General features: G+C 37.6%; 2 protein-coding genes and 1 long non-coding RNA gene across 3 annotated transcripts; 2 read left to right on the plus strand and 1 right to left on the minus strand.

Moving 5' to 3' along the window:
* Positions 1–45,131: 45,131 nt before the first annotated feature.
* Positions 45,132–59,832, minus strand: LOC127439102 (GTP-binding protein 1-like). Its single transcript, XM_051695153.1, has 11 exons — positions 59,403–59,832; positions 58,465–58,576; positions 57,945–58,125; positions 57,370–57,718; positions 55,548–55,671; positions 55,303–55,417; positions 53,327–53,471; positions 52,917–53,235; positions 51,367–51,545; positions 50,562–50,675; positions 45,132–47,073 (listed from the first exon to the last, which is right to left on the minus strand). The coding sequence occupies exons 1-11, from the start codon at positions 59,568–59,570 to the stop codon at positions 46,960–46,962; spliced, it is 1,920 nt and encodes a 639-aa protein (XP_051551113.1). The 5' UTR covers positions 59,571–59,832; the 3' UTR covers positions 45,132–46,959.
* Positions 59,833–73,171: 13,339 nt separating this feature from the next.
* LOC127438907 (low-density lipoprotein receptor-related protein 1B-like) lies at positions 73,172–399,180 on the plus strand. The gene is made up of 92 exons (XM_051694811.1): positions 73,172–73,226; positions 124,008–124,121; positions 129,948–130,085; positions 159,725–159,844; positions 162,039–162,167; positions 165,760–166,017; positions 166,425–166,587; positions 167,611–167,833; positions 172,850–173,036; positions 173,964–174,107; positions 178,639–178,875; positions 179,946–180,126; positions 183,303–183,522; positions 183,918–184,107; positions 188,163–188,291; positions 191,735–191,875; positions 192,288–192,413; positions 198,839–198,955; positions 202,509–202,589; positions 202,799–202,963; positions 203,640–203,822; positions 208,176–208,376; positions 217,202–217,447; positions 219,951–220,148; positions 220,929–221,133; positions 221,482–221,646; positions 223,109–223,353; positions 226,816–226,947; positions 229,362–229,589; positions 229,817–229,991; positions 230,868–230,962; positions 234,676–234,825; positions 248,313–248,453; positions 251,721–251,846; positions 251,959–252,090; positions 257,992–258,126; positions 258,250–258,379; positions 260,289–260,415; positions 260,745–260,896; positions 262,745–262,869; positions 263,564–263,935; positions 274,122–274,311; positions 281,045–281,249; positions 293,030–293,222; positions 302,925–303,050; positions 306,338–306,466; positions 308,050–308,169; positions 308,787–308,900; positions 309,018–309,176; positions 310,767–310,889; positions 314,586–314,705; positions 315,142–315,270; positions 315,972–316,094; positions 317,030–317,170; positions 318,300–318,487; positions 320,822–321,005; positions 324,943–325,028; positions 328,403–328,525; positions 331,417–331,598; positions 332,245–332,444; positions 332,748–332,936; positions 334,708–334,856; positions 335,154–335,247; positions 336,721–336,837; positions 336,956–337,075; positions 340,747–340,866; positions 345,726–345,842; positions 350,470–350,576; positions 350,770–350,917; positions 357,290–357,399; positions 358,385–358,517; positions 362,456–362,578; positions 362,865–362,987; positions 363,082–363,222; positions 364,401–364,535; positions 364,957–365,076; positions 366,319–366,560; positions 366,886–367,109; positions 367,293–367,399; positions 368,190–368,306; positions 369,415–369,588; positions 371,957–372,082; positions 372,558–372,722; positions 374,785–374,946; positions 383,393–383,567; positions 384,798–384,902; positions 389,691–389,804; positions 393,241–393,317; positions 395,410–395,500; positions 395,645–395,795; positions 397,430–397,534; positions 397,770–399,180. The coding sequence occupies exons 1-92, from the start codon at positions 73,172–73,174 to the stop codon at positions 397,908–397,910; spliced, it is 13,938 nt and encodes a 4,645-aa protein (XP_051550771.1). The 3' UTR covers positions 397,911–399,180.
* A 26,459-nt stretch (positions 399,181–425,639) lies between these two features.
* On the plus strand, positions 425,640–428,400 carry LOC127438808 (uncharacterized). Its single transcript, XR_007896816.1, has 3 exons — positions 425,640–426,193; positions 426,572–426,714; positions 426,800–428,400. It is a non-coding gene; the product is annotated as an uncharacterized LOC127438808 (long non-coding RNA).
* Positions 428,401–468,396: the final 39,996 nt, after the last annotated feature.

Genomic DNA, 468,396 nt, shown 5'->3' on the forward strand with positions numbered 1-468,396 from the left:
TAAGGTATAGCCAATACAAAGGCTTTTATTTTGAAAAACGAAATTACTTTTATTTTGAAACTATTCACACATCGTAGCACTTTTCCGTATGTCCGCATTAATACCGTACCTCACGTGGACATCATTATTTGACATACAAATCACAATAATTGTGACAACCAAAGACAACATATTAAGTATAAGATGAGCTCTGAATAATCACAGAATGACAAATAACTGCAAGTTATAACAAATACAATAAAAGCAGTGTAAATAAAATCAGCAAACAGTAAAGCTATGAGCATAACATAGTCATTTGCATAATTAATTCATACCTCAGGGAGATGAAGTGCAGCTTGCTGAATAATGCTCACGCCTGATAAAAATGCAGAAAATAAGTCATGATAAATATTACTTTGTGGCTATTTGAGTCTCTGAGGCTTACTTTGTTTAAAGGATAGCAGAAACAGCGCTTATGAAAGAACAGGGCTTTTCACTTTTTCTCAAGAATAATCTGCGGAAGGAATTAAAATACTGCAGATATGAAGATGCAACAAACTCACATAGAGTGAAAATATGAGCAATTAATCTGCAAAATATCTGCAAAGATCTACACTTTAAGAGGTATGTTTATTTATTTATTTTACATATATTTATATTTGTTTATATTTATATAGTATATGCATATATTCTGACCAACTTTGTTTTCATAATTTTTTTTATTTTTTTTTTTATGTAAAAAACATGTACACATAGTTATGTGGGTAATTTACATGAATTTTAAGCATTGTCATCAGTGTCCTGCTGTGTGACACTTTTTTCATCTAACTATTTTAAACACCATTTGATGATCTTGTATAGCTATATATACATATACTCTATAAATATTATTATTATTATACTTGTTGTTTCCACTACTTCATATTAACTAAGACAATAGTTTATTTACACTTCTAGAAAAAAGTTGAAAGGTGATTAAGGTCTTTATGCTGACTTGTCACAGCACCTAAAATACACACTTTTTGTACTTTCATGTACATTTTAACCTAACATTGTAACATGTTGGGAAAAAAGTTTTCTGACATGTTATTTGTATGAACTATAAAGTGCTTATTTTTAGTGCTTTCTCTAAATATCATTTTTTTTTAAAAAAAAAAACATCACATTTACAGTGGTTTTATATGTTTTAAAGTTATGACCATTTTGCACTGGTGGAGCCCGTTGTCAAATAAATGTCTCTCTTTTTTTTTTTTTTTTTTTTTTTTTTTTTTTTTTGAACACAAAACATTTAAAATTGAGCAGGAAAATGAAATCACTGAGCCAGTGTGTTATGGTGTGTTGTGGGCTGGGTTTGGTTTGGTGAGGCGCTCTGGGCCAGAAGGTCCAGGGACACTTTTTAGTCCCAGTCTGCCCCTGGCTCCTAGTACAGGCTTTACAACTTTGTTTCTTTGGAAAATCAGTTTTATAACAGTGGTTTGTTTGACTGGGTCAGCCCTGAAAATGTAGGGCTTAGTATGAAAATGGCAGATATTGATGGAATAAACATCTGTACAAGGAAACCAGGGAAGTCCTCTTCAGCATCAGGGTAGATATGCTTTAACATTTTGCAGGCCAGACAGTGGTTTGAATTCAAATCCCCTTTTAAAATAGTGATGCAGAAAATTAGGTGGGTGAATCCTACAAAAAGTATCAAGAAATGTCAACAGCCATCTGCGCCCCTGGCCTGTGGACCACCTCGAACTTAAAAGGCTGAAAAGCCAGATACCAACGGGTGATCTGTGTGTGTGATGGAGCAACAGGAGCGGGCGTGGTCCGAACAGAGAGTGAAAGCCCAGCCCAGGACTGGGTCTGGGGCTCCCTTTTTATTGAGATCGGTCAGCAGGCTGGTGATGTCTGAATAATTTGTCACAAACATTCTATAAAAGCCAGCCAGCCCCAGGAACTGTCTCACCTCCTTTTTGGTCTTGGGTCTCGGGCAGGCCGCAACTACTGCAGTCGTATCAATTTGGGGACCCACCTGCCCGTGACCGAAGTGGAACCCCAAATACCATACCTCCACCTGTCCAATTGTGCATTTCTTGGGGTTTGCCATTTCGGAAATCCCGCCAGTCGCAGCAACCTCAGAACTGCCCTCAGATGCTGCATGTGCTGCTGCCAATCATTATATAATGTATATAATGATGTCATCCAGATAAGCAGTGGCGTACGCAGAGTGCAGTCTGAGGACTCGGTCCATAAGGTGCTGAAATGTAGCCGGGGCCCCAAACAAACCAAACAGAAGGGTCACGAATTGGTGTAAGCCAAACGGTGTGGAGAAGGCCATTTTCTCATGGGGCATTGGTGTTAAGGGGATCTGCCAATAACCCTTCGTTAAATCCAGTGTTGAATAAAAGCAAGCTGCGCCCAACCGATCGAGCATTTAATCAATACGAGGCATTGGATATGTGTCAATTTTAGATACCGCGTTGACTTTTCTATAATCCACACAGAACCGGACCGAGCCATCGCTCTTTGGAACCAGCACCACCGGACTGGCCCAGTCACTGTGGGATTCTTCTATTACCCCCATATCGAGCATGGCCTTTAATTCTTCCTGAACCTTGGTGCTCGGGTAATCAGTAGGGATGACTGCATATCACTACCCCTGGGGTTGGTTCAGTATGGTATTTTATGAGGTTCGTACGACCACGAAGGGGCGAGAACACGTCCGAGATTTCTCTTTGCAACCGGGCCACATCCGTGACTTGCAACGGAGAGAGGTGGTCTCCGCAAGTGACCGGGATGCCTCTTCCGGCCTGAGCTCCTCCCTCTCCGGAACCACCATCGCCAAAGCCATGGGGACCACCTCCCTCCATGGTTTTAAGAGGTTGAGATGGTAAATTTGCCATCCGCTTCCCCGACTCGCCATGTGACCTCAAAGGGCCCTTGCCACTTTGTGAGTAATTTAGAGCTTGATGTGGGTAGTAGTACAAGGACTTTACCTCCCTGTGTAAATTCTCGTAGCCGAGCTCCCCTGTTATACAGCCGGGACTGACGTTCTTGAGCCTGTAGCAAATTCTCCTGTGATAGTTGCCCCAATGTGTGGAGTTTTGGTGTCAGATCAAGAACGTATTAAATTTCGTTTTTACTATTTTAAGGTCCCTCCTCCCAATTTTCCCTCACAGTGTCTAAGACCCTGCGAGGCTTATGCCCATACAATAATTCAAATGGGGAGAACCCAGTGGAGGCTTGCAGGACCTCTCGAACTGTGAATAACAGGGGTTCAAGCCACTTATCCCAATTCCGAGCATCTTTGTGCATAAACTTACGAATCATGTTTTTCAGGGTTTGATTAAACCGTTCGACCAAGCCATCTGTTTGTGGGTGATACATGCTTTACAGAATCTATTTAATTCCCAATAATTCGTACAGCTTGCGTAGTGTACGTGACATGAAAGTAGTGCCTTGATCAGTGAGGATTTCTTTTGGAATCCCCACTCGGGAGATGATTCTGAAGAGTGCCTCCGAAACACTATGTGCTGAAATGTTGTGTAGATGCACTGCTTCCGGATGTCGTGTTACGTAGTCCACCAGAACCAACACAAAGTGATGCCTGCGTGCTGTATGCTCTAATGGCCCAACGAGGTCCATGGCAATTCTTTTGAAGGGGACCTTGATCAAAGGAAGTGGGCACAACGGCACTCTTGGGGTGGCCTGTGGATTCACCAGCTGACATTCACGGCATGCTGCACACCACTGGCGAACATCCCCATGAATGCCCGGCCAATAGAAATGGGCCATTAGACGGTTTAGTGTTTTTTCTCACCGTAAGTGACCCGCCATCAGATTATGATGAGCCATCTAGAATAACATTTCCTGACAGCTCTTCGGTATCAACAATTGTGTTTTATCCTCTTTTGTCTGAGCATCCTGTGTCACTTGATACAACCAATCATTTATAATAGAGAAATATGGATATGAGAGTGTGATGTCTGACTGAAGACACTGACCATCAATCACTTGGTCAAAGGCGTGCTTAAAGGTTTTGTCTTGTGTCTGCTCCAGAGAGAAATCCCTGGCGGGGAATCCTCTAAGGGCTGGGGAAGCGGAGACTTCCTCCTCCCTTACATCATTCTGACACAGATCTGACATAGATGGCCCCGGCTCCGCCTCCCCAGCCAACACATCACAAATCTCACACAGAGATGCTTTGTTACAGGACCCATCTGCACAAATTTCCCTTAAATAAAGTGGTAAATGCTGGCCAATTCGTACCCAGTATTAGCGGATGGGTGAGGCAGGGACTACACTATGCTTTTGCCCCCAGAACTGAATCATCACAGTCACTATAGAATAATGGTGGATATCACCATGCACACACCTCACCTTCACCCTGTGACTAGCACCCAAAGTCTTGAACCAGGCATTTGTGGATGGAGGTTTGGTTTCAACCTTAATCCACCAAGGCCTGGTATGTACCCCCTTAATACACAGAGGTATGCGGTATGTCCCAGCTTGATTGGGGACAGCCTGCGGCACGTCGGGGACCCGAACCAATATCCCCACCTCCATCACCGGGCATTGGTCCTGGAAATGCCCTGGATCCCTGCAGCTCCAGAAAACCAGCCCAGACTTCACACCCATGGGTCCACCAACCTGAGAGTGAGAGCGTAGAGGGACTGGGGAAATGGGAGGAATGGGCAAACCCTGAAGCCAGAGAAACAGTTTGGGGGGGGGGGAACTCCCCATTTCCATGGAGTGGGAACAGGACGGGAGGAAGGGGAGGGGGGAGAGAGAGAAGAGAGAGAGATAATGACGAAGGCACGCCGGCCCCCGGATAGGCCGCCATGTGAACCTCTGCCAGCTGGACAGCATTGGACACACTCTGCAGTTCTTCTTGGCAGACGAGCAATGAATTGCTCTAACACCATCAGATCGATCACTGCCTCAGATCGATCACACTCCTCCCCGGCCCATACCCACTTCCAGCAGGTATCACAGAGCAGCTGTGCATAAAAAACGGGCGGCCGACCTTGCAGAGAGTGAGGGAGCAAAACTGCTGGCGGTGCTGTTCTGGACTGCGGCCATCCCGTTATAAGATCGCTTTCTTCAGGGCCTTGTACTCCACTCGGATGTCTGCGGGGAGTTGCTGAGCCATGAGGTGAGCTTCCCCGGACAGCAGCGCAAGCATATATATATTTACAGTATGTATATAATCATATTCGTTTGTATTATAAATAAATACTGAATTGAATTTATGCCGTTTTTAATTAAATAAATAAATGAAAAAGAAGAAGAAAAACTGTCCTGACAGGATGGTTTTCATTACTTTATTATGGCAATGAAAATAAGATTTATTAGCATTAAGTAATGAGAATTTTGGGGGAAATGTCCTTAACTGTCAAGAAAATAATGTCACAATGCAACAACAACAACAAAATCATCATAGTCCTTACATTGGCTTTATTTTCTTTATGCAAAATATTATTTCTGTGAGATTTACCTGTATTCCCCTTTTGGTCTTCTTTTCATCCAGTGTTTCTTTCTTCTTTAGCATTTTCCCTCAATTCTAGCTCAGATCAGAAGAGTGTATAAATGTCTTCACACATTTTCAATTGATTGCCGGCAAACTTAATTACTTCTAAAAACTTCAAATTAAATCTTTATTGCAACGTTTTTTTGTCATTTCTGCACCTTTCAGAAAGCTTCTCAGGAATTGGGATCCTTTGAAATGGCCATTTTATTGCCTTTCAAACACTTTGCTAATTTAGTGTGTTTACCGGGTCTCATAAACAGATTTTAATGGTCTGTGCCACTGACTGACTGAAGCCGCATTATAACACATGAAGCACTGGCCGCTGCAGTGTAATTTAATCACAAAAGGGGCCCTCATGCTCTTTGAGACCAAATAATGACACTAAAGAGCTATGAATCATTGCAATAATGTTATGATTATGCTGTATTATGATTTACCAGACACACATATGCACATACACATGCTAAACATGCAAAACCTCATAGACAAGCATCTCTTGTTGTATTTCATTAAGTTCTGATTACATTGATATGATGGAAAAAAAAGAAGCTTATGAACATACTCCACTTAAAATGTTAAATATAAATATTTAAGGCCGAAATATACTCTACAAAAGTACTTGAATGTAGACACTTGATTTTGTTGCGTAGTTGCATTCCAAAATATGTCAGACTATAATTCAAAACACAACGCAAGTACGTGTTGCATTCTCAACATTGTCACAAGAGGTGCTATAGCGGACATTGGTGTGAACTGTCCATTTCTATGGTGAGTTTTCTCTTTCAAGCATGTCATGGTGGAGCAACAATTTAAAGAGAATATTGCTAAGCAAGTAAGTTAAAGTAAATATATTAATAGCAACTTAACTGAATAATAACACATCCAGTTTAACGCCACAGAATTTTAAAGGTAACTGCCCTTACATAGCCCTTGAGTACTATGTAAGTATGTCATGTATGTTCAACCAATGCTTTGGCCCAGTGCTTGCATATTCATACGTGAACTTGCATTATGTATTGTTCTGTCCCTAAGAGAGTGCTCGCAAATGTGCATGGGCACGTTGGAAACGTCACCGGTCGTGGGTGCACCAAATTGATTTGGTACTACTGATACTGCAGAAAAACTTTTTTAGTGTGAACTTTAATATCGACTGAAGTAGCTGTACTTCTGATGTCTCTAGTTCGGACTGAGAGCTGTTGAGGAAGGATACGGTATTTTTTAATGAGGAGATTATTTTCATATTTCAGACAGCTCATTGAACAGCAAAAGTGGTGTTGGTTTTGAAATCACGGTACATAAAACATTAAAAAGTTTTTTTGGGATGTGACAGAACTGCTGAATCAAAGGGTCTGAGCTACTGAATATCTGCTTTGAAACTGACTATGCGACAGGAACTGTTCCATAGTTTAAGCAGGTCAGCTATGATCCTGAGCCTAAGTGAATGAGTTCTTTTGGAGAAAAACATGGCTAACACTTGCTCTGGGTTTTTGAGTTTTGTATTGTGTAGGGGAAGTACAGTATGGCCTTGGTTACACAGCACGATATAGCTCTGATCTGCTAACCTGTAAGGTTGAAGGTTTAAAACCTGCAAGTGGTGAAACATGAAAAGTCATCATTTCCTGCCCTTGATCAAGACATTAAAGTCAAAATGAAATCAAAATTGGATTCACTTAGACAATGCTTGTAGCAAGGCAAAGAAATGCATACATACTTGGTTTCTGAATTGCATTTCACAGTGAGCTTACCCCAATGTGTGCGTACCTGAGCCTCACCGTAGAAATTTGTGGGGTAAAAATACTTTAAGCCATTTTGGGCGTTTTGGATAAGAGCTCAACGACCACGATTATCTGGATGGGAATGGATAGAGTCATTTCATCTTGATGGACAGGCTGTAAATGCCTCACCTCTTCCTTGCATAAAGTCGTGTGAGCTTTCCTAATTAAATAATCCACTGGTGTTCTGTTGTGTCAACGACAATCAAATCCCTTCCCCGTATTCAGAATGTGGATTACATGCAAATTAGGGCTTCCTTCAGCCTGCTTTTAAAGGACGATATGCATATTTATGCAAAGCGGCTCTGGTTGTTTCTATTTCTATATTGCTCTTTCTTTCAGTGGGCATATCATTTAATTAAAAACAGACTGGCAGGTGCATAAGATGTAACATGTCTGGTGTATCAGGGGAACTGAGACAGAACTGAGTAGCCATGTAATAAGCAGGATAATGTACAGTCAGCCAGTTGTTATCACAAAATGAACCCCATCAGGGTGATCTCCCTGTCATGGTTTATTTTGTGATAACAACCGTCTGACTGTATACTATCACTTACATATACACCAATCAGCCACAACATTAAAACTACCTGCCTAATATTGTGTATGTCCCCTTCGTGCTGCCAAAACAGCGCCAACCCGCATCTCAGAATAGCATTCTGTGTTATTCTTCTCACCACAATTGTACTGAGCGGTTATCTGAGTTACTGTAGACTTTGTCAGTTTGAACCAGTCTGGCCATTCTCTGTTGACCTCTCTCATCAACAAGGCGTTTCCATCCTCATAACTGCAGCTCACTTGATGTTTTTTTATTTTTGGCACCATTCTGAGTAAATTCTAGAGACTGTTGTTTGTGAAAATCCCCAGAGATCAACAGTTACAGAAATACTCAAACCAGCTTGTCTGGCACCAACAATCATCCATGCGATTATCTAATCAACCAATCATGTGGCAGCAGTGCAGTGCATAAAATCATGCAGATATGGGTCAGGAGATTCAGTTAATGTTCACATCAACCATCAGAATGGGGAAAAAACTGTGATCTCAATGATTTGGACCGTGGCATGATTGTTGGTGCCAGATGGGCTGGTTTGAGTATTTCTGTAACTGCTGATCTCCTGGGATTTTCACACACAACAGTCTCTAGTATTTACTCCGAATGGTGGCAGAACAAAACAACATCCAGTGAGGGCCAGTTCTGCAGATGGAAATGCCTTGATGAGAGAGGTCAACAGAGAATGGCCAGACTGGTTCAAAAAGTCTACGGTAACTCAGATAACCTCACTGTAAAATTGTGGTGAAAATAGCAGGTTGGCGCTCTTTTGGTGGCACGAGGGGGACCTACACAATATTAGGCAGTTTGTTTTAATGTTGTGGCTGATGGGTGTATATACACCACATTCACCACATTCTCAAATTCTCACACCACATTCTCAAATTCTCGTGCATTTATCCTATGACCACATAAAATATAATTTACAGTTGTGATGTGTGATAAAAATATCTCACAAAAGTATAAATAAATAGAACCACATCCTCTCATTCTGTCTCCATCCCACTATTAGCAGCAGCATCGCTCTCTCTCTCAGTTACCTCACCTCCTTTTCCTGACTTTAAATCAATAATTCAGCTTCCCCTGCTGACTGACGGACTGATTAAATGCATAGAATCCATGAACCAAAGAATGAGAGAGAGAGAGAGAGAGAGAGAGAGAGAGAGAGAGAGAGAGAGAGAGAGAGAGAGCAGACAGAAAGATTAAAGGCCCTGGAATCAAGACAGAGAGAACAGTGGCTTGGTGGGAATTGAGGGGGTTTGGAAGAAAATTAAATGGAAAAAGTGATACAGAAATGCACTGGGAGAGAACAGAAGCTTGATGGGGGAAGAAGATGATGATGAGAGCTTAAAGTCACAAAAAGAGTAATGGCACACCAGATGAAAAAGAGAGGAAAGCTATTAGAGGTTTTAAAGGCATACATTTACTATCAACACAATGTCAGAAAGCTAAATGACAAATAAATATAAAAGAGACAAAAATCCTTTAAAGAAATTAAGAGAAAATTGTGAGGGAGAAAGGAAGTGGAGAGAAATGGTCATGTGGTGAGGAAGGTTAAAAATGAACAAAAGAGTGAAGGACAGTGGAATGAATGAGTAAGGGGGTGAAGAGAAAAGTGACAGGCTTGATTCACCTCTCCTCTCTAAAAGCTTTTTAAATAATATTAATGAGACTACGACTCAGGACACACCATCGACTGCCACAATGGATTGAGTGATTGCCGCTCTCCGAAAGAGTTTATGTGTACAAAAGTTAATGAGACTTGAGAAGAGAGAAACAGAAACGTTACATAGAGAAGAATTCGACAACAAACAGATCACGACTGTCATGTTTGGGCAGCCACATTACTTACAAATGGAAGCTACTGAGCTCGTTTTATTGGTCTGTGCTTTCGCTAAGCAACACCCACCATTATGATGTCAGTGCTGTTGAGGTTAAATCATCCACTTAACTTCCATTCCTCAGCAGAGATACAGAGAGAAAACAAGAGCATATGGAATAGATTGATGGAAAGGAAATTATGCTATTATGTAAATCTCTTAGCAATATATATTGCATTTGGTTCCATTGTCATATTTTTAATTTTTAAGTTTAAAATTTTACTGAATATGAATTTGAATAAGCAATATAGATGGATGGATGAAAGGAAGGAAGGTAAAATGGACAAAGGAATAGAATCTAGATGTATTTGTAAAATGGATTGAACTGCTCACTCAAGTGTCTTTTGAAAAAGTGCCTTCTGCGCATCTGCATTACCTCAGAGTGCTTGTCATTATGTTTGGACTCAATTAATTTATATTTTCAATTAATGGGTTAGTAATTGGGTTAATAAAACCTAATAATTTAAGATGCAATGTTCAAATATGTGACAATTATGGTTTATTTAAACCACAAAGGTGGAACATGAATGTATTTGTGCATCAGGGGCATTGACCAAAAAGTCTTCTGCAAAGGATCGTCCTGTACATTCTCTTTCAAGCATCCTCAGTAAGATTCCTCAGTCCTCGTGGTGCTTTAAGATAATTGATACATCCTTTGTGATGGCAGATTTTGATCGCTTTCCAGGTCATGGGCTTGAGGACAGAGGAGCAAGAAAAGGAGGATTTACAATTTACGAAATGAGAAGCACCCATTGAAGGAAGGAAAAAACTGCAAAGAAGAAAGAAAGAAAAATAATGGAAGGAAGGAATAAAGAAGGAAAAATGGAAGGAGGGAACAATAATGGAAGGAAGGAAGGAAGGTACATGATGCTTCGACCAAAAAGTCTTTCAAATAGGTTGCTCTTTGGCTTTATCGCTCAAGCGTCCTCAGGAATTGGTTTCCACGTCACAAGCTCAAGGATGGAGGAGCGAGGAAACAAGAATGCACAATTTAAGAAATGAGTAGCACCCAATGAGGGAGGGAGGGAAGGATATATGGATGGATGGATGGGAGGGAGGGAGGAAGGAAGGAAGGAAGGAAAGAAGGAAGGATGGATTGATGGGTAGGAGGAAGGGAGGGAGGAAGACAAAAAGTTTACACCTCTGTACTACCCCTGAGAGAAGCATCATTATTTCCAAAAGTGGTATAATTTTTGCTCATTGTTCAAGTAAATAACCAAGTGAGACATCATCATCATGATGGCGCCACGGTTGGCTGCCTCGGTGTGGAGCTCCTCAGTTCTTTTGTTGTTTTTGTTTGTTTGTCCTGTGTTTAGTAATCTTTTTCTAGTCAGTTTTAACAGAGACGAACTGCTGAACATTCGACAGCATATACCAGACAATCTTTTCCCAGTTTTCGAATATTCAGACATTTTGCTAGACATTTTAGTTGGAGGCGCAGCTCTGCTGTTCAAGAGACGCAGGCGAGGGAGATGAGCCGGTGTGCTAGTCAAACTCCGTCGGCATGGATTTCGAACAGCGCTACCGAGTATTCACTTAACAAATCTCTGCTCTCTTCCTAACAAAATGGACAAACTACATCTCCTCACCCGCACAAACAAGGACTTTTCAACCTCTGCTGCCTTGTGCTTCACAGAAACCTGGCTGAGTGAAGCCATTCCGAACAGCACATTACATCTGCTGGGCTTCCAGCTGTTCAGAGCGCATCGCATCATGGAGTTAACAGGGAAAACGAGAGGCAGTGGAACATGCTTTTATATCAATGAAAGTTGGTGTACAGATGTAACAAAGTTAAAGAGGATGTGCTGTCCTAATTTGGAAGTGCTCTTTATTAACTGTAAGCCTTTCTACTCGCCGCAGGAGTTTTCCTCGTTTATTCTGGTGAGTGTGTATATCGCGCCAAACGCGTGTTTGAATGCAGCGCTGCAACAGTTGGCAGATCAAATCATAGACACCAAACAACAATACCCGGACTCAGTTATTATTATTCTTGGAGATTTTAACTAAGCAAATCTCACACGTGAACTGCCCAAATACAAACAGCACATCACATGCCCCACCCGAGACAGGAACATACTGGATCATTGCTACACAACAATAAAGGATGCATATCGCTCTGTCCCTAGAGCAGCTTTGGGACTCTCTGATCACTGTCTGGTTCATCTTCTTCCAACCTACAGGCAGAAATTAAAATCAACCAAGCCAGTAGTAAGGACTGTAAAGAGATGGACCAATGAAGCAGAGCGGGAACTACAAGCCTGCTTTGACTGCACTGATTGGAGTGTTTTTTAGGCTGCAGCCACAGACCTGGATGAGCTCACAGATACTGTTACATCATATATCAGTTTCTGTGAGGATATGTGCATTCCTACTAGGACTTATTTAAAGTTCAACAATGACAAACCGTGGTTTACAGCAGAGCTCAGGCAGTTTCATCAGGCCAAAGAGGATGCTTACAGGGGTGGGGATAAAGTCTTGTACATTCAGGCCAGGAACACACTGAACAGGGAAATCAGAGTGGCTAAAAGAAGATACTCTGAGAAGCTGAAAAACAAGTTTTCCGCTAATGACCCTAAATCAGTGTGGAGTGGCATGAAACAACTCACAAATTACAGGACTCCTACCCCCAACCCTGTAGGGAACCAACAACTGGCTGATGACCTGAATGTGTTCTACTGCAGATTTGAAAGGCCCAATCTCACACCCCACACCCACTCTGACCTTCACTTCACACAAACACCAACACCTCCTGTAACCCCCCCCTCCTCCCCCCTCCTGCTACTCAACCTGCACTTAAGATCTGTGAAGATGATGTGAGCCACGTCTTTCGGAAACAAAAGACGAGGAAGGCTTCAGGCCCAGATGGCGTCTCACCAGCGTGTCTTCGATCCTGTGCTAACCAGCTGGTCCCCATCTTCACACAGATCTTCAACAGATAACTGGAGCAGTGTGAAGTCCCATGCTGCTTCAAACACTCAATCGTTGTTCCTGTCCCAAAGAAACCAAAAATCACAGGACTTAATGACTACAGACCTGTCGCCCTGATATCTGTGGTCATGAAATCATTTGAGAGACTGGTGTTGGCCCACCTGAAGAACAACACTGGACCCTTTCTAGATCCCCTTCAATTTGCTTATCCAGCAAACAGGTCTGTGGATGATGCAGTCAACATAGGATTGCATCATATTCTGCAACATCTGGACAGACCAGGGACATATGCAAGGATCCTTTTTGTGGACTTCAGTTCAGCACCATCATCCCAGCTATACTTCAGAATAAATTACACCAACTCTTTGTTCCCAAGTCTATCTGTCAGTGGATTACCAGCTTTCTGACGGACAGGCAGCAGCTTGTAAGACAGGGGAAACTCACTTCTAGCAGCTGTACAATCAGCACTGGTGCCCCCCAGGGATGTGTGCTCTCCCCACTACTCTTCTCCCTCTACACCAATGACTGCATCACCAAGGGCCACTCTGTCAAGCTCCTGAAGTTTGCAGACGACACCACTGTCATCGGCCTCATCCGAGATGACGATGAGTCTGCATACAGAAGGGAGGTTGAACAGCTGGCTGTCTGGTGCAGTCAAAACAACCATGAGCTGAACACGCTCAAAACGGTGGAGATCATTGTGGACTTAGGAGAAACATCCCAACACTGACCCCCCTCACCATTCTAAACAGACTGTGGAGCAGTGGAGTCATTCAGGTTCCTGGGTACTGTCATATCACAGGACCTGAAGTGGGAGACCCACATTGACTCCATTGTGAAAAAGGCCCAGCAGAGGTTGTACTTCCTTCACCAGCTGAGGAAATTTAACCTGCAACAGGCGCTGCTGATACAGTTTTACTCAGCAGTCATTGAGTCTGTCCTCTGCACTTCAATAACTGTCTGGTTTGGTTCAGCTACGAAATCAGACATCAGAAGACTACAAAGGACAGTTCTGACTGCTGAGAGGATTATTGGTTGCCCCCCCCCCCCATCTTCAAGCAATATACACTTCAAGAGTGAGGAAAAAGGCTGGAAAAATCACTCTGGACCCCACGCACCCTGCCCACTACCTTTTTGAACTGCTGCCTTCTGGCCGACGCTTCAGAGCTCTGAGCACCAGAATCATCAGGCACAGGAACAGTTTTTTCCCTCAGGCTATCCATCTCATGAACAGTTAAACTGCCCCATTGAGCAATAACTATGTGCAATACACAGTTTAGTCTTTCTTATATTTATCCAACACATCCAACCTCTTCTGCCATTTCATTCCTCTGGAAAAAAAAAAAAGCAAAAAAAACAAAAAAAAACAAACAAACATTTGCACTGTACATAACAGATAACAGATTGTATTAGATTTGCACTACCCATGTGTATGTGTGAATGTATGTATGTATGTGTGTGTGTGTCTGTACGTATGTGTATAATTAGTTGTATTTTTTATTTTTTATTATTATCTATGTCTTGCTGCTGTTTTTGTATTGTTTTTGTGTTGTTGTACACTGGAAGCTCCTGTCACCAAGACAAATTCCTTGTATGTGTAAGCATACTTGGCAACAAAGCTGATTCTGATTCTGATTCTGAATAATCAAAAGAGAAGTCAAAGTCTCGCTCTCCCGGTATCTGATTTCCAAATATTAGACTGCAGTTTGCATGCACAATAACTCAATCTCTAAGCTCTGTTGGACACATAACCAAATAATGTTGCCACTCGCTTTACATTTTGCTCAGTGAATGACTAGAAATGAATATTTAATCTCTCGCATGTCGACTCCCAATAACAAGAGAAGGGCATTTGGGAACCGCAGAACTCAGAAGCAAAGTTAAACAAACAAGGTCCTCTGAGCCTGTCTCTCTGAAAGGCATATGTGCATGTTTTACACACACATATTGTGATGTCAGAACTGCGTCAGATGGAGTCTGTGGAATTATTTATTATATCCAAGGGGTGAGCTGGTATTGTGATGTGGATTAAATACATAAGTGTGTATAAACAAGACTCTGAAGCACCCAGAACAGTAACAGCTTAATAATGCAACACACATGGAACAGCACATCACTTGTCTCCCATCTCTTTTCCAATATGTTTGGACATGTGTTAAAGCATGCAAATAGACAGTTGTGTTAGGCTTTTTCTCATACTGCCCCCTGTTGGTGAGAGATGCAACTGCACAACCCTTTCTAATGCAAGCCTATGGAACCTTTTCACCTGTTTTATCGTCTATTGAGTAAAAACTGTAAGAACATCCTTTCTTTCTTTATTTCTTTCTAGGATTAAAAAATACTAGAAATGAAGAGCTAGAAAGTGATTATAGATGGAACCAAATGTGTCAAAACCTAGTGTATGTTTGAAAGACAGAAAGAGAGGCAGAGAGAGGGAGAAAAAAGAAAGCAACTGGAGTCTTTTTGTTTCACAGAATTTGTTTGTTCTTGCCCCAGTATTTTTCTCTCATGACTGTACTATCAATTTTGAGAACAAGTGTCAACAATGTGTGTGTGTGTGTGTGTGTGTGTGTGCATGTGTGTGTTTGAATGTTCTGCAGATCAAACTCTCCATCTTAGATACTAAAACCTAGATACTTGGGGAATTTTCCACAAAACCAAATGCTCTGCTCTCTGGATGTCCAGGGTGATCAAGTCCCTGTTTACAGAACCTGGTTTCATAGAAACTCCTAACTATAACTACATATTATCAGAATTATTTTTATATCACTAGTTGTATGTATCACAGCATATATTGTTCTATCCTGATCAAATTATGCAATTGCAACTGATAGACCTTTGAACTTGCGATGCACAGGACCAAAGTATGAGTCCTGAAGAGAATGCGAAACTAAAGTCTCATAAAAGCACCTCCAAATGAGGTTTTATCTCACATTTGCTTTTTAAGACACTATAAGTTAGGTTTAGGGTTGGGAGGTAGGTTGTTTTTTTTTTTTTTTTTATTTAAAATGTGATAACATGCTTTTAGTGCTACCCAGTGGGCACTTTACCTCGGAACTGCTGGGATATGTGTAAAGCAAGTCTAAAGATGGTGCAGAGTATGGCTGCTGCGTTGCGAGCTCTGAACCAATATTGTATTTTTTTGTTTGTTTTGTCTACAGTTCTTATGTTTTTTGTTTTGGATTTTGTCTGCCTTATTGTTTACAATAGACAAACACTTTTGGACATTGGTTTTGCAATAGCACACCGAAAACCGGACTTTACAGTGTATTATTATCGTATACAGTCTTCTTATTTTGTGTATACCGTATTTTTATTTATTTTTTTTGTATACAGTCTTCTTATTTTGTGTATACTGTATATTATTAGGTGTATATTGTATATTGTGTTGTGTAACAGATGTGTAAACTGTGTTATGTGTAAATCAGATGTAATTTGTTTATTGTAATTGTCATACTGCTATGTTGCTTGGAACCGCACCCAAGACTTTCACCCACTGTTGCACTTGTGTATATGGTTGAGTGACAATAAAGGGATTTGATTTGATTTTGATTTGAGCCATGTGATATAATTTTACAAAACATTTGCCACAGTCACTTCATTTTCATGAGATCAGTCTCAGTTTCTCCTTGCTGTAAAATCCACCTTAAACTGGTAGCTGTATTTTGGAATATGGTAGCTGGTTCCTAGCTGGTCCATGCTAATCATTTGGTCCAAGCTGATAAATGGTCTTGGACCAGCAGCAAATCAGATACCAGCAGGTCATGCCAGCTATAGTTCATCACAGTAGTTTTTGGAACATGATGGATGGCCACCTTGGACCAGCCATCTACCTTTTTTCAAAGCGCAGCTTTCATCTTAAACTGGATTTTTCAGCACTGCTGATCACAAATGGAAAGAGATAAATACGGGTGTAAACTTGGTCCATATTGTTTCATGATCTTATTTGATAACTAAAACCACATTTGATACAAAGTCATTTTTTCAGTGAAAATCTTAACGTCAGTTGCACTTTCATGAGCGAAGCTTGTTCACATTTCACGGATTAACTTGTGTTGTTTTTTAAACCTATTGTATGCCTTCAAAAGGCTTGCAATATGATACACGAGTTGCATGGACTATTTTTCTGATAGTTTTGGGTCATTTTATAAGCTTTAAAGTGAGTCACTATCAGCTGTCATTGTATTGAAAAGACAGACCACAATATTCATTTAAAACATTTATATTTGTGTTCCACATAAGAAAGAAAGCCATACGGATTTGCAATGACATGAGCATGAGTAAATTCTGATGAAATGTTTATTTTTGGGCATACCATCCCTTTAATATCAGATCTAAACAATGCCCAAGATACTAAAAGTGATCTTGAACACTATCACCCCCTGAAGAAATGCCTTTCTTGGAATCAGAAGTACAGATATAAGAGTGTGTTGTCATGGTGACTGGGTATGCCGACAGGGAGCTAATAGGGTAATTGACCTGTGAGTAGCGGGCTCTTAATCCATCCCCAAAATTCACACACACACACACACACACACACACACACAAAAACACACACACATACACACACACACACACTCCCCTCCCACTCAACCCACTGGGGTCATTCCTTATCGCAAAACACTGCTGAATTTCTACAATGTACACAGGCTGGAGTCTGAAAAAATGTATTCATACTTTAATCCATTGCCAGTGACCTTAAAACTTCTAAAACCCTTGTGATGAAAATTTTGAAGGGGTAGTTCACCTAAAAAATATATATTTTGTAATAATTTGCTCACCCTTGTGTGAGTTGGAATGACTCAGTGTTATTCAAACCCATATGACTTTCTTTCTTCTCTCGAACAAAAATGTGCTGGTGAAAAAATTTTTTGTGCTAAAAACGCAAGTTCTTGAGTAAACATCTGTAATGGGAGCCAGCTGATACGTGAAAGCTGTGCTGTATGTGTAAACCTCACTCCCCTCACCTCAAGAGGTGCACTAGCGAGTGACGCTAGAGGCTGTAGGTTTTAGCCTCCTTGTTAGTGCTGGAGACCCCGGTTCGAATCCCGCTCGAAGCGGGTCGTGTAAAACCGGTTACACATGCATGTTACTGTGAACAAGCTTCTTTCAAGCAATCATGAATGTGAAATAGATGTCATGTTTTTTAGTGAAAATGATTTAAATTTTGGGTAGTTTCACATGAAACCTATTGTATTATTTCAGAAGGCTTGTGCTGCTGTCACGTGCTATTGGAGTTATCATATAAATGAGTTTTTCTACTCGGAAGTTGCACATGAACACCCTTTGAGTCATAATTATAACTGAGGAAACTCTGACATAATTTTGATACCTGAGTTTCCAAATTGGAAAGATATATAAACTTTCAACATGGAGGAGGAGAATATGGTTTCTGTAGTTTTATTTTTATTTTTTTTTAAATGCAGCTACCTTGTCATTGCTTACCATTTCAGGCATATAAATTTCTGTTGATCAGCAACCCTTTGATGCATAATGTATTTGACCAAAATTCCATTATCATCAGCAAGTTGACTAACATGTATTACGGTGTCAAAATATGGTTCCGGAAGAAATATCCAAGAATGAATCTGGCGTCCTTCATGTTTCCTGTTCTTGCACTTGAATGTGACATGCTCGTAATTACAACTTCAGAAGTGGGAATTATTATCATTCTGATAGCATGTGAAGGTAGCATTGGAATATGATGCATAAAGCCCTGGTCACACTACACTTTGCGCTCCATTCACTCCCGTTCAAATGCGAGACCAGTTTATTTTAACATCTTAAACATAATATTGTTTGTGATTTATTTCTTAAAATCAGAAGTCCTTGCACATGACATCATATCCTGGTCTGTGTTGCACTGTCCAAATTATTATTATTATTATTTTTTTTTTTTTGCATGATTAAAGCCAGGTGTGACCATCCCTTTAGTCACATGGATTACTTATATGATACTTTTGTATCCTTATTGTTGTTGCTTTCAACCGCCATTGTATTGAAAAAACGGACCAGAGCATTTATCTATACGTGTTGTGTGTTCCACATAAGAAATAGACATACAAGTTTGAAACAACATGAAAGAGTTATTTATGAAAGAATTAAAATTTTTGGGTTCGTCCATACTGGATAGAAGTCCTTACTGATAATAAAATAATCTCACTGAGCTCTGTTGGACTATTTTGCATGCCTACACCTCTTTAGTTCCAAAGCAATTGTGAAACAAAGGTCTCTGGTGAGAAGCGTCAAATCGTTTAACATTTCTCCCGCTGTCAAGCCTCCGCTCTTGACAAAAGTGTTCCCTGAGGGGCACAAATAATATTGCGGAACCCTCGCGTTTTCATCTTCGCTACTCCCCCATGTTTCTGCAATGGGTAAGGATGGGCAATGGAGGAGACAGGACCCGGCAGAAAAGTCAACATAACTTTAATGACATAAAAGAACTGAACATAACATAAAACACATAGATGCACACACACACAGTGGCCACGTGTGTCTCTCTCTCCTGAACTTGTGTCCCCGGCTCCTCTTTATCCCTCTCCCGGCTGATTGGGCTGATTCAGCGGCGGGTGTCCATCGTTACATCCCGGCCACGCCCTCCTCCTTGTCACTGTCTCATTTCACAGGCTTCGTTTTGCTGTGATCCTTCGAATTTCTCTGTGTGTTACAGATCTTATTGAAGTGATAACGGAGGGATGTACAAAGGTTTAGCACTTGGTGCACTTGGTGTGTTTGAGAAAATATAGGAAGGATAGGATGGGGTCTTTGTGTTGTAAGTTGTCCCCAGATCTTCCATACAATGAAAATGAGTGGTCCATCATCAGTTTTCTGAAATGCATCCTGCTCTCAATTTTCTGCCCAGTATAGAATAATTAAAACATCAAATCTGAATGCTATTTTTTTTTAGGTCTAAATAAGATCACGCTCTGCCTCTACTTTTGTCCTTGAGTACAAGTATTAGTCCTTTTTTTTTTTTTTTTTGCTTGGATTCAGAGTCTCTACATATGATGGACTCAAATCTGAGGTGCAATAAGACATTTACAACTGCAGAAGTTCCTTCAGACGGGTCTGATAGAGACTAAATTGGAAACAAAGGTGAGAAACTGAGAGAGAGAGACTAAGGTGTCTAAATCTATGTTAACCTGACTAAACAGGCTTATAGATTAATGGAGTGCCCATCAAATATGAAAGATCTGCCAGAACCTTCTACTTGATAAACAAAGCCAGATAAACTAGACCTACCAAAGGAGAAACCTTCCCTGCTGAATAAAGCAACTTAAGCCAGCTTTAGTTGGATTGCTGGTCCTAGCTGGTCTCACAACCTGGTCTGGTTTGCTGTTTTTAGAAAGGTTTGAGGCACGTGTTAGCAGGTCAGGCTGGGACACCAGTTCATCGACCAGTTTAAGACCAGGATTGCCAGGTAGGGAGACCAACTTAAACCAGCTTAAGACCAGCAAACCATCTTCAAATGGTTTAAGCAGCAGGTTTTAAAACCAGCTACCATCATAAGATGGTTTTAGCTGAGAAGAAACCTTCTCTTCTGAATAAAACCGCTTAAACCAGCTTTAGTTGGTTTGCTGGTCCTAGCTGGTCTCCCAACCTGGTCAGGCTGGTTTGGTTTGCTGGTTTTAGAGAAGTTTGGGGCACTTGTCAGCTGGTCAGGTTGGAACACCACTTGGCCACGTTGGGAGATCATCTTAAACCAGCTAAGACCAGAAAGACCAGAAGGAACCTTCCCAACAGAATACATCAGCTTAAATTAACCTTGCTGGTTTGTTGGTGTTAGTTGGTCTTCCAGCCTGGTATGGTTTGCTGATTTTAGAGGGGTTTTAGGCACTTGTCAGCTGGTTAGGCTGGGACACCAGCTGGCTGACCAACTAATTCATCTGAAGACCAGCTTAGCCAGGCTAGGAGATCACCTAGACCAGCTTAAAATAAGCTTGGCCAGGCTGGGAGACCACCTAGACCAGCTGAAGACCAGCTTATCCAGGCTAGAAGACCACCTAGACTAGCTTAAAACCAGCTTGGCCAGGTTGGGAGACTGCCTAAACCAGATGAAGATCAGCTTGGGCAGGCTGAGAGACCACCTAGACAAGATTAAAACCAGGTTGGCCAAGCTAGTAGACCACCTAGAACAACTGAAGACCAGCTTGTCCAGGCTCGGAGACCACCTAGACCAGTTGAAGACCAAACTGGCCAGGCTGGGAGACCACCTAGACTATCTGAAAACCAGGTTGGCCAAGCTAGTAGACAAGCTGAAGACCAGCTTGGCCAGGCTGGGAGACCACCTAGACTAGCTTAAAACCAGTTAGGCCAGGCTGGAAGACCACCTAGACTAGCTGAAAACCAGTTAGGCCAGACTGCGAGATCACCTAAACCAGCTAAAAACCAGCCTGGCCAGGTTGGGAGACCACATAAACCAGCTGAAGATCAGCTTGGGCAGGCTGAGAGACCACCTGGACTGGCTGAAAACCAGGTTGGCCAGGCTGGGAGATGACCTATACCATCTCAAGACCAGCTTGGCCAGTCTGGGAGACCACCAAAACCAGAGAAAGACTAGCTTGGGCAGGGTGGGAGACCACCAAGACTAGCTAAAAAAAAAAAACAGGTTGGCTAGGCTGGGAGACCAGCTAGACCATCATAAACCATCTAAGACCAGCAAACCAGCGTAGGCTGGTTTAAGAAGCAGAGTTTTAAAACCAGCCACCACCAGAAGCTGGTTTTAGCTGGATTTTCATTTCTTTAGACCATGGACCATATACATGAAGTTTTGTTGGTGTGGTCTTGAACAAAAGTGTCCTTGTCCCTCCTACAAAATCCCTTTCTGCCATTAAAACACTGCTGGTACCAATTATGATTCAACCTAGCAACTCTTCTATCTTCTTTTTTTTTCTTGCATCTGTCCTGCAACCTTGTTGTGGGGTGATGTTCCTGTCTTTCTACATGTTGTCTCTCCTCTCTGACTGTCTATTCTGGGTAATTTCTGTATGTTTTCTGTATGGCTACTGATGTCTCTCTCTCTCTCTCTCTCTTTGTGAATCACACAGCCTTGATTAGTTCCCTAGTGACTTCTGCCTCAGATCTCAGGCTTATATTTGATTCTGAGAGAATGTAATGGCCACAGAAAGTGAGAGAGACAGAATCTACTCAATAGTCGGCAGGCAAAGCCTTGTGTGTGAAAAATAATAACTAGCACAGAGAGACAGATAGAGAAAGGCGTGTGAACAATCATCGCCCAAATATCTCAGCGCACAGCTAAATGCACAATACATTCAACTTATTTTTACTCAAAAACATCTTTAGATAGTCCGTATTTGAAGAACGAACATAATCTGACAAAAGAATTACAGATCAACTGAATCAATCTTTTTTTATTTTTTTTTTTATTATTATTCTGACAGAATGACTCATGCAGTTACAAAGTCCGTACATGCAGCAAAATGGCTGCCCATTGATGCTTTTCTGCTGAGCTAATGAAATGGCTTCATGCTCTTGACTGTGTATAGGCAAAGCCTTACTTTCTCTCATAGGCATTTATGATCAACCATTTATTAGTGTCTCAACCACTAGAGATCATAAGTATACATGTACAGTTAACTTCACATAAATGCCAGTTGATTAATACCTTAGCAGCACACAGAAGTGAATGAAATGGCCCACAGCTGACATATTAAATATGGCTTTCAAAGGAGTTTGCTGATCAATATAACTCCCTAAGTGTGCTGAAACAGAAAGTGAGCAAGAAGTGAGTCTGAGACAGAGGTATACTTCTGTCAAAGATTTAAGACAACAAAGGACATTTATATGCATGCACACATAATTGTTCGACCATGACAGGACATGAAAATAAAAAATAATAATTGGAAAGGGACATATAGTATAGCAGCATTGGCTGCTAGAAATGTTGGGATAGTTCACCAATAAATGAAATTATTCACTCATCCTATCCCTCCAAGCACGTATGACTTTCTTCCATGTTAAGTATTTGGGTTATTGACAAATAATGTTGTCCAAGATGATAAAAATTAGAATGACCTTAATGTTCTTAGAAGTATCAAGTTCTTAGAAATGTAGGACAAAAGTACAAATATTCATAATATTTTAAATCAAAATTGTTTAGCTGCATATTTTGTCAATAAATAATAATAATAATAATAATAATAAAAGATTATTCCAAACGACGTATCCCAAATTTTTTTTCAAGAATTTCAGCTTTTAATGAGACTTTTATTTTTAACCATATCCAGACTGATACACCACTTTGTTTGTTTTTGTTTGCAGCATCATTCAAAATCAATAGTTTTTAGTTACAGATGCTATTGTAGAAATTCACTATTCACAATCAGACATGATTAATTTAATCCAAGAGTGAAAGTGTCCAATAACAAGACAGTTACTGAGATTAAGCGAGTAGTATTCAGCTGGTCGTGTGATTCTGAAATGGCAGCCCCCATGAGGGCGCCCCTGCCACATGTAGAATAAAACAGTTTTTATAAGGTTACTGATATGACTAGAGTCCTCATCTCATGTGAGTGGTCATGATTTTATATAAAATGTTTCAAAATTACTATTCATTTCCTTAGGAGTAAAACTTTTTGAATGGGGAAAAATTGCTGAGTGCACCTTTAAAGCCCCAGAAAAAAAGGAAAATATAGTTGTATAAGACTTTGAATATGTTGATTGTAGTAGTTTTATTTATTTACACAAATACACACAGGTAATTGTTATGTGTAAATTGCATTTTTTATGTATTTTTAAATGACCTAATAGATCCAAATATAATAATGAGTGTCACGTTATTGACCCATTATCTAAAAATATAGTATGTTATAAACCAAACTATTCAGCACAAAAGTAAACATTAAGGAAATATTCCAAGTTCAATACAAGTTGAGCCCAATCGACAGCATTTGTGGCACAATATTGATTACCATAAAAAATAATTTTGACTTTTCTTAAAAAGCAAAAATCTGGTTTAGTTAGGCACTTACAATGGAAGTGAATGGGGTCAATCCGTAAACGTTAAAATACTCACTGTTTAAAAATTATAGCCACAAATCGTAAACAGTATGTGTATTAACAGGATTTTAGTGTGAAAAAATCGCTTACTAACCTTTTCTGTGTAAAGTTATTGCCAATTTTACAACTTCGTTGCCATGATGATGTAATGTCAACAAACCCTAAAACCAGACTGTAAAAATTACAATTTAAACAACTTTACTGCTCAAATAATACACTTGAATTATCTGTATGTTACTATAGACTGTATTTTACTGTTACTGTAGACTGCGTAATCTGTGCATAGAGAACGGTGAAACTGCCACTCTGTACATATCATAAGTTTCTTCATGTTTCATCATTACAGGGACATATGTAAGGAATAATTGACAACGAACCGTTGAAATGTTGAAAAATAATGCATACCCGAGGTGGTAATGCAGTCACTACACGCAGCGGGACGGAATCAATTATTCTGCTTATACCATGTGTGTGAGCATATGTGTGCGTGTGTGTGCACGCGCGTGCGTGCGTGTGTGTGCACGCGCGTGCGTGCGTGTACGAGGGAGCGCGAGGGCTCTTTTTAACCGAAATTGAAATAAATGCAGGATATTTTAGAGATTGTTTTGACATTCTTAACCGATTTACTTTAACCAATGACTTTGTTTTAATTTGTTATTTTGTTGTGGTAGCCTGTAGGGCTCTTTGAAATAACTGAAATAATTTGCCGAAGTGATATGGAACCGTTATGCGGTCAAGACCTGGAAGTACGTCATAGCCGTGCGTTTACTTGAAAAATAATTGCACACCTTAGAACATCCGTAAACCAATCAGAATCAAGCATTCAACATGGTATAATGAAGACTGTATTAGTCATACTGGTCAAGCTAAATTACTAAAAAAATTCAGATGTCCATCCAGTTAAATTGGCAGCTTCAGGGTGGATAATAACAGGGTGGACATTCAGTGGATAAATTAGCCACTACATGGTCTGCGATTGATATCTAGGAAACATATTTGTAAACTAATATTTGTGATTTTATTTCTGTTAACATAAAAACTGTATATTGAAATTTTAAAATTATATTAATTTCCCATATATCTTCCCATAACAATGTGGACATTAGTGGTCTACCGATATGGGTTTTTTAATGGCCGATACGGATATCCAGAGAGCAGGGTGGCCGATAGGCTGATAAAATGCAGATATATTACAATTTAATAAAGTAAAAGCATAAACATAAAATTGCAACAATAAAAAGAAAATATACTCTTATTTAGCATTATATTTACTCAGTTTCACACAAAACTTTAACTTGAAGTTGCACTCACGCGCTCGTGCGGATCCAACTCGAGCAGCAATCTGACAGTTTGAACAGCCTGGACCACCTGTTTGGATTGTCACGGACTGACCGTCCTGATTTGTGAATCAGAGGAACTTTTGATCCTGAAGTTTTGATTCTGGCTGATAGAATACACGCTTCAGAGGAAGATATTAGATGAGCGTTCGACGGGGGAGAAAAAAGCGGGATTTTCATGAGGTTTGTGAATGACATTTGTTTAAATGAGATATCTGCATATTTGCAAACAGTATATAATATAATTTTTATTGATATTTGCCTTTTATCATTAGAAAAGAAAGTTAAAAGTGACAGGGAACTGCTGAGGAGAGGCTGATAGAATACGTGCTTTAGAGGTAAATAAATGAGCGCTCCACAGGATGCTGGATCTGCTCAAGTTTTGTGAGGTTTGTTTATTACATCTGTTTAAACGAGATATTTGCATATTTGCAGACGGTATATGATATTAGATTTATTGATAGTTTATTGACAGTTAAAAGTTACAGGGAACTGTTGAGGAGAGATAGGTTGAATGAAACAGGTGAGCACTTTAACATTATGAGCTCAAATGCATCTGCCGTGGCTCTGATATGTGGACCGTTTAAATGAGACTGTATTGCACACCGGTTTATTATTGTAGTAACATGATGGCATATAACAACAAAAGGAACCGTGACTGGTCATTTACATATCTCACTCGCTTCACGTTCAAGCAGGCAATTTTTGGCACCCTCAAGGAAAAAAATCGTCCAAATGGGAAAATTTATCGGCCTCAGCGAAATATCGGTCGACCACTAGTAGACATGTTATGCTTGACCACATATGACTAACATAACAAAAAAGAAAACATAAATAAAACAATAGAGTTATAAACTTCAAACTTCAAAGTAATTTTGCAGAATGGCTGATGTCCACCTCCAGTGTGTGTGATGTCATTCCCTAACATATATCTTCAACGAAAGGTCATGGTATCATGGCATAACAGGCTGGGCAATAAATCAAGGGACCCACAGGAAACCTCCATTATCAATGTTAAAATTACACATTTACCACAAATGAATACATGTTAGTGAAAGAATACAAAACTCTTAACTGTATGTGTGGAAAAAATAGAAATCCAATGATTTAGCTTTTATTTTTGTCAAAGATGTTTGACGTGCAGTTTTTGGGACATGAGGAAATAATTCAGTGCAACAGAAAAGGATTTTCATTTATAATGTAACTTTTAAGACATTAAAAGTGGAACATTATAAAAAAGTCTTTATTCTTTTTAACATGCCTATCAAAATCGTAATCGGGTGAAACTAAACAATATAAATACCACACACACTTGTAATGGGGACTTAAAATGTCACATAATTGTAGGAATAACCTATATTTACAGGTGTTCCTGCACAAGACACAGCTTTACATATAAAAACAGCATGGATGGACGCAATAACGCATACAGTGTGAACGTCCCCTACTAAACTTAAAATGAAAAACGCTTTAATACAATGACCAGGAAAAAGAGAGAAAGGGAGAGAAAAGGCTTAACATGAAAATAGCGTTTTTCTCCTTGGATTAGTGTCGTTGTTTTGTCAGTAAATAGTGTTTATCATAAGGGAAATGTAAGAAAATCACGTTGTGTTTTAACTAAACCTGTACTACTGTACTTTTATTTTGAATTAATGCAGTAATGCAGTTTTATCTTACCTCTCTCTCTCTCTTCCGGAATGAGCTCTTACACATGCAATAAAATGTAATGGCATATCATGATTAGGTGCATTTACTGGTGTTTTAAAATCCCAATGGTGGGAAACAATTAACATGCACTCGAATGCAATATGATTTTGACAAAATTGTCTTGCTTCTGACAGAAAACATGACAGAAGACATGTACAGATTGTTATTGATATTTCCCTCAGCCTTTCTGTCAAGTTTAGCATCCATGTAAAAGCAACAGCCGATATCTCACACAATGCGAAAGGTGTGTGTTTAAGGTCCATTTCTCTCAATTTGTGAAACATTCTCAGCAGTTTGGGTGTGTGACGCTAAAATACGGGACAAACGGCATCGTGTCTGGATTTCATAAGTAACGCAATTTTTTCCCATAATTATGGGATGATTCCTTGTTTTACAGGACGTTTGGCATATTTTGTAAATTAATTTTACCTGATCTTGCTTCAGCATGACTCTCTCTCTCTCTCCACTCTCTGTCATGAATTCCCTCAGTCGATGATGGCGGTGACAATGTGATAATGTGATAATGCACCAATTACAACAAAAAAATCTCACAAAACAGCATCCAATACAGTCAGGAAACTAACGACAGTAGATTATGGATTTCTGGAGCAGCAAAACAAGTGGGTATACCGAGGGTATACGCAAATATTGATCCTTAGAAGTCATTATACGCAAACAGCCCTCGGGAAAAAGTAAGCATACGGCATATACGTGCATATGGCCCGACTACACCACTGCATGGGACCCCATACAGTAAATGAGAGGCCATATTTTAACATCCAAGACTGCAGCGAATTTATCACTTTCTTGTCAAGTAGGCCTACTTTCTCTGCCATCAAAGGGAATGTCTCCAGGGATATTGTAGTGGAAAATACAGCTCTGACAGTCTTAGCATTTAGTAGGCTCCCCATTGCTTCACCTTTTGATTAATAAACCCTCAGTATCCATGGTGGGCTAGGAAAAGGGTTTCATCAAGCTTTTTCCAATATTCACCATAAACCTGCCTTCCCCCTTGACTACTCAGCTCAATAATGTCATTTCCCACCAATATGAGATGATTTGAGTTGAAGACCGAAAAATCTCCTGGCAAAGATCCAAGAGATCCCATAGACAAAGCTGAATTATTGAGATCAAAGATTTATTTTTGACACCAAAAGCTTTGAATGCAAAGGCTGTCTGAGAGTTCTGAAATAATTTCATCATGCCACCATAACAAGTTCACCAGTTTAAATAATGAAAGATAAACGAAATCAGACATAACAAAAAATAATATTTGCAAAGCTTGATTAGGTTTATTAAAGACTGTTGATGCTGTAAGGGCAGAATGCCATTCTCTCATGGAGCTGTCATTCTTTGGTTGCCATCAGCCTCTTAGTTTTAGGTAAACTGCCAAAGCTAGTTCAGTCAGAGTTCGTTTCTTACACTGCTATGGCACCTTTCTGTTTAAAGGCTAGGCCATATTTATCTTTGCAGGCAAAAATCCCTGGGCGAAATACAGTCATTTCAATGGAAATCTGTCCAAATTTTATGGGTTCAAGTTTGATGAACTTTGACATGCAAATTCGCAGTGTTGACCAATAGGAAGTTGCTTGGTATGGCAGTGATCTTAGTGTGGGCAGAGCTACTTACAGAGCTACAATGAATATTCACAACGAATGAGCAAATCTTTTTAGCGGTGCTTTTAACTTCACTCTGCCAGAGTATAAAGTGTAGCATAAAAAAGGCTGCTTGGCAAGTAACTTTTGCATGTTTTGCACTTGTTTAACATCCACCCATGCCTTCTTCGCCTGCAGAATGTCACTGTGCAAGATAAATGTGACCGAGCTTTAAGGAGCCGTTCAGACTGAATGCCTTTATGAGCTAAAAAAATTATAAAATAGACTCAGCGCAACAAATAGAACAGAACGCAGGTGTCTCAAAATAATTTTTTAAACGTTTAAATTCTTTTTGCTTGACACAGCATCTAAAAACACAGAGCTCCTGCACAGGGAGGGCAGGGTGGGAGCTGCCCTAGAGCCCGCTGTGAGAGGGGGGCCTGCAACAGCCGACCGAGGGCCCTCCCCCAGAAGCCAAAAACAATGAGTAGGGCCCCAATAGGTTCTTTGCACTGGGGCCCGTAAGATCCAAGTTACGTCATTGGGTTAAATTGTACATGTGTAACAAAACCACAGTGTGATGGTCATGGCCAAGAATTAGGCAGGACAAGGAATAGGGCAATGACACAAAGAAGAATTTTATTTCTCCTCAGCAGAAGCAGCATTCAAGTCATTAGACTTCAGAAAAAAAAATATCAAGGAAAAATAAATAAATCAGGCTTCCAGATTATAACTCTATTCTTGGTTAATAATTATGTAACAAACAAAAAAATAAAAAATTAATGAAAAAACACAAAATCAAACAATATCGACCAAAAAGTCAGTAGCCCATGATGGTAAAGGACTAATAGACGACTGTGCTGAACTCAGCTAACAGATGAAATGACTCTCTCGCCTTGCTTTCACCACACCTATATATACACATTGTGGTTCACTTTTAAACAGCAGGAATCTGCAAGGTGTGCACCCTTCTATAAGCATCCTTGATGTTCTTAATAAACTGTTTTAAAAATGTATTGTCCTGTGTGATTATTTCACCTGGTATTCATGTTTTAAATTATACTTTGATTACAAAAAGTCAACCACATTAAATTCTGAAATAAACAAACAATTAACTTAAACATTGGTTGAGACCAGGCACGTGCCATGGGCTTTAAGACTGGGCATGCATCAAAGATTTTTAATACACATTATTAAACGCTGTGCCTAAAACACATTATACGGGAGAGTGTAATGTTGCAGAAATGTTATAGATGTAAACTGTTACCTTAGAACCCACCAGTCAATGGAAACAATTATGTCACAGTGGCAAACTTCATGACCAAATCGTTTTAAATTCAGGACAGTAATATTGTTCATATCACACAAATAAAAGATTGTCATATATTGAGCCGAGCATGTTTATGTCCATTAAATCATACAATGAACCATAGTGCAAGAAGAGCTTGATTTGACATACAACAAAAAGAAAAAGAAAAGATTGCAAGTTACTAGTTTCACTACATCAATCTTCCCACAGTTCAGAAACACTGGAATGGACAGCAGCAATTAAATAATCTGACCACCAAAGACAACAATCTTAACCTGAATGCACAAGGCAAATGTAACGTAAACACGGCAGTCATCTCTTAATATATTTTTTTAAACAGACACTGCACCCTAACGTTAGAAATATAAAACAGACAGACATAACACAAGGAGGACATGATTGCCAGATCACCACTTCAAAGTCTCAGACTAACCAGAAACAATGACCTAGTATCTATGACCTAGTATCAATAACACAAGTTTTTATTAAACATATTAATTTACCTTTACTAGAACAAAAACATCTATGCATCTCTCCTTGCGAATTAATATCTGTTGTTGTAAAAGTCGCCCGCTTGTTTAAGTTTCGATAGCCTCTTTTTCTCGATTTTTTTTATTGAAATTAACTTTGCCAAATCTGCGTAGGTCGTCGATGCTTACACCGCAGATATCCATTTTAGCACTTAATAAAGCATTAGTTACGTGAACTTGAACGTGTTGATGCAAAACAAAATCTAGCCTATCAGATAGCGTGACTGAAGGAAGGAGCTTCTGATTGGCTTACTCATTTAGGTAAGCATGCTTACTTTGGTCATTTGTAGTAGCGGGCGTGGTTCAGTTTGAATGAACGTATAATGTTGAATGAAAGGGCAGTAAACAATGTTTTGAATCTATGTCAGAGAAAGCGTAAAATAAAGTGGTTATACCTGAGGGTGGCATCAATGCGAATACAGGAATAACTGCCTGTACTGCTCAACTGAGATGAAAGATGAAGAACTTGAATGAAAACTGTAGTTTATATTAACAATTGTATTTAAAATTTCATAGCATCATTTTTCTTTTCACACTTCTGTTAGATCCCTCCTTATATAGATGGCACGTCCCTGGTAGAGACCAAATAGTATGTGCGGTGTGCTACACATCTGTCACACACAGTAAATTATTTGTTCAGTTGTTGTTTCTGCGTCATATATTCAGGTCATATGCCAATCTTCCCATATGAAGGATGTCCAGGAATTAATTAATACTACTCACCTGCATACTTAAAGAATGTACATTGTTAAAGGCCAAGAAGTACTGTATGTTCTCAAATGCAGTACATACTCTGATGCAGCTTCCGCACGTCACCGATAGCACTTGATTTCCTCGACTTATTACAAATTGCTTTCAAAATTAATGCAACTGCACTACAGTTCACTTGAACCATCCCGAAACTACAGTACGTTTTAGAAACACTTTCACCCCAACCAAATGAGATGAATTCTTATGACTTCTGCGCCAAAAGCTCTAGTGTGAAAGACCAATAATTTTCCTTGATGCCTGAAGTAATGGCCTGACTTTCTTTCACCTTACTGACTGAACGGTCTTATTTTCTCTTCCTTACGTTCAAGGAATTTCTGTGTCGCTGTCTTCCTGTTTTTATTTATTTATTTATTTTTATTTTTTTAACTTGACATCTTCTAAAAATTGTTTACAGTCCCCATTGTTAAAAGTGTTTTATAAATAAACTGAATTTAATTATTACTGTTATCATGGATACAACCTGTCACCAAGGCAGTGGGTGCTTTTTATATAACATCTGACAAACTGTATTCATAACAGAGTCTTTGGACGTGTTAACTGTCTGGAAAAGCGTAACATCCAACAAAAAAGTCATAAGAGAAAGAGGAGTGTGGGGGGACACTCTTCACCTTCTGTTTAAGTGACAACGCCAAGATCTTAAATACAGCTCTCGTGCCAGTTTCACACTTAATGAGACATTTGAATAAAAAGTGAGAGAAAATAGCAGAACGCAGATGAACTAGAAAAAACAGAAAGGCTTGTATGTGGTTCATAAATTACTGCTATGACTCCCGTTACAGCACTTAGTGTCAATGTGACTATCAATTTCTCAGGCGTCTTCTAACAATACAACCCCAGTCAGAAATATCTGTGTTGCGCCTTTATGAACCAGCTATCCATGTAGTTTACTGACACCACGTTCCCACAAGGCTGCATTAACGGATTAGTATGGGCAATGACAGTGATGTAACTTGGATCTTGCAGGCCCCAGTGCAAAGCAACTGTCGGGCCCCCTCCTTGGGGGGCCTTGGTCGTTTTTCATCAGCACTCGGGCCCGCATCATTTTTATGGTTTCTTTTGGTCGAACACTGTGGGCCCCCTCTCACCCCAGACCCTAGGGCGGCTGCCCACCCTGCCCTCCCTCTAGTTATGATCTATAACAGATCAATTTTTAAGTCTTTTATTTTTGCTTGAAATCTTCTTCCTGCCATTAGGTGGCGGTATGCATGAAGAATGTGAATCACCAAAAACACAAGAAGAAGAATGTAAAAGTGATCTGATTCTCACCCACACCTATCATAACGCTTCTGAAGATATTGATTTAACCGCTGGAGTCTTATGGATTACTTTTATGCTGACTAATGTGATTTTTGGAACTTCAAATTTTTGGCACCCATTCACATGCATTGTATGGACCAAAAGAGCTGAGAAATTCTTCTAAAAATCTTAATTTGAATTCAGCTGATGAAAGAAAGTCATACACATCTGGGATGGCATAACGATGAGTAAATGATGAGAGCAATTTAATTTTTGGGTGAACTATCCCTTTAAACTTACAATAAATCATTTGTTACTCTTTCTTCCGTGACTCTGTCTTACAGTGAGGCACTTACAATGAAAATGAATGGGGCCAATCTGTAAACATTAAAATGCTCCCTGTTTCAAAAGTATAGCCACAAGATGTAAACAATATGCTTGTTAACATGATTTTAGTGTGATAAAATTGCTTACTAAAATTTTCTGTATAAAGTTATATCCAATTTTTTCAATGTAATGCAGGTTATCCTGGTAATTTCGTAGTCCGCCTTTAGAGCTCAAATAATGCACAAGTTTTAACAGAAGAATTAATTTAAGTGCTTTTATAAATTTGCCTCATTCATTTCCATTGTAAGTGCCTCACTGTAACTTTGATATTTGCTTTTTTAAAGAAAAGGAGGGATGAGTCGAAATTATTTTTTGTGGTAATCAGCACCATTCCACAAATGCTTTTAATTGAGCTTAACTTGTATTGAACTCTGAATATTTATTAAGAAATTTAAGATGAAAGATTGTAAATCCCTCATTACTTACACAGAATGTTTGACTGCGATGACATCATCAGAATATATAACATTAGTATAATAATTTAATAACATTAATAATTAATTAGCATAATTATATAATAATATAATATTATTATATAATATAATAATATAATATTATGTTTTACTATAACACAATATTAGCATTCTGAATTCTGTTGCATTCTAAATCTTCAATTTTTTTATTTTTATTTTATTGTTATTTATTTTATTTTTTATTTTTTTGCTGCAATTAATTCAGCCTGTCAAATTAATTCAAACTGTTTTGCATACAGTCTTAACATACTGGACACTTTTGGCCTTAGATGTGCTACCTATTTTTGTTAAAAATATTTTTTTACAAATTGTAATAAAGTTTGAAAATTTCCTATTGACTTTGATAGAATTTTCAGCAATTTAGTTCAGTTAGAGTAATAATGCATATTACATTCAAATTGCAATTGGTATTTTATTTCTTATATCTATTTGGCCATCTTGTGTTGTGTAATGTGTTGAAACTCGACAGAAAACAAGACATGTGTTCAGTGTCATGGCAAAGGAAAAGTGGCTCTGATGCAGCAATTCATTTACTGTATACAAAACCAAAGGGTCTACAATCTGAAGGGTCTACAACCTAAATTTACCTAAAACATTAACACTTTTTTTTTTTTTTTTTTTTTTTTACTTGCAGGCACGTGTATTTCCTTCAGGAAATGTTGCCCATCAAATCATTTATTTATTTATTTATTTTTTATTAAAAATTGTATTGATTCGAACAAACAGGATTACACAAACAGAGCATACACACACTGAATCAATTTATAAAATTGTATGCCAAGTGCCCCTATCCAGAGTAAAATAATCTGAAATTAATCCATTTGTTTGTACCGCTGCTACAAGGTGTCTATAAAGTAACTTAATCCAACCAATAAATGTACTCCCGAACCCATACATTTCCAAAATCTTAAAAAGATAATCCCATTGTACCATATCAAACACCTTTTCGGCATCAAGTGAGATGGCAGCGACCAGAGATTGATAATTCGCTACTGACCACATGATATTGATGAGACACCTGATGTTATCAGAAGAGTTATGGCCCCGAATAAACCCCACCTGATCTATATGTATAAGAGATGTCATAACTTTACTTAATTGATTAGCCAAAATTTTTGACAATATTTTTACGTCTAGTTGGATCAGGGATATTGGACGGTAACTTTTACACTCGTTTGGATCTTTGTCCTTTTTAAGAATCAGACTGATCCGGGCTTGTGTCATGGTTGGAGGAAGCTTTCCATTCTTTAATGATTCAGTATAAGCTTCTAACAAAAGTGGAGCCAGTTCTGTAGCATAGGATGTAAAAAATTCTGTGGCAAAACCATCTGTCCCCAGAGCCTTGTCAGTAGGTAGGGACTTAATTACCTCGTCAAGCTCCTCCAAGGTTATCTCAGAATCAAGAGAGTTTTTTGCTCAGTCGTCAGTTTAGGAAGATCTAATGGTTCCACAAAGTTTCTAATATCTTCATCAGTAGATGAAGACGTGGAACTATAAAGATCAGTATAGAATTCTTTAAAGGCATTATTAATATCAATGGCTGAGGTAAAAATTTCACCACCAGCAGATTTTACTGAGGTAATGATAGAAAGAGACTCTCTCTGCTTTATATATCTAGCCAAAAGCTTCCCTGCTTTGTCACCCGACTCAAAGCATGACTGTCTTGCCCTGAATAACCAAAACTCCACTTTCCGCGATAAAATAGTATTATGTCTATATTTCAATCGGGTCAATTCTCTGAGGCCATCAGCTGACATACAGCGCTTCAGCTCTGCCTCTACACTTTTAATATTTCCTTCCAACTCCATGAGTTCTCGTGCTTTGGATTTTTTGATGAATGAGGCATACTTTATGATCCGGCCCCTAAGAACCACCTTAAGTACCTCCCAAGCCACGCCCACAGAGGATACTGAGGACTAGTTGGTCTCCATATAAACATTGATTTCAGTCTTTAACATTTGTTGGAAATCAGGATTTTGCAAAAGAGACACATTAAGGCTCCAACTATATGATTTCTTTTTCTCTATATGTGGCAACACTTCTAAATTCACCAGGGCATGATCTGAGACTAAGATCAATTTCCAATTGAACAAATCAACAACAGATGAAATGAGGGATTTGGATATATAAAAAAAAAAAAAAAAATCTATTCTAGAATAAATCTTATGGACTGATGAAAAAAATGTATAGTCCCTACCAGATGGGTTCAGAAGTCTCCAAATATCCGTAAGACCAAGATTTTTACACATCCTGTGAAGCGTCAATGTTGCTGTTAAGGACTGAGTCCATCAAAAGATTAAAGTCTCCTCCCAGTATTATATCATGAGGGGTGCCAGCGGTTTGCAGCATCCCTTCAAGATCTATAGAAAAGCCCTGATCATCAGCGTTAGGTGCGTAAATATTAGCCAAAATCAACCTTTGCCCTTGAATTTCAGCAAAAACAATAATGACTCTCCCTAATTTATCTTTAGTCTGTTTGAGACATTTGAATTGTAGATGTTTATTAATCAATATAATGACTCCCTTGCTCTTACTTGAAAAAAAACATGTCCACCTCATGTCTTCCCAAATTTTTCAGCTTCCTGCGGGGAGAGATGTATTTCTTGAAGAAACACTATATCATATTTCTTACATTTAATAAAAGTAATAACCTTCCTTCTTTTTATGGGGTGCCCCAACCCATTTACATTCCATGTGGAGAGAGATAGTACACTCATATTAACATTTGACATTTTGATATAGTAGAAAAAATAAATTGTGTGTCAAAAACAAAATTATACAGACCACACTCCCCATTAGTGAAACAATCAAACCCCGAACTTCCCCCCGAACAAAACAAACAGAAAAAAGAAAAACGTGCACATTAACCCCACGCACGAAAGCGCCAACCGGCAACAATCCCTTTAAACTCAAAAGGTCCATGAACGCCCATGAGCCCCCACGACAGCTTTGCCATCGGATTGCTCAATTTTGCCTCACAAATTTGTGAGGCAAAATTACATAACAGAAAATACTTTGTAAAATAAACCCCAGCCAATAGGTGATCTTCCACAAAACAAATTCCAGCTGATATAAAACCGTTCAGATATGTATGTTCAGTGAGCCGGCTGTTATGAGTTCAACGGATGACTTAATCATTCCAATGTCCCGTAAAAATACTCAACAAAACACTCCGGCCAGCAGGAGGAATAAGCATGAAGAATGAACAGATTAATCCACAGCTGTTCCAAAGGAGTGTTATTCAACAGAACATGCTCCAGCCGCTAGGTGGAACCAATACAAAAAGAAACAAAAGGTTCCCCGGATGGTCGAGTCAATTCACTCGGAGGCCGCATAAAAGTATATACCATAATTTACACAATCCGTCAACTTTATAAGAGACATCTTTTGTGTGAGCATGTAGATATTTTGCGGTCATCCGTAGTGTCCACTCTCAAACTGGCCAAGAACTTCAATGCAAAGTAATCTTTCGTCAATGCAAAAGTTTCTTTATGGAAAAGTGTTATTCACAAAACAAGCTCCAGCCACTCGGCGGAGCCAATGCAAAAAGCAAAAAGAAACCAAAATGATGCCCAGCTTCCTCAAAAGCCAAAGAAAGTACAGCAAGTCGACCCACTCACATGAGAAACACCCAATGGTTTACTCACCCATTGATTCAATAAAAGACATTGCCTGATTGGGACATGTAAATATTTTGCGACCGACCTTCATTTCTATTTTCAGTTTTGTAGGGCTTTACTGGTTGTTTAGATCAGTGTTACTATCAGAAATAATTATTATTTCTTTAGTTATTAATTAATTGAATCTAACTCATTAAAACCTCATATGGGGCTCCAGTAAATGTAGTGTGCTACGTTTAGGAGCAAGTTTGGTTATTAGCAATAATTAATAATTATCAAAGATAATTATTAATTATTAAAATCAATAGAACATTGATGAGAATCAATGTTAGCTTTTTTTAATCCTTTAAATCAACAATTATCAAAGATAATCGTTAATTGTTAACATCGATGAAACATAAATTAAAATTAACACTAGCTTATTGAGCATTCAAATTCAACAATCATCAAAGATAATTATCAATTATCAAAAATCAATAGAATATTAATAAGGATTACCATTGATGGGGCACCACCCTGGAATTAGGGACTAATAACCAGATAGTAAAACAGTCTCAATATTAGATTGTTTTCTTAGGAAAATCGACATCCGAAGAATATCGATTTTCGGGAAAAAAAAATGAATGAAGGTTTGAATCCGAGCACTGACATCCCGTCAGCATGACACAGGCGTATGCAAAACAAACCAAAACACTTCTCTTTGTAATATAAACAAGGTTTATTTATGCAGTAATATCAATTAATAATTAATACAATGCAGGCAATAAACTTCCGACTTACAACTACAAACTAAACAGTGATATGATTAGATATGGAAATAAAATAATCCTGTAACACATAAGGTGTGTGTGTGACAGTGTGTGTGTGTAAGGAGGGATGCACACAAAATGGCGGACGTGACTCTCGTGGAGAGTATGTCACTCGAGACTTCCGGCCAGGGAATATGACCGGGAATGGGGGCGGAGATGGCGTCTACCAGTTACCGCGTGTATCCGCTTGTACGATAGTTTAGGGACAAAGCTGGGCTTTAGCATTTAAGCTATCTACGAGCCAAAAATGTGTGCCAGAATGCTTGTGAGGAGTCGCGTGCGTGTATGTGTGCATGTGTGGTTAGTACAAGAGAGAGAAGTGACGGCCCTAAAGCCGATTTCGTGATCGTGAGAGAGAAAGCAGCTGTTAATTCATTGCTCAGAGACGTGGTGGACGGCTCGTAAACAGTCCCGCGTTATTTGACTCTTTAATGGATGAACTCAGTTGCTGTCTCACCCGCGATGGCAAAATTGCACAACAATCCAATTTGGTTGGACCACAATACAGCAAAACAAATTTGTGATAATTAATACCCCGAGTATTAATAATGAGCGGACATGGCGGTCCGTAAACTGTAAAAGCAAAAACCTTCAAACACAAGAATAACACACTATAATATTTTATCTCTGCCCAGACGTAAACCTCTTACTTGAATCGCATGAGGACACAGGTAGAATGTGTTTTCCTCCGTCCTTTAACACTGACCCGGTTCCTTGAGGCTCGGGTGATGACGGGAGGCCGTTTCCTCGCTCTGTCGGTGGGCGGTACGGCCGTTGATTCTCGGCGGGCTGGCGGAGAACTCAGAAATGTCGACTTGATTGAAGATGGAAGAGAAATCTTTAATCTCTTCACTTCTGCAGGCAAACGGATGAAGATGCGAATTGCTCGGCGGTCTCCTTCAGATCCGTTAGAGTGTGAACACAGAGTAATCTCAACTCGTCCAGCGAGATGGAGATTGTATGGCTACAGTTTCAAGTCGGACGTTACTTCCTTGTGCCACGAGGTTGCACATGAGAGCAGCATTGAACTACGTCCACACACTGCAAGCAAAGTTGCTGGAAGCAAATCCCGAAAGCATTTCAGAGGTATTTCAACTCCTGATGATGTCATGGTTTGAGGTGCGTTCTGTTGTGTGCCTCATCCAATAGGAGTTGAGAGTTCGATCCTTTGGTGAGCAAGGCTTCATGGGATTTGTAGTCTGTTTTGGACTCCCTTTGTTTGATTTTGGCACGATTTTTATCAGTATAATTTACGACTTGGAATGTGGGGGCTTGAGTTAGGTTTTTACGACTGTGTTAGGCCTGCCTTTGTCTTCTATCTGAATACATGAGGCCCAACAGTTTGGCTTACATTCCTTGAACCGATCGAGTTTCTCTCGTCAAACTCGCAAAGTCCGGGAACAAGAAAATATTATGGTTCTTCCAAGAAAGCTTTCCTTTGCTCCTCGCTTGGCGCAACACAAGATCTTTAATGGATGATCTCAGAAATCTGGCCAGAATCGATCGGGGCCTATCTCCCTCAGCAAATCTGTGAGCTCGCTCGATTTCCAGTTTCTGGCCTGTTATGTCGAGCAGACTCGGGAAAAGCTCGTCTAGGAATTTCACCATATCTCTGCCCTCCTCATGCTCAGGAATTCCAACAGTTCAAACGTTATTCCTGTGGCTTCTATTCTCAAGATCTTCAAGCTTTTCAAGGAGATGTTCCAAATCAACTTTGGTCGCGGGCGGATTAGCGGTTAATTCCCTCTCCGAAGATTCCAGAAAATCGATTCATCTCTCAACATCAGTCACTCTTGTAACTATCACCTACATGTTGGACAACTGATGCTGGATCACCTCTCCCGCCGCACCATCCAAATCGAGTCCCCGGTCTGTAGGCCTGTCGGGGCTTTCATCCTGAACACGTAAGTGTCTTTTAATGTTTTTTAATGTTAAAGTGTCTTTTCTTTGCCATGTTTTGCCTCAAAGAGCAAATGTGTAACTGGGTGTATCAAATTTCACCAGATTATTACATGAAAATAATTAAAAATTTAGCAAAGTGCACAGAGCTCGTCGCTCACACGTCTGCATCTTGCATGGCGTCACGTGACCCCGCCCATCAAATCATTAAAAATTTTTGGGAAAAATACATCTTATCAAGGCATCTTCCATTTGGGTAGGATTATGTTAATGATTATTTTTGCATGCTTGTCAGCCTCAACAAGAACAACATTTGCAATCCCTAAAAACTGCTTCCAGAAACTTCATAGAGAGATGGAAAGATAGAAACTATCACGAGAAAATAATATGAGGCAGATATACACTGAGTGAGTCAGAGATACAGACAATGACTCAGTGAGAGCCAGAGAGCTGATCATTTATTTATAAATGGCTTATGACCATGACTGCACTGGACTGCTGGTACAATAATGAGGCCAATAAAGAGACTTGCATGAGTGACACATACAATCGGAGAGAGACGATTCTGTAACATTTCAACAAGTTCAATATAACAAGTTATAACAAGTTCATCCCCTTTGAAATAAATGGATTCATAGTATTCTATGACCAACATGATCATACAGAAATTGGTGTGTTCGTTATGAATGTTTTTCCAACTAAAGTCAGACAGAGTGTGCCGAATTCCGGACAAGCATCACCATGCGGCCAATGTTCATGCCCCAAAAACACCCGCGCTGTGACGTCAAATCCTTTTTGATCTCTGGCTATACATTTGAACAGAAGTATATATATATACTGGCACAGTAAAGGCTTCTTTCTGGCAACTCGACCATGCAGCTCATTTTTGTTCAAGTATCGTCGTATTGTGCTCCTTGAAGCAACCACACTGTCTTTTTCCAGAGCAGCCTGTATTTCTCCTGAGGTTACCTGTGGGCTTTTCTTTGTATCCCGAACAATTCTTCTGACAGTTGTGGCTGAAATCTTTCTTGGTCTACCTGACCTTGGCTTGGTATCAAGAGATCCCCGAATTTTTCACTTCTTAATAAGTGATTGAACAATACTGACTGGCATTTTCAAGGCTTTGGATATCTTTTTATATCCTTTTCCATCTTTATAAAGTTCCATTACCTTGTTACGCAGGTCTTTTGAGAGTTCTTTTCTGCTCCCCATGGCTCAGTATCTAGCCTGCTCAGCACCTCCACATGAGAGCTAACAAACTCATTGACTATTTATACACAGACACTAATTGCAATTTAAAAAGCCACAGGTGTGGGAAATTAACCTTTAATTGCCATTTAAACCTGTATGTGTCACCTTGTGTGTCTGTAACAAAGCCAAACATTCAAGGGTATGTAAACTTTTGATCAGGGCCATTTGGGTGATTTCTTTTATCATTATGATTTAAAAAGGAGCCAAACAACTATGTGATAATAAATGGCTTCATATGATCACTATCCTTAAATAAATGATTTTTTGCATGATCAGTCATATTTTCAAAATCAATGCCAAAATTTCACAATTTCTGCCAAGGTATGCAAACATTTGAGCACAACTGTATATATACAGAATATTCATGTAATTAATACTCAGATGTTGCCGAAAATTGGATGTGCTGTGCCTTCCATGTCACATCTATTCAAAGATGCAAGTTAAAGAACATAGTTTGCATCTCAGTGCTTTTGCTTATGTACATGACTGTAGATGACTGTAGTTCCAGCGTCAGCCACTAAGGGCACTTTGGACATTCATAAAGCATAGACAGATTTAACTTAAAACAACTGACCTCTTGTCGCCGATTTTACTATGAGATCAGTCTACTCTGACATGGTATAAACTGCATTATATAGCTGCACAAATTTTTAGTTTGATCTTTTGTACCTTCTAAAAAGCATATGGTACAAGCTGAAATCTGGATAAGAACTTGTTTTGCTTAACTCCTCGTTGACAGTTTGTAGGTGAAATACGCAAGTAATTTTGAAATCATAAAAGCGGCAAAGTTCAAGGGAGAAAGATCACTCCAATTTGAACAGATTTGCAGATTGCAAAGCATTTTTTCCTTTAAGTTTTCATGCAAGGACACAAAATCTGTTTAAAGTATGTACTTAAAGCTAGTCAGATGTACACTGTGCTTTTGTTGATATGAGAAGCCTGACAGCAAGATATCTGCCAAAATATGATGCAAAAGTGCTGTGGCTCAGATGAAAAAAGAAAGAAAATAAATAAGAAAATCAAAAATACAAAATCTTTCATCTTTGAAAGGCAGACTAAACAAAGTCAAAGGATGACCCTGTTTTGAAATAAACTTCAATCCCTTCTGCTCTGTCCAAACTGGGTTTATCTTAATTAGCCTGTGGTTACTTGCCACTACGTCAAAACACACACACAAATTATTACCCAGTCATGCTTTAAATGAGGGGCAGGACTCTAATTAATAACTGTTAAGCAGCCTCAGATGCTGAAATTGAATAAATATTTCCGAGGACAGCAAATTTCCCAAACTTTCCCCCTTTTGCACTTGAAAACAAAGGCGTTATTTAAATAAAATAAAACAAATAAGAATAAAGATGAAAAGAGCAGTTTAATGTGATATGTAGGGCTGCACGATTATAGCCAAAATCATAATTGTCGATTATTGCCCTTGATATTGTAATCGTGATTATTAATGTCGATTTAAATATTAAATTATCGTGACGTCAAAAAGCAAGCAACCGTGCGGTTCTTCCAAGTAGCAGATTTCAATGGTGTATATGAGCTGTGCTCCAGTTTCTTTTAAGCAAAAATATTGTAATAATGTTTGTTAATGTTAGGCCAAATGGATATCTGTGGTATAGAATAAATTTAATTATTGCTAAATTACTGCTAAACTTATTAGTCCACCTACAGTAAATAATATGACATATTCAATATTCAAACTTATTAACAGCAATTTAAATTGACCAAGTTACTTACTGCGTTCAATAAGCCCTTTGGTTGCGAGACAGGGGACCATTCTTCCCGTTAGATCTTCAGTGGTGATCTTGTTCATGTAAGATCATTGTTAGATCATTTTTGGCCTCAGTGGTTGCACTTTGGAAATTAAAAACAGTAATTTGCAATCTGAGTTTGTGCATTTATTGAAAATGTTAAATCTACTAATTCCAGCTGCGTGGCAAATTAGAGCGTGGTCTTATTAGAGCAGATGCGATAACAATGGTGATTCGTGAAAAATGCTATTCATGCCATATTCTTTATGTTGGCTACACCTCCAAAACAAACTTAGAACAGTTAAGCTGAATGACTTTATTGCTATTTTGTAAAAATCAAATTCACATTGGCCTCAATAAACATGACAAAACTAAACTGTTATTACATTTTTAATAAATTGTACACAGAAATCGAGCAACGGGACAAACTCTCCCATTACAATGATTGCTGTCACTCACTGCAGGTTTACACTGTTTGAGGCCTGCATTTCAAGGACTAATTTAAGCAGCTCTGATTGGCCATTGCCATTTCAATGCTCAATGGACATGTTAGTTATTGGTTAGAATACTCAACCGCTACAAAAACATGTTGTAAATATAAACCATTGACGCAACAGTAGCAGACTTAAACTGAATGCTGTAATCATCAGTTTTCTCGATTACATAATTGTGGCAGCCGTAATTGTAATCGCGATTAGTTTTTCGATTAATTGTGCAGCCCTAGTAATATTTGTGACTTTTCTTGACGCTGCATTATGTATTTGATGTAGCTGATGCAATTTTTCGACATTAAAGTATTTCCTTTAATCCCAGTTTAATATGAAGAGACAACTATAATTAAACTATTTGTCGGTTGATTTCGTCGAAAATTGTAAACACTGAGTCAACTAATGGTGTGAGTCAGCAGCGGGAACATCAGTTTGTTCAACCAATGACGGGGGGAGTATTCAGGCAAACAATGTTTATTTTTGCAATAGAGCGCAACTGAGCCCACCCGCTGTCTTGGTTCCATAAGTATTTTTCCCATTCATTTTCTACATGGGAATTTAATAATATCCTTTATAAAAAGAGTTCAAACCATGAATAAACCATCCAGCTCAGAGGTAAATGACAACATTATAAACTTTGATTTGAAGCAAAAAATTATTTGAAAATCAGACAAAAAGACAAAAGGTACAAGACTGTGTACTTACGTCTTTAATGACAGAATGAACTTCTGTCCCATTAAGCACAGCGTTAAAAACGAGGAAAATATATAAAAGTATTGATTTAAAGTTATAAACAATATATTTTAATTTTATTACAAAATATTTAAATATATGAAAATTAATAAGTATTTTGAGAGTGTAGGAAGACTGACTTGATTGTGTCATTTACAATGCTTCACGGAAGTGCAGGCGTTCACTGCAGGGCTCTTTTGGCATGCTTTGTTGGCTGCAATTCTCCGATTGGTGGATTTTCCCACTCAGGATCATGGGTAGTGTAGTTCTTCACCAGGAACGCTAAAAAACATGATTTGTTTTTCTTTAAATGAAGTTAAAATAACATGGACTGATGGCTTATACCATCGATTAACAACCTCAGAGCTCACAGAAGGTCTGTCTTTAAAGATTTACAAGTTATTATTAAAAAAAATCTCTCCCCCAATGGAAAAACTGAATTGTATTTTTAACTTCCAGATTTTTACCCAACTGTTTGGCTCTATTCCGTTTGGTGATGCTAGTGCAAAAATTACAGACTTCAGCTTTAAAACACTCTTACTATCTGTACCTAAATCAATATGTGTATGCATAAGAAAAAAACGAAGCAAGAGAGTTTCAATACTGAAACAAATCCATATTACTGTACTACAGCAATAACAAAAAAGCCAGAGGGGAAACAAAATTAGAGTAGGAAAAAAAATGACAAAACAACAATCAAAGCCTATCATAAGCTCTTTGATCGGAGAGGTTTAATAGCACTTACAGTCGCATCAAACACCCCAAGTGCACTCCAAGACAATTGGATATGTCAAGGCGACACGGTGCAAACTGGAATTGGATTTTTAAATAACACATTAACTGGAATCTTGGCAGCAAGAGTCACATCCATCCCCTGTGGGAAAGCGGGGACATAAAGGGCTGGAAATTAAGTGAAAGGGCCATCACGGGACTTTGTTTGACCATGTGGCTTGGTGTTAAGCTGTTATATTCATGCTGCCACTCCAATGACATAAATTCCTCCGTTTCATTGGCTAAGAGCATTTCATATCTTTTTGCACAGCAGTGGGGCTGGGAACGTAAAGTAATTTAATTCGTTTATTGCATTATTTTTGGGCACATTGGAGAGAAGAACGAAAAGCAAATTGAGAATAAGTGTCTGAGGGAGGATGAACCAAATGTTAACAAATAATTTTGTAGGGGTTGTTGCTTCACATTAGACAAACAAAAGACATAAAAGTACCAATTAAAACTAATAAAAGCAACAACAACAACAAAAAACAAACAAACATATATATATATACACACACATACACACCTTTTTGTTTTTGGGTATGTGGGTGGAAACCCATGTTTAACTAAATTTATATTGTATTAATCGTGACTGAAGGTTTTTATTTTTTTGGCAAAAACCATGGTTTTGTTGCAGAATTAACCATGGTTTGCTAGATTAATACTGTAGTATCCATATAGTAACCATGGTTTTACTATAGTAATATTGTAGTAACCATGGTTAATTTTGTGATTACTATGGTCTACTACAAATACCATGGTTAAACTATGGTTACTATAGTAAAACCATGGTTAATTTTCATAAGGGGACAGCAAAACGTTTCGTAATAACCACGTTAGCATTAGAGTTTTTGTGCAAATTTTATTTTGTTTAAAAGGATGTACAACACAATTTTCAACTATTTATTTTTTTTAATCTCTTTCGTACATAGTTCAAAAAATAAAACCATGCTCTTAAGGGAAATAAATTGCAGATAAAAATCATAAACAGTCCAAGCACTGAACACTCTTAAAGATTGTAAATCATATCTTGTACCTGCCCTGGGGGAACAGAAAATTGACCATTTCCATCTGATTTCATTACCCTCCAAGTTTCCCATTTATTTACAAATAGACGGAAAAAAAATAACAGAATTTTAAAATCTATTTGGCATAATGTCTAGCATGTGGTCTTTACGATGTTGTCCAGACTAGACTTGTACAAATTAAATGTTAAAAATAAATGTTCACTGAGGTTCAAATGTACTTGGCTGTGTCCGATTTAACTAAAACATATCTGAATATGTCTTTGATAGTACAGAAAATCCAAGACTTGTTTCGCCTGCATTGATTCAAAAGGAGAACAAACCGAGAACCAGAACCAGAACAGACTGAACTGTCTTTTGACATGGGACCTCTAAGAAAAATGCATGTGACAGACAGCAATTAATGCTCAAAAATTGTCTTTCAATGCAATTTAACCCAACCAAAACAAATGTGTCGAGAGAGACAGGCATCCATGAGTCCTGATGGAAAATATTTGACTCGGGTTATGTCCTGCCAGATAATTGATCGACAGTTTCATAAAAACAGAGAACCTTGAACAGCCAAAAAACTAAATCACGAGAGCAACCAATCAAGGTTCTTACAGTGTTTAACTCCTGAACACAACTGAACAACTTTTGAATATCAAGTGTTGGTTGATCATTTTCCTTGATGTGTAATGTGTACTCTTGCTTTGGTTTGGGTCAAAAGTGTCCAACAAAGACGGAAAAACAATGGTGTGGTTAAGAAGAGAAAATAGGAAACCGAGTTAAATGCCAATGTCAGCATTGTTTGCAAAGTTTTTTCATAAAAAGATCTCCACTGAAAAGGTGAGACCTTTCAAAAGTAATGCTAGGTCACAAAAGAAAAAAAAAAATGCAAGAGAGCCAAAAGGCACCTAATTTGTGACACTCCGAGGGACCGGTTTTATCTGCTGTGATTTTGTGCATCTAGGCAGCTACAATGCTCATTAAAATCAGAGGAGGATGAGGGGACATGAAAGACTGACAAGCAGAACAGATTTCTTGCTTTCATCTGCAACAGCATTTGCCAAATTCAATTGGAGGAGGAAAATGACGTGAGAAATAAGAAAATCGCTGAACACAAACAGGGATTCAGTTGAGGGCTTCTTAATTGGGTCCTCTGGGAAAAATCCTGGCTGCAAAATTTCGTTTTTTTAGGGTGTTTATTATGGGATGTTAAAGGGATAGTTCAAACACACACACACACACACAAAGTATACATGTTTCATAAGGGTGATAAAAGAGCGAGCGAGCGAGCTTCTCAGTATGGAAATGCTTGTCAGTCAGGGTTTTGGCACTATTCTGTCAGCGGAGATGAACGTTTCTAATTAGCGTGCATAGGGAGAGAAAATGCTCAGTCCAGCTTCATTTGAGGGTTTTATGATTGTTTTTGCTCTCACCAACAAAAATCAGAGAGACAAGAAAAAAGGGAGAAAAAAAAAAAAAAAAGGCATTAAGGGTGAACAAAAAGCATCTGCTGCCCTCTGGTGTTTGCTTTAAAAAGTTCAGGGCAGAGGGATGACCAGTATTGATGGCTAAGAGAGAGAGAGAAGAGAATTCTAAGCAGATAATGGAGGATGGGCAGGAGGGACATTAGCTCAGTTGCCGCCCACTCCAGCAGCTGATGTTGTCGTCCCAGTGCCACTGCTCACAGATGGTTTGCCTTTGTGCCATTGACCTCCACGCCGTCTGCCACTCCCTCCAGACTTTGGCTGAAACAGACCATAAAATATTTAGATGCCTCCATCATTCCTGTATTTTTATGTTCTTGTGCTAAAAAGAAGCTAGGCATAATACAGAACGCAGGTGTCTTGAGACGTGCTTTTAAAAGTTGACATTCTTTTTTACTTGACACGTTGTTTAAAAAAATATGTGGAGCTCCTGCACGAGATGCTGAAAAATATTCTTATTAGCCGTTCAGACTGAATGTGTTTTTGCGCAAATAAAATGTGGAAAACACAGCACATACAGTTGAAGTCAGAAGTTTACATACACCTAAGCCAAATACATTTAAACTCAGTTTTTCACAAGTCCTGCCATTTAATCATAGAAAACATTCCCTGTCTTAGGTCAGTTAGGATCACTACTTTATTTTAAGAATGTGAAATGTCAGCATATTAGTAGAAAGAATGATTTATTTCAGCTTTTATTTCTTTCATCACATTCTCAGTGGGTCAGAAGTTTACATACAATTTGTTAGTATTTGGTAGCATTGCCTTTAAATTGTTTAACTTGGGTCAAATGTTTTGGGTAGACTTCCACAAGCTTCTCACAATAAGTTGCTGGAATTTTTGCCCATTCCTCCGGACGGAACTGGTGTAACTAAGTCAGGTTTGTAGGCCTCGCAAGTTCTGCACACAAATTTTCTATTGGATTGAGGTCAGGGCTTTGTGATGGCCACTCCAATACCTTGACTTTGTTGTCCATAAGCCATTTTGCAACAACTTTGGTGGTATGCTTGGGGTCACTGTGCATTTGGAAGACCCATTTGCGACCGAGCTTTAACTTCCTGGCTGATGTCTTGAGATGTTGCTTCAATATATCCACATAATTTTCCTTCTTCATGATGCCATCTATTTTGTGAAATGCACCAGTCCCTCCTGCAGCAAATCACCCCCACAACATGATGCTGCCACCCCCATGCTTCACAGTTGGGATGGTGTTCTTTGGCTTGCAAGCCTCACCCTTTTTCCTCCAAACATAATGATGGTTACTATGGCCAAAGAGTTCAATTTTTGTTTCATCAGACCAGAGGACATTTCTCCAAACAAGTAAGTTTTCTGTCCCCATGTGCACTTGCAAACTGTAGTCTGGCTTTTTTATGGCGGTTTTGGAGCAGTGGCTTCTTCCTTGCTGAGCAGCCTTTCAGGTTATGTCTAAATAGGACTCACTTAACTGTGGATATAGATACTTGTCTACCTGTTTCTTCCAGCATCTTCACAAGGTCCTTTGCTGTTGTTCTGGGATTGACTTGCATTTTTCGCACCAAACTATGCTCATCTCTAGGAGACAGAATGCGTCTCCTTCCTGAGCGGTATGATGGCTGCGTGGTCCCATGGTGTTTATATTTGTGTACTATTGTTTATACAGATGAACATGGTACCTTCAGGCATTTCCTGGATGAACCAGACTTGTGGAGGTCCACTATTATTTTTCTGAGGTCTTGGCTGATTTCTTTTGATTTTCTCATGATGTCAAGCAAAGACACACTGAGTTTGAAGGTAGCCCTTAAAATACATCCAGATGTACACCTCCAATTGACTCCAATTAGCCTATCAGAAGCTAATTGGCTAATTTCCTAAAGGCTTGACATTATTTTCTGGCATTTTCCAAGCTGCTTAAAGGTAGTTAACTTAGTGTATGTAAACTTCTGACCCACTGGAATTGTGATATAATCAATTAAAAGTGAAACAATCTGTCTGTAAACAATTGTTGGAAAAATGACTCATGTCATGCACAAAGTAGATGTCCTAAATGACTTGCCAAAACTATAGTTTGCTAATATTAAATCTGTGGAGTGGTTAAAAAATGAGTTTTAATGACTTCAACCTAACTGTATGTAAACTTCTGACTTCAACTGTATAATAGAACGCAAGTGTTTCGACATGCGCTTTTAAAAGCTGAAAGAACTTCTGAAATAAGAGTCGTCCTTGTGCAAGACACTTAAATTTACTTAGGGGCCAGTCACACCGAATGTGATCTTGCGCTAAAAAAAAAAAGTTAGACGCAGTTCAACATACAAAACAGAATGCAGGTACCTCGAGATACGCCTTTAGAAGTTTTTGTTCTTTTTTATTTGACAATGCATCTAAAATACCCACCGTCTAGACGCAAAATGCTGAAAAATCATTTTAGTGGCTGATCTGAGTGAACGCATTCTTAGAAGCAACGCAGCACATAAAACAGAATGCTGGGGGTTTCAAAACACGCTTTTAAAAGTTGACATCCTTTTTTACTTGACATGACGTCTAAAATATGCGCCACACTCGCGTGAGTCGCTGAAAAATATTCTTAAGGGCCGTTCAGACCGAATGAGTTCTATCGCTAAAAATAACGTTGCAGTGCACATATCTTGAGACGATTTTAGAAGTTTATATTCTTTATTTTACTTGACACAACGTCTAAAATAAAATACGCATCGCCTGGTGCGAGATGCTAAAAAATATTTGTAGGTGCCATTCAGACCAAACACATTCTTACACTTGAACAAGCAAAATGCAACTCATATAACAGAATGCAGGTGTTTCCAAACACGCTTTTAGAAGTTGACATTCTCTTTTACTTGACATAGTGTCTAAAATATACGACATCCCTGCACGAGATGCTGAAAAATCAACAATAGTTAAACAGCTGGATGCGGCACGATGGTCAAAGGTGTCCACTAAGCCATTCCATAAAAAAAAAAAACAATGGAAAAATACTGACCAGCACCTGGAATTACATTTTAATTAATTATTTTCTGTGTTTAATATAATGATCTTTTATGTTTAGTGTCTAAGTATCAATTATTACATAAAAAAATAAAAACATTTGCTTGTAAACACAGAGAACCTGTGATTAGTTAAAATGCCAAAGGCAGTTAACAAACACAAGTTTATCATTAGAACACTATTAAACAATACTGTGACCATTTGATGGCAAAATCAATTAATCATTTTCAGAGGTAATTTGTTGCATTCAAATCCTGTTCAAGAAATAAATCTGCCTAATTCATTACATTAAGGCGAATCATGACTGTAATATCCTATTAAGTTATACAAGTAATGCTCTTAATACTTCCATGTTATTTCCACTATAGCAAATTAGATTTTAAGAAGCTTAAACAGACCTTAACAAGGCTTAAAACCCATTTATCTTCACTTCACACTGCTCTCTACTTTTTAACTTATTTTTTGTTTCCACCTTTACAAAGTGTCTCGACCATCCCTGCTGGCTACCGAGACGAGTCACGGAGAGCAAGCAATGGAGAGGAGAAGAGAAAAATAATTTTTTTGAAGATTTTGGATGAATAGGAAATTGGGATATGACCAGAACATGTTCTTGACAAGCTGTGTTAGATTAACCCATACATCTGTATTAAAAAAAAAAATTAAAGGCACTGTATTGGCTAACTGATCTGTAAATATATTTTATATTCACAGCTAGATACAAAAATCTTCGGTTCTGTCTTGCTGTTGAGAAATCTGGCTCTTCCTCTCACCGGTTGTTCTGTTTGAGGGCTTCCTCCCATCTGTGCAGCATCCTCGCTGGCTGCAAAAGTGCCCTCCACCTGTGATGAAGCTTTCTTGGTAGACTGAATCTTGGCTTGAAGCAGCTGTCATACATACAAAAAATCTCACTGTTTATATTGAGACTTCAATCATACATATTTCAAAATCTCTGTAAATGTAGAAACATTATTCAGAATCAAAAGAAAAGAAGAATTAAATTACATTTTGCCTAAAGAAAATAAAGGCTATTTTTTGGATTAAAAAATAAATAAAATCTAGTTCTTTTGAAGGTGAAAAAAAAAGAGAGACAATGTTACCTTTATTTATTTATTTTAGAAGCAAATAATAGCATGGCCTATTTTTCCCTAATTCAAACAGGATGTTCTTAATTTCAAAACTATTTTTAGGACCATTAAAATTTTGTTGCATTGTGACATTTTCATGACAAATGAGCACATTTTCCCCCTAAATTCTCATTAAAGTAGTGCAAAAAATCTTATTCTCGAATTAAATGCAAAATAAATAAATAAATAAAATTCAAATTAAAAATACAATGTATTATTTAAATTATATATATATATTTAATTAAAAAATACTTTAAAAAAAATATTTCATTTACATATTTATTTGGAAATATTTATTTAGATTAGGCAAATATTAGAAGAAAATATTAGCATGGGCTGTTTTTCCTTAATTCAAACAGGGTATTCTTTTTTTATATTTCAAAACTATTTTCGGGACCATTAAGATTTTGTGCATTGTGACATTATATATATTGTCCATTTGAACTCTGACCTTAGTGATGGTGCCCACGGCCTTGGTCCTGCCCTCCCTAAAGACGAGTCTCTGCTCCAAGTGAAGGTACTCAGGGGTCTTAATAAAACGAAAGTGCACAGCGGCTTTGTCACCCGTCCGTAAACAGTCTTTGTTCATGCCAATGATGGTGGCGGTCTGTCTGATGCTGCCACAGTGAACTACAAGAGATAAATAAATGGAAAAGATGAAGTAACAGAGTGCAGAAAGATTCAGAGTTGTGCACAATGAAAATTCCAAATAAGCAAAGGCCAGTTCTTAAATACAACGGGTGAATATATCGGTGACATTTTCAGTGACGGACAATAGGGCTGAAATGCATCATCATTAGAGTTTAATGTGGTCTCATGTTGTGTTGAATGAGATCAAACGACTATTCAAAACATTTTGTCGACAATTTTTTATAGTCGACCGCAGCACTGCAGTTCGCGCTAGACTCAGGAGAGGAAGAAGACACAGCTCACAATCCCGATGCACTCCAAATCTTCCAAACGGCTTCAGGTGATGTAGATCGTAAAATATGAGGGAATTTTAATGCAAAAATACAAAATAAGTAAATACAGAAGCACTCTTGTTGTGGAGCTGGAGCTGCCTATCCGCTGAAGGAAAACTTGAGTGTCGAGCGTCTTTAAAGTGAACACCCTGGCGTTACATCTTTAATGCAGTTATATTTAATGCATTATAGCTTTATTAAAGTTCAAATAATACAGAAGCAGATCATGTAAATAACTACAAACTCTGAAACTGGCATCTCTCTGTGCGGTCAGCGCCTCTTTTGAGTTGCACGAATGTCCCGATCTAAGGGGGAGAGATTGAAACTGCACCCGGCTGAGGCACACTCTGTCGCGGGGACCCTTAATGCAGCTAGATTGTAACGTGATGGCTCGCGACTTATTGAATCATAATATATGCGTCACTGTATGTTTCTTATTGTAAAGAAAATTGGCAATACGCAGCTTTATTAATAAGAGAGATTGTTTTGTTTTTTTGTGAACAAAAAGTTGAGAGAGGGAAGTCTTCAATTTTACTTAAATAAATAAATAAAATAAATTACAAAATTTAAAAAAGGAAAAACAAATCACATGTAGAAATAAAAAAAATCAAAACAGCATAGATATCATATTGGTTATACCATAAAACTAATTATCTGCCAAAATCTGTGTATCGTCAGTATCTGCCACAATTTCTATATCGGTACAGCCCTTATAAATATTTATAAAAATTTACTCTAAAAAGTTAATGCTGCATATTAGGTCTATCTTTTAGTATTAGACCACAAACTAAAAGATATCGTTTTCTGTAGTACAAATCTAAAACCATAGGAAAACTTATTAAATAAACCCTAGTAAATCGAGTTTGATTAACCTAATGTGAAAACTACTATAGTAAATTTTATTTGACCTAATTCAACTAAATTGTGTTGGCTCAGTCAATATTCATTTTTAAATTGCAGAACCAGAAAGAGGTCTTTAAATATATATATACACAGTATTAAACACAAGAACTATCACATCTATGTCTCCTCTGCTCACCCATAGCTTGGTATCTTGGCGATATCGTAGTCGGATGGTGCAGCACCAGAATCTCAGCCTCAAACTCCCAGCACGCCTGTGGATTGAGACGGGGCGACACCATCACCATTCCCTTCCTGATAGACGAACGTTTGATCTTCTTCAGTGCGAATGAGGCCGTCTGACCACCACGCACTTCTTTCACAGGCATTCTCTTACGGTGGATGGATTTGACCACGATGGGGATAAAGGCACCCAGAGGGTTGGGACCAAGGAGCAGCGTGTCATTAAGGCGAATTAATCCGCGTAAAGTAGTCCCGGATACGACAGTGCCTACACCCTGAGGAACATCACGCAAGGTTGAAATGATCTATGGACAGGTAAAACATAACTTGACAGGTCCAGAACCTTTGAAAGTGTGTTTGTCTTACCGGAACTGAATATGTTTCATCAATCTGAAATTCTGGAGGTTCGTCATCTTTAAATGTTGTTCTGGAGGACAGCAGATTCAAGAACATTTTCAACAGGTCCATGTTTTCACCTGTTACGTTAGAGATCTGGAAAATTGGGCACATCCTTCACAAACACACAGACAAATGCTTTGGTTTAGTGTGTAGTGATTATTTCAGGCAGCAATAACAACTTTCATAATAACTTGTTTTAAAGTGACACTCCAAGTGTTCTTGGGTTAACTCAATATGGCATGTTTTCTGTCCAACCCAAAGCAAAAAAAAATTTTTGTTTCTCTGGTCGGGAAATAAGCATCTTTGTTCTGAACTGTATCAATTTCACTTCTCTGCCTTCTTGCTTTCCAAACAGTAATAGTGATGCTTGCTCTCTCAAAAAATAAATAAAATAACTTTAACTTTCATCAGTTTTACTCAACCCTCTCATGTAAAAGTTACTAAAAAAAAACCATGTAACCAAGGGAACTTAATTAACTGAGTTGATTCAACTAAAATAAGTTTCTTGTCAGCTTTACTTAAACGAATAGTTCACCCAAAAATGAAAATTATCTCATCATTTACTCACCCTCATGCCATCCCAGATGTGTATGACTTTCTTTCATCTGCTGAACACAAACGAAGATTTTTAGAAGAATATCTCAGCTCTGTAGGTCCATACAATGCAAGCGAATGGGTGCCAAAATTTTGAATCTCCAAAATCCACATAAAGGCAACATAAAAGTAATCCAGATGACTCTGGAGATTAAATCCATATCTTCAGAAGTGATATGAAAGGTGTGAGTGAGAAACAGATCAATATTTAAATCCTTTTTCCTTAACTTTCACTTTCTCCTTCTGTTTTTGGTGATTCACATTCTTCGTGCATATCGCCCCCTACTGGGCAGAGAGGAGAATTTATGATAAAAAATGACTTAATCGTATTGTGTATGAACACATGGATTTAACCATTGGAGTCATATGAATTACTTTTATGCTCCCTTCATGTGGATATTGGAGCTTCAAATTTTGGCACTCACTTGCATTGTATGGACCTAAGAGCTGAAATGTTCTTCTTAAAAGCATTATTTGTGTTCTGCAGAAGAAAGAAAGTCATACACATCTGGGATGGCATGAGGGTGAGTAAATCATGAGATAATTTTCATTTTTGGATGAACTATCCCTTTAATCCATGTGCATTTAGACAAAATGAATATTTTTGGTTTGGTTACCTGAAACTGGGCAGGAGTTCTAGTGCACAGCATGCTCTGCATGAGATTTGACAGGTAGCGTAAATGTTAAGTGTTATTTTATGTGACGTTGTGCAAGATTCATTTAAAGGGGGAGACTTGTTAGTGTTTACAGTTTTATGTTGAGATTTAGAATAATTTCACTTTATGTTGTAGTTTTGGGGGTTACCATCATGGTGAAGAGTTGAGATTCAGTCAAGATTGAGGACCAATACATTTTGAGTCCTCAACATATTGCTTTATCCACTGAGCAATTGCAGTGCTAACCATAGCATAGTAACCAAGTTGCACTCAGTCAGTAGTGCATCCCATCAGCGTGTGTTTACCATACTAAGCTTTTCTGTCACTAGCTTGCATATCACAGTTTCCTTTGAGTTATTTTGTCATTATACATTTTGTTGGGTTTACTTAATTCATTAAATTAACTTGAAGTATTTAAGTTGAAATTACATGGTACATTTAATTTATGATAACTTGTGGAAACATGTGGAACCACTATCCACAACTGAAACAAGTAGAGCCAAAGAGTTATTTTTCAAGTGCCACTGAAAAATAAAACAATGAGGTTTAATGGAATTACACTAGGAAGGATATGAGACTTGGAAAGATCTTCAATTGATATAAATATCAATATCAAAATCAGCCAAAATGATTGACAAAAATGGATTTAAGTGGAGGCTAGTGCAAGAGGTACACAGAATTAGGTTAAATTACCTCTCTGAACTAAAGTTTGAGGCTGTAACGATGACATCATCTTTGTTTTGCACCAAAACTGGAATTTTTCTGCATCCCGGAGACTTGAGTAGCCTCTGTAATAACTTTAATGTCTCTGTAAAACACACACATTAGCAAATCAAGACACAGCTGTCACTACTGCAGTGCACACTACGGCGAATGGCTGGACTGACATTTCACATTAAATCGCGATGGTCTAAAGAAGAATGAAGGCTTTGCGTTACCTTGTAGGATGTTAGCTGGACACATGTCTATCTTAGTGACGACTACAAAGACGGGAACGTTGAGGGCCAGAGCGAGACCGAGGTGCTCTTTGGTCATGCCAACGATTCCTGCGTTACTGCCCACCTTAATGACAAAGAGAAAAGTAGAGTGGACCAGATAGCTTAGTAGTACAGACACCTGAGGCACGTTTTTCCATCCTCTACATAAGGGGTGGGCGAAGTCCTATACTGGCTCAAATGATAAACCCTTTGTATCTAGTAATTATATCTAGCTGCTTGCCACATATATCAAAAACATTGAAATTGGGCTAAAATTAAGTTAATTAAAATCCAAGCAAACACTAACAATTAAAAACAAAACAAAATCACCATGCTCTACCAGTTTAGGGTGTAAAGATCCGTACAGAGAAAAATGATCTGTACTCCTTTTTTTAAACTTTTTGTCATTTAATTTTATTTCTCACGTGTCTCCTGACTGGTGAGAAATAAAATAAAATGGCAACATTTTTTAAAAAGGAATGTGAATAATTTTTCTCTTTAAACATATTTTATTGCAATGTATATAACGTTAAAAAAATTATAATAATAAAATAAAAAAAACTTAGATTGTTCATTACTTTTTCAGTACTTCCTAATTTTTTTTTTTATGAAAATGTGTATCTACCGGCTAAAACGGCATAAATAAACCCTTCGGTAAACACCACTTTAACCGTGCATATATATCTAATAATTATATGCAGCTGCCATACGTACACACCTAAAAAGTACAAATTGGCAAAACTGCTTGAAAATGGAGTGAACTTATGTCCTAGACCACATTTTATATTATTATTTTTATATTCTATTTTATCATATATTACTTCAATATTTTTATTTTTATTATGAAATTTGTTTAATTGCAATTTATATGACATATGGCTAAGGAAAAAAAAAATCGTAAAAAAGGACCGTTCATTACTTTTTTTTTAGTAGTTTTTGAATACTATTTTTTTTTTTTCATGTTAATGTGTATATACTGGCTCAAACAATAAAGCGCCGCATTGACCATGCATTTATTTCAATCAGTTATATATAGTTGCCACATAGATCCAATATATGGAAACCAAAGCAAACACAAATGTTCTAAATTGAAAAACTAATTAAAAAAATTAAATAAAAAAACCAATGTAGACCAGATTTTAAATTATTAATGATTATTTATTATATTTTATATTTCATTAAATACATATTTATTTTTCATATGTACTTTTAATTTGAAATGTGTTTCATTACAATTTATATGGCAGTTAAAAAAATACAAAATAAAAATTCAAAAAGGACTGTTCATTACCTTTTCAGTATATATATATATATATATATATATTTTTTTTTTAATGATTTTTTTCATAAAGATGTGATGTGTATTTACTGGCTCAAACCATAAACCCTTCAGTAAGCAACACATTAACCATGCATTTATATAGAGTAATAATATGTAGTTGCCACATACATTCAAAAAGTGCAATTGGGAAAAAATTGCAAAAATCAAAGCTAACACTTACTGTATGTTCAAAAAAAAATCTAATAAATAAAAATCAATGTGGATGGGATTTTATATGATTATTTTGTATTATATTTTATGTTTATTATATTTACATTTATTTAGTTTAATTTATTTGTTAAAAAAAAAAAAAAAAACTTAAAAAGGACTGATCATTAGCTTTTTTTATCGTGTTTTCATAAAAAATAATATTTTATGATATATATACAAAAAGTTTTTTTTTTTTTTTTGAGAACTTGGTCAATTTTGTTTATACCATTCACCCAACTACTCCTCTCTCACCATAAGCATGCAGAAGTCCGGTAGGTGCCCAGTCATGCCAAAAACGGTGGTCTTCAGGTATTTCTCATGCCCCGCCAGATCGATGAAGGTGATGACCTTTGACGACCTCTCACAGATCTTGGTCCAGTCTAGACTGCCCCCGTGACTGTCCGGTTTGTTGACCACCTGCCCATCCTGGTCGAAGCCCAGTATGTCATTGCCGACACTGCTGGTGCGACCGCTCTCCATCTCGTGCTTGTGTCGGAAGAGCTTTTGTCGTGCAAATCCGCGACCGTTGTCGAGTTCGCCATGAGTAAGGACGCCCAAGAGTGTGCTTTTACCGGCATCAACATTACCAACAACCGCAACTCTGAGAATAATTAAGAGGCAAGAAGATATAAGATAAATGTAGATATTCAAGTAATAATTCAATTATGTCAAATCCGATTTAATGGCATAGATGAGGGAACTATCGCCCCCTTGGGTACTGAGGTTTGTTACCGCCACAGCAACGCAAGAGTGCATGTTAAGAATTTTTGCGTCTGCATTTGCGTACTTGCGAGAAATACGTTTCTAGCCGAATACATCTCTCTAACCTAACTTCCAAGAAGTCGGCCTCTCCCACTCGGCGCCGAATGAGGTAATCCCGGACTCGTCCCGCCGTCTCCACTCTCTCTCGCAGTAGAATCAGATCAGCATCAGCCTGTTCACATAGCGACCGCACTGTAGCAACAGCTGCTTCCATATCCCTCTCATCCAGACCATAATCACCACCGTCTGAGAGACACAAAAATTTTCATGGCCGCTCTACAGTAAATAGCCCATTTACGTCAAGATCCAGTTCAAAAATAAAGTAATCAAAGATGGGAAATTACAAAAGCTTGGTAAACAATTGATTAAATACAAATCTGGCTTGAAAAGCCAACAAAGCAAAATAAATAAATGACAGATGGTCAAGTGTCAACATTGGTTAGGACCTGGTCAACCAATATTACATATTATTCCAGTGCATCGTGGAATAGATGATTCTGATTGGTTAACATATGTTCCAAGGATGTGACAGCACAAACCGAAGATTAAAAAGCACATTATACTTGATGACACTTCATGTCTCACCTGTTCCCATTCCGACCATATAGATGGTCTCTCTACAGCCTTCTTCCATTCGTTCTCGCAGCTGCTTGAGTAAACAGTCATACTGTTCTCCAGTAGGGCTGACCAGCGCCAACTGACAGCAAACAACAGACATTATCATTAAATTGTTCTTTTACACAGTAAAGAAATCTGTAGGATGTTCACATATCACCCCAGTTTGCTGTAGAGGTTCATTAATTTACTATAAAACCTGAGGCATGTTTCAAACATGATCAGATCAAAGGGGGGTGGGGGGCTTGCCCCCATAAATTTGCATCGAGCCCCCTCCCCCAGATTCTTCTGATGTCCCGCCCTGACTGATGGCTAAACAATCCCCCCCATAATAGTGTAAATAGTAACTGTACTTTAAAATGCCAATTTCCTGATATACATCAATACATGCAATATATTTAATATCAAAAGTGACCCAAAAGTCACACTTAAATCTGTATGAATGACAATGCATTAAAAAAATACAATATCAAACCAAGCAGCAGAAAAGATGCCAAGATGCCAGTACTAACTGCAATAGCAGACATACATTTGTAAGTGTGGCATCCCCTCCAAATACTTGTTGGGGTCAATTCACAAATCAGTGCTGTACACTTAACTAGTTAAACATTTAGACACCCAAACTATGTGTTTTTATATTGCACATCAAAACTGGCATGCAATTTAATATCATAGTTAATCTGCAGGTTGCATTGCATATAACTTTGGAGTCAACGGTGCTGATTTATCAGCTGGCACATACATACAGCCAACGTGTCACTCATGCAACTGTCTCGTGCGATCAGCTTTGGCATTCAATTAAAAAGTAAGTAAAAGCCTTTAAACACCATCCATGTATGAAATAAACATTTGCAATGAATCGTGCACAAATAGAAGCGTGAAAACCAGCTGTCAGGCCTGAGATCTACCTTGCTGGTGAGGTCCAAGTGATCCTCGGCGTCTCCGTTCTGGTTCTCGCCGGTCTCGCTGCTCTCATTGCCGGTCGGATCCTTCGCGCAGCCCGGGTCCGGTGCGAACATGCACGCCGGTACCATCGACTCCACCGCCGGGCTTAAGCTGGACTCTGTCGCCGCCATGTGCTCCAGCCTGGTTCTGGGAAAGAGTTTTAAATGCAATGTTTTTTTTTTTTTTTCCGTCTGATCTATATCTAGCGTAAGTTTCTGTTCAGTTTACCACTTCATAGTTCTTTTTACTAACTTTACATTTAACATGTTTTCTTGCGGAGGGTTATCTAGAAAAATGTGGAATATTTTAACACAAGCTGCCACTTGGCAGTTTGTAAAAACATTGCTTTATTACAAATCGACTTTGAAATTTTGCAACGTACCCGGCGATACGTAGTACATACGTAAGCAAAATGGGAAACTTATGGAGATACGCCTACTCATGAATAATTAATCACCTCTAGCGGGCAAGCAAAGTTCTGAAATTGTCACACAGTCTAGGAAACTATGGACCTGTTTAATATTTGTAGTTCCATGGTAGTTTGAAAAAAGACGTTTGAAGGCATGGTTGTCCGTAAAAACAAATCAACGTTAGTTTATTTCAACGTCGTAGTCTGTGTTTGAAGAATGTTTACGCTTTTAGTACAACCAGTAAGGCAGCTCTGTCGAGTCCCGCCTACTCATGAATAATTGATTAACAAGCAAGTCTGAACAAGTCCTTTTAAAGTCCTCAAATTTAAATGTATTGTATGATTGTGATTGTAACTATCAGTTCGGATTGATATACAATGAAAAAGACAAATATTTAATTTATAATTAAAATTAATTTATATATTTTTTTAATTAAAGTAAATATTAATTAAACAAATAAGGAAATTATAAGTACTAAACAGTGTTTTGCATAAACAGTGCCACTGAAAATGGCCACTGCAGGGTCTTGGAGTGTGTGAACACCAGGTGGCAGTGTTCTGTCATGCATTGTTTGCCTCTTTTAATGTAATATACAATAATATATCATATATATATCATAAAATATAATGATTACAATTTAGAAAAAAAGATAAAATAATACAACTATATTTTTTTTATTAGTGATACATTTCCTATATTTGAGTATTTATTCCATCTATATAGTGTCTATATTAATTATTACATAATTATATTTTTATTGATAACACAACCAAAGGTTCAAAAGTCCCATATACATGTATGCACTACATATTTCCCATTTATCAGATACCATAAAGCTGAATGTTAAAAATAACTGCCCTGATGCCAGTTTCACTCGTTTTAAATGTATTTTACGGTTACCTTTCATTGCACTTAATTATTACATAATGGTAAGATGCCAAGCTTGTTAAATTAAGACAGCCAGCAATATATCAGCATGTGACATATCTGTTCTCTCCAGAACATTGAAGATATTTGTACAGTTACCTGTGTTACCTTGGCAACTTTGTTCTAATGCCAGGTTTTTCATTATAGTACACTTACTATGTTGATATGTTCTGCAAACCACACAGATTTCTGCTTTATACTTTACTGCTTTTACAAATGCCTGGAAGTGTCTGGCACACTCTTTACAGCAAACTATTTTGTGTAAATTGTAAATTGGTTTCATGAGTTTATTTTTACTGTTTGGTTGGTAATTGGTGTAAGTTGTGTGTGCAGATGTGCAATAATATTGTGCAAAAGAGTGACAATTTAAATTTTATTCAGCAACAGCCTCCAAAAAGAACCCAAGCAGGAAAGCTTGTATACTGCTTACTGCATTCTGCTCTGTAAACACTGTATGCAATCTACTTGAAAATAGTCATTGTAATGAACATATATATATATATATATATATATATATATATATATATATATATAATTTATTTTGCATTTTTATTCCAAGTTTGTATAAAAACTTGGCAGTCCCATCAAATGAGTCAAGATGTAAATATCACATTTATATATACACTGGCGGCCAAAAGTTTGGAATAATGTACAGATTGTGCTCTTATGGAAAGAAACTTTTATTCACCAAAGTGGCATTCAACTGATCACAATGTATAGTCAGGACATTAATAATGTGAAAAATTACTATTACAATTTGAAAAAAATGTTCAGAACTTCTTAAACTACTTCAAAGAGTTCTCATCAAAAAATCATCCACGTGCAGCAATGACAGCTTTGCAGATCCTTGGCATTCTAGCTGTCAGTTTGTCCAGATACTCAGGTGACATTTCACCCCACACTTCCTGTAGCACTTGCCATAGATGTGGCTGTCTTGTCGGGCACTTCTCACACACCTTACAGTCTAGCTGATCCCACAAAAGCTCAATGGGGTTAAGATCCATAACACTCTTTTCCAATTATCTGTTGTCCAATGTCTGTGTTTCATTGCCCACTGTAACCTTTTCTTTTTGTTTTTCTGTTTCAAAAGTGGCTTTTTCTTTGCAATTCTTCCCATAAGGCCTGCACCCCTGAGTCTTCTCTTTACTGTTGTACATGAAACTGGTGTTGAGCGGGTAGAATTCAATGAAGCTGTCAGCGGAGGACATGTGAGGCATTTATTTCTCAGACTAGAGACTCTGATGTACTTATCCTCTTGTTAAGTTGTACATCTGGCCTTCCACATCTCTTTCTGTCCTTGTTAGAGCCAGCTGTCTTTTGTCTTTGAAGACTGTAGTGTACAATTTGTTTTTTTTTTTTTTTTTTTTTTTTTTGCAATTTCAAACATTGTATAGACTTCATTCCTCAAAACAATGATTGACTGACGAGTTTCTCATTTCTCGAAAGCTGTTTCTTTTTTGCCATTTTTGACCTAATATTGACCTTAAGACATGCCAGTCTGTTGCATACTGTGGCAACTTAAAAACAAACACAAAGACAATGTTAAGCTTCATTTAACAAACTAAATAGCTTTCAACTGTGTTTTGTTTTAATGGCAAGTGATTTTCTAGTACCAAATTAGCAATTTAGCATGATTACTCAAGGATAAGGTGTTGGAGTGATGGCTGCTGGAAATGGGGCCTGTCTAGATTTGATCAGAAATGACTTTTTTCAAATAGTGATGGTGCTGTTTTTTACATCAGTAATGTCCTGACTATACTTTGTGATCAGTTGAATGCCACTTTGGTGAATTAAAGTACCAATTTCCTTCCGAAACAGCAAAATCTGTACATTATTCAAAACTTTTGGCCGCCAGTGTGTTTATATATATATATATAATTTTTACAATATACACTATATTGCCAAAAGTATTCGCTCACCCATCCAAATAATTAAATTCAGGTGTTCCAATCACTTCCATGGCCACAGGTGTATAAAATGAAGCACCTAGGCATGCAGACTGCTTCTACAAACATTTGTGAAAGAATGGGCCGCTCTCAGGAGCTCAGTGAATTCCAGCGTGGTACTGTGATAGGATGCCACCTGTGCAACAAGTCCAGTCGTGAAATTTCCTCGCTACTAAATATTCCACAGTCAACTGTCAGTGGTATTATAACAAAGTGGAAGCGATTGGGAATGACAGCAACTCAGCCACGAAGCAGTAGGCCACGTAAAATGACAGAGCGGGGTCAGCGGATGCTGAGGCGCATAGTGCACAGAGGTCGCCAACTTTCTGCAGAGTCAATCGCTACAGACCTCCAAAGTTCATGTGGCCTTCAGATTAGCTCAAGAACAGTGCGTAGAGAGCTTCATGAAATGGGTTTCTATGGCCGAGCAGCTGCATCCAAGCCATACATCACCAAGTGCAATGCAAAGCGTCGGATGCAGTGGTGTAAAGCACGCCGCCACTGGACTCTAGAGCAGTGGAGACGCGTTCTCTGGAGTGACGAATCACGCTTCTCCATCTGGCAATCTGATGGACGAGTCTGGGTTTGGCGGTTGCCAGGAGAACGGTACTTGTCTGACTGCATTGTGCCAACTGTGAAGTTTGGTGGCGGGGGGATTATGGTGTGGGGTTGTTTTTCAGGAGCTGGGCTTGGCCCCTTAGTTCCAGTGAAAGGAACTCTGAATGCTTCAGCATACCAAGAGATTTTGGACAATTCCATGCTCCCAACTTTGTGGGAACAGTTTGGGGATGGCCCCTTCCTGTTCCAACATGACTGCGCACCAGTGCACAAAGCAAGGTCCATAAAGACATGGATGAGCGAGTTTGGTGTGGAAGAACTTGACTGGCCTGCACAGAGTCCTGACCTCAACCCGATAGAGCACCTTTGGGATGAACTAGAGCGAAGACTGCGAGCCAGGCCTTCTCGTCCAACATCAGTGTCTGACCTCACAAATGCGCTTCTGGAAGAATGGTCAAAAATTCCCATAAACACACTCCTAAACCTTGTGGAAAGCCTTCCCAGAAGAGTTGAAGCTGTTATAGCTGCAAAGGGTGGGCCGACGTCATATTAAACCCTATGGATTAAGAATGGGATGTCACTTAAGTTCATATGCGTCTAAAGGCAGATGAGCGAATACTTTTGGCAATATAGTGTATATACTTAGTCATTCATCTAATTTAATTGTAGAAAGGTGGTCCAATTCTGTTCAGCCTTTCAAAAATGTACCTTGGGACCAGTTTTTTTTTTAATTTACAAAGTACCGCACAGCTTTTACCTTCATGCTAGTAGTGAAAGACATCATGACCAGAGTACCTGTCCATCATTTTGAGTGAGTGACTAAGAGAGAGAGACCACACTAGACAGAAAAAGTCTGATGTAGTGACACCAGTGGTGATCCTTCTTGAAAATGACGGTCCTCTCCTTTCCTTTCCTCTCCTCTCTTCTCATTCTCCCTTATAAACATTGGCCTTTTTTGTGCAGCTTGATTGAAATTCCGGTTCTTGTGGAGTCACAGGTCAGTCGAGAGCCGTGGCCAATTAGGGACTGAGGAAACCAGTGGTCTGTCTGGTTGAGTTAAGAAAGAAATGTGGTGAGTTTTTTTACACAACTCAACAGGGAGAGAGAGCACTTAAACACAGCTGAGTGACGTATCCCAATGTGCAAAGTATTTCTGTCCTATTTCTAAAAGACAAAAGCCAGACAGAGTTAGTAGGCTAAACATTATTTATGCAAGATTGCGCTTACAAAGAAACATTTCTAGCTGATTACATTTTTTAAGAGAGTTGGCTATAAGTAGAAAAACATTTTCACTATGGAAATTTCTATGGAGTTTATCAAGGTTTTTGTTTTTATTTATTTATTTATTTCCATGACATTTCTGGCCCTGAAATACACACTTTTAAAGGAAAAAGAAAACAATAACAATACATTATATATATATATATATATATATATATATATATATATATATATATATATATATATATAATACATACAGTTGAAGTCAAAAGTTTACATACACTTAGGTTGAAGTCATTAAAACTCATTTTTTAACCACTCCAAAGATTTAATATTAGCAAACTATAGTTTTGGCAAGTCGTTTAGGACATCTACTTTGTGCACGACATGAGTAAATGTTTACAGACAGATTGTTTCACTTTTAATTGACTCCAAAATTGGATTAAATTAAAATCCAAAATAAATCAAAACTGTGTTATATTTTAGCATCTTCAAAGTAGTCACCCTTTGCCTAGATTTTGCAGACATGTACTCTTGACATTTTCTCAACCAAGGTATAACCTTGAGGTATCACCCTGGGATGCTTTTTAAACTGTATTGAAGGAGTTCCCATCTATATGCTGGGCACTTATTGGCTGCTTTTCTTAATTATTCGGTCCAAGTCATCCATTTAAAAACCCTTTTTTTTTTTTTTTGTAATTAAATAAATTAGTAATGGTGGCACAATTATATTTGACTACAAAACTATTTTTAAACATTTAAGCATACACCTTCAGATCAAAAGATTTTTAAGATCATGATAAACTTTTCAGGCAAGTGACCCCAAACTTTTGAACGGTAGTGTGTATATCCACAGTAAAATGAGTCCAATATTGACATAACCTGAAAGGCTGCTCAGCAAGCAAGAAGCCACTGCTCCAAAACTGCCATAAAAAAGCCGGACTACAGTTTGCAAGTGCACATGGGGACAAAGATCTTACTTTTTGGAGAAATGTCCTCTGGTCTGATGAAACAAAAATGGAACTGTTTGGTCATAATGACCATCGTTATGTTTGGAGGAAAAAGGGTGAGGCTTGCAAACCGAAAAACACCATCCCAACTGTGATGCATGGGGGTGGCAGCGTCATTTTGTTGGGGTGCTTTGCTGCAGGAGGGACTGGTGCACTTCACAAAATAGATGGCATCATGATGAAGGAAAATTATGTGGATATATTGAAGCAACATATCAAGATATCAACCAGGAAGTTAAAGCTCGGTCACAAATGGGTCTTCTAAATGGACAATGACCCCAAGCATAGCTGTGGCAAAATGGCTTAAGGACAACAAAGTCAATGTATTGGAGTGGCCATCACAAAGTTCTGACCTCAATCCGATAGTACATTTGTGTGCAGAACTGAAAAAGCGTGTGCGAGCAAGGAGGCCTACAAACCAGACTCAGTTACACCAGTTCTGTCCGGAGAAATGGACCAAAATTCCAGCAACTTATTGTGAGAAGCTTGTGGAAGGCTACCCAAAATGTTTGACCCAGGTTAAACCATTTAAAGACAATGCTACAAAATACTAACAAAGTGTATGTAAACTTCTGACCCACTGAGAATGTGATGAAAGTAATAGTGGCTGAAATAAATAATTCTCTACTATTATTCTCACATTTGACATTCTTAAAATAAAGTAGTGATCCTAACTGACCTAAGACAGAGAATGTTTTCTACAAGTAAATGTCAGGAATTGTGATGTGATTAAATGTATTTGGCTAAGGTGCATGTAAACTTCTGACTTCAACTGTGTGTGCATGTGTATATATACGTTTCTTTAAGTTTTCAATCTGAGTGGGAACACTACCGCAAACATATTTTCCCCCCCTGTTGATAACTTGTCTTTGAGGTGCGCAATTTGATTGACTTTCTGTAGATGGCAGTAAAACACTCCCATGCAGAGAATTTGACTCCATTTTACAATTACATCATCTTTATCACTTACACCCAGGCTTATGTGTGGATTTTATTTATGATAACTGGGCCACAAAGACACTCTCTGCCTCTCTATTACATTCAGAGACAAAGATTTTGAAGGTTGCAGTTACCATGTCTCTGAACATATTCATGTGGCTTCCTTATGCAATTATCTATGGAGAAAGGCCGCTTTAAAATCAAGGAAAGCGGCATCATCTGAAGGTGTCTGACTTTGTAAACAGGAAATACATGGTTTTGTCACTTTCTTTGGCAGTTAACTTTTGCAGAGATGTTGTTTATACTGCAGATGAAGAAAATAGCAAATAAAGCACAGAAATAATAATAATAAAAAGTGTATCATTATGAAAGAGCAAAATGTGCCTCATTACAAATTTCCTTTCTTTTTGCAACTGTATAATGAAAACATTATTTTGAATGTATGATGGTTTCATATGGATATCAAACCGATATGTGTAATTAGTCACTGTGTAAACCCACCTCAGAATGAAAGAAAATAACAATAACATAAAAATAAAAGGTTTCTGACTTTTCATCTCACAGTTGTGACTATATCTCATATTTGTGAGTTTATCTCGGAATTGTGATTTTATATCTTGCAATTTCAAATGTATATCTCGCAATTAGGACTTTGCATCTCGTAATTGCGAGTGTATATCTTGCAGTTGTGACTTTATTTCTTGGAAGTTTATATCTCATGATTCTGAGTTTATGTCGCAAATTTGATTTACAACTTTATATTTCGCATTTGTGAATTTATGTCGCAATTTAAAATTTATATCTCGAATTGTGCCTATATCTTACAATTTCAAATTTATATCTTGCAATTTCGTGTTAAAAAATCGCAATTGTGAATTCGTATCTCGGAATTTCAATTTTTATTTCTCGCAATTGTGAATTTTTATTTCGGAATTTCAAATTTATATCTCGCAATTGTGACTTTATATTGCAATTTTGAATTTACATCTCACAATTGTGACTATTTATTTGAATTGCTAGTTTATATCTTGCAATTGTGACAATATCCCGCTATTGTGACTTTATCTCGTAATTGTGAATTTACATTCTGCAATTGTGACTATATCTTGAAATCGCGACCTTGTATCTCACAATTGTGAATTTAAATCTTTGCAATGGTGAATATATCTCACAATTTCAAATTTATATCTCACCATTACGACTTTATATCTCATGATTCTGAAATCTTGCAGTTGTGACAATATACCTTGCAATTCTAAGTTTATATCTTGCAGTTGTGACTTTATTTCTTGCAATAGCGACTTCTCATGATTCTGAGTTTATGATGCAAATTTGAATGTACACCTCGCAATTGCAACTTTATTTTTTGGATTTGTGAATTGATATCGCAATTAAAATGTATATCTTAAAATTGTGACTATATTGCAATTTTGAATTAATATTTCGCAATTAGGACTTTATATCTCGTAATTGCAAATTTACATCCTGCAATTGTGACCGTATCATATATGAACCAAAAACATTGCAATGTGCAGTTCAGGTTCAAAACCTGCACTGTTAAATCTCATGAAATAAGGTTTACTTCAAATTTGCTTCATGCAAAATAACGCACTAGGCAAATGTGTATTGATTTTGCTTAAATACCTTTTGAAATGACTTAATAATCCATAACAGCTCCAAAGTCCAATACACTTACCCCTTAAAATCTCATGAATTACAGAAGTTTTCGCACAGCATAAGATATGCTGACATGCAAAAACTAAATATGTCATACATTACGTGGTGCCAAGGACACCTTCTTAGATTTGAGAACAATCATGAAAAAAAAGCATTAAAACAAGAGTTTATGGCACCATTACATGTCTACCGGCATGGTGATGTCTCTTTTAATGAATATATCCTCTTTAAAAGGCAGCAGACTTGGCCTCAAATTCTTTTGTATTAGGCATAAAGTGTACAAAAACCAAAAATCAGTCACTGTTATATGTGTGTACTTTTTGTTCCATTTCATAAAACCCAGATAAAGGCATCAGAAACCCTCGCCACATTAACTGGCTGCCAGAAACATGTTCCTGAATCAAATTCATAGAATTAGATTTGATTGAATTGGATTAGCTTTCATTTCTCTTGTCCCTACTGATCCTTAAATGGAAATAAAGCAACAAGCAAGATCTCACAGTGCTTCATTATGTTCATTGTTTTCTGAGTGCTAGTGCTATTGTGTGTTTTTTTTCCTCCAAGAATAGTTTATATGTTTCCCATGCCATGAGTATATATTTGATATACTATAACATACAACCTCAGTGACCCTCAAGGAGAAAGAGAGAGAGAGAGCGAAAGAGAGAGAAAAGGAGAGAGGCACTGTAAAAAAGGAGTAGAGGTGATCTACTTTTATGACAGTTGAAACAGTGTATACTGTATGGCTTGTGTTTGTTGTTTTTTTATGTACATTGAACTGGATATTACCTCTACTCTTGAGTAATCAATCTCCCTCCAGATTTATGTTCATTTAACTGAATAATTTTAGAGAAGTCTCTTTCTCTCAGTCTCTCTCATTCACACAAGCTGTTATCAGCTCACATTTACCACATTAAACAATTCAGTACCTCTTAGTGTTTAGATTAATATCAGAAACAGCTGGTTGACTTTTCTTTAGCTAAAATCGGTCTGTGCTTACCGAAATTCAAAGCACTGCCTCCAGTGGCTATAGCGGTAAGTTTAGTTGTATGTTTGGACACGCATGAGCTCCATTTTCCGGGTGTAATGTCCACAGAGGGGCGCCGAAAGCGCGTTGTGAAGTGAATTGTTTTCAGTTGTACAGTCGGTAATATAATGAGGAGGAATGCATATTTTATAATCTGTACCCTACCCTCAACTTAAACCCCAAACCTAACCATCAGTGGAGTTAAAATGTAATTTTAAAGGGGAAAATGAAACCACTGGATTGCTCTCTTCACCAATCATGCGAATGCAAACACTTCCTGGTTTTCACATGGGATCCAAACCCAGGTCTCCCATGCTGCTGATGCAACTCACTTCCGGTTACACCACAAGGGAAGGTCAACACTGGAGATGATGCAGAAATGTCTGAAAGGAGGATGGCATAATGTGGTCGATCCTACTTGAACTCTCAGAAACAACATACTGACTTCCTGTGTGATCATGTTGTTGTTAAAGGATTGATTTTGATCTGCAGCAGTAAAAGCAAATGGCCCATCCATCCATCCATCCATCCTTCCTTCCTTCCTTCCATGATCCTGCCTGCCATAAAAAAAGGTAATTATTCTCAGAACTGTGACTTTATTTCTCGAGAATTAGAATTTATATATCATAATTATGATTTCTTATACCACGCGTCTGTTAAATGCTTGATTCTGATTGGTTGATGGACATTCTAAGGTGTGTAATTATTTTTCAAGTAAACGCACGGCTATGAAGTAGTTCCAGGTCTTGACTGCATAACGGTTCCATATCACTTTGCCAAATTATTTCAGTTATTTCAAAGAGCCCTACAGGCTACCACAACAAAATTATCAATTAAAACAAAGACACTGGTTAAGTACATTGGATAAGAATGACAAACAATGTCTATAATATCCTACATTTATTTAAATTTCTGTTAAACAGAGCCCTCACGTTCCCTCATCTCACCCGCACATGCACACTCTCACACACATACATGTGGGCGCGCACACATACTCATTAAGACTCGAGTCGCGACCAACAAATAGAGCCGCACCCCTGCGACTTCATCAATACAACGGTTCCTATTATCCAAAATAACTTTTAATATGTTCAACTTATAAAGTTTCAATGTATTTCACCCTAATCAGCCTCGCATAGCTATAGTGGAAAGCACTGTTGCGCTACCCCTCCTCTTTCGCTTTCACACAAACTCTCTGGAGAGCAAAGTCAGTGCACCCCCGTGACTCAGTGGGATTGTGAACAGTTGCTGAGAAGTATACTTAAACTTACACTTTGTGATATTATTCCCGACGAGAGCCACTTTAAACACAAGTAATTCCAAACACGATCTCTCTGTTTCTTTCTCTCGCTCACCCACACACACACACACACAAACACACACACTAAATGCTGAAAAGCAGCACATCCTCTGTTGCTAGTTCTAACGTGACTTTTTCGAATTAGCAAGGAAGGCTTGAGCTGTATCATTACATAGGTAATACCTATAAAGGTAATCCCAGAAGCGATCTCTCCTCTCTTTCAAAGTAATTTTTTTTTACTTAAACTCACACACACGCACTACCTTATTACTCCAGTAAGTGCTCCAGTAAAGCAGCGCAAGCCTCGCAATCATCTGTTGCTAGTTTTAAAGTGATGTTTTCAAACTAGCAACGAAGGTTTGGACTGTATTAAAGCAAGACGCTGAATCCATGGCGGAAGAAAGTAGTTCCACTCACAAGAGTTTTAGGGACAAAAAACAAAACAGAAAATGTGATAAAACCCTGAACGATGTCTTAAGGTGTGGTAATTGTGGTATAAGCAGAATAATTGACTTCGGCCCGCTGCACGTCATGACCGCATTACCACCTCTGGTGTGCATTATTTTTAAATAATTAAACGGTCCGTCGTCAATTATTCCTTACATATCTTGCAGTTACAACTATTTTTCACAATTGTAACTTTTTTTCAACTAATTTCAAGTTTATTTGCTTGCTTGCAATTTATTTTGTATTTTATTTGTATTATTTTTTTATTATTTGTATTATCTTTTTTATTTATTTATTTATTTATTTATTTTTGCAATAGCAAGTGTAGATCTTGGGACTGAGTTTATATCTATTTATATAACTGCAACATTATTTCTCACAATTGCAACTTTTATTTCTTAGAACTGTGACTATTTCCCACAATGTTGAGTTTATATCCCTCAATTGCGACTTTATTTTTTTGCAATAGCAAGTGTAGATCTTGGAATTGTAAATTTATATCTCGCAATTGTGACTGTCTCACAATTTCGAGATATAAAGTTGCAATTGTGATAAAGACAGAATATTGTCTCATTATTTGAGATAGAAAAAAACAATAGCCTATTTTTTTGTGAACGATTTTCAAATAGGTTTGTTTGCACGTGTTTAATATGAGGCTGTTTTACCCAAGTAGTTCACAATTAATTTCATGACTAATTATGCAATCTATCTGTCTATCTGTCTGTCTGTCTGTCGTATTATTTAGTCTATCTATCTATCTATCTATCTGTCTGTATTATTTAGTCTATCTGTCTATCTATCTATCTGTCTGTCTGTCTGTATTATTTAGTCTATCTATCTATCTATCTATCTGTCTGATTTAGTCTATCTATCTATCTATCTATCTATCTATCTGTCTGATTTAGTCTATCTATCTATCTATCTATCTATCTATCTATCTGTCTGTCTGTATTATTTAGTCTATCTATCTATCTATCTATCTATCTATCTATCTATCTATCTATCTATCTGTCTGTCTGATTTAGTCTATCTATCTATCTATCTATCTATCTATCTATCTATCTATCTGTCTGTCTGTCTGTATTATTTAGTCTATCTATCTATCTATCTATCTATCTATCTATCTATCTATCTATCTGTCTGTCTGTCTGATTTAGTCTATCTATCTATCTATCTATCTATCTGTCTGTCTGTCTGTATTATTTAGTCTATCTATCTATCTATCTATCTATCTATCTATCTATCTATCTATCTATCTATCTATCTATGTATCTGTCTGTATTATTTAGTCTATCTATCTATCTATCTATCTGTCTAACTGTCTGTCTGTATTATTTAGTCTATCTATCTATCTATCTATCTATCTATCTATCTATCTATCTATCTGTCTGTCTGATTTAGTCTATCTATCTATCTATCTATCTATCTATCTATCTGTCTGTCTGTCTGTATTATTTAGTCTATCTATCTATCTATCTATCTATCTATCTATCTATCTATCTATCTATGTATCTGTCTGTATTATTTAGTCTATCTATCTATCTATCTATCTGTCTAACTGTCTGTCTGTATTATTTAGTCTATCTATCTATCTATCTATCTATCTATCTATCTATCTATCTATCTGTCTGTCTGTATTATTTAGTCTATCTATCTATCTATCTATCTATCTATCTATCTATCTATCTGTCTGTCTATCGTATTATTTAGTCTGTCTGTCTGTCTGTATTATTTAGTCTATCTATCTATCTATCTATCTATCTATCTATCTATCTATCTATCTATCTATCTATCTATCGTATTATTTAGTCTGTCTGTCTGTCTGTATTTAGTCTATCTATCTATCTATCTATCTATCTATCTATCTATCTATCTATCTATCTGTCTGTCTGTCTGTCTGTCTGCCTGCATAGGCCTATTTCTCATTATACCAGTTGTGATGGTGTGATTCTCTCTCTCTCTTTCTCTCTCTCTCTCTAGCTCTCTCTCTCTCTCTCTTTCTCTCCCGCCGTTGATTACTGGGTCTCTCACTCCCTCCCCTTCTATCTCGTTATCCTCAAACGGAGGCGCACGCAGTATCTGTTCTCTGTCCATACAGTCGCACACGCACCTGCGGGAGGAGCTGCGCTGCGGGTCGCGTGAGACCGGGGCTCGTGTGCTCGGACCCAAACTCGGGCATCATCGGTGTTGGCCGACACGGACTAGGATAACGGATGTGCTCGGGACTACATCCAGCCGCAATGTCCGAGTTTCTTTTGGCATTTCTGAGTATGTCGGGATTACTTCTGCTGGCTGAAATGCTGACAGTGGCTGGGGCTGAGCAAGGTAAGACACATCTAACTCGTGTTTAATAACATTAGGCTAAACAGTTTGGCAAGTTGTTCTCAGAGCGCGTTAAAGCCTTCGACATTATGCGCTAGAATGAAGAACTTATTTACCTTATGGAACTATTATAAACTGTCCCATGAAATTATTGCCTGTAAGTCATAATTAACCAGTAAATAGATGAGACAGACAGACAGACAGACAGACAGACAGATAGATAGATAGTTTATGTTGTGTAATCTAATGGGAACTAAGTATTCTTAATGAATATAGTCACATTAAATTACCTCCTTTTATCTATTAAAGATGAGAGTTTTTAAACAATTGTCAAAGTTATTTTTAAAGGAATATTCCACGTTCAATACAAGTTAATATATATATATATATATATATATATATATATATATATATATATATATATATATATATATATATATAATAATAATAATAAAAAAAGCACAGAGTTTATTGTGAGACACTTACAATGGAAGTGAATGGGGCCAATCCGTACAAGTTAAAATGCTCACTGTTTCAAAAGTATAGCAACAAGATGTAAACAATATGTGTTAACATGATTTTAGTGTAATAAAATCACTTACTATCATTTTCTGTGTGTAAAGTTATAGCCAGTTTTACAACCTCAATGCCATGATGGTGTAATGCTGTAAAAATTAAAACAACCGTAAAAAACCCAGACAATTTAAAAATTTTACAGCTCAATTATTACATGAATTTTAACAAAAGAATGAAAGTGCTTTTTTATTATTATAAGCTTCACATTTCTGCCTTTAAACCCTCCAAAAATTGGCCCCATTCACTTCCATTGTAAGTGCCTCACTGTAACCTGGATTTTTTTTTTTTTAAGGAAAATGCAGTTGTTTGAGCTTAACTTGTACTGAACCCATAATAATTATTTGACTCATAATGAATTCTGAAACCACTCATTCATTAATACAAAAAAGGTTATTCAATTGATCTTTACAGCACATTGGGTTCAGCTAAGAATCCTCTTTTTATCAAGGCATTCATGGGTTTCCTTTGAGATAAAAAAAAAAAAAAAAAAAAAAAAAAGTTCATACATTACAGCATTAGCATATTGGTTTCTGGGTTCTTTGAAGCACCAGTACATACGTAGATGGTTTTCTGAATAACTGTAAAATATACAGTTATTTGTTGTACTAAAAAACAGGTTCTCCTATGACATATAAGATCGGGAATGAGTGTCATTTCTCTTAAAGACATTTAAATTGCCTCGAGTCACTGGCTGAGATTGTCTGGTATTGACTCGCTTCGATTGCTTATAAATGCAGTGTCATCTGTGTTTTTTTTTAGTGATCTTATAATGCAGTGTATATGTGTGTGGTTTAAGTGTATGTGTCAGGGCCATCAGATGTGTGTTTTTATGACTCATTCTAAATTGCAGGGTTGCATTATTAGATATAAGGCACAACTGTTAGATAGATTAGACTTTATATATTTATGTATTTATTTATTTTTAGATCAATAGGCTAGTTAATGCAACTGAATCATTCATCTTGGCACACAGCATAAGAGTTGCCTGACACTTCAATATTGCAAGCAAACCCTCAATTGCTTTGAATAGATAGCATAACATGTCCAAGAACGTTCACCATGAATCATAATGGAAAATGTGTACTTTAGATCCTGTAACTGGTTGCCATTTAAAGTTTATCAAAATTTTTAATCACGTTTTTGCCACCAATTGTGCATTTTAAACAGTCCTGTGGTATGCCCAATGAATGTTTATGAGTACAAATATCCCAAGCAGTCTCTCAATCAATATGAGTTAATAAAAGCTGCAATTTCTCAAAAAATAGCCTATATGGGGGCCTGGGTAGCTCAGCGAGTGTTGATGCTGACTACCACCCCTGGAGTTGCGAGTTTGAATCCAGGGCGTGCTGAGTGACTCCAGGCAGGTCTCCTAAGCAACCAAATTGGCCCAGTTGCTAGGGAGGGTAGAGTCATATGGGGTAACCTCCTCGTGGTCGCTATAATGTGTGGTTCTCGCTCTCGGTGGGGCATGTGGTGAGTTGTGCGTGGATGCCGTGGAGAATAGCGTGAAGCCTCCACATGCGCTACGTCTCCGCGGTAACGTGCTCAACAAGCCACGTGATAAGACGCGTGGATTGACGGTCTCAGATGTGGAGGCAACTCAGATTGAGGTGAGTCACTACGCCACCACGAGGACTTAGAGTGCATTGGGAATTGGGCATTCCAAATTGGGGAGAAAAGGGGAGAGAATAAAAAAAAAAAATAAATAGCCTATTTCATTTCCGCTACAGACAGACAGATAGATAGATAGAAAATTGGTATTAACCCCAATAAAGGAAACAGATTATTAAGCATAATCGGTGTAAGATTGTGCATGTAAACACACTCTAACATGAACAGCAATACGCTAATAAATACCAAAAATCAGCTCATTCAAAAAATCCGACAATGCAAGAAAACTACATTTACATGTGACTAGAATTTACTGTATTATTTTCTGATTTTAATGTCAAAGCATAAACAAGCATGTTTTATTTATACAAAAGTTTGCACACACTGAATAAGCTGCTAAAAACGCTGGTAAATGTGTTTATGTGCAAAGCAAAATAGTGACGCTCTGTCATACGACCAAAAGTTAAGAGCACTTCAACTTTCGCTGCAACTCACTCTGACATGGGCATGCATTGACCAATGAGAATCTTTGAAAGGCGAGACTGGTTGCGCTGTGAAATCGGAAAAACATGGCGGAAAAACTCATGCATGTGGTTTATTCATTCGCTGCCATTTATTGTTTTTCTTCAGGCTAAAAAGATTGTACTTTTCGACAAAGTACATTGTCAAAAAAATATTTTTAGATAGCCGTCTCTATCTGTCATTGCTAATGGATTGCTGCTTGTTTTTAAACTGAACCACCTCTTCCCTCTGTGGCGCACGACTTCCTTTCACATTTCCATAAGTCAGAACGTTCCGTCTGAGCTTTCACTAGTGTTTAGGCACCCTAAGGCATTTACACGTCGATCTTAGATGTTGTCGGCTTTTTAAGCATAATCGGTGCAAGATTGTGCATGTAAACGTTCTCATTGTTATTTAGAAGACATTAAAAAAATATGTTGGCCCAATGTGTTTACCCTAAACAAATCAACCTCTGCAACAAGTGTAGTTCCCTAAGGGCTCCATTATTGTCTACTGAATACACTTATGGACTATAGACCGAATACTTAGTGTGGTAAATGAGTCTGTCGGGTTAATGTTGGTTAGATAAATCTCTTATTAACTCCTCAACATAATTTATACTCCATTGCGTTGACTCAAAAAGAAAAACCCCTTTACAATTTCTTTCATAGGTATATAGTCACTCTTCCATCCTTGGAAATCATAACAGGACGTGTGAGGTTTTCACTCCCTGTAGTGTTGCCGGCTACAGTCGTATCTTTAATGCAGTAGAACCTCTAATGCAGATTCTCATTCCTGGGGAGTTATGTGACCTTCACATCCTTTACAGTGCTTGTTTTCATGTGAATATATCTGCAGCCAATTGCCTCTTTGTCTGATGCAATTTTGACACAGGACAGGCAGGAGCAAGATTTATAATAAATGGAATCAGGTGGTGTTCAGGTGATAATTTTGGCTCTGATTTCTCACTTTGTGATTCTGGAAAACAATTCTGGCACAAAGGTGTAAGTTCCTGTAAAAAAAAATTCTGGAACAATATGTTTTGATGATGCCAGTCTAGACTATTGTGTTGGTTATAGATGCTGTTTGGAATTGGTTCAAGACTTCAGGTTAAGTCATTTGGGTGAACTATCCTTAGCTAGTGAAAACATGTAGCTAGAGAAAATTTGCTATCTTTCTTGCAGGGCCATTTGTAGCTATAAGCGGTATAAGTGGTCACTTAGGGCCCCTGAGCCACCAGGGGGCCCCGCAAAGCATGGTCATTTTTATTTATTTATTTTTCATTTTTATTTATTAATATGTTTATAATGTATTTTTTAAATATACTAAAGCTGCGAGTAAGACTCAGGCAGCTGTTATGGCTCAATTAGACAGTTATAGGGGCCCCCGTTGTGGCCCGAAAGTGAAGGGAGAATGTAACTGCAAGGAGAGAGTTGTAGCTACATGTGACAGGCATTAAAGGGTTTTTCATCATCATGAAGCGCACCTACAAGTTTGGAGCGGAAAACAGAAAGAGGAAAAGGAGAAGACCACTGGTAAAACAATTAATATGAGCCAGTTACATGGCTAGATGGTGTTTGTTTGTTGTCATGCATTAAATTGCAACAATTAGTTAGCTAACGTCTTGCAGTTGTGTCCTAGGTTTTTTGTTTTTGGCGTTTTGTTTAGTTAATACATTCTAAGTTTTCCAAGTAGGATTTCGCTTAGGGCACCCATATGCTCAGAAATGGCCCTGCTTTCTCTCATTCTAGTTCTCTTTCTCTCTTGATTTCTGTCTTGGCAGTGTTGATCTATGTATTAGAGTGTGTTTTTGGTTTTATAATCCATTATTGAAGTGAAATAAGCCTTATTTTTGTTGCTGTTCATTAAGACTCGAGCCTTTAGTTTTATTAAACAGATAATAAAATGACGCAATTCCACGTGAAAACTCTGTGCACTCATTTTTAACGAGATCACATTGTTCCCACATGTGTCTTATGGCTATTTCACACCTAGTTCGTTTGAGCACTCCAAGCGCTCTCAGAGCGGTATAATGTGTATATGTGAACAACCCAAGTGGTCTCAGACCCCCCTAAAAAGGACCCAAAAGCAAACCGTACTCAGATCACCTCAGGAGGTTGTCTGAGGACGGTTTGTTTGTGGGTGCTTTTGTAGTTCGATTGATATGTGCAATGTGAAAGCGAAGAGGTACCAGTCCGCTTTGCATTTTATGACATAAGTACCTCGTGGCTTGCCATACATAGCTGCATTATATACTTAATATTCCAGTCACAATTTACTGTTCACATATGGGAATTTAAAGCGAATATAGATATACCATGATTACCATAATGTGTTTTTGTGTCTCATATTCTGTTTTTGTTGTATTATTTGAGCACCTAAAATGAATGGACTGGCCGCATTCATGAACCGCTTTAAAGTGCTCTGATGGGCGTACCGTCTACGGAGGTTCACGCCAAACACACACAAAAATGCAAGCGGGGATTTTTATAGTTTCACATTAATTTTATTTGCGCAATGGCAAATGTTCTTGGCTCATACACACAATGTAAATTACATGCAGGTGGAGATGCTTGCTTAAGGTGTAGGCCTATCTGTCATAAGCATACGTACACCTTAAAAAGTATGACAGTTTGTATGACAATTGCTTATCATAATAATCGCAATTATTTATGAAAAATTATTGTCAGCCAAATGTCATAATTGTGACAGCCCTAGCTGCAATGGGGCCTGAGTTCTTAAGGAGCTGTTGTGTGAACAACAAGGGGTCTGAGACCACAATAATGTGAAGAGTGCTCACATAATGATGTAATAATTGTGACTGAATCCTCATTTGTTTAGTTTAGTTTTATTATTGATCTACTATTTTAACCTTACCAAAGTTTACTTGGATTGTCTGAGGCAGAACATTTTAATATAAAAAATACTGTAATGAAGTGTGTTCCATCGAACTGATCTATATCATTGATCCATATCATGGCATTCACATCTGAAATGAATGGTATTTTTGCATGTGTATTATTTTTTGCTTGCTAACTGCATATTATGCAGAACATTTATGCACTTAAATCATAATTGATGCAAATTACACAAGTATACTATGATTATTTGTGAGTTTTCACTGCAGAAAACACAGCAAATGGTATTGCAATTTTTGAAAAAGATGCATCAAATTTTGGGCCGCAATAATTAAGAAAAAGTGCCATGTAATTCTGGTAGGACTGCTCAACAAATACCACTAACTAGGACATAGGGTCAAATGTTTTGTATAGTCATGGTTAAAATAAATGTACAGCTGTGGACAACATCATCTTAAGGGCTAGAAATGTGTTGTTGTATACCTTTGTGTAAAAAAAAATAATTAAAACTTTGGGTACCAGTAGCTTCAAATGAAAGGTGTGTGTGTGTTCATAGTTATCTCTGGCCAAGTGCGTGAACTTTGAGTTCTTGTGACTGAGGGTCTCCTTCAGTATGTTCTGTCATTCAATTCAGCTGCCAAGTCTTGAAGGGTCTTCTTGCACCAGCAGCTCCCAACAAATCCTGCCTTCCTATACTGTACCAGCTGAAGGCTACGGTTGATGTTTATGTCTCAAGTAGTCCCTCTTTCCAGCTACTTTCTTGTATTACTTTCAAAACGAGACAGTCATGTAGGAAAAATAAGGTGTAAATGAATGCATCTGCAGCACCATGATGTAGAACTTTCAAAGAACCTGTTCACGCCCAGTTCCGCAAACTGTCAGCGTCGTAAAAATCCCATGCACTTAAACCCACCGCCGTTCCTCAAGAGGCCATGCATTATTTCACGGTATCGTTTATATTTAAGACATCAAATGAATGCAGGGTTCACCGGATGATGACGCAATCCTTGACCTCCAGCTCCACATGTCAGTTTCAAATGAAGAATCATTCTGAAGTGTAAAAACCAAAACCCCCGGTACGCACACATGGCAAAGTTCTCTGTTGATAACGCCCTGTTGATAACTTCTTGCAAATTCTTCTAGTTACGAGATCTATGCTGCAATTGGCTTTTACTTGGTGCCCTAAATAAAACAATAATTAATTACTGCAAATGCTCAAAAGTTTCCTGATAATACCAACTGAAATACGACTGTCAGTTAGTTGGTTAGTTTTGCCACTAGTCAACCCTAGTCGAAATATAATTGGAATTACGCTAAAGTGTAAATAAAGTGAACACGGCACACTTCGCATTTGCAAAGCATGTATGAGGGAACCGCGCTGCCAAGCGTTGTGGAGATGACACACAACCTACATTTCTTGCGATGCACCCTAAAACCAGTCAAGAAACTATTTATGACAATGCAAGTGACATTAATCTGTTATACTGCATAATCATTAATACTGCACACGTTCGCTTGTTTCTCATTCACATCTACCATCTACAGTAAAGATGGTTAAAATTGATGCATTTTAAATTGATTTTTTTATTGGATTTTGTTCTGCCAGAATGACACTTATTATTTGAAATTATCCTTCAAATATTATTAAAATGTTGCAAAATGTAGTTAGCCCATATGGTAAGTCATTTACATATGGTAAACACTGACCTGCCAGCATAGTTGGGTACTTTTCTGTGCGGCTAGCCAACTAGTAAGAATGTGTAGGCGTGCAATTTGGTACTACATTCCTTGGCACAAGGGATGGGTCACAATGGTCAAATAGCTGTCCAACAACTAACTACTGTAGTTAATTTATGAGCTTAACTTTTATATATATATATATATATATATATATATATATATATATATATCATTATTATTGTTTAGTTTCGATAATTTTTAGAGGTGGTACTTTTATTAGCGTGCTTTCAGCGTTATGCACTTTAGCTATTAGACAGTATGCACGGTAAAAGTTGAGTCTTCTGAAAAAACTTCAGAAAAGTTTAGTCTTTAAATAAAAAATAAAATGAAATAAATCCACCACTACAGCAACATGCAGACATCTACATATTTGCTCATTACATTGTATATTGCGCTACTTGTTTGCTCTTTTTTTTTCACGTCCCGTCACAAACATTGCATTTTTAAAACCGCAGAAAAGTTATCAAGACACCTCTTTGTTACGTTCTTTTGCGCTCTGTCAAGCTGTTTTTGAACGCAAAAGCGCGTATGTAAATGCCTCTTAAGAAACATGTTAAAAATGGGTCAGGAGAACCTGAAAACTGCCTTATTTACAGGGTTTCCCTAAGACTGATTAGTCAAATATTGATTCTGAAAATATGTTGTTTTGCACTTCTTTGCACGTGATTGTGGTATGAAACTTCAATTTTTAATGCTAATGTCCGATTATAGGTTTGTAGATGGCTGCAGTTGTGATTCTAGCCTGTTAGCGAAAGTCAAAATTGTTCCTTCTGTCACTGAAAGTGTCTTTGATCCTTTAGATTTATGGAAACGACTCGGTAAGGAAGGATTTTAACTCAGGCATCTTCATGCATCAGAGGATTATGTACTTCAGTAAGTTTTCACAGTTATTGCCTAATTGATATTTATAGTCATATTTTAGCATCTAATTTATGTCCATCAAACTCTCTGAATCTTTTAGAACTGCTGTATTTAGATATTAATGTTTTTAACTATGCCATGTATGCGAGTCATTACTAATTTGTCAAAATTGTGAAATCTAGATTCAGTGTCTGAATCTATGCATGTGATATATTTCCCTGTAACTTAAAAACAGTACAAAGGTTTCATTTTGCTTGTGACAGAAGGTGCAACTATCATATGGGTGAATCCCAAAATCAAAAGGTTATATTTTATATTTTGCACCCCAAAAAAAGTTTCATCCTAAATTCTCATTACTGTAATGTGTGCAGACACTTTAATCTGCAATCCCCATTATTTTCACTTAAATCTTTTCATGTAAATCTATGTACATTTAAGGCAATACAACAAATACTATCATTATATTTAAATATTTTACCATTAATGGTCACACTTTATATTAGGTGTCTTTACTATGAACTAACATTAAAATACATACATTACAATATATGTATTGTGTAACTACAGTACATGTTGTTCTGCAACATTCTCACAAGATTCACATTTGCTGCTCTGGTGGTTGAGGTACAGGTAGAGTTAGAGGTTAGAGGTTTTAATATTGCCTAATATTGTGTAGGTCCCCCTTGTGCTGGCAAAATAGCGCCAACTCGCATCTCAGAATAGCATTCTGAGATGATATTCTTCTCATCACATTGTACTGAGCGGTTAGCTGAGTTACTGTAGACTTTGTCTGTTCGAACCAGTCTGGCCATTCTCTGTTGACCTCTCTGTTGACCAGCTCATCTGGCACCAACAATCATCCATGCGATTATCTAATCAGCCAATCGTGTGGCAGCAGTGCAGTGCATAAATTCATGCAGATACGGGTCAGGAGCTTCAGTTAATGTTCACATCAACCAACAGAATGGGGAAAAAATGTGATCACAGTGATTTGGACTGTAACATGATTGATGGTGCCAGATGGGCTGGTTTGAGTATTTCTGTAACTGCTGATCTCCTGGGATTTTCACACACAACAGTCTCTAGAGTTTACTCAGAATGGTGCTAAAAAACAAAATACATCCAGTGAGCAGCAGTTCTGCTTGATGGAAATACATTGTTGATTAGAGAGGTGAACAGAGAATGGCCAGACTGGTTCAAACTGACAAAGTCTACAGTAACTCAGATAACCGCTCTGTACAAATGTACTAAAATGGTCCTCTGTCTGGTAAATCAATTATTAGTCTGTAGGCTTCAGCCTTGTAATTGGTGCCAAAGTGACTTTGGGGTCACCAAATAGTGTTTGCACTGTCACACCTGATGTATCGTGCTGGACTTTGTTGTTTTCAGTGTGACTTGAAATTTGACCGGTGATAACAGGGTTGCAGTCCAGGAGAGTCGAGAATGATTTTGTGTTTTGTCTGAGTGCATAAGTTGTGTTGTTGTGTTCCTGTGAAAGCTTTTCAGCCTTTGTTACTCGCTGTCTGATCATTGGCTGAATTTAACACATACAGGGGAGACCGGGGCTAGTTTTCACACGGGGAAGTTGTCAGAAGGGCTATGTTGCACAATAGGTTTTTGAGTCGAAAGTCCAATTACACAAATATGTTTTCTTTAGCAGAGGTTAGTTTGAAACACATGCTTAAAAGCACTCTTAAATTAGAGTAATTTATGTGAATTCTGTTTTCCGAACTATTCCAATATCCAGTATTTGTGAAGGTAATTTGCTCTCAATTTGCTACATAAAGACTTCAAAGGCTGTCTGATTCATCATGTATGTAAACTTGCATCCATGTGGAAGTTATATCTATTATTTAGCAACTAGTTAGAAACTTACTTTTTTTTTTTTTTTTTTTTTTTTAAACAAAGCAGCTTAAAAATTCTTGTTTGAACCTAAAGAAGCGGTTACAGTAACACACTTACAATAAAAGTGAACAGGGCCAGTCCATTAATGCTAAAATACACAATATTTCACAAGACATAAACAATTAATGTGATAACATGGTTTTAGTGTGATAAGATCGCTTATTAACCTTATCTGTGTTATATTCAATACTGGGATTACAGGGTTTCTTTGTCATGGCAACAAAGTTGATATATGGCATATAACTTTACACAGTTAAGGTGAGTAAGCGATTGTATCACACTGAATTCATGTTAACACATATAATGTTTGTGTCTTGCAGCTATATTTTGAAGCTATGTATATTTCAGTGTTAATAGACTGGTCCCATTCACTTTCACTGTAAGTGCTATATTTAAAAAGAAAGAAGGGACGAATCAAAATATTCCTTTATCCACAGACCTTATTTTACTCATAAATCGAAATCTGCTATTTTAAAAAACCCATTGAAAATTTCTGAGGTTTTAGGAATTCAACCTAAACAGCTCTATTGAGTTTTATAATGCCTACATTATATCAAAAAGTCTTTTCTAGCTGTAATGTGGAACTACAGACGCCATATCGCAACATGATCACACAAGAAATCAGTGTTTTGCTCCTGAAAGTTCATGCACCCTGAAATCAACTCCATTCAGCCAAATTACTGACAAGTGGCATCCCCCATCAGACATTTTTGCATCAGTTCAAGTGTGACCACATTTCCCTCTAGAGCTACTGATAGTGTGTTGGGCGAGGAACCTCCGAGACAGGGGTTCTGGTCCCGTAGAACCAGGAAGTAATCGTGTTCATATGGTTTGATCGATTCTGAGGTTGCTTTTTCACTCTAAAAGTATATTTTTACTCCACTGATGATTATGTTTAGGATGGGGGTTTGGGTTAGGGGAAGAAGTTAATAAAATATGCATTATCATTTAAAACTAAAAATATAACTCGCTTTTGGTGGACATTTCACTTGGAAAGTAGAGCTCACACGTGCCCATACTTTCAATACTTTCACCTTTCGACATGGGGTGCAGTGATTTGAATTTCAGAAAACACAGACCAATTTCAGATAAAATCTAAAAAAATATCTAAAAAGCAATGCAGGCCACTCACTTTCAGGGCTGCAAAAAGCGAAGGACACAAAGCCCTACTTAGATTCCTGCATTTACACATGACTGCCCCACAAACACCGCTTAGATGCCTTCACTTACTCTTGATAGCAACCTTTCGGTTCCATCTCCCTCTTTCATTTATTTTCTCTTCTGTTCTTATACATATGTTGTCAAATATGTCATCAGTAAAGGAGCATTAAATTGAGAGCAGATGTTAGGACGAGAGACAGCATGGTCGGAATTCGTATGAAGCACCTATAGGGTGGATGTACAGTATCTTAAGTAAGAAAAAAGCTCTGATGTGATGCTTTTAACACAGAGAAGAACAACAGTGGGTCTTTTTAAATTCAGATCAGCACTGTCACTACTGCATATACTTATGGAGCTAAATTCATGACTGCATGGTGAATTGCTCTAATCGAAAAAATAAATGCATTGTATTATCAATGCTTGCATTTAAATGCGTTGCATTTACAGTGCTTGCATTTTGGAAGGCTGAAATTTAACATGGTTGTATTTTTAAGCATTGAATATTTCATTTGGAAACATTTCACAACTAATTTCATTATTTAAAATTAAAAAATAAATATGCACCTTCCAAACTAAAATACAGAGAGTACAAAATAATCAATTCCATATCCATACCATGTTTTGAAATAATAATGACGTACTTATATTACTATTAATATCATGTTCAGATAAACACCAAAGAATATGCATTTTCCTATTTCCTGCTTTGTAGTAAACACTACAAGAAAAATGCAACCATTTTAATAAGTATTTTTATTAACATTCATTATACATTATATTCATTTTAATGTTGATATTTTAATTATACATTATCTGTCAACTATTGTGAATAGTCTTTTAGAGGAATACATGGCATGGTGTTTCTACAAGAAACATGTTGAATTCAGTGTTTCTCTGTCAAAGTTCAACATCTTTAGGCTTGTTCTCTTCAAGTCTCACATTTAGATAAAGGACTCACCTGCATGACTTGCTGGGCAAACAGAATCATATTTTTTCATTTTATTTGATCGCCCCTCTCAATTTCTCCTGCTCTTGTTTTTGCATACAGCTCATTAAATTATGGATTGCGTCTCTTGAGTGTGACTGCGCGATAGCGCAGAGAGAACATTACCTCCACCCAGGAGACGTGTCCGAGATTTTGCTATAGCAAAGTAGACATCAGATGCATTTTACACGTTTTTTTGTTGCAACGCTGTCAATATGCTAAATTTGTGGACTTTCCAAGATATACACAAAGCTTATCGCTCACATGTGAATGGGTTAAAATTTCTAATCGCAAGTTTTTAATTGCAGTTGTGAGCGCACTGCAAAGCTCTGAGCCTCGTTTTACAAAAGCATCATAAGCCTAGATCGTAGAATACATCTTACGATTCATCTTAGTTTTGCCTCCTGTTTCCCAAAGCCTTCATAACTTTAGTACTTGAAAATGCTCGTAGATTTACAAGTGCTCTGGAGTAATCCTATAGAGCTAAGAGCATCTTAGACAAGGGCTGCGTTTCCCGTTAATGTTGCAACTTACGTTTTAACGATCATCTTAACTGATGTCGCTCGTTATTTTACGATAGAGTAATGCCTGTTTCCCAAACCAGCACATAGATCGCTCGTTATAAAGTAGAACTTAAGTGCTTCGTTAAGGGAGCTGTCCAGTCCAAAGGAGCTGATCACTTTGGCCAGTATGTCCAGGTGTTTGTCTTCTCAAAATGAAAATAAGGTGGAAATACTTACAAACATGCAGTTGTTTGTAAACTTGTCGAGGCACAAAAATGTATTACCTAACTATTACAGAATTTAATTAAAGAAATTAGGCATCATTAAGCATCATGCAATTTGTTACTGTCTTGTAAAAAGTCTACAGGTGAGCCGATTTGAACCAGCCATTGGAGGAAGGAAGAAGAGGAGGGTGAAGAGAGGGAATCTCTCATTGCACACTCTCACTCTAATCTCCTCTGTTAACCATATTTTAATTATTTATTAAGCCATATATATTTAATTTTTAAACTGTGTGGTCACATTACTCACATATGTCTTCTTAAATCATCTTTTTAATAAGAACATATCGTCTTTCTATTGCCATTACAATTATGCCTATCAGTGAAGGCTAATATAATGTTGTACTGTATTACGTGTCATGTAAATTTAGACCTATTACATTGCATGCACAGACTGCGGAGACTGCCTGTTGATTTCATAGCGATTTTTTCAACACATTTTTTATCCTCTGAAATAGTTTACAATGGTTTTCCAATTATCAAAATATATGAATACAATATATTAAATGTCCCATTGTCTTTGATAAACTGTGAAAGATGCCAGAAAGATATGTTTAAGTTGCACTTAATGGACTTAAGAGCGGTTCAAGAGCGTTAATTTACAAATGTTTTTACGAACTACTTAGATAACGATGCTTTTGGGAAACGTGCCTTAGTGATTAAGAGATTAAGACTACTTAAGTGCTGCTAACGTTCTACTTAGTGCTTCGGGAAATGTAACCAAGGTTAATAATAATAATAAAAAATATATAATAATAATAATAATAATGCATCAAATAGATATATAAATGGATGAACAGATAAGATAAAATCAGATAGAGCAGAAAAATGTAAATGACTTTTCTCATCGTCTCCTCTTCCTTCTTTCTGTGGTGCTGCACCACATTTCTGTCACCGTTATTACCTCCAGGCGTAAAGAGCAGACCTCTTGAATGGTGAATGTCCCTAAAGCGCAGGTTCTGCATGTCTCCTTGTTTGGTGCTCCGCAATAATAAAGTGAGTTATAATCAATGAATGTCATTGGCAGGACTATACGGCCTCCACTGTGTTCACTGATCCTGGAAGCTTTCATTTCGACCCACAGAGCAATTTGTGAAAACTAAACATTATTAATGCACATAAATGCACACCTGATGAACGAAGCATTGATTGTGTAAAAGAAATACACAACTGGTCTGCACAAAACTATTGCAAAACAAAATTTCATTATGTAGTTAATTAGGATGAATATATCTTTAATCATTTCCAGGAAGATAAAATACAAATGTTTATAAAGTTATGCACAAATATAATGATGTTGCTATGATGAGCAGCACTGGTCCACCCAGATTGATGGCTGGTCTACACAATGAAATCTGCCAGAGTATACTAATAGTTTGCAAATAAAAATCAACTACATTTTGTCGCACACAAAATAGCTAACATTAGAATAATCATATTCCTGTTAGAAAATTTAGTTAGACAATTGTTTTTATTTCATATAAGAAAATGTATATGGCTAGCGGCACGGAAGTGGCACGCAAGTGGTGCTTGTGCACCCAGTATCTTGCCGCTTTCACGTGCACAGCTATTGTAAAATATTTTATCTTTTTCTGAGCCTCTACAGCAGTCATTGAAAGGCTTATTATTCACAGCCAATCATGCAACAGTTTACTGAGCTCATATCAGATTGCTAAAAACATGGAAGAAAATATATATGTCATTAAAATTCCCAAACTACATGATCTTTCGAAAATCTCATAAAGAGATATTATTTGAAAGCCAGGGCTTGGGAGCATATGAGTGCACACATAAATTTGCCAGGTTAAAATAAACTGCAAAATGAAACCTAATTTTAAAATGAACTGATTTCAATGGGAGACATGTCGTCAATGTTAATCATAAACCATACCCAAAAATATTTCACTTAATTCTAAGTAAATTATAAACAACAAATAAAATTAAATGCTGCGCTAAATTTGCATCAGGTTTTCTCGTAGGCAAATCAAAGACAGACAAATCAACAATAAACACAAGTGCCATTTTTATTTTATCATTTGTTTATCTCATGTAACAACCAATTATGATTCAACTGACTTCTTTTATTTAACTACTATATGAAGTGCAACAGTTAAAGAAACAAAGTGAGCCCAATTTAAAATCTGTGGTCAACTTCATCTTAATTAAAGAGTGCTGAAAGGGCACTTCTCCTTGAGGTAAGGTAAAACAGATCCAAAAAATAAATTTGTGTTTAATTACGTTGGTTTTAGTCAATACAAATATGTGTGTGTATGTGTCTTGGCGCAGTGGAGTTCTTGTTCATTGTAAATATGGCAACGGCTGCCCCTGAAACCACGATGCGAGCACCGCATGCATTACACAAAATGCATGTGTAATGAGGGAGTGAGAGCTTTATATCTCTTGACATTTCTCTTAATTTCCTCGTAGATACAGTATAACATCGACATCTTTCATTCTGAATTTAATACTATATCATGCGGCCACTTTGTACCAACTCATGCACAAAGGTAGGCCTATTGTTTATTGATTTAGGCCTAATTAATTGTTCATTCATTCATTTTATTATTTTTATTGTAATATATTATTATTTTATTTTATTTTATTGTTTTCTTGTTTCTGCTCCTTTCTTTTCAAATGAAAAACAAACTCAAAACATACACGGTTGTTCTCTCTACCTGTAGCTTTGGTCATCAGCAGTCAACACCCGATTGCATTGCACCACCTACTGGTGAGAACAAATAGCACCAGGTTGAGATTGTGCATCGGTACTCTGCTGCTTTTCCTGCAGTTACCGGATGTGGAAGTTTGAATTTCCAACCAAATTTGAACCACTGAATTTGAGAAAACAAATTTTGTTTAGCAAAATAGAACGGGCTGAATTTTACCTGTCGAAAAATCTAGATGGTATTTTCAAATGAACTGAATATTTTAGAAACGAACTTTGGAAGGTGAATATTTATTATTGAATTTTTAATAATGAAATTAGTTGTGAAATGTTTCCAAATGAAATATTAAATGCTTAAAAATTCAACCATGTTAAATTCCAGCCTCCCAAAATGCAAGCATTGTAAATGCAATGCATTTAAATGCAAGCACTGATAATACAATGCATTTATTTTTTTGATTAGAGAAATTCAACATGCTTCTATGCTTCAAAGACTTTAGTCATGAATTTAGCTCCATATATACTCAGGCAAGCAGACTAGCAGCTAAAAATTCAATCAGAAACACACTCATAAGAACTTGTGCATCCCTAGTGGCACCAAATAGAATTGCAAACATAGCTACAATCTTAGTTTACACAATTTAAAATAAAGAATGGATTACCTAGTTGTCTCTACACATATAATAAGGATTGGAGCAAGTATTTTAACATTATCTGTAAAAAGAATAAAATAAAAAATAAACAAGGGCCTTAAAGGTGAGTTGTGTATTTTTGTCAGAGTGAGAATGTCAAATGACAAATGAGGTAGGTACAGTGCTCTGTCCTGTACAAATATTAGGTTATGGACAATGTTGCATGGTCACACACTAAACAAATTGTGTTGTTCAGCCACTGTTCTTTGTGGATTTTGGAGATATAAAGGAACAGTGAGAATGAAAGGATATTCAGCAAGAGCTGCATGGTGGCTTGTTAAATGAGAACGTACACAAAATCAACATTGATTTATTGACTCCACATCAGTGCGCTGTTGCAGATCACATGAAGCAGAACACAGAGATTCAATATTCAGCAAGAGACAAATTTTGCATGAGGGAAATTAAAGAGATAAAAAACAACATGCATTTACATAATGAATGCAACAAGTAGCGATCCAGCGGGTTAAAGTGACCCGACAACACAATGTTTTTACTGAATGGTTTTTAATGAATCCTGCCACAAGTCTATCACTAGCAGAGGCCAAAGATAACAACTCAGCCCGACCAATAAAGACACAACGCTATTGACTAAACCAAGAGGCTATAAATTCTATAAACCCTTAATAGACCTTGCTATAGATTCCAGTGGTGTCCACAGAGCGCTCACTTATGCCAAATGATGAAAAAGTACTGTGTATTAGGTGTAGGAATCAGCAGGGATTTGGCGATACGATGTATTGCTATTTGGTTCGTAATTTTTGTTTAACGTGTTGTGACTCAAAACTGCAATGTTTTACACTGTTGTTTATCATTCATCTTCATTGGAGTTTCACAAAACAAGCACTGAACTTTACTTCATCATAGCACCTTAAAAGTTGCACAGAGCCTAGACACTTCAATGTCGGTAAATGACAAATCAATGAAATTTCCAAAACTTCAGAATTATGTTTTGTTGTTGTTGTTAATACTTTTTTAGAAGAAAGATAAACATAAATGATGAAAGCACAAGTATTTTTTTCTTTTTTGTAATTAACATTTTTATTGATTCCTACAAAACATATATACAAGAGCAAAACAAAACATATATATATGGAATCAACATTTAAACCCCACAACCACCCCTCCCCCTCCCAATCCTCAACCCCACCCTGAACCCCAACAAACATCCCTGTGGTCACATATGACTATATACATATGATTATAGACACACAAAAATAAAAAGAATAAAAATAATAATAATAATTACAAGTCCAGCAACGTCAGGTATCCGCCCCATTTCTCCATAAACAAATAAAATTTTCCTAGTCTTCTAAAAGACCCTTCTTCAAAGGCCGCCACCCTCCCCATCTCCGAGCACCACTCCTGAAATGAGCCGACCTCCAGCCCTTTAAAAGAATCTGTCTGCCGATCATGACGCTAGTTAGGACTCAACTTTTATGTGTCTATTCTCAATGGCGATGACCGCCCCATTGCCCAAAATATAGAGTCTGGGGCAAAATGAAAGCCGAGTGCCCAATACGTCACACACAAGACTCTGAACCTTCAACCAAAACACCTGGATCTTAACACACCCCCAAAAGACATGGGTTATGTCTCCATCCTCTGATTGGTATTGCCTATACAATCTAGAGGGGGTCCAATAAAATCTATGTAAATTCTTGAATTGCATAAGACGCACCCTTGCATCGATGCAGACTTGATGATTTTTAGAATCCTAGCCCACTCTCCCTCCTCCAATACCAAGTTTAAATCTTTCTCCCATAATCTCTTGGGAGAAGTTGAAGCTCTGTCCCCCAGACTCTGAATTAGCAGGGAGTAATACACTGATACCTCATGACTTTTTCCAAAAGCAGTAATCACCACTCCCAGAGTATCTGCCACTTTAGGGGGGTGTATGCTACTCCCAAAAATAGTACAGAGCAGGTGTCGCAGCTGTAAATATCTAAAGAACTGAGATCTGGGAATCCCAAAATGTTGAACCAGATTTTCAAAGGATCTCAACACTCCGCTCTCACATAGGTCACCGAGTGTATTAACCTCCCTCACAATCCACTCTGGCCAGCAGAAAGGGGACTTATTATTGCATAATTTGGGGTTAAGCCGCTCAAGGCAACATTTAAATAAATGTCCGAATTAAACACTCTGGACACTTTTGTCCATACCGAGTGTAAATGCGAGATAACGGGGTGTAATTAACTTCTCTGGTTAGTTTGATACAGTATAAAGGCTTTGCAATGGCGAAATAGGGGCAAGAACTTTCTGTTCAATACAAAACCAGGGAGGGGCTCTCTCAGGTGGAAGCGACCAATGAGCCAAATGTCTGAGACCGAACGCATAATAATAAAACAAAATCTTGGGTAGGCCTAGCCCACCTATATCAATCGGCCTATGCAGCTTATTGAAATGTAATCTGGGACATTTCCCATTCCAAATGAAGGACTTCGCTATGCTATCAAATTGCTTGAAATAAGAGAGGGGGACATCTATAGGGAGTGACTGTAGCAGGTAGTTAAATTTTGGAATACAATTCATTTTAATAACATTAACCTTCCCAATCATTAATAAATGTAATGAAGCCCACCTGCCCACATCGCTTGAAAACCTTTTTTATTAAAGGGTCAAAATTAATGTACTAAATCACACAAATTTGCTGGGAATAAAATACCCAAATACTTAATGCCCTGTTTGGGGCAGTAGGCTGTCAGAGCTTCGGATTTAGACCAATTAACTCTGTATCCCAAAAACTTAGAAAAGGAATTAATAAATCTGAGGAGGCAAGGCATAGATCTAATAGGGTCAGAAACTAATAATTAAATATCATCTGCTTAAAGCAGAAGCTTATGCGCCACACCTCCCGCCATCACCCCTGGAAAATCCTCCTCCTTTCTTATCGCGGCTGCTAATGGTTCCAGGGCAAGACAGCACAATAATGGGGAAAGAGGGCAACCCTGCCGGGTGCCCCTATCCAGAGTAAAATAATCTGAAATTAATACATTTGTTTGTACTGCCGCTACAGGGTGTCTATAAAGTGTAACTTAATCCATCCAATAAAAGTATTCCCGAACCTGTATATTTCCAAAATCTTAAAAAGATTATCCCATTCTATCATATCAAACTCCTTTTCGCTGTCAAGTGAGATGACCGCGACCGGAGTCTGATCATTCGCCACTGACCACACGATATTGATGAAACGCTTAATGTTATCAGAAGAGCTGCGGCCCCGAATAAATCCCACCTGATCTATATGTATAAGAGATGTCATAACTTTACTTAATCTTTTAGCCAGAATTTTTAACAATATTTTTACGTCTTGCTGGATCAGGGAAATTGGACATTAACTCTTACACTCACTTGGATCTTTGTCCTTTTTAAGAATCAGTCTGATCTGGGCTTGTGTCATGGTTGGCAGAAGCTTTCCATTCTTTTATGATTCCCTATAAACTTCTAACAAAAGTGGAGCCAGTCCTGTAGCATAAGATCTAAAAAATTCAGCGGCAAAACCATCTGGCCCCGGAGCCTTGCCTGTAGGCAAGGCCTTAATTACCTCGTCAAGCTCCTCCAAGGTTATCTCAGAATCAAGAGAATTTTTTTGCTCAGTTGTCAGCTTAGGGAGTTCTAATGGTTCCACAAAGTTTCTAATATCTTCATCGGTAGATGAAGATGTGGAACTATAAAGATCAAGATAGAATTCTTTAAAAGCATTATTAATATCAATGACTGAGGTAAATATTTCACCTCCAGCAGATTTCACTGAGGGAATGGTAGAAAAAGACTCTCTCTGCTTTATATATCTAGCCAAAAGCTTCCCTGCTTTGTTCCCAGACTCAAAGTATGATTGTCTTGCCCTGAATAGCCAAAACTCCACCTTCCGTGACAAAATAGTATTACCATCAGATGATATTCGGTGCTTCAGCTCTGCCTCGGCACTTTTAATATTCCCTTCCAACTCCATGAGTTCTTGTGCTTTGGATTTTTTGGTGAATGAGGCATACTGTAAGGTCCGACCCTTATGAACCGCCTTAAGTGCCTCCCAAGCCATGCCCACAGAGGATGAAAGCACAAGTATTAAATGCTATGGATGAATATTTACTGATTGGCAACATCATAATTATTTTTACACAAAGATAGGTCGATCTATTACTAAAATTGGTTGACTTCAGCACGCCTTGTTGCATTATTCGCCAATGGTGTGAGTTCAAAAAACACTTTCTTATGGTGTTTTTTCAAAGTTGTATTGCCTTTAACTCCAGAAGTATTAAAAATATCTTAGTATCTTTTTATATATCCTTTTTACAATATAGTATTGATAGGTAGCCTATTGCATTTTCTCTCATACCTCTACACTGTAGAGGTGAATATCTCTCAGAAATCATAAGACACAAAGCCAGTCTTCCAAGAATCAAACAGAAAGTTACGTATTGTCATGACATTTAATGTTATTCATGTTAGCTTATATTTGAATGGTCTGTTTGCACCTAGGAAGGATTCTTTTGAATTTATTGATGAAAGGTTGTAGTAAGGTTGAGTCAGATGCCTTCAGAAACCATTTAGCTCCATAATTACACTCCCTTTGTGTTTCTACTCACTGATGTGCAGAATTATGACAGTGATGTATTACATTATTTCCTGCACGTTAGAGTTTGCAGCTTTTTCTCTGAACTGTTATGATGCAAACAAAATCAGGTGAATGACCTCAGAAAATGTGTCAGATTGAGTGTCAGTAAACAATTTAGAATTACAAGACGAATTAAAATGAGAATCACAATCCTCTATCATTCTGTATGGTATAAAAATGCCAGATAAAAGGAGTATTTCATCCAAAAATGAAAATTCTGTCATCATTTACTCAAGTCAAACATACCAGTTGAGAATTGCTTTAAAACACATACACTGCCCCAAGTTCTTTTTGGGCTTTTAGGAGCCCTTAGATTTTGTTAGGCTGTACACAAAATGTTAAAACCTATAATCTGTCTTGGATGAGGCTTGAGACAAAAGTGATAGATATTATCACCTTAAAACTCCCTTTAGGCCTAATCTGATAAAAAACACATTCATTGATCTGCTGTTTACACTGGCAGCTGCAGAGAATCGATGACAGAGAGGTATGAGGTAATGTCCTTGTAAAGTGACAGGACAATGTTGTGTTGGCTTCTGTGGTGTTTGGTGAAATTAGCGCATTGGAAGTGGCAAATTTTTCAGAGGGTGGACCTGGTAGCTGTTGCTGTCGAGGGCCAAAAATTTAGTTTTGCTTATTTTAGCAATTTATCATCATTAATAAAAACTGCATGGCTGACTCTGGAATGATGCATTACAATCACACGAGTATTGACTGAATTATTGCGAGAACAAACAACTCCTGGCCAGTTTTCCCACAATTGTTTTTTTTTTTTTTTGTTGTTGGCCATTTTCTTTGAGCAACGTGTTATAGATAATGCTTAAATTGTATTGCTCACTGTAAACTAATAAATGATGGTTCAAGACGTATTTATGTAGCTGGTTTATGGGTAGATCTCGTGTGGTTTTCACTGGTCTAGAGTTATCTCTTAAAGGTGTGGTTTAAAACGTCCTTAAAATAATTGCTACATTACGAATACGTTACCTGTCAGTGTATCAACATGACCTCAATTAGTTTGTCACCTCTTATATCACTATTATGTGTAAATCTTTCACTATTTCTTCATGTTCTTCCAAAGTTGTATGGTGAAATTATGACAGAATTTTCATTTGTGGGTGAACTATCTCTTCAAGTCAAAGTTAACATGTATTCTTGTCTATTCAGCAATCTTAAGGTTTTGTGTTCACCTTTTAGTGCGATATTGACTCAAGAAGCACAAATGAAAAGCTCTTTTGTGACTTTTTCGACATTTCTCATGTCATGAATGAAAAGTCCCAGAGATGCAAACTTCTCTCGGCTCAAAGGCACCAGAATTCGCTAGGAACTAAAGAGTCAGAATTTGCATTTTGAGTATCTGTTTAACATATGGGCGTGTTCTCCTTGAATAATAATGGCTGTATTAAAATCTATGTGCAGTTTAATCAAGTTTGCTGTCTGGTGACAGATCTTTATACGGCCGTCTGTTTAGCTGCCTATCCTTCTGTCCCACTGTCTCGCTGTCTAACACATTCTCGAGGAAACGCTGCAATAGCAACTCCCTTTTGTGCGCTACCAAAACGTCGCAGTGTCTCAGTTTTAATTTATTTATGTTTATTCCATAATGTTTGCGTGTGATTTTGTCGTACTGTACAGTACTCTGTGAATTACATACGTTTGTTTGATTTGGTGTGTGTAAATACAGCAAACTTAAATACGTATTGTAAGGTGCCATTCACATGAAACACATTTAATTATTATTATTATTTTTTTTAATTACGTTTCTTTGTAAACATGCACTAGAAAAAAAAAACTGCGAGATGCCATGTCAAGTTAAAAATAACTTCTTTAACTTTCAAAAATGATCTTGAAACAGCTGTGTTCTGTTCTATTCGTTGCACTACGTCTAAATTTTGTCTTACAAGAACGTGTGTAAAGGCCCTATTTACAGTAACTATTACTATATATACAGTAATTTACAGTAACTACTCTGTGGCCTTGATTGGCACTTATTAGGGGTGTAATGGTTATCGGTAAAAAAAACTAACCGTACAGTTCGCCAACCACAGTTCGTTAAACATTTGCTCCACAGTTCATCTCTAGTTTAATAACGCATCTGGATCATACAGTTTGGCGCACCTGTATGGCTCTGTAGATGGACACACTCCACCTGTGTTTCATGTGGGTCAACTTTCTACAGAGAGAAGCTGTCCTATTTACTGTTAGTATGTTAAATCAGTTGATGACAGTCAATTACAACAGCAATGGTCCAAAAATGTTTACAAAACAGGCACTGTTTGTAGACATTGCTCGACATGAGTGCTGTATACTGGTAATACATCGATATTTGATTAGCTGTTTATGCTGACATCACCTGAGGATATATAGCATGCGGTGCGCACAGAGCCGCAGGCCAGCCCGATACTGCACATAGACACACTCCCTTCTGTCTTTAAACAGGCACTCGGTGCTAGTTCGGACAGACATGAAACAAGAACTAAAGCGCTTGGGGTGTTCATAGCCAACGTTATGTTGTCCTTACTCCATTGATGAAGATGTAGGATTTCCGTGTATGATTAAAATACTCGAGTCGCGTTACGATATCCATTCTCGTATTCATTTTAATAGCACGTTTATTTCTTCTATAGTGATGTACAGATTCTGAATGTTGTATATTTGTTGAGTCGAGTTGAGTTTGAAATGCATTTTCTGTTGATGCATGTAGCGTAATAATGCAGGTATTAATTTAAAATGTTGAGTTAGTAATTAGAGAAAGGTTGTTTTTTTAGTTAAGGACCCTAATGAAAATAAACCATGGTTTTACTATAGTAATATTGTAGTAACCATGACTGTAATAACAAGGACTGTTGTCACCATGGTTTTCTTAGCAGAAATCATGGTTTTGATAGAATTAATCATGGTTTTATGTAGTTATACTGTAGTAGCCATATATTTACCATGACATTACTATAGTAATATTGTAGTAGCCATGACTGAAGTAACAGTGACTGCTGTCACCATTGTTTTCTTGGCAGAAATCATAGTTTTGATACAATTAACTTTTATTTTACAACAGTAATACTGTAGTTTCTACATAGTAACCTTGATTTTACTATAGCATTGTAACCATGACAGTAACCATGTTAATTTTCTGGTTACTATGATTTTGTTACAAATTCATTGTTTAAACTAGGTTACTATAGTAAAACCATGGTAATTTGTTGTGAGGGAAAATCTCTTGAAGTGTCTGTTACCAAATAGAATATTTTTACTTTGGATTTGGCAGTAATATTTTTTTCCCCCTGAACTTAACAAATACCGAACCATACCCAAACCATGACCCTGAAACCGTGGTACAAACCGAACCTTGAGAAATTTGAACCGTTACACCCCTAGCACTTATGTATAAGGCAATGTTCCCGCATCTGTCCTCTAAATAGTTGCAAAAGGCTAAAAATTAGTTATAAAAAGAAAAGTCTTCTGAACTTAGCCGAGACTTTACAGAGTCCTCCAAGCGAGATCCAACTATCACCAAGGCTTTACAAAGTCCTCAAGTTAAAAAGGTCACTGAGTGAACTTTTGGTTGAGCACAATTAAACGTAAGTAGGTTGAAAGTTCTGCTGTTGAAATCGGCTTACCGAAATTTGAATCGCTGACCCCAGTGGCAGAAGCTGGAAGTATTGTTAAACTAATGGACATGTGTTAGCTCCAGTATAAGAGTGAAATGTCCACAGAGTGGCACCAAAAGCGAGTTGTATTTTTAGTTGTAAATTATGTAATACAGTCAACAGGGATGCATATTTTATTAACTCCACCCCCCCTAACCAAAATCCCAACCCTCAACTTAACTGTCAGTGGAGTAAAAATTTTATTAATGAGTGAAAATACAGAATTGCATTCACCCGTATTTAAGTGACCGTAATTACTTCTTGGTTCCCATGGGTTTTGGAGGTTACCAGGTTATCAGTAGCGCTAGAGGGAAATGTTAGACACTTGAATTGATGCAAAAATGTCCGATTGGGGATGGCGCTTGTCAGTAATTTGGCAGAATGGGGTCAAATTCAGCGTACATAAACTTTTAGAAGCAACATGTCCTTTTCCTGTGCAATCTTATTGTAAATGTCGCTAGAGCGACTTTTCCTTGTGATACTGGGCTAGTCTTTCTAGCTCTGTCAGTGGGTGGTTAACTGAACATAAATCTTGGCATAAATTGTTGCTTATTTGCAAAATAGTGTTGCTTACTGTAACCCTTAATGAAGACAAATGACCAAGAAAATTTCCAAGTTAACCATCGGCAACAAAGAGTTAAACTCAAGTTATGTGTGTTATGGTTCAACAGTGGTGTAGCTGCTGAAAGCTAACTGGTTATTGATTTATCATATTTTATTCTGAGAGCTCCCAAAGTACGCAGGTCCATATTTCTTTAACTGTCAGCAAAATCTGACTCTGTCCATGGTACTGAAGGAATGTTACCGGCTATAAACCTCAATCCAGTGTCTTTGAAACTCATATGTCAACTCCTTGTTCACAAAATACATATAGTAGTGCTGGTTTATCTGTTCTGTGTCAAGGTTTGTTTTTTCTCGCAGATGATTGTGATTCTATTGACGTTGCCTCGGGCTGTTTATCTCACACATCATTTGCTTCCCAGCAAAATTAAATGACAACAAACAATCTTGGGAAACAATCTTCGTTTTGCCCCATTTCAAATTTCCCTACAAGTGGGTCACTTTACAGCCCTGTCAAGAGCACATTTATCTTGGTTACATCATTCATATTTTGTGATGGTATTTCTACTACGTCATGTATATGAAATGCATGGTAGGTTCACACTGATAGGAAATAGGACTGGATGTTATAACTAAATTTCAATATTTTTTAGCCTTTTACCAATATTCAGTATATGTCTTGATAATTATGTACAGTATTTGCTCTGAAATGACTTAAAAAGGTGGATCTTTTTTCAATTAAATGTATTTTGACCAAACAGCTATTAGATTCAAAATTCAATTACATTCAAAATGTGTAATAATTATATATTATTAGTTCATACAAATAATAAGAGACTTAAGCATAGATATTGATGAATTATTTCCTTTTTTCCTCCTTGAACTTGTTTTTAGGAAGCCCCAGATTTTAAAATTATTGACTTTTAAGCATATTTTGTTTTGGGGTGAATTTGGCGTGACTTCAGAAAACAATATCATTCAGTGGGGAATTCTTGATTTTCAAGCACATTTTGGTTTGAGGTGATTATTGTGTGATTTTAGCAAGCTGTGACGTTCAATATGCAATTTCCCCTCATCAAAAATGTTGTGATAGAGTTCAAAATATTTTACCATTTTAAAAAAGGGTATTGTTTAATTGCTGTAAACAATATAATTGCTTCTTAAAACTTAAATATTATTATTATTGTTGTCCACTCCACTTCACTCCACTCCACTTTTTCTTCTTTTTTTTTTTTTGCATAAGTAACAATATTTACCTAAATATATTTCGCCCAAAAAAAATAAAATAAAAAATAAAAAAATCAAATACAAAGTGACTGAACTTTACTGATTTACAGAAATAAATCAAACTCACCAACTCTAACACTGTTTTTGCTACTGAAGTTAAAATCAGAGACGCTATTAAAACATTTCTGTCTTAGCGCTCTCGTACAAGGCGTGATCACGATATTTGTCTTCATGCAACTTAATGTCCAAAAAGTACAAAATAATGACTATATTTATAATGTTGCATAATTTAATATTGCAAAATATTTGCGGATATAATGTGAATATTCAGTAAATCGCCCAGCCCTTAATCTTGAATATTCAATAGATCATCTAGCCCTAATAGGAAACAGAGTTTTACCAAAGCAAATACAGTTCAATAAAGCATTATAATAACAAGAGAATTTCAGTACGAGTTCAGGACAGTAATTATTTACACCAACCTTCTCCAAATTTTTCTCCAACAGTCTGTGTGCTGTTGTGGGTGATTGCACAGAGTGGGTTCAGAGTTACAGGACCATGTGAAGGACACTCCGGTACACAATTTTACCTCTCTCGACTGCTTTTCAAACATACTTGTCCCTTTTTTAACAAGTATACAGTGAGTTCACAACCTCTGTGTATTTACAGACAGCAGGAACTAGCACATTGAGGTTGCATGCTTCATGAGACTGTGCTTGCAATAATTGGCTCAGAAAATGTGCAATGCAGCAAAACAAAGTTCAATATTATGTTTAACACACTGAAGATGCATCCAGTTATACAGCATGAAGCCTTAAAGGAATAGTTCACCCCAAAATTAACAAAGAATTGGGGTGAACTATGCCTTTAAGTGCACCTGAACGAATATAGGACTTAAAGCTGAATTTAGTAATGTGGCACTGGGCTATTTATGCAACCGCCCAGGCCACCGTTTGCAGGTGTGTCCGCAACTGACCACTAGAACTTGCTGACACTAGTTCTCATAGATATTCGCAGGGCATACACAGCCATACTTACTTTGTACATTAACTCTGGTACCTCCATTACTGCTCGACATTAAGTTACTGTGCAGCCCCTTTTAGAGCTTTTAGGTGCTCTCAACCACTATGATATGGCTTGTTCGGGGTGCATCGGGTTGCCATTCATTACCGTGTGAGCTCACCCTTTCCTGTTCACCTCGAAACACTCTAATGCAAACTTATAGGGTCATATTTCTTCCTAAAACACACATTGAATATGAATTCAAGAGGTGAAGGAGGTCTTTTGATGTTTGCGAAGAATAGAACATATCATACATTGCTGGCGGTCCCAGGAAGACGAAACAACCCTATTGTCTTTATGTTTTAATTATCTGCAATAAAATTGCTGGTAGATAATGGATTTGTATATTCCCAGAAACACTTGAGAGTGCCATTATGGGTCTTTCACAATGACTCTTTTTCCATCCGTGGCCCTATACAGGTACATTAGCGAGCTGAATGCAGCCCAGAGGGGCCATATTGCCGCTGACCCGCTGAACTTGTGTCCAGTTAAGTGACTACAGCCTGGTGATGTTTGAAAAGGCTTTCGGGTCATCATAATGGTCAGTGGATATCATGATAGTGGGAATTATGTCTGGAAAAAGGTACTATGTTTTCCCATGAGAGACGTATGAGAGGTGTTTCTTGGCTGTGCAAATAAAAAGGCATGTCTTTATTTATTGACTTGTCTGGAGACAAGATAGCTTTGAAAGGATTTAAAAATATAGGGAAGGGTGGGTCGATCCTAAAGTACAGATACTTCCAATACTGATACTGTATAGAGAGGATCGATCCCAACATAAAAATAGCGATCCTATTTTTCGTTTTTTAAGAGAAACATCATCTGGAGTTAATTCTTTCTAAATAACAACAAATCTACTGTCATTGTAAAATTTCACAATGCTCTGTCATTCACTCCTGTTCAAAACGCAATGACAGATATCCATCATTAATTACTTTCTAGTTGAAATTTTTATGTCAATAATTTCATTGTTAAAAGTACAAATATCCATTTATGATATCAACAATTGAACTAGTGTGTGTGTGTGTGTGTGTGTGTGTGTGTGTGTGGGGGGGGGGGTCGATGTTCTTTTCGATGTTCTTTTCTGCATATTGCGGCCCCCTTCGGCATAACGCGCTGTCCCATTTCAGCTTTTCGCCGCCTGTTCGGCCCCGTTTCGTGGGAAAAGTCCCAGTTCTCCCTATGGCCAGTATGCCCCTGGTTACAAGTATAAAAAATAAATATGTTTTTTTACTAGTTGAAATTACATTTTTTATATCAACAATTGGTATTGCCGCAAGTAATGACGTACTTTTTATATATCAAGAATTAAAGGTTTTACTAGCGCAAACCTACAGTAATTACGCATATAAAAAAATTGCAGTTTCACGTTTTATTAATTTCATTTCAGTAATTACATTGCTTATATTAAGAATTAGCATTTATACTTGTGAAAATTTAATTATATTGAACATATCCTGCATGTGATTGAATGTCAAACAGGCTTGTGATACATTTTCTTTTCAGAAATCACCAAAAAATCAATTTCATAGAAGTATTGTTTTCTTTTCAATATTGCCGATATTGGTCTTGAAAGCACTTGATATCGTATTGAAAAGAAAACAATTGGTATTGCCCATCTCTATTTTAAATGTTTGTAAAAAATTATGTTAAATGGGTTGTTAAGTAGAATGTTGAGCAAATGTTTCGAGTAATTTGAAGAACCTCCCAAGATAACATGTTTTAACAACTTTTTTATAACCATTTTGAATCAAGACTCAAGATTAAAATGCATGCTGGAATGCTTTCAGGTGCTGAAAATGCAAATGCAAAGAATGAAAAAAGAGCTTTGTTTTACAACAAGAAGTTTTGAATTCATAACTGTTAATTATAATCCAGTCTCAGTGTTCTGCCATGGCTCTGCTTTTGCGACGAGATTGCTCTTTGTGCATTGTAACACCTTGTGCATTTTGATTTGAAAATGACCTACACAATAAACTGTTAAGATTTCCAACAGTGATTCCTAAACATGTAGTTTTGCGGATACATAATCATACACGTTTTTTTTTGTTTGTTTGTTTGTTTTTTTGCATCCATTTCATTTGCATTCCATTTATAGCTGTTACTCTTTCACGGTTCTAAGATTTAATCATGATTTGAGTTTGTGTGTGTAAATCTGACACCGCAGGGAACATTAATATACAACTGTGCCAATCGTTCTCACCAGCTGAAGGGAACGAAAAGTGAGCAGGTTTTGGGTCATTGCGCGTGATGGAATCCTCATCATTCCGGGTAGAAAAACCATAACCACTAAATGAGGCTCAGAGTCAAAACACATCTACAGAACACCAATGATGTTGCACAGTGGTGTCACTCATCTGCCGTCCTATTATGGCACACAATTCTGCTTGAACAAAATACAGACATGTGCTGGCATTCAAGCTTTCGAAAATCACTTCCTCTGTGTCAAAGATTGAAAAAATGCAGTGTTTTTCCACTCGGGCTGTTAAAAACGGTAACACATGGTGCCCTCTGTATGACATCAGAATCAAAGACGTTTTGAGGGATCTGCAGCCAATGGCCTGGAATCGATGTTTGCCGGCACCTGCAAGCTTTTGTGCCATTTGGCTTTTGCGTGAAGGCGCGGATGGTGATGAGGGGTGTCCTTTCTGACAGGGTTGGCTCGGACTAGGGCGGGCAGGGATTCAAATTGGTCCGAATAATGTCAGCAATGGTGACTGTAACTTGAGCGCTCTTGTTCTTATTGCAAACGGCCATCTGCTCTGGTGGAGCTTCATGCTGAAAATGCAAATGCAAGGAAAACTGGAAGTTTTGTTTAATTTGTAACTGTGTCATCATTTTATTCTTTAAACAAAAGGTCCAGGGAAATGTTTTGTAGCTAGAAACCCCCCTTACATGCTGTGGTGGCACCATGGTATAGTGATGGTATCAGATGGTAATACCATGTAAATTTGTACCATGGTACTGAATTAATATCACATTCATATACCATGATGTTTACAGACTACTCTAAGGTACTTCAAAGAATACCATTGTTTTACCCTGGTGTATGTAAATAAAACCATGATATTCACATGCTACTCAAAGGCACTTCAAATAATACCATACTATTACCTTGATACATGAGTAAAAAAATACAGTATGGTATGCACATTTTACTCTAATTAGGGGTGGGAATCACAAGGTAACTGCCGACACGATATAATATCGATATTTAGGTACGATACAGTATTATTGCGAGTCTTTATTTTTGGTGTATTGCAATTCAAAACTACGATATATTTCCATATTTCACTCAATGTTTCTCATTCATCTTCATCGAACTTAAGAAAACTGTTTCCAATCATTGTTAAATTAATATAAAAGTGGCAGTTTACAAAACAAGGCCCGTTTATTTTCTGATATCTATGTACAATGCAAAGCCATAAGCATATAAGACCATAATGGCTCCCTATTTCTGTGGTTATGTCAATGTAGCTAGTCTTTCTAAAAATAAATTATAGTATTTAAGAATACAATAGTGCATGCTGAGTGACTCCAGCCAGGAGCAACCAAATTGGCCCGGTTTCAGGGAGGGTAGAGTCACATGGGGTAACCTCCTCGTGGTCGCCATAATGTGGTTCGCTCTCGGTGGGGCGTGTGGTTAGTTGTGCGTGGATGACACGGAGAATAACGTGAAGTCTCCACACGCGCTATGTCTCCGCGGTAACGCACTCAACAAGCCACGTGATAAGATGTGCGGACTGACGGTCTCAGACGTCACTATGCCACCACGAGGACCTAGAGCGCATTGGTAATTGGGCATTCCAAATTGGGGAGAAAAAGGGAAGAAAAGAAAAAAAAAGCAAAAAGAGGATACAATAGTAGCCTAAACACTTTAAAAAATAAATAAATAATATATATATATATATATATATATATATATATATATATATATATATATATATATATATATATATATATATATATATATATATATGTATTTATTTATTACAATACCGTTTCAATACACAAAATTATAATTGATTTCACCTAAAAGGTAAGCCTATTTTATATAATTTTTGTCAAAATACCTCAGTTAATGTTACTACTGTAAAATCATAATACATTTTAGTAAGGGAGGGTGATTATGCGTTAGGGATGATGTCAGTGAGCTTGAGATGCAGATCTGCCTCAGCATCCGTTATGTTGCAGTGCTTGGTCTTTATTGCAGTAAGAGCAGAGAAGCCTTTCTCACAAAGGTAGGTAGTAGCAAAAGGCATTAAACCTCCACAGCCTTGAAGGAGAGAGCAGGGTATTCACTTTGTCTTTGGATCCAAAAATTCAAAAGTGACTGTCGTTTTAATTCTGACATGAGAGGCCCATCAGATGATAATTCCAAGAGTTTCTCCTGTTCAGCACATGTCAGATCCTGCGGTATATCTTTGACATCAGTAGTAAAGGGATTTCTGATCCACTCTGGTCTTGCTTCCTCTGGAAAGTACTCTGAAATTTGTTCTATTAGTGAGGATAGGTGCACAGCTATTAAATCTTGAATGGCAGAATCAAGTGACATCTCAGTAGTGTGCAGAAAATTCTCAAGAGATGGGAACACAGAGACATCGCTTGCTTTGACTTTGTTGATGCAAAGCTGCAGCCTTTTCTTCATTGCCGTGATTGTATCATGCACATCAAAATCAGTTGCACTAAGCCCTGTAGTCCCAAATTCAGTTCATTCAAATGTGAGAATACATCAGCCAAATAGGCTAATTTTGCCAGCCACACTGGATCATCAAACAGAATTGCAAGGGGAAACTTCAGCTGATGCAAAAATATCTGCATCTCGAAGTGAAGTTCATAGAGTTGCATGAGCATTTTGCCTATCAATAAATATCTCACTTCAGTATGTAGCAAAAGCTGCTCATGTTCACTGCCCATTTCATTACAGAGCACACGAAACAGACGTGAATTCATGGGTCGAGCTTTGATCATATTCACAGCTTTGACAGTAGAATCTAGTACACATTTTAAATCCACAGGCATTCTCTTTACAGCCAGCGCTTCACGGTGGATGCTGCAGTGGGTCAACTTAACATCTGGGGCAACTTCTTTAATCCTTGCAGTAACACCGCTGTGTCGACCTGTCATTACCCTGGTGCCTTCAGTACTTACTCCGCAACATTTCTTCCAGTCAAGTCCATTCTCTTTAATAAAGCCATTCAGAAGCTCAAATATGTGCTTCCCTGTAGTTCTTGTTGATAGGGGCTTACGAAATAAATGTCCTCGTATGATTTGACCTCAAACTTGTATCGAACATAAACAAGCAAATTGGCCAAATCTGCGACATCAGTAGTTTCGTCTAACTGCAGAGACAAACACTTGCTTATTTTAATGCTCTCAGTAAGTGTCCTCCTGACATCGTCTGCCATATCAGTGATTCTGTGAGTGACTGTGTTATTGGAAAGGGGTACAACATCCAACTGTTTTGCTGCTTTCTCACCGCACATAAAATGAGTCATCTCTTTTATGAGAGATAAGCAATGCTCTTCACCAATAGAGTGGGGCTTTCCTGCTTTAGCAATCAACAGGCTTGCTGAATATGAAGCTTCTTCCGCTATGGACACAACAGTTGCACTACTTTTCATTGTGGCCTTGCTTTGATTTAACATGTTTAATTTCCTCTGAAAAAAATCAGCTGGCTTGTCCATTAAGGTTGCATGTTTTGTTGTCAAATGTTCTCGCAGATGTGCTGACTTCATACTGTCATTGCTGAGAATCTCACAGCACACAAAACACTGCAGCCTCGGGTCCTCCTCCGTGCCGGTGACAGTAACCTAAACTGAGGTAATCTGAATTGTACCACCTCGTAGCCCTTTTCTGACACTTGCTAGCGTGAGGAGGTCTGTGAATGTCTGGATCAGGATCAACAGCGGAGGTGCTGCCGGCTGTATCATCTCCCTTGTTTGATAAATTCGATGTGTCAGAACTAGGATCAGTCCTCTTGAGTTCTGGTGCCTTTAACCATGACAAAATGTCTGATTTACACTTTTTCATTTTAGATGAGTATTGTGGAGTTTGGAGATGGAGTGGTATTACACGCATAGCCTATTCCCGCTCTAAATTCTTGTTTATGGAAAATGGGTTTCACACAAGCTTGTTACGCTCACACAAGTCTAATTGTTACGCACATACAATTTTAAAGTTGTAAATATATCAGAAATTGTGTTTTTATGATATATTTCTAAAATATGTGTGGGGGGGGGGGGGGGGAGTACAATGCAAATTATTATTTGAAATATTTAATATTTTTAATGTTTTAAATTTCCACATTCGTGTCACGTACCACCTAGGGGCACTTTGCGTACCACAGTTTGAGAACCACTGTTCTAAGGGACTGTTGTTGAATTCCTAGATCGATTTGGCAAAGAGAAGAAAAAAAATCCCATCACCACAATATTAATGTGGAAAATATAAATAATAATATCAATATTTGGTGTGCAAATATCGTACAACATCACGAGAAAAAATATCATGATACTTTAACATATCGATATTTTTTACCACCTCTAACTCTAATGTACTTCAAAGAACACCATGGTATTACTATGGTATAGTTAAAAAAAATCACGTTATTCATGTGGTACTCCAAGGTACTTTAAAGAATACCATGGTATTACTATAATACATGTGTAAAAAATATGGTATACACATGCTACATCCAATAATACAATGATATATATATATATATATATATATATATATATATATATATATATATATATACAGGTGCATCTCAATAAATTAGAATGTCGTGGAAAAGTTCATTTATTTCTGTAATTCAACTCAAATTGTGAAACTCGTGTATTAAATAAATTCAGTGCACACAGACTGAAGTAGTTTAAGTCTTTGGTTCTTTTAATTGTGATGATTTTGGCTCACATTTAACAAAAACCCACCAATTCACTATCTCAAAAAATTAGAATATGGTGACATGCCAATCAGCTAATCAACTCAAAACACCTGCAAAGGTTTCCTGAGCCTTCAAAATGGTCTCTCAGTTTGGTTCACTAGGCTATACAATCATGGGGAAGACTGCTGATCTGACAGTTGTCCAGAAGACAATCATTGACACCCTTCACAAGGAGGGTAAGCCACAAACATTCATTGCCAAAGAAGCTGGCTGTTCACAGAGTGCTATATCCAAGCATGTTAACAGAAAGTTGAGTGGAAGGAAAAAGTGTGGAAGAAAAAGATGCACAACCAACCGAGAGAACCGCAGCCTTATGATTGTCAAGCAAAATCGATTCAAGAATTTGGGTGAACTTCACAAGGAATGGACTGAGGCTGGGGTCAAGGCATCAAGAGCCACCACACACAGACGTGTCAAGGAATTTGGCTACAGTTGTCGTATTCCTCTTGTTAAGCCACTCCTGAACCACAGTCAACGTCAGAGGCGTCTTACCTGGGCTAAGGAGAAGAAGAACTGGACTGTTGCCCAGTGGTCCAAAGTCCTCTTTTCAGATGAGAGCAAGTTTTGTATTTCATTTGGAAACCAAGGTCCTAGAGTCTGGAGGAAGGGTGGAGAAGCTCATAGCCCAAGTTGCTTGAAGTCCAGTGTTAAGTTTCCACAGTCTGTGATGATTTGGGGTGCAATGTCATCTGCTGGTGTTGGTCCATTGTGTTTTTTGAAAACCAAAGTAACTGCACCCGTTTACCAAGAAGTTTTAGAGCACTTCATGCTTCCTTCTGCTGACCAGCTTTTTAAAGATGCTGATTTCATTTTCCAGCAGGATTTGGCACCTGCCCACACTGCCAAAAGCACCAAAAGTTGGTTAAATGACCATGATGTTGGTGTGCTTGACTGGCCAGCAAACTCACCAGACCTGAACCCCATAGAGAATCTATGGGGTATTGTCAAGAGGAAAATGAGAAACAAGAGATCAAAAAATGCAGATGAGCTGAAGGCCACTGTCAAAGAAACCTGGGCTTCCATACCACCTCAGCAGTGCCACAAACTGATCACCTCCATGCCATGCCGAATTGAGGCAGTAAGGAACCCCTACCAAGTATTGAGTACATATAGAGTAAATGAACATACTTTCCAGAAGGCCAGCAATTCACTAAAAATGTTTTTTTTATTGGTCTTATGATGTATTCTAATTTTTTGAGATAGTGAATTGGTGGGTTTTTGTTAAATGTGAGCCAAAATCATCACAATTAAAAGAACCAAAGACTTAAACTACTTCAGTCTGTGTGCATTGAATTTATTTAATACACGAGTTTCACAATTTGAGTTGAATTACTGAAATAAATGAACTTTTCCACGACATTCTAATTTATTGAGATGCACCTGTATATATAACAAAACCATGGCATTCACATGGTACTCCAAGGTACTTTAAAACATACCATGGTATTGCCATGATGCTTATGTAAAAAAAAGAAAAATGGTATGCACATTGTTTCCTAAGGTACTTCAAAGAAAACCATAGTATTACCATGGTATCATGTCTAAAATTCATGGTAATAACATGGTACTTCTTGGTATTTAGAGTTAGGGTTACTTTTATTTTTGTTGGAGATTGAGATGCCAAACTTTAGAGTTAGAGATACAAATGATGCCTCCTCGCAGATTATGATTTACTAGCGCTACACCCTATTTATTTACTGTCAGATCAAGTTTTGCGGATGTAAATTAGTTTTTGTACATCCTGTTCACTTTGGTTTTGTACATCTTATTTCTCAGCATCATCTTTCATTAGAGAAAAATAGTTAGAACAGATTCGCAGCATCTTCTAGACAGAATGTATTTTTTGGTCCATTTCTTGGCTTCTGAATGCCTCGCCCACAGTGCAGTTTGGAACCGCAGAGGAACATTTCCTCTCAGCCGAGTCCAGCCCTCAGGTCTCGCATCCCTCTACAGGCTGTGCCTCCAAGTGCCCTTCCATGGCCTTTTATCATTGTCCAAACGTGGACACAATCCTCATTCTGACAGCAAAATGTCCTTAAACAAGCAAAGCAGCCGGTGAGGTACGAGATATGACAGGAAATGGACCTTCTTCAGAGGAATTCAGCCTGACTTATGACTTGTATAACACCCAGGGCTGTCCCTCCGAGTGAAGACAGGCAGCCGGTTGACATGTTTTACAGCCTTAAAGAGTTGATTAGGGCAGAATACTCGGTCTGACACCTCAGTTTTTCTCTCAAACACAGACATACCCGCTCAGATGCCAGTCCCCCTGCCATTCATCATGGGCATGGCATCACTCTATGAGCGAGATGGAAAAAGAGGCTGTTTATGGATGAGTGAAGTGGTGGCATTGTTTAGTGAGGCCTGTTTCTCCCTTACACTCTCTTGGAAAAAGACACAAGGAGGGACACACTTAGCTAAAAACACACCAACACACAGAGGCACATACACACACACTCAAAGTCACACAGACTCATTTATTTTGAGTCAAACAACTATTAACATAATGATGTATCGATAGATGAGAAATCATGTTCTATTACACAATTGAGGGAGTAACATAATTGCTCTTTCTCCTCTTCTCTCTCTCTCTCTCTCTCACTCTCTCTCTCATTCTCCTAATCCTCCCTTATCTGTAGCTTCTACTGTCACATATACAATAATACACTGGGACTGAACGTATGAACAGATTAGAGGGGTGAGGATGCATGAAAAGAGATTCCTTTAGACTATAAAACGAGGGGGCTTCTGTTGAGAGTGAGAGTAATTTCTTTAAACGGGTCTACATGTCTACTTCATAAACATTTGCAAAATGAAATTCATTCACACTCATATCCTTCCGAACACATATTACTTTCTTTCTTTGGTGGAACATAAAGGATTAGAATATTTTGCAGAATTTCTGAGATTTCTCTTGATAGATCAAAACAGTCAAGCTCCAAAACGGACAAAAAAACACCATAAAGATACCACAAAAGTAGTCCATACGACTCGTGCGCTATATTGCATGTCTTCTAATGCCATAAAATATATTTGCATGAGGAAAAGACGGAAGTGATAGCACAGGAAATCAACATGTTGCTTCCGAAAGGTCACATACCTTGAAATCAACCCCCAAAAGTTAAATTATTAACAAATGGCAAGCCCCATCAGACATTTTTGTATCAGTTCACACATGATCAAATTTCCCTCAAGCACTACTAATCACGCGTTGCGCGAGCAAACTCCGAGACATGGGATCTGGTCCCACAGGAACCAGGAAGTAATGTTCACATAAACAATGGTGAGAGCAACTCGGAAGTTGTGTTTTCACTATTAAATTATATTTATTCTCCACTGACAATTAGGTTTAGGGTTGGAGTTTGGGTTAGTGGGTAGAGTTAATAAAATCTTCATTCCTGTTGACTGTATTACATCATTTACAACTAAAAATACAACCCGCCTTTGGCACCATTCTGTGGACATTTCACCTGGAAACTGGAGCTCACATTCATTCGACAACACTTCGAGCACAGACCGATTTTAGCTAAAGAACTTTCGACCTACCTCCAATGTAGTTATCAAAGCTTCACGCTTGTGTGCATTGAAACATGGCACTTTAAGATGCATTAATCCAGATTTGACTTTGGAAATTTTATCAAAATATGCCTAGAGGATATATTGAATATTCACAATATATTGATTTCCCTGGCAATACCATTAACATTAAGCAACATAGTGAATGTTGCGATGATTTAATTTGTGTGTTTTTTTTTTTTTTTGGCAATTAAGTTTCCTAAAGATTGTGCATCTTTAGACTATTTTTTGGTTAATTAACTATGGATAAAGTCCTTAATTTCAACTAATGTTTTTTTTTTTTTTTTTTAACCATTTAATTATATATTTATTTATTTTTATTGCAGGGGAACAGTCCAGAAACTGTGTAGTGTGTTGTTCCTGAAAAGATCATTTTAAGGCCTGCGAGTTTGAAGAGTCTCTTTCTCCTTAGCCTCAATTATATCTCTTTTAAATTTGTTGTGATGGAAACTGAGCAACGGCATCCTTTTTTTAACAGAGAATAATCTAAGAACTTCATGATAGTAAACTAGATTTTTTATGAATAAAATATAAGTGGTGCTTGCCCGTGTAAAACTTGCCACCACATTGTTAGGGTGTTGTGTGTGGTTGCCAAGACATTGCTATTCAGTTGCTAAGGTGTTCTGAGCAGTTTTTAGTCTTGCAATCTATTTGCTTGGGTGTTCTTGGTGGTTGCGACAAGGTGGCAATTTACTGTTCCAAATCCAAAGAGCCTTCCCAAAAATCTCTTTGATATTCTGGTCTCTAGAACATGGCTCAGGTGCCTCCTTCAGTGTATGTCTATGCAATGTACATCTATGGGATTTTGTAACCTTTTTTTATCATCCACCAGGCAAAAATTGTAAGTCTAATCAATTAATAAATAGTAGCATACCTCTTCAAAAACAAGCCTCAAGTAATTTGAGGGTTCATTCAAGTTTGTAGTGCAAATAGTGGGATGATTTACGTGCCAAAGTTCGAATACCTAACCCTAAGTATGAACCCAAAGCAATAGTGATCCTTGCATTAGCTAGTTTATTTACTAAATTGCTAAAATGATGTTCTCTTATGCTAATTTAGCTCCCATTATAAAACTTTTATGCAATTTGAAATCATTTTGGAAACTGAAGCGAGACAGTCTCTTGAGTTCAACTAATCAGAATTCACAAAGAACTAAAGCTAGCGCAATGCTTATTTAAGCATACAGAAAGGGACAGGAAGCATTTATCTCAGAAAGTTGCATTTGCAAATCTGATTATGCGAAAATAAAAGCATTACAAATATCTGATGAAATTAGTAAATTCTCTGGACATCTAATGCATGAGTTGCATGAAATATCTTTTGATTGAAATACGAAGCTTTTTTTTTAGATCCTTCACCAAAGGTTTTTGTGGTGACATCTGCCTTAAGATTTCCATTTTTAAAATGGTGACTCATAGAATAAAGACAGCTGGTGAGCCTGTATTCTGTCATTTCACCAACCCAGAATGCCCTCTGATTGGGAATGGAAGACCAGTTCTTATCTAATACTGGTTCCATTTTAAAATAATAATTAAAGGGTTCTTTAAGTTAAAGAAGTGTAAATAATAGTTAAAGGAATATTCCAGGTTCAGTACAAGTTAAGCTCAATTGACAGCATTTGTGGCATAATGTTGATTACCATAAAAATGTATTTAGACTAATTCCTCCTTACAAAAAATAAAATAAAAAATAAAATCGAGGTTACAGTGAGGTACTTACAATAAAAATGAATGTGGCCAATTTTTGGAGGGTTTATAAAATAAATTTTTGTGGCAATCAATATTATGCCATAAATGCTGTCTATTGAGCTTAACTTGTATTGAACCTGGAATATTCCTTTAAGTGGAATTAGAACTCGAATCGCTACATTTCTTACCATTTCTACCTCTGATGTACTGTAGATTGTAATGATAAAAGACCATCCAAGCATTTTTCTTCAGAAAAGTCTAATTTTGTTGACATTTTTCCAATCTTAATCTCCTCGATTCACAGAAAATTGTACTAAAAGCTGTTGCAGGTTATTGCAAGAGCATGTTTGTAAAGCTGAGAACGAGTTGCAACCGAGAAAAGACAGCTTGATTGATCCTGTAGAAGCAGAAATGATGTGTTACTCCAAACAACGTTTGAAGTAAAGATTTATTTTATGTATATCACATTTTTCCACCTGAACCACATTGAAGCTGCTTCAAAACATTCCCATGAGAAAAAAGCTTGCAGATGAAAAGAAAAGTGTCAAGAAAATTTGTAAAAGGACTCTCAAGTTGGGTTGGCCCAAAAGACTGAGACAATGCAAAATATTTCAATAGAAATTATATTATAACCAAAAGAGTTATTGTGAACAGTTGAATTGAAAAATTCTGAAGTATTTGGTATGATTTGCTTTAATGGAGGCATACATTTTATTAGTGACCTAGAAATACAGCAGAATCGTACATATTCATTTTACTTCAAAACTTTTTATTGTCTTAAATATGTCAAAATCCTTAATTTGTGTTTATTTCCAAACATTATATCCCATATTTCTAATGTGGGGCCTCAGTTTTGAACCCCACTATGTGTTCATGTTTACAATTAAGTGCTAAAAAGTGAATGAGCCATTTTGCCGAAACATCACACAAACAAAACAAAGAATGCTGTAACTCATTTATTGTGATTAGAAATAGAGGACTTCATAATACTGTCTATTAAAACTTCATGTTGAGTTATTCAATTCATAAACATGCTATGATTTCCATTACAAAATTACATTACACTCCTCTATTTTGGACTCTCTGTTTTAAAAGTCAGTTTAAATAATTAGATTTTCTTTGGCAGAAGTTTGAGCATGCAAGACTAGCTCATCATTACCGTGTCACATCTCTATGGCAACCACATATGATATTTCATAATTAATAGTTGGCAGAAAGCCCACATCCTTCCCACTTATTTCAGAAATAAAATTATCAATATGGGCCCCACTTGTATGGAGTAATTGAACAAGTTTGTGGACGTTGGGATTGATTAATCGCACAAGAGCGAAATTGCAAACATCTCTTCAGCATAATAGCTTTTGCTGTTCATCACCAGCACTCATGTTGATTAAACTAACTGGCGGCGGTGATCTCGTGCCGCAGGAGTTGCCGTTAATGTTTAGGGTGAGAGAGTAGGCAGATGGAACACCGTTGTGTAATTAAATATCCAGATTTGGATGAAGATATGCCCGTGCTTATTAAATGTCACTCACCTTGTTATATAAAAATATAAATAATCAAGATTATCCTATAAATGTTTTTCAGTTGTGTGCTGTAGGATGACTTCATTAATCAATATGAATTATGACACCAAAAAAATTAATTAGAGAATTTTCCAGCCTCGGTTAAAATAATGTTTTTTTATGCTTATTTTTCTAAAACATGTTATAAGCTTTATTCTACCAGGATATGGCCCATATCTTTAAATTTCCCTTTTTATTGGTCAGTTCAATTCATAAACATATGGAATACACTGTATTGTCACTATAGACAAATTACTTTCATTGCTATAACCCAATTAGTCAGGTTTATTTAGAAATATTTCTCTGACGTGAAGGAAACTAGTCCTTTTTTTTTTTTTTTTTGATTTTACAAAAAGTAAATTTTAGGTTAACTGCTCAATTATTATTATTTATTTATTTTTTAACATTGTTAGAATTTTAATACTCATATTTTGTTTTTAGCCCCCTCTGTTTTCTCACAGTGAATTCGGAAACAGTAGGTTGACTTTTTATGAGCTAAACTCAGTCTGTGCTTGCCGAAATTTGAATCAGTGCCCCCAGTGGCCGAAGCGGGAAGTATGTGTGAACATAAAGGCACATGTGAGCTCCAGTTTACAGGTGAAATGCCTACAGAGGGGTGCCAAAAGTGAGTTTTTAAGTGAAGAGGAATGCATCGTTTTTTAAGGGTGTATCTCAATCGAATTCGGCCACTGGCAAGGGTGTTCATCCACTGAACATTGGGACATTAATGACTTTAATCACCTGTGGCACGATATCGAGCTTGCACATTAAAACGCAGCTGGTATTAATCAGATAACAACACTGCAGTATAACGATCACTGTCATGCATTTTCATTGTAGATATTTTAAACGTAAAGTGTATTTATGAAAGTTAAATGACATAAATAAAGAAATACAAATATTGTTTTTGTAGTGTATTGTTTTTATTTTTCTAGCAACTCTAAGATTTAATAGATTGTTTCCCTTTTGTGTTTATTATTAATGAAAGACATTTCAAACAACATCTCTTTTAAAGGAAAAATAAGGCTTCGTAGTTTTACACTTGTGCTCATCTTCTAACAAATTGATAGACTTCAGAAGACATAATGATGTTTCTGGTAAGTGAACATAGTGAGCAATGATGTTTTGTTTTTTTAACGGTGCATTCTGGGAATTTTTAGTGAGCAAACATTTCAGTGCTCTGGAACGAATTTGCAATTGGGACAGCACTAGAAATGGCCGACTTCTTGATCAGTGCCCAGACTACCCTGAACTAGGGAGCTCATTGAATTGCTCCCTTACTCTTTCCCCAAACTCCAACACCAACCCTAAAGCTTATGGAGTGAAAATGTAATTTAGAGGGAAAATAAAACCTCCAAATCACACTTGTCACTGCTTATGCAAACATGATTAATTTCATGGTTTCAATGCGAGAACAGAACCTCATTTAACACATTGCTGACACAACGCGCTGTCGGTCATACCACTGGAGAAGGTAAACATTATTGAGTCAATGTAAAAATGTCTGTTGGGAGATGCCGCTTGTCAGTAACTCGGCATAATCGGGCTGATGTCAGGGTACTGGAACATTTGGAAGCAGCATTCCAACTTCCCATGTGATCATGTTGGAAAATTTTCACATGCTACATGCGCAGTCACGCATACCTTCTCACAGCGAAATTCCATGGGCGAAGATGGTGTGGGCAGACATTGAGCACGTGTGAAACCAGCAAAAATATAATTGTCAAGCAGCATTTTTAATGCTGCACTTTATACTCAGTGAGACTTAAGTTAAAAAGAAACTCACTGCTAATATTATATCCTTGTCCATTATGAATATTCAATGCAGCTGTTTATAAAGCACAGCCCACACATAGGACACCGCCAAATCTAGCAACTTCCTATTGGTCAATGCGGCGATTTCACCTGTCAAAGTTCACTTGTCAAAGTTCACCACACTTGAACTCAAGGCAAAATCAGCACGAAGAAAGCCACTGGAAGTCCATCGCGCGAAATTCACGATCGCACGGTTTCCCATTGAGATGACTGTGTTTCGCCTGTGGAATAAAACTGTGTAAAGGTATGTGTGACCACACCTTAAGACTTTTGGGATGGTGTACGCACTGTCAGTTCACTCCTGCCCAATTGCATATTTGAATTTGTTTTACTGTATTTTTTAATTATGTGTTTTTTGGTGGGGTCAAATTGATCCCAAACAAAAACAACCTTACTGTACATCAGTCACTTTTTAGCAAAGTGTCTACTTTGTGTTACAGAAGATGGCTAAAAATTCTTTTTTCTACTCAACTTTTGCCAGTTGAGTTTTTATTAAAGCTTGGGTGTATACTGTATGATTTTTATGGTTCTTTACAACTGTTACTCGTCAGAATGTATTATACACATCATAGCCAAGGCTTTTGGGTGTTTTATCTCATCTGGTCATAGTAGGAGAACTGCGACACAAAATTTCTGACACTGCCAGAAATTCACTGGAGGCTAAGATTCATCACAACTGCAATTAATCGGCCGCCGGTGAACATGTCACACTAAGCCATGAAAGACTGCCGATTTTGCCCTACGACAAGTGAAATCTTTTACAATGTCTGAAATTTGTAACGGATGTCAAAAGCATGGCCAAAATCAAACAATGTGCACCCAGCTTAAGTTAGAGGAACTTCAAAGTAAAAGGATTTGAAGGGATAATAAGTTGAAATCATAATTGTTTTAATGTATTTATTAAGGACTCTAGGGCCCCAAGTATAAAGACAGTAAAATCTTAGAAATGAAGTAATAATCAGTACCTGGTTAATATTAACTGCAACTGTAAAATAACAGTTAAAAGAAAGCAAAATGTAACTGAAAATTATGTAACAGTGATATTAAGAGCAAGCTGTTTGAGAATGCAGCAAGACGTTTTAAGACATTCTTAGCACAGTTAGAGATGGAAGAGTCACACCTTACGTCTAGTCGCAGGTCAATAGCGGCACATTAAAATGTTCGATTCACAGCAAGGAGGGCCACCAAACGGGGGGACTTTATTTATAGGACAACTGGCGAAAAGTCATCAGTAAAGCCGAATCAGTCAGGCGATGTTTGGCCTTTTGATCTAGTCCCGTGTGGCTCTGTTTCGCTGATAACTTGTTTAATAACCAATACGAAACCTTTCACCTGTCTGACAGCTGACTTTACCATGTCATGCAGGGATTAACAGCCATGAAACTAATTGTTAGTTGCTCTGATTCTGGAGAGTGTTTGATTGGAAAAAAAATCTGTGTAGAGAAGGATGTCAATATTTTTGGTCCATTTTCCAGGGAAGATACATTTTTAAATGTATACTGTGTGCACATTTCCTTTGCTTTAATTGCTACGTTACCAAACTGAGGAAAACACAAAACTACCAGCCAGAAATGGTCAAAATCGCTCTTGATTTATTGACAAACCTAAGGCGAGTTTTTGCGATTGAGTTGCAAACAGATTCACCTGCCAAAACACAGCTTTTGTAAATGTTCATCATTTGAACTGGTTTCATATCCTTCTTCAGACATACCCATATTTCATACGTTTTCATAAAATATATTTCCAAAGCAGCTGTCAGGGACGCGCTCAGCATGTACTATTTTCCCAGGTACAAAACAAGCAGCCACAGTGTCATAGAGCTGTGAAGAGAACCACATTAGGCATAATGTGTGAGAAAGCCACGCTGAATTTTAAGATAAGCTGATGAATAATTCATGTTTTCTTAGTGAAGGAGATTGTGTGTGTGTATGTGATTTTGCTCAGAACTGGCTTATGTGTATGGTAAGGGGCCTGGTTTGTGTTTTGGGAGATAATATCTTGATAATCTCTGCCATTGCTGGAGAAAAATGAAGACCTCTGTTAAAAATCAAGACGAGACATATAATGAAGGACTCTTTAATATGTTTGCATTGATTTTTGTCTGCCTGCTTGAGGATAAATGCAGCTCTCTCAAAGACATGCCCTGAATTATGATCTGAGATAGAGGATTACGGACCGGATGCATTATGTATCTTTTTACATGAATTGCTTGTACTGCGTATGGCTGTCATGCCCTAAACCTGTGACTGATTCTGTTTTCCAGTGATTTTTTTAATGGGACAAAAGTAGATTGTTTTAAATGATGTAATGAGGATATGGAGAAATGTAGCCTAACATTAAATTTTGCTAAAAAAAAAAAAAAAAAAAAAAAGATTGCCTAAATAATTTTTCTGGTAAAAATGTCCAAACGTCCTTAGAACAAGATACATTTAGTTAAAAAGCAAAACTGCATATTTGTTTTCAGAGAATCTACACTATCTTGGCATAAACTATGGCATGGTCAGCCTGATTTCATGAGAACTGCATGACTGTGGCAATATTTAAAAACAGTAAAAAAAGTGATATTACATGGTATACTCAAACATACCACAGCAATTCTGAAGTGAAATGTCCATTGTGTGGTGCTAAAAACAAGTTATATTTTCTTTAAAAAAAAGATGAGGTTTTTAAGGTTCATGATCAATCGAGTTTTAAATCAACAAAACCAACCTAAACCTAACCGATAGTGTAATTAAAAAGCAAATGTGAGATGAAAACGCAATTGCTGATGCAACCACGTTCAGGACTCGTACCCTGGTTCTTTGCATCACAATTGCAAAGTTCTATCAGTTGAGCTATCACACAATTTGATCACACTCGAACTAGCTTTTAAATGCAGTTGTTATGTAATGTTAACTTTAAAATATATCCTTTTAAGTCATGCACTATGCTAAAAGTGTTTTAAGGTCATAAGATAACATTGTGTCTGGAACAGGGCGAAAAGTGTTTATGAACTGACAACCTGCCGTTTTACTCTTGATTTTGTGAAAGGGAATCAACAGACTGATCTCACAGTGAAATCGTAAACAGTAGGTTGACTTTTCTTTAGCTAAAATTGGTCTGTGCTTGCTGAATTTCAAAACACTGCCCCCAGTGGCCAAAGCAGTAAGTGTTGTTGGGCGTATGGGCATGTGCAAGCTCCATTTTCAAGATGAAAATGTCCACAGAGGGGCGCCAAAAGCGAGTTGTGAAGCAAGTTGTTTTCAGCTGTACAGGATGTAATACACTGAAGAGGAAGCATGTTTTATTAACTGCAACCCCCAAACCTAAACCTAACCATCAGTGGAGTAAAAATGTAATGCTAGAGGGAAAAATGAAACCTCCTTATCACGCTCGTCACTGATTATGCGAACACAGTTACTTCCTGGTTTCAACGCGGGATCTGTACCTGGGTCTCCTACGCTGCTAATGCAAGGCTCTTCCGGTTGTACCACAGGGGTAAGTAAATACACTGGAACCGATGCAAAAATGTCTGAAAGGAGATGTCGCTTATCAATGAGTTGGCATAATGTGGCCGATCCTAGGGTACTAGAACTCTTGAAAACAACATGCCGACTTGTTTTGTGTCATGTTGGAATGAAAGTCATTTTTGTTGTAGCACCTCTAGTGTTCAATTCATCAGTAAACTGCCTCAATAGGAAAAACGAGCCATGTAAAAATCATTTTCCAAAAATGTAGGTCTATTAATGTATTTCAGGTTGAGCATGTCTTACTGTGTTGTTTTAAAATTATTTGTGTATATCAGACACCAGATATGTGCACCATGCTACAAGATAAATCCGGGTCACCCTGGGCTTGTTGACTACATGAATTCAGCACTGATAAAAACCCTCTGAATATATAAATTGTCTGAACTGCCACAGAGTCACATACTGCAGTGATAGCCAGTAGCTTTTTAGGACTTTCTAAATGTCTACTGTAAATGTATTCCAGCTGCTGTTAGATTCTAGAGTGATTTTAGAGCCCATTTTTATCGTTAACAGACTTTAAAGCTGTAAGCTGTTAACATATATTGGCTTTGAGTCTTAACATTGCCAGAGTGTATGTCCAAAAACATATTTCTGTGTACACCAACACTCGGAACAAATGAACAGGAGATTTCCTTTTGAACTTCCTGTCTTCGCTGTGAGGTTTCTTGTCCTTTCTGTGAGTGCGCTTTCGGAATTCAAGTTGGGAGCAGTTGTAATCACAAAGCATGCTGTTTTCGCACATCAGACTGCCCTGCCTATCAGCTCAGCAGGAGGGCCAGAAAACGAGCCTTCACAAATCTACTGTCTTGAAGTTGTACTGTTATGTCAAATGTGCTCACTTCGTCTTGCCAGCTTGAAAGGTTTGTAGCTTCTCGGCATGTCTCCTGCACTCCTTTTGTGTTCTTTTGAACTGCTTTTAACGTCAGGAAGATGGCGTGTGATGTACAAAATCCATCTCTACCCTTATCTCTTCACTTTACTACATCCATCTCCGTTCACAACAATGCAAATAAGGACGAAAAGCAATTCCAACAAATGCTAGGACTGTTTGGCTGAGTACCACCTTTAAGTACATCAGTGCAATGCTTGCATGTTACTTGGGTATCTATGAAGCACTAATGCACTTTTGCGACCTTCACCAAAAAAGAGAGCACTTTTCAAGTAGATTGTAAGCTACTTGAAGCTATGGGTTTTAAACCAATGCGGAACATTTAGCCAAATGAAAGAATACATGTTCTCTTTGAACTAGCAAGAGGAGGGCAAATGATAAGACTGCAATTGTATTACGACACACAATTCCACTTCAGAGTAAACATAGATCCATTATTAAAAAAATTTTAGAACTGTTTTTCGAGTTCTTGGGGTTTTTAACTTATTTGTATATGGTTTTGGGTCGACAATATATTGAATGTTCACAATATATTATTTTATTTTGTGTGTGTGTGTGTGTGTGTGTGTGTGTGTGTTTATTTTAAATCAAATTAAGCAACACTGTATATCGCAATGATGAATATTGCACATCATATTTGGATAATACATTTTGATAAATTTTTGTGTATGTTTTGTGTAGGAAAGGACTATATATTTGTAAATGGTGTTGGATAGGCATGAACAATAAATTGAATATTTACAATATATTCAGAAGTTTTTGCTGGTGGAATAAATTTAATAAAAAAACAAAACATTGTAAATATCGCACTGATGAATGTTGTGCATTGAATTTGGATGATATACATTGACATATTTCTTATATGGTTTTGGTTCGGGATGGACGATATATTGAATATTCATGATATATTTGTTATTTTTTCTGGTGGAATAAAATGGCACTCATGAATATTGCACATCTTACTGTACATTATATCAATATCCTGTCTTATTTTCTCTGTACATGCTTCCTTTAGGAAGTGTGTTTAAGAAACATGGAGTATCATTTCACTGTTATGCAGATGATATCCAGATTAATAGGAATGCATTAGATCCCCTGCTGGCCTGTCTAAATGATTTGAAATCGTGGAAGTCTTTAAACTTTTTAAGTCTCAATGACTCGAAAACAGAGATAGTTATGTTTGGCCCTTCTGAGATGGCTGGCTCTGTCATTGTTAATTTGGGACATTTGGGCCCTTTCCTTAAATCGTCAGTTAAAAATTTAGGCTTTGTATGTGACAGCGCACTTAAATTCGATAAACAGATAAATGAAGTTGTTAAAACTATTTTTTTTTTTTTCAATTGAGACTTTTATCTTAGGTAAAGCCTTTTCTGTCTTTTAAGGATTTTGAAAAGGTTTCCATGCTTTTATTTTTGCTCGCCTGGATTATTGCAATTCCCTCTAAATAGGAATTAACAACACTTCACTTCCAAGACTGCAAATGGTCTCTGCCTTGCTGACCTGTTGCATATGCACAATCCTCAGAGATCCCTCAGATCATCTGATCAGAAGCTCTTGATAGTCCCTAGAACTAAATTGAAAATGAGGGGCGACCGCGCATTTGCGGTAGCTGCCCCCAAACTGTGGAACAGTTTACCTATTTATATTAGATCAGCATCAACAATACATGATTTTAAAACTAAGCTGAAAACATATTTTTTCACCTTGGCTTTTAATCAATCCTAGAGGTTGTACTTTGTATTTCTGTATTATTAGTGTGTTCTATGTGTATCATATTGCTATTTTTACCCTTTTATATTGTACAGCACTTTGGTCAACATCTGTTGTTTTAATTTGTGCTTTATAAATACATTTGAATTGAATTGAATATATTTTTTCTACATGTTTTGGCAAGGGATGGATGATATACTGAATATTCATAATATATTCTTTTTTTCATTGTGAATATCAAAATGATGAACATTGCACACCTTATTTGGATGATATACAGTAAATTGATATATTTTTGTATATGGTTTTTGGTTGGTCTCTCATAGTTGATCTCTCATTGCATAGTATAAACTACTGTATATTATTCATTATCGAAGTGTCTATTTGCACCCCCGTTGTAAAGAGCATCTGCCACACAGTGCAGCTATTTGCACCCCAATAGTCTGGTGGAACCACAGAAATATACGACAAACTAAACAGTAGATGTCGCTGCAGTGGCATGGGGTGTACAGACTGTGTGTGAATGTGTAGTGTTGTCCTAGCGACCGCGGTTTGAATCTGCCTTTTGTCCCACTCTTTTTCCCCATCTGATTTCCTGTTTCCAGTCTTAATATTTCCTTTAATACTACTTAATACTGGTAGCTCAGCAGGTATTGAAGCTGACTACCACCCCTAGAGTCGTGAGATCGAATCCAGGGTGTGCTGAGTGACTCCAGCCAGGTCTCCTAAGCAATCAAATTGGCCCAGTTGCTAGGGAGGGTAGAGTCACATGGGGGTAATCTCTTCATGGTTGCAATTAGTGGTTCTCGCTCTCAATGGGGCACGTGGTAAGTTGTGCATGTCTCACGTAGAATAGCATGAGCCTCCACATGCAGAGTCTCCGCGGTGTCATGCACAAAGAGCCATGTGATGCACAGATTGACTTTCTCAGAAGCGGAGGCAACCGAGACTTGTCCTCCACCACATGGATGGAGGTGAGTAACCACGCCACCACGAGGACCTACTAAGTAGTGGGAATTGGGCATTTCAAATTGGGAGAAAAGGGGATTAAAAAAAAAATAAATACTACTTAATACTACTTAAAATAATAGATAAAAATGAATGTAAATGTTGATTCAGTGATTTGGTCAGGGTGAATGTCGGGGAGTTCAGAGAAGGGTTTGATCCGGAGGCGGGGTCTCTTGATCACACTCGTTCCCGTGGCTCGGCATCGAATGTGTGTAGATTGCCTCACTGTATTACTAATGAATACATAACCGAGGTTATTTTTTCTAAGGTAAGGTTATGTTTATGGGTAGGGGTTAATTTAATGTGTCTGTGGGACTCTAAATAAACAAGATAAACACACAGCAGTGATGCCCATACTGTATGTTAGTATTTAAATATGGGTGCAAATAGTATCTGACACTATTTGCACTGGGTTGTAAATACCAAATATTATTATTTGCAGCAGGGTGAAAATAGCATCTGCCTTTTATTATACTGTCAACCCGTATTCAGCATGAACATTTTCTATAATAATATATCCATTCTCTAGATAAACTTGATAAATTTATAATGACATCTCATTCATTAGCTGTCATTTTTCATTCTCTCCCCATGTCACCCCTCCATCCCTACCTCTTCCTCCAGCGTGTGACGTTGAAGAATTCCTCTGTGCCGATGGACGCAGCTGTGTTTCAGAGAACTGGCTCTGTGACGGGGAGCTAGACTGCCCTGACGGCTCTGATGAAGCATCGACCATATGTGAGTCCACAATGTTCATCATATAAACATCACATATGCAATATCAACTTCATATCATGTTTAATATAAACATCATATACATCACATGACTTATATCAATATAATGTTTTTTTTTTCAGTATTCACTAAGATGCTTTAAGCAGCATGGCATATTCACTTCTAAATAAAGGAACTTGTAGTTTATTGAGCTTTAGTTGAATTGAGAGTCTCTGAGTGCGCTTTGAAGGACCTAAAATCATGCTTTTAGAATGGACATCATAACAAATTGCTGCATATTCATACTCACAAAGTTGTAAATGGTTGTCACAATACCCTGCCTTTTTACGCTTTCTGGCAGGCAGTTATATGTTATCCTTTTTAACCTGTCAATGAGATTTTCGTGTCTTTCAACTGAAAACAATTTTACTTCATATTTTTATTACGGAAATGATTGGCTTTTAAAAATGACTTAATCCTGTGCTTCAGTGAAAATGGGAAATACACTCATAAATATGGCTGAATGAAAAATGCTGAGCCCTCTAATGAGCTACGAAGCGTTAGTTGAAAGATTCCTACCTGAAGCATTATGCAGTTTTTAAATGGTACATTTGAATGACGATTCTGAAAAGGATAAAGAAATAAAAAAATAAAAAAATCCTTTGTATGTATGACAGGCTCCATAATTTTCTGTGTAATAATTCTTTTTATATTATGTATTATTATGTATGCAGAAAGGAACAATCTTGGCAAGCCTTTTATGAGATAAAAAAAAATCAATTGTTAAGGTCAGTTGTCTTCGGCAAAACAGAAAAAGAAAATATATCATGGTAAATCAAGGTAATGTTGTAAATTTGCACCAGTCGGACTTCACTTGCTTTTAAGTTATTTTGTCTGTCAGCATTAGGCAAATATGAATCCCCATTAATCCTGACAGTTGGGCAATTATAGGAGACCTCATTTAAATAAGTGTAATCTTTTTATTGAGGATCATCTACAAGGTTTTTCTTCATACATATGCACGGCCAACTGTATACATTATCATTGCCGACACACATACTGCCGTGGTTACTTTGATCAGTTTGTCATCTCTCATCTGTGAACGGCCATCTGCGAATTTGCAACTCTTCTCTGCCATTCTCTTAATATTCATCCCATTAATCACACTAGATTAGCATGTACAGTAATCTATTCTCAAAGTGGGAAGCAGTAGCAGAAATCAAAAAATTTTGTGGTTTGTGTACATCAAAGCCACAGGAAAATATGCTGTGAAAGCCATGTATGGAAGTAAATTCATGACTAAAGTCTTTGAAGCATAAAAGCATGTTGAATTGCTCTAATCGGAGAAAAATAAATGCATTGTATTATCAGTGCTTGCATTTAAATGCGTTGAATTTACAGTGCTTGCATTTTGGGTGGCTGAAATTTAACATGGTTGTATTTTTAAGCATTGAATATTTCATTTGGAAACATTTCACAACTAATTTCATTATTTAAAATTAAAAAATAAATATTTAACTTCCAAAGTTTGTTTCCAAAATATTCAGTTAATTGAATATTTACCATCTAGATTTTTCGACAGGTAAAATTCAGCTCATTCTATTTTGCTTAACAAAATTTGCTTCCTCAAATTCAGTATTTCAAATTCGGTTGGAAATTCAGCCTTCCACATCTGGGAACTACAGGAAAAGCAGCAGAGTACCAATGCACAATCTCAACCTGATGCTATACGTTCTCACCAGTAGGTGGTGCAATGCATTTTGGTGTTGACTGCTGAAGACAAAAGCTACAGATAGAGAGAACAGCCATGTATGTTTTGATAGTTTGCTTTTCAAAATCGTTCATAGGTAGAAAATAGATAGATATTTGATTTGAACATGTGGGTGGGCATGAAACGCACCTTTCCACTGATTGGTCAACCCATGTCATCATCAGTTCCTCAATGCTGTGCAACAGAATAATTATCCACCGCTGCTCAACTTTTATTGCAACTAGATATTATCTCTTTCTCATTAAGCAACCAGACTAAGGAATGCAGGTGACACAAACCGTACTAGTCAAGGAAAGGTCTATAGACAGGGCTTCATGCCAACATTCTTCTGCTTAGGCATGGGTTCTGCAACCTATGTGTGCCAGAGAAATATTAGTTGTCCATTTTAGAAGTAGGCTTTTGATGTCCCTCGCATCTGCACGCAAAATGCAGATACTTCTTAGACACACAGCCTGTTTTATTTAGCTGTCAGCTATCAAAATCTCTATCAAAAGGTGTGGTGACACCAGGTTTTACATTCACTGCAGTCAACACCCGATTGCATTGCACCACCTAATGGTGAGAACGAATAGCATCTGGTTGAAATTGTGCATCCATACTCTGCTGCTTTTCCTGCAGTTCCCAGATGTGGATGGTTGAATTTCCAACCAAATTTGAACCACTGAATTTGAGGAAGCAAATTTTGATAAGCAAAATAGAAAGGGCTGAATTTTACCTGTCTAAAAATCTAGATGGTATTTTCAAATGAACTGAATATTTTGGAAAAATTCTGATCAGTTAAAAAAAATATAGCAGTCTTACTTTAAGTAGTCTGAAGGATAGTCTGTGCTGAGTTTGGTGGATGTAGCTTGAAAGTTCTAGGAGGAGTTAGATACAGACATTTGGGATCTCAGAGGAATAAGAATAATAAAAGTTTAAATAGTAGAACATTAGAACAGCTTTGACAAGCATACACATGCAAACATGCATACAGGTGTCTTAAAATTATAGCTTGATGAATAAATTGTTGGTGAATCGTGGGGGTGGCATTGGCATGTAATGTAACTTGTGGTATTGCTGTTGTGCCAAGGTCTCAAACTTTCATAATCCAACATCCATGCCTTTACAGTCTTTGTTTCCTAAGAACTTCTTCATAATTAGTATTTTAGCAAGGCCTCCCTACTGATATGTTGTCATATTGGAGGGTGGCCATGTTTGGAGCCATCTGAAAAAGACTAAAAACAATAGAAAGTGCTGAATTTATGAGGTTACATCACCCCCCAATATTTTCCAGGTCCCATCTTGACTTTTGCTGCCTAGATACTTTTGAACATCTCTGGAGATAAAGAAGCCCTGAGAGAAAGAGAGTTCGGATATTTTTAAACAATTCTCCTATTTGTTGAATTACATATTCTCTTTTTACCAGGGTTATGAAAGTGGAGCAGAGGTCCACTGGGAAAAGCCTTTTAAGGGGAAACATGTATATGTTTCCCTTCTCCCAAACTGTAAAAAAAAAAAAAAAAGAAAAAACACTCCGGTGATCGTTGACAAGGAAATTGAAAGTCAAGAAGGCAGACAGACCACAGGCCAAGTGTTTCAGAGCCCTTGTTATGGATCTAGATCAATATTGTTGTTTTGACAATGGTTTATTCTCCCCTGTGACACTCTAGAAATGTCAGGCAATCCAAAATCAGTGATTCACGAGAGACGCCTGCCACCATGTTAAACTCTCATGTGCTTAAGAGACATATTTAGGAGGAACTGTGAAGGGAATTAAATATTAAAATAGCCTTGCTCGTCATATTTATACACAATGCCCTAATGAATTTGGATAAGGGGGTGAGCTACAGTTTTATGGTGGCTTTTATATATATTTATGCGGCATAGAAATGGAAAACAAGAACATTGATGCTTTTAAAAAGTTTTGTTGTTCTGTTTTATTTAAATGGGTCTATTTAATTTTGTTCGGTAGTTATATATATATATATATATATATATATATATATATATATATATATATATATATATATATATATATATATTCAGTACTGTGCAAAAGTTTTAGGCATTTGGGAAAAATGTTGCATAGTGAGGATGTCTTTAATCAATAACATCATACAAAGTCCAGTAAACATAAAAAAAAGCTAAATCAATATTTAGTGTGACCAACTTTGCCTTCAAAACAGCACCAATTCTCCTAGGGACACCTGGACACAGTTTTTCTTGGTTGTTGGCAGATAGGATGTTCCAAGCTTCTTGGAGAATTTGCCACAGTTTTTCTATCTATTTAGGCAGTCTCAATTGCTTCTGTCTCTTCTTGTAATCCTAGACTGACTCGATGTTCAGTGGGGGGCTCTGTGTGGAAATGCCATCTGTTGCAGTGCTCCCTGTTCTTCTATTCTATTCTGTTTGCAAAATAAATGTTTGGGAGTCTAAAATGTATATTTCCTATTGGCACACTAAAACTGAAAATATAAATAACCATATTAAGACAAAGGTTTTTGTGAAGCATCTTATGTGCCTAAGACTTTTGCACAGTACAGTACAATATATATATATATATATATATAATTTTTTATTATTATTTATTTTATTTTTTTGTGATAGTACAATATATATCAGCCAGGCAGAATGGGCAGTGGGTAATATTTAGCCATTTTGAGATTATGAGTTGATAATTGTGCCTTACTGACCAATTTAGAGAAGTGGACATTACGTACAATTACAAAAGAAGTAGTCACAAGTCGGTACCAAAATCTTTGTCAATGGAAAGTACACATTTTTTTCAATTTCTTTTTTTATTTTTTTTATTTTATTTTATTTTATTTTAGGTAAATATTGTATAAAATATGTGTTCATTTAAAAGCTATTTTTTTGTACAGCTTTGCCATCTTTAAATTGTATTATATGTTTTTGCGGTAACACTTCACAATAAGGTTGTATTTGTTAGTGCTACTTGACTACATTAGTTGACATGAACTAACAATTAACAACACTTTTCCAGCACTTATTAATCTTGATTAATGTTAATTTCAACATATACTAAAAAAGAAATTACCATTAAAAGTGGTATATGTTAACATAAATGCATTATAAAGTTAAAATAAAAACTAGGATTTGTAGAAATTAACATTAATCATGGTTAATAAATTCTGTAATACATTGTTCAGTGTCAGTTTATGATACCTTATATGCATTTACTAATGTATAACAAATAGAACCTTATTGTAAAGTGTTACAGTATTTGCGTAATTAAATAATATTTTAAGTGTATTTGCAATAATTTGTATTATTTATGTGGACAATTCTTTAATTAGGGGAACTTTTTTGTCACATAGGATTAATAAAGCTTCTATTCTCAAAGAACAAATTATAATAGCTTTAAACTTCTTTATTGTAACTCTTTTTTTAAATTACTTTTTCCTAATGTTTAAAAGTGTCTTCATTTGATGTCCCCTATATAATATGTGGTATTTTATGTTGTGATGAGGAGGAGGGCGTGGCCGGGCTGTGATGGAGCATGGCCGGCGCTGAATCAGCTGATCAGCGGGACAGCGAGATAAGGGGCGGCCAGAGACACCGGTTCGAGAGAGAGAGATGCACGTGGCCGCGTTGCATGTGTGTCTGTTTATATTTTTTTAAGTTCACTGTTTAAGTTCATTTATGCATTAAAAGTTTATGTTGATTGTTCAGCCAGTTCCTGCCTCTTCCTTGCCCAACCTTTACCTGTTACATATGTGTACAATTTGATTATTTATTTAGTATTTTTTAAATAAAAAATATCAATCTCTAATGCTGCTTTCATCACTATAACACCAAGCATTTTAGAGAGCAAGTACATTTTTCAAATGAGTTTTTCAAAATCCACTTGAAGGTTTATGGCATGAACAGATCTTGGCTCCGGACATGTGATGAATTTTAACAAATGAAAAAGAAAAAAAAAGGTTTACTTTTTTGAGGTAAGTAATGAAAAGTGCCCCTTATGGAATAAAAACCCATATATGGGTGTTACATTGGTGACCCTGCTTTCGAGATCAACAAAATATCAACAAAAACTCACATTGGTCGACCACTATTTCTATTCCTTCTCTTTTCTCCAGGCTTCCAGCAGGTAAAGGTGAGATGTCCCGTCAATCACATCCAGTGTCTCGGCACACAAAGGTGTGTTCATTTCAGTAAACTCTGCAACGGGTTGTGGGACTGTGAGGACGGCTACGACGAGGGTGTGCACTGCCGCGGTGAGTGCTGATTGGCTGCTAGCATATCCCTCAGCATGAGATTTTTTTATCCATCGGTTTAATTTGGTAATATGTATGTATATATATGAAATATATCTATCTATCTATCTATCTATCTATCTATCTATCTATCTATCTATATATATATATATATATATATATATATATATATATATATATATATATATATATATATACAGTTGTCCTCAAAAGTTTGCATACCCTTTCAGAAATTGTGAAATTTTGGCATTTTGAAAATATGACTGATCATGAAAAAAAACTGTCTTTTATTTAAGGATAGTGATCATATGAAGCCATTTATTATCACATAGTTGTTTGGCTCCTTTTTAAATCATAATGATAACAGAAATCACCTAAATGGCCCTGATCAAAAGTTTACATACCCTTGAATGTTTGGCCTTGTTACAGACACACAAGGTGACACACACAGGTTTAAATGGCAATTAAAGGTTAATTTCCCACACCTGTGGCTTTTAAAATTGCAATTAGTGTCTGTGTATAAATAGTCAATGAGTTTGTTAGCTCTCACGTGGATGCACTGAGCAGGCTAAATACTGAGCCATGGGGAGCAGAAAAGAACTGTCAAAAGACCTGCGTAACAAGGTAATGGAACTTTATAAAGATGGAAAAGGATATAAAAAGATATCCAAAGCCTTGAAACTGCCAGTCAGTACTGTTCAATCACTTGTTAAGAAGTGGAACATTCGGGGATCTCTTGATACCAAACCAAGGTCAGGTAGACCAAGAAAGATTTCGGCCACTAAAAAACTGCCAGAAGAATTGTTTGGGATACAAAGAAAAACCCACAGGTAACCTCAGGAGAAATACAGGCTGCTCTATAAAAAGACAGTGTGGTTGTTTCAAGGAGCACAATACGACGATACTTGAACAAAAATGAGCTGCATGGTCGAGTTGCCAGAAAGAAGCCTTTACTGCGCTAATGCCACAAAAAAGCCCAGTTACAATATGCCTGACAACACCTTGACATGCCTCACAGCTTCTGGCACACTGTAATTTGGAGTGAAGAGACCAAAATAGAGCTTTATGGTCACAACCATAAGCACTATGTTTGAAGAGGGGTCAACAAGGCCTAAAGTGAAAAGAATACCATCCCCACTGTGAATCATGGGTGGCTCGCTGATGTTTTGGGGATGTGTGAGCTCTAAAGGCACGGGGAATCTTGTGAAAATTGATGGCAAGATGAATGCAGCATGTTATCAGAAAATACTGGCAGAGAATTTGCATTCTTCTGCACGAAAGCTGCGCATGGGATGCTCTTGGACTTTCCAGCATGACAATGACCCTAAGCACAAGGCCAAGTTGACCCTCCAGTGGTTACAGCAGAAAAAGGTGAAGGTTCTGGAGTGGCCATCACAGTCTCCTGACCTTAATATCATCGAGCCACTCTGGGGAGATCTCAAATGTGCAGTTCATGCAAGATGACCATAGACTTTGCATGACCTGGAGGCATTTTGCCAAGACGAATGGGCAGCTGTACCACCTTCAAGAATTTGGGGCCTCATAGACAACTATTACAAAAGACTGCATGCTGTCACTGATGCTAAAGGGGGCAATACACAGTATTAAGAACTAAGGGTATGCAGACTTTTGAACAGGGGTCATTTCATTTTTTTCTTTGTTGCCATGTTTTGTTTTATGATTGTGTCATTCTGTTATAACCTACAGTTGAATATGAATCCCATAAGAAATAAAAGAAATGTGTTTTGCCTGCTCACTCATGTTTTCTTTAAAAATGGTACATACTCTACCGATCAAATGTTTTGAAACACTTGACCGAAGTGTTTCTCATGATCTTAAAAATCTTTTGATCTGAAGGCGTATGCTTATATGTTTGAAATTAGTTTTGTAGACAAAAATATAATTGTGCCACCATATTAATTTATTTCATTATAAATCTAAAATGTAATTAAAAAAAAGTTTTTGAAATTGATGACTTGGACCAAATAATAAAGAAAAGCAGCCAATAAGTGCACAGCATATAGATGGGAACTCCTTGAATACTGTTTAAAAAGCATCCCAGGGTGATACCTCAAGAAGTTGGTTGAGAAAATGTCAAGAGTATATTTCTGAAAATTCTAGGCAAAGGGTGACTACTTTGAAGATGCTAAAATATAACACAGTTTTGATTTATTTTGGATTTTGTTTAGTCACGACATAATTCCCATAGTTCCATTTATGTTATTCCATAGTTTTAATGACTTTACTATTATTCTAAAATGTGAAAAAAAAAAAAAAAAATAATATATATATATATATATATATATATATATATATATATATATATATATATATATATATATATATATAAAAAATAAAGAATGAGTAAGTGTTTCAAAACTTTTGACCAGTAGTGTATATTACCAATTCTCCAAGGGTATGCAAACTTTTGAGCACAACTGTATATATATATATATATATATATATATATATATATATATATATATATATATATATATATATATATATATATTTCATGTATTAAAGCTATTTCAGAGAATTACAAAAATTCAGCATCGTACGTGGTGTTAATTCTGTAGCTTTGGTGGAAACATTTGTTTGTGAATATTTTTAATTAATTCAGTTGCATCAGACTATATTTTAACGATCATTTATTCTGGAAACATTTTTAATTCTTCTAGGTTTCATTGAATGCTATCGAGAGTGGGTTTGAGGAAAGGTCTTTGTTAATAGACTCTATGGCAATAACTGAATGCTTACAGAAATCCCTAGATCCAGGCTGTAGTTTAAAATGTTTGTTATAAAAATTTTATGTTTTTTTGGTCGAAAAGGGCATGAGTGTTTCAGAGAGAGGGAAAGGACAAAGCACTTTCTCTTTCCACATTTTCATGTTTGTGTGTGTGTGTGTTTGTGTGTGTGTGTGTGTGTGTGTGTGTGTGTGTATGAGAGGAAGACAGATTGCTAAATGATTAAGGACATATCTTGGCACTTTGCTGTAATGCCGTATGTTGGTGTGCGATTATGGCATTATGCCCAGTGGCCTGCACATTTCGGTCCTGCTAACTAAAGTAGAAGTGATGTCATACATCAGAGTTCTGTAGAAATAATTTTGACCTTCTGTGGTCAAATCCTTCAATTCCGACACCCACCACTTTGTTTCTCGCCATTTAAAGGTGAAGTGTGTCATTTTTGCGCAACTAGGGTCACCAAACGGAATAAAGAAACAAACAAGCATCTCAAACACTCCCCTAGCCTGCCTTTCATTTGAAAAAACAGATATTCCGCCCCAAACTCCATTTGATGAACTAATGTCACGTTCACATAATCAATGATGAGCGCAATTCAAAGGTTGTATTTACACTCTTAAATTACTTTTTTCACTTCACTGATGGTTAGGTTTCAGGTTGGGGTTTGGGTTAGGGCATATGGTTACTAAATTGTGCAAAAAATAAATAAAAAATACATTTGGCACCACTCTCTGGACATTTCACCTAGAAACTAGAACTCACGCATGCCCATTTGTTCAACAAAACTTGCATTTTCGACCACTAGGGGCAGTGATTTAAATTTCACTAAGCACAGACCAATTTCAGCAGCGGAATTTTCGACCTGCTGTCGCCAACTTCATTGTGAGATCAGTCTGTATAAAACACAACTCCCATGCTAATACACACACACACACACACACACACAAAAAGAGCCAGTAATTAGCCTATTTTACAAAAGCTGTGTCCCAAACGACACACTATACACTATGCATTTACAAAATATTCTATGCATTCAGCCATGTAGTGCATGAACTTTCAAAGTGTAGTATCGTCCCAAATTGAACACATAACGGGTTTTTTTTTTGTTTGTTTTTTTTTTACTACACGGAAGCATTCACCATTTAACAGCTGACAGAAGTGACGTTTCAAGTGCTAGCTGCTAGCTTTAGCGCATTAGCCAACCTCAGTTCAACACTTGTACCTTAAACAATGTCCATATTCCCAGAGCTTGTGATGATGGTAAAGCATTCAACTCACATTTGTAAGGTGCTGTATCCACTGAAGTTTTGCTAGCTGGGTACTTAAAATACCCAGCTAGGGTACTTAAAGTACACTTCTTTTTGCTGCATTTTCAGTGTTAACATACTGCTCGCACTGCTTACACTATAAAATGGCATAGAATAGTGCAGAAGTTTGCACTTTGGGACACTCCTAAAGTGTTTGACTGGAATACATTTGTAGAACATATTGCAGTTGTTTGATTTCAGTTTCGTGCTAGATAAGCACAGTTGGCTTAATGTAATACTTTCTGCTAAAAGGCAATTACTGTTTCTCCACATGATGAAGTGAAGATTGTGTTATTTGACATTTGTGGTGAATGGAAGCGTGAAAGCACAATGATTTATATGGACACCACAGCCTAGTTTATGTCCAAAACCTGCTGCAAGCTTTTATGTATTGCAGCCGTGCACGTTTAACTGTTCAGATGCATGTGCTACATCATTCATGTTTTGAGAATACAGTATGTGTATTTAATTATGGCTGTAATAAATGAACTTATGGATGTATTCATCATCCTCACCTTCAGGTGAACCGCATGTTAGCATGCATACGCAAGGATTATTACAATGGAGATCACTTGGAAGGTGGACTTTTACATTTACATTTTATGCTGCATCTCAATCTTGGTCTTGGTCCTGTTTCAAAGTAAATAAAATATGTCGGTTTGGGGTGGTAGGTATGGAACAAGTCTCTCCTGTGAGGAACACATAGGGGATGTTTTGTTCCACTGTAGTCTGGTTTAGAATTGCTCTCCATGCACTTGTCATAACTGAGCATTCATGATTTACATTATTAGTCCGCAGAGCAGATATCAGCTCTCACTCCTGGAGGTATTAGAATCTGGGACAGATAGAGAGAACGAGCTAGAAAAGAGCAAGAGGTAGCGCTAGAAGATGTTTTCTGCCTTCTACCTCACAGCACATACCGATGTGGCCATTGCTTCTTTTCATGCACTTTCTTGCGATCTTTCATGCGTCTTCATAAAATCAAAATGTACCCCGTGTATTTTTGTAATACATCACTTTGGTCTTTTATCGTTACAAACTCAGTATAACTTTCGTTCTTTTGTAGAACAATAAACAAGATGTTAGGCAGATTTCTTACACTGCTCTTTTCCATGAAAACAAAAATGAATGGTTAGGGACACTTTCGATCAATTTGTGGAATGAAGCGATAGCTTTTTGTAAGAACTGCAATGTAAAAATCTTCCCTTCCACTGTATGCAACTCTGAAATCCCAATGCGTCTTGTGTCGCATGTGTAAATATATTGCGCCTTATATGGCACCTGAAGATGTGTCATGCCAGAATGGTTCTACAGCGAAGTAAAAATGTTTTTACGATTTCTTAAATTTCATGACATAAATTTTGGCAAATTTTCCTCACAAAGCAATCGATTTGGTTGGAATACAGTGCTCAAGCCGTATGGACAACCTTGTCAGCATGATCACAGGGGAAATCAACAAGTTTCAGTAAGTTAATGTACGATGGAATTAAACCCAAGAATTAATGTCAAGTGTCATCCACCATCAGACATTTTTGCAACAATTCAAGCATGAAGACATTTCCCTCTAGTGCTACTAATACAACCTCCGAGACACTGGTTTTTGTCTTGAGGAAACTAGGAAGTAATAGCATTCACACAAACTAGGGAGCGTAATTCTGAGGTTGGATCTTCGCTCCACTGACTGTTAGGTTTATGGTTGGGGTTTGGGTTAGGGGGTGGAGTTAAAATACACATTACTGTTGACTGTATTAAGTCATTTAGAACTTAAAATACAATTCGCTTTCCATCATTTGGTAACTGGAGCTCACATGTGCCCCATATGTTCAACAACAGTTCCAGCCTCAGCCGCTGTAGTGCAGTGATTCGACTTTTGGTTAGCACAGACCGATTTCTACCTAAACAGTTAGATCTGTCTGAACACTTTTATCGTACTTCTTTGTCATTTTTTAAATCTCATTTTGTGTTCCATGGAAGAAAGTCATAGGTGTTTGAAATGACATGAGGGTTAATAAATGAAGACAGCTTTCCATTTTGGATAAACTTTCCCTTTAATGTGATTGGCTTGAAACATTTGAGGAGATGGAAATTTGGTTGGTCACACTTTATATTAGGTGGCCTTAACTACTATGTACTAACATTAAATACATACAAGACTATGTATTTACTGTGTAACTACATGTTGTTCTGCAAAATATCCACATTTGCTGCTACTGAGTTTGAGGTACGGGGTAAGGGTTGGGTTAGGGGTGAAGTTAACAGTGTAACTAAAATGTAATTAAATGCAGATACTTTAAATGTAATTACAATGCATCAACATGTATGTACATAATAAGTACATTGTATTAAATGGTTAAGTACATAGTAGTTAAGGCCCCCTAATATAAAGTGGGTCCCTTTGGTTTCTATGTTAATAAAGCCAAGTAAACAGTCTTACAGATACTTGAGCCGCAAACTAACAGTGATAAAGTACTTGTATATTTTATTTTATTTTGTTTGGAGAAACAAATCAAAGAGAGCATCTTTTGGACCAAAGTGTGTTCTTTTGCAACTTTTTCTTTGCATTCCCCTCCTGTCGATTGTGTGGAGATTTCTTTTGTCATTGAGGAATGGAGCTTGCCTTTAAGTGACCACTGTGGCTCTCTAGAGACAAAATAAAAGAGAATAAAGAGATTTTGGCTGTGTGGATGTGTGTGTGTGTGTGTGTGTGTGTGTGTGTTTGAGTTTGTGCTAGTGTATTTTTCAGTATGATCACTTATCTTCTCTTGTTTTGGACCTTCTCACACAGATTATATTTAGATCAGTGGCCCCGATAAGGACATTATATCATTTTTATTATTATTCAGATAGAGTGTGCTGGTGTCAGACTGACTGAGTGTAGACATGTGAAATGAATAACTTAACAAAGATGGCAAAGAACGGGAGAGAAGATAACAGCATTGAAGACAAAAGAGAGTCACACATTTAATTAACTTCCCTGAAAACGCCCATGCACACTCATACATACAGGAAAGAACATACATTTTACACGCAATTGGCTGATTTCATTGTGGAGATGTTCTTGATCTGTTGCATATGTTCTTGGATGTAACAATTCAGATTTCTCACGGTTCAGTTTGTATTTCTGTGGTCACGGATTTGTTTCGGTTCAGTAAACACTTGGTACAAAATAAGAGGTGCACTGCATAAGAAATTTGAGGCCAATAACAATAATCAATATTTTAACAATGCGATCAGTAGCAATCCAGTTGCTGATATTTGTTTTTCAATGAGTCACTTTTACCATATTTTAAAAGCATTAAGCCATATACTGCTGTAAAATTCAACACAATGTAAAATATGAGACAAAAATGAACATTTTGTGAAATTTTAGGAATCTATAGGAAACCCTTTTAAGGTGTAATTTCTTTGCCACTAGCACCACCAAATGTAATTGCAAAAATAATTATTGTTTTCAAACAAGTTTCTCGAATACTCCCCCTGTCTGTCATTGTCCAGATCACACAGTTCAGCCTTAAGTAACACAAATCACCATTAACTAATTAACCATTTGTGAGAAGATGCAATTCATAGATATTTCAAAGAATATTCCAGGTTCAATACATGTTGAACTCAATCGACAGCATTAGTTACATAATGTTGATTTGTTTGCCAAAGGTTTGCTGCAAGTTCACCACTACTGGTGAAGAGCTGCAAACTTCTGGCAAACATTTGTGGCCATTTACAAGCTCATTTGCATGTGAAAATAATGAGTGACAAATTTGTGGCAAGTTTGTGGCTAGTTTCCCAGAACTCTAGATTTTTTGTAAGGGTGGGGCCAATCCGTAAACGTCAAAATACTCACTGTTTCAAAAGTATAGCCACAAGACGTACACAATATGTGTGTTAACATGATTTTAGTGTAATAAAATCACTTACTATCCTTTTCTGTGTAAAGTTATATCCAATTTTACAACTTTGTTGCCATGACAACATTGTCAACAAAGCCTAAAATGACTACAAAACGCCAATTTAAACCAATAAACCCTCCAAAAATTTGCCAAATTCACTTCCTTTGAAAGTAGTTCACTGTAACCTCGATGTTTGCTGCTTTCTTTTTTTTAAGAAAAGGAGGGATGAGTCAAAATATATTTGTGTGTGTGTGTGTGTGTTAATCAACATTATGCCACAAATGCTGTCGATTGATCTTAACTTGTATTGAACCCAGAATATTCCTTTAATATTTAAATTCAGAGGTGTTTTTAAATGCTTAAATGCAAATGTGTGGTGCAAACTCAAATGTAAAGTTGCTCACATTTGCAAAACATACAATTCAAAAAATGTTCCTCTTTCTACCCAACATGGTGTCAAACAGTCATACTCCACCACACTTGAGTAAGAACAATCATAACCTGAGCTATGCTCCTATGATCTTCACATGTGCTTTTGTGCGATGATATTTCGCAATGGAATGTCTCCATTTCCATAAAATCGGCGTTGGGGTGAAAGGTCTTCTTGAATTCCACAGTACCGGACATAAGTGATGGGTTTTCTGCCCTCGGGGCTTGAAAAGCTGCCTTTTTTACACATCCATTGAGTCCACATTTATAGCACAAAGGAAATTTTAAAGCTCATAAACTTTATATCTTTATGTGACAGCAAGGACTGTAACCTTGAAAATGTGCTGAGTGCCCCCCTGCACTCATAGAACTTTTATTTATTTTTACTCTCTCTCTCTCTCTCTCTCTCTCTCTCTCTCTCTCTCTCTCTCTTCACATCTGCAGTCTTTCACAGTTACCTTGAGCAAAATATTTTAGCTGTCTCAAATGATGCACTGTGCACTTACAATATACAGTCGATTATTTAGTGTATAAAGTGTAATATTGTCTTTACAAAAATTTTACTACACAAAAGCATTCACCATTTTTAAGCTGACGGAGGTGACGTTCCAAACACACACTATGTGTCACTGCTAGCTTTATCGCGGTAGCCATCCTTAACTTAACACTTTTGTCTCAAATAATACAAATATTCACAGAGTGTGGGGTGATGTTACAGCATTCAAAACATTTGTAAGGTGCTGTCTTCACACAACTTTTGCTAGTTGCCACATTTGCCTTCAATATAATCCTTTTGTCAGGCCAGCAGATAACCTGCCCATACCAGATACTGTCTCATGATGCAATTTGCCTCATTTGACAAATCAGCTTTTGAAGGTGCATTCACACTCTGTGCAACTTTGTTGCATCAGATCATAGCCAGCTTAAAGTGTGTTGCCATCACAGTGCTCTTTTAGTCAGTACATTTGCATGCACTTAGAACATTTAAAAGACTAATTATTGTTTCAGTTCGACAGAAAGCTAAGTTTTAATGTAAATGCTTCAGTCTGATTGAAATCGTACTGGACTAACAGGCTTAGATAAAGTGATTGTTGCTAGGCTTCATCCAGAATGTATACATAGTATTCAGATAAGAATAAGAATCAACTCTTGTGTAGATACAGTACGAGGGTAAGTAAGTCTAAATTTGCACTGGGCAATGAGTTTCTGTCTTGTATTGTGCGCTTGGCCTAAGCAGTATGCTAGTTTTCCATTCCAAACATAGCCACAGTCTGTTGCAGTTACCTTGAGCAAAAGCTTTTGAGTCTAAACTGAATCTGTTCTCAGACAATTCCACATGGAAAAGATGCACAATTTCTCTTTCATCTCCTGAGGAAAAAAGAGTGATAGATTTGTCCCCTGCTTGCTGGCTGTTAGCATATTAATAACATTAGCCAGTACTGCAGATGTGTTCAGGATGAAGTGTAGACTCGTTTGTTTCCTCTCCCTCTCTGAAAATTCCTGCTACTATATGTTTAGCAAAGCCTAGAATTGATAAAACCTCAGAATGTGACAGGCCTGACAGCCTTTGGTGCAGAATTTGATGTAGAGTTTGTGCTTTAATTCTGATGGAAAAGAGGTCTTGGGTGAAAATCCTCACTGCGTGCTGTACTGAAGGCCAAGACAGGAATGTTGTGAAGTTCAAAGTGAAAAAACAAGAGTAGAATGTCTGACTAGCTTGAAATTGGCACTTGAATGTTCTGACAAATCCCCTTGGTAAGATTGGCTTCACATCACTCCATTGCAGTTTAGCCACAGATATATGCTAAATCCACAACACAAGATGTTACTGAGATGGTGATGTATGATGTTTTGCAGTGTTAGCATGCACAGATGAATTTGGTATGAATTTTTAAAGTGTTGTATCATCTCAAATAGAACACCAAGGCCATGTTCACACAGCAGCAGGATATGGTTGGCAGACCTGTTTTGAGTGCTCAATATGGTTACGGTTACACACATTCGGTTATTTATGAGAGTTACAACTGCATTCTATAACTGAACTTAGACCCGTAAATTTTCAGGTATCACAACCGCATTCTCGGCAAAGCTGTGCTGTGTGAATGGAACCATACTGGACAAGTACATCATAGTCTCTAGTTTGAGAAATAGATGCTTCACATGTCCTCAGCTGTCAGCTTCATTAAATTCTACACGCTCAACACCAGTTTCATGTACAACAGTAAAGAGAAGACTCAGGGGTGCAGGCCTTATGGGAAGAATTGCAAAGGAAAGCCATTTTTGAAACAGAAAAACAAAAAGAAAAGGTTAGAGTGAGCAAAGAAACTCAGACATTGGACAACAGATAACTGGAAAAGAGTGCAATGGATCTTAACCCCATTGAAAACATCCAGTGAATGGCAGTTCAGTGGACAGAAATGCCTTGTTGATGAGAGAGGTCAACAGAGAATGGCCAGATTGGTTCGAACTGACAAAGTCTACGGTAACTCAGATAACCACTCTGTACAATTGTGGTGAGAAGAATATAATCTCAGAATGCTGTTCTGATATGTGGGTTGGTGCTGTTTTGGTGGCACCAGGGGGACCTACACAATATTAGGCAGCTGATTTTAATGTTGTGGCTGATCGGTGTATATGTATTAAAATGATCGGAAGCTACAGAAATCTTTGCTATGGTCTGTCTGAGAGAAATGCTTTGTCTCTCCTGGGCATTCACAGATAGAAGTGCACTGTATACTACAGGTGCCGGGCAGGAAACAGTCTTTGTGTTTCCCCTTTGAACATCCCAGTGGTAATAACACACTTGCCTTAGTTTCCCCCTCTACATTGTCAGTCCCTAATGAATATATGGAATTGAATAAAGCAGCCCAAACAGCAAGGTGACTAAAACGGTGAAACACACATGCACACCAACATCAAAAAAGATTGCTCTATCGACACCTCACAGTGGCTTTTATTTAACGGCAACCCACAGAGTAAACAAAAGATTGGGATAACAGGAATGCTGTCAAATGCCTAATGGTAGATTTATCTTTGAAACAACAGTTTTTCTTTATACAATCCCTTGCAAAACACAAATTTTGTCCTTATGAATTGGTTAAAGGGGATGTTTGTAATTTTTCAGATGTTAAAACACTTTCTCCTTTGCAGAGACAACTATAAGTTCGTTATAAGCCAGTCTTTGGTTGATCCCCAGAAAAGTGCAAAATCTGTGGCTCTGTGGTGCTATCAGATCATTACTCAGGTTGTTCGATCATCTCGACTTGCCCGACATAGCAATATTGGCTCAACCAATGGAGTGAGTTTGGGGCGGGATTACCTGTTTTTTTGACCAATGGTCAGTGGGAGTGTTCGGGAAACGTTTTGCCATTCCTTTTATGAAATGGCTTTTACAGAGCTTAAATTTGCTTATTATAATAAACAATGTTGTCTTTACTGTGTCCATGGGGGTTAATTTTATTATATTATTTATAGTATATTAGGAAGTCATCATTTGGTTGTGTATTGTTTCCATTTGTATGTGTCCCACTGCATAAAGGAGACAGTTTTAGATTTACACTTCCTATTGTCTATCTGAAATTCTTAAGTCTTCAGCTAACAGCTCCAAATGTTAAAATTCATCCAATAAATTCAACATTTATTTGTCCAGAGACAGCTGAGTATGTGCAAGTGTTAGCTAGAGTGCTAGTGATGTTGGCATAATATAGTATGATGGTGGGTGACTGAGGGTTAAGTGCTTTGCCCAGGGGCAGAACTGCAGTGGTCAGAGGAAGGGCAGGGACAGAGTTTTCATGTGTCAAGTTGAAGTCCTTTGGGGGCCTGACCAGCATTGGGGTGAGCCATCAAGTGCAGAGCCTTTACTGCTATATAAGGGCCTATTTATGTTGGCAACATACTGTTCTACACTGTACGCTTATAAGGTTTGTTTTTTTTTTAAATCCCTAAACCAAGACCTACATTTTCATTTGTAACTCCTCTTAGAGCTTTAAAGCTACATCCACCAAATTTGGTACAGCCCTTCAGACATTTCTGACTTGGGTTGCTATGATTTTTCTTACTGATCCAGCTTATGGTTATCCCGTAACAGATGATCAAATATAAAATAAAAATCTATTAGACTTACATTTACAGTATGTTAAAACTGGCTAAAAGTTTGTCCATCTGTCTGTCTGTCTGTCTGTCTGTCTATCTATTTATCTATCTAATACTTATTGTATGTGGTCTGAACAACCAGATGCATTTACACTTGCCTGAGTCGTGTCTTGTTTGCATCTCAAACCACCTCCTAAACATACTGGCGGACATTTACATTTCAGATAGCTGTCCGATCAGTGAAAACAAATGAAGTCACCAAATGTAAATGCCTCCTAAATCTGGCTAAATACATTATTGTGTCTAGTCATGGAGCACAGAACAGGTAAGCAGCCCGTCCATCTGTGTTGGTTTATGTGGATCCCATATCTGTGTTGCCTGCTGTGATGCTTGTAAATTCAGAAGTGTTGATGAAGTGGTAAAATAAACCAGCTCTGTTTCACAGTCACACCTCAGATGTCTCACTTCAATTTCCTTTAGTTTTTCTGTACTAAAGAAGTGTAGATTCAAACCTGCTCCAGTGTTTGTGAAATTATGTAATAATTATTTTTGTTGTAACTGTAAAAATGTATATCTTGTGACCCATTTTCCATTCCCATTAAATTTAACTCATAATGTTCTCACAGTCCATGGGAAAATAATGGGCAAATTCCAGACAAAGAGGCTGATCAAACCGAATGCGTTTTACGCAAAAAAAAAAAAAAAAAAAAAGGACAAAAAGAAAACCACACACAGCACAACAGAGAGAGGACACAGGTGTCTCAAGATGCGTTTTTATCAGTTGAAGCTCTTTTTAACTTGACACGGTGTCTAAAAAACGTGCCGCTTTTTCGTGAGGCACTGTAAAAACTGCAAGATGTGGTGCAACGGTCAAGACATCTGTCTAGCGCGTATTTACACATAAAAAACAAATGGAAAACAGTGCAGACAGACGCAGGAGCACGTTCTGTGTGAATGCCCCCACAAATGCAGCAAAATGTAAATGTGGCAACTCAAGGGTTAAAAGAGAGCAGCTCAGCTGTTGAATCAGGAGAACATGGCTGAAACAGATTCAAACTGAACAAAACACCAAGTAGGAGAGTTGATTATCAGACAAGAATTTCAATTTATTAGGTCAAAATCATTGTTTACACTGCGAGTGGTGTCGAATGTGCATGGGCTACAACAAAACCAATCACATCTTTCATGTGAATTTCCTACATAGCAGCTAGGACATTCCACGCCACCCGGATCTACTAATCTCCTGGAGCAGAAAGGAGCCCATTACTGGTGGACTCCAGCTGTGAGTCAGGTTCCCTCACAACAGGATTTATCTCCTGTGAACTCCACAGCTCTCCTTCAAGGTGATTTTCTCTCAGCAAGGAGCCCTACTTCCTCTGACACTCGCCGGGTGATGTAGTGTTAACGGCAGTGGGTTGGTAAAGGTTCTGAGTCTGGCAGGGATGTTGAGGTAAATGCCTGTAGATCTATTTCTCTACCCAGCCCAAAGAGCTTGAACTTTAGCTACTGTGAACAATCAGTCACTCTGGGGTGTCCCATACCACATAAAAAATTGAAGATGGAGACCTTGAAAATCTATACAGCCTTAAATGCTTGAGTTTAAAGGTGCACTCAGTAACATTCGTGTTTATGTTGCATTGACACCTAGCAGCACATATGCAGCATTGTCTACGACAGACAAACACTTTTGGACATTGGTTCAGCGATCTCACACCGAAAACCGGACTTCACATTCCTCAATGCCGACCCGCTGTTTACAAACACGCAAGCGGAGCCCTTTGTCTGGGCAGCATGGCCGCGGAAACGCAGGAGGAAAAGGGGAAACAGAGCCGGCGTTCTCATCAGAGTAAGACGCCACGCAAATCGACCCCCGCTACCCACTATTCTACTGGCAAATGTTCAGTCTCTGGATAACAAGCTCTGCGAGCTGAAAGCGCGGATCTCTTTCCAATGAGAGATGAGGGACTGCTGCATTATCTGCCTTACGGAAACTTGGATGTCTGCGGAGATTCCAGACTCAGCCATTGAACCCGCGGGGTTCTCCATGCTCCGAGCGGACAGAGCGAAAGACCTCTCAGGTAAAACTAGAGGAGGTGGTGTATGTTTTATGATCAACAAATCCTGGTGTGATCAGAGGAATGTACATTCCATCAAGTCTTTCTGTTCTCCTGATCTGGAATTTCTTATGCTTCTGTGTCGACCATTCTGGCTACCGAGGGAATTCACAGCGGTCATTATCACTGCTGTGTACATCCCCCCACAAGCTGACACAGACCGGGCAATCAAGGAACTGTATGGGAGTATAAGTGAGCAGGAAACCGCGCACCCTGAGGCCGCGTTCATTGTGACCGGGGACTTTAATAAAGCCAGTTTAAAATCAGTCGCACCAAAATATCACCAGCACATTAGTTTCAACACACGAGGGGACCGGGTTTTGGACCATTGCTACTCTCCGTTCCGGGATGGCTACAAATCCCTCCCCCGCCCACCATTTGGCAAATCGGACCACTCTTCCATTCTGCTTCTGCCCGCTTACAGGCAGAAATTGAAACAGGAAGCACCCACCCTCAGAACGATCCAGTGCTGGTCGGACCAATCAGACTCTACGCTACAAGACTGTTTTGATAGCACGGACTGGGAGATGTTCCGGTCCGCCTCTGATGACGACATCGAGCTTTACGCTGATAGCGTAATGTGTTTCATCAGAACGTGTGTAGAGGAAGTGATTCCGACCAGAACTGTGCGAATCTATCCGAATCAGAAGCCGTGGATCAACAGCGATGTTCGCGCGGCACTTAATGTGTGGACCTCCGCTTTTAATTCCAGGAACGCGGAGGAGCATAAACAAGCCAGTTATGCCCTCCGAAAAACTATCAAAACAGCAAAACGCCAGTACAGGAGCAAGATTGAAGGACAGTTTAACACCACCAACTCTAGAAGCATGTGGCAGGGAATTAACATCATCACGGACTTTAAAGGGAATAAAAACTCCGCCATGAACACCGCTGCCTCTCTACCGGATGAGCTAAATACTTTTTATGCTCGTTTCGAGGGAACTAACACCGCCCTCGCGGAGAGAGCTCTCACGGCCGAAGCTACAGAGGTTAGTTCACTCTCCGTCTCTGTAGCGGATGTAACCCGATCCTTCCGACGGGTGAATATCCGCAAAGCCGCGGGTCCAGACGGCATTCCGGGCCGCGTCGTCAGAGCGTGCGCGAACCAGCTGGCTGGTGTTTTTACGGACATTTTCAACCTTTCCCTCTCTTTGTCTGTAGTCCCCACATGCTTTAAAACATCCACCATTGTGCCTGTTCCAAAACAATCGAAAATAACTTGTTTAAATGACTGGCGTCCTGTTGCTCTGACCCCCATCATCAGCAAATGTTTTGAGAGACTAATCAGAGATTACATCTGCTCTGTATTACCACTCAATCTTGACCCGCTGCAGTTTGCTTACCGCAACAACCATTCCACTGATGATGCCATTGCATCTACAATACACACTGCTCTCTCCCACCTGGAAAAAAAGAACACTTATGTGAGAATGTTGTTTGTAGACTACAGCTCAGCATTCAACACCATAGTGCCCTCCAAGCTTGATGAGAAACTCCGGGCTCTGGGCTTAAACAGCTCGCTGTGCAGCTGGATCCTGGACTTCCTGTCAAGCAGACGCCAGGTGGTTAGAATAGGCAGCAACATCTCCTCATCACTGACCCTCAACACTGGAGCCCCGCAGGGCTGTGTTCTCAGCCCACTACTGTATTCCCTGTACACACATGACTGTGTGGCAACACATAACTCCAATGCCATCATTAAGTTTGCTGATGACACGACGGTGGTAGGTCTGATCACTGACAATGATGAAACAGCCTACAGAGAGGAGGTGCACACTCTGACACACTGGTGTCAGGAGCACAACCTCTCCCTCAACGTCAGTAAGACAAAGGAGCTTGTGGTGGACTTCAGGAGAAAAGACAGAGAACACAGTCCAATCACCATCAATGGAGCACCAGTGGAGAGAGTCAGCAGCTTCAAGTTCCTGGGTGTCCACATCACTGAGGAACTCACATGGTCCGTCCACACTGAAGTCGTTGTGAAGAAGGCTCATCAGCGCCTCTTCTTCCTGAGACGGCTGAGGAAGTTTGGAATGAACCGCCACATCCTCACACGGTTCTACACCTGCACTGTGGAGAGCATCCTGACTGGCTGCATCTCCGCCTGGTACGGCAATAGCACTGCCCACAACCGCAAAGCACTGCAAAGGGTGGTGCGAACTGCCAAACACATCATTGGAGGTGAGCTTCCCTCCCTCCAGGAAATATATACAAGGCGGTGTGTGAAAAAAGCTCGGAGGATCATCAGAGACTCCAGCCACCCGAGCCATGGGCTGCTCTCACTGCTACCATCAGGTAGGCGGTATCGCAGCATCAGGACCCGCACCAGCCGACTCCATGATAGCTTCTTCCCCCAAGCAATCAGACTTCTGAACTCTTGATCTCCCACGATCAAAATACATCAGCCCTGCACTTTATTACTCTTTTATCTCACACCGGACTGTCATAAATTATATTACTGTCATTATATTATGTCTCTCTTAACAACTGACTATCAACCGACAGCCTGAATGTCAATACAGTACAATACTGTACATTCTATATATATACTTTTTTCATATATATTTTAATTTTTATTGAATAATGTGTATCTATATAGTATCTATATAGTAAAAAACAAAAACAGCATATTGTATACTGTACAGTGTATGTTATTATTTGTATATTGTTGAGTGTAACTATGTGTATAACAGATGTTTAAATTGTGTTGTGTTAATTTGATGTTTTAAGTTGTGTAATTATGTATAACAGATGTTTAAATTGTGTTGTGTTAATTTGATGTTTTAAGTTGAGTTTAATTATGTATAACAGATGTTTAAATTGCGTTGTGTTAATTTGATGTTATTGTAAATTGGTATATGTCTCATCACTGTCACGACTGCTATGTTGATCGGAACTGCACCCAAGAATTTCACACACCATTGCACTTGTGTATATGGCTGTGTGACAATAAAGTGATTTGATTTGATTTGATTTGATTGACAGAAAAAAAAAAAAAAAAAAAAACCGGAAGTTATCAGTTACCATTGTCATTGTAAAAACTTGTTAATCGCAGTCGGCCATGAGTTATTCTTTCCACCATTAAAAACTTCAAATTATATGGGATTATTGTGACAAAGCGAGTAATATTTGGATAGTCATATAATTTCATTATGGCGCCGCTCATGAATGTACGCCCAGCACCATGAGTAGAATAAAGAAGCTTTTTTGCTAACAATATTACCAAGTCTTCATCTCATGTGAGTGTGCATCATTTAAAAACAAACAACAACAACAACAACAACAACATATTAAATCTAACATATTAAATTTTAAATTCTTGTAATCAGATTAGTTACTGACTTTTAATGAAGGCAATTACTTTTAAAGATGAAGTGTGAAACTTATTCTGTTAAAATGGGTGCTGTTATTCAGTCATATGTAAAGGAATATTCCGGTACAAGTTAACTCAATCGACAGCATTTGTGGTATAACATTGAGTACCACAAAAAATAATTCTGCCTCATCCCTCCTTTTCTTTAAAAAAAAAAAAAAGTACAAATCGAGGTTACATTGAGGCACTCACTATGAAAGTGAATGGGGCCAGTCCGTAAACTTTAAAATACACACTCTTTCAAAAGTATAGCCACAAGACGTAAACAATGTGTGTGTTAACATGATTTTAGTGTGATAAATCACTTACTAACCTTTTCTGTGTAAAGTGCTATCCAATTGTACAACTTTGTTGCTATGACGACGTAATGCAAAACCCTAAACAATCACAAAAATGACAAATAAAACCACTTTACAGCTCAAATAACACACCAGTTTTAACAAAAAAAATTAATTTAAATGCTTTTATTAAATTATTAGCTTCATACTGCTGCCCTAAACCCTCCAAAAATTGGCCCCCATTCACTTCCATTGTAAGTGCCTCATTGTAACCCAGATTTTTGCATTTTTTAAAGAAAAGGAAGGATCAGTTGAAATTCATTTTTGTGTTAATCAAAAAACTTTAGAGCTTTTAGCACTGACACTGCAGACATAAATGAAACTTCATCCAAATTGTCCAGTAAGACAGAAGCACAACATGGCATTGGGAAAACGCTGATGCTTCACTTCAGTGAGTCATGTGAGTGTAGATTTTCACAGGTCCCATTTGGGTTAGTTCTGTACAAAATAAAAACATGGCAAAGAGATTCTTTCACCATCACTTGATCATTGACACGGCATCACTGCTGTGTGTGTTTGTGGTGTGTGTCAGTAATGACCCCGGGCGGACACATCGCAATCCGCCCTCCTCCAACCAGTGTTCAGAACTCACATGGAGCTGAATGAAATGTCAGAATCTAATGTCAAATCGGTAAATGTTTTTATCACGATTAAGAAAGATTAACAAGTTAAACGTTTTAAATTAATCACATGCGTTAACGCGCTATTTTGTCAGCTCTTGTTAAAATACTTTCTCCTATCCCAGCTTAGTATGCATAGTCATAATTAAGCCATTTTACAGTAGGTTGATTTCCTCGAAAAGGGTAAACACTGTCTCTATTGCGCTATTAAAATTGTTCTGTTTGTTTTGAGCAGCCATCCAGCCCGACACAACAACGTTGACTCAATCAATATCGTGAGTTTGAGGCGGGACTATCTATAAAAAAATTTTTTTATCAATGGCAGATGGCCAGAGTTTGAAAAAGCTGTTTGAAAACAATGTTTATTTTTGTAATTCTGTTTGGTGATGCTAGTGTCGCAGAAATTACACACTTCAGCTTTCCATACAATACTTGGGTTTTACATGTTTCTAAAATAGAATTAATGTATTATACATTTAAAATATGAATTATGTTCAAAAGCACATCTGTTTGTGTTTCTGTGAATGAATGCCATGTGAAAATGTACAAGGAGGAAAACTTAAAATTATTTTGAACTTGAGTGAAAAAAAAACTAACTTTTTTGGGGAAAGTAATGTAAAAGTAAAGTAATTAGTAATGTGGTTGTTTTATCATTGAAGTAAAAAAGTCAAGTAAAGTAAGCTGATTAAAATTTTAGAGTAGAAGCGTCGTGCCCAAACCACACTCATGATCAGTTTTAACCAATCATCAATCACCATTTTTCAATGAAGTAATCAGTAAAGTAAGCTGATACAATTTTATAGTAGTTATCAGTAATTTGTAGTGGATTACTTTTTAGAGTAACTTACTCAACACTGCTAGCTAGCTGCAATCTCCTCAGCTGGCACGCACGATTGTAAATAGAGAATGTCACACCTAAATCACACCCACAATTAGTGTTAACCAATCATCAATGCTCTTCAACTTCTCCAAGTTCTCCTGGGTCATGAATTTCCCTGATGTTCACGGACATATAAGAAATATCACTTACAGAACACCTTTGCAGAACAAAAACATCAGTGCATTTCATCAACATTTTAAGGTTAACTAAAAGAAACTATTTACCCAGTAAGTATAAATTAGCCAAGACCAATCAGACAGCAGAATTGTTTCAGCCCTGCCCCCTTCCAAGCAGGCATCACCTGTCCACAGAGTACAGCATATGTCTGGACAGGTCTATTATTCACTCACAGCAGGTCTCCCCCTCGGTCTCCATCATTAGAGTGTCCACAGTCCCCAGGGCTCAGACAGCTAGGCCATCACTGTAGCGGAACAAGTGTACAGTTGTGTATTTTTGTGTTTGTATGATCAGAGCAGGTGACTTGGGGGTCCACACCTACCAGGCACTTTTTATAAATAGATGACAGTTGAGTAAAAAAACATGGTTTGTTAGAACAGCAAGGACGAAGGTTGAACCTGGAAGGGAAGTTGAATTGACTTTGTAAGGCAACAGTGGAATGAATTACAGGCAGATCTTTATTGTAATGTAATATCAACAAATGTTGTACATTTTCAGAGATAATGCAAGTGGTGTTTGCCCTTGCAAAAGATGCACTCTCCTTTCTTTTACTACTTCAGAACTAAAGATACAATTCTCTTTCAGTCTGTTCTTGGAAAACTCTCTTTGGTTGCTTTCAATGTCAATATTGTGTGGTCAAGTGTTGTACGGATGTTGATGAAAACTAGATGGTCTTGAATTGCAGACGCCCAGAGTGAAAAAATTAATACCTGTCATAGAACAATTCACCCAGCAATGAAAATTGTCATAATTTACTCACCCTTAATGTCATGCCAAACCTGTTTGTCTTTATCTTTTGTGTAACTCAACAGAAGATGTTGAGGCAGAATGTTCGCATTGCTTATTTCCATACAAAGAAAGTGAACAGAAACAAGGCCTGTTGAGCTCCAAAAATTACAAAATAGCTTTATGATAGTACCATAAATGTAGTCAATATGTCTTGACTTGCCATTTTTGAATTTTTGATTTTTTTTAGAGCTGTGGCGGAGTGTAATATGTTCAGCAAATTGAATTTAAAATTAAGATCTGTTTCTCACACAAAGTTATAAGTGGAATATAGTGCACAAGTCATATGGACTTGTATGGACAAAATATTTCCTTTTGTGTTCCACAAAATAATTTAAGTCATACTGGTTTGGAATGAAATGAGGGTAAATAACAGAATTTTCATTTTTTGGGCATGTTTTTTCCTTTAAATTGCTTAGTCATTCTCGATTCTTGATTACATTACATAGTTGTATAGGCAAAAATGTCCAAACGGCATCAGGAAAAGCATACTTTATTGCCAAGATTATAAAAGATTTCAGTGACTATTAGTCATTTCCCACTGCTAGTCCCACATATAAATAGTTAAACATCTTTCATCTCAAGCTGATACACATACACATGTAATAGATAAAAAGCTATTATATTTCACTTTCAGTTAAACTCAGATTATAAAACGCTTAGCATTACCCTCAAACGATGTAATGCATTTTTAAAGTACTCAATTTAAAACTGTCTGACTTAAACCACTCAGAATACAGGCCCGAAGTTGGTCAATTAATTTCTCAGTGCATGCTTGTTATTAATGAGGCCTCCATAGCGAATGCACAAAAGTGTCCCTGTATCTCTCTCTAGCTCTCTTTTTCTCATGATTCGACATTTAGGGTGGCCAAACCATCTTAAATCTTTCTTTTGTTCGGAATATTATATTTACATACTACTCATTGGTCCTGATTTACTAAGATCCCATATAACGGGTACTAATTTGCTTGTGCAGTCTATCAAAGTGTATGTGTGCATTGTGGAGGTATTGCTGGTGATTTACTGAGAAAAACTGTGCAAATAACCACACGTGCAAATATGTTTAAGACGTCCTCCAAAAGAAGCTTTTAGCGTGTGGTAAGTGTATGCTTGCACTATACCATTTTATGTTTTATTCAATATAATGAAGGATATGGCATTTATTATACAGTTGCAATCTAAATTATTCAACCCCCATCTATATCTATATCAGTTGAGTGACACATTCAAAGTCATAGTGTGAATATATAAACTAATATTTCTAAATAGCAGGATTTTATTTTTTAAATACAGCCATGTCATAATTATTCAACCCCTATTGCATGTAGCTGTTTCTTAAATATGTAAGGCTACACAAGTAATTGTTTTAAAACAAAATTAAGTCGTCAATCTGCAATGGCACTTATTTAAGTTTTAAAATGTAAGTTTAGCGTTGTAAGCAAAAATGGATTTCTATGCAAAAAATGCAATTAAAAATAAAAAGCTAATAGAGGAGATTATTTTATTACACAAGAAAGGTCACGGCTAAAAGTAAATTTCCAAGGCACTTAAAGACGAAGTTGGCAGCACCATTCATACATTTTTTAAATATGGTACAACAGCAACCTCCTAGGGGTGTGGAAGAAAGCAAAACTTCACCAAGGGAAATGTTGACTTGAATATTCAAGAAGTAATTAGGAAAGACCTGTGGAGTCCTGGAAGAAGGTTTTATAGACGTTTGACACTAAACTGAAAATGAGTTTTAGACCCTTGGGTCAGCAGTACGTCTGGAGTAAGATGACAAGGTGATGACAAGAACGACACCATCCCCACAGTCAAGCATGGAGGTGGGTCTGTCCTGTTATGGGGGTGTTTTGCGGCTGGAGGAAACGGCTATCCTGACTATGTGACTGACACCATGGATTCTTTCAGGTATCAGGCCATTTTGGCATGAAAAATGTGATGCCTTCAGTGTGTAAATCGAAGCTCGGTGATCACTGGACTTTCCAGCAAGACAATAACAACAAGAATACATCCAAGTTGTCCAAAATCTGGTTCAGGGATAGGTCGTGGACTGTCCTTAAATGGCCCTTTCAGTCCATCATTAAAATCCCGTTGCAAAGAAATTGTTGGGATTTCAAGGAAGCAGTGGCAGCACAGAAACCAAAGAATGTCAATGAGCTGGAAGTTTTGCTCAAGAGAAATGTGTACAAATTCTAATAGAGAGATGTCTGAAGCCTGAGAACACTTACCTGAAACATTTATTTGCTGTTATTAAGGGTAAAGGATGCTCCACAAATGATTGGCTTTGGGGGTTGAATATTTTTGACATGATATTTGTGGAGAGAATTAGTTATGTTTTTATTTTAAAATTTGGGTAAACTGAACTCTTTGTTCTCAAAATCACTCAAATGTGTATTAAAAACTTACTTTGACTGTTTACTGAGGTTTTAGTTGATGTGTTTTAATTTGCATCACCAGAATGTATTGCTACTCAGGGGGGTTGAATAATTTTGATTGCAACAGTAAATGTAATAACAATAAATGTTATAATTGACATATTTTGCTGTTTATGCACCAAAATGAATAGTAGCGGCCGAAACTGACTGAAAAATGAAAATTACACTTTAAATTAGACATTTGTTTTGAATAAATAAACTTCTAAATGTTATAATATAATATAATATAATATAATATAAATATTGAATAAATGTATAATATTTAAATGTGATTATACTTAGAAAACACACATTACTACCATACGATTTAGGCTCTAACCAATTTAAAAATACTGGACCATATTTTAAAAATATTGCAACTTGCAAAAACTGCAAAGTTGTAGGACTATTTTAGGCATCTGAAAGATGTGATCCTCAGTGGACTGTGCTATTAGATCAGCTTTGAAATTCTGCAATTTCTAGCCTTTGCTTGGCTCATTGTGACTTAAAGGAGACCTATTATGCCCCTTTTTACAAGGTGTAATATAAGTCTCAGGTGTCCCCAGAATGTGTCTGTGAAGTTTCAGCTCAAAATACCCCACGGATCATTTATTATATCGTGTTGTAAATGCCTCTTTTTGGGTGGAATCAAAAACACGCTGTTTTCGTGTGTGCCTCTTTAAATGCAAATGAGCTGTTGCTCCCCGCCCCCTTTCCGGAAGAGGGCTGTGCCTTTACAGCTTGTGCTTCAGATACTATAGCAACAACAAATCTGAACCAATATGACTGACACCATAAATACCGGAGTTCAGCCATATATGTATGAGCAACCGTAAACGACGCAAAACATAGGCATTTTGAGGTTGTGATAGTGCTTCTTATGTAGAAAATCACTTCCTGCCCTCCATCTGCATTTCACACTACAGCAGTGCAGTGATGTGACATCATGTGCAAACAAGCTATAACGACATAACTCTGGTCTCTGTGAATACAATCAGAGACAATGGGAACTTTAGCTGCATTAGCCGTGGAATCAGCTAACAAGCACATTCAGAAAGGCGATTTGCAAACATTCACAAAATATAAAGTGCGATACTTACATCTTCAGGATATAAAGCTGGTACACGAACAGTTGATACTGATCCATGCTTAAGAGTCACATTTTTGGAAAATCCTGCTTTATATTGACTCTCATTCACAAAGCAGTCTGGTGTAAAATGATTTGCACAAACATACACGAATTTTGGTATGTTTTGGGGCACATTTTCTTCAAAAACAAAACTTGACCACTGCGTCTTCAGTGGCTCTGATGCTGGGAGTACATGAAGACTCTTATGTTCTCTTTTACAGTCAACAATAGAACACTTATGACGCTTACGAAGTTGAGACATTATTTTTCTCACTGTAGCTGTCCAGCACGGAAAAAATGGCAGACTGTGTGTTGATCACACAGAGGAGGATCTATGATAACAGGGTGGAGTCCGTCACCAGTCGTGGGTGTGGCTTGCTCTAAAGTGACGTCACTTTAGAGCGGATACGAAAACCAGTCATTTTGAGACATTTTGATTAACAGAAATATAAGAAAGAGGAGTGGGTGGACTTTTAACATTGTAGGGTGGTTGTGTACACACACTGCAGACTCACATTTATGTTCAAACACCATATAAAGTGATTTTTGCATAATAGGTCCCCTTTAAATTTGAAAAAAACTTAAGTCATTTATCCATATTTAATTTAAAATGAAAATAATAAATTTGTATTCCCAAGGTGCTAACTGGATTGCCTAATGCCAGTCACATGCAATGATGAGTAATGAGATGACCACAATGTAGCATACTACTGTTTGAAACATTTATAATTACAGTTGAAGTCAAAAGTTTACATACTCTTAGGTTGAAGTCATTAAAACTCATTTTTTTAACCACTCCACAGATTTAATATTAGCAAACTGTAGTTTTGGCAAGTCGTTTAGGACATCTACCCTGTGCATGACACAAGTAATTTTTAACAATTGTTTACAGACAGATTGTTTCACTTTTAAGTGACTATATCACAATTCCAGTGGATCAGAAGTTTACATACACTAAGTTAACTGTGCCTTTAAGCAGCTTGGAAAATTCCAGAAAATTATGTCAAGGCTTTGGACATTTAGTCAATTAGCTTCTGGTAGGAGGTATACTGAACAGGAGGTATACCTTTGAATGTATTTTAAGGCCTACCTTCAAACTCAGTGCCTCTTTGCTTGACATCATGGGAAAATCAAAATGAAATCAGCCAAGACCTCAGAAAAACAATACGCCTGAAGGTACCACATTCATCTGTATAAACAATAGTACGCAAGTATAAACACCATGGGGCCACGCAGCCATCATACTGCTCAGGAAGGAGACACATTCTGTCTCCTAAGAGATGAATGTAGTTTGGTGCGAAAAGTGCAAATCAATCCCAGAACAACAGCAAAGGACCTTGTGAAGATGCTGTAGGGAACAGGTAGATAAGTATCTATATCCACAGTAAAACAAGTCCTATATCGACATAACCTGAAAGGCTGCTCAGCAAGGAAGAAGCCAATGCTCCAAAACCGCCATGAAAAAGCCAGACTACAGTTTGCAAGTGCACATGGGGACAAAGATCCTACTTTTTGGAGACATTTTTTTTGGTCTGATGAAACAAAAATGGAATTTTTTGGCCATAATGATCATTGTTATGTTTGGAGGAAAAAGGGTGAGGCTTGCAAGCCAAAGAACACCATTCCAACCATGAAGCATGGGAGTGGCAGCATCATGTTGTTGGGGTGCTTTGCTGCAGGAGGGAGTGGTGCACTTCACAAAATAGATGGCATCATGAGGAAGGAAAATTATTTGGATATATTGAAGCAACATCTCAAGACTTCAGCCATGAAGTTAAAGCTCGGTCGCAAATGGGTTTTCCAAATGGACAGTGACTCCAAGCATACCTCCAAAGCTGTGGCAAAATGGCTTAAGGTCAAGGTAATGGAGTGGCCATCACAAAGCCCTGACCTCAAACTGATAGAACATTTGTGGGCAGAAATGAAAAAGCATGTGCGAGCAAGGAGGTCTACAAACCTGTCTCAGTTACACCAGTTCTGTCTGGAGGAATGGGCCAAAATTCCAGCAACCTATTGTGAGAAGCTTGTAGAAGGCTACCAAAAACGTTTGACCCAAGTTAAACAATTTAAAGGCAATGCAACCAAATACTAACAAATTGTATGTAAACTTCTGACCCACTGGGAATGTGATTAAAGGAATAAAAGCTGAAATAAATAATTCTCTCTACTATTATTCTGACATTTCACATTCTTAAAATAAAGTTGTGATCCTAACTGACCTAAGACAGGGAATCGTTTCTATGATAAAATGTCAGGAATTGTGAGAAACCGAGTTTAAACGTATTAGGCCAAGTTGTATGTAAACGTCTGACTTCAACTGTACATAATGCCTGTTTCAATAACTATTTTAAATAGTATGCAGTATACAGTTTATCAGAGGTTATTTAGCAGAGATTGACCACTTCTATTAAAATGAGTGGGAGAAATTGGAACCCAATGGTCAACGGATGTAGAAAGGAAGTCCCGCCTTACAGTTAAAAGAGCCAATCACATTTTAGATACAGACATCAGCTGTCAATCAACTCTAGAACGTACATGCGCATTAGTTATACAAGCTAGGAAAATTGCATTTTTTTGGCATAATATGAGGTAAAGAATCACAATTTATGATACCAGTATTGTCAGATTTTATTGCTGATTTGAAATATGTGCTTTGATAATAATCTTGGCCAACCGTTTTTGACATTTTGGTCTTTCTCCATTCAAGCAGATAGGAGCTGCACTGGCATGACTGGAAATAACCTCCAGAGAGTGTTTCAAAGATGGCCGACAGTGCACTGACTAGCTAGAAAGACTTTAAGTTTATTCAGTGAAGTATTCAGTAAGGCCATGTCCACACTAATATGTTTTTCCGCCTCTCATCCACACTAGAATGGTGTTTTCCTTCACCAAAAACGTAGCGCTTTAAAAATGCTTTCCATTACCGCATACTTTGGAAAGTGTGACGTCAGGAAACACAAAATGGATTAGTGTGGATGTGGCCTAAGTAGTAAGCTAGTATTCCATTCTGAACATTCCTTTGTAACATGTAGCACACTTCAAATCCTAACCCTAATCCTCAAATAAATGAAAAAAAAAACAAAAAAAAATATATATATATATATATATATATATATATATATATATATATATATATATATATATATATATACAGTTGTGCTCAAAAGTTTGCATACCCTGGCAGAAATTGTGAAATTTTGGCATTGATTTTGAAAATATGACTGATCATGCAACTTTTTATTTATGGATAGTGATCAAATGAAGCCAGTTGTTATCACATAGTTGTTTGTCTCCTTTTTAAATCATAATGATAAAAGAAATCACCCAAATGGCCCTGATCAAAATTTACATACCCTTGAATGCTTGGCCTTGTTACAGACACACAAGGTGACACACACAGGTTTAAATGGCAATTAAAGGTTAATTTCCCACACCTGTGGCTTTTAAAATTGCAATTAGTGTCTGTGTATAAATAGTCAATGAGTTTGTTAGCTCTCACGTGGATGCACTGAGTAGGCTAGATACTGAGCCATGGGGAGCAGAAAAGAACTGTCAAAAGACCTGCGTGACATGGTAATGTAACTTTATAAAGATGGAAAAGGATATAAAAATATATCCAAAGCTTTGAAAATGCCAGTCAGTACTGTTCAATCACTTATTAAGAAGTGGAAAATTCGGGGATCTGTTGATACCAAACCAAGGTCAGGTAGACCAAGAAAGATTTCAGCCACAACTGCCAGAAGAATTGTTCGGGATACAAAGAAAAACCACAGGTAACCTCAGGAGAAATACAGGCTGCTCTGGAAAAAGACAGTGTGGTTGTTTCAAGGAGCACAATACGACGATACTTGAACAAAAATGGTCGAGTTGCCAGAAAGAAGCCAATGCCACAAAAAAGCCCGGTTACGATATGCCCGACAACACCTTGACACGCCTCACAGCTTCTGGCACACTGTAATTTAAACTGACGAGACCAAAATAGAGCTTTATGGTCACAACCATAAGCGCTATGTTTGGAGAGGGGTCAACAAGTATTGTGCTCCTTGAAACAACCACAACCACATTAACCTTTAATTGCCATTTAAACCTGTGTAAGTGTAAGTACGACCTTGTGTGTCTGTAACAAGGCCAAACATTTAAGGGTATGTAAACTTTTGATCAGGGCCATTTGGGTGATTTCTGTTATCATTATGATTTCAAAAGGAGCCAAACAACTATGTGATAATAAATGGCTTCATATGATCACTATCCTTAAATTAAAGACAGTTTTTTTTTTTGCATGATCAGTCATATTTTCAAAATCAATGCCAGAATTTCACAATTTCTGCCAGGGTATGCAAACTTTTGAGCACAACTGTATATATCCAAGTTGACCTGTAAGCCATGACCCCAGATGTGAAAAATCTGAATGTGGCCCACATATATCAAACTAACTGAAACAGTCTGCAGCCCATGTCGAGCAAACATTTATAAATCACTATGATTTTTCAACCGATTCCCAGATCAATAAATAAAGACAGAGTCATCTTCATTTGGCGCTACAGCCGGGATAAGAATTCCGTCGTCAAAATGTCCCTCATTACAAGGCCGTAAGTGTTCCACAGGTGATAAATATCACACAATGGGCTTTAAATTTGCGGTTTACTGTTGTTTATTGACAGCGACTTGGGTTTGGGAGCGCATGCAGAAGGCACGTATCTAAGGAAACAGGCCATAAGTGCCACTTAAAAAGCACTGAATCATGTTCTCATAATGAGGCTGCATCTGTTCAACTTTTAAAAAATGAATCCACACCGCCAAAGGCTGATGACGGAATGTCATTGTTCTTTTATGAAAGGTTTTACTGAATGTGGATGTAAATTACCCTGTGATATTGAGATTGTGAATCAAACAGCTAGCAACAGCTACAGCATGGTTGGGCAAAATTCAGAATGTAATAACTAATTATATACTGCCATATCAAGCTAAATTAATTTAAAAATATACATAAACATATATACATATATATGGACCATTCAAAATAAAATGGCTGCTCTCAAGGTGATGCTATCATTAGCATTCAAGAGTCAACAATATACAACATGACTTCTAAAATTACTACAAAAATAAACTGTTTTCTCTGTTTATTTTAGGTGATGGGGTGAACATGCTATGCTTGACAGATCTTGTCAAATTCAGGAATTAAATTGGGATTTTAAAGACTATTCAATTCAGTCTTTATCGATTTTTCAATCAGTTGAATTCTCAATTCAACCGCTCTATGCAGTCATTGCAGTGTACGACTTTTTCTTCAAAATAAAGTTAATGTAGATATTGTGTGTTGGTTTGTGTATGTTGCTTCAGAGTTGGTGAGTAGCTGCCAGGAGCGGAGGTGTCAGTTTGATTGTGTGATCATGAGGAACGGAACGTCCTGTTTCTGTGGGGAAGGTTTCGAACTAGATGAGGACGGGAGAAGATGTCGAGGTAAGGTCATGACCATCTGCCACTTAATTTGTATTTTTTAAGCGTCTAAAGTTATAAACATCTGATTATTTTAGTGTACATGTACCACTTTGATAACAGTTTTGAATCATTAGGTCTAATCATTAGATAACTACATTAGTTAACATAAACTAACAATTAACAATATCCTACTTTTACAGCTCTTAAAGGTCCATGCAAAGTATTGCTTACACCAGGGGTCAGCAACTTATGGCACGTGTGCCAACATTGGCACGCGGAGGGGTAATCATTGGCACGCCAGCAACGGCGAGAGAGGAGTAGACTATTTTATTTATATGAAATTCCTCACCTGCATTCCAATCTACATCTTGGTGTAATCCTTCCTCATGAACACGCAGCGTGTTTTCATGAAATGAAAAAAAATGTTAAAATGTGACGAGATTGCAGTACCCAACTGACTCGTGCAGCGCCTGCAAGCCATTCGCACATCACGAGCCAGCAGCGCTTCACATTCGGTTAATCACGCAAGTAAAGACGCCCGCTTTGCTTCAGTCAGGCTGCGTGGATGTTAGCCTACATTCCGTGTTTCATTTGTTTCTTTTTGTTTTCAGATCAACACGTGATGTAATAAGGAAAACACCACTATTAATCCTTGACTATTAATTTCCAACCCAGCATACAGGGACACCCTCCTTAAACCATGGTCACACTCAAAATTACATTAAATGATTAAAAGAGAAAACATAAACCCACATCGTGGGATAAAAAAAAAACATTGCAAAATATAAACTATTCAAAATATAAATTAAACCTGGAAATAAAGTTTTAGGATTTTGTAGGTGCGATTCACCGAAAAGGGCTAAATAGTTGATCTGCTTGTGATGCGTGAATGGCTTGCATGTGCAGCGCGAGTCTCGTCACACTTTATTAGTGATTAGCCTCCCATTCAGCTGATGAAAACATGCTGCATGATCACGAGGAAGGATTACATCAAGATGTAGATTGGAATGCCGGAGCGAAAAAGTCATATACTGTAAATAAAATAGCCTGCTACTCTCTCGCTGTTGCTTGCGTGCTAGTGATTACCCATCTGTGTGATTTTGAAAACTGTATGACACAATATAAGACATTCCACACAATTTCGTGATCATTAATCAAATATGCAGATTTGTGACATTAACCAGGAAAATAAAAAATGTTACTCCATGTCAAAAAGGTTGCCGACCCCTGGCTTACACTGACATCTAGTGGCCTGGATGCTGCATCATTCAAACAGTCATTTTCAGTTACTAATAGTTAGTACTCTAGTGTTCTAGTTAGATTTGGGGGGTCTGAGAGCCCCCTAGACCCCCCGTAATTCACACCATGTTTATATGCAAGTGTACTTCTACAAGTTAAACAAAATAAACATTCAGTACAAATTCAGTACATATTTAAAATGTCATCAAATGCATATTTATGATTCATCTTGTACGTAAGGGTGTATACATAATTTTTGTCCAATAAAATGCTCTCTAGAATGAGATTGCCCCCTCCCCCTTAATTACCAATACCACCTGCCTCTGACTAGCATTATAAAACAGCAAATCATGTTTTTGCAAGGCTGTGACCTAAACTAAAAGCAATTGGCTTTTAAAAAAGACCAGCACATTCATATGTCCATATGTCCATATGTCCTAACCCAACATCCTGTTTCAACTAGAAAATATGTCAACACAGGAAAAAAAGTGTGTTTGTCAAATAATTTCATCAGACTTTTAAACCTGGTATACAATGTGTTAAACTAAGTAAAGACTACTACACTTTGATTCATAGCAAAAAACAATATTAAATATGTCATATTTAACAATATAAAAAAATATTTAATGAATGAAAGCGCAAATGCTGAAAATGCTGAATTTTGTGGGCGCAGATTCCATACAGACCTACATATTACTAACAGCAAAGCTTTCTGTGGTTGCGTCTCAATGCTTACATGAACTAGAACCTCCTTGATGTCCCGCAAGCACTTTGTTGATTTCAAGATAAATTACGATGTTGACCAAAATAGCAATTTACTCACCCCATTCCCTCTCCATACCTACAACTCTCATTTCCATATTCATGTGTTTTGATAGGATGCCACCGAATTGCCACTTTAAGAGTGGGGTTTGCATATTTAGGTCATGTTTGAGTACATTTAGTGTTTAATAAATAGCCCCGCTGTTGCCCGCAGATCATGATGAATGCAGGGATTACGGGACATGCAGTCAAATCTGTATGAACACTCAGGGATCGTACAGATGCGCTTGTACAGATGGCTTTAGCTTGCAGGCCAACAGACGATCCTGCAAAGCCAAAACGGGTGAGTCCATTCATCTTCCCCATTATTTCCAGTCTGAAAAAAGCTTCAACATGTATTTTGCTTTGATTTCAGCTGTGCTCTTAAGAACAGAAGTCTAAAAATAAATTAACTCATGCATAAATCAAATATACTATGTCCACAAGCTTGCTTGAGTTACCTTTTACTAAATGTGAGAGAAATGGACGACTATGCCGTTTTGCAGATGGTATCATAAACTCTTTAACTGTAGCCTAGTGCGTTAGTGCACATGTTCCGACACATGAACCGTTGTGCTTGTGTGGGTGATGCGGGTTTGAGTCCAGTTTGAGTAAAGGTGAAAAAATAATAATAAAATATCTATATTTATTTAAACCTGCCTTAATTTAATTTGATCTAGCTGGTCTTACTGTCTGACTAGTTGAGAAGTGCCAAAAACCTTCTAAAACCAGAAAAAAAACAGACCAGCCTGACCACTTTGCGAGACCATCTAAGACCAACAAACCAGTTTAGGCTGGTTTAAGATGTTTTTTCTTTTTCTTAGCAGGGATTAAATAAACTATATTTGTAAATTTTCTAAAGAAAATATGAGTGGTGCTTGCCCGTGCAAAAACACTGTCATGATACTAGGGTGGATGCTAGGATGTTGCTATGCAGTTGCTGAGATTGTGGTTTTAAGAGTGTTGCTATGTTGTTTCTTGGCTATTCTGGATTTTTTGCGATGCTATTGCTTACTTGCCCACTTCAAAACCCAAGTCCACACCCAAGTAGGGTTGCCAGTTGTCCTGTATTAGCCTGGACATCCTGAATTTTGGCCGAAATGAAAACGTGCTGTGCAGGATACCTATAATCTCGAATGTAAGCGAAACGCTTGAGTGAGACATCCCACCCCCCGTTCTGATGCTGAAACATCCCATATTAAAGCATTCAAAATGCTTAAGTGTACCATATTCTCATTGTGAAAAGTTGGCAACCCTACACCCAAGTCTCAGTGAGATTCTGGTCACTAGATATGGCTTGGGTCTCTCCAAGTCGAAGAGATTTTTTTTGCCCATTTTGTCGGCCTCCTGGCAAGTCCAATCTTTTAGAAAAGAGCACACCGTTCCTCAACAAGCTTCATGATTTGAGGTACCATGCATGTCTATTGTACTATATAATTTACAATATAATTTCTAGTCTTAAAGTAAATGTAACATTAAAAAACGAGATACGTGCCAAGTTTATGTTTAGGTTTTTTTTTTTAAATTCCTAACCCTAAGTATGAGCAATAGTAGTAGTGAAGCCTTCCTTTGAAAACAAAGCCTGTCCTCCAAACTCCACACTTGACATCACTAAGCATTTAAATTAAGAACTAGATTTAATTGGATGGGTAGACACAATGTCTTTAGGGATATTTGATTGTACAGGAAAGCAAAACTAGCATGATCACAGCGGTGATCATCCGGATGCATTAGCATTGATGACACTTAGAGTCATCAAAATGCAAATGGACGATGGTGAGCAGGGGTACGACAGAGCCGTGGGAGATATAAACAGGGGAGGTCTAAATGGAAAGTCAATCAGGGCTCATCCAGCCCAGTCTGAGACTCTATCAAATTTAGAGATGATTGCAGGCTCACAGTTAATTACACTTCATAGTGTCTGTTCATTAGTGTAAAAGGCGAAAAAAAACACAAAAAAAACCACAAGCCAGTCATAAATTTTACCCTCGCACAATTTGTGTCAGAGCGATTACACGGATGTTTTTTTTTGTTTGTTTTTTTTTTTTCACAAAGCTGGATAATGAACCTTTTTAAGTGTTATAAAGGTGAGTGAAAATATATGTAAATATTTGGGCATGCATGCATGAAATATGCTAATTATTGAAATGAGTGTTATCTCCCATGGTTGTTTTAAAACTACCATATTTCAACTTTTTTTTTCTTGTTATATAAAGGTCAAATTAAAACTCTTAACTTTTTATCTTCTCTTTATCATTTATTATTGCTTTTTTGCAAATACTTTTTATGTATAGATTTTATTGCTTTACAGTACACTTGTCCTAGACCTTGACTTTAAATGACTTAAACTTAAAAATGATGTGATTAATCATGATTAAACATTTCAATACACTGACAGCACTAATATATATATATATATATACTGTAGGTATGTATAAAATAACATTTCATCCAAAGTTAGTGAAGGCCTAGTTGGAATGTAGGCCTACTTCGATTTTGTGGGTGCCTGCATGGTTGTTTTGAAATATGTCAGAACGCAATTCAGAACACAACGCAAGTACGCGTTGCATATTCAGCGTTGCCACAGGGGCGCTATAGTGTAGATTAGAGTGAACTTTCCACTTCTACTGTTAGTTTTCTCTTACAAATCAATTACTTTCATGGCAGAGCAACAGTTTGGAGAGAATATTGCTTGGAAAGTAGCATTAAGTCAATAAATTTATAGCAACGTGACTGAATAATAACAAATCCAGTTTAATGGCACAGACTTAAAGGTACATCAAGAATAAGGTAACTCTATCGCCCCCTTGAGTACTGAGGTTTGTTACCACCACAGTAAAGCAAGAACACACGTTAAGCATGTTTAACTGACCGGCAATGTGTTGGCCAAATGTTCGCATATGTGTATACATACTTGCGTAGAGTGTGTATTTGGCCTTACAGTTCCCTCAAGTTATACATATAATCAGTTCATACATTCCAAGGGATTCTAGCACATGACATTGGCATTGTTAGTACAACGGTCTAACAACTGAGCTACAAATTAATTAAACTAGTAAGAGTGTGAAAACTGTGTTAAAGGAATAGTTCACTCAAATTTGAAAATTCTCTCATCGTTTACTTACCATCATGCCATTCCAGATTCTTTTGCAGAACACAAATTAAGATATTTAGGAGAATATTTCAGCTATTTAGGTCCATTCAATTCAAGTGAATGGTGGCCAGAACTTTGAAGTTTAAAAAAGCACATGAAGGCAGAATGAAAGTAATCCATACAACTCCAGTAGTTCAATTCATGTCTTCAGAAGCGATTTAAGTGTGGGTGAGAAACAGATCAATATATAAGTCACTTTTTACTATAAATCTTCACTTTCACTTCCACACTCATGTTCTTTTGTTTTTTGGTGATTCGCATTGTTTGTGCATATTGTCACCTACTGGTCGAGGCTTGTCAAAGGTGGAAATTTATAGCAAAAAAAGTTTCTCACCCACACCTATCATATCACTTCAGAAGACATAGATTAAACCTCTGGAGTCATATGGATTACTTTCACGATGCCTTTAAAGCTTTTTAAGCTTTAAAGTTTGGTCACCATTCACTTGAATTGTATGGACTGAAAGAGCTGAAATATTCTTCTAAAAATCCTTGTTTGTGTTCAGCAGAAGAAAGAAAGTCATACACATCTGGGATGGCATGAGGGTGAGTAAATGATGAGAGAATTTTCATTTTTGTGTGATTTATTCCTTTAACTTTGTTTATTTTTAAAAGCCCACAAGGCCTAAAGTACCCATAGTTGAAGAAACACACAAGTATTCTTAATTTTATATTTGTCTAATAGGAAAATGTATTTATTTATGCAAAAATGTAAATATTCTTTGCGATTTATCTCTTTCAGATCCTGGTGATAAACCTCTGGTTCTGTTGACAGCAAATATTAATTCTGTATCAATTGTTTACCTCAACGGTTCATCTATGCCAAATATCAAGTCCATGGAGACAAATGGGACTCAAATATTGGACTTTATTTATAGAGACGAGTCACTCTGCTGGCTCTCTACAGCACAGCATACAGGTCAGCTATGGTGCGCCAGAGTGACCAAACTTAAAGGATTTTCAGAAAAACATCAGATAAGGATAGGTCAGAACTTACAAAGTAAGTATACGTGTCTATTTTCAAAGCAAAAATTAAAGGATGTTCCTTAACTTTGATGTTTTATTCAGAGCAAGTGCAAACTAATGTCCTGTGAAGTTTGTATGAAGTGTTGAGTGTCCACGTAAATATTCTCATTAGTCCTTTTTAATTTTCTCATGTATGGAACATTTTCACCTCTTTTGACTCATGGAGTGTTTAATGGCCTGCTAATGAAGTGTTTTAATGTTACTAGGTTAAGTGAGTCAAGTATGCATGTCAGATTTTTGAATGTCAGTTGTTCTTTCTTTGAAGCATGCATGCATTTTTAATTGCTTCTAAATACCAAATGTGAACTTTCCCACTTCAAGGTGTTCTGATGTCCAGTTCTGCATCTAAAATGATTGTTTTCTTTCTGCCAAAAAATGTAGATGTGGAACATATGGCCATTGACTGGTTGACGGGAAACTTCTACTTTGTAGACAGAGTAAACGACCAGATATTCGTTTGTAGCGAACAAGGGGACACATGTGTTACAATTATTGATTTGGACATCCAGAACCCCAAAGGCTTAGCACTGGATCCCATAATGGGGTAAGTTTTATGTTTTTTAGTTGGATTTACAGCAAAAATATAGGTATGTTTACCACAATATAAAATTACTCATTCTATCATATAAGAGTTTGGCCATACCACATAGTCACTAAAGTAAAGTCTTACTGGACAACTGGAAGAGGTTTATAGTCTAGAAGCAGTTAAATTGCAGTCAATACAATGACCTTTGAAAACCCTCTCTAAAGAAATCTTACATAATTTGTTTGCCTAAGATATTTAGAAAGTAAAAAAAAAAAAAAAAGGTATAAAAGACATCATGGATAAGAAAGCAAACAAATCTAGGCTTAATTTTTTTGTAGGAATGCAACCATTCTTATCTGATACACAGTCTTCCGCATTTAAATGGTGCGAGAAACTCCAGCAATGACACTTTGGTCTCTTGGTAAACAGTCATTAGTATGCATTGCAGAGTTCTGCATGCTGTTGGGCACAGTTTGGCTCTTTCAGATGACAGAAGACTATATCTGTGTCAGAATCAAGCTATGGTTTAGAACCTGTAAAGCTACTTTCATGCAGAGAGTAATGCGGATGAACTCAGCCTTACTCTGCTGTCAGTATTTGTTAGTATAAAGGGTAATATTATACTGCAGCCCATTCATTCAGCTCTTGCACAAGGTGGTTTGGTTTAATTGCACTGTTGCTACTGAAAGCTTTTAGCTCTGCCACAACACCACTTTGCAGAACAGTACAATAATAGCTCTGAGTGGGTAGTTTAAACCCTATTAGCATTTATGTCTCACAGTAACCTTGATTTAAATGACACCCCAGAATGAAAAGTCTGTCATCATTTACCCAGTATTTTCATTTTTGGGTGAACTATCCCTTCAAAAGAGCCCATATACTGCTTTACATAAGCCCTGATATTTTTTGTTTCCAATATTGGCCTTATCAGACCAATGCTGATAATTAAATATAATTGTTATTATATTGGTCGATACCAATATGGTTACCAATGCATTGTGTTTCCCCAATAAAACTGGATGTTTTGGTGTGCCCTTGCAGAAAACTATTTTTCACCGACTATGGGACAGTAGCCAAGGTGGAACGTTGCAACATGGATGGCACCAACCGAACCAGGATAGTGGAATACAAAACTGAACAGCCTACCGCTGTTACATTAGACTTGATCAAGAAACTTGTCTACTGGGCGGATGCTTATCTGGATTTTATCGAAGTTGTGGATTACAATGGCAAGAACAGACACACAGTCATCCAAGGCAGCTCAGTAAGAATGCTTTATCTTGGTTTCTAAACAGCATTTTTGTATTAAAGTTAGTTCATTTAAGACGCTAAACCCTACATGGATTGAACCCAAGACCTCCATGCTAAAAAGAATAGCATAGCTGGTTAATAGCATATATTTTGCTTCCAATGCTGGGATACTGGTTTGTCTCAACCATGTTTCTCAACAGTTTTGGGCAAGTTACTCAAAAAAATTAGTTAGCTAAACTACAAGCTACTGTACAGGCAAATAAGCTAACCTAAACTGAAAGCTATACTGTAGAGAAAGTAGCTATTTACACTACAAGCTTCATGGCTAAAGTAACTACTGTATAGCTAAAGCTGCCAGATAGTCACTGAAATGTAGCAAGCTACTTTAGCCATAGCCTATAGTATGGAGTGTAACTAGCAACATTTTAATGCTTATATTACAGACCCACCTACATACAGGTGCATCTCAATAAATTAGAATGTTGTGGAAAAGTTCATTTATTTCAGTAATTCAACTCAAATTGTGAAACTCATGTATTAAATAAATTCAGTGCACACAGACTGAAGTAGTTTAAGTCTTTGGTTCTTTTAATTGTGATGATTTTGGCTCACATTTAACAAAAACCCACCAATTCACTATCTCAAAAAATTAGAATACATCATAAGACCAATAAAAACATTTTTAGTGAATTGTTGGCCTTCTGGAAAGTATGTTCATTTACTGTATATGTACTCAATACTTGGTAGGGGCTCCTTTTGCTTTAATTACTGCCTCAATTCGGCGTGGCATGGAGGTGATCAGTTTGTGGCACTGCTGAGGTGGTATGGAAGCCCAGGTTTCTTTGACAGTGGCCTTCAGCTCATCTGCATTTTTTGGTCTCTTGTTTCTCATTTTCCTCTTGACAATACCCCATAGATTCTCTATGGGGTTCAGGTCTGGTGAGTTTGCTGGCCAGTCAAGCACACCAACACCATGGTCATTTAACCAACTTTTGGTGCTTTTGGCAGTGTGGGCAGGTGCCAAATCCTGCTGGAAAATGAAATCAGCATCTTTAAAAAGCTGGTCAGCAGAAGGAAGCATGAAGTGCTCCAAAATTTCTTGGTAAACGGGTGCAGTGACTTTGGTTTTCAAAAAACACAATGGACCAACACCAGCAGATGACATTGCACCCCAAATCATCACAGACTGTGGAAACTTAACACTGGACTTCAAGCAACTTGGGCTATGAGCTTCTCCACCCTTCCTCCAGACTCGGTTTGGTTTCCAAATGAAATACAAAACTTGCTCTCATCTGAAAAGAGGACTTTGGAACACTGGGCAACAGTCCAGTTCTTCTTTTCCTTAGCCCAGGTAAGACGCCTCTGACATTGTCTGTGGTTCAGGAGTGGCTTAACAAGAGTAATACGACAACTGTAGCCAAATTCCTTGACACGTCTGTGTGTGGTGGCTCTTGATGCCTTGACCCCAGCCTCAGTCCATTCCTTATGAAGTTCACCCAAATTCTTGAATCGATTTTGCTTGACAATCCTCATAAGGCTGTGGTTCTCTCGGTTGGTTGTGCATCTTTTTCTGCCACACTTTTTCCTTCCACTCAACTTTCTGTTAACATGCTTGGATATAGCACTCTGTGAACAGCCAGCTTCTTTGGCAATGAATGTTTGTGGCTTACCCTCCTTGTGAAGGGTGTCAATGATTGTCTTCTGGACAACTGTCAGATCAGCAGTCAGCACCATGATTGTGTAGCCTAGTGAACCAAACTGAGAGACCATTTTGAAGGCTCAGGAAACCTTTGCAGGTGTTTTGAGTTGATTAGCTGATTGGCATGTCACCATATTCTAATTTTCTGAGGGTTTTTGTTAAATGTGAGCCATAATCATCACAATTAAAAGAACAAAAGACTTAAACTACTTCAGTCTGTGTGCATTGAATTTATTTAATACACGAGTTTCACAATTTGAGTTGAATTACTGAAATAAATGAACTTTTCCACGACGTTCTAATTTATTGAGATGCACCTGTATATACACTTATTACAATGTGATTCAATTGCATGGTAGCTCACCTCATAGAGTGTTGGACTTTGAACTCAGGGGACAATGGTTCAAGACCATGGTCCTCTACCTTAGGGAGGAACTGTATGTTTTAATCATTAAAACATCCATTTAAAATTCACCTTAAAATCTCGTCTCAATACAACACCATTTTACTTGCTTTTGCCACCCCCAGCTGGACATTTCACTGGATAACTGCAGCCAAATGTGTAATGCAGCGCATAAATTGTTAATTGCAAAATTGTTGTCATGATCACATAAATTTCATGAGATCAGGCTGGGTCTAAACTTGTCTTTTTAGCAGGGATTATGAATGTGCATTTATGTTACCTGTGTCGGAATACTTGAAAATACTCAAATAGTGATTTACTACAAGTATTGAGCTCAGCTACAGACAACTGCAAAGATGAGTGACCTCGAACCAACTAAATTGCATGGAGAACCTTCCTGTTAATATATTTTACACAGTTTAATAATCTGCAGTAAACCCGTGATAGATGATGCTCCTTTGAATAACTCTTAAAGCAGCTTATTTTGAAGGCCATAAAGTTTTGGCCTCATTGTATCGCTCCCTTGAACAGGCCCACAACTATGATGATCCAAAATTCATAGCTTTATAAATTCAGTATAAATTTTATCCAGATTTCATAGAGCCACCCAAGGGTACAGTCAACATCACACTCTTTCTAGAAAACAAAAGATTATCCAACATGACTGTTTTAAAAGCCTTATGGGACATCTGGTTTTAACTAAAACCCTGATGCGATACTTAGGAACATGCTTTAAGAATTCCTCCCGTCCCCTTTGGGAGGTGCTTGTCTGCACATGTGCACAGTTTAATGGATGTTTTGAATGATTATTGTTGTTGAAGAAGAGTTTGTATCATGTTCGGCCATTTGTCATACTAAGTATCGACGGAATAGCATCCACTAAACCTCTCCCAAGTACTGCTGATATTTTTGATGATGTCACACCTGCCTTTGCTGTTGAAGTGTTTGGAATTTCCACAGTGTGTTCTCTACTGATTAGATGTTGTCATTTGTTGGTTGGAATTCGTATAGTTCTTGAATTTCCTGACATAAAACCATGCTTTTGTGTGCAATGGAGGTGATGTTGAATTTGCAGAGTAGGATCTGCTCTTGGATCAGCATAGTGTTTGTCCTGGAACAATATTCTTATCAACTAGTTACATTTTAAGGGTTAGGATATGGGTTGGTTTAGGGTCTGATTAAGGCTGGGATTGAGACTTGAACAACATTCTTATCAACCTATCATACCCCACTGATTTAAGGGGTATTTATATGTTTGGGGCTGCGTTGTTGATTCAGGTACTTCTTTCTTGTCTTAATCTTAAGGATGTACTATAGGCATGTAATGATACACAAATTTCACTATACGACAATATACGATGCATAGCCTCACGATATGATATGAGTACCCACAAATATTTCACACAAACTTATCGCACTGCCTGAAGAAGACTGGTCCTCAGCTCTCAATTTTGCGCTGCTTGGTTTTAATAACAATATAATGTGTTTGTTTATGTATCGTATGATACATATGGTATTGAATCGTAAGCACTATATCGTACGATACAATACAAAATTATATTTTTTACACCCCTAGTGTACACTGTAAGATTTTTACGGTCCTTTATGATTGTTACTTGTCAGATTGTGCAATATGAAACCACTGAGATCTTGGGTAAAAGCCATGGCACACTGTGTATCATTGCGTCAGACTGTACACGACACATCATGGCCGATACGTTGACAGGGTGTTACGTCATTTGGCCTTCGTGGAGCAGTCCCACTGCACAACTGCAACACTAATTTTTTTAGCACTGCCAGAACTTTGTTCGAGGCAAGGTTTCATCAGATAGGCAAGTAATCGGCAGTCATTGAGCATGTCCTTCTTGGCAAAATCACGGTAAGCATAACTAACCGGACCTGCTCAACCCACTTCGAGCGGGATTCAAACCGGCGTCAGCAGGCATGGGAGGTGGGTGCGCTAATGAGGAGTCTAAAGGCTACAGCCTCTAGCGTCAGTCGCTAGTGTGCCTCTTGAGGCCGGGGAGTGAGGTTTACACACACCGCACAGCTATCAATACCAGCTGGCTCCCGTTACACTCACCCCCATAAGCCTCACTCCCACCCGGGTCACGGCACCACTCTAACCGGTCCTGCTCGATGCGCTCCGAGCGGGATTCGAAATGGGAGGCGGGCACACTAACGAGGAGGCTAAAGGCTACAGCCTCTAGCATCAGTCGCTAGTGTGCATCTTGAGGCCAGGGGAGTGAGGTTTACACATACCGCACAGCTATTATGTACCAGCTGACTCCCTTTACACATGCAATAAAGACAACCAAACAAACTGCAGCAGTTCATGTAAATTTGCTGCTTGGAAGCAGAGTTAGGCCTTGTTTTCTTTGACTTTTCTGTTCGAGGTCCATTGTCCACATTCAAAACTGTTAACCTGTGTAAGCAAAGAGTTCCTTTGACCTTGCAGAGTCCTGATTTTACACTCCAACTCTTTTGTGTGTATTTTATTGATTTGTTCATCCATTTCCTGAGAGGTTCAGCTCTTACATATTCCCAGGGACTCGAATGCTATATTGGAACTTTTCGTGGGGCTAGCACTGAAAGTTAACCCGAAATGAACTCCACAACCTCAAACTCATTTGTTTTTAACATCACTCTTTCTCCTTTTGCAGAAATCAAAGACTCAAAGGGACCCACATTTCTTGCACAGATGTGACATCAAAGATGCTTGCATATATCGAGTACCTGTGTTTGTCAGGGTGTTGTTTATTCACCAAATGTTGCATCACCTACATTACTGAATGGATTAAAGCAGTGAATTTAAACAGACGTATTTGTGTCGTGTTTAGAACTAAGCTGAAATGTATGAGGTGCCACAGCTGCCAAAAGAGTCTTTCTCTACCCCCATCCTTTCCTTTGCTTGTTTCTTTTTCCAGGTGTCGCATCTGTATGGATTAGCACTTTTTGAAGATTACCTGTTTGCGACGTGCTCCAAACCCTCCAGAGAGAGCAAGATGGACATATTTAGGATAAACCGTTTTAACAGCAATGAGACAAACACCGTTACTACTATGGAAAGTGCCAGAGTTGTCCGTGTTTATCACCGATTGGCTCAACCTACAGGTAAACATGATGTCGGAATGGTAGTTAATATTATCAGTATTTGCCGAGATAAAAATGGTTAATTTTGATGATGCAATGCAGTATACATTCACGCCTATGGCTAAATTGTACTGAAATAATGCTACTGGAATTTATTTTCTGAACAAGCCATTATTGCTTAGATGTGTATTGGATTGGAGCCTTTTCATCTGGAAGATGCCATTTTTGGAGCATTCGCTCTTCTGAAACACGTTGCTAAATCGTTCCTTGTCAAATGTTAGAATGACATTCAGCAGATTTTTAAGCATTCTGAAGAACTTTTTTTTTTTTTTTTGTAACTTTTAAGATGTTTATCCGATGTTTGTACACAAATATAACTTAGAATGCAATGCTTTCCAAATTACTTTGGAAAGCATTTACTTACTAATGCACATATTGGTGTTATTGTGAACGATTCATTACATAACGTTATTGCAAAGGTAAAAAAAATAAAAAATAATTATCAATCATCAAAATGTATCACTCCCTCACCTCCAGGTTCAACCACCATGTAGTTGTCATAAAATAGACCACTTTTCACAATCTAATCAATTCCTGGTGGATAAAATCAAGTCTAGTCCTACATTCTTTGCTCATTGAATATCCTGTTTCACTTAAAAATTTGACATTATGGAAGAAAAATTAGTTAAATAATATAAACTTTTGCAGCAGATCCATTTCGGTACATGCATTTTTTTTTTTTTTTTTTTTTACACACAAGGTACAGTATCATTATTCTGTCGATAGATGCTGTCAATAAAGCTCAACTTGTATTCAACACATAATAGTCCTTTAATAGGAAAAAAGTTTTTCAAGGTGCTGAAGTGCCATTTGCAGCATTGTACTCTCTGTCATTGCTATGTCCTTGATACTGACATGCAGTCATGCATCTTTTGCCTCTTTCTCCAGTCAGGACTCACGCGTGCAGCTCTGACCAACAAGGGAGAAAAGGAGGCTGCTCACATATCTGTCTCCTGAGCCACAACTACAAATCACATGTGTGCCGATGTCGGACTGGCCACGTTCTTGCCAGTGATGGGAAGTCTTGCAAAAGTGAGAGCAACCAGAAGGCAATCTCATCTCACTGCTGAAAAAAAAAAAAAATACAAAAATAAACGAAGATGGTTTGCTGGTCTTTGCTGATCTTAGCTGGTCTCCAGACTAGTCTGGCTAGTCTGTTCTGGTTTTAGATGGGTTTTGGATGGTTGTTAACTAGTCAGACTGGGAGACCAGCTGGCTGACCAGCTAAACCAGCGTAGCATCAGCTTGGACAGACTGGTAGACCAGCTAGGCCATCTGGAGACCAGCTTGGCCTTTCTGTAAGACTAGCTAGACCAGCTTAAGACCAGCTTGGGTAGGCTTGAAAACAAGCTAAACCAGCTTCAGACCAGCTTGGCCAGCCTGGGAGCTAGTTTTAGACCATGTTGACCTGCTAGATACGCTTAAGACTAGCTTAGCCCTGCTAGGAGACCAGCTGAAGACCAGATTGGACAGCCTTGAAGACCAGCTTAAGACCAGCTTGGCCAGGTTTGGAGAGCAGCTAGACCAGTTTCAAACCAGCTTGGACAGCCTGGAAGACCAGCTAGAACACTTTAAGACCAGGTTGACTTGCTAGACCATCTTAAGACCAGATCTGCTAGCCTGGTAGACCAGCAAGGCCAGCCTAAGACTAGCGTAGCCCTGCAAGGAGACCAGCTAAAGACCAGCTTGGCCTGGTTTGGAGAGAAGCTAGACCAGTTTAAGATCAACTTGGACACCCAGGAAGACCAGCTAAGACCAGTCTGGCTAGTCTGTTCTGGTTTTAGATGGGTTTTGGATGGTTGTTAACTAGTCAGACTGGGAGACCAGCTGGCTGACCAGCTAAACCAGTGTAGCATCAGCTTGGCCAGACAGGTAGACCAGCTAGGCCATCTGAAGACCAGCTTGGCCTTTCTGTAAGACTAGCTAGACCAGCTTAAGACCAGCTTGGGTAGGCTTGAAAACAAGCTAAACCAGCTTCAGACCAGCTTGGCCAGCCTGGGAGCTAGTTTTAGACCAGGTTGACCTGCTAGATAAGCTTAAGACTAGCTTAGCCCTGCTAGGAGACCAGCTGAAGACCAGATTGGACAGCCTTGAAGACCAGCTTAAGACCAGCTTGGCCAGGTTTGGAGAGCAGCTAGACCAGTTTCAAACCAGCTTGGACAGCCTGGAAGACCAGCTAGAACACTTTAAGACCAGGTTGACTTGCTAGACCATCTTAAGACCAGATCTGCTAGCCTGGTAGACCAGCAAGGCCAGCCTAAGACTAGCGTAGCCCTGCAAGGAGACCAGCTAAAGACCAGCTTGGCCTGGTTTGGAGAGAAGCTAGACCAGTTTAAGATCAACTTGGACACCCAGGAAGACCAGCTAAGACCAGTCTGGCTAGTCTGTTCTGGTTTTAGATGGGTTTTGGATGGTTGTTAACTAGTCAGACTGGGAGACCAGCTGGCTGACCAGCTAAACCAGTGTAGCATCAGCTTGGCCAGACAGGTAGACCAGCTAGGCCATCTGAAGACCAGCTTGGCCTTTCTGTAAGACTAGCTAGACCAGCTTAAGACCAGCTTGGGTAGGCTTGAAAACAAGCTAAACCAGCTTCAGACCAGCTTGGCCAGCCTGGGAGCTAGTTTTAGACCAGGTTGACCTGCTAGATAAGCTTAAGACTAGCTTAGCCCTGCTAGGAGACCAGCTGAAGACCAGATTGGACAGCCTTGAAGACCAGCTTAAGACCAGCTTGGCCAGGTTTGGAGAGCAGCTAGACCAGTTTCAAACCAGCTTGGACAGCCTGGAAGACCAGCTAGAACACTTTAAGACCAGGTTGACTTGCTAGACCATCTTAAGACCAGATCTGCTAGCCTGGTAGACCAGCAAGGCCAGCCTAAGACTAGCGTAGCCCTGCAAGGAGACCAGCTAAAGACCAGCTTGGCCTGGTTTGGAGAGAAGCTAGACCAGTTTAAGATCAACTTGGACACCCAGGAAGACCAGCTAAGACCAGTCTGGCTAGTCTGTTCTGGTTTTAGATGGGTTTTGGATGGTTGTTAACTAGTCAGACTGGGAGACCAGCTGGCTGACCAGCTAAACCAGTGTAGCATCAGCTTGGCCAGACAGGTAGACCAGCTAGGCCATCTGAAGACCAGCTTGGCCTTTCTGTAAGACTAGCTAGACCAGCTTAAGACCAGCTTGGGTAGGCTTGAAAACAAGCTAAACCAGCTTCAGACCAGCTTGGCCAGCCTGGGAGCTAGTTTTAGACCAGGTTGACCTGCTAGATAAGATTAAGACTAGCTTAGCCCTGCTAGGAGACCAGCTGAAGACCAGATTGGACAGCCTTGAAGACCAGCTTAAGACCAGCTTGGCCAGGTTTGGAGAGCAGCTAGACCAGTTTCAAATCAGCTTGGACAGCCTGGAAGACCAGCTAGAACACTTTAAGACCAGGTTGACCTGCTAGACCAGCTAAAGACCAGCTTGGCCTGGTTTGGAGAGAAGCTAGACCAGTTTAAGACCAACTTGGACACCCAGGAAGACAAGCTAGACCAGATCTGCCAGCCTTGGAGACAAGCTAGACCAGCTTAAGCCCAGTTTAGCCCAGCTGGGAGACCAGCTGAAGACCAGCTTGGACACCCTAGGAGACTAGCTAGAACCAATGAAGGTCAGCTTGGCCAGGTTTTTTTTTTCAAGCTAGATCCAGTTTAAGACCAGCTTGGACAGCCTTGAATACCAGCGAGACCAGCTTAAGACCAGTTTTGCCAGACTGAGAGACCAGCTACAATCACAGAAAACCAGCTTGGCCAGGTTTGGAGACCAGCTAGACCAGTTTAAGACCAGCTTGGACCACCTGGGAGATTAGCTAATCCAATTTAAGACCAGATTGACAGCTAGACCATCTTAAAACCAGATTTACAAGACCAATTAAGTCCGGCAAACCACCTTAGGCTGGTTTAAGTTGTTTTTATTTCCCCCCTCCCCCTATCAGCCGTATTGCCTTTTCTCCCAGGTGTCTGATTAGCTCTGGGAGTCGGTTCTCTTTTGTAAATGGATTTAGGGGTGTTCCCCAAGGACAGGGTGCTGCTGTCTAAAGCTATATATCAGATGGATGGGCCTCGAGGGTTTGCCGAACTGGAAATTCATGACCAGATTCCTAGAGCCACGAGACGGTGAAGAATGGACATGTGATTAATAGTGCGCGTTCAGCACATTAGGGAGGAATACACAGGGAATTGATATGTAGTTTCTCTTGGCATCAGGATCATTGACTGTCAGAGAATGTGTGTGTTTGCATGTGTGTAGGCCTACATCAAAAGATTTTTTAAGAAATAGTTACCCCAAAAATCTAAGTTCTGTCATCACTCACCTTTGTATCGTTTCAAACCCATATGATTTTCCATGGAATACAAAAGCAGAAGTCGAAGGCCTTCTTAATTTGATAAACATGGAGCTCTTGCTTGAGATGCTGAAAAAAAAAAAAACATAGATACTGAAAATGTCTACATAGAAATACAAATAAAAAATAGTGCAGACAGGCACAAAAATGTGTTCGTTGTAAACAGACCCTCAAGCTGTTTATGGTTGCTGAGCATTGTCACAAATTGCCACATTTATACAGAATTCAACAGATTTGTGGTCACAGGCGTGCATGTGTCAGCTGTTTTACAAAGACTTTGAATGTGGCTCATCCAATCAGAATTTACATGCGGAACTATCCATTTTATAATATTTATTTCACTTTTTGAATTTTTTGTTTTTAACTCAAGTGTTACATACTGTGAAAATGTTTTTGCATGGATTCAAAGTATGTTTGAAAGTAAATTTCATTTGTAAAATTCATAGAATTATTGGAAAATGAAATAGCCATTACCACATGGTTATTTAATATATAATTTTTTTTCCCCCAGTTTAATTTCTCGCAAAACTAACTACAATATGTCATGATGTATACTGTTACTGCAATATAAAGTACTCGTACCGCTAACTCCAAATGTGGGTGTCCCATTACGAATTTCAAAAAGACCACACACCACACATTACCCTTGGACCCCTGGATAATTGTTATGGTTGGTTCCTCTCTCTCTCTCTCTCTGTCTTTCTTTTGTCTGTGTGTCTCTTGAGCCCATCTCACTGTCAAACCTAATAATAATTTCAGTCATTGTATTCATGGCATTGTAGCCTGTAACTGATGAATTTTGAAAACATTTTTGCTTCGAGTGTACGTGTCCCTCTTTTAACTGCCCACACTCAGCATCCTGTTTATCCCCAGTTTGTTTTACACAAGTACACACACTCATACAAACACACTCAGACACAATTTCAAACACAATGCAACTGTTATATGCCAAAAGATGATTGATTCGATAGGACCAAATCAGTGGAACTAATTCTGGTTTTAATTAAGCTAATGTAATTAGCTCGAGCCTCTTGCTTTGGATACATTTTTGTCAAAGGCTTTAATTTGCAGAGCTGAATTGAAAATGGGGGGCTAATTATGTCAATTAATTAAGTGCTGACAGTATTGTGGTGGAAGGCTGATTGCGTTCCACCAGTGTGTTAGTTTACTCCCGGAATTGTGTCTTCACAGAGCCAAAGAATGAGCTGTTCCTGTTTTATGGAAAAGGTCGACCTGGGGTTATCCGAGGATTGGATATAAAAATCAAGTCTGGCAATGAACATCTGATTCAAATCGAAGGGCTGGTGAGTCCCCGTGCACTGGACTTCCACGCTGAGAGCAGCTTCATATATTTTGCAGACACCACCAGCTTCCTAATCGGACGGCAGAAAATTGACGGAACAAGTCGGGAAACAATACTTAAAGATGGTACGTTATTATGTTGGGTGTTTTTTGGTGCTGTGTTGGGAAGAAACTATACTAAAAGTAGCAATGCCGAAACAGTAGCTCACCTGTTTTCAGAACAGTATTTTGAGTTACTATTTCAAACGAGTCGGGGTGTAGCACGACAAAACAATACATCGCTTTTTTTTTTTACATCCAAGTGAGCTCAGGCAATAATCAAACAGACTCTACTTGAATGTCTTCTCTCTGATATAGAATTGGAAAGTCAGATTTGTTTCAATGAATCAGTTCTTTTAAACAGTTCAATTCAATGAACCGGTTTGATAATAAGATTAATCAATTTAGTTCACCTTCGGAAATCCTTGTGTGGCACTTATGTCTTTATTTTTGCAAGATAAGCTTTCCGTCATTAGGTTTTCGTCCCAGTTATCGATTTTAGAATGTTTTCTAGTTTTATTTGTTGTAGCCTAAAAGGTGTATTTTTTTATTTATTTTTTCAATTGTTTTTGAACTAGACTCTTATTGAAAAAAAATAAATACAATTGAATTAATTTAGGTAGTTAATATGTATTTGATAAGACACGTTAATAGCTTTAATGTACTGTAGTTAACTTTATTTTTGTAGAGTAGCTAACTACTTTTTCAACAAAGTAGCTTGGCTGTAGTTTAACTACTTTAAATTAGAGTAGCTTGTAGCTTGGGGAGCTATAATTTCAAAGTAGCTTCCCCAACACTTCTTTTGTGTAAACTTATTAAGTCTAACCACAGTTTTTATTGTGGAAAAAGCTCTTAAATATTCTCTAACAGTCATTTATGCTCTGGCTCGGTAATGAATCATCTGTCCAACCATGCAGTATGCTACGGTGGAATAAGGCCACCTGTACTCCAGCACTTCTGTAGCCGATGTTTTGCAAATGGGAAGTTATTTATAATACATTTTGTGCAATTCAGTCATCAGGAACGCTCACTGATCGATACAGCATAGTTTCAGAGGGAAGAATTAGATAAGGACTGTGATTAATTGAGCTGTCTTCTATGTTATCAAGCAAAGAGACCAACATTTTCTCAATTTCTCGAAATCTCTTATTTTCTAGACCTGGATAATGTGGAAGGGATTTCGGTGGATTGGATCAGTAATAACCTGTTCTGGACAAATGATGGTTATAGAAAGACCATCAGCGTGGCTGGGCTGGATCGTCCCTCGCAGACGAGGAAAACACTTTTGGAAGGGAATATGTCTCATCCCAGGGCTATTGTTGTGGATCCTCTGAATGGGTAAGCCCATGATACTGTTCTTGCTTACAGCAGCATTTCAAGGCTTCTGCAGGGATTTCAGAATGCTAAAGCCTTGGACCAAATTCAGCCATTTAGAGCGCACTGGGGGCGGGAATATTTGCCCTTTGGGCTTAGAGATTTCATCAAGAAATTTTAACAGAGCACAGCCATGGGCATTCTCTATTTCCCCTTACAAAACACTTTGGTGATACCATAGTATTGTGATGATTTCAGATGGTAATACCACAGAATGTGTGGTGCTGAATGGCAAGGTACAGTACTTCAAGAAATACCATGGAATTATCGGGGTAGATACTAAATGTTTTAATTTGCATTTAAATTTATTCACTTTTTCATTTATTCCGACTTACACTGGCGGCCAAAAGTTTGGAATAATGTACAGATTTAGCTGTTTTGGAAGGAAATTGGTACTTTATTTCACCAAAGTGGCATTCAACTGATCACAAAGTATAGTCAGCACATTACTGATGTAAAAAACAGCACCATCACTATTTGAAAAAAAGTAATTTTTGATCAAATCTAGACAGGCCCCATTTCCAGCAACCATCACTCCAACACCTTATCCTTGAGTAATCATGCTAAATTGCTAATTTGGTACTAGAAAATCACTTGCCATTATATCAAACACAGTTGAAAGCTATTTGGTTCGTTAAATGAAGCTTAACGTTGTCTGTGCGTTTGTTTTGAGTTGCCACAGTATGCAACAGACTGGCATTTCTTAAGGTCAGTATTAGGTCAAAAATGGCAAAAAAGAAACAGCTTTCTCTAGAAACTCATCAGTCAATCATTGTTTTGAGGAATGAAGTCTATACAACGCTTGAAATTGCCTAAAAACTGAAGATTTCATACAAAAGTGTACACTACAGTCTTCAAAGTCAAAGGACAATTGTAATAGTAATTTTTCACATTATTAATGTCCTGACTATACATTGCGATCAGTTGAATGCCACTTTGGTGAATAAAAGTACCAATTTCTTTCCATAAGAGCAAAATCTGTTCATTATTCCAAACTTTTGGCCGCCAGTGTATATGGCACTCTAAGATACATTGAAGAATACCATGGTACTTCAAAGAATACCATAGTATTACCATGGTAAAAACTATTATTATTTTTTTATTTTAACTTTATTTAACCAGGCAAGTCACTTTTTAAGATTCTTAGTGACAATGGCCTGACAATAAAAATTTTTGTTTAATCCAGAGAGAGAGAGAGAGAGAGAGAGAGAGAGAGAGAGAGAGAGAGAGAGAGAGAGAGAGAGAGAGTCTCTTGTGTCAAAGAAGCTAAAGCAAACATCCTCATTCGATGTCATTGCTCAGATAGAAAGGCTTAAAGGAAATATGGAGACTCCACCACAGTAAATCGCTGCTGTGGCAGAACGGTGAATCCTGACATAAGATGTTTAAAAGTTTAAAGGCAGGTTCCAGTTTCTGCTTATATTTTTGTGACTTCTTTCCATACTGTATGCTTGACATGTATATTCACATAATGGGTTTTTGGATTGAGCTGTTGGTTTTTTTAGTAGCTTTGGCGTCTTGGAATTTTATACCATTTTGTTGAAAATAACACATGGAATTTTCTGAATAATTACCTGTAATCAGTTTAAAAGAATAGTTCACCCACGTGTTGTCACCCTCGAGTATCTCGCCGCTAAAATACGGGACAATAGGCATCTGTGAAGGATTTCAAAATGTTGCCCTAAATATGAGACGTTCCAGCTAACATGGGACTGTTGGCAACCTTCTTGCCTATAAGCCACTGTGAATGAGCTTCTCTCAGAGTGCTCATGAAATTGCAATGGATGTTGTGATTTTTATCTAGAAATTACTTAAATTCTGTAGTTTTTTTTCTCACCAAAACATATGCTTTCAGAAGACTGTGCAATATAATGCATGAGCCATATGGACTACTTTTTAAAGTGAGTCACTATCAACTGTCATTGAATTGTGAAGATGGACTGCGATATTAATAAAAAAATTAAATAAATAAATAAAATTTGATTGAAATTAGTGTGTTAATTATGACCAAATTTTATTTTTGGTAGAACTTTTCCTTTAATCTGCAATTAATCTGCGATTTTGATTCTAGCAATAGGTTTAAAATATCAGAGAGTTCAAGTTTATTGAACTTTGAATCCCTGCTTAAGCGTTGCTCGTCAGTATGCTGAATATCCAAGATCTATCCCTTCATAATCTCTCTCGTTAAAAATCCCATTTTCCTCTCGTTATACCCCTAAAAACTCTTCTTTACAGTGTCTGTCATTTCATTTCCCATGTACGCATGTCATTTCCTGTCAGTGCTAACATGATAAGATGGAGGATTAGCCGTTATGACTCTTGGTCCTGATCGCATTTGCTCTCCATCTCCATCACTCGCCCAATTCGCCAATTCACAGCAGGAGCTGTCACTCATAGCCCCACTCATGAATTATTCAGCAGGTCACTGAATATGATACGGGGGAAGTAGTTGCTCTCTGTCATGTTATGTTAGGCTGTGTTCAGGTCTGCAAGGCCATTTCACCATGGCAAAATATGAGAGGTTTGAACTTAGAAACAAATTTTCTTGTTGAAAACTTTCTGAAAGCTTTGGCTCCCAAAGAATGAACAGTTGTATTAAAAATACAATTGTACAGACCATGTTTTTTTCAGTTGGTTAAGTTTCAGTTGGTCCTCAATTCTTTTCAAGAATCCTTTTGAGGGTCACCTTAATTTTGAGCAAATACCAAGAACTTTTCCCAGAGTCCTGCATTAACATTTCGGCCAAGCTGAATTCAAGTACGGTTTTGGGGTTCTGGTTTGTGGATTGATTAGAAATTTCCAAAAGCTCAGAAAATGGACAGATTTGCCTGCAGAGAAGAGCAGTATAGCCGGTTACCAGCATATGTTGTGTCTTAGGTGCTGGTCCCCACCATGGGAATCGTTCATAGTCATTTAGTGGACCCTCTGTATTCAATAGAATTTATTTTATATGTTTTTGGCTTAAGCATAATGAACGTTGTTAAACGAAGATGAAGTTATTCGATAAGATTTGTTCAAGTCTCTTGCCTTCAAATTTGTAATAGGTGTTCTCCAGCATGGAAATTTATGCTGGTCTAAGCTAGTCTTCTTCAGAAGTGGATAATGACTTCAAAGATGGGATTTCTCACTTGGTTCCTCAGATGGATGTATTGGACAGACTGGGAGGAGGATGAGTTGATTGACAGTAGAGGAAGGATAGAGAAAGCCTGGATGGATGGATCTCATCGTCAGATCTTTGTCACATCCAACATGCTTTGGCCTAATGGCCTCACCCTGGACCACTCCTCGAATACTATGTACTGGTGTGATGCCTACTATGACCACATCGAGAAGATTTACCTCAACGGCAGCCACAGAACGGTTAGTAAATGAGTGAGATCTTCCATTTTCAAATCCTTCTCTGCTGAAAAAAAAAAAACAACAAAACAAAACAGAGTTAGCAGGTCACCAGCTTATGTTGGGTATTGAATGAACATCCATAGCTGGTGTACTGGTGTTACATCATGTCTTTTTGACTAACTAACCAGGAGACATCCTTGGCTCGCCAGTATTACCAGAAAAACAATGCTGGTCGATTGTATTTTATTTATTTTTTTGTTGGTGAACAACATGGCCATACTGGTCCACCAGCTTAAACCAGCACTTACCAGCATAAACCAACAAAGACCAGCATGGGAATTTTCAGCAGTATTCTCTTTTATCTGTTTTATCTCCCTCTTTCTCAATAAATCATAGATGATTTACTTCTCACACAGGTGGTGTACAGCGGAAAAGAGTTGAATAACCCATTTGGGATTGCCCATTACCAGAATTGCATATTCTGGACTGATTACATGAATGCCTCGATATTCCGCCTGGATTTGACATCCAATGATGTGGCACTAATGCGGGCGGAACAACCACCTCTCTTCGGAATTCAGGTGTATGATCCACAGAGCCAGAAAGGTAAATTTGGAATATGTAGACTGCTGTAGAGTTTTTAGAAATAACAAATATCAAACACAAATAAATAAATAAATCATTACCAAGGCCACAATGTCAGTTTAGATTGTCATCAAGTGGGCATTAGAGCACAACAGTCCTCGCCCACTTTTTCAGCTGCCTTGGTTTCGGGATTTTTTTTTCCAATTTATCTTTTCCATAGGGATTAAAAAAAAAAAAAAAAAAATCCTTCATAGAAGATTTTTAAGCCATGAACCAAACCAACCAGCTCTGAGTTGAATCACAACATTACAAACTTTGATTCGGAGCAAATAAATAAATAAAAATAAAAAAGAATTTGACAAATATTCAAATTATCTCATCATTTACTCACCGTCATGCCATCCCATATGTGTATGCGTTTCTTTCTTCAGCAGATCACAAATTAAGATTTTTAGAAGAATATTTCAATTCTGTAGGTCCATACAATGCAAGTGAATGGTGATCAGACCTTTGTAGCTCTGAAAATCACAAAGGAGACATAGAAGTAATCCATAAGACTCCAGTGCTTAAAACCATGTCTTCAGAAGCAATGTAATAGGTGTGGGTGAGAAACAGATAAGTCCTTTTTTCAACCTAAATCTCCACTTTAACTTTCAGATGTGAAAGTGAAACTAAACAGGCACCACATTCAGATGTAAAAGTGAAAGTGAATATGTAGATTTAGATTAAAAAAGGGCTTCAGTATATATATATATATATATATATATATATATCTCACCCACACCTATTATATCGCTTCTGAAGATATGGATTTAAACACTGGAGTCTTATGGATTACTTCTATGTTTCCTTTATGTGATTTTTGGAGCTACACAGGTCTGATCACCATTCGATTGCATTGTATGGACCTACAGAGCTGAAATATTCTTCTAAAAATCTTAATTTGTGATCTGCCGAAGAAAGTAAGTCATACACATCTGGGATGATATGAGGGTGAGTAAATGACAAGAGAATTATCATTTTTGGGTGAACTATCCCTTTAACATCTTTAATGAGAAAATTAACCACAATTCCATTAAGTATTCCGTGTGACAATGGTAAAAATATTTAACTGTTGATTTAAAGTTGTTGATTCTAAGTACAGAAACAATATATTTCAAGTTTATTGCAAAATGTTCAGATATGTAAAAATGTACAAGTAGTTTGAGAGTGTAGGAATCCGACTAGATGCTTCATTCACAGTTCATCATGGGAGTGGGAGGTCACTGCAGTGCCCTTTTGGCGTGCTTTATTAGCTGAGATTCTCTGATTGGTGGATCTTTTCTCTTCAAGATCATGGGAAATGTAGATTTTCACCAGGAATTCCACTTTTAAAATTTTTTTGTTTCTTTCTTTTTGTTTTATTTTTTAATGAAGCTGAAATAACGCTGACTTATAGCTTCAACAAAATCATATATCATCGGTTAACAACTTTGGAGCTCAGGGTAGGTCTATCTTTAAAAGTTTAAAGTTATCATTAATTATCAATACCCCTATTTAACAAATGAGTGGAATATTACTTTCGGAACCCGACTACTGCACTCTATTGTAATGCTAAACAAAGATACTTACTAACATTTCTAAGCACTTCACCAGCTGGCCTTGTATCTTTAAAGAAGTTAATTTATATGTATTGGTCCCATTAATTAGCTTTTTAGGGTGAAATATTCGTAAATCGGACTCAAAAGGGGAATCAAAACTGGACTTTAAAAATCATCATGGGTAGGGAAGGGATACTGAGCTTTCAAAGATGTTCAGTGGTTGTAATTCATATTCTGATCTTCTACATAAGCAGCCTATAAGCCATTGGATGTGTCATCCAAGACATTTTTGCTAATGTGTGCAGAAAAGCACCTCTCTTCAGAGGCCAGAAAGGTAAAACTTCCATATCCCATTAACTCTAAGATTTAAGCTTACTACCTTCTGAGTGTAGGTGCAAATCTTTATATGTCATAGCTTTGCTTGACCAGACCTTATAAGTTGGCACGTATTTGGTGTAAAATATATGGAAATGAAAAATATCACCCAGCGTGCATTCACCTTTTAAACAGCTGAACATTCTAGATAGTAATGCCACACTGGCAAGTCCCTGAATTTGAATAAATGCTTTGCAGTGGATATTCCCAGAGTAGAATGCTTAATGGTAATTTTAACCTTAACACTTCATGATCCAAGCATTTTTGGGCCCTGGATCAAATAAGCCTAACTTCCCTCATATTTTAAGACTAATTTGGAGGCATTTGCAGGAAATATGTATGCTTTGTCATTCTAAGGTTCGAGGTTCAGATCTCGCCATTTGTCTCCAGCAACAAATAGTTTCTCCCAAGAAATGTTCCATTTTTGCAGCTTTTTTTTTTTTTTCACTCCATAATTTAAAGTGATGAAATAGTTACATTGCAATTTTATGTATTTATGTATTTATTTATTTATTTTTCATGTAACTATTGTAATATATTTGGGTTACAATATACACTAGACATACTTCTGGCCATATAGTGTAATTTGGTGGCTTGTGTTCTTTTTGGGGTAAAATGGCATTAAACGAAACTGACCTCTTTGTTAGTTAACACTTCACTGGTGCTCTTAGCTGTTAAGATGGCTGCAGGTGATGAATATTAGTTTTTGTCTTTCAGCTTTTGTTCAAGGTGAATCATGTTGCTTCCAATAAAGATGCTAAACGTCTGGTGTCTATTTTAATGACATCATCAAGTGGCCAATTACTATGCTGAACATAGATGCTTAGATTTTTTTTCAGTCCAGCCCTTTTGTCTTGGTTAATTATCTTTTTTGGGTTAAATATTGGCTAACGGGACTCCAATAGGGAATTCAAATGGGACTTTCAATAACCATAATGGGTAGGAAATAGGAATGGCAAAGGATGATGGACTGACTAATCGATTAGTGATGTTGAGCAGTTTATCTATTTTTATTTCCCACTTTTAGCATTATTATTTTTAGTGTCGTAATCGAGAGGGTTTTATCATGCTCTGATTTAGCATAAATTCATCTAAAATCAGATAAAATCCATGTTGTTGCATTTAGTCTATGCTATTTTTCAATGAAATTCTCTTGAATTACTTCAAAACAGTTCAACTTCTTAAGATCTCTGCATTCTCTTCCATTTCATTGCACTCTGGACATACCCCGGTCTTTCGCATTGCAATTGTAATGCTCTATCAGTTGAGCTACTGTGCAGTTTGATCAACAAAAAATAGCTTATAAAAAGGGCTTTTTAAGACTAACTAGTCAACTTTGTGTTCAGACAATGAACAGAGGTTATCATTCATATTCTGATGCCCTTAACAAACAGCGTGTAAACCTTGTTTACTCTACTGATGTTCTCAAGATGTTTTGTGTACCATGACGGTACCTGGGATTAGAGTTATTGGCAGCTGTCAGCACCTGTTCAAAACTGTAAGAGACCACACTACCCAGTGAAGCACTCAACTTTGTATACAGAGAATTCACACACTAATGTAGCTCAGCCAAGTGGAACAATCGGCTGTGCTGAGCGCGTAATAACTTGGCTGGGCATTCAGCTTTTAGTGAAAATTATGGGTCTGCTTTATCAAATCTTTGAGATCCAACATTTACAGAAACAATGCATGGCTATTGTAACAGTCCATGTATTGTATTTTCTGCAGTGATGCCTATTGGGAAATCTACTACTTTAATACTTGGTATTTATCATTTTATGAGCTTGACAAATCTTTGTTCATAAATGGAGTTTAGGGTTGTAGTTTTATCGTTGTGGTATGTGAGTTTGCTATAATTCATTTTTTAGATTGTACAAAGGGGAGAGTGAGTGAGTATACTTTGCTCAAACTGTTGATCTGTGGAATGATCGCTGGCATCAGTTTAAAATCTCATATTCACGTAAAATGTTTATTGTTCCCATGAGGAAATAATACAACACTTGAACAGTGCTTTTGGATTTCTCTTTTTGTGTAAATGTGTTTTAGTACCACAAAATTATTATATATTTTTTTCCATAAAAGGAAACTTTATTCTTAATTTTTATGCCGTAACTCCCTCAGGTAGTAACCAATGTTCTGCAAATCATGATGGCTGCAGCCCTTCGGCTCTCTGTCTGGCCACACCGGCAGGTCGCGTGTGCACTTGCGCAGACGGCCAACATCTGGAGAAAGATAACATCACCTGTTCATGTAAGTCCCTTTTGTCAAATTCTGAAATGAGACAGGGCAGAGCTGATGTAATTCATGAGGATTTGTTATGAGGATTACAAAGAGGAAACTGTATTGCTCAAATGTTGCTCCTTCATAACTTTGGGGACTTAATGGCATTATCAGTTATGTGTCTTTTAAGTATTAGTTTTGTCTCTGATATTGTCATAAGGCACAAAAAAAAAAAAAAAAAAAAAAAAATAATATATATATATATATATATATATATATATATATATATATATACAGGTGCATCTCAATAAATTAGAATGTCGTGGAAAAGTTCATTTATTTCAGTAATTCAACTCAAATTGTGAAACTCGTGTATTAAATAAATTCAATGCACACAGACTGAAGTAGTTTAAGTCTTTGGTTCTTTTAATTGTGATGATTTTGGCTCACATTTAAAAAAAACCCACCAATTCACTATCTCAAAAAATTAGAATACATCATAAGACCAATAAAAAAAACATTTTTAGTGAATTGTTGGCCTTCTGGAAAGTATGTTCATTTACTGTATATGTACTCAATACTTGGTAGGGGCTCCTATTGCTTTAATTACTGCCTCAATTCGGCGTGGCATGGAGGTGTTCAGTTTGTGGCACTGCTGAGGTGGTATGGAAGCCCAGGTTTCTTTGACAGTGGCCTTCAGCTCATCTGCATTTTTTGGTCTCTTGTTTCTCATTTTCCTCTTGACAATACCCCATAGATTCTCTATGGGGTTCAGGTCTGGTGAGTTTGCTGGCCAGTCAAGCACACCAACACCATGGTCCTTTAACCAACTTTTGGTGCTTTTGGCAGTGTGGGCAGGTGCCAAATCCTGCTGGAAAATGAAATCAGCATCTTTAAAAAGCTGGTCAGCAGAAGGAAGCATGAAGTGCTCCAAAATTTCTTGGTAAACGGGTGCAGTGACTTTGGTTTTCAAAAAACACAATGGACCAACACCAGCAGATGACATTGCACCGCAAATCATCACAGACTGTGGAAACTTAACACTAGACTTCAAGCAACTTGGGCTATGAGCTTCTCCACCCTTCCTCCAGACTCTAGGACCTTGGTTTCCAAATGAAATACAAAACTTGCTCTCATGTGAAAAGAGGACTTTGGACCACTGGGCAACAGTCCAGTTCTTCTTCTCCTTAGCCCAGGTAAGACGCCTCTGACGTTGTCTGTGGTTCAGGAGTGGCTTAACAAGAGGAATACAACAACTGTAGCCAAATTCCTTGACACGTCTGTGTGTGGTAGCTCTTGATGCCTTGACCCCAGCCTCAGTCCATTCCTTGTGAAGTTCACCCAAATTCTTGAATCGATTTTGCTGGACAATCATAAGGCTGCGGTCCTCTCGGTTGGTTGTGCATCTTTTTCTTCCACACTTTTTCCTTCCACTCAACTTTCTGTTAACATGCTTGGATACAGCACTCTGTGAACAGCCAGCTTCTTTGGCAATGAATGTTTGTGGCTTACCCTCCTTGTGAAGGGTGTCAATGATTGTCTTCTGGACAACTGTCAGATCAGCAGTCTTCCCCATGATTGTGTAGCCTAGTGAACCAAACTGAGAGACCATTTTGAAGGCTCAGGAAACCTTTGCAGGTGTTTTGAGTTGATTAGCTGATTGGCATGTCACCATATTCTAATTTTTTGAGATAGTGAATTGGTGGGTTTTTGTTAAATGTGAGCCAAAATCATCACAATTAAAAGAACCAAAGACTTAAACTACTTCAGTCTGTATGCATTGAATTTATTTAATACACGAGTTTCACAATTTGAGTTGAATTACTGAAATAAATGAACTTTTCCACGACATTCTAATTTATTGAGATGCACCTGTATATATATATATATATATATATATATATACCGATCAGCCACAACATTAAAACCACTTGCCTAATATTGTGTAGGTCCCCCTCATGCTGCCAAAAGAGCGCCAACCCGCATCTCAGAACAGCATTCTGAGATTATATTCTTCTCACCACAATTGTACAGAGCGGTTATCTGAGTTACCATAGACTTTGTCAGTTCGAACCAGTCTGGCCATTCTCTGTTGACCTCTCTCATCAGCAAGGCGTTTCCATCCGCAGAACTGCCCCTCATTGGATGTTTTTTGTTTTTGCCACCATTCTGAGTAAATTCGGAGACTGTTGTGCGTGAAAATCCCAGGAGATCAGCAGTTACAGAAATACTCAAACCAGCCCATCTGGCACCAACAATCATCCGTGTGATTTTCTAATCAGCCAATTGTGTGGCAGCAGTGCAGTGCATAAAATCATGCAGATACGGGTCAGGAGCTTCAGTTAATGTTCACATCAACCATCAGAATGGGGAAAATATATATACACACATACTAATATATATATATATATATATTGCATTTCTGTAAGTTGTTTGTTTTTTTATATTTTAGAATTTTTTAAAGATACTTTTTAATTAATTCTGAAAAATATATATTTTTAATTTATTAATTTATTTTTTATTTGTTTGTTTGGTTTGTTTATACTTTCACTCATCTTAACAATTCTTATTTGCTTGCTTTATTTACTGATTGATTTCACCTTGTTCTTGTCATGATATGGCATTAAACAATAAAATATAAAATATAAATACAAATTGTCACTGATATTTCTCCTAAAACTCCCCAGGATTAATAAAAATAGGAACAGATGAGACAATTGCTGTCATACAGTAAGAGTATAGAACTATAAAATTAATATGGATATCATAGAGTTCATGTTGAAATTACTTGTGATTGGAGATTTTGTTGTCCTGGCAAATCTGAGCACAGTTTGAGATATTGTTGAAACCTCTTTTGAAACTCTATAGAGGAAACAGAAATTAGATTTTTAGGTCTATTTCTAAGGGAAAAAAAAATAATCTGGGAAATAATAGTCTTAAATATGTTGTTAGCGATTTTTTTAAGTACCTGACTGATACAATTGAAAAACAGATACCAGAAAACAAGGCAATAAAAAAAATGCCTGTCAGTTATTTTTCATGTTCATGTTTGCTAACATCAACTTTGCTGACATATCTTTGTAGCACAGGGTTTTGGAGAGAGTTTTGGGCAATATATGCAGATTTTGTGTTTGCATGCACAGGCTAGTCAGTTAAGCCGTCGGTTACGGGGAAATATGACAACAGATCAGAAAGGTTTATGCGACGCTAAATATGTCCATTGATTTCCAATTCCAGTGGGCAATATAAATGTCTCCGGTCAGCCTGCAGTTTGGCTCCAAGAGTTGTTGTGCTTATACTTGTGCGTGGCTTCTCTTTAAAGTATTAGTTCTCTTTAAAATGACAATTCTGTTGTTGATTACTCACCTTAATGTTGTAGCAAACCGGCACTTAGGTCAAGAGAGGGATAAATAGAGCGACCGAGTGAGTAAATGTGTGTATTGTTTCTGTAACATCTTCTATGCCCTTTTCAGCCCCATTAGAGGTCACCAAGACTAAACGTTGTGGTCCAGCGGAGTTTCAGTGTCGAAATCAGCGTTGTATTCAGCTCTCGTGGAAGTGTGATGGGGATGATGACTGTTCGGACAGCAGTGATGAAGAGCCGCACCTCTGTTGTAAGTCTACTCTCATCTTTATAATCCAACCATGAAAATACAGTAACAAAGGCTATGTTTGCATTGGAATACTAGAGTAATGCAAACTACGCCATACATACTGCTTACTGCATACTATATTTTAAAAATAATATGTGAAACGGTACGCAAAATGCAACGAGAAACATTTTAAATAATGGTATGCTACATTGATGTCAAAATAACCAATAAATTTGGTTAAATTTGGACACATGCTAATACGACCATGAAATAACAAAAACACTCATTTGACATTTATTAAAACTTGGACACCCAGATGCTTTAAAACCAATTTATTGTGTCTTTAATTTTGTCTGCTATCAAATAAAAGTGACTTCCATTCTGACAGACTGCTAAACGCTTACACACTAACTCCGATTCTGTGTCTCCGCAGCTAATCGCAGTTGCCCAGCGGACCAATTTAAATGCTTGAACAACCGTTGTATCCCAAAGAGATGGCTGTGTGATGGCACCGATGACTGCGGCAGCAACGAAGACGAGTCCAACCGCACCTGTTCTGGTGAGCATCACTCCAGAGCCCTGTCCTACATGGAGTCCTCTTATACGCGGCCATTCATCCGGAACAACCCCACAAACCACATTGCACATTGCTTGCTGTAGGCTATATGCTCTCAAAGCTAGCGCCATTGGAGAATACGTTACTTTTGAGAGGAGGACAAGTCTTACGTGACACCCCTGTATAATTTCCCATCGGTAGAGGCTTATGTGTCACACGTTCCCTCCGGTCGATTCGACTGTTTGTGGAATGAAACTAGGTTTTTAACATAATTCATCATACACTTGGTGGGATTTACACGTGACACATAACCGTTTCGGCCCAGTGAGCACAAGTCTCCATGAGAGTTTCCGCATTGTGCACAGGGGACCGTCAGTTGCCAGTGACGAAGTCACTTAAATTTATACACTAAAAAAATATTCTTAGAGTTAGCAAATAATTAAATAATAATAATAATAATAATTATTATAATTATTATTATTGAAATAGATTTTTCCCATACTACAACAGTTCATGGTTATTATATTTTGTTTATCTTACTAATTCTAACAATTTAATATACACATACTAACAAATTATAAACTTTTAAAATGAAGTTAAATATAACAATAAAATAATAATTAATAAATATTTTTTAATTAACAAATAAATACACATGTTAAACTGTTTATTTAATTCATGTTTAAATGTAGTTAAATGTAACAATAAAATAATTAATTAATAAATAATTTTAATTAACAAATAGACATTTAAAATTGTTTATTTAATTAATGTTTTAAATTGAGTTAAATATAACAATACAATAATATATTTTTTAAATTGAGAAATATATTTGGACATATTTAAAATTGCTTATTTAATTCATGTTTTAAAATGTTGTTAAATGAAATGATAAAATTATAAATTAATTATATATATATATATATATATATATATATATATATATATATATATATATATATATATATATAAATTGATGAAAAGATGTTTAAAACTGTTCATTTAATTTCTGTTTTTAAATGTAGTCAAGTATAATAATAAAAATAAAAAAATAATTACAACTTGACAAATAAATAGACAAGTTAAAAACAAAATATATAATAATATATTAATAAATGTATTTTAAATGCAAATTTTCAACTGCTTAAAAATGAATAAATAAATAAAATTCAGTTGCTTGTCTTTGTCCTTTAGCCAAGTGCTTTTCTTTCTTTATTAGCCAATCGTGTTTAAAAAAAAAAAAAAAAGCCAATTTTTTTCACTCTTGGGAGCAACCAATGAATTTTCAAGCCAGTTTAAAGACACACCCCTTCTCCCACATGCCAGTCAAAGTAAATCTAAGACTATTATTGGACAGCTACCTCCTTTGTGTTCTTTGGAAGAAAGAAAGTTGTGTGAGTTTGGAACGATGAGGGCTAGTAAATGGTGACTCAATCAGTTTTGAGTGAACTGTCCCTTTAAGAACGCAAAAGTACCTCCTGGAAGCTTCCTCCACCTAATTTATTCTGGATAGAGAACAAATGTTTGAGACTACTATAAGCTTTAACCATATCCTACAGCTATGAAGTCTAAATCTTGAGAAGACATCCCTGGTACAAATCTCCTCCCTGAGGGTTTCCTGACGCCAGGATAAACATGTAATCCGAAACATCAATATCATATTGTGTTGTCGGAGCTGTGCTCTGGCAGCTGTTGGACACTTGATAAAAGGGATAGAGACAAATTTCTCACATTTTGTCGACAGGCATTGGTCGATTTAATTTAGATAGTCTTGAGACAAAGTTCTCCTTTGTGAGTAATACATTTTCTAATCTAATCTTTAAAGGGAGAATTTGAAGGAAAACAATGACAACTGTTTGGAAGAGGGGTAAAGGTGAAAGGGGAATTTGTGCCACCTGATAATTTACAGTCATCTTATCTTCCTGATGCGTTTCTGTGGCTTTTTCCATACTTTTAGAGAGAATTTAAAGTTTAAGATGAGAAATGAGGTTTGGTTTATTAATAAAATGCACAATTTGTCATGCTAATGGGTGTTAATGCTTAATATTTACTGGTAATAAGATGAAGAATAGAACACTTGAATATTGTTTTTCTTTTGTGGCTATGTAATGAGCAAAAGATACCACTTAAAAATTATTTGCAAACAAACCAAGATGCAATAAATCCTTTATCTTAGAGACTGCTACAAAGTAGTCAAGAAATAATTAACGGTTATCACATTTTCATAAAAAAATAAATAAATAAATAAAAAAAGCACATTTCAAAGAAGAATATTTCAACATCAGCTTTAAAACACCCTTTTCTTTGTAAGTCATATTATTAAAACTGCATTTGGTTTTCAAAGAAACCTCTCGAAAAAGGTCTCTCGCAAACCTGGAATTTCAGAACGACATCTTGAGGGAACTAATTAATTGTCTGGAAACCTGTTTTTAACTCCTTGTGTAATTAAATAGACTGGAATAGCAAGGCTTACAGGCTAAAAATGAGAAATAATAATAAATAAATGAAAAAGGTTTTTCACATTTTCTTCCTGCTGAAAACAGTAACATCAAAAAGATAATTAAAATCAAGACTCACATGAGGGTGCTCCGACAAGCTCCCAGGAAGCATTAAGCTGAGTGTAATGCATACCTGCCGAAGTAATAGTTTGACCCAAAACTGAAAACTCTGTCATTATTTACTCATCCTCATGTCATTCCAAAGCCATATGCTATTGTGTATTCCAACACTAAAAACAATTCTTAAATTATATCAACATAGATTTGTTTACATACAACGACAGTTCATAGTGATCATGGCTGTCAAGCTCCAGAAATGGCAAAAAGTATTGTAAAGCCATATGATAGCTTTTTGTGATAAAGTCTTTATTCACTGATAATCTTCACCTATGATGTGGCCTTCATATCAAAAATGGCATCTGTGGTGCGAGTTGGACATCAGTAACATCAAATTTCACTTGTTCAAATGCCAAAGTGTTTCGTAACCGAAACACCATGACATTAAACCTGCGCCATATTTGGTTTTAGAGTAAATATGGAGATCAAGATTATCAGTGAATAATGACAAAAAAATAACACTATATGTGTTTGTAATGGACTAAAAGTGAGTAAAAAAATGACAGAATTTCCGTTTTTGGGTGAACTATTCCTTCATTTGAATCAGTTGAAAATGAGAGCTGACTCAACTTTTGGCATGTTAGCTAAACCCTAATGAACTAGCCTTTCTTGCCACAGACAAATCATTCATTCATATCGCCACATTTGGCTTGTTTCATATTTCATTGTGTTGTTATTATTTTTAAAGCATAAAAAAGTTGGTAAACCACCAAACATCTGTTCTCGTACCGTTGGAATTCAAATCTGCACCTGTTCGGCTGTTCCCGTTAGCTTTACTTACAGTAATTTAGAGTTTTATATAACAGCACAACCTGTCCTTCGAATGTTTTCAATACAAGGTCCCTTGTAATCTGAAGTCCTTTTCAAACAACACATTGCAAGACATCAGCACCATTATTCAGACTCTATAAAATGTCCTGTCATTATTTACTGACAGTGTGCTTATGGACCATATCAATGTATTGCACTTTTTTCTCACAATTTTGTTGAAACTTGATCCCTTTATCGATATTCGTATTCAATTATTTGTGTATTAATTTCATGTCCTACAGTTCAATAATGAACAAGAAGATCATCTAAATATGCACAAACTTGTTTCTCAGTGATATAGTAATATAGATATAGTAATTAGCCACTGTAATTTAACTGCCTTTTAAGTCAAAAAAGTAGTGTGATGCATTACATTTTAAATTATTGTAATCAGATTACAGTTACAGATTTTCAATTAAGGTAATTATTTTCAAGTACATTACTTGGGTTACGCATATTTCTAAAATATTATTTATGTATGATACATTTAAAATATGTTCATATGTACGTCTGTTTGCGTTTCTGTGACATCTAACAGGTTTGTGACAATGAACAAGGAGGAAATATAGAAATTTGTTGAGCAGAAAAACGTATGTTTATAAAAAATAGTTTTAGAAAGTAACTTAAAAGTAAAATAATTTGTAATGTGATTACTTTTCCAATAAAGTAATTAGTAATTTAATTTGATTACAATTTTAGAGAAGTAATTTTTTAATTTGTAATAATAGCGTAACTTACTCTACACTGAGTGTGATATGCCAGTGTATTGCACTTTTTTCACGATTTTGTGTTGATTTTGTGTAGATTCATGTATCGGTATATGTATTCATCTATTTGTGTATTCATATCATGTCATACTGTTCAATAATGAAGAAGCAGGTCATCTAAATAAGCACAAAATTGGAGAATGGCATTTCAAAGTGCGGTCTGAGTTGCTTCTATGAGGTGCGAGAGGTCACTCTTTTTCTCACGGACATGCTGAGCCTCTTTAAAGAGTTTAGCATAGTTTCAATTGCGATTCAATTATGATGTCGCAATGCCTTGCGATATATTGAAAGGTGATACACAGTATGTATTGCGATAGTATAATGTCATTAGTGTCTTAGCAATACCCAGCCCTACAATACACACTGACCACTATTTTGTCTGTGTTTTCAACCATTTAAGCACACCATTATTTGATTGGATATGATTTATGTATTTTTTTTATTGTCTATTATTGTTGTATAAAAATGCAATTTGGATAAATCAGCCCCTAAATGGCAAGTAAAAACAAATCAAACTATGACCGGTCGCTTTACATGTCAGTCAGATGGTCAGTAGGTGGTTCTTGGACAGAATAAGTTGCAATCTGGACCAGACTTTATGCTTTTATTCAGGTCTGGATACACAAGAATATATTTCCTTTGTTTTGCTGTTGTCCCTCTAGTCTCTGTGACCGTTTGTGGCTCTCCTTGTGTGCTAGTCATCTCTTAATTTATTTAGTGTCCTTCATCCTTTGTTAGATTGTAGCCGGACTTGGTAATTCATATCTCAAGGGCCACCTACTTGGCCATCTGAGCATCCTTGATTCAAGATTCATCTCTTGCTGTTCTCACTGTACCCTCTTTTGGTCTCCTAGCCATGAGGATAAAGAGTTATCTCTGGCCTTCAAAACATCCATACAAACTAAAGTTTATATCCATTCTGAGAAATTCTTTTGTGATGTAGTTTTAAAGCAGTGATCAATAACCATCAATATATGCGTGCATGCGTGTGTGTGTATGTGTGTGTGCGCACGTGTGCGCGTGGTAGAGATTCAATCACACATTCTTCAGTTCTTCAGATTCACTGTGTCTACATCTCCTGTGTATAGTTGCAAAGTGTTCTCCCAGTTAGGCAGGCTGCTGGTCGGTCTCCAAGAGAGAAATCTTCCAACAATATTCCATATTTATCTTATCCATCTTTTTGTATCATAATCAATTCCAGTTCCCGGATTCTGGGCCAGATGATAATACAAAACACATCTTGAACATTTAGGCTAATAAAGTCCTTCAGGAAACTGATGTCATGCACTTACAGTGCCGTAACTCTGTAGATGATTACTCAAAATCAAATATGAGACTGGCTACAGATCAGTCTAGGTGAAAACAAATCCAGATGGACTTTGCCAAGACAGCATAAAAGAAAAAGGAATGGCCTAGAATAGATATTTTAGAAACCATTATTTAGGAACATAAAGAAGAATCATGTTTCACTTTGCAGTGAGTGGCCAAAATATTACAATCCATTACAATATAGAGAAACTCCATCCATCCATATTCTATTGCCACTCGTCCTATGAAGGGTCACGGGAGTGCTGGAGCCCATCCCAGCTGTATCAGGCCAAAGGAAGGGAAACCATCACAGGGATAACTAACATACACAAACAAACACGTTCACACACACTCACGGGCAATTTAGAGTCCCCAATTTACTTGATCTGTATGTCTTTGGACTGTGGGGAAAATTGGAGCACCTGGAGGAAACCCACGCAAACACAGAAAGAACATGCAAACTCCACACAGAAAGGCCCTGGGTGAGCCGGGACTCGAACCGGGGACTTTATTGCTGTGAGGCGCTTACAATGGAAGTGAATAGGGCCAGTCCATAAAGGCTAAAATACGCACCGTTTCAAAGGTATAGCCACAAGACATAAACATTAAATGTGTTAACATTATTTTAGTGTGATAAAATTGTCTATGTGAAGTTACATCCAATGTTACAACTTTGTTGCCATGACGAAGTAACACCGTAAACCATGCAATTTGATAAAATGCTGTAACACCAGTAAATCACTGATTTTATCAGAGTAAAACCATGTTTAATGCGTTTAACGTGTCTGGTGTAACAAAGTTTTTTGGGGGATTTTTTAAATTTTTATAAATAATACTCTATTGACCTTTTTGTGTGTTGTAAAAGATGCAGGGGTGAGATTAAATCCATTCAGGTGTGATTTTATATCTATGGTTTTGCTTTACACAGCCCAGACCTGCCAGCCGGGCCAGTTTCCCTGTGAGAATGGACGCTGCATTCCTGAGTACTGGCGCTGTGACCGAGATGATGACTGTGGGGATCAGTCGGATGAGTCTTCGTCATGTGGTGAGTCTTCCTCACATGGAGAGCTTTGAAGTTCTTTCCTCTTTATTTCTATATTTGATCTGTTCCATCATAATTTTCTTTTTCATCCTGAAGCCTGCTTATGCTTCAGTTTGAAGTGCTATTCATCAAACCATTTTCTTTAGTACAGTATGTACTGTATTTATGTAATAATAATATTGTACTATACTGTACCTAGAGCATGCTATTAATAGATTGTTTAATTAAAACATGATCTAAGATTCAAGTTATCAAATAAGACTTGACCAGCAGACCTTTTTTTGTCTTTTTTCAAATGCATTTTGAATTGCTAAGATGTTCCATTTGCATGAGATTGCCTGTGAAGTCTAAGGTACAGGCTTTCTCCCAGCCTTGCCAGGCTGGTTTTGCTGGTCTGTTTTGATGGTTTTAAAGGAGTTTTGGACACTTGAGAGACCACCTGGCCAACCACCTAAACCATCTAAACACTAGTTTGGCCAGGCTGAGAGGCTAGCTGGACCAGATTAAGCCAGCTAAGGCCTGGAAACCACCTTAGGTTGATTACGCATTTCGCTTTTTTTATTTTATTTTTTTTAGCAAGTATATATATGCATAGGTTACATACAGTAGATTTATATAGATTTTATTGAATTGAATGGGACACTCAATTCAATTAATCGTTTTTCAAACATTTAACAGCAAAATTAATTCTGCTCTTGGTACATAAATGAGGTCTATTGTACATTTTTCAAAACAGTTAAGGGTTTGTTCAAGGTCTGATCTAGTGTTTTGAGTTCAGTGTAGTTTAATGGTTGAAGTTTCTAGTTATAATAGACATTTGCTATTGAGAGCCTAAACAAAACAATACTAGATCTGAAGTGTTTGCTGGAGGATCATTAAACAAACAAAGAAAAAAGCCTATGCTGTTTTTATATTTCCACAGTTGATGTCTCTTTGATATATTTTGATCTTTTCTTGTGTCTGGTTGGCACTTTTTGTTCCCACCAAACTGCTTTTGTTTGATTGGTTTCGTAAATGTAAAAAAAAAAAAAAATGAGCAAAATGGCAAATTTGCCGCAAACTTGAAACAAATTCGCCACTGTTCATTTTCACATGCAAATATGCTTTGCGGCAAACTTGTGGTAAACTGTCCATTGTTGCCAAAGGTTTGCTGCAGGTTCACCACTACCAGTGAAGAGCTGCAAACTTCTGGCAAATATTTGCGGCGAATCACAAGCTCATTTGCATGTTAAAATAATGAGCGTCAAATTTGTGGCTCTAGATTTTTGTAAGGGTGCTACTGTATAAGTTACATATCAACTTTGACCCTATTGGACAATATACAGCACTCTGAAGTGCAAATGTACCGATGGTGAGAAGAGTTGAAATGCATTACCTTATTTTAGTTGCTGTGGTCAATTTCAAGAACTGAAAAGAGGCAGCCGTTAGACATAAATGGTCATATGTTTGAGTACATACCTCAAAGTCTAAGGAGAAAACATTAATATAGTGATGTTTTCCAGTGCACAAACAAAATGTTCCTCATACTCCTTTTCCATTGAAATCGGCTGGTTTTTCTGCTGACTTCTGAGCCGAATCATAATGTAAATGACTACGATGTCATCTGACAACCTACCCACATTCAAACATAGTGTGTCACAGTCTTTATTTATTTAGGACTCTAATTCCTAGTTTTGAGACATTGTGAATAAGGCAACATCAGTTTGGAAGTTTTACAGCAAAAATCACTGCTTACCGATATTTGAATCACTGCCCCCAGTGGCTGAAGCTGGCAGTGTTGTTGAAGGAGTTGGCACGTGAGAGATCCAGTTTCCAGTCCTCAGAGTGGCACCAAAAGCGCCACTCTGTAAATGTAAATGTTTTATTTAGTAAATGATGTAATACAGTCAACAGTTATGGGTATTCTGTTTGTCTAATGCCCAAACCCCAACCCTAAACCTATCCATCAGTGAAATAATAATGTAATTTTAGAGAAAAAAAATGCAACCTCCTTATCGCGCTCACCATGGTTTCGGTGAACGCAATTACTTCCCTTGGGACCAGAGCCTGTGTCTCTGAGGCTGCATAACATATGATAATGTCCGAGAATACCCAAGGCTTTATGGAATATTCAGATCCAGGCTGTTTAGTACAGATATAGCTGATGTGTGTAATTGTTTCTCTCTTCTTTCTCGTATCCCGGCCTATTTACTTATAGAGACAACAATAAGTAAACCATTCGTAGGTTGATTCACCCTAAAAAGTGCAATACTGGCTCTGTAGTCCTATCAAAAATTGCTTTGTTTGTTTGAACCAGCCAGACACAACAACACTGATTCAACTAATGGCTTGCGTTTGGGACAGAATTGACGGAGGCGTTTGGGATGGAATTGACGGAATCTGTTTTCTAGACCAATGTCAAGTGGAAAGAGAATTGGGGAAAGCTGTTCAAAAACATCGTAAATTCCATTTTGTGACGCTAGTGGCACAGAAATTACGGACTTAAGCTTTAACTTTCTTGCATGCTTTGATTTGTTATATTTCTTATGCTCAAAGCAAAAAACTTTACAATCTGTGCAGTCCCTCTGGGATCTCTTCATCAAATATAAAAATGATAATTCAAGTATATATATATATATATATATATATATATATATATATATATATATATATATATATATATATATATATAAAGTTAATCACTTTGAATGAGATTATGTGCCTTATTGCTATGCCTTGAATGACTCAGTGTTCTTTGGCTTGCCGTAAACCCACTGTGACGGCTCAAGTTGCCTCTGACAGCAACATTCAGCTCTCGTAAACGAGTCACAGAGATGAAAAATACCAGTAAATCTCTGCCTCTCTTCCTCTGAGGGATGAGGTGTGGGTATGAATCTTTCTCCGCCGTTACTTGTCGCATCTTATTCTATTCTATTTAGTTTATATTTCCATGGGTACCATTTCAGAGTCGCTTCAATATTCACAAACACATACTCGAATACAGGCTGTGTACAGAATAATTAAAGTTTATGCTTGGCTTCCTTAAATCAAAATCAAGCTGGCACTGGAAAGCAGACTGTGCACTGTCTGAGAAACCGCAGGCACCGTTTCATTCACAGTTACAACCGTAGAGCCTTAGCACATGGTGTCGCAAGGTTGCTTGCTTACTTCGGGTTATGAGTAGATGTCAATTTGGCACATATTCACTGTCAGGAATCGAGGTATGCTTTTTCTAATGCATGTTTAATTTTGAAAGGTGGTGAGCCGCCACAAAGATCCGAGCTGTCAGTTTATTTTGAAATGCTCGTACAGCAGGTTAGCACTTCTGTCTCCAGAGAGATAAGACAGAAGTTGCAAAGTTCAGCGAAAACAAACTCTGTGTTTGTTGTTCTCGATGGCTCGCAGCAGTCAAGGTTAGTCGAAGCCTTAACCTAAGCTTTTATTATTCTAATTACATCTCCCGCAGGCAAGAGAACAAAGTTACAAAGTTGAGTGAAGTTGGACAGAGGAGTATCTCTTGTCCTCTGTCCCACAAATTTGCTTTTTTAATTTTTCGTTCTCCTTGTGTCCTCCCTAGATTTCCCGACGTGTGAACCGTTGACCCAGTTCAGCTGCACCAATGGGAAATGCATCAGTGTGAAATGGCACTGTGATTCTGGTGAGCCAAATCTCCAATGCTAAAGCTAATGATGATCAGAGTGGACTTTGGAGAGAGAAGTCATATCATTTCTTTCTGCTACTTTGTGCAAATGATTTTATTTTTCCCTTCCTTCCTTCATTCCTTCCTTCTTCCCTCCCTCCCTCTCTCTCTCTTTCTTTCATTCTTTCTTTCCTTCCATCCATCCTTCCTTCCTTTCTCTGTTTTAGAGGATGACTGTGGGGATGGCAGTGATGAGGTGGGGTGCATTCACGCCTGTTCGGTGGCTCAGTTTCAGTGCTCCAGTGGGAAGTGTATTCCTGAGCACTGGATGTGTGACGGAGACAATGACTGTGGTGACCTCAGTGACGAAAATGCCACCTGCTCGAGAACAGGTGTGTACGATCACAAACGCAATCACCAGCCACACAACCAGGCGTCTTCCACCTTCAAAATACAGAAGTTTGCACTCAAAACTAATTTTGTACCCGAGTGTTTGTCACCTATGAGCACTTTTTAGAAAGTAAAGTCCTTTAAAACATACTTTTCACACTTATTACTTGAAATGTTTAATAAAATATTAGGTGGACGTTGGCAGTACGTTAGAAGTACACTTAAGAGTGTACACCAGCTTTTGAAGCTTTAATTTTTTATTTTTTTTTATTAATGGCAAAGTGGTTACAATGACGTCATACTGTAGTTGTGTGTAAAAAAAAATTATAAATAATTTTCACACAATACATATTTAAATAAATGTGAATTCATGTTTACAATGGTAATAATAGTAACACATTATTAAAAATATATCATTTTAGATTTCTAAGAAGAATTGCCCAATTTTAATAATGAAAATCTGGGACATGGGTAAAACAATAATATCTATACATAAAAGGCATTTGAAAAGTAGCAAAAGTAAATGATAAAGGCCTGTTAAAAAGTTTCTAAGATGTAACCTTCATATAAAAATAGAAAAAAACAACAAAAAAACATTTAAATATTTTAGCATTAACAAAAATCATATAAACATAAAAAAAAATAAAAATATGTTAATAAGCTCCTTCCCACCATCAGCGCTCTCCGCTGTTAATGACTGCAGCGAGAAAGAATTCCATTGCCATGGTGATGGCACATGCGTCCCTGAGCTCTGGCGCTGTGATGGTGATAAAGACTGTGAAGACGGCAGCGACGAATTTGCCTGTGAAGGAGACAAGAGAATGTGTGACCCCAAAGCGAAGTTCACCTGCAAGGTCTCAGGTAGATGGCAATATCCATTACATAATCACATTATCACAATATATAATCAAGTTTCCCATTAATATTCCTCTGGAAAATTCTCTAAGAGTCTGATGAGCCATAAATATCATTTATCGATTGATTGTAGCCTGGGCTGACATGGTTAGTTAGCTCTAATTCTAATTACATTGCATTATTGGTATTCCAATGAAAATGAGACCATGATGTGGAAAGTCGGTTCCAAAAAGGCCACTGATTATGGCTTTGCTTCACTCTAAACTGAATTTATAATGCTTAAAATGGATCAAATTGAGAGATCTGAGACCTCTTGAATATGTTCCACATGGTGTGTTCTGATTGAGGCAGACAGTGAATGCTTTATTACTCTGGTGAGATGGTTCCAGGTAGACTCGAGTGTATTTTGTGTGTGTGTGTGTGTGTGTGTGTGTGTGTATGTGTGTTTGTGGCTAAATGTGTATGTGTGTGTGGGTGGAATCAATCTTGAAAGTTAGGTGTTGGAAATTGGAGCATTTGTCCCAAAATGAGCTAAAGACTGGTTTATATCCTAGGTCAGGAAGATCTTCTGTTTTTATTGCTAAATACAGACATAAAGGGGATAGTTCACCCAAAAATGTATATGTAAAAATTAACCAAGTTTAGTAAATGCTGCAAAGGTGTTGTTCAGTGCTAACTATTGTGTAAAACTATTGTGTATTGTTTTTTTTACATCTTCAACTTGATCAGCTTTTACAAACTTGTTTTACAAATCTAAGCTTTCTGCAGTTGTTTTGGACTGAAATAGGCTTTACCCTAACATGGATCATTTGCAATCTAGAAAATCACTGCATATAATTTCCCATCGGGTTACACATAGTTTCTGAGTGCTTTTTTGGGCCTTGGTGTTTGCTGTGTCATTAGCGGTAATGAGGTGCATATTCATTGTTTTGTTTCTGTCTTTTTTGTTTTGTTAAATTATTAGGTTTTGTAAAAAGTTATGTAAAAAAAAAAAAACACTACACTGATAGAAATAAAGTTTAAGAGGTGAAATTGATATTGAATGCTACCTAAACCATCGTTCACACTAAAATGACAGTTTGGCAAACACATTTATATTTTTTTTTTAACTTGGTATCAGTACACCTGCTGCTTTACAAAAATGCTTTCTTTTTCCAATTAAATATGAAATACTGTAAAGGTTTCTACGTACATTTTAGCACCGAATCCTTATCAGTTCTTCTTAATAGTGTACTCAGTAACCTAAAGTGTTTCAGCTTGTATTTTTGAGTCTGTGAGACAAGTCATTAGCAATTCCCTCATTATCTTTCCAGACAAGTTCTTTAAGAATGTGAAACAGGGCACTGAGTACATACATTTCTTTTTTTGAATCCTCCCAAGACCAAATTGTGTTTTCATGGTCATTAGACCTTTACTGAGACTGAGACATTAATCAGATTTTAATTCACTTTCATTCTGTTTGAGTCTTTAATCTGTTTACTCAGTTTTCACTTTTACACCACATGCTAACCAGGCATGATGAAATAAGGGGACTAACATTAAAATGCCATTCATGTTAAAGAGGTCCAATAGTTCACCCAAAAATGAAAATTCAAACCTAGTCTCATAGAATCAACATTACTATAAATAAATTTGTGCAAACTGAGATTTACGTGCAATTTTCTATGATTCGCCGCAGTTTCCTGGTGAATTTAATACTAGATGCGCAACAACTGTGCGTTTTATTCACTTTCACACAAATCACGAGTACAACGGATGTTTATGACTTTATAAACACTTCACTTTTGCACTGTTACTCACACTGCTATGTTATGAGACCGAAATGCTTTTACTTTAATGTATCTTTTGAAAAATGATGCGTATTAACACTTGTATTTCAGACCCACCTACATTTACACACTTATTCCAGTGTGATTAGCTTGCACGGTAGCTCACCTGATAGAGTGTTGGACTTTGGACTCTGAATACCGAGGCTCGAGCCCAGCCAAACACGTGAGACAAAAGTCACATAGAAGTGACACATAATGACAAGGTTGCATCAGAAAATTTGCTTTTCATGTCACATTTGCTTTTTGGACATTATCAGTTAGGTTTAGGTGTTGGTTTAGGGTAAGGATGTCTGTTTTGTTCACCCCTCATTTGCTTTTAGGACACTATCGGTTAGGTTGAGGTGTTGTTTTAGGGTAAGGATGTTTGTTTTGTTCACCCCTCATTTGCTTTTATGACACTATCGGTAAGGTTGAGGTGTTGTTTGAAGGTCAGGATGTCTGTTTTGTTCACCCCTCATTTGCTCTTAGGACACTATCAGTTAGGTCTAAGTGTTGGTTTAGGGTAAGGATGTCTGTTTCTGATTACTACACCATTTCACTCACTTTTGGCACCCCTCGCTGGACATTTCAGTAGGAAACTGCAGCGAAACCTGTTTTGCTAAAATGTTGCCACAGTCACATAATTTTCAGGAGATCAGGCTGGAAAATTCTGTCGTCTTGCTCACCAATATTGTTTGGAATGACTGAGAAAATTATAACAGAATTAACATTTTTGGTGTTTCTCCAATATGCATTTTGCAGCGGCGCTGGCCACTGCTGAATTATGCAGCTGTTGGGATTTTGCATGGTTAATTTAATGTTCTTGATGCAACATAACACTTGCCAGCCCCAGTCAACTGTGCGCTTTCTACACTGCGAAAGGGACCTCACCACACACACACACACACACAAATACATGCGCTTACAGTGATGTCACCACATAACAACACGTGTCTCACGTGTCAACTCACTTAATTTCAAGTGGCCCGAAAGCTCACTTCTGAAACATAGGATGGCAGGAGATCGCAGCATTTCACTGAACAATCAGTTAGCGCTTTCCTCGTGAATATTAATGAGCCTTCCCGTCATCTGTATGTTTTGGAGTGCATTTTGTTCACTTCAAAAGCGGAATAAAACAGCGCTACATGGGTCAATTATCAACACGGCTTAATCATAGTAGCACGAGGGCAGAGCAGGTGTGGTTATCGCGGACTGGTCTCAATCGAACAACAGACTATTTTAAATGTGCCTGTGAACCAGTGAGATGTGCGGTGGCCATTTGGATGCGGTACAGAATTGTCTATTGCAAAACTCTTATGTTTCGGTGATTAAACTAGTTTAAAACAAACAACCCCCACATTCTAGACGGCACTGACATGTAAAACAGAAGAAAACATAAATTATAAGGCTTTTCAATTCTTAAATCACAACGCTTACAAAATGTACCTGGATTTACTGCGGTAACACTAACTGTACTGTATTACCTATGGTAGTTGTGGCAGAAGAACTTTCGACATTTATTTAGACTGCTGTTTTTTTTTTTTCATTACATAAATGCCATAGTTCTTTATATAGAAACCATAGTTACTAACCATGGTAGTGAGGAGCCATGCATGGTTTTACCTATGGTTACCATGAACTATTACAAATACATAAAACTATGGATACTATGGTGCATTTTCATAATTATGGACCAAGTTATCAGTTTTCCATCTGTGTAAAATCTGTACTCTTGTAATGCTCTCTGATTGTAGGAAAAAGTTGTTTTGTTTGCCTTCAGAAATTCCAAGAGATGACTGTAGTTTTATCAAGAGGAGCCTGATGAAAGAAATCTGTAAAGAAGACCCAATTTATTAACTTTGTCTGAATATTTCAATTTAGCCTTATAAAAATTAGGTGTTTATTTTTTTCCCCACAGATGTTACTGTTGTTAATATCATAATTCTCATCTACATCCCAACCTCAAAATCAGTGTTATACTGTTAAATGTGCATTTCAATGCACAGAACATGTAATATTATTTGCATGGGTGCTACCAAAGCAGGTGCTTGTGCCACATTTTCAAAGGACCCTTTGAGGGCACAAATAAACCCTGATGTGGCCCAGGTTGAAATTGAGTTTGACTCCCCTGTTTTAATCTATTCTTTGACCAACACACTTTAATATAGGTCCGGCGTCGAGGTCTTGTGGACGTGTGCGCAACAGTAATCCTTGCACACAGTAGTTAACATCATCTAACAATGACCAATATGTTTACAGAATGTATTAATCTTGGTTAATGTCAGTTTGTGCATATACTAATATAATTTACTTTAACATTAGTTGTATGCAGTAGTAATTAATATTATAAACAGTTTAAATTATTTTTTTGCAAGATTAATATATGCTATAAAAACAGCAAGTAAAAAAAAATCTGTAATGCATTAACCAGCATTAATGATTAGAACCTTATTGTTCAGTATTAGCACGATACTACCATCATTTAATTTTATCATTGTTAAATTGAAAATAATGTTGTTGTTTTTTTTCCATGCAATTGTCTGTATTGAAGGTAAATGCATCAGCAAAGACTGGGTATGCGACGGGGACATTGACTGCGAAGACCAATCAGACGAGGAGGGATGTGAGGTGTCTGTCTGTAAACCTCCAAAGTTTCCCTGTGCCAATGACACGTCCGTCTGCCTTCCCCCAGAACGAATCTGTAATGGTTGGAGAGACTGTGCAGACCACTCTGACGAGGGACCCTATTGTGGTGAGTATTAAGTCTTAAAATTCATTTTTGTGAGCTATGAAAGAGAAAGCAATAAAATATTCCTTTAGGTTCCTATCAACCAATCAGATTTTAGGGTTAGGTTTAGAATTTGTCTTAGGGCTGGGTTTAGTCTTGAAGAACATCATTATTGACCAATCATAGCTCTTTGATAAGTAGTAGATAAGGGATAGGGATTGGGTTTGGCCTTTGATTGTCAATACAAATGTTCCAGGACCAACAAAACATGTTGATATAGGAACACTTCTTACTTTCTTATCCTAACTTGGATGATTTTGATTTACATATGTATGTATAGCATGATTTGTGGATCAGGCCTTGTGTTGTGGATTTACATTTTTTCTTGACCGTTTTCTTTAAGTTTGTCTTTAAGATTTTTTACACTGTAGTACTACTCAATGAAGGAGACAGATGAACTGTTTTGATAATGAGCTAGTAGGTAAGAGATTAAACTGGAGAGTGGGAGAGGCTAAATTTGCATCTCATTTCAGTCCAGAAAACATAACCAAATCTAAAGGGTCATTATGGGAAAGGGAGTGAGCTCCATACCCATTATGGCACCTGGTATTTCAGTTCATTTTTCTCTGCCAAGAGCAAGCTTTAAGACAAATTTTAAGCTTTCAAAACCTCAGAAATTACTGCTGTTCCTATGTCAGAATGTATAAGAATGTGATATTCCCAAATGATTTTGAATTTTATACAGACCTATCCTGTATTTGTCTGTATCTGATGTGAAGTAAATGGAATTCTTCCTTTTTGTGAAGTGTGAAGTGAATTTTTTTGTGTGTGAACATGAGCCTAGTTGCTCTGTCTAGGTCTTGGGGAATTGGAAGTTTTCAGTGAGTGTGTTTGGTCTGTGATATGTGTACGAGTGTATTAAGGTTAATTTATGAGAGCCTCAGAGAGACATATCTTCCCTCAGGTAAGATGGGGAAGCAGTTGAGTATCAGCTTAGAGCCAATTACATTTACTGGCTCCTCCTCATAGAAACACACACACACAGAGATCCCCCTCCAGACTGATTAATGCTGGGTAGCACGCTGAGACAGGGCTGCAAACTGGCCTCTGAGGATCCATGTAAGAGAAGAGAAAGAGAAGAGAAGAGAAGAGAAGAGAAGAGAAGAGAAGAGAAGAGAAGAGAAGCTTTTATGTCCCCCTAGTAATGAAATAGTTTTCCCAAAAATTCTGTTATAATTTACTCCCTTATAATGAAGACGGTCATTTGTCTTTCAATACAATGGCAGTGGATACTGCTTCACTTTAAAGCTTAAATTAGGACCTAAAAGTTTCATAAAAGGAGTCAATGCCACTCATACGTCATATTCCAAGTCTTCTAAAGGCATACAAAAACAACGAAACAACACCGAAATTAAGTAATTTTTAAGTGCAAAACAGCGCAAGTTCTCATGTGAACATGTGAGCCACTGGGAACGAGCTTCTCCCATTGCTCATGCTCATGAATGTGCAATGGATGTCAGTTTTTCAAGTTACGAATTGAATATAGGAATGTTCTTGCTTAAACAAAATTCAGTATAAAAGGATCTTACCCCCCTGCCATATGATATTTAGCTGAAATATCATCAGATATCTGTGTGGGCTGTCAGAGAGAAGAGAGTTTGAGTTTTAGAGACAAATATATTTACTCTGTCAACGTGACAAAAGAAAGAACAAAGAGAAAAATCAAGAAAGTAAGAAACAACTCCTTTTGACCAAAATAAAGAGCTATTTTTAAAGAGCTGTTTTTCTTTAACAAAGTACGTCGATGATGACTTTTAGTATCTTTATATCGTTCTGGCCCTTTTAATGACTCAGTAGTGCAGAAAATTGAAAAGCCTTAAACTTCAGCCCAAATCCTTGCAGGAAGAGGTTCAGTAGGCCAGAAACTGGCTTTTAACATTACATTCCTGTCTAATTTCCTTATATATTTAAAAATGGGCAATCAAACCTACATTAACTTTAAGCACACGTTCAGTGTCCTATTAAATTATCTTGGGTTTAAACACATCTTGACAATGAAAGCTGGGCTGAATCAGAGTTTTTGGCCAGCCTTTGGCAGAGATACGTTTACTTACCCTGGTCAAACGGTAAGATAAATTTCAAAACTCATATAGAAACATCCAGAAATTTCCTGAGATTAGTTAAATATTGGCTATAAAAAGCCTGTCCTACACATCTTTGTAGTCTAATCTTGATGAATGTCCCTCCAAATAACTTCCTCAGGATTGTATAGAGAATGCTGTAGAGGATTTTACAATCATAACTTAAAAGAGAAATGGGTCATCAATTTATTTCTTTGTTAGGATGGCAAGGAGCGCCCTCCTGCAGCTTCAACCAGATTGTCACTGAGCTTAGCCAGCTGGTCCTTTCCTATTAGAGGCAAGAAAGCCTTATACAACTTTATCACACTCTACACTGTATAAAGCAGGAGAGAATTCACCTGCCAGCAGCAGCTTATCCTACTCAGCATTAACATTACTTGAGAATATAGGCAGAACCTCATAAAAGGATTGCCTATTTTTATTCTACCTGTCTGTACTCACTTCCTTACAGCTCTGAATAGAACTGAAAAACTCTGACTTGATCCTCCTGGGCTTTGGAAGGTTTTGCCCTAAGGCTATTTTTCTGTAGGCTAAAGAAGAAGCCTTCCATTTGCCTTGTGCTCTGGATGTGTGAATGGATATGTTGCCCTATGTCCTGAAGCCAATCAGCCCATCAAGAGCTCTTGGTTATGGGGACCTCAAAATATCATCTATCTACCGTGGTTGCTATTAATTGTGAGAATTTGTTCTTAAAGGAATAGTTCACTCAAACTAAAAATGTTATCATGATTACGAATAGATTAACGAATAGATTCAGATAGAATGTCCAAGCTTTTGTTTTCCATACAATGAAAGCAAATGGTGGATGATCTCTTTCAAAGCCAAGTTTTCCTCAAGTCCTCTTACAAAGACTTTTTAAATCGTATTTACTAACAATCTCAAATCTCATTTGTGACTGTTAAAATTAAAAAAATGGCACCTTTGGATGCGTTGCACCAAGTTTGATGTCATTGATGGCAAACATCACCGGTTCTTGCACGTCATGTGAGTGAGCATGCCGCATGTTGTTTAAAAACGGAACTGCAAATGAGATTAGAGAACTGTAGCAAAGAGGAGGTTTCTCAGTGATAGTGTTTGTGTTTCTCACACAAAGCTATTGTTTTGCTTCAGGAGACTTGGAGCTCACACAAGGCAGCTTGCCTGGTAAAATTAACCCCAACAAAAAATAAAATAAAAGTAGTTCTGTTTTTAGATCTCTTGCGTACCAGGAAGTGACCCTGGAAATATTGGTTTTCTATGTCTGTTATTTGATCTTAACTTTGGATTTAATTTTTGAGTACTGAATGTTTTTGTTGTTGTTGTTGTTGTTGTTGTTATATATATATATATATATATATATATATATATATATATATATATATATATATATATATATAATGGATTCAGAATTTTAAATAAAGACCCCCACAGTCCTTCATGAAACTTCAACATGACAAAACCAAGATGAATAAATCAGACTATTTCATCAAGTCACAAGAGTTTTTGAACAATGATAATTGGTCTCTTGAATTCTTGCATTGTAAAGTCACTAAGGTTCATTGGAATTTAACAGAATTTTAAGTAACTAAAAAAAAGAGTCTCACGACTTACTAATTGTAGCAGAATATTCAGTATTGCTATTGCCAAATTTTACCTTAGCCTGAAATAATGCCCTTTTATTTGTCATTTTATACACTTCTTTTTTATTCTTTTCCATGGTCCATTTCTGTTCCCCTCATTTATCTACCAGCATGTTTTTTACTGTTTTCCATTTGAGTGTATAGCACGTCTTTAATTACTTCACAACTCCTCTGCTATAACCGCCTTAAGGTTTATGGATGTATTATCCTCGATCAGTGTGCTAGACTCTTCATTTAAACCTTTAATATGCTTACTGCTCAAGGTGGTGTTACCTTGAGTGCCTCCCTGGCCTCCACTGCTGGTTCATAAGTGAATCAAGTTAATCTTTAGCCTATAACCGTAACATCTTGTGTTTTCATACTGTGTTTATCACATATTCAAATTTGTCAGCTCTGATCTTGAAGGGAGAGTTCACCTAAAAATGAAAAATCTGTCACTCACATTCTTACTCACCCTCATTTTGTTTGGACACAAATGTTATTTTGTTAACTTATGGACCGTAGCCATAAATCACAACACAGTAGTAGAATAATGCTTGGAGTCCAGTGCCTCTGAGCTCTCATTGGAAGAGAAACACTAAGGCACACAAACGCACACAAATACCTACACCTACTGCATATGTGCTTTGGATCCAAGAGTGCCATTGCGTCTTGGTGTTCTTCTGTCCATTCCACTTGATCTCAAATGAGCACTAATGGACCAAGAAACAAATGTCTGATGAACACCTCAGATACTTCTCTCTTGTACTTAGCCTGTAGGACCAAATAGGGAAGCACCAAACCATTCCTTGTTTTTTTTCTTTCCCTCTTTCTCTGTTTATTTCCTATTTGATTCATCCAGGCTTCTACCAGCTCTGGTGACTCCCTGTTGTTCAGCCTTATAGCTACTGGGAGGGGCAGTGGTGGCTCAGCAGTTAAGGCTCTGGGTTACTGACCAGAAGGTTGGGGGTTCAAGCCCCAGTACTGCCAAGATGCCACTGTTGGGCTCTTGAGCAAGGCCATTGACCCTATCTGCTCCAGGGGTGCCACATCATGGCTGACCCTGCACTCTGTCTGTGTGAAAAAAAGAATTTCACTGTAGATGTGGCAAATGTGTGATAAATAAATTTAATTAATTAATTATAATTAATTCAATCAGTCTGCAGTGTTCACCACAAGTTTCTTGTTGTCTCACTGCTCTGACCCTGCAATTTCCTTTAGGAAGTGATATAATGGCGGCTTCTTTCCCTTCCATACTGAAAGAATCAGTTGAAACCAGCTAAGACCACCTTAGGCTGGTTAGGGTGTTTCTTTCAGCAGGGGAAAAAAAGTCATACTGTTATGCCAGTATCAAAAGAAAAATGTATAATAATAATATATAAAAAAACAGCTTTGACCGTGTCAAAGCTTGAATATCTGGTTGGCTAGATCAGTGGTTCCCAACCCTGGGATCGCTAAAGATTGATGAGGGGTCACCAAGCTCACTCTAGTTTGAGGGTTTTTTAATGTAAAATCCATTTAGAATATTCTAATAATAGTTTGTTAGAAGCCATTTCCTTAACATGGAGAATTTTTTAGATGTGTATCGCGAGAGTGGGAAAGGACGGATGCAGCTTTAAAAAAAAAAAAAGATGCGCAAAATTCACATTGCTCATTCAAATTGTACAGTGCAATGCTCAAAACAACAGGGTAACTAGTCAAACAAAATGAACGAATATGGCAAAGTGCCAGGGAGAATAGAAAAATGTATGCGCAAAAAGAAAACAAGGATTTATTTGGACAGCTATTTAGAATTTGTTTTCATTGAAGCAATGGACAAAGTGAGAATTGAGTGTGTAATCTGTGGTGAGAGACTAGTGAATGAAAGCATGAAGCCCTGCAAACTGAGGAGGCATCAGAGCACCAAACACCCTCAGACGGTGGTTAAACCCAGATAATTTATCCTTAGGAAAAAAGAACTTGTTATATCAAATAGGCCCCAGAACATCAGAGATGCTTTGACTAGAGCTGGAAATGAAAACAGACAGGCAACGGTTGCGTTCTTGAAGTGCGCTTTCCTAATTGCACAATCCAAAAAGCAGCACACCATCGGGGAAACTCTGATCAAACCCGCTTGTGTAAAAATTGCAGAAATAATGTGTGAGACACAGGTGGCTTCCAAACTTAAAACTGTACCTCTGTCCAATAATACAGTAAAAGACAGTATCGACAGAATGGCAGATGATGTTGAGAACACGTTGGTTGAAAAGTTAAAGATGCACCCATTTTCTATCCAACTTGATGAAACTTCCACTGTGGCAGATGAAGCAGCACTCATTGCATATGTGCAGTACATTGAAGATGCCAAAATAAAGTAGGACATTCTTTTGTCTACTAATTTGTCAACAATGACACAAGGAGAAGATATTTTCCATGCGACTGATACGTACTTCACCAAGCAAAACATTCCCTATAATAATTTAGTCGCATGCTGCACAGATGGAGCTGCTTCAGTGATGGGGAAAAATAAGGGCTTCAATGCACGTGTGAAGAAGAAGGCTCCTCACTCTCTTGTGTTTCACTGTATGATACACCGTCAAGCCCTGGCCAGCAACACCTCTCTGATGAGCTGATTGAAATGCTCAAGACAGTTGTAAAAATCTTCAACTTTATTAAAGCCCGTCCAGTGAACAAACAAATCTCTGAGGAGCTGTGTGAAGATGAGGCGCACCAGACACTCCTCCTTAATACCGAAGTGTGCTGGCTATCAAGGGGCCAAGGAGCTCAAAGGAGTTCCTTAGAGTGAACAACCAGAAACTGCTTGATGAAATGACCAATTAATTTCTTATTAGAAAATCATACCTGGCTGATATTCGGCCAATACAATGAAACAAACAAGCGCATGCAGAGCACGGATGCAAACGTCCTGGAATGCAAGGAAATCATTGATTCATTTGTGCATAAAGTGGAATTCAGAAAGAATAAACTGATGAAACGCGACCTACAAAACTTGCCATCATTTCTCAAACAGACTGAGGGAAATTTACCTGAATCTTTGAGAAAAGAGTTCACACGTCACAAGGAACTGCTACAGGAGGAGATGAAGTCACATTTCTCGGATGTTGATGAACATGTCACCAAATGCGCATGGGTAATGGATCCATTCACCGCAAAGGAGGAGGACATGGAGTATTTAGAAGCGGAGGACGAGCTCGTGGCTGTTAAGACAAATTCTCTTCCGAATAGATTCTTTACCGAACACGGATACAAACGGTTCTGGCTCATGAAAGGACCCGACTTCGGGCCTAAGCTTGCGCACCATGCCACAACCAGACTCATCCTGACGTTTGCCACAACATATCTGTCGGAGACTGCTCTTAGCTCTCTGGTACCCATCAAAACGAAGGCACGCAACAAACTATACGTGCACAATGACTTCCGTCTGGCTGTCACGAAAATCACGCCTGCTATCCAATCTCTAGCTCAAGAAATGCAGGCCCAGAGCTCACATTAAATAGCCTTTCACACTTAAAAAAAAAAAAAAAAAAAAGGCATCATTCAAACAGGAATACAAGAAATGGCACATAACATATATTTGGTTATTGTTCGTAAATTATTTGATGTATTTGTTTTAGTTTTTACAGGTTTTTTAGGTTAATAATACAATTGATACATTTGTTTGATAACTTGAGGTGATTTCTCAGATTAATTGATATTCACATTAATAGATTATAATTTGCTCCTGCAAAGAAAAATCTAGCCTTGTGAATCCTTGCATGTTGTAGTTACAAGTTTTTAAGGTAAAGAATAAAATGGATACATTTGTTTTATAACATGAGGTGATTTATCTGATTAATTGATTTTCACATTAACAGATTAGAATTTGCTCCTGTTATTTTTTCATCAGTTTTAGAAAAAGAAAAAGTGCAGCCTGTTTTTGCAAAGAAAAAACTATTCTTGTGAGTCGTTGCATGTTGCAGCTAATTGTTTTCTTTCTGCTGTTGTTAAAAACTTAACAACTGATTATGTAATTCCTGTCAGTAAATTATATGTGTGTCTGCTAGTGTGCTGCTTTTTTTTTTTTTTTTTAAGAATTTTGAATGTTATAATAGGGGTCTCCTGGAAAAAAGGTTGGGAACCACTGGGCTAGATGGTCTTCCAGCCTGACCTGCTAAAAAGTGTCCAAAACTCCTCTGAAACCATCAAAATAGATCAGCCTAATAAGCCTAAAGTGACTTGCTGGCTGTAACTGGTTAAGCTAGTCTCCCAGCATGGCCAAGCTAGTGTCTTGCTGGCTTATTTGTTCTTCCAAACTGAACAGCTGATAAGTGCCCAAAACCCATCTAAAACCATAACAGCAGACCAGCCTGACAAGCCTAAGGTGGTTTTCTGGACTCATCTGTACTGTTCTCCTAACTTAGCCAAGCTGGTTGCTGTTTGGCTTTGCTTAGCCTGGCCAGCTGACAAGTGCCTAACACCCCCTAAAGCCATCAAAATAGACCAACCTAATATGGTTTGGGGGTCTAAGCTGGTTTAGCTGGTCTCCTCTGGTCTCACAAATGACCAAGCTGCTCTCACAGGTTACCAAATCCCTGCTGAAACCATTACAACCAACCAGTCTTACCAGCCTAAAGTGAGTTACTGTTCTTAGCTGGTTTAAACTGGTCTCCTAGCCTTGCTAAGCTTGTGTCTGACTGGTTGGTCTGTTTTAATGGTTGTAGATGGATTTTGTTAGACTGGGAGACCAGCTGGTCAACCTACCAGACACAAGTTTAGCCCTGCTAAGAGAACCAGGCTAACCCAAAGTGGTTTGATTGTCATAGCTCGTTAAAACTAGTCTCCTAAGCTAGTTCAGATGGTGTCTAGCTGTATGGCCATCTGGTTTCCCAGCAGTCAATGCTCAAATCCCTCTAAAACCATCACAAATTCACCAGCTTTAGGTGGTTTGCTGGTCTTAGCTGTTTTAAGCTGGTTTAGCTGACAAGTGCCCTTTAAAAACATCTAAACAGACCAAACAAAACAGCCTGGCCGGAAAGGAGTTCAGCCAAGGTTGGTTTAATTTTATTTTTTATTTTTTTCAGCAGTGTTTTTTGTAATTAATCTACTTCCTTCCCATCTTTCTTCCTCACAGATGAGTGCTTTGTACGTAAGGGTGGTTGCAGTCATGAGTGCTCAGTGGCACCAGGTATAGGGGTGGTGTGTTCCTGTCCGGCCGGGTTCCAGCTTGCATCAGACGGCCATACCTGTGAGTTGCTGGATTACTGTAGCAAACACTTGCGCTGCAGTCAAGTGTGTGAACAACATAAGAGCACTGTGAAGTGCTCCTGCTATCCAGGCTGGAGTCTGGAACCTGATGGAGACAGCTGCCACAGCACAGGTAACAGAAAGTAGCATGCTTGGAATGTTGCTAACACAAATAATGGTGGTTGACCAATGGTAAATGTGACATGAATTTAGAATTTTCCCTTTTATTCGTCTCAGAAAGACTCGAGATTATTGGAATAATTCAAATGGAAAGATACTTATATAATTTTGTGCAAGCCCCGTCCTACAGTTCAGTACTCCGATGCTGCTTGAACTGTAAGATCCTGCCGAAGGTGATGATGGCAGGGGAGTGGAGCTTACCCCCACCCAGAACAGGACCTAAACTGGTGGAGATGGGGTGGGATGGGGGGTGAAAACACAGAAGTATGCGAACAATGAAAGGCTGCTCGCAGGCTTATAAAGCAGAGGCTGAATTGGGATTTTATGTGATGCCTGATGAATGAATCCCGAGATCTTCCTGAAAGAACTATGCTTAAGCTTACATTTACTTCATACTTGTTCTTGGCTGTATTCATCACAATTCATCAGTGCATGTTATCTTTATAGTTTTCATGAAACCTAATCCAATTTCAACGTTCCTTTAAAAAATAAAAAATAAAAATACAAAATAAAAGTGTACTTTTCTGTGCAAACTATAAGGTAAAATAAACCAATAGATTATATATAGCTTAAATATTTAGGCATTGTTGTAGCCCACTGTTGTAGGTAATGCAGTTTTAAAAAATCTTGGCAATAGATAACGCAGTAATTTAATGCTGGTTAACACTGTAGTATGGAACTCCCAATCCATGATCCTATCAATTCCAGGTGGATAAAATTAAGTCCCACCCTTCTTTTTTGTTAGGTTTAATTTCCTGTTTGCCTTATTATGGAAGTAAAATCATTGCAAATGCTATTTCATGTTGACTTTCAGGTTAGAGGTCCAATTCCAAAAAGTATTAACACATAAACTGCAGAGTTACTAAGATTACAGTTCGTCTTGTTACCATAGTGCCTTTGAGCTAGGCAGTTATGCTCAAATTGCTTCAGGGGAACTGAATGATCCTACAATTTCTGTGCCATAAATAACATGGATAAATGTCTGTTAAATGACAAGTAAATAATTTGGGGACTCGTTATTAAAAAGAGTTTTTTTAACTACCACTGTTGCGCACATATTGCTTGGTAAATGTTCAGCAAAATAATGTTTTCACATTGCACAATATATGTTTATTTATTATTTTTGTTTGTTTCAAATTATTGCCTACATGATGCATGTGCATAATGTATTCATAATGTATGTTCCCCTTAGAGAGAGGATGGTGCATTTAATATGTAGTAGGCTTTGATTTTTAAGGTGTAGAATGCAAATTTAATATGTATGCATTTCGTTTTAGTGATTTGACTTCACAAATGCATCAAACAGAGAAAAAGATGGATTTCTGTCGAGAAAGATGTGAGAGCTCTGACTCTTGTGTACTTTATGAAAGTAGAGAGGAAGAGATGTGAAAAGAGCTTTAAGTAACATGTTTTAATAAAACTCAAACACACGGCCCAACGTTGAACCTCTCCACTGAGAGCTTTCAAAATGCTTTTAGTTTTTGTGAGCTCAAACAGACATCCACATTTCCTATCCAGTTTCAGTAGAGAAGTATGAGTATGACTCCATTCAGTGCTTGATGTGTCATACAGTTTTGAATTAATTTGAATGAATCTCTGCATTTCATAATTTTTAATAAGGCGAAGTGCACTTACACACCATGGGAAGCACCAACGGAGCTTTTGACGCAAAGGAGTGTGAAAAGTCAATTTGGAATGTGTGTACCAGAGGAAAGAGGCCGGTTTAGTTTGAAAACAAGCTGCTATTGCCGATAGAGATGGCTATCTACAATGTAACATTTTTGACAATGTACAAGTAAACATTGAAACACTTCTCAACGCTCTCTCTGTACAATCACTTTCTTTTTAGCCTGGCAGAGAAAAATAACAAAGGACAGGGAATGAATACACCGCATGTATGATTTTTTCTGCCATGTTTTTTCGATTTCACAGCGCAACTAGTCCCTGCTTTCCGAGATTCACATTGGTCAACGCATTCCTATGTCAGAGTGTGGTGCAGCAAAAGTTGAAATGCTTTCAACTGGTCGCATGACGAAGCGTCACTATCGCAAACACTTGCGTTTTCACTCTCCATCCTATCAAAGCGCCATCCCCATTGAAGTCAATGCATTCACAGTGTTCTCTGACACAGCGTAAACTCTAGTGTTTAAGCACCCTAACTAGTCAACTTTAAACAAACTCATTGATGCATTTCAAAGCATTAAGTTGCATAACTTGTTTAGACTGCTATTTCTTCTTTGTTCATTCCATCCTTTTGATGAAAACATCTAGTTGATTCTTTCAAAGTGTTCATCATTTTATCCATTAGGCATGAAATTAAGTACAAATGAATGCTATCTGAACAAATCTCAATATTGTGTAATTCCATAGGACCTACTTTTCAACATTGAAACAAACTGATTGATGCCCTGTACCTTCTTTTTCATTTTAACGATAATGTCTTGCCTTTTTTGTAGATCCTTTTGAGGCGTTCATCATTTTTTCCATCAGGCATGAAATTCGGCGTATTAACCTGCAAAGAGGCGACTACAGCCTGTTGGTTCCTGGACTCAGAAACACCATTGCATTGGATTTCCATTTTAGTCAGAGCTTGCTTTACTGGACCGATGTTGTAGAAGACAAAATCTACCGCGGGAAGCTGTCAGAGACTGGAGGTATCACTAGCAATACTTCAAATTTTTTTTTGTTGATGATAAATTTCTAATATGTTTAGAACGATTTAGTCACTAGCATCATGAGATTATGTAAAAAAATGTTTTAATAAAAACATGGATATACTTGTCTGAAATAATAGGCTGTTATACAATGTATTGGAATATGCAGTATTATAATGTGTCCCATGGAATCATTGTTTCTCAGCAGAATTGTTCATGATATGATGTGTTTCTTTAGGTTTTTCTTTTCATCCAAGGAACAAAATCAGTGTATTGACTGTATTAGAATTTCATCTTCAAAAAACCCTGAAATGTGTAAGGAGTAATTTACACTCAGATCACATAGGAACAAATGCATAGAGGTGGAGAGAGAGAGAGAGAAAAAATAGAAACAATGTGGGAATCGCTTTGTGTTGAGGGCCTATGCTTAAGATTAATTTAATGGATGGTACCAAGGAAACTTTAAAAGAAACTGCAACACTACTCAGTTTAAATTCCAATATAAGAATGATAATCTGACCCATGATAAAGTATATAATGTTGTGACATACAAAAGATAGAGCTGGATCTCATGAAAATTATGTAACTGTAGCAACATTTTTGCAAGATGATATTACATGGCTCCATACACATATCTCAGCAGTTTCGAAGTGAAATATCCACTGTGTAGCAGTAAAATAATTTTGTGACCAGGTATCTAAACTCGAACAGGTATTCTTTCTCTAATGACAAAGCAAGACACAATTTAATTTGTATCATGATTGGTTGCTATCTCTGCAGGTGTTTCAGGCATTGAGGTGGTTGTCCAGCATGGGCTAGCCACCCCAGAGGGGCTAGCTGTGGATTGGATTGCGGGAAATCTCTATTGGATCGACAGTAACCTGGATCAGATCGAAGTGGCCAAGCTGAATGGTGACTTACGAAGCACCCTCATCGCTGGTGGTATGGAACACCCTCGGGCGATAGCTGTGGACCCAGGCCAGGGGTGTGTTGTTCATTTCAGTTGTAATTTTGAGAAATATAACAGCAAACAAGACCATTTTACCAGTTACTTTATAGCTTTAATGAACGACTCCAGTGAGTAATAGCTTTGTAAGGTGGTTTACGGATAGCAATGAAACTATCTAATCACCCATAAAGGAGTTTTTAAATGATTTCCAGAAGGCACATTATGGTAGAATTGGACCATTACACATTCTTGCTTATTTTGTAATTGCACTAATGTTTTTTATGATGATGTGATATGCAAGTAGACTTCATTTTAAACCTTGTTTAAAAGCTTGCATTGGAAGCGTCTTTATGTGGCTGATCTGTGAAAATTTTTTGTCTTCAGTGCTCTCTTTTGGACTGATTGGGATGCCACATTCCCCCGTATCGAAGGTGCTTCCATGACCGGGGACCAACGGCATGTGGTTTTTAAGGACATGGGCACTGGCGCCTGGCCCAACGGACTCACCCTGGACCACATGGAGAGAAGAATAGTGTGGACAGATGCCCGGTAAGAGTGACGCCAGCACACTTATTTTTTTATGGCAGAGATTGACGTCAATATTTCATGACATTGTTTTTGCAAGACAAGTCTGTGAGAAAGAGAAATGTTTTCAGAGAGACAGGAAGGAGGTAGATTAGGACACTCCATTGGGAATTTATGGCATTCAAAAATAAACTCAATTTAGTCACCGGTAACAAATTCAAGCGCTGGCTTTTTGTTGAATGATTGATGTGTAATAGCGCTGGTTCAAATTCAGATTCATCTCAGTTGGCAGCAAAATGACAGACGAACAGAGATATACAATTACTATTGATTATAATTTTGCCCATCAATTAGTTTTGCATTTATAATGAAGTAGGATAGTCATTTCGATGTCTTGACACATTCATAAACTCTCCTCTTGCATTTTCAAAGAGTTCAATTCCATGTGTGGCCACTGGCTCCAAATGCATCAGCAAATTAATATTCAGATAATGAGATTCTTAGACTTAATGAAGAATCTGATCAATTCTCTGCATTCGATTCTCTCATTTTCATCTCAGCTATATTCAGATCACACATTTCTCTCTTGCTCTTTCTCTCTCTCTCGCTCTCTCTCTCTCTCTCTCTCTTTCTCTCTCTCTGTGTCAACAACATCTCTTTTATCTACTTCTCTCAACTGCCACTCTTTCAACAATAAGACATCAAAGCCTTCATCTGAACTCCTTCATAAGACTATTTTGTGATGGTGCATACTCTCATTATTTAGAGTAAACTGTCCTTGTAATAATAAAAATAAAAGCTTTGCCACTATCAGGCAGAATATATTCAGTAAGAGTTTATTGCATTATTATTATATTTACTGTTACTGTACTTTAGATTTTTCTCGTTACTGATGGAAATTCAAGAGACAAATTTTAAAAAGTAAATAAATAAATAAATAAATAAAGTCAACATTTAAAGTGCCCACAGTCATCTAAAATTTGGAAATATCAGAGAATTTTTAAATTATGTTGCCCAGACTTGGAAAAGTCATAAAAATTAATAAATTCTTTAAAGACAAAAAATCATCAAAATTTCTAAAATGAACGTACAGTTTTCTTTATATACTTGTCTCTAAAATATTTTATCGGCTTAATATTGTTCTTGTTTGGAATATATATATATATATATATATATATATATATATATATATATATATATATATATATATTAAAAGACCTAGAAAAAGTCACAGAAATTCATAAAACCTTAAAAGACAGAAATAAGTCATGGGCATTTCTAAAATGAACATATTTTCTACATATGCTTGGCTCTAAAATATTTAGTTGACTTAATATTTCTCTTGTTATAAACTTGATCGAAAACCAGGAATAAGACCAGGATTGTAAATTAAGAAAGTCAATTGAGTCAGTTTTGAGTCTATGTTGAATAAATGCTCAAATGGTGGTGATGATGATTACAAAGATCACTCTTCATCTGTCCACAGATCTGATGCTATATACTCCGCTCTATATGATGGCACAGGGATGATTGAAATACTTCGAGGTCACGAGTTTCTCTCTCACCCCTTTGCCGTGTCTCTCTTTGGGGGAAACGTCTATTGGACCGATTGGAGGACCAACACATTGACTAAAGCCAACAAATGGACCGGGTCCAACGTGACAGTGATCCAAAAAACCAGCGCCCAACCCTTCGACCTGGAGATCTACCACCCCAGCAGGCAGCCAGAGTGTAAGAAACCATCTGTATAGTTTTCCAAAAATGTCAACACTGAATTCAATCCAAGGGACTTTGAAAGCAAAGATGATTTGAGAGATCCAAAGAAATATAATGAGATATGTCTACATTGAAGGAAGTTGTCATGTCGGTTTAACAGCGTACAATGACCCAGTTTTGGCACATTCCCATTTCTCACTGGAAGATTTTAGGGACTAATTGGCTGCAAAGCTGTCACTTCATTAATTCCATCGGTACTCATGATTTAGACATCTTTGATAAAACAGCCTTTTCTGAAGTTAAATGCTACAAGATCTAAACATACTCATTTATGTTCTGTGACCATACTTTACAAAACTATAACACACTCTTTAAAATTAAGATTATAATTAGAACCAAAAGGGTTTTAGAGTCTGAAAATTAACTAAAATTAACCTTGGTTTTACTACAGTAAGCATTGGTTAACCGTAGCTGAACTATGGCATTTGTAGTAAAACCATAGTAACCATATTTTAACCATGATATCTGTATTGAAAACATAGCAATATAGGTAAAACAAAACTATAATCAGTATTATAATCATTCTGCCAAAAACAAACAAACAAAAACAAGTTAGTTTTAGAATAGGAACACCATAGTTAATTTGTTGTAATTGTATTATTACCATGTTTTACTAGGTATGTAATGGTTAAAACAACCTAGTCTGATAGAATGAACGTTACTGTAACTACATATTTGCAAACTGCCTTTTACTTGCCGAATTCTACGTTGCATCGCAGTTTCCTGGTGAAATTAACACTAGAGGCACTACAACAATTGTGCATTTTATTTACTTTCTCACAAATCACGAGTACAACGGCTGATTAAGACTTTATAAACACTTATTTTCACACTATTACGCACACACTGCTTTGTTATGATATTGAAAAACTTTTACTATACGCATCATTTGAAAAAACATACATTTTAATGCTTTTTTTTACAGACTCACCTATATTTACAAACTTATTCCAACATGATTACCTTGCACGGTAGCTCACCTGATAGAGTGTTGGACTTTGGTCTCTGAAGTACATGGTCAATTTCAACCAAGCACACAAGTTGACACGAGATGTAAGTGTCATAGAAGTGACACGAGATTACATGGTTTCTTCAGAAAATGTGCTTTTCATGGCACATTTTGTTTTTGGACACTATCGGTTAGGTTTAGGCGTTGGTTTAGGGTAAGGATGTCTGTTTTGTGTCTACCTCTCATTTGATTTTAGATCACTATTTGTGAGGTTTTGGTTAAAGTTTTAGTTTAGGGAGGTGTGTTTTACTCATTAAAGCATCCATCTAATATTCACCTTAAAAACCTCATCTGATTACAACACCATTTCACCTACTTTTGGTGCCCCCTGCTGAAAATTCCACTGAGAAACTGCATGCAAATGTGTAATAAGGCATGTCATAACGTTTTGCAAAAAAATTTTCATGAGACCAGGCTGGGTTAAAATATATTCACTGTAGAAGAAGAAAGCCTTTCCTGTTGTACACACATTATACATCTTCATATATACAGTGAAATTTCTTTGTTTTCACATATCCCAGCTAAGCTGGTGTTAGAGTGCAGGGTCAGCCATGATACAGTGCACCTGGAGCAGATAGGGTCAAGAGCCTTGCTCAAGGGCCCAACAGTGGCATCTTGGCAGTGTTGGGGCTTGAACCCCTGACCTTCTGGTCAGTAACCCAGAGCCTGTAACCGCTGCCCCCCCAGTAAAACTATGGTAAATTTATGTTAAGTACTGTCTCAATTATCTGTTCTGTCTACACTGAACACCCTCAAAATCTGTTCCACCTTTTGTAACTCACTTTTTATTGGTCTAACAGAATTTGTTCATCATTTGAATGAAGTATGCAAGTGCCAAAAATGTCCAATAAATAAAGCACAATTAAATGAGCCTGTGATGTCTGTCCAGCATCTTTTCCCTTGGGTTTACATCTGCCAGATGCAGAGGAATCAGCCTTCTGTCATCACATCGGGTTTGGCATCATCCGCCAAAAACAAAATTGCACCCTTAATGGTGCTAAGAGCCTCTTTGTTAACTGATGACTCCAGCTAAACACTTGTAAAGGGCCACTTGTAATATTCCAGAAAATGATTGGCGGCTATGAACCTACAGTTTGGATGGAGCTATACACCACATTTCCTTCTGTAACAGATGTGTGTGAAAGACTTTTTGTGACAACGAGTTTTTCCATGTCTGTTCTGAAAAAATAAATAAAAATAATAATAATTCAAGTAGCTCTGAACGAGAGCAACAAACTTCAACTGCATATGTTCAAAAGGAGACGTTTAGTGATCAAAGTAATCTTGAGTAAATCTGTTTAGAATTATTATATTTAGACCTGTCTTGTCTAGCTTTGAAACTGCTTGTTTTGAAATTTAGGCATTTTATGAAATGTGTTGATGGGGTATACGGCTAGTTTTAATTTAGGCAAATTAAAAAAATGTATTATCAAACCAAAAGTATGTTCCTTAACTGAAAACTACATTCTTTATAATCATTTTATCACACTTCAGATTTATGTTGTTTTACACCTGCTTTACCATGTTTTGGGAGTTTGTTTAGATGGCCAGAGGTCTATTCCATGTCCATTTTCATTAATTGTCTGTTGTTCAAGAGGCATCCATTGTATATGGACCACATTCCTATTTATATATGTCAAAATGGCTTGGTGAGAGTGACATTTATGATATTACTGTATTAATTAGGCCTGGAACAATTGGATTATGATTATCTATGTTATAACTATGTAATATATATGTTATTATATGTTATTACTATATAACTATATATTACTATGTAATTACATGTATTTATATTATTTTTTTTAACTAGGCAATTCTTCCTCATGCAATCAAGGACAAATTTATTATGCTGTTTTTCATGCCCAAAGTTAGCATTTATTGTTATCTGTGGGTTTTTACAATCCCATTAAGAGGTGTGGAGTAACAACCTTGCTCTGAGCAAGAACAAATCCTAGGATTGTTAGGAAGGGAATAAGGGGCCTAATTACTCAGCATAGTGTCCACATTTTCTACTTGTTAAACAGAGTGCTTTTGGTTTTCAGAGGACTACGTGCACTGATTCAAGCTGCATAGCATTTTAAAGTAAATGAAGATAAGAAATTATATATGATGCACAGACCTTCGACTACATCTTATGCTTTAAAATGGTTTGAATATAAAAAAATAAAATAAAAATAAAAAATAAATAAATAAAGATTCCAACCACCCTTGTTATATTAACATGTCCCCTTGTGGTACACTGGCACACTATTTTCTAAGTACCACTTTATTTTAGTTGTTTGATCTTTTGCAACCAGAGGAAATAATAATCAAGGCTATTGCTTTCTAAGGCACTGTGGTAAAAAATCACGCTCAATGTATGTTCAGATATTCTTGTATGAATATTTCCTCTTCTTTTCTCGCAGCTTCTAACCCATGTGATGGTAACAGTGGAAGAGGCCCATGTTCTCACCTCTGTCTTATAAATTACAATGGTACTGCATCTTGCTCCTGTCCACATCTCATGAAATTGTCGGCGGACAACCGAAGCTGCCAAGGTGAGCTCGACCTGTCTGGTGGGTCTTAAATTTCCATTCTCAGAAGACAAACTTGGCCCCCACACAGAAACAGTGTAATGTAAAGGGATTCTTCACCCAAAAATGAAAATTCTGTAATAATTTACACAAGTCACAAGTCATCTCAAACCCATATGACTTTTTTCCTCCAATGAACACTAAACATGCTGTTTAGCAGAATTTCAAGTTGCTCTTTCCTATACAATACAGTCTCGGTTTGATCCAAAAAAATGGGTGATCTGCAATTGAATGGATATAATGCAGAATGTCTGATAATGGAATAATTAAAGCATGTATCAGGGGACTTCTGTGACCTACCTAAACTCATTACAGACTGTAATGGAGATTTCTCTTTATTGGCTGCCCCTGAGATCTCTCTAGAGGTCAGGATAGTTGAATTTACAGTAGGACTCCTATTACTCTAATGTCTTTATAGCGCTGTCTTTGTGAGGACATTGGATCTAAATTTCCCTGATAATAGCTGTCCCATCAAACGATTTAGGTCACAGTATTTCAGAGATACAAAAGACAGGAGAGCAACGATTATTGTTATTATCAGTGTGGTGCAATTATTCAGAATTTAACTGAGAATACCTTTTGAGTTCCTACTCAATTATTTGCAAACAGGATGCAGTTGTAATTCAACTTTGAATTTAAAGAAGAATAATTAAAATTGAATGGCATGCAAACAAATAGATGTACAGTTTTTAATAATGCATTTAATTTTCAGTATGAATTATCCATTAAAAAATTATCATTCACACAACAAATGGTATATTTTAATTACATACTACTAATAAGTTACATACAATAATAGAAAGTTACATAATAGTAATAATCAATGTTTGAAATGCCACCTATAAAAAAATGTATTTAATTTACTTTTTATTATATAACAGATATTAAGGATGGGACGATATATTGATTTTTTATGTATCGCGTACCAAAACAATGATGAACCATATCGAGGTAAATCTCAATATTTTGAAATCTGCAACATTGTTTTCTGTCCATCTGATCATAAATGAAATGACCCATCAAACATCTTAATCTCTCTATTGCTTGATTTTACCTCTACTGCACTTTTTTTGTACACTGTTTACAGAGTTTACACAAGGTCCTTGAAGTGCTTAAAGTGCCTGAATTTAGCTTTTTGAAATGTAAGAACTGGAACACCTGGAAAATCGCCTTGTTTTGTTGATAAGTGCTTGAGATTAAAACAGACCATTTCTTCAGTGTAATATGTGTCAATCAAAGATGAGATCCCACACTCCACTTTCATTGAATAATGTGTCTTTTAATATCCTTTCTGTTTTTCACAGTCAGAAAAAAAAAGTAAAAATAAATATTAATTTGAACAACAAATAGCATGGATGCCTAAAAAAACAGACTTCTCCCTTGTCAATGAATGAACAGAAACACCTGTGTGAGTCTGTGAGATGTGCGCTGAACTCTTAAAGTGACAGTACCATTATAGGGCTTGTTATACAAATGAACTTTATCGCAATGTTCTTACTTGTAAATTGTACACGTTATTTAAAACATTGTCAGCTCATATCATTATTATATATACAATTTCAAGAAATAATATTAATTGATAAAATATAGAATTTTTTATATTTTTAAAAAGTTAAAATGTGATTATAATAATCAAGACAAACAAATTATTTAAAAATTAAAAAACAAATTCGGGACAGGTTATGTTCAGTTCTATTGCTTGTTCTGCATCTGATCAGCCTGAATGTAGCCCACTATTTTTGAAGGCTTATTTGTTTGTGATCTTTTCTTATAGTAAAAGTATATGAGAAACTCTATTATTTATACTTTGAGCATTTAAATTTTGTATTAAAGGAGAAATTATAATGTGCATTTTGTGCAAGCATTTTAAAAAAAAAGTAATAAAAAAAAAACAAATTCAGCCATACTTTGTCATTTAAGTGTTATCATATCAAATCGGCATAATATCGAATCATGAACCTCATATCGTACATCAAACCGAATCGTGAGATAATCATATCATCCCATCCCTAACGTATATAATATAATATTCTATCTTTCTTTCTTTCTTTCTTTCTGAAACAAAATATGGACAGTTATTGAAGAACACTTAATTTCTCAAAAATATGTCTAATGTCTAAGAATATATTTTATTGATCAGGGAATAAATAAGCATAGTTGTTCAGAAATTACCAATTACAAATTTTGCAACAAAACCTTTGTTGTTAAACATGTTTTGGACTAATGAAATTTAGCTGTTGAGTGACTTCAACATCCTGTGGGGCATAGCCAGTTCAATTACAATTCCAACATAAGAACTGAAAGGGACCCAATTTTGAATTTCAAATTCCAAACTTTTCCAAGTTTTTCGTGATTTATAGTTTTATATACCTGAACAGGTGTGAAGAGATTTCTATTATATGCTCGGAGATCTGAGATTCGAGGAGTGGACATAGACAATGCATACATCAATATCATCACAGCCCTTACTGTACCTGATATCGATGATGTCACGGCAATGGATTATGATGTGATAGACGAAAGGATTTATTGGGCCGACGTGAAGACCCAAACAATAAAAAGGGTGTTCATTAACGGAACCAAACTTGAAACCGTCATGTCTGGAGGTATGTTGGGGTGCATTTTGTCAAAGTATGTAATTAGAATTTCTTTGTGTTGGCCTAGTTTTATCAATAGAAGAGTTGGATAAGTTTTTATGATTTTTTATTTATTTACTAAATGAAGATGGTGTGTTATTTTTCCAGTGTAAAAATGCTTTCTACTATCCCATTTTAATGTGATGGAATATACTGATTATTCATCGATAATATGTGCTGTTGTCATTTGTTTACAGATCTGTCCAATGTCCGTGGCCTGGCTATTGATTGGCTGTCCCGAAATATGTACTGGATGAGCTCAGACAACGACGAGACCCACATAAACATTGCCCGTTTGGATGGATCTCTCAAAACTACTGTCGTTCACGGCATGGACAAACCCAAGTGCCTTGTCTTGCATCCATCTAAAGGGTAACATAATGAAAACTATTTTAAAACTCAACAGTATCTGAAATGGCAGATGTTCTAATGTCAAATTAAACTGCAAAACATTTTTGTGTCACAAAGTTGGTATCCTGTTTATTAACAAAGTAATTGCATATTTCTGTTGAATTGTCACCTTCCGTTACCTTCAAAGCGGCTTATAAAAACATTAGTTAAAAAGCTAATTACTCAACAGGTCTCTGTCTATTTTCAGTGTTCACAATTAATTGAAGTTATTAAAGTATTTTTCTTGGAGTTGATTAAGACTGACAAATGTTTCTAGCCATGTAAAATCTTTAACGAAGCCAAACTGGTTGTTAGCCAATCAGAAACTGGAATTTATCTTACCCTTGTTGCACTGGTCAATGACAGCTTGTTAATTAGCATACATTATGATTCCAAGCATGCAACCCAATTAAAAACGGAGCCAGTTTCTTACCATTGTTTACACAAGATTTAATATAACAGAATGGTGTAATCCATAGACAAGTCTTAACCACGGTACACTGCACGGGTTTTTCCTCTCAGTTCTATTTCACTTCACATCCTGATATCTCCTGTGATCTATGCCCCTTGTGTTACACTTCTCCACCAGCTGTCATTTTGTTTTAGCTTTCGACCCAGTTGACATTTCTGAAAGTTATCTGTCACAAAGGTTCATGTGCAACATCAAGATGTATGAGGAAGATAAAGACAGCTTTATTTGATTGTTTTCTGGCCTGTGGTGATTCTGAAGATAACGTTATTTTTTTTTTACCTCCTGGCCTTAAAACGAGTCCCAGTTCTTAAAGTGACAAAGTACCATTCTTCATCTTGAAGACCCATCCATATCTCTGAATGTATCTTGTTTCTTGTGGTCTGCAGGAAGATGTTCTGGACGGATGGGAGCACGATAAACATGGCTAACATGGATGGCAGTAACATCAAGATTTTGCACCAGAACCAAAAAGAGCCAGTTGGTAAATTTAATTAATTCACTTTCAGAAATATTGCAGTAAAATGGATAATAATTGCCATTAATTCATCTTTTGTATGATTTTAAGAATTTTGGATTTTCACGGGGTAGCTCAGTGGTTAAGACGCTGGCTACCAACCCTGGAGTTTGCTAGTTTGAATCCCAGGGCGTGCTGAGCGACTCCAGCCAGGTCTCCTAAGCAACCAAATTGGCCTGGTTGCTAGGGAGGGTAGAGTCACATGGGGTAACCTCCTCGTGGTGGCTATAATGTGGTTCGTTCTCAGTGGGGCACGTGGTGAGTTGAGCATGGATGGGCGTGAAGCCTCCACACGTGCTATGTCTCCACGGTAACGCGCTCAACAAGCCACGTGATAAGATGCGCAGGTTGACGGTCTCAGACATGGAGGCAGCTGGGATTTGTCCTCTGCCACCTGGATTGAGGCGAATCACTACATGACCATGAGGACTTAAAAGCACACTGGGAATTGGGCATGCCAAATTGGGAGAGAATATATATATATATATATATATATATATATATATATATATATATATATATATATATACATATATATTTTTTATTTTTTTTTTTTTTGCAGAAGCTTTAATAAAATGTTTTTGAATTGTCAAGTTTTGATAAATCTTTTATAAAATAATTTTGTTTTGTTTTGTTTCTCAAAGGCTTCAAAATTGTTGTATTGTTTTGCAAAAGCTTTGATAAATCTTTGATAAAATGCTTTTGTTTTGTTAAGGCTTTAAATATTGTTTTGTTTGTTTTGTTTTGTTTTGTTTTGTTTTGTTTTTTCAGAAGCTTTGATAAATCTTTGATAAAATGACTTCGTTTTGTTTTGCAAAAGCTTTGAATTATTTTGTGTTTTACAAAAACTTTGACAAATCTTTCATAAAATGTGTTTGTTTTGTAAAAGCTTATATATACAGGTGCATCTCAATAAATTAGAATGTCGTGGAAAAGTTCATTTATTTCAGTAATTCAACTCAAATTGTGAAACTCGTGAATTAAATAAATTCAGTGCACACAGACTGAAGTAGTTTAAGTCTTTGGTTCTTTTAATTGTGATGATTTTGGCTCACATTTAACAAAAACCCACCAATTCACTATCTCAAAAAATTAGAATGTGGTGACATGCCAATCAGCTAATCAACTCAAAACACCTGCAAAGGTTTCCTGAGCCTTCAAAATGGTCTCTCAGTTTGGTTCACTAGGCTACACAATCATGGGGAAGACTGCTGATCTGACAGTTGTCCAGAAGACAATCATTGACACCCTTCACAAGGAGGGTAAGCCACAAACATTCATTGCCAAAGAAGCTGGCTGTTCACAGAGTGCTGTATCCAAGCATGTTAACAGAAAGTTGAGTGGAAGGAAAACGTGTGGAAGAAAAAGATGCACAACCAACCGAGAGAACCGCAGCCTTATGATTGTCAAGCAAAATCGATTCAAGAATTTGGGTGAACTTCACAAGGAATGTACTGAGGCTGGAGTCAAGGCATCAAGAGCCACCACACACAGACGTGTCAAGGAATTTGGCTACAGTTGTCGTATTCCTCTTGTTAAACCACTCCTGAACCACAGACAACGTCAGAGGCGTCTTACCTGGGCTAAGGAGAAGAAGAACTGGACTGTTGCCCAGTGTTCCAAAGTCCTCTTTTCAGATGAGAGCAAGTTTTGTATTTCATTTGGAAACCAAGGTCCTAGAGTCTGGAGGAAGGGTGGAGAAGCTCATAGCCCAAGTTGCTTGAAGTCCAGTGTTAAGTTTCCACAGTCTGTGATGATTTGGGGTGCAATGTCATCTGCTGGTGTTGGTCCATGAAAACCAAAAGTCACTGCACCCGTTTACCAAGAAATTTTGGAGCACTTCATGCTTCCTTCTGCTGACCAGCTTTTTAAAGATGCTGATTTCATTTTCCAGCAGGATTTGGCACCTGCCCACACTGCCAAAAGCACCAAAAGTTGGTTAAATGACCATGGTGTTGGTGTGCTTGACTGGCCAGCAAACTCACCAGACCTGAACCCCATAGAGAATCTATGGGGTATTGTCAAGAGGAAAATGAGAAACAAGAGACCAAAAAATGCAGATGAGCTGAAGGCCACTGTCAAAGAAACCTGGGCTTCCATACCACCTCAGCAGTGCCACAAACTGATCACCTCCATGCCACGCCGAATTGAGGCAGTAATTAAAGCAAAAGGAGCCCCTACCAAGTATTGAGTACATATACAGTAAATGAACATACTTTCCAAAAGGCCAACAATTCACTAAAAATGTTTTTTTTATTGGTCTTATGATGTATTCTAATTTTTTGAGATAGTGAATTGGTGGGTTTTTGTTAAATGTGAGCCAAAATCATCACAATTAAAAGAACCAAAGACTTAAACTACTTCAGTCTGTGTGCATTGAATTTATTTAATACACGAGTTTCACAATTTGAGTTGAATTACTGAAATAAATGAACTTTTCCACGACATTCTAATTTATTGAGATGCACCTGTATATATATATATATATATATATATATATATATATATATATATATATATATATATATACACACACTACCGGTCAAAAGTTTTGAAACACTTGACTGAAATGTTTCTCATGATCTTAAAAATATTTTGTTCTGAAGGCGTATGCTTAAATTTTTGAAATTAGTTTTGTAGACAAAAATATAACTGTGCCACCATATTCATTTATTTAATTACAAAATAAAAAAAGTTGATTGACTTGGACCAAATAATAAAGAAAAGCAGCCAATAAGTGCCCAACATAGATTGGAACTCCTTCAATACTGTTTAAAAAGCATCCCAGGGTGATACCTCAAGAAGTTGGTTGAGAAAATGTCAAGAGGACATGTCTGCAAATTCTAGGCAAAGGGTGACTACTTTGAAGATGCTAAAATATAACACAGTTTTGATTTATTTTGGATTTGTTTAGTCACAACATAATACCCATAGTTCCATTTATGTTATTCCATAGTTTTGATGACTTTACTATTATTCTAAAATGTGAAGAAAAAAAAAAATTATAATAAAGAATGAGTAAGTGTTTCAAAACCTTTGACCGGTAATGTGTATATATATATATATATATATATATATATATATATATATATATATATATATATATATATACATAAGTTTTGTTTTGTTTTGCAAAGCTTAAATCTGTTGGTTTCATTTCGAACAACCTATTAAACATTAGGAACATTACTAAGAAATGAGGCAATAATTGCTCATTCTTTCTTAAGACTCTGTCTGTTGTAACTATTATATCTACTGTAATTTGGTCTGAGATGTAGCCCAAGGTATTGGTAGAGCTATGTGATATATACCCCATTCTCCATTCTACTCATAATTAAAGCAAAAATCTCCCTGACACACAGTACATGTGATTATAGCCTTAGCCAAATCCTAAGTAACAGGAGTTTTGATGTGAATGAAGGATTATTGTGAAAAAAGAATGAACTCTTTTGGAATACTGTATATGCTGCTGCACAAACAAACATGGTTTGCTGTAAGAAAATTGCAGATTTGAAATAACCAGACACATTTTGTAAACAACGATGTGTGTTGATAGTCATTAAATGAAACAATATCCAGTGGCTTTGTTATTTAAATCAGTTTAACCAATGCAGATACATTTAAACAATATATAACAATCTAGATTTTGGATGATTTTGTTAAAATGCTTTTGTTTTTAGGGCTTTCAATAGACTACACATCCAATAAGCTGTACTGGATAAGTTCTGGAAACGGAACCATAAATAGGTGTAACCTGGATGGGAGTGGCCTTGGTGTGATTGACAGTCTGAAAAAAGAGTTACGGAAAGCTACCGCATTGGCTGTGATGGGTGAGTGAAGGCTGTGTTTTTGTGGGTGAAAACTGATATTAATTTAGTAAGGTTAATTATAAGTGAACAAGTGGAGCTGTTTAATTAGTCCAGTGATAAATATATGTATATATCCAGGTTTGGGGAGTAACGAAATACATGTAACTGGAATATGTATTTAAAATACAGAATATAAGTAACTGTATTCCACTACAGTTACAATTTAAATCATTGGTAATTAGAATACAGTTACATTCAAAAAGTATTTTGATTACTGAAGAGATTACTTTGCATTTTATTGTCATTTGTTTCATTTAATATTTAGTCCTTTCAGATGGAAAACATTTATACATATAAATGATGTGATCCAAAGTGCATTTGAACAGCGGTGAAACACTTTCTTATGATGAGTTACATTCATACGAGCAGACAGGGAAGTACGTTTGAAGTAAGTTTGGAGCAGAAGAAATAGAAATAAACCTTGTGTAAATTGTCAGCTTTACGCTAAGCTAAAATTTTATCTCTAGCCATTTTACATGCACATGTTACCAGGCACGATCATATTTTTTTTCCAGTCGTTGAAGTGCAGACATGTTAGGCAATGATATTATTGGTTAATATTATAGTATATATTAGTGTCGCATAACAGTAAATTTTGATGAACGATTTTGAAACCTTTTTTTTTTCTTTAGAATAATGGGCACTGTCATGACATTTATAAAGAAAAAAAAATGCTTTTAATTTATTTTTAGTTTTTTACAATGTGCTTTTTTGTTTAGCTTTTTGTGTTGTTTTGTTTTACAGAAGCTTTCATAGAATATTCTTTATTTTGTTTTGGTTTTGCAAAATGTTTTATATAATGTGTTTATTTATTAATTGATTAATTTTATTATTATTATTGTTGTTATTATTAGTAGTAGTTTTAGTTTTATTTATTTATTTATTTATTTATTGCAAAGTTGTAGTGGAAACATGTTACAGTAAACAATATTATTATTGGTATATTATATTATTTTGCCCTGCAGAATGCTTCAGTTGACCAATCAAATTCAAGTTTTACAGACAGTCATGTAAAAGTAAATTTTGATGAATGATTATGAATTTTTTCGTTTCTTTAGAATAACGTCCACTGTTGTGCACAATTACACTAGTGACATTTATTAGGAAAGTAAATATGGTCAACATTGAATTCATTTTGTCTTTAAAGCGAAAAAGAACTTCCCAGAACATACACATCACTTACGAACTAAACTTACACCTAACAAACTATTATTCTAAAAAAATATTATTTTTGTAAAGGGGGAGAAAACTGCTCCAATTTTATTCAGTGTTTTTCGCTCAAATACAAAAGGCTTTTGAGGAAACTCAATGAAGAACTTGCCCTTGTGCTTCTCTGTCTTTTATCATTTCGTTTCCTCTGACCTGGTGCGTAACTTTGTCACGAGGGTGCCACGAAAAGGCGAAGGGGAACACGGCACACATTTTTCATCATTTGTGGATTGACATTAATCTGTTTAAGCGTGAAACAGCTGGTTCAAAACCGGAGGATCATCAGCTCAAGACATAAATTCTGACTCGCAGCATCTGCCGTTTGAAACGCCTCGTACCTTTCTTCTCACCCTCAATCTTCAGGAGATAAAATGTACTGGCTACCAGGGGAGACAAATTTCAGAAGGTTTCTAATTAGGGCTAACTTAGTGACCATATCTTGTGGAAGTTTCACAGTTTCTTGTAGAAATGGGTGATATGAGGGTATAGCGATTCTTTAGAATACAGTAGAACTATCAGTTAGATTTTGCTAGTAGAAATTCTGCTACATTGTTTATGCCATGGTAGATATATCTGCAGGGCTATAAGTGCGCAGGACTGCTTCACATTATTTACACTTAAAACATGGATTAATGTGAAAATACACAGCAGTACGTATCCCAAACAAATCTAAACGAGGATGAAAAGTGGAGTTTACGTTGTTTGCTGACTTTTCACATTAAACATTTTCATAATTGATATACTGTCACATGTGATCGTATATCATTACTTAAGATGTGACGCACACAATCAGAATTGTATAATGCACGTTTTACTGTTTTGAGGTTTGTTATGGAAAATCGTCTTTTGGTTCATGCTCATTGTTGGGGAAGCTACTTAGAAACTGTAGCTTCTCAAGCTACAAGCAACTCATAATTTAAAGTAGTAAAACTACAAACAAGCTACTCTTTTAAAAAAAAGTAGTAAGCCACACTACAAGCTACTAACTAAATGTAGTTGACTACAATGAAGCTATTTGAAAAAGAAAATATTTTTTAAATATAAAACAATCAGATGATGTTATTTAATTAGGATGACAACATTAAATGTGACATAGCAATTTATACAAAATATAAACTATTAAGAGTTTATATATAGTAATACACATCAGCGAATAACGAAATATTTTGCTTCAAAACAAAGAAAGTGTGCAGGGGCTCAAGTGAATCAGTGAATCATTTATGTGAACTAGTATATTTACATGAACCGTCTGAACGAACTGACTCACTAAACTCAGTTGGAGTTTTCAATGCTCAATATAATGGAATTGTTTGTTTTAGCCGGTTCATTTACATGAACTGTCGATTCATTGATTCATTATTATCAAATTATTTGGATTCCCTAGCGCTACATATGAGGGAGAGGGAGGACGGTTCAGGTGAGCAGGTTTGATCACTCCCTCGTCTCCATTGCTGCATTTGCTATACATTCTGACTAATGTAGCGAATTGTGACACTACACCGCAACTCGTTGGAAAATGTACTGTAGCTTGTTACTGGAAAAACTTCTACTACTAAAAAAATTTAGATTGTAGTGTTGCTACTTATAGTTAGCTACTCCCCAACACTGCCGTTGGCATTACCACATAGTTATTTAATATATCAAAAATTGTTTTTATTGAATTTCCTTTTGAAATAATTATGTACTGTCAGCTGGTTGTTATCACAAACTAAACCCCAACAGGGAAATCAGGACCCTGATGTGAAGCAGAGGGATCTTGTATCAGCCTGAAGGGGTTTATTTTGTAATAACAACTGGCTGACTGTTCATTATCCCGCTTATTACACAGCTACTAACCAAATAAATAAATACATGAACATAAAATATTGATTTGTGTTGAAATTATGTAATTATGTGAGAAGAAATTAAATGCTGAACAGCTGAAATCCACCTCCAGTTTGTGTCGGAGTTCTGTTTGTGTTTATTTTGTAATCAATGACCATCTGACTGCTCATTATCCAGCTTATGCAAGACAAATAAATTAATGTACATGAAACAATAATTTGAGTTGAAATTATTTTATTAGCTAACTTTTAGAGATCCCACAGTGATCCAAGAAGCAGAAAAGATGGCTTGCAATACCCGGATGAGCAGTCTGATGGTTGTGCGGTTATTACTCGGAAATATCAGACTGCTAGATGGCACCTTTGGCCAATCAGAATCAAGAATTCCGGAGAGCCGTGTAATAAGTTGTGATATACAACCATTCTGGTGATATAAAATTACTGATACTTTGATGCAAGATTTTGGTTAAACCACCTATCTCTGTTTCTTGGTAAAAGTACAAAGTATTCAGGAATGTGGGGCCTGGATAGCTCAGCGAGTATTGACGCTGACTACCACCCCTGGAATCGCAAGTTTGAATCCAGGGTGTGCTGAGTGACTCCAGCCAGGTCTCCTAAGCAACCAAAATGGCCCAGTTGCTAGGGAGGGTAGAGTCACATGGGTAACCTCCTCGTGGTCATGATTAGTGGTTCTCGCTCTCAATGGGGTGCGTGGTAAGTTATGCGTGGATCGCGGAGAGTAGCATGAGCCTCCAGTGCTGTGAGTCTCCGCGGTGTCATGCACAGGATGAGGACCTACTAAATAGTGGGAATTGGGCATTCCAAATTGGGAGAAAATGGGGATAAAAAAAAAAAAAAGTCTTCAGGAATGTGATCATGTTATCTACCTAGCCAAGTCCTCTGCTTACTCTGATAAAATCCATTTGGAAATGTATTATTTGATTAAATTCTCAAAAACAACCTGTACATGCTTCTATTAGTGTATCATCTCCTCAAACACAGTGGCATTAAGCCCCATCGCAGAAATAAGATGTTGTCTGGAGCTGCTAATACAATCAGTTTGAGAGATATCCAAACAATCAATGTCTTTGAAGGTCTGAGATATGGGCTGTTAATGGAGGGAAGGTTGGAGTCTACGTTCTTTCTGGTTAACCACACCGAACACTGTTTATTCCTCTTATTTACACTATATTTTTATGTTAGTTAAACATAGAAACACACTTTTCATTTATACGACGGTAGCTTGGTATCTGACTTGTCTTCCATGCGTCTCAAAGTAAGGGTATTGTGGACATTGGAAACACATATTAGAATGCACATACTTACAGTATGTTACGGATAGCAATGCAATAATTAAATTGAGTGAAATTGAAATTAAGTCATTTTATCCCGAAATCAGACACTAGACAATTCAGTGAAGAAAAAAAAACCACACTGGCTTTCGACTGAACAAACAAGCCTCTCACTTCATATTGTCTTTGGCCTCTCTATTCATTTGTTTCTCACTTCATTTCCACATGTCTTTTTTCTTTCTTTTTCTTGTCTACCCTGTTAGCTCAATATCACAGTTAGTGAAACTTGTCTGCCACATTCTTTATTCTCTTGACGCATGGCCATTTGATTATTACACTCGTTTGTTTAATATTAATGTCCAATTAACCCATTTTTTTTACCAGCCATCCCGGGAGTAACACAACGAGTTAGGAGATAATGAATTATTAACGACTTCTATTCCATTTCCATTTTCTTTGTCATTGTTGTCTTTATAGAAAGTAGTCTGTCAATGTCCTACAGTAGTACAAACTATTTAAATAATCATCCTTTATGTCCTTCATGACGTAGTGGACATTGGGGCTTGTTTTCACAAGGGGAAGTTGTCTCAGGTGCTATATATCAGTAGCTTTTGTATAAGATTACAGATTTGTATAATTAATTTCTTACTAATTGAAATTCCTGTTTCACATATCAGTTAAGTCCTTCTTGTAACTTATAGTGGGTTTTATTGTGTTTACTTGTAAACCCAACAGCTGTTACAATAATATGATGTAATTTTAGTTTTAATTCAATAGTTAATAGCATACTTTCTTGTATGCCTTTAACAGGGTTGGGGAGTAACGGAATACATGTAAGGAATTACGTATTTAAAATACAAAATATAAGTAACTGTATTCCACTACAGTTACAATTTAAATCATTGGTAATTAGAATACAGTTACATTCAAAAAGTATTCTGATTACTGAAGAGATTACTTTGCATTTTATTGTCATTTGTTTCATTTAATATTTAGTCCTTTCAGATGGAAAACATTTATACATATAAATAATGTGATCTAAAGTGCATTTGAACAGCGGTGAAACACTTTCTTATGATGTGTTACATTCATACGAGCAGACAGAGAAGTATGTTTGAAGTAAGTTTGAAGCAGAAGAAATAAACCTTGTGTAAATTGTCAGATTTATGCTAAGCTAAAATTTTATTTCTAGCCATTTTACATGCACGTTACCAGACACGATCATATTTTTTTATTAAGAAAATTCACATTGGATCATAATTTCTTTTTTCTAGCAAGAACTTTGATATTAGGGCAAAAATCGTATTCTTGATAATAATTTTTGTATTGTTTTCCTGCAAAAATACCTAAAAATCCTTTTTGATTTATCTTGTTTTACGAACAAAACTGCATAAGATATTTAGGTTTTTCAGAGAATGTATTTTTAACATGGTATTTTGTCTTACTGTACTGGCAGAGGTTTTATAGTCAAAACAAATGAACAAACATACCAGTGCTGAAGAAGTAATCCAAAGTATTTAGAATACGTTACTGACCTTGAGTAATCTAATGGAATATGTTACAAATTACATTTTACAGCATGTATTCTGTAATCTGTAGTGGAATACATTTCAAAATAACCCTCCCAACCCTGGCTATTAACTACTGAATTACAACTAGTAAAAAATGCACATTTTTGATATCTGTATTTTGGTTTTACTATTTTAAAAAAAAAATTATTAAAAAATTATTATTATTTTTTTTTTTTTTCAGATTTCTGTAACATATTTTTAACTAGTCAGAAAGCCTTTTAAGATATCTTTAATTATTCTTAAATGTATTGATATCTGCAATTCATAAAGCTGATATATAAAATTGGTATTTCAACTAGCAATAAATTAATTATATATGACTGTGATTGTGTTTTAAACATGAGTGAATGACAGATAATTGCAAAATTCTACTAGTGAAAATGCAGTTACAGATATCAATAATTACGTTTTTTTGCTAGTTGGAATACCATTTTTATATATTGGCTTTATGAATTTCAGATATCAGTACATTGAAGAATAATTAAAGATATCTTAAAAGGCTTTCTTACTAGTTAAAAAAATATTACAGAAATCTGAAAAATAAATAAATAAATAAATAAAACTAGTAAAACCAAAATACAGATATCAAAAATATGATTTTTTTACTATTTGTAATTCAATAGTTAATAGCATACAAGAAAGTATGCTATTAACTACTGAATTAACAGATATCAGTAATTATGTTTTTTGCTAGTTAAAACTATATGTTTGATATTAGGAGTGGGTATTTCCTCTTCAATTTTACATCAAGAACAAAATAAATAAATAAATAAATAAAACTGGCTCAAACGTTCACTAGATGTTTATTATTTATCTTACTATGTTTATTGTTTATTGTTATTGTATGCATCAAACACCAAAGCAAATTCCTTGTATGTGAAAACTTACTTGGCAATAAAGTTATTTCTGATTCTGAGAAGTAATTCAATTTCTATGTCAAGAATTGGCATATTTGGCCAAAATTGTATTATAGATAACTATAACTCGTATCCTGCTTGTGATTTAACGTTGAAAGGTGTGGCAGGGTGAGCAAGAGACAGACACAGTGGGTGTGGCGTCAAGCCTCGGAGAGGCATTTATTGGAAACAATAATAAATATAAAAATGTCCAAAAGGGGTAATAAAGTGTCCAAGGGGAAATAGTGTTCATAATAACATTCTTGCGGTGAACGGTGCTTCGTGAAATGGGCGGGGTAGTGTTCATAGGGAAAGCCCAGGCACGGGCTGGGTCAGTCGGCCGCTCACGCTTCCCTGCAAAGTCCACGGCGCGTGGGGCGGCGGCGTCACTGGCAGCCTGTCTTCCCAGGCACACGGCAAGCATGAGAGGAAGGCAGCCCGGCATCTAGCCCGTCGGTGGCAACATGAGCAGTTCACCCCCGGCGACTTATTACGGGTCCGGCAGCACGTCCACTTGTCCAATCCCTCCCAGCTCTGGTCCTGGACGTGCGAGGATGCCAGTGTGTGCACACATGGAGATTTGAAGCCGGCTCCCCGAGAAGAGGTGCGCACTGCGTTTTAAAGACAGCGGTGATGAAGCATTATCCCCATCAGGTGTGCTTCATTCACCGCTGACCAAACGAGGCTTATTAATTATGCACCTCTTCTCGCTCTCCCGCCTAACTCCCGTCGTGAGCCTGGCTGAAGGGTGGCCCTAAGAAGCTGGGCGACGATGACAAGCAAGAGGTGCGGATCAATCCACCACAAAGGGCTTGCGATAATTACACAAATTTGTGATTTCTCTACCTGTGGTTTTGTTTGTTGGTTTCAAATGTTTATTTGAAAACTATCTTTGTTTGTGAAATCGGTCCACCAAACTAAAATTGCAGTATCATATTTTTGTAATAGCTGTTGGATTTACAAGTAAACGCAATAAAACCCACTATAAGTCAACCACTAATAGTCAACTATAAAATGAAGGAAGGTTTTATTGGAAAAGTTGAACTGTGTTGTCAGGACACAGGACAGGTTGATCATTTTTTAGTAACGTTATACATTTTTGCTGCTTTATAAATTATTTTGTATTTCTGAATTATTTTACTGTATAAATTTAGTTGAAAAGCCTAAAATGGGCAAATTCCATTGTGACAGCGTACCCCATGTAGGTCAACATTTGTTCAGTGAACTGTTTCTTTTTTCCTGGGCATTAATAGTGGAAATGTTCAAAATCTGTGTTGTAGCCAAGACATTATGGTCGATATCTAAACAGAAATTGACTTTCAAAAATAAATCTACCCTGAGAAAAATCCACTAGAGGAAAAAAGTGTGACAACTAGCCCCGGTTTCCCCAGTACACCAAGACTGTCTTTCGTAATTCATTCTCCTTGGGTTTGTGTCTGCCAACGGCTGATAGCGTCAGTTCAGGCCGAAAGCTAAGAATAGTCCTGCTTGCTTTTGGCATCTGTATGTAATCCATTCAGGGCTGTCAAGGGACTAAGATGCCGTTGCTTGTACCTATGGGATTCATAAGTGCTGAGAGGGTGGGTAGGAAGGAGCAATGGACATTACGGTGGTGTAGTTTGGTGTCTGGGGATGTTCTCCCCTTCACTGTAAGACACAGTTCGGAAGTAAGATGGCAAAGGAATGTGTATTGTTCCGGTCACCAGGGAAATGGATCTTGGGAGAATGCAGCACACCTCCACGCCTTGTTATGATGTGTAATCACAGTCGGTGTGTGAACTGAGTTTATATATATATATATATATATATATATATATATATATATATATATATATATATATATATTTAAGTCCTGGTTGTTTTGCTTCATGCTGGAGTCAGTGTTGTATTATGCATTAAAGACTGAGTTGACAGAACTCTAGAGCTTAGTGGATTTGTTCCACATGGTTCAAATGTGCTGTTCACAGAAAAATAAAAAATTGATAAATGGATGAAGACAGAACAGTAAAGCAATTTGGATGCATCCTGGATTGGTTACATAAAGGTATTTTGACAAGTATGAGACCTCCCATGTTGCAGTTGGCACAACACGTGTTATGCAGTGTGAGAATTTTAACTTTTTTTTAAATATTATTTTTTTTTTTGTATACATCTAATCAAATCAAAATCAAATCACTTTTATTGTCACACAACCATATGCACAAGTGCAACAGTGGGTGAAAGTCTTGGGTGCAGTTCCGAGCAACACAGCAGTCATGACAGTGATAAGACATATACCAATTTACAATAAACATCAGATTTACACAACACAATTTACATATGTAATATACACATAATTACACAACACAATAATAATATACAATGTACAGTATACAATACACACAATATAGAACACACATACAATAAAAATAGTATATAAAGTATATATAAAATATACAGTAGGTTGTATTGTACTGTAATGACATTCAGGCTGTCGGTTGATAGTCAGTTGCCAGGGTGTTGTTAAGAGAGAATATAATTTATGACAGTCCGGTGTGAGATAATAAGATTAATAAAGTGCAGTGCTGATGTATGTTGATCGTGAGAGATCCAGAGTTCAAAAGTCTGATTGCTTAGGGGAAGAAGCTGTCATGAAGTCGGATGGTGCGGGTCCTGATGCTGCGATACTGCCTGCCTGATGGTAGCAGTGAGAGCAGCCCATGGCTCGGGTGGCTGGAGTCTCTGATGATCCTCCGAGCTTTTTTCACACACCGCCTGGTATATATGTCCTGGAGGGAGGGAAGCTCACCTCCGATGATGTGTCTGGCAGTTTGCACCACCCTTTGCAGGGCTTTGCAGTTGTGGGCGGTGCTATTGCCATACCAGGCAGTGATGCAGCCAGTCAGGATGCTCTCTACAGTGCTGGTGTAGAACCGTGTGAGGATGTGTTGGTTCATTCCAAACTTCCTCAGCCATCTCAGGAAGAAGAGGCGCTGATGAGCCTTCTTCACAATGGCCTCAGTGTGGATGGACCATGTGAGTTCCTCTGTTATGTGGACACCGAGGAACTTGAAGCTGCTGACTCTCTCCACCGGTGCTTCATTGATGGTTATGGGGCTGTGTTCACTGTCTTTTCTCCTGAAGTCCACCACAAGCTCCTTGGTCTTGCTGACATTGAGGGAGAGGTTGTGCTCCTGACACCAGCGTGTCAAAGTGTGCACCTCCTCTCTGTAGGCTGTTTCATCATTGTCAGTGATCAGACCTACCGCCGTCGTATCATCAGCAAACTTAATGATGGCATTGGAGTTATGTGTTGCCACACAATCATGTGTGTACAGGGAATACAGGAGTGGGCTGAGAACACATCCCTGTGGAATACAGGAGTGGGCTGAGAACACAGCCCTGTGGGGCTCCAGTGTTGAGGGTCAGTGATGAGGAGATGTTGCTGCCCATTCTAACCACCTGGCGTCTGCTTAACAGGAAGTCCAGGATCCAGCTGTACAGCGAGCTGTTTAAGCCCAGAGCCCGGAGTTTCTCATCAAGCTTGGAGGGCACTATGGTGTTGAATGCTGAGCTGTAGTCTATAAACAGCATTCTCACATAAGTGTTCCTTTTTTCCAGGTGGGAGAGAGCAGTGTGTAGTGTAGATGCAATGGCATCATCAGTGGAGCGGTTGTTGCGGTATGCAAACTGCAATGGGTCCAGTGAGACAGGCAGCACAGAGCAGATGTAATCTCTGATTAGCCTTTCAAAGTATTTGCTGATGATGGGGGTCAGAGCAGCAGAACGCCAGTCATTTAAGCAAGTGATTTTGGATTGCTTTGGTACAGGCACAATGGTGGACATTTTGAAGCATGTGGGGACTACAGACAAGGAGAGGGAAAGGTTGAAAATGTCCGTAAAAACACCAGCCAGTTGGTTTGCGCACGCTTTGATGATGCGAATGCCGTCTGGACCCGCGGCTTTACGGATATTCACCCGTCAGAAGGATTGGGTTACTTCCACTACAGAGACAGAGAGCGAACTAACCTATGTAGCTTCAGCCGCGAGAGCTCTCTCCGCGAGGGCGGTGTTATTTCCCTCGAAACGAGCATAAAAAGTATTAAGTTCATCCGGGAGAGAGGCAGCGGTGTTCACGGCGGAGTTTTTATTCCCTTTAAATTCTGTGATGATATTAATTCCCTGCCACATGCTGCCACATGCTAGAGTCAGTGGTGTTGAACTGTCCTTCAATCTTGTCCCTGTACTGGCATTTAGCTGCTCTGATAGTTTTGCTATCAATTCTGCTATAAATTATATAAATTATATAAATTAATTGCTATAAATTATGCTCCTCCGTGTTCCCGGAATTAAAAGCGGAGGTCTGTGCATTAAGTGCCGCGTGAACATCGCTATTAACTCATGGTTTCTGGTTAGTGTAGATCCGTATTGTTTTGGTCGGAACAACACCCTCTATGCACTTTCTGATGAAACACGTTACGCTATCAGCGTAAACCTCGATGTCGTCATCAGAGGCGGACCGGAACATTTCCCAGTCTGCGTGATCAAAACAGTTTTGTAGCGTAGAATCTGATTGGTCCGACCAGCACTGGATCATTCTGAGCGTGGGTGCTTCCTGTTTCAGTTTCTGCCTGTAAATGGGCAGAAGGAGAACGGAAGAGTGGTCTGATTTGCCAAATGGTGGGCGGGGGAGGGATTCGTAGCCATCCCGTAAGGGAGAGTAGCAATGGTCCAAAACCCGGTCCCCTCATGTGTTGAAACTGATATGTTGGTGGTATTTCGGTGCGATTGATTTGAAACTGGCTTTGTTAAAGTCCCCGGTCACAATGAACGTGGCCTCAGGGTGCGTGGTTTCCTGCTCAATTATACTCCCATACAGTTCCTTGAGTGCCCGATCTGTGTCGGCTTGTGGGGGAATGTACACAGCTGTAATAATGACCGCTGTGAATTCCCTCAGTAGCCAGAATGCTCGACACAGAAGCATGAGAAATTCCAGATCAGGAGAGCAGAAAGACTTGATAGAATGTACGTTCCTCTGATCACACCAGGATTTGTTGATCATAAAACATACACCACCACCTCTGCTTTTACCTGAGAGGTCTTTCGCTCTGTCCGCTTGGTGTACGGAGAACCCCGCGGGTTCGATGGCTGAATCTGGAATCTCCGCAGACATCCAAGTTTCTGCAAGGCAGATAATGCAGCAGTCCCTCGTCTCTCGTTGGAAAGAGATTCGCGCTCTTAGCTCGCAGAGCTTGTTGCCCAGAAACTGAAAATTTGCCTGTAGAATACTGGGTAGCGGGGTTTGATTTGCGTGACGTCTTACTCTGATGAGAACGCCAGCTCTATTTCCCCTTTTCCTTCTGCGTTTCCGTGGCCGGGCAGCCCAGACAAAGGGCTCCGCTGGCGTGTTTGTAAACAGCGGGTTGGCATTGAGGAATTGGAAGTCCGGTTTTTGGTGTGCAATTGCAGAACCAATGTCCAAAAGTGTTTGTCTATCTTATACAATAAGGCAGACAACATCCAAGACAAAAAACATAAGAACTGTAAACAAAACAAACAAAAAACTGCAATGCTGTGTCGGAGCTCGCAACGCAGCAGCCATACTTGGCGCCATTTTGAGTCCATTTTCTACTGTAGATCGATGGATAAATTGAAAGACTTCATGGCATTTTTGTACTTTTAAGAATTCACTTTTCACACGACAAGACTAAGTAAACTTATACAGGCAAAATGGTGATTAGAAATTGTGAAAATCTTGGCAAAGAAAAAGAAATGGTGACCCGGTAGAGATTTTAAAGGGGCGGTTACACTAGGCTTTTTTTTTTCGGACAACACAACGAACCAGGATGTCATATGATGTCACGCGGGAGGGCTTTTGGTGTAAGTAAATATAACAAATAATATTATATTAAAAATGTTAATATATATTGTCTACTCACTTTCCTGCAACAATAAATTGTTTGTTTTTGGCTTTGTATATAGCCAAGAGGTCAGCATTTGCGATCTTCTATTGGTCACACATCCTCTCGTCGTTCAAATTCATGGTTCAAGATATCACCAAGCTTGAACTTTGGTTCGCAGTGTTGTACAAATTTCTTTGCATGAACTTGAATGGAGTGAATGGAGCACGAAGTGTAGTGTGACCGCCCCGCACAAGTTAAATTGTAAAACACAATTGCTGAGTTTTCTGGGGCTTAAAGTAAAAAATGTCATGTGGTGAAATCACCTCGGACAACCTTTGTCAATGTCATATACATTAACAGCACATCAACATGTTTTTCTTTCATTTGTGACACCCTTTTTACTTTCTTAATACATGTTATTGGTCTAATTGTGAAAAAATATATCTGTGCAATCATAGCATGTACAGTATATGAAGAAGAAAAAAAATGTTTGCCTTTGCAATCTTTTATCTAAATGTAATAAATTAATCCACCACTGAAGCGAGCGTCCTTTTTTCCTAATTTCTCCTCCAACCAGCTGTTGTATAGTGACAGCTATTCACAAGCCAATCAATTTCAAATGGACAACATCAAGCCCGATTTCATATATATATATATATATATATATATATGACTTTAAATCTTGATTTTTCGAAGTGAAAGTTTGTGTCCATGTTATTGGTCAACTGTTTTTTAATAGCAAAATGAAAGCAGTGTTTTTGATTATTACCTCTAGGTGGGAAGTTGTGGTGGGCCGATGATGTTCTCGCTCAGCTTGGGACGGTTAACAAGTGGGATGGAAAAAACCTGACAGTTCTTCGGAATAAGACCACTAGCGTGGTCCACATCAAAGTGTACGACAAAGACAGTCAGAAAGGTAACATAAAAACACCTCACTGAGTGTTTCATCTTAAATAAAATACAGACTCAACAACTTCACAAGAGTAATTAGGATCAAATCTGATTTACTCTTTGAAGCAGACAAAGTTTATTTTTGGTAGCACACAAACACCAACAAAAAAAAAACAGCAAAATCCAAGGTTTCCACACCACATACATACTATATATTCTGTGAGACTTAAATTTGCGAAAATTGCGTGACTTAAATTTTTATTAATGCCAATTATATTTCTAGGCCTGGAAAGCACAATTTTAAAATTCCCATAACCGAATACATCCATAAAAAAAGATCAACATCATTTCTTCAAGATTATGCTGCTCATGACCAAGTGTATCATAATGGTCATGATTCCTTTGATAAACACTGTTAATGCTCTTCCTTCTATATGAATTATGGTGAGAGACATTTATATCACTGACAGGTCTATTAGCAAAGGAGTGCTTGATCCTTTAAATGCTCTGTTAGGATAAAAAAAAAAAAAAAAAAATGGCAATTAGGGGCTCTTCAAGGTAAATCTTTTTGCTTCCTCCTCAGATCTCTTCATACCAATTAGCTTCTTCATTTATCTCTCTGACAAGGATCTCATGGGAGCAGAGGCCCATCTCATTACGGCACTTCAAATGAGCGAACTAGGGTGTCTCTGGCGAGGTGTCCGAGGAACAAAATCAAGCCACAGATGTTTATTTATTTATTTATTTATTTATTTTTCCCTTCCACTCTGTGTTTTTGTAATAGGGATAGGTCACGATGGTCAACTAGTCCTCTAACAACTTGGAGTAGTTGATTAGTGAGGAAGACTAATTTATTTGGATTTTACTTCATATTTTTTATTTTTTTATCCTTGATATTTTTAGTGCTGTTTTAATTACTGCGCTGACTGCGCTGACTTCGCGATGTGATATAGCTGTATAGTTTGCTCGGTAAAGCAATTTCGGAAATGTTGCGTCTTTAAATTCATCCCATTTAAAGCACTGCCACAAAAGCCATAAACATTCAGACATCTTTGGATGATGTGTTGCATTTTGCTCTGTTTTTTAGTGTTCCAACAAAAGTGTTGTGTTTTTATGCAGGTTAAGTTAAAATAGTACAAATGTAAAAAAAAAAAAAAAAACATGTCTCAAGACCACTGTATTTTATCCATGTAGCTAATACGTAGATCAAGCTGTTGCGTCTTTATATTTGTCTCTTTAAAGCACTACCACAACTGCTGTTCACATGCAAACGGACATCTTTAGTGGTTGCGCCATGCTTTGTGCTGTTTTTGAGGATCCTACCACAAGTATTACATTTTTAAGACATTGTGTCACTTAAAAATATAGTCCAACTATTAAAAACAAATCTTGAGATCCTTGCATTCTGTTTCATTAGATAGTTGTTTCATAGCTTACAATGTTGCATCCTTAAAGGGATAATTCACCCAAAAATGAAAATTCTCTCATCATTTACTCACTCTTATGCCATCCCAGATGTGTGTGACTTTATTTCTTCTGCAGAACACAAATTATGATTTTTAGAAGAATATTTCAGTTCTGCAGGTCCACACAATGCAAGTAAATGGGTGCCAAAATTTTGACGCTCCAAAAAGGCATAATAAAAAGCATCATAAAAGTAATCTACACGACTCCAGTAGTTAAATCCATATCTTCAGAAGTGATATGATAGGTATGGGTGAGAAACAGATCAATATTTAAGTCCTTTTTTGCTATAAATTCTTCTGCCTGCCCCAGTAGGGGACAATATGCATAAAGAATGTGAATCACCAAAAACACAACAACAAGAATGTGAAAGTGATCTGTTTCACACCCACACCTATCATATTGCTTCTGAAGACATTAATTTAACCACTGGAGTCTTATGGATTACTTTTTTGCTGACTTTTGTAATTTTTTTTGAGCTTCAAAATTTTGGCACCCATTCACTTGCATTGTATGGACTTACAGAGTTTAATTCAGTACATGAAAGAAAGTCATACACATCTGGGATGGCATATGGGTGAGTAAATGTTGAGAGAATTTTCATTTTTGGGTGAACTGTCCCTTTAAATCCTTCTGCTTTTAAACTCTGCCGCTTCAGCCGTACACATGCAGACAAACTTATTTGGCAATTGTGTTGCGTTTTGTGCTGTTTTTTTTATTATTTAATTTTATTTTTTGAGCATCCCATCCCAAGTGTTGCATTTTTAAGATGCAATAAAAAAAATAAAATATATATATACTGTATATATATATATATATATATATATATATATATATATATATATAGTCCAACTTTTAAGAACACGTATCGAGACCCCTGCATTCTGTTTTATATTCTGTTTAACTTAAAATGTTGCGTCTTTAATTACATCTTCTTTAAAGCATCGCCACTATAGCCATACACATACAGACTGCGTCATGTTTTGCATTTGCATTTTTTTCAGAGTGCATATCAATTTAAAATAGTCCTACTTTTAAAAATGCATCTCGAGACCCCTGCATTCTGTTTCATTACAAAGCTGTTGCATAATTTAAAATGTTGCATCTTTAAATTCATCTGCTTTGAAGTGCCACCACTGCAGCCGTACACATGCAGATGGACGTCTTTGTCGTTTGCAATGCGTTTTGCATGTTTGTTTGTTTTTTAGCGTCCCACCCCAAGTGTTGCATTTTTAAGATGCCATGCCAATTTACAAATAGTCCAACTTTTAAAAATGCTTATTGAGACCCCTTCTTTCTGTTCCATTTCGTAGTTATGTATCTTAAAATGTTGCATCTTAAATTTAAGCAATACATATTCAGAAATTATTGAATTAAATTAAATTAATGCTATTTTTTGAGTGTCCTACTGTAAGTATTGCATTAAGATGGCGTGTCAATGTAAAAATAGTCCAACTATTAAAAACGCGTCTCAAGACCCACTGAATTCAGTTCCATTATGTAGCCGTTTTTGAATGCGAGAACGTTTTTTGCATATATGCCCCCTAAGAAACTTGTCAGGTGAACCAGCTTTCTTAAGACTAATTAGTCGACTATTTATTCAACCCACCACGTAGTCAAGTTTGAAATAACACAGTTTTCGACATTACTAGTTTGTAACCTGTTATTGAATTTGATTTCAGGAAGTACACATTCCCTAACCCTCAAGCACGTAAAGCATCTTTAAAGAAGGTTTAGGCAGATATCTGTTGGACACACACTTGTACGACTTAAGGAATTAATGAGGTGTTAATGTGTGTGTGTTTAAGCAGTTTGATCCTCTGCTTAGGTCGGAACCTGTGTGTGCCCAACAATGGTGGTTGTTCCCAGCTTTGCCTGCCCACCTCTGAAAATACTCGGACATGCTCTTGTACTATGGGCTACAACCTTCGGCCCGACCGGTCCACCTGTGAAGGTACTACTTTTAGCTAAGCACCTGAGCTCAGCACCTAAAGTTTACTCCTAATTTCCAACAATTTAGGTTTAAGGTTTAAGACCTATTTGTTTTTGGTTTGCTTTTTTTGCAGGTGTTCAGTCTTTCCTGATGTACTCGGTTAATGACGGTATAAGAGGACTATCTATTGATCCCAGTGACAACTCTGAAGTTTTGATGCCTCTAACTGGCACTCTATTTGCTGTGGGTCTCGACTACCATGCCGGTAAATGCACTTTTGTTTTATTTCTTAGATGCCATTTAACAGAATATTATCTCATAGGGGGTATTTGCACTGGTCACTTCATGTGTTTTTACTGATCAGATTGCTATCTGATTAAATAAGCACATTCCATTTACACTTGGCCACATCAATGTGTCTCCCCCAAACGGATATAAATCTGATCTTCAGTTCCTGTGCTATATGAAAATAAACCAGTTTACTTCCGTGTTGTGCTAATGCCGGGTAGTGAAAATAGTTTTAAGATGGCGCAACAGATGGCTGCTTCGGTATTGAGCTATCTAGCGTTTTTGTTACTTTTGTTTGTTTATCATGTTTTTGTCACTCGTTCCCGATCAGTTTCACCAGGGATGAACTGCTGAATATTCGGCAGAGCATACCTGATAATTTTTTGCCGGTGTTTGATTATTCAGACGTTTTATTAGACATCTTAGTTGGAGGTGCAGCGGTGCTCTACAAGCAATCCAAAAGATGCACACGAGGGAAGCGAGCCGGCACGCTTGTGAAGCTTCGTCAACGCGGTTTTAGGACTCCGCTGCCGAGTGTTCATCTGGCGAATGTCTGCTCCCTTGCCAACAAAATGGATGAAATGCTTCTGCTCACTCAAACAAATAAGGACTTTTCTAACTCCGCTGCTCTGTGTTTCACGGAAACCCAGCTGAATGAAGCCATCCTGGATGGTGCGTTTCATCTGCCAGGCCTCCAGCTGTTCATAGTGGATCGCGTTGCGGAATCATTGGGGAAAGCGAGAGGGGGTGGAACATGCTTTTACATCAACGAAAGTTGGTGTACAGATGTAACAGCTTTGAAAAAGATATGCTGTCCTAATTTAGAAGTGCTCTTCATCAACTGTAAGCCTTTCTACTCACCACGGGAGTTTTACTCATTCATTCTGGTGAGTGTTTATATCCCGCCACAAACATGCATGAACGCAGTGTTGCAAAAGCTGGCTGATCATATTATTATACACAGACACGGAGCAGCCGGACACAGTTATTTTTATTCTGGGAGATTTTAATAAAGCTAACTTCACCCGTGAACTGCCAAAACACAAACAACATATCACCTACCCCTCCAGAGACAGAAATATACTGGACCACTCTTACACCACTGTAAAGGATGCACATCGCTCTGTCCCACGTGTGGCTTTAGGACTCTCTGATCACTGTCTGGTTCATCTTCTCCTGACCTACAAGCAGAAACCAAAATCAGCTAAGCCTGTAGTAAGGACTGTAAAGAGATGGACCAATGAAGCAGAGCTGGAACTACAAGCCTACTTTGACTGCACTGATTAGAGTGTTTTTGAAGCTGCAGCCACAGATCTGGATGAGCTCACAGATACTGTGACATCATATATCAATTTCTGTGAGGATATGTGCATCGCTACTAGAACATTTTTATCATTTAGGAAGGATAAACCATGGTTTACAGGAAAACTCAGACAGCTTTGACATGCCAAATAGGATGCTTATAGAAGTGGGGATAATATATTGTACAACCAGGCCAGGAACACACTGACTAAGGAAATCAGAGTGGCTAAAAGAAGCTACTCTGAAATGCTGAAAAAACAGTTTTCAGCCAACAAACCTGCATCTGTGTGGAAAGGCCTGAAAAGCATCACCAAGTACAAGACATCTCCCCCTCGCTCTGTAGAGAGTCAACTAATGGCTTATGAACTGAATGTGTTTTACTGCAGGTTTGAAAAGCCCAATCTCACACCCCTCCCTCACTCTGATCTTCACTTCACACACCAACACATCCTGGAACCCCCTTCCTCCCCTCTCCTGCTACTCAATTTGCACTTATGATCTGTGAGGAGGATGTGTGCCGGGTATTTCAGAAACAAAAGACTAGGAAAGCTTCAGGCCCAGACGGTTTTTCACCTGCCTGTCTGAAAGTCTACTCTGACCAACTGGCCCCCATCTTCACACAGATCTTCAATAGATCACTGGAGCAGTGTGAAGTTCCTTGCTGCTTCAAATGCTCCACCATCATTCCAGTCTCCAAAAAACCCCAAATCACAGGACTTAATGACTACAGACATGTCGCTCTCACATCTGTGGTCATGAAGTTGTTTGAGAGACTGGTTTTGACCTACCTGAAGACATCACTGGACCCCTGCTTGACCCCCTTCAGTTTGCTTACTGAGCAAACATGTCTGTGGATGATGCAGTCAATATGGGACTGCATTAAATCCTGTAACACCTCAACAGTCCTTGGACTTATGCAAGGATCCTATTTGTGGACTTCAGTTCAGCCTTCAATACCATCATGCCTGATCTTCTCTCAACCAAACTGACCCAGCTCTCCTTGCCCACCCCAATCTGTCGATGGATCACCAGCTTTCTGACAGATAAACAGCAGCCAGTGAGACTGGGGAAACTCACATCCGGACCCTCACTATTAGCAATGGTGCTCCTCAGGGATGTGTTCTCTCTCCACTGCTCTTCCCCTGTACACTAAAGACTGCACAGCAAAGGACCCCACTGTCAAGCTCCTGAAGTTTGCAGATGTCACCACAGTCATCTGCCTCATCTGCGACGGTGACGACTCTGCATACAGATGGAAGGTTGATCAGCTGGCTGTCTGGTGCGGTTACAACAACCTTGAGCTGAACACGCTCAGAACAGTGCAAAAGATAGTGGACTTCAGGAGAAATCCCCCCGCACTCAAAAACAGTTTTTACCCTCTGGCCATTTTCCACATGAACAATTAAACTGCCTCAGGCCTCCTTCATAGTGTAATAATGTGACTACATATCTCATGTACATATGTATAGTAAATTCACATATTTAATTCAATAAATGTACAAACCCCTACCTGCACATCATTACCACTAGCACATATACATATGCCATTCTGTTATATGTCCTATTATTTGTGTCTATTTATACTCTTACCTTGTTTTATATTCTGTCTCACTGTAATGTTCTGTGTTCACCTGTTTCTTCTATCACCCAAAAAAATTCCTTGTGTATGTGAGAACACATGGCAATAAAGCTAATTCTGATTCTGAATTTAAAAGATGTGATTTATTATTTGATTCCAATTGACTTTGCCCCATGCGTGTGAATACCTTATTCAGAAAGGCACATATAATGACTTCAAAAGGAATAACGAATTCATTCAAATAATAGAAAAAAATATTTCTACAGTTTAAACCTATGAATGAAAATGCGCACAATGTGATTTCAAGTTCAGATCAGATGGCCGCATTCTCGACTCCGTTTGCAGGCAGTCTCCGTTAATTGTGCACGTCTTAGAAATCTAAGCTTGTCAAGACTCAAGGGTATTATCTATATCATACACATTTTTCACTTCTTGAAATGCCTGTTTGAAAAGTCTGATCTGTAACACATTAACTCCAAATGTTTCACACAATTCACATGTAAGGATTTATAAACCAACCTGAGCACTGTTGAATTCCTGACCAGAGAAGTGATCATTTTATAGCAGAGCTCGACTGTAAGTTGATCACATTTATATCCACATTACCGATTAAGGTAATTATCTAGTTAATCCTTTATTCCAAAAATGTTTAAATGCTCCATAGAGGTTTAAATACTTCATAGAGTGTAAATCTATTCAGAATATTACCACACACGGAGGATTGCCAAAAAAAAAAAACAAAAAAAAAAAAAAAACATTTTTTTCTAGAAATTATATATGTAGGCTCGATCATGCAATGTATTCCACTGCATTTCACTAATTCTGCAGAGGTAATTTAACTAATTAATTATATAAATGTATTATCATTTCTTTCAATATTCATATTTGTATTTAATATTCACTGCAAAATGTGTGCTTTACATTTTACAATTGCTTCACACCTCGTGCCTCCAGAATAATGTTGTTATACTTGCGCACTGCACAGACATAAATGAAAATTCTGTTTCAGCAGATATTAATGTCCGAAATACCAGGAGAAAGCACAGTTAATAACATATTCCACAGTTTATGTAGCCTACATATTCAGCTTCATCTGGTGAGAAAAAAAGAACAAATATATCAATAATATAATTAAATAATAATAATATTGTAATAGGCCTATCCGAGGCATACTTTATATACAGAAGCTATAGCCTAAATGTAGGAGAGTTACATTTTAAAATGAGTTTTGATGCCCTTCTGGTTTAAGCCATGCCCACATCACATATATTTTGTTTTATTTGTTTAATGAAATTTTATAACCACAGGCTAAAATTATGTATGATATTAGGATTCTTCTAAAATGATTATTTTTCTACACCTTTGAATTATAAATGGTAGATTATAAAATTTGCAATGTACACCATTAATTAGGAATGTGTTCTATTATTTTGGAACTGGTGCTTAGAAATTAAAGCAGTTAGGCATTTTTCTACCATGTGTATGACAACATGTCACCCCTCGACACGAGGAAAGCAAAATAACTTTCATTTGCTGGGTGTCTGCTCTCAGTAATTCAGAAAATGTATTTTGAGTTGTAATTGGACAGCTGTCTCCACACTGAGACAGATATGCCATTGTTTGCATCAGCGATATACAGTATGTAGCTCTGCATTTTCATAATAGAGCAAGTATTGGCATTGTGTTGCAGTATATAGTGAATTTTTGGGTGGCCGAGGAGCCAGGAGCATGAAGCTGTACATAATGCTAGTGCGGCCAAGTCAAACCAATTTTCATGAATAGCAATTTTGAAGGGGGACAGGCCATGGGAGCCAGAGCAATCACAAGTACTGTGGGTCTTTTTAGCCGCTATTGTTTTTAGAAGAGACAGACTGATAAACCATAGAAAAGAGGTGAGCAAATAAAAGGCCAAAGTCATTTCGCTGAGTAAAAGTAGATCTTTTTTGGTACAGTAATTGAAGCTTGGAATGAATATGGCATGACAAAAAAAAAAAAAAAAAAAAACATTTTTGGGACCTTGTTTACTCTAGATTTTTTATTCTACTTTTTTCCCTGTTTACATTTAAAGAAAATAGCTGGCTGTTTTAAAATTTTTTTTAAAAAAATCTTTTTTTACCAAAATGGGCATTTTTTTTTTCATTTTTTTTTTTTACCAAGAAATGGATTTGATTTTGGATGTGTGCAGTCTTAACTTTTTAGAGAGAAAAAAAAGTGTCTATTTTCAGCCCAGTGTAAATAGCATCTGCCACACAGTGCAGCTATTTGCACAATAATAGCCTGGTGAAACCACAGAGATATATGACAAACTAACCAATAGATGTCACTGCACTGGCGTGGGGTGTAAAGTCAGTCTGTGAATGTTTATTGTTGTCCTAGCGACCGCGGTTCGAATCCACATTTTGTCCCACTCTTTTTTCCCATCCGATTTCCTGTTTCCACTCTTAATATTTCCTTTAATACTACTTAAAATAATAGATAAAAATGAATATAAATGTTAATTTCATCACAGTGATTTGGTCACAGTAAATGTCGGGGAGTGCAGAGATGGGTTTGAAACAATGGTTGCTGTAGTAAAACCAAGGTTATTTTTTTCTAATGTAAGGTTAAGTTTAGGTTTAGGGGTAGGGGTTAATGTAGTGTGTCTGGGGGACTCTAAATAAACACAATAAACACACTGCAGTGATGCCCATACTGTATGTCAGTATTTAAATATGGGTGCAAATAGTATCTGAAACTATTTGCACCAGGGTGCAATTAATATCTGCTACTGTTTGCACTGGGGTGTAAACAGCATATACCATTTTTTGCACCAGGGTGCAAATAGCATCTGCCAGTAAAATATGCCACAGTTACTCTATGCCAATGAACCATACGTTTTAGCAAGTCATTTCCCATCAGGTGTTTAGTTTGCGCAGTTGGAGGATCGGTTCTCTGCAGAACTTGCATTGCATTTGTCAAAGGTGCCTTTTTTCTAATTGCAAATCTTGTGTTTTACAGGAAATGACACGTTGTACTGGACAGACATGGGTTCAAACAAAATTTCTAGATCCAGTCGTGATCAGACCTGGCGAGAGGACATTATAACAAGTGGTCTTGGACGTGTTGAAGGACTTGCGGTGGACTGGATCGCAGGTCCGAAACTTTCTCTCGCTTCGCTTTTATTTAGACATTTTTATATTTTCCCAAGTAGCCTTGATGTTGTCAGGCTTATTGTTTCTCTGTTGGTTCAGGGTCTTTGTTGCTTTGCATCCAAAGGTAATTTATACTGGACGGACCATGGCTTAAACCTCATTGAGGTAGCTCGACTGAACGGTATGTACCGTGCCGTGGTAAAATCCGAGGGACTTGATCAACCCAGGGCCATTGCGGTACACCCGGTGAAAGGGTGTGTATCAGCTTTTTATGTTTCAGCTCTTAAAACATTATACTCCCTGTATTGCAATGGGTTTCTCATTTACTCTAGTACTAAGCTTCAAGTGCTGCAATAGTGTTTATATGAATAACCTATGATCATCTAGAGAACTGTTAGTGTCTACAATTAGCACCTCAAAGCTTATTAACTGCAGATTCATCTCCTTATAATTTATTTTGCAATGTGCTCTAATTTCAGAATGCCATTGTAATCTTGACCTTATGTTCACAATGAGTTGCTTTACATGCAGTTTTATACTGGTTCTTAGTAGAAAAGGTGGAGGGTAAACAATAAAACTTATTTTAACATACTGTATTTCAGATCCACAATATAATGTGGCTGCTAAAATGTAGATAGATCTGTTTTTGGATCCTGTACTATTTCCGTACAGTATCATACTCCTAAATAGGTCAATTAAATATGGTCATTTTGTAAAAAAAGAATAGACAGTATTTTCAAACTGATTCACATTAATGATGAGTCCCCCGTTGTAAAGGGGTTTGCTGTTTTAAATCAACTTGTGATCAAAATCGATGGTATTTACCTTTTTAAGATACGTTCCTGGTTTTGTTGTGACAATTTTTTTTTCTTTTGCACTTTATTCCATAGAAGAATTTTTTTTTTCTCTTTGTAATCTTTAATCAGACAAACAATTGTCCTTTTTGCTGACATCACCAACTCATATTTTTTTAACCTCTTCCCTCCAATGCAACATAGTCTTATGACAAATTGTAATTATTCGTACAAAGTGTCAAAATCGTAAGATATCATTTGACATGGCTCGTACAAAAGGTAAGATTTTTATTCCCTTGTCTCGTTCCAAATCCCAATGTTTTCTTTCATCCGTGGTACACAAAATCACGGTTATGTTTAGCATTTAGGTAAGGGGCTAGACTTTATATTTTATATATAGGTTTAACTCCTAAGTATACTTCAATTTTGACACAAACGCTCAGCGTTTGCGCACAGTCTGTCAAGTATACTCAATGACTGTACGTGCATACACAGGGGGTTGGCGCTGCTATGAGACGCCGGGCTATTTCTCTTCAGGAGTTAAGACCCATAAAGATGTCTTCATATTCCTTCAAACTGGATTTATACAAATGCAGGGATATCTTGGCCTCCCAACATACGCACTCTTGACGTGCACATCCACTGTTGATGTTTTACCTTCGTTTACTGTTGTTAAGCGATGATTACATCTTCTATCACCTCGTGTCAACAATGGCTCAAATGTGAGTGTTGCCACCTTGTGGACCCACTAATTAGTGCAAATAAATCAGGCGTATTCACGTCTGACCAAAGTTTAGGCTTTAGGTTTAAGTTTAGGTTTGGAGTTTTGGTTAGGGGTTAAACCTAGGAAAAGACTTAAGAACACTCTTTTAAAGCCCCAATATTTCTCTTTCTTTCGTGGTCCACTAGAGTTTTTTTTTTTTTTTTTTTCTATTACAATCATGATTTAGTTTAGGGTTTGGGTAAGGGGTTAGATTTTATGGTTAGATTTTGGTTTGAGCTTGGGGTTGAACTTAGGAAAAATCATCACAACATTGTCCATTGTTTTGTGTATTTTACTCTATGGGAGTCATAGCCAACGATTTCTTATGATTTTGCCATCTCGTAAATTTATTACAATTTGTCATTGTAATGAGAAATGTTATAATAAAATAACGTTTAAGGACTGTTGAATGATAAGATAGTTCACATTGGTGCATTATGATGCAAGATTCTTGTTCTGTATTTTTTAAGAAGTCTTTAGCCTAAACAAATTGTAACCCTGTCAGCATTGTGGTTGTTTTTACTGTAAGTGAAGATAAATCTCATGTGCAAGGGTGGAAGTTCCTCAGGAAGACAACTTATGCGTATTTTGTTTGGGTTGATGCAGGTTTCTCTTCTGGACAGAATGGGGCCAGAGCCCAACTATTTCCAGGTCTCGTTTGGATGGTTCTGACCAATCTGTGCTTGTTAGCACCGGACTAGCCAGGCCTAATGGCATCTCCATAGACTACCAGGTTTGCTTTTGTTATCCCTGCTAAAACTGCTTACACTGCAGTTTGAGACCCATCGGATCCATGCCAATTTTATGGCTTATCTTGCAGGTTTAGAATGCCCAGCTCATCTTAGACCATCTTAGGTCCAGCTTTGGTTCATGTTGGCTTATATTGATTTACTGCTGCTTGATGGTTACACTAGTTAAGCAGCCTGGTGGGCACACTAGCACACATACAAGCTTTGTCTTTTCAGCAGGTGTAGCTTTAGGGCACTAAATTAATCTAACCCTTCATTCCTAATACAACATATTGATGAATTAACTTTGAAGTTTGTCTCTTTTGCATTCTAGGAAAACAAATTATACTGGTGTGACTCCCGCAACAACAAGATAGAGAGAATCAACCTTGAGAGGGGAGAACAGAGAGAGATTGTCTTCTCTGCGAGCGGTGTGGATATGTTTTCCTTAGCAGTCTTCGGTGCTTACCTCTTCTGGTCTGACAGGTAATTTATTTTTCCATAAATGTTACAGTCTCTAAGAACGACCGAAGAAAGGAGATACTGTTCCACCTTTACTACAAGGTCATCATGCTTGTGCCCTAGTTGTCTCGCATAGTCAGACCTTTTAATAAACAGCACAAGTCTGGTCCACATTGCAGCTTATTCTAGCCAAAAACTTTCCACAGTTTGTTTGGTTTTTACTTGACATTTAACTGAAATGGGTTATGCCACCACAATATACAATGGCTGGACACACACACACAAAAATAAATAAATAAATAAAGTTCTTAGGATAAATTATAAGAAGTTTGTAAGAAGGTATCTAGCTATAAATGTTGATGATTTAAGAAAAAAACATTCTTAAGAAGTCTTTTGGGGAATACAAATATTTGTTAAGTTTATAACGTTACATACAGTACATCGTATAACATTAGTTATTCCATAACTTTTTTCTTATTAGAAAATAAAAAGGAAAATAGTAGTTAAGAAGAGTTTTATTTTGGTACGCACTGATTTGAAAAATTTTGGCCGATACCGATTTTTACAAAGAAACTATAGGCTAATATGTATATTTTGCCATTTGATCACCTTTGTCATCAGATCAGTTTGGCCTACGAATTATGCTTTAAAAAGTCTACAAAGTAGCTATTTTATTGTTATAACAATAATTAATTTCCATGAAACATCGATTGGATATGTTGAACACATGACAGATCAAAATTTTAAGAGAGCCGCAATGAAAGATAAATAAAAAGATAAAAAGATTCAAAAACAATAAAATATATAACATGACAATTAATGTTAGTTCTACACAGTCAAACTCACATTTTACATATTCTGATTAATCTTAGTTTACATTACAAACTAATATTATGCATATTCGACATGCTATACTTTTTTGGATTTCATTTCTTTTGGTAGGTGTTTCTTTATATTACAGACATAAAAAAAAATAGTATACATTTTTACAGCACAATACATTTATGTACATGATAATAAATAAACCATTGGCATTTCATATTGGCATTTTTAGGCTTGTGACCCATATGCCAGTGATTTTAATTTTGTCAATATTTGGCTGATAAATATCTGTGGCCCATACAGTGGTGCATCCCTAATTTGTATTCTTAAGAATGTTTGATGAATCCGGCCCATAGCAAAAAAAAAAAAAAAAAAAAAAAAGCAACAGAAAACACTGGACAAATAACAAAACAATTTGTGAAAAATTAGTTTGAATCTGTGATCACAATTTCAGCCTGTCCAAATATAATACTGTAAATACAGAATATTTTACAGACAAAAAGCAAAATATAAAATGTATGGTATCTATTATGCGATTCTGGTATCTAGCTCTAAAAGTTAACTTGCTACTATTTGCCTCAAACAAACTGCTGATTATTTAATCCTTAAATGTGCTAGATGTATCAGCCATTGTACCTTGTAAACATTATTTTGTTTCCTGGCAGATTTATGCAAAACCTAGTTTGCCCTTACTTCTTGCTGCATAAATTCAGCCAATCAGATTAGGGGTCACCAGTTGCCAGATCAAGACAGTGCTGTCCATTTTTATGTGAAATATATGCATCAGACGGTCAGTGAACAGACTGTGGGTGTAGGCATGAGAATAGTGACATGAGACTATTGACACTATGTGCAATATGGCAAAATAAGACATTGTTTGTTTGTATATTTGTTTTTTTATCTCTCATGGTTCATAGCAAGGATGGGTTACCTCACCTTCTGTTTGGCCAGCTGGATACTGTATTTTAATGGAGTTCTTTGGTTTTAATTAGTTGAGGGCCATTGATTAACAGGTGTCAAACTTTCTGTTTTGTGCCCATGTGATGGTAGAGCTTATGCCAACGGATCCATCCGCCGTGCCTCCAAGAACGATGCTTTGGATGTGGTGACTATCAGGAGTGGTCTGGGTGTCAGTCTGAAAGATGTGAAGGTCTTTAACCAGGATCGGGAGAAAGGTTGAGGTTTCAATTAATGGCAGTTTTTTTCTGTTCTTTGATCTTTTCACCAATCCACAAACATACATTCATAAATTCATACCAGATAAAAGAAGTATACCAGAGGTTCTCGACCATGAGTTCAGACCATGATGAAGCATAATTTTTATAGCCATAAATGAGACCTATTTATAAAACATTCACCTTCTATTGTGCTGGAAATATTATGTACAATGTATGCTACAACAAGGGCTTTTCCACCATTGGGCCGTTTCATACTGATCCAGACTCATTGACCTTGGTTCTTTTTCCACTGTTGTGCTGCGAAATCACGATTAGAATGGACAAACTAAGTGACCAATCATGAGTCAACACATCACTAAAGATGTTTCACCAGCATGGTTGAGTACAGTTTGCTAACTGTGCTGAGAAATCTGGGTGGGGAACGTTTTTTTATCATACCATGCTCAAGTGCAAATGCCACTGGGACCGTTACTCGTGCTCAGAACCATTTGGCCCAATGTTGGAAAAGTGATTGACTAATCAATAGCAAGAAGAAATGTTTTGTTTTCTAAGCATTGCAAAAAACAATAACAACTTTCTTTGATTTTTGTTGACATGCTAAATCTGAGCTGTAGTTTCACGATTGTTAGGTGATTATTTGTTTAGAGACTCCATAAGGAGCCTGATCTCTTTGATTTTCCAACTTGCCCAGGCACGAACCCTTGCAGCAGAGCTAACGGAGGATGCCAGCAGCTTTGTTTTTACTTGGGGAATAACCGGAAAACATGTGCCTGTGCCCATGGATATCTTGCTTATGATGGGTTTAAGTGCAACAGGTACGAGGGTTACCTACTGTACTCTGAGAGGACTGTACTGAGGAGCATTCACCTGTCGGAGGAAAATAACCTCAACTCACCTGTAATGGCGTACAAGAACCCGACTTATTTTAAAAACATTATTGCTTTGGCCTTTGATCATCGGCAGAAAACGCATGGAATTAATAGGATTTTCTTTAGCGACGCTCATTATGGGAATATACAAATGATCAATGACGACTGGACAGGACGACACATCATTGCTGAGAGTGAGTATTAGTTTGTATTACTTTGATGTGTAGTGCAGCTGAGAGTTTCACTAATTGTTTGTTGACACTAGTTTTATTTAGCACTTTTTTTCTTTTATCTGGTCTTTAAATCACAGATAAAACAAACAAATTATTGTTTTGAGAACTGTCAAAGCAATTTAATTCCCACAGTCGTATAAATTTTCAAGGACTTTTTGATGACTGGTTGAATGACATTTTCGTGACCTTCAAGTTTCTGAGGTTTTGAGGCTGAGCTTAAACCAGTCTAAGGTGGTTAGCTGGTCTCTCAGCCTGGCCAGATTGGTCAGGCTGGTCTGTTTTGATGGTTTTAGATGGGTTTTGGGCACTTACCAGATTGCAGGGTTCCTGAGAATCCTGGAAAACCTGGAATGTTTCAGTGTCATCGAAAATGAGAAAAACAACTAAATGTCCTGGAAAATAATTATTAGTAGTATACATTATAAAATAATAATTATTAGTATAATTAAATTAAATATATTTATATTAATTATATTAGTATAATATGGTGATGTGGCCTTTACACCTATGTAAATACATTTTCAAGAATCCAACGATCAGAGTCTGCTTACACTGGTGTTACCACATGTAGGGTCCTATGATTTCTGCAATGCAGAAAACATGGATGGAATCACTGAATTCAGTCATAAAAATTGCAATAGCTATAAGATGCAGAATGTCACAGAATTTGACATATTTGGGACAAAAAGTAATGCACAATTAATAAAATAAATATATAATCTGCATGTGCTGCATGCTTTAAAATGAATGTGTGAAGCCGGCTGCTCGGACGCTGAAAACACCTCTCATGAGCATCATGTTTGCTCTGTGTGTAGTAGATGGCAGTGAGCAGAGCGCTCTGAAGCGTGCAGCACGTACAGACTATATATTTATTTTAATGAAATTATAGCTTTTGGGGGTTTAATTATCACCCTGGAACAATATCCAGAGGTGAGAAACCACCATCAAAAACACTCAGAAATGCCAAATTAAAGCTATGTTTAAATAGGCTTGTGAAATGGGGAAAAAGGGTAATGTTTAATGCAATTAAATAATAATACTAAAGCAATATCTCACATCTGTGATGTTCTGTTGTGCAGCACCTCATTTGACAAAAATATCTCCTGTGTTGTTCAGATTGTGTTTTGGGGATTTTGTAGAAAAGCACTTAATTTGATAAAAATAATGAGATGTTGAAAAATTTAATTAATTAAAAGAATTATATTTTCATTTATTTAAAGTTTTAACAAATTAATTTGGTTAGAGACCATTTCAATGACGAAATTTAATTAAACTGTCGAAATAACCACAATTTTAATGACTTCTCATGTGTTTTGGAAAATTGTACCTTGAAAAGAGTGGGAACCTTGGCTGGGAGACTAGTTGGCTGACCAGCTAAACCACCTTAAACCAGCTAAGACCAGTAAACACCTTAAGTTGGTTTAAGCAATAATTGGTGTATTCTCAAATATTTGTGACCCTTTCAGGATCACATCTGCATCAATATCCCCTAATAATTTATTTAAAAAATGATAAAAAGAAACAACTTTTCGCAATGCTGCTCATGTTTGTAGAAGCATCACGGCCAATTAACTGTGGTAAAATGTAAATAAATTATCTGTGTGTTGTACAGCCAATTACTGTGCTACAGCAGCAGCCCACTAGCAGGCATTAAAATTCATACCTCATGTGATTTATCAGGCCCTAACCTTGTCAACATTAACACACGTCTCATTTAATCAGTATGCCATTAACCTGCAGAGCTGTCAGCTCGCAGCTGCCATACTGAACGATGACTTGCCTGAGAGGAATTGTGATATTTGTCAAACGAGGCCGTAGCGCTCACTCGGATTGTTACACCTGACCCTAGACGCTAAGCTTTATCCTTTGTCATAGATTTATGCTGATGTATTGTAGACATGTACTGTGTATGTACAGATGACAAACAGCCTCTCTGTTTTGGTGGACTCGTGTTTGAGGGCTGTTATATTATGTAGCACTTTGGGCCACATGTACACTAATACATTTTTGGTTTAAAGCTCCATTTCCGTTTCCTAACGTAATCGTTTTTCCAAAGGATGCGGTCAGGGTATGAAATTAATTTTTTTGTCCATCATCCTTAGTGGCTGGTGAACGCCTAATTTTACCGGCCACTTAGATTTTTCATATACATATATATAAATATATATATATATATATATATATATATATATATATATATATACAGTGGTGTGAAAAGTGTTTGCCCCCTTCCTCATTTCTTATTTTTTTGCATGTTTGTCACACTTAAATGTTTCAGATCATCAAACAAGTTTAAATATTAGTCAAAGATAACACAAGTAAACACAAAATGCAGTTTTTAAATGAAGGTTGTTATTATTAAGGGAAAACAAAATCCAAACCTACATGGCCCTGTGTGAAAAAGTGTTTGCCCCACCTGTTAAAACATAACTTAACTGTGGTTTATCACACCTGAGTTCAATTTCTCTAGCCACACCCAGGCCTGATTACTGCCACACCTGTTCTCAATCAAGAAATCACTTAAATAGGACCTGCCTGACAAAGTGAAGTAGACCAAAAGATCTTCAAAAGCTAGACATCATGCCGAGATCCAAAGAAATTCAGGAACAAATGAGAAAGAAAGTAATTGAGATCTATCAGTCTGGAAAAGGTTATAAAGCCATTTCTAAAGCTTTGGGACTCCAGAGAACCACAGTGAGAACCATTATCCACAAATGGCGAAAACATGGAACAGTGGTGAACCTACCCAGGAGTGTCTGGCCGACCAAAATTACCCCAAGAGCGCAGTGATGACTCATCCAAGAGGTTACAAAAGACCCCACAACAACATCCAAAGAACTGCAGGCCTCACTTGCCTCAGTTAAGGTCAGTGTTCATGACTCCACCATAAGAAAGAGACTGGGCAAAAATGGCCTGCATGGCAGAGTTCCAAGACGAAAACCACTGCTGAGCAAAAAGAACATTAAGGCTCGTCTCATTTTTGCCAGAAAACATCTTGATGATCCCCAAGACTTTTGGGAAAATACTCTGTGGACTGACGAGACAAAAGTTGAACTTTTTGGGAGGTGTGTGTCCCATTACATCTGGCATAAAAGTAACACCGCATTTCAGAAAAAGAACATCATAACAGTAAAATATGGTGGTGATAGTGTGATGGTCTGGGGCTGTTTTGCTGCTTCAGGACCTGGAAGACTTGCTGTGATAAATGGAACCATGAATTCTGCTGTCTACCAAAAAATCCTGAAGGAGAATGTCCGGCCATCTGTTCGTGACCTCAAGCTGAAGCGAACTTGGGTTCTGCAGCAGGACAATGATCCAAAACACACCAGCAAGTCCACCTCTGAATGGCTGAAGAAAAACAAAATGAAGACTTTGGAGTGGCCTAGTCAAAGTCCTGACCTGAATCCTATTGAGATGCTGTGGCATGACCTTAAAAAGGCAGTTCATGCTCGAAAACCCTCCAATGTGGCTGAATTACAACAATTCTGCAAAGATGAGTGGGCCAAAATTCCTCCACAGCACTGTAAATGACTCATTGCAAGTTATCGCAAACGCTTGATTGCAGTTGTTGCTGCTAAGGGTAGCCCAACCAGTTATTAGGTTTAGGGGGCAATCACTTTTTCACACAGGGCCATGTAGGTTTGGATTTTGTTTTCCCTTAATAATAACAACCTTCATTTAAAAACTGCATTTTGTGTTTACTTGTGTTATCTTTGTCTAATATTTAAACTTGTTTGATGATCTGAAACATTTAAGTGTGACAAACATGCAAAAAAATAAGAAATCAGGAAGGGGGCAAACACTTTTCACACCACTGTGTGTATATATATATATATATATATATATATATATATATATATATATATATAATAATTTATCAATCGTATATATTTAAAGTGCATTCAGAAAGTATTCAGCCCCCTTATTTATTTATTTTTTTACATTTTGTTATATTGCAGCCTTTTGCTAAAATGCTTTAAATTATTTTATTTTTTCCACTTCAGTCTACACTCCATACCCCATATTGACAAAGCAAAAACCAGATTTTTGATAACTTTGCAAATGTATAAAATTTTTTTAAATAAAAACAAATAAAATGTCACATTGATATAAGTATTCAGACCCTTTGCTATTACACTTGAAATTTAGCACATGTGCATCCCATTTCTCTGGATCATCTTTGAGATGTTTCTACACTTTGATTGGAGTCTGGCTGTGGCATATTCAATTGATTGGACATGATTTGGAAAGGCACACGCCTGTCTATATAAGGTCACACAGATGAAAATGAATATCAGAGCAAAAAGCCATGAGGTCAAAGAAACTGCCTGCAGAGCTCAGAAACAGAATTGTGTCGAGGCACAGATCTGGGGAGGGCTACAAATTTGTTTGGCTGAATTGAAGGTTCCCAAGAGCACAGTGGCCTTCATAATTCTTAAATGGAAGAAGTTTGGAACAACCAGGACTCTTCCTGGAGCTGGCCGCACTGGCCAAACTGAGCAATCAGGGGAGAAGGGCCGTGGTAAGAGAGGTGACCAAGAACCCAATGGTGACTCTGGATGAGCTCCAGAGATCATGTGTGGAGATGGGAGAAACTTGCAGAAGGACAACCACCACTGCAGCACTCCACCGATTTGGGCTTTATGGCAGAGTGGCCAGACGGAAGCCTCTCACAAAAAAGCACCTAAAGGACTCTGAGACTGTGAGAAACAATATTCTCTGGTCTGATGAAACAAAAATTGAAAGGTTTGGCCTCAATTCCAAGCATCATGTCTGGAGGAAACCAGGCACTGCTCATCACCTGCGCAGTACCATTCCAACGGTGAAGCATGGTGGTGGGAGCATCATTTTGTGGGGGTGTTTTTCAGCAGCAGGGACTGGGGGACTGGTCAGGGTTGAAGCAAAGCTGAACTCAAAAAAATACAGAGATATCCTCAATGAAAACCTGGTCTAGTGTGCTCAGGACCTCAGACTGGACCAAAGGTTCACCTTCCAACAGGACAGTGACCCTAAACACATAGCCAAGACAATGCAAGAATGTCCTTGAGTGGCCCAGTCAGAGTCCAGACTTGAACCCAATCAAACATCTCTGGAGAGACCTGAAAATGGCCATCCATCGAGCTCCAACCTGAGCTTGAGAGGATCTTCAGAAAATAATGGCAGAAAATCCCCAAATCCAGGTGTGCAAAGTTTGTCGCATCATAACCAAAAAGACTTGAGGATGTAATCTCTGCCAAAGGTGCTTCAACTAAGTATTGAGTTAAGGGTCTGAATTCTTATGTCAGTGTGATATTTCAGTTTTTCTTTATAATAAATTTGCAAGTAATCAAAAAATCTTTTTCTTTGCTTTGTCACAAAGGGGTATGGAGTGTAGATTGATGTGCAAAAACAAACAAAAAAAAAAAAAATAGATAATTTAAAGCATTTTAGCATAAGGCTGCAACATAACAAATGTGAAAAAATTTAAGGGGTCTGAATACATTCTGAATGCACTGTATATATATATATATATATATATATATATATATATATATATATATATATATATATATATCAACAGCTCCCAAGACCAGTTTTTGTTGACAGGATGATCCGAATCAAAGCTTGTTCTAGAACAGACAGTTCATCTGCTGTCTAATTTCACCCAGACCTCCGAAGTTCTAAAAGTGTCTCTAGTTCTAATGATTAGAGCCTTTGTTTTTGCACTCTCTTAACATCGTTCCCAATTCCAAATCTTTTTATTGACATGAGCTCACCCTGTTCAGCGAGCGTGAACCTTTGCAGAGAGAGAAATTACACATTTTCAGCAATCTTTCTCACTTTTCATGTGTTTGTCTATGAAAACTGTCATACAAGCACTCTGCTTCTCTAACTCGTGCTTGTAACTAAGCCTCAGGTTTCTTTGACACTTAAATTGCACTGCTTTTCTTCTAAAAAGTTAAATAGGCTAGCCGTAAGGTGCTTTTGACACTTTAAACAAGTCTTCGTTTATGTATTAAAGGGTTAGTTCCGCTAAAATTATTTATTTTATTTTTTGTTGCTTTCACTCACTGTCATATCGTTACAAACCTGAATGCTTTTATATATGTATTTATTGATTTTATGCAGAACACAAAAGTGAGAATTTTAAAGCAACTCTTTTCCATATAAGGATAGTTCAAGCTCCAAAAACGGCAAAAATGCACCAATGCAAAATTTTCAGTGAATCTGGACTGAAATTGCAGTCTGTTCCTCACACAAAGATAGCATTTGGCTTTAGAAGACTTTTAATACAACACACTAGTTGTATGGACTATTTTTATGGTGCTTTAGTCCTTTTTTGAGGTTGACAGATGTGGTCATTATGAACTCTATTCCATTGCATTAAAAATATCTATGTGAAGATTCTTCAAATTTATCCCTTTTGTATTCCATAAAAGAAACAACATTCTAGGGGCCTGGAGTGACTTACGTATGAGTAAATAATTACAAAATTTTGATTTAAAAAAATTACTTTTTTCTTTCAAAATGGTTCTCGTTGTCACCTCTGGGACATGGAAACCTATATTTGTTCTGCACAACAAAGTTTTGAGTTCTTATTTGGATCGATGCCCTAAAAATATTGATGATGTCTGGCGGTTTCAGCCTTTTATATGATACTCTCAATTGATTTCAAAATACAGAAGAGGTCTGCAAACACAGTAAAATAACACAAATACCAAGTATGGTGTTCACTTCAGTCAAAATCTCACTCTTTTCATATCTCAGACTTATTTTTAGACACATTATGATGCTAGGAATGGGCTAATCAGCATTGTCGGATAATAAAACTAACAACACTAAAGTGCAATTATTCATTTAAGAGAGAGAGATCTTTTTTATGAACTGGAGAGCGGGAATTATTTTATTGTAATTCAGCTCGAATCTTGATTGAAGCTGTGTGAGAATATTCGAAAGAAGTAAAAGGTTTTACTAAGCCAGATTTTGCTACGGTGGACCCTTGAAAGGTTTTATTAATGTGATTGGAAAATCAATTACGGGTCAGGGGTGAGCGAGTGTATTGGCTTAGAGAGAGAGAGAGAGAGAGAGAGAGAGAGAGAGACAGGGACGAAGTTAGACAGTAAGAGCTGAACTCTGCCAGAGGGGTTCAATATCAGCCTTCAGGCCTTGAGAGAGAGAGAGAGAGAGAGAGAGAGAGAGAGAGAGAGAGAGAGAGAGAAAGAGAGAGAGAATGGGAGGATGTCTCCGCAGGGGTAAATCTGTCTTTTTAAGTGAGAGGAAAAGGTGATGGATTGCAGACAGGAGCTGATCGGATGATACACACAGACATACACACACAATATACTGTATGGTACGTGAGCCATTACCCAGGCAACATGCATTGTTAGAGCCCTGAACTGGAAATGTCATGTCACCTTCATTCTTAAGACCTGAAATTTCTGTTATTTTCACCTGCAGCCCTATTCCTGTATTTATTTAATTTAGAAATAACATTTGATAACAAATAAAATTTTTATTATGGGTCATTGTGTCAGCTCAAACAGAGGTCTCAAAATGTTTTTTTTTTTTTTCTTTTGGTAAAAATGATAACAGATGGCAAAAGCCAAAATATTAAATGCCATGGATCAATATTTACTGAGTAATCCAATATTTTGTAGAGGGGTCAAAATGACAATTTTCACCTATGATTTATAGCAATGGCTTGAGTCAAAAAATTGGGGAAATATTTTTTTTTTTTTTTTTTTGTGCGTGTTGTTTTTCCCAAAGTTAGAGTGCCTATATTTCCAGTAGTATAAAAGATATCTTAATATCTGTTTAGATTCTGGTTCTGAACAAAAGTTCCTTTTTGTATGTTCATTTTTAAGGCCCTATATGGGTGGATATTAGAGATAAGCCCAAACAATTACAATAATCAAATTAATCTTTCAATGCTTTTTCAGCATTGTTTACTTGATCTAACAATGTTTTTTTTTTTTTTTTGCAGTGTAACGTTTCTGGAAATGCCCCATTTGTTTCATGTTAAAAAGAAAAATCATATGTATAAACAAAAAATAAACTTAAAAACAGTCATATGAATTTCTTCAAATTTCATTCCATTTTAATTCTACTTCACTTCAAATTCGAATAAAAATGTTACATTCTTTTTGCTACCTCAATTCAAATTCAGGAATTTCTGGATTTCCAATTCTGAATGGTGCACAACCCTGCACAACACGCTATCATAAGATTAATTGATTCATAGATGTCTGATGGGGGATGCCACTTGTCTATAATTTGGCAGAATGGGGTTTATTTAAAAATGCATGAACATTCGGAAGTAGCATATCAATTTCCCATGTTTCAGATAATATGCTCTTGGAAAAATTGTATGGGAAATGATTGAGTCCATATCAAAATCTCTGATTTGTATTTTCAGACTTTGGTGTTGTGGCAAAACTGAGCACTTTGGTGCAATCAGAGTTTGAGGCATTATTGAGATCTCTTCTGAAACTCTAGAGGAGACACATGAGATTACTGGGGTCTTTTTCTTGGGAGATAAAACAGAAGTCTCCATTTGATCTCAGAGCAAAAATTTAGATATTAAAGAGATCTCTATATCTATAACCTTGTTATATAGCGTTGTCATTGAGTTTGAAAAACATAGTGTCTTATTGTCTGTTTCCTGGCACAGTCGGAGTTCTGCTTTATGCTGGTTGGGTCCTTGTTATACTCTATGCAAGTGATCCCAGGCGAGTCTGTGCATCCTTTTCTGTGCTAGTCACTTCAGTCATCAAACTACAGGGATAAGAAACTGCATCCTTATTGTAACTACGTGGAATAATTCTGCAGTTTCATAAACCTTTGTGATATTTAATTAATTTATAAATGTTTGATTAGTTTATATTGGGTGGTATTCCTAGTCTTCCATATACAGTATAAACATCTCTTTTCACCTAAAATATTGTATGGCACATTTAGACCAATATGATTTCACATTTTAAAAGTTGAAATTATAAGAAAGCACTTCAGTGGTTTCAGTGAAGTGTTGAAAAAGGTGTATTTTAAAAAAGGTGTCAATTTGGTTTTCACACACATTTCCACAACACAGCTTGACCTTTCCTGAAACCCAACTGTTTTTTACATCAACCATCTGTCTGGCTTTTCTTATTTCTGAATCACTTTTGAAGGAACCTGTGGAGATTGTTTCCTGCTGTCCTGTTTTATGGTCTTCGGATCAACTGGTTGCATTTTTGTGGAGTTCAAGGCCTTTTTAGTTTAAAAAAAATTAGATTAAAGCCCCTTAGTTCAGACACTGTAGCTTTAGTAGTACCCTTGCATTGTACTGTATTCACAGTCAAAGATAATACTTTAAATGAAAAGAATAGTTCACCCAAACTAGTTTTGAAGAATATCCTTGTCATTTTTTTATTTTTTATTTTTTTATTTTTTTAAGTAAATTTAAGTAATTATGCATGATAATCTTCACCTCCTGTGAGCTGTTCAACATTGCGACCACATCATTGAGTCAGTGAGTTGAACTTGAGAACTGGATCAGTCTGATTCTGAACGAATCATCCAGATTGTTTTTTCTGAACTGTATCAACTGAAAAGATTTGAATCGTTAGTTTGCAAATCAGACATTTCTACTTCTCTCAAGAATGATGTTGCATGACCAACATGTGGACTACGCCAATAAACATACTTTACGCAAAAACACAAACGCAAACACTCGGCCAATGCGCAGTTCAGTTTAACATTCATAGCATGTATTCTTGCATTACTGTGTTAGAGTTCGATAGAGTTGTCCCATAAAACTGGACGTGTTATTGTTAAGGTAAGTTGCTATATGTAAACAGGCTTTAATGTACTTTCTTTGCAATATTCTCTTCAAACTCTTGTTTGGCCATGACAGTAGTTGACGTGCAAAAGTAAACTTACAGTAGAAGCGGACATGCAACACTAGTGTTCGCTACAGCACCCCATGTGGCAATGCTGAGAATGCAATACAAACTTGCGGTCTGTCACATTTCGGAATGCAACAATGCACAAAATCAAGCTTATATAGCTAGAAACATCAGCGTTCTCATACTTCTGTAGAGTATGTTTCAACCTTAAGATTGAGGACCACAAAGAACTAAGGGCCCCGATTGGCACCAGGCCATTGTTGACCTTGCATTCCCTTCTGTAGATGTAGGCTCTGTGGAGGGCTTGGCGTACCACCGAGGCTGGGATGTTCTCTACTGGACGAGCTCTACCACGGCCACCATCACCCGCCACAACATCGACCAGACCAGACCAAACACCTTTAACAGACACACGGTGGTCTCTTTGTCTGAAGAAGACCATCCGCATGTTCTCACACTGGATGAGTGTCAACGGTGAGTCTAGAAGTTTATCTTAAGTTTACCATAGATAGTTATTACAGATAGTTATTCTAGTTATTATAGGTGCAGATGTTATCACAAAAACACCAAAACAGAAACATAATTCTAATCACGCATAGCACAGATGAGATAAAGACATTCAAGCCCATTTATAGATGCTGTTTACAGAAATGCAGATTTTCTTAAGGAGACGGTACCGGTTTTTAGCACGTGTTCAACAAATCAATGTAAATACTTATAAATAGTAGAAATTATGCATTTCAATAATAAACATGTAACAAAAAATAAAATATGCAATATAATGTCATATTTATTGATTGAATACATGGCTTTGTTCATTTTTAAAAAGCTAAAATGTTACCAAAATGATGAAAAACCTATAAAATGTAGTTAGTAAAATTTATATTTTCGTAATGTACCTAGTTAGAAGGTCCCCTGTATAATTAACAGCTTTAGCTGGGAGAGAATTTCTTTCATACATAAGCAAACGGGACATTACAACTGAAATATACCCATTTGAATCTATATCGAAACGGAATCAAATTGAATCAAATTGAAAGCTTGTGAATTGGATTTGAATCAAATCGGAAATTATGCATCAATACCCAGCCCTACTCCCTACCCTAAACCTTAAACCTAACCAAGAGTGTTATAAAAAGCAAATGTGATACGAATAATGCAATAGCTGAAGCAATCATGTCACTTTGTGGTGCTTCTATGACACTTTCGGCTCACGTGTCGACTCGCATGCTCTTCAGGACTCGTACCCCAGTCCTTTGCATCAAAGTGCATCAGTTTAGCTCCCGCGCAATATGGTCACACTCAAACAAGCTTGTAAATGTTGTTGGTTATGTAATGCAAACATTAAAATGTATCGCTATTGTTTAAATGTCATAAGATAGCATTGTGTAAGAAACAAGGTGAAAAGTACGTTTTTAAGAACTGATGATGTGCCATTTTAATTGTGATTTCAATGAAAGGGAATAAAAATAGTTGTTTTAGCCCCTCTAGTGTTTATTTCACTAGGAAACCACTGTGATACGAACAGCGAGCCACATAAAAATAATTTTGCAAAAGTGAAGTTAAAGGTCTGTAATTCTGGCACCAGGATGTCTATGCCCAAAAGGTGCCATTTCCGATAAAAGTCAAAGAACATCATAAACGTCACAAAACTCTCACACAGAAGAGCATTTCCACTTGAGACAACACACCCTACTGATTAAGGACCATAAAACGCAAATCTCACTCACATCTGCTCCCTCTCTCTCACCTCAAGTCACTTTAAAGTCACCAAAAACTAAATTATGACTTATCCTGTTCTGTAATGTAAAAGGTTTTCTGATCATACATGTTTGGTATCATTCAAGAGGTCTCAGTGCAACTGGTAAAATGGTCTCATTCCCTTTCAGCAAAGTCAAATCACAAGTAAGATTTAAGAACTTACTGTATTCTATCAGGGGCATGCCTCTCCCAGGTATCTCACAGGAACCATATGCTGTATGCAGATTAGGTGCATTCTTTGTAAACATCAAACGACCAACTCAATTAAAAGTTTCAACGGTCTACTCACAACCCCCTAAATTGTAAACCAAATCCTGAATAACATCAAACAAACACATCTGAAATAACAATAGAATCATTTGGTACTTGAGGAGCTCAGGGAATCTGTAGTCAGATCTCCCGCACAATTGCTGTGTGTAGTTTTCTCTACCAGGTATGCAATTCTTATTTCTTATGTTTTGATAAATGTTTGAATTTGACTTATTATTGTCTAATTGGAATTGATGAATATATTATTTTACCTGGTATATACATTGTTACTTTTGAGTTTATTCTGATTTATTCTGAAACTATTGTCTTTAGTAGATAACATTAAGTTCATGTTTCCACAAATCTACGACCAGGTTAGTAGTGGACTAAAGCTCAGTTCTGAGTGGAGCATGGGGCACACCGACTGAGACTTTAGAGCTCAGACTAACAAATTGGCGTTAGTTCAAGCGTACTTAAAGAGTGTACAGGCTCAATATGGAATTTCCGTTAAGGACAACATGAAGTTGATCGACTAACCTAAATAGGGTGAAGTCTAAACCTCTGGTTATTGTAATATTTTTCTAGCTAAGTGTACATAGGAAACTATGGCATGATTATATAAAGCTATTTTTAACTTAGGTAATGTTGGTCTATCTTTGTAAATTTTAGCAGTTATGACCTCTGAGTAGAAATAATGTTACTCTAATTAAGTGTCTGCTATCTAAGGGGACTAAACAAAATATTTTTAGATAAAAGAGCAAGCATGAGCAACCATCTAAATAGTATTAGTCAATTACCTCTGTCTAATGACCAAGACTGGCGTGTTTGTGATCGTAAGATCCGTGTACACGGCCAGCGCGAGACTCTCTAAGCGACATAGGAATCTGAATGAATGAGTACAATATAAAATAGAGTTAAATACGATGATCAAATGTTAAACCAAATTTTAAAATAATAATTAAGATTGGAACATTAATATATCCTTGGAAACTTTTATAATTGGAGTCAGATCAAATAAACGGGGATCATAAAATGAATAATATAGTTATTTAATCGGAAAAAATAACTTAAACTTAATGCGCACGATAAGACAGAATGCGCAAGAGACCTTCAGCCACGCCATTGGATACCGTCCTTGGGCCTTTGGGTGGCCCCCCCCCCCCTTGCAGGTCCATGACTCTATGAGACCAGGTTGATAATTTCACACACAGTGGTGGAAAATGGGCTAGAGATTTGTGCAAATAAGTAAGTACAAATAATTTTATTCTAAACCATCATTAAGAAACTGATGTTATGCAGTTGAATTTCAAAAAATAAATGCAGACATTGTCTAGAGATATATTAAGCCTAATTGTAACATTTTAAGCTCGGTTCTCTGGGTAATTTTCTTGTTTTCTTGTTAATCCTTCGCACATTCATTTGTTTTGTAACAGTGCTAGTGCAATTAAATTTATACTCTGTTCAGCGATGTACTAGAACTGCATGTACAGTACAAGAACAAGGAAATCTCATCTCCCTCAGGCTGGTAAGGCAGATGTGTTGAAATCGTATTTTCCTTTTCATTAAAATAAAATAACTCTCAAAACATCTAAAGTTACTCTACCTAATCTCATAAAAACCTCTGTTAAAATGTTTGTTTTGATAGCTGTCTTTTAAAAAGTTCAATGGAAGGAGTGAGGAATTATTTCAGAGTAATTAGGCACAAGTCCACATACAGTGTATAAATTTTACATCAGTAAAAAATGACAAAGACGGCATTAAACTCCAAACGAGTTTGTGCCTCTTGATCTCCGTCAGCCATTTCCCTTCATTTTCAAATTAGAAACCATTAATTAAGTTGCACTTTTGTCATTTATTTAATATTTTGCTGCTCGACAAATTGATGCCTTCCTGAACTGTTCGTGATTAGACTTTTTTTCATTTTTTTTTCTTTTTTTGCTTGATCCTCTCATTGTAATATTATAAGGCATGCAAGGCCTTCTCTAAATTAAATTATTAAACGTTTTCTTGTAGTTCAGTTTAAGTTTCGCATTTAACACGTTTCACATTACTAAGATGTCAACAGTATGATCTGTGGGCTATTTTGTGTGTTAGGAGACTAATTGAGATTAAAAAAGAGATTATGTACTTCATTTGAGTTGGTTTAATTATTATTTAATCTTCTATATGTACCAGTAAATTTATGTTTTTACATTTACATCTTTACGCTGTGTTCCATTCAAAGTCAGATGTGGGATATTCCTATTTGATGTCTTCAACCTCCGACAACAGAAGTGACCCATTGCCCAACACAAAATAACGAGTGGATCTAAACCTCATTCTCATTCAATTCTCATCAAAAGCTGTAATTCTTGAGAAATTAAATGCTGTCTTAAGTAGTTTGGAATAATCATATATTATTATTTAAAAAAAAAAAAAAAAAAAAAAAAAGACTGAAACAATATCGGTTGGAAGTGTGTTTTATACATTATTATTTTATAAACATTTGTCACCAAATTAAAGTAAGGTGGTGTATAACCAACATGCATATTTAATTGTTTTTTAGATTTTCAAGGTTATTTATACACATGTGAAGCAAGGGGAGTATTTAAATTCCTCTTACTTGATAGTTACATCACTTGGCATTTTTCATTAAATACATTTTTGTGTAAAAATACCATAATATTTTATTATTAATATTTTTTATTATTATAAAATATATAAAATAAATAATAATTATAATAAAAACAATTACTGTATATATATATATATATATATATATATATATATATATATATATATATATATACACACACACACACACACACACAATACAATACAATACAATAAATACATTTATAAAACCAACGTGGGCACAAATATTAAATTTCTACAAACCTGATATACCACATGCGAGTAAAATAGATTTGTTAAAGATTTGTCAATTTTATCATCTTGGACAACTGTACTGGTCAATGACCCTGGTATAGAAACAAAATGGTATTGCAAACATAAGCTTTGCAGTTGTTTTGTTCGATTGTCATCAAAGAACTCTAGTAAGCAAATTGTGCAGGATAAACAATGCTAGCAATGCTAGTTAGATTATCATAAGAGATAATCATTCACTGTGTTTTACACACCTGTCTTTGTACATGTTTGCTGTTCTTTTAATATATAATGTAGGAACTTTGACTAATTGATGTATTAAATAAACTCAGCAAAAAAAGAAATGTCCCTTTTTCAGGATACTGTATTTTAAAGATAATTTTGTATAAATCCAAATAACATTACAGATCTTTATTATAAAGGGTTTAAACAATGTTTTCCATGCTTGTTCAATGAACCATAAACAATTAATGAACATGCACCTGTGGAACGGTCGTTAAGACACTAACAGTTTACAGACGGTAGGCAATTAAGGTCACCGTTGTAAAAACTTAGGACACTAAAGAGACCTTTCTGCTGACTCTGAAAACACCAAAAGAAAGATGCCCAGGTTCCCTGCTCATCTGCGTGAACATGCCTTAGGCATGCTGCATGGAGGCATGAGGACTGCAGATGTGGCCAGGGCAATAAATGCAATGTCTGTACTGTGAGACGCCTAAGACAGCGCTACAGGGAGACAGGAAGGACAGCTGATCATCCTTGCAGTGGCAGACCACGTGTAACAACACCTGCACAGGATCGGTACATTCGAATATCACACCTGCAGGACAGGTACAGGATGGCAACAACAACTGCCCGAGTTAAACCAGGAATGCACAATCCCTCCATCAGTGCTCAGACTGTCTGTAATAGACTGAGAGAGGTTGGACTGAGGGCTTGTAGATTGTTGTCATTGCAGGCAATCTCAACACTGTATGTTACAGGGAAGTCATCCTCCTACCTCATGTGGTACCCTTCCTGCAGGCTCATCCTGACGTGACCCTCCAGCATGACAATGCCACCAGCCATACTGCTCGTTCTGTGCATGATTTCCTGCAAGACAGGAATGTCAGTGTTCTGCCATGGCCAGCGAAGAGCCCGGATCTCAATCCCATTGAGCACGTCTGGGACCTGTTGGATCGGAGGGTGAGGGCTGGGGCCATTCCCCCCAGAAATGTCTGGGAACTTGCAAGTGCCTTGGTGGAAGAGTGGGGTAACATCTCGCAGCAAGAACTGGCAAATCTGGTGCAGTCCATGAGGAGGAGATACACTGCAGTACTTAATGCAGCTGGTGGCACCAGATACTGACTGTTACTTTTGATTTTGACCCCCTACCCTTTCAGGGACACATTATTCCAATTCTGTAAGTCACATGTCTGTGAAACTTGTTCAGTTTATGTATTAGTTGTTGAATCTTTTTATGTTCATACAAATATTTACACATGTTAAGTTTGCTGGAAATAAAAGCAGTTTTTTGCTGAGTTTATAAATGTAAACATTTATCATTACCAAGTAAGTGCATCTCTCTTGGTCACCGCCATGTTCATGTGACATATTTTCCGCATTTCATTAAAAGAGCTGTTGATTTCCGCACAAGTTTCCAAGTTGGAAGTCCAACTTCAGCTGCCATTCTATCACTCTTTTCCACAAAAGAATTTCCGACATTCCAAGCTCCAAGAATGAAGTGTAGCATGAACAGAGCATCCTGATAAAATTCTTATACGATATGGAACTGCCTTCTCAGTCGTTTGAATGTACAGTAAGTGGTCAGCATAGCAGCCATTCCATTAGCCTGTTAGAGCATTAGCATGGCAGTATGTGCCTGCTTTAGTCAGCAAGAAACCTCAGCAATCTAAAATTTGCCAAAGATCACAGCGAGAACTTACGCCCCATCATGCCAAGCACACTCGCCTCAAAAACAAGGACATACTTGTCCTTTGAAGGACTAGTCTTTTTCTGCCACATTAAAAGGAAAAGAAAAAGCATAATATTCACAATGGTGCTATTAGACTGTAGCCTTTTTGATTGTAATTGCAGAAGAATACATCTTTAATGAGGCTATTAACATAGATGTTATATACAGTATATCAAGGACTCTAATGCGAAATTGAAAATGCGAAATTTGAATATGGCATTCAAAGAAGACTACTACAGGGTACATATCTGTCAATGTTACGTATATTCAAACCTTTACACTTGGTTTCTTCTTGTCTTTCATGTCTTGTCTGTGAATATTGTAAGAATTGTTTGGTGCGACATTCTACACTGACCGTAATTTTTACCATCTTCTCAGCCTGATGTTTTGGACTAACTGGAATGAACAGCGGCCAAGCATCATGAGATCGACCCTGACAGGCAGAAATATCAGAGTCATCGTTAACATCGATGTCACCACTCCTAATGGACTCACAATTGACCACAAAGCCGAAAAGCTGTACTTTTCTGATGGCAGCCTTGGCCACATCGAGAGGTGTGATTATGACGGCTTAAACAGATACGTGAGTATAGTGTGTGGCTTTTTTAAAAATGCATGGGGCTGGTTTGGATGCATTAGCTGTGTCTGGAGCAGAGTGGTTGAGTTGGGAAGATCTTTATATTTTGCTGAGGCTTTTCATAGCTAAGAGGACATCCATTTAATACAGGGCACTGCAAGATGTGTTGTTTTGAACTGTGCCTTGGGTTCACTAGATTCTCATTTGATGTCATTCAAAAAATAGTACAAAAAATAACTTTCTCTTGCCATATGGATCAAATAATAGACCATTAAACAATCATTGAACATTTTGCTAACTGATTTTACTCCTATGTAGTCTTCTGTAACTAAGTGTTTGACTTTACGGCATGGTGTTTGGTACTCACTGAAGCTTATTCTGGGCTTAAATCATCCATTTAGACAGGAAGAACAATCTGACTAAAATGTAAAACGACGCACAGGTTTCTATCATTTTTAAGTGCAGTTTAGGGGTGGATGTTTATGAAAATGATGTTATAAAACAATAAAAGATAAATGTAGAAAAATGCATTAAGATAATGCCCCTATAGTCTTAATGAGCGGTTGTAAAGATAACACACCGAAGAAAAGGGAAATATAAGTATATTTTGTGTTTCGAATTTCTGTCCGTCTAGCGGTATTAAGTAGGTTTTGACGCTTCACGTTGGGTCCTAATCACTCTGTCTTGGTTTATTTTGCGATAATGACCAGTCATCTGTACATTATCCCGCTTATTACATGGCTACTTACCAAATAAATAATTAAATGGACATTAAATATCGATGTAAGTTGAAATTGCATTATTATGTGTGAAGAAAGAGATGGCGGAGTCTCCAGAAACAGCCGAATTCCACATCTAGTTTGTGTTGGTGTTCTGTTGGTGATTATATGGCAAAAATTACCATCTGGCTGCTCATTATCTCACTTTTTACATGACAACTTGCCAAATAAATAAATTGAAGTTGAAATGATTTGAGAAGAAAGAGACCACAGAGTCTCCAGAATCCGATAAATTCTGAAAAGTATTTATATATATAAAAAATAAAAAAATACCACCAGCACGAACATTATCCTGCTTAGAACAAGACTACTTGCCAAATAAATAAATACATGGACATGAAATGTTATTTTGAGTTGAAATTACATTATTATTTGAGAAGAAAGAGACAGTGGATTCTCCAGAAACAGCTGAATTTCACCTCCGGTTTGCGGCAAATTTGTGTTGGTGTTCATATCACGAAAATTACCATCCCACTTTTCATTATCATGCATATTGCAATAGTAATTGCCAAATAAATAAATAAATGGACATGAAACATCGTTTTGAGTTGAAATTACATTATTAAGTAACGTAAAGAGAAAAAAAAAAGAGACAATGGCGTCTCCAGAAACTGCTAAATTCCACCTCCGTTCTGCATTTATTATGTATTCCAGAAAGCCATAAAATCGGAACAGGCTATTTTTTACAGACATAACCCAGAAAACAAAGCAGGACATACAATTGTGCTCATGGAGATCTAATTTACTTGCTACTAAGTCTTAAGGATCTTTCAAAGATTTGTTGGCACTAACTAGAGGTAGACGAATATATCATTTTTACACATTAATCAGTGCTGATATCGGTTATTGGCAAAGATCTATACTGAGAGTTGCCAGTATTTTTTTATGTATTTTTTATTCCTCCGTGTTCCTCTGTGGCTGGTGCTGGAGGATTCCATAGTAGAATGACTTGGTTCTGCAGTATAACAGTGACCTATAGAAGTGAAATAAAAACAAACACTGACACCTACTGTATCTAAAATCTAAATCTGTCATCATTGAGAATATTCATCCATATTTTTATCCTCATTTTAATGGATATTTTTATTTTGTCAATAAACTTCATCTGGTACAATAAATAAACAAAACCCTTCACCTGGTGACTACAGTATATAGTAAATAAAAAGCTTAATTTGGTAAATAACCTACTTAACTATAGAGCTTTGTAATGGAGCCAAATCTCTGTCATCTTAAAACACTCTAAGAGTCACCGGTGTGTTTCGGTCTTCATAACAGTCCCAGAATAAATGTCCCTGGTTATGCACAAAATCATGTAAGGAATAATTGATGACGGACTGTTGAATTATCTAAAAATAATGCACGCCCGAGGTGGTAATGCGGTCACGACGCACAGTGTCAATTTTTCCGCTTATACCATGGTTACCACACCTTAAGACATTGTTCAGGGTTTTATCTCAAGACATTTTCTGGTTTTCGTCCCTAAAATGCTTTCCCGTGAGTGGAACTACTTCTGCCACGGATTCAGCACCTTACTTTAATACAGTCCAAACCTTCGTTGCTAGTTTGAAAACGTCACTTTAAAACTAGCAACGGAGGATTGCAAGGCTTGCGCTGCTTTACTGGAGCACTTACTGAAGTAATAAGGTAGTGTGTTTGTTTGTGTGTTTGTGTGTGTGTGTGTGTGTGTGTGTGTGTGTGTGTGTGTGTGTGTGAGTTTGCGTTTTAGTGATTGAAAAAATGAAACTCAGAAACTGAGAGAGATCGCTTCTGGGATTACCTTTTTTGTTGCAGCTCTCGTCAGAAGTAACATCGCTTAAAAATTGGCAAGATGCAAGTTTAAGCACCTCTTAGTAGCTGCGAGTGTCACCATTTTTGTATGTAGCTTCTCCCATGTAAACCTTAACAACTGTTTTCAACCCCACTGTAATGAATCAGCCGACCACCAGAGGGAGCCCTCTCCCGAATACTGACACTGTACCGTTTCTTCTATGTTTACTTCCTGTTTGAACCATAGAAATAGCCATGCTCTTCCAATTGTGACTTTGCGAAGTATTGCCAGTTTACTGCCTTACCAAGCGTTATTTTCATTGCCTGTTTATTTGCCTACTTGTTATGACCATTGTGCCTGTTTCACTGGATTACCGTTATTGGATTACTGTTTTGCTCTGTTTGCCTTGTTGGACTGATTACTTGAGTAACGACTACTTTACTTGCTTCAGCGATTACGTCTCTGCCTAGTGTCTTGGATTTGTTTGCTGATTATAATAAACTTCTTGCATATGAATTCTACCTTCGCCTCCATGTCGAGTCCCTTACACCCACTGAGCAGGTGTGCACTGACATGCCGGCTCTGTTTTTCGCTCGCGAGTGTGTGCGTAATGCGTATAATGTATGTGTGTCCACGTGTGCGGGAGTGTGTATATGAGATGAGGAGGGTGAGGGTGTTTCCCACAGATATTTCAGCTAATATAGAAACTGTTGTATTGATCAAGTGTATCTAGCTTTGATACTGCTCAAGCCTTCGTTGCTAGTTCGAAAACATCACTTTAGAACTAGCAGCGGAGGATGTGCTGCTTTTCGGCATTGGAGTAACAAGGTAGTGTGTGTGTGTGTCTGTGTCTGTCTGTGTCTGTCTGTCTGTCTGTGTCTGTCTGTCTGTCTGTGTGTGAGTGTGTGTTGGTGAGACGAGAGTGAAAGAGAGAGAGAGAGAGAGAGAGAGAGAGAGAGAGAGAGAGAGAGAGAGAGAGAGAGAGAGAGAGCCCAAGGATGCTTTTCTATCGAAATTGAAATAAATTTAGGATATTATAGATATTGTTTGTCATTCTTATCCTATGTACTTAACCATTGTCTTTGTTTTAATTGGTTATTTTGTTGTGGCAACCTGCAGGGCACTTTGAAATAACTGAAATAATTTGGCAAAGTGATATGGAACCGTTATGCAGTCAAGACCTGAAAGTACTTCATAGCTGTGCGTTTACCTGAAAAATAATTGCACACCTTAAAATGTCCGTCAGCCAATTAGAATCAAGCATTTAACAGACCTGTGGTATAAATACACAATATAAGTAACTGTATTCCACTACAGCTACAGTTTAAATAATTGACAATTAGAATACAGTTACATTCAAAAAGTATTTTGATTACTGAAGAGATTACTTTTCATTTTATTGTCATTTGCTTCATTTAATGATGCAATCCAAAGTGCATTTGAACAGCGGTGAAACACTTTCTTATGATGCGTTACATTCATACAAGCAGACAGAGAAGTAAGTTTAAATAAGTTTGGAGCAGAAGAAATAGAAATAAACCTTGTGTAAATTGTCAGTTTTACGCTAAGCTAAAATGCTATTTCTAGCCATTTTACATGCACATGTTACCAGGCACGATCATATTGTTTATCAAGAAAATTCATGTTAGATCATAATTTCTTTTTTCCTAGTAAGACCTTTGATATTAGGGCAAAAATCTTATTCTTGTTAATAATTTTTGTATTGTTTTCCTGTAAAAATATCTAAAAATCCTTAATACAAGATCAATTTGATTAATCTTGTTTTAGAAACAACACTGCATAAGATATTTAGGTTTTTCAGAGAATGTATTTTTAACGTGTGTATTTTGTCACTGTACTGGCAGAGTTTTTATAGTCAAAACAAGTGAAAAAATCTACCAGTGCTGAAGAAGTAATCCAAAATATTTAGAATATGTTACTGACCTTAAGTAATCTAATTACGGAATATGTTACAAATTACATTTTACAGCATGTATTCTGTAATCTGTAGTGGAATACATTTCAAAAGTAACCCTCCCAACCCTGTATATATATATATATATTGGCAGACTGGAACAGGCGATTTCAGCCATTTCAATATGCATCAGGCGGACCGTGGGCTGAGACTTGAGACTTGACAACAGCCAACAATGCCATGGTTCGCCAAATGTCTCCTTGCTAACTAACGAAACTGTCTGCCTGCTAGGCTATTAAGAGGTGAAAATTGAGCTGGGTAGCCAAAGAAACATTCGTTGTCTCTTGTGTGAGAAAGAGAACAAGTATAGAGAGCAAAGATACTGACAGACACCACTGTAGGAGGCAGTACCATCTCTGCTGTCTGCTGGTGACAGATCCATACTCTGGCCTTTTCAAACTTAAACAGGAAAACAGCATGTAGTGGAACCTTGAATGTACAATGGTTTGGGCCACATGCTCAAGCACAGAGGAATTCAAATTCATCAGTAGGTTTCATTGGATTTTAACTGATGAAATTTTTTGGGAAAGACATTTGATAACAATTCTTGCTGATTACATTCTTAAAGGATTATTTCATTAGAAAGTGGATGCTGATTTGTATATTCAAGCTCTAAAAAGCACCAAAAAGCATCATGAAAGGTGTCATTTCATTCTGATCCAGGCTCGTTCACATGGTTTAGGTTTCTTTGTCCATAGTGGTGCTGTGAAATCAGGATTAGAATGGACTGACTGAGCAAATGTCTAATCATCACCACGTAACTAAATTTGCCACTTTTGGTTCTAAGTTCTACCCGAACGGTTCTTCGTCCTGAGTATGGTTAGCTTACCGTGCTGAGAAATTGGTGCCATAAATGGTTTGAAATCGTACGGACGAATGTTTGAGTGGAAATGTTAATAGAACCGCTTGGCCCAATGGTGAAAAAGAGCTTATTGTGTGAGAAACAGACTGAAAAAGACAATATTTGCCCAAAAAAATGCTGTAGCTCTCAAAATCGATTTTCACGCTTGTTTCCAAAAATAAAAATAAACAAAATGGCCCCTTTAGACACATCACGACTCATGAAAATACTTGAAAAGAGAGCTCCGGCATTCTTTATTTTCATTTGTGTTTTTACAGAAGAAAGAAAAAAATACGGGGTTCGAACGACATGGTGGTAAGTGAATTATTTCTGGGCAAACATTTATTGATTTTTTATTTTTTTTTTACCGATAATATCATAGTCTTAATAAAGTCAAATCCCACCTGATATTATATCCTACTGAATATTGTGTTTTACTTGGAAATGTCTCGTACATCAAGTTTCGTTATTCAAATATGTTGCGAAAACAGTTTCATGTTGTGTTTTTGGCCACATTCACACTAATCCGTTTCCATTTGAAAACTTTCAGTTTCCTAACGTCATTGTTTTCCAAAGTATTCTGTATTGGAGAGTGTTTTCGAAACTTTCCATTTTTTGTGGAGGAAAACAGCATTTTAGTGTGGAAGAGAGGTGTTAACATGATAAAATTAATGCATTTTTAAACGAAAACATATTAGTGTGGCCTTATAGAGCACCTATTATGGTTTTTCAAATATTACCTTTCATGTAGTGTGTTATATAGCTGTTTGTGAATGTAAAAAAGTCTTCAAAGTGCACGACAAATGGAGTTATTGACTCCCAAAAGAAATAACCAATTCTGAACACCTGAAATGAGTCGTTAGTAATTCCAGACTTACTTCCTGTACTAAAACCCACCTCTGGTCTTCATTGGCTGTTTGCGAACAGCTTTGACCCACCCTCAAATACTACAGTTGTAGTTGCCCTGATAGAGTTAGGTTCCTGTTGTCGCCATGTCTAGAAGACGCTGTTTTTTGCGCTGCCAAAGCAAAACCACTTTGCATATACTACCAAAGGTTGAGGATGTAAAGCGTCGGTGGTTAGAGTTCATTTTTAAAACGATACCAAACCAGTCCAACTCTGACCTTCGTTTGTGTTCCCGTCGTTTCACTGACGACTGCTTCTCCAATCTAGCTGAAGTCAATGCGGGATTTGCAAAATGATTATTTATTAAACATGGGGCCTTACCCACTTTATTTGGATCATATTGTGCCTCTCGATCACAACCTGTAAGTATGATTATTTATGTATATATTTTCTACCGAGTGTTCCAAATGCGTCGTTTTGTGTTGTATACGTGTACAGCCAGTGCACGCTGTTAGCCTGTTAGCTGTTAGCCTCTGCTAACCGGCTAACTCACGTTATTGTCAAACTACAAAATAAACTTACCACTGAGAAACGTTCTTGTTCTCGTCGCGATGGTGGTTCGGGTTTATCTTCCGATGCATCTTTGTCGGACTCGGGCTCAAATTGGTAAGGTAAAACAGACATTTTTTCAGATGGAGCTGAAACTCGGATATGGTAATGGGCATTTCCTTTTCGACATGCGCAGTAAGCGGTAGACCAGTCACAACAGACTGAGACATCTGACCAATCAGAGCAGAATAGGCTCTCTGAAAGGAGGAGTTTAGAATGAATCCTTTAGAACGGATCATTGAACGAGTCGTTTTTGACACTGGGAAAAAAGGTAATGCTGCAATTTAAATTATGAGCAAATTAAAGTGTTTTTTGACCTTGGATGCATGTAAATCTATTGTATGAGACCTTTAAAACAAAATTAGGCATGTTTAAAAAACATAATAGGTGCTCATTTAGTACATATTGCTAAAAAGCAAAAACAACCTTCCACACATTATCAATAGACAGATTGTGTTTTCTTTACAAGGCAAGGGAACGGTTATAAACTGTCACAGAATTTAGCTTATAGCACACAAAGAGAAGTTATTTGCTTGTGCTATATGTTTGAGTTACCCCCCATTACATTAGTGGCTAAAGACTCAAATAATCCCTTCTTAAAAGCTACTTCAGACGTAAGCCAGCACTTGGAGCAGGAATGTCATGTTCTTGTCCACTAGTTTGTAGATCAATGCTAAAAAGTTTCGGTCTTAACAGAGTGCACAGAGGTTTTCACCTGTCAAGGCGACAGCTTTGATATTAGAACATTGCGCAGATGTCTGCCTACGTCTCTTCGTTTTCATCTGTCACCTTTAGAAATGCTCATAGAAGCACATACAGGGACGACTGTACACTTGGGAATAAAGACGCCTCGACTGGAAGAGGGTGAGAACAGGCGTTTGACATGTTGTCATCATGGATTAAAGTGTGAGCCTCGCTCTCCGCGCCTCAAGCTTCCTATTATTATGGAAGGCCTCTGACATTCAAACGGACGGCCTTTCAGAGACTCAATCTGTGATGGTTTGTGTTAGCGGAGAGGAGTTAATACCGCACTTCGTAACAGATGTGTGTGGGCATGAAGCCTTCTGAAATAAATAGCAAAAGACCATGAAATGCATTTGAAGCTTACAAAATATGCATTACTTTTTTTATGGATTTACATACAGTTTTTACAGAAATGTACTAGAGTTTGTAGTGAATGGCTTGTTTTGTACTCACACAAAAAATGCTGTAGACTTATGTATGTTGCATTTACCTTGTTTTTAGAGAAATCTTACAACACTTAGTGAGGTTTATGTAAAGTATAAACACGATTTATATATTTATTTTTTTTCTAATAGGGTAACATCAACTTGTTTTCCTGTTTAGTTAAAGAGGTGTGTAATTTTTGCACCACCAAACTGAATTGCAAAAATAAAGATCTTTTTCAAGGTAATATTTCATTGTTTGGGATAGTTTTAACAGCTTTTAAGAAAATCAATCAATGAATGGCTTACTTGTAGTTGGCTTTGCATATTAAGCTAAATAATTTAACATCGAAATGTTTTTACACCATTGGCAATTTATTTTTTTATTTTTTTCTGTTTTATACATAAACTTTCACTAAATTTGGTCAAATTTCGTTTTTCATCATTTTAACCCTAATCATAAAACAAGACAAAGGGGAGAATTCACTGAACTGTCACAACACTTTTGTACATAGTATTTCAGTGCAAAAATCCACATCCACATCATAATCACTAACCTCCCGCAATCTAGTTTAAAGGAATATTCTGGGTTCAATACCAGTTAAGCTCAAATGACTACATTTGTAACATAGTGCTGATTACAACAAAAACTAATTTCAAGACATCCTTCCTTTTCTTTAAAATATGCAAAACTCAAGGTTACAGTGAGGCACTTACAATGGAAGTGAAGGCGCCAATTTTTGGAGGGTTTAAAGGGGTCATGAAATGCTATTTTTTTAATAATTTTATTATCTTCCCTGAGGTCCACTGATAATTTCAGTAAAGTTTTTTGGCACCAAAACTGTCATAGTTATAATAATAAATTATAATTTTCCACCTTGTTTCTGGCCCTCTGTCTGAAACGCTCGGTTTTGGCCACAGCGTCTCCTTTAAACTCCAATGCCCACTGTTCTGATTGGCTAACATCATGCAGCCCCTCAAATTCAGCCATATTTGAAACTCAATCGGAAGAGAATAAACAAGCTGTCCACAACATTATAAAACTAAATTTCAGGGTTTACACATAACACACATCGCATCCAAATATATTAAAATGTTCACTCAAGCACATCAGCACCATAACTATTAAACAGTCTTGACATAAAATATTCATGAATGAAACTGTTTACTCACGGTTTTGCAGTCAAATCAAGTTTTTAACTGCCCCATTCTTTTCTAGTAACAGTTCCTTTGCAACACTTGAATCGTATTACGACTTGTTCACAAGCAGTCCACACTGATATTCGCACATTCACAGTCCATAGCACGTTGAACATGATGCACATACATTGGTTCATTGAGGCGCAAATCACTAGAAACGCATCCAAATGGTCAAAGATGTCCAGCCAGTGCTTGTTTACATACACCAACAATTAAAAATAGTGCAGATGGGTGAATGAACAGCAAGAAGAGCAGCTGAATGATACTGCATGGCATCTCCATTTCTGAATTGTAACTTGACACCACATCTTTTAAAAGTTGCGCGATAAGCATAACAACGGACAAAGACGTCTGTGTAATGCGTGTTATATGCACAAAAATCTTCGAAATAGTCCAGATGGGTCCCCTTTGGTGTTCAGAAATAGTTGGAACACTAAGCCCGCAATCCCTCTCTGTTTACGATACGAACTAAACGCCAGTGGGTGGGGCCAAGGGTGTGACAAAACATGTTGTGGGGCGTGTAAATACATCTGAGAAATGTCTTGTGACATCACAAACACAGTTTTCAAAAAGAGACATTTCAAACAGGTGTGAACTATAAATGCTCTTTTAGTCTGGGGAGGAAGTTTTGAGTTCTGAAATGTACAGTATGTTTTTACAGTACAGTTACCTCTTATAGGTCTAAATATCAAGGACAATTAGATTTTCCACTTCATGTCCCATTCAAAGACAGAAATGTGAAGCTTATAATTTTATAAAAGCACTTACATGCATTATTCTGTTAAAACCTGTGTAGTATTTGAGCTGTTCATCACTGCAAATCATTATTTTTATGGTTGTTTTAGTGTTTACGGCATTACATTGTCATGGCAATGAAGTTGTAAAATTGGCTATAACTTTACACAGAAAAGGTTAGTTAGCGATTTTATCACTCTAACATCATGTTAGCACACATGTTGTTTACATCTTGTGGCTATACTTTTGAAACAGTGAGTATTTTGTTTACAGATTGTCTCCATTCACTTCCATTGTAAGTGCCTCACTGTAACCAAAATATTAGCTTTTTTAAAGAAAAAGACAAAATGCAAAATTTATTTTTATATTTATTTTTGTGGTAATCAACATTGTATCACAAATGTTGTCAATTGAGCTTAACTTTCAGAACATTCCTATAAGTACTCACAATCTTGAGTATTTAAATTAAGTCATTCTCATTCCTTTCTGTGCAAATATCCTTATCTATGTACAGTTGGCTCTTTATAGATTGTGTTTTATTGTTATTTTAGCCCCTGATCATTCCTCTCATGTCACAATTCTAAGTGAAATTTAGAAAATTATTCAACTATTTCTGAATCCCTCCCAACATCAACTTCTGGCACAGAAAAAATACAGATACCACTCTCCTCGACTTACCTTCCTCCCTGAGGCCATGCGTGATGTATCCCCATTTCTGTTACGGCAGAGATTCCATTTACACTCCTGGTACATCTGAGTTAATCATTTATAATGCCTGGGATAATGGAGGTGGGCTGTCCTTTGAGTGTCACTGTGGTTTCCCCCTCCAGCTCTGGACAGGGCTGTGTATCTGTGTGAATTATACAGGCACTTGCTGTAGTTTATTTTGGTCTGGGCACCTTTGCTGTAAAACTCACACAATAAATTGCTTGATGTAACTGTCCTGTAAAGCATGAGATATGTATTTTTAAATGAGAGTTTGGTTTATTTATTACCTGTGCTCAAAATGACTGAACTGTTGAATGATTTTACAAGATAATTTTAGCATTTATAAATGGAATGAACAAAGTAGACAATATTTGATAGTGACATTAACAATCGAAACTCATTTTGTTTTTATTACTTTTTCCAAATTAAAACTATTAAATAAATAAAAGTATGATTCGAAGAGAATTATGAAGCAAAAAAACAAAAACAAAAAAAAAAAAACTTATATTGTAGATTCTGGGCACATACTGTGTGTGTGTGTATATATATATATATATATATATATATATATATATATATATATATATATTTCTATATATATCTTTTATAGGCCCAATTTATGATTGTCTACAAATCTTACTAATCTCTCACACAGTTTTTAAAATTATGAAAAACATAAATTCTGTTTCAAACATAAAAGTGTGTTTGAAATGTTGATTTTATTTTATAGATGTACTTATTTCCCTAAAGTTTGAAAGTTTTTTAATATATTATATTATATTATATTATATTATATTATATTATACAGTTTAATGTTCGTATATAATTGTATATTTTATAGAGCTACATTAACAGAGAAACAGAGTTTCTTTATCGCCTAGATCTTTCCCTCTCTTATTTTTTTATTTTAATTTTTAAAATATAATATATGTATTTCCTGTAATACGTGTATAGTGTGTAATATTATATTATATTACATTATACATTTAATTTACATGTAAAATTATATTTTATAGGTTTCCTGTATCAACAGAGGTTACATGGTTTCTGTTTACATATAAAATAATATTTTATAGGTCTCCTGTGTTAACAGAGGTTGCACAGTTTCTATATCACCTATTTCTTTCCATCTCCTATATTTTGCATTTGAAATTTCTAGGTCATTGTGAAATCAGGGCCCGGAACGTTCTTTGGCTTGGCAATTTACAGAGACTTCCTCTTCTGGTCCGACTGGGTACAGCGTGCCGTGATCCGCTCTGATAAGTTCACTGGAGCCAATATGAAAGTTCTCCGGGCCGACATCCCTCATCAACCAATGGGAATACTCGCCGTTTCCAATGACACCAACAGCTGTACGTAATTTCTTTCCTGTTTCTTGTCAAATTCCCATTTCACAAAGTGTTATAAAGGGATCATTCCCCCGAAAGTGAACATTTTGTGATCATTCACTTACCCTCATGTTGTTTGAAACATTTATGACTTTCTTTTTTCCACGGACAACATTAGGAGATGTCAGGGTTCCATGCTTTTTGACCAATAAAGTTCCACAACTTTTCCATGACCTTTCCAGGCATTTATGATTATTGGAAATGGTATTCTTTTACAACCATTTTAACTCTGACTGATTGGCTAATCAATAATGTAGACCAATTAGTGAACCATTTTGTCTAATTAATTGAAAAGAATCTACTCAAAAGAATGATTCGCTCAAAACTCAAAACATAATTTTGTCTTGCCTGAAAGTTTAACTCTGCACAAGCGCTACACAAGAGCAATATTTAGGTGATTAAATATTTTAGAGAAGAAAAAAATAAAAAATAACTAGAAAAAAAATATATTCACTACAGAGTTTTCTATTAATTGTGGGATTTTATTGATTTCTATGACTTTTCCAGTCCTGGAAAACACCATTTTAAAGTTCCCTGATATTCCCGGTGTTCCATGACCGTGGGAACCCTGAAATGTTTTGATTTTAAATCCAAACCAAATGTTTTAACACAGATGTTTCCTGAATTGGGGCAGAAATGTTGTGATAACAAACCGTTATAGTTTCTTTTATTCTCCCACATTCAACTGAATCAAAGAAAGTTCTATAAACAAAAAGCTCTGAAAACTAGCAGATAAATGAGTGTTCATGTGAGTTGCGTTGTCTTGTTCGAGGTGTCTGAAACAATTTTTTCTCAGATGACAGCAAACACAATGCTATGTCAGTGATATTTGATGCATCAGAAGTCACTGGGGGGGCTTACATTTTGTAACTGCGAGGTGAAGCAAAAACAAAATCAACACACTCTGACTTGGGGTCAGATAAAAGTTAAGTAATGTTCTCTGCTGACTCTCTCGGTGTTGGAGGGCAAGACAGGCTTATGTCAGCATGATATGACAAATACGGAAACATATTTTATTCACAGGCAACTCGACATCATCAGATGAGACTTGTCTAGTGATCATGGGGCACCATATTTCCACCATTAAAGTAAAACTCAAAAGAAGCAACACATTTCAAGTGCCTTGGGTGTAAATCTTTTATGCAAATAAACCAATGTAGGTCTAAAACTACAGGATGAATGTATTGAATTAGAGGAATTTATAGAATGTGACATGTTCATAGAATGCTCACATTTCCATCTGCTTCTTTCTTGGCTTCAAAAGTGATATTTCTTAGTTTGCGGTTCAAGCCTCAATGTTTCAAAGGATTCAAATGGAAAGCAGCTTGGATGCTTGGCATCCTAAAGCACAAATGGAGGTTTTCTCATCTTGAGTGTCTCTTAGGGGATTTGGACCTTGATGGCCACCATCCCTCCTATCTATATAGTACAGATGACGCTATTAATGGAATTCGTTCTACACATAAACTTGGAATGAGAGAGACAGAAAGCACATTGTTGATTATTGAATATTGCTTAATATCATTGGAAATACAAGCATTCCAACATGTATATTTGGAAAAATTGTGCTGTGTCTTTAAGAACTCTCTATTCCAATTTTGGCCTAAGGCACAAAATTAAACGTTTTTGAAACCACACACACGTGTACACACTCTCAAGGCTTGAAGGGCACTCTTGCAGTGCCAGTCAGAGGGTTGAACTCCTCAGCGGGTGTAAGTTTGAACTGTGTTTGGCACAGACTTTGAGTGCAGGGCTCTGAACCAATCTGAACCAATCTACCAGCGCCCTGGTCCGAGTGTATTCCCCTGCACAAATGGTGAGGATTCAGATGAGTGCATTGGGCCAGACTCTTTTACCATGGCAACATGGGGCTTGAGTCCTGGAAGTCTTTAGCTTATTATTGGAATAGGACTTTAAATAGCTTGAATTCTTCATGGGCTGATTTCAATTGGCAGGTGAATACAAAGGAATGATTTTAAGTTCAAATAAAGCCATTGCAAATGGTTCCATTCTTAAAATAAAGCAGGAAGCTTGTCCTATTAGTAGTTACTCGAAACAAGGACATGTAATGCAATTTTATTTTAAAAGTGTTGGGAAGTAACTACCAAAAGCAGTGATGCTACTTACATAATTAACAGAATTTGTAGCACAATGTTGATAACCACAAAAAAATAAAAAATAAAAAAATAAAATAAAATAACATTTATGTTGGACATAATTTTTACACAGATTAGATTAGTAAGTAATTTCATCAATCTAAAATCATGTTAACATACATAATATGTCGTTATGATTACTTGTGTAACCGGCATTCCCTGATGGAGGGAACGAGACATTGTGTCGATGTAGTGACACTTGGGGTCACTCTTGGGAGCCTGAGACACCTCTGTTCTTTGATAAAAGGCCAATGAAAATTGGCGAGTGGTATTTGCATGCCACTCTCCCAGACATACGGGTATAAAAGGAGCTGGTATGCAACCACTCATTCAGGTTTTATGCTGAGGAGCCGATATAAGGTCTGGCCATTTCAGCGGGTAGTTCAGCATTGTGGCAGGAGGGACACAACGTCTCGTTCCCTCCATCAGGGAACGGAGGTTACACAAGTAACCATGACGTTCTCTATCTGTCATTCACTCGACGTTGTGTCGATGTAGTGACACTAGGGGTCCCTATACGAAACGCCACAATTGGCTGAACTGTGTTACGTGAACTGGCGGTGTGTGGTGGGCAGACTACTGTGTGCCTCATAGCCAGCACACCAGGTCAACACGTAACCTCTCCCAACATAGTTATGAGTGTCGAACGGCCCTTTTTGGGGTCAAGCCCCAAGAGATAGAGACAGGCTTAACCCAGTCGTTGCCACTTTTCCCCTTCTCTTTTTTCCACTCCCTAAAAAAGAAGGGGGATTATCCGACTGGGCCACCAGGTCTAGTCGGGGGTGTCCCTCCCAAGGGGAAGACACAGCGGAGACCACACCTCGCCCAAAGAGAGGGGGGATATTTAAGTGGAAGGATACGTCACATGGTCTTTCCAACCATGTGGAAAGTCTCCAAGGTAGATCCTGCCCAATGGGGGAGGAGTTACTACAAACATGGAGACTGGGGTGGAGGGGCTCTGCCCAAGGAAGATGCAGTTTGCCAACAGGGAAACGAACTAGCGGAAGATATATATTGCACGGGGTTAGCCTTACAGGGAACCGCCACATGCAGAGCACCTACACCAGAACAGGACTCTTAGTTAGCACGTGTACTGGGCTGGCAGCAAATCTCTCCAAAAACTCGACTGCCACAGGGCTCGGAGGAAGTCAACCAGGGAACAAACTTGTGAACACTACTGGGAATTAATGGCGCACATCTTCAGCTCAAAAGGAGGTGGAAGGCGTTATGTGCAAGCGATACACCCGGCCGGCTATCCCGGGCTTATCCGCTTGTGTTGCATGCCACTACCTGGGACGAAACTGGTTCCACCCGGAGGTTGTAGAACCTTGCAAAAGTGTTGGGTGTTGCCCAGCCCACTGCTCTGCAAATGTCTGTTAGAGAGGCACCACTGGCCAGGGCCCAGGAAACCGCTACACCCCTGGTAGAATGGGCTCATAGCCCTATTGGGGGCGGCATGTCCTCGGCGAGATATGCCATAGTTATGGTGTCAATGAACCAGTGGGCGATCCTCTGCTTGGAGACAGAGCTTCCTTTCTGCTGTGCACCAAAGCACACAAAGAGCTGCTCAGAGATTCTAATGCTCTGCGTGCGATCCAAATAGATGCGTAAAGCGTGCACCGGACACTGCAACGACAGGGCTGGGTCTGCCCCTCCTGGGGCAGCACTTGCAGGTTCACCACCTGGTCCCTAAAAGGGGTGGTGGGAACCTTGGGCACATAGCCCGGTCGGGGTCTCAGGATCACGTGAGAGTAACCCGGACCGAACTCTAGGCACGTTTCGCTGACAGAGAACGCTTGCAGGTCTCATATCCTCTTGATGGAAGTGAGCGCAGTCAGGAGGGCAGTCTTCAAGGAGAGTGCCTTAAGCTCGGCTGACTGCAAAGGCTCAGAGGGGGCTCTCTGTAGACCCTGAAGAACAACAGAGAGGTCCCATGAGGGAACTCCTGGTGCCTCTTAGGAACCTGATAATCAGGTCGTGCTTCCCTAAGGACTTACCGTCGTCTGCGTCGTGGTGTGCTGCTATGGCGGCAACGTACACCTTCAAGGTGGAAGGGGACAGCCTCCCTTCCAACCTCTCCTGCAGGAAGGAAAGCACTGATCCGACTGTGCATTTCTGGGGGTCTTCATGTTGGGAAGTACACCACTTAGCGAACAGATACCACTTAAAGGCATACAGGCGCCTCGTAGAGGAGGCCCTAGCCTGAGTGATCGTGTCTACCACCGCAGGTCTTAGGTCTTCCGCGTCCCGTCCAGGGGCCAGATATGGAGATTCCAGAGGTCTGGTCACGGGTGCCAGAGGGTGCCCTGTCCCTGAGAAAGAAGGTCCTTCCTCAGGGGAATTTGCCAGGGGGGAGCTGTCGTGAGGAGCGTGAGGTCCGAGAACCACATCTGGGTGGGCCAGTAGGGTGCTACCAGAACGACCTGCTCCTCGTCCTCCCTGACCTTGCACAGGGTCTGTGCAAGCAGGCTCACTGGGGGAAACGCATATTTGTGCAGGCCAGGGGGCCAACTGTGTGCCAGCACGTCTATGCCGAGGGGGGTCTCGGTCAGGGTGTACCAGAGCGGGCAGTGTGGAAGATTCTTAGGAGGCGAATAGGTGCACCTGTGCCTGTCGAATCGACTCCAAATCAGCTGGACCACCTGAGGTTGGAGTCTCCACTCTCCCCTGAGGGTAACCTGTCATGACAGCGTGTCCTCTGTAGTGTTGAGGTTGCCCAGGATGTGAGTGGCTTGCAGCAACTTGAAGTACTGCTGACTCCAGAGGAGGAGACAGCGGGCGAGTTGTGACATACAATGAGAGCGCAGACCGCCTTGGCGGTTGACATATGCTACCGTTGCCATGTTGTCTGTATGAACTAACATGTGCTTGCCCTGGATCAACGGCCGAAACATCTGCAGGGCGAGCAGAATTGCCAACAACTCAAGGCAGTTGATGTGCCAATGCAGTCGCGGACCTGTCCAGAGGCCGGCTGCTGCATGCCCCTTGCAAACAGCGCCCCAGCCCGTTTTGGAGGCATCTGTCATGACCATGATGCGCCTGGAGACCAGTTCTAGAGGAACACCTGCCCGTAGAAACGAGTGGTCAGTCCAAGGGCTGAAAAGATGGTGACAGACCAGCATGATGACCATGCAATGTGTCCCGTGGTGCCATGCCCATCTCGGGACTCGAGTCTGGAGCCAGTGCTGAAGCAGCCTCATATGCATCAACCCGAGCGGGGTGGCTACCGCCGAGGAAGCAATATGCCCCAGGAGCCTCTGAAAAAGTTTCAGTGGAACCGCTGTTTTCTGTTTGAATGCCTTCAAACAGGCCAGCACCGACTGGGCGCACTCATTCGTAAGGTGCGCTGTCAAGGAGATGCTCTGAACCGGGAGGAGTTTGCTCTTTTCCCAGTTGACCCGAAGCCCTAGTCGGCTGAGGTGTGAGAGCACCAGGTCCCTGTGTGTGCACAACATGTCTCGAGAGTGAGCTAGGATTAGCCAGTCATCGAGATAGTTGAGAATGCGAATGCCCACCTCCCTTAACGGGGCAAGGGCAGCCTCTGCGACCTTCGTAAAGATGCGAGGAGACAGGGACAGGATGAAAGGGAGGACTTTGTACTGATACTCCTGACCCTCGAATGCAAACCGCAAGAAGGGTCGGTGTCGAAGAAGGATCGAGACGTGGAAGTACGCATCCTTCAGGTCTACTGCCGCGAACCAATCTTGATGCCGGACGCTCGCCAGAATACCTTTTTGCGTCAGCATCTTGAACGGGAGTCTGTGTAAAGCCCGGTTCAGTACTCGCAGGTCCAAGATTGGCTGCAACCCACCGCCTTTTTTCGGTACGATGAAGTAGGGGCTGTAAAACCCTTGCTTCATCTCGGCTGGAGGGACAGGTTCTATCGCACCCTTCCGTAGGAGGGCAGCGATCTCCGCACACAAGGTGGCAGCGTTTTCGCTCTTGACCAAGGTGAAGTGAATACCGCTGAACCTGGGCAGGCGCCTGGCGAACTGAATCGCATAGCTGAGTTGGACGGTCCGGATCAGCCATCGCGATGGATTGGAAAGCGCGAGCCATGCGTCCAAGTTCTGAGCAAGGGGGACCAAGGGGACAACGTCGTCAGACGTACCGGCAGGTGGGGCCTCGCAGCGGGGTGGAGCTCGAGGTGCCATAACAACATCGTGGCCGTGCTGAGTCTAGGGACATCGAAGCACTTACCTGGCTCCTTGTGACCACCCCCAGAACAGCCTGGGACAGGGGAGGAAGAGGCCTGTCCTCGTAACCCGTGGAGACTGCCATATCAGGGGCGGCTGTGTGCCACAGCTGGGTTCTCAGGGGCTGAAAGGCCACCGCTGGAGCGCCAATCCTGCAAGAAAAAACCCGTGGACATAGTCGTGGTGACGACCGTACACACCGGATATGTGACCCGGGGAGGAAGGAAGCCACTCTTTTGCTGAACTGTTGGGTACCGCAGCCACTTGGGCATGCGGTGAAATCAAACAAAAAGGCAACAAAAGATTTTCCGCCCGGCCCTCCACCGGGGGATGGAGTGGTCTTTTTACCAGCTCCGAATGAGTGGGTTCCTTCGTCCCTGAGTTGCCCGTCTCAGGGGCACTTTGAGGACCTCCGTGGGTTCTAAGGTGCCGGTTGTGAGACGGGTGGCATCTGCTTCCTGCGGTGGGCTCCACGCCGGGGCCGGGCCGAAGGGGCAGGCTGTGGCAGAGCCGGTGCAGTTACCGCAGGGGGACGCCCTTGGCGATGAGCAGATGGGGTGCGGGATCTTGAACCGCGCCGGGGCAGGATGTGCCGGATTGCCTCTGTCTGCTGCTTCACCGCCGAGAACTGCTGGGCATAGTCCTCGACGGTGTCGCCGAATAGGCCCGCCTGGGAAATGGGGGCAGCAAGGAACCGTGTCTTGTTGGCCTCACCCATCTCGACCTGGTTGAGCCAATGGTGGCGCTCCTGGACCACTAGTGTGGCCATTGTCCGCCCAAGAGACCGTGCCGTGACCTTCGAGGTCGGTCGCCGAGCACAGTTCCTGCATCAAATCTGGGGCAGAACTACCCTCGTGCAGTTCTTTCAATGCCTTGGCTTGGTGGACCTGCAGGAGAGCCATGGCGTGCAGGGCAGAGGTGGGTTGTCCAGCAGCACTGTAGGCTTTAGCCGTCAGGGACGACGTGAGCCTACAGGGCTTGGACGGGTGCTTAGGGCATCTGCGCCAGGTGGTGGCGCTCTGCGGGCATAGGTGCACCATGAGTGCCTTATCCACCGGGGGAATCACTGTATAGCCCCTGGCCGCCCCGCCATCGAGGGTAGTGAAAGCGGGGGAACTGCGGAATCGGAGCCGGGCAGTAAAAGGTGCCTCCCACGACTTCGTCAGCACCTTGTGCACTTCCGGGAAGAATGGCACTGGAGCGGGGCGTGGCTGCTTTGAGTGGCCGCCCGGGAAAGCATGTCCATCATTTCGGCATCGGCCTGTGACTGGGCAATTGTCCCCGAAGGGGGAAGCCCAGCTGAGGCTTCTGCGTCCGATTGGACAAGCCCGCTCTCCGATGCTGTGCTCAAAAAGCCAGACTCGCTGTGAGATGAGCCAACGAACTCATCCGGAAGCCCAATTGGGGCAGACAAGCGTGCTGGGGAATGGGAGGTCCGCGGGGGGATACCCGGCGGAGACGATCCCATTGGGGTCCCCAAAATGCCCTCAGTGCTAGCCGCGCTGGCCTCATACCTGTAGGTAGAAGGACCGAGGCTGGGACCCGCTGGGGTGGCTTGCTTTCTTATGAAAGCAAGCCGCGACCACAACGTTGCCATGGTCATGTTCTCGCAGTGAGAACATGAACCATCCACAAACGCTGCCTCCGTGTGAGTCGCGCCCAGACACGAAAGACAGTGATCATGACCATCCGAAGTTGAGAGATAACGACCGCAACCAGGAATAACACACAATCGGAAAGGCATCTTTAAAAAGATGCATCTTTAAAAAGACGTTCCATGTGTGCCGCTCTTTTAGAGAAATATATTCTCTTTTAGAGGAGGAAAAGCTCTTTCAGAAAATATACTCTCTTGTTTTTCTGCCGAAGCGCCCAGGGGCGTTCTCTGCAGTGCACCAGTGCAGAGGAGGGAGAAGCCGCTGAAATGCACCGTCAGATCCAGCAGAGGTGAATGAACAGTAGTATTCAGCTCAATGAGCATGACCGTTCGGCTCCGAAGAGAAAACCTGAATGAGTGGTTGCATACCAGCTCCTTTTATACCCGTATGTCCGGGGGAGTGGCATGCAAATACCACTCACCAATTTTCATTGGCCTTTTATCAAAGACCAGAGGTGTCTCGGGCTCCCAAGAGTGACCCCTAGTGTCACTACATCGACACAACGTCGAGTGAGTGACAGATATGGAACTTGCGATTATACTTTTAGTGTTTATGGACTGGCCCCATTCACTTCCATTGTAAGTGCCACAATTTGAGCTGTTAATTAATGAGGGACAAATCTTTTTTTTTTTTTAATTTTTTTTTTTGGGTGACAGTTAACAATATGACATAAATGCTGTTGATTGTGATTCATTTGTATTGAACCTGGAACATAACTTTAACAGTAGTTCAACTGTTTTCAGTATAGTGTTGCGTTTCCAGTAACAAGTTAACAAAAATTATTTAGTTCAACAAAACTTTACAATGCTTCAGTTTTTTTTACATTGTATTGCGCAGCTTTACAGCCGAGCGAACTAAGGGCAGTAATCAAACTTACTCTCTTTAACTATCCTTCATCTTATATGTCGTATTGAAAATTTGATTCATTTTAGTGAATCAGTTCATTCGGACTTCATTCGTTCTGATTAAATAATAATAATAATAATAATAATAATAATAATAATAATAAATAAACAAGTGACCATTTCGAGTCAGCATTCTGTATTTTAGACCTTCTCTTTGTAGCTAAACAAAAAGGTAGTCAAACTATTGTACAGTCAAGCTATTTTTTTATTTATTAAGTAGTTTAAACAAGTAGTAGTAGCTACACTACAAATTACTTACTAAAGTAGTCCGAAACATTGAAGGTACTCGAGGGTAATATATTTTCAGATATCTAACTACCCAATGACATAATTTACAGTTTAATTACAGCTGTATTTTTCTGTAATCTATTATCTCAAATAGGGTAACAATATTAAACTTATATTGTCAGAGAAATTTACATTAAATACAACAAAAAATCCCTTTAAGCCTTGTTAAAAAGAAGTCTGATCTCTTAAGAAACATGATAGCACACCTCTCCTCAACAAGCTGCTAGGTATCATTCATGTCCGTAGCATAAATGGTGTGGGCTGAGCCATGTGCCGAAGTTTAATACCTAGGTTTAAATCCCTAACCCTCCACATGAGTAATATTAAAAGTGATGCATGCCCTAGCAAACACCACTAAAACATCTATGTATTGTAAAGCAGTTGGGAAGTATTTTACAGTTTTGTCACGATTTGTTTAGAAAATCAAAGATGATGTGTTATCTAAGATGTATCTTTGAACTTCCAGGTGAGTCGTCCCCCTGCAGCGTAAATAATGGAGGATGCCATGACCTCTGCCTTTTGACCCCACTTGGTGTGGTAAACTGTAGTTGCCGTGGGGAACGCATGTTATTGGATGATAACAGATGTGTATGTAAGTCCTGTACCCTCTCTCTGTCTCTCACTTTTACTTTCTCTGCCTCTCTCTTTTTCTCTTTTTCTCTCTCTCTCTCTCTTTAAGAACACATATTAGTAAACACTTTGATGCTATGAAAGTGTGCTATCAGAATGCAAATAATCTTGACTTGACTGATTGATTTGCTAATTATATGCTGATATTAAAATGATCTGTTCTGTGAAGGAGAAATGTGGAGGCTGACTGACTCTGGATTGAAATTCCTAGTATACATTCAGGTCTGTGAAGCCCCAGGGTTGTAAACGGAGAGCTGAGGAAAAGGATAGAGGTGGTACATAAGAGCCACTTCTAGTTTAACGAGAGTAGAATACTGCAGCCCCAGGAAAAGTTTGCAGAAGAAATATAGCAGCAAGGTTCTGCCTCAACAACCTCCAGTATCATCCTTCCCCCTTATCACGTCAGACAGCTGCACTGTTCTTAATAAGGCCCAGATAGTGAGCTAAAAAGAGCTCTAGAATTATGTGTCATCTAGAAAAAGACCTGCACAGAATTTTATTCTACTCTGAATCCAGATTTTACACTCATACTGTATTTTGATCTAGATTCTAGATCAGATTGCTTTTCAGATTCCTTTTACTAGGAATCTAGATTCTATATCCAGATTGTGATCTTAATTTCAGATTAAATTATCTAGATTCCTTTTACTCTGAATTTAGTTTCTAGAGCCAGATTGTAATATTCATTTAAAATGAGATTATCCAGATTTCTTTTTACTTTGAATCTAGATTCTAGATCCAGACTGTGATCTTCATTCAGGATGACTTTATCCAGATTGCTTTTTACTCTGAATCTAGATTCTAGAATTAAATTGTGATCTTCCTTTAAAATGAGGTTATACTCATTTTTTTTTTTTTCTCTGAAAGTAGATTCTAGATCCAGATCGTGATCTTCATTTCAGAGGAGATTAACTAGATTCCTTTTACTCTTAATCCAGATTATAGGGTCAGATTGTGATCTTCATTTAGGATGAGATTTTCAAGATTTCTTTTTATTCTGGATCCAAATTCTATTTCCAAAGTGTGATATTCATTTAGGATGAGAATATCCAGATTATTTTAAATCTTAATCTAGATTCTAGATCGAGATTGTGATCCTCATTCAGGATGAGATTATCCAGATTCATTTAACCATGTATCCAAATTCTAAATCCAGATTGTGGTCTAGATTCATTATCTAGATTTTTACATCCAGGTTTGATTTTAATTTAGGATGAGATTATCCAGATTCCTTTTTACTGTGAATCTAGATTCTTGAGCCAGATTGTGATCTTCATTCAGGATGGGATTATCCAGAATCCTTTTACTTTAAATCTAAATTCTAAATCCAGATTTTTGTCTTTAATGTAGATCAAGTTGTTATCCAGATTCCTTTCACTCTGAATCTAGATTCTAGATCCAGATTGTGATCCAGATTTCTTTACTAGACTGAAAATGTGACTTTTATCTATGTAAAATGACAACAATGTAACAACTTAACCACCATAGTACGATGCATCGTTGAAGAAATTAGCAAGCTAGTCATGACTGTTTCCCGAAACTGTAGTAACTATGTGTCACAGTATGCTTAGCATGAAGAAGGACCTAAGCGCAGGAATGAGTGAAAAATAAAATAACTTTTATTTAAACAACAGAAAACAAACAGGCAACACAAAACTCTCACAGGGGAGAGAAAACAAACCAAAATGTAAACTTGAATAAAGACAAATAACTTGGACCAACTAGGAACAGGAACAAGACTGGGACAGGAACAAGACTGGGACAGGAACAAATGAATTAGCTAACAAAATGAATCGACAAACACAAGTGGAAAGAGGGACAATATATAGAGGAACATATTTGAGGGACATGTACAGACAATCAACATGAAAAGGACTAAACGAGGAGGCGTGGCAGATGGAAAGGGAGGCAGGGAAAGCAGAGCACATGGCAAACAGAAAGCAATACAGAGCCATGCGCTCAATCATTAGACAGACACAAACACATTCACAGATATCAGAAAGGAGAAGGCTGTCAGACCGAGGTCGTGACATTATGTTGCACATGCTTCGTTCAAACCTACTGTAGTTGGTTCAGCAATATAGAGCTGTCGTTAATAATGTTATGCAGAGGGGCCTGGGTAGCTCAGTGAGTAAAGACGCTGACTACCACCCCTGGAGTCACGAGTTCGAATCCAGGGCATGCTGAGTGACTCCAGCCAGGTCTCCTAAGCAACCAAATTGGCCCGGTTGCTAGGGAGGGTAGAGTCACATGGAGTAACCTCCACGTGGTCACTACAATGTGGCATGCTCTTGGTGGGGAGCGTGGTGAGTTGTGCGTGGATGTCGTGGAGAATGGCGTGAAGCCTCCACACGTTCTATGTCTCCGCAGTAGCGTGCTCAACAAGCCACATGATAAGATGCGTGGATTGACGTCTCAGATGCAGAGGCAACTCAGATTCATCCTCTGCCACCCAGATTGAGGCAAGCCACCACGAGGACTGAGAGCACATTTGGAATTGGGCAGCTTATATTTGACAATATAAGTTTAATATTGTTACCCTATTTGAGATAATAGATTACAGAAAAATACAGAAAAGGGGAGAAAAAAAAAAAACATATTAGAACATTATGCATTCACATGGACAAATAAGCTGTGTTTTCCAAGAGAAATCGTGTGTGATAAAGCACTTTTCTAACAGCTTTTAATGTCTTATACAGCGTTTGCACGATGTTTCAGAATGCTGCTTGCCGCAAAACCCCAGAATAAGCCATTTTCTTAAGTACATGTAGACGTGGTCAGAGCCTTGACAGAATAAAAGATATATGTGGAATGAAAGATAGAAAAACATCAGCGAAGTCAAATGATGTCCACACAGCAAACTAACAAGCAACTATGCTTCTAACTACAGGGGCTGCGCTGTAGTTCCAACCTAGCTTTGTGATGCGATTTGAGAATGTTTATTGGAACTACGATTTCAGGAAACATCAAACCGTTAAACTATGTTGGTAACGATGGAACTTGTGACCACAGTTCGCTAAAGATGCTTTTGGGAAACACACCCCTGGATAGTTTATACTGTTGTTTAGATCTAGTCATTAGATGTTTATTTTTTTATTTTTTATTTTTTTTTAATAAACATACTGGATATGTTAGATCTGGACTCTAGTTTCTATTTTAAAAGTTTGATACTAAAAAATCCATTCTGGAAAGTATCTTTATACAGCAAACCTTGCCAAACTCTACATATCTGTTCCTCTCTTCTTTTAGCCATGAACTCCTCCTGTAACATCCACTCTGAGTTCCAGTGTGGGAATGGCGAATGCATTGACTACCAGCTGACATGTGATGGTATCCCTCACTGCAAAGACAGGTCGGACGAGAAAATGCAGTACTGTGGTAAGAACCCAGGCAGGCAGGATGTTGTGTTTGATCCCACAGGTATAATTCTGAGCAGAATGAACGAACCTACAGAAGACCACCCTGTTGTCTTGTAACTTGAGGTAATAAGACAAGCTTACAGCAGCCAGCCAAAGATGTAAGAAGTGCTAGTGATGTGACAGGCTGACTGTTGCTTTCTCTATTGCTGTCTTTACTTTTCAAGCAGAGTGCCTATTAAATCAGTGTTTTTCAGCTAGTTTTGCTTCAGAACCCAGATTTTACATCAAGTGGCAACCAACTTAATACCAAAAGAATAGAATTATTGTTTTAAGTGAACCTATATTTAATGTATTCTGGGTCATGTATTATTTTTCCTTGCATATTTTTGTTCATGGTTTTCAAGGATGAGGACATGTCAGGCAACCTGTTTGTGACAGGTCTCTTGTATATCATGAAGGAGGAACGGGGGCCAGGTAAACAGTCAACGTAAACCTTTTATTCACAAGCTTTTCAGCACAATAAATAAACACACTGGAATACTGTGGCATGTGTCTCTCTCTCCCAAGAAAGGTGTAGAGCACAGGTTGAACTCATTCTCCACTCATCTCCCCCGGCCTCATTCTGCCCATTGTCGCTCGGCCCCACCCCAATCACCACATACCCCCATTGCCTGACTCAGGCCAGGGAGCCTGACTTACTACCACCCCCCCCCCAATTTCTAGAGAGGAAGTGTTGACATTTTGGCCGTCACACTGCAGGATGGCTTTTGGGGTCCTACTCCGCCTTCCTTTGAATAGAAGCGAAGGAGATGGGGAGTGAGGAGAGAGGGGAAAAAAAGAGGAGAGTGAGATAGGGGAGAGAGAGCTCGCTGGCCCCCGAATACGCCGCCCACACGGTCCTCAGCCAGCTGGACAGCCTCCTTCAGTGACGCCGGGCGATGGCACTGGACCCACTCAGTCATCCCTTTCGGTCGCCAGCTGACGAACTGCTCCAGCACTACCAGATCAGGAATCTCCTTGGCGTCGTGATCTTCAGCCAGCGGTGAGGACTCCATGACAGCGTATCCTTCCTCCAGTTCACGGGTTTCGGCACCAATGTGGCAGATCTCTTGCTCTCAACAGCAGCCGCTGACACACACACACACAGCATTGCTTTTCAGCCTGCTGTCACCCACACACATTCGGCTTTGTGCATGTCTCTCTCCCAAGACAGGTGTGGAGCACAGGTGGAACTCATTCTCCACTCATCTCTCCCGGCCTCACTCTGCCCAGCGTCGCTCGGCCCGCCCCGATCGCCGCACTGTCTGTTCTGGAACCTGCCTAATTTGGCTAGTGTCTACCAAATGACGTATTGAACATACAAGCTGTGACGCCATATGGAAAGCGTTTTCTCTTTCCTTTTTAAAAGGACCATTTGCACTATGCTTTATTATATAGGTGCCTTTTATTATTGTATTTAGTGTTTTTCCATGCTTTCCGTTGCCCATTTTTTGGGTCTCAACCAACCAGCTGAGAACCATTGTGTTACATGTCATTGTTGTAGCTCCAGACATGCTATTGCAAAGTCATATGCCTAATTCTCACTCTCTTGCCATTTCTTAGAAAACCGGAATTGCAGACATGGCTTTAAATCTTGCTATAACCAGCGCTGTGTGGCCAACCATCGCTTTTGTGATGGAGTGAATGACTGCGGAGATAACTCAGATGAAGTTTACTGTAACAGTGGGTATTTTCCTCTTCTTCTAGACTGAAAGTAATTGTTAGTGTGTTGGTCAGTCCAAGATTTTTTGGTTCTGGCCATCTCTCTAGAGAAATTCGCTCAATCAATCAATAAGCCCTTGAATTCTCACCTAGCTTGAACATCTAAATAACAACATTAAGCTTTAATGCAGAAACATCTATAATGCAGATGGTTAAAACCACAGATCTCATGGCTCACATTGAAGACTAATAAAATTTGTACTCTCACCAGCAATGCAGTGATCTATATAGCTTCCAGAAACCTGAATCAGAGTTACCATTTATGTACATTTGTACATATATGAGTGAAATCTAATTTTTATTGTATCTTGTCACCTAGCAAATGATATATGATTCTTGGGGTATTTTCTTTAAAAGAATCAAACTCAGATTGCTATAAATAGATCAGTTCTTTGCATTCTAACAAAACAATGAAATGAGAAAATCTCTGTAGTGTGCCTTGAATTATAATATTAGTTCTGCTAAAACTAATAAAACTATAAATAAAGACTTCTCCAAAAAAATCATAATGTTGAACAAATTATGTCATCTTTATGTAGGTAATTCAAAGTGTCTGCATTATCTCGTTATGGTTCTAGATTCCTCGTGTTTGTCCTCAGAACGGCTTTGCACAGATGGTTCTTGTGTTCCCTTGTCATCCTGGTGTAATCAGATCATTGATTGTGCTGACGCATCAGACGAGAAAAGCTGCAGTAAGATAAGCATTTGTGAAGGCGCTAGAATGTTCACATTTTTAACCAACCTTTACATGCGTGTTTGCATGAAACACTGTGTGAAACACTGGTCTCGTTGTCTTCCTTTTGTTACAGATAGCACAGACTGTGTGGAATACTACAGACTGGGTGCTCGTGCCAGCAAGAGTGGGCCGTTTCTAAGCTGCAATTCTACATCACTGTGTGTTCATCCCTCGTGGCTCTGTGACGGAGCCAATGACTGCGGGGATTACGCAGATGAAATACACTGCCAGGGTAAAAATATATTCACATTATCTCTTTCTCTCTCTCTCCGTCTCTGTTTCTTTCTCTTTTTCATTTGTTGTCAAAGTACAGTGTTGTCACACTTAGAATGGATAAATACCACTGAGGAAAAAAATTTTTTTGAGTTTGAATATATCCATGGGTTAAATATGGGCGGAACACTCCAGAACAGTGTTCCAGCACCTCGGCACGGCATCCCGGCACCTCCAATTCCAATAAGAAGAAAAAATAAATAGGTCAGTCTGTGTTGCAGCGGAACCTGTTTTGCTATATTCGCCTAAAGTGGCACTGTTTGAAACAAACACACAATGGCTCATTCCGCTGCCCTCTTCAAGCAGTTCAACTAGTAGGAAGAAATGTGTAACCACCCCCCAATCCACTCTTAGGGTTCCACCACCTCGCAAATCCCAGTGTAACCGCTGAATATATCCGCCATTTACTGACAAAACCAAAAGCCAACGTCAAAGTTTAACCCCTAATATTGTTTTTTTTTTTTTTTTTTTTTTTGATGTTCTAAAAACATGTAGTTCTCAAAGGTTTCCTGTCAGTAACTAAGGCCATGTCCACACGAATACATTTTTGTTTGAAAACACATCTTTTTCTCTATGATTTTGGCCTTCTGCCCACACTGAGACAGTATTTTTTTTTACTCAAAATTGCTGTCCAGTGACGGAACACGAGGCCAATTGCGTTTCAGACCATACATGCAACTGCAATTTTTTTTGCATGCGCAGTAAGGGGATTTAAGCGTTTTAATGAGTTTCAGTGTGGACGAGCAACTTTTGGAATATGCTTGCAGTGTGGACGGAGGGTGTTTCGAAAACAAAAATGTCATTTTCAAATCCGGATTAATGTAGACGTAGCCTAAAGAAGAGAATTGCCCAACATGTCCATTTTATTCTGTCGAAATTACAATTTCCAGTCTCTTAGGTAGGCACTTCCTAGGAGGAATTGAAAGCAGCAATATTATTTCTGATGGTTAGCTAATGTTACTAGCTTGGATTGCTCATCCTGTCTTAGTCAGTAACTGAAAAAGAGAAAACTGCCAAACATGTCTATTGTGACCAAAACTAATTGAATGCATATTGTTGAAATTACGATTTCCAAACACTTCCCATGAGGACCTGAAGTAGCAGCAGTGCTTTTTTTAATGGTTAGCTAAAGTTGCTAGCATGGATCCTGTCTTTTTCAGTAACTGAAAAAGAGAAAATTGCCCAACACGTCCATATTATTCTGACCAAAACCACTTGAACACACATTATGACTAAATTACAGTTTCAAAATACTTCCCATGAGGACCTGAAGGCAGCAATACTATTTGTAATGGTTCGCTAAAGTTGCTAGGATGCATGGATCCTTTATTTTTCAGTAACTGAAAAAGAGAAAACTGTCCAACACATCCATATTATTCTGACCAAAACTACTTGAACTTACTTTATGACTAAATTACGATTTCAAAACATTTCCTACGAGGACCTGAGGACATAAATACTACTTGTTATGGTTAGCTAAAGTTGCTAGCATGATTTCTCTGATAATCCCATCTGTAATGATCAGTCCCCTTATTTTCTTTATTCCCAGCCTCTGCAGTACATACGTGCGAGGATGCCCATTTTGCATGTCCCAGTGGAAACTGCATCTCCAGCGTTTGGTTGTGCGATGGACAGAAAGACTGCGAGGATGGAGCCGATGAATTCCAATGCAGTGAGTGCCACCTATTAGCATTTATCAGCTAATTATGCCTTTCTGCACCCTAAATGAATCCTAATGAATATATTCACATGCCGTAAGAATTTATTTATTTTCTTCTCAAGCATGACCATCTACATTAGATCATTAAGTGTTGTATTGCTGTCTTGATCTATAGTACTTGTCATGCCTAGTATATAGTAAGTGCTAAATGTTTGAATTTAACTGCTAGTCGTTCTTGACTTCAAAGTTATTGAAAGGTTATGTTTTTTTTTATTTTTTTTATTTTTTTTGTTGATCAAAAGCCAAATATCCAGATCTAGCCAACATGTCTGTTTCTATTTTGTGTCTGCTTTTAGGAATCGCTTCTTGAATTACAAAATTGTTTTGGTTGGCTTTTGCCCAATTGTCTATAATTTAATTGACAAAATACAAAAGCATGTTTTTGAGACAGAAATGAAATTGACAGTGGCTTGCAAATATGAAAGAAACCATGTTCACTTTCTCACTGCCAAAAATTTTGATGTCCTTGAAAAGTCTGTTCATCTGCTTATTAATGCATAAATGTATGTGTTTATTTTCACTGGGAAACATAAATACAGCTTTTTGATTTGCTAAATGATAAAAGTGATTCTTTGCATTTCCCAAGAAAATCCAGTCAAACTTGAGAAAGACAAGAATGATGTCCACAGAATTGACCAAAAATACTGTAAATTCCAAAGCACTGTTCCAAACCATTGTTGTCTACTGTATACATTATGTAGGTGGCTACCTTCTAACAGGCTGTTTACACCGAACTTGTTTCTGCCTCCTTGTGCACTGTTTTCCAATTGTTTTTCTTAAAAAAAAAAAAAATGGGCTAGACAGACGTCTTTGACTGTTGTGTTGTGCCACACCCTACATCTCACACAGGAGAGTCTCACTTTTTAGAAGTCGCGTCGGGATAAAAAGAACAACAACTTTCAAAAGTGTGTCTCGAGACACCTGTGTTTTTATATTTATTGCTCTAAGCCAAGGTGTTTCAGCGCAAGAACACATTTGGGTCTGAACGGCCCCTAAGGCAGCATCTTAACTGAAACCCTTCCAATTTGTATAAAATTAGGAATTTTAAAAGGAAGAATAATACTACAACATTTTTGGAACAGTCTGCGCATTGGACCATGCCTATGATGTCTTAGTAGGAAGCTCACTTAGTTTTGTAACAGGGATCATTCAGACTGAATACAGAATAGTGTCTGTAATTTTTGGACATTCGCGTTTAATTCCATCTTAAACTTTTTAATGTTCTTCAGAAGTCAAACAGTACTGTACTCAAGGTAGTTCAACGAAGTTCTGCTCTAAGCAATGATGGGATATTCTCTTTCCTGCTGCGACCAATCATTGCTTCTTTCCCAACCCCGTGGCAGGAATCCTTTTGGTTCTGCTTCAAAGCTTGATGTTCTGAAAGAAAGCTCTGATGTGCAAGTGAAGCTCCTGTGTAGCCTCCACAACTCTGGACCACGCACTGGCCTTGTAGTCACCAACCCAAACTCAGAAGTAATACCGATTTGTTTCCACGCCCTTGATCATGACAAATTGTACCAGTGCTTTTTCCCCACTCATTTTGGTTGTTTTTTCAGTCGGGTGTCATCCTTGTTGGAAACTCTGCATTTTCGCATACTGTGCTGATTTAGAAGAATGGCCCTTTTTTACCTTTTCATCCTCTTCATTTTCCATTCTCTTGGTTCCATTCACTCTCCTATCATTTGTTTATGGCTTCTACAACCTCTCTTTGACACCCATTGCACTTTTTAAATCGATTGTGCTTTCCATTCAACCCAGACTGATCTCACAGTGAAATCAGAAAAAGAAGGTTAACTTTTTTCTTCTTTTTTTTCTTTTTTTTTCTCCCCATTTCTCCCTAATTTGGAATGCCCAATTCCCAATGCGCTCTAAATCCTCGTGGTGGTATAGTGACTCGCCTCAAACCGGGTGGCAGAGGACGAATCTCAGTTGCCTCCGCGTCTGAGACCATCAATCTGTGCATCTTATCACATGACTTGTTGAGCCTGTTACCACGGAGACATAGCGCGTGTGGAGGCTTCACGCTATTCTCTGTGGCGTCCATGCACAACTCATCACGTGCCCCACTGAGAGCGAGATCCACATTATAGTGACCACGATGAGGTTACCCCATGTGACTCTACACTCCCTAGCAACCGGTCCAATTTGGTTGCTTAGAAACCTGGCTGGAGTCACACAGCATGCCCTGAATTCGAACTCAAATTCGAATTCGAAGTCAGCATCTTTACTCGCTGAGCAACCCAGGCCCCCCAGGTTGACTTTTCTTCATCAGAAATTGGTCTGTGCTTACCAAAATGCAAAACATTGCCCCAAGTGGCCAAAGGGGTAAGTGTTGTTGGCCGTATGGGCAACTGTGAGCTCCATTTTCCGGGTGGACCCCCAAACCAAAACAAATCCTAAACTAAAGCTAACCATCACTGGAATAAAAAATGTAATATTAGAGGGAAAAGTGCAACCTCCGAATTGCGCTCATCACTGATTATGTAAACGCAATTACTTCCTGGTTTCAACGTGGGATCTGAACCTGGGTGTCCTGCGCTGCTAATGCACCGCACTTCTTGTCACACCACAGGGGAAGGTAAACAAAATATTTCTGATTGGAGGTGCAGCTTGTCCGTGAATCAATCTGAAAAATTCACTCACCAATTTGACTAAATTATTCACAAATTGGAGTTCAACTCACTTACTCAATGATCTGATCGCAACTGTTAGAGTTAACAGTGCACTAGAGGGGAAGAATATTAGCAATTAATTACTTAAATTTCTGTCTGTTCCTCACACAAACCTTGAAATGGTGACAAAAGACTTGAAATATCATGTATGAGTCAAATGGAATACATTTATGGTTCTTTTTTGGTTTTGTAACTATGAACTGTCTTTGTATGGAAAAGACTTGGAATAGGCATGAACATTCTTCAAAATAAACAGCTTTTTGTTCCAAGGAAGAAAGTAAGTCATACAGGTTTGGAACAACAAAAGTAAGTAATGACAGAATTTTCATTTTGGGGTTAACTATACCTTTAAAAGTTTTCTCGTTTGTTTTTCTGACCTTGGTCTTGAGTTTGCAGAGATATCACAAAACTGATGACAAGCGCAAGCAAACAAACTTTCAGACCTTTCCCCACACTGCTGATAGAGGCAGATTTGCTCGCACTTTTTATGGCTCGTGTGTGTGTATGCAAGTGGACAATTACTTTAAAAGTACTTGTGTGCAGGAACGCTGTCCTAAGTTGAATCTCTAATCCCAGCAAGGGCGAAAGAGGTCACAGATATGATCTATTTCAGTGCTTTTGGAGGCCACCTTGTTTAACTTTCTCCAGTGTTATCGCACTCAATTTGGCTTTCACAGGCAAACTTACAACAATTGAAATGTATTCATAAATCTTTTGTTTTTCATCTTGCTTATTTTGGTTTTTGATGCATGAAATGTTGATTAGATAAAACACTTAAGTGAAGTACTTTGTACTTTTAAGGCTTAATTCACCAAAAAATGAAAGTGGTCACCGTGTGTTTTGTATGGAAAAGGTTTGATACGGTGTGAGGTCGATAAAGAAAGACAGAAGTTTTATTTTTGGATGAACTATTCATTTAAATGCTGTTATGGTCTCCGTTGGGTTTGTTCTAAAAGTTCAAACCTTTTCCCTGTAGATTCATCATGCCTCTGGAATCAGTTCGCCTGCTCGAAAAACAAGTGCATCGCCAAACAGTGGCTCTGTGATGGGGAGAACGACTGTGGTGATGGATTGGACGAAAGCGAGGAAATTTGCGGTAAAATTGCCCCACAAATTCACATGTAGGCCACACAATGAATTGGTTCTTCTGAGAGAAAGGATATAAATCAACATAAAAGAGGCAGGAGGTAAAAATTGAGCTGTGGTTTAATCATCGTTGGAAATTTATTGCCATGCTTTGCTCATAACAAATGGGCCTGAAGGAACTCAAGTTGACTTGAGTTCAAACTCAAGCAGATTTTTAAACAAGTTTCCAAAACAATGCTTAGGAGGTTGACTAAACTTTTTAATTTACTTTGCAGAAATATCTGGCAGACATTTGATACGTTTCTTGGTGTCAAAGATTGAACATGGCTTTTTTTCTCAAAACACATGAATATTGAGTTGGCTTGAGATTGAAGGTTTTATAAAGTGAGTGTCTTACTCTCAATCTCTCTCTTTATGTCGCTACCTCTCTCTCTCTCTCTCTGCAGGTTCAACAACTTGTTCCCCTGGTTTGTTTAGCTGTCCAGGCTCATACGCTTGTGTACCACGAAACTGGTTATGTGATGGGGAAAGAGACTGTCCTGATGGTAGCGATGAGCTAGCAGCTGCTGGTTGTGGTAAAAACTTAATTTCATATCTATCTATCTATCTGTCTATCTATCTATCTATCTATCTATCTATCTATCTATCTATCTGTCTGTCTGTCTGTCTGTCTGTCTGTCATTCTATCTATCTGTCTGTCTGTCTGTTGTATTATTAGTCTGTCTGCCTGCCTGTCGTTCTATCTATCTATCTATCTATCTATCTATCTATCTATCTGTCTGTCTGTCTGTCTGTCTGTCTGTCTGTCTGTCTGTCTGTCTGTCTGTCTGTCTGTCTGTCATTCTATCTATCTGTCTGTCTGTCTGTTGTATTATTAGTCTGTCTGCCTGCCTGTCGTTCTATCTATCTATCTATCTATCTATCTATCTATCTATCTATCTATCTATCTGTCTGTCTGTCTGTCTGTCTGTCTGTCATTCTATATATCTGTCTGTCTGTCTGTCTGTCCGTCCGTCCATCCATCTGTTGATCCATCCATCCAACCATCCATCTATCCATCCATCCATCCACAATATTTACCTCTACTGTCCCTGAGCTTTCAGAATTAAACTACACCTTTAATATGTTTGTGTTTTTTTGAGTCACTCTGTTGAGCTCATAAATTTGATTAAAATGTTTGACCTATATCAATACTGGTAAAATCTGATCTAGGTTTGTATGACTTGATCTTCCTCATGAAAGAAGCACTAATTCTGATTCATCTGTCTCTCATTAGCTCCGAACAACACGTGCACAGAGAGCATGTTCCAGTGTCAGAACCAATACTGTGTTCCGCGGCGTTTCATATGTGACCATGACGACGACTGTGGCGACGGTTCTGACGAATCTCTGGAATGCGGTAAGCAGCTCCAGTTTAACGATTCATTACTTTCAGTGAAAAATGACCATCCCTTTGCGTCCTATTTCCTCTCCCTGTTTAATGTGTTGTAATTATGTTGGCACAACGTTAATGAGACGTTTCAGTGGTTAGAAGGGATGCTACGTTTTCCTTCCCTCGTATCTAAGAATCAACATTCAGGCACATAATGACTGACTGAAATCTAATCTAGTGCTTTGGTGCGTTGTATTTGCAGTGCTATTTTTTTTATTTATTTTTTTTAAAAAATTTTTTTGCAGTAAGACGATTTTAACCACACATGACACACAAACACAAACAGATTCAGTATAAATGGTTTATATGGGTTTTCCTTATTATCCAGTATTCATGTCTCCATCATATAATTTTAATATGCTTGATAAAATATTAAACTCACAGTTTTTAAAAATGAAAATCATATTAGTTAATTTTTTGTTAATTCAACATCACAATTGCATAAACGTGTGGATTTTAAATAATGCCAATATTTTGATTGACTTTTTAAATGGAAAATTATGAAATATTCTAGATTTCTTTTTTTTTATTTATTTTTTTTTATTTAAATGTTTTAAACAAACGTCTTGGCAATTATTAGTAATTAACTGTTTTTTATTTTTCAATTAATATAGTTTAATTCTGAAATATGTCACATTAAGGAAGTAAAATGTGTTGAGGATGGCATTTTATGTTGAAAAAACTTGAATTGATTCCGATATTGTTACCGATCTATTGTGCATCTCTACTTTTTAAAAATCTATTAATGTATTTATTTTCAAACTTTATTATTCTTCATAGATATGTTTTATATTTTTGAAATTTCTTCATCTGTGCTATTTAACTTTTTTGCCCCTTTGATCTAAATTATTTTACATATTCTTCTTCTCTGTCACTATTTCATACTCTGTCTTTCTCTTTAGAGTACCGTTTATGCAAAGAGGAGGAGTTCCGCTGTGCAGACGGGCGGTGTTTACTGAGTGCCCAATGGGAGTGCGACGGCTTCCCCGACTGTCTCGACCAATCAGACGAGCTGCCATTGAACCCGAAATGTTCTGCTGCAGGCGAGTCCCTCTCATATGTTGCGTACTGCATTTGATTGACAGGTTCTGGGGTTCCGTCCCATATGGGATTTGTCAGAACACCTGGTCCTCCCCTTTTCCATCTTGTTCTCCTGCCAGTGCCACCTGATATGGGCAGAGAAGGGCTGATGAAACCGCTGTGCCACTTTATTGTAGTTTTCGGTTTTAGTGCATACATATGCCATTAATATTAACAGATGCCATTACTGTTCCCAGTCAACCTCATCAAGAATTGGTTTTATTATTTCTTTTTAAAGGGAAAATTTTATTTACATGATTACATCATGTTTACAGTAAACTTTTACTATTGTTACTGAATACTAATTTTGACCTTGTTGTTGTTGTTTAGACCATATAAAGTAGCTATACTGTAGCCCTAAATGTATTTGGACACTTAAGACACACTTAAAAAGGCATGAAATTTATTGCATTAGATAACAAAATATAGATTTTCCAGAGCTTTTTTCAGAACTTATTTCACTATTTGGAGCCATTTTTGCATCTACTACTCTCAATGTGATTTTTAGTGGTTGTATGAAGTAATATTAACACTAGTAACACTAACATTTGAAGATACGTCTATTGTTTTATCATTTAAAGTCTTTCAAACTTCTTTTGGTGAAATGTTATGATTGGAAAGTGTGCATTTGCTATCTTTATTTAAAATAAAGGACCATTTCTTTGATATTTTGTTATCTAATTCAATGGAATTCATACATTTGTGAATGTGTTTGTGCCACTGTCCACCATTTGTTTCATGATGTTGTTTAGACTATATAAAATGTGTACGAGCCATGGTTATGTGCACAAACTTATTGACCTGTGGTGCTTATATGGACAACATGTGTTCGAGTTCAGCCCGCAACATTTCCCGATTCCTTTCCCCCCTCGTATAACCATAATTTCCTGTCCTATACTAGAAAATGTTTTTAAAAACTGTTGAAATGTTCATTTCAGATTGTATTTTATTGTGAGTTACTAGGGTTAGGACAACATAAGGCATTTTTATGCTTGTAGATGTAATAAGTAGCTGTGAGATCTGTGTCAGTTCTTTTCTGATAGTTTTGTCCATTTCTGTCTCTCGTTTTTGCCTTGCTGCTCCATGTTTTAGAAAGTTTGTGCAACGGTACGGTTTTCATGTGTGCAAACGGTCGCTGTGTTCCACTGGGAAGCGTGTGTAATCTGCATGATGACTGCGGGGACCGCTCAGATGAGAGGAACTGCCACGTTAATGAGTGTTTAAACCGTAAAGTCAGCGGCTGTTCTCAGGACTGCCAAGACCTGCCCGTGGGATACAAGGTGTGTGCGAGAGTGACCATATTTTTTTACTTTTTTATGGATTACATGGTATCTTCTTTACTAGAATGAATGCTGAAATGTGTAATAGTACTTACAGTATTTATACTACTTACAGCCAACTAAGTAAAACATCACTTAAGAAATCATTCATACTATGTTTGCTGTCATAAAATCATTTAACTTTTGTATGTTGAATTTATAAAAAAATTATGCTTACACAAGAAATGGTATTTAGAGTTTGAAAAACTCAGGCAGTTGAGGTAGCTAACAGCAGAGAATGACATGTAAGGAAGACACACACACACACACACACACACAGTGAGTGGCAGATAGAGCAGCCTCGTTTGGCAGATGTCTCAGAATACTGGCTCTGTCCTTTGACAAGCACACTGACTTACAAAACAGATAGTCAAGGACATGGCAGACCCAAACTTTTCACTACTTTCACAATTTCGTTATTTGATATTTAGTTTTTTGCTTTTTTTTTTTTTTAATGGTGTCCTTCCATAGGACACCATCAATTATTGTATTAAGTAATTATTCATTATTATAAATTTTTTTTTTTTTTTTGTATTTTAATTATAATATTGAATTTAATAATTAATTATTATATTATTTTTAATGTACGCCTACACTGCAAAAATTACTATTAGTATTTTTTCATTTTTTTCATTTTTTTAGTATTTCTGTCTTTTTTTCCAGTATTAATAGTTGGTAAAAAAAAAAAAAATTATGTACTTGATTCAGTGTAGTCCGATTCCCAAATGAATAACTTCTATGAACTGGTTCTTTTGAATCTACAGCATGGAACATACAGTACAGTGCTACCAGTGTAGTCCGATTCCCGAACAATGACTCTCATGAGCCGGTACTTTTGAATCTTCAGCACAAACAGTGTAGTCTGATTCTTTTGAGCTGTTTTTTTATTTATTTTTTAGCTGCAATTCATAGTATACAGTGTGTCTAATGTAGTCTGATTCTTTTGAGCTGGTTCTTTTTAATCTGCTATGCAATTCCCTAATCTACAATTCCTAAACGAAATGCTCTTATAAACCACTTATTTTGAATCTACAGCATGACCAGTGTAGTCTGATTCCCGAACCAATGACTCTTATGAGCTGGTTCTTTTGAATCTACTGTGCGAAACACACAGCGCCACCAGTGTAATCTGATTCCCAAATAAATTACTTTTATAAGCTGTTCATTTGAATCTACAGCATGACAAGTATTGTTCGATTCTCAAATGAATGACTCTCATTAGCCTTTATTTTTTATTTTTTATCTACAGCACAAACAGTGCAGTACAGTCTGATTTCCAAACAAATTACTCATTTAAGCCATTTTTGTATAATTGTTTTACATTTATTATCTACAATGCGAAGCATACAGCATGTTTAGTGTAGTCCGATACTTTCGAGTCTTCTTTCTTTCAAGTTCTTTTTAATGCGAAACAATCAGCACATAGTGCTGTAGTCCAATTCCCAAATGAATTGCTCTTATGAGCACGACCAGTGTAGTCTGATTCCCGAACCAATGACTCCTAAGAGCCGGTTCTTTTGAATCTACTGCTCAAAACACTGCACGACCAGTGTAGTCCGATTCCCAAATGAATGACTCTCATGAGCCAGTTTTTTTTACACTGGCACAAACAGTACAGTGTAGTGTGATTTCCAGATGAACGACTCTTTTGAGCAAATTCTTTATAATCTACAATGCAAAACAAACAGCGTGTCTACTATAGTCAGATTCCCAAACGAATTGCTCTTATGAGCCAGTCCTTTTGAATGTACAGCATGACCAGTGTATTCCGATTCCTGAACCAATGACTCTTATGAGCCGGTTCATTTACATCTACAGCACGACAGTCCGATTCCAAAAACAAATTACTCGAGTGAGGTAGTTCTTTTGAATCTACAGCACAAACAGTGTAGTCTGATTCCTGAACAATGACTCTCCTAAGCCAGTTCTTTTGAATCAAGAGCGCAAAACACACAGCGTGACCAGTGGAGTCCAATTCTCAAACGAATGACTCGCAATGAGATGATTCTTTTAAATCTGCAGTGGGAAACATACAGCATAACCACTGTAGTTCGACTACAGAACAATGACTCTTATGAACCTTTAATTTAATTTAATTTTTTATCTACAGCGTGAAACAAACAGCGAATTAATTGAATGATTGAATGCAATATGTTATCATATTTTTTTTAAGTATTATAATTTTATATATATTTAGGACAAATTATTGGATTGAAATTAAGCTTCTAAAAAGTCTTTTCCAGTGAAAAAACTAGACTAATGATTTAAATTCACATTTTTATTTTTCTTATTTAGTGTACATGTTGGCCGGGATTTCGTCTCAAAAACGATGGCAGGACTTGCGTCGACATTGACGAATGTTCTGAGAACTTTCCCTGCAGTCACCAGTGCATCAACACCTACGGATCTTTTCACTGCCTTTGTGCTGAAGGATACCAGCGGCCCGCCAGTCACCCGCATAGCTGCAGGTCTCTCTCAGGTACTGCTGCTCTTTTCAGTGGCATAGGTGTGAATAACCCCCTGTAGACCCTTACACATATTTTACTGTCATCCTTGCCCAGGAACACCCCACATGGGCACGTGCACACACATGTGATTTATATTTAGAGGAAAGCAACAAGAGGTTGAATACAATTAGTTCGGCAGCTGGAGGTGAGATCTGATTGGCTGAGCGCAAATCCAGGTGTGACATATGGAGCCTGCCTTGAGTTATTTACAGAAGATTTACAAAGACACATTCACACACCTATTTAGTGCACACACAAAACATCACTGACATGAAAAGTAGCAAAAAGTACCAAAGAGTACCACGGTAATTCCATGTTTTTTTTTTGTTTGTTTTTACATGGACTTCTACCAGGGTATATATATATAAGTACCCTGCTTTTACTGTCTGATACCATCACTGTACCATGGTACACCAACACAGTAATTTATTTGTAAGCAGTCCTCTCTCACTCTTATGCACACACACATGCACACCTGCATACACTCAAGTATTCACGCTCTGTTTGTGTATTACTGACATTTCAAAGTCCCGATCGTGACAGGAAGTGGATATGCAGGTGTTGGCAGGTCACAGGAAATCAACTTTAAAGAGCCCATATTATGCTCATATGTTCATTATTTTATTTTGGGGGTCTACTAGAATGGGTTTACATGCTTTAATGTTCAAAAAACATTTTCTCATACTGCTATTGCTGCAGCACCTCTTTTCGTCCTCTGTCTGAAACGCTCTGTTTTAGCTCCTGTCTCTTTTAAAGCCCCCCTTTCCGAAAAGACCAGTCTGCTCTGATAGGTCAGCTGGCCCAGTCTGTTGTGATTGGTCAGCCTCTTAGAGCATGTGTAGGAAATGTAATGTAAAATCCCCAAAAGTATAATAGGGCCTCTTTAAGGCATCAGTTTGAAGTTGCACTCTTATCGTGCAGCCAGAATATTCCTTAGAGCAACACAAACACGTATTTTTATCGCTTTTCAAAGGATTTGACTTCCAAATATATTAATTTCACTGAATGTGTTTTAACCTTAGAATCTTTCTCATCGACTTTAAATCATGAAGGATTAAAGTAAAACAATGTTTTGGGCTTAAAAACATGTTAAATGTGTATATTTTTGTGACCCAGATATTAGCTGAGTCATGATGCTAATGCATATAGTGTTGTCAAAAGTACCGGTACTTCGGTACCAAGTCGGTACTAAAATAAAAAAGATGTAAAGATACCAGTGTTTCTACAGTACCAGTAGTACCGATCACCGACTTAATTAGGTACCCGCACACTGTCTTACTGACACACGACTGCTTTTAAATGCTCACACACTTATTTGAGCGTGTGCTCTGTTACTTCTTTTTCACTGAAATGCACAACTAATCAAATTAAAACCGTGATATGTCTTAGTGTGATTATTAATCTGCGAAATGCTGCAATCTTAGTCTGTATGAGCTGCATGACTTTAAATAAATGTGTGAAGCAGACCGCTCATACACTGGAAAATCCACAGACTATGAGAATCATTCGCATTGTATGAGAGATGACTGAGCAGAACACTAATCCACTCTGAAATGTTATTTTTATATAATTTATATAATTAAATCACAGCATTTGCGCTTTAACGATCACACTGGGCCATGTAGCGAACTGTTTATCCATAAAAAATACACGTTAAAATAAAAGCATGATTCATAATAAAAGCTGAACACCTGAAATTGAAGAAATTGCAACAGAAATATATTAACTGTATAGTTAATTTAATCCTCACTGTGGAAATAATAATAATAATAATAATAAATAATGATTAATGAATTATGATTGTAATAATAATAAAAATTAAGTAATATATCACAAGCAAGAGTGCTTTTGTACTGAAAAAGTTTGTTAAAAAATGCAACGGTATGTTGATAAGTAATTGTTCTATTTTTTACTTGTTAAAAGTTTTTAAAAGTTTAAGGAAAATTTTTTGATTAGAAACCATATTGATAGTGAAATGAAATTAAACTTTAAAACATGGATTTCTGGAAAAAAAATTAAAAAATAAAAATAAAAAAGGAAAAAAGGATTTGGGGAAAAAATAAAACCGATTTCAGTACGGCCCTGCTTAAAAGCAAACAAGTGTTAGAAACACTTGAAGGAAACATGCATATCTTTTAATTGATTATTTACATTGAAATTTAACTTGGGGCTAAAGGAGTGTGTTCAATAGCACATTATCATATTATTAAATTTTTTCTTTGATATCGAAATTGGTATCGAGAACCCTGAAATTTTACTGGTATCGGTACCGACGACTGAAATTTTGGTACCATGACAACACTATATACAGTTGTGCTCAAAAGTTTGCATACCCTGGCAGAAATTGTGAAATTTTGGCATTGATTTTGAAAATATGACTGATCATGCAAAAAACAAAACTGTCTTTTATTTAAGAATAGTGATCATATGAAGCCATTTATTATCACATAGTTGTTTGGCTCCTTTTTAAATCATAATGATAACAGAAATCACCCAAATAGCCCTGATCAAAAGTTTAAATGCCCTTGAATGTTTGGCCTTGTTACAGACACACAAGGTGACACATACATGTTTAAATGGCAATTAAAGATTAATTTCCCACATCTGTGGCTTTTTCAATTGCAATTAGAGCCTGTGTATAAATAGTCAATTAGTTTGTTAGCTCTCATGTGGATGCAATGAGTAGGCTAGATACTGAGCCATGGGGAGCAGAAAAGAACTGTCAAAAGATCTGCGTAACAAGGTAATGGAACTTTATAAAGATGGAAAAGGATATAAAAAGATATACAAAGCCTTGAAAATGCCAGTCAGTATTGTTCAATCACTTATTAAGACACAAGGCCAAGTTGACCCTCCAGTGGTTACAGCAGAAAAAGGTGAAGGTTCTGGTGTGGCCATCACAGTCTCCTGACCTTAATATCATCGAGCCACTCTGGGGAGATCTCAAACGTGCAGTTCATGCAAGACGACCAGAGACTTTGCATGACCTGGACGAATGGGCAGCTATACCACCTGCAAGAATTTGGGGCCTCATAGACAACTATTACAAAAGAATGCAAGCTGTCATTGATGCTAAAGGGGGCAATACACAGTATTAAGAACTAAGGGTATGCAGAGTTTTGAACAGGGGTCATTTCATTATTTTCTTTGTTGCCATGTTTTGTTTTATGATTGTGCCATTCTGTTATAACCTACAGTTCAATATGAATTCCATAAGAAATAAAAGAAATGTGTTTTGCCTGCTCACTCATGTTTTCTTTAAAAATGGTACATATATTACCAATTCTCCAAGGGTATGCAAACTTTTGAGCACAACTATATATATATATATATATATATATATATATATATATGCAATATATATACTACACCGATCAGCCACAAAATTAAAACCACCTGCCTAATATTGTGTAGTTCCCCATTGTGCCACCAAAACAACTCCAACCCGCATTTCATAATAGCATTCTGAGATGATATTCTTCTCACCACAATTGTACAGAGCGGTTATCTGAGTTACTGTAGACTTTGTCAGTTCGAACCAATCTGGCCATTCTCTGTTGACCTCTCTCATCAACAGGGCATTTCCATCTGCAGAACTGCCGCTCACTGGATGTTTTTTGTTTCTGGCACCATTCAGAGTAAATTCTAGAGACTGTTGTGTGTGAAAATCCCAGGAGATCAGCAGTTACAGAATTCAAACCAGCCCATCTGGCACCAACAATCATGCCACAGTCCAAATCACTGAGATCACATTTTTTCCCCATTCTGATGGTTGATGTGAACATTAATGGAAGCTGGTGACCCATATCTGTATAATTTTATACACTGCACTGCTGCCACACGACTGGCTGATTAGATAATTGCATGGATGATTGTTGGAAATGTATCTTTTATTTTTTTTTTTTTCAGCTGAAGAACCTTTTCTTATTCTTGCTGACCATCATGAGATCAGAAAGATCAGTCTGGATGGATCAAATTACACCCTTCTGAAACAGGTACGACAGAAACAGGGCTCTGCGATATATAATTTTCCTTATATATATATATATATATATATATATATATATATATATATATATATATATATATACATATCGATCACTTATTTTTCTTTTAATCACTGTTGTCATTGATAAAAATGTTGTCAACATTGAAATTAAACTGGGTTTTTGTACCTCCTGTCTGTTGTATTTTCTGTGTTCCCCTGCAATTTCATACTTATTTCTTTTATAAAACTGCACATGCTCTGAGTATATAGGGATGAATAAAAAAAAAAGGCTCTAAGGGGAAACATAATATTAAGAGCCACCTGTTATGCCTTTACAAGTCAAGATGTTCTTTTCACTCTGTCTTAATGTAATAACATATTAATATCATAGTAGTAACATAGTAATACCGATGTATTCAACATATGTGCATAACGCAATAAAACAGAAAGACTTCCTCAGTTGCATAATGTGGAAGGTCTTCCCAGGATGGTAAAATGAGAATTTTCTTAGACAAGTTTTTCTCAAAGCTGGCATTATATTTGTAATTCGGTTTGATAATGATAGTGCCACACAAATTACAGTCTTCAGCTTTGATTATTCTTCATCTATTGTGAATATATCAACCTGCAGTGATAAACATCATTAATGACAATGTCAGCTATGGTTTTTAAATCTGTGCAAAGCCCTCTTCTCAATGCAAAAGTAACCATGAGCGATACGGCTATAAGGGACAGATGGATACGAAACTCTCTCACGCCCTGTGTGTTAAGAGATTGAACTTCTTGCCATTTAAAGAGCAGTTAAAAACCCACGCTTGGGTTGATTAATCAGTCAGGGACTCCATCAGTTTGATTTAAAAGGTCTGGTCCAGCAAATTAGATCCAAACGCAGCAGGGGGTGGGGGTTGAGTAAAGGAGACGGCGAGAGAGAGACATGAGAAAATGAAAGACTCCTACTGAGAAAGTGATTGGCTCAGGTCTCCTTTAAAGGAGGCGTGATTTCAATGTTTGTTTATATTTTATGAATTTAGATCCGATTTGAAGACTTTCTTGAAGGTCTTCAGTTTGTTGGTTTGTTTGCTTCAACTCACAAATTTTAAATATATGTGTAAAGATCAAATTATTTGAAAAAAATTTTCATTGATTGCTTTGTACTACTAAAGATTTTTTTTTTTTTTTTTTTTTTTGGCTTACGCTCTGTCGAGTTAAACTGTGGTGCTCGAATTCAATTCCATCCATTTAGTTTTTAGTAAAGAGAGAGAGAGAGAGAGTGCAACTTAAAGCAGATAAGAGGCCTTCTGTTGGTTTGTTTACATTTGACATTTTTTATAGTTGGAATTTGAATTAACGAGCATTCTGTTGGCCTGCTTGAACATTTTATTAATGTAAGTGAATGGGATTTTTCTGACTGTTGAGCGTACGCTGTGTGAAAACGGAAATTCTGATTAGTTAGAAATAACATTGTACACTATTCCAGAACAGTCTGAAGGTCTGTACCAGGTTTGGTGGATGTAGCTTGAAAGCTCACTAACTCCCCGTAAGTGTCAGATATTTTGGTCTCGGTTTAGGGACTTTGGAAAAACTCTAAATCAAATTTGTAGAATAACAGTATGTTGACTTCGTCAAGCCAACATAACTAACAGAAAATCTAACTATTTCAATGTAGCTTATCAGACGAAATGGCCTAGTTGTTAACGCACATGCTCTTGTCGTTTCTCAATCACGAACCCCTATTATTTCCTCCGTTTTCTGTATTATCTCTTATCAATAAAAAGTTCAGTAAGGCTGTTTTAAAAACCAATATTATTTTCTAAAACAAAGGCAAAAACATAATGTATTCTCTTTTTTTATTTATTTATTTATTTATTTTTTGTAAACTGAAGTAAAAATAAAACTAAATTAATTGGAAAAACTGTAACTAAACTAATATACTGTACATTTCCATGGTTTCCAAAGCTAGCCAAATTACAAAAAAATAAATAAAAAAATAACTATAAAAGTTTTTAGTTTCCATTTCTGACATACAGAACATAGTTTACCATATTAAAACCTTCTAAAATACCTCAAACCCTTAACATTTTAGTTAAAACTAAGACTCAAGTTTATGATGCAAATTTAAGTCTGACTCTCCTTGTTTCCCGATCACAAACCCCCATTATTTCCTTATAATATATCTTATATATATATATATGAGAGAGAGAGAGAGAGAGAGAGAGAGAGAGAGAGAGAGAGAGTGAAATTTCCTTATAATTATCAATAAAAATGTCAAAAAGGCTACCTTGTTTTTTTTATTTGGGGGGGAGGGGGGGGGGTAGTTTTTCTAACAATGGGCCTCATTCATGAAACACAAGCAGAACAAATTTTTGTGTAAATCGTTCGTAAATCCGGTCTGACGGAAATTCTCGGATTCATGAAAGTTTTTATATTTTCAAAGCGTTTGTCGGTACGAACAAAATCGTGCCTAAGACATCCAAACGTGTTGTGTTCTTTCAGGCAAACTGCCCAATTTGGAATGCCCAATTCCCAATGTGCTCTAAGTCCTCATGGTGGCATAGTGACTCACTTCAATCTGGGTGGCGGAGGACAAATCTCAGTTGCCTCCGCGTCTGAGACCATCAACCCACGCATCTTATCACATGGCCTGTTGAACGCATTACCACGCACAACTCATCACGCGCCCCACTGAGAGCGAACCACATTATTGCTCAGCAAGTATTGACGCTGACTACCACCCCTGGAGTCGTGAGTTCGAATCCAGGGTGTGCTGAGTGACTCCAGCCAGGTCTCCTAAGCAACCAAATTGACCCGGTTGCTAGGGAGGGTAGAGTCACATGGGATAACCTCCTCGTGGTCACAATTAGTGGCTCTCGCTCTCAATGGGGCGCGTGGTGAGTTGTGCGTGGATCGCGGAGAGTAGCATGAACCTCCACATGCTGTGAGTCTCTGTGGTGTCATGCACAATGAGCCACGTGATAAGATGTGCGGATTAACGGTCTGAGAAGCGGAGGCAACTGAGACTTGTCTTCCGCCACCCGGATTGAGGTGAGTAACCACGCCACCATGAGGACTTAATAAGTTGTGGGAATTGGGCATTCCAAATTGGGGAGAAAAGGGGATAAAAATCGTAATAACATCTTTCGTTGGTTCGTTTTTTTCTTCTATGTAAGTGAAAGTCGTACGTTGTTGTACAAGCCAACTTGTACAATTCTTACGAACTCATACTAATTATTACGACTTGTCATGAGATCGGGTTGGGAAAAACTGAAACTACACTACATTTTCTTTTCTTTTTTTTCTTTTTTTTCTGTCTCGTCTAACTCTCTCTACGTTCCTATCTTTAACTCTGTCTCTCTTCGTCTTTCTCTGCCTGTCTCTCTGCAGGGACTCAGTAATGTCATCTCTCTAGACTTTGACTACAGGAAGGAGTTGATCTATTGGACTGACACTAGCAGGCCCAGCGGGCGCAGAATAAACAGAATGCGACTCAATGGAAGTGACCTTAAGGTACAAATTATGAGTGTGTGTGTGTGTTCAATCACTTAGAAATGCCCAAATTGACACATGCAAATACTCTCTGCCCTTGAGTACATTTGACTCACCTCACCTCAATACGAGAGCAATTTTGTATTATTTAATTGATGGATTCCACAGGGGGATAAGCAGGCACATGCACATCAGTCCAACAAATAAACAAAAGGTATACTCATTTATTTATTTATTTTCTAAAAATAACTGGCATTTCAGAGCTCAAAAATAAGATTTTGTGGTGTGGCCAGTGATTAAAAATCTAAACTACTGAACCTAGTGTCTGAACTTAAATCCTTGTTGTGGAGCCCTGCATTTGTTGCATCAAATGAGTTGCACTGATAGACAAAAATGTAAAAAGTAATGTGTATTTGTGTGTGGCTATCTATCTGCACCCTTCCCTTCATCGATGCCCTTTTGTATATTACTCAGGGTGGAAAACAGGCATAGTGTGCCAGCCTTGCCCCACTGGGCCGCCAGAGCTCGTTATGTGTAATATTGAGTAATAATGGCTCATTAAGCTTGATTGAACTCTGGATTTTAAACTGATTTATGATGCTGTGCTATAGTAGAGAGACTGAGAGAGACAGAGAGAGTGCTGCTATAAAAGACAAGGAAGTTAAGCGATAAAGTCACACTCTCAATGTTGAAGAGTTAACGGCAAAATGCATTAACACTGAAATAATTGGAGTTTTTTATAGGACAAAAGAAAGAAGGTAGAACAAAAGATTTAGAGAAGTATTGAATGGCATTTGCAGGAGAGTCTTGAATAGAATCTTGAATAAGATAAAAGTGCTCTCTGTGGCTGCTTCATCTTGGACATAGATGCTTGTTTTAAGCATTGTAATTCCTTGTCACAAAGAGTGCAAATGAGCCAGATGCTCCCTGCTTGTCTAGGGACTTTCGACATGTTTTGGTTTATTTGTTTTCATTTCAATTTCATAATCGTTGAAGCTGACAACAGAAACTGGCGGTTTAAATCTGTAGAACAGAAGCTGTCACAGAATAGCTATGGACAGAATTTTTACTGACATGTTTTACATCAATTTAAAGGCGTTTACTTTTTCCTGTGGCGTTACTGATAGCATGTTGCACATTCAGCCTTAAATATGCGGGCTATAGTCCCATGGAAACCAGGAAGTAATCTTGTTCACATAAACAATGGTGAGCATAATTTGGAGGTTGATTTTTGCTCTAAAATTAGGGTTTAGGGTTGGGGTTGGGGTTAGGACGTATGGTTAATAAAATATGTATTCCTGTTTTTTTTTTTTTGTTTTTTTTGTTTTTTTACTGTATTACGTTTGTATCTGTAAGTACACAATACAGCATAGCTTGATGGTAGTTTAACTACTTCAAAATTATGAGTCGCTTGAAGCTTGGCAAGCTGAGGTTTCAAAGTTGAGCCCCCACCACTGCTGCACAGTACAGTCTGGTCTCATGAAAATGACATGGTGTGGTGACATTTATGCAAAATTGCATTACGTGTCTCCTTTCGTGTATCGCGGCAGTTCCGAAGTGAAATGTCCACTGTATGGTGCTACCTCCCAACCCTAAACCTAAACGATAAGGCACACTCCTTCCAGTATCATAAAAACTAATGTAAGATGACTTGTGTGCTCTTCAGGATTCGTTCCCTGGTCCTTTGCATCGCAAGTGCAATACTTAGATCAGATAGAAATTGAATAAGCTTGTAAATATAGTTGCATATCTAATGCAAATGTTTAACTGTATCACTTTACAAGTCATATAGTAAAAATGTTTTGACATCTTAAGGCATTATGTTTATGAAAGATGTTAGTCCATACTGAATATAATTCAGATCCCTAGAATAAGTTGTTATTAATCTGTTTTTGAAATTCATAATCATGTATAATATAACCCCGTGGCTCATTTCCCTACTGCTGTTTCATTAACATGAAGAGGCTAGTGTCCCTGGTGAGCACCACATCCAAACAACCTGCAAAGATCTTTAAATTTGTCTCTGCTTGCCCATTTTTAATTACCGCTGATGGGACAACTCAGTCTGATGCAAAATATATTTAATATTTAACTCCAGCTAAAAATAAATAAATAAATAAATTAAAAAAAAGATAGCTTGCAGAATGTTGCTTTTAAATGCGCTAGGCAGGGGGCACCAGCAACCAAGAGCGAAAATGATTAAAAGCGATGGTTTAGGTGCCAGCTGGGGAGCGTATTGATTATGCCAAACAGGCAAAAAATTACACATTGTGAAAATGTTGTGAAATGCCTTTTTTTTGGCAGAACTTCTTATGAATCTTCATCTTGTCACTTTGAGGGAATTTGAAGTACCACTAATTAGCAGTAACGCACAACACATAGTGGTTATGTTAGCCTAATGATAATTAGCAATGATGTTGGAGTCTAGCAGTTATTATAGCCATTTGTTTTGTTTTTTTTTTTTTTTTTTTTTTTGAGAAAATAAAGCCCCTCCCATGTTTCGTTCAATTAATTTGTTGAATATTGTTGTTGTTATTGTTTAGTTTCACATTTTGTTGTCAAACATTTGCTAATTTGCTGTCTAATTGCCATCCTAACTCATTCTAGGCAAGTGAGGGCCATATTTGGTGTCTATCAACATACAAATCTATTTGTTGTTGGTTTATTTCATTTTTATACTATTAAATAGTAGCATATAAATTCCTTCTGTAACAATAAAGACTGGCCAAAACACAGTTCCTCTAATTTAGCAATAAAATGCAATACACAGCCTCATCTGACTCTCGCTGTTCTGCCAGAAAACATGTGTTCTCTGCAGTACTGTCTATAGATAAATCCCTGTGAATAACCATCCAAAAGAGACCAGCTGTGCTTGAATGCATTTGTAACTTTATATTTGGCTCTTTTCTCAGGTGGTTCACAGAACGTCGGTCCCAAGTGCTCTCGCTGTTGACTGGATCGGGAAGAACTTGTACTGGTGTGACGGCGAGAGGAAAACCCTGGAGGTGGCGAAAGCGAATGGACTCTACCCAACTGTACTGCTTAAGAGTGGGCTGAGAAATCCATCCGCTTTGGCACTGGACACATTGACGGGGTAAATTTGACTTGTTATTCTGTCAATACATGCAGCAGATAAGTTATATATTAGCTCCAAATCCTAGGGAGCTGACTACTTTAACAGCATTTTAAGGAATTAAAGGCACAATCCTGCTGATATTTGGACCTTCCCACCTTATTTTGGACAAATGCTAAGGCGTAATTGCTTAGATCAATCCTAGAATGCACCATACATAGTAAAAAAACAAGAAAAAAAAAGGTCCAGAATTTTAAAGGCAAGAAGAAATTTTACATGTTAACATCCTTGTTTCATTCAATACCAAAAAGTATTGATAAGAAGTATTTTAATCTAATTAAAAAATGAGTATTTGCATGTGCTATGTATTTTAATGCTTATTTTATTGTTAGTTAGTAACGTGCTAATGGCAAACTGACTTGAAATCTATTGATTGTCAAGTTTCCATCTTAGAAGGCAACTACCTATGTAACAGTTGATATCAAGTAAACTGACTCAGGTTTTGGAAAACTATACTTTCAGAGTCTTTATTAAGTGTTTTTCTGAAATGCACATGAATTATGAAAAAAATAACCTCCAAAAAAAATAAAAAAATAAATACACTTAATTCACTTATTGTACCATTCGAAGTCTCCATAAGCCACAGTTTTTTCTCATGATGCCTTAGGTTTGTGTTCTGGATCGACTGCTGTGATCAGCCCCATATTGGACAGATTGGGATGGATGGCAGTAAGCCGCGTGTCATCATCGACACAGAAATACACGCCCCCTCGGCACTGACCATTGACCACATCAATAAAAGGATATACTGGGCCGATGAGAGCCATATCTTATTTTCTAATATGGATGGCTCGAAAAGACACAAAGGTACATTTTTAATGTGGTCGAGTGGTATGGATGTTTCTATGGCCGATGTAGATATCTAGAGTACAGGGTGGCTGATAGCCGATATAATGCCAATATGACATAAAACCATTTAAAAACTGAAATTTCCCGATAGTCCTATCTCAATTTTTTTTTTTATTGGTCAATGTCGATAATTTAAAAATAGCCAAATATCAGCCGATCAGATGGTTTGGCCGATATTTTGGTCTATCAGTAGTCTCATTTCTTCCTGTCTTGTCTTTAACTTGCAGTCCTTTTTTTTTTAAAATGCACCCATATTTCCAGTCCCCATCAAGGACATAGGTGGTGTAACTGGTCTCACGTTGTTTGAAGACTTCATCTACTGGAGTGACCAGAAGTCTAAAACCCTTAGCCGCTCTCATAAAACTTCGGGTGGCCAGCAAATGGAGATCCTCAGCTCTTGGCAAACCATCCGAGACATTAAAGTCTACCATCCCCTCCGACAGCCTGATGGTATTGCTACAAAAACATTTTCACTCAGCATGGAAAAAGCTTCAAATAGGGCTGGGCGATTAATCAAATTTTATTTTCAGTTACGATTTTGGCTTCCAACGATTATGAAAACAAAATAATCGAGATAAAATGATTATTGTGCCGCATTCCGTTTTGCAATGATGCTCTCGTTTTGTCTTGTGTTATAAATCCAGCGCACCCCTTTCTTTACAGCGGTGCGCTTTCGCCCCTCCCTAAAAGCCCAAACTCACTCCCCGCCAGACTGTGATATGTTTAGTTCAGCTCAAGCCTAAATGACGGAAAGAGCCTTTGGTCATTTTTTATATATTGAATAAATATTTAGTAGTTTTCAGTTGGTTGTGCAAGTGCACTAGGGCTGGGCGATAGTATTCTTACAAAGAACCTGATGCCGATTGTGAAACTCAATTAATCAACGATTATTGACAGTGTCAGGAAATGGCATAACCATGAATCTGGGAAGTCATTAAATATATTAAACAGTAGCCCAGGGTGTGAAACTAGCACCCGCCACCCGCCAAATGCGACAAAGCTAATTCCAGTTTGCAAGCTCCTCGTCCAAATGTATTTCATGCGCAGGTAATTTTGCTCATCTACCCACAGGTCGGTGACCTGTAAGACTTCTCGGAGTGACACATGACAAGAAATGCTGTTAGACACAAAGACACGTGTTTTTGACACAATTTAAAAGCAGTCAATGCTTGTGTCTGATTCGCTGTTTTTTTCAGAGGCGTGCAGCATGAGTCTGTCATGTGGAACAAGCACTTGTAAAGAGTTTTCACTCTTTTCTTCTTTGTTTCATTCATCTGAAAACTGTTTGCAAGAATAATGTCGTCTGTGAGAATGCTGCAAATGATCTCTGATCATCTCGGGAGGTGCTGTGAGTTTAGTTCCTTTTCTTTCCACAGAACAGTTTGCAGGTAACATGCATTGTGAACCTAACTCTGCAGGTTCAGTAATATATATCTTTGTATTAAAGAAACAAAGATGAAAGTATTTAAATCATAAAGTAATACAAGACACGTTCACCTTGAACATAAAATGTAGTTTTCTTTTCTTTTCTTTAGGCAGCATTATTACCAAAATGCTATACAAACAAACATTTTTTAATCACTTCGTTATTTTAATTGCTTTTTTCCTTTAGTTTAAAGTGTAGTTTGAATTTAGAAATGTCTTTTATGTTTTTCTTGTTTCAATAAATGAATTGCATTTTTCAAACAAGACGATATAATCGATAAAATATTTTTCACATATCGCCCAGCCCTAAAGTGCACTACAACATAGCTGATCTTATTTATTTTGATCTAATTTATTTTTATTTATTATTTTTATATTATATTATTTAAATGTGTGTATATATATATATATATATATATATATATATATATATATATATATATATATATATATATATATATATATATATTTATATATTCTATATTTATTTATCTCATTTTTTTACATTTAGTTTTTATTTGTTTTTCAGTTGAATTATATTTAAAGTTCAAGGAAATCCACTGTTAAAAAGACTAGTTTTTATTTTTATTTTTTTAAGTTCAATAAATACATGATGTTTCTAAAGTCAGTGAGTAATCATGTTAAATAATCGTGATCTCAACCTTGACCAAAATAATCGTGATTATGATTTTTGCCATAATCGAGCAGCCCTAGCTTCTAGTGACATATTGGGCAATGGTCAAGATTCAAGGGGTTCTTTTCAAAGTTTTTTTTATTGTTTGTTGTTTGCCTGCAGTCCCAAAGCATCAGTGTCAGATGACTAATGGAGGGTGTAGTCACCTATGTCTTCTTTCCCCTGGAGGGGGTTACAAGTGTGCCTGCCCTACACACTTCTACCTGGCCAACGACAACAAGACCTGCCTGTCTAACTGCACTGCCAGCCAGGTGCGACTTAGACCACGGTTACCCCTGGTATTCATTTCCATTTCGGGCAGTCCAGTCAAGTGGTTAGCGCTAAATACAGTTGTAAACAGGTTACAAAACATGGAACAGATCATGCAAGACAGATGTTAATGCCAGGTGTAAACAAGGGATTTACACTTGTTTTACACATAGCAAAACAACTTTAATGTGGTTTTTGACATTGCTCAGTTACTCTTGCCATCACTTTCAGCTAATGGTAGTATGGTGTGCTAATAGATAAATAGTTGTTCAAGTAGTTATTTATGTGTGTGTTTGTAGTTCCGCTGTGGTACAGATGAGTGTATTCCGTTCTGGTGGAAATGCGACACTGTGGATGACTGTGGTGACGGATCTGACGAGCCAGCAGATTGTCGTAAGTAACTCAAACATGACTCCAATTAGCCGATAAAATGTAAAACCTGTAATTTTAGTGGAATATTTACATTGATGAAGTTACATCATTGTAGCACCACATATTAAGGCCATGTCCATACTACTTCAAATGTTTCCATACGTTATGTTTTTCCAAAGTGTGTGGTACTAGAGATGGTTTTCAAATAAGTCAAATTTTTCTGTGCATGAAACACCATTCCAGTTTGGATGAGAGGCGTAAACACAGAAAAATCAATGTGCTTTCAAACGAAAACTGATTAACGTGGACATGGCCTAAAACTCATTAGCTCTGGTCCAAAAGGTGGTATTATAATTACACTGCCTACTAAGATACCTTCTTTCGGTCAAATGAATCCTGGATTGCATTGCGTCAGAAACAGTAAAAAATAAATAAATAAATACAAAAAAAATTCCAATATGGAGAAATTGAGAGAAATGCCAGTTAAACTTACTCATATTGTAACAGATACTGAAACGTATTAAGGAATAAATGTTGATTCTAATCAGATGATTTAAAAATGTAGGGCTAGGATAGGGTTAACCCTAATTCCTAACCCCTAACTCTAACCCTAACAAAACCCTAAAAAAAAGCCTTTACTAACTTAACCTAACCCTATTCATATCATTAGCTTAGCAACATGCTAATTTCTAACTTTGATCAATTGTGAGACTTGTCTCATGTGTGCTTTGTATGAGTAGTGCTATTAGCGTGTCACAGTGATGCTCCCTTCATAGAGCGTTCCAAAACAGTCCCTTATGAGGTTCCATTTCAGAAAGAAATGCTGCCTTTAAAGGTAGCTTCCTATATAGGCAGAATACAGCAATTCAGCTCACTAGGTTTAACAACATAGCTAGCATAAGTGATATTAGTATAAGTGACTTCGATCCCACTAATTCACTGTTTATATTTAGTGTGTAACTGCCGAACTTTGAGTACAATCAAGTGACTGAACAATCAACTACAATTTCCTTAAAAGAAACTGATTGGAAGGAAATGAGTGGCCATGTCTTTGACAGACACTTGAACCAATTATCTCATGAGTGGAGGACGAGAAAAATCTTTTTGTCACAACTTCTCCAATGTTCACAGAGCGATTATTCTTGAATAAAAAAAATGTTCTGTCATCAAGGTTCTATTGAAGCAATTCTTGGCTTTTATTGAATATGCTACCACATGGGTCATCTGCAATATGCTCACGCTTGTTTGACTGAGAGGTGAATATCTAATTTACTGTAAATTTACTCAAAAATATGCCGGTTTTTGTGAAATAGTTTTACCTCAACTAGCAGTTTACCGCATATTGAAAAGCTAGAAAGATGCCAATGACAAAGTTGTCAATGAACAAAACACATTAGTGCTGTGCTCGAGAAAAGTCACTCTATCTTTCTTTCTTACTTTCTTTCTTCCCTCCTTCCTTCCTTCCTTCCTTCCTTCCTTCCCTCTCTCTCATAGCGGAGTTTAAATGCCAGCCTGGAAGGTTTCAGTGTGGAACGGGTCTGTGTGCCCTCCCTCCCTTCATTTGTGATGGAGAGAACGATTGTGGAGATAACTCAGATGAAGCCAACTGTGGTAATTATGGAATGATGGATAGATGGATAGATGGTTGTATTGAATTACTGAGTGGATTGAAAGCATAGTTCAGTATGATGTACAGTACAAAGATGACTTTGTTTGCATTTGCTTTCAGACTCGTATATCTGCCTGTCTGGTCAGTTTAAGTGCACGCACAGACAAAAGTGCATCCCTATAAACCTTCGCTGTAACGGACAAGACGACTGTGGTGATGGCGAAGACGAAACAGATTGCCGTAAGAGCCCCATTGTCTTTCTATCTAGACTCTTTCTAGTTTGATTTCACACACTGTGCCCTATATAGAAACTGGCATTAGTGTTTATTGGCTCGTAAAGGTCAAACTCAGCCAGTTTCAACATAATGTTTGAAAAGTTTGAACCGACTCGAGAAAACAGCCAAGTGAGGACTCTGATAAACATTAAAGTATATATTTGTTCTTATTCTTCGGCTGTGGAATGCTTAAGATGGAATTCCTCAAGGGGGAATTTGGGACACCAGCAACAAGAACAAAGGAAATAAATGGGAACAAAGAAAGCAAAGGAGGATCACTTGCTAATCAGGCAGCAAAGAACTTCTTTGTGTCACTTTAAGAAATCAGTCTGCTATAATGAGAAAGTTAATTAAATCGAAAAGCAAGTTGTTCACATGTTCTAACCAGCCATGACAAGAGATAGGATGGATTTATTTATTGATTGGTTGATTTATTGGTTGATATATCTGCTACTCTGTTCTCATTATTTTGTCTTGTTTTCCTGTAAAAATTTCGAAAAATCCTTCAAACAAGATATATTTATGTGAAAAGCTAAACTGCGTAAAATGTATCTTGAATTGAGTTTTTCTCACCCGATTGGCAAGTTGTTTTTGTTTTTATTTTAAGCAAAAACCTCACAAAACTTTGTTAGATTTACAAGAACAAATCAATTAACCAATGGGGTAAGAAAAATAAGCTTAAATCAAGATTTATTCTCTGAAAACAATTCCAAATTATTTTATTTTTATTATTATTATTATTATTTTTAAATGTTAAGGCATTTTTACTGGAAAACAGGGCAAAATTCTGATAATTTCTTTTTTTTTCTTTTTTTTTTTTGGTGTGAACATTTTAACATTTTCTTAGATTCAAGCTTAAAAAACAATTAATAATAATAATAATAAAAATTTAAAAAACAGCCAACGGAGTAAGAAAAATAAGCATAATTCAAGATACAGTATATTCCTTGAAAACAAATTGTAATATCTTATGTCATTTTGCTTCTCAAGTACACGTATCTTGTTTTAAGGATATTTAGGGATTTTTTACTGTAAAACAAGGCAAAAATACTTATCATTTCTTGTTTTAATCGTAAACATAATTCAATTTTGTTAGATAACTTTGAAAAAAATAATAATAATTAGCCAATAGAGTGCAACAGTCTGGTTTCGGAAGTAAAAATCCCATTAATTTTTTCCACAGACAAATTGATTTTAACCAATAATTTACAAACCATTAAAGACAGACTTACCGTGAGCTCCGAGATTGTTCAGCGATGGTATATGCTTCTGTTGAAGCCATCAGTCTGCATTATTTTAACTTAATTTTTAAAAATCGTGTTTAATAGCGGAGATCCTTGTGCTCAACTACATTGCCGAGAAAGGAAACCCATGACGTACTGTAAATGATGCAAATGAGTCTGTCTCCCTTCACCCTCAAACTACTTATATATTTGTATATATCGTAATATTTCACAATAATAGTAATCTACTGTATATTGTTTCTATACTTAAAATAAACAACCTAAAAACAATAGTTTTATATATTTCAATGGTTTTATATTTTATTACGTCATTTGCAATGCTTCATGGGATTGTACTTTATGCCCTCGTGAAAGACGTGAGGTACACAGTCTTGTACCTTTGTCTTTTTGTATGATTTTCCAAGTACTTTTTTTGCTTCAAAGCAAAGTTTTCAAATGTTTTGATTCACCTTGGAGCTGGTTGGTTTGGTTCATGGCTTACAACTCTTTTATGAAGGAGTTTATGAAAAGTCTATGGAAGAAATAAATAGGGAAAATACTCCAGAACCAGGAAGCTGAAAATGTGGGCAGGCACTGTTGTGCTCTATGGAGTAATTGTTAAAGGGTCAAGTATTTTTACTGTGAAATAAAACAAAACAGTGAGTAATTCATTTATTTTTGCTGTACGCTCCACAAAACTGTGTATTAAGTATCAAATATGCCCTGATGAGCTATGATTTTGTTTTGTCATGCAGTATTTTCAATTTCAGAGTGAACAGACAAATTACTTGTAGCTGAAAACTTTCACAAGTACAAGTTCATATTGGTTAGGGGTTGGTAGAAGAAGGAGACAGGCAGGACTGTCGCTCACATCAGAATACTCCATTTGAAGCCACAGCAGGAGACTAAATTCTCACTCTTGTCCAGAGTTGAGTAGCTCATCGGACTTTGATAAGACACAGATACATACCCGATACAGATCTGGTGTGCCCTGGTAGGATACGGAAGAAGAGAAGGGTCTCTATCTTCTCTGAGAGTGCAAATGAGAGAAAATCAAAAAGATAAAAGTAAAAATGCAGGAAAATCGTAAATAGCACAGCATGGATCAGAGCTTGGAGGGTCCCCAGGACTCTAAGAGGCTTTTTAGGGTGTTGAACTGTGTCTTGGATCCAGGGGACTTGAGCTCAGCCCGGGGCACTGATTAGCCAAACAGAAGGAAGGATTTTACAGGACTAATCACAAATGGAGCACAGCGTTAGAGACTGGCTTTAGACCCCCTAAGGAGGACTCACTCTCTGGGTCAGGATTGCTGCTGGGTTCAGACTTAGCTTTGCTTAGCTTTGCACCCAACAGCCCATAGAAGGAAAGATAACACAATTCGGGTTGCGATTTATACCATTAGGGCTCTAGGGGCATGTTTTCATTGTTTTATCATTAATATGTCACACTTAGCTCTGTATGAAACTTTATGAAATTAACTAAGGTCAAGCTCACAAAAACTGCAAAGAAATGTCCAGGTCATATTTGACCTTAAAATGGCGTAAAAATTGACATTTGGAATTGTGGTGAAAAATTAATTCTCATTACTGTTGTGCAGAAATGAAGAGGTACATTTATATATTAAGATTTATACCTACACACTCTCTCTCTCTCTCTCTCTCTCTCTCTCTCTCTCTCTCTCTCTCTCTCTCTCTATATATATATATATGTTTGGCCCCCATAATATATCTGTTTGTATTCAGAGCGGATGATTTTTATTAGTGTAATACAATGAGAATTTGATTTTTTTTTTTTTTTTTACATTACAACAATTAGACAATTAAAATTGTCATAAAAAATATAGTAACAATGCAAAGAATCTTGATTTTCCTAAAAATAAGCTTCATTTTCTTTAAGCAAAATATAATTTATTATATTTTCTGTTGATTTCATGGTGAAATATGACCCAAATGTACTTTATAATTGCACTTTACTATTTAAATAATACATCGATATTATTAATATATCAAAATAAACACAATAACATTATTATAGTGTAACATCACAATGCAAAAAACCCCTTGATGTTTCTAAAACGAAGTAAAATTTTCTTTAAGCAAAATATAATTTCTTATATTTTCTTTTGATTTTGGGGTGAAATATGACCCAATTTACTTCATGATTGTACTTTACCTTTTAAGTAGTATATAATAATATAACAAAATATCATAATATTATAATTTAACAATGAAAAAAAAAAATCTTATTATTATTTTTTTTTTTTTTTTTGGAGTGAAATAAGACCTGGATGTTTCTTTGGGAGAATCACCCTTTTAACCCTTTCTAAAAATAAATAAATACATTTCTACTTTGTAATTTGAGAAAATGACCTTGTCTGCTTTTAGCTTGGATGATCTTACGTTCTTCTTTCCAGCTGAAAACACTTGCTCGCCATCCCAGTTTCAGTGCAAGACCACCATGCACTGCATCTCCAAGCTGTGGGTGTGTGACGAAGACCCCGACTGCGCCGATGGCTCAGACGAGGCCAACTGCGGTGAGTCCAGCACCGTCATCGAGCGTTACCACAAGCATGTCATCTCCGCCCATACATATCCCTGCTAAAATTCAGTGTGAGAAATTTCTTCGAGTTGTAACTCCAAAAGCATTCAATTTACTTAAATATTTTACGGTCAGTTTACCCAAAAGGCTGACGCAATTGAATAAAGAGAACTTTTGCCTGGTTTCACAAGAGACATTTTAGAGCTCTTAGTCTAATCTTGGGGTTGGAAAAGGAACTAGCGCAGTAAGAGACATTTGACCGAAAACCGTTCGCCCAAGTGCTAACGTTTTCTCAGGGTGAACACTGTCAGGTTGCATTGTGTTCGGTTTCTGAGCAGCCAACCAATTAGCCCTCTCCACCAGGTCTAGAATGGATAATTTAGTGTACTAACGTTATGCAGATTTCTTCATTTTTATCTTTTTTTTTTTTTTTTTTTTTTTTTTAAGTAGAAGTGTTCTTCCGTAATAAGGACTACATGTAATGTCCATACAAGCAATTACTTTGACTGCCAGTGGCTGTTTTATGAATTATAGGTGGAGTGTAAATATTCCAGAGGAAATTTAGATTGTTCAGATGTTGCACTTTGATGTTTTTCCTAAAAATAGACACAAATGAAACAACTGGTGGCATACAGTAAAAGTATAAAGCTACACATATAATGTATATAGCATTGCTCAGATAATTTGGTCTTTTGAACAAGTTCATATTGAGATTTTTGACTTGATTTGGTGGCATATCGGAGTACAGTTGATGTAATCAACTGATATAATTTGCTGTCTAATTGGATTTAAGGTACTAACAGAATGGATACAGTCCGCAATATTTCCACTATTTTATTCAGGCTGGTTTAATGTACAAATAAATGGCTACTGGTTCTTTCCACACCTATATGACTACCTCACCTTCTACCTAAATAACATCATGACACTTGTTGTAATATATAATCATGTATGGTTTGAAGGTTACAGAGAGAAGCTTTTGGCCTGATGAGATTTTTTTTACCCTGCTGTCTGTGAAAGGGTCAGTTCACCCAAAAATCAATATTCTCTCATGATTTATTTACCTTTAAGCCATCTCAGATGTGGGAATCCATATCCACGACTCCAGTCGATCAATTAATGTCTTTGATAGGTTTGTGTAAGAAACAAATTGATAATTAAAACATTTTAAATGTTAAATCGTTGCTTCCACCAGCAATGTATTGCTGTTTGAAATGAACTAACTCTCATGTGACGTTCGTTCCTCTGTTGTAAACAAAGCGCGCACTTCCGACTTCTCGCGTGAACGCACCATTGCGCTTACGTCACACTACGGTAACATGATACATCGACTGCTGGCAGGAAGCGATTTTTAACAGTTAATAAAGTTTTAATTATCTATTTATTTTTTACACCATCATATCGATTCAGTTCAGAAGACATTAATTGATCGACTGGAGTTGTGTGAATTATATTTATGCTGCCTAAATATGTCTATTGGACCATCAAACAGCCAGCAGCCTGATGGCACCCATTTACTTGCATTGTATGGACAAACAGAGCTGAAATGGGCTTATAAAAATCTTCACTTCGGTTCTGCTGAAAAGAGAAAGTCATACACACCTGGGATGGCTTAAAGGTAAGTAAATCATGAGAGAATTTTCATTTTTGGGTGAACTAACCCTTTAAGACCCCATCAAAAGAGACCTGTGATCATCAAAAGAGACCTGTGATCATTTTTTGGGGGGGTCACGATCCACCAGTAACCATTGTATAAACATTTAGCCATTTATAAGCACTCTTTATCATGCTACTGTCCAACACTAAATTACCACCTGCCTTTCCAAGACAACTGGAACCAAATAAGATAATTGGTTTCATTACAGTTTAAAAGCTGTAATTTGCCATTTACCTGCCTTGAGGGACCTAATAAGAACGTTTTCCACTCTAGTTGTGTTTGGACTGCACTGAATGAGTCACTAGAACATTTTATGTGTCATAAGCTGCTTGAATCACTCAAATGTAAATTCAAGTTATATGCAATATTGCTTTTGTCTAACTGTCTGTAGCATCATGATTTCTTTGTACAGATATGATTTGGTCAAAAATCAGCCAGTGGTGATTATTTTTGTGCTCTTAGGGGCCTTTTACACAAAAATAACTTTAACTTTTAAAAATGCATCTCGAGACAACTGCATCCTTTTTTATTAGTTGTGCCACGCTGTTTTTTTCAGCATCTCGTGCATGAGCATGGTGTTTTTTAAAATGTTCAAAAGAACTTCAGTGTTTAAAGAATGTGACTTGAGACACCTGCATCCTGTTGTATTGGTTGTGCCACAACTTGCTGTTTTTAGCGTATCTGGCAAGAAGCGTTGCGTTTTTTTTTTTTTTTTATGCAATGTCAAGTTAAAAAGAACTTCAACTTTTAAAAATGCATCTCAAGACACCTGCGTCCTGCTTTATTGATCTCACCGCATCCTCGAGTATGAGCATTGAATTTTTTTAGATGCTATTTCAATTTAAGAGGAATTTATTAAAAATGTGTCCTGCGTCCTGTGTCCTGTTTTATTGATTTCCCACGTCTACCTTTTTTTCCGCATCTTGTGCAGGAGCATTGCAGCTAGTTAATAATAACTAACTTTTTTAAATGTGTCCCATGACATCCTGTTGTATTGGTTGCTCTGCACCTCACACAGGAGCACCATATTTTTTTGACGGCATGTCAAGTTCAACTTTTAAAAATATGTCTCGAGACACTTGCATTCTGGAAATTCATTGTGCTGCATCTCACTGTTTTTTCCTGTGTCAATACACCTGTGTCCCGTTGTATTAGTCGTGCCGTGTCTTGCAGGTTTTTTAGGACTTTTGCATTTTTTAGACGCTGTGTAAAGTAAAACATAACTTACATTTTTTCAAAGTGTGTCACCTGCATCCTTGTGCATGAGCGTTGAGTTTTTGAGCCAATTTTTCAAGTTAAATAGAACGTAATCAGAAATGCGTCTTGCGACATCTGCGTCCAGTTTAATTGGTTGATTTCCTGAACTCTTCCCCCATCTTCCAGCAGGGCTTGAATTACGTACAAGACAGTTTTATTATTCCGGAAGACGTATAAGATGTCCTCAGATGCAAAACACACTTGTGCACTTTATATCATTGAGAGGTTATAATGGAATATTCACATTCATCCAGCATAATGCCTTATTGATTTTTTTAAACGAGAACCTTCCGTAAGTGTCTATATGAATGTCCATCAGCAGAGTGGAGTTTCATCTAAAAAAATCAATAACTTGTTCATTTGCTGATGTCTTTTTTGAAAAGAAGACATTTCCCAGACAGTATTCTAAAAAGAAGTTTAGAAGAAGATGTCAAAAACACAATATTAATAGGTTCACTGTAAATAATTTTTTTTTTTAATCCTTTTCTATGCTTTAGGGTTCTCTTGTGGCAACACTGCAGACATCGTTTCCTAAATTATTAGTGATATGTCTATAAGATGTCTTTGAGACATTTCTGACTTAGAAAGTTTGTAAATCTGATCTTTTTTTAGATGTGTAGCAGATGTTCATTACATTGTGATGCTTTCTAGATGAAAAGATCTAAAAAAAAAAACAAAAAAAAAAAAACATCTCAGAGATGTATGTGTGCTATCTGGTTGCAGTGTCATATCGGCCACATCACTCTCTAGTTATTGGTATCTGCATAAACCATTGAAAAACCCATATTATGCGACCACTAATGTTGAACCAATGAGATGTTTCTTCATGCTGATTGGTCCAGACACATTACAGCATACTCTCTTATTGGTTGCCATGGCTTGAAAGGCTTTGTGATTGTAGGGGATGGACATTGTTTTGCTGTGTCACGTCGAAAGATCTTTTTATTCAGCTGTCATAAAATATTCAGCTTAAATCCTCCCTCAGACACATTGAACACTGCTTTTAATTTGCTATATGTGGCCTCTCACAATCAACACAGCGTGATCCTGTTTTTATTTTTATTTATATTTTCCATTTTGAATTATTCACCAGGATCTGCCTATCTTTAACAGCAATTTGATGAAAGCTAATTGGCTGAGAACAGTGCCTGAAGCACAATGCAAGCATACAGACAAACACAAGCTGTTCAAGCAATTTAGTCAAGTGGATGGCAAGTGTGGACCTCGTTGGTTTTTATGGAAAGACTTTTTGGAACATACAGAGCTGAGATTGAGAATAAATAGCATGTATTTGTAAACAGTTCTGTGATTATTCTCCATTCAGTTATTGTACTTAAAACTCTGAAAAAAACTATTTTACCTATTTGTTGCTCCAACTCAAATGTGACTTGACTCCCTAAAACTCTTTGAGGAAAATTGAAGGACAAACTGAGAAGATCTTAATATTCATGCCCTGCTCTTTCTGAAATAGAATTCTCTTAATGTCATTTTAAGTCGAGGAATTAGCACTCAAACATAGCATTGTGATTGTCAATTAATCATGCATTATGCTCTCATCTTCGCACATGATAGTTAGATTAGTCGTCTCCAACATTCAGAGGGGAGGAAATTGCATTTCTGATTTCCTGAGCTCGAATTAGCATGTTGATTATTTTATAGCAAGGACAGGAAATTGAGATTAAAACCAGTGTGCCTCTGGTAGGAAACTTAACTTTTTACGTTTATTTTTTAAAATAAAACAATTTTATCAAGATTGTCAGCTTTTACGCTGTGTTATGAGTCTTTGGAAAACATGACACTCTTTAAAGACGTGTAGTGCTTGGATTTCAATTTATGTGACAATAAAAAAAATAAATAAAAAAAATTAAAAAAAATCAACAACAGGAAATTCAAATGCCTGATATGATTGTTTTGAAATTTTTGTTTGTTTGTGTATGCAGATGAAAAGACGTGCGGACCACATGAATTTCGCTGCAAGGACAACAACTGCATACCAGACCACTGGAGGTGCGATGGGCAGAGTGACTGCGGTGACAATTCGGATGAAGAAAACTGCAGTATGTAGTTCTGGATCTACCCTTAACCTTAAAAACACATCAACCGTAGATTATGTTCTGACTACAAGCAAAATAATATTAAAACAAAATAAACAAGACTTTTGTTTAACCCTTCAAAACTTTGTGTGTGTGTGTGTGTGTGTGTGTGTGTTTGTTTTTCAGTTTTGCTTCATTTTCTTTTGTTTCATTTATTGATTTATTTTTTTTAAAAAAACATTTTTTTTTTTTTTTTTTTTTTTTGTTGTGTTTTGTTTTGTTTTCAGGTTTGATTTGGTTTTGGTTCAGTTTTGACCCCAAACACCTTTACACCCCACGCAACTGCAGCGACATCTGTTGTGTAGTTTGTAGTATATTCCTGTGGTTTCATCAGACTATTGGGTGCAAATAGCTGCACTGTGTGGAAGATGCTATTTACACCAGGGTGCAAACAGAAACTCCAAATAAATAATTGTCTTAATTATTATTTTTGTCTTGTTTTCCGGTAAAAATGTCTTTTACATTCTTAAAACATGATGAATTTAATTGACAAGGGAAATGACATACAATAGTAAGTTTTATTTTGAGAGAAATACATTTATAACTACATTTGGCTTGGTTTATGCTGAAAAATTCTTTGGGGTAAGAAAAAGGGAAAATTATTATAATTGTAATTATTATCTTATGCCATTTTGCTTATCAATAAACCTATCTTGTTTAGATGTTATATGTATATATACAGTATAGACAGACAGACAGACAGACAGACAGATAGATATTTGTATATCAATATACAGTATGTTATATTTTTTAAACACACACACACATATATATATATATATATATATATATATATATATATATATATATATAGACAGTATGTACACAGTATGTTTAGATATTTGTGTGTGTGTGTGTGTGTGTGTGCAGTATATACTGTATGACTTTTCTTTTGCCTCTAATCTCCATGTCTATTCCCTGCTCTTGCCCTGATGGCTGGGTCATTATGAAGGCATAGAGCAAGTCCTCCACTAGTCAAAGAGCTTCTAATACCCTGTGGATCTCATCACACTTAAACACAACTTCAACAGCATCTCAAACCTCCTTCACATTTTTAACCCACAGAGTGTTCTGCAGAGAAAAAGAGCAAGGGAGAAACATAGATTGTTAAATTCTGTTAATTGCTGTGGAGCTCTGTATGTATGGCGCAAGTGGAGATTATTTCAATTTTCCTAAAATGCAGACAGGTATTTGTCATGTGTTCTTGGAATGTTGTATCTACCATCCACTGGAGTGCAGCGGTACATTTTTTGTCAGCCCTGTGACTTTGATTGACAGTTAGCGGAGAAAGCGTCCCTCTGAATGGCAGAATCGATCTTTCAACCTGATCTGCAATTTGGTTTTAATGGCTGCAGACCTGTTGCTCCAGGCTTCCTCGCCAATGATAAATAGTGTTGTGTGTTTTCCATCGCAGAGGTGTTCTGTGGTGTGGGACCATTTATTTAGTAGATTACAAGCCACTGTGATCATTCATTAGAAATGTAATAATGATGTAAGTCACACTTTTGCTTGAAGCAGAAAGTGTGACAACAGGATTGCTCGAAATTTAGCCACCCCAACATCCATCTCCTTTCCTTTCCTTTCCTTTCCTTTCCTTTCCTTTCCTTTCCTTTCCTTTCCTTTCCTTTGCATCTATGTTCAAGTCCCTTTCCTGCTGTATATTTTCTTTTCTTTCCTTTTCTCTTATTTTCCTTTCCTGTCCATGCCCTTTCCTTTTCCTCGCTTTGCATCTATGTGTCCTTTCCTGTCAATATCCTTTGCAATATCCTTTCCTTCTGTCCTCTCCTTGTTTTTTACTTTTCTTTCCTTCTGTCCATGTCATTTCTATGTCATTTCCCTTCATTTACTATTTCCTTTTCCTTCCCATTCCTTTCCATCTCTTTTTCCTTTTATGTCTATGTCCATGTCCATTACTGTCTTTCCCTTTTCTGTTTCCTTTCCTTTTCTTTTCTTTCCTTTCATTTTCTTTTTCTTTCATTTTCATTTCCTTTTCCTTTCCTTTTCTTTTCTTTTCTTTTTCTTTTCCTTTTCATTTCTTTTCTTTTCCTTTCCTTTCCTTTTCTTTCCTTTCATTTCATTTCATTTCCTTTCCTTTCCTTTCCTTTCCTTTCCTTTCCTTTCCTTTCCTTTCCTTTGCATCTATGTTCAAGTCCCTTTCCTGCTGTATATTTTCTTTTCTTTCCTTTTCTCTTATTTTCCTTTCCTGTCCATGCCCTTTCCTTTTCCTCGCTTTGCATCTATGTGTCCTTTCCTGTCAATATCCTTTGCAATATCCTTTCCTTCTGTCCTCTCCTTGTTTTTTACTTTTCTTTCCTTCTGTCCATGTCATTTCTATGTCATTTCCCTTCATTTACTATTTCCTTTTCCTTCCCATTCCTTTCCATCTCTTTTTCCTTTTATGTCTATGTCCATGTCCATTACTGTCTTTCCCTTTTCTGTTTCCTTTCCTTTTCTTTTCTTTCCTTTCATTTTCTTTTTCTTTTTCTTTCATTTTCATTTCCTTTTCCTTTCCTTTTCTTTTCTTTTCTTTTCTTTTTCTTTTCCTTTTCATTTCTTTTCTTTTCCTTTCCTTTTCTTTCCTTTCATTTCATTTCCTTTCCTTTCCTTTCCTTTCCTTTCCTTTCCTTTCCTTTCCTTTCCTATTCTATCCTATCCTATCCTATCCTTTCCTTTCCTTTCATTTTCCTCACTTTCCATTACTATGTCCTTTCCTGTTAGCATCCTTTCCATGTCCATGTTTCGTTCAGTCTCATTTTCCGTTTCCGTTTCCATTTCCTTTTCTCTCCTTTTCTTCTGTCCTCTTCTTGTTTTTACTTTTTGTTAAAAAAAAAATATTTCCATGTCCTTTCCCTGTCCATGTCCCTTTCCTTTCCTTTCCTTTCCTTTCCTTTCCTTTCCTTTCCTTTCTCTATTTATGTCTATGTCCATGTCCATGTCCATTTCTGTCTGTCCCTTTTCTGTTTCTGTTTCCTTTCTTTTTTTATTTACTGTTTCCTATTCCTTCACATTCCTTTCCATCTCTTTTTCCTTTTTATGTCTATGTCCATGTCCCTTTCCTTTCCTTTTTTCTCTTTCCTTTTCCTCCCTTTGCATCTCTGTGTCCTTTCCTGTCAATATCCTTTCCATGTCCATGTTCCGTTCAGTCTCCTTTTCCGTTTCCATTTCCTTTTTTCTCCTTTTCTTCTGTCCTCTCCTTGTTTTTTCTTTTCCTTCCTTCTCTCCGTGCCATTTCTATGTTCTTTCCCTTTTTTATTTACTTTTTCCTTTTCCTTCCCATCCCTTTCCATCTCTTTTCCTTTTTACATCCATTTCCATTACTGTCTGTCCCTCTTCTATTTCTGTTTCTTTTCCTTTCATTTCCGTTCCGTTCCGTTCCATTCTGTTCCTTTCCTTTTCTTCCCCTGCCCTCCCCTCTCCTCTCCTCTCCTCTCCTCTCCTCTCCTCTCCTCTCCTCTCTTCCCTCCTCTTGTTACCTTTTTTCTCTCCTCCTCTCCCTATCAATCTGTCCATCTCTCTCAATTAAAAGAAAACCCACAGATCTTTCACGCAGTGCATTATTACAGTAGCTAAGTGGGATATTTCCCTAATGGCCATTTTTTAAATCTTAATGAGCACGGCCTAGTGAGGAACGCTTGTCAGACAAAAGTGTACTTTTTAGCTATCTGAAAATGCAAAAGTATCCATTTAAATAGTCTGTATTTCAAATTATTCATGATTTCATGCTCAAAAAGGAGGATGTTTACTTTGAAAACAAGTTGTAAATGACGTGCATGGTTACTAATTAAATATGCTTGGAGTTGAATACCCTTTGTATATGTAGTGAAACTAGATAGAGGTTCGATTTCTGTTCTTTACCTCTGTTGGATTCATCTCGAGAACCTAGTAAAGAAACATCAGTGGGATGGAGATACGGGCTTTATTAGGTTGTAGAGTCCTGATGTCAGGTTAGATAATCCATGAGTGTGATAAAAGCGTTAGAGGTGCGACAGGCAAGGGATCGACGCAGCAGTGTTCAGTTATTGTCATTTGGGAGCTTAGTGCTCTTTGCTTGCTCCATTTTCTTTTTCTTTTTTGTCTTCTTTCGCTTCTGTATTTTTCTTTCTTTCTTTTTTATGCATCCATCCATTCATCCTTCTTTCCTTTCTTTCTTTCTTTCTTTCTTTATGCATCCTTCCATCCATCCATTCATCCATCTTTCCTTCTGTTCTTTCTTTCTTTCTGTCTTTCTTTCTATCTATCTTTCTTAGTTAATTTCTTTTTCTTTTTTATCCATCCATCCATCAATCCATCCATCCAGCCATCAATCCATTCAACAATCTTTTCTTTCTTTCTTTCTTTCTTTCTTTCTTTTTGACTAATCTGCCACCACTGTCATTTGCCAATTAGGAAATTTGGATGTGTCTTTCTGTTCATACCAATTCGAATAATGTAATTTAGCAGTATTTTTTCTTTTTTGTCTTAATTATTTTTGTTGTATTGTCAGCAACCGTTTATTCAGTGTTTTCACCACATATCCCTTTTAGCATCAGCAGAAGAATTCAAAATTCTGTCCATCACCCAATCCCTGTCTTTCTCTCTCTTCTCTTCTTAGAGCCCGTTACATGTAACTCTAAGAATTTCGTATGTGCAAATGGAGAGTGCATTTCCTCCCGGTTCCGCTGTGATGGTGACTTCGACTGCACTGATAACTCTGACGAGGTGTGTTTGAACAGATAGATCTATCGATCTATCGATCTATCTGTCTGTCTGTCTGTCTGTCTGTCCATCCGTCTGTCTGTCTGTCAGTCTATCTATCTATCTATCATCTAATCCAACCTACCTATTTACCATCCACATGCCCTTCTTCAGTAATATACTGTAAAGAACTGATATCCATTGCATTTAATTTCAGAGAGGCTGTGAGAGCCACTGCTCTGAGGATCAGTTCCAGTGTGTGAATCATCTCTGTATCTCCATCAAATGGCTCTGTGATGGACAGGAAGACTGCAAAACCGGAGAGGATGAGGCCAACTGCAGCCCTGCCAACACAGCCATGACAGGTTAGCTCCTTTCAGTCGCTCATTAAATAATGCAAACGGATCCGAAATCGATCAAAGCTGCACCAAGACGGCATGCCTGGCACTTCCATAATCACTTGTCACTGAGTGCACACCTTTTATCCAAAGCTTATCACTGTCCTCCACCTGCAGGAATGTGATCCTGGAGAAACTTGGTCTGAGAAAAATTTCTTTAACGTGACTTTTTAGTGTGTATTTTGTGGTTACTGTAACTGTTTTGAACAGGTTCGGTTTAAACCTCCAACCTTTGCAGCACTGCCTCCATCCATAACTCTACTGTAAAATAACAGTAAAATGGCCCAAATTTTGTCTTCTGCTGTTGCAGAACTGTATTTAAATGTCATCAAAGGAGTTTTGTTCCAGAGAATGGCTTGTTCCTCCCTAAGCGTCACTCCTCTGAGTGTAAAACTGTAGACTGCTGCTCAATTACCCATAAATACAGTATGTCACCTACGAAAACCGTGTCCCACTTTGTTTTTGAAGGGATTGCTAAAATGAAGTGCATCATGCTGTTTTATAGACAGCCACAGTGTTGGGAAGAATCTACATGAACCTTGATAATCTACAGTGCATTCATAAAGTATTCAGACCTCTTCATTTTTTCACATTTTGTTATGTTGCAGCCTTATGCTAAAATGCTTTAAATAATTTATTTTTTCACATCAATCTACACTCCATACCCTATAATAACAAAGCAAAAAAACAGATTTTTGATAACTTTGCAAATGTATTAAAAAGAAAAAACTGGAATATCACATTGACATAAGTATTCAGACCCTTTGCCATGGCACTTGAAATTTAGCTCAAGTGCATTCCATTTCCTATCTGTCACTCACTCGATGTTGTGTCGATGTAGTGACACTAGGGGTCACTTTTGGGAGCCCCAAACACCTCTGCTTTTTGAAAAAAGGCCAGTGGGAATTGGCGAGTGGAATTTGCATGCCACTCCCCCGGACATACGGGTATAAAAGGAGCTGGTATGCAACCACTCATTCAGATTTTCTCTTCGGAGCCGAGTGGTTGTGTTTAGCAAGCTGAATTACTCTGCCGATCCATTCACCTCGAAAAGCTGTTGGATTTACGGCACATTACAGTGGCTTCTCCCCCTCTTGCACTGGTAAAGTGCAGAGAATGCCCCTGGGTGCTTCAGCAGCTAACAGAGTATATTCTTCCTACTAAAAGAGTATAGTTTCCCTTCTTAAAAGAACGGCATTAACGGAGAGCGTCTTTTTAAAAATGACTCTCCGTTTGTATATTTCCTGGTTGCAGTTGTTACCTCTCCTCTTCCGATGGCCACGATCACAGTCTTACGTGCTTGGGCGCTGCCTTGAGATAGCGTTCGTGGACGGGCCATGTTCTCACTGCGAAAGTGTGACCATGGCAATGTTGCGGTTTTTTCTTTGTTAGAGGGAAAGACCACCCCAGCGGCTCCCCGCCTCAGTCCTTCTACCTACGGGTTTGAGGCAGCGTCGGTTAGCACTGGGGGCAATTTGGGGACCCCAATGGGAGCCACTCCGCCAGGAAACTCCCCACGGACCTCCCATTCCCCAGTACGCTCGTTTGCCATGCTGGGATGAGATCGCTGGCTCGTCTCAGGGCGAGTTCGCGATCTCGTTTCGGTGCTCGTGAAGTGGATGAGCTCTCAATTGCAGCATCGGAGAGTGGGCTGTCCAGCCTGATGTTGAGGACTCTCCCACCTTCGGGTGTGGTCGCCCAGTCGCAGCCTGACGCGCAGCTGGCAGCCATGCTTGCCCGGGCGGCTGCGTGTGTCGGGCTGGAGTGGAACCCTCCACCCCCCTGAACCCTCACAGCCTGACGATTGGTTCCTGGGCCCAGAGCGCTGCTCACGGCCGTGCCCCGCCCCGGTCCCTTTCTTCCCGGAGGTGCATAAGGAGCTCACAAGGTCATGGTGGGCACCTTTCACTGCCTGGACCCAGTCTCTGAGCTCCTATGCTTTCTCTACCCTCGATGGTGGGGCTGCCAAGGGGTACTTGGTGATCCCCCAGCTGGATAAGGCGGTTGGGTTGCACCTGTGCCCGCAAAACGCCACCACATGGCGGGGCCTCCTGAGACCCCCGTCCAGCACCTGTAAGGTTATGTCATCTCTGGCGATTAAGGCCTGCAGGTCTCCAGGCTGGAGACAACTGCCTCGAGTTGTTGGCAGTACTGCTCGCCCTGCGGAGGTTCCTGCCGTTGATCAAGGGCAAGCACGGAGGGTCCGGATGGACAACACGGCGACAGTAGCATACATCAACCATCAAGGCGGTCTATGCTCCTGTTGCATGTCACAACTCGCCCGCTGTTTCTTCCTCTGGAGTCAGCAGCACCTCAAGTCGCTATGAGCCACTCGCATCTCGGGCGATCTCAACACCACAGCGGACGTGCTGTCATGACAGGTTACACTCAGGGGAGAGTGGAGACTCCACCCCCAGGTGGTCCAGCTGATTTGGAGTCGATTCGGTCGAGCACAGGTAGACCTGTTTGCTTCACGGGAATCCTCCCACTGCCTACTTTGGTACGCCCTGACTGAGGCACCCCTCGGTATAGACACACTGGCACACAGCTGGCCCCCTGGACTACGCAAATACGCATTTCCCCCAGTGAGCCTACTTGCACAGACCCTGTGCAAGGTCAGGGAGGACGAATAGCAGGTCATCCTAGTAGCACCCTACTGGCCCACCCAGATGTGGTTCTCGGACCTCACGCTCCTTGCAACAGCCCCCCAGCTAATTCCCCTGAGGAAGGACCTTCTTTCTCAGGGACAGGGCACCATCTGGCACCCGCAACCAGACCTCTGGAATCTCCACATCTGGCCCTTGGATGGGACGCGGAAGACCTAAGTGGCCTACCACCCGCGGTGATAGACACGATCACTCAGGCTAGGGCTCCCTCTACGAGGCACCTGTATGCTTTGAAGTGGCGTCTGTTCGCTAAGTGGTGTTCTTCCCGACGCAAAGACCCCCAGAGATGCGCAGTCGGATCGGTGCTTTCCTTCCTGCAGGAGAGGCTGGAGGGGCGGCTTTCCCCCTCCACCTTGAAGGTGTATGTAGCCACTATAGCTGCACACCATGACACAGTAAGTAATAAGTAATTAAGTAGTACATCCTTAGGGAAGCACAACCTGATCATCAGGTTCATGAGAGGCGCTAGGAGGTTGAATCCCTCCAGACCGCGTCTCATCCCCTCATGGGACATCTCCGTAGTCCTTTGGGCTCTACGGGGAGCCCTCTTCAAGCCCCTGGAGTCAGCTGAGCTTAAGGCATTCTCTTTGAAGACTGCCTTCCTGACTGCACTCACTTCCATCAAGAGGGTAGGGGACCTGCAGGCATTCTCTGTCAGCGAAACGTGCCTGGAGTTTGGTCCAGGCTACTCTCACGTGATCCTGAGACCCCGACCGGGCTATGTGCCCAAGGTTCCCACGACCCCGTTTAGGGATCAGGTGGTGAACCTGCAAGGAGGCAGACCCAGCTTTGGCGTTGCTGTGTCCGGTGCATGCTTTACGCATCTATTTGGATCGCATGCAGAGCTTTAGAAGCTCCGAACAGCTCTTTGTCTGCTTTGGTGGACAGCGGAAAGGAAGCGCTGTCTCCAAACAGAGGATCGCCCACTGGGTCATTGATGCCATCTTGATGGCATATCACACTCAGGACATGCCGCCCCCGTGGCACTACGAGCCCACTCTACTAGGAGTGTAGCGGCCTCCTGGACCCTGACATATGGTGCCTCTTTGGCAGACATCTGCAGAGCAGCAGGCTGGGCGACACCCAACACCTTTGTGAGGTTCTATAATCTCCGGGTTGAGCCGGTTTCGTCCCGTGTGTTGTCAGGTCCGAACAGGTAGTTCCAGGACAGCTGGCCATGTGTACTGCTTGCGTATAGCGCCTTTCCCCTCCCATGAGGTGAAGACGTGCACCTTTGACTCCCAGTTTTGTTCACAAGTTGTGATGGATGACTTTCCTCCTTAGCCCTGTGGCAGACAAGTTTGCGGAGAAACTCGCTGCCAGCCCAGTATATGTGCTAACTAAGCCCTGTACTGGGGTAGGTGCTCCACATGCACTGGTTCCTCATAGGTGACCCCATGTGATATATCTTTCGCTAAATCGTTTCCCTGTCGGTAAACTGCATCTTCCTTGGGCAGAGGCACCTCTGCCCCTGGTCACCATGCTTGTAGAAACTCCTCCCCCCTTGGGTAGGACCTACCATGCGACTTCTCCACAAGACATACTTCCGACAAGACTTGGTAAGACCATGTGATGTATTTCCACTCAAAATACCCCCCTTCTCTGGGCGGGGTGTGGTCTCCACGGTGTCTTCCCCTTAGGAGTGACACCCCCCCCGATGTAGACATTTATGGCCCCCAGTCGGTTAACAAATTCCACTCTTTTTGGGGAGAAAAAAGAGGAAAAGAGGCCACGGCTGGGCTAGCCTGTCCCTATTTGTTGGGCAGTCGACTTGTTCCCAAAGGATGGTTCAATGCTCATAAGAGCGTTGGGGGAGGTTATGTGATGGCCTGGTGCGCTGGCTATGAGATGTTGTGTCCCTCTTGCCACAACACTGAACTACCCGCTGAAATGGCCGGGACCTTGTCTCGGCTCTTCAGCACAAAACCTGAATGAGTGGTTGCATACCAGCTCCTTTTATACCTGTATGTCCGGGCGAGTGGCATGCAAATTCCACTCGCCAATTCCCATTGGCCTTTTTTCAAAAAGCAGAGGTGTCTGGGGCTCCCAAGAGTGACCCCTAGTGTCACTACATCAACACAAGGTCTCGTTCCCTCCATCAGGGAACGGAGGTTACGAAAGTAACCAGGACGTTTCTCTGGATCATCTTTGAGATGTTTCTACACTTTGATTGGAGTCCACTTGTGGAAAATTCAATTGATTGGACATCATTTGGAAAGGCACACACCTGTCTATATAAGGTCTCACAGCTGAAAATGCATATCAGAGCAAAAACCAAGCCATGAGGTCAAAGGAACTGCCTGCAGAGCTCAGAAACAGGATTGTGTCGAAGCACAGATCTGGGGAAGGCTACAAAACTTTCTGGCAGCATTGAAGGTTCCCAAGAGCACAGTGGCCTCCATAATTCTTAAATGGAAGAAGTTTGGAACAACCAATACTCTTCCTAGAGCTGGCTGCCCAGTCAAGCTGAGCAATTGGGGAGAAGGGCCTTGGTAAGAGAGGTGACCAAGAACCCGATGGTCACTCTGGTTGAGCTCCAGAGATCATGTGTAGAGATGGGAGAAACTTGCAGAAGGACAACTATCACTGCAACACTCCACTGATCTGGGATTTATGGCAAAATGGCATGATGGAAGCCTCTCCTCAGTACAAGACACATGAAAGCCCTCTTGGAATTTGTGAAAAAGCACCTATAGGACTCTTTAGACTGTGAAAAAAACAAGATTCTCTGGTGTGATGAAACAAAGATTGAACTGTTTGGCCACAGTTCCAAGATTCATGCCTGGAGGAAACCAGGCACCGCTCATCACCTGCGCAGTACCATCCCAACAGTGAAGCATGCGGTGGTAGCATCATGCTGTTGGGGTGTTTTTCAGCGGCAGGGACTGGGGGACTGGTCAGGGTTGAAGGAAAGCTTAACACAGCAAAATATAAGGATATCCTTAATGAAAACCTGGTCCAGAGTGCTCAGGACCTCAGACTGGACTGAAAGTTCACCTTCCAACAGGACAATGACCCTAAGCACACAGCCAAGACAGTGCAAGAGTGGCTAAGTGACAACTCTGTGAATGCCCTTGAGTGGCCCAGCTAGAGCCCGGACTTGAACTCAATCAAACATCTCTGGAGAGACCTGAAAATTGCTGTCCACTGACGGTCCCCATCTAACCTGACAGAGCTTGAGAGGCCCTACAGAGAAGAATGACAGAAAATCCCCAAATCCATATATGCAAAGCTTGTCGCATCATACCCAAAAAGACTTAAGGCTGTAATCTCTGCCAAAGGTGCTTCAACTAAGTACTGAGTTAAAAAGCTCTCACACAGTCGTTCCCTCCTTCCTTTTCTTTCTTTCCCCCTGACTTAAGACAAGTCAAGGAAATTTTACCCTCAAATTAATATTCATCTGGCCGAAACAGTCTAGATTCTCCATGAACCTTTCATTGAAAACCATGTGTACCATTCTGAGACTGCCAGGGAGCAAAATGTGTCATCCCTGCACGTCACGCATGCATAGTAAAAAATAACTTTAGAGGTTTTTTTTTTTTCTTTTTGATAGTATCTGGAGTAACAATATGTGTTCTTGTGTTAAGAACTATCTTAAAGAATTATTGATGTTTTGGCAAACTTTATGAATATAAGTCATTGTTGTGTGAATTCCCTCCATGTGTGTAAACAGCTCGGCCGACATCCTGCGGTTTGAACGAGTATGTGTGTGTCGGAGGGGGTTGTGTGTCGGCCAACCAGCGTTGTGATGGACAGTACGACTGTTCTGATGGATCTGATGAGGTCAGTTGGGTACACACATAAATACATATTCGTTTTAATGCATTATTTAGAATCCTATAAGATTTGCTGCGAGGGCAGTGACCTCCCCAAATTATGGGATTAGATGTGTGCCAAAAGTATTAAACATATCTTCGAGAGAATACAAACACTTAAAATCAACATGGGATGTCGATACAAACGTGAACTACCAATTCCAGGTCATGGAGTTGTCGCTCAGTAACTTACTAGCCAATGAGCCAAGTTCCTCATCGTAAGGTTATTTAAAACTCTTATGACTTGCTTTCTTCTGTGAAACACGCTATTAGGCGATATGACAGTTGATGTCACCATTCACATTCTTTGTATGGAAAATTATGCAATGAAAGTGAAAGGTGAATAAAATACTGTGTAACATTTCCTTTTGTGTTCCATTGAAGACAGAAAGTCATAAGAAACAATAAAATGGTGAGTAAGTCACAAAATGCAAATTTTCGGCTGAACTATCCCTTCAAGTACGATGCAACAATGCTTGGTATTGCTCTGTTGTCTTTGATGGAACATTAGCAGGCAGTTTCCTCTGTACTGCAGTTGTTTCTTCTGGGACTATGGTTTAATTACACCCTTACTCATAATGTAATCTCAATAGTTCAACTGAGTTTGCCTGTCCTAATAAGGGCTATTAAAATAGACCTCTTTCTCATCAGCCCCTAGAGAGCCCAGGCACTATTTCTCGCCATGCATTATATATAAAATGCAATTTCAGCTGCAGAATAAGGCCAAAGGTCATCGCTAAAGGGGACACGCCTCCTATTTCAACCAATCATTTAGCTGTGCTGTTGAAATAAGGTTTGAGTCAATGCTGTTTTTAATTCTGTTTACAAGACGGCAAGGCAAAGTTGGATCCTGTAGGGACTGCATCTTAGTCTAATTAAGGTTATAGCAAAAAAGGGTTGTTTTTAAAAAAAACTTTTAGACTGAATTGGTGTTTTGTTCTGTGTGTGAGCAGGTAGACTGCATCCGCGAGTGTAAGGAGGAAGAGTTCCTCTGTCGAAATCGAGCACACTGTGTTCCCGCTCGCTGGAGGTGTGACAGAGTCTTCGACTGCCTGGATCAAAGTGATGAAGACAGCTGTGATCAGGGTACTGTTCAATATGTTTTACCTGTTATTATATTGTTGTTACATGTTATTAAATAGTTTCAACCAATATATTACAATATAATTATTACATTTGTAACTTTAAAAAGCTATTATATTATGTATATGTTATAAATTTGATTTCACAATGGATATTCGTTTGCTGGAGTCGAAGTAAACTCTAAAATATGCATTAGAAGTTTTGCGGAAAATAGCTACAAATTGAAACAAAACATCACTTCATTCACTTATACTATATCACAAATAAGTCACTTATAACCTGGTCATTTAATTAGCATTTATTAAATTAAGAACATTAAATATAACTGTTAAATTCAGCTTTAAGTTTTTCAGTGTTAACGTTTCCTGCCTGATCTCATGAAAATAATGTGGCTATGGTGACAGTTATGCAAAATGACACACACGATTACACAATTACACATATTATGGCAAAAAAAATACATAAATAAATAAAAAAATAAAAAAAGAAGAAGGTGAAATGTCTACTGTGTGGACTATAGTGTTTATTTCACCATAAAACTGCCCCGATACCTACAACAAGCTATGCACAAATATATAAAACACAAAAATTTCACAAAAATATAGGTATAGTAATGCCATTCTATGAGACCAGGTTGAGTTTTTCCATTTTGACATTTCCAAAAGCGCAAAGACCACTTGTGAAAATGTAGCTTTTTTTTTTTTTTTTTTACAAATTATATGATCAGCATAACAACTTGAGTGAAAAGTTGAACAGAAAAATTCAAATGAATTTCAGATTTTCTTAGTATTGGTAATGTCCCCCTTAAATATTTCGCCTTCGTTTTTTATCATTAAATAACGTTAACATTTTTTTTTTCTTCTAATTGTCAGATTCAAAATTCTAAAACATTTTGTTTATTTTTCTGGTTTAAATAAAATCATTTCTAGATTTTTGAATGTGGTCTCAGACATTTGGACCCTAACATTTTATGCCAATGTATGGTTGCAATATAATCCTCAAATTATGTGTTAATTCGTTGTAACTGTTACATCAGCCATATGACCCAAAATCAGCCATACAACTCAATGTGACAGACTTGTGCATTCCAGCGACTTGCTGAAATATTTTGTGCCAATTTATTTAAATTTAAGTTGTAACCCATGACAGACTTTAGGGATTTTAGAAACATGATTCCCAGTCCCTCATCACAAGAATACATTATGGTGGATCAGTAGAGCTGTGTGAGGCATGGATCTGAAAAAAATCCCCAACCACATGAGAGAAGTCATTTCCCAAATATTTGTGAAAATTGGCGAGGATGAAAGGTTCTGTGTTGCCACTTGATATCTGACAAAAGTGTACATGAAAGGCCTAATTTCAGTGTTTTGAAAAATTGCCATTGTTGATATTGTTGTGAAGACGCCATTGCACACCTGTGGCTCTTTGAAAGTGTTTGCATCAAAGATGAAGCCCCCTTTCAAAAGGGCTTATTTATTTATTTTTCAGTTTTCTACCCTCCTAAATGTCATTGTGGTTATATCAAATTTCTAAAGACTTTCAGTCATAATTTCTTGTCCTTTCAGACAGCTCTGAGTCAATAGATGTGTATTGACTTGAAATATTTGGAGAGCTCAATTCTCTGCTCTGTTTTGGCTCACTCCCGAGTGTTTTTGTGAAATCGGGTGCCTTTGATCTTTTCTGAGTTACACAGATACATCTAACGCTGATGTGGCATCATGCAACAGTGCTGTCGTATTGTTTTTCCCACAAGGATAGTTTCGGAAATTTTCTACATATCCTTCCTATGGAGGCCAGATTCCACCATGGAACAGAACAAAGCAAAAGAGGAAATTCTGACTTTATAACTTGCAATTGCAAGATATGAAGTCACAATTGTGTGATATAAAGGAGCAATTGCCTGATATAAACTTGCAACTTTATATCTCGCAATTGTGACTTTAAAACGTACAACTGTGTGATATAAACTCACAACTGCAAAATATAAAGTCGCAATTCTGAGATATAGTCGCAATTGCAAAAAATAAAGTGATATCACGTAATTGCGACTTTATGCAACTGTGAGAAATAAAATCAGAATTGTGAGATAAAAAGTAATAATTAAATTTGTATTTATTGTTTTACTCCGTATCAAGGCACCATACTTTACTACTACCTGTTGCAATTTAAAAATATATTTAAAAAAAAATTATTAGATAATTATTACTATTTTATTATTATTATTTTTATTGAATATCATTAAATGATCATTATTTAAGGAAAAATGTAATTATTAATTTAAAAACCTGCATGTATTTGTAATAGTTCTGCATAGTTCAGCACTAAAACGTGACGCTGAGAATAGTTTTCTGTTTTGTTTTTTTTTTGTTTTTTCATTTCTCTCCTTTTTAGATACTAAATACACCTGAGTTGCAAAATGTGTGAAATTAGATAACTAGAAATGGGAGGAAAAAGAAAAACTATTATTGCATTTGATTTAAATTGATTCGTTTACTATTTTATTTTTTTTTTTTTTCAAAAGTTTCAAGAAACGAAAAAGCTGATTGTAAATGCAGTGGTCTGGGAGACTTGCAAATGCACCCTTATATCCTGTTTTGGTCTGGCAGTGGATGTTTTATTCAGGGCAGCTTTGTGATATTAATGTCCATTTCTGTCAGACACCGATTAGAAAACTCTCACTCTCTCTCAGACCAAATGACAAAGAAAGTTTCAGGGTGAGAAAAGCAGGATATATTTTCGCAAGGCTCTTAATTTACAATCTCTTTACGTTATATAAAGCAAACTTGCTGAGCTGAGATCAAAACTTAAGCTTTTAAAAGCATCCACAAAAACTGATCTCGGATCATTTTAGCATAAAACCCTTCCTTATTTTCTATTGCTGGTGCTTTTGCTTTGATAGTCTGCAAAATGCTTTTGCTTTACTGTACCTGAGGTGAGAATTGGAACTAAATGGGTCCCATAAATTTCATCAGGGTTTATTGAATATTTTTTTTTTTTTTTTTCGCTTAAGGGATGTAAAAAGTTTATTTTCAGATGACGGTGATTAAAAGGCTCTCAATGCCAGATAAAGCTTATTTACACCAGGAAAAAGCCTGGCTTTAAAATAAATCTTTACAAATAACCTGAATGCAGCTTATAATAGTCATGTAAATATAAAGTGAAATCATTCATCATTATTTTTATATTTTTTTTACCTTAAATTAAATAAATATTTACTGAAAAGCATAGAAATATCCTTGTTATCATCGCAACGCAAAAAGATTGTCCTTGTGTGAATGTGCAAGGTTACTGATAACAAACTCAGGTGCTTTTAAAAATCACTTATTTATGTTAAAATATATATAGAGAGAGAGATGATTGTTGGTGCCTGATGGGCTGGTTTGAGTATTTCTGTAACTGCTGATCTCCTGGGATTTTCATGCACAACAGTCTCTAGATTTTACTCAGAATGGTGTCAAAAACAAAAAAACATCCAGTGAGCGGCAGTTCTGCAGATGGAAATGCCTTGTTGATGAGAGAGGTCAACAGAGTATTGCCAGACTGGTTCGAACTGACAAAGTCTACGGTAACTCAGATAACCACTCTGTACAATTGTGGTGAGAAGAATAGAAGAATGCTATTCTGAGATGCGGGTTGGTGCTGTTTTGGCGGCACGAGGGGTGCCTACAAAATATTAGGCAGGTGGTTTTAATGTTGTGGCTGATCGGTGTGTGTGTATATATATATATATATATATATATATATATATATATATATATATATATATATATATATATATATATATCCAAGCCCAATGTTCTACTTTTATTAGTTACTGCAGGCATTCAGTTAAAACCTACATATCATTTATAAATGTTGCACTCTGTAAACAACATAATTTAGATGTATAAATGCCATTTCTGACATTTGTTGGACTTTCCTGCCCTGACTTGTGTTTGTAGGTTCATTGGCATGCCGTGCAGATGAGTTCATTTGCAACAATACATTGTGTAAGCTGCTTGTTTGGGTGTGTGATGGTGAAGATGACTGCGGGGACAATTCTGATGAAGATTCGGACATGTGTGGTACGTTTTTGGGTCACTACCTTAGTAGTTTTAAATGTTTGACGTATGCAACGGGCAACCATGACTCTTAGGCTACTTGCACACTTCAGTTGAATGTGGCCCAAAAATCAGATTTTGTTTTAGATGACTGGCAAAAACTGATGGATGAATGTTGATGTGAAATCTAATAATTATCTGATATATTGCAACGTGACTTCAGTAGGAACAGTCAGATTAATACTGTTCAGATAATTCAATAAATTTTTAGGTCAATCATAGTATATAAATGATTTTGTGTGTCCTGCAGGAAAGTTGCCATGTCCACCGAACAGACCTTTCCGCTGTAAGAATGACAGAGTTTGTTTGCGATCCGAACAAATCTGCAATGCAGTAAATGACTGTGGCGACAATTCTGACGAAGAAGACTGCGGTGAGTGGGAAATGTCTGTTCCTTCTCTTTTTTTTACTCATCTTTCTCTTTTCCTCTCCAAACAATCAATTTTTTTGTCATTGTATCCTTACAGTGGATGTGGTCAAGAGGCCAAGGCCATGCGGGAAAACCGAATTCTCTTGTTCCAACCAGCGTTGTATCCCGCCCGAACTGCAGTGTGATCACTTCGATGATTGTGAAGATGGCGGCTCAGATGAGCGCGACTGCAAGGCATGTAAGTGTGCACTTCAGATTTATTATAGCTTTTAAATGTTCTTTCTAGTTTTCTAGTTTCATTAGTTTTCAATTTCAGTGTCATTTTAGTTCATTTTATTGTTTTTCACTGTTTTGTTTATATCTATGAAAAGTTACTAGTTTTATTTTATTTATTTATTTATTTATTTTTTGTGCTAATTTAAGTTTTAAGTGATACATTATTCTGCCCGCCGTTGACGACACCCTCAACACTATATTAGAAAAAGCATCAAGCAAACTGTTTGTTGGTTGATTTCAAGGCATGCAAATGTATGTGCGCGTTTGGGTTATTGTAGTTTTTAAAATTTCTCTGTAGTTTTTTTAATTTATTCTGTCATGAATTTTGATTTATGATGATTTATTTGTTTTTATTATTTTTTTTTTTTATTATTTAACTATTCATTAGAAGTTTTTTAATTTTAATTTTGTATTTTAGTCAAATTACTAGTTTTGTTTTTATTTTGTTTTAGTATTAATTGTATTTTTATTATTTTATTTGTAATTTTTATTTTTATTTATTTATTTTTTTTTTTTTTATTGGGCATCTCTTTTTAAGAGAATATGCCGATAATCTCCCAAATCATTTATTTTATTTTATTTTTTTAACCAGGCAATTTTTTTTTTCATTATCGAAAATAACGTTATTTTATAGATTTTTCTTTCATGTTATAGTGTGCATTTATAGTTTTATTTTCATTTATTTTTGCTGTTTTTTATTTTAGTTAACATATATATATATATATATATATATATATATATATATATATATATATATATATATATATATAATTATTATTATTATTATTATTATTTTTATTTTTTGCTTTTGTCTTTTAGTTTTCATCTTTATTTTTCTTTCTTTTGTTTTGTATTAAAGTGTCGATAATAACCTTGGTGTGCTTTTGACCACATTAACCCTTCCCAGCTCTCTCCATCCTCTTCCTTCCTCTAAATCTTCAAATAATCCTTCATTCACATCCTTCTTTCCTTTAACATGTGCAAGCAATGCCATATTGTGCTTCAGTGCAGCTGCAAATGCTTTCACTTTAAGTTCTTGATAAAAGAAGTTTAAGTATTTCAAATTCTGTGGAGCAAGAATCTTTAGTGTGTGTGTATTTAGAAATACTCATCATCTTTTGTTTCTGCTTTCGGTCACAGATTCTGCAGAAGGTGCTTGCCGAGGACGGGTGGACATGTGTGGCGATGACGCATTTTGCAACTATACGAAAACACCTTCAATATGTCAGTGCAAAGAAGGCTTCCAGAGGAACTTAAAGACCAAGCAATGTGAAGGTGTGCAAATATGTGCAAAGACTATAATATAGACAATAATACCCATTTATTATGATATAATAAATCTCACATCAAAACTTTCTGTTTTGCTGCCATTAACTAGTATTTATTTAGATTTTGTCCATAGTACATTTCTGTTAGCTGCTTATCTTTCGAACAAAACCCTACAAATGTGAAAGTCTCAGCTCTGGCTTTAATCCATTAGAGATATGTCAATGGCAGCTTCAGGGTCATCTCTCTGTAAATAATAACAAATAAAAGATAAACCCTCCAGAAATCAGCAGGCGTGGAGCACAGATAAAGAAACATCCTCTACAGTGGCAACAGCCCAAGCAAAGTGACATCCCCGCAGCAGTGGCGAAAATGTCACTTGTGAGTGTGTGGGAGTTGTTGATGAATATATATGCTTCTCTCTCCTCAGAGGTGAACGAGTGTCTGCAGTTCGGGACTTGCTCACAGTACTGCACCAACACGAAGGGGTCATTCAAGTGCACTTGTGACCGCAACTTCAAGGAGATAGATGGGGAATGTATCACAAAAGGTAAGAGATATAATTGTTTACTGCAAATATACATACAATTTGTCTTCTGTTCCATACAGTATGTCTATATACATTGAAAAGGCAGACTTTCAATGTGTAGAGACAATTCAAAACAGTTCAGATTTCAACTTCTGATTTGTTAGATACATTGCATGAAATTGGCGTTTTAGTGGCATTAAAAAAAAAAATAATCTAGGATTTTGAGAATTAAGTAATAACATTACCTAAATAAAATACAAATATTGCAAAAATAAAGGGGTATCATTACATGAGTAAAGTCATAATATTACAAGAATAAAGTCGTAGCATTACGAGATTAAAATTGTAATATAATGATAATAGTTGTAGAATTACAAGATTAAAATCATAACATAACGATAATAGTCGTTTATAGTAGTATTACTAAATGAAAGATGTAATAGGAGAATAAAGTCATACCAATATGAGATTAAAGTTGTAATATTATGATAATAAAGTCATAGAATTATGAGATTAAAGTTGTGATATAACAGGAATAAAGTCATAGCATTACAAGATTGAAATAAAAAAGTTACAAAATGAAAGTGCATTTAAATCGTTGTTTTAAGTCTTTACAAAGCATTACAAAATTAAACAATTTATATTACCAGAATAATGTCATAGCATTACAAGATTAAAATTGTAATATTATGAGAATAAAATCATAGAATCTGAGATTAAATTTGTAAAATTATAAGAATAAATTCGTAGCATTATGAGATTAAAATCGTAATATAACGTTAATAGGTGTAGCACTACGAAATTAAAGTTGAAATACGAGAATAAAGTCAGTATTATGATATTAAAGTTGTAGCATTACGAGATTAAAATCGTAATATAATGATAATAGTTGTAGTTTTACGAAATTAAAATTGAAATATGATAATAAAATTTGCATTCTGAGATTAAAGTTGTAATATTATAAGAATAAAGTTGTAGCATTACGGGATTAAATTAGTTATATTAAAAGAATAAAGTTGTAGCATTATAATAATAAAATCGTAATATAAAGAGAATTAAGTCATGGCATTATGAGTTAAAAGCTATAATAGTATGAGAATAAAGTTGTAGCATTACGAGATTTAAATCAAAGTTTTAAGAGGAAGTCATAGCATTATGAGATTACAATTGTATTGTTATGAGAAGAAAGTCATAGTATTAAAAGATTAAAATATGCTTTGAGAATAAAGTTGTAATGTTTTTTTTTTTTTTTTTTTTTACCAGGACCAGAGGATCAGATCCTCTATGTGGCCAACGACACTGAAATCCGAAGTTTCGTGTATCCGTACAACCAGACTCACGGACACACGCAACTCGCCCGTATTTCAGAAAACACACGCATCATCGGCATTGACGCCCTTTTTCACCATCACAAGTTTGTATGGGCCACGCAGTTTAACCCCGGGGGAATTTTTTACAAAGATCTCCAGGACAGGAGTCCAATCACATCAAACAGTGGAGTCATAGTAAGTCAATATTTCTTGGAGAGTCTTCATTGTCCCTTATTATTGCATCTGTTCCATAGAAACCCTTAACTCTCTAAAACTTGATTCATTTTTTTTTTATTCCTATGCTTGTATCCCTATGCAACTGTACCATATATTTATTTACTACAGTATTGTATTGTTGTTATAACTGCAGTAAATTCTTCTGAAACTGTCTAAAGGAGATTCAAAATCAGTTTAGTATGATTTCAAAGTAGTAGCATTAACTTAAGTGATTGTAGTGTATTGCCAAAAAAAAAAAAAAAAAGCTACCATGGTATTTTGACATAAAATTATTTATTTACAGTGTCCAGACTTTAGGAGACCCAGGGATATCTCAGCAGACTGGGTAACAGGGAACCTGTACTGGACGGATCACTCCCGGATGCACTGGTTCAGCTACTACACAGCACACTGGCGACGACTTCGATATTCCATCAATGTAGGACAGCTAGGGGGTCCCAACTGCACCCGACTCATCACAGACATTGACGGGGAACCTTTCGCCATTACCGTTAACCCCGTACGAGGGTAAGTGGCATCGTCCGCCTTTCTGGACATTGGAGTTCCTTAAAATCCATTTATGGACCAATTAATAATTGACCAATTTTGGCAAGTTAATAACCATGTAAAACTAGCTACTTTCTCTGTCATATTACTGTACTGACTGTTACACTAGGTAATGTTTGTATAATCAATACCAATTTTCCATAGGATGGTGTACTGGACCGTGATTGGTGACCATTCTCTCATCGAGGAGGCCGCCATGGACGGATCTCTGCGTCGTATTCTGCTGGAGCGTAACTTACGAAGGCCGACGGGTGAGGTTCTTGCACGTAAATCATCTTTACACTGTTTTTTAAACATTCTCTAGTTTGAAATGGGTGACAGAGGAATTATCACAAGGAATGTGTGCCATATGTTATGCTAAAATGGGAGAGTTTTCAAACTGTCTCTCACTGTCACTTAAAAGAGCAAAATCCATCAAGTTACAGTATGTAAAGTTTGAGTGAAAGTATTTAAATCTGTCCTATTGCATGTTGCAATCCATTACCCATTCATTAGCTATTCTGTTATTGTTTTAGTTTGCTGGTAATAGAAAACATAGTTGAATGAATAAAATCTAAAAGTAGTTTTAAAAGTATAGTTCATCCAAAAATGAAAATTGTTTCATCATTTACATCCCAGATGTTTATGACTTTCTTTCTTCTGCTGAAATTAAACAAAGGTTTTTAGAAGAATATTTAGGCTCTGTAGATCCATAGAATGCAAGTGAATGGTGACCAGAACTCTGAAGGTCCAAAAAGCACATAAAGGCAACATTAAAGTAATCCATAAGACTCCAGTGGTTTAATCCATGTCTTCAGAAGTGATATGATAGGTGTGGGTGAGAAACAATCAATATTTAAGTCCTTTTTTACCAAAAATCTCGAACTTCACTTTCACATTCTTCTTCTTTTGTTATTGGCGATTCACATTCTTTGTGCATATTGCCACCTACTTGGCAGGAAGGAGAATTTATAGTGGATGTCCCATGATCTAGAGACTAGAAAATCCACTTTTTTACTTATTTGTTAATAATAAAAAAATAAAAAAAAAATTTTTTTGCAGGACTTGCAATTGACTATTACAACCAACGGTTATACTGGGCAGATTCTGAGTTGTCTCAAATCGGCAGTGTGCGCTTCGATGGCTCTGATTCGCTGGTGGCTGCCAGCATTCAAAATGGTAAGTTTTGAATCGTATACTGTATATGATGTTCAGAATCTTTCTCCAGTTTCTCAAACCAACAAACTATAACAGGACCCTGTCAAGATTATTCCAGGCACTTTTTCAAACACGTCCAGATTATTCCAAACATCAAGAGCTCAGGGCAACACAAGGTTCCAGCATTTAAAGAGCTGCAGAGGCTACACCGAAGATATTCTTTATCTGTTAGACAAAAAATATACTTCACCAAATTTCCTTTTGGATTTCCTCCTAAAAAACCCAATTTGCGGGACATACAAATTGGTTTAATAGCCAAAACGCTGTAGTTATGTCACAGTTATGAACCATGACTTGCTAGTTGGTGGGAGGTGATACTAGGGGGAGGGACATTCTCATTCTAGAGAGGAGAGCATTTGATTGGTTAAAAAATATATGTATGATGAGTCCTTATTTTTTAAAATCTACAGTATATTGTCAGAAGAGAAAGACAAGAGTAAATTTTTAAGTGCATATATCCGGTAAAAGTAAATTTTGTCAACTTTTAGGAGTACACTAGCATATAGATGGCTTCAAAGCTAATAGACATGGATTAAAAGCCACTAAACTCCAATTCTGATTTCAAATGGTGTTTAAACTTAGTGGTTTGCAGTAACAAAGTGACTGGAAACCATTCATTTTCAATCACAGTTGACGACATTTGAGGTGACATAGCCAGCAGAGGCCGATGCAATAAAACAAAGAAGATTTCTATGCAAATGTACAGTGATGCAATGTGCCGACAACCAATGGGACTGAGTTATATTTTCGTTCTCCGTTCTGCCTTATTTCGTTTTTTGGTTTGGTTCTGGGCTTCAGAAAATGAAATTTTCTATATGCCAAGTTAGACAAGGAATGTATGTTTCTGCTTTGTGAAATTTTCCAAATAACATTCCTCCTTTGATTTGCATTTTGCATTCACTCTCTTCACAGTTTTGGCCTTGAGGATTTGATGCCACAAACAAAATATACTGTATGCACTGTGACAGAAAGAGAGAGAGAGAGAGAGAGAGAGAGAGAGAGAGAGAGAGAGAGAGAGAGAGAGAGAGAAGCTAACTCTTTGTGTGTGCATATTTGGTTTTCATTCCAGGAATTTCTCAACCGTTCCGAATTGACCTGTTTGAGGACTACATCTACGGCGTCGGCATGAAGCATGAGATCTTCAGGGTTCATAAATACGGAAAGCTGACCGCTGAGAGGCTCAGTCTGGGTGTGGAGAGGGCGTCCAGCATCCTGGTCTTCCATCGGTACAAACAGCAGGAGGGTAAGTCTTTATCGTCTATCTCAAAAATGTCTGCTCACGATTCAGCTAGCATGGACATACGATCATACATGACTTGGTCCAGGGTGGAATTATGGTGTCTGAAGTCTAGGGTATACATTGTTTTTCTGTGTGCCGCTCCATCTAGTGCACAGTTGAGTACTTAGCCTTTCAAAGAACATGCTTCTGTCAATGTTTTCACATTGACTGTTTTATACTTTTTAGTACAGTCAACGGTCCGCATGTCTAGACATATTGGGCTGGGCACTGACTATGCACATTAGGGGGGTGCTGGGGTGGGCTTTCCCCCCTCAAATGATACCTTTGCCCTTCCCAAGTGAAAGTTAAGCAAAGGATCAAATTGTAGTGTCCTTGCCCTAACCCTGACCCTAATGAAATCCCCTGGACTAGGTTTCCCTAAAGCATCGTAAGCTTAAGAAGATCGTAGAAACCACTGGTGCCAATGGCTTCTACAATCTACTTAGGCTGCAGTGCTTTTGGGAAACCCAGCCCTGTAATGAAAGACACACAACAAATCTGTTTGGACTGCCTGTTTATTGCCAGCAAGTTGTTAGTTTAGTCATATATTTCTGCCAAATATTTTGATTATACAGTCACTGGCTATAATCAGATTGATTAAACTATTTGCTTGTTTCATTGAGCTTGCTGAGAAGTTCTCAAAGATGAAATCAAAATTGACCTCGTTTACTTAATTTATAAATGTCCTTAGACTCATTGTGCACAATCAAATGCAAGTTACTTTCGGTGCAAACAAATGTCGATTTTTCATTTTAACTGTCCTGGAAAGGCTTGTTGAAGTCCTTTAAATATATTTTGCTCTTTCTCTCTCTCTTTCTCAATGTTTTGTGACCATCCACCCTTTATCTCCTTACATGTGTTGTCATTCATTTATCTTCTGTTACATTTTTCACTTAACTCTCTGTCTCATCACAGGAAGTGTCATCACTCCCTGATGCGCTTTTACAGCGGAAAGTTTTATTGAAGATGGTCGTTAATACAACCTGCAATAGCAAAAACAAAAAACAAAACCTAAAGGTTTTAGAAAGATAGTTTGTAATATATAAGGAGAATTCCATCTCGATAAAGCTGAGGTTGTGATAGGTGTAATATACTAGTTTTGTAACATTGTTGTTTTTCCTAGAATTCATTTTAAAATGTTAGTCAAGGTTTGTAGCACCAAAAATAGTAATAATTCACTTTACTATGAACATTTTCATCTTTTCTCTGACCATTAGAAAAAAAACCTGCTATTGCAAGCATTATGAAAACAATGTTAAACAAATATTTGATTCAATTTCCAAAACCAAATTACTAAAATCAAAAGCAAACTTTGAAAAATTACAATCGGGGTGGTCTATTCTAAGTGTGATGCCTGGAGGAAACTGTGTAACAATGGGTGGAAATAATAATTAAAGACTTCACTGATGTCAGCATACTAAAATATGAAATGTCATTTTACATTTTACATTAAGTAAATAATGGAAATTCAATATATATACGTGATAGCTGTACAGTGTGTAAACCTCACTCTCCTGGCCTTAAGAGACGCACTAGCGACCGAGGCTAAAGCCATGGTTTTTCTAGCCTCCTTGCTAGCTCGTCTGACTCCCATGCCAGGGATCGCCGGTTTGAATCATGGGGTGGGTTGAGTAGGACCAATGACATACTAGTGCCATGACCCAGATGGGAGTGAGGTTTAGTGGGGTGGGTGTAACGGTAGCCATCTGATACGTGATAGCTGTGCAGTGTGTAAACCTATCTCTCCTAGCATTAAGAGACGCACTAGCAACCAAGGCTTTTCTAGCCTCCTTGCTAGCGCGTCGGACTCCCATGTCGGCGATCGCCGGTTCGAAACCCGCCCGGGACAGGTCGAGTAGTACCTGTGACATAGGCAACAAACATATTTAAGCAATTCTTCATAACATACAAATCATTTATATAACTGTCTAAAAATCAAGTTTACTTACAGTATAAATGTGAATCATATTTTTTGATGTATGTCAAATAAGAAAATAATGCTTTTCAGAGGGCAGTTCGCCAGAGCAAATATGTGTTCACCCCACGCATTGCGCCATGCCAGAAAATGATTTTAAAATGACCACCAAGAAGCTATATAACCAAGCTGTTTATTGCATTTTATTTATTTAGACCATTCTGTTGTGCTTTTTAAACCATTTTATAGTTTATTTTATCTTATGTGTGCTTATCATCATCATGTGCTTGCAAAGTTAATCAGTTTATTTTTGCTATTGTACCTTTAAGCCTTATACGGCTTTTTTGTTATGACTGGCTAACCTTCATATACTGGTGTAATTCACACTGCTGTTCTCTCTCTTTTTCTTTCTCTCAGTCTCCAACCCATGTGCAAAGATGAACTGCCCCTTTCTTTGCCTACTAAACCCCAATGGAGCCAGTTGTGTGTGCACTGAGGGGAAAACTCTGGTCAACCGGACCTGCAGAGACACCAACATCTCAGGTACTTCTGTCAAAACACGCTCGGCAGGATGCTCTTACATCACTAACAGAGTGCTCACGCAACCCCGAGAGGCCCTGAACGCCTGTGTGTCAAACTCGAATTTTTCACTTGAGTGATTTTGACTGAGGTGTTTACTATTCTGCACCCTTTGCCCACACACAAAATACACCTGAAGCCGATGTGCCAGGAAAGACTGGGCTCGTGTTGTTAGTACTGATTATAGACCTCAGTCAGATTGATTGACTGGTGCATACACACATAATGATGCCATTGTGCAAATTGTTAGCGGAATTGTCAACAAATACTCTACAAGTAAAACCTCTTCATAAACTCAATAAATAATGTCTAATTTCACATGTAAAAATGTCAAAAGTTTATGGTTAGTGTATACTAATTATAAGGAGCTTAATTTAAAAATCGCAGAAGTCAAATTTATGTCCCCATCAAGCTAGTTAAACATGGATATGTGTTTTAGGAGAGCTCTGTCGTCCAGTTTGTGAGAACGGAGGTCGCTGTGTGACTAATGAACGAGGGGAATCACGTTGTTTTTGCTGGCCAAACTATTCTGGAGAACGCTGTGAGATCAGCCACTGTAAGAACTACTGCCACAATGGAGGCACTTGCACAGGATCTCCATTAGGTAGGCGCTATTTTCCCCCATCCTCACTTCTGCAAAGTGAATGAAAACTTGCTTGTTTGTTTGTTTTGTTGTCATTGTGGTGCCATAGTGAAGGTATAAGGGCTCATAAAGGTATGTAGCCGATGCAAATATTTTGTAACATATAAATGTGTTACCTAATTGTTATCGTCTTTGTTTCTCATATGGCATAAGTTAAATTGTCCTGATTAAGTTGAAGTTAAGCCGTGGTGTTTATGTTAGAGATGCAGGTTTGAATCTGGCCTGAATCATATCCAGATTCATTTCTGCTGTCTCCCCAATAATTTCTTGTCTTCAATTTTACTCTCTTTCAATGAAAAAGTGTACAAATTATTTGAAAAAAAGGAAACTTGACTATATAAGGGACCATTCAGAACGAATGCGTTTTTGCGTAAAAAAAAAAAAAAAAAAAAAAAAAAAACTAGACGCAGCGCAACGAACACAGTAGAATGCAGGTCTCTCGATGCATGTTTGATAAAAGTTGAAGTTCTTTTAATTTGACAAGCATCTAAAAAACGCGCTCCTGCACGGGACACTTATAAAAGCAGCGAGAAGTGACACAATGTTTAAAACTTGTTCGTTCATTTCTATGTTTACATAGAAAAACTATGGAAAAAACACCATATATGGACACTAAATCATGCTCCGTATGAACAGCCCCAGTGACTGCATGTGGGCATATTGAGGAATAGACTCGAGGAACAGATTGTTATAAATTCATAATTATCTGTGTGTATGTTTGAGAGAGAAAGATTTAGAAAGACTTGTCTTGTAACTTGAGCTTATGTGCCAACCCAGATCTGCTAACAGAATTCAAAGTAGGCCACAGCCACACTTTTTCATTCTCTTTGGGATACACTGTCTGTTAAATGAAGAAATACAGCAGAAATATATGGGTACCTGTGTTGCCTCCAGTTCCTTTAGGTTATTTTCAGTTCTGCAAACAGTGTAGCTGAAAAATTAAGAAATAATATTTTGAGATTAAATATAAAAAAACTCATATTTTCCCATATTCGCTGATTATGAAGCAAGTTGTAATACTCAGGACTGAATAGGTAGCTTTTGAAAGAGTGATGGTTGTTAATTAACCTGGGAAAGACTGAGTACACATGGACATCAGGGTTTTGGACAGGTAATTAGTTAGTTGTAATTATTCCAGCTAACAAATGATATTGAAATTCTGCTAACACATTCTTGTACGCCTTCTCCTGACAGCCTGTTTTCTTGCGGTGCGAAACAGATTACGTTCACTTCAAAATCTATTTATTAGCCATTTTTTCAAACACATTAGTAAAATTTTACATCAGGCATCAAGTTGTGACCCAACACAGTACCAAAATCATCCAAAAGTAAATAAAAAAATATATATAATAATCCAACATTAAAATGTATTAAAGCTGAAGTATGTAATTTCAGCGCCACTAGCGTCACCTAGTAGAATTGCGAAAATAACCACTTCTTATTTTCAAGGAATATTTTGCCAGGGACAAAAACACTGGACGAAAATCAGCTTGAACATGTTAAATTCTGATAAACTGGCAAGAATTGTTTCTGTTGGCTTCCCAACATCAAAACCTGTCATTTGCACAAGCTGGCAGATGGACCACCAACAGAAGGCCTGAATATCCATCAGCTTTCAGGGTGTACTAAACATAAGCACATAAAAAAATCAATGCCCAACAGATGTACCGTCTCGCAAATCCCTGCTTGAACGCCATACTTATGTCACAAGAACTCAAATAATCAAATTCCGGCACCGTACTGTTGACTAAGAAAGCAAAGACTCTTTGTGGATTGTGATCTATTAGATTAGTCTATAGATTATATATATATATATATATATATATATATATATATATATATATATATATATAATTTTTATTTTATTTTTTTACATCTGCTAATGACTTAGACTGTTCAGTCTCAGTGCATCGTGTACTTGGGGTCACAAACATTCCAGTCAAATTGCAGTTGTTCGTCAGTCAATAATTGAGCAACTATCCCTTTCAGTTTTCCTGAACTGTTCTTTGTCTTTTTTCTGAAGGAAAGCCCACATGTCGCTGTGCTGTGGGTTTCACCGGCTCTCTCTGTGAGAAACGTGTCTGTGATGGGTACTGCCTGAATGGCGGAACATGCGACATGACACTGGGAAACCAACCCGTGTGCCACTGTCTGGCAGAGTACACCGGAGAACGCTGCCTACACCGTGAGTTAAAAATTATCTGAGGCTAAAATAATGAAATGGTTAGCTTTGAGTAGCTCTGTTCCAAAACATTTTGTGCTACCTACCTAGACAGTATTTTAAGGCATCATAGTCATGCCCCTAACATGAAGTCTGTTCCAAACAGTTGGCTGCAACTTTATGCTGCTAAGATACACTACAATGGCTAATTTGAGAATAGCATACTACCATACTACTCTTATCAATAAAAGTAGATCATTCTAAATAGAAATGGACTGTTACCCATTTTAGTATGTATGTCTATACATATTAGAGCATTGCATTGTTACCTTAGAGGGACTGCATGTTTAATTATCAGCATGCTATTAAGGCTGCTAAAGCAAAATAGTTTTCTGTTCTTATTTTAAAACATGCTCATAGTCCTAAAGTCTTGTTTAACACCATGAACAGTGTACTTAACCCTGCATTTACTGAATCTCTTGATCCATCTCCTGCAACCTGTGACAATTTTTTGAAATATTTTATAAGTAAGGTTGATGTTATAAGATCTAGCTTTCCATCCTCTTCATTTCAAAATTCAGAGGTAACTTCATGCTTATCTCGTCTTACTAAATTTGACCCTGTATCACTACCTCATTTAATAGACATTGCTCGGAACATGAAGCCCACTCTCTGCTCTTTGGATATTGTTCCACCTCGTATTTTTGTAGAGGAGCTGGACGTTATTGGTCCCAGCATTTTGTCTATAGTAAATAGTTGCCTGATCAGTGGGGCAGTCCCATCCTGCTTTAAACATGCTGTGGGACACCCTTCTTAAAAGGGCTAATCTTGACCCATCATTGTTAAATAACTATCAGCCTATCTCAAAGCTACCTTTTCTCTCTAAAATCTTAAAGAAGGTTGATTTTTATTAGCTTTCCTCTTTTTTGAAGGAAAATGGTAGTTTTAATAAATATCAATCTGGTTTCAGATAGCAACACAGTACGGAGTCTGCTCTTTTAAAAGTGTCTAATGACCTATTATTTACTGTTGACTCTGGGAAGTATGCTGTCCTTATTTTGCTAGACCTGAGTGCAGCATTCGATACGATTGACCACGCTATCCTGAAGATCCTCCAACAGTCGGTTGGGATTCAGGGGTGTGCGCTTAATTGGTTTGCCTCTTACTTAAAAGAGAGGACTAGTTACTCCTCATCTTCTGCACCAATCTCCTGTGGAGTACCACAAGGCTCCATTCTGGGCCCTGTTCTGTTTTCTTTACATATGCTGCCTCTGTCTAGCATTTTTCAAAAGTATAACATTTCATATCATTGTTATGCAGATGACACGCAGCTTTATTTGCCTTTGCACTCTGATGATACCTCTGCATTACAATCTTTGTTTGACTGCTTGAATGATGTCAAAAGTTGGATGGCAGCCAACTTTCTCCAGCTCAATGAATCTAAGACAGAAGTCATAGTTTTTGGCCCTCCTAGCTCTAAAAAAATAAAAAAATATCCAGTAACCTGGGACTTTTATCTAGAAATCTGCTGACACATGTTAGAAATGTAGGTGTTATATTTTGACTCTGACCTAAATTTTAACAAATAAATGAATTCTGTGGTCAAGCAGTTTCTTTCAGCACAGGAGTATTGCCAAACTAAAGGCATTTCTGTCATTCAAAGATCTGGAGACGGTTGTTCATGCCTTTATTTCATCCAGGCTTGATTACTGTAATGCACCCTATCAGTACCTTCAGTTAGTCCAGAACGCTGCTGCTAGACTTTTAACTGGGACTAAAAAGAGGGATAGTATATCTCCAGTGTTGACCTCTCTCCACTGGCTTCCTGTCAAATACAGAATCCAATTTAAAATCCTATTGTTTGTCTATAAGAGTCTGTATGGTTTGGCTCCTCATTATATTGCGGATCTCCTCTCTCACCATCACACCTCTAGACCTCTTCGGTCATCAAATATTCTGCAGCTGACTGTTCCCAGGTCACGCCTAAAACTGAAGGGTGACCGTGCCTTCTCGATTGCAGCCCCACGACTCTGGAATAATTTACCTCCCCATATAAGGTCTTACCCAACTTTTGATGGTTTTAAATCTCTTCTTAAAACTCATTTGTTTTCTGTAGCTTATGGAAATATGCAGGTTTAATGGTACTCTTTTACTGTCATTGTCTTTCATGTTGTCCTTGTGTTTTGCTATGAATTTTGTAATTATTGATTTTGTACAGCACTTTGGCCAACTGTCATCATTTTTAAATATGCTATATAAATACAAGTGACTGACTGACTGACTGACCTTAGCAACATGCTAATGTCAAATGGCACATCCACACTAATCTGTTTAAGTTAGAAAACATCAAACTTTCTAACATTTCCTATGCAATCGTTTTCCAATGTATGCACTTTTGAAGAGTGTTTTCAAAATGTGTACAAGTGTGGATGAAAGGCATAAACGAGGATGTGTTTCGGGTCTTCCGGAAACAAAAGACAAGGAAAGCACAGGGCCTAGATGGTGCTTCACCCACTTGTGTAAAAGCCTGTGCTAACCAGTTGGCCCCCATCTTCACATAGATCTTCAACACAACACTGGAGCACTGTGAAGCTCCCAGATGCTTGAAACGCTCCACCATCATCCCTGTCCCAAAGAAACCCAAGATTGCGGGACTGAATGACTACAGACCTGTCACCCTGATATCTGTGGTCATGAAGTCATTTGAGAGACTGGTGTTGGCCCACCTGAAGGACATCACTGGATCCTTTCTGGATCCCCTAACAGGTCTGTGGATTATGCAGTCAATATGGGACTGCATTACATACTGCAACATCTAGACAGACCAGGGACTTATGCAGGGATCCTATTTGTGGACTTCAGTTCGGCTTTCAACACCAGCATTTAGTGAGACAGGGGAAATTCACTTCCAGAACATGTACAATAAGCACTGATGCCCCCCAGGGATGTTTGCTCTCCCCACTACTCTTCTTCCTGTACACAAATTACTGCACCACCAAGGACCCCTCTGTCAACCTCCTGAAGTTTGCAGACGACACTACAGTCATCGGCCACGTCCAAGATGATGACGAGTCTGCACACAGAAGGGAGGTTGAATGGCTGGCTCACTGGTGCAGTCACAACAACCTGGAGCTGAACACACTCAAAACAGTGGAGATGATAGTGGACTTTAGGATGAACACCCCAGCATCGACCCCGCTCACCATTGTAAACAGCACTGTGGCAGCAGTGGAGTCATTCAGGTTCCTGGGCACTACCATCTCACAGGACCTGAAGTAGGAGACCCACACTGACTCCATTGTGAAAAAGGCCCAGCAGTAGTTGTACTTCCTTCGCCAGCTGAGGAAGTTCAAGCTGCCACAGGTGCTGCTGATCCAGTTCTACACAGCAGTCATTGAGTCTGTCCTCTGCTCTACAATAACTGTCTGGTTTGGTTCAGCTACCAAATCAGACATCATAAGATGTCGTTGGATAGTCCGTACTACTTAGCGGATTATTGGTTCTCACCTTCCCACCCTCCAAGAACTGTACACCTCCAGAGTGAGGAAAATGGCTGGAAAAATCACTTTGGACCCCATTCACCCAGCACACTACCTTTTTGAACTGTTGCCCTCTGGCCAGCGCTATAAGCTCTGAGCACCAGAACAGTCAGGCACAAGAACAGTTTCTTCCCTCAGGCCATTCACCTCATGAACAGTTAAAACTGCCCCCAATACTCTCCATTTTGGCAATACAATCATGTGCATATTCAACTATTCATTCATATTTGTATTACATTTTTATTTATTTGACATATCCTACCTCTTCTGCACAATACATTAAATCACCTTGCACATATGTGTATATAACATATTTGAACAACATTATTGTCCTACTATAATTTCCTCTATATATTTATCTGTTGTATCTCATTTTTTATTCTTATTTCACTGTTTACGTATATATGTTTATATGTTTATTTCAAACGTTTGTATGTCTATGTTGTATATGTATATAAAACAGTTCAGACTTAGAAAAAGACTATTTTACCAATTTTTGTATGTATCTTATTGCTTTTTAGAAAATATATATATATATATATATATATATATATACAGGTGCATCTCAATAAATTAGAATGTCTTGGAAAAGTTCATTTATTTCAATAATTCAACTCAAATTGTGAAATTTGTGTATTAAATAAATTCAATGCACACAGACTGAAGTAGTTTAAGTCTTTGGTTCTTTTAATTGTGATGATTTTGGCTCACATTTAACAAAAACCCACCAATTCACTATCTCAAAAAATTAGAATACATCATAAGACCAATAAAAAAAACATTTTTAGTGAATTGCTGGCCTTCTGGAAAGTATGTTCATTTACTGTATATGTACTCAATACTTGGTAGGGGCTCCTTTTGCTTTAATTACTGCCTCACTTTGGTGTGGCATGGAGGTGATCAGTTTGTGGCACTGCTGAGGTGGTATGGAAGCCCAGGTTTCTTTGACAGTGGCCTTCAGCTCATCTGCATTTTTTGGTCTCTTGTTTCTCATTTTCCTCTTGACAATACCCCATAGATTCTCTATGGGGTTCAAGTCTGGTGAGTTTGCTGGCCAGTCAAGCACACCAACACCATGGTCATTTAACCAACTTTTGGTGCTTTTGGCAGTGTGGGCAGGTGCCAAATCCTGCTGGAAAATGAAATCAGCATGTTTAAAAAGCTGGTCAGCAGAAGGAAGCATGAAGTGCTCCAAAATTTCTTGGTAAACAGGTGCAGTGACTTTGGTTTTCAAAAAACACATTGGACCAACACCAGCAGATGACATTGCACCCCAAATCATCACAGACTGTGGAAACTTAACACTGGACTTCAAGCAACTTGGGCTATGAGCTTCTCCACCCTTCCTCCAGACTCTAGGACCTTGGTTTCCAAATGAAATACAAAACTTGCTCTCATCTGAAAAGAGGACTTTGGACCACTGGGCAACAGTCCAGTTCTTCTTCTCCTTAGCCCAGGTAAGACACCTCTGATGTTGTCTGTGGTTCAGGAGTGGCTTAACAAGAGGAATACGACAACTGTAGCCAAATTCCTTGACATGTCTGTGTGTGGTGGCTCTTGATGCCTTGACCCCAGCCTCAGGCCATTCCTTGTGAAGTTCACCCAAATTCTTGGATCGATTTTGCTTGACAATCCTCATAAGGCTGCGGTTCTCTCGGTTGGTTGTGCATCTTTTTCTTCCACACTTTTTCCTTCCACTCAACTTTCTGTTAACATGCTTGGATACAGCACTCTGTGAACAGCCAGCTTCTTTGGCAATGGATGTTTGTGGCTTACCCTCCTTGTGAAGGGTGTCAATTATTGTCTTCTGGACAACTGTCAGATCAGCAGTCTTCCCCATGATTGTGTAGCCTAGTGAACCAAACTGAGAGACCATTTTGAAGGCTCAGGCAACCTTTGCAGGTGTTTTGAGTTGATTAGCTGATTGGCATGTCACCATATTCTAATTTTTTGAGATAGTGAATTGGTGGGTTTTTGTTAAATGTGAGCTAAAATCATCACAATTAAAAGAACCAAAGACTTAAACTACTTCAGTCTGTGTGCATTGAATTTATTTAATACACGAGTTTCACAATTTGAGTTGAATTACTGAAATAAATGAACTTTTCCATGACATTCTAATTTATTGAGATGCACCTGTATATATATATATATATTTCAGTCTGATTAGGTTAGGATTGTTGTTGTTAGCTTAGCAACATGCTAATGTTAATGCCTATATAGATGAAAAACTGTTCAGTCTAATTTAAATAAACAATTTGACACAATATTTGTGATATATATATATATATATATATATATATATATATATATATATATATATATATATATACACTATCGGTCAAAAGTTTTGAAACACTTATTCTTTATTATAATTTTTTTTCTTCATATTTTATAATAATATTAAAGCCATCAAAACTATGGAATAACATAAATGGAACTATGGGAATTATGTTGTGACTAAACAAAATCCAAATTAAATCAAAACTGTGTTATATTTTAGCATCTTCAAAGTAGTCACCCTTTGCCTGGAATTTGCAAACATGTACTCTTGACATTTTCTCAACCAACTTCTTGAGGTATCATCCTGGGATGCTTTTTAAACTGTATTGAAGGAGTTCCCATCTATATGCTGGACACTTAGTGGCTGCTTTTCTTTATTATTTGGTCCAAGTCATCAATTTCAAAAACTTTTTTTTTTTTAATTACATTTTAGTTTTATTATGAAATAAATTAATATGGTGGCACAATTATATTTTTGTCTGCAAAACTAATTTCAAACATTTAAGCATACGCCTTCAGATCAAAAGATTTTTAAGATCATGAGAAACATTTCAGTCAAGTGTTTCAAAACTTTTGACCGGTAGTGTGTATATATATATATATATATATATATATATATATACACAGCAGTTAGTTCCGGTCCTCGAATCTGATTGGACAAGAGATGATCTATAAGTACTGATGGTCTCACACCATCAGCACTCTTACGCTTTACTGTGTGTATCACTCCGCTTGCGTTTGTGTGGTTCTAAACTAAAGTGTAAGAGCAGTGCATATGTGTTAAGAGCTGTATGTGTCTCATTACCTTTAATTTTGTAACATTACATATTTTATCCAGCAGGTTGTGGCAAAAGACAATTTTTGTGTGTAATATGAGCCAGGTGATGTGACGTGAGTCAGCGTCAGTCAGTGCTTTCATTCATCAACACTACGTGATCGCTCGTATTACTACACTGCTAAATCTAGGAAATAGCTTTAAACTGCTTTAAACTAACAATTTCAGCATTAAGGCTCATCACAGCTGAGAGACACAACAGACTGATTAATTACACAAACTCAAGGTGATTACCTCTTACCGGAGTTTCCACATTGGGAGGACATACTGTTCAAAATGGCGGAGGAGATTGCGGTTTCTATAGTGAATGACTCTTGCATAACAGCTACCGCGAAAAAGGGAGGAATACCTCCGCTTGGACGGCTATTTTTCCACTGAGAAAATAGGATGAATTTGACAAAATGAAATTATCTTCAGAAAGCTGACTAACACACTACAGCATATCTACTTGGGAGTGGCAACAGATGATGGCACACGCTTCATCTCTCTCTCTCTCTCTCTCTCTCTCTCTCTCTCTCTCTCTCTCTCTCTCTCTCTCTCTCTCAAACACACACACAAACACACATCCTTGTTTCTCCAATAACTTGTTAGAAACAGCCCAAGCTGTGATACTAGTTCTAAAGTGACATTTTTAAATTACTAACGAAGGCTTGGACGCATCATTTGGTTTGAACTAGCAACGGTAGATTCTGATCTGTCACATGAGAAAGTAGTTCCATGCACAAATGCGTTTTTTGTGAACATACTCAGTTTTTCTTCATTTACTTGTTCATTGAACTGTTGTATATAAGCAGTATCACACTCGCAATCATGCTATATGGCCCTACATGGAAGAGTGCGATATGGCCTTCCATCAGCACTGCTGTGATTCGGCCACAGGCACAAGGCCGTAGGTAATCACAGCAGTGCTGATGTAGGGCTATATTGCACTCTTGCCATATATCACACTCTTGCTCATGTGATATTGCTTAAATATATATATATATATATATATATATATATATATATATATATATATATATATATATATATATATATATATATACAGTATATACATTTATTTATTTTGTCTTAGTAGAGAATCACGTTGTTAGCTTAGCAACATGCTAATGTCAAAGCCTATTGGAATAAATAATGAAAAAGTATCAATAAAAAAATAGATCCGTCTTATTAAAATGAATAATTTTACCCAATCTTTCTGCATGATATATATTTGTATGCCTATCAAGTGTATCATGTTGTTAGCATAGCAGCATGCTAATGTCAAGTTCTACATATATATTTATATATTTATTTATTTATTTGCTTATTAGAGTAACACAGTGTTAGTTAGCAACATGCTTGCATCAAACTCTATTGACATTTCAGTTTCTTATGTGCTTCATGAGAATTATGCTATTTGTGTAGGGTACAAGGTTGCTACCTAAATAGAGCATATGAAATCATTCACTTATGAGATTCCATTTAGTTTATGATGCTTCCTTGAAAAGGCAGCTGCCGATGCTGACAGCAAGGTAGCACACTAGGTACTGAAACAGAACTAATAAATTAAATACATTCAGTTGTTACACTTTTGTTGTGTCTTGGATAAACCGATACAAGCCAGCCAAATTTATGCCACAAATGTTTCCCTTGGTTTTGACAGGACGTTTAGTAGAAATCTATTAGTACACCTTGTAGTGTTAGTAAGTTAATCTGAGATATGACAGGGAGTCAACATACAGTATATCCCATTAAAAATCTTCTAAATTCACTATGTGCTTCAATTTGGTCATAATGATAGTTCTGACTGCTCTCTTTCGCTGTCTTTCAGATATTTGTCACCATTATTGTGTAAACTCCAAGGCGTGCACCTTGTCCAGCTCGGGACATGTCGAGTGTGTATGTCCCACCCGCTACGAGGGGCAAAAATGTGAGACGGACCGATGTCTTCGCTGCCGAGGGGCCCCGTGTATTGTTGATGATAAGACTGGAGATGTTGCTTGCAAGTGTGTATTTAGCACAGCTATATATAAAGTATGTACAGTATATATAGACATACTGTATTTATATATACAGTATATGCACAATATATATATATATATATATATATATATATATATATATATATATATATATATATATATATATATAGATAGTGGTCATATGAAGCCATTTATTATCACATAGTTGTTTGGCTCCTTTTTAAATCATAATGGTAACAGAAATCACCCAAATGGCCCTGATCAAAAGTTTACATACCCTTGAATGTTTGGGCTTGTTACAGACACACAAGGTGACACAAACAACAAGGTGGCAATTAAAGGTTCATTTCCCACACCTGTGGCTTTTTAAATTGCAATTAGTGTCTGTGTATAAATAGTCAATGAGTTTGTTAGCTCTCACATGGATGCACTGAGCAGGCTAGATACTGAGCCATGGGGAGCAGAAAAGAACTGTCAAAAGACCTGCGTAACAAGGTAATGGAACTTTATAAAGATGGAAAATGATATAAAAAGATATCCAAAGCCTTGAAAATGCCAGTCAGTACTGTTCAATCACTTGTTAAGAAGTGGAAAATTCAGGGATCTCTTGATACCAAGCCAGGTAGACCAAGGAAGATTTCAGCTACAACTGCCAGAAGAATTGTTCAGGATTCAAAGAAAAACCCACAGGTAACCTCAGGAGAAATACAGGCTGCTCTGGAAAAAGATGGTGTGGTTGTTTCAAGGAGCACAATACTTGTTGACCCCTCTCCAAACATAGCGTTTATGGTTGTGACCATAAAGCTCTATTTTGGTCTCGTCACTCCAAATTACAGTGTGCCAGAAGCTGTGAGGCGTGTCAAGGTGTTGTCGGGAATATTGTAACCGGGCTTTTTTGTGGCATTGGCTTTTTTCTGGCAACTTGACCATGCAGCTCATTTTTGTTCAAGTATCGTCATATTGTGCTCCTTGAAACAATCACACCATCTTTTTCCAGAGCAGCCTGCATTTCTCCCGAGGTTACCTGTGGGTTTTTCTTTGTATATGATCAGTCATATTTTCAAAATCAATGCCAAAATTTCACAATTTCTGCCAGGGTATGCAAACTTTTGAGCACAACTGTATATACAGTATATATCATATTTCATATATATATAAATTCATGTCATGCTTACAGTAGACGGTAGAATTCAACAGTAGAAATCAGATAAAATAAATATCATCTGTGGTGTTTATGTATGTGTGTGTTTGCAGCTGTACTAATGGCAGAATCGCAGTCAGCTGTCAGTTGTGCGATGGATACTGTTATAACAGCGGAACCTGCCACCTCGACTCGGAGACAGGCCTGCCGTTCTGTCAGTGAGTAATTTCTTAATAGCTTTTTACCGCAACAAATTGCCTGCTGTTGTTTAGATTCATTCATCTTAAATTGCTCCCTTCGGCACTGAGTGCACCCACTTTTATAGGATTTTTTTTCTGCTCATCTTAGTCAGGAGGATGAATATCTTGTAAAGGAGAATAAGAGAGAGGGAGTATTATAGCAAAGAAGTGAATTATCACAGCGGGTGTCCATAATCTAACAGTTATATCGACCTCTATATTTATATTATAGGGATACAGAGAAACCGATGAGAGAAGTTAGCAGAAGACATCACAGGATACAAATAGAATAAGAAACAGAGCGATAAAGAAGACAAAAGATGATGCAAAGATTTAAAAATGCTAAGCTAAGTAAAAGTAACTGGGTGCTATGCCATTGCACAGCAAAAGCGCACATGTTTGCAATATATTAGGGCTGTGGCATTCCAATTGGTGGTTTAATATTTGAGTCCAGCCTGCATCATATGCTGATCCAATTCCTGCCTTCTCATTGATTTCCCATTGATTTATGGCATTAAAAAATATCCTTAAATTAACTTGACGATAGGAGTCAGAAACATGGTCTGGTGTGTAATACACGTTCCAACATGTTGCTCAGTGGCACTTATTTACAGTTCAGTGTACTATGTAAATATAAAAGCATCTCAACTGACCATTTGTGATCAAATTTCAAGAGGAAGGATCTCTGATTTTATCACTAGTAGGCTACAGAGTGTTAATTCTGGATTATAGTCCTATTAGTTTACTAAATGTTGATTTAAAAAAGCAAAAAGCTGATTCAAAATGTATTTCCAGATTTTAATCTAACCACAAACGTGATCCTCATTGTTATTTTAGTCAAGCTCCTATTTTAACATCTTTTCTCCTTTATTAAGTTCCGACAGGTGAGTAGCTGATCCTTCGCTGTTGTCCGTGACACATTAGGATGGATTAGTGTTTACACTTGTGGTCACATGTGTTTCAGACTACCTCCAAATGTGGTTTTAGTGAAACAAAATGTTATGGACTATGGTTTACACCATATTTAGCACTTTACACTTGTGTTAAAATTGCCCATAATGGATTTTATTATCAGGTGTAAACAGGGTCTAAAGTATGGCTATTTTAATGTAAGAAACCTTGACTAACATTACTAGATTAATTCTGGGGGAAAATACTACAAAAGTGGAGAATATAACTTCTTTAACAGGGCTGAAAGAGAGAAATGTGAACCCATTTGATGCCGAATTATTTTCCGCTGATAGCCGTACACTCTGAATACATTTTACCTACAACAACAACAAAAAAAATTGAACAAACACTGTTGCTTGAAATATCTGTATGGGAAGTGGTAGAGTCATTGATTGCAGTGTGTTTTGCAATGAGTATTATGCTCACTATGCTCCACCTTTCCAAAAGTTGTGTCTGGCTTTTACCATCCACTTCCACAAACAATAAACCCTACCAGACTATATTTTTGCCTGTCTGTCACCTTAATGCTTACGCTTTCAAAAACAATAAGGCCATGTTTGAAAAGGAATAGTAGCTTACTAATTACTGAATAATGTGCGGTATACTGCCTGCTGTATTTTTTTTTTTTTTTTTGGTAATAGTAAGTAGTCACTATTCCATGCTATTCTGAACATAGCCTAAATATGCATCGCCTTCTTGAAGCAAAACACAATACGTGTCTTGAAGGCCTCAGTTGTTTTCCTTCCTTAACGTATTATTGTAGAACATTTTGTTGAAGATGGACACAAATCTTTGAAAGGGCTTTACCGTGACACCTGGTCTTCATATCGAGTTCCTTCATCTCTAGTCGCCATTGACAGTCTGACAACGCTATTGTGCCCTTCAGGAACAAATCAATCTGCATGCAGATGATTCAATTCTTGTGTTTGCTTTGTCGTCGGAGGTGAATGGTTGGTAATGATGACGAGCAGGTGGGGACCAGACATTCAGAGATTATCTGCGTCCTGTTCATATAGGCCTACTTGACTTCACATCACCCCATCAAAGACGTCTTTGTCTTTTGTTTGTCCTTCACTTTTTTGTTTTCTTTGCTTTCTCGTAAAGCATTTCATTTGAGCTGTAAATGCATAAGACAGCATTGCAATTTCAATCTCCAGAGATGCTCTTTGTTGTGTATTAAATGAGAGACTCGTCCATATGTGTGCCCGGCGAGTTTGTATGCATATTGATCTCTGTGGTTCTCATAACTTGAAAAATAGCCTTTCATTTGAGTTATTCCTGCAAGGCATGCTATAAACAGAGTTAAATCTACAGATCTGCCTTTGTCTTGCATGCAGATGGCATTGTGTGGTACATGTGAGTTTGCCTTACATAGCTGTCGGGCTTGGGGATATCTCAAATATTTACAACAGATTCACAATGATTTTGTTTGCTAAACAAAACTAACCAGCAACAACTAAGACATCAGCTTCACTGTGTTATTAATATATTAATCTCTTTGGATTTACCACCAAAATTTGCATGCACTGAACAACACTTGTGTTTGTCTGCCATGGATTCATTGAATGTGCAATGATGTGAAGAATGTTTGCATTTGTCTGCCGCGAGCCCAAGGATGCGTTGCAAGAGATGTGAAAAATGTAAGCTGCTCTCTGAAGGCGATTTATTTGTAGATGAGCAGGTATGAGAAAGGCATTATACCAATATAGCTGTGATTGAGAGCCTACAAAGACACAAATTATACGTCACCACGAGTGGTTGACATCCGTGATTTGGTACAATTGCTTTCATATCAGCAGCGAACCATACCAGAGTTCACATGACCCGTACGATACCCCAGACCACCTTTTCAAGCGGACTCTGGTGCAGTTTGCGGGTGCACACCCGAGCTATAAAAAAAGCTTTCACATCTTCCAAACGAACCAAACTTTGACATCATTTGAACCCGGGTGTGCACCAAAATTGCTAGTGTGAAAGCACTTAAGCACTTTATACTAGATATATAGGACCGTGTTGTAGCCAGTGTTTTGGCTTTTGGGTTTGTTTCACATCTCTAGAAAACCCACTAGCATAAATTACTTATTCATCTTTTGCGTAACACCTTTTTTGAACGGTCGATTTCAGTGAATTAGTTCAAAACAAAAATGCAATGGTTTGTTTGCTCGAATTGCATTTTGTAGGTTTTAAAATGTTGTAAGCTAAACAGTATGTAAGTTAATTGCTGTTTATTACTACATATTGTTAAGATGGTCCATAAACAGTAAATAGAAGGGGGGAAAAAAATCCTTGTTATTATTATTATTATTATTATTATTATTATTATTATTAATTTACATGGTAATGCGTTACACTAAGGTTCTATTTGTTAACATTAATACATTTATTTGGTATTATAAACTAACAATGAACAGTATTTTAACAGCATTTATTAATCTTGGTAATGTAAATGTATGAAAATACAATTGTTCATTGTTATTTTATGTTCATAATGCATTAACTGTGTTTACATTTACTTTTAAATATGTATTAGTAAATATTGAAATTAACATTTATTAATGATTAATAAGTGCTATAATAGTATTGTTCATTGTAAGTTGATGTTAACTTATGTTGTCAATGAATACAACCTTAAATAACACCTAAAATGTTATTGTTATATTTTAATATTAATGTATGTTGTTGTGAATATTGTGGTGATCTTAATTCGCTTTATATTTGGCATTTAGGACTGTGTCGTGCCAACAGGTTTGTTTTGCGCTTAATTTACTTGTGACAGCATTTAAGCAACATTTAAGCTACATACAAGACCTACATTAAAATATTTTTTGATTGGTTCTATAAAAACACCACTATAGCAAAAAATAGCAATAAAGTTGAAAAGTCACATAACACATTTTCGCTATAAACTCTTTTAAACTTAAATCAGTTAAAAACACAGAAGCAATTATTTTTTTGTCTGCATAGTATTTGACAGGTTTTAAAACATTTTAAGAAAAAAAAAACTATACAGTATGTAAAAAGAAATTGCTGGTTTACTATTACTATTAAGTTGGTACATATACTTTGATAGAATTAAAAATAATTTCTCCTGTTTTTGTTTTTTGTTTTTGTTTTTTTAGAAAAACATGGAAAACACATTAATATATAAAAAAATAGAAAATTCATTAGTTATTATGAACTAATAATTAACAATATTTTTAACAGCATTTATTATTTGGTTAATGTTAATTTATAAAAACACAATTGTTCATTGTTAATTCATGTTAACTAATGTAGGTAAGTAATGTTACCTAAATAAAATAAATTAAACCTTGTTATAAAGTGTTAACAAAAATATTCACTGGCAAATATTTTTTATTATTATTATAAATTTGTATCTGATTTTTACTGCATTTTAGTTCTTGAATTAAACATTTTGAATTTACCTACTTTTCATTCATTGTGGTTAGTTGCTTTATATTATGGTTACTATTATAAAAACAAAAAACAAAAGCTTGAGCCATTTCAGAGCAATAATGTACATCAAGATACTGTAAACTGAACATTGTCTAAAAGCTGAAATATGTATAATTGTTATTAATCTATCACTCAGCCCTATATACTGTAGGAGAGTGTTTGACATGTTTACTTGATAGATATCATAACAAAATATTTGCACAGTTGCATATGGCCAATGAACTGTACATGACATAACAATGCTGTTATCTTCACCAAATTCTATATATCACATTTGGCAGTGTGTATGTGTGTTTCAGGCCTCTTATCCTTTTTTGTGTTCCTCACACCTCTCTTTCCATCTTGTTGCGTTCTCCTCAGTTGCCCGTCTGAGTTTAAAAGCCCGAGGTGCGACGAGAGAGCTAACCCTTGCGAACACTACTGTCAGAACCAGGGCGTTTGTTCCCTCACCACCTATAACAAACCCAGCTGCAAGTAGGTCCTCCTGCTTTATTCAACATCCAGAACATTCCTGAACATTCCCATGATTCCATCCACCGCGATCCGGCATGGCCGTGAACGCCACCAACGCACAAACATCGCTTACCGTTGTGCACTCCAAGAGCACGTTTCACATGGACTGCAGTCCGCTTTATTGGACACTCCCATTTCTCCGCACCATGCCGTAGGTGTGCGTTTCTCAGTGTGTGTTTCATTTGTATGTTTGGCATGACTGGAATTTTTTTATACGTGTAAGTAGTTACAACCTTGTGGAGGACAACTTCTCATTGATTTGTTCTTCTATCATCCATTATTTATCTTCTTTTGCTTTGATGTTCATAAATTCCATAATTTGTTATTTTTCAATGTTGCTTCCCTCTTTTGTTTTATCGCTTGTTCTCATTGGACATTAATTTAAAGTGCTATCTTTCTTTCTTTTTTTTTTCTTTTTTTTTTTTTTGTGCTTCCTCCATGCAACAGAATAGTTTTTTATTATTATTTATTTATTTATTTTTCCTGTGGAACCCATAAGGAAAATTTGAAGGGTCATCATTCTGCTCTTTTTCATAAAATGACTCTTCATAATGACCACGGCTTTCAAGCTCTAAAAAGAACAAAAAAAGCATAAATACAATTTATTTATACAGTGACAATATTTTACTTTTGAGTGAACTATCCCTTTAAAGCTTTATGTTTACATATGTAAATAATGGCTCATTTAGTTCATTTTATCTATATGTAGTCGGTGGGTTTTAAATAATCACACAGGATACAAAAATATCTTTTGGGGTTTTATTCTGACAAATGTTTATTAAAAAAATAAAAAAAAAATTAAAAAAACAGTGGCTGATGGGGCCGTATTATATCAAAAGAGAAAAAAAGGAATAAAGAAAATAGAAAAAATTAAATATAAAAATGGAATATGGAAACTAAATAAGGTAAAATGAAATATGGTAATGAAATACGGTTCAATGAAATACGGTAGAGGCTAATGTTAAAAGAAAATACAAACAGGACATTAGCCTACCCAAATGCTTCAGCATACACCACCCCAATACATGCCCATATAATTCACAGCATTTTATGCATTTTTAACCAGACTTTAAGGACATGTACAACAGTACAAATCATTCTCATTATACTTGTTTTCACATATAACACATATTACACTTATTCATTAAACTGGAAAACACTCTGGGCTATAAATCATTAAATAAGATATGATTAATACTAAATTTACATACCCATTTCTTGCATGTGCAGCAAAATGTGGCAAAACGTGCAGTCCATTGCATCCTTCAAAAATAACCCATAACAAACACTCAATTTTTAAAAATGACTCTTGTGAACACATATTTATTGCAAAAAAAAAAAAAAAAAAAAAAATGCATGTAGAATTTTATATTAACCAAACAAATTCTCAATCAATTAAAGGTGCAATATGTAACAATTTTCATGTAATATTCACCTTTTTTTTTTTTTTTTTTTTTTTCTTTTGCCAATGTGTGAACGGCTTGTAACGCAGCTTAAAAAATGAGCCCTTCCCGGACTTCTTAGGTTGCCTATTAAAGCCTGTAGACTGATTTTCATGCGAAGGGAGCGGGTCGCTTTTGTCGGGAAAATCCAAAGGATGTGACGTTTATGCGCGCTTCCGAGAGCCTTGCCTCAGTAATAGCTTCTCTTCCGCTATCCAACAGCAACAACAAACTGCAACATTAGGTAACGTTATCTTAGAGATAGAATCCAGCAAACATCCGGCTCCCAGCACAACACCGACTCCTACATAAACTCAGAGTAAGCCAAAAAAAAAATTTATCATTTATCTACTGAATCCCATCTGGTTAAGCGGGAACGTGATTGTGGTCGAGCGAAAACTAGAGTGAACATCGGCAGGGCATTTAATTCCTGGAGGGACCTTCGTTCGGTTTTGGGGATCAAAACCGACCCTGAATTGGCGTTCTTCTTATTGGACAGGTAAGCTTACATAACTGCAAAGCATGTGAAATATAGTGCCATAAGGATTGATCTGTGTAATTATGGCTAACTTGATCTTGCCTGCACAGTAACTGTCATCAACAATGTTAATCTGTAATTATTCAGCAAGGTAAACTACAATAACACATGAAATGAATGCTAGACAACGTTCAAGATAATGCAAAAAGCTCCATTCATTAGTGTAACGTAACTTGGTTATACAGAAAATATATACAATCTATTATTATAAAACAATAGTGCATCGATATATCAAAATGACAGTTGTGATGGAATCACATCAATACTGAATTGTGTCAACATATTTATAATGTACAGTCTATTTTATAAACAACTACTGTCATCATCCACCAAATTGATCTAACATCTATTGATAAAGCTGGCTAGCTCGCTAGCTGGCTATCGTATAAATGCAGTCAATGTATCATGCAAAGAAAAGTGATTACTTCAAACTACAGTCTAGCATAATCAGACTTATATCCACACTTTGTTTTAGCCCTGTTCCAGCAATGGAGAGTCAAATATAATATACATTCTCAAAGTTTGTAGTAAAACAATCATAACTGTGTAATTTGAATTATGCTACCTCATCTGTCAGCAAGATGCCGGTGAATCACGTTGTCTTTTTGTACGTTATGTCATTGTTTTGGCCGATGCTCGCGTCCCTATGGAGTTTGTGGACGAGCACGAGCAACAGGTAGCTGGCTGCGGTTCACTTAATGGCCACAGGTGTCATTAATAACAAGGGTTTCTGAATCTTACATACTGCACCTTTATCAAAACTGGGAGCTCTCTTGCACAACCTATGTTCTGACATGTCTAACACGAAAACGTGCCGGAAAGCGGGTGTCACAAAACTCCAGTCTTAAAGGGGCCACGTCAAATTTATGACTAGTGTTAAATTACTTGAAATTTCTCCACTTGGCTACATGTAGTAGGATGTTTCCACCACAGTAAATGTATGTTGAATGCTCTCTGTCACCTCTTTCAGACAGCAATACATTCACATGCACTCTCCTGCAGGAAATAGAATCCCTGTCCACAGGAAATGTTATTAAACGTTGTCTATGCACAGTTTTATTCATGCCAACATCTTTAATAAGCGCATAATCTCTCATGTCCAGGGATTTCTGTTGTGGATGCATGCTGTTTGGATACAGGAAATATGCACACACCAGTATGCACACATTGCATGTGTCTTAACTAAGAATAATATATCCCTTGAGCTGGATTGTATATCTTGTATATGCCTTGTCATTTTTATCTATGCTGAAATTTGTATTGCTGTATATACCATCTGGATGGTTTCAGGAGGTAATGTTTTAGGTTTTTGAAGAATTGTGTTGAGCAGCTGGCAACAAAATTGGTGAATTAGGGTTTTTCACTTTAATAACTAATATTACAGACTTGTTTTTGTTGTTGTTTTTTCTGTTCGCAGGTGCTCTGCAAACTGGTCAGGTACACAATGCGAGAGACCAGCTACCAAGACCAGTCGTTCGGAAAACGTCAGTGGGAGTGAGTCTAAATTATTACTCTTAACACCAACTAATTCAATGGATACAACAAAGAAAAGCATTATACAATAGTTATATTGATATTGGTATATTAACAAGCTTACTGTCTGAAGATGGTCACTAACCTTAAATGTTAACCTCAAATTCATTGTGGGTGCCTAAACTCAAGACATTTTATTTTTGACTGTGGCAACATTTTTGCAAAATGATTTTACGTGGCTTCTTACAAGTATCGTGGCAGTTACGAGCTGAAATGTCCATTGTGTGGTGCTAAAAGAGAGTTAATATTCTCCCAAACAGATGCGGGTTTTGAGTTTTAAATCAACAAAACTGACCTACCAATCCTAAACCTTAAACCTAAACCTGTGCGTATGACACTTTCGGCTAACGTGTTGACTTGCGTGCACTTCAAGACTCAGTTCCTTTACACCGCAAGTGTAACGCTCTAACAGGTGAGCTACTGTGCAATTTGATCACACCTAAACAAGCTTATTAATGTAGTTGGTTATGTAAAGCAAATGTTAAAATGGATCACCTTACACAAATCATGATCTGTAGTAAAAGTTTATTGATGTATTTAGATAGTATTGCGTGAGAAACAGGGTAAAAAGTGTTTATGAAGGGATATTCTTAAGTTTTACTTGTGATTTGTGTGAAAGGGAATAAAAGTAATTGTTGTTGTTGTGCCTCTAGTGTTCATTTCACCACAACAAGCCACGCAAAAATCATTTTGCAAAAATGTTGTTATAGTAATGGGTTTCTATTAGACCAGGCCTCAGTTTCTATGAGGTCTCAGTTTCATGCTTAGATGATTTGTAGTCTATGTTGTCATTCAGGAGAGAACAGAGAGATTTACTTTGACCTGATGTCTGATTCCCTCCACCAAATCTTTAATAACGACCTTTTTTCTTGTCATCGACTCTGAGACGGTTCGGTCATTTCATTTGTGCAGTGCGAGAGCTGACATTTGAGGATGTTTATCACCATGGCATTTTAGCTACTCCAAATGTCTAGCTGTGTTAACTAAGAGAGGTTAGCAGTTAGCGGCGTCACAGAACCACTCACAAGGGTCGGTGAAGTCTTTATGATTGTGAGTTTTATTGTTAGCATATATTTTACGATGAAGGTCAATGATGGAATCATATTCCGATATTAATGTTAACACAAGTGAAATAAAAAAAAAAAAAAAAAAAAAAATATATATATATATATATATATATATATATATATATATATATATATATATATATATATACTGGGAAGAATATGGTAATAAAACGTATAGAGTGAACAAAATAATCATCTTTTTACAGTTCTAGCTCTAACTTTATACATTGTAAGACATTTAAGATTAAAGTGTGAACATTTTCCATTAACATACATTGATAAAATGTTCACATTTATAAAAAAATTAAGACTGCAATGATGTTGTTGTAATATTTGCATAATGAATTGCAGTTGGTCTTTATTCTTACGTGTATTTTCATAACTTTTAGATTGTAATTATCTATAGCAATCTTTACGAGGTGTTCAGACCAAAGATTTTTGCATAAATAAAAGATAGATGCAGCACAATGAATGGAATGGAACACAGGTGCATCAAAGCTTATATAAAAGGTGAAGCTTATTTAACTTGACACAGCGTCATTAAAATGTGGCGGTCATGCGCAGATGCTAAAAATAACAGTGAAACAGCACAACTGTCAAAGACGTCCATCTAGTGCATGTTTATATAGAAAAACAATAAAAAAAAAATTAAAAAAACACAGATAGACACAAAAGCACATTTGATGTGTCGTGTTGATTCTTCCTCACAGCCGACAGAAAACAAGACTTGTGCTGATCGTCATGGCAACGGCAAAATGTCTCTGACACAGTATTTCATTGACACGAACCAAAGCCTAAAACCGAAAAGTACATAAAACAATATTTTTTGCTGCCTAGCATGCACGGATATTTCCTCCAAGAAATGCAAATCAGGTTACATATGAAGTGCATGTGGTTTTGTAATATTACTTAATACTTAGGCTTCAGTTATATAAAGTAAATATACATATATATATATATTATTTTTTTTATTTTTTTTTTTCCAGGAAGTATTGCCATAATAGTGCCTCTAGTTCTTCTTGTGATCATCATTACAGCTGTTACGGTGGGGCTCCTTATTTGCAAAAGACGTCAAAGGTAAACAAACAAACTGATCTGTTATCAGCCATGTAATTGTATTTGTGATTGGCTGATATTGCCTCAGATAATCCCTGAGCTGTGCTTTATCAAACATTCCTATGATATCTATTAATATACGTAATGCACATTATCTTGTCACAGAGGTAAACAGGTTCAACGGCAGCCCATGGCGAATGGTGGCCTGAATGTAGAGATCGGAAATCCGTCCTATAACATGTATGAAGTTGACCACGACAATCACGTAGACGTTGGAAGCTTTCTGCACCCTAGCTTCACCCTTGACCCTCATAAGGTATGAAAAAAGTATGAATTCGGTCTCTGGTATCACTTTTTGGACTTAACTGACATCAGTGTTATGATCGTAAATGTCTAATTTGATTCAGTGTTTCTTTATCGCTGGAATTTATCGTTAAGTTAATCATACATGAGTCTAGTTTAGCCAGTTGTTGACAAAGACAAATTGGCATCAAAATCAGTGATGGTTTTGTCGAATGAGAGTGCAGTGCTTTCTCATAAATTTCTTTGTGAATTGTCGTAAAACCATTCTTGCGTAAATTGTCGCAATCAAGTTGTAACTTCAACGTAACTATTTACATAAGAAAGGTTTTACAAATTATTTGCTTAGAAATTCCTTCTGCTTGTGTTTCATTAATGAGGCCCAATAAGAGTAAAAATAACCAAGTCCAAATGACACGAAAGTTTGAAATGTTCGCAATTTTTTTTCCCGCACAAAACCATTCACACCGCCAGATGTTAATTTTCCGTTATTCTCTGAAAATAGGTTTGGATACCTGAATGAATTGTTCAGCATCTTGGCATATTTCAGACATTTATGTGAAAAGTGAGGGGTCTTTCAGGTTAGTAGGGTCTCTCAAGTCCTATAAGTTTATTTCTTAGCACTAGAGTCTATAAACATCTTTGGTTTTGCAATTTTTTCTTCTCTGTTTTGTTGAATTTGCCCAAAATTCTTCAAGGATAATTATTCTTTATAGCGCTTAGAGATTTGCACACATTTCTTTGCCTCAGCAATATTGACTTTGTGATAAAATATAAAATGATTAGCCATTTTATTTTAAAATTCTTGCTTTACAATAAAATAATAAAATTTTGCCCTCTAAGGTTTGCTACCCCCAGTGTTAATTTTTTCACAGTTTTTTGTTTTAGTCATAGTTTTAGTCTTTTGACGAAAATGTCCTTTAAAATTAGTCAATATTTCCTCATCTCATATTCATTAGTTTTATTAAATGACATAATTTTAGTTAACGAAAATAAAATCTTTTAGTTGATGACGATGTGCAAAATGGACAAAAAGTGTGTCAAGCTGTAACAAACCAAACTTTAATCAAATATTCAAACATTTAGGGAAAACATTTATAAACATTTAAATTTATAAACATTAAAATCGTGTATAAAAAGGATGCATTTGAAAGAGGTATTTACCCCATTTTGAAGCGGTTCATTTTGCCTGTGTTCAACTCACGCAGATCAAGCGGAGAAATACCCAATTATTAATGGGTTAGATTAATCTTCATCTAATATCTTCTTCTATATACAGATTCTGTAGAAGTTTCTTCTCCTTTTCATATCTTGCACTGTTAATATCTTGCAGTATCATTTTTATCTTGTCATATTTTCATCAATTGTATGCTTTAATAAAATCGTTTAATTATCGTCATGATGCGCCTTTTTCATCTCGTCTTTGTTATTGTTGACGAAATAAAAAAACCCTTCGTCAACGAACGTTTTCGTCAGTGATTTCATTGACGAGATTAACACTGGCTACCCCTTTATATGCAATTTGAGTTGCAACCAGAATTCCCCAAATTGTTTTGAATAATTTATTATTTTAGTTTGTTTTATTGCATTCAAAGATTTTGGTGTTTTCCAGCTAAATCTGGTTCTGCAATGCTACATTTTGTTTTTCAGGGCTGGTGTGTGAAGTCGAGTGACCCTCGCAATTTACCCGCACACCCTTTATCTGCACACACTCTACCTATCCAAAATGTTCCAAAGGAACTCATTCCAGGACAGGTGAATTCTGACCCCAGGCTTTCTTCTCATTATAATTCTAATGAAGGATTTTTCTGCCAAGTAATATAGTTCATTGTCGTAACTGGAGTTTGCGGCTGCCAAGCAATGTAGCAACTTGGTACATTAATAGAGAAAGTGCAGTCACAGGTGTATGTTTATTTATTTTACAAAGGTCTTCTAGCGCAGGGCATCCAATCAGAATTTAGATCTGTTTTTGTCATTTTGTTTTTGCCAGGCCATGAACTATTCAAAACCCATCTACTCAAAGATGTATCATCATGGACAGCACTGTCGAAAGCCAGTCATCAGCCTTGAAGTGAGGCGTGAACTACACCCAAAGAGACTGGAAACAGCGATTCGAGAAACGGCGGCGTGACCTAGCTTTTCCACAATCTGCTTCTTTTTTATATATATATAAAAGATCTGTATAAAATGTACAAAAAGAGGGAAATGAACTTTTTATGTCCAGCCAGGTTAAATCATCTGTTTTTGCTTGTCACTTCATTTTGTGTCCCACATAAATGTGCCATTATGATGTTGTCTGAGTAACACTGTTTTTTGGATTTTTTTACATTTTGTTTTTGGTTTGTTTTGTTTCTTTTTTGTTATATAATTGTTTGTTTCTGTTGTTGACTCTTTTTTTTCTGTTTCGTTTTACAAGTTTTTTTTTTTCGCTCTCTGTGCTGCAACTGAAATACCTTTTTTATAAACAATAAATGTAGTGTTTTTATTTTCTTTGTAGCTCTGTACCTGCACTACACAAATACAAAAAATGACATGAAAAACAAACATTCAAAGCTGCTCAAACTCAAAAGGCTTTATATGTAAGGACATTAAATACAATTTTGTATAGGTTTACTTACGTACACAGTATGTATGTTTTTCCTGTTGGTGTTATGATCGCCAATGCCTAGATATTCCCAAGTTGCCTCTTACATTTAGCAGTATTAGGAAAAAAAAGAGACACATATTTAATCAATGCATCATATGCTCACATTGCACAGATTTTATTTTTGATATTCCGTATTGATTCTGCATATACGTTTCCCATATTTTGATATTTAAGTTGACCAGTGTTGCTAGATGATTTGAATATGCACAGTCAAAACCTAAAATGAAACATTTGGATATTTCATAAAAATATCTTTCAGCAGTGACAGGGGCTATAAAATACATTTTAATTTACAGAGATTCACTTTCACTGTATATGTTATGCCATGTTTGGAAGAAAAAAACATTCTCTGTGCAAATGTACACAACTAGAGGAGGAGATAAAAGTTTTATAATTTTATAGTTGATTTGTATGTCCAGTTTGCTTGTATTTTCTGGAAATGTATTCAATGTAGAACTTTTATACCAAAAAAAAAAAAAAAATGTATACAGTATATTGGTCCGTCTTCACTATGGGTTGCAACTGAAGTGATTTTTTAATGATAAATCCTGTAATAATCCATAAGCTTGACATTGTACAGAGTAATCACAAAGATTGCTACTGTTTTAAAGGAGTGTAGGAAATGGTTTAAATACAGTATGTAATTTAAATACACACATACAGATACACCTAATGTGATTTTGGACCAAGAACTATGAAATAAAATGGTTTTTCTTGCCATTTCAAATGTGCCACAGTTACTTCAAAATGAGTTTACACAATTAATTTCATAATGCAGCTTACTGTATTTGCAAGTATAAACATGTTAACAAAAGATTGTTTTGCTGTTGCATGTAATAATTATGTAATCTTCCTTGTTCATCAGGTTTGTATGGGGCAAATTCACCACTAAAATTTCCGTTTCAGGAGCAACAAGGGATTAGATAGATTGCATGATAACGGTAACCAAAAGATCATCAAAGCCAGAGTTTTACATTGTTTATCCAAGATGTCATTACAAGAGCAGTTTACGAACAATCTAGATAAACAGCAAAGAAAATTAGGCACATTGCCATTTACCGTGATATGAATTGGATTGGAGATGTTGATGGATATGTAAGTGCAGCGTAGTTCTAGCGGGAAGACTAGCAGCTGTACATCATTGCACCATTAGCTAGGTAACTCCTAGCCAATCACATGTAAGCCATTGCTTTATAAGTCTGCTCAAATTCTATCACATTGCTGTTTCAGTTGTGCTAACACGGCAACCTCCACCACCCCACCACCACCAGTCGAGTCCCGTCCTGCACGGGGATAGGCTCCTCACCCCTGCTTACTATCTCCGGCAGGATATGACGTTTCCGAGTACAACTTCTTCGGACCGCCAGACGGGGCTTACGCCAAAGAGAGACATTACATTTTCTGTTTTATATTCATCAAATAAATGTCATCTTGAATTTCACTCAAGTCTGCAAGTCTTCCTGATAGAACAAGAATTCAAGAGTTTAATTTTTGTTGGACCTACTCTTCTGGCTCTAACTGTGATGGTTTTCTTTTAAAGGCCTTGTAAATGTAAATCTGAGGTCTTTCTGCTTTGCCTGATTCCACCTTTAGTGTGGATGTTTCTGTTGTTATTTGAGGGTGAGTATCTTTCTTGTGCGATTACACACTGGGAAGGAGATTACGTTTTGGGTGAAGAGTTCCAGATAAAGTGGTGTAAACTGACTGGACTGAATGACATGGCAACGAATGGAAAAGACATTCGAGAACAGACTGAAAAAGTGACTTTCTACTCGAGAGTAAGTGCTGCATTATAGCTGTATAATTATATTTTATAAAATTGAAACTTGATTGGCTCTAAAATCTGTTTGGACGGGCCACTTTGAAGCCATTGTAAAATAAATCAATAAGCCATTTAAGGCCATGCATTACAGTAATTTGACCATGGTTGTAAGGGATATTATTAGGCACAATGCAAAGAGGAGTTCCAAAATCTCATCAAATGTGTTTTAAAAAATTAATATATAAAAACACATCTGTAACACGTAACCTCGAATGGCACATTGCGGCATTAATGACCGATAAACTGTTTATTTGACCGTTGTCAATGGCAACATACTTATGCTACTTTCATGTCTTTCTATTCATAATTTAAGTTAGAATAGCTAATCTTGCAACTCAAAATGGTTTGCTGTCTGTAGGAAAAATGGTTTTGGAGGACTTTGGTATTATTTTAAAACACACAGTGAGCATAAAGCCTTTGATAGATGACTAGAAGCTCAGGACTCCCCTGGTAAAGCAAGAAGAAGAAAAAAAAATGCTAGGAAAATCAAGTAAGTAAATTATGTTTGGTCCAAAAGTAAAGGCAGCTGTAGATAATTAAACTGGTATGCGAAAGAAAATGTCAATCGTAATTCAGTATGCAAATAACACAATGAAAACTATTCTAATGATGCAAGCCGAAAAGATCTTCAAACTTAGGCTAATCTTATAATATAAAAACATTGTTATCCAAGCCTTGTAATAGTCCTATGCATTTCCATAATGGCTGCTGTCATTCATAGTGACTGTAAAAACAAACCTTTGGAGCAAATGGATAAACTTGATGAACCAACACAGCCGACAGAGTCATCACTCTGCACCTCAGAAGTGGAACTACAGCACCAGCCTTGAATACAGCTATGAAAAAAACGAAGGGTTATAGACTTTCACATTAGTTCGCATATTGATTTAGACTGTCACATGAAACATCTTTTTTTATTTTTGGGGTGATGTCTGATAGCTTATTTTTTCTGGATATGTGAACAAGGGTTGTCAGTATGCAACAACAGGATGTCTGATCTACCACACCATCATGTGCTAATCATAAAAATCGTGTGCCTGCACCAAGTGCAGACTTTCAGCAAGATGCTGAACAGCAATACCTGTCACTTTTATAAGTTGGTGAAAACCTAACTGACATCAGTAACATGGTCAATTATGTTTGTAAACATAGCACTCAAAATATCTTACCTCCAACAGTGTACTTTGTATATGAACCATCAAAACGTACAGCTTTTTACTCTCATTGAGACATATCAACCAACCAACACACTTTCTCACATCAATACAAAAGCACCTGTTCATATTTCAGCAATGCATTGTCGCGAGAAGCATCCTGGCACCAACTTAAATTAACTGGGCCTCACACAAAATTATTTTTTTCATACTTTACTTATAGTGTATGTGTGTGTTTGATAATTATTATCAGATGGCCCCTCCCTCCATCCTCGGGGCACCAGCTAAGGAGTTTCACCTTAACAGTAAAAGAAATATGTAAACTTGAGTGAGTCAGTCATCAGATTAATCTGAAGGATTCATAAAATTCGGCCTAACCCTTTAGAGCTCTTCTGTATCATCAACACAAGGAACACACAGTTGTAATAAAATTAGTTTTATTTTCAAAAAGATAAACAAGAATAAATAACAAAAACTACAAAATGGTACTAATATGCTAAAAGATAAAATAAATGAATAGGTAAATAAAGTGCATAGGATGGAAAGATATAAGTGGTTGAATTGGATGTAGCAATGGTAAAGTATGACTACTATCTTTTACAGGGGCATATCAGCTGTGGGGGATGTGACACGTCCCCCACACTCTTTAAAAAGGTGATTTTTGTCCCCCGCAATTTTCCAAGCTAAACCCATACCAAGTCCAAATGGTGGATTTGTATACAGTATTTTTTGCTGTAGTTATCTCCCTGGTATAGGGATTCCAAACTTGCCATTGCAATAGTCTCTTGTAGTGAGACTCGGTACTTGGTCGATCTTCTTCTGTCTCTCGGATGGACGCTAAGAACTTTGGGTGATCTGTTATCCTCTCTCTCTCTCTGTGAAGCGGAGACATCCAAGCGTTGGATGGTTTGTATTCTGTTACAACATTTTTATAACCCCTAAGGCCAACTCTAAACTTTATCCCAAACACAAACCTGGGTTTTAATTTTGGATCTGTCAAGATTTTCCATAGTTTTACAAAGCTTGGAAAATGCAAGGAGGGATCAACACTTATGGTTGGAATGTTGAAAAGTCTCATATTGACAACTACTGTCTCAGTTTGATTGTTTTGTCCTGTATTAACTTGAAATGGAAAATATGCAGAAGTAGGTGATGTTCCTCTCTCTTTCAATTCCATATTGTTACATTTTTGGTCCCTCACTTTGGACATATTTGTATGATTATGTTGTATGATTTAAACATTTCTTTTTCTTTTTTTTTTTTTTTTTTGGTGGTTTGTCATTTTATGGATATTTTTAAGAAACTGAGAATAATAACAACAGCAAATAGATTTGAAGTCATGCTCTTTTTAACTTCAAAAGCAAACTGTTAAAATTTCTTGTTCCTTGAAATCTGACTTACTACTAAATGTGTGGCAAATTGGGCCACAGTTTTTTAATGGCCCTATGTTATAGATGTGTTCTTATCATTTCAGCTGGTCGAAGCCAAAGGCACTATTCCAGTCAAAAGCCTAAAATTATGCTTCTTGTATCTTTAAAACATTTTGATTTAAAGACTTCTGCTTAAGTGCTTGAAATTAGTTTTGTAGACAAATACACTCTAAATTGTGCTTGCTTAAGAATACACTGGTGGCCAAAAGTTTGGAATAATGAACAGATTTTGCTCTTATGAAAAGAAATTGGTACTTTTATTCACCAAAGTGGCATTCAACTAATCACGATATATAGTCAGAACATTAATAATGTGAAAAATTTCTATTAGAATTTGAAAAAAAAAAAAAAAAAAATCAGAACTTCTTAAACTGGAGTTAAGATCCTTAACACTCTTTTCCAGTTATCCAATGTCTGTGCCCTCTCTAACCTTTTCTTTTTGTTTTTCTGTTTCAAAAGTGGCTTTTTCTTTGCAGTATTTCCCATAAGGCCTGCACCCATGAGTCTTCTCTTTACTGCTGTACATGAAACTGGTGTTGAGCATGTAGAATTCAATGAAGCTGTCAGCTGAGGACATGTGAGGCATTTATTTCTCAGACTAGAGACTCTGATGTACTTATCCTCTTGTTAAGTTGTACATCTGGCCTTCCACATCTCTTTCTGTCCTTGTTAGAGCCAGTTGTCCTTTGTCTTTGAAAACTGTAGTGTACACTTTTGTATGAAATCTTCAGTTTTTTGGCAATTTCAAGCATTGTATAACCTTCATACCTCAAAACAATGATTGACTGATGAGTTTCTAGAGAAAGCTGTTTCTTTTTTGCCATTTTTGACCTAATATTGACCTTAAGACATGCATACTGTTGCATACAGTGGCAACACAAAAACAAACACTAAGACAATGTTAAGCTTCATTTAACAAACCAAATAGCTTTCAGCAGTGTTTGATATAATGGCAAGTGATTTTCTAGTACCAAATTAGCAATTTAGCATGATTACTCAAGGATAAGGTGTTGGAGAGATGGCTGCTGGAAATGGGGCCTGTCTAGATATGATCAAAAATGACTTTTTTCAAATAGTGATGGTGCTGTTTTTTTACATCAGTAATGTCCTGACTACTTTGTGATCAGTTAAATGCCACTTTGGTGAATTAAAGTACCAATTTCCTTCTGAAACAGCAGAATCAAATCAAATCAAATCAAAATCAAATCACATTTATTGTCACACAGCCATAATCACAAGTGCAATGGTGTGTGAAATTCTTGGGTGCAGTTCCGATCAACATAGCAGTCGTGACAGTGATGAGACATATACCAATTACAATAACATCAAATTAACACAACACAAGTCTAATATACACATAATTACACACAACAATATACAAATAATAACATACACTGTACAGTATACAATACGCACAATATAGATACACATTATTCAATAAAAATAAAATATAGTATATATAGTATGTACAGTAGACTGTATTGTACTGTATTGACATTCAGGCTGTCGGTTGATAGTAAGTTGTTAAGAGAGAATATATATATATAATAATAATATAATTTATGACAATCCGGTGTGAGATATAAGAGTAAGAGTAATAAAGTGCAGTGCTGATGTATTTTGGTCATGGGAGATCAAGAGTTCAAAAGTCTGATTGCTTGGGGGAAGAAGAATCGTGGAGTCGGCTGGTGCGGGTCCTGATGCTATGATATCGCCTGCCTGATGGTAGCAGTGAGAACAGCCCATGGCTCGGGTGGCTGGAGTCTCTGATGATCCTCTGAGCTTTTTTCACACACTGCCTGGTATATATGTCCTGGAGGGAGGGACGCTCACCTCCGATGATGTGTCTGGCAGTTCGCACCACCCTTTGCAGTGCTTTGTGGTTGTGGGCTGTGCTATTGCTGTACCAGGCGGAGATGCAGCCAGTCAGGATGCTCTCTACAGTGCAGGTGTAGAACCGTGTGAGGATGTGGCGGTTCATTCCAAACTTCCTCAGCCGTCTCAGGAAGAAGAGGCGCTGATGAGCCTTCTTCACAACGACTTCAGTGTGGATGGACCATGTGAGTTCCTCAGTGATGTGGACACCCAGGAACTTGAAGCTGCTGACTCTCTCCACTGGTGCTCCATTGATGGTGATGGGACTGTGTTCTCTGTCTTTTCTTCTGAAGTCCACCACAAGATCTTTTGTCTTACTGACGTTGAGGGAGAGGTTGTGCTCCCGACACCAGTGTGTCAGAGTGTGCAACTCCTCTCTGTAGGCTGTTTCATCATTGTCAGTGATCAGACCTACCACCGTCGTGTCATCAGCAAACTTAATGATGGCATTGGAGCTATGTGTTGCCACACAGTCATGTGTGTACAGGGAATACAGGAGTGGGCTGAGAACACAGCCCTGTGGGACTCCAGTGTTGAGGGTCAGTGATGAGGAGGTGTTGCTGCCTATTCTAACCACCTGGCGTCTGCTTGACAGGAAGTCCAGGATCCAGCTGCACAGCGAGCTGTTTAAGCCCAGAGCCTGGAGTTTCTCATCTAGCTTGGAGGGCACTATGGTGTTGAATGCTGAGCTGTAGTCTACAAACAACATTCTCACATAAGTGTTCTTTTTTTCCAGGTGGGAGAGAGCAGTGTGTATTGTAGATGCAATGGCATCATCAGTGGAGCGGTTGTTGCTGTAAGCAAACTGCAATGGGTCAAGAAAGAGAGGCAGCACAGAGCAGATGTAATCTCTGATTAGTCTCTCAAAGCATTTGCTGATGATGGGGGTCAGAGCAACAGGACGCCATTAATTTAAGCAAGTTATTTTTGATTGCTTTGGAACAGGCACAGTGGTGGATGTTTTAAAGCATGTGGGGACTACAGACAAAGAGAGGGAAAGGCTGAAAATGTCTGTAAAAACACCAGCCAGCTGGTTCGCGCACGCTCTGATGACGTGGCCCGGAAAGCCGTCTGGGCCCGCGGCTTTGCGGATATTCACCCATCGGAAGGATCGGGTTACATCCGCTACAGAGACGGAGAGTGAACTAACCTCTGTAGCTTCGGCCGCGAGAGCTCTCTCCACGAGGGCGGTGTTATTTCCCTCAAAACGAGCATAAAAAGTATTTAGCTCATCCGGGAGAGAGGCAGCGGTGTTCATGGCGGAGTTTTTATTCCCTTTAAAGTCCGTGATGGTGTTAATTCCCTGCCACATACTTCTAGAGTTGGTGGGGTTAAACTGTCCTTCAATCTTGTTCCTGTACTGGCGTTTTGCTGTTCTGATAACTGGCTTGGTTATCCTCCTCCGCGTTCCCGGAACTGAAAGCGGAGGTCCGCACATTAAGTGCCTCGCCAACATCGCTATTTATCCATGGCTTCTGGTTCGGATAGATCCGTGTTGTTCTGGTCGGAACGACGTCCTCCATGCACTTTTTGATGAAACACATTACGCTATCATCGTAAACCTCGATGTCGTCATCAGAATCGGACCGGAACATCTCCCAGTCCGTGTGATCAAAACAGTCTTGTAGCATAGAGTCTGATTGGTCCGACCAGCACTGGATCGTTCTGAGGGTGGGTGCTTCCTGTTTCAGTTTCTGCCTGTAAGCGGGCAGAAGCAGAATGGAAGAGTGGTCCAATTTGCCAAATGGTGGGCGGGGGAGGGATTTGTAGCCATCCCGGAAGGGAGAGTAGCAATGGTCCAAAACCCGGTCCCCTCGTGTGTTGAAACTAATGTGCTGGTGGTATTTTGGTGCGACTGATTTGAAACTGGCTTTATTAAAGTCCCCGGTCACAATGAACACGGCCTCAGGGTGTGTGGTTTCCTGCTCACTTATAATCCCATACAGTTCCTTGAGTGCCCGGTCTGTGTCGGCTTGTGGCAGGTTATACACAGCAGTGATAATGACCGCTGTGAATTCCCTCGGTAGCCAGAATGGTCGACACAGAAGCATGAGAAATTCCAGATCAGGAGAGCAGAAAGACTTGATAGAATGTATGTTCCTTTGATCACACCAGGATTTGTTGATCATAAAACATACACCTCCACCTCTGCTTTTACCTGAAAGGTCTTTCACTCTGTCCGCTCGGTGCACGGAGAACCCCACGGGTTCAATATCTGTACATTATTCCAAACCCCGCGGGTTCAATATCAATGTACATATAATCTGTACATTATTCCAAATTTATGGTTGCCAGTGTATCTTTACAAAAAAAATAAAAAATAAAAAAAAAATGGAAGAGTTGGATTGGATAGCACTCAACATGTGCCATGAAGTTGGTTGAGAGAGTTGGTGTGCAGAGTTCTAATCTAGGCAAAGGGTGGCTACTTAAAAGAAACTAAAATACTGTACAAGATTTTATTGAATAAGATTGGAAGTTTGTATTTGTTAAACATTTGTTTGGTCACTATATAATTAATGTATGTATAATTATCATTATTTACTGACAACTAATAATAATATGGTTTTCAAATAGGACTGACATGCTTTTGCATCTGTCTTAATCAAGGCATTTTTGAGGAACAAGGCAGTTTACAGCAATGGTTACATCAATGATCAATTTGAATATGGTGTCCATATTTATATTAGTTTCAATAATAGATCTCTGGTGATGTCAGTTAAAGCCACACTCCCTAAAAGCTGATATAGCACAATGAATTGGTTTGGAGGCTAAAACAATTAGGCTATTAAGTCAAAATAGTGCTACTACTGTTTGGTAGCATGTGGTGTAGCTCTTGTTCACTGAGGCCACAAAGGTTTTGCTGAAGCACTGTGAGAAGACCACTTCCTGTCTTGCTGTTGTTTTAGAAGCAGGCAACACACAGACAACATCAAAACAGACAAGAAGTGCAAAAACAGAGTAAGTCTCTATTGCAGAGCTTGCTTAAAATTATATTTTAATATTCAGTGATTAGGAACAAGAACTGTTAATGTCACATAAGTTCCCACATAGCAGACGATCTTGGCCCGAATTTGGCCTCAAGCTGGCACTGATGGCCTCATGTCGGCAACGGCATGCATCCTGTCAGCCAAAGATGGGCCATGTGTGGCAATGACAGCACTGCATACATGACGGCAAACAACATGAGAGCCAATTGTTGGTGGAAGTTGTGTGGTCCAGGTGAGGCCTGTGATCATGGGCCAAATTTGAAAAGTTACATTCATAAGTAGATTTTTTTATATATAAAAAATGGTTCCCTAGATTTAATTAGTTCTTCTTAGAAATAAACATTTTAATAAATGTACTTAGAATAATTGGTAATCAAAAATCAAGACAGTTCATTGTTCTAATTGATAATCAAAAATCAAGTCAGTTAATTGTTCTTTTGTAAGCCACCTGCACGCCCCATGTTTGTATATATGTTTTTTCCATCATATTTGTTAAATATTGAAAATGCGCAGGCTATTTTTGCCCTAGCTGTTTTGCAATATATTATTTTAAAAAATGTGTATAAAACACAACATATTTGATGTTTATTAAAAATAGGTAATGTTTGGTCAAGATTAAATTCAAAGAGCACATTTTAATTTAGCAGTAATGTCTGACAACAAACTTATCATAAATTGTACTTTAGCTCAGATAATGTAAAAAAAAAAAAAAAATGTGTTGTCTGACAGGCTATGTCTGAATCAAAAATGTGATTGGATCTCTTTCCTTTAAGGCGGGACTTTCTTTTCTACATTCGGACCGTTGGCCGTCGGGTGTTCAAATTTAAACGGCTGTTGCACTGTGTATTCCCGCCGAATGTGAATCAAAATCACACAGGCATGTGTCCCTCTTTTTTCTTCCATGAGTACTGCAAGGTAAGCGATATTTAACACTGCATTGCACAGTGATATTATCCTTGTGTCTCCTTGTAAATTGTTATTTCTGTAGTCTAAGTAAATGAGGAACGAGACCACTTTCAGTGTTTTAACGCTATCACACAAGGCCTACCAAACAAATTAATTAGCTACTAATTTATTGTGGTGCCTGATATATAATGTAATCAATATGTAATCAAAATGAAACAGTTATCGATTGTATTTTTCAGATGTAGTCTGTACCCAACACTGACCGTAAGCAGAGATTATTTAGCAGAGATGGGCCGCTTCTATTAAAATGAATGGGAGAAATTGGAACGCTCATCCAAGACGCTCTAGCGCCCAACTGTCAACGGATGTAGACCTTACAGTTAAAAGAGCCAATCACCTTTTAGATACAGACTGTCAATCAACTCACTAACAAGCATGCGCATTAGCTATACAAGTCAGGAAAATTATGTGTGTTAGCGTAATATGAGGTAAAGAAGCACAATTTATGATTCAAATATTTTCACATTTTATTGCTGATTTGAAATATGTTCTTTGATCGTAATCTTGACCAACCGTTTTTTCGGCGTTCCCCCATTCAGGTAGATAAGAGCTGCACTGGTATGACTGGAAATAGCCTCCCGCGAGCGTTCCAAAGATGGCCGACAGTGGACTGACTTGCTAGAAAGACTTTGCCGTAAATAACTTTATCTCACATCTCCAGTAATGTAATCTGTTCAAATTTACAGTGCTTTTTTGAATGTATGTATGTGTCCACCAAAAAAACAAAACAAAAAAAAATAAAAATAGAAGTTGTCAAGGCAATCAAAAATGAAGAATCTGGAGAAGGATGGACCCCACACCGTGCTAGAATATTCACATCAGGTGAGTGCAATCTTGTAGATTCTGTTAATGTTGAGCGAACCAAGCGATATCTCTGTGTATTCGTTAGTGAACATGTCATGTCCCACACATGAAGAATCATATTATTTTACCTTGACATATCATAAAGCCATACTGAATAATTTCACATGTTATGTCAGAGTTCTGTCAAGTTAATGAATCTGAAATGTTGCCTGTGTAAAACAATGGACTGTAATATCATTTTTTGTAGATAACTACAATGAAGCAAGATTAAATCTACCAGAAGCTGTTAAACACACACAGACCCCGGGACTGATGGGGAGGATTTTCCAATTAAAGTCAAATGAACAAGAATGTAAGTTATCTTTATTTTTCTGTTTGAGAATATGTATGATATCCAACCAAAATTTAATAAAGTGCTTTATTAGACCGAAGAACATCCTTTTCCCCGGGGAAGATGATGAAGTCGAAAATGACTTCTCCAAAGCTAATTCAAGTAAAATGTAAGTTTCTGTAGCTTTTGTGGGTTACATTTTTTGTAAACAATATAAAAACATCAATATTATATTTGCTTATCTCTCTCTCTCTATATATACAGATCACAAGAACTGCCTCGTGCACCAAACATCTTTTACTCATTTGTTCCTCACTCCCAAGAGTATTTGTTCACCCTAAAGTATGTCTTGGCAAAAACTAAGCCAAAGAAAATGTATGTTTTGTTTGCATTTCTGACTTTTTTTTATCCAATATGCAATTTATGTAATGTCCACTATATTTGCCTCTCACTGTCTCTTTCTGTACAGACCTGAAAACCTGTCTAGTGCACCAAAGATCTTATACACATGGGTTCCTGACTTCCAAGGTGATTTCTTTGCTAAGAAGAAACCAAAGCCAAGGAAAGAGTAAGTTTCTGTTGCTAGGAGTATGTTTTATAAAAAATCACTTTATAAACTGTCAATTAGATTTCTCTCTCTCTCATTTAGTGTGCGACCAGAAGAACTGCCTAGTGGACAGCAGATTTTTCACTCCTCTCATCCTAATTCCCAGTGGGATGTCACCAATGCGAAGAACGTCTTGGCAAAACCAAGGAAAACGTAAGAATTTGTTAATTTGCGATTAATTACTTATTCAACCTGTAAAATGTTCTGATATTCTTTGTTCTGTCTTTCTGCAAACCACTCCAGTCACATTTATTTATTAGAGTGAATTAACTTCAGATAATGTTGATTTGTCATTGTCATTAACTCGCGACTCAATTCTTTTGTATTTGTTCACCAAAAAGACTGATTCATTGATTCATTAAGTGACTGTTTTTGTAAAAAGGGTCTTTAAAAGGGATAGTTCACCCATTTTTGAAAATTCTCTCATCATTTACATCCCAGATGTGTATGACTTTCTTTCTTTAGTAAAAAAGGACATAATTATTGATCTGTTTCTCACCCACACCTATTATATCACTTCTGAAGATATGGATTTAATCACTGGAGTCATATGGATTACTTTTATGCTGCCTTTATGTCATTTTTGGACCTTCTGAGTTCTGATCACCATTCAATTGCATTGTATGGACATATAGAGCTGAAATATTCTTCTAAAACTCTACATTTGTGTTCTGCAGAAGAAAGAAAGTCATCTGGGATGGCATGAGGGTGAATAAATGTTGAGAGAATTTCAATTTTTCTAACCAACTATCCATTTAAACCATTGAAAACGTACTGAGTTGTTCATGACCAAAACAAGTGTAATTATACTTTATTAATATCTGCGTATCTATAAATCTACCAAGAGAATTCAGAAGTGTTTAAGCATTATAAGAGTTTTCCCCACAAATTACAATAAAGCATTTCTTTCATTTTGTGAACTGTTGTGCATGACCATCAAGCTATTAAAAAAAGACAACAATATTGGCACAAAAATTATTATAAGTTTCAATTATGTCCTGGCGTCATTGTAATGTCATAAGTTACTTTTACTCATAATTCATCCAGCCCATTATCTGTCTCAAGATTACTGAGTTAAAAGAACGACATGCTGCCTCATCTCGTTCAGTCGGTCAGCAGATCCTGATCTTTGCTTGTCCACTCGAGCCTGCTGAAGCACCCCTAAATAGTATCTAGCAACCCCTGTATTTGAATGAGTTGTATACTGTATATTTATTCATACATTTTTTATCCTTAGTTGCCAGTGTTGGGGAGTAGCTAACTACATGTAGCGACGCTACTAACTTAACTACATTTTTCAGTAGCTTGACAGTAGCTCAGCTGCTTTTAAAACAGTGTAGCTTTTCCAGTAGCGAACTACTTTTTCCAGAAAGTAGCAGTGTAGCGTGACCAAACGCTACATCATGATGGTCAGATTATAACTAATAGCCTCCCTTATTGCATAGAAGCCAAACTTTTACCGGCAAAACATCCGACGATCTGGCAGCATATTTCTGTCTGCTGTTCAGAATCAGGCAGTGTCATCTTCTTCTTTTGTAATGGCAGATCACAAACAAAAATAGTGAATTACCGCCATCTACTGAGAGCTTATTACAGCTCACTTGGATAAGAAGAGATTGTCTTGGATAAGAAGAGATGGTTATGTAAATCGAGCAACCACAGTTTGTTTACCTTTACAAGAGGTACAAGGGCAGGTAAATCTTAAAATGATGAAAGAACACCATTTTATTCTTCAATGAAACAAAGAATGTTTCAGACACTTTGTTCTTAATAGATCACACAACAGCATATTTACCTTGACTATTTTAAATAAAATAATTCAAAAAGTTATTATTGCCTTTTGAGGGATTTTGTTTCTGTTCTAAATATGTTTATTTCGCTTCTCATCATCTGTGCGTTACTGGGAGCAATGAGTGAATTATTATAATAATATTTATAAATATACAGTATATATTATTATAATAATTACTATCATGCAGAACTATTTGATTTCTCAATTTCTTAGCATTTAATTAACTATTATTTTCATGTAAAATAAATACAATGATTGGTAAAAGAAATCATTTATGGCATGTACTATTATGCAACAATCTAGGATGACCATCCGTCCACTTTTTTTGGACCTGAACAAAACGAACAAATATTTGTAGAGCAACCTCTGTATGTGACCCGTAAAGCTGGCACTTGCATGTCAATGGCAAAAAAGTCAGAAAATACAATGAATATGAACCCAGGTGAGGGGAGAAACAAGCCCTGAGTCTTTATTCACATATTATCAACACTAATTATTATGTGACAAAAACAAAAAATGCCAGCCCAAGGAGAGTTTGTCATAAAAAATCTATCTTTAGGGAAGTAGGCTACGCCTGGCCACAGCAGGACTGAAAAGTGTGAAGTATAGTATAAAAATGATTTTTTAATGGCATCTGAGTTTTTGTTTTGTTTTTATTTTATACTGTTGTATTTTATTTTATGGCCATTATTAACTGTATTAATGTTACTATTCATTAAATGTATTAAATACATTTAATATATTTAAACACATTAAATGTATTTAATTAATACATTAATTAATAAATGTAATTAGTGTATATTTTGTTATTAATATTACTGGTTTGATAGTAACATTAAAAAGAAAATATTGCCTCATTAACTAGCTTCAATGTAGCTAGCTACTTTTTGATAGTAACTTGTTGTGTAGCTAACTACTTTTTCAAAAGAGTAGCTTGACTGTAGCTTAACTACTTAAAATTATGAGTAGCTTGTAGCTTGTCAGACTACAGTTTCAAAGTAGCATCCCCAATACTGTTAGTTGCTGTGAGGTGGAAAAAAAATGCCTGACACTTAACACCAGAGACCAGGAGACTAATGTACAGAGATGGCTTCAGTTTGCCCCTGAAAAAGAGATTGATGAAGAAGGAAGCAGTTGAGGGGGAAAGAAGGGCAGGACATTTTAACTCACTTGTTTAGGACAATTCTGACTAGACTGTATCTCTCTCTCTCTCTCTCTCTCTCTCTCTCTCTCTCTCTCTCTCTCTCTCTCTACACACACACACACACACACACACACACACACAGCTTCATGTTGGTGCAGCTATCATTATGAGAACTCTCCATAGACATAATGATTTTTATACTGTACAAACTATAGATTCTATCCCCAAACCCTAACCCTACCCCTAAACCTAACCCTCACAAAAAATGTTCTGAATTTTTACATTTTCAATAAAACATCATTTAGTATGTTTTTTAAGTGATCTGAATTATGGGAAAACACTAGAAATGTCCTCATAAACCACATTTGTAGCGTAATACCCTTGTAATTACCAGTTTGTAACCTAAAAAAATAAACCACTTAAACCTGCCCACACACACACACACACACACGAGAGAGAGAGAGAGAGCGAGAGTGAGAGAGAGAGAAACAAATGCAGCTATTAGGGTGGGGCAATAAAATAACTAATGTGATCATACAAATGTATTGTTTTATCTGTTGTTTGATACCTTTAATTTGTTTAGAATGTGCATGTATATTGCATTATGCAAGGCTTTCCTTTTCCCCTCTGCAAAATTTATAACAGTGATAACTGGAATACATCGAATTAATTGCATTTTACCTGTTGCAGGTTCTAATTTTATTTATTTTAGTTCAGTTTAGTTGGTTTGTTTTAATTTGCTTTTAATTAAGTTCATAGGAAATGTTTTGTATATGTGCACTGATAAAACCCTCGCACAAAATTAACATTAATGTTATTGTCAAAAGGACCTGATTTTTTTATATACAAAAATAAAACCTTTTCATGAAATAGTTGTTTTGTGGTTTATTCTACATGTATATGACTTGGAGATATTATGGCTGAGAAGAGATTCTGCGCAGAAATTGGGTTAGATGAGGCTTTGATATGGCTCAGTTATGGTTAAAGTCAGGTGTTGATATGATATACTTAAGGCTGAGATTCAGTTTTAATATTATACATGTTCTGGCCCAGTGCAGGGCCGGTTATGGGCTACTGATCAGCTGAGATTTGGGCCAGTTATGGCCCATGTGTGGCCCTTGTCTGAACTACTGCTTGTATGTGGGTCGAGGGTAAACAGACAATGTGAACCGGAGCTGGGCCTGACAAAAATTGCTATGTAGGTTGTTTTCTAGCTGAATTAAAAAATTTAACACCTGTGCATATGAATTATAGTTTCTTGTTGTGAAATGGTAGAATATTATTATGCCCATATACATCATGATGGCGCTGTGGATAGCTGCCTCGGTGTTGATCGCTTCTATTGTTTTGTAATTTTTGTTTGTTTGTCCTGTGTTTAGTAATCTTTTTTCAGTCAGTTTTACCAGAGACAAACTGCTGAACATTCGACAGCATACACCAGTCAATATTTTCCCGGATTTTGAATATTCTGATGTTTTGTTTGACATTCTAGTTGGAGGCGCGGCTGTGTTGTTTAAACGCACTACGAGACGCAGGCGAGGGAGACGAGCAGGTGCGCTGGTCAGGCTCCGTCGGCGTGGCTTTCGAACAATGCAGCCAAGCATTCATCTAGCAAATCTCTGCTCTCTCCCTAACAAAACGGACGAACTACATCTCCTCACCCGCACAAACAAGGACTTACTCTGCTGCCTTGTGCTTCACAGAAACCTGGCTGAGTGAAGCCATTCCGGACAGTGCGTTATATCTGCCGGGCTTTCAGCTGTTCAGAGTGGATCGCATCGTGGATTTAACGGGGAAAACGAGAGGCGGTGGAACATGCTTTTACATCAATGAAAGTTGGTGTACAGATGTAACAACGTTAAAGAGGATGTGTTGTCCTAATTTGGAACCGCTCTTTATTAACTGTAAGCCTTTCTACTCGCTGCGGGAGTTTTCCTTGTTTATTCTGGTGAGTGTGTATATCGTGCCAAACGCGTGTTTGAACACAGCGCTGCAACAGCTGGCTGATCAAATCACAGACATGGAACAACAATACCCGGACTCAGTTATTATTATTCTTGGGGATTTTAACAAAGCAAACCTCACACCTGAACTGCCCAAATACAAACAGCACATCACATGCCCAACCAGAGACAGAAATATATTGGATCGCTGCTACACAACAATAAAGGATGCATATCGCTCTGTTCCTAGAGCAGCTTTGGGACTATCTGATCACTGTCTGGTTCATCTTCTTCCAACCTACAGACAGAAATTAAAATCTGCTAAGCCTGTATTAAGGACTGTAAAGAGATGGACCAATGAAGCAGAGCTGGAACTACAAGCCTGCTTTGACTGTACAGATTGGAGTGTTTTTAAGGCTGCAGACACCAATCTGGACGAGCTCACATATACTGTTACATCATATATCAGTTTTTGTGAGGATATGTGCATTCCTACTAGGACTTATTTAACATTTAACAATGACAAACCATGGTTTCCAACGGAACTCAGGCAGCTTTGTCAGGCCAAAGAGGATGCTTACAGAGTTGGGGATAAAGTCTTGTACAATCAGGCCAGGAACACACTGAATAAGGGAATCAGAGTGGCTAAAAAAGATACTCTATAAAAACAAGTTTTCAGCTAACGACCCTGCGTCAGTGTGGAGTGGCATGAAACAACTTACAAATTACAGGACTCCTGCCCCCAACCCTGTGGTGGACCAACAACTGGCTGATGACCTGAATGTGTTCTACTGTAGATTTGAAAGGCCCAATCTCACACCCCATACCCACTCTGACCTTCACTTCACACAAACACCAATACCTCCTGCAACCCCCTCCTCCCCCTCCTGCTACTCAACCTGCACTTAAGATCTGTGAAGATGATGTGAGCCGCATCTTTTGACTACAAAGGATAAGGAAAGCACAGGGCCCAGATGGCGTTTCACCTGCATGTCTTAAATCCTGTGCTAACCAGCTGGCCCCCATCTTCACACAGATCTTCAATAGATCACTGGAGCAGTGTGAAGTCCCATGCTGCTTCAAACATTCCACTATCATCCCCATCCCAAAGAAACCAAAAATCACAGGACTTAATGACTACAGATCTGTCGCCCTGACGTCTGTGGTCATGAAATCATTTGAGAGACTGGTGTTGGCCCACCTGAAGAACATCACTGGACCCTTTCTAGATCATCTTCAATTTGCTTATCAAGCAAACAGGTCTGTGGATGATGCAGTCAACATGGGATTGCATCATATCTTGCAACATCTGGACAGACCAGGGACATATGCAAGAATCCTTTTTGTGGACTTCAGTTCGGCTTTCAACACCATCATCCCAGCAATTCTCCAGAATAAATTACACCAACTCTCTGTTCCCTGTCTATCTGTCAGTGGATTACCAACTTTCTGACGGACAGGCAGCAGCTTGTGAGACAGGGGAAACTCACTTCCAGCACCTGTACAATCAGCACTCGTGCCCCCAGGGATGTGTGCTCTCCCCAATACTCTTCTCCCTCTACACCAATGACTGCATCGCCAAGGACCCCTCTATCAAGCTCCTGAAGTTTGCAGATGACACCACTGACATCGGCCTCATCCGAGATAACGATGAGTCTGCATACAGAAGGGAGGTTGAACAGCTGGCTGTCTGTCTGAGATGTGATGGGTTCCCTCCGCCAGCTCTTTGAACGGCTCCCGGGTGCTTTGCCTCCCTCTGCTTCACCCCCGAGTGGCAACAGACCTACTTGCTGGTCAAAGAGTCTGGCTAGCCACCAAGAACCTTCCCCTCCGGGTCGAATCAAGGAAGCTTTCCCAGAAATACATTGGCCCTTTTCGCATAGCAAGGAAAGTTAACCCTGTTTCCTATCATTTGTTTCTTCCCCGTTCACTTAGAATTAACCCTACATTTCATGTCTCATTGCTAAAACCTGTTTTGTCTTCTCCACTTGCCCCCCCACGCAAACCCCCTCCACCTCCCAGGATCATTGATGGCCAGCCAGCCTACACAGTCCGCCGGATACTGGACTCCCGGAGGGTCCAGAACTCACTGCAGTATCTGGTGGACTGGGAGGGTTACGGGCTGGAGGAACGCACCTGGGTTCCAGCCAAAGACATCCTGGACCCAAGTTTGATCCGGGATTTTTCGCACCCAGAGGCCGGGAGGTTCTGGAAGGAACGTCAGGAGCCGTTCCTAGAGGAGGGGGTCCTGTCAGCATCCTACCTCCTGTAGTTTGTCTCCATGCCTCTAGAGGTCCCCTGTGTTCTCCTCTACCTTAGTTCTTCCTCGTGTGGCCTTGTCAGCATTATCCAGCTCACCTGTGCCTTGTTTCCCCCAGTGTATTTAAGTTGTGTTTTTTTTCCCTTGGTTCCTCACTCGGTTTCTGAGTCTCTGCCCTGTGTTTCCTGCCTTGTCTCGCTAAAAGCCTCTCTAGCTACCCCAAGTAAGATATCCTGAGTTCCTTTCACTGATTGTAATTGTTCACTGGCTTTGTTTTCTCCCCTCGTGGAGTTTTATTTTCTCCTTTGGTTTTTCCCATTGTTTTTTTTTTTTTTTCTTTTGTTTATGTGGTTTATACCTCGGTCCGAAAAATAACTTTTGTTGATTCATTTTTGCAAGGACTTTTTTTTAATAAATCTACATCTCCTGGAATACTGCCTTTAGTGTTTCATTTGGATCCAACATTACCACTCCTGTGGCTCAGTGGTAGATCTCTCATCCACCACACCAGTGACCCAGGTTCTAGCCCAGCTTGTGACACAGCCAAAAGTGTCATCAGACATATTGTGTCTAGAATTGACCTCTGAAGATGCCACAGTGTTTTAACATATTTTGGGGGCCTGTTGGCCAAAATTAATCTGATTATCTCCATTGCAATGAGCTGTTTATTGATTGGATTGTAGGCACTGAGGCAGAAAACACTAGAATCATTTTCTTTCAAGCCTTGTAATCTGTGTATCTACTCTCTCTGCCTTGACTATATTGTTAATATTTTAAAACTTTGTGAATTTTTTCAAAAACAAGACAACATCTCAAAGACAGAACGATAATGGAACATGTCAAAGACAGAATGATAATGAAACATCTCAAAGACAATGGAACATAGTCTATGCAGAATTTTACTATAGCTTAAATGGCTTGTAGCACTCCTCCTGCTGTGTGGTTAATTTTGGTGCATATTGATGGTGATTATATTGCCTGTTGTATGGCAGACTGGAATGGAGAGTATGTCCGTGATAAATATCTACATCCCAATTGTCTGAACTGGTGTAAACCCACTGACTTGAGCCCAGGAACAAATGAGATTGAACTATGAGCTCTAACTCGCAAGTACATTGTTGATACAAAGGTAAATATAATATTGGCTTTTGCAGTGGTGTGTGTTAGAGGCATATGGAACATTTTAAACTTGGGACTAGCAAGCAACCAGTGACACAATATTTATAATTATTGAGAATTTATTGTTATTTTTCCTTGGACAAAACAGACTGATCTCACTGTGAATTTGGCGAGTATGTTCATGGTTCTCCAGCTGAAATCAGTCTGTGCTTCCCAAAATTTTAATCATTGACACCAGTGGACATGTTGGGCGCATGGGCACGTGTGAGCTCCAGTTTCTGGGTGAAATGTCCACAGAGTGGTGGCAAATTTTTTGATACAGTCAACTGGAATACATATTTTATTGACTCTACCTCTATCTCATAGTGCAATGTATATATTGTGTACTCACATGTTGTTATGCAAAATTCTCACAAGATTAATTTTTGCTGCTGTGTGACTGTGTTTTTCTCTCTCCTCCATCTATGGTTCTTTTTTTGCTGTCATCTTCACAGACACGTGCCATTGATCTGGAGTCCTATCAGTCCTCGTTAATTGAGTGACGTCACCGCCCTACTCTCGCTAATCAGAGCCGACCACATTACCGTCCTCCAGGAGCAGCAGCGGAGGAGTATTCTGTTCCCCAGTCTCTGTGGAGGAAGAGGGAGTGAATGGTTTTAACAATGACACATAAAAGGAAGGTGAGACTTGATAGTGAGGGGGAAGCTGTAGCTGAAAAGTGACAGGATTTATTTGTCGGGTAATGGGAAAGGGGCCAATGTAGCAGGGACTTAACTTTTTTGAAGGGAGGTGGAGGTGGATGTCCAGGGTCGACAGCCATACCAGAGCTCCTGGATGATAGTTGGGAGCTTCTGACTGCCGGACATCCATGTGCAACTTGGTGCACCTCACTGCCCTCTGTAGCCATACGTGGGCGTCGTTCCACATCCTTTCGCTCTCCCTGAACAAGTGGTCAATGGCGGGGACTTTGGAGGGTTCACCTGACCATGGGAAGAGTGGTGGCTAGAAACCAAGGACACATTGAAAGGTGGTGAGGCCGGTGGACTGATGCCGAAGGGAATTCTGAGCATACTCCGCCCATGGGAGGAACCGACTCCACTCCGCCTGGTTTTGTGGCAGTATGTTCTCAGGAACCGGGAGATCTTCTGGATGGTGCATTCCATCTGGCCATTAGTTTGCCTGTGGTATCCAGCGGAGAGGCTGATTTTGACCCCCAAGATGCAGACGAAGGCGTGCCATACCCTGGAGATTAACTTAGGCCCACGGTTGGAGACGATGTCTGCTGGGAGTCCGAAATTACAGAAGAGGTGGTGGAACAGGGCCTCTGCAGTCTCCAGGGCTGTAGGGAGCCTCTTGAGGGGTATTAGCCGGCAGGCCTTGGAGAACTGGTTTACTGCCATAAGGATGCAGGTGTTGTGGTCCGACGGACGGAGATCGGTTACAAAGTCCACGCCAACACGGAGCAGAGGTACTCCAGGATGCAGTGGTCAGTGTTTACTTGGAAAGGGTGTCCCTCCAGCTATTGCCTCCAGTCCTCCAGGGCCAACTTCATAGCCAGCAACTCCCGGTTGCAGATGTCATAATTCTGCTGGGTAGAATCAAGCTTCTTGGATAAAAAAGGCACAGTGATGGAGCTTTGGGGAACTGCCATGGCACTGTGACAACACTGCCCCTACCCCAGTGGTGGAGGCATCCACTTTGACTATAAAGGGTTTTGTGGGGTCTGGGTGTTTGAGGATAGAGGTGTTGATGAAGGAGGTCTTGAGCTGATAAAAAGTATGGGTGGCTCCCGGTGACCAGACAAGCTCCTTGGGCTTGCTCCTGAGGAGGGAGGTGAGGGGAGCAGCTACTTTTCTAAAGTCATGGATGAAGTGACGGTAGAAATTGGAAAACCCATGGAACCATTGGAGCTCCTTCACCATCGTTGGTTGTGGCCAAGAGTAGATAGCCTCGACCTTTGCCGCATCCATCTCCAATCCCTGAAGGCTGATCAGGTAGCCGAGAAAGGGGACGAATGTTCGGTGGAAGGTGCACTTCTCTGCTTTCAGATAGAGCTGGTGGTGTTGGAGACACTGCAGGGCCTGGTTGACATGGTGTACATGCTCAGAGAGGGAGGTGGAATATATGAGGATATCGTCAATATATACCGTGACGAAATGGTGAAGGAAGTCCCACAGCACCTCGTTCATATATGCCTGAAAGATGAAAGGGGCACTGACCAGGCTGCATGGCATCACCCGGTATTCATAGTGCCCAGTGGGGGTGATGAAGGTGGTCTTCCACTCATCCCCCTCTCTTATCCTGATCAGGTTGTAGGCACTGTGAATGTCGAGCTTGGTGTAGATGGTGGCTCTGCTGAGAAGTTCAAGGGCAGCAGGCACCAGAGGGTGAGGGTATTTGAACTTGACAGTGCTGTCATTGAGTACTCTGAAGTTGATACAGGGGCGAAGACCACCATCCTTCTTGGCCACAAAGAAGAAGCTCAAAGCTGCTGGAGAGGTGGAAGGGTGTATTTAGCCCTGGCAAAAAGACTCCTCGATGTATTCCTCCATAGCCTTCTCTTCAGGGAGAGAGAGAGAGAATAGATGTGTCCTTGAGCAAGGGGAACCCCCAGGAGGAGATCGATGGCATAGTCCCAAAGGTGATGAGGGGGCAATTGGGAAGCTTTCTGAGGGCTGAACACGTTGAGGAAGGAATGGTATTCTGCAGGGATATCAATGTCTTTGTCTCTGGAGGGACTCTCGATGGTGGTGGCATGACAGGACATGGGGAGGCAGCTGTTGTGACAGGCTGAACCCCAGAAGTGGATCTCCCCAGTAATCCACAAAATGACCGGATTATGGTGTTAAAGCCAAGGCAGCCCCAATATGAAATTGGCAGTTGTGGATTCCAGGATAAGGAACGGGGTGGATTCCGTGTGATGGGGTCCAACGTGCAGGGTGAGAGGATCAGTCGGATGGGTGATAGTTCCCCCGCTCAGCAGCTTGCCATCCACTGTGCAAATGGGCATGGGTACCGGACAGGGTTTCACTCGAATTTTGAGGGTGGAGCAGAGGGTATGGGAGATGAAGTTACCTGCTGAACCAGACTCAAGAGCAGAGGTAGTAAATGATGTGGTATGGCTGCTGAGGGTGATCTGATGTATAAGACATAAGATTTCTGGACAGTGGGGTACAAAACGGAACTCATCGTCAGACAGGGAGGATGGACAGGGCAAGAAGACAGCTAATGGCCAGAGGAACCGCAGTATAGGCACAGGCATTGGGCCATCATCCTCCGTCGTTCAGAAATTGTCAGGCACAAAGATCTGAGTTGCATGGGCTCCTCCTGGGACTGAGAGGGGAAATCGGCCATGTGAGAGGAGGCAGAGGATGAGCTGGTCACCTGAGGACGTGAAGGTGCCTGGTAGCCACCCCAGCAGAGACATTCATCCACCTGGGTAGCTAGTCGAATCATTTCCTCAAGACCTAGGTTATTGTCTCTCTCCACCAGTTATTTGGATCTCCATCCGAATCCCAGACGGAAAGTAGTGAGAAAAGCAGGCTCGTTCCAATCGCTCGTGGCTGCCAGGATGCGAAATTTCATGGAATACTCTGCCACGGAGTGGTCACCCTGGCAGAGTCATGACAGCTGTTCATTGGCTCGACCCCCCACCCCACCCCCCACGATTGTACCAAATACCTCCTGGAAGTGGCTCATGAAGGCTCTGGACGAGATAAGGACTGTTCCATCGTGGTCCCACAGTGCCATTGCCCACTGGAAAGCCCTGCCGGTAAGATGGGTGATGATGTAGGCCACTTCTGCACGCTCAGTGGAGAATTGGAATGGATGCATTTCGAAGGCGAGCTTACACTGTAGAAGAAACACGTTGCATTCAGGGGTTCCGGCATAGGGGGCTGGTTTGGCCACCGGACTGGTGTCAACAAGGCTGATGGTCCGAGGAGTGTTTGTGGAGTCCCGCAGGGAGGTCGCCATTCCTGTACCAGGGGAAGGTGCAGGTAATGAAGACACAGCTGGCGTGGTGGAGGATGATGCTCTGGATGATGTAGTGATGTAATGGAGGAGGAGTGGACAGAGGCATGCCACCCAGGGCGGTGACAACCTGCTGGAGGTCTCGCCCTGCTGCTGGACTGCCTGGGTGAGAGAGGTTATCGCGGCCTTCATCGCTGCCAACTCTGCTGGGTTCATATTTAGTTGTCAAGTCCTCTGTCAGGTTGTGGAGGAAACAGAGTGACTGACGACAAGGAGTGAAGAACCCAAATACGGGAGTTTAATAAAAAGGAGAACAAACTAATCAGAGATACAAAATAATAACTGAGCAACAATACAAATAAAAACTAAAAGGATCTATACCAACAATAACACTTATCTTGGATGAAGGAGGTCAAAAACATCAATGCTTACAGAGGGGTGAAACATCAATGAGACTTGATAAAGAACTGAGAAAACTGATGGCTAAATACAGAGTATTTTGATGCAGAGGAATGTGGAACAGGTGTGTGTGGTTAGAAGTCTGGGGAGGTGCTTCTGGGTGATGTAGTTTTGTGAGAGACTGGGGAGAGCGTGACAAGTTACTTTGAAAAGCACACAGTTTGCACAGCTAATATCATATTGCAGCTTATTTGCAAGTATAAACATACAAACAGAAGGTTTCATTGTTTCATATAATAATCATGAAGTCTTCCTTGTTCAGCAGGTTGGTAGGGTGTGAGTTCATCACTCAGATTTCCATTTCAGGAGCAACTGGGGACATTTCCATAGATCGCAATATAAGAGAAAACAAAAGATCACCAAAGTCAAGTTTTATGTTCTCACCTTGATTTCACTCTGCAGATATATTTTCAATACTGATCAAATTTAAAAAGAAAAAAATATAATTACTGTTATTTCTGTTGATCCTTCTGTTCTTTAAAGGGAACTGTCTACTATTCAAAAATCTACTGTATATTTTGTGCAGCTCCACAGTCCAAATGAGAGAGGTGAAACAAAAATATTATCAAACTTACCTCTCATGTGGTGTACTGACCTCAGAAGATGTCTTCTCAAACCTTTTACACCAATTAGAGGGTCTGTTGAGGGCTTGGAATTGAATCTCGACAACACTGGCCTTTTGAAATTAAACTTGGGATACTTTCATAGGATCATGAGGGTACATGGCAAGTTTGGGTCAGTGCCATATATAGGTAAAAATAGTAATAATAATAATAATAATAATTATAAATATATATATTTTATTTTTTTAAATTTTATTTTCTTTTTTTTATGTTCTTTTTTTTTTTTGTCTAACTTTTTAACTGTTTATCCTAAAATCATGCGATTGTGGTTTTTGGATTCCTTGGGTTATTGTAATCTGATGATGATAAGCCATATCACTGTCCACCATTTCTAATTTGTCAAAAATATTACCAATGTCTAAGCATATCAAAACAAAACTTATTAAACATTGTTAGCACCATGCCTTGAACTAACCTGAGCAGTTTGGGTACAGCGCCATGTGTTCAAAAATAATTTAAAAGTCCTTATAACCTTAGAAATATACCCATCTGCCATATTACTTGTCAGCTTTCAACAGATCTTTCCCAAAGTTTGGTCAGATAATCTTGAACCCAGTTGGCAAAAAATAAATAAATAAATACATAAATAAATATCAAAAGATCTTTAACATTCTGAACCATTTTCCTGCAACATGCCAGTGAATATCACCATTAAGATATAAGCAACGCTTAGGCAAATTTTTACCATGACAGAAAAAAGTAACCTAATGCATGTTGCATTTTCATTCAAATTTGCAACAGCAGTTTATTAGTAATGCTTTTGTGTGCTGACTTTCATATTGGGATTCCTGTTACATGTACTGTATATGTAAATGCACAAATATTAAAGATCTTAACGGATATTTAAAGATTTAAATGTGTAATAATCTTATAGATTTGAAGAGATTCAAAGAAAATATTAAAAAAGTTTTTAACAAGTGTAACTCAAATTGACAAATTAATTTTAAGCCTATCAGTGTTTTAATGTTACTATTGTTTTTAACCAGAAAGAAACATGAAACAAAATCACTTTATACCACATAACTGCAGTAAAGAGTGAAAATTGAAAGTGAAACCACAAAAGTCAGAGTGGTGTTTGTAGCAACTATGGAGGAACACTTGTATTGCAAAAAGATTTACGTTTGCATACATTTTTACTGAAAAAATTAATAAAATACAGATCTATACATTTTCATGCATCCCCATTAATTTTGGAACCTGAGTGACCACAAATATCCTCACATATTCCAGATTTATGTTGTTATATTGAGTGTATTTATTTCTTCTTTTTTTCCTAGTTTGAACTTGTATGTCTAAATATTTTTGTTTTGCATCAAATGTGTACCAAGAGATTTGAAATAAAAGTTTTTTTTTTTTTGCTTCATCAAATGATTCACTTTCAGTTTACAAATGAACAAGTCATTTCATGATAATTTGTTTAAGCCATGCATATTTATTTGCATGACTATACCATGTAAATAACCTATGCCTAAAAATTCAAACTCACTCAGAACATGTGATTAATGTTTGCCTCAAAAAAAAAAAAAATAAATAAATAAATAAAAAAAATTCAGTTATTAATCTATAAAATATAAGTTTATATTTAAACGGTACTGTTTTTATTCATAATAAAATTAAAAGATGCTATATTGTATTTTAATGGCAAAAATGGCACTTTCCCTTGCACAGGTCTATTTAAAAAGAGGTTAATTTGCTGGTTTGTTAATTTAGATCTGACATTGTGCAATGTTAAAAAACCTAAAGATAACTTTTTGCAATCTATCTTTTAGCTGAAATGAAAGCTATCCTGCTCGTTGAAAGGGATGTGTGTACACAATTCAAATAACTATCTCACGTGCTTCTCCGATCATAGGACAGAGCAGACTACAGATGTTTCCATAGACCACAGAAAAGGGCAGCAGACAAAAGCATCATCATTACCCTTGCAGACTGTATAATATCACAGAGTAATGAGATGAGTTTGCAATTGTTTAACCATTTCAAAGGATTGTTGTCCAGAACTCCTGCATTCAGCTCTTTTCCGCTGAGTCTTGTACTATTTGGATTTGAGTTGTTGATGGATCTTGAATTTTCATGTCCATGCAATGTTCAGTTGAACGGGGCAATATCAGGCTTTCTCTTTTTTGCACCATCTCTTTTTGCTTTTTCCGTGATGTTCTTCCTTTCAAGGCCTTTTAAATATAAGTTTGAAACCTGTTGTTCTCAAGGAAGCATCTCTAATGAAACATCTCAACCTGCTACAACTGAGAAGAATTGCGTGGCATTTTTTTTTCCTTGTCTGATTCCACCAGCTGTGTGGATCATTCTGTTGCTGCTTGATGGCCATTATCTTGCCTGTGGCTTGACATATTGGAATGGAAAGTACGTTTTTGATAGCGAGCTAAAAATATCTTGGTGTGAACCTTCTGATTTAGAGAACGGCAAAAGAAATGACACTGAACTGCAAAATCAAACTCGGATGTATATTGGAGCATCAAAGGTAAATGTTATCTTCAGACATTTTAATGACAAAATATGGATTAACAGTAACAAGCATTTTTAGCAAAGATAAATAGGTTGTTATAGCTAGTAGCCATAATTCTAACCCATCATTATGAAAGTAAATAGAGATTGACTCTTCATTACATGATATAATTTGGTCAATAAATGATGTTACGCAATCTTCCATTGTTCCATTTGGTGTTCTGTCTATTTAGACGTGTTTACACTAAACCTCTTCAACTGCTACTTAAACTTACAACTTTATTGGGAATATTGACACTATTGTTAGACATTGTTAGAGCATACCTAAAAAAGACAGACAGAAAGAAAAGTCCACATTAATTCATTTTTTATTATTTGGTTGTATTAATTTTAGCTTGTAGGCCTTGTTTTGGCTTCTCTCATCTGCACAATAACTATAATTCTTGTGGGTACCTATGACTGCTGCAAAAGTGGAAAATCAGCCTGCTGCAGAAACCAAAATGTATAGCCACACCGTGAGGAAGGAACAATCCACAGGTGAGAAGTCTGAACATAGACAGCAACTCTTACACTATATGCTCTTCATAAGAATTTTTATAATAATAATTATTATTATTATTAGATAGTACAGAGGAGAGGGGGACAGGAAACAACAGGAGAGAAGAGGGGGAACCAGATCAGGAAACAATGTCGAGCCACAAGCCTATGACTCCGAAAACACATGTATGTTTTAAGAACCTGCATACAAGTGCATAGAAAAAAAAAAAAACTTTTTATATTTTCATTCAACCTTGTATGACACGTCACCTGTTCATATTCTTGTCCAGTTATTTTTCTTTCTCTCTTAAAGTTGAAGTGTGTAATTTCTGCACCAATAGCGTCACCAAACGGAAATGGAAAAATCAACATTGTTTTGAAACATATTTCTGAATACACCCTCTATCTACCAATGGTCAAACAAATGGATATTCCCGCCTCAACTGGCGCCATAGGTTGAGTTAATGTTGTTGTGTCGGGCTGTGGTGCATTTCCCGTACAACGACGTAACTTGCTGCTTAACCACCACAGTACGATGCATCGTTGTAGAAATTAACTAGCTAGTCACAACTGTTTCCTGAAACTGTAGTAGCAATGTAACACATCCAGCGTTCGAACCACATTGTTTGAGTTGTCATTAATGACGTTACTCAGGGGGTGGAGTAATAACTTCCACAAATATTAAATTATAGTAGCTCATTTACACATACACCAGAAAGCCATTTAATGTGAGAAAAATGCTGAAGACACAAAAGGGGCATGCATTTTGTAATGTGACAGATGAATTGCTCTCCAATAGTGGGGTTTCCCTCTATAATTAGATACTAGACGGTGTTCCCCTGACATATTTGAGCATTTACGCACATGCACATTCTTCAAAAACTTATAAATGGCACTTATGCATTAACATAAACACATAAAAGCCGTGTTCTTCAAAAGAATCTGTGTGTGATAAAGCGCTTTCTCTTAATAGCCTTTAATCCCTTACATGGCTGCACTAGTGTTAATGTGACGTTTCAGAACACCACTTTCAGAGCGCCGCTTTCTGCAAAACCCCAGAATAAATTGTTTTCTTAAATGCATGTAAACGTGGTCAAAGTCTTTACAGAATGAAATATATATATGGAATGAAAGATATAGAAGCCTCAGCGAAGTCAAATGATGCTATGAACTCGCTCTAACCACAGGGGAAGAGCTGTAGTTCCAACCACGCAACTTTGCGATGCTGTTTGCGAATGTTCATTGGAACTACGGTTTCAGGAAACACCAAATCGTTGAACTATGTTGGTAACGATGGAACTTGCGACCATAGTTGGCTAACGATGCTTTTGGGAAATGCACCCCTGGACGGCTGCTTAAAACAGAGGAATGTTTTAAAGCACCACTGAAAAGTGTCTACATTTTTCAGGAAAATCAACCTACAAATGGTTTGCTTATAGTCGTCTCTGCGTATTACTGAAAGCTGGGTATTACTGTAAGTATTTTGACAATGAAAAAATTACACACATTAGCTTTAAGTTGATTGTTTCTGCTGTTCTTACTAGTGCTTTTTGACAATGTAAGCTCAGGTCTTATGAAAATTTAAAAATATTCTGCATATATTATTCACATTGATATTTACTTTTTTACAAACTTACTAAATGGGTTGTAATAATGGTTGCTGGAAAGCTTTTTTTTCCCTGAAAAATAAACCTGAAAAGAAAAATTAAACCTTATGTTAATTGAATTTCTTAAAAGAAAAATTAAACCTTATATGTTAGTAAATATGCAGTGAAGAGTTGAAACTGAAAGTGAAAACACAAAAGCAGGATTATATATATGTATACCACATGTCTGATGAATACTTAATTCTGATTGGTTGACAGACGTTCTAAGGTGAGCAATTGTTTTTCAGTGAACGCACGGCTATGAAGTAGTTCTAGGTCTTGACCCCATAACATTCCAAATGCAGGCTACCACAACAAAATAACCAGTTAAGACAAAGAAGCTGGCTAAGTACATCGGATAAGAATGACAAATAATGTCTATAATATCCTACATTTATTTCAGTTTCTGTTGAAAAGCATCCTTGCACGCTCTCTCTCTCGTCTCACCCACACTTTCATACCCTGACACACATACATATGCATGCACATGCACACGCACACACACACACACACACTCACATAGAGACTCGAGTTGCAACCAACATATGCGCAACTTTTAATGGATCAATGTATTTTGCCCTAATCAGCCGGTACAGTGGAAAGCACCGTCGTGCTTCCCTCCCCCTCTCTTTCGCTCTCCAACAAACTCTCTCTGGTCAGCGCACCCCCACGATTTACTGGGATTGTAAACAGTGGTTTAGCTATGCAAAAGCCATGTACAAGAATGCCGACACCCGCTGCTGCTGAGAAGTATACTTAGGGTGCTTTCACTCTTGGTTCGATTGCTTGGACCGAACCCGAGTTTGTTTCCTCCCCCTCCCCCTGCCCCCGCTGGTCTTTGTTCACATCATATTTTTTGGGTCCGAACCATGGTCTGATCACGTCATCAACGTGAGTACAGAAAGCAGCTGTTCACACTGTACCTAACAACTCAAGAGGACATCAGCTTCACTGTGTTATTAAAGTATTCATCTCTTTGGATTTACTACCAAAACTTTACATGCACATAACGACAGTTGTGTTTGTCTGCCACGGATGCATTGAATGTGCAATGAAGTGAAGAATATTAGCGTTTGTCTGCTATGAGCTCGCGGATGCGTTGCAAGAGATGTGAATAATGTGAGCTGCTCTCTGAAGGTGATTTATTTGGACACAAGCAGGTAGGTATGAGAAATTCATTAAACCATAATAATTGAGATCGGGAGCCTGCAAATACGGCAATTGTACATCATCAATTGCGATACACTTCCGCGATCTGGTACAACTGTGTTCATATTAGCAGCGAACTGCACTGGAGATCACATGACCCGTACCCAGACCACCTTTTCAAGTGGACTCGGGTGCGGTTCGCAGCATAATAGAGGTGGTTTTCACACTGGGCACATTTGCTGTGGTCCGAATCCGAGCACGATTGTTCCCGGCATCCCCCACAGCATTGGTCTGGTTTCAGACTCATGCATGATTCTGTCGAACCCCGATGCTTTTACGTCATCAACTTAAGTCATCACAAACGTGCACATGATGGAAAGCACAACACGGGTCACTATATTTCTGTTTTTGTTATTCATTTTGTGTAATTATGCACACCAGAGTGAACGACACTCGTGCCTCTGTGCTTCGCATGCTGTAATTCAACAGTTGTACATGTCCAGGGGAAGGAGACTATATCTGAAACTCACAAACTATCTTTTTTGAGGACACAGCAGGTTGCACACTCACTCACATATATAGAAGGCACCTCACCTTTTCTGTGTCCCGCAGTGTTTCCCTGCCACTCATGATGCACGTGTGGGTGTTTGTTTTTGTGCAACTTATGATGTCATCATGATTAAATCGGCAAAAACGCATGCGTTAGTCATTTTACTTCCTGTACAAGTGCAGACCTGAGTACAGGTTGCTTTCTCACTCATGCGAACCGCGCCACAGTCCCAGTGAAACCAAACTCAGACCACCTCCTACAGGTAGTCTCGGGTTTGGTACCACGGTGCGCTTCCCGGTCCGCATGACAGTTTTCACATTATCAACTTTTCATGCGAAACGTGCTCTGTTTCAAACTAAACTGCCAGTGTGAAAGCCTCCTCAGACAGCGGCGGATCTATTAGCTTGCACTAGTTACACTGCAACGCATCATGCACAGATCCGATATTTTGACACATACCTGATTTGTTGCATCTGTTTGCATTTACGTAAGTCATAAGTGGCTGTTTATGTTAATCAGTCATGGGACGGGCAACACTTTTACCATTCAGGCGTGCAGTCGCATTTCTGCATTCACTAATAGCGCAGTACGTTTACTGTCACTATACTGTTATGAATGTTGCCTATAATCATAAAGAGAGTAAACAATTTCGGGTTGGGTACGGGCTTAAAATTTAACATTACTGTTTGGGTCAGGTCGGGTCCCATGATCTTGGGTATGGGTCAGGTTCAGGCTTCATTTTAAGGGCCGTGCAGACCTCTATTCCTCATACAAAGCTAGTTCATATAACTCAACATTTAACTGTTATGACATCACAATATGAAGGCATTGCTTAATGTACTGCATAAAAATTAAGTTGAATGCAGTACTAGCATGCTGTGTCTTTATTGGATATGCCATTTTTTTCTTTCACTTTCAGTCCTTTTCATGATGTTCTTATTGTTCTCATTTTCCCCATTACAAGCAAGTAGTTAAAAGTAATGAAATAATATTGTTATATAACTTCAGTTGTTGCCTATATTGACACTAAGCACCTGCCTATGCCTATATATATTTCACAAGTTTGTATTGAGAACCTGTTAAAATCACAGACATCACATCTCAGCAGACTGCAAGACGAAATCATTGTCTCCATAACCTGAGTCATAACAACGGTATGTTTTTTTTTTTTTTCAGAAAAGCTAAATATAAAACAATCAGTTTGTTATTACAGGTGATGTACGATGTAATATTATCTTGAATTTAATTGTAGATTACAATAGCAATTTCATATCCGTCTGGTAAATGTGACTGTAGTTGCAATTGTTCATGGTTAGTTCATGACTGATCATAATGCAAATAGTATTAGTATATGCTGAAAGTAACATTAACCAGTATTAATAAATGCTGGGAAAGTATTGTTCATTGTTATGTCATGTTAAAAATGTAGTTACTTAATTATAACAGATGGAACCTTATTGTACAGTGTGACCACTTAATCTTTATATTGATAATAAAGTACTATTGATGTGGGTTTGTATGCCAATTAAACACACACAAAGGCCTATCTATTCAACTTATTCATTGTGTTGTCCATATTTCATACCATACTTCATTTTTTTTTTTTTATACTCAGTAATCATTCTGTCTCCAAACTACAGACATTTCCACAGACCATAAGAGAAAGGAGCAACCAGCGGTGTCATCAAACTTACCAGTACCGGACTCACAATATGTCTTTAGCGCCAGTCCTTTTAAAGCAATTAAAGGCCCTGCTCAGCACTACTGCTGTTTTCAGCACTGTTCCACTGAGCAGTTTGCTAATTGGACTGGAGGCACTGATTGATGCAGAGTTTATGTGCCCATGCAGAATCGAGTGGAATGGACATTTGTCTGTCCTCATCTTCATTGCTCCTGCTTGTTTTGCTTTTATTTTAATGTTCTTCTTTTTAAGGCCTTTTAAATATGAGTATGCATGCTGTCATAAATCTAGGTGGTGTTTCAGATGTCCCTGTAATAGTACGTCTCAGTCTGACAAAACTCATTGTCTTAAACCTTTCCTGCAATGTCTGATTCCACCTTTTGTGTAGGTCTTTCTCATGCTCTATGATGGTGATTATTTGGCTTGTTGCATGACATTTTGGAACGGAGAGTATGTTTTTGATGAAAAGCTGCATACGAAATGGTGTAAACCAACTAGACTGCACCCAGGCTTGGAGCCTCAAGCACGAGATTACGCTCTTAGCTCAATTACTAAATCGAAGTAAATGTCATAAGCCATATCCTTTCCTGTTATGTACTTTTTTAGAAATGTAAATGAAACTTTACATTAAAGTAAACATAACTGATTAAATAGGTTTTTATTGCCACAGGATTTCATATGGAAATTAAAAATGTTTACTATTTTAAGTTTACTACGTTAAACTACTGATACCTTTCAAACGGACAGAATAAAGATTGCTGATTGTCCTTCTAAACAATGAAAAGTTTCTCTTTTGACCAACCTAGTCTCATAGAATGAACGTTACAATAACAACATTTTTGCTGCAGTTTCCTGGTGAAATTAACAATAGAGGCACTACAACAACTGTGCTTTTTATTTACTTTCATACTTTTCATGACTACAGTTGCTGATTATGACTTTATGAACACAAATTTTTCACACTATTACTCACACATTGCTTTATTATGATATCAAAAATCTTTTTCTCTAACGCATCATTTAAAAAAAAAAAACATTTTAACGCTTGTTTTACAGACTCACCTACATTTTCAAACTTATGCCAGCATGATTAGCTTGTGTGGTAGCTCACCTGATAGAGTGTTGAACTTTGGACTTGGAAGACCGAGACTAAAGCCCAGCCGAACACACAAGCTGACATGTGATACAAGGTTGCTTCAAAAATATGCTTTTCATGTCGCATTTGCTTTTAGGACACTATCAGTTAGGTTTAGGTGTTGGTTAAGGGTAAGGATGTTTTGTTCACCTCTTGTTTACTTTTATGACACTATCGGTTAGGTTTAGGTTAAAGTTTTAGTTTAGGGAGGTACGTTTTACTCATTAAAACCTCCATCTAATATTTCTCTTGAAAATCTCGTCTGATTACGACACCATTTCACTTGCTTTTGGTGCCCCCCGCTGGACATTTCCCTGTGAAACTGCACCAAAACATGTAATGAAGAATGTAATTTTGTTTTGCAAAATGTTTGCCACAGTCATGTAATGTTCACGAGATCAGGCTGCTTTTGACACAAATGGTTGAAAGTTTTTTCTCTGCTCATAAACCACTCAGGTGTGTTTACCACCTCATATAAACCCAACTTACCACCTCAGCTAACATCTAAATACAAATTTTGCAGCTAGTGATTACATCACGTGCAATATTCTTCTTCTTTTTTTCAGGTTTCAAGTTACATTCTAATCATTGTCTTCTGCACTATAACACTTATTCTTGTGGGGATTTATGACTGCTGTGGATGTGAAACCATGCCTGCTGCAGAAACAAATATTCACGGCAGGAGGATGACAACATCATCTGTATGATGATTAATGTTGAAGCTAAATAAAAATGGCAAAGTTTTTCTTGGCAACAGACAAAAAAATAATAAAAATTACATTTCTGGATTGGATAATAGGGTTTTTCCAAAAGTTCTTCACTACATATTTCAAGACCTTTGATAACAAAATTCTGATACGCTTCCTCTAATCTACATTTTCTATACTTTATCTTTAGCACGTGTTACCTAGTTATTAATCCCAGTGAAAGTTGTTCAACTCAAACCCGCAGGAGTCCTTTAGAAAATGTTGTGAGTATTTAATGGCAGCAAGGGGCACTGAAAGTTCCTGTCAACTTCAATCCCAGCAGGGCTGGACTGGGACAAAAAAATCGGCCCTGGAACTACTCAGCCCAATCGGCCCATACAATAATATTGTATATAGTGATATTATTATTGAATTGCAAATGCAGTTAGCATTATTAATACTGCACAATTGGATTGGGAGGCAGATGTGAATTTATTGAAATTAACAACAATAAAATCTGTATACAGTAATTTATGTAAGGCTATGACAGTAGGACTTCTTAACTGATATTTCTCTTTCATCAGGATCTTAATTATTTAAATTACTGTATCCATTAAAGTTATTAGAACTGAACATATTTACAGAGAAAAAGCTCAAAGCTTCATCCTTAATTCACAGAGGTCCAGGATTTAAAGTTCTTTTTAAATTCTCTTTTGTACTTGCCCTTATGATAATTTATCACAGTTCTTCAGAGTTTAGCTGTGGTATTAGTAAGAACATGATCAAAGGTAAAACCATGCTCATTATTACCACATGTAATTATGGTTTCTAAAAAACAAACTATGGAATATAAAATCATGAAAAACAATATCCATGCAGAGACTAGAAAAAAATTCCCAAAAAATGACTGTGGCAGCGGGGGTGTGGTCGAGCGTCCGCCCAGCGAGTGAGAAGGTAAGGGTGCATACACCTGAACCAGATTATGTTTAACACCTGTTTCTAATTGCAGTGAGCTTGGGGAGAGCAGTATAAAAGGACCACGCCACCCATGGGGAGTGAGAGAGAGTCAGGGACAAGAGACCTGCTGTGACACTGATAAAGTTATTGTGATGCTGATAGAGCTATTGTAACGCTGACAAGCCATTGAGAAGCTGATGACTGTTTCTGAAGCTGTTGAGCTGCTGTAAATCTGCAAGTTTTGTTAATTAAAAGCTTTACTTGTGAGACGAAGAATCCGATTCCCCGTGTCCTCCTTCCCCTCCTGCTGTGAAGTTTTGTTACAATGACATATTCCCCTAATGTACAATATTTAGTGTAATTATAATTAAAGTTACATATATTTCAAATATTTCTGCAAAACACCATACTATAGTTAGTGTTACTAACTGCAATGCAATAAGAATGATGATGTGTGAATTGAAAACAGTGTAATTACCATTGTGAATGATACACTGTTTTCCTGTTTACCTCATCACTGCTGTTTAGAATGTCGGGGCAGTTTAATTTGGTTTCAAAGAGCTTTGCAAGGAGCCTTCAAGGTTTTCATTTCTCATGCTGTGTTTACCACGGGACTGCGATGTGCGAGCGCAGAGCAGTTTAGTCAGCACTGCGCAGGAGGGCCGGTCCCGCTCAGCTCTCGAGCTGTGGCTAGCAGATGCATTGTGCAGTAAGGCCAGTTTTGCTTGGCTCTCACGCTGTGACCAGTGAATGGCCGGTCCAGTTCAGCTCTCGCGCTGGGGCCAGTGGATGCGTTGCATGGGATGTTGCAGGGGCCCCAGAGGGCTGAACAGTGTGGCAGCCACAGGGAGTTGGACTGACTGGACATTGTCAACTGCTAGAGAGGGGTCTGACTGGATGCAGGCGACCACTGGGAAGGGGTCTGACTGGACGTGGGCGACTGCTGGGCAGGGGTCTGACAGGACATGGGCAGCCACTGGACATGGGTCAGGCCGGATGTGGGCGGCCGCTGGACTGGGTTTTGACTCGATGTGGCAGACCACTGGATAGGAATCAGGCTAGCAGCAGCTGAAGCTGGCTCAGACCCATCCTGGAACATGGCAACAGACACTGACATGGGGACCCCTCTCCTCTTCCTCCTCTTGTGGGTGGAAAGAGCAGCGTGCTCAGACTGGATGGTGACCTCTGGTGACTGGACAGGATCAAAGGTCACAGGGGACTGAACAGGTTTGTCAACAGTCACAGGAGACTGGACAGACTTGTCGACAGCCACGGGGAACTGGACAGGCTCGTCAACAGCCTCAGGGAACTGGACGGATTCGCTTATGACCACGGGGACCTGGACAGACTTGTCGACAGCCACAGGGAACTGGACAGGCTCATCGACAGCCTCTGGGAACTGGACAGGCTCATCAACAGCCTCAGGGAACTGGACAGACTCGTTGACCACAGGGAACAGGACGGGCTCGTTCGACAGCCTCAGGGAATTGGACAGACTCAATGACCACAGGGAACTGGACAAGCTTGTCGACAGCCACAGGGAACAGGACAGGCTCGTCAACAACTTCAGGGAACAGGACAGGCTCATCAACGGCCTCAGGGAACAGAACAGGCTCGTCAACAGCCTCAGGGAACAGGATAGGCTTGTCAACAACCTCAGGGAACAGGACAGGCTTGTCAATGGCCTAAGGGAACTTGACGGCAGCCATGGTCAGGAGCGATGACATCAACTGGGGAACAGTCACCATGGCCGGGAACGCTGGCAGTGACTGGGAAATGGCCTCCGTGGCCAAGAGCGCTGGAAGTGGCAGGGGAATGGCCACTGTGGCCGAGAGCGCTGGCAGCAGCAGAGGAACGGCCCCCATGGCCCGGAACACAGGCAATGGCAGGGGAACGGCCTCCATGGCCGGAAGCACTGGCATAGACTGGGGAATGGGCACCTTACTCAGCTTCCTTCTCCTCCTCCGGACAGTCGGAAGCACTGCAGTAGGAGCCTCCTCCGCCTCCTGGTGGTCAGCTGTGGCCTCCTCCGCCTCCTGGCGGTCAGCCACAGCCAGTGAGAAAGTATCGTCGACCTTGGGCTGGGATGAAGGAAGGAAGTCTTACGAGGCACAGGCTGAGATAAACTCCCATTTCCTATTTCAGTGCAAACTTGATAGCAGCGGCAAGACTTCCCCCTTCACCTGTCTCTGGGACACAAGATCTGATGGGTTCATTCAGAGCAGCCCTAAACAATTGCATAAGGTTGGCCTGATTGTGCCCCAGACCCGAAGGCAGCACCAAAAACTCCAACGCATACCAAACACAGCCATGTGCATTCATACATCACACAAGACAGACAGAAGACCACATGGCAAGAGGACCAAAACCGAAGCCATGCGCTCACAAAAGACGAGACATGGAGCATGAGTGTCTGAATCCCAACTCAGAACATAAACCGAACTAGGGTGAGTCAGGACCCAGACACTATGCTCCAAACATTAAAACACAAACACAGAATATGAGTGTCAGGATCCTGTCACCACTATAAACATGACTGACAAAGTGACAGGATACTGACAAGTTAATGCATCATGAGCTAACATGAACTAACAATGTACAATTTTATTTTCATAAATGACCATTAACCAAGATTAAGAAATTCTGTTAAAAATGGTTATTGTTCACTGTTAAAAGTATTTTTGTTCATTGTTAGTCAAATACATATTGTTTATTGCTCATGATACCTAATGCATTTAACAATGTTAAAAAAAATAGAAACTTTTTCCAAAGTGTAATCGAAAATGTTTTAAACATTAAACAAATGCTAAACCATGCCAATAAATATGCAGCAAAGAGTCAAAACTGAAAGTGAAACTACAAACGTCACTATGGTGTTGTTTGTAACAGCAAAACACTTCATACAATTCATTTTAATCTACCCCTAATTGTGCCTTGACTATCTTTTAATTTTTATAGTGAGACAAAATGGTTTAACATTGGTCATTCACCTTGATATGAGATGTGAACAACTCCTAAAGTAACTGGAAATAGTGATTAGAGAAGAAGACATTATCAGCACATGCAGCATGTGTAACATCATTATCAGTAGATGCAGAGCAACATCCCTCAGATATGTTCATGTGTAAGTTTCAGTTTCTACAACCCACTGAAATAAGACAGGACTACAAGGTAACTGTTATTTTCTTTTTTGGGTCTGTAACCTATTCATGAATCAAAGGTAAGTGTCAAATACTTTAAGATGTGGTTCTCAACTGGTTTTGCCTCAGGAACCAAATTTGACATTGGATTTCAAGGGTTGATTGAACACAACCAAAAACAAATCAAACAAACTAAATATAAATGTCCTTACAATCAAACAATTAAATGTATTACATTAATATCACCATGAACTTCATAGGACCAAAATTAGCAGAATTTTTGGTTAGTTGCCACCAGTTGAGAACCTCTGCTTCATTTGTTGTATTGTTATTTTATTTGGTTGTCTTAAAGATATATTTCGCCCCAAAATTAAAATTTGGTACTCATTTACTCACCCTCATGTCATTCCAAATGCTGTACATATGGTATTAATTTCTTTCTTATGCTGAATACATAAGGAAACAGGTCCTACTTTATATGAAGTGTCTTTAACTACCATTTTCTGACATTAAAATACACTTTTACTACATGTTGTTCTGAAGAATTCTCACAAGATTCACATTTGCTGCCACTGAGTTTGAGGTACAGGTAGGGTTAGGGTTTAGGGTTAGGTTTAAGGTATGGTTTTGGGTAGGTTTAGGGTTAGGGGTAAGGTTAACAGTGTAACTACAGATGTAATTAAATGCAGGTACATAATGAGTACATTGTATCAAATGCTTAAACACATAGTGTTTTTCGATACCTATTGTGCATCCAGGAAATGTTTTAAATATTAACCCGGTCTTTTCAATACAATAACGGTTGACAGCGACTTACTTAAAAGCTTAAAAAAAGATCCCAAAACAATAGTAAAAATAATCCATGCAACTCATGCATCATATTTCAAGACCTCTGAAAGCTTACGATAGGTTTTGTTGAAAAGCAACCCAAAATGTAAGCCATTTTTCAGTGAAAATCCATTGTACGTTCATTACCTCTGTGAGATAAGCTCTTTCACGTGAGAACTTGAGTTGTTTAGCACCAAAATCAAAGTGGGTGTGTGTAAATGTTGACATAAGTTCAGTTGTTGTGAGAACTATTACTTAAGTAAAACAGTTCATATAGTCCCATTGTATATCTCTTGCATTTATTTATTAATTTATTTATTCAGATTTTAGGTTATATTGGGATCTCCGTCCTCAGCTTTTTGTTTTCTCTGACAAAACCAAAAACAAATCCAAAAGCAGTGGACAACGTGATGGACAACGTGAGGAACAGCATGTGAAACATGAGATGATACCGCTTCAAAGATTGACTGACAACTTCAGCGCTGTTGAACGGCAGGAAGCAGAGTTACAATCTTTGTAAAGTTGAAAAGAACCAATTTTCTTCATCAATTCAGGTTCAAATGTTGAATATATTTGACCTGCTCCATCATTTTGCATTACTTAGACCCAGAGACACATTTTGTGGGAAATTCAGTGTGAATGAATTGCCAGTAAAAGCAATGTAAAAGCAATGTTTATTTGCATGCGGTGTCTGTTTAGCGTCGATTCACTAAAGGAATTATGCATATCAGACAACGGCGCAAGCACACACCCACAAAATCTGTGCTGAGCGCAATTTACATGTGTAATTCCGATCTTCCAACACTTTACAAGAGCATATAGCAGAGGATGCAGTAGACCACCGTGATCATGGTGCACTCTGCCGGGACTGTAGAGATCCAGACACCTGAATCATCTCACCTGAATCACATGCCAATGTCAATGTGCATGACTACTTTGCGTATCTGGATATATGCCAGGTTATAACGCTCCATCATTTGATCATTATTTGATGAATTACCTCTTTTAAATAGAATTCAGTTTACCTCCTGCTTTCCTCAGGCGTTCCTAGCATGATGTAAATTGCAGGTAGTTTACTGAATGAAGCACAATCTATAATAAGCCTAATTTACACAGAAAAGAGGAGTGTTTGTGTGGAAAGGAATGACAATGATGTAATTTAAATACTCCAGAGGCAGCATATGTAGCGCTGATTGCGCCTGCTTAAACTAGATTGTGGGAGGTTAGTAAATAAGATGCAGATTTTGCGCTGAAATACCACACACAAAAGTGATGCTATTGTTTATTGAATTTGGTTCTTTGAGTTTTATGCACTGAAGTATTAAAAGAAGGTCTCCATCAATGTTTAGATGTTTGTATCTCATGTGATGTTGTGTTTCTGGGTCAATGTGACTTTTCCAACAATGTCTTTTTGATATTTTTGACACATTTGTGAATATAATGTAATAAAATATATACTATAATGTCAAAAAACCTTATTGTAATGTGACCAAGTTTACATATACATACTATATACATATATATATATATATATGTGTGTGTGTGTGTGTGTGTGTAAACTTATTAACACTTTATAATAAAGTTTGTAATATTAGTTAATGCATTAAATATCATGAATTAACAATCATGATAACCAGATTTATAAAAATTAATAATCTTAGGTATGTTAATTTATTTAAAAAAAATGCAGTTGTTCATTGTTAGTTATTGTTGTTCATTGTTGTGCATAATGCATTAACTAATGTTAAAATATACAACTTTTAATTTAAAAAATGTTTTCGTATATGTTGAAAGTAACATTAACCAGGATAAATAAATTCTGTTAAATTATTATTTTAATTAACTACTGTTAAGAAATAAAGTATATAAAAAAAGTGTTGTAAAGTGTTCCCAAAAACTTTTTAACAGATCTTAGACATTTTAGAGAATTGATAATGAAATATTAACATTTTTTACTTGCATAGACAAATATATATATATATATATATATATATATATATATATATTTAATGCTTTATAAATGGTTTGCAAATAATTATTGTGATGTTTATGTGGAGAAAAACTACATTATACCATTTGCCTGTTAAGAATCATAAGTGAAACTGAAACCACAAAAGTCACAAAAGCTGTTTGTGTTTCCATGCATATTTATACATTTCTATAATGTGTGCAGCCAAAACCACCCTTAAAAATAAAATCAAAATTAATATCGTTTTGTTTTTGTTTTGTGTTAAAATCCAAAGTAAAGGAATATTTTCTTTCCTTATATTTGCTACTTTTCAGTTTAATATCCTGATGAAGTTCTGGCATTTTAACATACATGCAATTATGAATAAATTAACTGCTTTTAAAGTACTTATAGTTATGTAATATAATGTTCACACGAAAATGAACATTTTCTCATCATTTACCCTCATGCCACCCCAGATGTGTATGACTTTCTTTCTTCAGCAGAACACAAACAAATATTTTTAAGAAAATATCTCAGCTCTGTAGATCCACACAATGCAAGAAAATGGTGACCAGACCTTCGTAGCTCCAAAAATCACATAAAGAAAACATAAAAGTAATCCATAAGACTCCAGTGGTTAAATCAATATCTTCAGAAGCGATATAATTGGTGTGGGTGAGAAACAGATCAAAACTGTAAACAAACTGTTATGCTGTCATATTTTATATTTTGAATGTGAATCATGCTCAGTTTTTTTTTTTTTTTTTTTTTTTATCTCATACTACCCATTTGTATATGTATTTTTCAGAGCGACAAAAATAATTGAGGTTTGACTTTTGTATTTCAGTTGTATTTTTGTTTTGTTTTTTACCTGTGTTTCAACCTATGCATTTACCCAATTAATTGCTTTAGTTCAAGACTATTAAACTACCAGAATGCCAAAGAATATTCTCATATATTCTCATTTTTTAAAGTAAGGTTTTAAAAGTAAGGTTGCTCTATGGCACTGAAATTGTAAAATGATAAGTAACTGCTTTGTAATCTGATATGTAGACCTGCACAGAATCTGTGACTGCAGAATTCTGCAGAAGCTCTTAGCAAATTCCACAGAATTTGAAAACCAGCCACTCATAAAGTGCCTCTTTGAATGTTTGTTTATTAGACATTTGGACTAATATGTTAATGCTCTCAGCTACCAATAAGATTGAACTAACATCAGATCTGTTTACACATTTTACCATTTTTGAATCCATTCCACAGAATATTTCCACATTCTGATAAGTGGATAAGGTAAAAGAGCAATGTGATGAACATTTTCAAAGATTTAAATGATTTTCAAGAGTGACTGGAAGATGATAAAGTAAAAATATAGTTCTTATCTTTCAAGTTCTTGGAGGTTTTAACAATGTTATTGTCCTAACTTGTTAACACTAGTGGAGTTATTTAGACTACAGACTTTCCACAGACCATAAAAGAGAGCAGCCAAAACAGCATCAAACATTTAGTTGTGTGGCGTATACAGCTCAAAAGATGTCTTTCCTAGAAGCCATTTTAAATTGATCAAAGGACCATCTGGGAAATACCGCTTTTTTCAATTCTCTTCCATTGAGCTTTTTGTTAATCGGATTGGAACTGTTGATTCATGAGGAATATATCTGTCCCTGTGAAGTTGGATTCAATGCAGAATTGTCAATGTTCATCTTGGTTGTACCTGCTTTTTTTGCTTTTCCTTTAATGTTCGTACTTTTAAGGCCTTTTAAACACAAATACATACATTGTTTGACTCTATCTGATTAAATAAAGCAGAATTGCACTAGAGCTTTCTTATCTTGCCTGATCTCACCTTTCATGTAGGTCTATCTGTATTTTTTTGATGGCTGGTATTTTGCCTGCTACAAAACAAATTGGAATGGGAAGTACGTTTTTGACAATGAGCAACAGATTAAATGGTGTTAACCGAAGAAACTGAGCATTATACCAAACAAGACTGAACTACAAGATCTGACTCTAGGAAAAAATTAGACTGATCTACAAGATCTGAAACGAGTTCAATACTGAGTCGAAGGTAAATGTCCAAATGTACAATAATTTGTCCTCTTATCTTTAGCACTTTAAGGGGAATCTTAATGCTAATTTGAAATGTCAAAAAGTGTAAATGATTATGTATTATTTATATTTAATTAATTTTATTTGGGGGCCTTTCTCTACAAATATTGATATACACTCAAAAAAAAAAAAAAACTTCACTATTGTCAGTTTTACTGAATGCTCCCTTGTTCATGTTACCAAAAACATTCTTGTAACCAAACAAACTTAAATTAACTAAGTTGTTTCAATGCTTTCAAGCTTTTACTTAATCTGTTTGTGTTGGGACAACACAACTATATTTTGTTTGGTTAAATGAAACTGGATAGGGAATTTCTCGATAGTGAGGGAAAATGTTAAAATTGAGTGTTATATAATGTCTCTTTGTGCACGATTAATGTAAAGGGGAGACTTGTAGTGTTTATCATTTAGCATGCTAGCATTCACTTTACTAGCTAGTCAATCATGGAAAGATATTAATTTGAGTCCATTTAACATATCTAAATTAGCTGGGTTTATTCAATTCAATTAGGTTCCCTCAACTTGAAGTAATTAAATTGAGATTACATGGCAGTTTTAATTTAAGAAATTTATTTTCAACTATTTTTTTTTTTTTTTGAGTGATGTGATTGTGATTCATTTGATCAATTAATTAAATAAATGAATTAATTAATTTGATTGCTATTTTAATCAATTGACAGCTCTAATTTTTAAACATAAAACATAATTTATTTTTTTTTAAAGATAAATAAATGTATAGGTTGTTTTGGTCAAAAGGCATATCATTTTGAAACAATTAAATGAGCTAAATAAAAGTTAGCTTTGAGGATAATAAGCAACTAAATAGCTTATTAATTGTTCATTAATGATCTTCTAAATTCATGCTTTTTTTCAGCTTGCAGGTTATGCTCTGGTCACTGTGTTCTGCATTTTCACGCTAGTGATCGTATGTGTTTATGACTGCCGCACAAGCAGCAAATCACTCTGCCATAACAGAAAAACAAGCCCACTGTTTGAGCCACTGCAAGAGGAAAAGGAATTGTATGGGCTTCCATCAAGCAATGACACCCCCATTATTTTAGAAGCATGAGAAGAACATTTCCACAGACTGTACAAAGTGTATTCTGGAGTATTTGTGGTTTATACGATTCTGGTCCATTGCTCAAGATTAATTTGCAATGATTCTACCAGAAAGACACGAAATTTAATTTAACAGGTTTATTTAATAATAGAATAACATCCTCTGGCATAAGCTCATAAGAGAGATTCCTATTCAAACATCAAATCCTGTCAGAGAAATATGGGGTGAGGAGCTTGAAAAGAGTTGCTTGACTGTAGTTTAACTACTTTAAGTTATGTTTATCTTGTAATTTGGGAAGCTACCATTTCAAAGTAGCTTCCCCAACACTGTTTGTTACATGTTCAAAGTCAAGAAACATACAGAAAGCAAAAGAATGAACAAGCTGCTCTTGCAGACAGAAATATAAACTAGCAGCTGGATAAAATTCTTGGCATTTGTGGTCTATAGCACAATCTGCACAGTTTTACTTGTAATCCAACTGTGGTATTTTTTGATATATCTGTGCAGTGGTATGCAAGGAAAATTAAAATAAAAGTAAACTTAAAAATAGACTGTACTTTATAAATATGTTGACCCAATTCAGTATTGATGTGATTCCATCACAACTGTCATTTTGATATATCGATGCGCTATTGTTTTATAATAATAGAATGTATAAATTTTCTGTATAAACAAGTTACGTTACACTAATGAATGGAGCTTTTTGCATTATCTTGAACATTGTCTAGCATTCATTTCATGTGTTATTGTAGTTTACCTTGCTGAATAATTACAGATTAACATTGTTTATGACAGTTACTGTGCAGGCAAGATCAAGTTAGCTAAAATTACACAGATCAATCTTTATGGCACTATATTTCACATGCTTTGCAGTTATGTAAGCTTACCTGTCCAATAAGAATAATGCCAATTCAGGGTCGATTTTGATCCACAAAACCGAACGAAGGTCCATCCAGGAATTAAATGCCCTGCTGATGTTCACTCTAGTTTTCGCTCGACCACAATCACGTTCCCGCTTAGCCAGACGGGATTCAGTAGATAAATGTTTGTTTTTTTTTTTTTTTTTTTTGGCTTACTCTGAGTTTGTGTAGGAGTCAGTGTTGTGCTGGGAGCCGGACGTTTGCTGGATTCCATCTCTAAGATAACATTAGCTAGCATTGTAGACAGTTGTCGCTGTTGAATAGTGGAAGAGAAGCACTGAGGCAAGGCTCTCAGGAGCGCGCAAAACGTCACATCCTTTGGATTTTCCCGGCAAAAGCGACCCGCTCCCATCACATGAAACTCAGCCTACAGGCTTTAATAGGCAACTTAGGAAGTCTGGGAAGGGCTCATTTTTTAAGTTGCATTACAAGCCATTCACACATTGGCAAAATAAAGGCGAATATTACATGAAAATTGTTACATATTGCAACTTTAAACAAAATGAATGAGTTCTATCAAATTCAGACTATCAAACTTCCTCTTCATTGGACCTGTTCTTCCTGTTGTCATGTTCCTCTTATTAAAGTTTATATATATATTATATATATATATATATATATATATATATATATATATATATATATATATATATATATACACACACACGGTATCTATGAAGACACCTGTTGTTCTTTTTCTGCTAAACTTATTTCCTTGTTGTTCCAAGGATTTGTTCCAAGGATTTATCATCTCAGTCTGACAAAACTGAAATCACTTTGTCCACAGCATAACATTTGTTTTTCTTCTGAGAAATAATGTAAAACAAACATTCATTGTAACACTATATTAACAAATTATTGTAAATAGTATTGCAGTTTCAATATCGGAATCTTGATAAATGAATGTTCATCTTTAATTTTGACAATAAAAACACAGATGTGATAACCCAGGTGTGTTGCCAAAATGTGCAATTTACCCGAAGAGTAAAGAACTAGCATGATTTCTAGCAACAATGTATTTCTGAAGAAACTTACAGAGAAGAGAACCTCTCTGTACGTTGATAGACTCTTTATTTTCAACACAAATACAACACGTCTTTTAATTGGGGCTGGGTATTGATACAGATTTCCCATTTCAATTTCATTCTGATTCAATTCCAATTCATATGGGCATATTTCAGTTAAAATTTTAATTTTGCTTACATATGAAAGAAATTCTTTCTCAGCTAATGCTGTTAATTCTATTAAACTACAAGTAGGAACATTACGAAAATACGCATTTTACAAATAAAATTGTATCATGAGTTTAACATCAATGTGGTCACATTTTAAAGTAAGTTTTATAAAAATGTACAAATCCATGTATTCTATCTAATCAAACAGCTTGGTTGCAACACAATCACACGGGAAGTTGGCATGTTGTTTCCGAAAGTTCCAGTATACCCTAGGATTGGCCACATTATGGCAACTAACAGACAAGTGACATCTCCTGTCAGGTGTGCTCACCTTCCCCTGTGGCGTTACCGGAAGCGAGCTGCGTCAGCAGAGATTGGATCCCGTGATAAAACCAGGAAGTTATCGTGTTCACATAAACTGTGACAAGCACAATTCGGAGGTTGCAATTCCCCTATTAACATAAAAATGTTACTCCACTGATGGCTAGGTGTAGGTTTGGGGTTTGGGTTGGGGGGTACAGTTTATAAAATATGCATTCCTCTTCACTGTATTACAGCTTGTACAGCTGAAAACAACTCGCATCACAACTCGCTTTTAGCGCCCCTCCATGGACATTACACCCAGAAAATGGAGGCCAACAACACTTACTGCTTTGGCCACTGGGGGCAGTGTTTCGAATTTCGGTAAGTGCAGACAGATTTTAGCTAAAGAAAAATCAACCTACTGTTTCCGATTTCACTGTGAGATAAGTCTGGTGGTTGACTCAATGTTGCTGTGTGGGACTAGATAAGTCACTCAAAACAACGGGAATATTCATAGCGCAACAGAGACAACATGTTTACAGTTTTTGAGGCTTACTCTCCATCTGAACTGTGGATAAGAGAAAGTATTTTAACACTGAAAAAGTTACACACTTCAGCTTTAAAATGTTTTTTTTTTTTTTCCTGTCTTCTGCTTTTGTGTGGAGAATAGAAAAATTTAATAAATAAGTATCTCAAGAACTATTCATCAGTTTAAGGAAGTAACGTATTTGTCCCGTATTTGAACATTTCCTGCTTGTCAATCTCCTTCAAAACAACAGTGGGGGAGCTTCATTCATAGTGACTTTAACACATTACTAACGTTAACACGATTGTCATAAAATGTCATTATTAAAATATGGAGAGAAAAAAAAATTGGTGGCTGGAAGCTCTTTGGATGCATGGAACTAACTGTAGGACTTTGAGGCAGAAAAGAACTTAGAGAAATTGAACAATTCTACACAGAATGACTTAAATACAGAATCTACACTGACTTTCTCCTGAGCTATAAAAAAAATTCAGACTGGTGACAGCAAGTCACATCTGGCAAATCTTAACCGGGGGGGGGGGGTAGCACAGCGAAACTCCTCGGTCTTTGATGTTAATCAGATAAGCCCCCAACTCATCCCATGACTGGCCATTTGCTGAGGGATTGCTCTTTTTATGATTGCCATGGAAACCCATAGAAATCCATTGTTCTTCAATGTAACATACTCTCCACACTTAAAAGTATTATACAAATCATGAGGTATGTTTCTGGCTTACCATCTCACATAAAGCTTAATTCATGAAAATTTCACATGGACTTTGGACTTTTCTCATTTCACTGCTCTCCAAATACACAGCCATGTAAAAATTGACAGATGCATTTTATGCAGATGATAACCCCGACAAGTGTGTTTCTCATAACGTGTAATGTATTATCCATGTTGTAAAACCAATGAATTAACCATTATGATTTTTAATCAGGTATTTTCATGTTTTGTAACTAGCACTTTGAATATTCATGAAAGTATGCCATATTTAATATTGCTGAGTTTCATTTTGCATGTCCTGAATGTTAATGAAGGTTATTTTCTAATATTCCTTAGCGTAATTATGATATTAAAGTTCATGATTAAACATTGCCCTATTTTAGGTGTGGAAAAAACAATGGGCCATAAATTAATTACCTGGAGGGGAAGACAGAAATGACCATGTGGCCCAGCAAAAGACACTTCTGATTGGGTAGAATTCCTTTGGGGGTTGGACTAAACCGAAAGGCTTAAAGAGCCATGCCTGACCACCATCACTCTCTCCTCTTCCCTCTTCGACTCTTCTTTCACACACACCATCTTTTAGTTTAGTTAATAAAGTCTTGTTTGTATTCAAAGAGAAGTTGACTGTGCACTTGATTAAATCATATCAGTCCCTTGAAATATGTCAATCCTAAACTACATGCTCATAAACAGTATTTCAATCTATTTGTGATATTATTTTCAATGGCCATGAAAGTATTCCACACCTTAAAGGGATAGTTCACTCCAAAATGAAAATTCTCGCATCATTTACTTACCTTCATGCCATCACAGATGTGTATGACTTTCTTCAGCAGAACACAAAGAAGATTTTTAGAAGCATATCTCAGCTCTGTAGGTCCAAGCAATGCAAGTGAATGGTGACCAAAACTTTGAAGCTCCAAAAAGCAGAAGAAGGCAGCATAACCTATACAAGTAACCTATATGACTCTAGTAGTTTAATCAATGTCTTCTGAAGCAATCCAGTCAGTTTGGGGTGAGAACAGACCAAAATGTAACTCCTTTTTCACTGTAAATCATTAATTCCTATTTAGCATTTCAGTTGGCAGTGTCATAATTAAAGGCTGTGTGCATGTGTAGGGTTTTTATACACATTTATTGACTGGAAACATATGTTTAAAAAAAAAAAAAAAAATATATATATATATATATATATATATATATATATATATATATATATATATATATATATATATATATATATATATTCTACTGATTTCAAATTTTTTTTATAAAATGATGATCTGCTTCCTCTAATCCACGTTTGTATGCTTTATCTATAGCACGTGTTGCCTGTCAGAATAATCTAGCCCAAGCCATTAATCCCAGTGAAAGTCTGCAGGAGTTCTTTAGAAAGTTTTGTGAGTATTTAAAGGCAGCAGGGGGCACTGAAAATTCCTGTCAACTAAAATCCCAGTCACACACACCAGCTGCTGTACAGGAACTCCAACTCCAAATGCAAGAGCTTAGAAACACAATTTATTCACCAAAGATCTTTAAATCCAATAAATGCAGATACTTGTCTGTTGCCCAAGTGAGATTTACTTGTTTATGAACATTAAAAAAAAAAAAAAAAAAAAAAAACATAAATTAGTGTGATATTGTGGCAGATAGTCTTAATGTAAACACAAATTTAAACTACTTTCAGTTTCATGCATCAGCTTGTTTACTGCGTATGTGACCATGGCAACTGTATCTTTTCCTTGTATACACTCAGCAGAGAGGAGGTTGCTGTCATGCTTCATAATAAAAGTTTGAAAGCATCCTTAAGATCTAAGATGATGTAAGCATCTCTGCAATTGATTTGAAATATTACAACCAAAAAAAAAAATGTTTTAGTTTGAACTAAGGGCCCAGCTAACAAAAAAAAAAAAAAAAAAAAAAAAAAAAAGGTCCCCAGAAGGCCCCCTGAACGACTTCGTGTAGGGTCCCAAAAGGTCATAGACTCAACATTGTTAACACCATTGAAAACAAACATAAAATTGATCCAAATGATTTGCTTACCTTATGTTGAAACTATGTTGATTTCAGTTGGGTAAAACTATGCCATACAATCAATATATTCATATACTTCAGTTAATAAATCAGCCTATATATATGTAATAATATATCAAACAAGCAGCAATTGTAGTTAATTTTATTTATGCAAAATATGCATTTACAAATAGCCTTCATAAAAAATCTTTAGAGTAAAATTTTTTCTGCAATTCATAAATTTTAAGTCTACTGTAAACAGCCAAATCACACTGGTGCAATCACATATGTATAATAATAAAGTCTCAAACTATAGTTCATTTGTTCATACATATTCAAATTCCATTTTGATTTGAGAAAATGTGTTGCATATATGAAATCATATTTTGAAATAGGTTACTGCATGCACAAGTAAAATATTTCAGTAAAATACAAGCCACTGCAAAGCACTCATCAATATATGAGCCGAAAGTGTGCACTAAAAAAATATTTGCCTCTTTTCTTTTTTAGTCAAACTGTAATTTTAATTTTTGTGTTATTTGTTTAATTTGAATAATTAATTAATTTATTTTGTTAAAGATTACTCAAATAAATTTGATGGAATTTTGTTTTGAAATTGAAACATGTAAATCTTAAAATTGTTTTATGAGTGTAATAAGCACCTGCGTTTTTCACCTTACGTTTGCTTTTATAACATGTAAGGTTTAGGTGTAGGGTTTAAGGTAGGGATGACAGTTTTGTTTAATTAAAACTCGAAAAACAGATTTGTTTTTTCATCTCACAATTGCTAATTTATGACACTATCGATCAATTTAGGCTCAAGGTTTAGGGTAGGGAGAAAGGTTTTGTTGATTTAAAACATAAAATAAACCATTAAACTTAAAAACCTCATCTGTTTGGGAGAAAATTTGAGGAAGGAATCTTTCTGGAGCTTGAGAGTCACAATCACAATCCCTTGTCCCTCATCTTTGTATTACATAGATGAAAAAAGTAACATATGTAAATGATGAAACATTTTTATGTTTTGAAAAAAATAAATACAAATAAATAAAGTACAAAAAGACATCTAATATAAAGTGGGACTGAAAGCTGTTTAGCGTTATAAACTTTCACGTAACAACTTTTTCATTGCTGGGTTCTGCTGTTTTCTTATTTCTGCGTGTGTAAACAAGGTTTACATCTGCAAGTTTTCTCATTACAATTATGCATGTGCCCTTGACCCAGTGAGTGGCACAGTTTCAGTAAGATTCTTCTTCATCAAGATACATGCATGCAAGACAATTAAAGTATAGCACTTCCTGTCACTTTCCTGTTGAATCACAAAGCGACATGTCAAAACAGACAGGGCGACCAAAAACAAGAAAACAGTCTCAACTTTATTACTACATCAACATAACCTAAATTATTTAAGAATTAAGAGATTATTATTTTATTATTATCATTTAGATAATTGTGCAAGTATTGCTGTAAATTTGATTGTCGTTTTATCCTTTTATTATTGTTAAATTATTTTATTGTTAAAATTGTGGCTATTAATTACAGAATATTATTGATGTTTGTCATTCAAGGAACAATTTTGCACCATATTAATTTTGTACTTTGCAAATCCATTGCCTAGACTGTTTAGATATCAATCATTTTTTTGCTGACCTAAATAATGGTTATTATTCTGTTTATTGAAGGGGATCTGTCCAGCATTTAAATCACTTTATCATGTGACTCTTGTGGACTGGTCTACAGGCATTACAGACCATAAGAGAAAGAAGCATCCAAAAGTCTCATCAAATTCACCTGTCATATCCTGATGTCAAAGCCTCAGAAGATGTCTCCACTGCAAACATTTATTAATGTATTTCAGAGTGGACTGACCAAAAGTGCTCTTTTCACCTCTTTTCCACTGAGCCTTTTGTTAGTACCATTGCAGAGCATGCTTAATGCCAAATTTTCATGTCTGTGCAAAGCTGGAGAAAATCTAACACAATCAGTTTTATTCTTCATTGCACCTGCCTTTTTTGCTTTTCTTTTAAAATCTTTTTAAGGCCTTTTAAACCTATACAAGTCTGGTATGGACAAACCAGCAAAAGAATTTGCCAAACAAATATTATGTCGATGTTTGAAATCTACATGCTGTAAGTGCAGTCCTGCCGAAATGTGTAAGTTAAATTTTGCCCCAACTTGTGAGTGTGGTGATGACACTGCAAAAGAATGCATTAAGGCTTTCGTGCTTTGTTTGATTCCACCTGTTGTCTGGCTTTTTCTAGCATTCTATGACAGGGATTATTTTGCCTGTATCCAAAGAGACTGGAACCAAAAATATGCTCCTGATAATGAGCTTCAAGATGTAAAATGGTGTAAACCCACTGATCTGAACAAAGGACAAAATGAGACCGAACTACAGTCTCTGACTCGCGAGTTCATTCGTAAATCGCAGGTAAGTCATATACAAGACTTTCCCCAATGATCAGAAAACTAAGGCTATACGTAAAAAATCTTAAGAAAAAAGGTTTCACAAAAACAATTTAATATCCTCGCAAAATATATACAGATCATAAAGGTCCCCAAGTGGCAAATTATTCGCTAAATGCTAATGCTATTACTTTGGCAAGTAAATAACTTGTCGTTACTAATGTGACTTTAAAAGGAACTGCAATATACTGTAAATAGATTAATCAGATTGAAAGAGCGATAATCTGACCCTTACGGATGTAAGTGACACGAGCATGTCAAATCAAATATCTACTACACTTACTTTTTAAGTAATATCTATATACAGGAAATTATCTTTGTGTGGGCCTCAGTAAAAATGGATGCTTGCTGAAGCACCCCCAGATCATCACCGATCCTCCACCAAATTTCACAGTGGGTGTGAGACACTGTGGCTTGTAGGACTCTCCAGGTCTCCGTCTAACCATTTGACGACCAAATGGCGGATCGGTGATGATCTGGGGGTGCTTCAGCAAGGCTTGAATCGGGCAGATTCGTCTTTGTGAAGGACGCATGAATCAAGCCACGTAAAAAGTTATTATTATTTTCCAATGCATCGCAATCTACATTTGAACAATCTCGATACTGATTCTTAAATCCCAAGATCGATCTTTTACTCTCTGCGCAATCCTCTACTACAATGAGAAGAAATCACTCGCATTAGGACTGAAATTTCACGCTATGTGACTAAAATGTATATTGACTACTGGCTGGTAAATGTTTAGATTTCACTTACCAGTGATTGTGTAGTATAGTGGTAGGGTCAGCGAGATCCTTTCACAGAGTGTTGAGAGTAAATGTTGATCCGTATAATGTGTATCCGAAGACGAGATCCACGTGACACATTTGTCATTGAATAATGTCTCTTTTAATATTCTTTCTGTTCTCTACACTCATTTGTTGATCAAAAACAACAAAAATTAACATCTAATTCTAAACACTCATAGGACAGATGAGATAAAGCCATTCAAATCTCTCTCGTTAAAGGAATGTTCAGCTCATTCAACAGCATTTGTGGCATAATATTGATTACCACAAAACTTTATTTTAACTCGTCCCTCCTTTTCTTAAAAACAAAAACAAACAAAAATCGAGGTTACAGTGAGGCACTTAAAATGGAAGTGAATGGGGGCAAATTTTTTAACATTAAAATACTCACTTTTTCACAGGTGTAGCCACAAGAGAACAATATGCATGTAAACATGCTTGCAGTGTGATAAAATCATATACTTCATATGCCAGTGCCTGAACCTTGGATTTATGATAGACCTCACCGAAATTACCGGCCGGTTGAACTACGAAGCACCTCACTGATCTCGGCCTGCTTCACCTTGGTCTATTGATGGACTACACTCTTGAAATGGAATAGATAGACTATCAATAAATTGCCAACAAAAGCCTTCATTAGCCAACAAAGGACAATACATCTATGTGAACTTCTGCAGTTAATCCAGGATGAAATTCAAAGGCATTAGTCATTAATCTTACAGTTCAAACAAAATCTTTGTTTAAACACTGGCCCTTAACACTTACTTAGTTTAATAATTTTAAACCATGACTTGCACTGCACATAGATAAGTAATATTGGCATTATATTTATGATGTTTATCCAGAGGGGAACTGGCCCCCACAGTGAGTCTGGTTTCTCCCCAGGTTATTTTTCTCCATCAACCAACATCTTGTGGAGTTTTGTGTTCCTTGCGTTCTTCAGCTTGCTCACTGGGGTTCTAAATACAATTATTATTTAATTATTTATTTTTATACACAATTTACAATCATATTTATTCAAACTACACAATGATGACTCTAAGACATTATAGATAGAACAGTTTCATTTTCTGTTAATTGATTTTCTGTAAAGCTGCTTTGAAACGATGTGTGTTGTGAAATGCACTATACAAATAAAAATGACTTGACTAATTTAAACAACTTTACAGCTCAAATAATACATACGTTTTAACAGAATAATTATTGAAAGTGCTTTTTGAAACAAGACGAAAATAGTTTTTGTTGACCGGAACATTCCTTTAACGTGGGCTCATTACTGAAATTCTATCTATTTTAAAGAGACAGTACCGCTTTAACACGTTCAACAAATCAATGTAAATACCTGTAAATAATACAAATCACTGTATGTTATTAAACAATAAGCATGAAAAAAATAATATATGCAATATATTTTCATATTTATTGATTGGATTTGTTAAATCTAAAATGTGACCAAAATGATGAAAAAATACAAATTTGCATAATGTACCTAGTTAGAAGGTCCCCTGTATAATTAACAGCATTAGCTGGGACAAAACATTGTCCAAAAAGCTGGGACTGGCAATGTTGTTATATAACTAACAATGCAGAGGTACCTTTGGCATTACTTTGTATGTGACTCTATACCCACCCAAACGTTAATGAATTTGACAATTTGGAACTGAGAATGTGTTGAAAGCGAGAGCAAACTCAACAGTAAGTCTAAAATCATTGTTCCCACTTCATAACCTGAATCAAAGGTCTATATTCTGCCGAAATAAATTGGACATACAGATTATGTCCAATGTCATCATTCAAGTATTTAAAAGTATTAAATATTCAGTCTAATTTAGAAATTTCATAATAGTCTTGTACATTTTATAATTCTAAAACTATAGTGTTTGATTGTATATCTTTATGTCTTAGAGTTAATAATAACTATAGAATTTCATCAATATGTACAGTATTTGTATTAAGGCAAGAACACATACAGATCAACTTTGTTCTTTATTCATCTTAACTTTTTCAAGATGAATAGCCATTTGATTACAACGTAAATTATTCCATCTGCTGATTTGAATAATAGTTATATATCAGCATTATTATCAGTTATTATTAACAGGGATCTGTCCTTCATTTAAACAACTAGATCATGTGCATGTAATGGAACAGAATAAAGACAGTTCCACTGACCAAGAAACAGGAGCATCCAAAAGCTTAATTCAAGAGACCAGTCCTGTGGTAAATCAGAAGATGTCTTCAATTCTAAAGAACTTGTTGGGCCATCTGACCACAAGTGTTGTTTTCAGCACTTTTCCACTGAGCTGTCTGTTAATTGGATTAGAAGCATTGATGGATTGGCAGTTTTCATGCCCGTGCAGAGTTGATTTGAATGGACCACTATCAAAAGTAATCTTTATTGCACCTGCTTGTTTTGCTTTTACTTTAACATTCTTATTGATCAGGCCTTTAAAACAAGCAAACACTGATGAACAATCTCAGTCGGTTGAAACTCAGAAGATGAATTGCCTTGCCGCTTTAATGCTTTGTCTGATTCCACCTGTTGTGTGGGTCTTCCTCTTGCTCTATGATGGTGATTATTTGGTCTGTTGGCAAACATCCTGGAATGGGACTTATGTTTCTGAAAACCCACTGAACCACTGACAGGAGTCACAACATCTCAACTACTAGAAGAGACCCGCAGGTACTTTTTTTAATCACAGGTAAATGTCATATTCTGTATGAGCATGTCTTCTTGTCTGCAGAAGTTTAAATAAAATTTTTGTGTTAGGCTACTAATTGCTAATAGCTTCGTTTAAATAATAAAAAAAAATGGTTTACCAACTGTTACCTAGCCTTTAAAGAAAAAAGGTCTTTCTAAACAGAAATGTTTCTCTTTTTGACACAAGCAGTTAACAGGTTCTTCTCTGCTCATAAACCATTGCTAATATTTACAAATACGTACAAATACTGTTGCAAAGAATAATAATGAAATAAGGCTGAATAATCATATTATTCAAAGTAACTATTTGAACAATTTTTTTTTAACTATTTGAAGCATGCAACCAGTAGCATATTATGTTTTTATTTTTTATTTTTTTATTTTTATATATATATATATATATATATATATATATATATATATATATATATATATATATATATATATATATGTTGTGAATAAATCTTTTCTTATCTTTTTTTCTTTTTTTTTTTTTTCAGTATGCCAGTTACAATCTGCTCCTTCTCATCAGCATTAAGACAGTAATTCTTGTGGACAGGCACGGACTGGCCATTGGGAGAACCGGGACTTTTCCCGGTGGGCCGGCCGTGAAATGGGGCCACATGGGCCGCCGCGTTATGCAGAACGTGCCACAAAACGGCGCCGTGATATGCGGAAGTGGGCAGCGATATGCAGAAAAGGACAGTAAGTGAAAGGATTGAATTTGGGGTAAAAAAAAAAAAAAAAAAGCCCCCCTGTTGCAGGGGCTAAAGGCCTATATTGAACTCTTATTCTTATGTAGGGGGAATAGATTTGTTGAAAAAAATCTTCAAAGTGGGCTCATATTGACTGATCTTATCACAAATTAGATTAATTTGCTTATAGATTTTTTTTTTTATTTTTTATATTTTTTTTTTTAATAAACATTCTTTTAATTTCTTACTCAAAAAGCATCTGGCTGTCTCAAAAGTATTTGCATTAGTCAAAAAATTTGCCCTAAAACAATTGCCCCTATATATACACAATATCACTATAACCCCCCAAGTGTGGTGTAAAAATCTCCCTTGCCACCTTTTTTCTTTTAATCCCTTTTAATCAAAAAATCCTTCCGTTATTATTTCTTTTCACACAATTTATGTTGCACCGTCAAAGTTCATTAAAAGAAATTTATTTTTTCAATCTTGATAAACTGTGACAAAAAAATAGCAAATTTTCCTTTAGCACATTTATTATTTTTTTATTTTATTTATTTTTTTTATTTGATGAACATATGTTTTTTAAAAGTTCTTTACTATTTCATAAACTTTGAAAGCAAAATTATGATACGCTTCCTCTAATCCACATCTTATATGCTTTATCTATAGCATAAATTAGCTGACAGATTAATCTAGCCATTAATCCCAGTGAAAGTTGTTCAACTCAAGTTTGCAAGAGATCTTTACAAAGTTTTGTGAGTATTTAAAGGCAGCAGGGGGCACTGAAAGTTCCTATTAACTAAAACCCCAGTAACATCAGCTGCTGTACAGGAACTCCAAATCCAAACGCAAGAGCTTAGAAACACAATTTACTCATCAAAGATCTTTAAACCCGATAAATGCAGATACTTGTCGGTTGCCCTCACGCATTTTACCTGTTTATGAATATGAAAATACATGAATTAGTGTGAAATTATGGCAGAATACAAGATGTACTATAGACACAAATGTAAACTTTCATTTTCATACATATGACGTGAAGCGGGGGATCTTTTATTATTTTACGATAAAAACCAGCTGACTGTACAATATCCCGCTTATTACATGGCTACTAAACAAATAAATAAATACATGGAGATAAAACATTGATTTGTGTTGAAATTGTGTAATTATGTGAGTAGAAAGAAATCGCTGGATAGCTGAAATCCACCTCCTGTTTGCATCGGAGTCCTGTTGTTTTTTATTTTGTGAAAATGACTGTCTGACTCCTCATTATTCAGACTATTACAAGACTACTTACCAAATAAATAAATAACTGCACATGAAACATTTATTTGACTTGAAATTATTTGATTAGCTTACTTCGCACAGTGATCCGAGAAGCAGGAGAGATGGCTCACAGAACCCGGATGAGTGGTCTGATATGTCTTAATCCCCAGATGTGCGGTTGTTACAAAGAATATCTGATCGCTGGATGGCGCCATTGACCAATCAGAATCTAGCATTCCAGAGAGCCGTGTAATAACTAATGTTAACGAATGGAACCTTACACCCTGTCTACACCAGGCACGTCCGTTGAAGCAACACGACATGCCGCAACGGCTTGTGGCTGTCTACACTGGATGCGTTGACATGAACGCTCTAAATCATTTAATTTATGCAGTAGCACCAGCGCATGCAGCGCAAAGTGGAACTGGACACCCGTCGCAACGGACGCGCCGCAATGGACGCTTCCAGTGTAGACAGTATTATTGATTATAATAGGGTTCTATTAATTTTGACGTGACGCGCCACTTGCGTACGGTGTAGACAGGGTGTTATAGTAAAATGTTACAACACAATTTAATCTATATTTATTGTGTCATATTATTGTGTCATTGTTAACTGTCCCTTGTATGCTTTTTTGCTTTACGGTATGTGTAAAACCTTACTCCCTTGGCCTCAAGAGGTGCACTAGCAACTGACGCTAGAGGTCGTAGCCTTTAGCCTCCTCGTTAGCGCGCCTGCCTCCATTGCCGGAAAACGCCGACTGGTTACAGTGATGCCGTGACATGGTTGGGAGTGAGGTTTAGGGGGGTGAGTGTAATGGGAGCCAGCTGGTACATGATAGCTGTGCATTATGTGTAAACCTCACACCCCTGGCCTCAAGAGGTGCACTAGCAACTGACGCTAGAGGCTGTAGCCTTTAGCTACCTCATTAACGCAACCGTCTCCCATTCCGTTTGATGCACGCCCGGAGTGGGACTTTTTCCCGGTGGGCCGCTGAGTAATTTGGGCCATCCCGCTGCTGCGCAAGTACCAGCCCATCATACAGGCGATATAGGTGGCCGCCCTGGGCTCCAACCTGCCCGCACGGACCCCATTACAGAGTGAAAATTCAATAAACTTTGTAAGGTAAAGCCAATAAAATGGCTCTTATTTTGAAATAATGTTATGGCTTTTATTTTGAAATTACTTACACATTAGAGTGCATATGTGACCGTTAACTGCTTACACTTTTTATATTTATTTCATTTATTACTATTGTTTTTATTCATCATTCATTATTTTTTTGTGGAATATTGACTACAAACTCTCTTGGTGGAGAAATGTCTGTTCATAGCATGCATTTGGTTCATTGAACCCCAAAGAAAGCTAAGTGTGTATGTCTTTCTCACCACAAACGTGCAGTTTTCCAACAAGCTATTACTATATTTACTATTAGGAGTCATTACACTCACCCATGTGACAGATTCCCACAGTTTTGAGGCTGAAACTGTTGGTAAAACTCTAGTTGAAAAGCAGCAGGTTGGAAACTCACAGCTAACTCACAGTAATTACAGTGCAGGAGTCATTGTGTAACATATGGCTGCCAGTCGGCACCCAAAGTGACTTGTAATCAGCCGCAAAGAGAGGCGGTGAAGAAAACATCTTACTTTTTTCCCTCAAACACAGTTCATTTTTGTAATCACTGTAATTACACTTTAGAAACACACCTTGATTACATTAGAACAGGGACACATCACCTGTTTGAAGATGTAAATAATTTGGTCACTGTTGCATGAGAGTACTGGGAATGTTTCTGGCATGTCGTCTATCTTGGATACATCACTGAAATAGTTGTTTTTCTATATCCTTTAGGTTTAAATATATATATATATATATATATATATATATATATATATATATCAATAAGAGCATTTTAGGGAGGTGGCATGTTATGCGTGAGATATTTAAAAATGGTGCACTTTTGCATTTTATATGGCTACCACAACAACATAATCACACAGGAAAATGATGTTGCTTTTGAAAATTCATGTACCCTAAAATCAACCTCATTTTGACGATTTACTGGAAAGAGACATCCCCAATAAGACATTTTTTCATCAATTCAACTATGATCACATATCCCTCTGGTGCTGAATCATCCTCCGAAACTGTTGAAGTAATGTTGAGCGTGATTTAGAGGTTTCATTTTCAATTTCAAAATGACATTTTTACTCTACTGGCGGTTAGGTTTTAGGTTAGGGGCTAACGTTAAAGGGATAGTTCACCCAAAAATGAAAATTATCTCATTATTTACTCAACCTCACTATATCCCAGGTGTGTATTAGAGGTCTGCATGGGCCTTAAAATGAAACCTGAACCCGACTCGTACCCGTACCCGAGACCGTGTGGCCCTACCCGGCCCAAACGATACTGTCAGATTTTAAACCCGAACCCGAAATTGCTTACTATCTAATTTCTTCTCCTAGCAAGTAATGTTGCAATAGGCTGTATTTTATGTAAGCATATAGCACTGAAACAGTAAACATACACAGTTTTAACAAAGCACAGCAGCCCCTTAGTACACTAGAGCAGAAGGGAAAAAAGCATTGACTTACCGTTTATTTGCTGAAACTTCACCTGGTGCAGAACAATCTGGAATAATATGAAACACTGCAACAGTCCCCTCTTTACAGCCTGAACTTGTTTAGAATGTTGAATCTTTGTGACAACTGCGCTGAAAACAATCTTGATGCTGCGCAAAGAATGAAACAGAGTGCAGGTGTCTCAACATGCATTTTTGAAAATTTGAAGTTCTTTTTAACTTGTGTTTAAAATGTGCCGGTGCTGTGCGAGACGCTGAAGAAAAAATGAGATGCGGTGCAACAGACAAAGACATTCGTCCAGCATGTGTTTAAATAATGGGAAAACAGAACAGATGCATGCAAAAACACATTCGGTTCCGTTGGGCCCGGGTTGGGTTGCAGACCTCTAGTGTGTATGACTGACTTTCTTCACCAGAACACATTTGAAGAAAAATAGAAAAATATTTTAGCTCAGTAGGTTCTTAAAATGCAAGTGAATGTTGATCTGATTTTTAAGCTCCAAAATCACAGACAGTCAGCATAAACATCATTGATACAACTCCAGCTGTTAAATTAATGTCTTCTTCAGCGACACAATTGCTTTTGTGCAAAAAGGATAAATATTTAAGTACTTTTTTTTATCTCTAAATCATGCTTCCGGTCAGGAGCGGTAAGCGCGTGTGATGTAATCGCATTGGCATTTGAAACAAGTAAGAACTGAGGCACATAAGTCACAGCCTGAAGAGCAGCACTGTATACAAGTGAGAAGGAGAGTACTGTACAGTAGCTTGGTTGGTTTTGGTTTAGATCTGTATTGATCTGTTTCTTTATTCACAATGGTGCGTTTATGTGCTTATCCTGGATTTCTCAACCGAGAGGAGAATGTGAGATTACGTCTGTATCATGGCAATGGTAATGCGTCACACGAGAGACCGCGTGATCTCCACCCTCTTGTGAAACTTACCGGAAGCGATGATTTATAGTTAAAAAGTACTTAAATATTGATATTTTTCACACCAAAAGCGATCGTGTCACTTTAGAAGACATTAATTTAACCGTTGGAGTCACATCGATGACGTTTATGCTGATTGTCTGTGATTTTTGGAGCTTCGAAAATCAGATCACCATCCACTTGCATTTTAAGGACCTACTGAGCTAAAATATTTTTCTAATTTTCTTAAAATGTGTTTTGGTGAAGAAAGAAGTCATATACACCTGGGATATTATGAAGGTAAGTAAATAATGAGAGAATTTTCATTTTTGGGTGAACAATCCCTTTATTAAAAGATGCATTCCTGTTGACTATATTTCACCATTGACAACTAAAAATATCACTATGCTTGCTTTTGGCGCCAGTCTGTGGACATTTCACCTCAACAACACTTCCAGCTACGGTCACTGGGAGCAGCTGAACTTTCTGTTGTCGAACTCACAGCACGATCAGTCTGTGTTTAGATTTCCAGCACAAAATAAAATGTTGTGTGTCACACATGTAATGCTGCCTTTTTAGCTATTTTATTTGACCTAATACCTATTTTATGCATATTTAAGTTTTAGTAATTTGAAAATGAAAAGGTTTTGGTTTCCCTGACCCCTGCTTTGGCAATCTTGTCTGCACTTTATTATCATCTTGTCACAAAATCTGATTACTGGATTCACAGAAATGAGACTATTTTTGTACTGCTTTGGAAAATTAAACAGTTACACGCTGTCCATTCCGATCAGCGGCAGTATAAATTAGTGTTTGTGCATTCATGCTTATTATTAGCTACGTGAGATGGTGTACCAGTAAATAACAGACACAGACTCTCCTTATCATGATGTGATAACCCCCACAGCATAAATGTATTGACTTTCAACAAACCAACAACCAGACAGACCCCTGCCGACCCCTGCATCAGCCACTCATTCTGTTTCTCGGCACCAGTCCAGAACTTACATGCATAGTCACGCCTGGTCTTGCCTCCGAAACCTCTCTAAGACTATATGATCCATTTTCTAAGAGACAAGACAGGAATATTCTTCTCTATGGATAGATTTAGCAACCACAACAATGGACCAAAACTCAAAAACAGCTCCAAAAGCTAGTTACATTCAAAATACCATCAACAAAAATTACCCAAAATTACAATGCTGCAGTTTTATTTACCGCAGTTTTATTTTTTGGACATGGTACTACGGTAATGTCATGGGTTTTCGGATATGTGCCATGGTAATACCATTATACATTTTTTAAGTGCCTGAGAGTTCCATGTAGATACCATGGTATATTATTATGATAGCATATCCAGTACCATGATATATATCAACATACCATGGTATATTCATCTGAGACCATCACTGTACCATAAAGGGATCTTATGTTATATAAATGCTATTTAACATTAATGAGTATACATTTAACCTTTTGATTTAGGAGGATGATTAATTAATGCATGAACACATGGTAATATAAAAATGGGTCCAGCATGGATCTATAGTGATGGTTAATTAACAATAAGTGACATATGGTGGATACTAGTACGTAGAAGAACTCCTGCAGTCTACAGTAACAAACCTCAGAATGTCCTGCTGTTCGCTCTGTGAATGATGTGGGCCCATTAAACCCTTTATAACCTCCCAGGCACCTCTGAGATGGCATGTTTTAGTGTTTGCTCTGTAAAACCAAGTTCGTTGACACCCTGTGTATGTAGCTGTGTTAACTATCCAAAGTTTATTTGGCTTTAGGAATGGAGTAACAAATGGGCCAGTTTGCAGGAAAATGCCTAGCTAACAATTTTTGGTTCCCAAAACAATGACCAAAGAGAACCACATACTAACGTTAGGGGAACGTTCTGTGTTTGTTAGGTGGTTAATGTGCCACGTGCTGCTTAGAAAGAAGAACGAAATTAGCTTTTTTGACAATTGTAAAGGCTCTGATACACTCACAGTGAAATTTTTCTTTCTTTGCTGAGAGATAGAAAGAAGGTCGAAACAGCCGAGCAACGGTATACTGTTTGCGAACATTTGGGCACCACCGACACTGCCGGGACTGATGTTTAGAAGAGCATTTAAATATGAGACACACAGTCCAGTCAACAGACTACATGTAAAACGTGAACTAATGTGACATTAAAATGTGACTTTTATGTGTTATTAATGACTTCATGACTGATTCTATTAAAGAATCCACATGACATCAGTAAAAGAAGCTGTCTTAACCCATCAACGATTGGTAGATAATGTGTAATTTATCATGTTTACATTCTGCATTCATGGCGCTGATGCTAGCACTATTCTGCTATACATGGCCATTATATGCACTGATCTGTTTATGTATTTTATGATGAATTTTGTAAAAAGAATCCACATAAATCATGAAAAAGATGTTGGCGTCAAAGTAGGTGAAGCACCCAGTCATCCCCACTGATTACATTGACCAATGGCATTAAGAAGGTGTTATGAATTTGTCCTTAGTTTGCACTGACAAGCTGTTTTGAAGCACCACTACAAACTCATTTCGAATTAAATCTGGCCTCTTTTTATTGCATTTTTATAAATAATTATGAATCTGACAAATGAGTCTTCAGATACTTTTATTCCAGGTATACATTTTATCATTTTTTTGGTTCCCCGGGAATCAAACCGATGGCTTTAGCATTACTAGCATCTGTTGAGCTGCATTTTGATTTCAGGTTGTTATACTAAAGTAAACTATAGTAAATCCTGTGGTAATAACATAACATGCTATCATCAGTCCATTTAAACAATTTGGCATAAGTACCACTCAGAGAATTTGTGCCATTCCCACTTTTCTGTTTTCTAAGTCATTTAAAGTTGATTGACAGTCAGTAGCAAGAAGAGAATTCCTCCTTTATTGTGGCTTTAGTTCGCGTTTTCTCATCATAAACAGCACGGGTGACAACTGGAAGTGGTTTGAGCCCCACAGTCTGTGTTTCCCTGGCAGAGGTTTGACATCAAAGCATCCGGATGATGCTTTCCCCCTTGTGAAGTTGCTTTAAGCAGTCAGGGGAAAGCTCTTGGAGAGGACGATCTATCGTCTTTCCTATTGAGCCTTTCCTGAGTTTGATACTGATGATTGTTTCTGAAGACAGCCTGAAAACATTTACTCACAGCTTTTTAAAAGCAGGTCGTAAAGATTTTTCCTTGTTTGCACCACTGTTTGGAGAGCTGGTGGTAAAATCCAGGGGGGGTGGGGGGGGAGGGGGGGTGCAGGTTAGATTATGAATGGACATTGTGTACAAATATTGTTCTTGTCAGAAATAATGTTGTATGGCTTAAATAGAGTTTCTATCAGAAAAAATTCACATACACATAAGCTTTTCAATTATTTGAAACAAAAACGAAGCACAAACATATCCTTGTAAAGCCACAACTCCAGCAGGCAGCTACTTGCGTTCATTGCAAAATTATTTATTTACCTCCAACTTTCTCTGCAAAACAGACAACCCTTGCTGTCAGTGTCTCCCCAACCATTCTCTCCACCATATTCTTTTTTGGGTTTTCACTGCAAATCAGCACACAAACAACTTGGATCGCAAGATTCTTGTGGACCACCATTTTTAGAGGGAACTCCAGTCTCACGCGTTATCTTACGTCATTTCCTGTATCACTTCTCACGTGTGTTTTGTTGTGAAACGTAGTTTGGAGACAAGATAAGAGTTGTCGGGGATTCTTCCTAGTGAAATATTTTGTAATGTGTGACCCCCTGTCACCAATCCCTCGTGTAATGTGCAAACCACAGCAACTTCAAGATACCCCATTATAGACAGACAGTTAGGTAGTGTGAAAAGAACAGCAATCCAATTAGTGTGTGGGCGGCATAAGTTTAACCAAAACCTTAAGAAATCGGATGAGTAGGCTTCGTTCAACTTTTACTCCCATACAGAAATATAAACGAACCAACTAATGATGCTATTGCAATTGTTCCTAATTTTAATCAAAATCGTAAGAAAAATCGAAGTTGACTCCAAAAATGTATGACTTTTACTCCCATAGAGGAACATAAATGAACCAACGAATGATGTTATTGCATTTTTCTTGAGTTTAACCAAAATCGTAAGAAGTTGGTTCATGCAAAAACAAACAACTTTTACTCCCAAAGAGGAACATAAACAAACCAACGGACAATGTTATTTGCAATTTAAAGTTTAACTAAAACTGTGATAAATCGTATGAGTTGGCTCGTACAAAACCATACAACTTTTGCTCCCATTCAGAAAAGTAAACAAACCAATCAACAATGTTATTATGATTTTTCCTAAGTTTAACCTCTAACCCAAACCTAAACCTAAACATGATTTTAATACGAAAATTACGTTTGTGTGCCATTAAGAAAGAAAACATTGGGGTTTGGAACGAGATGAGGTATATGACATTGACATACATCAATCATTTATACTGCATAAATAAATATGGAACGACTAAAAAAATGTCATAAAATAAAGTGTTGGATAAGAGGCTAACTAAAATTTGATGCCTATACTGTATCGATTTGATATTAGGTTTGTTGATTGGCTGGTCTCTATAGGAATAAAAGTTGTATACCTTTTTGTACGAGCCAAGTCATCCGATCTCTTTACACGAGACTATGTTGAAATGACCTTCACGTAAAGGAAGCACAGCTTTATAGTTTATTTCCATGCTAAAAAATAAGGGGTTATGTTTCAGTCTGAATACAAATCATACATTCGTAGACCTTCTGTTGCAAGCTGAAATAACGATGTATACTTTAGCACAGCAAGAGCTGAAATGGACAGATTTCTCTGTGTAAAAGTTCTCACTTTGTACGATGTGTCGATTTAAACAAGACTCCACAAACGCTTTCATGAAGTTTGGTCTGAACACACATACATTAACATTTCATAAATTACCAACACTCCCTTAGTGGTAACACTCAGTATGGCATGGAGAATCAAGACAGGTTTTCTTGTTACCTGCTGATTTGATACTCAGCCCCCTGTGAAGTTTGTTTATGAGCGTTAGAGCAAAGACAGCTAGATTGCAGCCTTGTCAACAAAAACATACTGACAAAAGCTAGTTTCCGATGGGGGGGGGGGGGGGGGGGGCTATCATATGTGTTGTTTGTGTTTAAGATAGCAAGCCAATCTCATTCTAAAGCTCAACATGAAAGACATTGATAAGAATATTCGTTTCCTAAAATAACTTTATAGAAGTCTGTTTTAAGTAGACCTCAATCACTTTTTTATTCAAGATGAGTCTTACAGAGCTTCTTATAGCTCCAGCTACATGCTGAGAGACTAAATAATTAATTGTACGTCAATGTCATTAAATGTCAAAGATGTAATCATTTTTTAGTAAAATATCAAAATGTCTTTATTCTTTGAGATGTGTGGGGGAAAAAAACTAGAATCTTTGCAGCTAACACAAAAAGTTAGCCTCTTTCAGAGAGAAATTGTGCAGCATTGAGATTACAGAGACCTTTGTGTAAGTGTAAGGGACCTTTGAAATTGTATTTCTAGGTCTAAAAGTGCTTTCTGAGTTACGGGCTTACTAAACCACCACCTTAATTTGACAACATGACCTTTTAAAACCTGAACATTTCTAAATATGTTCGTAGCTTATCCTTTTACCAAATGTCATTAAAGCAATATTCCGGGTTCAATACAGGCAAAGCAAACATCAGTTACAATAAGGCACTTACAATTGAAGTGAATCGGGCCAGTTCAGGAATGCTACAATACAAACTTTTTCAAAAGTATAGCCACAAGATATAAACATTTTGCATGTTAACATGATTTTAGTGTGATAAAATCCCTTACTAACCTTTACTGTGTAAAGTGATATCCAACTTTGTTGCCATGACAAAGAAACTCTGTAATCTCAGTATTGGATATAAAAACAGATAAGTTTAATAAGTGATTTTATCACACTAAAAGCATGCTAACACGTATAATGTTTATATCGTGTAGCTATCCTTTTGAAACAGTGTGTATTTTAATGTTTATGGACTGGCCCTATTCACTTCCATAATAAGTGCCTTATTGTAGCTTTTTTTTTTTTTTTTTTAACACAAGGGACTAGCAAAATTATTTTTGGTAGTGCTTTATTTTACAGTACTGTTCTACATATACATACTATATATTTACAATAACTACAGTAATTATTAGGTACTAACCCTAAACCTAACCCCAATCCTAACCTTAATCCGTATTAAGTACATGTAGTTACCTAATATTACTCAGTACTTTCTTGGGTAAGAACGCTGTAAGTATACTGAAAGTACATGTACTGTAAAATAAAGAGCAACCTTATTTTTGTGGTAATCAACATTATGCCACAAAGGCGGTCGACTGAGCTTCACTTGTATTGAGCCCAGAATATTCATTGTACAGTGTAAATTCTGTCTTACACTCTCTGGTTTAACAGAATCCCTTTAAACCAGCCAACTGACCAAGCTAGGTGACCATGTTAAGACCAGCTAATAGTTTTAGCTGTGTGTGTGTGTTTCGAGCAGGGTGCTGCACTCATGTAAAATCTGGGTCTTGAAGCAGAACCTGTTAAGAACCACAATTTTAAAGAATGTTCTTTATTGAACTTGAAAAGGTTCTCCAGTGGAATCAGGCCATGAAAGCTATTTTGGTTCTAACTGAGAGACAAGCCTTAAGGACCAAACATACTCTACGCAAGTACGTGAATGCAGACGCACCTTGCTACGGAAGCTCGGTTTTTAAATGTGTCAGCACTCAATTCATAACCCAACGCAAGTACGTGCTGCATTCTCGGTGTTGCCGCAAGTGGCACTAGAGCGGATTTTCTTCTTTCAATCAGCAACTGTCATGGTGGACTCGGGCAGCAATTTGAGTTGAAACTTTTTGAAAAATATATATAACTTTTTGTCCCCAGTCCATTCAAACGAACTTGTTTTTCCTCTGTGTCTCTCCACACTCCTCAACTATCGACTCATCTACCACATCCAGGTTACATACGAAAATGTAGGCAGCTGACTTGCTGCCTAATCAGTTAATGGTTTAACTGACAGCTGTTTTGAAAGAATGGAACTCTTAAGGAGCTGGTCTCCGAACAGTTTGAAAAGCACCTTATTTTCATCCTGCCTCCGAATACAGCCACCAAAGGCAGTATTTTCCTGGTTTCAGACATGGAGCTATAAAATACCGGTTTCACACAGTACCGGTTTCGTGGTCACGCATAAAAAAACTGTTGCCCTCTTGTAGTCTGAGATTTGTAACCGCCAGAGCAACACAAGAGCGAACGTAATGTATGTACAACGGGACCACGCATTGGCAATAGAGGTCTGCAACCTGACCTGGGTCCGACGGGACCCAAGAACCCGACAGGATTGGGGCCGGGTTCAGGTAATTTTTTTTAAGTAGGACTTCAGGTTCAGGTCGGGTTTGTAATGAATGAAAAAATTAACAAGCTTTTTAAACACTATATCAAGTTAAAAAAAACTTCAAATTTCCAAAAATGCATGTTGAGACACTTGCACTCCATTTCATTCTTTGCACAGCATCAAGATTGTTTTCAGCGCAGTTGTCACAAAGATTCAACATTCTAAACAAGTTCAGGCTGTAAAGAGGGGACTGTTGCAGTGTTTCATATTATTCCAGATTGTTCTGCACCAGGTGAAGTTTCAGCAAATAAACAGTAAGCCAATGCTTTTCCCC

The sequence above is a fragment of the Myxocyprinus asiaticus genome, chromosome 50, assembly GCF_019703515.2.
Source record: "Myxocyprinus asiaticus isolate MX2 ecotype Aquarium Trade chromosome 50, UBuf_Myxa_2, whole genome shotgun sequence".
In the NCBI taxonomy this organism is placed as follows: Eukaryota; Metazoa; Chordata; class Actinopteri; order Cypriniformes; family Catostomidae; genus Myxocyprinus; species Myxocyprinus asiaticus.

Coding starts and splice junctions, on each gene's coding strand:
- LOC127439102 (XM_051695153.1), bottom strand. CDS start 59,570: ATGGCGGCGACAGAGTCCAGCTTAAGCCCGGCGGTGGAGTCGATGGTA. Junction 58,577..59,402: donor ACTTGGACCTCACCAGCAAG/GTAGATCTCAGG, acceptor GTTTGCTGTCAG/TTGGCGCTGGTCAGCCCTAC. Junction 55,672..57,369: donor CGGACTTCTGCATGCTTATG/GTGAGAGAGGAG, acceptor TTTGTCATTAAG/GTGGGCAGTAACGCAGGAAT.
- LOC127438907 (XM_051694811.1), top strand. CDS start 73,172: ATGTCGGGATTACTTCTGCTGGCTGAAATGCTGACAGTGGCTGGGGCT. Junction 167,834..172,849: donor CAGTCATCCAAGGCAGCTCA/GTAAGAATGCTT, acceptor TTCTTTTTCCAG/GTGTCGCATCTGTATGGATT. Junction 178,876..179,945: donor GGAAACAATACTTAAAGATG/GTACGTTATTAT, acceptor CTTATTTTCTAG/ACCTGGATAATGTGGAAGGG.